Source organism: Neodiprion pinetum, chromosome 6, assembly GCF_021155775.2.
Source record: "Neodiprion pinetum isolate iyNeoPine1 chromosome 6, iyNeoPine1.2, whole genome shotgun sequence".
NCBI classification, from domain to species: Eukaryota; Metazoa; Arthropoda; class Insecta; order Hymenoptera; family Diprionidae; genus Neodiprion; species Neodiprion pinetum.
Genome location: NC_060237.1, coordinates 4899850 through 5441731, shown reverse-complemented (window position 1 = coordinate 5441731; position 541882 = coordinate 4899850). Strand labels below are relative to the sequence as shown.

The following is a 541882-nucleotide window of genomic DNA, read 5'->3' as shown; positions in this document are numbered from 1 at the left end:
GAGGGAGGGCGGGAGGGCGGGAGGGCGGGGGGGGGGTGTACTGCTCTATTAACTCTAACGGGCTCGCATCGACATCCGTCCTCCCTCTCCCCCCCCCCCCCCCCCGCCCTCCCTCCCTCCCTCCCTCCCTCCCTCCCGCCCTCCCTCCCTCCTCCCGCCCTCCCTCCCTCCCCCCCCCCCCCCCCCCCCCCCCCCCGGCCCACCCCTCCCCTTCCCGTCCCTTCCCTTCCCTTCCCTTCCCTTCCCCCTCCCCGCCCACCTCTCCCCCTTCCCTGCCCCTCCCCCTCCCCTCCTCTGAGGAGAGGAGAGGTCCTCTCCCACGACCCACCCGCCTCCTCCTCGTCCACCTGGTCCTCCTCCTCGTCCAGCTCGTCCTCCTCTTCGTCCACCTCCGACCACCTCGGGTAATACCTGGAATAGTAATGAATATATTTAGTATAGGAAACACATCAAAAATATTGTGTAAGGATTAATGTAATTAATGAATTAATTGATAAAATAATAAATTGTACAAGATTATTCATAGCCACTGAATATGTGCTTGCACGAAAAATGAATTGAAATAATTATTGTAAACGTGACAAGTTTGTAATATTTCAGATGAAATATAATTACAATTGCCATTAAATATTATAGGAATATTAATTAATAAATTAATAATACAATAAATTGTATAAGATTATTCATAAGCTACTGAATATGTGCTTGCACGAAAGATGAATTGAAATAATTTATTGTAAACGTGACAAGTTTGTAATATTTCAGATGAAATATAATTACAATTGCCATTAAATATTATAGGAATATTAATTAATTAATTAATAATATAATAAATTGTATAAGATTATTCATAGCTACTGAATATGTGCTTGCACGAAAGATAAATTGAAATAATTTATTGTAAATGTGACAAGTTTGTAATATTTCAGATGAAATATAATTACAATTGCCATGAAATATTATAAAAGTGTTTTACTCACCCAGCACAAATCCTCGTCCTCCTCGTCCTTTTCCTCGTCCACCTCCGACCACCTTCAACCACCTCGAACAACCACCGATAACCACCTCAGGTTATACCTTGAATAGGACTGACAGCTACCGAATTTGGGGTTGCGCGAAAAACGAATTGAAATAATTTATTGTAAACGTGAACCAGGAACCACGGAGCGCTTGTCCTGGAAGTCGAGAAATTTTATTAGCGGACTGACAGCTACCGAATTTGGGGTTGCGCGAAAAACGAATTGAAATAATTTATTGTAAACGTGAACCAGGAACCACGGAGCGCTTATCCTGGAAGTCGAGAAATTTTATTAGCGGACTGACAGCTACCGAATTTGGGGTTGCGCGAAAAACGAATTGAAATAATTTATTGTAAACGTGAACCAGGAACCACGGAGCGCTTATCCTGGAAGTCGAGAAATTTTATTAGCGGACTGACAGCTACCGAATTTGGGGTTGCGCGAAAAACGAATTGAAATAATTTATTGTAAACGTGAACCAGGAACCACGGAGCGCTTATCCTGGAAGTCGAGAAATTTTATTAGCGGACTGACAGCTACCGAATTTGGGCTTGCGCGAAAAACGAATTGAAATAATTTATTGTAAACGTGAACCAGGAACCACGGAGCGCTTATCCTGGAAGTCGAGAAATTTTATTAGCGGACTGACAGCTACCGAATTTGGGCTTGCGCGAAAAACGAATTGAAATAATTTATTGTAAACGTGAACCAGGAACCACGGAGCGCTTATCCTGGAAGTCGAGAAATTTTATTAGCGGACTGACAGCTACCGAATATGGGCTTGCGCGAAAAACGAATTGAAATAATTTATTGTAAACGTGAACCAGGAACCACGGAGCGCTTATCCTGGAAGTCGAGAAATTTTATTAGCGGACTGACAGCTACCGAATTTGGGCTTGCGCGAAAAACGAATTGAAATAATTTATTGTAAACGTGAACCAGGAACCACGGAGCGCTTATCCTGGAAGTCGAGAAATTTTATTAGCGGACTGACAGCTACCGAATTTGGGGTTGCGCGAAAAACGAATTGAAATAATTTATTGTAAACGTGAACCAGGAACCACGGAGCGCTTATCCTGGAAGTCGAGAAATTTTATTAGCGGACTGACAGTTACTGAATATGGGCTTGCGCGAAAAACGAATTGAAATAATTTATTGTAAACGTGAACCAGGAACCACGGAGCGCTTATCCTGGAAGTCGAGAAATTTTATTAGCGGACTGACAGCTACCGAATTTGGGGTTGCGCGAAAAACGAATTGAAATAATTTATTGTAAACGTGAACCAGGAACCACGGAGCGCTTATCCTGGAAGTCGAGAAATTTTATTAGCGGACTGACAGCTACCGAATTTGGGGTTGCGCGAAAAACGAATTGAAATAATTTATTGTAAACGTGAATCAGGAACCACGGAGCGCTTATCCTGGAAGTCGAGTTTCACCGCGTAGCGGACCCGAAGCGCGGGATCCGGGAGGTTGAGAACCCGGTACTCGAAATACGTAGCGGACCCGAAGCGCGGGATCCGTGAGGTTGAGAACCCGGTACTCGAAATTTGCGGAGCGCGACTCTTATGCGTCCGCTCTACTGCGCGGTTGTTTCCCGACTGAGGAATTCGGCTAGCTGATTTTGAATTGGTGACGTTACTTTCTGAACGTCCGACATCCAAACTATGGTTTCGAACTTTGATACTATGTATGATGATGTATGATGTACGATGTATGATGTATGATGTATGATGTATGATGTATGAGGTATGATGATATGATATGATGTATAATGATTTTAGCTTTCACATTTCATACAAGAAATACACACCTTATCTCTCCTGCCGATTCCAGACTCAACCGGCCAGGCCCTTCGATGGTCAGCCGTTGACTGAAGATACGGGTCGGCTAATAACGCTGCCGTTCTGCGACAGTTGGATGATGAAAAATTTCGCTCGTATCTTTCAAATGTGTGTTAAAATACACTCGAAGTGTTAAGAAGCGTCGTTCTTTCTCTCCCTATCACCTTTCTAGGTCTTTAAACCACTACGCAGCGTTAAATACCGTCCCATATACGAAGCATCCATTTCATCTCGTTGAAAATTAGCGCATCCGTGATGTATTACAGTTACTCTGAATTTTTTTCCATCCGAATGCTTTTCGAAAAACAATTCTGCTCCTCCACCCAACGCAGATACTTCACTTGCGACCAGCTAAAACAACGTTTCGATTCTATGCCTATGAAAATTCAAGATCGAGAGAGCAAATGAAAAGTTGTTGGAATAATTATGAATACTAATGTTATGGAATACATCGAGCGCGCGTCGAATAGAATCCCATTTCGAAATGAATAATTCTTCTCTTTTCATATCATAGCTAATCTAGTAATATAGGTCAATAGGATGGTTGGAGGTGTTCGGAAATGGTAGGAGGTGGTCGGCGCTGGCAGAAGGTGATAGGGGATGGTCGAAAGTGGTCATTGATGGTGGGAGGTGGCAGGGGGAGGTAGGAGGGGTTCGAAAATGGTAGGACATTTCAAAAGTTAAAGTCGACGATGATCCGGTGCATAATTTTATCGTTACAGATTTTCTTTTCCCATGAGGCATAGAGTATTCAACAACGATAATGCAGTCCTTAAAATTCATCATTCATCTCTGTCTGGAAAGCTAATTCGCAAGGCGTGGTATTCTATTCTATTTGCATTATTAGAAAAATACCCGTACTCTACATACACTGTTTCTAATCTTTTGCTACATTCGGCTTAATCCCCATGCTTCCACAGCACGAATAGTCGGAAATGTTTTTGATTATCCATAATAAAATAAAAGAAGTAACAAGGCTTAAATTTATTGTTAAAGCTCTAATGAATACATCAAACTGCGGTCGAATCAATTCATTTATTATTAGCACATGACCTCTGTATATTTGATAAATTATTTCTAAATACATTGAAACATATGTATTTATAATGAAATATCATGCAATGGGCTGTGTAAACTATAAACTATAATTTCTATCGAATAGCTGCTTTTGTGTCAACAGGGCTTTGAGACTCAGTTCAGTTCGTCCTCCTCCTCGTCCACCTCCGACCACCTCCAACAATCACCAACCACCTCGAACAACCACCGATAACCACCTCAGGTTGTACCTGGAATAGCAATAAATATTTTCAGTATAAGAACACATTAAAAACATTACGTAAGGATTCATATAATCACAGGTTCTCGTTTTTTGGCTGTAACTTTTGATGCGTTGATCGCAGCGTATTGGGATTGCGCCCAATCGATTTCTCTCGCAAAATTACGTCGGAAGAGTGCCAGAAAGAATTTATTTCAGCACTTTTCAAAATGCCGAAAATTTTCGCCAAAAATGCAAAGGGGTTAGCCTCACTTTTTTTTCATTTTTGGGGCCTAAAATTTTTGGTCTCAGATTCGATTTAAATGACCCTTTCCTGACTAATTGGACCCCCAGGAACTCAGAAAACGCAGCGAAAAGAGCGTGGGATCAACAGGAGAGAAGTTACGAAGGAAAAAGCACCTGCTGAAAAATGTCGAAAACACAGGTTCTCGTTTTTTGGCTGTAACATTTGATGCGTTGATCGCAGCGTATTGGGACTGCGCCCAATCGATTTCTCTCGCAAAATTACGTCGGAATAGTGCCAGAAAAAATTTATTTCAGCACGTTTCAAAATGCCGAAAATTTTCGCCAAAAATGCAAAGGGGTTAGCCTTACTTTTTCTCCATTTTTCGACCGAAAATTTCTGGTCTCAGATTAGATTCGTACGACCGTTTTCTGACTAAGTGGACCCCCCGGAACTCAGAAAACGCAGCAAAAGGAGCGTGAGATCAACAGGAAAGAAGTTACGTACGACAAAGCACCTGCTGAAAAAATGTCGAAAACACAGGTTCTCGTTTTTTGGCTGTAACTTTTGACGCGTTGATCGCAGCGTATTGGAACTGCGCCCATTCGATTCCCCTCGCAAAATTACGTCGGAATACTGCCACAATTAATTTATTCCGACACTTTTCAAAATCGCGAAAATTTACGCCGAAAATGCAAACGGGTTAGCCTTACTCTTTTTGGGGTCTTTAATTGAGTTTTCTGGGCAAAGAAGGGAATCAGAACATTGACGTACCAACAGCCCAGAAATTACGATGAATAAGCGTAGAAATGCCAAGTTCGCTTGCCGTAAGCTATAATTCGTATGTTGTAGCGACTGGAAACTGAGTGGAGTTATGTTCCAACACATCCGTCGAAGAATGTCTCAGCTCACATAGTTGTTATCGTATTATGTCAGAGGCATATTTATGGATAACATCTCTCAAATATATTTCAAACTTATCTATTCTACAGTTGTCAATATTTCTGCTAGAATTTAAAATATCTACATTCTTTGTGAAATAAAAATATTAAAAAGTGCAGATGAGATTATGGGACAATTTTGCACGACTCGTACACTGTATAAATAACATATCATATTTTCCTACGACAGGAAAGCAATAGTTTTCTCAGACGCCTAGTAACATTTCCTGCATAATGAAGCGTCGTAATTATCTACTGGGGCATGCAATATATTCCATCATTGTGTGTCAGCGTTTAGCTGACCATCCCCCTGACATTGCTGTTACCGACACGTAGACACAAATGATAAGTATAAGCTGATATGTATACACATATATTTCAAGTAGCACACGGGTCGAAACGCAGTCGACTATCAGTCAAACATTCCAGCCCAGTACAAAATCCCCTGAATTTGAAAAACTTAATCGGAACTGGAACGTCCTCAAAATGGTAAGTTTGTGTTTGCCTCTAGCTGTGTACAAATGTGTTTTATCCGACTGACATTGTGATGTCTATGCATGCAAGCTAAATATCGAAAGAGTACTGCAACGATACTGAAAGATTTCGCACAGTCGTTGCTACAATCTCTCTGATCTGCCCTGAAATATACCTGCACTGAATGTAGGCAATTTATTTGACGGCAAAGTAAATACGCGTGTGTGCGCCCTACGATACCTAACCTCAAGCCGGGTATGAGGCCCCCTCAATTTGTTAATTTTGTTCCAGTTTAACAATTAGTGGGTGATATCCACATGTTTGCAGATACTTTAGCACGTTCAAAAACTATTATAATGCATCTAACACAGTGTGTACATCGATATTGTCTAATGCCGTAGTAATGCGAAACCTGCATCGAAAGTTATTTTCTCCAGCACAGAGTACCGTTAATTTGAACGATTTCATTCGGGTCAACGCTACGACTTTCTAAAACGCTAGAGAATTCAGGAAGACAGGTAGTATCGGCGAGACGATAAAGAGACGTGTACAGTGCACAATGGAGGTGAATCTAGTGCGAGCTATATTCATATTTAATTCAATAACAGTAACTATATTGGGACTGCTAGTCGCATTTGCAGAGACTTACCTTCCTATAGCAATTACAAGCACATATCGGTATGGAAGGTATGCTGCAGAAGGAAAGGCAGCACTAATTCCACCAATAGAAGTTCCGAAAAGGTATGAGAAAAAAAGTTATAGTACTGTATACAAATTTTCCGGGTCCTAACTCGGAATTTGAGGAAACTATACTAAATCTATGAAGCTGCCATGTTTTTGAGATGACTAAAAACGATCGCTAATTATCCTGTATCAAATTTTCAGATGGTTCAAACATTTCTATGAATTTGCTGCACCTCTATCAACCTACACCTTGTCAATTACATTAAGATTTTATCTTGGAGTTGGAAATGTACCAGTAAACATACTTCAAATCCTCGATATTCTATTTGGGGTGAATCGGCAATCACTAGGTAAATTTTCTTCTATTTTAATATGTGACTTGAATTCCGTGTTACTCTTGCGACGAGATTTCTGTGTACATTGTTAGAAAAACACTATGATCAATTTTTGCAGTACCCTTTTCTTAGTGGTACCTAATCAAGCTCTTATTTTCAGTATCCCCGGAGCACACTACACTGGCTCTAGTGCTCGTAACAATTCACTGTTGGAAACGTTTCTACGAAACACATTATGTCAGTATTTTCAGTAATGTAAAAATAAATCTATCGCATTACATCGTGGGTTTTGTTCATTATGTGGGAACTATATCGTGTCTGATAGGAGAGTCAAATGGATTTTTTAAAGGTATTTTACTAATTCTCCAAAAACAGAAACTTGGGAATTATTTTGAATTACTCATTAATATGACACAAATTTTTTTCCAGGATCCAGACCTATTGTGAATTGGAACGGGTTGACATATATAGATTATAGTTGCTCTATTATATTCTTGTGGGCAACTTATAAACAGCTTATTTGCAACAAAATTCTATCGAATTTACGCAAAAATAAAAAAGGCGAAACTGTCACTTTGCAACACAAAATTCCGAAAGGTGATCTTTTCGAATACATCTCGTCTCCGCTACAATTGTCTGAAATTCTTGTGTACTTGATGCTGACAATTATACTAAGAAACAGCCAAACATTCTATTACATATTCTTGTGGGTGCTTTTGAACCAGGTAAGAATTCATTGAACTCTTCAGAACCAAGTGTTTGTTTTCTCTTTCAAGCTTACGTTACAAACAAAATTGTTATTTTTAGGTAGCAACTGGTCTACTTGGTCATTGGTGGTACGTCGAGTCATTTAAGGAATATCCAAAACAGAGAAGAGCTTTGATACCATGGATATTGTAATTGTACAACATTCACTATTGATTAACACTACGGTATTTTTTTGAAAATTATAAATTGTATTTTGATATTAAAATTTTTAAATATTACTAAAAGTACCTGTTGGTTTGAACGGTGTGATGTTATCTTGAGCTGTGATATAAGTGTATGATGCAAATATAGCAGCAGAGCACTCAATCCATAAAAGCAAAGAAGTCTTAAAATATTTCAACTACGTTCAACTTTCTGGAAACAGTGAATAATCTAACTATGTTATTGTAAACGCTGTTTCTAAAAAAAACTGAAAACGATTTCCATTATTTTCACCTTATGCAAAGAATTAGAACTTTCACTTCTATCACACAAATGGTAATTATGTGGACAAATTAGACCTGGAATGCTGTTTTGGACATAGTGAATATAATATGTTAGTGTAAATGGACATTTAACTTAGATCTTTCCATCTCTACAATAAATTTCAAACCGTCGCATTTGCAGAGAATTGTATTGTAAATAATTTATTCCATCGATTGACGATAATAAATTATCGCTAAATGTTGGTCTTGAAGGAGTTATGTATTTCTTCTGTGTTACGTCCGAGTTTCTTATTTGAAGAGAAGACTGTAAAATGCAACAAACAAATGTTATTATTTTGTAATGAAATGCCAAATAGTTTAAACTTATATTAAAAAATTTATATACCTATACGGATATCCTTGAGCCTTATTTCTAAATATAGAGAGAATTAAGCTGAAGAAAACTGCTACGAGCCCTAATCCAATAACAGCGAAAATTCTTCGTTTTCTGACATCTCCTTTCCGAGCCGCAGCTTCGGTCATCATAATCATTCCCAGTACCACAGCACCATCTAAATTACTATGCTAAGAAAACTATACATTTGGAAACCATTCAACATAAATGTACGAAAATCACATTTGCATTTACACTAGAAGGATACTCAGGACCATGACTATGTAAGTTTCAAGAATAAATTGACCCTGGGACGACCCGTGGATATAAGCAACAGCACCGTTTTGCGATTTGTGGATGAATGGGGGTCCTCTGATATGGTTCCACATCTGTCCAGAGACCATTGCAAACGTGAAGAACTGAAATCGTCCAAATAATAATACAAGATGAGACGATTTCCAGATAAGCGATGTGAAGTTGAGTTAAATATTTCATTGAATTTGAGGACCGCACCAAAGCATTGAGGCCCCAAATCGTCTTGTTGTATATGAAATCCAAGTTATTTCGTCTGAGGTACAAGAAACCACCGATCAATACTAGTAGCATCACCACAGCCACCGTACCAGAATAATTTGGCGGTCTGAATACCCTGATCTGTAGAAAACATGATAGTAAGTAAAATTAAGGTAGTACCTAAGGAGATATTAAAGTCATGTATTTAATTTAACTTAAAATATTGTAATAATCGGAATAACGGAAAACCAGAAGATTGTTAATTAGTTTATACAAGTGGATGAATGTGTGTGGAAGAATGCGTGTGACAAACTTTCCAGTGCTAATAATGCAAAAAGGTGATGAAATTTCAAGTATGTGCAGAGAACGGTGGACATGAAGCAGTTTTCGATCATTATATAATAAATTTGAGTATGGATAATGAACAATGACAATAACTGGTGTTTGTGATAATTATGATAAACCTAACCATCACAAAAGGGAGGCAAATGTAATGATTCAAATATAAATGCGCGATGAACAGGGCACGAGTGGATTAGGTTAGACCCAGGGAGTGGGGAACCTGGTCACAAATTTGAAAGTAGGAGGTTTTGGTCTACGTCTCTCCAGGAGGAAGGAGGTACGGAGGTGTTCCTCTCTGAACTGAAATAGTAACTGATCGAAAATCGACCATTTAAAAATAATAACGGAAATTTAAACTACTGGGACATACCTGTTAAATTAACAATTCAAACACTCGAAAAGCCAAGCAAATTTAAAAAGAGAGACGATAGAACGAGAACATTAAAAGTGCCATAAACCAATATAGTGCCTCGACGAAAAACCGTTATTGACAATACATCGTAATTTCAACCATATACACTGATTTTAACAAGATACACTGATTTTAAATAAATACACCGGGAATGAATGATGAATGAATGATGAATGAATGAATTTTAAAATTAATGACAGCCCATGTGTAGTCATATTTATAAATAAATTAAAATGGTCACTCTACTAATCATAGTTTGATAAAAGATTGTTAATATAGATTTCCCCTCATTGTTAAAATTCAAATATTATTAGAATATATTTAAAATTACCTGAATATCAGTGCGCTCAGAAATCCATTTGGCAATAGCTTCAGCGGCAAATCCGACTCTTTGAATGTCCATAGTATCAGTAGATTTTGGTTTCCCTTTAGGTGGGAAGTGTATGTATACAGGTGCTGTATTCAACCTTAACTGTAACAAATAAGGCAAGCATTTACATATCTGCAGAATGTCTGATAAGATCTGTTTACCATTTGGAAAACATCAGCACCCTCATCAAAGTCTACAACTGCAAAGAACAACTTGTTTGAATACGACTGGGAATATCTGAACGAGTTTGCCACTATGGTGAATTCATCACTTGCGTGTCTGAAATTAAAATAATAATATTGTTACTGCAATAGATGGTAGTTGGTGCACATATGCTCAGATATATATAACTGTTTGAATAACTTGCCTGCAAATTTGACATTGCCTCTGTGGTGCCATGGCTGTAAACATAACAATAACTGAATAATTCCTTGGTGTAGTCTTGACAAATTCTTTGAATTTTCCCCCATTGAATCGGAGCACTGGTCTCTTCATAGCCATTTCACTCAGCTGTTGAACCCGTTCTCCGAGAGAAGGACCCTGGTTCTAGAAATAATCAAACTCTGTATTAACAGTGATCAATGGATCGAAAAGTACAAAGATTAAATTTAGTCGTTAAACCATAGTAATTGAATAATTACAAACACACATATAAATTTCTTGCTTTCCAGTCGGATAATACAGTCGTAGAATTGAGGTTATGTTGTTGCAATTATAGTGAACATTATTAAAAAAAAATGTATTTGTAAGTATAGAAAGTCGATAATGGAATAGAAGATGACTGAAAAAAGTTACAAATATTTTGTACTTTAATGTAACAACTGTAGAAGGCGAACTGCGCTGATACGTCAGCCGGAAAATATACTCAAGAATAATATTTGTAGTACGCCTGCTAGAATAATACTTACGCCTTTAGTCCTGTACTGACCACTGACATGATTTAAATATAAAATGGTGACACTGAAAAGGGTTAAATAAAATCCACACCGCATAGTGAAACGTTTTTAACGAAAATACCTAACAGCTTCAACCTTTCATGACACGTCTACGGTCGACACTCAACAATCAGCTATAAGCAGACGAAACGAACGAACCTGACACATGATTGGCCCAATGACTAAGAACGTGTCAACCCCCAATGGGAGATCCATAAAGGTCCAGGATTAAATATTTGTTAATAGATAATGGCAAAGAAATGAATTGAAAAAAAATGGGGAGTAAAAAAATGGTGTCAACTACATCCAACTGGTAAGAAATAAGTCATATCGCCATGGAACATTGTATATTCCGATGTTCGAAATACAAGTGGACAAAATTCAGAAATCTGGACAAGACTAGCCTGCACCTCGCGCTCTGATCAAACGGTCAATTGAATAAAACAAAATGGTATTTCAGGGTGTACGAATGGTTCGTTAAAAAATATAAAATGACGTAGCATTTGTTTTCTACCATAATAAAGTGGAGGGTTTATAATGATTCTTTGAAAAGACAGAATTTAATTGAACGAAATTTGCACTACGTACGCCCCTGCCCTCCGTTAAACACCTTCTTCGTGATTGGACGATCCAGCGCCGCTGCAGCAAAAGCCATCCTACAATTGGTCATCTATTGTATTGCGTAACCGTTCCTTTCAAGCATTTGAATAGTTTCTATCCTCCACCGTTGCACCACGCAACGTAGCCAGAAAATCTGTACAAACGACGTTAGGAATTTTCCCTCGCAAAAGTTCGTTGTATTCAATACGCAACGGTTGCGTTACGGCAATCTTGGGGGTACAAAATCTGCCACAACATCGCATTTTTAAGATTTTGTTAATCGTGGAAGCTTAGGCATGTCCTTCCCAAGAGCAAGAATACAACGTTTCAACGAATTTTCCAGTGAGTAGTGTTTTACACCGAAATACAATATTCTTTTCCCTCATATCGAGACTGTAAGACATTTCATGAATTCACAATAGATTATTTCGCGCACGAGTATCGTTTACGTATAAATATTCATTCAGCAGTTGCAGATTTCAGTAGATAAACATCGCAGGTTTTGATTAGCAATTTTCGATGGTCGTATCTACCAATCAGCTACATTGTTTCGTTGGGTTGTGATGTGCATAGTACGCAATCGCAGTTACAGTTGCTAAACTGGCATTTCGACGAGCGTCTTTTTGATTTTTTCTAGTTCTCACATGCTAACCTGTCAAAGATTTCTATTGTCTTTATTCCATTTAGTCAACTGTAAGCTAATGGCCGAATTGATTTCTTCTAATTTATAACAGATGACGTACCACCTCCAGGTTCTTACGACCCAAAGATTAAAAACAAAATTAAGGGATTAGTAATTGAGAAAACAGATAGATTCCTTGACAGCAAAAGTATATCGAGTAGCTGTGCCGATTGCAACACATCGACATCAAGCAAGTCTGCTAGTCTCACAAGCTCCTCTGCATTCAAAGTAGTAAGTTCATTGTGATAGATAATGATTGAATTGTCATGAATATGGTGGTGTTCTAATTGTAACAAATTATTTTTCAACGAATTTCTTAGCCCCAATTACCAAAGAAGAAAACCACGACAAAGTCTGTACTCACTTCACCATCTGTAAAAACTAATAAAAAATGCGACTCCAAATACGACCCAACCAAGGAATTGGCCGACTTGAAGGTCGAATGCATCAACAAAGACAGAACTATACAGGAGTACGAGAAACAGATGGAAGAAATGAAGGACGACATTCAAAGGCTCGAAAAGCAATTGATGGAACTCAAAGATAAACAAATAGAAATCGAGGCTCGGCATAAAAAGGATCTAGATGAAATGGTATAAATCAATTATGACTTTGCCAGTTGATCGGTGGTAGTACAACACTTAGTTCACTGATAATTTATTTTCAGACACAAGACCGTCATCTGGCAGACATAGAGATGAAGACTAAAATGCAAAAAGTTCATGAAGATTTTCAGATGGAGATAAGCAAAATGAAAGATGAAGAGTGCAAGCTTAAAACCGAATTGATAAATCTAGCAGAGATTCGAAATGATCTTGAATCCAAACTGCAGCAACGTCAACATTTGGTTATTCAGTTACAATCACAATTATCAATGCTTGAATGTGAACTAGATGAATGTAAAGCTGAAAATGAAAATCTAGCTGCAGAGTCTGATAAATGGGACACAACCCTTACCGCTAACCATGAGACTGAAATAAAAATTTTGAGAGAAGACTTTCAACGAGAGAAGGATGACTTACTGAATCAGTATCAGAGTGAAAGACGTGAAATAGTACAATTGCAGGATAACCTGCATTTTGAAACTACTTCTAAGAAATGTTCAGAAGAGAAATTGGCAAAACTACAGTGTTTGTATTCAGATGTGAGTATTGTGAAGTCCATCGGACTGTTTCCATATTCACGATTGATGTCCACCACGAATGTTGAAGTATTAGTATAGTGATTCACTTCAATTATTATTCCATTAAAAATAATAATCCACAGGTTAAAAGTCGCTTAGAAGAGGCCGAAGGCGAACTTCAAGAGATCAAAGATCATCACTCACAGGTTCTAAAGAATCATTCACAGGAAATTGAAACCTTGATGCATCGTCATGCAGAAGAAATTGCTCGGCTTGTACAGAGATCGGAGGAATTTAAGCAGGAATGTGCAACGGAACGTGAAAAGGTATTTGCACATATCTATTAGCTCGACACATGAATAACAATACCAAACATAACCCAAATTATTAATACCTGTGATTCTTGATTTTCTTCTTTAAGGGTAGAGTAATTGAGGAAAAGGCAATGAGCAAAATACAGGAAGCAAAAAACTCAGTTGATGAAGAGGTGCGGAAAGCTGTTGAAAAGTATGCTGGATCTTTGTTATTGATGGAATCCAAACTGCAAACTGCACAAGAAAATTTGGCGCAAAAGGAAACTGAAGCTATGGAGCTATCGATTCAAGTTGAGGAACTCAAAAATTCTTCTGCCACAAAGGTAAAATTTTAGTTGCGAATTTCCCTTTGGTAAATCTGAGTTTCTTCTGCTTCATATCAGGAAAATAATATTACGCTATCTGATTCCTATTGTTCAGGAGAGTTCCAATCAAAGTTTACAGTCCGAACTTGACCGGACAGAAGCTGAATTAGCTGAAAAGAGAGAAGAAGTAAAAGTTTTGAAAGACCAACTTCGTAATGAAGCAGCTGAGATGGTTACACGACGAAGACGGTTAAGATTTTATCAGATGAGAAAAAAAACTGTGTACCAAATATGAGTGGTAAAAATGTTCTAATATTATAATAACTTTTACACTTTCCAGGCTGGACCTCGTCATGGCAGAAAATCAATTGACTGTTTCTGCTATCAGCGAAAGATTGGCCAAAAGTGATACTGAGGTTGAGCGTCTGCAGAGTGAATTAGAATGGGAGAGAATCCGACTGCGGGAACATAAAGATTTACTAAATACTATGCGCACCAATTCTACCCATGCATACGATCAATTGTTAAACTTACTCCAACAGTTGGATGGAAAGAAAGAGGACATAGATCAGTTGGTTGTCAACAACGTAATAAAGTTTGACACAATGAAATCCTTATTTGACGCTAAGATAAAAGAATTGAACGACGTTGCGGCTGCCGAAATTACAAGACTCGAAGCTGAGTGTGATAAGGTGAATGGCTATAACAGAGAGGTATGTCTAAACAAATGTTTACTTGAAAGGAAATCAGATAAACCTCATATTGAAAATGGCTGAAATAACTAATTCAAAATAACTTAAATTGGTATTTGGTATTGAAAAATGTTTGATTTGAATGCATCATCTCGCATTTCTGCAGCTGAAGCAGCAACTGACAGAAATGACTGGAAAACTGGGCGAAGCTCGAGACATGTTACTTAGAGTTGAAGAGCAGTATGATGGCCAAAGCATTGAGTTAGCGCAGCTGGAACTGACCTGTCATAAGCTGGATAAATTGTACAAGGAGACGAATAAAAAGTATGAAGAAAGTACAGCACAGTTGATGGAGCAGCAAGTTGTCATCGACAAGGTAAGAGCCTGATTTAATCATCAGTAGGCAAATTTAGTCTACTTTTTACGTTACCTATCGTCTATATTTTACAAATGGATTACCAATGTTTCAGGCAAAGAGCTACATCGCCGAATTTACCGACAAACTCGACATGATGCAAGAAAGGAGAAGTTGCAAGGTACATAATCCTCATTTCAGTAAAATTTATCACTCTGTTATTGAAGGTATTTTGTGAAATTATTAATTGTTATACTTCGTGTTCTAGGAACACTCCGTGAAAATAGAAAAGGATAAAGACAAGGTAGATAAGGTCGAAGCTGAACCAAAATCGGAGCTTGGAACGGAGTTCAAATCGGCGGCGTAAGTTGACAGTACTATATCTGGAATACTTAAATACATCTATTAATAATGTTATAAATTGGAAATTTTGAATTCCGTTCACCGCAAAATTTGTACCCGTTGACGTATCGATTGTTTTACAGCGACCTTTCAAAGTTCCTCAAAGATCGGGAGCTGCTCGAATCTAACTTGCGAAAAACCGAGGCAGAGTACAAGGACCTTGCAGACAAATATGCCGCAGTTATTGGCCACAATAATCATAAGCAAAAAATTCAACATATGATACAAATGAAGAAAGAAAAACTGCAATTAAAGGAGGTTAGTATATTATTCGCAGTGTTACTTTTCGTTGTATCGTACGTTTTATTCCGTCATCTGGATCTATCGTAATCAATAATGACCATTGTTACTCGGTCTTGTTTGGCACGTTTAATCGTTCAAGGAAAGGTGAAGAAGACTTGATATGGCACGACCTCGGCCTTGTTATTCAGGCTAAACTAATTTGTCGCTAAATTTTGTCTTAGGACGTAGAAGCAGCGAAGAGAATAATAGCGCAGCAACAGCGTACAATCGAGAAGCTGCGCTCCGAGGAGCGTAACCGGCAGCTTTTAAAAGAGAAAGAAAATCTGCCATCCTCCGTCGTGGCATCCCCACACAAGCCGACGACACCATTAAAGGACAGAAATATTTGAATTCTAATTTTCTGCATCTTAAAACGGTGGATCTCCCTTAATTTGTTGTGTTCGATATTAATTCTAGTATAATCCCACCATTCCGATCAGTATCGTTATCGTTATTACCATTATATTATTTATTCATGCACAAAATTCGTTATGAGTCGCTTGCTTCAACAAAGCAAAGGAACGAACGAAAATTCCCCCTTTGCCTTACTTTTTATTTGCGGTGCTCGGCAGGTAACTGTGCGTTAAAAATAAGAGGACCGTTTTCTTTCTGTACGATCTTGAATCCAGTGGCTTAAAAAATCGTACGAATAGCAACGAAAAGAAAAATGATAGTTTTAATTGCAATTTTTTCTTTTTGGAACTCCTGACGTTCGTTTCTTTGTTTGATTTCATCGTCAACCTTAGTTTTAAATACAGATGATATTTTTTTGGTTTCGCACGACTGAAGTGTACGCAGTACTCACTTTTAACTGTGTTTTTATAAATCCTACATGTATCTTTTTTATTTATGTTTTTATGCCAAACCGACATATTATGCTTCTGTATGGCCTGTTGTAAGCGCATGTTCGTAACTCCCCTTGCCTACACAGATATTGTTTTTCCCATCAACCGATGTAATTTAATAAAGTGTAAGCGTATTTTATTAAAATTTTTCAAAATTCTGATTTAAAACCTCCCTAGTCCCTGAAAGTTCGTCAACGCCCAAGAATAAATCCAACCATTGGGTATATCGCGATTTTGATGTCTGTTTTTTGAAAAAGACGTGTCTCTGTGATATTAATTTCAGGAAGGATGAAAACCTAATTAGCATCCCCCGCGTTTCGCGTCAGAGTTTGTATACCTTCGGCGTTCGACAGCCGCATGGACCGGAAGTAATTTTAGCCGGGCGGAAGCCACCCCGAAATGGTAACATCCGGCGTGTATCAAAACAGCTTATATCTATACTCTCGCTGTAACGTTGATTCGGAATTAGCGGACGGTCAATCTATTTTCGGTACCTACGGCGAGTACAGAACCCGGTTTCTCGTCCAAACATCAATACATCACCGTTAGATTATAATCGATCGTTGATAAACTGCGCTAAACTTCAACATCCCAATTTGGACTCTGAGGAATATTCTTCGACGCGAATTGGCGATTGCGTCGATGCATAAACGCTGTACGCAAGCACTTGCTCCCCGCCGATATACAACACGTTGCGTGTACAGGGGGAATTGCTTTCACCCGCGCGCATTGATCGTTGCAACGTCGTCGAGACATAAGGGGGAACGCTCGCAGCAGCAGCAGCAGCAGCAGCAGCTTCATAAACTCCTCCAATCTCCGTTCTCGTTCATGCAACGGCGTGTTATACGCGTGTATACACGCGCGCTGCACGCATACATCATCGTCGATACTATAGGCGGGTAGATTGGTAGCTGGCGAGAGGCGCGTCAATGGCGCGCTTTGTGTAACGTTACGCCGTGCGGGAGGGGGAGGGCGGAGGGAGACGACCTCCTCGGCGGCCTCCCGTACGCCTATGCATGTACGGGACATACACACGTCGGGTACCTCCGTATGCACGTGCATGTGCTCGTTCGCACATAGGCAGACAGACGTAGCCGAGATGAAGGTGCGCCCACGCGGCTAGGTCACCAGCCGCCCGTTCGAGACGCGAGAGTCGAATGCCCCGCGGGAATTCGCAAGAATCGGAACCGTTCGTTTCACGAGTAACGTACATATCGTACATCGCTTTGCCTGCATGTAGATTATACCTAGCCCAAGGTCATGCCCGGGTCACGAGCTCGCGCATCACGAATCGCGTGGTTAATTAGTCCTGAGTAGATTCATAGCTCGGAGTCCCGGAGCGCGGACGATGTGAACGGTCCTTAAAGGCGGTGGACGTGCGTATGAAAGCCTAGAGTTACGGCGAGGAGTCGGCGAAGTCTTCTTTCATTCGTACTCGTCTATTCTTGTGTGCGTCTTTCTCAGAGAGAGAGAGAGAGAGAGAGAGAGAGAGAAAGAGAGAGATAGAGAGGGGGGAGTACTTCCGGCCTGGGCTATCGCGCTAGGGTCGTCAAAATACATTACGCATCTCGCATGCGACGCGCGTAGTATGTATGCATCACCGAGAGGCAAGAGCAGGACGTAATGCTCTATATCGCAATGCGTCTACTGTGCGTAAAGATTTTTACTCAACAGCGTCGAGTTGTGAAAAATTTTACGGTAGAAAAATAATGATCGTCTGTACGGTTGTACAAAATATGCGGTATCTGTAATATAATGTGTCACGTATATTTTGTTCAGTTTCTGCTGGTATTACACGATTTGCGAATAAGTTGCAGGTTTACTTTTATTTGTTACATACCACAATACGCACGATATTTATATTGAATTTCCTCGACATTTCAAATTCGAAACGATCGATCAAGAATTGCAATTTATAAGAGATTGATTACAGCCACCGTTTATCGCGATATACGCTACATCTTCGATACTGAATTACATCCCGCATCGATCGTCACGTGCACCGCACGTTAGTGTTTATAAAAGCAACACACAGCAATATATTATACGCGAGTTACGCAGGGACATACGAAAGCGCAGCTGGCAGGGCGAAGCCTGTGTCGCTTGTATCCATAATATAAATTACATTACGTACGCCGATTACGTTGGACGTATATCGTACACGTACAGCGAAGGTGTGTTTTAAATGCAGAGAGAAAGACCCGTCAGTCCTCTCGATGCTGCACAAGCGGCACGGCCCAGCGAGGTGAGGGAGAGAAAGAGATAAAGATACATATACTTATACGTACGTATAGAGATAAAGAGAGAGAGAGAGAAAGAGAGATCCCTTCCTGCCCTCGACGCAACGCCGCGTGCACCTATAACCAACCTACCAACCACCAACCTCTGCGGAGTTTGTTGCACCTGAGCATTGTTCTCCTCAGCGCGTGTCCTTGGCAAGGTCACGCGTCGTACACGCACCGCGTTGCCGTGACGCGAGTCGCGGGTCGCGGGTTCCGCGGTGGCGTTCGTCGTTCCTTCTTTCCTTCGCACGCTCGTCGAATACCTCTCTCCCTCCTCCGGTAATCCTCCGTCACTGGTGCATAGTCTCGCCCACGCGTTCCTCGGCTTTACGTTATACCTACAAAAAAGAGAGAGAGAGGGAGAGAGAGAGGCGCGGTCGAAGATCCAACGACCTCAATATAACGCCTGCAATTGAGAGTTTCTATTCTCTAGTTTCCCCCAGCGTAGCGTTTCTACGGTACATTGTACACGCAGTTGCACTCTTCTCTGCACGCAGGTACTCCGCGTCGCGTCTCATTTCACTTACGACTCCTATTATTCGTTTATACTTCGTTCCTTCGTTAGTTTATTTCCGTACGAGGCGGCGAGCAGTGAGTGAGAAGATTGCGTTAAACCGACCAGGTGTGCACGTGGGGAGATCCGCGCGCCCACGCGATCCGTCCCACACAAACGGTGCCCAGCGTCCAACGCCCAGCCACGCGTCGCGACGTCCGTCCCCCTCGGTCCGGTGCAGCCGTCCGATCTTTGCCCGGTTCGCGTATTTCACGAAGGTGATATATAAGGTGCGGGCTGCCTACCTACCCACCCACCCACCTTCCTACCTGCGGACGTGTCTCCTCGTGTGTGCGAGAAGGTGCATTTCTCGACCACTGCATCCACGCGACGCACAGCGCACTTTGAGTGGGTGTACACAAACGTGTCGCAGTCGCAGAGGTGCACCGTACGCACCATAGTCGTGTAATAATAATATACGGAGTCTATACGAAAGAACCGGCGACTGCGGAGTAGGAGGATGAGGAGGATGAGGAGGTGGAGAGGGAGAAGGAGAGCGGAGGGGAAGGAAGTCGAAGGAAGGAAGGGAAGGACGCTCGCCCTCGGGGACTCGCGGCATACTACGTACGTAGGTGCAATGCCCTCCCGCGTCCGCTCCCATCGTCCTCTTCACAAACCCGACGGCGTACCGTATAACACACCGTGCACAGCCCACAGCCCTCCGATACCTGGAAGCTAACGAAACTCTTCTCGCGATCGCGGTGCACACTCCTGGAATAAACCGACTATCGACGACGCCTCATCCTCCCCCGTGTAACTATCATCTCGTTACCGATAGCCCTGACAGTCAACTTCGGACCCACGCAAGACGCACGGGTGCGTAAAAACTGCCGCGACTCCGGCCGGTCGTAGAAGATACTTCCCTCGCCCCCCCGCCCCCCCCCCCCCAACCCCCCGCCGCCCACGCCATTAACGAGCGCGAAAAGGAAAACTTTAATCGTATCGTTATTACACTCGTAATTTTGTTCAACGGCAATAAACGTACATGTATGTGTATACCTGCACACTGAAACGCGACAATATGCTTTTTGCCTCGTAAAAGCTTTGTGCACAAAAGTTTGGCTAACGAAGAGTTTATCCCCGACGTTTAAAGAGTTTCAGATAGTTGTATCGTAAAAAAAAAAAAAAAAAAACAAGTAGACAACTTACTTCGATGTGACAACTTTGTGGGTATCTCGTTCGCTCGGTTTCGTGTCCGTACATGTATACGATTTACGCGAAGCTGGGATTGGTCAAGATCGCAATCTCACGTTCGAAAGAAAATGAATATGCTTGTCTCTGGTTCGTTTCTACAACATTTCCGACATTCCATCGAATCGAACTACACAGCTATTCGAAAATCTTCGACTCGTACGTCTTGCAACTGTTTCCATAAGTCAAACCGGTCCCGATTTGCCTAATTCAGAAGAGAGCTCGAATCAGATTCAAGGTCTGGTCGTTCGTCATCTCGTGTTCTCCCTTCTTCCTATTATCGTACAAGTAAAATGCGTTTTCTCGGTTCCGCGCTGATGTTTTCGTGCCGTTGACAACGAGTAACTGCTTCCGGTTCGTTCGACCGGCAAAGACCGGAAACGCCCCCGCCTTGCATCGCCAAGTCCTTGTCCGATGGCTGCGCCGTACGTGCTGCGCGGTCCTCGTAGTTCGTATCTGCCGGTCTCGTCGGTTTCGAAACGTGCCAAGAGTCTCGAGGAGGCCCGAGCCCGAGTCGTAGGCAGGGAGAAAAGACAGCGGCGCGATACACCGACTATCGGCGAAGACCTTTTTACAGCGGGCACGCAATAATCGCGAAAGCCAAGAATGTTTTTCAACGCGTCAAGTAACCCGGAACGATCATTGGCGAGCGTCAAAGCTCGGAGAGAAGATAGCGAATCCCAATGACCGGCACGCAATCAGTCTTGATCGGCTTCTTCGTACATTTCGCAGACTTGTATTTCCCAGAATCGATGCGATACAGCTCGTACCGCATGGTCCAATAATCAATCACGTATGAAGAAACAGGTGTATGGATTTCATCGAATTTCGTTACCATTGATTGACACACCCATCTTTTTACTCTCTCAAAAACCTGAGAGGTACTTTTACTTTGCCTCTTCGCCCGAATCTCAACGCGAGATGCAGGACCGTCATCGGGAAGTGGAAGACGCGGGAATTCGTTGGCTCTTGGCTCTCAGGTAGGTGCGTCAGCCCGGGTCGTAGGTCCCGCGGGCGTAGGGAAGCAGGTAGGACTAAACGAGGGCCGCGACTCGGCGTGTGACATCGCACCGACATCTTCGAATAGCCCTCTCCGGCGCGTTGGCGCGGTCAAACGCCAGTTTTATAGTGGTTTTGATACAAGTCTCGATAACGGTACGATACCCGGCACCGGCAAGGCCATCCGTCCTCCGTCCCGCGGTGGAGGAGAGTCGCGTCGAGCGGATAGGAGGATCACAGGGTAGGGGATAAGAGGGGGAGCGCCGCCCGGGGGAGACTACTTCCGGTCACGTGACGCCGCACGGCCGCGCTTATTTTTCTTTCTTCTTATTCTTAGCCCGTCCGTAGCATCCGCTACTTAATAACCCGGCTGTTCCTGGCCTCCCGGAACGGATGAGAGAGGGGCAGGGGGGGGGGATACAGATAGAGAGAGAGAGAGAAGGAAAAAGAGGGAAAGAGGAGAGATACTGGTAGGGAGGGAGGTGGAGGAACCTGCGACGTATGTACGTTACTTACGAACGTAATTCAACGGGGTCTGGCGAACATGAAAGAACGTGGATGGTCGTTGAGAGAAAATGTAAGATACCAGCTTCCAGGCACAGAGGCATCTCAAAGTTGTGACAATATATACATACATATATCTTTTCGTCAGAGTTTGCAACAAGTCCGCGGGAACTGTGGCAGGTATACGACATGTTAGGATAACCAGATTGCAATATTCGTTGATCCGCAGGAGCCTGCGTCGAGTAGTAGTTGCAGTTCGTTTTCATCAGGTATGTCATGAAACCCAGCTACCCACCTCGTGCCAGTGGGAAGTCGTTTACCCACACTCGCATCCGCGCACACATCGGACACACACAACGCTCAGCCTCTGCAAGATCACGGATATGCCGTGTATGCCTGTGCGCGTTGCGTGCGTGAATTATAGTGCCTACTGCTTGGCTCTATAGGTTTGCAGCTCGTTCTATAAAAGGGAAGCTGTGGCCTTACAGCCGGATGCGGCCCGCTTGCTCGCCTAACTGGCGTTTCCGGTGGTCCTGTACCATACACTCCTCCTCCTCCTCCTCCTCCTCCTCCTCCTCATCATCCTCCTCCCCCCCCTTCTTCTCCGGCTCCAGCCCTCTCATGCATAGCGCTATCTCGGCCCTAAGCCCTCCGTCCGTGTCGTTTTCCACGTCACATCCGCTCTCATGCGGCGAGCGACGATATACACGGGGAGGAGGAGGGTCCAGGTCGTGCGGCGTGTTCCCTTCTTCTGCATCCATGGCCTCTTCCTGCAGACCGTCGCGCACGTTATACGCCGGGACTCGTTGCAGGGCTTTTTCGTTCGGCTGATATTATTATACGCGGAGGCATACGTGATATACATACATATACATATATATATACATACATAGCGGTAATAATATATAACTTAATAACTGTGCATAATATGCAAACCAGTTTATAACTTGGTATAATATTACATAATTGTCAGTTGCTGGTCGCTAAGCTAGCCCTATTTATTTTTCAATTCATTTTTTATGTTTACTTGGAATATATTACACCTTATACACCAGTAGAGTATATTATTTAGTTTCTTATAACTTACCGTTACATAGATGATAATTCCACCGATATCTTGCAACTGCAGCGATAGAATACTCGACGAAATTGCTGCATGATCCATATAGGTATATGCATATCTCACTGGCCAATCCCACGCAGCAATGCCTTGCAGAAAATATCCGTTATTATAATCGTATCGTGAATAATAATAATTCACGTATTGCGTATATCATTTATATACCTATATGTACTCACTAGTTGAATTTTCCGATTATTATTTTGGATAGCTCTGCACAGACAACTCAGGAGCGCTTTTCTTTAGCATTGCAGGTGCGTGTGTAGGTTGCGTCTCCTTCGGCAGAACAGGACGTATGTAGAATAAAGGATGATGGAATATTTTGAAAAAGAAGTATCAAAAACAGTTTAATGTTTTATGGTTTATGTTGGTCTCATGTTATTCATATTAGTAATAATAATAATAATAATAATTAATAGTAATAATTAATAATAGTTACAATTATAATTATAATAATAACGATTACAGTAATAATAATTATAGCAATGACAATAGCGATAATAACTATATTAATAATAATAATAATAATAATAATAATAGCAGTAGTGGTAGTAGGAGTAGTAGAGTGGTAATAGTAGTAGTGGTAGTAGCAGTACAGCGATAATAATAGATAGCAATAATAATAATTACAATTTTCAATTTTTCAAATACCGTAATGCCTACCTAGGTGTATTTACAAGAGACATTTACAGAGCGTGTACAGGTAAGTCTTTACGTGAAGTATGAAGGTGTTCTTTTTTCTTTTTTTGTTTTTTTTTTTTTTTTTGCGTTTCTGCCTATTCAAAAATAGTAAATACACGACGCTTTTTCGCAAGGCGATACACGAGGAAGATATACATATACATGTACATACACATATGTGCAGTAATAATGTCTCACTGACGTGCGCGTGAGACGTATCGACAAAAAAAAAAAAAATCGATTCTTTTTACAAGTCAACGAGGTACAGAGAAACAACGCATATAATGTTCAATGATCGAGATTTTATAGTTTAATAATAATAATAATAATAAGAATAAGAATAATAATAAGAATAACAACAACAATAAGCGAAGTGAAAGAGAGAAGAGCAAATCGCATGCACGCTGTTCGGCACAGGCGAGTCCCTCTTCAAGTTTCGATAATTCTCCACTGCGATTACGTATGTCATATCATATTATGCATGTGTTATTTACTGTCCATTTATTGACCAGCATTCGAAAACGGTGTCTTGTTGTTATCTATGCAAGGAGCCAAGGCGAGGGAGAGACTAAGACGGTTAGGGAATAGAATTTTATGACTAAAGGGGGAAATAAAAATGTCCGATTAATCTTCAAAAAATCGTAAAGGTAGACGGAAGATTTGTTTGAAAATTTAATGAGAGTCAGGCAAAGGTGCAGTAACGATGTATTCTCGGGATAAGAAAAATAAAAAAGAAACGACTTAGAAATATCGAACCTTTATAAATTTGTTTCATTCATTGGATACTATCTACCAATATATATATATATATATATATGACGACCTATGTATTTCCAGTATTATTTACTTCTAGGAGTATACATCAATCGACTTGACCTGCGCGTGGAGTATGATTTCACTTTCGGTTCATTGTACGAACACCGTTGTTTCTTCAGCATTGTTATCATTATTACCATTGCTGTACAAGTTTTTTCAAATTATCCATTCGTTTTACAATTAATAATGTCGAATTTGAGTATGTGTTACATACTTCGATTAAATTTTAAACAGGTATCGTGAAAAGAGTGCCTCGTGACTTTGCGTGATTACAATTGCACGTGAAAGTGAAATTTTACAAAAAATTCACATGTATGTACGTATACTTTCGTTTCTTGCACACAACACACATTGTAGATCTAAACTATAAGATGAAAATAATCTAAATCCTTTCCAATTCTCTACAATATCGATACGATATCTGTATACATGATCAACGACAAGTATACATGGCGAAGGTATATTTTGCTTTCGTTTTTTTTCTTTTCTTTTTACCGTTGGCAAAATTTTCTCAAATTTAAATTAGGAACCACTCTTCGTCTTCCATCTCTCCCGATGCGCAGACAGTACCGTAATACACGTCAGATAATTGAAATGGATTTTCGACACTTGCACCTACGTCTACTACTACTATAATATATATTTATGTATATTCGCGAAACGTTTTAGCGTGTGAAATGTTCGCTGCATATACAATTATACATGTAAATATGATAAAAGGAAAAAAGAACACCAACTGTATTCGTTCCTTTCGCGTTCCCGAAACTTTCGCGAGACTAGATAATACTGGAAAAAAATTATTAAAATAAAAAACGCCATCTCTCTCTCTCTCTCTCTCTCTCTCTCTTTCTCTCTCTCCGTCTCTATTTTTTCTTTTCTTTCGTTCTATCTTTGTTTTTTCTTTCTTTACGAACAGTTTTCCCCATTCTTTCATTCGATTTGGTCCTTCTGCACTTGCAATCCTCCAAAAACACTGCAAAATTCATTTGACAACGATAGGATGTTGAAGAAAAAAAAAAAAAAGAAACATACTTTTACAAACGCACTGCAATATCGAATATTTAAATCAGAACAATACCCGTGTATCTCGTTCCTTGTATTATTCTCAAGACTAGGATACATTACGTGTATATTTTATAACAACCGTAAATGTGAAATCGTCGTCCTTTTCGTGCGGTCGTATCACCATTATTATAACTATCATTATCATCATCATCATATTCATTATTATCATCATCATCATCATCATCTTTATCGATCAACAATGAGTTCGAACAAAAATGCACCTTAATCCAGCATTTGAAATCTGATCATAGACATGAATTCGGGAAGAGGGGGGGCTGCACGGCGTACGGATCCGAGGACAACGCCGTCGACGAAGAAGTTAGATAATCGGTTAAACTTTCCAGTTCCATATTTACCGGCGTCGCAGATACGTCATTGCAACGAGAATATATTAGGAAACGCCGAAAAAAGATAACGAGAAAAACAAAAGCATAAAGCAAAAAGATACCACAATCATAATAATCAGATTTGAATAATTGATGGCTGATTTTTCAAACTTCTCTCAAGACGTAATTTAAAATTTTATCTACACCTGTAGGGTATTTTTTTCAAATTTTACAATCGCAGAAATGAAACGAGGAAAGCTTGATCATGTCGCAGCTCTCCAGCCATTTTTTATCGGTTTCGTCGCTGCGAGTGTATACGTATACAGAATGGAATATACTTTTCCTTCTTCATCTTTCCAATTCAATTCATCGATTTGTTTGTCATTTAATTTCAAAAGTGTTGTTTCCTTTTCACGCTACTCTCAGTTTCTTCTATTTACTCGTTTGATTATTTATATTTGCTTCCATCGCTCCGCTATATATATATTATATATATTTTTTTTTTAATTTTTATCTTCACACGTTTTTTTTCTGCCAACGTTCTCGGGTTTTCATTTAGTTTCCTTTCTAATCTCTCTCTTGCGCTCTCCCTACCTCTCAACCTTCCTATTATACATACTACTATACTTTTACGCTTGCTCTATATATATACGCCCACAAATAAATTAAACGTAAAAAAAGGTTTTTTTTTGTTGCTTTATACACATGTAATATACAATATATTTTAGTTTTCTTTTACTATATAATAATAGTGATAATAATAATAATAATAATAATAGTAATAGTAATAATAGTAGTAGTAGTAGTTAATGACAATAGTAATAATAATAGTAATGACAGTAATAGTAATAATAATATTTATACATATATTTGTGACACGTACACCTACGCATAACCGTGTGCCGAAATTGTAATTACAACGTTAGCTCAACGTTTGTATACTACGTACGATGTGAGAAATACGTAAACAGGAAGGATTTGTACGCGCGAGAATTAAGGTGAGAGTTAAAATGGTGAAAAATTTCGATTTTTGGCGCAAAAACTTAAAATCTTTAAAAAAAAAAAAAAAAAAGAAGAATTTAAAAGTTCAAATTCAATCGTATAATGATAGATAGCTTATTGAACTTTGGACAGAAAATCGTTACAGATTATTTATCGCACATAATTACAGGTATAACTAAATACCTATAGTATATACGTATAGCTAAGGAAATTGAATTTTTTACACGGTGTAAATTATTCACACCTATAATACATCTATAGGTATAATGCGGATGATGTACCTTAGTTCGGCGCCCGGCTTATGTGCATGTATTCTGTAATCGTATTATGACATATAGACACACATTTGCGTGTAGGTTAAAATCTGTATGTATTTTCGTGTACACCGTCATGAATTTTATATACGTACAAGTATATGCACATGCATGCGTACATACATACACACACACACACACATATATATACCATGCAGTCATATATACATATATATATTATATGTCTGCATGGTATATTAAAGGAGAATAATAAATAAACACGAAGCTATCCGAAATTACAAGTTTATACATAGGATCGACTCGTTCCGTGCCCTGGATGCAGGACACTCTCGTCTTTTATTATTATTATTATTATTATTATTACTATTATTATATTTGTTGTTGTTATTATTATTATTTCTTCGTTCTTAATTTTAGATTTCTTAACTTTTTTATCAAATTTTCACCTTAAATGCAACTGTTGTACTAAACGCAACCAATACACTTGTTTACTACACTTCTACTGATTTGAATCAGTTCTCATTCTTTGTTGTTTTTTTTTTTTTCATTCTTCTCTATCATTTACTTCTCTTTGCTTTTATCCAGTTTCGATTTTTCATATCGTTATGCCACCACGAATCTCTCTCTCTCTCTTTCTCTCTCCCTACACACATATACCGAAAACCACCTCGCACACAGCTTATTTCTTTATTTTATAATAATTGTATATATCATATTAGTCTCTATCTCTCACGCCCTTCATTGAACATAGAGAATGTTTAACATTTCATTTCTCCAAACCACCCATCCAAACGAGTCTCATCCTTTCCCTCTCTGCGCGTTGGATAACGTGCCGTATGACTGTGTGTACGAAGGATGGGAGTGTGTGTTTGTATACACAAAATGAGGAAAAAACCGGCGCGTGTCCGTCCGTGCAGTAAGTTATATGCAACGGTGAGTTTTGTGTAACACACAACGATTTACAATTAATACAGTAATATATATATATATATATATATATATTGACCTGTGATACATAATATATAATATAACATAATATAGTATAATATAATATGTACATGACGAATCGTTCGTGAAACGGAGGGGAATGAGCGCACAGCTCCGAGCGTCCAAGTCGGTTCGATCGGCATCGGCGTATACCTGCGATATCGTGTCTCTGCAACAACGCGTAAAAACACACTCGCCGCCGTGTCTCTCATAGCTCGGGTGTGACAGGATCGAGTAATCTCTTTTCGGGATCCCTCGAGTCCCTTAAATTCGAAGGTGCCAAATGCCTGGCGGCGGCCGCGGCGTTCGCGGCGGCGTTCGCGGCAGCGACGGCTGCGGCCGACGGATCGCATCTGCATCCGTGAGACGCGTGACGCGCGTAACAAGCCTCGCAAACGGCCACGCAGCCCTTCAACGGCCAGTAGCACAACAGACAAGGTAGAGCGAGGGCCAAGGCACCGAGGCAAGTCCATCGCGCCAATCGGCTAGATCCGTTGCACGAGCAAGGTTCGTCGGCGCAGCTTCCGGCGCCCTCGCCCTCGTTTTCAACGCCGCTACCGGCGTCGCCGCAGTGATAAAACAAACCCTTAACGCAACAGAGACACGAGGCGTAGTCCAGTGCCGTTTCGGCGGAGCAAAAACAAGCGTTGTCGCACAGCCAACGGCTCGGCAACGGCGGTGGTTCCCTGCAGGATTCGCAACGACACCTGCCGCAGTATTCGCACATTATCGACAGTCCCTCGTCCAGAGGTATCATCGCGCCTCCGTTTCCACCCCCGCTTCCGCCGCCTCCTAGGCCTCCACCTCCAGCCCCGAAGCCAATGCCCCCCGGAAACAAGGAGGACCTCTGTTGCTGTAGTATTTGCTGCTGCTGCTGCTGAAGCTGTATCTGCTGAGACAAAGCGCCCGGCGGGTTCGTCGGTTCCTTGGTGAACGATACCGGCTGCTTCGTTACGGCCGTCGAAGAATTCTTCTTCCCGGGCGACGATGACGCCGGCGTTACCGGTATCGTCGCCGCGTTCCGTCCGTGCTGATGATGATGATGGTGCAGGTGATGATGATGATGCAGGTGATGGTGAAGGTGACGCTTCGTCCTCCTCTCCGATTTCAGGCATGACTTTTGGCTGCTCACGACGTTGCCCGTGGGCCTGAACGGCGTCTCTACGTACTCGTTCACCGCCCTTTCCCCGTCGGGCCTCGGCACCGTCAGCGTAACCTCGCTCGCAACCTGCACGGGACTCCTCGATGTCGGCGTCGGCGTCGGCGTCGCGTTCCTGTTCTGCAGGTTAAGCGAATCCTGATCGGAGACTGGCGGTATCCTGACAGCGTCGTGAATCGGCGCAGGCGGAGGCGCGGGTGCCCGTGAGCTCGTCCTTAAAGTCCCTATCGCGGTGAGCGACGAGGGCGGCGACGAGGAAGACAGCGGAGTGAGCGGCGCGGTTAGGGGCGCCTGATGGAGAGACTGATGACCCGCGGGGCCCGTCGCCGTTTCGGGCAATCTGGGGGGAGGGAGGGGCCGGTTGTGATCGTGGCCGTGGACCCTGGCCAGGGCGGAAGCGGATATCGCCGGGGAGGGTGCGGGGGCGACGGAGGAGGAGAATGACGACGACGAGGATGAGGAGGGCGGCCGTGACATCGGGACGACGCCGCCTCTCAGTTCGAGGCGATCTGACCACCTGCAGATATCCGGTTGTACGACGATATCCGACGTCGGCGGGTGGTGCCTGTAACTGTTTCGCGTCGCTGTTGGTGCCGGCGATGAAGATGCGGATTGCCGTCCGATCGCTCTTGGACTCCTTCCCGGTGATCCAGACGCCCCGCCGTTTCTACTCCATTGCAAATCGCTCGACGTGCCGCGATTTTCAAACACCGATGCCGGGGCTGATCCGGGATTGTAACGCAGTACCGGGTTTCCGGCGATGCTCGTCGTCTCGTCGCCGCTGCAGCTCGTTCGCACTGCTCGTCCTGCCCCAGAACCGACTCGTTGCTGCGGCCCCCCCCTCGGCGAGGCTCCGAAGCGGCCGCTTCCCGTCCTCGCGACGCGCCCTTCATCCCCACCTGAAACATCACAATAGACTTCCTGTCAGACTCGGGACTTTCTGGGGTTCTGTGTCGTCGGCGTAGGTTTATTTCCAGCCGATGACGCGCGGTTACGTACACGGGAATTGTTACAAATTACAAATCTAACAACGATCATTCGGTCCCCAACTTCGTTCGCTTGGATTTTTAGAGAAGAACAAACGGTTCGATAGCAATTTACAAAATTTTCATCGGTGTCGCAGAACTCGAGGTAAAATACGTTTTGATTTTTTTTCTTTTTTTTTTTTACTTTTAAATAAATATCAACACCGTCTTTCAAGTTTCCCAGAATATCAATCCAATTCCCCCGGTTTCTCTAACAAGCCAGCTGAAAATCCAGTTTCGATAGAGAAATATTTATACGCGAAACGATAGGTATAATACAAGTCCGTTAGTCATACGATTGGCAAACACCTCGAACGTTATGTTACGTATATAATGCTCCTATATACAATCTTTTTTTCGCTCGAGTATTATGCACACATAGGCGTGTGTGTGCGCGTGCGGCAAGACGTTTGGCTCTAGACCAACGGTATGAAAGGATATATAGTATGCAAGTATCCCAGTGGGGCGGAATAGAGGTCGAAGGAATGTTGGGTATATCAACGGGTGATTGCCACAGGTCAAAGCTTCCAACCGCGACACAACTGTCCTCTGCAAAGTCGAGAAAAAAAAATCCACCATCTATTTTTCATTGTTCTTCGTCTTGAAAGAGATGAAAATTAAACATTCAACGAATTGGACAAATTATTTTTCCCATTTTTTGCATATGTTAGACGTGCCAACCAATTGACATTATGCTGCTGCTGCTGCTACTACTGCAATAAGAAAAAAAAAAAAAAGATGAAAACAAAAAACTTTGTGGAAAATATAGAGCGATGGGAAAAACAAATTGTTAAGATTGTGAAAGAAAGGTTTGACATATTTTAGAGGAAATAAAAGTCTTTCATATTATAAACCGTAGTGTGAGATTCGTTATCGTATGGGTCTAGTAGTCAGTTCTTGCGTAAAAACTATTATTCGGTTGTAGAATATTCCATAGGAATTTTATTGCCAGCTGAATATTAGCGCATCATAGGTCGACGATGCACACACCGTAACTTTTCTACACGTGTCTATACATCGTCAGATACCACGGAATCGTTGCCAGGGTGATAATCGAGGAAATAACTCTCTCGACTAACTCGGGGAGCGGGAATTACGGTCAAAGCCTTAAAGCGTAAAACGTGCGTTTGACACGTCGTAGAGTATATTTACATACGTATATATTTTTGTACAGTAGTTACGATAAATAATTGGCTTGGCTATCGCTTCATTGAATTCACGATTTTTCATTCGCTCACTCACTCACTTCCTTTCCTTTCCTTTCCTTTCCTTTCCTTTACTCTCCTCTCCCCTCGACTCGTTTAATTGTAAGATCGGCTATAAAATTCTCGAATCATTCAACCTTGACGATCGCGTACTTCCGGTGACTAACTAAGAATGACTATAAAAGAATTGGAAAAAAAGAAGAAGAATAAGAAGCAGAAGACCGAAACGAACCGAAACGAAACGAAACGAACTTGGAGGAATTCGCCGTCGGTTTCCACTATTTAAATTGGATGAAAATACGGTACATCGAATATCCTCAGAGAAACTCGATGCAACATTAACAGTATAACAACAACGGTGTTTAAACATTTTTACAAACGTCGATAAACAAACTGACACGAAATCAGAGCACATTGTCCGATTTTCCACCTGAAACGGTGAAATTCTTACGAGCTCGATTGTGCAACCGAACGTACGAAAAAACTTAATTACCCTAATTTTAATTAATTAACAAAGTAAATCATGCATGTATACGATAAATTACCTCGTGACGAGGGGATGCCGACAGTGTAGTACAGATATAAGTGTGTCCTCGAGTCTACGGGGTTAAATATAATGAAACGAAAGGGTGTAAGGGCCGGTTTCTCGTTTTATCGCAGCGCGTAGACGACGATACGCGAATCAGCCACGTATATGAATCGGATCAAGGCCCTCCGGGTTTCGCGTTGCGACAGCGATCCGTGCGATACGCGCGAACCGAGCGCCGGCCGCTGACTGAACGGCCGAGCAGCGGCGGGGATCGGCGGGGCGGAGGGGCGGGGCTGCAACCTCCCACCATCTGACGGTCGTCGTCGGTACTATGACTGCGCCTCGAAGCTTTTTATGAATGGATGGAAGCTATCATTGAAGTTTCGAGTTGAATGAAAACATTACCACTGTCCCACTGCTGCTGCTGCTGCTGCTGTTTCTCCTGCTGCCGATGATGGTGCTGCCGCTACCGTCACTACCATCATCATCTTAATCATCATCATAGTCGTCATTACGGTCATCATCATCGTCATCATCATCATCATCATCATCATCATCATCGTGACGATGACGACCGCGAACCGCAGCTTATATTCTTTCGAGAGAAAGTTTCTCCCCTTCGAGTCGCACGATATCTCACGTACCTATGCGTACGTACAAGTACGTATACCGTATTACACTGACATGTGTTGTCTGGTCGTCGTATTTAAGCAAGAGGATCAAATCGCGTTACATCCAGCGCGAGTGGAGAGTTTGAATCGTCATCGAGTGCAAAGAATGCAGAGAACGCGGCGGTGTGGTGGACGAATTTAGTAAAACTTTGAAGAATTAATACACGATACACGATCTGTAAATTTGATATTGTACAACGTAAGTATTCGACGATGAATCCTCGAATAATCATTAATTCGCAAAACTTGTTATTGCCCGAAAACGTTAGATACCTACTTTTCTTTACTTTTCTGACAATTGATAATTAAACTTCAAATGAAATATCGAAATTCTAAATATCCTTAATACAGCCAACGTCGAATCGACGAGCCTTGCGTACGACGCGTATCACAGGTATGTACGCATGTATATACCTGGCAACAGGTACCCGTCCTAAAGGAATAAAGTATATTCCTGCTGGATCCGGTTACCGCGTGCGGTACAACGAGCAACGACAATACGGCTATAATACCGACAGCAAAGTCCTGGAGGGACGGGGCCGAAGAGGGCAGGAGGTAATGTCCTCCCCGTAAGCCATGGGTCACTTTAGAAATATTTTCTCCTCTGTATCTCGAGGCATGCCTGCAGCGGCTTTGCCGAGAAAACTATATCACTGAAAGAATTTTACGATTTTCTCTCCGATGCAACCCGAAGAAGCGAATGCGGAATATTTTTCAAGAATATAACTATAGGCATAAAAAAATTCTTTCACCATTACTTGCCGTGGTAAATTCTGCATGCGGAACATTACTAAAAATATACATATAGACAAATTGTTGGAGGATTATTATCGATCTTTACAAAACGTATAATACGACGGAAAAAACGGGTTATCCGTACATGCCATACATGTGTGTGTAAATATTATAAACGAGTTTCCACACAGGTATTACGTATATTAATATAAGCGTAAATTCGAGATCATCGACGATTTACCATCAGGGAGATTCGAGATGATATACGAAAAATACTGACACGTGCGGTTTACTGCAGTGTGCACGGGCCTCTGCATCAGATTACAGTGAAGAACCTGCCTGACCACGCGTCCGATATACCGGGTGTCTGAAAAGTCTGAATCATACAACACGATTATCGATAATATTTTGTTTCATTTTTTACTACCGCCTTAAACTCTCGTTGTAGACAAAACAGGAGAGACGGAAAAAAAAACAACAAAAAAACAGAAATACTTCAATTTCAAAACCGATCGCGGTATAAAACTGCGCACTCTGCTACAGCAAACATCGTCATCGTCAACAGCAGCAGCAGCATACCTTTACCTGTGTATAGAACCATCTTCACGAACGACGAGGAGAAAGAGAAAGAGAAGCAGCAGAGAGAGCATTTGTATTCCAAGAAGTGCTTCTCGCACGGCACCGAATAAATGTGACTCGTCACGTTGCCCCATTGTGATGAGGTCTTTATATACGTTCCTTCGAGGGTGAAGACCTCTTCTTCGCGGGCCCCCGGGGGTTGTGCCGTCGAGGAGGAGTAGTAAGGTTCGATAACTGTGTGGGACCGTGCGCACGTAAAGTATATCTTTCGACTTTTCGTTGGGGCCCGATGCCCAAGCGTGCGTCGTCTGCCGGCGACGACGAGCCCTCGGCGCGCCTGGGTCAATGTTTTCAGGTCCGCACCGTGTAGCAAGGCCCCAAGGAAGGTCACCCAGCGGGCCTCCCGACGACCCCCCCCCCCCCCCCCCCCAGCCCCAGCCCCCCGACTCCCGTCATCCTCACCGCCATTCCGAGGACCAGCTTGCGTTGTACGCGCCGTAGGTATACTTCTTGGTAAAGGTTAGCATGTTTTTACGGTATATTGTAGATATTTTATTTTTATTTTATTTTTTTTTATTTATTTTTCCTTCACATTATATATACATATACGAATACATTATACGTACGCGAAGCGAATAATCGGGAAATTTTTTCAATCACGGATAATGTTTATACGTATATATATGTGTATATATATATTTTTTTTTTGTTGGAATAAACGATGCGTAGTATGTGGATAATAAATACAGTGTCATAAACGTTTACCCTATATTGCATTATTTACACACACATCATGGGTTGATAAATGAAGTGAGTGAAAATTTTCTGCATAAATACGGTGTATCCGCAGCTCCGTGCAATTGTAATTACGAATAGCGAATCACTCGAGCCGAACTGATTATTCAGCCGCGTTACAAGGCTGTCGGTGTACGTTACATACATCTACATACGTAGTACATATACGCATACCTTATTTTTTCCTACATACACCGGTTTCAGTTTAGCGCGCACCACGCCAAGTTTCATTCATTACGAACGGAGGAGTTTACACGTCACATAGTTTACTACACATACCTGCTACAATACATCCAAGGAAAGTCAAGGAAAACTGTAAAATACTGTACACCAGATTTTTATTCCGCATACTTAATTCTTTCTTGTTTCCTATACAGACTGCGAGATGCAGCATTCGTGCGTGTAGGAATATAAGATCGCTGTGGTTTTCCGCAATGCTGGATCGTTTCGGGATATCGAATGAGAGGCGAGACGAAAAAAAATTTCAACGAAATTAGAAATAAAAAATCTCGCGGTTTCTCAAATACGATTGGAGGAGTGCAGGTTATAAAAGCTGAAGACGGATATCTGTATATAGTAAAATATAAGTAAAAAAGAGTGACGGAAATCGAAACCCGAAACTTGAACGGAGATCGAGTCAACCTGTATCCTGTACTCGGCTTATATAGCCACTGGTTTGAGGACGCCCTACAGTGTTTGCTGGTAGATTTCGACACGCGATTGTACATAAAAAGCAACACCGGATATAGCCTAATATATATATATGTAGTAGTGCCGAATCAATATCCGAGAACCCTTATACATTACATTATACAAAGAAATTGAGTACATAATACATGTAAAATGAGTTTCTTGAAACACGTATAAATTTAAAATGATACCAATTTCGTCAAACTTAAAATTGCTCTCCAGAATTATTCTACAATTTCGTTATAACGCATCTTACGTGCAAAAAATTGAAATTGTTTCCACAATGAAGATCCGAACGTTTTATTTGTTATCGATTTTTATTCGGAATCACGTATAATCGTATACGTCCATCCACAATTAGATACCATTTCCTCCGTATAACAACAACAACAGAGATTCTTTAAGAACGATGAAATCGACATATGTTATTGAGAATTAAAAACGAACAGAAAAAAAAAAAAAAAAAAAAAAAAAAAACAACACAGCTGAAACCGAACGTGCGCACAAAAAGCATTTTCTTTTGCGATGAAAAGTATTCGTGAAACATCGCGGAATAACAAAACTTCTCTTGCCGGCGTAACGTTATACGAGCGAATTCCGTCGTCTCTCCGTCAACTTCGTCTCCCTTCCCTCCTTTATGTTCCGTCATTCGTTCTTTCGTTCTTTTGTCTATTCCATATTCATTCTAAAGCTATTTATTCATACGTACGTACGAATACATACACGCAAAAGTATAGTAGGCGCAGGCAAGCAGGCAAGCAGACAGGAGTCACAGCCGGCTGTGACTCCGCATATATCCTCGCTCTTTATCTCTCCATGTGCCCATCTCCCCCCACCACCCCCCTCGACGTCTCTCTTTCTTTCGCAGGCGTACATCGTTCATTCACCATTATCTATCCCCCCCCCCCCCCCCCCCCTCTCACGCTCCCTCGCTCCCTCGCTCTCTCTCTCTCTCTGTTCGCTCACGTCACTGCGCTCGCGCTCTACCGTATACGCACGTTCATTCATCCCATCTCTTTCGCACACGGCGTTGTTCCTTCTGGTTCTGCTGCTGTTGCCGTAAGTAGGCTGGCTTCGTATGGACACCGTCGATCGAACCGAAAACCGAACAAACTCACGCACGCATGTGCGTGCGTGTACGTTATACGTTTATACACACACACGCACACACATTATACGTTGGTTCGGTAAGGCCACGATGTGCATCCGGCAGCCGTGCAGCACCCAGTGTTTAATCGCCAGCTGTTCGGCTCGTGCACTCGCACACCTCGCGATCAGTCTCGATTTTCACGTTACACGCCGTGTATTAACCGCATCCTGGAGATTATTCATGAAAAACGAAATGAGGAAAAAAACCAAACTTGCTACATACTTCCGAAATTACTGTGCACAGGTAGATACTCGGCAAAGCAGGTACTTACAGGTACATGAATTGATCAAGGGATTAGAAAACTTGTGAGAATTATAAAATTATACGTGTAAAAACTCGTTTGAAACAAACATGTTGTTGGACCAAAAATAAAAAAAAATAAAAAAAAAAAAAAAAAACAGAGATATAAAGCGCACGTTCGGCTAATAATGATATCCTGCATAGATTCTTCGATATCTTAAGAAAATTTATACAGGGTCGAACAATTGTAATCAACTTCTTCTTCCCGACTATATTTGACAATAGAAAATTGAAGACAACGATAAGCCTAATCGCAGAGAATACTTGCCAGGCAAAGTATTATGAATTTCAGTCAACGTCAGGTGATCGTAGACAGCTCAGTACGGGATAATCGCTTAGCAGATGATTTGGCCGCGGGCATAAAAACATCAATTTAGGATAACCCCTGGAAAAAATAACGTATTCCTCAAAGTCACGATTGACAGTAAACAAAAAGTACCTGTCATTCTGTCGTAAAGTCGGTAGCGCCGTTCGGGGGCGAGAAAAGGAAGAAGAGGAAGAAGAAAAAGACGAAGTGGAAAACGGATAAGAAAAATTGGTCTAACGCCGAGCATCCTGCACCCATAATATCGTTATACACACCCCGGGGATACGGTCCGTTGCGAAAACGTTAACCAGTCTTAATTCGTTACGATGTAAACAACTCGGCGATGCCTCGACGAAAATCGTGCCAAAGTGCGCCCCGTTCGACGAACGGGACCCGAAACGTCGTCGACGCGCTTCTATTTTCGGCCCTCGTCTGTATAAACGCGAACGAACGCTCGCCGCCTCCGACCGAGCTTGATATCATCTCCCAACTCCTGCGGATCGTCGTCGTATGCAAGTTTAATATAAGTACCCAGGCGATATAACCGTGGGGCGTATGACGTGACGAGAGGAAGCCGAGGGAGAAAAGAGGAGATTCGCGAATGCTTTACACCGGCGAATAATGTAACGTAATAACGCCGTTTATCAAACCCGACAATACGTTTCATCTATGTTTACCGCAAATTTCGTCTGTTTTCTTCTTCTTCTTCTTCTTCTTCTTCGTCTTCTTTTTTTCCTATCAACGATACTATTTATACAGAATTTCGAGAGCGAGAAATTTGCGGATACGTGATTCCTGCGGTATATTTTTAAACACGCGCTTCGTTGTTTGGGACGAGAAATTTAACTGAATATACTTGACACAAAACGATTATTTGAAAACAGTGAAGCAATATGCCGATAGTCGGGTCACGACGTCGAATTTTCAGAGACAAAAATATATAGATTAGTTTAACAGAATTGAAAAAAAACAACAAACAAACTCGTAACTCAAAATCGTTAAAATATACATAAACATTTATACATACGTATAGATATATTTTGTTCTTCTTACACTTCTACATTTGTTCTAATGTTGTGTATCGCGAATTTCTAAATTAAAAAATTCATTCCACTTCTTCATACTCGCTTCTATTTCCACAATATTTCATCTCCGCCATTTTTCACACCTCGCCGCCTGCGCTTGGTAAAATCTCGCGAGTTTCTCGATCGTTCAAAAATTCATATTGCATAGGAATATATCTAGGTATGAAATACATGCGTTTAGGATCTGTGACGTTACTACGGCAAGTTAGCCAGCTAGCGATGAGTTGGAGGAGGAGGAGGAGGAGGATCGCGAGCATATTACACACATCGAAGTGCTATCTTTAAAACATCTGGTAGGGATTCGCCGCGTGGGGCGGCCTTCATTACGGGCGCAAAAACTTCGCAACTCTACCAAACTCTCCGTCCTTCTCTCCAGCCTCTAAAATAACATCCGCCCTATTCCCCTCTGCTCGTCACAGCAATCGCGCTTTCGTACTCTCACTCTCACTCTCTTGCTCTCTTCAGATCTTACATTCCCCTCGACGTTACATCCTCAGATGCGGATGCGCGTTCTTCACTCACCGCAATTGCGACGATCCTCTCTTTTCGTCTTTCGCTCTTCTAACGATTCCTTCCAAGTACTAACAATACTTGTATAATTATCACCCCCACAATGGACGTTGCAATATGAAGAAAACCGGTCCTATTTCGCCTTCAGAATCGTTGCCACACGATTATTTTACAACATAGATACCTAATAATATACAAGAGGCGAACGCGTGTTAACATTGATTTTCCGGACATCAAATTAAATAAAAGGTTTTCATTGAGCGGTTGTATATATTATATGCGGCACATGATGAACAATTTGTATGAAACGCGTCATCTAAATCGTTATCAATTCAGTAAGGAAGTAAAATAATCAATGTATAAATAAATGTCGTAACATGACAGAATGTTCGGTTTGAGAGAGAGAGAGAGGAAGAAGGAAGTTTGAAGTTTGGAGAGAAGAAAGCGAGTTCGTATATACATATAACAGGGATGCGGGGAGAAATTTTGAAGAGAGCTATGCGAACGGGACAAAAACCTGGAGGCACCGGATATCCTCCAGACGTTGCCCACGCTGCCCACATCATCGCCCACGCACGCGCATTTCAACCGTCCTTGGTCTTCCGATCCATGCCGCATTGTCAGAGAGATACATATACATATATTTACACACACCTACGAATGAATTAGAGGAATTTAGGTGTGAGAGCCTGACGCCTGCACGCGGTGTTCGATAATGCAAGATATAATCGAGGGGATGGATTATTGAGTTCAAAATCCGGATGTTAATAATTCGGCTGAGAAATTTCATTTTTCGATAAATAACGTCGTGATCGAACAGTACTTGGGAAAAAAAAAAATAAGAAATGAAAAACAATATCATATTGAATAATAATCAAAAGCAATACCTACAAACGTAGGTACATACATAACGCGTTTCATCGATTGTGAAAATTATCAAAACCATTTGCTAAGCAAGTTTATCACTTTTGTATACATATAGGTATAATATTTCGTTAGTGTATATTTTTGCAGCAAACACTACTTCAAGTACTACGGAACATCGCTTCGCAATTTTCTGCTTGTATAATTATATGATGTTAAAATATGATATCCGGGATCTAACGTTGTTTACACGTACCTATACCTACGCCACACAATAAACCGTGTTGTCTGACGTGTGTATACACGGAGTAAAAATGTAATTTCTTCGCAGATTTACGTACATTCGGAATTTTTTCAAATTATCCGTTAAAACAGACGCAAACGCGTATATCCGCAATAACCCGCAAACGCGGCACAAAAATGAGGCCTTATTATACAAGAATATAATGTATTATGCATACAGGTATGCATATACAAGGATAAAGTGATTTTATACGTTCCCGTTATTGAAATTACCGGGTTTCACGCAGCACGGCAGCGAAACGGCGCCATACATACAACATCTATATAGGTCCATACTATACAACAGCTCGGGACTCGCGCGTTTAGCCGGTTTATCAATGAACGCCACGTATGACATCACGTGCGTACGACGAACGCGACCGACCGAACGAACGAACGAACGAACGAACGAACGAACGAACGAACGAACGAACGAACGAACGAACCTACACCGGAAACTCTAAGCATGTACTACGTACGTAAATACATACACACATGCGTACAAACATACGTATATTAGGCCTATGTACGCATAGGAATAATATTTATTTACACAGGGTATGAACTAAACGCACACAAGCAGATCCAGCGAATTAATCTGCGTGCTTGCGTTGGATAAATTGTTATTTGTAGCGGATACGTGAAACCTAAAGAGACGTGTAATACATACGCGAGATTGAGGTTTGCGAAGTTAGTGTTGACGATGCAACTTCATGAAAAATTGTTATTTCACAACAAAGTGTAGAAATTATCCTAGTGCCTGTGCTCATATTTTGCAAACATACAAGCAAACAGCTTCCAAGTCATTCGAAAGTTGCAAAATAGGAGTGTTATTTCCTCGCAATGTGTTTTTTGTTTACTTATTTATTTTTTTAAATATTCTCCAGACGATTATATTAGACAGATAAACAAGTTAAGTTTCACGAGGGCAAAGAGATTGCGTTATACATAACAGATTGACAATTTATTAAATAATGATAAACAGAAAGGCTAACAATGTACGTGCACAGCGATAAGACATCTCGATAAACGATGAAAAACTTTTCACCGCCATGAATAATTCCGCCCCATATTGTCCCGTGAAAAAATGATGAAACAGTATATATAATACGAGCTCCGTGAGCAACAATTCGTACGACATAGCGATCGTGTACGTATAGCTGAAGCATCTCGACGTCGAACAGACATCCCGGATATGGGTTACATACGAACGTTCTTAATTGAACGAAATAAAAGAATAACAACAAATCAGAGAATACGTTATAAAGCGAACGTCTGAGGTTTCCTGATCGACACACAGCACCGGAAAACCGCTGTATAATTATACGTGTGGTATTCAAACGTGATATTAGACGTTATACGTATACATGTAATAAATGACCAGCAGAGAAACGACATCCGTATAACAAATTAAACTACCATATACCTACATTTATGCTGTTTCATAAATCGTTCGAACTAGTGGACGGAAAACAAAAATTACCTCAATGAAGACGGGTAATCGAACGGATAAAACAGCGATAAGAAAGTAGCAGAAAAAAAATATATCCAAATTTTTTATCGATTTTTTAAAAAATTTTTTTCCTTTTGGGGCAAAACTTTATTTAAATTTACGTATATATATATATATAATAATCAACATCGGTCTTAATTGTACATATATTCAAATCTTCTATTTCCTGATCGTATTATACAGCTCTACACGCCATGTTTGAACGCGATAATGCATGTGTATATATATACACGTGTATTATATATATAGGTGTAGAAAAATGACAACGCGTGATGTTACAAGACATTATAAGCTCGGGTCGCCGCCCTAGAGTCCTCATCGTATCCTCGTACATGCCGCATGCATGCTGCAGTCAATGTATATATGTTGGGTATCTATATATATTTATATATATATATGTATATATATATATATATGTATATGTAGGTATATACACAGGCAAGTCGACAAGATCGTTGGCTGACGGGAGGAGATGGAATGTGGACACCATATGGCGTGAAGCCTTTGCCCACCCACATGATGCTGCAGTAGAGAGCCGTCGTCATCGTCGTCGGTCGTCGGTCGTCGCACGAACACAACCTCGCCAAACGCAACGCGTCCACCACACGACCGACGTATCCCTACACACGTTATATACCACTGTACCAAGAAAGTATGCAGCAATCCATGCATCGGCATTCGCTGCAAGATCGAAGCGCAGCATCCGGCGCACCCGATTCCTTGCGGTGTATTATAGTAGCAGGAATTTAACGATTCCGTATGCGTTTAATTATTTACTCCCCCTCGTATGTAGACGGTAGTGCGAGGCCAATTTTCCGTAAGTCTGACGGATAATTACTGCAGATCGATACATTGGATATTACGTACGATTTCGTCGATGATTAAATTCACATTCCGCGCACGTATAACGTGCAAGAGCACGATGCATGATTTTCGAGGATAGCACGAGTGCGAGAAAAAAGACGCAAGCCCGTACGCGGCGGCTTGACTCTGCTGCTGGCTCGATCGAAAGAGCACGAAACGCGTACTTCACAAACACAGACGCACACTAACGGAGTAGTATCTTCTTTTCGTGAGATAAACTAGACGACGAGGACGTAGGCTAGCTATTGCTGACCGGATGTGACGTGCACGCGTGTAACGCGGCGCCCGGCGGCGGAGGCTCTCTCTGATATACACGGCGGGCGTTCGGACGAGGAGGAGAGGAGCTGACGATGATCTGGCTGTACGCACACCGAGGCCAACCAGCCAGCCAAGGCATCGTGCGAGCAGCAAAATACGAAGAGAGAATTAAAGAAGTCAAGATAAACCGCGAGAGTTGCGAGAGCGGTCGATGTTGCGTACAAGACTGTCGATTCTGCAGCAACAGCAGCAAGGGAAATAGGAGGACTTCGTTGGGTAGTTCCAGAATTCGCGTTCATACAAGATCATAGTCATTCACGGTCTCGATAAAGAGGTTCTCTTTCGCATTATGCGGGACGGTTAAAATGCGTATAAAACAAAGAAGTTTGCTGCGGTGTACGAGAAATAAATTTGTCACTTACGAAAGTGGAAGGAAGTAAATAAAAGTACAAAAACTATCGTCGATTACGAAAATAATACAAATTACAAACAGTCACGAGTTTATAATTATTACGTACAACGATAACGCGACACAGCTGTGTCAAATAAAATTTCAAACGTGTAAATTCGTCGTAGTAGTACAAATCCTGCGTTGTGTATCACGTTATAACATAATATAATTACATCTTACGTCTGATCGTGTGACGTTTGTAGTCCACGAGCACGCACCGCGGTACAAATATAATTACCAACAATTTCTTCTTTTATCAACACAATAAAAGTCAGTCAGTCATTCGTCCATTCGTTCACAGCGATTCGGTAAGTCGTGTAAATCGGTGTTAAAATCGCGGACAACTATCTTTGCGTATGGTGTGCAATGCTCAGAAAATCGAGGCAAGGCAGCTCGTACAGGCTACCGTTCCCTCCAAGGTGTAGAGCATTCGTACCACCAACCCGTAACATTCAAGCAAGCAGCAGGGACACGTGTGTACCTTGCATATCCGCGCATGTGCCGTCGGCAAACTTGCGAGTTTGTTTCATGAATGGCTCCCCTGCACCTCGATTACATTTGCTGCGGAGAACTCGCGCGTTACGCGACGAGATGCGACGATGCCGCCTGCCTGCCTACCTTCCTTCCTTCCTTCCACCTGTCTACACATTATATTATAACACCCGTGCCACATATCACCCGTTGTACAATCGTACAACATGCGTGCAATCAGCAGCCACGCTGTGTATCAATTGAAAAGAGACAGTGTGCTTGCCGCCGACGAGGTTTTGCATACATATATATATATATATGTATATATGCATGTGCATACACGCGCACGCACACACGTTGCACGCATCTGCGCGCGCGTATAAATGTTCGATGAAACGATTACATTCATTCCAGACCCCGTTCCCGCATACTCACTGAGGCATGTCGCGTATAATACCGGCGTGTAATATTATCATTATCGTTATACGCTTGTTGTGTGGAAGAAGACTTTCTCGCAAAACTTTCTAGCCGCGACGGTTCGTTCATTCACCGTTCCTTCATTCCGGGGTTTCTTCTCGGACGACGATTTACGATTAGTTATTCACCTCGAGAGCGGCGCAAGGTGGGGGGTGGGGGGCTCTTTACCTTCACCGTAAAGGCTATAATACGCGTTTATACGTATGGAGAGACAAACGAACGGGCACCGTAACCTCGAACGTACATAGACAGAGCCAGGTTGTAGAGAATCGCCTGTACCGCATACCACTGGCGTTGCGGTAACGGGGTCGGTATCAACCTTCGTCGAGAGCCTAGTAACGTAAACGTAGAGACCTAGACTCTCACGTCGTGTGCCGCGCGATATTATCATAGCGTACGGATAGGCGTAGAACAAGAGTTTAGCCCGCGTGTGTAAGGTAACGATAAAATGGAAAAACAGAAGCAGCGTTACGTTACGTACAAGGAATATAGCCAGCCGGAATGAATGAAAACGCGAATGCGAATAACGGTCACGCTGCCAAGCAACAGTTGTCGCAGGAATTTTCCTGTACAAATTCAAAAGACGTTATTTTTGTTACGCGACGGGGTTTATCGGGTCAGTTTTAACCATCCATTTTTTCAATTAACAAAAATTCCTAGGAGCATACGATTAATCGATAATATTAAAAGGGCGATTAGATTTTCGCCGTAACGTACAACCATTCGCGCTACACGAGTCGAACGATTCAGTCGCAGTGTACAAGGATACGCAGACTTAGAATCAAATATATTGCGTAATCGATGTTAGGAAGACGTTGAGGTATTTGCCAACCACGAAACGAGCAATAATTTCTGCTCTTGTTCGTGACATGAAAAACAAAAAAAAAAACAAAAAGAAACATGATTACTAACCGTTTCGACTGGGGGGTCGCGGCGGCGCTGGATACTTGGGCGGTGTCAGCTGGTGCAGAAATTGGTTGTTGGGGGCCGACGAGGTCTTCCTGTGTTGTTGAATGAGCAAGGGTTGCTCGCTCGAGGAATGACTCGAACTGCAGGAACTGGAACTGGATGTTGAACTGGAGCTGGAAGAGCGCGTGTTACCGGTTGCTAGACTATTTCCCGCCAAACTGAGGCTCCTTAGGGTCGCGGCACTTAGGTTGTTGGGCGGCCAGGGGGGGCGCCGCGGGGGCAGCGCCGGGGGCGGGGGGCAGTCCAAGGTATCCACACTTCTACACTTTTAATCCACCGACCGCACCGAATTACCTTCCCTCTTCTCTTCCACTTTTTACCGCGCACTTTGTCGCCTTTTTTTCCTCCCTCTTTAGCTCCTCTTTTTTTTTTCTTCTTCTTCTCAACTCTCCCTTGTACGACGCGTGCAACACACAGGCTACAGTACGAGCCCCTTGTATCATATACAGAAACAAAACACACTCTTGTTTTACACGCGTCAGTCGCTGCTGTTATGATTCAGCTGCGGATTTGTTCCGTAACGTCGTTGGAGGTAAGAGAATTGTAAAGGAAAAAAAGAAAAAAAGAACCAATAAAAATCGATTATACAACTTCTGCTCGAAGCACTTGGTCGCTTCTCATACCGCACCTTCCGGTAATTCCGTATTCCGTAACGAAAACGATCTTCGATACAACCGTCTCCGTCACTCGCGTAATAAGATCAATTTTTTCAATCCCACAATAAGGATCGTCGGATCAAGAGAAATAACACTTGAATCAACTTCACTTGTACCGCCTCACCGCGTCACGTGTGGAAAAAAAATAAAATAAATAATAATAATCGAATACATCCGCAATAATAAAATCACGCGTTTTTTCGCGAAAAATAACTCGGATGGGTTTCGTCGTAGTTCAAGATTGTCGATATTCGCGTATAGAAAAGTCACACAGAGCGTACACGTAGACACGGCCGATTGTCCGAAGTAGGTATCGACGAGAGTCGCCTCGAGGTCTCCTCGAGTCTCCGTAACGACGATGAAACGCGACGTTAAACTTCCTCCGAACTATCCGTCGAGGGTGTTTCCGCGTCCGGTTTCGCGCCCTCGTCCCCCGTAGTAGTTTCGTCGTCGCTCGATTCGTCGCGTAAGCCGCGCCGCCGGCAGTCAACAGGCCGCTTCATTCACCGCTTATTTTAACACGACGCCGTCCCCACAAGTAACAGAAATAACCGGGCGTACATACGCGTCGTCGGTCCTCGTCGCTTCTCTTTCCCACACCACCGTATATATTCGTGTCACGCGCGCACATTTACACACGCCAAAAACTTCTCTCGGCAGCTCGGCTCGACTCGACTCGACTCTGGGCTCGTTCCCCCAAGTGCGTAGAGAGAGAACCGAACCGACCGACCGGCACCACCACCAGCGCACTGCCAACTGCCACCGCCACCGTCACCACTACCACACGTACACTGCCACTACCTTTGCGATATCGAGGGATGGGGGGGGGGGGAAGGGCGACCAGTCGGACGAAGGAGGAGCGGAGAAGAGGGGAGTCACAGGGGTCGACGAAGGTTCCGCGAACCTTTTTGTTATTATTCTTCGGTACTCGACGCGGTGTTCTTTTTTTTATTTTTATTTTTTGTTTTTCCCTTCTCGATATTTATACCATATTTTCAGTTGTTAGTTGTTTTATTCTTTTGCTTATTTTTCTTTTTGTTTTTTTTTTTATTTCACTTCCAAAGATCGGAACAGCTATACTCGCTCTCCGGCTCTTAAACTTTTCACGCACCGTTGGCTGAGGAGACGTCTCGATGGCAGTGACCTTTTTCTTTCCCGTAGCGAATGCGAGAATAAATTCTTCTCGTACATTTACTACTACTACTACTACTATCTTCTACTGCTGCTGCTGCTGCTTCTTCTTCTTCTTCTTCTTCTTCTTCCCCTATTGCCTGTTTTATCACTCCTCCCTCTCTCTCTCTCTCTTTCTTGATTGACCCGTGTTGTTATTATACACCGTGTATGACGTTTTATAACTGGGTATACGATTTAACCACCTTATTTCAACTCTCTTGCATTGTTCGAATGTACAGGAGAGCGAGAGAGACGTTAGACGACGTAGTTTTTCACGTCTACATGTGTCCGAACGAACGTGTTATATTAATGTTGAAATAGTTTAAATAATCAACCGAGCAATATTAAACACACACGGTTACCGCACACGGGATCCTCACGACGAATCCAACACTCGCGCATTTGTACGAGATAGAGAGATTCGTTACAATAAACTCGACGACGATCCCTTTCGTTCGGCGTCGTATCGTTACAACACATGCGTTTATCTCCTGTATTAACAAACGTATCCGTTGTCCGCTGTTTCTTCTCTTCGACACGGATCCGTAAGTAAGGTGGTCGGTCGACAGACGATGGAAAATATCGATGCGAGATAAAAAAAAGAAAATAAAATATAAACGCAGGATTGTCAGAGGTGAACAGTTTCCTACGACGAGTTTTCTACAAAGGGCACGTGTCCCGTTCACGTCCGTGAATCAGTTGCGTACGTATCTGGAAATAAGCTACCAACAATAAGTTTGCCCGAGAAAAGAAGCATAACAACGAGGAGAGGAGGAGGACGTTGCGGCGAGCCAACGAACGGGAACGACGACGGTACGTATCGCTTGATAATTTCAGCTGGCCTCGGCGGCCATGTCGGTGTAACCGAGGCGTGGATCTCGTGGCGGCTGCTCGGTGCTGCTGCTGCTGCTTCGGGACACTCACTTCACTGCTAGTTGGTAGTGCACACTCTGCTCTGCTTTGCCCCGGCTCTTTCTCTCCTATCTCCGTCTCTCTCCGTATCCACAGCGCGTCCAACACGCTCTCTTTCTCTCTTCTTTCCTTCCTCTTCTCTCCCTCTCTCTCAATTCTTCTTACGCCGCATACGCGCAACAGCTTATTCCCCGTTTATTCAGCAAACGTTCTCGGTGATCGGTGATCGGGAAGAGGGAGGGGAGGTGGAGGGGCCCACTGGTTTCCGGACACGTGATTGACGCACTATTGTTATTATCGGATAACCACGGAGCAGTAGTAGCGAGAGGGAGCGAAGAAAAATACAAGACAACTCCGCCACTCTACTCCGGACGACTGAACGAACACACTCTTTATGTTAGATATATTACAATATCTTTCCCCGAAACCCGATACACCGCGATTCACAATGACCGTTCACACCGGGCTTGCATAGGCGGTATATTATTATCGCTCTAAAAACTGCAGCAGGACTTCCGTTTTTTTTTTCTCTTCCCCTCTTTTCTCCTAACATCACACTAGGCGGCGCGCCAACGTCACACACTCGCGACGGTTCCCTGTTCGTTTCTGAAGCCGGGTTCTTCGAGTCGCCGCGACCCCGTCGCTCGCTCGCTTGTTTCTCTGTCTCGGCGGCGAGAGGGGAAGCGGAGAGTGGGGCAAGAAGTTGCGCCAACGGCGGAGGGCGGGGCGGGGGGGCGGCACGCAGCGCGCATGCGCTTCGACGCCCCGCGCCTCGAACGGGGAACGCGGCGACGACGAGGCGCGTTTGTGCTGGTTGGGTACCGTGATACTTCATTCATGCTCGTGTTGCGCCTTTACGGGGCGTCTCGCGGCTTCGGAGGCGTTCGGTAACCTCCGTAAAAGTTCGTGGGTGTCCCCTTTTCCCCTCTCCACCGCGCCGCTTCGACCGGCCGCGAAAGACTCGGCTTTCTCTCTCTCTCTCCGTCTCTCTCTTTCCTCCTTTTACACGCTCGTCGGAAATGGGCATCGGCGTACTCGCCCGTCCTTTTCCCTCGCATGGCTCTCCCATCGTCTGCGCGTAGACTTCTAGCCTCGTGTTGTTGGCTCATTCGTATCCTACCGCCTCGGTCACGTTTGTGCAACTATACCTGTGCGCTACAGGCGTGTAGGTATAGGTCCTTCTACTTCACCATCTACACGCAAGATACTTACGCGGAGTCGCCTCATCGTCAGCGCCTCTCTATAGCTCTTTTTCTGTCCCACTCGCTCACTCGCTGCTCCGAGAGATGGAGAGAGAGAGAGAATATACGAAAGGAAGCACAGCGAGGCGAGGCGAGTAGAGTTGAGTCGAGAAGAGGCGAACCGTCCTTACTGCGCTCTGAGACTCTGCCAAACAACCGGAGGTCTATTCGATAATGATGGTACTGGGCATGATAATAACAATAAAGAGACAATCCACAATACGCAAATAATGCTATCTTTCATTATTTCGCACGCCTCCCTTCCCCTTCCACCTTGTTCTGAAATTCATTGAGAGCTGTATTCCGCTCTTGCAACATTACGAGGCCGGAGACTTCCCAGGTCAATGTTTTATTACAGTCGCAATGCCAAGAACCTGTGAAGCCAATGATTATATGTTGTTACGTATGTACTTGCAGCGACGTTCAAGTACAACAGCACTGCACAGCGTGAGAAATTAGTGTCATAAAAATAAAAAGAAAAAGAAGGAAAAAAAGAACCCAACAGGGAATTAAGGAAGGAGAAGATAAACCAGAGAGTTATTTTCGTCATTGTTTCTTTGACGAAGCTTCGTGCATGATTACAGCGCGCGTTGATTCTAGTTTAAATATGTGGCGCGCTTGCGCGTAACGGGATATATGTATAATGCATCTATTTAAAGAATGAACTAATAAGGTTGACTGAGGCGACACTTAGGACTATACTTAGCATAAAACGACAGCTTCCGCGTGGGAAGTAGTTCAAGGCTCGAGTCTCTCTCATTTCCCTTCCCTTCTTCGTTAACAATTCAACTTCCTTCGCGCGTGTGCGGTAAAAATTCGCGGATATATGTTACACGCGAGATGTAAATATTTCGGGGAACGATCATGATTCCGCTGATGTTATACTCTGATTCCTTGTTCCTCGTGAATTCAATACGTGAACGCACGGTTTCCGTTTACGAATCAAAAATCGAACAGAATTATACCATAAAACGTGAATTATACATACACCAAGATCGCGCGGTCCGATTCGTCGCATCGCATATCCAAGAAACGGACAACAGCGTGCAAGTAATAAACTCCCAGCATCATTCGGGCGCGATGGCGTGTTATGTATTATACGTACATACATATATACATATACATACATACATTCTTGTAAATGTAAGTTAATTAATCAATTAACCCTGTAATGACTATAAGAGGGAAGAAGTGCGCCGAGAACTCCGACGATCTAGGTCCAAGGAAGCCGCATGGCTATCAACGGCGTTCCACACACTACATGCCTGTACAGTAAAACGAAATATACATGTATAAACCGTGTACGTAAAGCCAAGAGTACACCGTTTCAGCTTCGGTATTATACATCCACTCAATACACACGTCATGCACGCCGGCACGTACAAGAAAACATTTGTATATCCTGCAGGTAAAAGTGCCTATTTATTAATCACAACCTCGGTAACGACCCTGGATCACGCACGCGAGTTCGAACGGCCGATGACCAGCAGCTTGCAGCAGCGGCATCGTTGCGGGCTATTCGATGTATCTGACCATAAATTATCCCGGATTTTCGTCAACCTTCTCAAGGTCATCCGGTAGCTCCTTCCCAGATCTCCAAGTCGACGCTACGCCGAAAGGTACGGCGTGCGTATGGGTGTAGGTATGTATAAGGAAGTCGGTAAGCGTCGGAGTTCCGCTGAATCTTGGAACAGAATCGGAGTCCCTAATTGCAGAACGGAAGTGCCGAAAACGCCTGGTCGGCATTGTCAGCTGACACGAGTTGGGTTTGCTCTGTCAAAGGAGGTTCGGAGGGTTGGTTGTCTCAACGAGCTGCCGCCCGACGGGAAGTATTTCCGTTCCGGATATCCTCCCCAGACCCGATTATTGGTTCGCACGTGTGCGGTACAAACTAAATACGCGACTAGGCGTAAAAATCTCACCTCACCCTGGGGAAAGGGAAGTTTTTCGGTTATACGTATAGGTACACCGAGAGAAATTTTTAGTTCCGGTTACCGCTCAGTCCTTGACTATTTTCATCTTTTACCACAATCGAAAAATATTGTTCTAGGTAGAAAATGAAAATTAGTTTTATAGCTGTTACCGTTCTGTCTCATTGCGATCACTGTTGCTATATTTTCTCGTAACTGTTGCGAAAATTTAATGCTCGTGCAAAGATAAATTGACGTTAAAGCCTTGACTAAAAAAGTAGAGTAAACCTCACAAACTGATTTTGCGTCGCAATTACCAAAAAATGGTTAGGCGTACGTCGTTTTTCGTAATTCCAACAATATTCAAACAGTTCTTTCAACGATACCTGTTTTACTGAATTTTTCTAGTTACTATGCCAAATAAAAATTTTCTCAGTGTATAAAGTACGTACCTCTGCATCCATACACACTGCAGGATAAACTTACAGGTAGGAAATACTGACCGGTTTCACCGTGGTGGTCTTCCTCCCGTACACATACTACTGAACACGATTGTAACATATCCTTAATGTAGTTACGAATGTGTAATTTTACTCGCGGTCCTTTACCATCGACGGATCGCATAGTTTTTAACTCACAATCAGCCTTGAGACATCGAGCGCTAGACGAAACTCGATTACCTACACCTACTTTTTCCTCTCATTCTTAAGGCCCAGATTCATTCATGATGTTAAAACTGTTATACGGTAAGCTGTTGCTGTACGACTGACGGCGATCGTTCTTCGTTACGTTAGATGTATCTCAAATCGGAATATTATTTTATTAAAATCTTGGTCACGCGCGCGCGACGATTCAAGGCTGAGTAACAATTTTATCGCGAGCAACGATTTCAAATTGAAATATTACGTCGAAATGGATTGTATCGAGAAGGCGCTGCTGCGACTTGTGTACGTAATACAATATCTGCGGTAGGTACATATTTGCGCAACGATAGCACAACTTCCGTCGTTCACTCGAACGCACAGGGTATACTTATTACAACTTATATATGTATATATATGGGATATTCCGCGTCAAATTTGCAACCCATTTACCTCATCCCTTTCGATTTTTGTAATTTTTTAGTACGATGCGGCAGCCGAACCCACAAGGGTCTCGCAATTCTTTTCAGATTTTTTCAGACAACAGTGAAATTTAAAGAAAATTTCAACAACCGATTCCCGAACGCCATTTTTTGAAATCTGAAATAATTCACACTGGTTTTATTATTTAAAATATCATTTTTAAGCATGACAGGTTAGTGGAATCTCAATACTTACCAATACTTTTTTTCGTCTCGGAATTGTTTTTGCTTTGTTATTTCTTACATGCTTCGATCTAAATAGATTGCAGTATCACATTATATTCATGATTTCGCGATCTATGTAAATCGGGGATAGTAAGAAAAAAGAGTACCAAATACCAGTTACAACATCATACTAAAAAATGATGAAAATCGAAGGGGGTACATGGGTTGCAAATTTCACGTGTCACGCCCCCTATACATCCATTACAGTGTATCCGAACTGTATTTGGTTACTCGACATACTCCGAAATCTATGGCGGGATTCAGACGTTCCAGAAGAGTATAAACGAACGACACATCACAGTCCGGATATCCGTGGATATTTCTCGGTATAAATTATCTACGCTAAGCAAACACGTATATCCATACGTATACCTAGGTGTGTACCTATAGTATCGCATTGTCGTTGGACTTTGCGCAAACGAGTGAGGTCCAGGGGACGATGTACCCAATACTACGCACGTATAAAACGTACGTATTCACGTAACGTGGTATCAAGTATATTCCAAAAGACTGCGGTAGGCGCACATGATACACGTATACGCGTGACGATACGTTTTGTACACCTATGCCAGTGAAAACCCGACTCGAACGACATGCGACAAAGCTGTAGAGACTAATTAGGCACCTGGCACCGAGGCATGCGTATTATATCTGTACACATCCGTACCATTCACAATTCTAGTATATTACGGGACTACGTAAGTGGCAACACACGACACCGTGCGTGTACCTGGCGACGCGACAGGGTAGGAGGAAAATTCTACGTTTCGAACTATGCCGTCATACTTGGTACACCTATAATTATACCTTAAACTAATCGTCAGTTTCGAGAATCGATTTTCAGACCATAACCTGTCGGCGTTTTACGAATAATAGTCTGCAGGTATTTTCTCATCCGGAATACCAATCGTCTAATGAATTCGTAAAATTGTATTTGTACACCCACTATACCCAGCGAATTCCTAGCGATACACAAGTATGCGCGTATGCTTGTTCGTATTCTAAATGTCACCCTCGACTACAGCGATACGGTCCGCGGTATATAATATCAACCTTTGTACATATATGTAAGCCGATATCACTTCACCGGAAGTAAGTCACGGAGTGGGTATCATACAAAGCGTTGTCCGCGTTACACACGCACGCTCTGCACTGGTCAGCAAATATGTATGTAGGTACGTTACAGGAATAGGTAAATATGCATATATATCGGTCCAAAGATCTCGTTGAATCGAGATCTTAGTCTCGGGCAGTGGGATTGTCGAACACTCGTGCATGCACCGTGCGTATATGCATGTGTGTGTGTGTGTGTGTGTATGTATATGTATACGGGTGTTGTACGTTCTCAGAGAGGGAGATGGATGGATGGAAGGCAGGAGAGCGAATTAATAGCGACACATGGCAAGAGGGAAACGGTGAAGGAGGAGGAGGTGTCTCTGAATTAAAGAGAAGCATGAATGTGTATAAAGAGAGGCGGTAGAGGTAATCAGCGTATGTCTTGCGGTACGTAACGCCGTTACATTCGCGCAGCTGCCGCAAAGGTGGGCTGCAGGGTACGAGGTATAAGGACGACGAAGAATATATCTAAGAATCGCGACGGGCGTCTACATCTACCCAGATGTAGTAAGTAAGACCGATGATGAGTGAAGAGAGAAACTCGCGAATCGCACGTGAATGAATATGCGGATCGTAGACGCGTTCCGGTACTCGGAAGATCACCCTGATAGGAAAGTCTTCGACCAGGCTCGTGCTGGAAAAATTTTGAATTGCGAACGGAAGGAGCTGTCAAAGTTCCCGGTTTCAGGACTCTTCGGTACGCGCGTTAGTTTTTTCAAATCTGTCTTGAATTGTGGATCGACGAACGATTTAACTCGCGTAAATCTCATCCGGATATTTGGGTGTCTTGATCGTGTTCGAGGCTCGTTCTAATCTCCCGCTAGAAAGCGAGGCCTTCTCGTTCGTTATTACCGTTATACAAGGACAAGTTCGTTATGTGCGAGTGGTATTGGTAAACAGATTACGCGCGGTTGGTTATTACGTAAGTGTCGAGCTGCTGTTGGAATCGGTCAAGACACGCGGCGGCAAGCGGCGTTTTATTGTCCATTGAACAGAGAACCATAAGGAGATCCGTGCCTTGCAAATTTCATTCATGCCAAACTATCGTAATATACATCGCGGAACCTATCTGTGTACGAATGCATGCATGTATGTAAGAAAGAACCGTGCCCCCTTCGGGAACGTCGCGTCTTCCACGATCCCATATACAATACTCCTACATATGTATCATAAACGTACACACACGTGCGCAAACACAGACGTACGCTCGTTTGCCAAAGTCACGCGATACGCGTTTAGATGTCAACTCGCGCAATATGATAATCTCTGGGCATATGTGTGAATATCACCACAAGTAAGCCTGGGGTTTGAGCAGGGATTATTGTACAGAGGCGGGTAAATATCCCCCCCCCCCCCCCCCCCCCCCGCCGCCAACAATAAAGAGTCCGATATTATATCCGATATACATATGTATGTACGTATACATGTACATTAGAGTGGTTAACAAAAAAAAAAAAAATGTAATGTATTTTTTTTTTTCAATGCGGATTTCCTTATAAAACTGTGGTTTATAACGAAATAAAAATCACCTGTGAATTTGAGCTCGATCGGATTTAGTGATTCAGAGGTCCGACTTTCGAGTTTTTATTTTTATTTTTTATTTTTTTTGTGAACCACTCTAATGTACATACTGTGTATACGGTGAGATTCGGGAAGGTATAAGAGGTTCGATGCTTCCATCGGTAAAACTGAGAAAAAAAAAAAAAAAAAATGCTATAATCCCATTTACGTTCACCGATTCAGTCCTGCGGATATACTCCAAATTTTCATGTCCAGGTGATTGAACCGTGCCCACACCGTCGATTATATTATACAAGTAAGTCTGTTGTATACCGCACAGCGTACATCCGACGGAGGGATCGAGACTCCGGATATCACTGAAATCGACGGTATATTATGTATGTACGTACAAGTGACGTGACGAAAATAAATAAGTAGGTATGAGTAAAATTTTCACATTTATCGAATTGGTTTTGCTGTCGAAATGCTGTGATTTTTTTCCCTTTTTCTTTTCAATTTTTTAACGTAAAATCGTAAGTCAATAGCTTGGACTTTGGAAACTTTTCCTCCTGAGAGTTGCCCTATTATTATTATAGACAGGTGCGGTCAAAGTAAAAGCGGTCGTCGTAACGTAAAGACCACACATGGATACTAGAATAATAATAAATGTTCAAAAATTACAGGCAAATGAATTTTCGAATTAAGGATGTATTTTATAATATCGAGTAAGACCGCGACAGTTATTAATTCTTCGTTTGTATAACTTAACGCTAAAAAGAAAAAAAAACTAATGGAAGTGTAACAAAAAATGTATAAATTTTCACAAATATCGAGAAAAAATTAATCACACTTCTCGCTCGATGCGTGCGCGAAAATTCTTAATTAAACAGCGTACGTTAATATTGACTGTCGTTTCTTTTTTTTTTTCATATTTCCTCAGATTTATTTTATGCCTACATATATATTACGTAAAAGATTAAAAATATTTAAGGTTCGATTATTATCTTGGCAAATTTTTTTTTTTTTCCTAAATTCTTATCCTTTTCTTATTTCGTTTCTAAGTTTTCGTTTTCTCGTAGTCCCTCCCCCCCCCCCCCCCCCTTCCCGTCATTTTCCTCTTTCTAACTTTTGATTTTACCATTCCGTATACGCAATTTTATACATGTATAAAGAGCTTATATATTTATATAAAACATACACTCGCGTACGCGTACGCACATGTACGTGTATATAATATGTACAGATGCACAAGTGACATAATTTTCTACGTCACGCACGTGCATACACATACACAAACGTACACGCATAGTAAATATAATATAGGATATATTCGCTCGGCACGAGTCGCGGAGCAGATGTGAGAGGGGCTGACACACAACCCTCTACCTTTAGCTAGATTTACATAACGTAATAATCTTACGTAGTTATTGTAGGTATGGATATATACATGCGTGTCGAGTTGCATAATATGTATGTACCTACGTATATTATAATACGATTATTATAATAGTTATACAATTCTACAGTGATTTTTGCGATTCTTAATTTTGTGACTTCATAATTACTCAGCAAACTCGAGGCGACGATTATAATTATACCTGACCCGCATCTCGAGCTGTACAATATAATTTCGTTTCATATATTCATTACTATTCGCTTGTTATCGTCATTTATCCTATTACCATTATCATTATCATCATTGTTATTACTATCATTATTTATTCCTAAGAAACGTCTACGTTCAACATAGCCAGCTTTCTCTCCGACCTGACAATCCACTTCCTTATACTTCCAGTATACCTATAATCCGTCGAACCTCACATATGCTTATCATATGTGTATATACATATAATAAGAGTTCGTTCGAAGGACCCGCGGCTTTGTCGTGCATAAATTTTATTTGCGGTATTCGTAATATTTTGTTTATCCGCAATGGAAAAGAAAAAGAAAAGAAAAAACCTCGTCACGTATTTCGTATTCGACAGAGAAAAACAAATTTTCTTTTCATCCCGCATCCCGTGGCTGTGAGATGCGGTATGTACTCAATTTATAAACACAATATACGCGACCGAGGTAAACTAGTTGCGCAATACTTACGTTACATTTTACAGAAGACGAGAACGAAATGCCAATGAAACGTTTCAGGGATAAACCAGTGCTTGAATTCTCGATTGATCAAAAGATTTCTTCGCTTGTTTTAACGATAAATAGAAAGAATGAAACAAGAGAAAAACAAAAAAATAAATTCAAAACTAAATACTACACAGATAAATTATAGGCGAGAAAATATCATTGTATGTGTATGATGTATGTATACCATTTCCTGTTTGGCATCGGCAGTTTAGATAAAATTTAGCTGACGATGTGTGTACGTGTGAAGTTTTAATTTGCGTGCAGAGATTGTTGGTGAAGAAGAGGAGAGAAAAAAAAAAAAAAGAAAATTAATAATAATAATAGTGATAAAAAAATTTAAAAAGAAAACAAATTAATTTCGCAATGTGTTCGTTTATGTTTCGTTCACATGCACACGCGCACGTCATTCTTTCTTTTATTTTCTCTCTCTATTTTTCGTTTTATTCTTTGTGTACACAATAATGTTGTACTGTATTATTTTATACTTAATGTAATCGTATTTTGAACATCCGGCCGCTTGTACCGCAGCACGTGAATTATCCAATTATAACCACCGCGGATTTAAAGCTGGTGAATTAATCAGATAAAAATAAGTGGCAAGAGAGTAATAAAATTTGAAAGATTTAAATAAAATTAAATAAAGTCGCAAAACAATTGACGGAAAAAAAACATGTAAAATTAAAAAAAAAAGAAAAAAAAACAAGTTACATGTATCAACAAGCAAATAAGAATACGTTTTTTCATCTTGGACTATACACGTAGCGAACGAGTCACTTAAAACCGTTTCCTTTGCTCCTCTCCCAATGTAATTGTGCGTGAGTTTGTTTGTTTTCATTATTTCATGCGTATTCTGTATTCGTATATTACGCGATGTGTCACAAGTATCATACGGCCTAAATTTTGGATTTTAAATATCATACCCGTGACTGTGTAACCCCACAAACAATTAGCTTGTACAACTATTACCGATTAAAAAATATTAAAATCTAGACTAATTATAATATAATCGATCGATTTAATTGATTTACAATATACATATACATTATAAATATGTATATAGACTGATATAATATACGATTTTGCGTATACAAAAGTGATGCGGATATTTTATTTCATTGTATTTTTTTCTACCTCTTTTTCTAAGATCTGACAGATGTAGAAAAACCGACAACGGAACACGGTAGAACTTCCGTTTATCCGAAGTAACATGGGGAGAGGATTTCCCGGATAATGCGGAACCTCGGTTAATCGAAGGCTTGGACAAGCGAGGTTCTATTGTATAAAAATTTTAATCCGGTAATCAGAAAGAAACTATATCCCGCATTTGTTACACCATCGAGTGTGTGTATGGGCGTGAATAAAATACATGCAGGGTGGGGCGTTTAAAGCGTTACGGAGCAATAGCGCTAAAACTATTGTTCATGTTTAAAATGGTTTGAGAGAAAAGTTGCATTGTTCGAGAAGGTCGTCGTACGGGACTATCGTAATTTTTTTCGGCCAAGGCGCCAAAGCCACGTCACGAGGTCAACGTTCCACTTTTTAAATCAAACCGTGCATTTTATTTATTTCAAAAAACTGTTTTGTTTTTTGTCCACGACAACATTGTTGACGTAGAGACGAGTTCATTGATCTATAATGCAAGGTCATTTTGTTCACGAAAAGTATGAAAATAGTCGAAAAATCAAGACAAGTCACGAGTGATATTTTTGGCGAAAAGTTGACAGGACGAGCCTGCCCTGCGGCTTGTCCACCTCGTTCGCCAGATTTGACATCACTGGATTTCTTTTTATGGTACTTTGTGAAGAAATGTTTCGATTGACTCAACGAAACGTACGTAAATCGTTTAAAAGTGACTATTTTCAGACTTTGCCCGATTAGAAATAACCTTGTATCATAGACCAATGAACTCGTCGTTACGTCGGTAACGATGTCATTAGAATAAAGAATAAACGGCTAGATTTGAAAAAGTGGAGCTGACCTTGAAGTGGCTTTGTCTCCTAGATCGAAAAAATAACGATTATCCTGCACGACGTTCTTCTCGAACAATACAACTTACTTCCAAAAACTTTTTTCTTTTTCTTTTTTTCCAATATCACCAATAGTTGGGAGTGCCATTGCTCTGTAAAACTTTAAATGTCCCACCCTCTACGTACCTACGTGAGTATACATGACATATACCTGGATATTAGTGTAGCTACGTGTACACAGTATACGGGCGATGACGATGATGATGACGACGATGTCGGTTCTGCTAAAGCTGGTGGTGGTGGTGGTGGTGCTGCTGCAGGCTTCCCGGAAGTGAAAAATTAGTCGACAACTGTATCCGGTTGATTTACGACTCCATCATCGTATACACAAGTTTCGTGTATACCTATATATACGTGGATAAGCGTGTATGCAGGGATCATGTTATACGTAGGTATAATAGGTGTACATTATCGTAGGTAGCACAGCGCACGAATACACATACCTATACGCATAGGACATAGACGTAACGATCACGCCAAGTTTTACACACGTGTCATATTTTTTTGTCAACATTTTCCATGTCCGCGTTATTCTCAGTTCGTAAAACACACAAAATGTCGCCGATATAATTGTAAATATAAGAATTTCACCTGCCGCGGGTCGGTATAAATACTGAACGATTATTCGCAAATCTAACGTCTCTCCCTCTCTCTATTTGTTAACACATGTGTTTTTCCCTACTTTTATAGGTAGACGTACACGTGTATGTAACACCTCGGGGTTATATGTCGGGTGCAGATACCGCGTATTGGGTATATTTGTCACGCGTAACGTTATTATCGTTGTTGTTGCTGTTATTTTCATCGTAATTATTATTATTATTATTATTATTTACTAGCTTCTCCTTCTCTCGTTGCCATCCGCGCATTGTCATACCGTCATCTTTGCCGGCTCGTGGTAAGTGTGTATAAAACTCGTTTATCGACTAGAGAATTTGGAAGAGTTTCTTTAATTCTACCATCAACTGCCAATCCGTTTTGTGCAAATCGTCCCTGAAGTAATCCTTGCACGCGTCGATACTCTGTCTGCTTATCTGTAACAGAAATGTGAAGAGAAAATTAAATTCAATATTTTCATACACATCACGTCACGTCATACAATACACATATACTCGTATGTACATAAAGAAAAGATAAGACAAAATGTGAAGTGCAGTTTTTCCTCAACGTTTATTTAAATTGGCTGTACATTAGAAGGCGTAAACCGATTCAATGTATGCGTGGTTAAACTTAAGCTCACGAAGCGGGAGGCGACAAAATGACGTACGTGATAAAGGAAAACTGAATATAGAATAGAAATGTGTGCAAGGTGAGAATAAGATATTTATTGGTGAAAGGATCGGCTTTGTCGGGCCGCCTCGAGTCGCGTAGGTATTACGATACCTCCTATTATAATAATAATAAAAGGGGGTGGGGGCTGATTTCGATAAGTGAAAGATAAGAAAAAGAAGGGAGGGAGAAAAAAGGAAGCCCGACCAGCCTCATGAATGAATGCATCGAGGTAGATCCGAAAGAGCTGCATGGCGGTAGGAACGCGTGTCCCGTAAGCCGTGAAGGAAGAATTTCCGTGAATACCGGAAGTGCCCGTGGATGCGCCGGAAGACAGAGTCTCTAGGCAAAAAAGGAAGAAGGAGATAGATAGGGTGGACGGTGGAGACCGCAGGTGGTCACCGGACGTCGAATCTTCTTCCTTCCTCCGCTCGGCGAGTCCTTGCATACTAAATGCGTTTAACGCACAAAACGCAGCCCTGCCTCAAACACCCAACTGCAGGGACAAAGACCGTTCATGGATGAATAATCCCTGAAGTTTGAAATCGAATTTCGTTCTATAGATATCCTCGTTCGTTCTCGTGTAACAAAAAATATTCGACCGTTGACGGGTTTGATCCGGGCGACGAGGAACCTCGAAGAAGCAGGAAATGGTAAGAAGTAGAAAAAAACTGGGTTACACGTGTCACGTGACGTCCTCGGCTCGTCGCTATGGGAACCAGTGACGTCATCCCTGCCCCAATGACCCAATTCTTTCGAGGGTTGATTCCGAGTCCCGAGTTTTAGGAGTTGAATTTTGAAATCTCACAAGGAGATTGTCAGACCCGAAACTCCGTCAAACTCCTAGGATCGTTTCCTTGGTCTAAAATATGAAACCTGTGATATCCACACAGTTCCATGTTTTCGCGGAGGATAATATTGATAATATCGTGAATTTGATGGGTGAAATTGCCGTGAAAAATTAAACCTGTCGTGTATTTTTCCCTTGAATATCAATTTTCGAGATCTCAGTTGAAGTTTCAATGACTAGAATCTTATAGATTCAATTGTAAAAAAGAGGACGTATCATTACCTCGGATCTGTGGTGAAAGGGATAGAACTACGGTAGATAGAACTATAGATCAGAAGTCGGCGTTGTATTTTGAAACCAAGAAACATCTTTAAACGTTAAGCAAAATCCACGAACCGGGGAGGTCCGATACTCTCGTTGTCGGGTGAAACACGTATACCGGAAGTGACTCTGTACATGCACCGTCGGTAAAACGGCGCATTAAAGTCAAGAAATCATAAGATCTAGTTGGCTGATCGATGATAAATGTAGCGTATAATTAATCTCTCTTTGTACGATCGTATTACGCAACAATTACGTAAAAATAAATACATGCAAGCATGTTTTACGCTAGTTCGACGGTCCCGACGTTACAATATCAGAGGATACGCGATACGACGCAAGTTCGGCAACCGGATTTCGGAGAGTAAAGAGAAAAAAGCCCGAGATCAAACCGAGGCGTGTTTCCTGTCCGCAGATGGTGCCGGTTTACGCTATGCAGCTATTACACGCTCGCCTCATTCACCGTCGTATATACACACATACATATACACGTATGTATGAAACATATGCCTACAGCCGGACCGGCGTCAAGCGAGGTGGACGATTATTACGTGACATATTGTACGCAACGTTTCTCTCTTTTCATTCGCTCCAAATTGTACATACCTACATACGCGCGCAAGCGGGAACAAACGAACGGACGAATGAATGAATGAATGAGCGAATGAATGAATGAATAAACGAATGAATTGCCCTCGCAATAATGTATTTTTCCACGCCGATGTACGTTATTCGGGTTGCACACAGACGCACAACAGTCCCGCTTTTATAGATCCGGACTACGACAGGCATGAGCAAAGGTACAGATTACACGCACACCGATAACGGAGCTTGCTGTAGCGAAGTTTGGTTCGGCTCGAGTATTTTCATTGAGGGCAACGCTGACCTGATTCTGTCGGTTCCGGGGCGTTGCCAGGGGGATGAATGACGTCAGACGTGTCCCCGTTTCTCGACTGTATAGGTGTGTCTGTTTACGGGTGCCTGCAACATCCCCCTAGAACCTCCGGACCAGGAGCATCGAACTCTGGGAATCCCGGAGGCTTGCCGTACGAACGGGGATATTATAAGATGACACGTTTTTTCCCCCATCAAATTGGGCCAAGAAAATATTAGATCGTAGATGTTGCGCTTTTCAGGTCGGGAAATCAGATAAAAGTGCGAAAATGTCTAGATTGGAAGTTTTCTGTAGTTGATGAGAAAAAGGACGAATCATTACCTGCGTATCTGTGTACTGAACAAATTTGGTAAAATCGTTTTTGTTCCCTCAGCGTACTTTAAAATGCAAGAACCACCAAATTGTGAAATATATATATATCTCTCTATACGTATAAATAAAAGAAATCGTTCAAATACTAGAATTCCGCAAAATTGACATTAAGTAGGTATCTAAAGCCCCTTATTTTCGCATACTTCGAACTATCCAAAAAACGTAATGAAAATTAAAACTGTATCCTCAAGTATCGCTGAAACAAAAAATAACAGATGTTGAACTAATAGCCGTTAATTTCGAAAAACTTCCCTGACCTCTACGTACAGCAAAATATTTCCGCAACTTTCGAAACTTTACGAGACTACGATAATTTCGAGTAGGTACCGCAGGTTCTACCGAATTTCTGAATATTTTTCACTAAAGCCCACCCGTTAGATATTCGTTCGTGTCGTCATCCCCCATCTTGACCCAGTTAGATGGGAGAAAAGCTCGTGAATGAAACGGAGCTTTCGTTTATAACGCACGTACGTATAGGTATAGAAGAGTAGAATCATCGTCGTCGACGTCGATATCAACATCACCATCATAATAATCATAATGATCATCATCATCAGCAGCAGCAACCGCCTCGCGAAACTGGGTTACGAGCTGACGGTGCTCGTATCCATCCCCGGGTATCGAGGCAGCTGCCGAATTAATACCTACACGTCACAGGGCCAAAGTTTGCCGCTCGCGAACGATCCGACCGCAGACTTTTTGGTGGCCGTCGCGGGGTCGTCGGGGGGGGGGGGGGGAGGTTTCGGGGTTTTACTCCGGCGTTCGATCTCTCGTCAATGAGGAGAGGAAACCCCGGGGAGGGCGAGGCGCCCGACTGACTGTTCGTCTGTCCGATGAATGAACGACCGAACGAGTAAACGAAATCGGAGACTGCTGGTCCGTTTCGCGGTGCCTGAGAGCGGCATATACATATATCTCTGACTTTTTTTTTTTTTTATTCTTCAACAAGATTGCAGAACTTTGATACACACACGTAACGCACCCACGTCGATCGTCACTTCAAACGAGCGTCAAAGAAGAAGAAGTCGAATAAGAAGTAGGAAAAATCATCACCCCGTGTGACGCAACGTTTATTTTTATACCCATCTCGAGACCGTCGTCATGAACATGAATTCCGTCACTGCCGGTCGGTTATTGCGGTTCGGAATGACGGTTAGATCACCGCGATTTTGCTTACGGGGTAGGTGGTACGTACGCGGATCGAACGAATCATAAATAAAGCGTATAACAATCACGCTGGATGATTAATTCGTCGCGTGGAGAGGGATGGCTGGATCTTGTACGAGCACGGCTAATCGCTATCGCGACTAATTAGCAATTATAGTTTGATTGCGATAAACGCGACATGCCGTGGAAAGAAACCGATCGAAAAAGGAAGGAAGCTGACGCGGCGTGGGCGTGACATTGTTTATTACGCAAACAAGCCCCGCGGTCGCGTGTTTTACTTAAATATACTTACCGCCGCTGAAACCCGGGGCTTCTAAGCACGAGACGCGTTCGAGGCCCGTGTTCAGGGCGCGGTGTCCGCACCCTGGGTGCCTAGATTACCAGGGGCGGGTCCCATTACGCGAATTGACCGACCTCGCCCCGTTCTAGCGGGGAAACGCCTTGAAACGGGAAACGCGATAACCTCCCGCGTGAGTTTTTTCGTTTCACGCCCATTACTCGCTTGTCAATTTGCAAATTGACCCGCCAAGATAAAATTATAGAGAAGACCGTGAAACATCGCTGTACAATTAAAGATATGCGAGAGTGACGGGAATGGGTGAAAACTTATGCCCGTAACGATGCCGTGCAACAAATGCTGATGCGGTATTACTGTTGTTATTTGGGTAAATTTTATTCAAAAAATTTTCAAACACTTCGTGGACTTTCTTAGTCGTGGAAATGGGGCCTCTTGGCGCCATTCTTCGTGCGAAATGAAGACCATTTTTTCATATTTTACAATATGAGAGAGAGCTTTTTCTGCGATCCCTAAACGGTACCCTGATATTTTTTTAAAGATCGTTAGACCTCATTTTGCAAGCAAAATATCACTTCTAGGGTGAATTTCACCTTGTACGACTGTTATATGCGATTCTGCCGAAGCGTTATACCGACTAGGGTTAAGCAACGTTTAAACAACTATAACGCGAATATTATTATATTATTATATTATTGTAGAGAATTCGAATTGGGCTGAATTGGCTCAGGCACCGTTAGCCAAGACTGTCGTAGGTAAACGGCAGCATCTGATTATACATACACCGTTCGAACCGATCGTTATAAATATCATTGCGATATGCGGTAGACGCGTGAATGCGTATACGCGCATGTAACAAGTGTGCGTGATGCGTACACGTGCATATAAGTTATCGATTGCAGAACTATCGGATCGGAGAGACGAGGTCGTCCGGCGGTTTCGATAACCGAGTAAAACGCGAGTATATTACATCTATGATAACATTTCCTAGCCACCTCTCACCGTATCTATGCAACAACAATAATACACGCCTTTTTACCCTCGTCAAATCTGCACGAACACCCACACGAAAATACTTACGTGTATATATATGTATATGTGTGTATATATATAAAAACTGGCGTAACGAAGCACAAGCTGCATCTATATATGTATACGTCTAGTTTTCTGCTTCATACTATAAATACTTATAATGTTATACGTGAGTGTTGCAGCGATATTAACCCTTTGAGTCATAGTTGTAAGTATTCTTAACAACTATTTTATATCCATTTTTTGTATGTTTGGAGAACTTTGAAAACATATTTCTTTGCGGTGTATTGCTATTTGTGATGATATACTGATAGGTTTTCAATGCTCTAGAGTAATGGTTGCGACGTAATGTAAATTATTACTGTTAGAAACAAATTGATTGAAAATAATGGTGAAAATTGAAGGAATAATTCATTTCCGAGAAAATCACCTCTCTACGCATGCACACGTTTTAAATAAATTATAAGTTTTTGGGGTCGCTGATCTCAATCTCAAAACCGGTTTTCAAAATTCAAAACGCCGGATTCGATATTAAAAATGAAAATTTCAAATTCGATCTAATTCGGAGACAAAAAAAACTCTGTCCAGGAGTTTTTGGGACCGGTGATTGCGAATCTGAAGTCAGATTTTGAAAATTCAGTACGGCGACTCTAATCACCGAGCCTGTAAATCCCTGCATAGAGTTGTTTGACCGTATTCGACGAAATTTGAAGTCTACGTCCACCGTATTACATCCAGCATCTTGAATTTTCGAAATCTGATATCATGTTCGTAACGAGCGACCTTAAAAACCATAAAATACTATCCTGTTATAAAAGTTGGACTCGGCACACGAATAACGCGTGACTGAAAGAGTGAACGAAGGGCGCTTTGACCAAAGGATAAAATGGAAGAAGAATTTCGGATTGATTCGCAAAGATAAGGCCCCGCTGCACCTGCACCTTACACCTATACCCATCCATCCAATCGCCCGCATAACCACGTGCTCATAGACACGAAGACCCGCATCCCGTCTAGCCGTCCCCGGAAACCGCAGTCTCCTGCAGCTTCCGTAGCGATCGTTATCTCGTCTAGGGACGAATCGAGGGTCGAGAAAGAAAGAAAGAAAAAGAAAAAAAAAAGCAGGGAGAAGAATGTAAAAAAAAATGATGCGTGTAGTTGAAAATTTCAACGTAGACAATCCGTCGCTGTAGTTAGTTAGCCGCACGTTCTCTCGGGACATACCCAAGACGAAGAATCGAAAGACGTTGTTGTGACAATTGCAGCAAGGGTTATACAGGCAGGTACGTGCGGCTGTTTCACAATCGTATAAGAGGAGTGAAAATGATCCGAACGTGTCGGTTGCACCGGTATCGAAACTCGAGACTTGCACTCAGGTATAACACGCGTCTCGTCGGTAGTATAAAGAGAGAAAATTAGAGAGACACGGCGCTGCGGCGTGGGCCCCGTGAACCGTTTTCATTAATAAAATACGCTCTCGCCTACCCAGCGACAGCGGCCTTTATACGTTGCGTTTGCCCACCATTTAACCACCCACAGGGATCCCCTACCTACGCTGAAAATGCCAAGGTAGAAAAGACGACGATGCTGCGGAGGCAAAAGACGTTGTCCGTATTACACGTTGTTGCGTACACACACGCGCGCGTATACACGTACACCTATGCATACTCTCTGCGTCGCATACGTCGTTTGTGCGTCGACGTTGCAGCAAAGCGAAAGGATCGAGATAACGAGTCGCACAGTTTCCTATCCGACAACGAGCCGGGTTCTTTCTTTCATCGGTATAGATCGGTTGTGATATTGATGCCTAGGTACAGGCGATACATCGCGTATACGTACGATTGGAATAGGTGAAATTTACGCTAAGCTATTCGACGAAGACGACGACGACGACGACGACGACGACGCGTAAAATGTTATAAGAGAAAAGGTCGCGCGCCAAGGTTCCGTATACCATCACTAATTCTCCTCGCGTTCCCGGTTTCCCACGTCTTTCAAATGTCCAAATACCTGTCCGCCTCCGTGCGTTAAAGTAAGAAAAAGAAAAAAGAAAAAGCATATATATAAAAAAATATGTCAAGTACCTATTGCGCTTTTTAGGCAATTTCGAATCACGCAAACGGATAAATAAAAAAGAGGAAATTAATAATTTGTTTTTTTTTTTAATTTTCGCTCTCTAGTTTTTGGTGAAATTCATTTCTCTTTCCTTAACGGACTGATATTACACAGTAAACTCGACTTATAACGTACGAACTTGCGGAATTCGTTGCACAAGTGTCATGCTCTCTCTCTCTCTCTTAATCCGTGGTTACATATATTCCGCACCAGCAATTACGGTTGAAAAATAATCCGTCGTGAATTTACGTCTATACGTATAACGTTCCGCGTTACGTATATATATATATACCGTGCACGGTGAAACGACCGGAACCGGCAGTCCCGATGTGGAGCATTAAGAGACGAACATAAATTAGTCGCACACACGGAGTCGTGCGTTCGCGTGTATGTAGCATTTACACAGCCATAACGGTGCGAACACGAAGGGAACGCGTTTCAGGAGTGGTTCAGAGCTGCCGCCGCCGCCGCCGCCGCCGCCGCCATTGACTCCGTTCATTGACGAATTTCAATGAATGAGCCCCGAGCGCATGGGCCGCTCCCCCCTTCTTCCTCCCTTAACCTCTTTTCCCCCGACACCCACGCTCGGCTGAACTCGGTTACGCTCGGCTACTTCCGAGGAGGGGTTCCCGCGCCTCGGGGAGGAGGATCGGTTGCCCAGCTCCCACGGCGACGTGCCTGCCTCCGACTTCGTTGATGTCGACGTCGATTCGAGGCGACGATGCGCGCAAAATGCAGGTAAAAATCGTGAGGGAGGGTTCGAGGGTGGAGGGACTCGGTCGACGAGTCGAGAGTCGTTATAAATTTCGTATTCGACGAATGAGTGGGGCAACAGGGTGCTCCTTGTTTAGTCTGTGTTGACGATTTTTTACGAGCCACCCCCGAAGTCAACTTTAAATAATTCAAAAGCGATTCCTTTATTTTTTCAGACTTTTGTTTCAACTCTAACCTGCCCCTGATTTCCCCGTTTGAAATACGAGTGTTTCGGACACGTTCTCGGCATATATTTTATTGTAAGAGCAATAATGTATACATAATTTTTTTTTTTTATCCATTTATAAAATGTTCAATTTGCCTATGTATTGCCTGGTACAATGATGTGAATTTTTTTCTCGGACAGTAGCACTGATGTCCACTAAAATCTCGCAATGATAAATTTTTCTCAACCATTATTACTCTTGTACAGTAAAATATATACTGAGAATGTGTCCGAAACACGTGAATTTTAAATGTAGAAATCCTCACTGTCACAGGCACGGGTTAGGGTTAAGATAAAAGTCTGAAAACATTTGGAAGTAGTTTTTTTTTTTTTTTCTTTTTTTCTTTTAAACAATTCAAAGGGCACGCAGGCTGTGTTTTTGATTATTCTATCGTCTATTACCTTGCTGACGAGGAAGTCCTTCTCGTCGAAGTGTCGGCCAAACATCTTCGGCGCTTCGCCGGGAACCGGTTCAATTTTCACACAAACTTCTTGCCCCTTTCTCGCCGTTTCAACGGACTTGTGATTGTACTCGATACTGGTGACAATCCCGAGCTCGACGAACTGGAACAAACCAGAAAACGTTGTCACGCTTTTTAAACAATTGCAGAGATTTACGACCATGTCGTTAGGTGTTACATGTTTAATAAGGTTATGTATACATACACACACATATATATATATACCACGTATGTGATAGAAGTGAATCCGCTAAATTTCCATATTTCTTAAACAGACACACACGCGCATATACTCGTACGCATACTCCCGCAGAGAGAAAATGCCGAAAGTAAATTGTCGCCACGTGTAGCCGCCGGTATCCTTCAAAGGACGCAGGACACCCAAGGGCGGAAAAAATTGTCCCAAACGGTGTTGGGCACGTGGCTCCGATATCCTTACAGTGCGTACCGAAAAGCACCGCAATTAGCCACGAGGGCGTAATTGCGCAATTGCCTGGCGCATACTTGATACTACACGTTATGCCAATGGTACAGGCACTCGATACCACATGCACGCGCGTATGTATGCATCTATGTGTAGAAGAGCCGAGTGTCTCGACCGGATCTTGCGCGCATGTATACGTGTACATATACATATATGTATACTACATATACACACAACGAGAGAATATCCTCGCTTATACAGGCTTTTCTTTACGCGATGAAAAATATTTCCCACGACGTTGGTACGCGGACACGGACGCTGATGCCAGATGTCGTCAACGTGATCGACACTGCGTACAACGAGGAACCTGCAGCTGGTCGAAGCCCGATCCAATTCCATCCCAAGTACCACTCACATCGCGCGGTACGACAATTTGGCAAGTGTAAAGAAATTCGAGATGGACCGAGAGAAATTTGTTAGTTTCGGTTACCGCTCAGTCCTTGACTATTCTCATTTTAAAATGAAAATTAGTTTTACAGATTTTGCCGGAAAGTCTGGTATCCGTAGAGTTAAAAGAGGCAAATTGGCACGCGACCGAGGGTGTGCGGCTAGACGCATATCAGACGCTCGCGCACCTTCGGTGCACGTAGGTACGTGTAACGCGTATGATCCGTGCGACGTTAAAGACTCGGTCGAGTGCCGGTGCAGGTTCGCGGGGGCAAAGCCTACGTACCGGCGAGCCGATCCCACGTGGCCCACGCCCCTCGTTTCACCTGGTCGTACGTTGCGATACCTACGCGTTTCCCGAGTAACACGACATCGCCTTACCACCCACCGTATAAGTTGCATCTTATCCGCGGTACGCGCTTTCCTTTCCTTTCCTTCCCCGATAAGTTCTCCGCATTATATCCAAACTGCAACATTGCAACGATATAATAATATAGCCGCGGAGAGTCGGGGCTACGCATCGCGTAACGCACCATTAGTTGGATGTTCGCGTTATTCCATCCAACGTCAAGCTACTCTGGAAAGGCGGGGAACGACGACGAGAGAAGGAGAGACACGGACCGAGAATCGGATACGTAGTCTCTACGACAACCGTTCGTCCAAGTCCTTCTCGTCACGGGGGGTCCGAGAGCCGGGGGCGTGGGTTGTAAATTTGTTTTGTCACACCGGGGGTAGGTGTAAGGTGGAGTGTGTACACAGCCGCGTGATAAAGGTGCCAAGCTACCCGAGTAGTTGGTTATACGAGGCAATGTCTGGACGGACTGGGGTTATTGGTACGTTCCGAGGCTCTCCCGAGTCAAGTGTATTTATTATCCACCTACCCAGAGGTGTAACTAACAATAAGCTAGAGGATCGATCGATCGATAGCCTCTCGTTTCGTCGATAACTCCGCACCGCAGCGTCGCTGGTAGAGAATATACGCGATTACAGATACTACGATATACGATAACGAATAAATAAAAATAAATTTGATAAATTGCAACGTTTTTTTGTTTTTTTATTTTTTGCTTCTTTCTCAAACAGCAAACACACAAAGGCACTGCGGTCCCCTGCCTACGCGTCCGGACCCACGGTAGGAGGGATATGACCATTTTGGGCCGAGGGCGGCCCAGGCAGCCCGGGCACCCGTTAACTTTGGTTAAATTCGTCGTGTATCCGCGGCTGCACCTGTATATGGCGATACGTGGAGCGACCGCCCGGCCCCCGAGTGAGAACGGCGGGGGAGTAAGAGAGGACCTGGGGGACTCTCTTCTCTCTGGACCGCCGGGAGACGACCCTCTTCAAACGGACGACCGTCGGCGCATCGCGTGGGTTTAGGAGTCGGGCAGAACACGGACAACATCCGGTCGGCCATTGTCCATTCGGACGATAATCGAGGCTTAGTTATAGTCACTGCCCACGGAGATCGGTCCCCGAGTGAAGGAACGAGCCGAACGGGTGTAACGTGATTTTAAATTAGCTGCTCCTTCTTCTTCTTCTTCTACGGCTTCTTATTTTTCTCATTTTGCCTCAGCCTCCGGTCCGCCGGTGCAGTTGAATCGAATGCGCATCCCGTCAATCGAAGAAAGGATTATATACCTACCCGGAGGTGTATACGTGTGTATGTGGATACAAAAATACGTACGTACATAGGTATATAAACACATAACGTGTGTGTATACCTTGCACCTATGGATTACGGACCGGCTATACCTGTCCTTCTCCTGCATCTGTAGTTATAGGTGGGTATACAGGTACCTACTCGAGTAGATGGTACCGTACATTCGGACGAAGAATAAATACCTACCTGTCTCTACCTACACGTTCCCGCGATTGCGAAGCAGGAAATTGAATATTATTGTTTGTATAGTTGAAAAAAGGAAGAAAAAACAAAAAAGAAAAAATAAAAAAATTATTATTTACATATTAAAGATAAGGCTTGCGGAGACGAAAAAATTTTCGCGGCAATTTCTTCTTTTCTTTTTTCCACTTAAGAAATTTCGTGAAAGTATAAACGTTGTCGGGTACGAATAGTTTCCGTTTCGCGGTTTCACGATTTTCTGGGAATAAACTATTGCCAAGTCATATTGTAACTCGAATTGAGATTGAAAATATCGTAAATGTAATATTACACACATATATATATATATCGTCAGTTTTCAATCAATGTACATACCCGAATAATCGTATAATACGTTTAAAACTGTTGATTAATGTGTTACTGCAGTTATAAAATGAAACTTTTTCAGTATAGTTCTGATTTTCACATAGTATATGTAATGTATTCACCTTGTACGAATGTAAAACAAATAAAATACAAAAAATATCGTATTAAGATATTTAATTACCAAATAAATTCGTCGGCATACAAGCAATATATATATACGTATAGATATGTATGAATGCATACACATCTACCTACATATAAATCGTCTCAAACTCATAAACGTTATTTTTGTCCGCGTATAATATATGCGTGGGATTTTAATGAAACCGGTTTTTTTTTCGAACTCTTTTCTTTGAAATTGTTTTAAATTCACAGCCGCAGACATATGTTACAAAATCCGCAGATACCGGCGGTATACCCGCAGCTATTAATTATCGCAGTGTTAATCAACGAATCGTTAAATTTCCATATCGTACATAACTGCACGAGTATGTGATAATAAAATAATGAATCAAACCTATAACCACTGCGCTTAACGATTCGGGTAATAAAAATTGGAAGAAAAAAAGAGAGAGAAAAAAAAAAAAAAACCAAAAACCAAAAAGAAATAAAGAGGAACGTGACGATTTTCGCCCTCGAGTCGCGGATGTAACGTCGTTCGGAGCTTTCGTCGAAGTCGAAATCGAGTCCGAGGATGCCGGGAATAGAAAAAATGCGGCCAATCTTAAATCTTGCAGGTACGCGTCACACGACGTAAGTAGGTATCAGGATCGCAAACCCTTCCGTCAAAGGGCCGAAACGTCAAGCAATCGACGGTTTTTCATTTTGAAAAACGCCCAAGTGACCGAGGAACTCACGTTCACGTTGTATCTGCGACTTGTTAATTCCCCCCCAAGATCACTTATTATATTTCGGGATAGACTCGCTCGGCGTGGATTACGGGGATAAATGCTCGAGGAGTAACGTCGACGTCGACGTCGACGAGCCTTTTCGAGAACCCACGTGCACGCAGCAACGTCGGGCCTTTAGGAAGAAATAAATTGAGGCGGACAGGCCGGATCGCCGTGCGACCCACGCGTCTTTTTCCAAGATATCTACAAGCGTACAAGAACACGCCTTCCACCTTCCTTATACCTTATACCTTATACCTTATACCTTATACCTCGTTCCTCCACCTTGCCCTTACCAAAGAACAAAAAATCGAACTTGGAAGCGCGGCACGTCGCGATCGTACATCTTTGCCTGGGCACAACTGCAGGTAGAAGTTATCTATTATATATACCGCTCGCGCGTTTATATGCAGGCATACAGATGTAATAGATGGTATTATGCAGGGTATGAAGAGCTCACCCTTCGATCTGTGAGACCGAGGCTTGAATTTCTCTGCCTCATCTCTCTGGTAATAAAATTCTATTCTATTCTATTCGCTCTCCCTCTCTCTCTCTCTCTCTCTCTCTCTCAAGCTGTAATTTTCTTTTAGATCCTCGCGACAACCTGCCATTGACGATAACGAGGTTCTACTGGATGCCGGAATGCTTTGTTAAATTACTTTTCATCCCATCATTGTCGCACGAATAACAGTGTCGAATTGATCCCCTCGCATAGATTTTGTCAAATTAAACACCGTATTCACGTTAAGAATTGAGCTACTGATCCGATTCGTAGCGCACGAAAAATTATTGGCATATCGATTCTTTGAACGACAACGACATGTAGGTACCGAAAAATTCTTCAAGATGTAAATTCGGGAAAATGTAATTTTTAGAACGTACTAGAAAAAGTAAAGAAAATGAAAAAAAAAAATTTCAAAGGTGATATAGATTATTTTTATACATGGTAAGGTAGATTACTTTGGAATAAAAAATTGTAATTCATAAACGGTGATCAATTTATTAATCCCAGCCCCCCCAAAAAAAAAAAAATCCAAACAAACCGTGCCTACCGAGTATCATGCTCCAGAATTGGAAGTTGGGTCAACTTGTCGAATTTAAACGCTTAAGGAATAACAATCATGGAGATGGAGAAAAAATGTTGAATGAGAAAAATGATGTGTTTATAAAAACAGAGACAGACATAGAAAACGTTAATAATTGTTAATACTATCATTATCTATAAAATCCCAGCATTCGAATATCAGACGTACCGCGTTTGATCCACGAACAAGTGACTCGAACGACAGGCTAAGCGTGAAATAAAATAGGAAAACGGAATGGACGCAGAGAAAGAATGTATGTAAAATGTATATATATACTGTACACGTGTTACAGAGAAACAGAAAGAGAGCGAGAGAAAATGATAGAAGGGAATTGTAATCTCTGCCCGCGAGTCGGCCACGGACAAGAAATCCGGTCAACCGTGTTCCGGAATCCTAAGGAATTTCAAACGAATACACTATGAATAATATATATATATATATATATATATATATATATATATATATATATATATATATATATATATATATATATATATATATATATATATATATACACATACATACATAATCCAACGAAAAAGTATAGGTATTCCGGGGTAATAGTGGTCGACACGAATGCACGTATAGGATGATAAATATGAGAAAGGAAGTGTGATCATTGTGTGCGTGTCTACAGTAACAAATAAGATCGTGCATTGCAGGTAATTTTGAAATTAATAAATAATACCTTGTCGAATTTTCAACACGGTAATTCCGCGTGCAGCCTCTCGCGTTAAGAGATGGGAAATCCATCCCGAATAACATTATTATTTACCCGTAGAACAGTATTTAAAGGTTAGGTAGGATACGGATGTCGTAGCTTCGCTGGTATATCTCACTCTCCCCATCCGCCACGATGATTACGCTCACACACACACATGCATGTCTGTATTGTGTATGCAGCATGTACGACCAATATAAAAATAATATATCTATATCAATATATGTAGAAATTGTATCCTGCGTGTGTCTGTTACAGCTATATAACCGTGTCGTCGGAGGTGTGAAATATTATACTTTATACGACCGAGCATCGTATAATATTTCTGTACGATCCTGCTACTGACTTACATATGTGTATATGCACATTTACATATATATATATATTCGATGAGACGAGATGAGAGAGAAAAGAAAAGGAATGCATTACCGAGAAATTGCAAACCCATCCATCCGATTGCTCAAACGTTTGCAAATTCCCGCGATATTTCTTGTTTTTTAATCAATATTATGCCAGGCGGGAACGCTGGTATTTCAAGAATTACTTGAACGTTAAACAACGTAGTAACGATTTTTTCGAAAAAAACAAAAAAAAAAAAGAAAAAAAGAAAGAAAATAACATGCTCACTGTTTATTCATCGATATCAAAAAAATTCCACGTTAAAGTACGTATACCCTAATCTCTTTTCGACTGTTTGCTCGGAAAAACGAAACCGTTTACCGGATCCGTGTATAAATATAAAACAAAATACATGTATAAAAAAATATTTTGACCCAAGGAATGGAATTCGATAGAAAAAACGAAAAACGAAAAACGAAACCAATATAACAGGTTCAAAGAAATTCTAAACGAAAATAAACTCGGTGATTGCAGATTCTCTTAACGCCGTAACGGATCGAAAGATCCAAGAACGAAACCACAACGTCGTACAGACCATATGCGTAATATGTTTGTACAGATATATGTATGTATGTATATATATACACATCCACCCAAGTAATATTTACCTGCAGTATCTCGAGTAATAATACAAGAGATATAGAGCCGCGTATTAGGATTAGGAGTAGCCAACCGCGTTTATAACCCGCAAGTTGATAAATTATCTGTACTCTGCTTGGACGTTGGTTGATTTAAAGGTTGGTCCGTCCGTTCCTTCGGTCAAGTGATACGTAAAATAATCTTCGATCGTTAGTTAGGTACGAAGCGTCGCGCGTCTCTCGCGTGGAATCTCTTCTACGAAATCGCATCATCTTGTCGACCGAATACCAATATATATATATATATACATATATATTATATAAACTAACCTTCGATCACTCGCTCACCGTCCAACATCAGCTGGTCGGCATATCAGCTGCACCGCGATACTCGTACAAGGTATACAAATATAAAAAAGTTAAAGATGTAAGGACGAGACTGTCTTCCGTCATCCACGGGGGATAGAAACGAGACGAGTTTGCGTGGGTGGTTCGAGTTCCCGGTTAGGTACAAGGATTGTACCTGTAATACACGATCGTACGCAGACTGCCGGTTGCAGGAGAATTCGGTCACGTATGCATAAATGCGATATACACGCGTGATTGGTAGGGTTAAAATAAAACGTACGCGCTAAGTAACATCTCCGAATCGCGTCTCGTGCGATAACTTTATAGAAAAATATTTTTAACAACGAAAAGTTACCAGATATTACAACAGTTATTTTTACAGAATACGGACACGCGATTGAGCCGAATGATCAGCTGTGAGGATAACGAATTGTCCGCGAGGTGAAGAAAGAAGAGAACCGGACAGGCCTTCGGTGCAGGGTTATAAAATGTTGACCAAAAAGTGGATGAGTAAGGAAAAAGGAACGCAAGTAAAAGAAAGAAAGTAAGAAAGAAAGGATACACATCGGAGTATATACGCACGTGCGCGCACACACACACACATTGATGCAGGTATACGCGATAAGCAATTATAATCGCATTAGAGACGTCTGGGTTGTTTCCACCGGACAATAATTATTTCGATGCATGCTTTTCAAATTCCTATTCCAAAGTCTGGGCCATTTTGAATACCGCGGGACCCGTAGTCGTCTTCTCCGTACGTTATTCACCTTTGTGTTTCTAACTAAACTCGTGTACCTACGTATCGATCACATCGGTCAAGCACAACCCGCGAATTAGGCATTACTTCGATACGATCGGATTGATACTTATCGTCTGTATATTTCCCGAAAATGTAGAGCGGCGAAGATCCATCGATCTATTCGATTGGAATAACGCGTGATCGATGAGAGAGGGACAGAGTGAGAGAGAGAGAGAGAGAGAGAGAGAGAGAGAGAGAGAGAGAGAGAGAGAGAGAGAGAGAGAGAGAGAGAGAGAGAGAGAGAGAGAGAGAGAGAGAACAAAGATACGATAATACCAGAATGTAAAAATCTTTCGATACACCGTCGTGAACGGTAAATTCCAAAGGAATACACGGTATTCGCGTGCGTGTACACCTACCCACCATATAACCCAAGGCATAAACGTATATCCGTATCGCACCCGAGAAGCTATAAACTATAAAGGATTCTAATTCGGTTCGCCGAACGAAAATAGACTTCCGGTTTCCGTCTTGCAAGGCGGCTCGGCGGTCTGCTCCTTGGCGATGGGGGCAGCATAGCATACAAGTAAGAACGAGGCATGCAGGCTACGGCTATGAAACGTTGCGCGCACGCGAGTGTGAGTGCGTAACGTAAGGCGAGTTACACCCGAACGAGAATCGAGTAGAATAATGTTTCCCCCTTCTCTCGACTCTAGAAATAACATAATTATACGGTAAAAGTAAATATTCAAAAAAGAGTAAAAAAGAAAAAAAAAATAAAGAAGAAGCGACTGCATTCGTTTATAATTTATAACTAAACTGCGTGTAAATAATTTCACATCACGAATATCGAACAGCCGGTTCGTGATGAGGAAAAATTGAAAATTCACGAATTAAATTATCGATCGGAAAAATTGGTGATAAATATATCGTCGCTGAAATTTTCCTACCCAGAACATCCCTGCGTAACGGCATATAACAGGTATGTGTGTGTACATACGTCGAGGAAGGGCATCGATCGCGTTACTATATAACACATGGACACACCGTGCGTATATAAATATACATATACCACACACACACGCACGTATGTATATACCTAGGAGTCCTATATATAGGGTGGACGGAGAGGCAGGGAGCGCTTCCTTCCGGTCCGTCGTAGCGGTGCGTCAGCCGAGAAGGCGATGTTGGAGGAAGGCGGAAAACGAGGGGCGAGGAAGGGGGATACGTCTTCCGGCGGAAGTTGGCCCACGCGCCCGTCATCGGACGCCGGGTGGGTCGTCGATTCTCCTCGACGCGATAGATATTGCGTACGTAGACTCGACGAGGAAGGTACGAAATGGGATTATCCCCAGCTCCGCCTCTCTCGGAGAGTCAAAGAGCTGCAATTTTTTGTCCACATCATGCCTGTACATCTTTCGGAACCGTCGCCAGTTTGAAAATCAATTCGAAACACGCGGTTTGGATTGTAAACAAATAATTGAGAAACGGCGGGGAGGGGGAAGGAATGTTTTTTTTTTAAAAAAAAAAAGGATCTTATTATTTCCGGCAATGGAAATAGAAAATGACTTTGGTAACTCGGTGTTATTTCAATTTCCTCAGATTCATTTCCACGTTATATATTCATTATACAAAGAGCACAGCGATGACGTTTTGCATTACCGTTCGCCACAAACACACGCGCACAAATACGTATCGTATCATTGGTTGCAAATCATCCCGTAGATTTAATTTTTTTCTCTCTCTCTCTCTCCATTCTTCTTTTCACTTCTCTTCTCACCCATCTCCGTTCCTTATCTACTCACGAAATCATCGTAGACTTGCGAATACAATTCACCCTTGTCAATCAAGTCAATCAATGAGATATACTTTTCAGCCATGAACATGAAACCAGAATATCGTCGATATTTCTCCACTTTCTTGTCCACGTACGCGCGTAACGTATCAACGTCCCCCCCCCCATCGCTCCCAAATGAGATGAAAAATTTCCTATCCATCACCCGCGCGTATCGACTGGAATCATCCATACATTATAATACTACTGAATTACTATCGCATCGAATAGGTGACTTTTCGATGCCACGTGGTTCATCTCTCGTTGCGGGACACGGACGCGGCGTTCATGCGTGCACGCATATTTTTCCACACACTCACACATAACATCATTATCTGTTCGCGTAGTATTACGCCTACACCTGAGCCGTAGGAGCGACGGAGCCCTTATCTCGTTGGGGTGACAAAAACGGTAGCTGCAATGGCGGCAGGACGCGTTGTACACGCGTATAATATATGGCTGCATCGGCGTCGGTGGAATTCCGGTGGAAAATTTTTCGTTTTATACCCAGAACGTGTCGTGTTTGATCGATGGAAATCCGACGGTGTCTCGGCGCGTATACGTGTGTATGTGTAATTGGGGTGGTTGAATTTGTCAACATTTATTTTTTTTCTTCTTTTTTAAACAGATGTTTGAAAAATGTGTGACAAATATTGAAAAAACAAAGGATAAAAAAAAAAAAATAAATTGTCGTAAAACATGTCGTCACTAACAATAATTGAAATACAATAAATAAATAATTGAAAATCAGTATCATTCATTCAGTATCATATATCAGTATATATATATATATGTATATAAGTCTGTAAGATGTACGCATAAAAGTGAACAAAAAATATTTCAATAATTCGTAACGACCTCTAAATATTTTTCTACCTCCTCCAGGTTTTACGGCAGTGTTTTTTTTTTCTCTTTCAATATTTGTCACAAATTTTTCTAGCACGACCTTAGAAAGAAAGAAAGAAGGAAAAGAAAAAGGTTCGAGAATGAATCATCCTGATGTACATACACGCGTAGAATAATGATACACGTTTCTAGCAGAAAAGAGAATCTGTCTCGATGTTCGTCTCGTTTCCTCTCTTTGCAGGTCTCCTCTCCTCTCCTCTCCTCTCCTCTCCTCTCCTCTCCTCTCCTCTCCTCTCCTCTCCTCTCTTCGCTTTCCCCCAACATCCTGTTTCCCGACCAATGTTATCCGGTTTTATCGCTCGCCCGCTTACTCACGCCTCCGTCCATAATATTCTCGTCCAACATGCGCGCGTTTTATCGCACCGCACTGCGCTTGCGTTTTTCTTAAAGTGCGGAGAAACAGGAAAAGAGAGACAAAGAGAGGAAGAGGCATGACGGCAAATTTATAAATCTCGCGATTATGTACGCAAGGAATCGATGATGAAAATATGAAAGAAAACAACTAACCATATATTTTCTCTATACATATTACATAACATACAAATTGATCTTGCAGATTTAAATGAATTCCTAAACTGATATTTTAAAAAGAAATATTATTTTTCCTTTGGCCAGAGGCATCCGGGACGCGAGGAAAGCGCTCTTGGACTCGTTCGCTTTCCCATTTCCTCGAAACTCACCGCAAGACTGACTTATTCGTTCAATTCCGGAAAACGGAAATTCAACCATACGGTTTCCCGCAACCGATTATAAGGAGAACACGTCACATTCTACACGAGTAGGTACAACACGACTGCGTAATACAAAAGATATGGACTCAGATTGCGAATTGCTTTAGATTGGCCATGCGCGCGGATGTGTGCGTGTGTGTCGCTACCGACGAGTCGAGAATCGAATGTCCGTTTCCGGTGTCAACCGCGACGCGTGAGTCACGAGTCGAAGACTGCAGCGATGCGGAAACATGGAAGAATATGTTCGTGATAAGAAAAATGAGAAGAGTGTGGAAAAAAAAAAAAAACTGATAAACAGAAATTGCCGAATCATCGTGCTCGCGGAATTTACTCCTGTGCATATACTGGCGGATAATTTCGCTTCGCCTTACTCAGCGCGTTATGCCATGTGCATCATACCTGCAGAGAGAGAGAGAGAGAGAGAGAGAGAGAGATAAACTCTTTGGAAACTCGAGATAGTATTAGGTGCTGCAATGGCGAACCGACTTCTCGAATCGCGGGTCGAAGCGCGTGAAGACAATGAGAAGCTATCGCACCGCGCCTCTGCCGATAACCACATTATACGTACATCCGGTCTTCGATGTTTCATTATCATTTTTCAATTCCTCGTACAGATATAGACGCGGGTCGTACTTAGGTACTGTATGTATGTAAAGTACGTACGTCCGTACTTACAAACTCACGGTGATAATGTGATTGTCGCTGTTTTTTTTTTTTTCTTCCCCCATTCAATTATAGACGCACAGCCAAAGTGTACTTGAACAGGGACTTGCCGTTCTATGCAACGTGGTGTTACACTACGATAGATCAAATATAACAATAACAGACAATCCCTGAGGAATTGTAAATTCATCAACACATGCAGTTATGGCCCAGAAAGACAAAGCGGAAAAGAATATTTCAACCCGAAGTGTAGTTTGAATATCGGCGATAATTTTTTAGGTACATTAGATCGACGCGCATTAGACACGTGTTCGAAACCTTGTTTCGTTGTAGTTGAAAACGAAAATAAAGAAAAAAAAAAAATAAATAAATTGTTTCTCCCATCTAATAACCATGAATATTCGCCAGGGTTTACGCAAGTTCAAGTGGGGCGTGAAATATTATATTTAAAATAAAACAAGTCCTATAGATAATTTATTCGCTTCGTGAATGCTATTGCAGTCTATATGTACGTATAAGGTACCTCTCGACATATGGGATATCGAATACAGCGACATTCAACCCAAGATGCCAAAGTGTACCGTCTTCTCATTTATAGCGTATAATATAATATCGTTGCACGGATTAACGATGCAGTAACACGGAGTCGAGAGTAAGGAGGCAAGAAGAAGAATACGAAGAAGAAGAAGAAGAAGAAGATTAAGAAGAAGAGGGGATAAAAGAAAAAAAAATAACCTCAGGGATAAAGTATTCAGCACATCGCGAAACTATCCTATGATACGCATGCACGTGCCTTTATCAGGATCGCTCAAGTGTGCATATAATACAAGACACGTTACAGGCGTGTGTATAATACATATACATATACATACGCATGAATATACATATATAAACGGACGACACGCATCGGCAGCAGACAGGCTTTAAATCATTTTTTACCGTCGAAGAGTAACGCGAAGGGATCCCACTTCCTCCCCCTCCCTCCCTCCCTCAATTATTTATCTCTATCAAGAAGAGTGTAGATGGTTACCGAGAAATCGGTTCGCCCGAACGGAGGGTGGAGGGCAAAACTGATAGGACAGGATGGACGGGCGCGTATAACGTACCGTACTGTATTCCGAGTGATTGGTAGACTCGTATACAGCGACAGTCTCTCGCTGTGATTTGTATCGAGTGTAGAGAAAGAGAGAGAGAGGGAGAGAGAGCACGACCGCACAACTAGCTCCACTCGGTTGATACCCATATCCGTAGCCCATACCATCCCACCGCGATATATGTAAAACGAACTACGGAGCCACACATCTGGCAGCATGGTGGTTATATCTTTCTCGAAGTCAGTCAGCTCCGTGCTTTCGGAGGCCAGGTCTCTTCGCTCTACGCTCAACTCTTATGTACTCTTATCTTTTTCGTTTCACCTCTCTCTCCCGATTAAAAAAAAAAAAAATTTTATATATATATATATATCTTTCTCGAGGATACATTGCAAGGAATTTGATCAGTGCGAGTATAATCTGCAGGGGGAATTTTTTTTGTTTCGCCCCCCCCCCCCCCTCGCCTCTTTTTTTTTCTTTCGTCACGGGATATACAGGTAACACCTCGCTAGGAATTTGAAATTGTACCTACTGTCCGGTATTTGCTTTTTTTCATTATTAACAAGGTGTATAAACAAATAAATAAATACATACATACATAGATGTATATGTAATAATATATTGTAGTATATATATATATATATATCTTTATATATATATAAAACTCTCGGTAAGTGAAAACGTTCGGTCTCGTGGAGCGTCGAGTAACGTGGTAAACAGATAACGTGTTGTTGAACTTGTCTTCGATAAGGTTTGAACGTTTCTAGAAAAAAAAAAAAGAAGAAGGAAAAAAAAACAAGAAAAACCTGGGGGAGAGAAAATAGAATAGTACGTTAAAGAAGGAGAAAAAAAAAGATAGAAAAATAGAGAAGAAAATCCACACACCTCCCTTTTCTTACACGTACACGTGCTTTTCAACTCGCGTCTCGGACACTGCGTCCATTACAATGCGGTACAGTTTCGTTGCCATGGCCTATATTCACAGATTTCAATGAATCACCGGTGTAAAATTCTTGACATTTTATTGTTCGTAATTTAATGTCAATAGAAAAAAAAATAAATAAATCCTTAATCTTTGAACGGAAGATGGATATATTTCACGATACGATAAAAATGTCGAATTTGTGAACTTAACCGTCACCCCCGTTCACGTTTCCAGAAAATATTTCCAATTTCTTTCTTTTTTTTTCTTTTTTTTCCTCCATTACATCATGATATTTTATTATTTAGGATTTTAGCTCTCTTCAAACAGTCAATTCGACAGGAAGGAATGTTGAAGTGTCAGCAGGAGAAACGTCACCGCGGTAAAGAAAGATAATAATAAAAAAAAAAAATAAATAAATAAATAAATAAATAAAAAAAAAAAATAAAGAACGCATATAGAATTCGCGCTTTCTTCCGTACAAAAACCTACGTGAGAAATTGTATTGTTACGTGTGAGAAAATGATGTGGCCGAGAATCACGTGGCAAAGTACGTATCGAGTTTCGCTAGATTTGCACGAACTTTTATAACGCGTCAAGTTGATGGTATAAGGTGCAGGTAATTCGAGCAATACGAACGGCGAACACGACGAGACGACGAGGGCGAGAGGGGTGGATCGGTGTCGACGGAAGCATTCTTCAGTAAAACTCAAAGAGCGAGCCAACCGCCTCCGGCATGCAACGGGGCGGAAGTGACGCAGGGTTAAAATTCGTACGATTAAGGCAAGATCACGTATAGCCGTCAGAGACGCTTCGGCAAGATTTCCAAGAGAGTCGACCAGGGTCGAGACGGACGAGAATTCCCCCGAAGGATAAATAAAAGGACGTGCCGTCGTAGTTTCGTTCCTTATTTTTTTTCTTTCTTCTTATTTGCATTCTCATTCTTCGTTTTTCTCTTCTCTTTCATTTGCACTCGTTCGGGAAGAGAAGAAGAAAAAGAAAAAGAAAAAGAAAAAGAAGAATAAGAACTACCACCAGGGACATCGAGTAAGAAAAGGGATTCGCGGTTGGACCACCGTCCGTTTCAAATCCCCCCTCCTTTAATCCCCCGGAATTAACTCCTTCGTTCCCTTCGGCCTTATTCCCGACCTGAGGCAACACTTCGTGACCGGTAACATCCGGTCCGGATGATCCCCTGACGGGGTTCCGTTCACGTTTATGTTTTCTTCCCTCTTCCGAAACCCGTGTCACATGTACACTTCTCTTTCCTCTTTTCGTTTTCTCCCCCTCCTCGGCCCCGTTTTTTTTTTCTTTCTTCTTTTTCTACTACTACTTCTTCTTCTTCTTCTTCCTTTCGCCCAACATCTTCTCTTCGCGCGGTTGTAATACCGTTCTACGTTTCCGATCTCCCTTCAGCCGATTCGTTGCGACAAGGACAACGAGACCGGTATTTAAAAATCATGCTGCTCAAATCTCTTCCAAATTATACCTCAAGTACGTACGATTTATAGGCCTCGCCCTAGTTGGACCCGGTTCGTTCCAGTTGCAGTCGAGTTCTTCTCAATTTAGATCTCGGTACGTTCCAGTTTACGTAATTCATCGCGTACTCCGGTCTCATGCCTCTGTATTAACCGCGTACTACTCACGTATGGATATCTCTGACAATTGTAATTCGCTGCGTCAGCGTTTGCATTAAAATTCAACGCGATTCAAGATTTTCTCGTACGGTTTGGGGAGGGGAAAAAAGGCCGCTGCACCGCGACAACATATTTCTTTCCCAATTCAAGTGTATGAAAAAATGCGTGAGTTGCCTGCACACTTGACACAAGTGTTCGACTGAATAAGAAGGAGGCGGAAGAGGAGGAGGTGGCGGGGAATTTTATGATACAGCAAGGATGGTGCCGCCGTTGCAGTAAGCAAACTCCGATGGAAACACGATATCGTCACGTAAAAGGTAGGCACTAATAACGTACACTGCCAACTCAAGTGGCCCGGATATGCCACCAGCCTATTATACGAAACCCACCTCGTACCTGATCCGAACCTCGCATCAAAGTTCAAAGGAACGTGAGTGAAGGTGTGTATAGAGTGGATTGGAACCGTGTACGAGATCATCCGCCATCACACGCGTGCACAAACGCAGCTAAAGAAGGAAAGAGAGAGAAAGAGAGAGATACTTGTGAGATACGCGAAGAGAAAGGTATGTACCTACGGCTCGTTCGATCGGTCAGAGTCAGGGAGAGAGTGGAAGGAGGAGGAAATTACGAATAGACGCTCTCAGCCATTCATAAATTAATCGCGAACTGGTTATTGACGCCCGTGACTATGTACAGGTACTAAGGAGTTTCCCGTGTTAAGCAGACTCCGAAGATGAGGGGAAAAAGAATTGATAGTAACAATAACGATGACGATGATGAAAAGAAACAACAAGAATGACGAGAGTCAAGCTGTAACGAAGACACTCTCTCATTACAGTATCCGTTGTAGAAACATTTTTCACTTCGACCTCGTCGTTCGATTCTCTTGTTTAAAAAGCAATGTAACATAAACAGATACAGACTGTACGCGTAATGTGCGCTATTCAACCCACCCACGCGTTAAACGCCTTAGTTTAAATCCAATTCCGTTATCTTAATCCTCCTCTCCCACGTTCGTCGTTGACAGTTTATCATCGGCTACAGGAGTTTTCTACCCTCTCCCACCTTCGTTCCTCGTTTCAAACTATTTATATCTAGAACCTCGTTATCACCTTCTGGCATATATGAGATTTACGTAAGAACCTACACCTTACAGGCGGGATGCTTTAGGGATTAATTCAACATCAAGCCAAATAATTTACCTCGCAGATCCGAGAGTCGTCTCGAGTCCAAAGCGTTTTGTTATCCGTTACGTCTCTGGTACAGCGTATATTTACAATTAACCTACGCATCCTGTATAATATCATTATACCTGTACAGGTAGTAGGTATAATGGCAAGAGTCGTAACGTATCGAGAGCGCCTCGAGTGTAATCTTCAAGTTTCCTGCTCGTCCGAAGGTATACAAAGCGTGGGACGAAGGTGGAGGAGGTTGCAGAGGCTCGCCTGCATGCCGTACCTACTACAACGCCTATATACGATCCACCTATGCCGTCTGTAGAGAGGCTGGTAGGTAGTTGGGTAGGTAGATTTCAGTGCAGGTAGGCAGAGACACGTTGCACGTGGGGTTATATCGCGCATGGATACCTACGCCATCCGCTCTAAATGGCACGCGGCTTTTCGCCTAATAGTTTCTCGTTCATCCCGCGGTCATTTTCACCGCCGGCTTCATAAGGTAGCGGTTAGAAAATAACGACGACGACGATAGCAATAATAATTAGATCACCGGATACTCTCCTTAACTTCCTCCGCAGTCCTCGAGAGTCGCTTTTTTCTTCCACGCGTATAACAATGCGGGGAGCGTAGAATTTTGATGAAAAAAAATTAATACCAATCGTTGACGACTCACCTCTTTGCTGGGCACGCAGATCGGCGTTCCTTCCTTGACGATACCGGCCTCCACCATAACGCCAACGACGATAGGATCTCTCGAGTTGAAAATAAACTGTGAACAACGACGTATTCGATTGAGATTTTTCATTCGTCTCAACCCGTAACTTTGACAGTTTTATCACTTTTTTTCATTTTTTGTCAAAGTCACGATCGGTAAATCGAGGATACAATGGAGGATGCGAACCTGCGGAAGAACACGCAGTTTACAGGGAAATACGGCGATGTGCTTGTTCTCGTCCCGTTTCCGTTGTTTCAGTTCCTCCCTATAGGCGGTGAACTTGTCGAAGAGATGATAGATTATGTCAGCCTGGAATATCTTGACCCCGACCGAATCGGCCAATTCCTGCGCGTCCTTTTCTATCTTCACGTCGAATGCCAGAATTGTTGCGTATCTGTAAACGTATAACGTGCATGGTCACGTGGTAGAAATAGTTTGTAAGATAATCGAATGAAGATGTGTAAAAGGAAAGAAAAAAAGGAGAGATAAATAAATAAAATGGTAAAATGGTAAAATATAATAACTCACTGGCTATCGTGCTCCAGCATAATCGATGCCTTCATGATGTCCTTTTTGACCACTGGACCTATCCTTATCCCGGCGTACTGCAAAATTACAAAATATCGTTCTATCGGTTATTTCGATGCTTGATTACACGCAAGTTTGTCAAAAAAAATAACAGTGGACATAAACGCAGTTAAAATCGGTTTTCCGGTTCAAAAACTACAAACACGATTCACAGGGCGTCAAGTGTTTGCGATTTGGATCACACTTGAGAAGCGTAGTAAAAAAATAAAGGAGAAAAAGAAGCCTATAAATTCCTAAAGATTGTATAACAACTGCGGAATACTCCGAACTGTTTAAGTCAGTCGTTGAAAGATTGATGAAAACGATGACGTGATCGGTAGGTAAATGTGTGTAACACGTACGCATGAAATATGCGAAGAATTTGTTTCCCAAGAATTTCGGAGGGTGTCTGATTATAATACATAACCATATTAGTGACGTCTTGAGATGATTATATAAAACGGTATGACCTGCGTGCAGAAAATTTCGGCGAATTGAATGAACGCGTGTATGAATCGCGATAAATTCTTCTTCGAACGAAGTTGAGTGAATAATAAAAAAAATAAAATTAAAATAAAAATAGTCTTAGAAATACCGGAATGCAAAAAAAGCTAGATATAAATATAGATAAGTGTATATACGAGGATAAATATCTGGTTTGTATCATTTCATTTTCCCCTCCATTGCAGCCCGGTTAGATATCACACCGCGGACTGTCGAATGATAAAATTAATTTAGGCCGTTAGGTGCGTGAATACGTATAGAAACAGTATAAACAGGTATAACGTAAAACGATAAATAACATATTGTGAAAGGGGGGAGGAAGGGGTTGCCGGTTAGTGTGCGTAAAACTTAGGCTAGTCTCTTCTACTCGCGACGAGATCCCCGAGTCGACGCGAAGAAGGCGTCTCGTAACTCGTAAACCGGCCACAAGGTTCGGGGGAAAGAAGTTGAAGAAGAAGAAGACGAAGAAGAAGAAGGAGGAGAAGAAGAAGAAGAATAAGAAGAGAAGAAGAAGAAGGTCGAAAGAATGTGGGCTGTCCTGCTCTTGCTCCGGTGCTCCGCAGCAGGAGATGATGGTCGTCGTCATGGTCGCGGGTCATCACCGGATCATAACCAGGATTTTACCTCTTGCGCATTGTTACTCTACATGTATGTACGTATGCAACGAAATGTAGAGCATCCTTCTCCCCGCCCCTCTCTCTCTAGGGTTAAACTTGCTACGTATCTATTTTGCCCGAAAGTGTTCTAAGGCATAAAATATACGATCTATCTATCTATCTATCTCTCTAAATGGGTAATTTCAGCCTGGATAAGTGTCTCGTTAGGTTTAGTTTACTTTTTAGCTTTGACTTACTATAAGTAGTGACTTGAGTTTATATACTCTCGCCCGCATATACTATTGTAGATTTTTTTTTTTTTGCACGGTGCTTTTAGGTGACCCAGAGTACGAAATAAACGCTTCTATATCTATCTATCTCGTTTTATTCTAATCAGTTCAATTTAATCTCACTCCGATTTGCTTTAATTTTAAGTAAAAATAACCTAAGCAACCGTAGTTTATCGATTTGAATTAAATTGACATGTAATTCTATGTACTTACGTAATTTCTAAGTATTTCCTAGACTCTTAGTGTTCTTTTTAAATTCTACGTACCCATCTTTATACCCAATGTTCGCATACCATACCTCTTACTCGATACATGATGTATGTATCTTCATTTGACCCACAGTATTCCTAGGATATAAATAAAGTTTAACCAATCAATCTCTCTCTCTATCTCTGCGTCTGCATCTTTATCTTCTTTTATTTCGGCCACTTCCCTTTTTACCTGATTAACTAGAAATTTGCACTAACGATTACATTCTACTCTGCTGTTTCAACTTTTCTTTACTTAGTTCTCTTTATTATTGCTCGTAGTTTTGTCTATTTTACGTCTTATTCTGTAAGTACTATTGCGATCTATTAAATTTTCCCCTGATCACCACAGCGCGTTAAGCTTGTATCTTATTGCAGTGATCACTTTGTTACTTTCACGTACTGTATGTTCTATGTTATCATTCTCGAGATGATTTTGTATTACATTGTATTATTTTGCCTATTCTCTTCTGACCCCCAAGCATAGCTAGCACGTAATAAACTTATCTATCTATCTATCTCTCGATCCCGATTTTCAATTTAATATCGTACTGCGTTTGGCAGAGATGAAAAGAAGGGGGGTTGGTGAGCCATTGAACAACGAAACGATGCGCCATGGATATAATGTGTATACGCACATGAATATAATCTGAGTATCAAGGAGCCGGGTTAAATATGCAGGTACCAACAGAAAAAGACGTCAATGTATGTGCAACGAATCTATGGGCGTAGGTTGATATTACACCGTGTACATACTATATAGCTGTGCAAGTGCTGACCAAACATTTGACGCTGCATTGCAAGCATCGTCATCCTCATCGTCGTCGTCATCATCATCGTAATCGTAAAAATTCAGAGTAACAGTGGAATATATCAGGTGTAAGGATCATTGTAGGTGTAACTAGAATAGTGCCAAGTCGGACAAAGATACGAAGTAGGTATTGTCATTTTTTTTTCTTCTTGTTTTTGGAAATATACAGAGTGCAAGGGAAAGGGACGGATAGTCGAGGTGTCGGTGTGCGGGATGAAACGTATAACTTGACTCCTGCCTATTCATTTTTCCTCCGTATATGTTACGACATGTGTGTGCATATACGTATAACTGTAACGAAAATGAAAAAGCAAAGCATGAAACATTCTTCGGCGATGGCTTATAATGTTTCACGACGCGTTATATACGCGACCGCTATATCCAGCCTGCTGCTTACGTCACGCGCCTCGGTATGTGGGTGAAATTCCAGGGCCGTATAGGTGTGTCGGGGATCATTTCGAATACGCTATTGTCGTTTGTAACAACTCGTCTCTGTAACACAATGTGTCGAATGTCTTGCAAAGAAGAATTATAAATAACTAGCGAGCCGGCTGATCAGCGAGGAACGTTTGATTCGCGATACCGTCCATCATTTTCGCAAATTCCATTTACTTGTTACTGCATTATATAAACTTGACGATCAACCAACATGCAATGTACAATGAAAATGTCGAACGGATCCGTAATGGCGAATAGATTGTACCTGAATGTAGTAAAGTTTGTCTAATTGTGAACAAGCGAGAAGAATTTGAAAGAACGAGAAGGCGAAGACTAGCCGAGCAAGGAAATCGTTGAAACGGTGTGCAGCGTGTGGTATAAATAAGAAAAGGCAGAAAGAAGAGAGACTGCGGGGAGGAAAAGAGGGAAAAGGAAAGGAAACGGAACGGAACGGAAAATTCAAAGGCGTGGCATGACCGAGAAGGCACATGGCAAACAGGAGACGGAAGTGGGACCGGAAATGGTTCGAGCCCCGCTGCGAAGCGTACGAGTACTACGCGCGCATAATAAGAACGGTTTGTAAGGATCTCGAAAAACAAGACGAAGTGGAGAATCGCAAGAAGGGTAAGGAAAACGATAAGAATTGAGAAAATACGCAGGCAATAAATAAAATTGCAATTTGTTTGACAATTGAAACACGCATCGCAAACAGGCGACAAAAAGATCCTGTTGAGGAAAAGTTAATTTCCGTCCATAATTACCAATAAATTGCAGAAAAAAAAAGCAAGTTTTGTTTTACACATCAATGATGCCAGTAAACTTATCCCCGTAATTCGATAAGCACTTATCGTCGAAAAAATTTCTCGGCCATGAAATTTTCCGGACATCATTGTTCAGAATTGCGTGTATAATTACGTTGACTGTGGAATTTTGGCCTGGAACGGTGGTAAAAAATAGTGCCATTTTACTCGGTGGGTAAAGAGTGACTGTACAGCATCGCCTTGAATCAGAAATTATTCTCATTTCGCGTTAAAGAATATCGAACAGAGTAAGAATTATCCTGCATAACGATAATTTTGTCATGCCAAGATTGAGACGACGGGTGATTTATATGGAAGACACGGCGTCGGCCGGAAGGCGGGTCCCGGCTGCTGTTGGCAACTCTTCGTGTCAAAGAACGTCCGAAGAATAATATTGAAAGAAATCGTTTTGGCCCATTTCGCGGTTTTTCACCCGGATCTAAACGAGATTTGTTGCACCCTGCAGTTCGGGCTGCAGCACAAAAGCCTGATTCCGTAGTTTACCCCGAACACCGGAAGTCGTTCCGAAGCCCAACAGGCACTGTATTCGCATCCCTCCATTCATCCCTCCGGGGGTTTGCAACCGACAGAAGTGAGTCCAGACCGGATCTTATTTCCGGCCCGTTGTACGTGCAGCTTATACATACATACACCCATACATACATATATATATACATACATACATGCTTACCCTGGAATTATACGCAGGTATATGAATGTAGTTTTAGAAGATTAGCCTCCCTAAATTGGAGACTCAGCTGTATAACACACCTTGGGGGGAGAGGGATGGCAATCTGTACGTATAAAAGCCTCCCCTAATTCCGGCGTTGAAATTGAAAATTTTCAACCAAATTTATATCCCTCACGAAATTAGGCATCCGCCTATCTTCCCACGCAGTTAATGGGCGCCCTATTAAGGTCTCTTTATACAGTTTTGTTTCCATTTTCGGTATTTCCTGCGTTTCTTTTCTTTTCTTTTCCTACGTTTTTTCGTTCTTCTCGTTATATTATTCACGTAGATAAATATGCCGGGTATCCAATGTTTGTACGGTGTCTTCACAAGACTTTACATTATACGTATACCATACCTGTACATGTATACGTGCGTACGAGCCGTTGCCGAGTTGTATTAAAATGTTAAAAAGCCATTAATTGTCGTGGGCACGACTACTATTGGCATTACCTATTACGCGTAACGACGCTGCATCGGAGGTGTGCCTGATCACATATTTGTTTCCACGAATGTAGAATGAAATCGTCTGCGAGAAGTTGCGGAGGTTGGATAAACTCGGCGTTTCTGACTTTGGTTAAATTGTGTAACAACCTTAATCGCCCGACGGATAAAATTATTAAGTAAACTCGTTACGCGTAATAAGGAGGGAAATCAAAGGCAAGTATAAAAGTTACAAAATCGTGGAAAATTGACATTTTGCAAAGGAATCGAAGGTTGCGACAAGTCGAGGCGTACAAAGCGTATACCGTTCATTACCATCGCAACCTGTACAAACGCACGTATACGACGATGGGGATGACACGTTGTACATATTTATAACCTCTATAGTACGTCGTACAGCCTTATAGATGGATACCTGCAGCAGGTATCGACGATGAAAATTCGTATTCAGGTCGTGTCGGCATATAATAAACGGCGACGTGTCCGTTTTCTAATCGATTTAAATTCGCGGCGTGTTTGTATAGCTTATAGCTCCATTCGTCAATAAGAATGAATTTAAACGGCGGACGGAAGTCGGGCGCATACCGTTCCGCAATTACAACACCTTATCAATTGTAATTAGAATTATTGTAAGTTCGTTTGCAGGTCTTGCCTCATCTGTCGTCAATTGCCTCGCCTCGCAGGATTATCGTCTAGAATTTTTAGTACCCGTGATACATGCGACGCTACGTATATACGTGTACGTAGAAACGTAACGCGTACGGCATTCGAATTACAACGTACGAACGCACCAAAAACACTCGGGGAACCTTTACGAATCGTGCGTCATCGAAATGTGGGTGGTTTAAATTGTAAATACCTGCGAATGGACGAAAAAATAAAAAATAACTATAGAAAATGAATAAAGAAATAAGAACGAAATGAACAAATCAACAACAACATTCCGGTATCGTCGATGCGTAGCTGCAATTTAACCGCGGGTATACGCCGCACGAATAATAATACTTGATACCGTGCAGTACCGGAAGAGAGAAGGACGTGGAGCGTCGCTTAGCGCAGCGTTTCTCTCCTATTCTCTTCTTTTCTCTTCCCCTGGCACTCCGCATGATCTTGCCTGGCGGATGTTGGCAAGTAGCTAAGCTGCAAACGCGGGAGAAATATACCTACGCGCGTTTCAGGGCATCACGCGGAGCGGCAAAGAGCAGGATCTTTCCTATTAGGACGGTTCCTTTTTCCAATCTGTGTAACCGTACCGTGGCGGTGCGGTAATTGCGCGGTCTTTCTCGGTAAGGAAGTGGCTAGCCGACCGCAGAACCAGCAGAAGCCGAAGCCGAAGCTGGTCTGCGTCGCCTGCGACTCTGCTATATATATATGCGTGCATGCAAAATGCTACAAAATTTGCAGAAAGGCATTTAATCGATCCACGGCACGGCTGCGCACTGAATATGGCGAAATAAATGGGAATCGTCAACGTGCACGATCATACCGGTAGAATTAACCCCCTTCAACGGCCAAGTCTCTTTCCCGTTGAAAACAAAACATCGTTTTGTCTTAATTCAAGAAAATTTACCATTTTTAGAAACAGAATTTTTCAAATCAAATTATTCAGTGGTAAATACTTTCTTCGGAGTGCGTTGCTATTTGTCGAATCTATTTCAAAATTTTTTAATTGTAATCGAGGAAGATACTTTCAAAAATAGCCGTTTAGTCGTTGTAGCAAATACGCTACAACACGGCGGTCAAAGGGTTGAGAGGAGTGTAAGAGGGCGACGGAATTTGGAAAGAGAAGATGAAAGGATGCACCGATTCACTCGGCATCGCCGCATACTTTTACCACGACTCATCGTCCGTACCTCCGTTCTAGTAAAATACTGTAATAGTCACGGTCCATTGATGGCGGAGAAACGGAGACGAGCCTCGTCCGTGTAATAAATACAGTCAGAAAACACAACCGGATGCAGATTCGAGATGCTGGTTTCCTTTCCTCCCACCGCGGATCACTGCGCATGTGTCTGTTACGCTATGTGAATTTTTACTTTACCACGATTCGGAGAATTTTTTATTTTTTCTTTTTTAAAAGAACAACCGTTCCTCCGTTTCCTCTTTACGTACGTTGTAATGGACTAAAATTCTTTCGCCGCATGCGGGAAGGAACTTAATAACAGAGTGGATCCCGATCACCTCGTCACATCTTCGGAAGAAGATAAAACAAAGTCAAAAGAAAAGAAAAAAAAAAAAATTAAGTATAATAAGAACAACGAAATGAAAAACGCTTGTTTCGAAGAGTCAAAGAGATTCAGAGTCAGAGATTTTCACATCGCAGGGTTATATCACTGCGTAGAGATCAGTTTGTGAATACGAGACACTACGTGGTATAATATACAGGGTGGGCCAAACAAAAACGGAACTTGATTTGAAACGTGAATAAAATCCGAACGCGTTGGCCGATTTTCGAAAACTTAATTTTGCTCGAAACAAGAAGATTGAATCTTTCATGTCGCGTTTGATAATTTGAAAAATCTTTATTTACCGCTGAGATACGCGCTCTTGGAAAAATGTGTTTTGAAAAAGTCACTGGGAGACTAAAAAAAAAAAAATCAATATTAAAGAACGTTCAACGTAATTTCGACCCTTAGAGTTATGATTCGAGGACTAAGTTATCTTAGTTCAATTCGTTCGCCAGAAAGAAGGTTTAAGTTAATAACTATTTATAAAATTTTACAATGATATTGAACGAACTAAGATTTCGAAATATAAGATTAGTTCCTTTCTTTTTTTTTTTTTTGGCCCACACCGTACAAGTCAGCAGCATAGCAGGAATCTTACTGTAAAGTGAAAAGTGTAAAGAAGTCGAATGTTCCTCAAGACAGACTTTGCACATACTTGGCCGAAGTGCAGAAAGAATTACGCACCACAAGCAATATGACAACGTATCAGACAAACACAATGACGCCCAAAGAGTGGAACGAATACCTGCATCCACATATCCACAGCAACAACGAAAGTGGGCAAAAAGAGGAAGATACGCGTATAAGGAACTTACACAACGTCACTTGGCGTGTATATGATATATCTCATCTTCCGTCTGCACGAATGAGGAAGACTAACCGTGGAAACGAACTCCTTCCTTGCATTGTCTGTGCCTTTATACGTTGTCCTTGTACACCGTGTATGTATTGTACCTAAGTTCGTATCTCGTGCAAGAATACCGGCAATAAGAACGATGCCCAGTTTCGACACGTTATGCATGGGAAAGGAAGTGCGAGCTACTCGGCGCGCGTCTCTTCTTCTTATCCCGCATCCGGATCGTGATAAATAAAAAAAGAAGATAGAAAAAAAACCGACGAATAAAAATTCGTTTAAAAACACACACACTTGAATATTGTTTCACCGTAAAAAAAAATTGACGCAATGATTGCGTATTTCGTGATTAGTTACTATTATGGAGAGATTATGTGACAGATAAATTTTATTTTGATTATGTGATTTTTTTGGTGATTTCTCAAGGTTACACAGAGATTCCTGTAATCCCAAATGATTTCTCACAACTATCAAAGATCACCTTGATGATTATTAATGCAGAATTTTATTCTAATATCACGAATTTCAGTGTGATTTCGGAGATTATGAAATCATTTCGAAGGATATTTACAACTAAAGCGCACCGGTGAAACACCCCTTCGCGATGATGCAAAATAAATCGATAATTCTGTAGAAAAACGCAATTTAATCGGTATTTTGATCTTCTTAAAAAGGGGACTTTGAATCCGACGCGTCATTCAATGATTCCAATTCGTTGATCATTGACTTCGATTGATCTCCGAGGGTTCCATGCGATTTTCATTGATATCCGTATGGGATAGAATAACAATAGATCTCAAAAAAATCCCCGAATAACTCGATGTCAAAAAATTTCGCGATTGCAGCGAAACTTTTAAAGATTCCAATAATTTCCAGCCATATTACCACACGATCAGTTCACCGCAATCGTGCGGTGATTTAAGCTTTTTCAAGCGATTAGCAATAACTTCATTAATCCCTATAGATGCCTCGTTGTATTTAAAAAAAAACTTCGTTCAGTCAAGTTACTTTGATTTACAATTCGTACCGTACAATTTCATTTCTTCTTTCAGTGACTTATCCCCGCGGGTAGAGCTGACTCAAAAACGAGATACGATTGCGTGCGCTTCAAATTTTCTCGTTCAACAATGAGTCAAAAGTGAAGTCGATCTAGATGTCAAGAAAAAAAAAAAAAAAAGAAAAAAAAAGAAAGAAAGAGAAAAGCGGCTTACAATAATTCCTGTAGCCGGTCTGCCAGGTTGGCACGTGCATCTGCCGTCTTTTCACAGACACACATGTATACGTAAATATGTGGATTTACCTGCGGGCACGAGATACATATTCACACACACACACACACACACATGCAATATTCTTACATAGGTACGCAAGTTTATCCATGTGCATGTGTATATACACAGAGACACCTACATACCTATATCACGGTATATATCTTGGGCGCAGAGTGAACGGGCAGACATTCTTCGTCGGAATCATCACCTGGCCCTCCGGGTAGTAAATGGGTTCAGCGTCGCAGAGATAATTTGCCTTGGCAGAGGGAGGAGAGGAGGCAGCTGCCAGGTCGATCGGGTGCCGAATGAATGAACCTAACCGAGGAGAGAAGGACGCGAAAGAGCGAGCGAGTCGGATGCCGTGAATCAATGAACAGACAGAAGCGAACGCTGCTGCGGTTATATTCCGATTTTGCCAATCCTTTGTTTCCTGATTTTTCGACAATTTTTACTTGTCAAGCGATAATGTTACTATATACGTACGTGAAGTAATTACGCGCACATTTTTTTTTTTTTGGCACCATTCAAATATTTATACGTATGAGAATTATTGCAGATTTTTATATTACGACGCGTGAGACATGTTGATTTTCAGAAATCATAAGTAATACAAATTTATAAATATTGTAGTGTATTAAAAAAATTTAGACTCTAAAATTGGACGAATTTATTGACTTCCATACGTCATATTATTCTGCCGGACTTGATTTGCTGAAAAATGGCAATTCTTCCGTTTCTGTGAATTCGCATAAATTTTTGAAAGTCTCGCCTTACGCTCCCGATTGCGGCTCGAGAGAGAGAGAAAGAGAGAGGGAAATCCTTGCGGCTTGAGATACGAATATACAAGTCATGTCTCATACATGCATGCATGAATGAATGAAAATCGCTGATTGGCATAAAGCTATTTCGGTACACCTGCTGCATTCTGGAGTTCATACAACAAGCTCGAAAGGAATCCTGCCCCGCGGAGTTGTGAAAGCGAATGGACGAGAAGCGAGGTGAATAATATGAAGAAAACACCGAAAATTAATAAAGCCTACCGGCTATAATCTACCGGATATCCGCAAACGATTTCCAAATCTTTCGAAATAAATGACATTTAACGAAGTTTTCGAGAATTGTTTTAGTAGTTATAAATATCTCACACTGAGAAAAGACTTTGTTTACTGTTAACGACTATTTCGATATAACGAAATAAATTTTTCGTTATTATCATGAAATTCTAGTTGAGCCAAATAATGATCGATAGAAACTTGCTTGTAGTTGGAAGGAAATATAAAAAAAAAAAAACACAACAAACAAATCAAATTTCACTGAACTAAAATTTTGATAATAATAACGAAACCATTACTTCGCTATATCCAAATGTACTTTTATTAACGGTGAATAAAACGCATCTCTCGGTGTATCCTACGGTGAAAATTCCATAGCGGAAACTAATCGGCTCTCACGCTATTCGCCTCCCAAGATTCCAGAATTTAGGAACGAAAGAATTGGAGGCGTTGTGAATGGAAGGAGCCGCGCACAATGCAGGGAAGTTCGTGCGTACCGGTGACTTCCGGTAGCCGAAACGATCAATCGATAATCCTGAAGCCGCCGCAGAGTTCAATAATACCTGTGTCCTGGTATAATCTCGAATTTTATCTTTCCTTTCCTTTTTTCTCTTCTTTTTCTTTTTTCTCTTCTCATCGCAGTACAACTAGATTGCAATCGTTGCAAAATCTTTGTGAATTATACGTGCGAGTAAGATATAATTATTATCATCATACGGTCTTTAATACCGCTAGTACAGTATATAATCATCGAAAAATAATTGTTATGAAAATTTCACCACGAATTGCCATATATATATATATATATATATATATCACACATCACGTTCTAAAAGCTTGTACCTGCAACTTAACGCGATCAATTAATTGCGAGAAAAAGAAGGGAAGAAAAAAAAAAAAAAAAAAAACACATCCGCAGCGTATATTACAACTATAATAACGATAACAACAACAATAATAATAGTAACGCGGCGTTTCGAATCCGCAGTATAATGTATATTAATTGCATGGCTGTGCAGTTACGCTGCGGAGATCGAGAAGATGATAATTATTGTAGGTATTATACATGTACCGCGTTGTAATCTGCCGTTCAATTGTTCGAGCGGTTAATTAGTAATTAGTAATTAGTGCCTGTTCACGTTACGTTTTCAATTAAATACCGCATATATATGTACATCGCACGACGATAGCCGTTGTAAGTAAATTTTACAACGCACGCGTGATTTTATCGTGGAAAGATTTCGATCATACATATTCACACGTATGTAGGTAGATTTTATGTCAGGGTGAATTTCGGGATGATTTCGTACGTAGCTGCGTAGCGAGCGGAGGAGTCGTGCATATGTGTAGCTTTGTTCGCCGGTCCTTGTCGGACGTTAAAAGTATCACAGAGTGTTTTAAGCCCGTCTACCGCATGCGGCATGCATATTACGGGCTTACGCCATACTCGTGAATGCGTAAGTCCGAAGCCGCGGTCGCCGGGAGAATGTCACCTTGTCACGAATCGTGATACAGAAGAAGAATATTACACGAAGAGGACAACGAGTGCGAGGCTTTTTATTACAGAGGTACGTTAACATAATATGATAAAAAGTTAAAAATACTCGAACGTCGAGTAGGTAACTGCGTTGATATTATGTACCATTGTAAAGTCTGAAGAGAGACGAAAAATTGAAGCCTAGATATTTTGCCCGGAGTAAATTTCCCTTTCGCTGATATTATTTTCTTCTCTGCCCTGGAAATGTGAATTGAGCAATTTTTTCTATCGCACCGTGCGTACAACGAATATTTTAATACAAATATAAAGCGATACGATATCGGTGGGAATGTTAATCGCATGAGGCTGTTGCGACATCCGACTGTAAAATGTGCTTTTCGGTGCACAAGATATTCAAGATATATGCGTACACATGTATAAAATTGACCGACGTACGGTTTATAATCATTTGAGTCATAATTCTGAGTATTCTTACCGCCCATTTTACATGCATTCTTCTGTGTATTTAAAGAATTTGTGAAAACATATTCCTTAGCGGTCCTTTTCTATTTCTGACAGCATAATAGTAATTATTGCGATATAATGTAAATTATTATTGTTACAGGAACAAATTGATTGAAAAAAATCGCGAAAATTGAAGGAATAATTCATATCCAATAAAATTAACCCTCTACACATATACACACGTTTTACATAAATTACAAGTTTTTGGGGTCGCTGATTACGAATACCATCTTGTTATAAAAGTCGACTCGGCACAATAATGTGTGACTAAAAGGGTTAAGTGTGTACGTATACGGGGTAAGAAACAAGAGAGGATAAGAGAGGATAAGATGCGGAAATGAGGGAAAGAGAAAAGAAGGAAGAATGACACTCGAGACGGACTCAGTCCAACCGTCTGGTTTCCGGATCGTGATATCCGAGCACTAGTTTTTTTGCCCCGCTTTCGTACGGCCGCATTTCTGTTTCCGTTATAACATACTGCAAATATATCTATATATTGTATACATAAATGTATATGGCCTTTAAGCCGCCGCTTACATACGTTGTAAAAGTTGATAACAAAAGTACGCGGGTTACAAATATTAACAAAGTTAGCACAGGTGTATTTAATTTAATTGTAATAATTTTCGCAAGCGATGCGTATGGAAGACGAAAACAAATTAACGTATTTAAAAGTGTGCGTATTAAAAAAAAAAGAATTTCACTTTGAAAGTTGCAGTAACGTCATATCCATAATTACGTTTATACGTGTGTTATACAGACTAAATACAGGTACCTGTACAGGTAAATAGCATTCCTTTGCACAAATCGGTTGCTAATTTATACCCAAAGAATTGAGATGGAGGAAAATCATAGATCGCGATAAAACTTGAATTGAGCAAAAGGTTAATTAATAAAAAAAAAAAAAAAAAAGTTACAACCGCGCAACTCAGATATACCGACTGTATACGTATGCCTAAACACGAGCGTAATATACAGGTTTTAAAATTCTTGCGAAAGTAGTTCCGAACTCTTCGATGCACGCTGTTTTACCATACATACGAGAATATATGCGAGGTAAAACCGCGATGCAGATGCGTGGTGTGCGTATAAATTTCACGTGTATATTGAAAATTTATATAAACACTCGTGTTCGTATGTACCGTAGGATAAGAATAACAACAATAATTCGCGATTGTGTCAAGGCGAGCGGCCTCCGCGTTCCATACACGCATGTATCGACACGCATACATAATTTGTATACATACGTAAGTACGCACGTGTATATACGCCTCGCACACATACCTACATGTCAAATTATTGTATAACATCGCGTATTGATAGGAAATATTATCTACGTATGCACGTACACGTGTATACCTGCGTACATATTTGCATACAATTTGCGCAAAGACATTCCAATGATATCGCGATCCCTCCCCAAGGCCTCCTCATAACGCTATCCACGCCGTATCACCTCGACGCGAATCCACACACTCACACATCTATCTTTACGTTGAGGTAAGTCGATTTAGGAACGACGACGACGCCGGCGCTCCACCCTCCCTTCCCCGCCCTTCGCCGCCTTCGGAATACCTCGGTAGCTATTCTTTTTACACATTGCGCGCACACACATTCCTAATGTAAATTCCGAATTCACCATTGTGTGTATCTGGGCGTTATGAATTATACAACGACTTGAAATTTTTTTTCTCGTATAATCAAACCTGATCAATCGTTGAACGGTTCGTGTTTTTTTTTTTTTTTTTTTTAAATTCTTTTTTCGCGCATTTGCGTTTTCTTATTTTCTTATTACATTTGTATTACAGCCAAGCCTCTCCCCTCGTCTTCTCGCTAGCAATATCATTCCCTCCCTTTCCCAATCTCGGCTAGCGCCATCCTCTTTTTCACCACTTTTGAAAGGCGTTTAACCCCCCCCCCCCCCCCCCCACACCTGTATACGATATACACCTACGAATGTATACGACACATGTACCGCATATACAGCCGCTTTTGCCTCCTACTCACCGTTCACCGCTATGATATTACACTTGCATATACCACGTGCGCATGTATTTACGTTTGCCAACCCGCCTATGTACGTACATACATACGTATATCAGGCACACCGCATACGTGTAAGATTATATGTATATGGGCGTATATGTTCGCAGGTATATAGACCGTATCCGAGGATCGACTAACACGTGCGGTAGTCGCCATTCAGGAATATCTTCCTCGTTTATAATACGGGTGCACGCGGTGTACGAGAGAGAGAGAGAGAGAGAGAAGTTGGTGGGGGACGACTTTCGTTCGTTCATTCGTTTATATTCATTCATGTGTTAAAACAACTCAACAACTCGGTCCCGTGATCGGAGCAAACTGGAGGACGAAACAAGGGAGGGGGAATCATGAGAATGGAATTGAAATTGCTTCGAGATATAATTTCGACCCCGTATTATACGTAATATAGGTATTATATACGTGCGTATGTGCACGTATACTGGCGGCGGGTCTAACGTTAAATATTATCGCTGCGAGTGTTATCACCTTATCAATATAGTCCGTGTCTATATATAGTTACGCATTACACACGCATGCGTATACTGTGCATATAAATATTGTATAGGGAGGGAGGGAGGAGCGCGTGCGTTACCCGTTTTCACACGTGTCCCAAATATCACACGAGGGGCCAACCTTTGCATCTCTTTCGATTCGTTTGCGCAACATATACGTATATACAGGTATACAGGTGTACGTATGAATGTATAACACGCGTTATATGCTGCAAGGGCAAATTGAAATCACCGTTTTTGCCCACGTTTCATTTGACAACGTCGAATTTGATCATCGATTTTTCTCTCTCTCTCTCTCTCTCTCTCTCTCTTTGTTTCCTTTTAAATCTTCCCACCCGCGAACGTTTCGAAACAAGCAGAGACGGTTAATCGTAACAGGTATCCATACGAGTATGAATTGAGAAACGTAGTCGTTAAATTGGATGTTTGAAAATTTCCAATATTCGCGAAAGCTGATTGTTTAAAACATATTTCAACTTAAATACGAGTTATCATTATCGCGAGTTTTCGCATATACGCTGTACACATAATTATAGATATGTTACGGGTGAATAATCGTCGCAAGTTGATTATACGCATGCGATATCTCTTATATACAACTAATAATATCAAGAGGAAGCAATTGGCGTCGTACAAGCGCGTGTCCGCCGGTGTAAGCAGTTTATACTACGTGACGAATGGCACGCGGTAAGTAATACTTGTATTATTTCATCCAACCGGCATCAACCTCGGAGTCTGATTGTAAGTTGCATTCAGCCAGCGAACGAAGTCGATAATTCGCATAGTAATAAAGATGAACGCGACGACAAAACCTGTACGCGTGCTTATTATTATTATCATCACATGCACATGCGCATGCATGCATATACTTAGTTTATCTACCTACGACAAACACATGTTCGTTAATATAATTAAGCGTATGCACATGCACGTAGGTACATTTTTCTCTGAGGCACGATTCACCGTCAGCTGGCTGGCGCGTATTAATGTTGAACGCGACATGGGAAGCAATGCCATGATGGTGGGGACTGGAGACGAAGAAGGAAAAAAGTAAAAGAGAAAAAAATTCAAGATCAATCAAACGTATGCTGCCGATCGTGTTCATTGCCATTATATCTTACATTATACGTACAATATATGTACATGTATTTACGCATCGTTTAGGAATTGTGTGTTTATTGACGAGTTGCGATAGATAATAACTTGAAAACCGGAAACGATAATTGCGCTCGCTGAGGAGCGACGGAAGAGCGTGTGAGAAGAGAAGAAAAAAAAGATAAATAAATTAAAAAATACAAAGCTAACGCGAAAAAGAAAAAGATTAAAAAAAAAAACACTAGGCAGTCATAATACACGTATCGGTATTATACGTATACGTGTGATATGGTATACGCATGTGCATACATACATATAAATAGATACACGCAAGCACGCTCGCGTAGCGCGCAAACACGGCGTATGCAAGGTCTATGGTCCAACGACAGTTTGTTTGCCGCAACAAACAAGACGAGAAACATACAATTTTATATAAAAAAAATAAACACATATAGTTGCGTATCGCCGAGCAAAAGTCGGCAAGTAAAATTCAAACGTATGCATGTACGTGCGTATGTGTACCTATTAAAAATTTCGGTATATAAAAATGTCTCCCGTCTTACTTTTCGAAAAATGTCGTGTATTGTCACAAAGCGTGTACGAATATTGATGCGAAAATTTGTTTAGTGTTAGAAAATAATGAGAGATAAATTACTACACAACGTTGGCGAAGTGGAACGACATAATATGTCGTTGAATCGCGTGACGTCCTAGTGCTGACGAACGTCACGTTGTTTCACGTTGACACGTCCGAAACCGGATGCGGAAGCGGAACCGGAACCGGAAGTGCGTATAGGTATATCGTACGTTTACGCGCGTATGACATATACGGTCGAAGCCCGAACAAAAATACCGAGCGACTAGCAGCTGGTAGGTTTTTTGTTTCTTAATATATGGATGATACGTAGAAAATAAAAAAGAAAAAATATAGTAAAAAAAGGGCAGAAGTTGTTGTAAATTTTTATTTCGACGTAAAACGAATCCATTGCGAAAAGTGATACTCTCGAGCGATATGTTATCCCGGTTTTAGTCTGTCCTCTGTTTTAACAATTCACCAGTTGTACGCGTACATTATACACACGTGTTATTGAAATTCGATAATGAAATATAACTAGAATAACAATCACTTCGATGCAACTCTACATTTGAAGATCAAGGCAGACAATCATTTCATTACATTTATTCACCTACACATTGTTGCGACATCCGCCGATCATCATCATAATCATCATCATCGTTCAACGAACAATAACAATTATTTCAAGCTCAAGGTTGCGAAGCGGTGGCGGTATAAACTTTTCATGCAAAACACCGCGTCTCGTCGTATAAATTTATTATTCTTATTCTCATCATCATTATTATCATTACATCCGGATAAACGTGGCATACATTAAACATCTTCGCCCAAGTACCGAGGTAACGGGGTAGGGAGGGAAAGGTTTCAGAGGTACGTCTATACGTCTATAACATCGTGCGTTTTGCGTTTCGGTAAAGAGAGGATGGCCTCGTTCCGCCTACCGGCACAAACAATCCACCATGCATATGTGTGTGTGTGTCTGTGTTGTGTCTCGTGCCGTGTGACGTCACGAACCACGAGAACAGAATGACCATCATAGTGGGACGAAGGGGGGGGGGGGGGGGGGGGGCGAGACGAGCCGGCGGGAAGGAAGGAAGGGAGAGAAGGGAGGGAAGGGAGGGAGGGAACCCATTCATAACCTGAGCAAGGACGACTCCCCCGACCGTTCGTTCGTTCGAACACGCAACCAACTACGACAGTCGAGAGCCGACGTTGTATCACATACTGACTTTGCGAAGTCGTGTGTGTGTGTGTGTGTGTGTGTGTGAGAGAGTGTCGGGCGAACGCGATACGAACGTCACACAAGCGAACCCGTGGATCTGTAGGAGCGATCCTTACAGAGGTTGACGATTTCCTTGTTCTTCGTAATGTTTTAACAATCGTAGATTCGCAGTCGCGTAATTGCTGCGTCGGTTAGACCGCGGTCCAACGATTTGCAATTGCAGATTAGCTCGTGTTGTATGGAAAATGATGAGAAAACAGAATGACAAGAGAGGAAAAACAGATGCGTTTAACGATATCTAGGCAGCAGTGGGTATTTGTCACGGAATATTACGCCCACCCATCGATCCATCCATCCATCCATTCAACCATTCGACCATCCATGCATGCTTGCAATGTAGATATGTATGTACAACTACGGCGCACAACAAAACTCAACGTAACACGTGGCGTCGCGACGCACGCCTCACGATCTAGGATATTATAATTAGACAGACTAGGGATGTATGTATGTATGTGCATACGTATGCCAGCTACATCGAAACGCGTATCATAGCTCAGGAAAATCGGGGCATCTGGCTTACAAGCCGTTTAAAGCTCCGCAGTGGGAGAAGAAAAATAATACCCAACGAGGCCGCTGTACATGTAAATGATATACCATGTCGAGGAAAAAATGTACGATCTGCGAGTGAATTTTCGTTCTTTTTCACCGATATTCGTTCATACAAGTTTCTCGAGCATTTGTAAAGCCGGCGAGAAATGATATTCCTAGGCGTCATGTAACAATGACCGATTACCGTGACGCTCCTAACGCGTGTACAACAAAATTTTAAGATTTGTTTCCGACAAGGTACACACGGAGAGCTATAAACATTCTTTTTACAAGCGGCATTGGTCGCTGCCGACGTGGCAGATCACAGCCGCAACTACTGTACGCAAGCAACGAGCCGTATCCTGCTAAACTGTTAAGAAGGAAGTGGCTGATTGGTGGTTGCCCCGCGTTCTAGCGTTGCCTTTGCTGGCTCGGCTACCCTGTCCGTTGGGCGACTGACTGACTGACTGACTGACTGACTGACTGACTGACTGACTGACTGACTGACTGACTGACTGACTGACTGACTGACTGACTGACTGACTTACTGACTGACCGACTGGCTCAATCTCAACGCTTTTATGCACCTATTTTATGCGCATCTACGCACCTATATACGAATATCTACGTGATTCAGATCCGTAACACGACCTGTAGATCTGGAATCAGGAAAAAGGTTTACAGAAATTCGTACCTCTCAAATTAAACGCTCGATCTTTCACTATATTTTAATAGAATTATTACTATTACTTCACTTTTAAAAATACTAGATTTGTTTCGGTGCACCTTTGGAGACACCGAATTTTAAATACCTTATACCTGCAACTCCGTTAATAATTGTCGCGGAAACGTACAGATTTACGTATCTCGCTGACGATGTTTCGTCCATGTTCAAAAATACAGCATTGGTATTTTTTTAGTCTACCAGTGAAGCGCAGATTTTAATAGGAATTTATTATATTCTTAGTGAATGAGGGTAGCTGACCTAGCGTTCAGAGAATGTTATTTATAATAAGCTGGCGGTATAGATTGCACTGTTTCGCAATTTCGTGTCATTCTCGGTTGATATAAACGTCGGATTCTCGTCCGACGAGAGAAATTATTCGAAATATATCAACAAAAATTTCACGGAAGTGATGTATGGAGGACAATGAATGTGAGGCATTTGCGATAAAGTCCACATTTTAAGAGAAAACAACTAAAAACATATTTCAACTCACCGGAATTTTACTGCTTCTTAGAAAATCTAAAAGAGCTTCCAGAGCTCCCAAGGTCGAAGCCTGGACGTAGACGCCTCGTTCGGCGAGTTTTATGTGTCCTAAAGCACTGGTGAGTTCCCTGGCGGTTTCTTCTCGCAATAATTCAACTTCATCTGGTTTTTGCGCAACTTGGAGATTCAGACCTGAGCAGAAATTCGCGAGGAAATTATTTTTTCGGAATGAACAAATTATTTTGTAAATTTAATTACACAAATTTATAAACAATTTTACCTGCTATTGCTTTTTCTAGATCCTTAGCAGCAATTTTTACTCCTTGAGCTGCTTTTATTTCCCTGTACTCGATGTAGGCATTCTAAAATAATGAAAAAAAAAACAAACAATAGAGACAAGTAGACTACCAAATATGAATTTCGAAATTTCCCGACTTTTGCAACTTCTTACCTTCACTCTGAGTTCTTTCAGGGGTTGTGGCATGAGTAGAGACCTGATTTGCGTCACGATTGGTCCGTCTGTACCGGCGACTATCATAGTATCTCCCTCCCGCAACGTGCCGTTTACAAGAATGCAATCGATCGTTGTCCCGAGACCAGGGAGAGCCTTAACCTCAAGAACGGTTGCCTGCAGCTCTTCGCTGAACATCAGTCGCTTGGCCAGAGGTCCTTGACAGGCGTCGACCACTAGCCCGAGAAGATTACCCATCCCTTCGCCTGTGGATATTGTGAAATTGTGAACGTTAATAAAAAATTTTTGAAACTCGGTTCCAATTATTGAAATATATATTTCGCTATACGTAAACTTAATTAAACGACTCAAAACTTAAGTTCGGTATTACATATTACCCGTTACGGCACTGGTTGGCACTAAAGAGATGTAACTCCGAGGATCTGGATTCTCATAGAATAATGCTGCGTTTAAAGCCTGCTCTGCGAACTGGACGACCACTTCCTTCGCCCTTGTTTCAAATTCTCGTTGCGTATTGGGCGCCTGATTTTTTATAACGTCTTGCACATCCTTTCGACTCATTGTTTGCCAATCGTATAATCTGATGATGAAAAAGTCACGTAATGTTAGGCAGAGATTTCATAGCGGTTTGGAATGTTTGATCGAATTGAATAGGAAGAATCAAGGCAATTTCTATGATTCAAATAACTTCTGATCTGTGCATTGTTTACCTGTCTATTTTGTTGAGAGCAACAACGAACGGGCACTTCTTTGCTTTGAGCAAATTAATACTTTCAATTGTTTGCGGTTCCAGTCCGTGCATTATATCAACGACCAAGATGGCGATATCACAGAGTGATGATCCTCTGTTTCTCAAATTACTAAACGATTCGTGCCCAGGTGTGTCTATAATCAGAAGACCGGGAATCTTGAATTTTTTGTCTGCAAACTAAAATACAGAAATTTCGTTAATACATTTCATAAGAATACCTTTCCGTAAGATAAAAATTAAAACTCTCATTGACAATCCGTTAAAATTCATGGTACTGAAAAAACTTACGCCTTTGACATATCGTGTAGATTCTTGAATGGCTTCTATCGGTACGTTGGTTGCACCAATTTGTTGAGTAATACCACCTGCCTCCCCGTCTTGAACATTTGTTCTCCTAAGTTTATCGAGAATTTTCGTTTTCCCGGTATCTACATGCCCCAGTACGCATACCACAGCTGCTCGAAGGTTGTCTAGGGTTTTTTTCTTTTCTGCTTCAATTCTGCGAGTTTGTATCCTGTTTCTGGCACGTTCTTTTTTACGTTCGGCATCAGTCTTTTTGTCATCAGGTTCACTGTCATCGTCAGATTCAGATTGTGTTTCAGATTCGCTACCGCTAACAGTCTCAGATTCACTTGCAGACGATTCCTTCTTGCCCGGTGACTGTTGGGACTTGGCTATTTGTTGCGCTGTTGGTTTTTCCGGTTTCGACGTTTCCTCAAATTGATCTTCAATAATAAAAAATGAAATTAAAGAAACTGTGAAATAACGTGTCTGTGAAGTTTAGAATATGGAAAAATGAACTAAAACAAGCGTAAGATACCTTCTTCCTGCTCCTCTTCTGTAGATTCAGCATCCCAAGAGTCCTTAACCTCAGCTTCTTTTTTAGGCTCTTCTGGCAACTGCTGATCTACTATTTCCACTTGCACTTGATCTGGATTTTCGACGCTCTCTGATTTTTTTTCTTCATCTTTCTCTTTTTCTTCCGTACTCAGCTGTTGCTTCACCTTGCTGGGTCTCACTCGGGTACCTAGATATTGAATATTGTTTAAATTAAGTACTCTACATTCAGGGGGTTCGAATATTCAAAAGCATTAGAATATTTGCTCACCTGGCCGTGCTTTCTTTTCGCCAACATCTGGCAGATCTACACCTTTTGCTTTCAGAGCATCAATCATCGCCTGCGCTCTTGCCCTGTCTAATTTCTGCTTGCTTGTTAGAAGTTTTCCTTCTGCTTTCAACCGTTCTTTTCTTTGTTTCTCCTTCAGTTTCTTCTTCTCCTTCCTTTCTTGTTCCAACTGTAATTGTTCTAATCTCGCTTTTTCCCGCATCTCTTCTTCCCTAATTCTCTCTTCTTCTTCACGTCTCAATTTTTCTTCATCCTCTTTGAGTTTTTTCAAAGCTTCTTGCATTGCAGCAATAGTTTTCTTGCCAGGACCTTTCCCTTTGTCTGTAAACAAATATAATATAAGCAGAAGTTACAATAACAAGATAAACCAGTAAATGCATACAAGAAGAAATATGTGACACAAGCTTTGTAACTATTACAGAAACTATATTGTAGTCAATAATACCTTTGTCTTTTGGATCTTCTTTGGCACCTTTTTTCTTTTTCTTCTTATTATCTTCTTCACCACCATCATCGTCACCTTCAACTAAATCCGTTTCTTTTTCTGTACGATCAACCTTTTCTTCAGTCGGTTTGGGTATCACTTCAACCGTTGTTTTGTTTTCTTGTGACAAAGTGACACCTTCGGATTTTTTAACCGCTTCCTGTAATGTAAAGTAATTGATAGATTAAACCGTTTCGAAAAATCAAGTACTCTTAAATGCAATTTGGGATTACTCACAGCTTTTTTCTGGGCTAACTTCTTTTGCCTTTCTCGTTCTTTCTTTTCCTTTTTTTTCTGAGCAGCCGTTTTCACAGTTCCACCTTCTCCTTCATTCTCATTAAGCTCGTCTTCCTTATTTTCATCTTTTTCTTCGATATCTTTCTTCGATATATTCGTTGTTTGAAGTTTTTCCGTTACAGTTTCTACAATTGCCGGCTCTTTCTTTTGTCCAGAATATTCAAGCTCTAATTCAGCCAGCACTTTCTCAATGTCTTCTTCGCTGTCGTTACGTTTCTTTTTACCTATCAAATATCGGAAAAATTCTGGACTGCTGATAAAAATCGTAAAACTAAGGCTTTATTAAGATACCTTATTGAACAATTGAGTAAATACCTTTTTTTCCTTTTTTTCCTTGAGGCTCTTGTTTCTTTTGTTGTTGTTGCAGCTTAGTATTCTTCACGCTAACAGCTTCCTCAGAATCATTGTCGCTCAGGTGTATATCCTCCTCATCGTCATCATTATCATCATCATCATCGCCTTCCATTTGCAGAAGAGCAAAGCCAGATTTAGCTGGAACTAGAGTCAAAAATAAAGTTGCAATCAGCGTTTGGGTACAAAGCAAGTCCAGAATTGTTTGAACTAATTGAATGCCTTGCCTTTTGCCTTTGCTTTAGCCACAACTTTTGGCTTTTCCATTTCAAAATCATCATCTGAATCTTGTGATTTTTTTCCTTTTTTAGGTTTTCCCTTCGCCCTAGGTTTTTCATCTTCGGACTCATCAGTAGACTCATCCCTCTTTTTTTCATTAAACTTCTCAGAACTTGCATCAGTTCCCTGTTTCTTTTTCTTATCTTTTCCTTTGACCTTTGTTTTCACAGGCTCTTCGATGGTTTGATCTTCTACGTCGACATCACTGTCCCTGCAAATTCAGAGAACAAATAATACCACTGCATCTTAGGAAATGATGAACTGTATCGTAGGATGAATGTTTACAGAGTAAATAGTGAGAAGTAAATAGATTAAATTGTAAAATTGAATTTTATTCAATTCCACAGGAAGTATTGACTGCCTTTGGTTTGCAAAGGAAATAGAAATCCAGTATTCATTGCAGACATAAATAGGTTTGTGTTGCTGTTAGCATCTAACATAACCTATGCAACGAAGTTAACATATGTTTCTTGATTGGTTAGAGAAAGTTTGACCATTGGTTATGGGAATAATTTTTGACACAAGTCATTTCTTACGTTAAGTGACATTAGAAATTAAATAATAAAAGAGAAAGATCTAAGTGGTCGACCTTCAAGGCACAAGAAATGCTGCAATCTGTCTGAAAATAAACTCACATCTCCTCCTCCTTGCCAGCTCGTTTTCCTTTCTTTGCTTTACCCATCTTGATCTCGTTCGCACTGTTTGACAATCTTTTTACGCTTGCTGATATATTTGTCTGAATTCACGGGTTTTTGCAACATGAAAATAAAATTTTCCTTCCGTGAAAAACGGTACAGGCACCGGTTTTTTCTTCGAAGACGAACGTGACCGTAACAGAGAGAGACCTCACGGGTACGAAGGTAACCGATTTTCGACCACATGGGCAGCGCTTTGATCGTGGTATCGCACCTATCGGATACAGTCGCATACACACAATCGTTGAAGCCAACTTCAGATGGACTATCGATTGGTGCGCATGGCGCCATTTTTGAACTTAAAATGATTAGAAGAGCATCGCATGACGCGATATCAAAGCGTTTCAAAAGTTAGCTTGATACTTTTATAAGCTATATTCGAAAATTATTCCGGGCTGTGTCAATGCGACTGATTAAAGAATGGCAGAGAAAAAAGATGATTTTACGCCGCTGTAAAACGAAACTAAGTCATTCATTCGTTTACTTGTCGTTCTGAAGAAACTTTCATCAATCCGTGCATTGCACGATAATTTGATTTATTGACTTCAGTTTAACGATAAAACAAAAAAAAAAAAATTTTCGGGGATTTCAGTTGTTAGCCATTCTCAATTTTTAACAAAAGCATTCGTATTTTTATACTACAATCCGATAACTTATGCCCGTCCATTGCGAGGTGCCATGTCTGCTAAACTAATGCCAGAATTCGTTGAACTAGAACTTCTTCTGGATTCGTCTGTGGATACAGAAATTACTTCTAGTCTGCTGGTATTGTCCTGAAACGTAATAAAGGCAATCATATAAAGTTTGCATGTGAAATCTGCTTATGTAGAAATATAATTCTCATAAAAATTCCGATGTAGAAATATAATTCTCATAAAAATTCCGATTATATAGCTCGTAAATTTTATAATTTTTACACATTGTCAAGACATTCAAATTACCTGCAATTGCCTGGCCTTAATCCATTTCACCGTGTACACAGATCCTGCTGCGAGAAGTCCTGCCAAGATTAGTACTCCAGATACTATACCAGCAGTTGCACTGGCAGTTAGATTTTCTATAGTTACAAAAAAAATTATTATAGATTAACGCATTCTTTTAAAACAGCGTATGTCATAGTTACTAATGATTAAAAAAATAAAATCATCTTCGGCTGAAAAGATGACTTTTCCTAAAACTGATATTTATAAACATTACTAAATAAAACCTGCACCTTCTCCAGCAGCGTTTTGTGATGATGATTCTGTAGTTGATACGACGATCGTGTCAAATACTTCGCTATTGTTTATCGAAACTTCTAAACGAGCAGCACAAGTCCAAGTGCCTAAGTGCTTAGGCAATATCCTGTCGACTTTCAATCCACAGCCACCTAATCGCAAGCCATCGCCATAAAATGAATAATGTGCGTTTCCAAGTAACAATGGGCTGTAAATAATGCACAGATATAATTACGTCACTCGTGCTTGTTACAAATAGTCTGACGCCCGTTTGATCACGTATTATTTCTTACTTATTTTCAGATATTTCATCACTTATATGAATTCCGGTACCATCAGGCATGAGGAATCTACAATAACTGATAGAAATTTTTTCGGGAACAGTTCTGCATTCTAAGGTCAAAGTTCGTTGATTTATAGTACTGATGTGACGATTCTTTGCTGCCAGAGGTGTCTCTGGAATTTAAACTTCAAAATTATGCATGTTTTGATTGCTTTGTCGAAAGCATAATATTCAGATTTTTCAAGTTAATCTTACCTGAAACCGCAACATCAATAGTGGATATTAGTTCAAACCCAGGTGTACTAGGACCCATGTGACATGTCCACTGTCCCTCGTGTTTAACTTCTGCAGTCTTTATCTCCATACCACATTGCCCTTTCCCGAATCCGTTACCAATATACCTGTGAAAAAGTTAAATTTCCGTTAAAGTTAAAACATCGCAGTGGTATAGATTAATACTTGTATGGAAGGTCTTCTTGCTGCAGTGATTGGGTCGGTGTGAAAATTTCGCCATCTGGTCCGAGGAACCAACAGTAACTTATTGGGACATTAGCTTCACATCTGAGCTGTAATTTGCCATGTACGTAAGTAGCTGTTGCTTCTGTTGGTAAAGCTTCGCCTAAAAACAATTTTGTTTCACTGATATCTTTATTTACATAATTGTGTCGTCAGTTCCCATTCTCCAATTTACCTCTAATAACTGCAGCACGATTAGTACCACTTGATATCTGAACGTAGGTACCAAATGGGACTTCATCCTTAACACCAACAGAGCACTGCCATTGCCCATAATCCTCCTGCGTGGGCGTTTCAATTGTTATACCGCACTCGCCATTCTTGAGTCCTGCTCCATAGTACCCGTACCTTCCGCTGTGTAAGCCCTCACTCAATTGATAGCCTGTCTGAAAGTCACTTTTATAAACCTTCACAAGCCAGTATTCAACAACCAAAATATCAAATATTTCCAAAATTAATAGCAGCCCAACGAAGCAAGTCGCATCGTGTCCATTCGTTCTTTTGGTGAAATTTTATGTATTCTCGCAAGCGGTAATAAATACCTGTGTGCTGTCAGGTCGTACAAATCGACAAAACTCCAATTCCTTTTCACTATCCCTAAGGTTGCAGTAAGCATTTATGGTATTGGAATCATGATGTATTACATATCCAACTGCAAGCTGGTCTTCTACAGGGTATAACATAGTGTTAGAAAATTTTTCAGTAACAAGACGCTACTTGACAAATGTGTGTGTTCCGAGACTTACGGTAAACATTTAGTTCCACCTTAGCAGGTATTTCCTGCAATTGACCAACTACTCCTGTTGTTGCCTTCCAGTTGCCCCGAATGGCAGCGGTAGGTTGCTGTAGTTCAACTTTACACTCCCCACCTACGAGGAGAGTCACTTCAGAATGAGGTTGGTCAACCTGTACCCACAATCAGATTCATGTAATTAAGTCCGGTTAAAATTAAAAATAAAAATTTTTCTCGGTCATGAAGAAATAATATAACTTACCGAGCAATACTTGGTGTTTTCTTTAAGCATCAGAGTGTATTCTAAGCCACTTTCGATATCATAACTTTTCTCTGACTCGCTCACTTTATCTAAAATTAATGACACAACAACGCTCAGTTATTTTTATTCTGGTTATTACGATGGATTACTTTCCATAATTACTTGGTTCAGCTAATTCAAAGTTTCTGCATATAAGTTACTTACCTAAGACCTCCACGAACGTTGCATCTACAAGCGTATGACTAGCATTTTTAGCAGTAAGTCTCCACCTTCCTGTATCATCTTTCGTTACACTTCGAGCTCTAACGCCACATTCCCCATTCTCTGTCCAATAGTTTATTCTGTTCGAACTGTCAGATTCTCCGCTCTCGAGGTTAAAGCTTGTTAATAACGGTGTCTTTACATAGCACAACACCGTGTTAGGTAATGCACTTGTCAGGCGAAGCTGAAGATCTTCTCCTTCTCGAATTTTCAAATCCAGCGGTAAGATACGCCTTAGATCTGATGCTAGTATAATTACGCTTAAAGTTAGTGATTGCAACATATAATATATTTGATTTATGATTGAAAATTATTTTTATCGCAAAAAAAAAAATGTATAATCCGTATTTGTGTGGCAATATATATTTAATCTGTCATGTAAGTGTGATACGTAACGCAAAATTCATATTTTACAATTGCTGATACCTTAATATACGTAATTACCTATCACAGAAGTAAAAACGGCAAAGCCAAGACTTAGCGTTAGGTAGTTTTTAGAAACCATTGATGCTGGTCGTGCCATTTCCAACGCAATGCTGAGTAGAAAATGCATCAATTATGTACTTCATTACCGTACCCAACTTTTAATCTACACAATGTCTTATATTTATCAGTTACACAAGAACAATGTATCAAAAGAACAGACATGCCAACCTCATCCTAGCTTTCAAACGTGTAGTAATCTTTTGACATACCGGGTAAATCACTTTTATTTCATCGAGAATGAAGTGAAAATTACACAGATTTCAAAACTAATCAAAACGTAAGCAAACGGTCTCAGGAAAAGAAAGTTTTGAGTGTGGTAGTTCCTAGCAGAAGTAAGCTGAATCCAATTTTCGATGCTAAAAGAAAGAAAATATCATTAGTTTCAAACATATGGTCAAGGAACTTGGATACATGTCGATACATTAGTTTTTTATCGCGTAGAAGAACGTTTACCTGAACTCAGGCTGAATGTATCGGAAATTTCAGAACTGTAAGATTCTAGTCTTCCAGCACAAACCCATGTCCCTATATCAACATCTTCAACTTCAGAGATTGCAAGGCCACATGTTCCTCGGGCAGGAGTTCCGGTCAGGCTGGAATAATGAACCAATGTAATCGAATGTGTTCTACTACAAAACCAGAGGTTTGTGCTGTTTGAAAACAGTTTATATTTCATAGTATAAATTAGGTATACGATTAACACCTAGTATCTTTTTAAAACGTGAGAATCGATAGATCAATATTAAAAGATTTACTCTACAACGCCCAATACAAGTACAAGTAGATAAGAACATGTGAGATCAATCTGCAGACACGGCATTACTGTGATGATACTGTTGATGTAAATGTGTCACTTACATTCAAACTAAGCCAGATAAGATTAAAATTCATTTTCTGAAGATAATTCGTATAATCAATTTTTTATTAATTTGAGACTCACCTATATCTAGAATCGCTATCAGCATACAGAGCATTGATGCCAACACCGTCAGGCCTAATAAAACGACAGTAGGACAATGCTTTTGTGGTATTCAAAACAGTACACACAACAGCTGCATTACCATCACTTTCTTCAATAGATGTAGCTGCCAAAGCGCTTGCTGCAAGGTTTTAAATGTAGCAAATTATTATTTAAATTAAAACAGAAGGTGAAGATCTGCAAATAATATTATGCACTGATTAGCAAAGTAACATTTCTAATAGAAGTTTCATCACACTAGATAACTAGTGTATGATTCAAACACTTACATGTTATCTTAACGGTGATATCGACACTGACATCTGTCGGTTGCCCAGTAATACCCATGTTACATGTCCAAGTCCCAGTATCATTATATGTTGAATATGTAAAAGTGATTGCACACGAACCAAGGGACAAGCCATTTCCAGAATAAACCCATAACCCATTATCAGATGCATCAGGGACAGCTGCGTAATAAGAACCATTCGGATGCTTGAACCAGCAATAGTTCAGACTTGTTAAAGCACTACAGGTCAATGTTAAAGACTCGTTGTAAACACTGTATGCCGTGTACGACTCCGAAACCGAGATCGACGTAGTCGAAGAGCTCGAGGCTAGAAATAAATGGGAAAATTCTTGTTACAGCATACAATGATTTGCTTACACTCTCTATAAAATGTTGTGTACATATTGTTTCATAAATGAACAATAATTATTCACAAAGATCTGAATATCAAAGGAGGTAATGTATACAATTTCGAAAGATTGAATTGATTCTAAAAATTAGTTCACCAATTATCTATGTATTGAGGATGTTGTGGAAAAGATTATCAGTATCAATATGTGGTCGTACATCGGGTGGTATCGTTTTCAGTTTCATCCGCTGTAACTGAAATATATCCTATTCTCAAGTCACTTGCGGCGCCGGTATAACATGTCCAAGTTCCATAATCATTGCTGGATAACTCCAAGATAGTCAAACCACACGTGTACAACCCGTTAGGATCGTAATAAGGTGCATACTTTTCATTACCTACACCAATTACCATAGAGACACCAGTACCGTCTGGGGATACAAACCGACAGACCTGAAATAGGACATTTCAAATATGACAAGGTCCTTTTCACGTGCTAAAAACAGGAAATACTTTGCACAGATGAAGATTGATTTCTTTTTACCTCGCTTTCCACTCCATCAACTCTGCAATACAGATCAATTGCTCCGCTGATAACTTCATTCTCAGAAGATGCAGCATAGATGTATGAGATTGCTATATAAAAATTCATTAGTCAATAAATTTTCATCCAGAGTGTTGTGCTTCAAGCTATACAAGATTTTCTACAGTGTTTTAAAGGCATTACCCGCAACATCCAATTCAATCTCTTCCGTTATCTCAGTAGCAAACCCCTTCAATCCTGTAGAAGCTATCCAAGTTCCATTATGTTGAGTGGTAACCATCGATAAATTGAAGCTGCAACGTCCAGCCACTACTTGTTCGATTTCTCCCTGAATTACATTAGGAATGTTATTTAGTTTCTGTTTGAAACTATAATTAAAGGTCAATGCATGAAACGTCGATATAGCAGTAACAATTTTTATAGAGTGGTCAATTAACTTATGTAAGTTATTTCACATATATTATGTATGTGTGCAAGTTATAGTTTCTTACTTGCGGATTTGTCAATTGGCAATAACTGGCATTCTGGTGACCAATATAATCGGTCAAACTTTGACCTACAGCCGAAGTAACAACCGTTGAAGTACTAGTCAGAATTGAAGAATCTAAGAAACATTTATAAATAGTTGGTTACAACGATTCTTTCCTCAATCTGAAAATTTCTAGTCATCTAACTTTAGTTTTCAAAAAACTTGTCTAATTACCTTGCGGCTTTAACAAAGTCCTATTGTAATAATGATGGGTGGAATTTACAGCTGCTGTCAACTTCCAGTATCCCGCGCTGCTGACATCCATAATCTCTACACCACACCATGCTGTAGAAATTCATTACAATTAAAGATCATTGCAATGCTGATTGTGAGTTTAAATTAAAGAAAATGTTCTTTTTTCATATATGATATACTTACAGTTTGAACTGGGACTCCACTGTGTAATAGTGCTGCTAACTGTGGCACCGTATTTCACTTCTACTTCCTCACTCCCGGGGGGAGTTACATAACAATTTTGAACAGTTTCTTCAATGTTTGGAAGAAATATATACACTGATCCAGTGGCGATAAGATCAATTGTACTTGATGGCCAAATGAAAGTCCTCTCTGTAACGAGATTTGAAAAATGATGACATTTCATGTTTCGATTTTATCCCCTTATTATTCAAGTATTCTAAAGTGGCATCTTTTTATTTACTATCACGCACAATACAGTGATTAGGATTATTGAGATAAGTCATTTTTTAGATCACAAAGTAAGGTACAACTAGTCTAAGATATATTTAAGCGATAGTAACAATACGAACCTTGAACTCGCAAGACGTAGTTGGCTTGGTAAGAAACACCATCTGTATCTGTTATGTTCAACAAATATGATCCGCTATCTGAGAAAGTAGTGGCATCGATGGAAAGACCACACGTTACAGTTTGATCAGAGCTGGAGACTGTGTACCTCTCATCGACCAGCGATATAAGAGTGTCATTAGGTAGCAGTTCGTATGTATCTCCACTCGGCAGTGTGACACGACAATCTTCAATTTCTGTGTTACTGATACTGTATTGGAAAGCCCTTGACTCAGAAACATCGATTTCGACGATCGTCTGGCATTGGCCTGTTTAAAAAGGACATGGAATAGTGAATACAGTAAAATTGGTCTGAGTCACTGATTTTCAGGCTTGGAATTAACAAAAATTTGAACCGAAGGTGAAGAAAATATAATAACATGTGAAACGGTGCTAACAAATAGTTTCTAAAGTTTCTAAACAATATGTTCAATTGGCTCAACTATTTTACTTTCTTAATTAATATTTTAGATTGAATTCCTACATACCAGCGACCAGGGAAACTATGAGTAATGACACTGGTAGCCACATTGTGACAATAATGGTACAATGTACCCTGAATGGTGTAGGTAACTGAATGATAACTGATCAGAGTGCAAAGTATCTTTCACAAATTTATGATTGGCACTTCATATATCTATCATTCGGTTGTCCCCACTCAGTGTTAAAATCTTAAACCTACTTCATGGACTGATATTTATCACGCACGCAACATGCCTAGTACTGTTGTCAGGTGTTAGATCATGAAGTTTTAACTATCATGTAGCATGATTCTTGATATAACTCTGTACGGCAATAAATTTTATTGTCTCGTTTACTGGTTTATTGTTGCATTCACCATCAATAGAGTGTTAGAGACTTTCCAAGTCTTTTTGCTATTGATTATGAACATGGTACTATCAGTACAGTTCACTACAATTTCAGAAAATCAAGTGATAATATGTATATAATATCATGTGTAATAGTCGTGTTAATAAAACCTGCGATAAAATACTTATTGATAGGACGGTAATCTGAAAATCACAGACAAATTATACGTGTACATTTGCTTATAAACTTATGCCAAACCTGATATAACTGTAATTTAACTATTGTCTGATTATCGTATTATCATCAATATCTAACGTGAACTTGATTATTATATTTTTGCCTTGAAATCAATTGCCTTCATCAAGATTATCGGCATATACTTTAAGATAGGCACTTCTTCCCACTAATGAGGATATCTACACTTTGAATAAAATATAATGGGTTACTTTATCAAAGCAAAAATATGGGATGTGTATTGTTGTACTGAAATATTGATAATGAGAAATTATGTAACAATTTTTTATTTTTTATTTCATTTTGTGTATTTGCATACCCATTAGTTACGTCAAATGATAATGATTTCTATATTTACGATTTTAATAGTAAAAACTGAGTTCTGTGCATCAATACTTTGATCCAAAAAAAAGTATCGTGGCAACAGTTCATAGATAAGAAGCAGCAATAGACAAATCATTAGATGTTAGGAAATAGAATAAGTTATATTATGCCTTTTTGAATGTTATTGATTCGAACATGAACATCTGGTATTAAGATTTGCCTATATTTTTCCTGTATGTCAGTTCACATAGCAAACAACACAGTTCACACCATTACAATATATTTTTTTTACATAGAAACACTATTCGTTGTTGACGTAGTTGTGGTACTGGATACAGTGCCCAATGTTGATGTCGATTCAATCTGCGTAGCAAGATTTTCCGGTTTAACGTTTGATTTTTCAGAAATAGTTAGCTTGTGACATTTACTTTTGGTTATCGGTAAATACTGAGCTATTTCATTTGGTTCTGTGAATATTACAGGTGATACCTAAGGAAAAATTATTAACAATAAACCAGTATTTACAGAAATTTTAATAATGATAATAATAGTAATAATAATAATAAGCATGACTCACTCGCAAATTTGCGACCTTGTCTTCCCTGGATGTGAATTCCCGTAAAAGGTAATCCTGGCCAAACTCATAAAAAAGTCGCGTATCGTTAATTTTCAGCATAACATTGTCCACCCGTAGGAAGTAACGTAACAATACAAAAAAACTGCTGGGCATCACACGCTGTACAACACATGAAAGAAATCATTCATATTGATGATAATTGTATGTTAGAACAATAATTATATTCAAAAGAAACTTACAATCTTCACGGAGCATACAGCGATTCCATTATCGTGAAGCTCATCTTCAAATAACGTCAGATCATGATAGAACAGTATTTTTTCTTTCTGTTTCAGCTTATTAACATCAATTTTTTCACTAGTCTCAACGACATCGAAACCTTTCATGGTACCCATGTAATCCGTTGTGAATGTCCAATCAAATGGTTTTACTTTTTCTTCCAGATATTCGCTACTTTCTGATCTATTTGTCATAGTACATAATTATTGAATGTACTCTGTAACCAGTTGAACTTTTAAAAATGACATCAAATATAATACCTCGACTCTTTCCAAGCCTCGGCACAGGCCAGCTGAAGATTAATTTTTCCATTAGAAACTCGTTTGAGAGCATCTAAGGCATTGAATTCTATAATAGCTTTGTCCTCATACTTCAGGGTTAATATGTTGTTTGGAAATACCATGTCAGGCATATGTGGAAGGTCCAATGTTCTGTTAAACCTGCAACGTTCTCTACTCAGCACATATTTCGTTTCGCAAAATTGCTCGTATTTTGATGAATAAACAGGTAAATAAGAAAAGAACGGAATAACATATTCCATACAGCCATCTCAGTTTCAACACGAATAATCATGTTCAATCATATGGAATCTTGAGACTATGATAACTATGACGTACACACAAAACTGGCAGGAATCGGCGTCATTGTCTCCGCAGGCATTTTCGCTTCGCGAACATTTTGAATGAAGTATGTGAGATTGGGTGTACTTTAAATGCCAAGGTGGAAATAAATGTTCCTCTTCATTGACAGGGAGTCGCAGGATATCAATGCCTCCGTGAATTTTCACCGTCGTCATATCTGTAATAAGGTGAAATCCTACTTGCGGATAATGTTCTCAAAAAAATCATGATAAAATCTTTGTCGACGGGTTTCTATCATCGAGGGCGTAATCCAATCAACATTAGAAATAAGGTGTTATTTAAACAGCGTATTCGCCTTTGGCAACAACATAACCTCTCCGTTAGACTAACAGACCAATAATCGACACCGGACGACCGGTGTAAATAAAGGTCGGGTGTAAAATCTTGGTAAATAGAACACGGCATCGATCCCTTTACCTGCGACGAATTATGGAAAAATTAAAACATCCGGAAAATTAGTAAACCTCACTAAAGTTTCAGTAAACCACCGGCTTTTTCACTAACTCTCGACAGTTGACACAGTGATTTTAGTTCTTCCGTATCCCGCCATTTTCAGACAAGTTTGGCGCTGCAGACCGGCTACGCATGTGTCGCATGTGTTACATTCATGCGAATTATCACCATGTATTGTTTAGAGCGATACCATCTTGACTGCACAGGGATGAATCCGTGCCGAATGTCTGATAATTCGCGTACTATCGCTCACTGGATGTCAAATATCATGTGATCAGGTTGCTCCATTTGCCTCCAACGCAGAACGAGACTGCAGGTGGGTGCAATTAGCGAGGTTTTTCTGGAAAATAATACTACAATAACTTTGATACCAGTTCGAGTAGTTACGAAAAAATAGTATTGCATCAATTAGATTACGACTGCGTGTTCGTAACACAGACTATGCGAATATATATCCATTTATAAGCATGTATGTATTTGAATTTTTGGAATTCGCACAAGATGCGCTTACCGCCAGATCCTCGCGAGATCTGAACGCGCGGCTGCGTGTTTCGACAAGCTGGAGCAGCCCTCGGACTGCTAGCGATACAGTTAAGTCGAATGGACAGAGAGATAGTTTAGCGCGACAGTTATCTGCGGAGGATAGATTTGGTTCAGTCGCTTTAAAGCGGTTCCCCAAACAGCATCTTTTCCAAATGACAATTCCAGTGCAAGATTATAATTAATCGCAGCTAACGCAGACCAGCTTCCCATACGTAACCGAGCGTTTGAAAGTGATTTTATTTCTCGCAATAGCTATTTTTCGCCCTAGAGACTGATTTCTCTGTTTTTACTATTACGATTTATTATTCATACTCTCACGAAGCTGTAAAACGATTCCAGCGAAAACGCGCCCAGCGAATGAATAAGACGTGGTTGAAGATGTTATGGAATTTTTATGTATTCGAAACGTCCCCACAATGCGTCGTACTCTCATTCGAGTAAAGAAGAGAACCATGCAAGCTGTATCGCGTTCGACAGTGGATAGTCTCGATTTGGCGGAATAAGATTCGAAGATAAAAATAGTCATACAATTTATAGAATTAGGTCTAAAATACATATTTGATCCGCGTGTGGCTGCAAATAAATTACCGCGAACAACGAACTGCGGTTAAATTAACTCCGCGATGACTGTCTCCGAAAAGACGGAACTGACTCGAGGATGCAACGGAGCATCGGGTGAACCGGAGGACCCTGAAGAACCCGAGGATTCAGAGGTCGAAGGAAAGCAATCCAGGGGTGAAAAAACGGAGAGAGGGAAACGGAAAGCGAGTGTCGTGAATTCGGTAAAAAGACAGTTCTTGAAGGCGGAAACTATTCGGAAATTCAAGTCCGTCGCAAGTCACGTTGGGCTGCTATTCACCCTGATGCTTTACACTGCCGTTGGCGGGGTGGTGAGTTGTTAAGTCTGAAATTCTTGTAATTGTTAAAATTTTTTAATGATGAGCGTGATTCGAGAATTCAAGATTGAAAAACCTCAGTTACTCGCTCTTCGAGTGATTAGTTATTTTTCTTTCTTCTTCACCCCTCAGTTATAATTTAGGCTTCTTCGACGTTGTTTTAGTCTCTTCTGAATGATACCACCTTGCTAACAGTTGGCAGTCGGTTTGTTTGACCCATTTATCTTCCTTCGTCTTTCATACAATGTTCACATTCGAAGAGTTATTTTTATGTTACCACTCACTTGATACGCGAGACCAATAGGTAAACTTTGTACAAGCCTCTTCAGCGGACTGATCGTATGCGGTTTGCTTTCGACCTGAAGGATGATTGAAATACACTTGATTAGTTAAATTCCCGTTTTCTCGTTAGTCCAATTAGGGCATGGTTGAAAAAGTTCTTCCTTGTTGTTTCAATGAATTATCGAAACTGCCGTAGTAACGCAGCTGAACTCGAGAACTATCCTAGCAACTGAATAGATATTCGGTTCTCCATACCCTTAGCGTCGCGGTATGCATATACAAACACAAATTCAACCGCTTCTAGAATTATCGTCAGACTTGTGGAAACGATGCTTTTTCGAGGAATCATAAAAACCTCTCAATATTTCAAAGGTAAGTACCACTAGGCAGATAGAATGTGGCACGCCCACGCCAAGTCGTTTGTATACGTAGGCATATGTTACATATCTTTCAAATTCGCAGCTAGGCAATTTCGGTGCATTTAAAACTCGAAAGGATAAACTACCGGAGATCAGCATAATCTTTTAATGATCCTCAAACCAACGTAAATATATACGATTATACCACGATGTCTGCACGGGGTAAATTGGGCTTTTTTCCGTCACTTTGAGCACTTTCTATGGAGTCATACAGCCTATAATCGAACCCAGTCTAAGTATATTTCTTCTTTTTACAACCTCCCCTCGATTCACTAAGAGGGCCATATATTGCGGAAATAAATTGTGATTTGTAGGTATCGTGTTGACCATAATCGATATGTATGTGCGACATCCTTAGCGAGAGCGGAGTGAAATATTATGTATCAGCATCGCGATATAAAAAGAGCACCGATGAAAAGAAAACTGAATAATTCTCATGGTACTCTGAGAAGGGTGAACGCGTGCTTGAATCGAGGACATCGATATTACTCTCAATTGTAACAAGGTGGGAGTAGAAATATTCGAGCCAAAATTTTTTAGCGAGGATTGACGTGCATTTAACTTCTGCAAAATACTCGCTTGGTTAAGTTAAAACGCAAAATTTTGGAGAAATCAAAATTAATATGTGACAATGTTTCAAATCGTCGAAAGTATAAGTGCATAGCTCGTTCGGATTAAATTTTAATAACAAATGCCTAATAGATACATATATTCGAATTTTCGATTCTTATTCACAGTACATATGTATGTTCGTCATTGGCAGTGGCATGACTTTAGTTTCAAACATAGATTAATGCTTGAGTTACCAGGACATATTCTCGATCTAAATACGGACGTAATGCCCATTGGTTAGGCAAATTGATTTTAAAAACATTCGGTATAAATATCTACTATGGCTGAAACGACCTAGCTTACTACAGGCGTCAAAGTTTCGAAGTTGTTTAAGTTTGATTATAGACCGAAGCATTAGGAGAAACGATTGTTTACATTTCATCAGAAATCGTATCACTGTTTCGTTTCAAATAATCAATGAGCTTTCGAATCAATGCTCCGATGTAAATTCAACCATTGTATATACAATACACGAAAAATAAAAGACAAGTCTGATGTATGTGTTGAGTGAATTGAATTCTACTCTGATTCCCTGATGGCTCGTTTCACTGTCGTACTTGCAAGAACAATCAACACTTTACATACGTCAACATTTTCCGCCGCCACTAGCCCTTCGATTCCTAATTTTCCAAACCATTATGCAGCTACAGGATAACATCTCGATATACTTCAACGATCTGGCGAATGGTTCTGCACCTATTAATAATTAACGGACTGTTGAAAACAAACGTGCATTACATAAAATCTTTTGACGGTAAAAAAAAGAGAGAGAAAAATTGTTTTACTCATTAAATAGCAGGGCAATCTACAATCCAATGCTAACGTTCTTAGCAGCAGTATTTTTTACGTTTGTCGTTTCATCATCGTGAAATTTGACCGCTAATTGCCAACAGCGATTCTAGATTGACTCAACGAGGGGTTGTTTTTCCGATTCCATTTATAACTCCACCAACCAACGCGCTTTGTATTACAAACGACGATGAGCTCGGGTTCAAGTCGTTAATCAACTACGGTGGTAGACGGATTACCTTTCGCTTAATGCAGCCCTCGTCTACTTCGATGGATAATTAATACTGCAATTCACACGATATAGATACGCGTTTCTTTATTAAACTATGATATACGAATATGGGAAATATTGACAGCAGTTTGTAACCATCGAGGAAGGTTGCATTGCAACTGAATTCGAAAAGTACAATTGAATAATGGGTCGACGGGTAAGCTCTTCAAAACCTTGAAGCTATTCTACAGTTGTCCATGTTAACATCATTTGCGTAATAATCAAATTGGGAATTTACTGAACAGTTTTATCGATGACAACGTAAAATATTTTACACTTCTACGCGTGGACAGGTATTTCGAGAACTTGAACTTCCGGCAGAGCTGTCCCGGCTTACCAAGCTCCGTTCCATAGTTCAGACACAACGGCGTCACTTGGTCGGCACCATCACGAACAGCACGGACGTTTCGAATTTGGCCACCTTGGTAAGTAGTAATAGTAACAGTAGTAGAATCTGCACGGAACTTTGGTTCTTTTGGTATTCGCGATGCAGCACACTGTGTGACGCGACATGGTTGCGAGGACAGGTCAGCCTAGAATTGGAAGCGTACGAGGTCGTCGTCCAGGAAGCAGCTCAAGCAGGCCTCCTCGTGAGTTTTGCAGCAAAGGATTCCCTAAAAGGACATCCCGTAAATCAAAATGCCGACGAGACGTCGAGCCTGCCGCTAATCAGCGACAGATGGAGCGTTCTCCAGGCGGTATTTTTCGCTAGCACCGTCCTGACGACGATTGGTGAGTAATTAGTATAGTTGATTTCTCGACCGGGTTTTCAACGACTGTCGACAAAATATGTGACCGCGTTACGCCGGCGAACCGTTGAAATCAGGCCGCTGCAGGAATCTGGCTTATAATAACGCCGGAACAATGAATGGAAATATTTTAATCAACGTCTCCGACACGGCACCCCGCCCTGGGGTACGTTCTCTTTGTGGTTCCGTCTTCGCTGGCACGGGTATAGGTATATATATATATGCCTTTGCCCCATCGCCAGCGGCTTAGACCAGCGAATCCACGTCTCCAAAAGTTGGGTATTATACCCCCTTTTCGTCAGGGTCTTGATTGTTCGTTAGGACATTCATTAACCAAGAGCCGAGATTATACTGTGATACTTTTCTTTAGTGGTTCGGGTTCGAAGACTCAGATGCGACAGCACGCTTAATGAACCTCTGTGACGCTAATTATTCTCGTACTATTCTCTAGGATACGGAAACATGGTCCCGACAACGTTCGGAGGACGGGTGTTCTGCATCTTCTTTGCCCTCGTCGGCATCCCGTTAACCTTAACAGTGATCGCTGACTGGGGGAAAATCTTTGCTGGGGCCCTGAGTAACGTCGGACGGAGGATCAAGCCCCGAATTCCAGCGTCCTGGTCCACGTGCATGCCTACCCACATGGCCGGCAGGCGGTCCTTGGGTGAGGACTTGATCTGAGTTTGAAGTGAGCTTGAAACGATCCAAGGTGTACTTATGCGATTCCGTATTCCAGGAGCGTTCGTTGCGGTGGTTTTCCTCTTCCTCTATCTCTCCTGCGGAGCTGGGATGTTCATGCTTTGGGAGGAGGACTGGGGATTCTTTGAGGGATTTTACTTCTGCTTCGTCACCATGACCACCATCGGCTTTGGCGACCTAGTTCCCAGTGAGTCCGACGTTATTAGCCCCAAAGTTCGGGAGATTAATAAGATCCAACAGTATATAATGAGAAGATATTCGAAAGATAATATATGGGAGGCGTGGGCCCGCCGTCCATCAAGAAGATCACTTTTTGCATTTTATTACCAGTTCCGTGAACTTGCGATACAAAGTTGCGTGACGATCGCGTGACGACACGTCGGAGGCAATCAAACTGAACGATGTATGATGGATGTTTCGTGTTAACGTAGATTGTAAGAAAGCCCAAAGCCCGGCGCATAGCTCAATCACTCCATATTGTACCAAGCTCCGACTATCAGAGATTACATTCGATTATGACTGGTATTAACTTATATTGTATACACGTGCACGAAGTATATCTATAAATAAAAATAGTGGGGCTCATGTATTACATTTGCCTTTTTTTCGATAAATTATGAGTCGACGAAGGCGTGAAATCCAATTTTGAACACGTGTCAGTTCCCTAATAAAATTCAAACGGAAATTATCATTACAATAACTTCTCTGTATACAAGACACGCCTTTCTATATATGCTGGGTATAAGAAACCGTTTCGCGGCAGCGCTGAATTTACAAAATTTTTAATCTGTTACTACACAGATTCGGTTAAACTCTTCTATATATTATTTCCAGAAAAGCCAAAATACATGCTCCTCTGCACGCTGTACATTTTGGTCGGTTTGGCGCTGACCAGTACGATAATAGAGCTGGTTCGACGACAGTATGCTCAGTCCTGGCGGCAACTTCAGGCCCTAGGAGGACCCCTGGCAGAGGCTTTGAAGAGGTTGGGGGAACATGCGGGGGGCGACATGTCAGCGTTCCAGAATGATTTGCGCAAGGTTTTGACCGTGGTGTCGATGCCGCGGATGAAACGTGGCGGAGGAATGGCAGGTGCTGGAGGTGGATCGGGGACCGACGGCGACAGAAGGCAACGAGAGTGGGAAGAAGCCGTCGAGGCTGTAATCCGCGACATTACGGCCGCCGTTCCGTCCTCGCCGCAGCCCGACAAGCCGATTGTTCAAATCGTCATCTACGAGTCCAGTGTTTAGTTAAATTACGCTTATAATATAACAATAATTATGTAGATATGTACATAATAAACATATTGTGAAATACTTGTGCACCTTTTTTTTGTACTCATAACATTACGATATAATCGTTAATGATCCGTTGAAAACAGTTTCAAATGGCAGTGTGAGCATGTATATAAATAAACATTCTGTAAACTGATGGGTAATAATAGAACTGCACTTCGGTTACCACCATTACTTAATTCCAAAGGTTTAGTCGAAAGTCGTAAAATGTTTTTGGACGCAGATCCATTATCTCGCAGGCAATTATTTTTATCTCTGATGACTCCTCATCCTCCGCCTTTCCATAGATATTTATTTTAAAATTCAAAATATCGAATGATTCACGTGCTTACGATTCAAAATCACGCATACCGACCACCCTGATCCCCGGTACGTGACTGGCGAGATATTTTTCAGGCACGTTTGTGTAAATAATAAAATAACAAAGGTATATAGAGTCTCTCGCTGTTGCTTAACCCGACAAGGTCACATCGTGGGATTCCGATAACCCTGATTAAATTGAAGATAAAGGTGTATTTTGAGACTGTGTCATGCTGTACGTTATTTATGAAGTATAATACTGGATGAGAGGGCCGTTTGCAGTCCTGTCTGTTCATCCCTCTAATTAGCGCGCAGTATTGATGGCTGTAGTAATGAATGCTGAATACTAATTTGTTGTTTTGCGATAGACTGTATAATTGGCGAACACTTGTTGAATAGGAGATTTAATGAGAAACAAGACGAGGAACTCGACCGACACTCGTAATTATCTCGCTTATTCATCGTCGTCATCTTTTTAAACTACTTTAACAGCAAACGTCAGGTGTATATAAATTAGCGGTTTCATCGAATGATATGTCGCACGGGAAATACATTTGATTTATTGTGTGTATATTCTATACTCTTTGTCTATTATGTTCATCTACGTCGTATGACGAGTCATCGCTAAGGATCGGCCAAAAATTTCACAATCGAAACAGGTCAGTGCATCTGTATGTATAAATATGAACTGTATTGAACGATTCAACTATACGTATGTACGCATACATGCCTAGGTTATTGCACGACGTGCATTTATGTGTCTATTAAGTCTGCAAGAACGAATGATATACTGGGATTGATCTGGGCTGCAGTTTGGCTAGTGATGGGTACAACTATATTCATTCATGATATATCCAACACCGGAAATACCGCGTCAATGTTCCAACGGGGCCGGACAGTTTGCTTGCCAATTACATTCTGTAGGTCTAATTTTGATTTTCACTGGCAACTCAGCGCTGTACGACTATGCTAATTGGAAGCAGAAGCTGTGCTAAATATAGAGTTTTCGTTTTAACAATGAGATATTCTCTCGCGTGAAACATACGGAGATCGTGACCTTAACGGTATCAGGCTTAAAATTTTTATTACAAGGATTTAAACCGCTGCTCTCGCACGCGAATCTTCTTTCTGATCGAGCTCCGAAACGTTTTTAAGATGACGAAGAAGAGCGACACAGCGGAGAAGGAACTAAATTCAATCCAGAAGCCTGCACCGTTCAGCATCGTCGACACTGCTTACAGCGTGGGTACATGAACTCTAATTTTTTTTTTTTATCTTCTCTGTGAGAACTGTAGAGTATCTCGCGACTTAAGTTGGTCTTCTTTTGACACTAAATGTGTTTGATTAATTGGTTTGAAAAAATTTTAGCTTTTTGTCCGTCTAGTTCGTATTCAAGTCGCAACTCCTGGTTGTGATATTTTTTCAGGTGGCGAGTATCATGTCCAGGGGCCATTCCAGATCTTGCAGCACGGATGGTTCAGTTGATGGTGAAGGTAGAAGATCGAATAAAGAATACGAATGCATGGGGCGTATTGCCAAGATCCCAATCGTCGAGGTTACAGTTTTGGCGATGTCGGATTTTTACTCGAGCGTAAAACAGTCGCATTGCATGGTCCAGACGATGTTCGAGAACGTCGAGGAGGGCTGGAGTAAGGGCGTAGAAATTGTCAGTCCTGTGACCGCTAAAATTGAAGAAACCCTGGAGCGTCCCTTGAGGACGATTGATAACGCTGCCTGCGTGGGTCTGGACTTCGTCGAGGAGAAGATTCCATCCGTAAAGCTGCCGCCGGATGAGTTGTACGAAAAGTCGAAGGACTACATGAATCGTAATGTCCTGGAGCCAGCCGTACATTTCACTTGCAGGATGCTGGAAAACGTTCGAGATCAAGTGTCACAGTTTGCGAAAACTGGCGACGGGGAAGATAAGGCAAACACGGAAAATGTCAGCAAAACCAACGAGGCTTCGAAAAATCAAAAATGATCGCTACGGGAAAACGGGAGTAACAAGATTTTCGACGCATACTTTTCATTTACTTGAGATTTTTTCCTTCACAAAGATCTTCGTCGTACATGCGTGTTATGTGCGACGATACGTGCCGCAGATATCCTCATGGCATAATTGTTACGCTATCGCGTGTTTCGTAAAAACCAGGTATAATATATTTATTTTTTCAACATCGTTATCTTTCTTCCTGCGACACTTCGACCTGAAAATTACTATTTATTAATTAACCAAATGATCAAACGACGACACAAATTCAATATAGCCGACGTAGCACACTTGCGATTAAATTTCGGCTACAAAATCGTATCCAATTCTGAGTAGTCATTTTGAGATATTTCTATCGAAATACAGGACGAATAGTCCCGTGATAATTTGACTTCTGAACAAAGCTCCACAATTGCACATTCCGTTTGAGGAATTGGCCGCAGTATTTTTGCCGCCGAGTTTTTGACCAATAGAAAGGCCAACAAAGTAGGAAAGTGCTACCTGGGGGTGCGTTTCAAAACTCAATTCTAGTCAACTTTGGCCAACTCTATGCGTTCCAAGGCCGTAACCCTAAATATTGGTCGTGAATTTTGACCGTTCCGAGACTTGCGACTTGACAATTTCAGTCAACGCCTACCTGGAGTAGAGTTGAAAAATAATCGAGTCGGTGGATTAATCCAGTTTGTAAAATGATCGATTATCTTTGGTCATTCTTAATACCAGTCTGGCCAACTCGAGAATCAGCTGATTACTCGACTCAACTCTCGGCTTAGGTTTTGGAACGCACTCTGTTACCCATTGACGATGATTATAAATTTTGCAAATCACCGGTATTGTATTGCCATTCCTATTGGTCAAGAACTAGGCAGCAAAAGACTGTCACGTGTGACTTCAAGAACGTATACTCACCGACTGTAGGAGCAATCTCTTTAATTCTGACATTCTATGCAACGAGTAGAACTGCTGCCATCTGTAAAATATTGGCGCGAAACACCGGACACGACATTGATGCCATGCCGGTGAAAACGGGTTTTCGGAGTACTGGACGCGTCCATTTTGGTTCTAGTGTGTAATTTTATAGGATTAACAGATAGCGTAACCTGCATAACTTATGGATTCCAGTTTATTTGTTGGCTTTCTGAAACGTTGACGAGTTTTTATCGTCAAACGAAATAACTTCAGTGATAACGTGCTTACCACAGTCTCGTTGCGCGTTGGTAAAATATCGTGAATAACAAATACTTTGGTGTGACCTAATCGTCCGCGTTCATTCATTGCGAAAACGTTAATCGTTGTAAGGTGAATTTTGCCGCGTTCTTTGCCGACCGTAAACAGTATTGATAATAAAAAAGTACTGAATAAAATCGAAATACTGATTAAGGTAAGGGCTCATGTATAAATACAATGTGGGATCGTGACGAATAAAAAAATGATCGTTGAATTTTTTCAATCAATCGACTTGAAGTAACAGCGTCCGAGAACGCTAATACTTTTCAAAAATTGTGCCATAATCGCGAACGATCGCGGACACCTTTCATTTACATCGCAACATGACAGACTCCAATTACTGTTGTCTGTGCGCAAGCGACGAGGGAATATTCCTGGACATATTTAAGGCCACCCATCGACAGCTAGGGAACAGATCCCTCCTCAAGGAACTTGAAACGTGCTTGTCCGTCAAGGTATAAATCATCACACCCCGTTTTTACCCGAAACGCTCGAAAACCGTCGATACGGAGTTGGGCTCCTGGGAAACATTCCATCCGGAACGCCACAGGCCCTACAAGAATCAGGAATCAACTGATTCAAGTTCGCTTAAAGTATAAAACAGAGTATAAGGCACCGAAATTCCGCCGTAACCGACCGGCGTCTGAGCGCATTTTCAATTCACGATCCTGGACGGTATTTCGTATTCCGTACTCTTGTCTTTTTCCTATCGTTTAATCGGTAATCAGTAAACCCGAGCGGTATGGAAACAAGATATCCTGAAAACACGTTTCGCGAATTTCGAAACTTCACTTGCCTTTTTGGCTGGTAATCGTCAGAGACTGTTTTGACATAACCTCTTTTCTATTTACGCTTTGGTTGGTATACGCAACACGACACTGCATTGATTTGTTTCACTGACCTTTACTTTCACGTATTATTAGTTAATTTTTTTTCTTCGGCAAATTATACTGTTTTATTTTTTTTAATTTATTGATCATCGTATGTTTAAAAAGTATTTTCAACGATCATACTAATCCTATTATTTAATTTTATATCATATTGAAAATATTACTTTCAGGTTGACAGAAAGGGGACGCTATCGTCGAAAATTTGTCACAAGTGTGCAATTGAATTGGGCGAATGTCACCAGTTTGTTGAAACTTATAACGAAGCATCTAAAGCTGCTAAGGTTAAGAAGACTGTGGCAAAGAAATCCTGCTGCCTGTGTTTCACTGGTGTCAAAAACAAGTATTTGTTCCAACTTGCCAAAGATTTCCAGTCCAAAATCGACCCTATTCAGAAGATATATGAATGCTTTCATAAATCGGTAAGCTGCTAATTCGACCTTGACTTGCCACGCTTCCTCTATTTTCAACAAGTGAAATGTACTCTGTAATCTAAAACTGGCGTTGTTCTTGGATTTCAGTTATAAGTATATAGTTATGATGAATTTCCACTCTTGTTCTTAACCCTTGAATTCAAATACGTTTTATAATTCTTCACAGATAACTCGGGAAGAGTCTGAAGGTCTATTGATATGCCTCTTCTGCCGCTACAACTTGGACATCTTATACGATTTGAAGAAATTGGCTCGAGAAGTGAGGTCTAAATTAGAGAAAATAACTGAGTGTAAAGCTGTTGTAGCTAGTTTACCAAAGGTGTGCATATGAGTATTTTAATAAATTGTTGCACAGCTTGTAAAGATCTAGGCCTAATGGTCCTAACTTTATTTCAGACAGAGACGTTTGTGGTGAGTCGTAAGACAACCATCCATTCTGCGGCTAAACTTCACTATACTTCTGACTCGGATAGTGAGTACAACAAAATGGCTCCCAAACAGTTGCGCGCAAAAAGGCTTAAGAACTCCAAGCACCCTCAGCAATTAAAGTTCCGTACCTGCGGTCAATGTCAAACCTTAATAGAAGATGGTATCGATATGTACAGATTACACAGAACGGGCCTCACAGTGTGTAAAGCGTGCTGGATAACAATGGATCCAATAAGTACGACGACAGGTAATAAACGTAAGCCAAACACTCAGACTGAATCTAAAAACACTAGACTTTGTGCAGTGTTTGTCAAGGATGTGCTGAGTGCAGCCTCGTCGAAAGATAATGGATCATATAATGTTGAAAAAGATGAAAAAGGAGGCGCAATTTATGTTATATCTGATGATAGTGGCAACGAGATACCAGATACTAAAGCTGCCAGAAAAACCCGGCAAAAACGAGGTATTGATGATATTAAGTCGGAAGCAGAACCGTTAACAACTTCATGGTCACGAACAAAGCGAAACGCTAATGAGGAAGCTGACAGCGACAGTAGATCAAATAAGAGATTAAAATCCGTACAAAATACAATGGTGACCATTCCGTTGGAGAAGGAGAAGTTAAGGAGAAGTACCCGTCTCCAAAGTTCTGATTCTGAGGGTATCACTCTACAGGACAACTGCAACGATATCTTTGAAGCGAAAAAAATTAAAACCGAAGAAAAATTGAATAATCTTCATGTTAAGAATAAGTCCAGTAAGGTTAAATCGCCTGGCAATAGTAAGAAACTGAAGACTCGTCATGCGGAGTCTAAAAGTGAGGACCCACCTTCTGAGGCTGAAACAGAAGCTGGGAAAGAACTGAGAAAGGTACGCAACAAAGTTCCGTTGATTTCAGAGTCCGCATTACCAGCCAGTCCAAAAATCAGAAACCTTCCCATACGCGCCAAACAAAGATCAGCTAGCCCTGGATCGAGACAGGATGTAAAAAACATTGAATGCAATAAATCGAGTGACGAATCAATCGCCAATCAACGTTTGCCTTTGAAAGTCAAAGCTTCTCCTAAACGACCTAAAAAATTGATGATGGTTAGCTTTCCCTTCAAACTCAAAAATCCATATGTATGCAAAGTTTGCAAAACAGAATATAAAAATAAAGTGATTGGAATGAAGCACGAATTGACACATTTCAAGCAGGTAGAAATTAAAGTAGAGAAGCTGAATATCGATAATCATTTTCAGACGCTCAATGAAAATTCGGAGATGAAAGAAATCGCCCAAGAGTCCTCTGACGTTACCTGTTTGCTAGATCTGCCTGAGGTGAATGAAAAACTTCTCGATCCGGAAATACCTACTTCAGCTGGTGATGCGGAACAGACTAAAGAAGCTGAGTCTAACACAGATAATACAGAAATTGTTCGTCGTGATTTACCGTCACAGTTGTTACTAGGCAACAACAAATCTGAGGAATTCGAGAGCACTAGAGAGATCGATAGTGTTAACACATTGAATAGGCCACTCTCAGAAGAGTCGACTTCAGTTATTATTAATTCACTAAATGTTACCACAGAGGTTATTGCGCAAGATTCAGATCTGGGTAGTGATAATCGGTCCGAAAATAATCAAATGCCAGAAACCAAGGTAGATGAAATTCATTCCGGACCAAATTTGCTCACGGAATTAAATTGTGACGATGATAACGATTCTACGGAAGAAATATCAAATAAAAAATTGGATGAAAGTTTGTCTGCAGAATTACCGAAGGAACTTGAGCAAACTATCACAAATACCGAAGAAACAAACGTTGTAGAGCATACGAATGATGAGGATGTCATAGTGACTGCTGCACCATCGAATGAGAGCTGTGAAGTCGTAGAAAAAGTTCCAGGGTTAGATAACAATGAAGAAACCGATGTGCATAGTCTTATCGCAGACACGGAAAACTTGTTGGAAGACTTCAATGAGCACACAGAGAAGCTAGAAGATGAAACCAAGAACAAAAACGATGTTTTGGCCATAAATGATGCGAATCATGTTGATGGGGAGCTAATAGAAACGAACGACAGTAAAGAAATTATTGATGACGAACTAGATGTAGTGACCACCACAAAAATTGGTACTGTAGATAAGGACCTTGACACGAAAAACGAATCAATAAACCCGAGCTTGGAAGGTAATGAACAAAGCATGACAGACAACGTCCCTCAAGAATCGATGAGCGAGTCTCCTCAAGATATTGAAGAACCCAACAACGGAAGCAATAACCATGCGTTATCTACAGTTACTGAAATCCTGCAGGAAGTTATCGATCTTGCAACTGCAGAGGTACAAAAGCGAGGTGAAAAAGACCTAATATCGGAACCTGAAACATTGGAAAGCATTTCGAAAGAGATAGAGAAGAGCACAGATGAAATATCAACAAGCTGTTTGGTCGAGGCACAAGAAAAGTTAGTCTCTGAGTGACTTGGAAATGATATACTTCCATTGGATATATATATTTAACTGTGAATCCAATAACGAATTATATCTGCTGTCACTACGAGTGTTTGAACTATCGCAGTTTAAGTTCTTAGTGTACAGGTATATTTCTATTAAAATTCAACGACATTATTCGAAATTACTCGACCACGATAATGCGTCATCTCTCTTCATAGATTTTAGTCATCGCTGCAGTTACGGGTAAAATTGTGAAATAAATTGAGTAAATAGTAATTGTACGATAAATGATTGAGTAGGATTGGAAGAATTTTGCGGTAGAAGAATATGCAAGATCTACAATGAAGATTTATTTTTATCAACGTCGAATGAGAATTAGTGACTTTCAAATTGAATATCGGTAGTAGCAATTGTAATGCTGACATAAAACTGCGTTGTCTAAATGGGCAGTGTTGCATAAACATTGGTAATTCACGTGGTCCAGAAACCTTTATGAAGTACCGTCAAGTATTGGCTACTGTACTTTGTTGAAAAAAAATTAGAAATACACAAGATTAAAAAATTGATGTGTGATGAATAAAAGGAAACATGTAAACAATTCCTGATTTCCTTGCGAAATTATACAGTTCTTTGTATTACGTATGTTTCAGATTGTTTCCCAGCACGCGGTAGCACGGATAATAATATCGCTATTGCGAAGGAAAACGATATTTTCAAGTTTTAAACAACGTCATATCCCGCCATGGCTGTAATAGGAAAATCAACCAATGCAAACATGTATTACTTTTATTCACGTCAATATTTATTCAGTACGGTGAAATTTCACCATTTTAAATTAATTTTCCGTCGTGGTAGGTGGAAAACGGAATTTTACGCCCGCACACGGATCATAAAATCCCGTTTTACGCCTACGTAAGATGAAAAATTTTCGCATCACGGGCGTAACACTTTACACCCTTGATACGAAAATAGCAGTTATATACCGATATACATGACATAGCCAAGGCTGCAGCTAATTGTAAGCGATATTCCGCCGTTCAGAAGCGTTTCTTACTTCAATTAAGTTACCGATAAAGCGGTAGATAGTCGTTGACTTGTTTTTGCATATACGTTTGTATTTTATATTTGCTTCAGTTTTTTCCCTGGTCCAATTTCAAATGATACTCATCTATGTTAAAAATTACAACTATTCGTCTAGTTACATTTTAAAGGTGTGCACATGTTTTGTACATATATTATATGTATATTGTGCGTACACAAAATGAGTATGTGTATGAATACACAGATTATACCTACGTATATCATAAGGATTAATGTATCAACAGCTCTATCTCATGGTTATATAGAGAAGTAAAAAAAAAAAAATAAAGTCATGATTTTCAAATATACTATACTTAATATGTTTTATCCGCGATTGATCTATCACGAAATTAATAGATTTGTATTAACGAGATGCTAGCGTCATGAATCGACTTTAAAACGTCTTATGATTATGAAAGCTCCGGAATTTCTGCGTGTTCTATATAAGATAATCGATCACTCCAAGTGAAAAAAATTGAAATGTATTTATACTGCGCATTTTCATACGAAAATATAGCTCGCTTATTCCTAAACGATAAAAGTCATATTTTTTTAGAGTCGCAAAAATTACGAAAATTAACGGTTCGGTGATAGGATAAAAAAATGCACTCACATCAAACAAATGCTTAGTTATGCATCCTTGTGTTGTGCTAATCGTTCTCATCAGAGGCTTCATGTGGTACGGAATCTACGGAGAGGACACTAACCGCCGATTGTAGGCTTTCAACTTTTACAACTTCAGAGTGTGATGAATTCTCGTAATCAGACGCAGACCAGTAAATCTGATTCTCGGATCTTTGCAGAGGCTGGTGAAATTCCTGATATTCTCCTAAAATTCACGTTTTCTCATGTAGTCAAGCGAATCATCTGTTTTATTTGGGTTATTTATTCCAATAATTTATTCCTTAGTTTACCGCGTCTTGTATGTCTCTTTACCATCATCGCTTTCACCGTAGGTTTCGCAGGTGTATTTTTTTCCCCTCCAAAATGGTACTCTATTATTTTTCCAATCACATAGCCTTACGGTAGCCGCTTGATCGTACTCTCCGGACTGGAGTATCAATTCTATATATTGGTCGATGAATTCTTGCCCTGTAATAACGAAACTGGTAATTTACGAAGAACCAGAACCGAACCAGTCGACTAAGGCAATGGCATTGACGAAAAGTGACATCCAATCAGCAATCTTCATCCTGATGGCATTAAAAATCACCTTTCGATACTGCCGCTATACAGCGAGCATGATTAGCTTCCAGCGTCTGGCCCAATCCGTTATAGAGGGTGAAAGCAAATTCCAGATGCGAGGTGGCCGTGGGAAGTACACCCTATTTTGGAAGAAGGATAATTTTCATACATACCACAATACGATTAATTTGGTATTTGGATCTTACGTGAGTCAGAAGATGCTCTCCGATGTAGTAATGGGCTTGCGCGAGTTTGTAGGGCAGTTCGAACTTGGAGGCTGTCTCTCGGAGACGTTCCAGGTGTTCCATGGTGTTCATCGGATCGCCCAGTTCCTGGACTCAGAAAGAAACATAGATCAGTGACATGTCTAGAATCCTTTCCGACAAAGATATAGTAGATTCTGCAGTTACTTTGTAGGTGAAGGCCAGCTCCATGTGGGCGTCGCATATTCCGTTGTGGTCGAATATCTGCCTGGAGAGGTTTAAGTACTTGATGAAATTCTGCAGGGCCAGTTGCGGCTGATCTGAAGCCAGGTAGCTTCTTCCCAGTACGCACAACACATCGGTTATGTACTCCTCGTGGTCCGCTGAAAACGTAATTTATTTTTATGCCCATAATGAATTGGACAAGCTGCATTGTCTTACAGTCTGTAGCATGCTTCAGGGCCTTCTGGCAAGCTGCAATCGCGATATCGGTCTCGTGGTTTCTTTGCGCCCTTATAGCCATTTCCAGCATGGCGTGATACAGAAGGGTGCAGCACTCCCTGAAGACGCTGTCCTGCTTAATACCAAGTATCTTCGATGCGTTCCACGATTTATCCTCCGACGCCTGCCTGGCTTCGTCCAAAAATTTTAAGGACACTTTAGTCTCCTTCACTGTTGCGTATCAAGACAAAATATTTCATATACGATAACTGTAAACGGTATCTGCGGATGCCGGCATCTAGTGATGAATATTCAGTCGAGTTATACTTTCTTTGAAGAGGAAACGTCCGTAGAGATATTTTATCGTCGTTAAGGTTTGGTGGTCATCATTTTCAACAGCTTCACTAGCGGCCATGGCGCTTCTGAAGAGTTTTTCTGCAACCCACCACCATTCCCAACTGGTTCCTTGAAAGTGTAACGCTGTGTCTAGAAGAGCAGCTGCTTGCGCGATCGGCTGCTCTGTGGAACACGTAAATATTTTTATTTAGACAACATACAAGGATTTTATTATCGTCCAAGAATCAATTGAATGAAACTATGTGACGAATCAACCATTCAGCATCGCTTTGTTCGCTTCAGCCAAGCCGATCTTCAGACGATCAATTGAAGCACCGTCATCTTTGATCCGTGGATTAGTCCAAATTATCGTCCCGGGTCCAGCTTTGACTCTCATCTCCTCGTCCAGGTCAAATAGCATCCTCAGATATTGAGCAGCGTTCTCGTAGCCAGCCTCTTCGAGTTCCAGACAAACTATCTCGTGATGCGCAAAGTGGTACCTGCGACACCGTTATTGATCAGCAAATAAGTGATCATGTGAGCTCGATGTGGCGGGATCATGAGACTTGTGAGGCTTAATCTATTTTAATTTAATTTAATTTATTACATCCTTCTAGTAATACACAAGCTTTATAGGTCTGAAAGGACCACGGTCATAAATTTCCTTGTTCTCGAGATGATCTTATTGTACCGGCAATTAGCATTTACCTTTCACCCGCAATTGCGAGTGATGAACAAAATGGCGCGTTGCTGTAATATTCGATGATCTGCAGCGCTTATGTATGTATATATAGCGATATAGGGCTCACCTCCTGACGTCTTCGGTCGACAGATCAGGTAGAAAAGATTTCCAGGCGGCCTTGACTTTTGGAAGTTCTTTCCTGAACGCCTTAGCTATAGTCTTCACTCTTGGAGGAGGAAGGGGAGGAGGTGGAGGAGTATCCACTTGGTTTTCGGGGGTTTCGAAAGTTTCGCCATAATTTTCTGCTGCTGGTGGAACTTGATTTTTGAAGGCTTTGCAGAAATCCCAATACGGTCGATACGCTTGTGACATAATTTGTTTTTTTTTTTGTGCGATTTTCGGCTGCAGATTGACAACGGCTGTCATGACACCTTGCAACCGAAACAACCGACCGCCGCCGAGCGAAGATAGGCTCGTACGTTTAATTATTTTCCAGGATACACTGCTGTGTGATTTATTGCTCGTTAAATATCAACAAAATATGGTGTACATAAGGTACAACGTTATAATTTTACAATTAAACAGATCAATATAAAACATATACACGGAATATGTTATCCTATGCGTATAGCTCACTCGAGCCTTTGACCAGATGATTGTAAGTATACGGTTGTTTAGTTTAGGCCTTGACGCCAGGCTTCCTGGGTTCCAACCGGATCTTGAATCCCTCGGCACGTTTCAGGATAATGTCAGCCTGCAGCCGGAAGTCCTCCTCTTTCAGGTCGGACTTGATTCTGAAGTTCCTCAATATTGTCGAGAGGATTATCTTCAGTTTAAGCATGGCGTATTTACGGCCCACACAGGAACGGGGCCCGGCTGAGAAGGGCACGAACGCGTAATAGTGACGGTTCGCTGTCTTCTCGGGAAGGAAATTATCGGGGTTAAAGACATCCGGGTTCGGGTAGATGTTGGCCTGACGGTGCATCTTGAAGGTACCGATTACCACGGTGGCACCAGCGGGTAAGGTGTAATCCCCGGACGCTGTCAAGGTAGATTAAGATTTTAGGATAGCTTACGCGTGCGTAAGAACTAGAAGGGATCGATGCAATTACGATTATAGTAGCAGCCAGGTACCTAGCTTAAGATCCGTTTTGATTTCGCGGGCAATTATGGGCACGGGTGGGTACATTCGGAGAGTTTCCATGAGGCATCGTTCGAGGTACTTCATCTCCAAAGTGTCTTGGAACGTGACTGGCCTATCACTGTCTCCGAAGATTTCATCCAGCTCTTCGATTACCTTCTCCTGGATATCTTGGTGTATGCCCATCAACGATAGGAAGAAGCTTGATCCGGCAGCGGTTGTGTCGTGTCCCTAAAATCAATAGATTCGTTGAGCTGTACGGTGAACGGACGCGGACTCAGCGGGAATTGGATTTTACGACAGACCTCGAACATGATCGTGTCCACTTGTTCCTTGATCTCGGTATCGGTCAGGACGACTCCGTTTTGTCCAGACTCGATGAGCAGGTCGAGGAAGGCGAGCCTCTTCTTCTCACCAACGTCGTTGTCATCGACGTCCAAGTCATCCTTGAGTCCAGCGGATTGTCCGAAGGACAGACCCTCGACGACAGTTGTGTTCTGCACAGCGGTATATTATTGTAAAATGAGAACATTACGCGTGGACAGTCACACCGAATCGTACCTTGGCCTTTCCGTCAGCCTGATTTGCGGCAGCGTCGATCAGGTTGCGCTTTCCACCCTTGTAGTCCTCCTTCTTGCGCTTGATGACCTTCTTGGTGAGCCCGTGGATGATGTCGAGGAGTTGGACCTGGTCCTTGCCGTATTTAGTAAGGTTGAATAACCAGTCCGGCCTGAGCCATACGCGGGTATGACGGAGGTGAAGAATGTCGCACATCCTGACAAACCGGGCATATTAGTTGAGACAGAGTCAGAGTCCAGAGTGGCTGGAAGCAGTTGATTTTTTGGGGATACTCACTTCATCACGGCAATGGCGTATTCGAATCCGCTGCGATCTTGGGTACTCTTGGAAACTCCCATAGCAGTCTCCAGAAGAATCTCAACGGTACACTCGGACATGTAATCGTGACAGTCGAATTCCTTGCCTTGTTCCTGACGCATCTTCTCGACAACGGCGCGGGAGTTTGCGTTGAATAGGTCAATAAAGCTCTTCAACACGTTCAAGTGGAAAGTGGGAGCAATCAGCTTGCGGTGAGCCCGCCACTTCTGCCCTGTAAGGATGAATGCAAAAATTACAGAGACATTATAAATTCCCCCGTGAAACTCTCACCTCTGCTGTTACGCACAGGTAGCCTATCGCATGTCTGAGTCTTGACTTCGCAGAAGCCGGAAATTTCCTTGTGCAGGAAGTAAGCAAAAGGCAAAAGGCAAAAGCACAAGCTGATAGAGAAAGCAGAGTGTCAGCTTCACGATCGGATAATGCTTTGTAACGCACCAGTGGAGATGAGAAGACCGTTTCCCAACCAAGGTTTGAAGAATCGGTACTCGCTGGACTTGTCGATGTAAACGTGACTCGACAGGATGACTTCCACATCACGGGGATCGACCAAGAAGATGAGAAGTTTGGGCCCGATCCATAGCTTGATGACCTGGTCAAACTCGAAAGACTTCTGGTAGACGTTCCGGAAGATGGCTTAAAAAATGACAAAAATAATTTATATGTAAGTGAATACACGTTTTCTGACTTTCGTCAAGAGACTCGGTACAAGAGCTTCGCCTTTAGTATCATCACGTACTGTCTGAGCTTCCCAGAAACTCGAGAGCATTTCCGAGGAATGGTATTCCGTCAGGGCCAGGAAGTTTGTCGGCAAGCTCGATCATGTGTCGTCGAGAAATTCGGAAGTAAATATAGTACAAAACTATTGCCGGGACGAGGAGTGAGAAGAAGATAGTGGTCGCCGATAGTCCGCTGGCGGCGGCTGTAGCCACCGTCCCGGCTACCACATCGGGTCCAGCTGCAGACATCTTTGTCTCGAGTGTGATACTGGTAGGAAATAATGGAGACGAGCGTTAATCCAAGTATGTAGAGGTAAAACCGATCGATTCGCTATTGGTCACACTTACCTCTTTTTTTTTTTCTATGTGGGGTTGCGGTTGATCGAGTTTTAACAGTTGATGAAACACCACCGAACTGACTCTCGGTCGGAGGTGGGTAAGCTTTTATATCCTTCCTCGATGACCGCCTCCCCCCACCTTTGCATTAGCTTACTAGCTGACGCCAATTATTATCAGATATACGTATAATGCTTTGATTAGAATCGCTAATTAATCGCATGCAAACTGTTTCTTCGGATCATTCTTGCGTAGTTGTTCCTTGTACCCCCCTCCCCCTCCTCTTGTATTTGGAATAAACGTGCAATATGTTATGTACGCTTGAATTTGGATCGTCCCACGGTATTTTCCACCGACGTTTCTCATCGTGTCGAACGCTCTTGCTGCGAGAGATAATTAACTTTTAGCCGGTTTTCGTAACTGCTGGTCGGCTTTTACTTGCGTTGTATTTAGCGAGGATTTCCTTGTCTTGTATATAGCTCTGTAACAAACATGTACACGTATATATTTTAGAAATACACAAGGCCACAAAGCGCGGTCATATGTTTGCGACATTCAACTGACTTGAGTGTGAAAAATTTTTAATGATGAGGATGGATGCGATTCACGATAAAACAAAATAAAAGTTAAAGAATGGACAAGGACAAATTTGAAAAATCATTTTCATTTCAGATATCGTGAAACCGAATTCGCGATTCCGCAAGTCACGACCGCGTGTGATCGATGTGACACCACACACTTCCTTTTGATCTTATTAACAAACAATGCGTCCTCGGTTGGTGCGTACAACTCACGTTCTACTCTATTCATATGCAGATATTTTTATTTTCCCGGTGTAGTAAATATTATTTCCAACAAGGTACTTCTTTCTTGACGATATCTCGAGAACGAGTAACCACATTTTTATGATTTTGGTCTCAATCAATTTGACTTTAATTGTTTCATGCTTTTCGTATTATTTAAATAACAAAATTTTGACAAATAAAACTAAAATGATGATATCTTGAGAATGGATCAACGGAATTTGATCAAAATTGGTACTGCAAGGTTCTTATGGTCGCTAATCATGAATCCCAGGTCAGTTGAAAAAAAATTGTACCTTATAACTACAGGTCAAATATAGTAGTCCAAAGCCCAGAACGCATCTGATTTTCGTGTACTATGGTACTTGAATGTTTTTTAGTGCTGATATTGAATTTGACGTTGTGCTTTCAAGGTTTGAACAAAAAAATCACGTATTATTATTATTATTATTATTATTTCTGCTTCGAACAAGTTTTGAATCGGAAAGTTTAAAGACTGGTGGATGGTCAGGTAGAATCCACTTCTTAATGTGCGAACCAAGGTGTTATTCTGATGCACTGCCATTCACGTATGTCCACTGTTGTGTTTGTTTTAAAAATACGTTATGTGTATTGGTGACGTGTTTTGCCAAACGTGTATTTTGGATACCTGGAGGTTTTTGACTCGACTTGATACACCTGCAGATCATTTACGCCTCGATAGTCCATCGTTTATTAACATTTAGCCTACGGATGTATAATGGAGAGGTCATATTATTTCGGGCAAAAAATGGTCATCGTTATTACGACGCGATACGTGTAAAGCATGATGTTACTTGTTCCTATATATTTGCACATCATGTAAGGCGATATATGTATAGTCGCAACTGTATCGCAATGCCCAAAGTCCGCGGTCTGAAAAAAAAAGTATGCAACTTAAACTGCGATGCATGCTGAAAGAGTTCTGGCTGCATTTTACGCCAGTATAATCATCCTCGGTTTATACAGGTGCTTGCCACTGATGCAAAAGTTTGTGATCAGGTTTGAGTGGAATAAATTTTCTTTTATTTAAAAAAATGGATCATTCGTTTGCATAAGGTTTAGTTTGATCGTGCGTTTCGTTTCTCACGCAGTTTACTTGCGGCTGTTCATGCGGCTTGCGGTATTTCATGAGATCCGGATCTTTCTTGCGTAGAAAAAACTATAAATTGTAACGAGAATATGACACGCACTTCTACCGCGATCGACTCCACCAGAAATGGCTTTCTGCCTTTGAAGTAGGGAAATTGTTTATAGCATTTTAAATCAATCTGTATAAATAGAGAACTGCACGAAGGTTGCACGGATCCCATGGTCGTGGACTGCGTTTCCTGGGTTCAAAAAACTCTGTAATTTATGAAAATGACATAAACCGACCACGGCGATGGTACAGATTATTATATTATCTGTAAATATAGTATAAGAATGATTTAAATACACGTAAGCAGCCTTGTACCGACTGTCCTCGTGATTGTATTGCCGTTGCAGTTAATGTTATAGTCAATAATTATTTATATTAGGTAGCGTTACGTGTGAATATTTAAATTATTTTCACAATCGGCGGATATCCAGGTCATTGCGTTGACCCATCGAACCATTTCCATGGCGGTCAAAAGGATGGGTAAATACACGATGCTGTTCAATTTGTGACGTTCAAGCATCGAATAATGAATATTCAAAAATTCGCCTATTTAAAAGGAAAGAATAAAGTAGCATTAGTTGAAACACGATTTCTTGCAATATTTCTTCACTTCGGGAATAACGTTCCGTGAAATGATCAACCATCGCAGTATCATTATATGTATTATACATAAACAGATACTATCCCGTCCTCGATCACGTCAAGAATCAAGATCACGCAGCTTCTGACTAAGAGCGAGTCTGCTTTATGCACACAAGTAAAAAAATATTAAGCTATTCTTTTCAACTAGTCAAATGTTTCGATAGCCTGACAAATCGGGCCAATTTTTCATGTTTTGTTTATAACACAGACCGATACCTGCTAATAGAAACAGCTTATCGCTTCGATTACGTTGGAAGCATCTTATCTTAGCAGTTATGTTGGAATTATCTATTATTGTTGTTTCTAGTAGTTTCGCATAAGGTCCAAAATAATGCTTAATTAATGACGTTAAATCAGGTATGTATTCCACATGGATCAGATAGTGTCAAAGCATCTTTTATGTGTATATAATGACCTTGCTTGCGTGCAGTCCACAAGTGCAAAACTTTCGTGTTTGTAGAGTTATGAGGCGTACATATGATGGCACTACGGTGCAAGATTTGCAAGGCTATCGCGTGTCGATTTTTACATTACTTTACATTAATCAAGCAAATTTCATACACATTTTAGGAATGTTTATTCATATTCATAATTTGCGTATGTATTACACTTCTTGGGAAAAATTTGTTTTTCAATAAATTGTAAATTTGCCCCACGAATTGTTAATTTCTGAGGTAAAGTAAAGTTTGGTGAAATAAATTTTTTTGTAAGAACATTTGGAGATGTACATCAATTAAATTTCCTGCTTTTTCATCATCATTCTCACCATTTTCCATTCCTACAAATAGTACCGTCGATGGTGCTTTATTATTATTCTACTCGACCAACTTTTAATGCAGATTCTGGAGTCAGAGTATTTGCCTGGTTTGAAATTAATTCAAGGCGGCAAAGCACGGAGAGGGTGCCAAAACTGTAGGCCTGCAGAGGCAGCTTGAGCAAGCGGTTCGCGAAAGGTGAAATTAAGAAATTCCTCATGCACTGTAATTGTAATTAAGTTGGCCGAGAGATATTACGTTACGAAGACAACCCGCAGATTTTTCCCGTGAGGTTCCTTGCGATTGTTTTTTAGCCTGTGGAATCCTAGGGAATGGAGCGAGAGATGCTTGTGGTATTCGAACGGAAAATAGTCCATGCGTGAATCCCACGAATTCTTTTGCATTAGGCTCTAGTTTTTTATCTCCGCGTGTCGTTGACGTTTGTACGGTTGCACACTATTATCACGTTATTACTCGTGTTATTACCGAACAGTGAAAGGTACTTAGGTAATTTTCTATTAATGCTTTGTTTCTGTCCTGTGATTGAATTCAGTATATGCATGTACTGTAATCCCGTTGATTAACGACTGCTGCGAGCTACCGCGGGTGAGTTTATTTTACTTGCGAACGGTGAAGAAAAACTCATTGACTTCCACGTTACAAACAATGCGACAATAGTTTACATATCGTGATAGGATAGCCTTTTGTTTTGCATTTTTTTGCTTGTTTAGTAATTTTCTTTACCAGTAACATAATTTTTTTTCTCACTATTTATGTAGATGCATAACAGGAAACGCAAACACCGCAGTGGAAATCCTTCCAGACGGAGAGAAGAGCGCGAGCCGCAGAGAACTGAAAGGTTAAATTACACCTGTTTAAAAATTCTCACCGTTGACTTATATTCGTCGTAAAAACGAAAATTATTTTACGAATCTAATTCAACAATCCTCCTAAATTCAATAGCTCACTCTTATTCTTATATTGCAACTTTTCTTCCGGATCAGGTTAGGTTTGCTCCAGGCTCGGCCAGGGCTAAACTAGGTTAGGTGAGGGTAAGCTAAGTTGAACTATTTAAAAATTCCCATTATTTGAATAGAGATTTACGAAATTAGTCCTCACCGATTTTCGCACATTTTTTCCATTTTATTACTGCGTCTTTTAATCCATATTCCTGAGTCTTAAGCAAATTCTCTGAACTAATCGAGATGTATATTTTTATTAAATTCGTTACACGTATACTACATTTTTGGGACTGTGGTATAAAATGGGTAGACGAGAATATGTGTTCAATTATCTTTCACGCTAAATCGATTTTTCAAGTACAGGGGAAATGGGGATACGTTCCCTGGGCCGTGTGATAGGCTTTGCTTTTATTGTAAATGTGGAACTATCATGGTTCCTTATTCTTAAATTTACTATTTTACTGCCATAGCCCCGAGCATAACACTGGCGCTAAGTACTCGTTTCTTCTTTAGCAGTGATTTCTTTTTTTTCTTCGCAGTTCTTGGCCGCACACTAAGCTGAACTTCATCTGAACTAGAACTGTCTGTTGTGGGGTCAATCATTAACTTTTGTTTTGTTTTGGGCATGCTGGTAGCGGCGGTAACAACTAGACCTCCTTTACGGAATTTTCGTTTAGATTCAGATTTGTGCTTAGCTTCCGGTTTCGGTAGCTTTGCAATCCCGAACAATCTTAGGGAATCTATTTTGTCTGCCCTTGTCGATATCGCGTTACTCTCTGCTCCAATCGTGTTCATATTCACAGTCTTTTGGCGTCTTAGCCGTGTCCTTTTCTTTTTAATTGGCTTTGGGACTTCTTCCTCATCTACATGGATTGGTAGAATGTTGATTACCTTTGCCTGCTTTTTCAGCAATTTTTTCTTTACTTTTCTTGACTCTCCGTTCGTTTTCTGAGTATAGTCTAATGCCTCTAATTTTTTTGAGCAAGATCTGAAATTTATTGGATTTTAGCCTTAAAAAGGTCCATTGTTATTTCATGCTTACAACAACCTGTTTTCTTACTTTAGCAGAGTTTCGCTATCGGTTTGATAGGCCAAGGCCAGGCTCGATGCTCCCCAGCCATTAGAACTTTGAATGAATGGATTTCCTCTATCTTCTTTGTATTGGCTCCTCATTGGAACGCCCGTCCAAAGTTGCTGACGCAAAGAGGCCATTTTTATTTGAACATCCTGATGCTTTGAGAATATAGGAGACAGGTGTCTCGATGTTCTGAAACAATAGAGAAACAAGATGTTACCTAATGAATTTATAACCGATTGAGCTTTCTTTGACTTTTGGTAATTTGAAATGAAAACTTGCTTTGGCTGAGGCAGATAACGTGGCTGCTGTCTTGATTTGTGAGTTGTCTTTGCCGGAGGTAATTCCTCTCCTAAAGACAGACTGTGAGGCCTTATTATCGATGGTAATGGTAAATAGTCTTTGCGAGAATCTTTCCTATAATCTTCATCTTTTTCTGATACATCAGACCTTTCCATTAAATTAGAGCGACTCTCTACAATTCAAAAGACAAGTGAATTATCATACTGGAATTCATCATATTTCAGGTTTTTGTATACCTTGCGGAAGCCTGGAGGTTGCTATAGATGATTCCAAATAATACTCATCTCCTGACTCACTGACATCGTATAAATCACTTCCTGGATCGGTAATCGGTACGTCCATAACAGCTCTTTGAGTCTGTAACACAAATATGGCATGGGAAGCGAGTGTGAGCAAATATTCATCTACGTTTTAGTTTTTTCAGTCAAATTTTGTACCAATATTTTCTTTTTGACTTGAGAGTTCTTTTCCAAAAATTTTTTCCTCGCTCCATTTCTTATTTTTCCATTGCCTTTGGCCCTTGGTAGTATTGGCGACGGCGGTGGAACAGATAGGTATGGGTAACTGTCCTCCGTATCTCGTTTTGATTCTTCGTCAGCTCTTTCTCGTCTATCGTCTTGCGATGAGCTATCGGATGTATCGCCCTCATCGCTTTTATTTTCACAAGTAGAGAAATTCCAAGAAATATTAGTGAAATGTGTAATCAGCATTAAAAAAAGAAATTTATTCTAATCAACGTACCTAGAGTAATCGGTTAGATTGATATTTGTTGGTTCATCAGCGCTTGATCCTTCCTTCATAAGTCTTGCAAGAATTTTATTTCGTAGTCGTTCCTACATTGACATTCAATTTCATCCTGCAAGTTGAAGCATGCCCGAAATTATTCTAGATATTTTCGATTTTGTAAGAAGATGTTACAACAAATGTATTTCTGCAAAGTTTCATTATTTTGAGTACTGCAAGTTCAGCTTACCCAAAAATTTCCACGCAGCATCAAACATAATCAGAATTACAATTCTAATAAATATAGTTATGACTACTATGAAATACAAGAACTGAGATTGCTTGAAACCTCACCTTCGTAGGATCTTCGTCGGAGAAATCCAGTAGGGTTTCACAAAAAGCTTTACCAATTTGTTCGTAATCTTGTGTCGAAAAGTGCGTATCAGCTCTGGAGCCAATTTTAGAACCACTCAAGGAAGCCTCCATGGTATAACTGTTTTGAACACCCATTAGCCAGACAACTACTCTCCCTGTGCCTTCTTTTCCCTTTTCAATATGGAATTTGCAATTCTCAAATGAAAACTGAAACAGGTTGAATTCTCAAATGAAAACCAACACCTCAGTGTTTCATTCACTTGTATGATCCGGTAGACTACTCACTTTATCAGCAGCATTCTTGTGTAACATTAAAGGAAAAACTTGTTCTGACAGTTTTCCACCAGATCCACCCCTTTTACTTTCACAACCATAAATGAATATGTTGTGTCTCCTTGAGTGCGCGTGTAAATCGCAGTATATTGCAATACCGCATTCCTCCATCAATCTGTCGTTGCATGCATAATTATTAGGTATATGACGAAAACTCAAAGCTATATTATCAATGTTGAATTGGCTACATTTTTTGTGCTTATTTTTCCTCGTCTCTTTCCTTGTGCCTTACCTGCGAATCATGAGTTTGGTATGCCATACCGAAGGATAACTCTCTCGCATTACAGTTCTGTATTGTCGATTCAAGTCCTTCCCAGACAAAGAGCATCTGTTATTCCCAACTATAACTCCATCCGGATTTAGCATTGGTACCAACTTGAAGATAAATCGTTCCCGCAATTCCTGTAAAATTGTATCAATAATCAGTACATTACTTTTCTACAATGAGATTTCTGAAAAAATTTCATCAGAAAGTATTTAACTTTAGCCTGATTAGAATCCCCGGTCAGAAAGTCAATAATTCCTTTCATCATCCAACTCGATGGTGTTTCCCCAGGATGTACACGTGCAGTTATAACAACACCTTTTTTCTTTCTTCCGTCATCATTGAACATTGGCGCGGTTATAGTTAGATAGTAGACATTGTTTCCTGCCAAACTTCGACACAACAATCTGAGTTTGGTGTACTTGGTTTTGGCAGGGTCATTGATAATTGAACCCAGATATTCCTGAAAGAAATTAGATTCACGTTAGTTCATTGTTAGTTTTTCTTGTTCGATTAATAATTTCTGAATGAACGTTACATAAGTTGATAAATTGCGCAATACTGATATTCCAGTGGTCACAAACATTTGAATATTGCCGATTCACTCATTACCTGAAGATCTGTGTATGTATATGGGTAACAATGAGCTAAGTACACAGTGTCCTGGTCGTGCGGGAAAGACAGATTGAATGTCAACGTATGTTTCTCTTTCTCTTCGTCGCTAAAACAAATCCAAATGAATAAAAATGTTCAATTTGAAAAAAATTATAATTTAATTACTTACGAGGAATCGTTCTTGTAGTAGGTGATGTTGTCGCCGCACCTTCTCCACCCGACAGCGTGCAACGATGCATCTTTGGTAGAGTATAGCAGAGGCTTTAGTCCTTCATTATACAAACTATCTTCTTTACAAAAATTTACAATGGACAACCTGTTGTTAACAATAGATTGAAAGTATCGAATTCATCTGTTTGTAAATGTTTTTTGTACACACCTATTCTTGTCTGTAATGAGATTACAACTGACCTGTATATTGTCCTACTTTTGGTGTTTGATATTCTAAAATAATACCATTGCATGTGTCTTTGAGTATAAAGATCCTTCCTCAAGTGAAGTTGATAGTAAGTGTCCGTTATTTTGATGACCTTGCCCAAGTTTCCAGATTCAAATCTCGATTCAAATTTTAGGTCCGAATTACAGTTAGCGAAATTATTTGCTACAGAGTTATCTAGGCAATTCAAATTTGTGTTTGATGCACTTGTTATTGGCTCCTGTATAAAAATGGTCCCGCCGATACATGATCTGCTGAACTGTAACATGCAATTCAGCTTTGTCTAATATTGCCAATGGTTTTGAATTTTATCTTCTTCGATAAAAAAGAATCATTAGCAGAATTAGTTGATACGTACATAATTTGTGGCACTCATAGGGCAGTATCGAAAAATGACAGTTCCGGATTCCTCTCCAATTGGTTTTGGCTTTGGTTCTTTTCCACTCGGCACATAATATGGTTCTGGTGTAGCCGGAAAATATTCTATATGGCGTATCCTCTCCTGTATTACCTAATATCACTCTAACTTCAGTAAGTTTCAAATAATGAAAATTAAGAAAGCTAGAAGATCTTACTTGACACTCTGTCGGCCATCTCGCTTCTTGTGTTATACCATCGATGCCAGAATGGGCATCTGGTATAGTTGGAAAGGCTTCTTTGGAGTCTCGGTATCTCGCAACACTTGCAGACAAATTCAAAGCAGTTTCTATATCTCTTCTCGTAATGCCGAGACGACCTTGTAGGCATTGGCTTGTGATGTAACTGTCTGCGAATAAGACCGTATTGATTAACAAAATTTGATAAATTTAAATGAATAAACCTTATTGCTAGAACTAGTGTCTAACGCAATTTGTCTGTATGTTTATTCTAACTTTATCAGTGCTATTATTATTGTATTGCTATAGATTATTGTATTCCCACTTGAAGGATCACTGTATTATTTTGCTCATTCATTTAGGCTTGTATAGGAAATGCTTCATTGATCATAGATAAAGGTTTAAACACACACATCAGATTGTAAGTGGATCACAGTCACGCTCGCAAAAAGTTGAGGCGCACTGTCTAATTGTTGTAATTAAGTTTGATATATATTAGCATTCTCTGGTTCATAATAGTTAGAACTGTACAAATAGTAAATAAAATATTTACATGTTAATCCCATTATTTCGATTGCTTATTTTTTTCTAATAAAATAATACTTTTACGTGCCAGTTTTGAATTGTCAAACTAATCGTAAGGTTCTGTTTCATAATGAAAAGCATGAATTTGACTAATATAATGATACGTTTTTTGTGCTTTATGTGTGGCTAACGTTGAGGTTGCAGGCAACATGTTTGTGACAAATGAATCTAAGCAAGATAGAATTGCAATACAGAGATTTTGATTAATTTAACAGCTACTAACGGCAAATAATGAATATAAAAGATAACAGATGAGGTCATTCGTTGAAACATGTTTCTCCAGTTTTGTTTTTCTAACATATGAATGTGGAACTACAAACAAATTTATTTGGCTTCTAAAAACTATTTCTAGTTGAAAATAAGTTTGTGTTCTCATTGCCATTCCGTAGAATATTCACCAATTCTTTCTGTACGTTCGGATACCAATTCGCAATAGTCCGGCATTGTGTTTTTAACTTCGAATGATGCGGTGTTATGTAACGATGCTGAAAAATGGACATACACTCTCTACCTTTTCTGTTCTATAATACTTGGATGAAAAATAGCCATTTATAAGTTGGTGATACTGACTTGACTTTATCTTGATAAACAAGCTTTCGCATTACGCAATTAAACTCACTTGGAATTGGGTGAATTGGAAATAGAGCTGCTTGAAGTTCTTTCACTCTGCTGTTTACAGCGAAATCCATTTCTCAGCGCTTCGACGCCAAACAATTTGAACAACTTGACTAACATTATAATTTCTTCATTTATCATTATTGGTCCTTGGCCTTTTCAATTTAATGTGCCATTCACTATACATACATTTCCAACTATCAATGCACCAGTCTAAATTTTAAATCTAGGGCCTGTAGTTTTGGTGAAATGTTCTTTTTTTTCAGTAAGCGTTACACATTATATCATTTTGTAACTAGTATAAAACATTACAGCCTATGTAGCGTACTGCTTTGTTTATTTTGGTAATAATAGACAGTCATTCTTGAAAAAATTTTTACTGGGGTCTACAGGACAGCAGAATTGATCTGTTTCTTAAATCATTTCTGATGATTGTTAAGTACATGTTATAAGGATTTTATTATTTAGTATTTAAATATGATTGCATTATCAGTAGTTTTTAGCTTTTAACATTATCACACGCAGCTTCTTGTACGAATTATTTTACAAAAATAAAAAAAGATTCCTTTATAAATAATCGCAGTTTTTGTTCCACATAGCCGTTGCTCTTTCACTTTGCACCTGGGCTTCCAAGCTGCAAGTTAACTCTTGGCTAGTAGATTGACCTGTGTATAACTATTCCCTAACAACCATCAAAGCAGGGGGTGGAGCCAATGGTTGCTTGGAGGGTTGCTTGCATTGGTATCTGTTATATGTACAAGGCGATGCAGAGAAATATTGATATTTGAACGGTCTACTTTGATTAGGTTTTGATCTATTTAGGTCTCGCATTACCTTAGGTGAGTATGATTGCGTGAGGTAACGTGCCTTTGCTTGTGTGAGGTGAAGAAATGAATTTTTTCTAACTTGTATACAACTTTATCTAAATCAAACGACCTTCAGATGCATTTTGCTGATGGTGTTAAATTACTTGCAAATTCTAGAAGCGTTATTTTCTCTCTATTACACTCGCATACCGATATTATTCTAGTACCAGTTACCGTCAGGTTCTTCTTTTTCGCCTATCAAACCTCCCCACTTTCGAGCTTTTTCTTCACAGTACTAGTCTGTTCTGATATCTTTCTGAATCAGAAAGGGTTCAATTTACATGTATATGGCATAAAATTATAACAGGTGTTCCGCGTACACACACACAGTTTGTTGACTATCTCCTACGTCAGCACGCTGGAATATGAGGCGATATAGATTTCAAACTTCAAAGGAATTTTAAATATTCCATTAATGGATCATGATTGATGGCTGCTACTAATAACATTGCTGCGTCAGATAATCTGCTCCACTGACGTCAGTTTCAAGCAAGTTAACAATTTTACCAAAAAATGAATCACAACAGACTAACATTGATTTATTCCTATTCTTCCTTTTCTGCCTGAGTCACGTTAATTTGCACGTTTTAAGTCAGGCAATTGTAATCATCAGTTGATATTTTTTGAAATGGTCTATCCCATTATATTGAAAACTACAAAACTAAAGTGGAATGGTGATATTTGAGAAAGGTGAAAATATTAATGAAATCTGTTTTCTATCTAGCATTCCTGTGTAAGTTTTAAAGTATTGATCAATCAAATTCATTATAGCACGAGCTAATGTGCAGGCAGATTCTCCTGGCATTGTAGATTTATGAAAAGAGTCGGAATTATAATTACAGTCGAACTGCTTATTAGATATAGCTAGCATTTACTTGAGGAGATTTGTTTACATTTCTTAACGATATTTCAGTTTTTTTATATATACGTAGAAGCCTATCCCGGATTTATTGATTGATTTAATTCATCGTTATTCTACATTATGTGGTATCTAGGTTTTGAAAACTCCAATTTCACATTGCAGTGCTGAACGTATAAAATTTATCAAAGGGACTAATACTTGGAATATGGGGCGAACTGTGACAGTAGCAGCTTGCACGCTGAACCAATGGGCGATGGACTTTGATGGGAACCTAAGAAGGATATTTCAAAGTATACAGCAAGCCAAGGAGATGGGAGCAACTTATAGAAGCGGTCCAGAGCTTGAAATATGGTAAACTAATGAATATTTGTCAAAGAAATGAAAATAAAAAAGCAATTTGCAGTACCTCAAACCTTTTCTCACAGTGGTTATAGTTGCGAGGATCACTTTTATGAATCAGACACGCTGTTGCATAGCTGGGAAGTATTAGCCGAGCTTCTAAAATCACCAATATGCGAGGATATATTGATCGATGTTGGGATGCCTGTTATGCACAAGAATGTGAATTATAATTGCAGAGTAGCTTTCATAAATAAAAAGATCTTACTGATTAGACCAAAAATGAGAATGTGCGAAGATGGGAATTACAGAGAATCAAGATGGTTTTCTGCTTGGACTAAGGTAAGTGAAATTATGGCAATGGTCAAAAGATGCGCCTAATCGGAGAAAAAAATGAAAAGAAAAAATTTCCTGTAATAATTTGCAGGAGCGTATGGTTGAGGATTATTTTTTACCTAGAATGATATCAGCTATAACTGACCAATCGATAGTACCTTTTGGTGACGCTATCATTTCGACCAAGGATACATGCATAGGTTTTGAGATATGCGAAGAGTTGTGGAATCCGAGCAGCAATCATATACCGATGAGTCTGGATGGCGTTGAAATAATTGTTAATGGTAACAAATTGTAGAGGTCTGTGTCCATTTTCAATCTGTTAAAAAAAATGTCATTATTGCAGGAAGTGGGTCACATTTTGAACTACGGAAGGCTTACGTTACCGTCGATCTAGTGAAAGCAGCTACCTTCAAGGCTGGCGGGTGCTACATATTCAGTAACTTGCGCGGATGTGACGGTGCTCGGATTTATTTCAACGGTGGTTCGAGTATTACTTTGAATGGTAAAATATTGAATCGTGGAAAAGAGTTTGCCCTCCAGGATGTTGAAGTAACGGTAGCGACGCTTGATTTGGAAGATATAAGGCAAGCTGGAGTGAGCTTTTGATGTAGAATGTGTAGAAGATATGAAAAGGTCATCTTTAAAAAAAACAATAGTCTTAAAATGGTTTTTTCGCCGCAGGTCTTATCGAAACAATATCAGGTCTCGAACACACTTAGCTGCGAGAGCTCAACCTTACCCTCGGGTTAAGGTTGACTATGCATTAACATCTGACGGTGTAATTTCAAACCGTCCAACTATTCCAATTAGTTGTGATTATTATTCAATGGAGGAAAATGAGTCGTCGAGGTGGAGGTATCACACCCCAGAAGAAGAAATCTCTCTGGCTCCGGCTTGCTGGTTGTGGGATTATTTGAGGTTTGATATATAAATCGTAACATCATTAAGGGTCACAAAATGATTTAATGCATACCTTGTTATCTTACAGGCGATCTTGTCAGGGAGGTTTTTTCTTACCTCTCAGTGGCGGTGTAGATTCAACCGCTGTTGCGTGTTTGGTTTATTCGATGTGCGACATGATCGTCAGCTCTGTCAGCAAAGGCGGCAAGTTATTTGTCTGATACAGTATCTGGGAAAATTTGGAGACTCGCGGAACTTTCGCAATCCCAGGTGTATCCTAATTTGTACAATTAATTATAGATTCCCAAGTTCTTTCGGATATAAGAAAAATCGTGGGTGATGGTGAATACGTTCCCACTGATCCGAAGCAGTTATGTAACGTTATTCTGTTCACTTGCTACATGGCTACAGAAAATTCTTCAATTGAAACAAAGACGCGAGCCGCTGAACTGGCCAGTCAAATCGGCGCGTATCATCACGGTATTGTTATCGATACAGCAGTCTCTGCAGTTCTTGGCATATTTCAACAAGTTACCAAATTGACGCCAAGATTTAAAGTGCACGGTGGCTCGCCAAGGGAAAGCTTGGCACTCCAAAATATTCAGGCAATGTTTAATTAAACACTTACAGTCAATATCTTAATAAACAATTAGTACGAAAACAATTTGACCCATTGTCAGTGAACATTAACTCGAAATGAATGAATTGTGCAGGCTCGCTTACGAATGGTTATTGCCTATCTGTTTGCGCAACTGATGTTATGGGTTAGAGGGAGACCCGGTGGGCTTTTGGTATTGGGAAGTGGTAATGTAGACGAGGCTTTGAGGGGCTACTTTACTAAATATGACTGCAGTAGTGCGGACGTCAATCCAATTGGAGGGGTAACAAAGACTGATCTGAAGAAGTTTCTCATCTACTTTAGGTAAGAGAATTAACGGATTCGCGAATGACCCAGAAATATTGGAAAAACTTTATTCTAATGTAAAAAAAAATATTGAATTTCGTGTCTACAAGTTGTAGGAATATTTCAGAAAGAAACATAACATGCACACCCTGGACGCAATATTGGATGCTCCACCTACAGCCGAATTGGAGCCTTTACAACACGGTCAGTTGGCTCAATTGGACGAAATCGATATGGGAATGACGTACAAAGAGCTCGGGGCTTTCGGAAAATTGAGAAAGCAAAATTGTGCAGGTCCATTTTCTATGTTCTGCAAATTGTTACATATGTGGGAGGATTGCACTCCTAAAGAGGTGATTAATTGATTGAGTTTTTTCGAACAAAGATTTAAAATCGTTGCAACATTTCTATGTTTCTACGATTACATTCTCTTAATCGTAGATTGCCGATAAAGTGAAACATTTTTATCGCTGTTACGCGATAAATCGGCACAAGATGACCGTCCTTACGCCATCATGCCACGCCGAAACGTATAGTCCCGACGATAATCGGTTTGACCATCGGCCTTTCCTTTACAATCACACTTGGAAGTGGCAGTTTAAGGCGATCGATGACCAGGTGAGTTTATTACAAGACGGAAAAACGCTTCGAAGTTCTTCAGCCGTCGAAGGAGTTGCTAAGAGGCAACGGGGAACGGTTGGCATGGAAAATCAGATGCAATCTCATTGTTCGCGTGTCAATAGTAAGAGATATACTTTCGTGGTAAATGATATTCGTGTTCGGGTAGCATACAAATTGGCTTTTAGATTTGAGTAGATATTATTAAGAAACGCTCTCACAACGTTTTTGAAGTGCACTTTTTAGTTTTTCGCAAAGTTCAACTGAAATCTGATTGTAACAACTACTCAGAGAAAACTTTTTGGCTGAACACGTAAATGAGACTAATTCTTCTACTTCATTCATTCTCATTTTCTTGTGAATAACATGAGGATATTAATCTAGGTACTACGAGCGAATGGGTCCGAACCAACTTAAGTGAAAGTACGTACGTACTTTACAGTAATTGAGTACAAGCATTTGCTTTTTTTTCATACACTTTGCACATCGTCATCACTATCAAACGATATTTTGCTCGTTTTTTATTTGTTTGGCTTCGCTAATTACCCGTGTGAGTTGTGAGATAATAGAACTGAAATGTTGTATTACTTCTAATGTTTCTATTATAATTAATCTACCGGAAACTATGATAATGATGAATAAGAATTCTCGACCTCGTATATAGTCTATTATAGAATCTTGGTGATCGGTCAATTAAGTAAACGTATTTTTAGTTAACGTTTCGACCCGGATATGGGCCCTCCTCAGAACGATTTATTTATTTAACTGTCAAGAACAACAAAAAATTTTTTTTTAAATAATAATACTAGAAGTACAATCGGACATTAAATATTGTAGATGTAATACTCTTAGGGCTATTATATATTATTGGTTAGTGAGAACAATTTGATTAATTGAAAAAAGAAAGGCTTAAAGTGTTATTTACATTTTTTTAAAAGTAAGTGGACAAAGATGTAGTCGAATCCACAATTTACAATTAGTGGAGACAATGTTCTTTGAGTGACGGTAGTCAATGTCAATCTTCTAGTTATTTTACATGTAGGAGTTAATAGTTGGAAGTCATTAATTAAAAAGATTAAAGAACTATGTTTCTTCACAGTCAATATGTCATTGTGTTAAAAGGTTTTAAAGAAGGTCTTTTTAGCAGTAAAATTAATTTGCAAAGTATCCAAGAAGTGGAGCTAGGCTCTTTATGACTATGTCTATGTATATAAATAGATCACACTCTTAATATTTTAAACCGATATCATCCACGATTACAATTTACTATCGAAATAGAAGAAAATGACGCCATCAATTTCTTAGATGTATTGCTGATACACAACAACAATAATATCAAAACAGATTGGTTCCACAAAAAAACCTGGTCTCAAAGATATTTGAATTTTAATTCTCACCATCCAATGTCCTACAAAATAGGTCACACCAATTCCGTTAATCTTCGACAAGATGTTGAACATTTAAGTAATATTTACAAACCTCTAATCTCCGCCCACACAACAAATATTGTTTAACCTTAACTAGATACACAAAATTTTTGTCCCCATAACACAGTTTTTCTACATAATTTTTTTTCACAAAATGTTTTTGTTTTTCTGTATAATTGTTTATATTAGGTTCACCTTCACTCTGGATCATATTTGTTTCTCCCATCAGTCGTTATTCACCTGTTGACCCAATCGGTTCAACCGATAATAATTTTTGTTAGACATGAGGAACATAGTCATAAAGAGCCTAGCTCCACTTCTTGGACACTTTGCAAATTAACATTGAACTCAAAGAACATTGTCTCCACTAATTGTAAATTGTGAATTCGACTACATCTTTGTCCACTTACTTTTAAAAAAAGGTAAATAACGCTTTAAGCCTTTCTTTTTCCAATTAATCAAATTGTTCTCACTAACCAATAATATATAATAGCCCTAAGAGTATTACATCTACAATATTTAATGTCCGATTGTACTTCTAGTATTATTATTTAAGAAAAAATTTTTTGTTGTTCTTGACAGTTAAATAAATAAATCGTTCTGAGGAGGGCCCATATCCGGGTCGAAACGTTAACTAAGAATACGTTTACTTAATTGACCGATCACCAAGATTCTATAATAGATAAACTATGATAATACATGTTTTCCATCTCGATTACAGCTCAGACGAATAGGCTCTGATGATAAGACGCACCGGGCACAAAATAACGAACCCAGTGTTTCAGCAAAGTCTACTCTTCCTCCTATTCGACTTAATACAACGAGTAAGTAAAACTCAAAATTCGCCTTATCAAACATTTTCCATTGTTTTTCTGAATTAGATAGTTGAAAATTTCGTTTGTTGCATAAATGCTCGATTCACTTTCAACTCAACGAATGGACGATCGTTAAATAAACATGAATTACTTTGACAGACGATTGAAAATTACTCATTAAAGATTGACGAATATTTTTTTCCAGACAAAACCCATCACGGTGTTGTGGTTTAATAATAATCTTATGTCTATCATACACGATACCTTCTGATATATAAATACGTATACCGGTAAGCGTACCCTTACAAAATGTAGGAACTGATTGGAATGATATGAGTTTCCGTCCCATGTGAATTCTTAAGGATACTCATACAGACAGTTGGTTTTAGAGGCAAAAATAAAAAAAATAAAATAAGTTTACCATGATTATTTTCATACCGAAATGTATTGAAAGTACAGATTTTATAAATAAATTATGTATGTTTCCTTAATTTTAAATACCAACACTGTGTGGACCAAAGGTTTCTAATATGCTTAAATTAAGATTTTTTTTATTATCTCTTTAACTTCTACATACAGAATGCATAACCACGTTCGAGACAGACCTTTCAACGTGCGCAGATTAATAATCACGACGTTCTGCAATATATTCATACACATTTCTATAATGTGCTTATGAATAGCTCTATCTTCGTCGAATCTTTTGCGGAAATGATTCTATTAAAAGTTAACGACGATAAATATAATATTATTATCATATATGAAACAATACTGGATGTAAATTAAATAATAGATTATATTTCAGTAAATACGATTATAACTTGAGTATTTCTAAGACTTAAAAATGGATTACGAATTTTCATCCTATTGTACAAAAAAATATCTGTCACAAGGTACAATTTGTCTATATTAATATTCAGACGAAAAAAAAAAATGGTTTACAAGGCGAGAGTTATTCTTTCCAAACGTTTAACTTAGATTATGTATATACATTTTTCGAACGCGGCTCGCTTGAACAAAACGGACTAACACGGACGAGAGACAAGAGTGAGGTTTTCACCAATCTCTGAATACCGAAATCTGTGGAACAGTTTTATTAATTATGTACATTATAAATATGTACAATAACGTTGTTCGATCGATTCTTTCTATCATTAATGTTTTTCATTTTCTCTTTCATGAAATTTTTCGTCTCTGTACCCTAAAACCTTGTTTTGATCGTTCTTTGATCGGCTATAGTTACTCCTAATATTTATCAAATATATAGGTAATATAATGGATGGACTTTAGCACCTTCTTCGAGAGTAACATTACTTATTCTTCGTCCGCTGTTGCATATTGAGTTTCTTTTTGCTTTTTCATATTTTCAACTACTATCCATATTGCTGTATATAATCAATTGGTAAAGTACCTTAAAACATTTGCACGTTGTTCGCCTGTGTATAGTGTTTAGGTACTTTAACTCTATACGGTTTACCTATTGATACTGTAATTTGTGCGCGGTGTGCGTTATGTTCACTGTTTATACGTCTTCTCAGTGTGATGTGTGTATTTAACTCTAAATCTACCACCAAATTGCACAAATCCCCGTTTCGACTATGTGATAGCGATTATTCTATGCATGTGATGAATTAAGAAACAAAAGTATTGAATAAACGAAAAAATGAAAAAACAAATTGTGATAATTATGTCATAAATGAAGATGCGAGGAATGATCAAGGTTGATACTCGTTTTATTTTTTTTTTATCGTCAAATCAATGTCAAATTACACGAACATACTAGTAGTGTTAAATAATTTCAAATGAGAGTTTTGGATGAGGACGAATGAAACTGTTATTATAGATAGGCTTATTATTATAGATAATGATTTAAATTAAAAAAATTGTTTACAGCTGTAATTCATGCCTGAACTGTACAATAAAGTCTTCTAAGATGCAATAGCCACGGCGAATTATTACATATGCGGTGCTGCAAAAGATCTGCGACGTCGTTACTTTACGCAACGAGAAAATCATCATGATAGTCTCTCGTTTACATCAATTCCTGGAGACGAAAGTCGAGATCTTTTGCCCCCCGCCCGTCAAGTCGGAAAGCAACGTAACTCTCCAAAATCACATCGAGTCTCGTTCAAAAGTCTCTTTATCAGTTCATTTGCACATTGATAGAATAATATAAAAAAATTAAAACAAATGCGAAATAAGCATTCCTGAAACGTTGAATCCGAGTTTACAGGCACTTCAGCTATGCTGTTGTCGTATTTTCATATACGATTAACTTACTATAGTCCTGAATAATCATTAATTATAATTAAAGTTAAATACTGCCGCTAAAAGTTACCTTAAAATTAAATAAAAGGCCTACTGCCTGCCCATTTCACGCCCCGCATCAAGAGATGGAAAATAAGAAACACGATTTTTGCATACGACTCACTCCCTTTCCCTCAAAACGCGGCCGTGAAATATGCCGGCGTTAGACTCAGGTCATCATATGTGTCCCAACGATGGCCTTGCGCTTTTTGAAAACCCAGAAACGACCGTCATTTGCAGAACTAGTCGATTTTCAGATTTTAAAAATTCTGCCAGCCATCGGGCCGCACCTCCACCTAACTCCCCTAATTTTTCTTCATTTGTTCCCCTTTCTCCGCTTTCTCTATACGCACCTCTCTGATTTCTCAGACTTGGACTTACGTGCGAACTTGCAGCAGCATGTTAGCGAAGTTGCTATTTGTGAACTTGAAGTGACGTTTGTCGTAGAACTTTAGGAGAGCCGGACTATACGGGTGCTTGTCTTTAAGGTGTAGGTAGTGGACTTCCGGTTCTTGCGTCGTGTGGCCGCACTCCTCGCAGACGTACACCTGTTAGATTTTTTTGATTCAACATCGGAACTGATACATATTTGTTTTTATTTTTATGCCAGATATTATGAAATAAAAGACAGCTCAATAAATTCTTTCGTTTTCATTGTGAAGTCATACTGCAGGTTGAAGTCTCAGCCTTCCTTGCAACGAAATTATTGACCGTAACCCCTTAATCCTCGAGGACACCCAACTCACCTTAGTGCGGCGTTCTTTGTAGGCGTACTGATGCTGAACACCGTGGACCTTGAGACAGTGACTCTCTAGAGAACAACGCTGGGTAAAGCTCTTCTCGCAAAGATTGCACTTGTAAGGTCGGACGCCCGTGTGCGTTCTGGTGTGCCTTTTAAGGTCGAAGGTGTCGTTGAATCCCTTTCCGCAAAATGTGCAGAGGTAGCGTTTCACATCGCTGTGACATTTCATGTGGCGGTTAAGGAGTCTCTGAAGACTGAAGTTTTTGCTGCATACGCGGCAGGTGAATCTGTTTGGATCGTCGTCCTGAAGTAGATTGAGTAAATGATTATCAGTAACCGATGTTTTGGGGATCCGTTCGCGGGATTACAGCGAAATCCTCGACTATTGACTTACTTTGCCAGGTGCTGGGCGCGCGGTTTTTTCTTCTTCACGAGTCGCCGCCGCTTGCCGCTGACCTTCGACCGCTAATGGATTTTTAATACCGTGTCCACCGTTTACAAATTCAAGCTGTACATCGCCCGGAAGTCCCAACTGTAATCAAAAAATGCAGAGACATTTTTCTTAGCGGAATTTCAAAACCGAAATACGTGGCCCAGCGCGGTCGGTAAAGCACTCAAGATGATTGGCATTGCATATAGGTGATCCATCGTAAACAGGGTTCGAAGCGTGTATGAGATACTTTTTCACGAAATCAATATCAACCAACGTTTCCTACATTATCAAATTAGGAAACAGTTCATCGACTCGTGGCCGTACTAATTTCGATAACGGATACCGCTGTAAAATCGTCATTACGCTAGCGTTAAAATGATCCTCATCATGAGGGTGTCCAATGTTTTTTGAAAAATCTCATCACGGTGTTATCGTATACCGACGAAATAAATCGGTAGAACATTACTACAGCACTTACGTTAGCATTCATCGATGTCGTTTGACCGTTGACGTCTTTAGCTACCAGGTGTTTGTACATGATATACCTACATAGTTCATATTGTTTAATTCTTTACGACAGATCATGGACACTACGTCTTACCGAATCTGCCGTGCCCTATTATCAAAGATTAATAATACCTATACAGCTGGTACCCCAGAGTGTTCGCTGAGATAACTTCCGTATTTGGAAAACGGTCTTCAATTTTCTCCTGCCAAAAATTCAAACCGTACCAGGATACTTGGTGAGTTAACGTATCTTTTCGCGAATAGGGAATTTATTACGTATGCGTTTGCCTCTATCGATCCAGGGTGCTTACCCGCTGCTGAAGGACGTTGACGCGCTGTGGTAGCGGGGGATCTCCGACCGGGGAGGTATGTTTGGAATTGGAGATTGCGGAAGTTGCACTCACGCTGGCGGTGACACTGGCCGGGCTGGGTACCTGGCCATGGTCCATCATGGTGCTGGGCGATGACACGCTGGCCGAGGCGGTGTCGAGGGAGCAGCTAGCGGCTCCGGGGCTGGGCAGACTGCCACCGGCACTACTGGCCGAGTCGAGGTCAAGACCTGAAAGCATGACAAGTTCGTGCGACAAAACCGTACATGAGAACGAATACCGAAGGGCAAAGAATTTTTTTCATCGCGGGATCGGGCATTTACCACTTCCGGTGAAACTGAGACCAGGACTGAGAAGACTCTGATGATGGTGTTGATGGGGCGAGGACGAGGCACCCTGCTGTTGAAGTTGGACCTGAATCTGTAGCTGCTGAAGTTGGGGCTCGTTCGACTGTTGCTGGTTTATGTGGAGAGCCAGTTCTGGGCGTTCTTTGGGAAGAGGTTGATAGCTGGATTCGCCGGGAGGATAGTTGAGGGTGGATGGTATCTTCGAGGTGCCGTTGAAGTGCTGAGTCGTGGTGTAGTTCCTGCAATAAAACAGAGAATCGCTAAGTTTCTTGTCGTACGTTCGAATCTTGGCGTTACCGAATCCAGGTGTCGTCGGTTTCTCGGTGTTTTCCTCTTACCTGGAGGCGTCGAATCCTCTGGCGAGGGCGATATTGTGCTCCGGAAATGGATCGACGCTGGGCTCGACTGGGGTCGATATCTGCCCGTCCTGACCTATCGTGCTCCCGGAGGAGGGTGGCGAGTGAAGCGAGTCGTCCAGAAGGTCGTTGCCGCCCTCGTTGGCTGGCAACCTCGGCAAAAATAGGTCAGCCGCATCGCCCAGGCTCTCGAGGAGGGCCGTGTGATCCGCCGGCGAAGGGAAGTTGGTCAGGTTCGCCGTGAAATGTAGGGGATCCACCACCGCTCCGGTCACTACGTCCACTATCATCCCCGTGTCGTTAACGTCGTAGGCGCCGTACTGCCCGGACAAAAGGTCACCGGGCTGAATCTTGTACGCCGAGAAGTCCTCCTCCTCTTTCAAGGTCAGTCCGTACGAGGCGCAGACGTTCTGGAGCAATGAGTACTGTTTTCCCTCTTGCGCACCGTACTGGTTTTGTCCACCGAGGTCCTGCTGACCGGTGTCGCACTCCATTCCCACCGCTGGCGATGGTGTGAGGTAGTTGTTTCCTGAAATCGTCACGAAATGAATCATGAAGCATACAACGGGCTACGCGAGTCTCGAGAAGTGGAATGATCGGCACATGTCTCATCGCATTCGCGCGGACCACAAGTCTTTTATACGTACCTTGTGTATTTCCGGCACTGCCATTGTACTGGTTGGCAAAATTGGCGAGGTTGTTGCCGCCCTTGAGGGATTCGTAAAACGGCGGCAAGGATCCGGTCGGCGGTGAGCTGGGTCCGTAATTGCCGCGACCCCCGTTTCCTCCTGGATTCATTCCGCCGCCCCCGGCTCCACCGCCGACTCCTCCGCCAACGCCACCACCACCCCCCAAGGAGGATCCGCCGCCTCCGCCGCCCCCGCCACCGCCGCCCGAGAAGCTTACGCTGCCACCCGATGATCCGCCCCCGGAGGAGCCGGAGTTTTGGCCACTCGAGCCGCCGCTTCCGGTACCGGAAGAATTCCTCCCGTGACCGGCGGCCACGTGAACAACCTGCACGACCTGACTGGTGTTCGACAAACGCATCGCCAAAAGCGGCCGTGCGATCGAGTTCCCGATCCAGCTGGCTTTCGCTCCGTCTCTGCCGCGCTCCTCTTCGACCTCGCCCTTCCTCTTCGGCACCGCGTAGTCTATCGGCTGTTCTTGTTCCGGTTCCCGTGTCCTCGGCACCTCGAGATTCGTCTCTTCACGTCGCGGTGTTTGCGCCTGGGGCGGGACCCTCCGAATCACAGAGACTCTAGTCGGCGGCTCGACGTGCGGTGTTTTCGGGGGTGTCTGAGCCGGTGGAAGTGTGATTTTTTCGGCAGTTGGTAGCTGCTCGGTGGGAGCAATCGGAGGGCTGCTGTACTCCTTGCGTTCGGCTCGTGTGAGCACGTGGCCCCGGCTTCCGTATGGCACATCGCCGCCGAGTATGCTGGAGATGAACCGTCGCGGAAGGGTGTTCGTCGGCGTCGACGGTCTTCCCGACGCAGGCGGCGGCGGTGGAGGAGGAGACCCAACCGGACTCGTGCTGCGCAGCGATTCTGGAGTAGTTGCTCGGTCGTCCTCCGACCTGTCGCGATCTGAAACATAGATAAGAGACCCGGTTCAGCATACACCTTCGTTTCAATATTACATCGCTCCCTCCCTCTCCCCACCACTCTCTCCATCACTATCTCTCTTCATGTCAGAGCGTTGATTTGAGCTGGGACGTCGACGTCACTGCCGCGCGCGACGGTTTCTCGTCGGTAAAACTCCGTTTCTCCGTGCAGATAGGCTGACGGATGAATTCAATTTCAATTTCAATTCCAATTACAATTTCAGAACACTTTGCCAACTTTCCATCACGGTTTAAGCATGTGTGCAGATGTATACCTGTATCATGCAGAATGACGTGCAAACTGAAACCCGCGAAACAGAAATACCGGAATATAGTAGATACAGGCGTGATACGCAAATCGCTGTATGTGTGCGCTGCGCACTTATTCATGAATTCGTTTCTTCCTCGAACCCGACACTTGATTTATTTATTTATTTATTTATTTATACCTTTCTTTTTTCTATTTTTCTCTTATCTCGCCTCTGTCTCTCGGCTATGACCAGCTCGTAACTGACCCCCGGATCAACTCGAGAAGGTCGCTATCCAACGCCCATCTGACCGTGCCTTATACCTGTATTGTTTTTTGGCGCGTCGGAAACGGGTTCAGCGTATTTCTCCTCTTCCTTTTTTTCATCTCACTCTCCCTCTCTTACCTAACGTTTCATCTGCAGTATGCTAAACCGTTGCATCGTGACGCGATTCCGGGTATAATTTAGCCAAGATTAAGTCGTCGTCCCGGAGAACATGCTAATTTACATCATATAATTCGGTTTGATGCCGAGTATTTTTGATTTTTGTTTATTTTTTCTTACTTCCATACACACACCTATACGTATATGCAATAACGACGCGTTGCCGAGATTCTTGAACTCTCGGAACGCTGGACTGTACATACATATATTTCGAAGCTGTATTAATCGGTTGACCTTTACGACGGCTCAGCCGCACAGTTTACTGTTGTATTACACATATGTAATATTTGATGCGTCCGATAAAGTGATTAATTTTCAACGAAACAGCTTAAATTTTCCCACAATTCAAAGAATAAAGAAATTCAAATTTAAAAAATCGATTACTTATTCTTGCCTGCAAATTACCACCTGTTCTCCAAACGCACTGCATATGCAACCGCATGCCGCAGCATCGCCCAAAAGGAGTCGCGAACGAGACTGTGCAGCGGGTACCGGTCAGACCGGTAGGAGAAAAAAAAAATAAAAATACTCACATATAGGTATAAGGTATATGTATGTGGGGGAAAAAACTGGGAACGAGTCGCGTCTCGCCGGCTTAATTCTCTTGACTTTGACAGCGAAATATAAGTATATCGATTTTATCGAATGCGGGACGAGGACGTCAGCGTTCGAGCGTAAATCGGGCGACCGTGAACCATGCGCACGACTCCGCGTCTGCAGACCGGTACAAAAGGTACTTTATATATTCCTTTTCATTTCGCAATTCGTGTATATATAATTGTTGAAAATTTTTGTCCGGAACCTCGTTCGCCCCAGTAACGAAAATCGAATCTGTAGAGCGAAAGAGCTGGACAGGGTATTGCTACGGATGTAGGTGGATACATAGTAGCAGGTAAGTGCGAGAACGATGAATTGAAAAAATTTGAGGACGTAAAATTGTACAGTTTTATTTAGTGGTCCGTTCGCATTGCGTAACAGGGCCTTGCGTCACGTGCATTCTAACGCCGAGCGTTACAAGAGGATCGAAAATGGCTGTCCGGCCGGGACTAAGCGTAAACTGGAAATCATTGAGCAACCTTCGAAAGCATTATAGGTACACACATAACGCGCGGACGTGGGTATGGAGAAGAAACGGTGAGGATACGCCGAGGACGAGGCATCGTCGCCGTGTGGCACCACCAAAATCCTTAGGCACACACGGTGCAAAGCAAAGCGCCGTCGTCCGTGCTATAAACGTAATGTATTGAACGTAAACGCCGTGACTCGTGATCGGGATGCTAATGTCTGCGCCGTGGGCAGAAGGATATACGTGCGAGAGGTGAGAAGAGAGGGGAAAAACGTTAGGCGAAGAGAACACGCTCGGAGATAGAGGCATGGAGTGGACGTGAAAAAACGCGCTAACATCGCTCACCGTTCGCCCGCCATTGCCTGCCGAGTCAAGTGTTATATCTACGTACGTTGTGCATGGGTGTAAGTAAACGTATGTGAAATATATACGCATTTAAGATCTGGTATAATTTTGTAGCTGGGCTTGCGTTGCGAGTAAGTGTGCGTGACATAATCCTGTACGTGCAGGTACACGCTGTGAAAGATTGTCGAGGAGGAAACCATTCGGTCCAAAGTGTTAGATCTTATAACGGCCAAGTGTGAGATCACTCGCGAGCAAGAGAGATACGAAATCGGATAAATCGGATAAAACGGATAAAGACCCGGAGGCTACGCGTGTGAGCAAAACTCGGCAATATCCGAGACTTGAATGCCCGGATAGAGAATCGTGTCTCGTTAACCGTTTGCCATTAGCGTATCCGTTTTAATTTTAGCCACATACCCCCCTACTCGGGTTCTAATCTTAACAAGCATAAAACTCGAACGCGAATCACTTCAGGTTACGCATCATCGTATGCATTATCCACCAATCGCTGTTCTCGTCGGGCGCTATGGGCATGCACAATATGTATGTATACGTACCTATGTACCTACATATATCGTGTGTACGGTTAAAACACAGGGAAAATTCAGGTCAATGCCAGCACCGCTTTACCATTTCGCCTGCGCGCTCCGTTGTGTTATATTATAACGGGTAGAACGAGTCAATTCGGTAACTGCTATCTGTCGCATTTGTTCGCTACGTTAATATAGATGTGTTAAAAAATGTTCAGGTATCCGATTGCGACGCTGTTTAAATTCCTCCGCTCTACGCATTATACAATTAGTAATCACACACAAATACTCGACTTGTAGGTATACGAGTGTCGAGCGCATGGGAAAGGTTTGATGTCTTCGGAGCAAGTTTATAGTAACATACGCCTCTATAATAATACAGCTATTATAACATCGGGCCGATAAAATGTAAACGCATAACAGCGCATGGGTATAATATGTAGATCGTCGCTAAGAGCGTATAATCGTTTTAAAATTCTTCTATCCGCGATCACGGATCCGTGTATTCGATGTATTCGGCACGCGTCTGTGTAGGCATGTGCGGATTGCAGACCGCAACCATGCGTATGTGTAATACGTATACCCATGAAGGCATGGTTATACCCGCGTGAACTCGGCGCGGTGACAGTCGTTGCGCCATTCCGCGTTAGGAACAGGCTCAATGTCAGGTAAAACGCGTTCGCCTAACGGCGACCTCTCCTCTCCTCTCCACTTGTGGTTCTACGGCCATCATCCTCCTCCTCCTCCTCCTCCTCCTCCTCTCTTCCCTTGGGCCACCTGTCTTCGGCGCTTCAGGTACGTACGCTTATGTATGATCGACGGCGCCCGGGTCGCACACTCAAATTATAACACAGGCAGACCTATACGTGCGAGGATATTTGGTCCTAGGTATGCGTGTACGCGTGTATGTGAACACAGAGACGATTCACGTGCAGTTTTCAGAGCGCCGCGTTGTTCGTCGACCGACCGAAAGTGAAATCTGGATGTGCGCCGGTAATCGACCACACGATCAATTACGTCAGGTCACCTAGGGACTGTCTGTCTGACTGACTGACTGACTGACTGAATTACTGAATGACTCTCTCTGCATGTATGCTGTACTTTACCCTACCCAGGGTTATTCGTACATGCCTACATACATTTATTCGTTTCGTTATGTATTTGAATTGATAAAGTCGATAGAGGAAACCGAGATATTCCAATACTGCACGTCTGTCGATATGAAATTGCAAGTTTCTTTTTCTTTATTTATTTATTTATTTTTTATTTTTTTTATTTTTTTTTTTCATTTCCGTTCCAATTCTTGTAGTACCAATGATCGAGGTTTAGGTATACAGGGAAAAGAGACAAACGTATGTCTAGGAGTTTGAAAAATAAAGAAGAAGAAAAAAAAAACAGCTCGACCACGATGTGCAGCGTGTTTCCATTACATCTCATTGTAAACCGAAAGTATCACGTATTGGGTCCAAAACTGCGCGTCATCAGAGAATTGCGTCCGATTCGGTACCGCAGCTCACTATATCCATAACCGGCTGTAATATGCGAATCAGTTTCTCCATAAGAATATAAGAGGCAAATAAAAAAAAAAAAAAAAAAAAAAAAGAAATAAAAAAATTCAACATTCGATTATATACGATATCGATACCTGCCCCTGTATTTATAATCAAGGCAAGCGATTTTTTAATTGCAACGACTCGACTATGTTTAAGTAACTATATAAACAAATCCACAACGTATAAGCAATTACGCGGGTTTACTGTGCGCGTAGCATTAGCAATACAGCTAAGTGCAGGTGTATTGTACACAAGTATATTATTTTGCAAGCCAAATATTACACAGAGACACGCCTATATATGTATGTACCACGATATTCGCGTCCTCGCGACCTTGTACGGCCATATATATATATATATATACATACGCATATGCATACGTGTACATTTACATCGGTACCTGTATATACACACATACACACATGGTACAGGAGAGCGCGTAAGAACAGTAGAGCGAGACCCACTTTTATAGCGGTATCGTGAGTGAGGTTTTTCTCTCTCGTTGTGCTGCAGGTGTAGTATAAGCAGGTACGTATCCGTACGTACATGCATCCTTGCAGTTACCTACGTAACGTACGTATTATTGAAAAAATGACGAAAGGAGAAACAATAAGCTACGAAAGGAAAGGAGGAAAGAAAAAAATCAAAGAAAAAAAAGAAGAATTAATACTAAAAATACAGATAACGCGAAAGGAATGTAAAACAACATAGGTGGTATACACCTATGTATGTATGTACGTATGTATGTACCAACGGCTGTTGATCGCGGTTCTTATTACGCGCTCCCTGGTTCAACGGCTCTGATCGTCAATCGGCCCCTCGTCTCGTGCGGAGCACAATAAACAGGCATGTAATGTACCTGCCCGATTGCACCGCACACACAAGGCTTGCGGTGATGTTAACCTGCTGTGCATGACCCTCTGTCATATACCGTATGTACACGGTGCAGCATGCCGCTGTATTTTACCGTCCGCGGGGGTGTTCAGTGATTTAGAGATCTTTCAGTCTTACGGGAATATGCATATCGCACGTACGTTCGTACCACGCTGAGGCTACAAGTGCGGAAAGTTAAACCTCGACTTTATTCAACAATCATCAAGTTATTTGTATTGAATATATTTAATTCTGGATGTGCAACAGATTCCTGCCTACGTCGGGTACTTACTATATACTTCTAAGGCTCTCGAATCGATATCTGTTATGTGCTTATAATATGTCCATATAAACCTTCCCTGTATGTATATATATATGTATACCAAAATTTTAACACGCGCATATTTCTTACGTTATTTACGATCAAGTGATTAATATTTGCTATATGAATCGTTGAAACGAGCAGCTATTATATATGTATACGAGTGGGTTTCGTAATCCGTACGTATGTAAAGTACCTGGGAAATGGGCTTGACGGGATTATGTGTTTTTAAAAATTGCTTTCATAAATTTGCATCAACTTCTTTGCCTCAACCTTTTTCGTCATTATTTATCACTTTTCTCGACTTTGTACCAAGCGGTGGTACGAGGCGTATACATGCATGCATAGGTATACATCTAAACACTCGTAACGGACGATAACTCGCGCGTACATGATGATATGTAATTTTTAATATAACGGCGTATGCGTTGCAGTGACGATTGATCATCGGCTGCCCGGCAAGCGTCGTTCGAAAGCTTTTTTTAATGATTTGGTAAAATTCACGACGATCGCGAGAATAACAATTTCATAATATATTGGAACGATATCGACGAGAGTTTAACAGCTGCATGCATTAGTTAACTGGTATCTACATTCGGAACGATTCGAAATATAGTTTTGCGATCTGAATAAAAAATTCTGTTCAATTATTTTAGCTGTGAAAAATATACAGATATCTATAAATTATGAATAATGTATAATTTTCGCTATGTATATAACTTGTGTGCACAGAGAATTTTGTACGCTGGTTTCTCAGATCACAAATAGTTACCGGAACGGAAAACTCTTGGATAAAAACCAAATCGAAACGATTTACTTTTCACAATTACTATACGAATAGTAATACAGCATAGTCTAGATATTAAAATTACATATGTAACAATGAAAATTAAATATTACGAAAATTTAATGTGCATACATACATATATATATATATATTCAATATTCATCTACTACAAACATGCAATACGATTGCAAAAATAAAACCCCGAGTTGACCTGTCGCAATAATTTCTACGCATACATATGTATAACGGAAGAATTATTGAAAGAGAAATTCATCCGACCTGCCGATGAATCGCGAAACGCGTAATTGCATAATCGTGAAATTTTTCATATTTCTACGTACGACACGATCGACGGTGCGACCGGCATCTTAGACTTCGCAATCGTCCAGATTCCGCATAGAATTATCGCGGCCCTGGCCCCGGTAGATGACCGCGATGACGACCTCGCGGAGAATCCGCACGGTTGGGCCTCAAGGTATACGCGGGTATTTTATCAGTCCGCCCGACGACGACACAGCGTAGAATAAAACCGTTCGTCGCGTTCCAGCCCGGCGCTCGCGTAATTTCGCTACTGTAAGCCGTTGCACAGGTGTCTCGACGCGATACCTGCCCTGTTATAAACACGCATCCGCATCGTTCTCGCGCAGTGCTTTTGTGGGTGTCTAATCCGTCCGGTAGCCGTCCCTTCCACCGCACGCAGGCCTCGGCGTTTATACACATATACGCGCAGTGCTGTACGGGGCCCGTTCAGTCGTGGGCCCTGAGACCGGGCCCGTAAGAACTGGTCCCGAGCCCCCCACCCACCCCCGGCCTACCGGTCCGCTCGCCACTCTATAATATTATACCTGACCGTGAGGAGGACGGAGAGGCAATTACACGAGGTGAAGAAGTATTGTCTCTGAGCCGCGATACGCGGAGCGGCTGTGCGGCGACTTTACAGCGCGAAAAGATCGCAGACTTTTCGTCGATTCGATTTCGTTGCTACCAGCAATCAATGCGACGACGTGATTCTCGATATTTACTCGAAATCAAGACAGCCGGATAATATACGACTCGTTGACGCGTTACGGATTCGATTCCGATTCGGATTGCTGGTACGGCAGGTACCTGCGACGAATGGTAAACGGAAACTGGCGTTTCGGACAAATTTTCACGGTTCGATTGCGCGTTTCGCGGATTCTTCGGCCGGGGAACTCGGCGAGTCACCGAGTCGAGTCGGCCGAATATGGTCAATATATGTGCCGGCTGGCTGGTTCGTGACTCGACGGTTGTCGTTTCCCAGGCATCGAGGTCTCCGCGGTTGGATCGCATACCTCGGCGACGTGTTGCCGTTGCAGGAGAGCCTGCCCTCTTCTCGATACCGAGGAATCGCCGGCGTTTGCGGCCGAGCACGACGAGTCGCGAGATTCGTTACAAATACTCGACGGGTTTACGAGGATTTTGAACGCCGTTACTTCTCATCTTACAGGAATATGCTGCCGTGCGAATAGACGCGACTATCTCTTACACCCCGATAATAATCAGCTTGATTGCATCTTTCAATCGCTACGCGTTAACGAGTGGAGAAAAGACAGAGCGACGATCTGCTCGGCGGTAAGGGGAAGAAAATTTTCGTATTTCGAGGCGAAGATCGAGGCGCGGCAGAGCTTCAGGACGATCTTCCCCCGTTTCGAGAAACCAGTTTTAGGATTATAATGCGTCCCGAGAGTATACCAGCGGCTTCTCCGGTAGGTGTCCATCGGCTGCCGCCTACTCACAATACCGTTGCATCAGCAGCAGCAGCAGCAACGCCGGCTATCCCACCGTTATTTTTCGGTCTACCTTTTTTCGACTTTCGCGAATCGGATCCCGGATTCCGGAAAGCAGTTAAAGGCGTCCGCGAATCCTGGACGATTCAGGCGTCGTTAAGCTCGCAGGATTCCGGGTCCTTGTGACCTTTGGCACTTGACCTTGACTCCTGATACACCTGCGGATCTCAGGTGGTTGCACCTGCAAACCGGGCGCGCAATTTCTCGAAACTGGTTCGCGACGCGGTTCGATTAAACGTACGCCTAGACGTCGTTGAATTTTCGCTCCTGAGCTTTCACCGTTGCGCGTATAATGCACAAGCCAAGCTTTGTCGACTTATTTAGGCATAGGTGTAGCAATACGCATACTCACATTGGTGCTTATTGACGATCAAACTGAGAGGTTCCGATCCCCCCAAAGGACTCTCCTTTCCCGAGGACGGTGGTGGACTCTTGCTGAGATGTTGAGTCTCGAGTAGTCTGAGCTGCTGCTGGTGCAGCCGATTTTTTATCAAAAATATCTTCGGCATTTTGTACCGAATTCACGCTCTACCACGTCACTGTTTACAGCAACGACGAACGAGTTTTAGATGCGTTTCAAATTCCCGACACTTCACTGTGCGTTGATGACACCATTTGAACCGAGCTCACTGTCGGTCAGGTGTTTTTGTGTGTGTGTGTTTCGTAAAGAGTATCGTCGAGAGTATCGCGCTTGATTTGCGGTTGCACCCGAGATAAAGACAAAAGAGAAAGTACACCGAGTACTTGCACTTCGCGGGGTATAAATTTTAATATCGGCCGACCGTGTGTGGGAATGTTTTAAGTTCAAGGACGAGAACGTTGATACGGTTGAGCGTATCTTCGGCTAATTATATACCGCTTAACAACCGGTTATCTAACGATTTTTAACAGCTACTACCTTCAACGTTCTTTCACTTCGGTCCCGCGCACTGCTTGTTATTATACGATTATGTATCGCATTGATTATGTTACACCTTCGACCCGCTACCAATGATCGCGTATTCGATCAAGGGGGGTTCCATTCATCCCAGCTGCCAGTTTCCTGTCTCAACGATTCTTACATTTATCTACAATTCTTTTTTCATCCTCTTCATACACGGCACATCTTTAATTTCAACGCGTCGTCGATTAACATACACGGCTTTAAGACAATCCAAAAAAAATCAAATCACCGAGAAAGTTTATTTACAGTTCTGCATTGATTGGCTATTTTTTATACCGTCGAAAAACACAAGCGATACACGTACGGAGAACGAAGGTGAGAAAAAAAAAAAAATAAAAAAAAAAATAAATAAATAAATAAATAAACGAAGAAAAAAAATTTGCCTAAAAACAAAAGTCTACATACGTACGTGTACGGGAATAGAAAAATCGAATACACATGCAACAGGTGGAGTATAATAAATTTTGTCACACTTCGCACGTTTATAAATGTAGAAATATTATGTCCAGAACGATGAACGAGAAAATAAAATAAATTAAAAAAAGCAAAGCAAAGCAAAGGGTATTATCGGCACAGCTTTTATCTGTTTTCTTCTTCTCCTTGTTATTATTGTTATTATTATTATTACGTATGACGTTTATTTTTATTTTTCCTCGGTTAACTGTTAACAGTACCAACAAAACTCGGACCGACGCTCTCTACGACTGAAATCTCGCGAGCGACTGAGACGTCCAAGAGTTCTTGGACGGGACCCCCTGAGAGTCCGCCGGCCGTGAATTCCCCCACCATCGTTAACTGCGGCCGACGCCGACGGCGCTGCATTTGGGTCCTTCTTTTGCCGTTCGGAATGGCCGCTCGACGGTAGGGGGAGAGAGAGAGAGAGAGAGAGAGAGAGAGAGAGAGAGAGAGAGAGAGAGAGAGAGAGAGAGAGAGAGAGAGAGAGAGAGAGAGAGAGAGAGAGAGAGAGAGAGAGAGAGAGAGTGAGGAGAGGGAGAAAGAGGAAGAGGGAAACGCACGGAGGGAAGACGACGCATGCGCGTAACGGGCAAGGTTGCGTGCGGCGAACCTCCGCCTCCTCCTCGAACCTCACGGCATTACACTCGGATACCGCACACACGACTTGTGCGGATGGATGGATGGATGGATGGATGGATGTGTGTGCGTTAACCGGTCGTCGTGACGAGTCTCTCCTTCACCTATAATGCACACGTTACCCACATACGCGTGCATCGATTTAACCATTATTTTTCAATCGTTCTCATACAACGCGGAACGTATCGGTTGATTGACTTTCGAACGGTGAAGAAGTTGGAACTTTGCTTGTATAACACCGCGGTCAACCCCGGAGTAACAAACTTCTCTGTAACCTTCTACGTAACGTTATTGGGTTACGGTAATTTCTTACCAAAGATAACTCGCGCGTTCAATTTACTAATAGGCATCGAACACATTGCCGCTGTGAAATTTTCGAAGCTATGCATCTTCCGCGCGTTCAAGTCTCCGGCGAGGTATCGTTTTAATTTCGCATCGCGTGCAACGAGGTTCTCATTTATCCCTGTACCGTAAATCAATTTTTCACATTTTCACCATACTCCTGTTACATATCACGTGTACCTAGGATTTACCCACACCGTCACGTTTATGCTTTCACTTCGTTCATCCGTTCTGTCTGTAGGTACTGTCAAGGTTATCTTTTTACTCGTTTGAACGCAACGCTCGATCAAATTTCTTTACACATCGACGTTCGTCGCACCTTATCGAACAGATCGGACCAAAACCTTGACCGAACGATCTTCCCGCACCCGATGCAACTTTGGAAATTTTTTTCCCTTTCGTTTTTCGCGTAACGCATTGTGTTATATCCTATTCTTAGACGGTTGTCTCGACTTATCTCGGCCGTGGATACCTGCTAAGTCCGCAGTGTGCAGCGCACATCGAAATTCAAGACGCGAGGGCGTTTGCTTCATAAAGCAACAAGTATTATCGATGCCTCGAAGTCTCGCAGGAGTGCGAAAAAAAAACAAGAAAAAGAATATGAAAATATAAAAAAAACGAGGAAGGGAAACTATAGGGACGCCGAGCTGCGAGGGCGACCTGCATACGTAGCCCAGAATTCTTTGGCTGATCCTTGGAGGACCCTCTTCTCCTCCAAGTCGTAAACCGTGACAGGTTCTCTGCGACACGACGAAGTATATCTATCCGGTTTATATTCCCGTGATTTGGCTCCTAGATGCGTCTGGTATACATTTTGGAATATAGCGTTGCTCCCGGGTTCACCAAGCCTCGGAGCTTGGCTATATAACGAACCGGAGATCGGCACACGGATATAATTCGTGGAGAGCGCGGGGCCCTAAAATCAGGTCTTTCGGGGCGAGGCGATTTCCATTCGTAACGAAAACGTTGAAATTAGATCTCGTTGAATTCTGGTCTTTTTGGAATGTCATGCTTTGGAAGAGAGGTTGTCACTAGCCACCGTTCGATCTCATCGATGCACGGAACGCAAATACCGTCGTCGGTAAATCTTTTCTAAAGTTCATACCTATTTGCCTCTGTGACGGAAGCTTGCGGAATCCTTGGAACGAAAATCAGGTCAAAGAATCAAGTTCGAGACAATTTAAAGGATCGTACCGTCGATCGGTATTTTCCTTAATTTCTTCGTGTAAGTAACGGCAGCTGCAGCTGCCGATCGAGAATCCGGAGTATAATTAGAAATGTGAGAAAAATTGTCAACGATCGTTTATAACCGCGACGTCTAACATGGCTGCAGGCGGGCGGTCACCTCTTCGATCGTATCGTAAATCTGATGATATATTCGCGTTGGTAAAATCGTCCGGTATAATATTCCGTATTGCGGGACGAATCGTAATAAGTATAATCGTCATCCCGACGTGTTAAATTATTCGCATAACACGCGCGTTATATACCGTTCTGGCAATTAACTTTAATATTTCTCACGAGCATTACGTCACAAGTTGATATTCGCGCACACAGAGGCGAAGTCGAAAGACAGGATCCACGTCCATTCCGGCATCGCGATGTCCTCGAACCAAAACGAGTTTCCGCTTGTACCGATCCTGCCCACCGCCCGTAAGCGAGTATGAAATAATAGTACTCGACATGTGTTAAAACGCAACCTATTAGCGGCGTTAGCCGGGCTTGAGATGAAAAGATATAGGCTGGCCAGCTCCCGTCTTTGAACACTATACGCGCTTACACGGCATCCGTACATGAGCAAGCACGTAACATGACTGGAATGGTAACGATCATCAACCGTACAGATCGCACAAGATGCACTTAACTCGTGCGTTCATAGACTGTGTAATAACAAGCCGAGGGATAAAAATGAGACTTGACTCGTCACGGCATGTGGCGAGCGTGTGGAGGAAGCCTTCTTCCTCCTCTTCCATCTTCCATCTTCTCTTTCTCTCTCTCTCTCAGCTATCATCTCCCTTTTTTCCTACCTTCGAAAGGACTTCCGCGTTCGCCAACTCGAATCGCGTACACCCATCGTCTCAAACTTCCCTCTTCCGTTCGCGATCCGTCACACCGAACGATTCAACCTTCGTTGAGTAAAAAGCAAAATCTTATAACGGGTCACGAAGAAGAGAGTAGTATTATAATAGATACACCGCACGCCCGGCTCGTCGCGACTCGGTGGCTCAAGTCCAAGGTGAGAGAGATCAGAGGACCGTGCAACAGACCCGGTACATACTTTCTCCGGGTGTCCTCTGCGTGGTCCCTCCTCCGCCAAGAGTGGAGGAGAAGAAAAACAAGGAGGAGGAGGAGGATGTTCGGTTAGACGTTGAACCGACCGCGTAACGATGACCGTGTATAAAACGGGGTCGCTTTATCTCGTCCTTAACACCTTGGCTCCGGGCTCGCGAGTCGATGAAAACATGGCTGCGGTTTTCCCGGCGATCTGCACACCTCTGCACTCCCGGAGATATACGGTGACCGATTCACCGATACATATCGCGTTGCAAAGGTAGTTTCGCGTTGCAGATAGGTAGGTAGGTGCACACACTACGCTAGAGCAGAGCTAGTATCGTACAATTATACCGCGGCGTAACTTGAGTCTCGAGTCAAAGTCAAGGGTAAGGCGAGGAGTTGCGCAACTCTTAGCCCAGCCAGCCCGGCTTCGAGCTCGATCGTAATCTCGCAATCACGAGTGTGTTTGTCGGTGTCGGAGTTGGGCTTGTAATATCTAGGCACACGTCGTCGGGACTAGCGGAGAATCGTGTGTGCACGGAGTTGTTCTTATACCTGTGGGTATGAGACGAAGTGACGCAATTGACGGATATGGTATACCACCGCAGCTTGGATACGAGACGAGCTGTCGGTTTACGGCGTATAGCGGTTAAAACGCTCGTTAATATTTATTTACCTTGTTCTTTTTCAAAGCTTGCGCGTCTTTTTCTTCTCGTTTATTCCTCGTCGAAGATCGCTCGTAGAGCTTTATTTTCATCGGTGACGTTCGCGCGACGCGAAGCAAGCTTTACGTCATCCTAGCTGTATCTCTGTAATTACGGTTCCTCTAAAAAGCTCTCTGTACAAGGTAAATTATCTATCGACCTCTTCACGTATGGATATATGTTTTTTGCGACGGGTTTAGGAGTATCGCACTCACATATTCGCTTACAACGCTTACCTACGCGTTTGCGTCTGTTTGCAAAATTTACCGCTGCGAATACACAATTATTGTACAGCTGTATATTATACATACAGGTATTTATGAGCAAAATATTACAATGCGGCGAAGACTGGCACATCTCGTGCGTTCGCCTGATCTTATGCGCGCCTTTCGCGTCACAACAGCTTACCTATAGTGCTGCTGAGGTTGTTATAGCCGTAAAGCGAGTCAGCAGGCATAGTTAGCTATACGGCTAGGCTGGCAAATTATCGCTATTTGCAGATACCCATTTATCGGAGAATACCTATCTTACGTAACGGACAGGCAGGCAGACAGATGGACCGATAGACACGCGGATAAGTTTTAAAAAGCACAGAGATACCGGTGCGGATGTTGTATTAATAGCCTGGCTTTTATTTCCATTGCATGCCTTACGATTCGCGTCTTTGCTTACCGATTCGCGTCTTTGCTTACCGATTCGCGTGTAGTTCGGTTCATCGCTCGCGTTTCGGAAACATCGACCTTGTACATCATCTTTCAGCCGAGTTTCAAGCTACTTCAAAGTGCAGGGTCGTAAACGGAAACAGAATTTTTAACACGCGAGATACGTTGAAATAATCGACAGTCGAATCGAAATTCCAGAAAACCGTTCGGAACGGATTAAACGAACGATTACAATCGATGACTGGCTCAAAGATATATCGGGTGAGAGTTATTCGTAACTTTCCGATAGTCGAAAGCGAGCGTATATTTATTACAGAAAAGTTTTGCGAAATGAATCGTTACAGCTAATTAAATGCCCCTAACAACACGGATTATCCCCGTATCCTGGAAGTGCTCTGCCAAATTTTCCCTGCGTGAAAACCCATAGAATACGGTACGTGGCAGGTTATTGGCAAAAGCAGAATGTCAAGCAGTTGTGTACACAACAGTCGCCGCTGTAAGAGGATTTTCCCAAATTGTTTGTGACGCTTCTTCTGTCGGTCGCCGTTTGACTGCGTCCCCGAGAGATTGGAAAATTAGCATAAAACTTGACCCTGCGAACAACGCCGGTGCGGAGCGAGGGGTTGGAGATTAGGAACAAAAGGGTAATATAGTAATTTCAGGTAAACCGTCGGCACTTAGCCGGGGACCACAGGGCCCAACGACTCTGTTCGACGCCTCGACACACTTCGGAAGGACCCCCGGCGGATCCCCAATAAACCATCGCCGAGCGTTTTCCACAAATTGAGGATGGACGTACCTGCACGAGCCGCACGATTCCTTTGGGTTGAAACTAAGAGCCGGCTGCGTGACGGTCAAGGCGTGGTCACGTGTAGACCTATCTTATTGTTATACCGTTAGACATTGAAATGCGGTAATTATCAATGACCACCCTGCGTTGGTGGCGTGTCCGTAATAACGCACGAATGAGAAGCGAATGCAATAGCGGATGAAATCGATCGCATCCTTCGCTCGGAGGTTGAATGGGTGTTGCGAGTTCCATTTCTCGAGGCTTTTATCGATGTCTGAAATTCAGATCGACGACGGTGAAAATTTCCTAAATACCCGACCCGAGTTATCTCTCCGTCGAATCGTTGGAATTTCGACACCCGTATCGACGTTGCGAGATATTTTTCCTTCGTCGTGTAATAAACGTTAGGCGATGTTAAAAATTCGCGGATTTACAAGTGCGAGACTGGCTCGCCTGTATCGCGATCAAGTGCGAATTGCGGCTGTAAATCAATACAGTACGTGCAGTTCGCAGCGGATCGTTCGACGTCGGGTGTAATATGTTCAAGGTCACTCAATGACACAGATCACTCGTACGATCGGGCACGTATTACAAGCTGAGAGTGCATAAATGGTTGCTTAACGGTTACCGGTTATGGTCAAGAGACGCGGGCCCGTTGAGGACCACTCATCGATTTCGTTATACCGATCGGTCTCGACGTAAAATTCCACGGATTCGAAAGCAGCCGGGGCGATTCGCCCGATCCGAAATAATTCGTTGGATCTTCCCCTTGGCTCTCTCGGCACTGCGAACCCCTCGGGAAAAATGGTACGCCTGTGTGACGAGCGTGATCGATATTGGAAAAAATGAGAAAAGAAAAACAAATAAATAAATAAATAAATAAATAAAATGAAAACCAAGATGAACAAAGTAACGGCGTCACGGTTGGCACAGGTAAGTGCCGTGACGCGTAACGTCGTCGTTTCTGTCTTCGTTCGAGCGAGTCACTCCGTGTAGGATGGAGGATGATAGGCAGCGACCGAAAACTGCGCAGCTAACCGCCACGGTGCCACTGAACTTGAGAGCCGTTCGAGAATATCAGGTATTTTTACATACGTACCTTCGGAGATCGACTTGGCTGATCTTCGCGGATAATTCGCCTAGTTCGTAACGTAGCCGCGGACCGAATTTCCGGTGCACGATGATCGGGTGATTTATTTCGTTTTATTTCTTTCTCCCCCCCCCCCCCCCTCCCCCCTTTGTTTTTTTTTTTTTTTTTTTTTTTTTTTTTGAGGGGGAGATTTCTTTCCAGCGTGGAACTGATACAGATAACGATGTAACGATAAAGAAAAACAAAAAAAAAAAAAAAATGTTTGGAAGCATGCGTAGGTATAATAGCTGGACAAAAAATGATTGCGATCGACGAACTTACAGTGCATGTGCTTGGTTTTCTTCAATGCAATTTACTGTTACGCGTGCGATAAGCTGTTCATGTTTTGTCTCGAATGATTTTGTGCGAGTTATTGCCGAAGATGAAGCAAAACGTGAGAAAATAAAAATTCGTAATAAAGTAATTGAAATTGAAATATATTTTTGTCGACGCTCGACGAACGTTTAACTTATAAATATGTTGATTTTGTTGAAAGTAAATAAATGATGTATCAAAATATCGAATTTGAATTTTTCTTTCATCACTGAATTTCCAAGGATAACTTGAAGAATCGAAGAACGAGGCTGAATGAATAATCGTTTCGCGAAATCGTGCCGAGGGATAACGATGGTCCGAAGAATTCGCGGCTATCCGCCGCAGCGTTGCAGCGACTCTCTTCTCGTCGGAAAGTGCGAGTTTCGCCTTCGACCCAGAATGCATCCCGCTCGCGGTATTTAATCCGCGAAACATGCGGCAGGCAGGACGCGGGTGAATAACAGTAATTTTTGTGCCATCGACTCGGAGATGAATTACCTTACTCGTGCTGGCTGTAACATTATCCCGCCATTTTGACGGCGGATCTACATCGTTCGGGTAGATGAACGATCGCAATTTTTTAAGCACCTAAACCTACACCTGTCTATTTTTCAAATCAACAGACAGATCTTTCTTCGTGATGAAAAAATCGCGCGGAATAAGCGAATAGTTGTTGCACCGGCGAGCATCTTGGATCCTGGATCATGGATCAGGCTCTGAAATCGGAAGAGTTGCCGCCCTGCGAGAAGAAACTTACGGGATTCCGGACGTGATGCCGAGGCGAAACCGATTGCTTACATGCCGTACGATACCGCTCCTAAGCATGGAGAAGAAATCACGGACTGCGGACATTCCGTGATCGTTAATTCGAAAACCGAGACTCGGACCTCCGAGATGAGGCGAGGAAATACCCGGCTTGATTCCACGTTGAGGACAACGTAGGAGTTTTCATGTTACGGCAATTCGTACAATTTACGCGGAAACTTGTTTTCAGAGCAATGATACTGACGCACTACGGGTATAATATGTTGATAACCTGACTGCTCGCTGGTTTCTACTTCTGTTTCTGAATTCGGTATAATCACAAAGTGAAAAAATTATGAATACCGATTTCACACCGCGGTGTTGTAATTGTTTCTTCTCTGTTTGCAATAAAAGTTACAACAATAGCGTTAATTTTACAACCGCAGTGTTAATCGTCGAACGTATAACTGCACGTTAAACTCTATAACGACTTGACGATGCTAATTACTAAATTCAACGTACGATCGATGTACATACAAACTTGTACTGCAGAAATATTCAAGCGAAGTACATTGCACGGTTGAATCATCGGATGTACATTTATGACTACATTTTTTACATTTTTTACTACAAATACACATACACGTGTATATATATATACACGTGTATCTGTAATAACATGTGTAATTAGTTTTTTCCCGAGCTGCGGGACGTGATTTGTACTTCGGAACCTGCGCGATGCAGTTCTCCGTTCCATTTGCATAACGAATCATGTGCCTACGTATGTCCGTCGCAAAAAGGAGTCTCTAAGCAGCGACCCGAGCCTTTGACACAAGGAGCTTCGACGAGTGTCTCCGTGTGACTTGCGTGGTAAAATGTGAAATACTTATAATGCAGCGGTTCCGTCAGATCCATCTCAAGCTCTCAGTGATGACGTCGAATTGAAAAGATGTCGAGATTCTTTCGAGGCGTGAAAGCTTTAGTGCTTACAGCTAATTACGCGAAGAGCGCAACGACTGTTTTTTAAGACTGCCCTCGAACTTTGACCCGCGACTTTGTCTCGGCGATCACCTTAACCGCGTGTAAAATGAAAGGATTATTCGAGCGCAATTATCTCTTTAACCGCGGTCTCGAGACGTACGAATAACAAAAACACTTGGGCTGTTCGTTGAACGTCTTTACCGCAAGCATTCATACCATCGGCAAACAGTTGAGGAAAATTCACCAGAACCAGCGTAGCGATGCCTCGTAAATTGAACTGTCCCTTGACTCTGAAACGAATTCTATTTCTATAGAAATTTTCTTGGAAAGACAGAATTTCCCGTTGAGAATTGGGCCGGCGGTCATGAGATTAGCAGAACTAGCCAATCCCTTTTGAACGGTATTACAGATCCGTACCGTAATCGGTACTCACTCCGTTCATCCCTTTCCAAAAGTTTCGTACCGGAGCTTTAATCGCGAATGCCGGGAAAATTTCGGTACAAGAGTAACTATGTTGCGGAAAATTTTACACCGCAATTCTGACTCGCACGCGCAGGTCAACAGGTGTCAAGTATAAATTTTCTTTTTCCCATTGGAAAAAGCAATTACGACACGAGGCGCACCTAACGATGTAAAATAGACTGCACGAGCGCTGAACGCGAATGAAAACAAGGATAAATAACGCGTAATGTGACTCGAGGAGTGAAGCGGTAGCCGCACAGGTAAGGCTGTAAACTCCCCGGCCAACTTTTTCATCTTTGACACGACGTCCTGTCCTCGAGGTAGGCACTCGGGGCCATTACCTGGCACTCACCTTCTGCTCGACGCGTTACCCTCAGCGGCAACCTTACCGTTGTTGCTACACTTTTGAGTCGCGAGCTTCCCATGACTTCTCTCGAGTATAAACCCGCGGAGGTCCCACGAATCGGTGAGAAAAATACTCGAGCCAGTCTCTTTCCGAGCACATACGTTACATACACGTATGCGCGTGTCGGGTGTAAACGCAGCGAATCGCGTCTACGATTATACAGGCTATTTTGATCGATACGCCCCTTAAATTGGATCGAACGTAAAACGGATTTTTGAAAAAGCAGAGTTGAGATCGATTCCTCCCGACCGTCGAAACGCTTGCGTCGCTACCCGATCTCAGGAATTACACCTTATTTATTTACAATTAGTCAGGCGTATACGGTAATCGTGTCGGAGCGAGCAATGTAGGCGCAATTCGAGATACGTTAGCCGTGGCGCCCCGTCAATCGGCGGGATACGGTATCAAAATGAGTTTCAGAAGCGGGTACCTGCATCGATGATAGGTACCAGTGTGGTTCTTTGTTTTACGCATCGTTGCACGGGCAACTATCGCAGAGGTACGCCGTTATCGCGACAGCCAGAGACACGCGAGGCACGGGTTCGGATATCACTTCTGTTCAATTTTCACTTTTACTGCTGTACATTTTTCTTTCGCAAGCCCGCTTGTATCGATCGTACGTCATTGGACGCGAGGTGTCCCTTCTTCCCGATCTATCGTTTCCACTGTTACGGCGGAATGTGTTACGGGTTTCGGCGCAACGTGTGCGAAGAGAAAAGAGAAAAGAGAGAAGAGAGAAGAGGCGGTAATTTCACTCTCTGCGCCGTCGTTGCGGCCACAACTGAAATCCGCTAGCGGCTGGCAAAACGGTACACAGCTGCTCTCCGTCGAATCTATTACAGCATCGAAAACATAACAGTAGATCGGGGGCCCCCGTTTATTATACCGTGTGTATGTGTGTATGTATGGATGTGGCTCGCCGTTTAAACAGCGGACTCTCGCGGCCCGTCGAGGGACCGAGTTAATCCCTAACCTGACGTAAGTTGACCCAGACATGTCGCGCTTCCGGTTGAAACGTATAGAAATTCAGCGATTACGTTGACGACGTTGCGTCACGGTCATGCGATGATCGCGATCAATCGCTTGGCGTTCGATCGGTCATCGGGATTCTTTGGAATCGGATGTCCAACGACGAGGACATTAAAATCCATGCTTTCGCAGTTTCTCGCATCATCGTATGGCGCAGAAAAACGTGAATCAGAATTTGAAGCCGAATAAATTCAAGAGTCAAACAACGACTTGGAACTCTCGCGGATGAAATTGTTTCCCTCAAGAATTCGTTACTCCGTCGTTTTTATTTGCTCGCAAATTTGCTCCCGCAGACTTGAAGCTTCGAGCTTCATTGGTGTCACCGACTTTTGTCCTCGGGATCGAATCTCAATGCGATTCCTTCAACGATCCATTCTCGGAGGAGCTACCCGAATTAATGAAAATGCATGACACCGCGAAGGTATAATTTTTACAGTCACCTGTTGCACCTGCCGAGACGACGGAGACGACGTAGTCGTGTACATCCAAACACGACGGTAACGGCAGTTAATTGAAAGTCCCGACTTCCCCTTGACGAATAAAAATAACGTCGACGACCTCGGATTCGCGAAGTGTGACCGCGGACTCGGGCGTATCGTCATTGTTCTTTCTTCCTTCTTCGCCGTTCGGTTAAAAGCGTTACCGATTTTTTCCGCTGCCTATTTCTACTTGTTACTCTTCACTCTCCTCACTCTCCCATAGAACACGTTTAAAAATTAATTCTCCTGGCGCGCAACGTGATTTTGAAATTTTCGCTGTGCGGCAGGAAATCGATCTGATGGTGAATTGGAACAGAGCTAGATACGAGTGAGAACTTGAGACGCAAAAGAGCCGATGGTAGAATCGCGGGTTCGATGTCTGAATAATTTGAGAAAACGAAACGATGTGTCCTTTAGTCCGTTCTCCAGCATCCAGCATTTTTATCTCCAGTGTATTTCCCGTCGTCGATGAGTTTTACAGAGCCTGCATCATTGGCTGACGGCGGATTCAGAGTCGACGATGTTAAGCGACCTGGTTCTGCATTACGTGGCGATAGAATTTGTTCGCCGAGTGAACGTGACCAGCGTGAAGAGCCGATGACACGCGCGTGACATACGTACGAACGTGTATGATTTTCGGCCAGAGTATCGATACGATCGATCCAGATGTCGCTGCTTCCGGTTCGCCGAAAGAAACGATCCGATGGTCCGCGAAGAAGTACGGATATAACCGGACCGGAACCGCGTTCCGTCAACGCGTAACGATTTTCTCGATCCTTTGAGGCGAGTCACGTGTAAGGATGCAAGAGAATCGGCTAAGCGCGAAGTAGGCCAAAGCGCGATGACGCTCTTCGACTTCCTCGTTGGAATTGCGGAGGACGCGTCGCAGCGCCTCTTCACGGCTGGACAGTCACCGGATAGAAAATAACTAAAAGCTCTTAGGTACAGGGATAAACCTAGCACGTACGTACCTGTAAGGTAAACCTATCAGTTATCGACAAGTTTAGACCCAATTGTTGAGCCGTTTATTTTCCAAAATTATAAACTGACGGTACGAATCGTGAAATTCTCGATAAATAAAGCCAATCGCTAGAGGGTTAGAAACCGTGAATCAATTTTTTAGTAACTTTAGAACTAAGTGTCAAACAGTTACGTTAACCAAAAAAAAAAACGAAAAGAGGGAGCGTTAGTTCGCCGAGGATTTTGGCGCACGGTTAAATTCCCGAAAGAATTTCGCGCGAGAGTTCAAGGACAAGGACGGTCCCCTTCTCCCCGCGATATTATTGTACGGAAGCGGGGTGACGGCGGGGAAAGAGAAAGAGAAAGAGAAAGAAAAGGAGCCGAGAGCCGTGCGAGAGAGTATAATCAAGAGGAAAAAACCACTCCCCCTCCGTCCTCCACCCTCCTTTCGCCGGGGCGAGCAGCGAACGCAGGTTTTGCCAAGAAGCGCCGCGGGTAACGGTAAATCCGCGCGGCCGACGCCGTCCAATGAACCCGCGCACCGGCGGAGCCGCGGCGGCGCACATCGACTTCCTCGCCGCCAACCTTCTTACGACACGAATAGAATTTTAGCGTTACGTCATGCGTCCGTGTGCGCATACAATGTATCAATGTACGAATGTATATCGTACGTACACGATCCTAGGACGCACACCCTCGACACGCCGCAAGAGTGGCTGTAAAGAAGTGGGTCGACGACGCCGATCATTGGCGTCGCGACGCCCTCGGCAAGTTAATGAAGACGAACATGAAATACAAATGTTATTGCGACGATTGACGTTTTCGAAAAAAAAAAAAATATATTTTTAAAACTCAAATACCTACCTCGATATCGATAAAATTTTGAAACACACGTTTTTTTCCACCCCCTCCCCTCAGGTTTTGTTACGTTTGTCGTGGCTAAATTCAGCCTACTGCAAGCTCGCGGTCGGTCCTGTGGATATATCGTCTCGATTATCGCTCGGTTAGAAAACGTTCGTAGTCGAATTGAGCCTCGGAAAAGATACGATGAACGAAGAAGGAGAAAAGATAAGAAAGAAGGCGGTAAAGTCTGAGGAATACGGAGGTGTTCCCGATCGCCGCGTTACGACGGGGAACGAATGATTTTGCGAAATTGAAATCGAGCGCCCTTGACCCGCGGGGTCGAAAAGCACCGTTATATCGCATACCACCTTTGATCACGACCAACTGACCCGTAACGATGGCTTTACAAGCTGTATGTTGTTATATTATGCGTGCGTGGTGAACAGCGACGCCCACGATTTGTTATACGGTGTGAAATTTATACCACCATCCGCACGGTGTTTTACGCTGCAGAAATGATAATTTGACCATGAACGAGACAGACGTAGCGTACGATTTTATCCTGTGAAGTTCGGTTTTCAACTTTTTTTTTCCTTTTTTTTTTTTTCTTTTTCTTTTCTCGTGGCCGTGACAGGTAATAATTATTGGTCGGATATGTTCAACCCTAATTCGTTACCGAAGCTGCATAACTGCACGGGGTGAAAAAATGGAGGTGGAAAAAAAAAAAGGAATCGACTTAAACTGAAAATTTGATCGATCCGAGGACTGAAAATTCATCGGGAACTGCCAAGAACTGTGGGTAATAAGGCCGCCTGCGGGTGTGAAATTATTTTTCAACTAGGAATTAGGGGCTCACTGCACAGGGTAGACTTGAAGAGAGTAAAAAATTCTCTAGTAACGAAAGAGGGAGAGACTCACTCGAAACGATGTCCTCCGGGTAGAATATAATATGTACGCGTAAATGTTGTATCTGTCGTGCGATATCGTGTACCTTATCGTTATAACTGGATATGTATAATACGAACCGAGAGGAGAAATGATAATAAGAAAATACATTTCTCCAAGATCGAAGCGTGAATGGTGTGATGGTATAAAAGGTAATAGAATAGGTACGAAAGCAGGCGCTGCATGTTTGCAAATGAGGCAAATGATCGTTTGATAACTTACGAATTAATCGACCTTCTTGATTTATATGATAGATTTCTTTTTTTGGTATCCAAGGTCAATGATAACGAAACATCCACAGATGTTTCAGTCCTTTGGTGGGCGCCCTCCTCAGAAATATGAAAATCCTATTTGAAATAACTTGAGTTATACAAAAAAGAAAAAAAAAATACCTATCTATATTAACGTTAACGTAACGATATATCCGGAGAAGAAATAATTATTGGTCAATTTTAGGACAATTTTCAAGGAGTTAGCTTTTCGGAATCAGCGTACATTTTGTTTACAATGGTTTACTAAATTTCGTAAAAGTCACAATGGTGCGAGTTAGCGATTTCTCTCAAACACGCTTCGCTAGAGCATCTTTACCAACTTCATCCTCGCGAGTTTGTCCCCTTCTCGGAGCTTGTTTTCCTAATATATGGACGTATCGTAATTCAGGCGTATTATGGACACACAGACGGATGCGCGCACACGCATCGGTGAGTGTTGAACCAGCCCACCAATATTTTCCATCGATGGCGCAACTCCGACGTTCCGCCGCGCTTCTCCCGTATCTCGGCTGGCTACCTGCAGAAGAGATAACTGTATATTCTACCTCGATTCCGGCACCGCGAACCCGGCGTTCCTTCCTCCGACGGACCCCCGGTCGAGTCGAGTCGCGGTGCAAACAAGCGGTCGGAGAACCCGGAGAACCCGAAGTGGCCCTTGCGGCATTCCCCCCCCCGCGGGGAAATTCACGCGCAGCTTTCGAGGCGAGGAGAAAAATCAGGAGGAGAGAAAAAGCGAGGGATTGAAGGAAGGAAGGAGGGAAGGAGCCGAAGGAATTTAAAAGAAGAGGAGGCGCGGGTTGGAATAGGTTTGCAGGTTTGCTCCTGATCGAAAATGAGTCAGAATTACGTGTGTGCTGAATAATCTGTGCATGATTACCGTGTCGTCGCTAAATACCCAAGGAATGACGTCGTGTACTCGGAGTCACCGTGAGCCGAATGGAAGTCAAGGATTCTCTTCATCTTCGAACGAGTTTCCGAATTTCGCGATTCACCGATTTGCCGAATTTCTAATTAGTCAGACCAGCCTCGAATGGATTCAACATTTATCCTGTAAGATTCGGGACTACGATGATCCACAAATTGGAAGTAATGAAAAGATAAATAATATCCAGTACTGCGTCAGTTCTCATTCACCGTTCCCAAGTCCCGAAAATGGAAAGTTCTGGCAAGTCTTTGGAATCGACGAACGTCGCGCGATTGATTCCAAAAAATGGAAAAAATTAAAGCAAAAAATTTTTGGGAACGAGCGTGTTTTTTTATTTGAAATGTTTCATGATACGTCATTTTCAATAATGTTAAAAGTAAACACGCTGCTGCTTCCTACATCCAAGAGTGTCCATATATGAACCTACTCGAAGTCAGAAGGAAATGTGAGCCGAATTTTCCTCGTGCCCATCAGCAACTCGTCCCACGTTCGTTTTTGGCGTACGTGCCGCAGTCTTTGGCCGCCGCGTAAGTGCGCGAGGGCTGACCAAAGAGCGAAAAGGAGTGAGGAACGAGGCGGGAGGGAAGACGGGTTATACTGTCCCAAATCCAACCACTCGTCATTCCAGTCCCGAAGCAAAGCGAGTTATTGAAATGAAAAAACTCTTACGCAACTCGTCGCTGCAGCGTGCCGAAGAGAAGATAGGCGCGAAGGTGTGCATACGCTGCAAGTCGATCCGCATCCATCCGGATTGTTTCGAAGCATTCGTCGAGTGAAACGATGAACGTTTATAGAAAATGGTATCGAGTTGTCGTAGGTGGATATAATAATTATAATTGGATCAGCCGCTGGTGCGGGGAGACAAAGAAGAAAACATGGCGTTGCCGGTTGGCGAGGAACTTTTCGGAAACGGTTGTGATACTGCAAAGAACGTACGATGCTCGCTTGGAATCCGTTACAGACGTCGGGACGCTTCGGAACGGTAACGCAGCAGTTAACGAACGAAAGGGGAATCGGTTTGAAAATTGCGTCATTCAAGTATCGCGTTATAGAGTCCACGACTCAATGCCCTGCGAGTCGTAGGAACGTCGACTTCTTGACTTACCTACTGACTCCTCAAAGATTTACCGTTACCGGCAAAAGTGAACTATAATGTGAGTCGTGTCTCTGGAGCTTGCGGTATCGAACACGTGAGACGTACGTCAGGCCCGCCAACCTCCTCGACGGCCGCACCTCACCCGCGGCTTCCGGCGGCGCCCGCGATCGCGTTTCTGATCTTCTTCGCCTCTGTTCTCCTTCCTTCTTCCTTCTTCGGCATCCTTGTTTCGCGATATGAATATTTCCGACTTTGGAGAGTCCTCTTCCATCGAGTTCGACGATGATCGAAGAGGTTCTCATCAATGATAAAAACCACACGTTGAGGTTCGATCGTTAGTTACGTTGCGTTCTTCGAAATGGCGACGAATTTCCAGCGAGTCGAGTTGAGAACATTCCTGCAAAGCGTTGTTACGCGAGGAACCGTCTTCTTCGTCGATTGCATCATCGCTGCCGCTGCCGCCTTTCTTTTATTCCTCTTGGATGTATAATCGCGGTCTTCTTGGTCGCGTTTTTCGCTCCGTTACGGTCGCCGATTGGTCCAGGTATGAAACGATCCTCGGACATTCTCGTTGGATTTTCAAGACGGTGAGAAAAAGCTCCAACGAAACGTTAACGACGTTTTTTTTCGTGTCCTAAATAGTATCTAATCTAATCGTACAAGACACCACCCAAGGTGCGCGTCTGAATAGCGCATAAGGCTTGGCTTTAAGATCAAAGTGAATTAGAAGGGAAGAAATAAGAATAAAAAGAGGTGAAACTTGCAGATCACGTTTCTTCTGATATATCTACCTTCACCTGACTTTCGGGTACCGATCATTTCGACCAAGCCAACGTCCACAAGCACCGTATGGTCTTTTTCGACTCCGTTTGGTTTGTTAGATACGATTTATAAATAAGTCTGATCGGCGATATTCAACGGTCGAACAGGGTTCAGAAGCACCCGAGGCGAAGAAGGGAGCCGTGGCTGACTTCCACGAGGCACATGTCACTCGCTGATAGATAATGATCGTACGAGGAGGAGAAACGGATCGGTTAAAGGGGAATGAAAAGGTCCCGTAGCGACCGGAAATATAACAATTATCGCTGCTTTCATTGCCATCCAGCTCAGCTCTTATTCTCCGTCTGTAGACAAGGGTGCGGTATGTATACCTAACACTGCTCTCCTCTCGAGTGATGCGGTTAGCTTTTAAACGAGGCGGAGGGTGCAGGTAAGAGGGAATGGAAGAAGATGAGGAGGAGAAGAGGAGGTGGAAGAAGAAGAAGAAGAAGAAGACGACCCGTCAGTTCATAATTGCTTCTTGCAACCATTCGAGGGTGGGCGAAGGGCGTTTCGTGAGGCGGGTGGATACTCTGCGGGTATAAGAAGACGGGTTATTTCTCTCCTGGCAAACCCCTGAAATGAGTTAAATGCCTCCTCGAAACCACCCTCGTTCCCCATATGGCGTCGATCCTCCGCAACCCTTTTGTATACACAAACGAAAATGAAAGTAATGAAAGAAAAATGGAAGGGGTGGCGGTGAGGGGAGGGTTGAAAAAAAATTTCTTCTCCGAAGTAGAAAAACGTCCACCTTTGGATCGAAGAAGTGTGGAGCTGAAGGTTCGCCACACCGAAGCGGGACTTCTTCTTTCGCTTACGCCTTCCGTGTGTCTCGAAATTATTTTCAGACAGCAGGGGTGGGTCAAAACAATAAGGAGAGAAAGAGGGTAAAACGGATTTGGCAGATTTTTTCTTTCGCTCGTTTTTCACCCCCTCGCGCAGCTGCTTCCGTAATATTTAACACCTCGCGCGTTTGGTGCGCTGTTATTAGACCTGTTTAGGAATTTACGCGTTGGAATTATCGAACCAGGAGTTTGGCAGGTGATCAGACGTCCGAGGTTCCCGATGTCCGACGAATTAGCCTAGCAACAAAATCACCATTTGAACAACGATACGCGATCGGTGAGCTGCAGAAGCTGCCGTTAAGTCTTTCTCGGTGTAACGATGGCCTTGATGGTGGCTCATGCGGATTGAGAATGCCAATGAACTGGCCAGAAACGGTGAAGGACATGCCCGGCTGTCCGTCTGTCAAACTTCCGGGTGTTCTCTAACAGAATTTGAATCCGACACGTGCGAAATCGCCGGATGAATTACTGCGCCCTGTGTATAAGAGAAGAAAAAATTGACTTTTAAATCCGCTTTTGGTTTTGGCTACTAAAGAAGTAGAGCAAAAAAGAGGGGAAAAAGCTTGACTCTCGTGAGTAGCTTTTGGTGGAAGTGATAATGGGACTTCGAGATGGAAAAACAGCTCGTCTACAGGGGAAAGGATTATCTTCCAGGTTTGAATGTTGAGTAGGCTGTTTTATACGACAGTGCAAAGGAGCTAAGCTCGAAGGGTTGAGGAAATAAATATTTATTGAAAGGTCCTGCGCAACAAGAAGGTGGCTGACTCTATTTTACGATCTTTGAAAAGGGTTGCCGCGGCTTAAACGCCGGAATTAACTCCTGGCTCGCAGTTCAACAAGCCTGTTGGGTAAACACGATGAGATTTCGGCACTTTGAATAATTGCAGGTAAATTTTTTGTCCACCCGGGTGGATGATAGCAGCGTAAAGGATTATACGGGTCCGTGTATAGCTGTTAAAAAGACTTATAAAACGCTGCTGTACGTAGCCAAAGCGGCTCCGAATATAAACCAGAAATGCAACGATGTTAAATAAATGCTCGACGTGAACAGCCAACTATATCCGCTTGCCGTGCGTGCAAGCGCTCAGCTTTGTAGTCGAACAAACGCCACAGCTCGTGAAAACAATGCGACTATTTTTTCGGCGGACAAATAACAGTCCGTTTTTGTTGTACGTAACATACATAGGTAGAACGATACTTCAACGTCCATATAACTGGTATTGAAAAGACTGAATAACCTGTTTCTTTTTTTCTTTTTTCGTTTCTTTCGCTACTCATTTCCCGAAAAACACTCTGTGATTAGCGATGAACTAAAATATGTCATAGAGAAGGCAATCCATTGATCGTGACCGGTATTTAGGACCATCGTTTTTTTTTTTTTTTTTTTTTTAAAGCGTAACCAGCAGAACTTGCTTACTGGAGTAAATCGTGAAACGTGCATAACAAGTTCGTCGAGTTAAGGATTACGGATGAGTCCGTGAGGGGAAAAATGAAAGTGTCGACGTTCGCACGATACCGCGGTGATTGTAATCGGAATATGGGATAGCGATCGATTGTTGGATAGTTTGCAAATACTAATTTCAAAGGGAGCGAGACCGATTGAGACAAGGCAACAACTAGCGATACTCTTATCGCGATAATTCGCGACTCCGTTCCTGTATCTTTACGCATGATATGGACGCCTCCGTCCGAAAACCACGCAACAGTACCCGAAGTTTACCTCTATATATTACGTCGTACGACCAAGTCGTGGAGCCGCGAGTTGTCCTTAACCTCGAGCCTACGAATAGAAGATTATTAAACCGACAAGCCAACTCTCTCTCGAAATGTCAATGGCTGGATGCCGCAGTCACTCCGGGGTCTACGTCCTCGGATGACAACCATACGAATTGTAATATCGTGTGTGTGTGTACAATGAATAGATAAAAGACTCGTGTGCGCTTCTGCCGGATCCGAATGTTTTTCGATCTGCTCAAATATCAGCCATCTAGGTATTTACTCAGCGTCTCAATTCATTAGCGGTTTGAGTCCAAAGCAGACGAAGCAATTTTTACACTCCCATGATTCGAATAACCCGCTAGCCGAGGGTTCAAAATTGATAATGAATAATGAAGAGCTGAAATTATAGCCACGGGGTGTTACCGCATGAGGTTGCAACAGCTGCCCGGATGCGAAAATCACTCAAAGTTCTGGCGGGCAATTTTTCAAAGAAGATTGAAGCGGAATCTGGCTTGGGTGTGGAAAAAGAGAGCAGATATCTCGCCCGGGACGGACCGCGGGATGAACCCTTGAACATCAAGGATGTGGGCAGGACCATTTCATTCGGGAAATTTTTCTTTAACGTAAAAATTTCTTTTTTTTTACGCGCATTTCTTTCACCAACGAAAAGGACCCGGGGTTTATAGATTTTTTCAGATATTTCCGCCGCAAACGCGGTTGAACAGGAACAAGAAATTTGAGAACATTAAATTTGAGTTAAACATCGACGTTCCAGGGTTCGAAAAAATTTTGCTTTTCACTTATTCATTCACTTTTCAGAACGCAGAAGGGTTACGAGGCTGGTCCTAAAGGGGGACGGCCGTAAAAATTGTCCGTGCAGCGGGTGACAACAGACTTTTTCACTATTTTACGAAAAGACCGTTTGTTAAAATGGTTCTCATTGAAAGGGGTAGTAGGCAGTCTCTGGCAGTCAGACACGGTAGGAAATGCCTCAATCACTTTTTATGCGACGGCAATTTTTCTTCCGCGCTCAGCTCACGGAGGATGTTTAAAAATCATACAAAACAGTAATAAAAAAAGGGTTCGCCATTGTGCGAAAAGCCTCACGTTTACTGAAAATTTTGGTTAGAAAAAAAACCGCCGATTCCGTTACGGATAGTAGGCAAGGCTTAAGCCGGTTTCCGAAAATTTTTTAAACTCTTTATTGCCGCGGCTACTCGCAGACCGTCTGTTTTGGGAAAAGTTTTATTTACTGCCCCCCTTGCGCACCGTCTCCGGTACATTTGTACACCAACAACGCCGGCAGGCCGAAAGGATAATCCTTGCTTCAATCCTCGACCGTTCTTAATTAAATTATAAATTTCGATCGCCCTTTATTACCTGTAAAGGCTTAAGACCTGCAATTCGGCCGCTAAGTCAATAATTCCTGTACCTAAAGTCAGTAAACACGAGCAGTAAAAAGTGAATTTTTCGAATCGGTTTACAACGCCGAGGTAAACGAAGGGAATGGACTCCGGATAAACACGGACAATGCCAAGGCTCTGATCCCGGCTTTTCCACATTTCCGGTTCTGAAAATTAACGGAACGATCCAATGTCGCATGGAGTTCATAAACGGAAGACAGAGTATTTCACGGACTCCAATTCCTCTCGAACGGCGCGACGTTTACGCCACTGAATGGACTCGGTGTAAGTGCTTTTCCTCAGACTGTTCTGGATCATTCATCCCTCGCAGCATCCATCCCTCGACGAGGGAGCGTGGGAGAGCCGGACAGGTGGGGACCAACCTGGTTTGGGCCAGCCCGATCCACCTACGGATGCCTCCTGTGTAACACCTTGCTAGGAGAGCAATCCCGCCTTTCAAACACTCTCGGCAACCGCGCACCTTGTGGGAAACTCGAGGAGCATCCCCTAGGGCCGGGATACGCGGGCGCGAAATTCACCCTCTCAACCGATTCGTATTATACCGAGTTTAAAATGTATCGAACCGATCGGATCTGGTCATGTGTACAGGGTCGAGATTTCTCCCGAGGATGCTTCAGGTAGGATGCCTGTAGGAGTCGACGGGGATCCATGAGAATTGTAATTTATCGCTGCCGGAAATCCTCCTATCCCTGGCAGGCATATTCTTCTTTCCCCTTTCTCTGTCGTTTTTTTTTTTTTCTTCTCATCCCGGAAGACAAGCGCAGTGAAAAATCAGGTTGGGGACAGGATTCTTCGATCAATTTTCAACCTTTCACGACGGGATCAGTCCAGCGTAACGAGAAACTCACCGAGTCAGTATCGAAGGATCTCCGATGAGTACCTACGTCTAAATACATCGGGTATGTTAACTTAAACTCTGATTGAAAATTTCGGGTTGAAAATATGCAGACCCTCGCGATGGGAGACGAGTCAGAAATGAGAATAAAACGGGAAAGAAATAGGAAGAAATTCGGCGTTCGATCAACGGCCACGGAGTTACGCGTCGCGTATGAAAGTTGCATCACGACGTGGTATAATAACGCGAAGTAAAAGATGATCGTGCAATGAATAATAAGAATATAAGAATTTAAATTCGACTTATCGTTAAGTAACGGTATTGAGCATGGTGGGAGACGGAGGAGGGAGAGAAGGAGAAAGAGGGACTCGGCCGAGTCACCCGAAATTCCAATCGCGCGAATCGAAAAGCGAGTCACACCGGTCGTTGCGCGACCGAAATGGAAGGGAACAGCCGGCCTTTGGCCGTGGTCCATATGTTCGACGGCCACGAACTGGAAGCGATTCGAAGAACGCTGAATTCTCATCACTAGACTCACTGACTAACTCTGGCTCTGTCACGCGTGGCGGTTGAAATTACCGGATATTGCGAAAGGCTTTCGCGCAGACGTGGTGACGTGAAACTTCAACGTCACGATGTTCACTCATGCGGAAAAATTTTCCAAATCCATTGTATTGGAAGATGGGCGAGCTTACGATGCGGATGATAATCCGTGCGTCGTGTACTGAAATTTTCAAGTGCGGCGAGTCCGGCACGGTAATCCTTTTCACTCGACGATGTAAATTACGCTCCTTCAGCTTTCGAATTATCGTGTAAATTCTTGTTTGCAGACCTGAAAACCGTGCGAAAATCGCCGCAAAGCTTGTGGGTCGTGGGTAGCTTGCTTACCACAAATCTTACGGACAGTTGTTACAACCTTCTGTCTACTGTCGACGCTTCGCCTCCAATTCTTGCCAACCCTTTTGTTCCCTCGAGACCTCGAGGCTACCTAACCCTTTTAATCCGAGCTAATCCCATCCGAGTCATAATTCAGTCAACTCCGACGACAGATATTCCGTTATTCTTATCGTTAAATCCCTCAAGAAATTGTCACCGAGGTAAACCGAAAACCGAAAACCTGGAATAATGGGGTGATTTTGTCTTAAACGAAATTCGGGAACGACGAGTTGTTAGATTTCCGAATACCCTGCGTCCGGAAATCTGTTTGGATAGATTTAGCGTGTTCTTGCGCCACTGAAAGGTTCGATTTGCCGGTGGCTACGGTCATTCATGTTCGCGTCAAAAACCCTTTCAATATTCGCACGACACACAGACCCAGAGACTCAGAGAAGAGCGGTTGTGGGATATGTAAAGGCGAAAACGATCCCTTCGACGGATCGTTCGAACGACAAAATCGTTTTCGATTTCGAGAATTGGCCCACATGCGACAGCCGCCCCCGCGCTTCTTGGTGGTTCCCATGACCCAGATCACGCGGTTCGACCCCTTCACCCACCCCGAAAGGATCCCGGAGGATATTCAAATAGCGCGTCGTGGGAATGAAAATATTGGAAATTGGAGAAAGGGCCCTGGCTGGGTTGTTTGAGCGGAAAGACCGTAGGCGCCGCCGTCGGCTTCGGGACGCAAGGACGTCGCGACGGTTCCCGAGGGTTCCCGTTCCTCGGCAACGGGCAGCGAGGGAATCGCGAGCGGACGGGATTATTCTACGTGAGAATGCTGGGTCATTGACTGGCGGTGGCCGCCGATCCGCGAGCGTTCAAGGACACCCGCTCGCCGATCCAACCGAAACGCGTAACCGCGCCGCGAGGAAGCTGCCGTCGCTGCTCCGCTGCTCCACACTTTGCCTCCTTTACCTTCGCTTATTACAGGTATATAAGGTACCTTGTAGCGAGGCAACGACGAAGAACGAGGGGAACGAGAACCGAGGATAATATTCCACGCTCGTGAATTCCTTTCCCCTCGCTGGTGGTCGTTGGGAGGAAAGAAAGGAAAAATCTCGGTCCGATGTTGCCGAATTATTATCGTCTCACGGTAGGGTCATCCAAGACGATCGCTTGTCGATTTTCGAAGACCTGTTAATCACCGTAACGTTCGAGTAAATCGTTTATAGATATTTTCAAAGCGACGGTAATTGTCGATTTTCAATCAAACGTTGTACACCTGCACCGTCGATCGACGATGATCGAAAAATCTTCGTCGTTTAACGATGTATTTTTACCATATCGACATACCAGCGTCAATACCGTACGTATTTTACCCCTGAGCAACGTGCCGACTTCAGTTGGAAGTTTCATGGCCGAGGCTGAACCGATCGTAAAACGGTTTTCCTTGAACGGACTCGGGTCGAGCCGTTCGTGCGTTGCGGCTTGTAAACTGCCTTTGGATATGCACAGGGGCTGGTAGGTATTGACGCAAAACGAGTTCGAATACTCTCTTATAATCTCGTTACTCGAAAAGCGCGTGGCGCATAAATTCGGGCACGCAATAAGGCCCACGGACAAAACGCCTGTTTTGCATTGTGCTACGTGCAGTTTACACAGCACAGCTCTATATAACTGAGCATGGAGATAGTTCGACCGAATGCTCGAGACTCGATGCCGACGAAACTTTTTATTGGCGCAATAAGGAATGCGCCCAACATGAAAATTTCGGTATTTGAAACTGGGTCAATTGGTCAGGGTTAACCGTAATAAAGGGATTCAAATTTTCCAGGAACGATCTTTCAAGCCCTTAAGTTTCACCCTACGGTCGAAAATTCGCTCGCAGTTGATACAACGACTCTACGACCGACGTAAGACCGTTCAGAAAATATTATTATCCTCGTCCAATTCGACTTTCAGAAATCATTGTACCGCTCCGGTCAGTTATTTCATCATCGAATTTTACGACACAGCCAACGATCAGGATATAATATTGCTGTAGGTGGGAATAGCTGTGTCGGTATACACGCAGAGAGAGAGGGAGAGAGAGAGAGAGAGAGAGTGAGAGAGAGAGAAAGAGAGAGACGACACCCTGTCCGAGTCGCGGCAGGACGGGTTTTACGGTTAGAGCCAGATGCTCCGCTGGCGAATGATTCCGTATTATGATAAATTCTCGTTTGCGAAAATTCCCGAGAACTTTCTTCACCAAGTTTTTCATAACTCTGTGAGGATAACGCCGAGGTGGTGAAAGCAGTTAACTCTGTACAAGTGTACACGGGTACCAAAGAAAGAGGAAAAAAAATATGCGGGGTAAATTACTTGGCAGATTTTTAACAAGAAGCATGTACGGAACGCGTTAGCGTTACCCGCGACTCTCATTTACGTTAATTTTGTTCTTACGTACCCTGGCGCATTGTAGGTTGGTACGTAGTTCCATTTTTATACAGATACCGACTAAGTACGCAGATGAAGAACGCGGCTGAAACAGACACGAAATAACGCTCGTTTCTCCCCGCCGCCGCCGATGTGAAACGTGTTCTCCGCGTTCTCCGTGTCCTCAGGTTCTCCGCGGTGAGCCGCGCGATGGCCTTGACCGCTCTCATTGCGCGTGCGTGCGGGCGACTCGCCGTTCGATGTTTCTCGTTTTCACGACCGACTTGAGAGGCCGCGTTCGGCTATCTCTGCGAACGATTGCCCGCTGCTTTTGCTCGGGCTCTTTGGACGGTCTTTGTCGAAAATCGGAAGTCGTTTAGCGTCGATTACGCTGTCAAATTCCCTGGCATTTGCAGGTTTTTCAAACGGAACTAGGCGTTTCGCACGACTCGTTTCGATCTAACTTTACTGACAAACTCACTTTTTTCATGCAAATTAGTCAAACATTAGACACAAGATGTCTCCATCGTAAGTTGAAATAGTCCAATTTTTCTACTTACTAAAGATATCCGTAAACACTGCGAGTTTAAGAAACTAACGGAAGATTAGGATTGGCCATTCTCTCGAAACGTGAAGATAGAAACGTCAGTCTGAGAGTATTAACTGTTTTTAGCGCTTGGTTTTTTTTTTTTTTTTATAAATTTTACTTTAATTAATTATTAATCAAGTCTTAAAATTACTCCAAAAATCATGTTTTTCGTCAATTAATATACCCTTTTCACATTAATCCCTCCAATTGTATCACGGAGAGTAATTTTCTACATTCCAAAGAATCGTACACTAGTGAGGAAAAAAATACAAAAATTGCCGGACGGTTCCCATATTTTCGAGACGCGTGAAAATTCTCTGCAAATTCTCGGTTTACAATATTTCACTGACAGCTAAACGGCGCGTTGGAAGATACAGACACTTTCAAAACCACACATACCGAAATCGAATAACCTTTGACAAAAATACGACAGACGTTTGTTTACCGAAGAGTCAAAGACCGGCGATCAACTTGTAATAATCTGTTTATTTTCATGCCACTTTGATCGATAATTGCCAGTTATCGATGAGCTCGAAAGATTTCCACAAGAGTTCCCGACCTTCGTCGTAATAGCTGGTGATTTTCTTTCCACGGTACGTATAAGAAGCGAGTCATTTTTCTATTTTTTTTTTTTTTAACGCAGGAAATTACAACACGTGAGACCGAACGCAGGAGCGAAGCGAGATATCGTCAACAATAGAGAAACGGAGAACTTGATCTCAAGATCAAGGTCTTCCAACACATTGCAATTAAAAACTTGCATCGCGTTGTAGTAGTACCCGGTACTGTGGAATGGAAACGGCTTGTTGTCCGATGAAATAGCCGATGTGTGTTATTACGTGTAATAATGTAGGCTCGGACACGTGGATTAGCATATTCACTAGCACAACTATCCACTGGAAGCAAATCGAGTCGGTCGTCGAAGGAGACCATGAGCGTGAGTCAGAGTTACGCAGGATCGTATCCGCGGTCTAAAAGCTCCGAGGCAGCGCGCGGTGGTACAAAACGGGATTGGTTGTTTCAAAAATGGCTGGAGGACGGCCATTTGCGCCGTTTTTTTCTCTCATTTAGTAAAAGGATAGGAAAATTTGCAACAGATTGTCAAAGGGCGTTTCTTAGAAAAAAAAATTTCATTTTCGTTAACTTGGATCCCATTTTCGAAAAAATGGCAATTCGATATAACCCTTGGAGTCATACATTTCTCTACTCCTGGGTTTTTTTCGGTTGCTGATCACGAATCTGAAGTCAGAATTTGACAATTTCTGAATCAATTTTAATTTCAAGCTTAATTCAATGTGTCATTTTTTCGAAAATTGGTTCGATGTAAGGGAAAATGAAATTTTTCTTTTAAGAAATGGCCTCCGACATCCTGTTGTAAACTTTCCAACCTTTCTATTGAAAAAAAAAACAAGCAAACAAAAAAAATAAAATTCCGATTCGGCACAGATTTCTGCCGTTCTCTAGTCATTTTTGAAACAACTTGCCCCGTTTTGGACCACTGGTGAGCACTCGGGGGTCTCGAGTTTTGCTTTCGGTGTTGATCGGCACGCTGCGGCAGTAGGTGGGTACCTATATGTATACAAGCAGACGACTTCGGTCCACGCAGTGCAAATTGCATGTGTTTTCCTCGTGCCCATGCAAATTAATGGATGCACTTGCGTGTGACTGTGAGACTTGTACAACGTACACATCTTGGAGTGCGGATCGGTTTACAGCCACACCTCGGATCGCGCGTGGCATTCCTTTCTGCAACTGGTCGCGTCACGAGGTCAGGATCGCATCGTGGTGGAATCCGCGAACCGCACTCTAGTCAGTCATGCATGCGCGAAAATTTATGCTCGCACTCCGATGGACACTGATTAAAAATGCCGAGCAGATCCGAGCACCGGAAAATATTGATTCCAATGTAGCAGGTGCCCGTAATTTTCTTACGCGCAATATTTTCCATACGATCAGAGGATCGAGGGATCGAGAATCCAGTCGGTGAGGACCTCGTCTCTAATGCAAATGTTTAACAGGCTTTGACGAGAGGCGTTGCGATGAAATCGGTTCACCGGAAAATCGAGTGAGAAAGGGACGAGGCGTCCGAACCCAGATGAGTTGTTGCTGGGACGACGTTCGCACCATCGAGAGCCTATCTTTGGAACGGTCGTGAAAAATGAGAAAGAAAAATGTTGTAATGGGTTTCTGGATATCCGGCGCTGCTTGCTCATCGATGCGACGCGATGTTGGCACGTACGTGGGGTCTCTGTACGCGGCTAAGTACACGGTAGGATAGCGTGTAACGAATAGACGTGGTATACCTGCACACTTGGAGGAACGAAAGAGAGAGACGGGACGGAGAAAGGAAGAGAAGATGATGCAGGAAGGTAGAGGGAGAGACGAGCGCAGCGACCGGCTGGACTCACCAAGTCTTGTTTACCAGTTGGATTTGGCCCCGATTTCGGTCATACACCTTCGCTATCCACGAGGCTTACTTCCGCCTCTTGACCCGTCGCTCGTCGTTCGTTTCTTCGTTCCTCATCGCTCGTACCTCTCGAGGATCGCGTCATCCTCGGCTTACCGCAGCTACTTACGACACCGTCACCGGATCATCCCGAGCCAGGCACTTTCTTCCACGGATCCATGGATCTCGAAAATTGACCGAGACTCGCGTCGAGTGCCGTTTCTAAACTTGTAACTCACCGGCCCTGCAGGTACCAAGCTTGCGGTCTTGCTCGTCTCAACGCAGCACTGACCATCCAATCATCGTCGCAGAACCCAGTTTCTTTTTCCAACAGACCCCGAGCTTAAGAAAGGATGGAAAAAAAGGTCGAACCAAACGATTCCATCACTCTCCGTGACAGCGAAGCCGTCCTTTGACCTACGAGCTGGACTTTCCTTAAGGTCGATGATAGACAAACTAGCTATTCCGCAAGTCAATTTTCACCATCGGCAATTCAATATACCGTGCAAGAGGTTACGTAATCAACATTCGATCACGAGAGGTAGAAAGTCAACAGCCCAGAGTTGCAAACGACTCCAAGCGAATTGCACGATTACGGACCGTAAGAAATACCGAGCTGACATTGTAGTGCAATGCCAGGGGCAGTGGGTCCCTCTCTTGCGGAAAACGGTGTCGGGGGTTCGTTTGCCGCAGAGAAATCATAAGAGTACGTAGCATGCCAAGGGGCTGCAGGTCAGTCAGTCGTTGGTCGAACTCGATCCCGAGTGTCTTCGCGTTATGTCCTTGACTCTGGCGAGTCGTACAGACGTGCAACATATTACGGACGCAAGAGTCACCGCTAGTCGCTCTTCTCCTCCTCTTCCACGTCCTCCTCTCAGCTCGTTCGTATCCACCATGCCGTACCCGGTGATCCGCACTCCGTAATCCTTGGGCTATGGGACCGCTAACCGGAGACAAGTCTGTCTTGTTTATTGGCAAACAAAACCCGACAGTTCGCTTAGTGACGAGCGAACGAGCTACGCTTTTGCAGATACGAGCTTGTGTGACTCGCTGCTGCATGGATGAGTCCTCGCACATGAACACACGCGTACCAGCGCAGTCCGGAGATCACACGAGCGTGTCTCTGGAAGAAACGAGTAGGCATACCGGCTTACCGAGTCTTTAACAATCTGCGCAGTTCGGTAACGCCGCAACACTACAGTGTACACGTACGTTATACATATTCATGCACACACATGTATGTATACATGTAATAACAGTCGTGGGTTTTTAAAAGGCAAAATAATAAATAAAACCTCGCGAAATGAATCACTTTGTGCGTTACATACATACCTACTCCGTATGGTCTATTCGTCCTACTGTCTCTCTTGTAAATCGTATGTGTCAATTCGTGACGTGCATAAATCGCGACCCAGTATTATTAATTCGATTCAACTTGTATACTCGTTGGCTTCCTTATGTACCAACGTACAAATTGCGAACGAGCTTTTATACCTGCGCCGGTAATTAATTTGAGAAACTTTTTTTTTTGTTTTTACCACGTTATTCATTTCGATATTGATGTTACGTAATGCTGAGTGATTGATTTTATTTGTTTAACAGATCAGATGAATACGTCGAAGAAAATCAATTTCGCTTCTGATCGGAGTCGTTGCGATTTTTGTTTTTTATTATTATGTTTTTTTTGTACAAGATTTATGCTGAGGTTGCAACTGATGCATGCAGAATAAAAGTCTTAGGCAAGTGTAGGAGTCTGGCAACTATACATATATTGTCGCCATCACCTTGCAGACTCGATTTGCAAAAGTGTCAGTAACGTTCAACCGGTCGGTTTTCTTTTTTTCTTATTTCTTTTTGCAAGTTGCAGAGACACTTGACTCGACTTGAGCGCGAATATTGTGGTCTTACGATATTCTGCAGGTATGCAACATTACAATGTTCGTGAACGATTTTGAAAAACGATAAGCCGAAGTGAAATCGATCCTCAAAATTGGCCACATAGTTAGAATTCGGCCAATTAAAAAGATCGTGAGTATGCTAATTATCGCGATTTTCTTGGAATGCAATTAACAGCAAACCCGAGTCCTCCCCGGTCTATGTATAGACTACTATCCGTAATCTGTAAGGCAACGAAATGCAAACAGCATCGCGACGCAGCGTCGTCTGTACTATATATAATGTAAATCTATATCTGTAGTAGGCCGTCTGACTGAATTACCTGTTAACCTGTTGGCCCATTAGTGCAAAAATGTGTGGATCTCTATCTGAACTCGACTCGTAATGACATTCCCTATTAGATACGTACGTACAAAATACATGCATGTATATATAGTACATAAGCCGAGCTAAGGTATTATACAGACATACATGTGTTATCGATCGGGTTCATGTACTCGCGTTTCAGTAAAACTTTTGAAAAATATTCATTAAAAACCATTCACCATTCATTTATTATAGGCTCATCCGCCAACTTATACGTACAGCTGACAGGATTGAATCGTCGAGGAGAATCGGTGTACTTTATACCTGCGTATATAATATCCGGAGGACGCGATGTCCGGTCGAAAATCGATCGGCGATCGTACGCCATGCGCTAGGAATACGAATGGCTTATATCGAGTCCTTCCGTTTGCCAATTAGATTTTTCGGTCCGCGCATCGTTATCGAGTCGCTCTTGAGTTTGCACAATATATATATATATATATATATATATATATATATATATATATATATATAAGTATATATACGTATACACACGTGGCTATATTACAATTTTATTACACTCCAGCCGCGTTTGACTCGCGGCGTTAAAATATATACATATATATGTATATATATATATGACGGATAATTTCCGTTACAAATAGCTTTTCGGTTAACAATCAAACCCCGATATCTATATTATAATGTTCTTCTGTTATAGGCACGTAAATTATCGACATACGATTAGCGATATATGTATAACACGAGTAATACAGCTGTTGTAATCATCTCCCGATATATTATTCGCACGTCGCGTATCAGGCAGAGAAATACACACGTACACGTATAGGCATAATGAGCGGTGCTATCGGCATGCATCCCGTGTGCGTGTATGTAAATAAATGTATATATACATAATACATACCCACACACCTAGTTACCCGGAGGTCAGACAATTCCTGCCTTTAGAAATGTAGAAGCGGCCGGCTCGGTTCCGCAATTTTAAACATCTTGAAAACGATTTTGAACCGTTCATTTGACTCGTATAATACAGCTGTAGAGGGTAAGCTGCATGCGGCGTGGCAGTGAGCGTGATTCAACGATACAATGCGCTTCGGTAAGAATAATGAAACCAATATGGCGACTCGCCGACTGCCTTGTGGCATGGAATCCGATATTACCTCACCGCCGCGGAGCCGTGGCAGTGACAGTGGTACCGAACAACGGGCACGGCCGTGATATAGCGATGATTGAGAACCGCTCGCGAAATCGCGAGGAATTGGCCAAGTCTCTCATCGAAGATCCGCGAATCCGTGGCGGAATAAGCTTCCGAAGCTTTATCGTGAGATTTTTCTCCGCTTGCGGACGACAGGGAGCGTTGGCAAGCGGCTTCCGGCTGGGTTCTCCAGAGCAGCGAGCTTTCGAACAAAGTCGCGGACGCTGGTTTGTTCCAAGACTTCACTGATCGCGTATAACCTATATGTATATACGGCGTATACCTTGCTCGCGAGTATATCTATCTGCATTTAAAGAGAGACAGATGTAAGAGGAGGAGTCGGAGAGGGAGAAGAAGAGCGAGAAAGAGCGGCGAAGGATGGGGGGGGAGGCAAAGAGGACAAGACTCGCGGGACGTTCACCTTTCCTGTTGCCTGCACGAGCTGCGCGGAGAGCCCGGGTTCGCTGGGTCGCGTTTCGACGCCATCTTGGTACCAGACTTACCGGAGAACAGATTCTGAAAGGCGTTGCAACGCAGGCTTATATATATATATATGTACGCCTTTCAGAATCTGTTCTCCGGTAAGTCTGGTACCAAGATGGATATATGTATAAGTATGTATATATACAGAAATATACATATACACGTGTTATCCGTAAGACAGAGCGCGTTTATCGCCATTCTGGAAGTAGGTACGCGATTTTTACCCCTCAATGATATTTTCGGTCTATTCGATTTCTGACTCACCGATATCCCGAAAATGGGATCCGAAAATTTGGTGCAATCGGTATAAAAGTCATCGCGTATTTTCGGACGCGTTAAGACCTTGGCCGGCTCTTGTACCAGAGTTTTAAAGCTTCTTTGTCGAATAAACAATGAGAAAAAGAGAGAGAAAAAATTGCGTCCATTATAAGCAACTTGGCTGATTTCCTGAAGTCGAGCGTTCTCTATATTTATTATAACTGTGCACAGGCTTAAGCTGCAGCTATATTTTTATTTTGCGTTTTCTTTTTCTACTCGTTCTTTCTTTTTTTTTCTTCTTCTTCACCTTCCTGCCCGTGGAAGCGGCTAGTTCACGAGCCTAGAATTTCCAGCGCGAGGCCATAAACCCGTGAAAGATTGCTGCATGGTCTGCGGTGCGGTCCTGGCACGGTCATGGCTAGTTTCGAAACGAAGATTACACGTAATACATATCTCGATCGTAACCTCGGACAGCGTTGTGCGGCACGTTATACGGTAGTATGGAAATTCGAGGAGTTTGACGAGCAAGTTTTCGCTCCATCAGTTGCGGGTTATGCGCGCTCGGGCAGCCGAATCACCGGTGCAAAACTGGAATGCCTTGGATTCCTTCGGTTTCCCATATATCGTACATATAAAAACGCTGACAAACCTCGAACTTCGACGATACATATTTATTTATACGTGCGAAAGGTGAGAGAGGATTAAAAAATTTTAGCAATCGTTACAAAGGTGTGGAGTAAGAAGTAGCCGCGATGAAGCGCCCTCCGTTATTCCCGGCATAGCTGATGCACTCGCAACTGCAAGCAACACCTCGGACACCCTTCGATGCAGTCGGTACCCTAGACCTGCGGGTCTGCATTCAAAGTAGGATAATAAAGCCTCTGCACCACAGCAACCGGTCGATGGGTAGACGGTACACATGCACCAAACTCTGTCTATCCGTGACGGGGATACCGGCACGTTGTTATAATATCAGGGGATAATAACGCCCGGGAGTTGGAATTAGCGTCGAGTGCAGGTACGTGAAACTTCTGCATCATTGGAGGAGATGCACGTTCGACGAGGATAAGAAGCGGGAGGAGGAAGAAGAAGGGTCAATACTTTAATGAAGTCACAGCGATGATGAGAGTCGGCTGTAACACAAGATCTTAGATTACTTCCTTGTGAATATAAATTGTTCATTAATTCAGCAGGAATAATTACTCTTGTGTACTGTACACTCCTCCCTCTCCTACCACCTCACATCTACGACTTTTAATTCCTAGCGATGTAGCCTGACGTTAGAAACGTTGCGGGACGTGTGAAGCGGCGAATTATTGCGCGGCAGAAAATTAATCGGTTTACACGTATCCCCGTATTGATTTACCGGTCATCGATCATTCTTCCGCCACCATTCACACAAGGATCAAATATTCCTGGGAGGCGACCCGTTACCGCACGATTTTCCAAGTCCTGCAGTCCGGGCAGCCGAAGCAAAATGGTGCGATAACTCGAGCTGAGAGTCGTTCAACTCTGCATTACTCGATGTCACAGCTCGCTGCGGACATCTTTGACGATCTTGGACCAAATCCACCGGACGCGCTTGAACGGTTCGAGGCGATTCTACCGATCCCGGGATCCGCTCCCAGGGATAAAAGTCAGCGGCTCTTAAATTTCTCGATCTCTCGAGCAAGACTCGGCGTTGTGGAAAGTCGTACAAGTACGACATCGAAGATCAAACAACTCGCCGTTGGAGTTGTTTGATTTTTGTATATTTCGAGAGACGCCCTCTTCGACGCGTTGCATTATGTCTTAAAAACCGATACGATTACATGCGTACGTATATCCGCAGGTCGCTGCATGCATGAAGAACGTCGAACCATCGAGAATACTAAGTCACGGAGTAATGGCCTCTAAAGTGGAAGACCCATCTTGACCAGTGTCACGCGTTCGTGCACCACGAATGTGAAATATATCTACATCGTGCATGTAGGTACCAAAATGCGCGGATCCGAGGTTCCAGATTTGACTCGGGTGACGAGGAAAATTATCGTCTCTATCGATGGGACGGCCGGAGTTGTGCGAACCAAAACGATAAAGTCCATATAAAAATACGTCGTATACTGCAGAAACGGACGCTTTTGAATTTCTTTGTGTTCTACATAGATGTATACATAGTAGGAAAATCGGGACATATTTATTATACCTGTCCGTCGGTTGCTCGTTATTTATTTATTTCCTCCTTGCCGTATATTCTTCTTCGAATTTTATATTTACCTTGGTTATACCCTACAAAATTAGACTATCAAAAATCGACACACTTAAAAAATTTTGTTCACAAATGCTTTATCACGCTCTCGATCGAATTCGCAGTTTGAAGGTCGATACGTGTGCCGCCCAACAAAACATCTAGCCAATTCTTCTTCTCCCACGATTTTCTCAATGAATTTATTTACATTTTTTCACATTTTATACGTAGATTTTTTTTTCTTCTCTTTTCCATGAAAGTAGATCATGCATCTGACGCAATCGACACGAACTTTCAAAAATTCAGGTGTTCCAATTGCTTATAGCCCTGCTTCCGGTACCAAAACAATATATATATACATACATACATATATATATATATATATATATATATATATAGACGGTAAAAAACTTTCTAAAGAGGCAAGAAAAATATCCCCTTAGAGTAAAAACTCTGTACTTTCTAATTCAATTAATACGCGTCCAAAAATTTTACCGACCAAAGTAAACGAAAATTCAATTTTAACTAGCTGAAAAAAGTCAAGAAAATTTCTAATAAATTCCCAATAAATTCACCAGATATTTCTCAATCAATGGCGAGCAGACATGCGTGTAATAACATTTAATACTTCAAGTTTCCTTTTCTGAACTGCGGCGTTGCACGTATAATATACAGAGGCCGATTCCATTTCTCTCAAAAATTGTTTTCAACCGTGTCGCGAAGCGTTCACAGCACGCGTAAAGCAACAACCGCGGAAACGGGTTCTCGCCACCTCCCTTCTCTTTCCGTCGTTACTGATGCCGGTGTTGCTGCTGTTGCTGCTGCTGCTGCTGCTGCTGCTGCTGCTGCTGCTGCTGCTGCTGCTGGTAACTGATAGTCACCGAGTGTGTAACGATTACGCCATGTTACGCGAGGCTGCCGCCGCTGCCGTTGCATTGCAGATGAGAATATCGTACTAGGTAGACGCGCCTGATACTGTCCATACCGAAACGTATAAATTATTTGCAAAAAAAGAAAGAAAGAAAAAAAAAAAACAAATAAATAAATGAGTATAAAGTTCTGAGTAAAGAGAAAATAAAAGATAGGGTCTAGCTGATTCGTCTCTTTGTTCTCATTCACACATAACGCAAGTTTTTAACTCTTTTTTGATAAACAGTATTTATTTTCAATTTTGTTGTACCGTTATACCGTACGATAATGAGCTCGCTGAATTCAGGATGAATGTAAAAATGCATAGGCGATAGGCAATTAGGTTCTCACGGTGGAAAAATCGTCCGAAAGACGATGCGGCGGAAACGGTTCTCGTTGTTTTCAACGGATGACGAGTTTCCGAGGCGTCTCGCTCGAGGAGGAGGCTTGTCTTGGACTCTGGACGGGGTCCCCACGTGTCCGCGCCGATAACGGGATGGCAACTCTTGCGCGCTCGACCTACTTAGACGGGCCCCACGGGGACCGCACGTGACAAGCTAGGATCGCGCCTAGGGCGGCGGCCCCCGTCGACGGAGACGTCGACGTCGACGACGACGCGTCGCGAAGAGGGCGAAGAGGGCGAAGAGGGCGAGGTGGCGTGGCGAGACGCCAACGCGGAAGCGCGACGCCTTGAATACGTAATCGTCGTTGAAACCGAGAGACGAGAAGAAGGATTCAAAGATTTTCCCCGTAAAATCTGCATCTCATCGACAGCGACGAATTTACCGGTCTTGATCACGACGCGGGTACAGTTTGCGAACACGATCGGCGAAGTGTAATTGTCTTGTAGGATCACAAAGACGTAGCCGCCCGATGGAAACCGGTTTGTTCTTTCCCTTTAAACTTTCGCAAGATATCATTGCTGTGACATTAATTGATAAATACCTGTACGCGAGTTATCTTTCGATGTAAGTATCGCGTCATGTACCGGCAGATTTTACACGGACATGTTTGCATGAATTGAAATTGTAAACGCCTTGTCAACGTCAACGCTCGATTAGTTTAGTTTGCAAAATATTGATACACATTTTTCTCAGAAGGTTTACCGAATTTCAGACTTATCAGCCTCGCGGAAAGACTTGGAAAATCACATCGTCATTATTATTACACAATCCGTCGGCGTTGCGTCGCGGCGTGAGGCTGCAGTGCGGAAGAAAGAAGATGACACGTAGATGCCTGCGTGATGCGGTGAGATGGTAAAGTAACAGTGGGTCGTATATATTGGATAAGAAGAAAGCGGCCTTGCACTACTTTCTTCCGTTAGATAATCTCCGGTAATGGATATGCTCGGGCCCGGGTAACGCATTACCGCCTCGACTCGCCGCGATATGTATAATATGTGTACATACACTCGCACATATATGAATATATACGTGTATACATATGTATGTTGCGCGAACGTATAGATGCAATACGAAACGATTAACGGTTTTCGCAAACTTTCGCGCCGACTTTACTTTTCTGATCGTTGCAAAAATAACAAGCTTTTCGTTTAAAAAGTTCGTTTCTCATCGAATCTAAAATAGTGGTAAAAATAGGTAGTCAGCGAGTCTCGATTCTGGAATGACTGAAAAATTGTACGTTGTATGCACTGCGGCTATAAATTCATGTATTTATGTATAATAACGAGATACTGCAGGTGTGTATAATTTGAATATTTCGAAATGAAGTTGTACTTCTATAATGCTCGAGCTGCTGGTTTAAACCGTTCTGCAGGGTATGTCGCAAACGTTTGTTTTTGTTCTCCGCGTGGTTTGTAAGAAACCGATGTATATATGTAAATGTATATGTATTATAAAATGGGACGAAGAAAGGAGTAACTCGATCGTCGCGAGTTCAGTGGGTCAAGGCTGGATGTAGAGAGAGTTTCATTAGAGTAATCTTAAACAGCTTATAACGTAACGTAACGTAACGTAACGTGTAACACATAAAACGGTATGTAAATACCGAGGAAAGCCACCAGATACGGGGAGAAATTTTGAGCGCGGTTCTTGAGACGTGATTATTAAACGTCACCGGTCTTCCTCGAGGACGGGGAAAGCTGGACAAGGTTCGATAAAAATGCGTCGAAAAAGAAGACACAAAAACTTGCAACCAAAATTAAAGACAGTATGGTATACGAATTTTACACATCTTCATCGACACCCATAGTTATAGAAACCGATTTAGAAACTTGGAAGTATATATGGGGTACCATATTTTTGGTGTAAGGGTAAAAAAAAAAGTTCAAATTTGAAGTGACATTTTTACTTTTTCTAGCATTACACAGTAGTTGAACAAAATTAAAAAAAAAAAAACAAAAAAACAAAAACGAAACCACAGGAATCTTCCACTTTTTTTTTTACAAGTCGAGTCGGAGATGTACCGAATAAATGATAGGATGAAGATTTCAAATAAATCTCAAACTCTTTAACCTTGAGCACTCGGGTGCATTTGAAAATGTCCTCGAAGCCTCCATCGGTACAGTGCAACCTCTCAATAGAGCCGGTCACGGGCTGTGAGGAGAATAAATTTCTCCGAATCTCTCCTCCCTCACTCCGACTACAAACGTCGTCTTCTTCAGTTATCAAGCGAATTGATAAAAACGCAAACAGGGCCGGCAGCAGTCAAGTCGTCTCAAAAAAGTGAGAACCCAAAAGTGAGAACATTGAACTCAAAGAGCCCGGATTGAGGGTGTGTGTCCGTGTGTGTAAAAACTAGGATCTGCGACGGCACAAACGCGTAAACTTCCGATACGCCTGCTCGCGCAGCGTTCCGTTTTTTCGTTGCGCAATACCTGTATATATTACAGCAGGTAGGTGGGCTCGCATGGGTTGCGTCAAAGCGAATGTATGTTATAATCTCGGCCACGGAATCTTTCGGATATTTTGCTTGTGGTGTATCACAGATACGCAAACGGACATCGGGTAACCAGGCGAGTCCGACGGACTTGCGGCACCGTTAGATCAATGTTTGTAGGACATATTTGCATACCGGGTCTTGGCTGACAGCTCGATCCTCTCTTAATGGACGCGCGATTTTTACGAACTTTGCATCCTTGCTGCACAAAAATAAAAAAAAAAAAAAAAATGGAGGTGTTAAAATTCACCAATAGTCGCCGGTGTGAAACGCTATGCGCAACAATTTTTGTCGTCAATTCGGAACTTGTAAGTCGAATAGTGGCAGATTGACACCAAAAAATATTCTATACGAGTCTACGCCGCATTTTTATTTTGTTTTTCTCTTCTCACAAGTGACGATGTTTCACTTATCGAGTTCGCGAAGGCCTTCATCGGCTCATCTTTGTAATACCGCGTTCAACTCGGACCAGGAAATTTAAATTTACCCACGCCGTTCTTGACAGATTTTCAATCAACTATCGAGCAAACGGATTTGGCGTCGTTAAGTATGCGTCAACGCAGTTTTATAATTGTCTGAAATTCATGGTAAACCGTGATTAGATTCAACTTATATACTTTGGAAACTGGACTCGTTCTTTGTCATTCCGAAGTCGAGTAATAGTGATATTTTTTTTTTTTTTGTTAAACAACGTATCTCGTTATCGACTATTTCAACCTCGGCTTATGAGTCACGTCGCAAAAAAAAAAAAAAAAAAAAATATGACAGTCGTACCTTTGAGGTATTTTAAACACATACCGGTGTACGTTGACCCAATCAGATTTCTCTTGATATGAGATTCATAGTCAAATCCGACAGTTGGGCCAGGCGAATACCGCATGTTAGTCATTTATTTTCGCCAACGATTATTCCAAATTCGTCGCAGACGCGTCGGCTTGACGTCAATTGCGAGTGTCTAATTTCAGGATACGCCTATCCATCACTCGGAAGAAACAGACTCGAGTTAGCAATTTCTTTTCCGCACGATCAATCGACTCAGCTCTCCGCCAAGCTCTTCCGCGTCACACGCGCGGTGTCAACATCTGTCATAAACTTTCAACCGCGTACGGTATAACACGGACTAAAAGTGTCCCCTAAAATCCTCGAGTTCACTATCCAAACATGAATCAGTGATGAGTTTTATACCGTGCGGTGAATAACCGACCACTAAAATGTCACCGCGCTGTAAGATCGAAGCACTGAAAACCACTGAATCATGGTTTAAAGAAAAGCTAATACCCATTTCGAAGATATGGATGTAGGACCATTTCCAAATAGTTTGTAACGCGAAGTATCACCACTAATAGCTGATCTTGTACCGATGAAAATTTTTCGACAGCTGAGCAAATTTGACTAGATTTAAAAGTGACAGTGAGGTAAAATAAATTTGAAACAATTAAGGTGATGATAAACTGCAGACTGCTCCGATTCCGCGTCGGTATCCACGAAGATACGGACAAACTATCGCGAGGAGTTTAAGCGAGCAAACGATGCTCGAGACTCGAGCGCGGTTATACAAGAGTGCTGCGGATGAATGACGAAAACGGTACGGAAAGTGAGAATCAAGTTGTAAGGAGCCTCGGACTTTCTTCGGGCGCTAATTCACCGTCTCAGCGCAAATCAAACCGCAATACGATATTACGTATATCAAATTACAGCTACACGCCCGAGATTCGAGCAAAGGAAAGTCTTTCTCCGATATCGCGGTAAGGTAATCGGCATATCATCCGAGGTCGATCCCCGGGGATGGGAGTCGGGGAATTATAGCCCTGTGCCGGGAGGGCGCCTCGCGGATCGAGTCAAGGTCACGTTAAGGAGGTGGAGGTCGGCGTGGAGGCGAGAAGAGGTTGCACGGCACCGGAGGCCGGTGGCATCCTTTGCGGAAGAGAGAAAACCGTCGGCGACACGCACACTTTCTTCGCTCCACGTCCGTGTGCTTGCACGTATACTCGGCTGTTGGTCGTCTGCACACATGGAGGCGTATGCGCGGTGCCGGAATGAATAAGAGCGAATATCGCCCGTTAGCGGGAACGGGAACGGTACAGTGGTGAACTGTTATCCTCCCGACGGGACCCGGCCGGGCTACGTCAGTCCATTCCTACCGCCTCTGATTCCTCTCAGTTTACATTTAACGTCGACGATCGGGTCTTTGCCGAGGTGCTTAAAGAACCTCCCAAGTACCGAGGCGATACTCTCCCGAAGGACTCCCGAGGATCCCGGGGAACACCGTTCGAATTGTTCGCGAAATGTGCGGAGTTTCGTTAATCGTTATACGTGGGAAAAGAACGCGTTTCGATTCTTCGATCGTGTACCGAGACGTCTTGTGCTTCGTAAGTGATTATAACGCGTTTTGGATTTTGTTCTTTTTTTTTTTTTCGTTGGATCATTTCGATGATACGACCGCGGGTTGTCGCGAGGATCAGAATCGTGGAAGGCCAAAGGACACCGTTGACGGGATTTTCCGAAGTGGTTGACAAGCTGAGCGAACAAGAGGTTGGTGCCAGTTTCAGTTTCTGTTTGCTGTCGCTTCGCCGAAACTGACCGTAGTGTGAAATTACTCCACCAACCTTCGAAGCCACGAGCAGAGTGCCTGGACTCGATGTTTTTCTCTATTTTCCATCGATTGCGAGAGAAGATTTATCCATTTCTTTCTTACGCCTGCAAAGTGCGTTGGAGCTTGCGCACTTTTGTTCGTGAAATAAAAAGTCGCGGTGTGATCTTCGAGGGGATTTATCGTCCTTTTTAAGCTTGCGTACGTAAATCGGTAAGCTCTTGAAAAAATGACAGGACACTTGAGAGAGAGAAAGAGAGAGAGAGAGAGAGAGAGAGAGAGAGAGAGAGAGAGAGAGAGAAATCACTTGCATTATATTCTCGTATTCTCTGATTTCAACTTATGTATGTATATTTTTGTCTGTAATTTTTACACAAGCCGAAATTTTTGTCAGTTTCAGTGAAACGGATGAGCATGGCATTACTGTGCAGTTGAGGTGGGTTCGGTTTTATTGCAGGGACGTGTATATATACTTATATACTCGTTGCAGAAAAGTAGGTACTGCACGTTATCCTTTGTGAACAGGAGGATTGTAGGTCGGTATATTATATTTATATACGTTATTGCCCCAATTTAAAACTCGAAATATTTATTGCTCCAAATTTTACCTTCTGCTCTAATTTGTACGCGTAGCATTTTAATGACTGTTCCTACGTCTGCTGTGCAACAAAGTGATTTGGAATTTACACTTAGGGTAGCATTATTACACCTAATATACCGTGATGGTAGGAAGAAATTTTTACCGAATTACGTGCTGAATATTAAATCGAATTAAATGAGAAACAATAAACTGCTTTTAAAGTTGTAATGAAAATTAATCAAGCGTCAAACTGATTCAAACATATATCTGCTGTATTCGATGTGCTGTAAAATGATGAACCCATTTTTTTTCTAACGGCAAATAAAATTTATTCATCCTAAATAAATTGTTTAACTGGTATGTGCAATTTACATAATTAATAACCCTGCAAGTTTGTGGCTAATGAAAATCTAGCGATCGTTGGATCACGTCTTGTAGTCTCGGATCTCTGATTCGGCAGATTCGAACGGATCTTTACAGCTGAAAAGATGGGAGAGGTTTGAACTCGATGATCGAACCGTAAGATGGTGGGATTTTTGCAGATTTACTCGATTCCACTTATTTTTATTAATTTTTGGAACCGAAACGCTGAATCTTGGAGGACAAACGGAGGAGGGGGTGTATAAACATCTCTAGTCGGCCATTGCAGACGAAGCGAGTGTGTAGAATGTAAAAGAGCATGCCGCTGAACGAAGAAGTCAAGTAAGTGAGACGGTTGAGTGCAGGGAATGTGCAAGCGGAAGGGGACTGGAAGCGGGAGGAAGGTGAGAGGAGCCTAGTTTCGTGGGAAGAGAACGGGTCATGGCTAATTAACGCGTTGCGCAAGCAAATATAGGTGTCCGAGCGAGCACGGTTTTCTCGAAAGAGCAAAATCACGGTCTAATGAGACAATTATCGACTAAAAGACTCGGGGAAATAACGAGTGGAGCAAAATTCAAGGTGACACTTCGGTCAAACTTCGTATCGTGTGAAAGTGTTTGAACCTACACATGCCTTCGAATCTTGTCATATACGAAGGAACGGAAATTCTGAAACAAGTTTTTGTTTTTTTTTTTCTTATTTGACAGAACTGAAGTCCCAGCAACTCAGTGAGATCAGATTAAACGTCTGAATGTTTTTTCGTTCAATTGATATTCTAATGATTGTTTGATAACTGACAAACGAGAAAGAAAAAAAAGACACACACACACGAAATTATACCTGTTGTTTGTAAGCGAAAGCAATCGAAGAAACAGCTTGAACGTGAATGATTATTGCGATATCCGAACCTCGGTACAGGGTACGATAAGATGTAATACAGGTTCAATGAATGCGCGTGTATTATACGGTACATCGTCTGGGAAAATTATAAGAAGTTACTAGGCGATGCTCGGATGGTAAAACAGTAATTGTCGTGACGTTTCGTGGAACTTGTTTGCGGGTGTGCGAATCGCGACATGTACGTACGTACATACACACATGCATGACGATAAACGTGCAGAGCGGAGTGTGAAATCCTGGCGAGGATTACTGTAATACCGACGGAGGTGGGATCGCGGCAACATTTCCCGCAGCATCGCAAAGATCAGCGGCCTTATACGTGCAGTGGTTAAAGGCCAAGGCGACGGCCAAAGTCAAGGGATTTCTCAGCGGCTCGGGCCCCGGGAATAAGACCCCTAAACTTGTCCCAGGCACGGCGGGTGGATTAAGGCCTGTGTAAGAGCTTACAGTTGGCGGCATATTCGCAACGACGACGAGGAGGAGGAGGAGGAAGAGGAGGACGAAGGTTCGACGGATGGACAGACGGAGGCGACGGCGATGCCCGGGCAACGCTCCCGCAGAGCCGGGGCCAACTAACGGTCCTCGCCATCTCCACTCTCCTCTCTGTCTCTCTCTTTTTTTCTATCTTCCTTTCTCTCTCCGCTTCCTTTTCGTCGCCATTCGAACACGTATAGATGACGATGACTAGACGTGCCGATCGCCGCGGCGCGGAAAAGAAAAAGGAAAATACAAACCAAGTGAAAATATGAAAACGAGGAAGAAATGAGGTAGCTGGAAAAATGTTCTAGCTGTTATAATAAAAAATTACGCTCCGGCATTTCGAGGTTGAAAATTGTTTACCCGCTGATTCATCCGGGGCGAAATAAATGAACTCGGGCGTGGTCGAGCCGAAATTTTTATACGGTCACCCTGCGAATTTCATAATTCACAGAATCTTTGATAAACAGTTTTTCAAAGACAAGATAATCGGCGGATATCCTTTTTGCGAAACACTCGTTTAGTGTGAATGAAATTGGATACACGTTGTTCAGACGGTTCCGCTGCTGAGTGACTTTGCAAAATATTGATCATCGTACCGGGTTGGATAAATTTTTTTTTTCATTATTCGTCAACAAATTCTACAGGTATCCGCATAATGGGTCGTGACGTGTCATCAATAATTAACGTTAAATAACATAGCGTGGATCGTGGAATCCGTAAGAAAAATTTCTCTCGGTGCAGGGATTTCGGCGAAAATTTTGTACACAGCTGGCCTGATCAATGGAGATCATCTTGCTCCTGCGGAATAATAAGAGAATCTACCTGACGCGGCGGTGGAGAGAATGGATGGTTTCGAGTTACGAAGGAGCGAGGGAATCGAACGATTTTAATGACAGGTAGCTATCCCGATGCATAAAGAGCCGCAGCGAAGGGCGCAAAAAACATGAAGGAGGTTGCACAAATTGGTGAGGCGCAGGACAATGCGGGGCAACGTGCAGCAGGGGCGAAAGAAAAAGTGTTCCGGGTTCGAGGAACGTCATGTGCTCCCCGTGTTGATTTTCAAATTTTTATACCACAGATTTTTACAGAGCGTCGAATGGGTGTCTGCGCGATAGCAAAAACCACGCTTCCTGTCGCTTTTTCCGGAGCTTGCGCGTCGACGAGGGGCCAGTTGGTCGAATTATTTCTCAGTGGAACGGAAGAGGATCATCGCTCATCGGCGGCGAGACCGATCGGTCCTCGATTCCCCCGGGATCTGCAAGGATGAGCCCCGGTAACGAGGGAGAGTCAAATGACGTTCAGAGAAAGCTTTCGCAATAATCGTTTGCGTAATTTACAAGTTCATTTTCGGAGACGGTAGACACCGAAAGGACATCGGAACAGGTACACAGCCGGCAACGCAGCCTGGCTCGTAAATCTCCAGCGGTCGCGATGATAGGCCGAAAAACCTTGGCTTCTTTGTCATCGTCCTCGTAAAAATCTTCATCTTACAAATTCCGCCACCCAGCAGGCGGCGACTCGGACCCGGAAGAGAGAATCGGGGACAAAAATTGGATTATCACGGGTCACGGGCGGAAATTTATAACGTCCCGGTCCCGTCCCTCAAAAGCTCTGATTCTCCTCCGGACGCATCTTCCCTGAGAAAATGATCGATTCCCGAACATTAATTTTTTTCTTTTCGCGCGAGATATATATTTTTTCGGCACGCATATGTCCGGCGATTTTTTACTCGCTCTTACTTTTCACCTGTGACGTTATACAAGTATATATATGTATATAATTCGTATGACCATAGTGGGAGACGGACGAGGATCGAAAAAGCGTTGAAGATTGTTAACAACGGACAGCGAGGTTATACCTGGATAATTCTCCCCCTCCTCCCGCTTGTTCTCTCCACTCTCAAGATGACCCTCGCGTAAAAAACCATTCGAAATAGCCCGTATCAAGTATCCCTTCCAGCGGTGTAAAAGAAAAGCGTTATAAAAAGGAAAATGATAAAAAAAAAAAAGCAGAAAACACCCCGACTCACAATGGGTTTTTCAATATCCGTACGCAGTGCATCCTATGCATCCGCTGGTCCATCCTCCTCCTTCTTCCTTCCTCGTGGGTGCGCCCTGCTCCTCGTCCTGCACCCCGCATCTTGCATCCTGCGCAACTCCCACAATGCGCCCTGCGGAGTGCGGAGAATAAGGCGAGTCGTAGTTAGTCCGAGACCTTCCCTCCAAGTAAGGGATACCATTTATACAAGCGTTGCGCCGCACGCTGTGAGGAGCGTCGTGGATATCGTAAGTCGCGTTTGCTGCTTCCAAAATAGTTTCACCATTGTTCTCTATGGTAATGCCTCCAACAATGCACACCGCAGTTTTTCCTCCGACGGGGAAGAATTTTTACCATCCCGACTCGGTTTCACAACGCCCATTCAAGATTACGGCCTTCGCGTAATCGTTGCGTTTTCGGGACGTTATCGGATGTAAATGTGTGTTCGTTGAAATAACGACCTGTCTGAAAAGTTTCCCCGCATTCCCAAATTACGCATTCATTGCGTACCCATATTCGTATAATCGGCGAAAATTACGACCTAAATATAACGGAGAGTGTATTTTTGCATTTGGGGTAAGTTAGAAAGTAGCCAGAGCTTATCGTTTCGGGATAGACTTTATGCGCGCGTAATGACCGTAGACTTTATTTCAGTTAACGAGGTATGATTTAATCAGCTCTCGAAGGTACGACCCGAGCAATCGTGTTAATTGGAGGTTAAACGAGTTGGAAGCGGGGTAGGCAAGTTCGCCTTCTTTCTTCGAATGACTCGCAAAGAGTTGAAGTTGACGGCGATCGATAATGCAAGGCAAACGATTCGGACACGCGGTACCGTCTCGATCTAATCGCACAAGATTATCACCGACTCGGTCATTAGCCGACGAGTATATTCACGTATACGTGCACACAGGTAGAAAACTACTCCGTATTAAAATTGTCCATACGGTGTTACATACCTTCCTTAATTACGCGACAGAATTAGCATACTCAGATCATTTGGTTTGTAAATTTGACTAAATAGTTGCACGTCGGCAGCTCCGGAAGTTCGCGTACCCCTTGCGCTATTACTGCATGTTCATACTGTATCGCACTACGTACCTACTCACTATGGATTTCCGTTTCTGAACATCCACGTTCCCCGCATGTCCCCATGGACGAGTGTACGTCGTATCCCCGTCACACAAAGCCGTCACCCACACATCAACGTCGTTCAGATTTGTATCACGCGTCGCTGTTTCCTGTAGGAATACCGAAGCTGCAACAACAGAGCCAACGTTCTCATCGCTCTTTGCACTAAAGCGCGAATCATGTCGCCTGGTATCGTGTCATTAGCGTCGTTGATTGCGGCTATTTGTTTTTTTTTTTTTTTTTTTTTACAGACGCCGTTTCTTCCCTCCTCCCCCTTCTATCGTCATTCGCCGAGCTAATGAACGCGGTTTACGAACCCTGCACACACCGATCGTTGTAAACAATAAGTAATTAAATTAGGCGATCCGTTCGTTATACGGCTGTAGATTATCGTTATAAAAGAGCGACATGTGAAAGGTGTGTAGATTCGTGTAACCGGGTATATAAATCACTGAGCGGCTTTTGAGTATGAACCTAGCTATATAAGAATATGTGTATTATACGTTGGAGAAAGACGAGCGGTTGGGAATATTTTCGTTAATTGGTCCTAACTCCTAATTACACATTCTCCAGCCCGCTAGCAGGAAGTGGATTGTAAAATAGCATAAGCAGGCAGGTTGAGAAGATGAGGGAATCCTTGTACCGTGGCTGTGCATCATCGGTTGGTAATTTTGAAATTGTTAGTCAACGAACGAACTGGGTTAAAAGCAACCGATTACAAGTTCTCGGTGTTAATCGACTGATTGTAAACTTGTTCGCCGAGAATGCGGCGGCGACCGTTTAACTCGTACGCAATTTTGAGCGCAATAAGGTTGCGGTTGTTCAGATTAGATTATAAACGATAATTGCAACGACGATCTCGATCCTCGGTGGTGCGCTCGGGTTAACGGGAAACGGGCGTTCGTTGCATCGCACTAACAATAAGGGGGGGAATTGTTGTCGGATGGCACTACTTCCTATACGGCATATACCTGCATCATTACGGGTATGCCATGCGGTGTTAATGTACGTTAATTGACCTACGCCTCTCTCTCTCTCTCTCTCTCTCTCTCTGTGTGCCATCATATCTGCAAAACCACTCATCCCCCGCAGTGTTGTATGCGGTGTGTAAGGCGATGTTTCTGCCTAATGATAATTCCTTTTCCTCAAAGGGTTCACCTTGCTCTCGTTACCTTTCACCGCCGTCGCGACTAATTGGACGGCATTACTCACGCCCTTCGTGCCTCCGATGCGACCGGTCGATTAAGCGTAATACTTTTCGGCGACGACGCAGGTTACAATATATGAAATGTCTTTGTGTTTTTCTTTGTAACGAGAAATATATGCCAAACAGGAATTTGCTTCAAGCGAAATCACGTATGGTGTTAGGTATGAAAATCCGTAACAACGTTCAAAAACGTTTTCAGGTTTTTTAAGACACTTAGAAAAAATCAAAATACACGAATGCAGAGGGCAAAGGACACTGTACATACATAATCGGCGTGATGTACGAGATATCCGTTACATGTACTACAACCTGTTGGTAGGGAAAAACGAAAAACGAGATTCGAGGTGGGAATCCATTTTTTTTAAATAGCAACTCGGTGAAAAAAAATAAATATATCATTCGCAGCCAAACCTCAAAAATCGAATATTTCCGGGATACAAGAAAAATTCAAGTATATTCCCAGAACTTTTTAAAGAAAAGCAAAATTCAAGAGCTTTTCCAGGACCTCAAGGACTTCCAGGAGCAGTGGACACCGTGTCACGAAGTAGCAGCATCAATGATATGTTAAAGATAACAGAACAAACTTATTATATACTAACCAATAAGAGTTAGGCGGACACGTATATTAAGCTGTTGCTGTGGAGATCGTCTTGAGACGGTTTTAATTTATTTATAATACATTGTAAACATGGTTAACGTCCTTCGTGTCTATAACATTGTTAAACAAAAACGTGCAACAAGTTTATAATCTAATTTTTTGTAGAAGAAACACGAAGAGATTTATTTAACTGACGTTAGTTTGAACGTAGACCTTTCTTTTATTTAAATGACATCTATATATACAAATGGTCTTATTTACGAACATTCGGAGTTATATATAGTTCCGGATTACGAATAAACTCCTATTTCTGTTTTTTCATTATTATTTTTTTGATCGTTTTTTTTTTTATTTTGATTGCTTTGGATGACTGGTCGACATAAGACCAGTTGTATATATAGATGTCATTTAAATAAAAAAAAAGTCTACGTTCAAACTAAGTTCAGTTAAGTAAATCTCTTCGTGTTTATTCTACAATAGGATTATAAACTTGTTGCACGTTTTTATTTAACAATGTTATGGACCTGAAGAACGTTAACCATGTTTACAATGTATTGTAAATAAATTAAAACCGTCTGAAGACGATCTCCACAGCAATAGTGTAATATTTGTGTGCGCCCAACTAGTATTGGTTAGTATATAATAAGTTTGTTCTGTTGTCTACGTTCTATACGATTGTACAAATTGTTAATCAAACAATTATTTTTTTTTGTCCTACTGTCTGCATAGAATAAAATTGTTTCCCCGAGGAGGGCCCACAGAACGGGCCGAAAGGTGGAAAAAAATTGGAGTCTGTATTTCGACGTTCCCTGACCTACATTTCCAAGAAATTCTCCGCGCAATTAGATTATTGAGGTCAAGATTTTTCTCAACACAGGTTTATATCGGATCGGGTTTTTTGGCGATCCCGGAATCTTTGAAAGACCCGAAAGGTGGGTAACCTGACTTACTTAATATTTGTAATATCGGACTAATACCAAATACTAATGTAGAAAGAATTCTTGGATGTGTAGGATAGAATGGAACGCATCGTTAACTGTGAGCGTTTCGTCCCTGGATGTAGTCCCAGGACACAATTTATCAATCTAATTAAACAAAAGAATTTTACAATAAATAACGACAGAAAGGGGGAGCTTGTTCGTATTCCGAACCAAACCACACCGGCGGAAAACTAGAACCAAGAAAATTTGTGCGGTTTAGTTCGGAGTATGAACAAGCTCTCCCTTCCTGTCGTTATTTATTGTCAAATTCTTTTGTTTAATTAGATTAATAAATTGTGTTCTGAGGAGGGCTCACACCCACGGCTGAAACTTTGGCAGTTAACAACGTGTGCATTCTGCATAATACACTCTGGGGTCAAGATTTCTCTTTCCACTAAACATTAATAAAAACTAGTACATTTTATGACAGACATATTTTTAGTAAAAAGTATATCAACTTTCATTGTATTGATATCACTGTGCAATATTTGTATATCATAAAGATCGATACTGAAATTTACAAACAAAATGTGGATCAAAATTGTTCAATAAGTATTAGGTATGTAATTGGCTAATTTTTAGGTTACAAGCTTATTACTTACGAGTAATTATTCCCGTCGATCGTTTGTTGTAAATGCCGGTACAGCGCCGGGCGTACGATAATAAAGCATACGGCACTGCTGTGAGTAGAGCCCTCCATTTCTTCCAGAGATTCCCGAAATTGTCGGGAACCCGGCCTGAAATAGATTTTTATTGGTTACAATATGTCACGGAAGTTTGCGGAAAAGAGTTTGTAACTGATAACCTGATTACCAATAATTCGCCCGCGAACGATACCTGTTGATTTCTTATCATTATATCGTTACGCTACATTTGGTTTTTAGTGGATAATAAACCTCCGCCAGTAGGAAAACGGCGCATGAAATAGCTCACGCATGAAACGTATGTTTGAATAGTCGTACATGCCTAATATAATCCAGAGAAACGCTTTCTCTGTGCGGGGTTTATCTGTACATCTATGGAACTATAGATATAGCGTGGATTCGCACACCGATTCAACTCGTTACAGGTACGCGTTGCTTGGAAATATGTTGGGAAATGCAGATTTATATCCAGGCCAGTGAATTCCCCCTCGCAGCTTTTTCCCATGATTACAATTGTCACAGGCGTGACGCGAGCAAATGAAAACGAATCGCCGGTACAAACATCGCTGTCGCCGATTCGTTTTTGTTTCAAATTTTTCGACGCGGACAACTAGCACCGAATATTTAGGTAGCAATGAAAATTCAGCGTTTCGCCTGAAACACCTGAGAGCTAGATGACTGAAAAATGCGAGGCGTAAACGCCGGAAGGTGTGTAAATTCACGTTGTTACATACCTAATACCTGGAGAGCATGGGAATGGATCACGATGCCACGGATTTCTGTGCAGACCATTTCACTCGCATCCCGCGAACTCTGGCGCCGATGTATCGAAGCAGAATGAACGCGACGCGACGCGAAGTTCGGACCGGAAGCCGAATGTTCGATACGTCGATCCCGGACTATTAGCGTGTATCGCAGGATCTTGTAAATCTAACCTCACCGAGTTCACACACACCCGAAATTTTCACTTGTTTACTGCGCGCACTTCATTGTCAACCACAGCGACTTGCTGCAGTTGATTTTTCTTAGCCACGGTGTACGAAGTACGAACATTTTCACTGCGATGTGCGGCGGGACCTGCGTTACTTTTGGATGCGACTCTTGTGCCAAGTAAGTTCGATGTCGTTACAACGTATGAGGCGGATAAAAACAAAAGCCGTGCGTCTGTGTATCGAAGTTCGAATCACGGTCAAGGCTTCGCCGTTTGTTGTTTTTTTTTTTCCTGAACCGGGATCAAGCTCTAATAACTGTATAGGTATATACAATGTCGGTTATTAGTATTGTTTTCAATCCTTTGTAATTGCGTCGGTATATTTCTGAAAATTATATATTACGTGGGGGTTGTTCGTTGCCTACTTTTTCCCTGAAGAATTTTAATTTCTTGTATAGAGGAGGAAAAACATTTATCGAAGATCAAATGAATTCCGATCTTGTATCTTGTATCGTATCTTACTATGTATCTTGGGTATCTTGTTTCACATAGCCTGAAAATTGAAGAATTATTTGACGAGTACAGCTTATACCGATTACTATATAGAAGATTGAATTTGATTCCCACGAGAAAATTTGCTTATTGAAACACTGGGGCGGGGAATAATAATTCTGTTCCAGGTCCGTAGTAGCTGCGAAGCATGGATGGATCGAGTGCATGTCGACCACTTTTCCGGGCAAAGTTTACTACTTTCACACGAGTACGCGATGCTCAACGTGGCAACGACCCGTTCCGCGTAACGTCACGCTTCCGCGTTACAAAAAATTTCGGGTAAGTTTTTTTTAAGCATGGCTATAAATATACGTTAATTCACGATTTCGCTCGCGGTACGAGACCTTAATTCGAATTGTCTTTTAACGGCGATAAAGGATGCGATAATTTTTGCATCCAGGAATCGAACCCGGCCGATTCGCCGACCAATGACGAGGTCCTTCCTTCAGGATTGGCGGTGTCGAGCACCAAGCATTCGATTTTCTCCGGTGATCTGCCTTCGGCGTTCGAAATGCACGCTCGCAGGATGCAGATATACCTTGAGAAAAATACCGATCATTGCAGTAGCGAGGCGCTTCGAGACAAACTGATCGAAAGCTACAAGAACGCAAAAGCCGAGCTTGCAAAAAAATTAGACGAAAAGCGGAGGATGAAGCAGCCGCGAAGCGTCGGTGAAAAACCGAAGATGAAACCGAGAACGCTTCAGGCCTCCGTAAGAACGATCCGCGAATGTAATGGGATAAAGACTATCAGCTACGATCACGGGCCCCGGGAATTACCCGCTGGTGTAAAATGTTGCGATCTGAGCGAGACCACATCGGATTCGAACTTGTTTCCCGCTCCGCGCTGTGAACGGTCATCGGTAACCGACAAAAGTCTAATCCCACCCGGTCAAGGTCGAGACGAAGATGGTATATCTGGTCACAATCGCCGCTTCGCCGATTTAACTTTCAAGGATTTGAATTTAAGCGATACGGAGAACACCGAGAGCGGATTCGGATCTGCGTAGTAGGCTGCTCGGTTTGCGATCTGTTCGCTTGCAAATTCGATCGGAATATTTCTATCCCTGCGTACGTGCAACATTTTCCTGGTAGAAAGAAAAAAAAAAACGTACCAGACTCACGTGATACTAGGATGTAAGAATTACCATATTAGAACGATGTAGGTATCAGATTGAAAAAACCTTTTGCACTAGGTTCCATACCCTAGAGATGACTACTATACATACATGTCAATTGTTCTAGATATTTCCATTAAAGTTAAAGTTTCTAATTTATACGTTCAGCGATTCTTATTTTTCTTCAAGTATCAAATGCCCCTGATTTCGAGCGATTGTCGGACAACTCATCTAGATCTCGATGGTAATGCCTGACACAAAACGTGCAGTAAACAGTTACGGAGCCATAGGATTGCGCAAAATTGTTTGAATATATATTATAGATATCAACAAATCACACGTTGCCATATCTCCGGTCAGATAAATACGCGAGATTGAATTTGAATAATTCATTCTACTCGTTCCGTTTTGTTTATACATATGAAGTTTCGTTTCACTCCGATCCGCATGTTTTGTCCCAAATTTTCACGTTGTCAGCTGCAGTCGAGCGTCTACACATTATGCGGTTTTGAAACGAGTACCCGATTGGCTTTACGAGCTATGCAGCTCCCTTTTCTGAATTCCAAAACAACCGTTTTGCTCCGAATCCATCCACAATCCGTCCTATAATTATCATCTCTTTATCAGTTCGAGACTTTTTTCGGTCAAAGGAGGTCCCCGTTTTCTTTCTTATTTGTTTTTCTCGATGTGGCAACAAGTTTCGACCCACATACCAAGCACGGAGATTCCGTGTAGGTACTCGAAGCGTAGATAAAAATCAAACATCCGGAGTCTCGAGGCGGGATGGAAAAAGTCCGAGGTTTGTTTCAACGATAATAACACTAAAATCTTTGGGGCCACTTCCAGCTCGCAACATCCGTTGCTGCAGCAGCTGGCCGAGACCTAATGTTGACTTTTCAACAACCGTAATACGTTACATAACTAATTTCAGACTCGCAATTACGTCTATAGCATGTAGATAATCGCCACTAAGGCCAGCCTTTCGCTGCTAATTCAGCCTGACGAGACGCGTTTTCGCAATAATAAGCACTTTTTCACTCCCATAAACGGGACCGGGTCCACCCCCAGCCATCTATCCTCGTCCTTTCCTATCCCACCACCTTCTCGCCTATTTCAAGGCTCGCCGACTTACGGCCTAGGCCTCAAACGCTGTCATCTGTTTTTGTATACATATACATACCGTAAAATGTGTAATACCTATAGTTTATTCGAGAGCAAATTGAACCGTTCAAACGTCCGTGACCCACCTCTGCTCATTCAGCAATAAAAATTATAGATACCGTAGGTAGCGGGAGACGTTATTATACGTCCTCGGATCTCGCAGGACATCGATAGATTTTTTTTATCTGTTTTCGTTTCTGTTCCAAAAATTAGCATATGATGCCCGACTCTATGACCAGTTCTCGTGTTTCCTCCAAGACCACAATCCGTATCGCGTGAACGCATACAACGTAAATGTCTGAGAGAATCTGAGCTCGCACAAACGTGGGTACGAAAGGGACCGCGTTCAGGGAGCACACCACGGTGCAGAAGACCGGGGTAAGGCGGAACGGTGTTGTCGGCATGAGCGGGCATGAGATCAGTAAGGTAGGAGTGCCACGGTGAAGAGATACAGGTGCGCGCAACGGTGCGAGGATTCCCGGGACCACTACGTTCCCCGGTACCTCGTCCACCACCTCCCCCCCCTTCATCCCGGCTCTTTCGCTGTTCGCTCCCGCTTCGTCCTTCCCGTAGCTTCGTTCGCGCTAACTTCTCTCCCTCGCCTCGCCTCCTCTCCCTTTGCTTCGCTCGCTCACCGCGAGCCTCGCGAGAATTTTAAAACGAGTTCGTGTCAGCGCACCGCGCTGCAGACGTCTGTTACAGTACAGGTCGGTAGGTAGGTAGGTAGGTTGGTAGGTATACGTGCGCAACCCACGTACAATGCGCCTCCAGTCCTCCACCCTTACCCCCCTGCCCCTTCTCTTCGAGGCTTCACGTACACGTGCGAACGTGGTACCAGTCTCACTGTTCGTTACCCTGCATCGTACACCGACGGAACCTGTGCAGAAGCCTTTTTCCGCGGTGGGGGTGAAGCGAAGGGCGGCTTGTCGGTGTGCGCGAGACTACGGCGAGGCCCTTGAAGCACGTACCGGCGGGACCGGAGTGATTTCGAGATCGTGCATCGCAGGTTCATGGGAATTAACTTGCCGCCTGACCACCACTCCTGCTGCAGGGCCTCCAGGTCCCGTCTATACGATATAAATCGCCTTTGCGCAAGCCATCTTTCGATGTGTGCAGCGGATTCCTTCCTGCATCGAACCTTTCTCCTTGGCAGCATGGGCCTCGCCTGCTTGCAGCAGCCTTCGCCGACTGTACGTACATATAGGTATAATGAATCGCGTACGTGATTACGCAGCGCGGTAATTCCTCCGGGGTATCCTACTCCAGCGCCATTGTCGTTTCCTCGAGAACGCCTTTCTTGCGCACCCCGGTTTTTCCTCCTCCGTTGTATACATGTACCTGTTGTACGTGTGTACCTTGCAGGAATTCAACGGCAAAACCATCTCGTAGCTATTTCTCATCTCGATTTCCTGTCGCATGCTCTCGCGAGCATGCCTGCGGAAGACACAAGGCTCGGACAGCTTCTCCTCCAGCTGGCTTTCACGACGGTAGGTATACGAGAGGGAATCAAGCGGCTCCGCCAAGTGAGGAATTACCGCTCGTAAAAAGGACGGCAAATACGCGAAATAGCTTCCCGGGGATTCCCCGACGCGACTCGCTCGTCTCGAGCTCCTCCGACGCGGCTTCTGTACCCTCAACCCTGCGGAACTTATCTCGAGGTAGCGCCTGCCATATGCTACGAGCGCCTCTCATTCTGCAATTTCTCGAGATGGACGTCTCTATACCCGACAGTCAGCCGCGATCGGCGACGGCTATTAGCTGGTTGCACTGCAGGCGAATGACGATTTCTTCAGCGAAGACCGTTCGTGATAAAACTCACCTCGCTCTTCCGGCCATTTTATTCTTCCGCGCAAATACGAGACCTGCAGAACCGGATGGCGCGGCCGCCATTTTGGAGGGCATTTGGAGACTTACAGTAATGTAGAAAAAAAAGAGAGAGAGAGAGAGAAACCGAGACCGTTTCATTGTCTTTTTGCCACGGGAACGTCCGCGTTTCTTTCTAACTTGTTTACGCTCGTTGGTAAGGTATATGAATTCTATCGTAGTTGAAGCGAAGGAAGCGTGATGCCGGGGCATAATGCCCCTCCGTGAAAGAGAATATATACCGTGGAGGACGCGGTGAAACAGTCTCTCCCAAGCCGCAAAGTTCACGGCCGTCAGAGTCGCGGCGAGTCTCGATCTTGATTTGATCTTATCCGCGAGCCTTGCGTCGGAAGCGAGAATTGCCTTTGTCTCCGGTTTGTGTTAAGCCGCCACGAGTCCGTACGGCCGCCATACGTGTGCATGTACCTGCTCCGTGCTTGGCGCGAAATTACCTCCGCGTATAATTTAATGCCACGGTTTATCCTGACGACGCGGAGACGTAACAACAATCCTCCTAGTTGTATACCGCATTCCGCTTCGTCTCCGCCTCGAACCTGGAACCGCATTCAAGTCTAGCGACTTGTTTTCCGCGGTGAACATCCGCGAGCCGGGAAGACAAAGTCTTTCTGCTGTGCGGCAGACCGTGGACGTTTCCGCCAGAAAGATAAACAGCTTGCTGCTACTCTCCACGGCTATACGGCAAAGAAAATAGTGATGTGGCTCACTTCGATCGGGGGAAAATTCTCGAATGCTTATTTGAAGTATTAGCGAGAGTTCCGGGGAAGCTTCGTCCCTCCAACGGCTTACCTCGGTCAATTCGTTCCTTCATAGGGCATTCGCTTTGTTCCTCGTTTTCTAAGTACCACCTAAGTCGTTCGTTCTAGTCGCTCCTCGAGAGAATTCTTGCGTGTCCTTTACCGCCGCGGTTTCAAGTTCGTTGCCCTTGCCCGTTGCTCCGCTGGATGCCAACTTGCGCGGAACAATGTTTCGCCATCTAGCGGAGGCTTTATCAATCTCTTTCACCGGTGCAGTTCGTACGATAAAACTCGAAAGCAAAGAATGTACACAGGTATGTAGATCGAAACAGTCCAAGTACTTATTTTTCGGATTTCATCTCGAACGCTGACTTTCGCAATTAGTAACCGCGAGATTGTTTCGCCAGAACACGAATGACACGGTAATTATTATTGCAATGCCGGGATTATTAGTTTCGAAATATGCATAGTTGAAGTAACCCACCTTTTGGCACTCACATGCTTTGAAAATCTACTCTCATCAGTGCTCTAAACCGCTCTTGATACTTAATCCTGAATTCTAATTAGCACGACCAATCGTGCATCGGTGCTCGATAAATTCACCTGTTTATATTATTTCGCGCTGTAGTTTGCGGCAAAAATAGTTTATACGATCCTCAGCAGGGCTGCGGCGCTGTTCAGATTATTTGTCTGCGCCATCTTACGGAATGTTTTGTAACCAAGAGAGCACGGAGTCGCAATGTCGGCAAGTCAAAGTCACTTGGTCTCGTTGGAACGAAGTGTGTGATTTGCGGGTTGCATATAGCTAGGCGGATCGTTGCACCGATTTTCGAATGCTATCTGTAATTACTCTGCTATTTCCAAGTTCTACGTGCAGACACATGGCAGACAGTTTAACGACTAGTTCTTGAGAACGAAAAAGGTAGGTTATTCGGTAGGCGCGTGCTTTTCAAGCTCTCCCGCATCGCGGACTCTTTTTACCAACGTAACGCCCGAGTACAATTCTGGCGCCGAAATGTATAATAAACCGCATGTGGAGTCCCGGTGTCTATCTAGCGGTGACGCGTGCGGCCTAGTTTATTAATAAACATTGGATCGTGGGTGAAAAATAGGAGGAAATATTTTATCGGTCACGTTACGGATTGCTCGCAACGGGCTTATAATAGGCGCCAAAAATTTTGTCAACCAGCGCGAAGGGATAAAATTCCGCAGTAGTTAAACACGCCGTTTTCAAAAGCTATCGATCACGGCCCAGGGTTTGCCACCGCACTATCTGTTATCATCCGTACCCTCATCGCGTCTCTAAATAGTATCCCTATCTCATTACGTCTGGTTTTGCCCGCGGTGCGTGATCAAGAAGCGTGACGGGTTCGATTGCCAGATGAATTACGTAAAATCATGAGCTTCGAATTTCCACAGAAACGAAGAGAATGCGTCTTCGACGATCCGTATCTCATCTCACACGCTCACTGTTCCAATCTGCGGATGATTTTCATTGAAATATCTCTGCCGCTGTTGTCCCTTGTCAAACATCCCCTGAAATTGCGCTGACGTTTCGACCGCCGGAAGAGCTTCGCTGGTTCGACCATCGATTGCCGGGCTCTCGGGGAAGCTCAAAGTACCAACGTACCGCGCTTCGCCTCGTGTAGCGTTGGCTTTGCATCTGGTTTTGGTTCGGCGCATGCGCCGAGGCGCGCTATTCGTGGGCGGATGAGGGACAGCATAGGTCTACTAAAGCGGGAGTGAGAGGAAACCAGGTGGCGGCGGCGACGGCGGCGTTGTTGGAGAAGGATGAGGAGGAGGAGGAGGAGGAGGAGGAGGAGGAGGAGGCGAATGGAAAGGCAGGCTGGCTGGTCGACGACTGGCGGCGAGTCGAGCCTCGTTGGCACAGAAAACATGAAAGTGTACGCGAGTCGGACGAAATGAAAGCGCGCTAGACGGTCGAAGGTATAAGCCAGAGATTTGACGGTACAATAACAATCGAATTTGAAAACGCGAGGGAGCGACTGGAGTGCCGGAAATCGAGGAGGGACCGCGACCCTGGGCGAAGGGTGCGACGTAGAGAGCCGGGAACCCGGACACGAGGAAGGGCGAGGACGGTCGGGAGCTCACTCTTTCTCGAATTCGAATCAATTGGAAATCTGTCGAAAAGGCTCCTGGACTCACGGCCCTGCCGCCCCGGAGATGCCGTCGGAATTAGTGCCCGGGGTTCACAGGTGTTTTGTGTCAACCGTGCAGGTGCCAAGTGCGGTTATCAATTGGTGAGAATCACCTGTCGCCGCTTCCTATCGCGACGCTTTATTCCAGGCGGCCGCGTTTCAGTCGGGATAGTGTGAACCAGTGCCTGCAGTGATAACCGTCCTCTTCCAGCTACCGATCACCCCGTTTCTTCGTCGCCGAGTATAACAAACGGTGACAATGAAACGACCGATCGTTATCTCGCGGTGGTCAGGAATCTTTCTCGTTCTGTTAGCGGAGGTAAGTTACACGTTACAGACATCGTCGATTGGTCAATTTTTTGCGCTCCTATACGCTCCCCGATTCACCTACAACCTTGTTTTGCTTTTCGAAATACTATCTACCGTGGCTCTTGAAGATCGATCGTGGCTCCCCGCCGAATCGATCAATTCTCCAGAATCGATTAACATCGAGTCAGATCGTCACCCTGCGCCTTTCGAATTAGACCATCGTTTCGCGCTTGGAATAACTGTCCTGGCCAAGAATTGTGGGTAATAAATTCCGAACCTTCACAGAGTCCGAAATATTCCCGAGGCCGTATTTGCACAGAATTTGCCTAACTGTACGGGAAATTTGGCAAACCCTGACCTGACCGAAGGAACGATTTACAGCTCAACGTTAAACTTTATAACCCGCTTCGGCTACCTGCGGAGCGTCTGACCGTAGTGTAGGGAGTTAGTATACCTCCGCTCACTCACACCACTTGGCAAAGCACGACACACTTCGTCTTTAACCGCATACGTACACTGCCTCAGGGTCTTAGCCACGGCAGGTAAAAGCAGACACACGGAACAGGCAGATGGAGGCATATTATCGATACCTAGGACTGCCTGTTTGGCTCCTATGCAAACTGACGTAGGTGACTATAGGTGTGCACGGACTTGGTTGACTGAGCATTGCATAACGTGAACGACTTAAATGCACGATATTTGAAAAATTATGTTTAGCTCCGCTTGGAGACTATAACGGAACGCCCAGCGTCCCGAGGAATCATTACAGCGGATGTTGTGGGTGCCAATTTTCTCCCGCAACGTAAATCGATGGCTCACGATCTTCCTCGGTGATTATAATTCTGTAGGTAGATGGTACCAGATTCGGTGCAAGCCTGTGCGTAGACGGAGAACGGTTTGCTCTAACAATCGCGTACGAAGGTTACTTTTACAACGGCTGGTCTACGTCGAGTTTGGAATATGATCCAGAGATCAGGCCCGCAGCTTCTCAATCCGCTGCGGGAAGTCAAATCTGAGTACATCGCGTTGGGTTAACGGCGTTAGATTAATTGGAGACCAGATGGAACCGTTCCGATTTGTTCGAGCGATCGATGGCGGCGATTTTCAGTTTTGCGTCACGTCAAATCGAACTTTCCATCAGCTCTGTCCAACCGTGGGAACATTCTAATGCAGCTTTCGATTAAATTTGACAGTCGGTATGCCGTGCTGGGGAATTGTACACTCCGTAGCCTGATTGCTAGAAGTGTGAAATCCGCGGAAGGCTGTTGTACGTTAAGGCGTAGAGAACGTTATCGGTTTTTTATTGTTGGAAAAAGGATCGGTGGATGGGCGAGGTGTCCAGGTTACTCTGGACAAATACGCTGGTCTTTCGACAGGTGAAAGAACTCTGCACTCTCTCATTGAGTACAGTTCACGCGCGTTCAGCTGGGACAGCAATAAAGGCCTTTCGTAGTAACCCAACTCTCCTGGTACGAAAGAGTTGGACGTAAGTGCGTCGTTCGATAGCTCACGCATATCAAATGAGGTGTAAAGTCCCATGATCGATCAGCCAGCTAGCCAGCGGGCTCGATTCGAATCCCATTTCGGCACTGTCGAATTTCAGTTCTTTACGTCTTCATCGTTCGATTAAATCCTTGGGATCTCTCAGATTCCGCTTTTCTTCATTCCTCTCGTTTTTCTCTGCTTACCGCGACCTTCGCGCATATATTACTGGAATCGAGTATAGGTAGCCTACTGATTTACCGTCCACGCACAGGTAATTGACGAAAACGAGATTCGCGAAGTCGTATAAATTTATATAAAAACATAGTGATTTATCCATCGTCAGCGATTGTCGATGAATGCTTGGAGTAAGCCATGTCGAATTCGGCGTTGGTCGGATTTCAATCTCTTCAGGATCGTTATAAATTTTCAGATTTTTCAACCGAGCCAAAGATCAGGTCATTTTACCGAAGTCTGGTAGCTGGTCCATTTTACTCAAGTTTTTTCAGAAAACGATGACGCTACGCTTAAATTTGTACTTTCCCTGTTAGTCAAAGTTACATATTGTTTCTTTTTCCTCGACACGACGACGTGTGTTTAACAGGCCTTTGTCCGACTGTTCAAACGTAATCTATCGTTTGTTATTTGAATTCCGAATTGAAAGAGGTTCCATCCGACAACGAAGACAAGAGTTTCAACAATGTATCAATGAGAAGCGATCACCAACAGCCGGTGGTTTCATTCATTCTTATTAACTCCAATCCACTTGTCTCTGCATTGAAACGCGATAAGTGGATCCGATATGAAAACCGGCGAGACAATCGCAGCGTCGAAAGTTTCATGTAACGCCACAATCGTGGTAAAAAAAATATTTTTTTGAACATACCGCCGGGTATTTGGCCATGTACGCGACTCGTTGTCGCGTCGAAAACAGGTTATCCTCTCGCGCGGCAAATCCGGTTTCTGGAATATCCTTTCGTTGTTCGAAAACAGCGTCCTCCGTACTGACTTTGAAGCGTATTTTGCACCTGCTGCACTTCAACGCCTCGTCACGCATATTATTAACGCGTTACAACAGCGGGTTCCTGACCAAAGGCCTCCCGAGCAATTCCGCGGTATAATCGAGATCTTGGCATGTTTACCGCGGTTTCGAGGAAGCCTCTCGTCTCGAAACTGACCTCGAGAAAGATGCCGAGCTAGGATAGGTGTAGTCTTGCTGCTTCTCCGTTAAATTATACCTCCAAAAATTCCCCGATCGCCAACATGTTCCCGTTTAATTGCGAATAACGACCTTAGTGCGGTTTTACCGCGGGCCTCGAAGGCGGTCGCATGACTTAAGAGAATGTGCGTAAGAAGTCAATCGGCGGAGTAAGAAAATGTGGCAACGCGATAGACGCATCGTAGATATTTGGCGAAGACAGCTGAGCGAGAGAGAGACACCGAGAGAAAGAAAAGCTCCGGCTTCTTTGGCCCAGAATGCGGGGCGGATGACCGTAGCGTGCTAAAATAAACTCCTTCGACGGCAGTCGGAATCGTTGGATAACGAGTGAAGTGTCTCTTTCTGGGACCCGTGTTCCCGGGTCATGGGGTCAGCGGGTCAGAAGCAGCGTTTCGGGTCCCGGGTCCCCCGAGGTGGGAAAAGCGCACGTTTGTTCATTCAGGCATTCGTGCGTCTGCTCGTTTTCTCATCTCCGCTTTCTGCCGTCACCGCTTAACAGGGAAATGTGACGAAACCGCTGCGGAAACAAGGCTGACGGTCAGACGGAAATCCCGAGCGGATAACGACGCCGAGTCATTGCTGCATTTCTTTCTGCACCTTGCGGCGAACAGATGTCGAGTGTGAAGATGATATCCGGCCCTTGGACTGGGAAGGGATGCGCGTTTGATCTCGTTCGAGTCGGCGCGGACCTTTCGAATAAGTTGTTATTAATAAAAAAATATATATAAATTGTACATTATCAATCAAACCCTCGGGCATGTTTGGATATTCCCATGACCACTGTTTAATTTTAGGAATGTGAGATATGTTCACTTCACTCACGCCCGTGCCAAGACTTGACCTTTCAAACATTGATTCCACGTATTTTTAATTTTTATGTGGCTAAAAACTAGTTTCCATTAATCGCATTCGAATTCTTTCTAATATTGTGGTGTCAAAAAAAAAAGATATTCTATAAATTTTGATCTAAAGACAATTGATTTATTCATGGAATACGAAATCGTGAGTTTTTTTTTGTATTACGTCATGTTCCTAATTTGTACGACGTGTGAGAAATAAAACGAAACTAAGGAAAAAAGAAAAAACACCGTATAGTTACTCGAGCTAGACGTTAAGTCCTGTCGTAGATCGTTCCGTAGATACGATACTCTAATCAAGAAAACGAGCAAACGTGTGTCCTTATTTAGAAAAAAGAAAGAACCGAGCTGCTTTGATGATTAACCGGAAGGCCAAGGAAGTTTTGAACTTCCGTTATAATTACATCACGCGAGATACCAGGCCCACTTTATCTTTGAACTGTATACACATAGTAAACAGTCACCGGTTGATTTGTTTATTTAATTCTAACTTTCGAATCAACCGTCTCGAAGATAACATACGCAAATAAAAGAATTTAAATTAGTATTCGCCCTCAATATTCGTCTAGTTTGCGTACAGTATTCGTCAATAACGCAGCAGACTGAAACATAACACAGAAGTTGGATACGGAAATCGCCGCGGCCTTCGCATTGCAAGTAAAAGCGTGAAGGTTGTCAATTTTTTTTTTTTTTTTTTTCTTTACCCTGAACACCAAAGCTCAGATTTTCGTAGTTCTGTGACACATATTATTTTATACTAGGTATACAAACTAGGCAAAGGTGGTTTTATATTCGCACGTAGTTGCAAAATCGCTAGTTTTTAATCCTCCGGTTTGTGTACACTGTTAAAATTTTCCGAACGTAGCTTCCTACACTGTATTGGAAGTTTTATTCCGATACGGAAGAGTGAATTCACCCAACACTTACTATATATTCATTTTACAACTACAATCAATTCACTACACAATCAAGTGAATTCGAATGATTTTTTTCGTGTTTTTTCTTATAAATTTTACAATTAGTAACATCAGAAACTTTGTTGTAAATTTGTCACAAGTATATAGTAATAATTTACGACGCTACACCGAATTTGTAAATTTGCAAGCTGATTTTATACATTTACAACACTTTTGTACAGTGTGGTAAATTTACAATAATTTTTAGTGACACAAGTCTGCCGCGTGGACCAAATAATCTGAGCAGTTAGTTAAATGCGTGAATCGTGCGCGGTTAATTATATTATATCCAGCATGCGCAACGGAGCGTCTATACGCAACGCGGTCAGCTTTTGAATTCATTCGAATTGCTTAACAGGGAAAGCGAGCCACGCCAGTCTCGTGCAATACGCGCAAAACTGAGCTGCTAAAATTTGCAAGGTTGCACGTTGGTCAAGCCGACCGCGTTGAATTTCAGCTTGTACACGCGAATCAAAGTTGGTGTGTGCTCCGAGCGCTGATGCGTTATGTAACGGTAAACTGCAGCGAGTAATTGCAGGGCTAACGATTTTATGTAACTCGACTCGCCTGCTCCACCTACGTATAGGTAAATTACGCCTCGATTGCGATCGAGTGATAAATTTTCCAAACACTGAGTAAATCTCGGCTGCGCTTCGAGCCCGGGAAAAATTAGAAAATCTAAATTCTCACGAGCGTTGATTTCGTTCGCAAAGGGGTTCGACCGCGACTCAATCTGCACTCGAATACGGAAGCGGGGAAAGCGGCGAAAGCCGCTTGTTGACTGACGCATGCGACGATGTCGAATGTGCCGCGTTAATAGCGATTGTACAATGATCGTTTAGCTATGATCGTACGCGAAGCCGAGCAGGAAACGACGCCCGCAAGTTCAGTGCTACACGGAGAGAATAAAAGAGCAGGTTTTACTCAAAACTGTAAGAAAAGAGGGACGCGTCGAGGTTTTATTGTAAAATATACACCGCGAAATGCAGAATTTACTATAAAAATGGTGAAAACTACCGTGCGCAAAGTGAAATATTTCACGTCAATGGTAAAAATTACAGCTGCCATGGGTATTATTTGCCAAAAACCTTGAACTCTTCCTCTTTTCCGCCAGTTTTGAGAGTAAAATCTGCACTTTTCATTCTCTCGTTGTAACTACCGTGCCCGCGACTTGTCTTTTCTTACGCATAAATTTATCACTGGGAGCTTGCGGAATCGGCTGATTTTGAGCTTGCGGTTCGAGCGGATTGTATCTATAAATTGAACGAGCTCGTTGCTTTTACGCATTGAAGAAAGATTATACGTTTCCTTGCGGTTTACATTTCCCAGCGAATCAACCGACGGGGATTTTCGCAGAAGGTCGGATCAACGGAGCTTTAATGATTTCGCTTTATTAAGCAAGGAAAACGCCTCTGCCACTGCCTTGCAATAATCGCGTACGTATGTCGTGGCGATACACTATATGCTTAATTACCGCACATTATACCGAAGAACAATGAGTAATTTGTATACCATCTAAGTACGCGTGAGAAATATCTAATTACAACGAATCTGCTCCTTACCAACGTCTACATTTGTATAATAGAGACTGCAGTTCCGTTACGCAAACCGCAAACATCCTATCTCGTAGCTTTGTTTTGCACTTTCAGTTCAGCGAATAAGCACTACCGGAGTAAGCGATAGATCAGCGGCTACCGGAAATGGTAACGACACACGTTCAGAGAGTAAACTTGTCGTCACTGCAGATTTCGGACAAACGTTAGACAGATAAACGGCCAAATATTAGCACAAGCTGTGTTCGTTTTGCTTTCATCTGAGAATATTTTTTACCGACAATAATCGTATCGTATAATAATCGCACGTGAAATTGCCGTGGCGTAATTTTGTGGTTCTTAGACGACAAATTGGAGAGGTAAAAACGAGTCGAAGAACACGGGTTTAGGTGGAACTACGGAGTTAACGAAGTTCACAGACTAGTCTTTTGTCCGTCGTCCGAACAAGGTGTAGAAATCTTATTTTCATGTACGAGTACAAACGCGTAGGCAAATATAACTACTACTTGAGAAACCTCGTGAGACACGCCCGCAGGTTAATTACGAGAACTCCGCGTCGTTCTCGCAGTGACGGGACCTGCAAATATACACCCAACTTATGCCCATCTTAATAAACATTAAACACGCACCTGCGTTAACATTTTGCTCGACGATAAATTGTAAACGCGATTCACCATTCTACGGTTTACTCGCGTACGCGATCGGCCGTCTAATTAAATTAATCACGATTATCATAGATACAGAACCGTAATACAAGGCGTGGTGTAAGCCAAGCAGTCGCTCCATAAGCTTATACCAACACGCAACGAATCGTTGCGTAACTATACTCAATAGCGAGAGAACGTATCGTTCGTTCGTTTACGATCTACCATGTGCCTAAGTCACTGTAGTTCTTTGTATTCCGTGCCGTCGCAAAAACAATTAGCAGTTAATGAAAATCCTGATACCGGTTTACGAGACGCATTTGTTTTGATTGTTGAGATAAAAAAAAAAAAGAAGATGACGGAGCAAATTAGTCGAAAACTGTGTTGAAACTCAAACTTCAATTACATACCGAATGAACAAGGTTCAATCGTCGCATTTCTAGATCTACGAGCGTCGCAGGTTTTTAATCGCAAGAGTATCCGTCTCCTTCCTCGTCCTCCTTCTCATCCGCTTTGAGATAAAAATGAAAAATCTCCATAAGACAAATTGCGGGGAGTTCACCGAAGGGCGAAGCGAGGTGCTTCGTCTCCGAGCCTGACTAGCTGAACGAAAATCTGAGTCGTCTGTTGCTGGCTACACCTCAGATCCTCTCACGTAGCTCTCGACCCCCGGTTGACGGAGGGTGGACTCGGCGTCCCTCGTTCCTGGATCTTGTTCTCCCTCCCGCGCATCAGGGCTCGGTATTCCTGCAGTCTAGCTCATATCGATCCCTCCTGCCCTCCTTGCCTCCCTTCCTTCTGCCGCCCACCCCTCGGTGCTAGAGAGGTCCCAGGCTTAATTGCGAGAAGAATCAGAGGCGGACGAGGCAGGCCGTCTGCCGTTGCATGTGTGAAAATATCCCGGGGGAAGAGAGAGAGAGAAAAGGAAAAGAATGAGTGACAGAGAGGCGGGAGAGAGAAACCGCAGGAGATGAAAAACGAAATGCTCAGCCTGGATCTTGAGCCGAGAATATAGCGGAATTCATCTAGGCACATGTGCATCGTCTGCGGGATACGTATCCGCAGCATCCGACGTACAGCCGCGTCTGCATCGGTCCGTCAGTCAGTCGGTTGTACGGGCAATGTTATGCCGGAAGTCGCCGACCGGAAGTTGAAAGGCCGTAGTAAAGAAGCGTCAGTTTTGCGTAACGCCACTGTCGAACAGGTGTATATATATCCTCTTTATGCTCGTATGCATTCCGCCGTCCGGGTTTCGATGATCCTTATAAGAGCAGAACATCGGCTGGTCGAATGATCGGGAACTGCGATCTAGGTATAATTATTTCTTCACCGCGCGAGGTATTGCAAAACGATCGTGAATAATCGCGAGTGGATTATAACTGCTTCATTATTTACAGCGCGAATAAATAACACAAATGCTTTGCAAGAAAAACCGTAACGATTCGTCGAAAATCCTCCGGAAATCGGTTATATCGCGTTAAATGCGGAGCGCTGATTCAGCGCTCGGTTTTCATACGGATTATTTCCAAATCCCCGTGGAATCGATCCTCATAATTATTAAACAGCGAAATCCTGCGGCTTGCTTACCGCTTTTACTCTATCGCAATTATTCGTCCGAAGTAATGACTCGCTTCTGGTTATTCAGCTACGGCCGGCCGGCTGCGGAGCATTAAACAGCCGTCTCATCACTGCGGTCGATTCTTGCTGTCGGGTTCGTTATCCAATTGAAACCGGGCACATCCTGCAGTTGCTCAACAGGCTCGGTCAGGCCACCATATCCGTACATTCGCATTCCTACATTATACATACATATTGTTACAAAGGGTGAAATCACCCGTTAATGATCCAGTAGTCATCATAGATAAGAGACGTTTATAAACCTCTTATGTCTTTAAAAAGAATAAGGTTGCTGCGTCAACCAACATTATTGTAAAAACAGTCTTGTTTCAGACTTAAAACGTGAAACACGTATCTTGCAATTAAAGCTTTTTCCCAACATTTGATTACGCCTTTGATTTTGGCTCATTAATTAAGCTCACGAATCCATATTTATTTTCCGTAATGTCCAAGCACGTTACAACATGCATGTACATATAACACAGCGTTGTCATGGAATAATTAATTCTGGTAATTCCCGACTGTCCCTATCCCGGAATCACTTCAATTACTTATCTCAGCATTATCCTCAAACGCTGCACGCATATAATATGTATCAGCCGTGCGCAGGGGAGAGATACGGAAGAAAATTCATGAGCTGCACCCACCTGAGCGCGATGTATGCACGCGGATTAAGCCGTGTATTTATTTCTGGGTGCGTGCAAAGCATGCATACCTGTATACATATGTATATGCATATATAGGTGTACAGAATGTTTTACATATAGGTGGTTATACGTGCAACAAACACGACGTTGCAGGTTCATCGCCTCCCGTCGAGCTTCACCCACACCCAACACTCGGTGCTGTGATGTTGTTTAGCGTCTCGTAACGGGGATTTCTTTCTTTTTATCCCCCATCTTTCTTTTTCATACACACCGATTTTTTTCCCTCTTTTTATTTTATATTTTTTTTTGTTTTTTATGTTTACTTGTAATTTTATATTTATTACGCGGAAAGGTTACAGGTGTACGGCAACGCCGAGCCGCGTACGTTATAAACGAGCTAATTTTAAGACCCGTTAGAAAGCCCACCGGCACCTCCATTACAACGTATGCCTAGTGTACGTACACACGCACGGACAGTTGTTAAATACCTATTCTTGCATCGTCGATAAACAGTAACGCTACGGAGTGTAATATTACAAGCAATGGAGAAGAGTCCAAACTCTACCTGGTGCACGCGCATGTGAGAACTCACATTCGCTCGTTATATTATTTCGAATGTGTTATACGCGCACCGTGTACACCGCAGACGTCATATAATATTTTTTTCGTTTTCCACATACACGTGCGTGTAATGATACACACCATCGACAACCGGCGAACGATCTTCGTGACGTCACACCTACTTAACGCTTTATTGTAATGCTTAATGCGTTCGTCGCCTGCAGCCGACCGTTCTTATACCGCATGCCGTCGTACAATGGTGCTGGAATTTAGCCCACATAGTACGAACGTCCTGACTTAATTGTTTATACGAGCTGAAACAATATCGCGTGTCGCGTCGTTCTAGGTATGTAATCCAAGTACGGACTTTCAGCGTGGTCGTCGTTCACGATCCGGGTCAAGAATCAAAAGGCTCTTGATGGACCGGATTGTGATTATGGTTGTTGCGGTACACTTTTGCTATCATTTCCCTTGGTCTTTTACTTGTGTTTTCAACGGCGATCGAAAGCTCGAAAGATCTTTTCCCCCAGTAATTGGCGGTGAGAGGATCCTCTACATGTGGCTTCTTATCCTTCTTTTCAGGTGACGTACTCGACCGATTTGGCGATCGAGATACCGGGAAATCTGAGTCAAGGGGACTCGTGGTACAGGCTCGATTACAGTCCGGCGATCGGTTATCCGCCGCCGAACACGAGGATATCGTCGGATGAAATTGGCGACGAGATCAAATTCACGAACGTTCTTCCCGGTACAAAGTACGAGTTCTGGCTCTACTACAGCAACTCGACGCTCAACGACTGGCTCACGTGGACCGCCTCGATAACTACAGGTAATTAATTGACGTCCGTTCTGCAGTGTATAATGGCGTTATGATAAGTGTTAAGCGAAACGTGCCTCGGAGCTAGAAGCAAACGTGGAAAAGTACTTTGGTCATCGGCCCTTGCCGGTGACGAACGTTTCCACATTCGATTCCCGGCTACTTACCGTTAGCACTAGCTCAAACCTGATCGATGTAATAATTTTCAGCACCCGATCCACCCTCGAATCTCACGGTGACCGTTCGCAATGGAAAATCGGCTACCGTTTCTTGGGCTCCACCCGCGCAGGGAAATTATTCCGGATTCCGACTGCGGGTTCAGAGTTTCAGTGACACGAGTAGTCCCAAGACAAGCCTTGTTCCGGCCGATATGGCCACCTATACATTTCAGGATCTCATACCCGGAGCTACATATTCTTTGCAGCTGTTCACCGTGCTCGATGCGAACGAGAGCGTGGCCTACACGAGCAGGAACTTCACGACCAGTAAGTCATTGACGCTCAATTTTCACGTCTTCTATGACGGCGATAAAAACATGCACGGCCATCTTGTAGGATATATTTTTCAACAAGTTGGATGACTAATCGTCATCATCTCCCTTGTTCTTCTTACACTTACAGTGTTGTTTATCGTTCGGATCGAAGCCTCGCGATGTTTGTTCGCGCGATCAGCAACTGTCGCAATATTTACGGATTTATCTGACCGTCCGTTTATTTAATCAAGTGTTCTTGCTTTCTTGCACCATATTCGCTTCTCGATAAAGTGTTTGAGAAGCCTTGACGTCTCGAATTTCGGCAGATGACCCCTAACGGCTTAATGCTCTCAATCCCCAGAGCCAAATACACCGGGAAAGTTCATCGTTTGGTTCCGAAACGAGACAACGCTTCTGGTGTTGTGGCAGCCGCCGTATCCAGCCGGTATATACACCCACTACAAGGTGAGCATCGATCCACCGGATGCGATCGAGTCCGTTTTGTACGTCGAGAAGGAGGGCGAACCCCCGGGACCAGCGCAGGCTGCATTCAAAGGCCTCGTTCCAGGTGAGTTTCCACTTCCAAGGAGCAGCAATCGGCGTTAAACGCCGGACGCAGCTTCGAATCTTCCGTTTATTTATTCCTTCAGGAAGAGCCTACAACATATCGGTACAAACCGTGTCGGAGGACGAGACTTCGGCCCCAACGACCGCCCAATATCGAACAGTTCCGCTTCGCCCGTTGAACGTCACTTTCGATAGAAGGTACCTGACTCCGACGTCTTTCCGAGTCCTCTGGGACTCCCAGAACGGGACGTCCGAGTTCGACAAGTACCAAGTGTCTCTGGCGACGAGGCGGCAGACTCCGGTCACCAGAAGCCGGGACGATGAGAGATGGCTCGATTTCAAGGATTTGGAGCCCGGAAAGACCTATCAGGTGATTGTAAAGACGGTGTCTGGCAAAGTCACCAGCTGGCCAGCGACCGGGGATATAACGTTGGGTGAGTATCGTCGCAGGAAGGGAATCCTCGTGTTTTCATTGCGATTGTCATGACTAATTGCACTTTCTTCAGAACCGTTACCTGTCAGAGATCTCCGAGCTGTGACGGATGAGCAGACCGGAATGGTCGAGGTCTCCTGGACTCCAAACAACGCTAGCACTCAGGACAGCTACAAGCTTTCGTACGACGAAGTGGAAAGACTTACCGGCGATACGACGTCTCTGACAGTCGATAAAACGAAGGTAAAGGTATCGACACGCTTCGCAGAGTCGAAATTTCTGGCACAAAGCCAATTCATGTCATGCATTTACGGAATCTTCACGATGAAACGATAGCGTAATAGGTGACGGTTGTGAAAATTTAAGGTGACGTTGGACGCGCTTCTTCCGGGTCGGAACTACTCGATAAGTGTCCAGGCTATGAGCAACAAGGCTGAATCAGTTGAGTCGGTGATATACCAAGTGACCCGACCGGCCAGTCCGATCATCGAGGATCTTAAATCGATCGAAAAGGGGCTGAACATATCTTGGAAGAGCGACGTAAACTCGCGTCAGGAGAAGTTCGAGGTTACTCACAACAGAAATGACACCGGGGAGAGTACGACGACCTCGACTATCGAGTCTCACATCGATCTAAAGGACTTGTTTCCGGGTGCAGGGTACGAGATTCGGGTCGTCGCGATCAGCCATGGCCTCAGAAGTGAGCCCCACGTCCACTTTCAGGCTGTCCGTAAGTAATATCAAAACTTTCAATGACTTCCAAATGTAACATCTCTCCAATGATTGGGTATTAAATTCACCTGTATACCTGTGACTTCTTCAGTCCCTCATCCGCCGAAGAATTTGAGCATTGAGAAAGTGCGGAGGAACGGGGTCGTCGTACGGTGGGAGGCACCGACAGATTCCATGTTCACGGAATTCGCCATTCGTTATCAAACTGAGGATGATACCACCTGGCATGATGTGGCGAGCTTGAGCAATACCGAGGCTGAAATAGACGATATGACACCCGGCGAACGGTACATCATCAGGGTAAACACGGTCAGCTTCGGGATCGAGAGCTTGGATTCGCTGCAAGTAAATCAGACAATTCGTGAGTACGAAATGATTGTTGACACGCGGAAGCAGGGAAAGAAAAATCTCAAAACCTTCAGCAGATTCTATGTAACGTGAATCGTTTTCAGAACCAAATCCAGTACTAAACATCACGCTGACTTCGGACTCTACCAATGTTACCTTGGAATGGCCGAGGCCAGAGGGCAGGATAGAGACGTATGTGATAAGATGGTGGTTGGTGAACGATAGCGATTCTATTCGCACTAAGAACGTCACAGAGAGTACGGTTTCTGCTGCTGCTGCTGCTTCTGGTCCGAAGGAAGGTGTGCAATTGAGGAAGGAACTGATTGGCGAGTTGACACCAGGCATGGAGTACTCGTTCTCGGTTTACACCGTGTCCTACAACCTGGTCAGCGACGTGACCAATCTCACTACGAGAACAAGTGAGTAGGATGTCTGCCTTGAGACGCTAAGTCATTCCGTATTTGAGATTTGCATGCAGACGTGCCTGTTTTTTTTTACTGAGTTTTCAAATGACTGTTTGGTATGACGTGAAGTGTGGAATTGCAAATGAGTCGAATTCGTTTCGTTGCAATTAACCTGTTTTTCTCGCTTCGTGCAGTTTTCGATCATTCGGTGTTACCTTAACAAAGCGCCGTGTTTTGCGCACGACTAATCGAACCATTGTTACGATATCAATAGTGGCAGCTGCAGCGAAGAAGAAATGAAACGAAATAGCGGAAAGATAATACAGCGGGAAGAACAGAATAAAGAAATGCAAATTCAATAACATTTACGTGTCTTTAAAAATTCAGCTATCGATTCTAAACTTCGTCTTGTTTGTTCGTAACTTTACGTCGATTACCTTGTTAACACAGTGCCGTTAATCCAGTCCGAAGTCGTGGTTGTCATCGACCAAGATTACCCCGACTCATTGACCCTCCTTTACACACCGACGCCAGTACAGTCGTCCCGTTTCGATCTTTATCGGTTCAGTATCAGCGACTCGAACAACACCATTAAAGAAAAAATGGTTAACGATACCGAGAACAAGGTGACGTTCAGCGGTTTGACACCGGGAAAATTGTACAACGTAACTGCCTGGACGGTTAGCGACAACGTCGAGAGTCAACCGCTACTCAGGCAGGACAGATTATGTGAGTAGAAAACTATTCAGTTGATAAATAATAACTTCGGTAAATACTGTAATTATCCAAATCGCAATTTGGATTGGCTCGCTGCAAATATCGTACAGGTGAGTCTGTGTCAGTGGTTTTATGTGCTTGGTGTTTAACTGCTCGAAAAATCAGCAGTCACGCTTTTCCTGTTGAAGTATCAGTTTCTTGAAGTGAAAACGTATCAAGAGTTCAATACAGAATCAGATCCGTTTTGGTCCGACCACTTACTAACTCAACTTTCGTCGTCTTCTCATAGTCCCTGAACGAGTGACGAGGATACACGCGGTGAACATAAACGATACGAGGATAACGTTGGAATGGGATGTGCCTCGAGGCGAATACGACGCGTTCGAAGTGCAGTACATAAGCACGGACGAAAGTCTGGAGGAGAGCCTGATCCAAAACGTGACAAATCGCAACTCGATTACCATAAACAATCTGAGGCCTCATCGCAATTACACATTCACACTGGTCGTGATATCCGGAACCGAGTCGACCTTCTTGAGAAAATCAAGTCCGGTAAGCGCCAGCTTTACAACGAGCGAATCTTATCCGGGAAAAGTCGAGGTGTTCCAACCTTCGAACGTCTCGCCAAGCGACATCACCTTCGAGTGGTCCCTGCCGAGCCAGGATCAGAATGGAGTCATTCGGAAGTTCAGCATCACGTACGGACTGGAGGTGAGAGAATGAATGAATGAATATTTTATTGTATCCTAGAATTTAAAGAGAGAGACCGATATGCAGAGACGCGGTACATACCATTTTCTGAATTTCAATTCTGCGGTCGTTCAAAGAACGAGGAAAAAATTGGACTCACAGTATTTTCCATCCCAATTTCAGGGCTCGACTCACACGCAAGTCAAGGACTTCAAACCGACCGAGTTGCAGGGCGTGATCAAATCGTTGATACCAGGAAAGACGTACATATTTCGAATCCAGGCGGAAACGAGGATCGGCTTCGGGCCGGAGGTCGTTTGGAAACAAAAAATGCCAATTCTGGCGCCTCCGAAGCCTCCGACTCAGGTCGTACCCTCGGAGGTATGCAGAAGCAGCACCACCATCCAGATACGTTTCAGGAAAAACTACTTCAGCGAACAGAACGGAGCTGTCACTTCCTACACCATCATCGTCGCCGAGGACGACAGCAAAAATGCCTCCGGTCTGGAAATGCCCAGCTGGAAAGACGTCCAAGGTTACAGCATCTGGCCTCCGTATCAGGTAATATTCGACAACAGCATTCAGCCTTGAGGAACAGGGTATTTGACCTGAGGTAAAAAACTGATTGTAATTGGCGAATCAAATCCCGATTGCAAATCGCCGACAACTGAAGGTCACACGTTTTTGGATAAGGAAAATTAACAATGTGCCCACCAGTTGAACTGTGGGTAGTTACGATGAAACGTGCATATAGACAAAGATTTCATTAGTATTCAATGGCTCGTTGTTTGCATTGAATTCAGCGAACGGCCGTCGAGCCTGCTCATGAATTCGCAATCCCTCGGGGGGGGACTCGTGTGCTGATGCACGTTGCCAGAGCGTATTATACACGCCAGTAAACAGTGCTGGTGAAGAAGACACTACTGATAATTTCATGTGATCCACACTCGCTAGTGTTGCCTCTGGTGCTGAGGTGATCGGAATTGATTAATCGCGGCAGGTGCATCATGGAAACACTGATTTATCTCGTTTCTCGTACGAGGCAACTGATCGTTCAGGTAGCCTTCGAATCTTCACAAAGCAGTATTATGCACGACGCGTTTCAGATCAAGTGTCTTCCGCCTCTCATCCGCTATTTCTTACTTCGACTATAACATTGCTCACTGGAATGAAACCAATTTTATATTATCCGCGCATTACCTTTGCAGGTAATGGAACCTTATTACCCGTTCAAAAATGGCTCCGTCGAGGACTTTACGATCGGTGGAGAAAATTGCGACGGTAAAACCGGCTACTGTAACGGCCCGTTGAAATCTGGCTCGACGTACAAAGTAAAGGTCCGGGCATTCACGGCTCCTGACAAGTTCACCGATACCAGTTACAGTTTTCCCATTCAGACAGGTAAGCTTGATTCCCGGTTCAATTTGTCACGACGACATTTTAAATGAAAATAATTTACGTAAAATTTCTACTCATGTCTTTCCACAGGATTACTAGTCGCAGGTGAGATTATCGTCTTGCCAAACAGCATAAATTGTATATATTCGTTCTAGATGATACGTAGACGCACAATATAATGCTTTCCAAAAATTTTCTCAACAGACAAGGACAATACGGCTATCATTGTCGGCGTCACGGTTCCAATCGTTTTACTACTGACATTCTTAGGGCTCGGTCTGATAATAAGACGAAGGAGAAGTCAAGGTAGAAAAACGACGGAAACACGAGTTACCGACGATCTATCGTTGCCTGGAAGTGTAATTGAGATAAGGTGAGTGAATGTGATTTCCCTTTGCGGAAATACGGCTTTCCTCAAACTAATACCACGAATTTCCGCAGCCGTCCAATACGGGTGGAAAACTTCGCGGATCACTATCGAATGATGTCCGCGGATTCGGATTTCCGTTTCTCCGAGGAGTTTGAAGAGCTGAAACACGTCGGCAGAGATCAGCCCTGCACGGCGGCCGATCTACCTTGCAATCGGCCGAAGAACCGCTTCACCAACATCCTGCCTTACGATCATAGCAGGTTTAAACTGCAGCCAGTCGACGACGAGGAAGGTTCGGACTACATAAACGCGAACTACGTGCCGGTAAGTAGATCCGGGTAGAAAAAACCCGTGTTCCGCCTCGAGGCGCAGGAAATTTAAACTCGCGATTTCCGACACATGCAGGGTCACAACTCGCCGAGGGAGTTCATCGTCACGCAAGGACCGCTGCATTCGACGCGCGGCGACTTCTGGCGAATGGTTTGGGAGAGCAATAGTCAGGCAATAGTGATGCTGACGCGTTGCATAGAGAAGGGAAGAGAGAAATGCGATCGTTACTTTCCCGAGGACACGCTTCCGGCATACTACGACGAGATTTGCGTCACTATGCTGAACGAGTGGCAATATCCCGACTGGCGCATAAGGAACTTCATGTTGTGCAAGGTGAGCGGTGCACCATTTGAAATCCAACGTCTTCTGGGCATAGATTTTTATTCCGAATACCCACGGTTGAACAGGGCAAAGTCGAGCGGGAAATCCAGCACTTCCACTTCATGACCTGGCCCGACTTCGGGGTTCCAAGCCCGCCGCAAACCTTGGCGAGATTTGTGCGAGCTTTCAGGGAACGCGTTGGGCCCGATCAGAGACCCATCGTGGTTCACTGCAGCGCCGGGGTCGGCAGAAGCGGCACTTTCATCACCTTGGACAGGATACTGCAACAGATTTTGGTATCAGATTACGTCGATATATTCGGCATTGTCTGCGCCATGAGGAAGGAGAGGGTCTGGATGGTGCAGACCGAGCAGCAGTACATTTGCATACATCAGTGTTTGCTTGCTGTCTTGGAAGGGCAGGACAACATCGGACCGATTAGGGAAATTCACGACAATCAAGGATTCGAAGGTAAGTGAGGAGACGTCTTCCAAGCGGCGCGGATACTTGTTGAAAGTGAAAATCATTTTATCGCTCACACTTACATATAATATTACGATACGATCTATCTTGGTGGCGGGATAACGGTCGGCTGTCTTTCAAACCGCCAAGGAATATTGCTTCGTGGTAGCGGGTCGATTTTTTTTACCCTCGCTTCTTTTTCGAGCAATGGTCCAATTCGATAGTTTTCAAGTGACGATTAATTGTCCGTAATATAGCGAAGTCGGTCTACATATATTCGTATACTTGGCTCCTAATCTTACGTGGTGATGGCGCTTGGTTAATTACATACGTTACGGAACTGTGCGACCGACGTTGAAACACGAACGAAATTCACAAACCGGAGGGTATAGCTGCCGTATTAACGAATCGCTAAGTGGAGCGGATCCGCTTACTTCTGTACCTTTATTAATTTTGAATTTAGGGAAGAACCGAAGCTCTGTTGAAAATTCAAAGAACCCAGCCGAGGCTGAGAAGGAAAGGTGACCTTCAGACTCTGGTCATTCCTCCGACGAGGGTAAATGTCATTTGCTGTTTTTCATGCACGCTTTTTGTACACTAGATATGTGTGATGCATGCGCCTAACGAGAAATGTGAAGTGAAAGGAGAACAGAAATGAGTGGATAAACGAATAACGCGATGCTTTCGCCATATTGGTTCTCACTAACAACCGTAACTCTGGTCCTTTGCTGTACTGATTCTCGACTACTTGACGTTCATTTGCGATTAGATTAGAAACGAATACATGCAGAGAGTATAATTTTGTCGTTATTGCATTGGGCATGGTTGTGGAAGGTGTGTAGGATAATCGTCGCGCGGAATTAATGAGAGAAACGAAAGATCCGAATGATTTTCAGATGACGAGGGCATAGCTGAGTCAGGAATGTAACGAGTTCGCCGAGCGGATTGTTATTTTTCCGTCAAAGAAATCTCTCTTTTACGGTATACCGCGGTTGGATCAGCGAAATGAAGAACGTCGAAGCGCGTCTCTTAGGGCACCCAAAGCCTGCTGTAATAGGCCAGGGTCACGGTAGAAAATAGTAATTTATTATTATAAAGAAAACTGCGTAGATGTTTCATCGGGCGATGAGTTGAAACGAAGGAAAATGACTGGTGAAAGAGGAAGCGTAATAAAAGTGGAAGAATTCGCAAACGTTGATTATGCTTTAGATATCGTCCGATATAGAGGTATATGTGAATTCAGAATTGAACATATCTGTGCTATATGTTGGCTGGTCCAAATCATTATTCGTGTACATAAATTATTAATATTTTTGTTGTTTTTATTTCTCTATTAATATCAATAATTGTAGAATGAGTATATATGTAATCGATTTTAGTTATGTATATTGATAAGTTTTATAATGTATGACTTTGGACGAGTGCTGGATATTTGAAAGATAAAATGGAAAGGAGGAAAAAAAAATTTAAACTTCATACTCGTAGATGCAGCTGATTCGGTTGTTACTTTTTTATTGGCAGCTGAATTTTTATCTTTCGGCAACAGGTTTTGTTTCTTATACTCATTTCTCTCTCTCTCTCTCTCTTTCAATTACACGGAAATACGAACGTCGAGAATCGCCATTGACTAGGTATTGCATAATACGGGGTAGAATAATTGTCTTAGCTGAGTTCAGAATTCACGTAATTTAATACGGTTCTATTATTATAATGATACACAATTACGAGTGATAATTATCAGTAATATTTTCACAGCCTTTGCTTAATGTCATTCATGGCTCGGATAAAAATTCGATCTGTGAAATCTTAATGCCGCGATAGTGAAAACCGGTGTGTAACGTATTTTTTTTTTCGCGAATATAGATAGTGCAAAAAATCGGCATCGAACTGTTGCGGAAAAATTTTAATCCACACGATATACCGAATATGCAACGTTCAAAAAATGAATTAAGATCCGTCCAAGAGCCATATTAGACAACCTATGTAGAACGTAAGTATTTAAAAAGTGTCGAGAAAGGTGATTAAAGGAGAAGAGGGGTGAAAAAAAAAATAACAATAATAATAATCAACAAAAAGTTTTAGTAGAAATTACATTGTTTGATTGATACTCGCTCGAGATAGATAAGTCGGTGGGAACAAGAAACTCGCATCTTCGTAGAAGCCATATCATTTTTATTGCAAGAAGTAAAAAAGTCAAGCGTAATAAATATCACTGTCTGTTACTGTAATGTATAAAAAAAATCGTAGATATACCTGTATATTACAGGCATACATAAATCGCGGCAATCGAATTTAAAAGTCGATGAAATATGATGTTGTAATATCTACCGATAGTGCAGTGTTTGCATACATCTACGGACGTACGTACTTAATTTTTTACTCCAATCGCACGTACCGAGTCTCATTTTTGAAGTATAAAATAGTCGAACACGTTGAATCATAGACTACCCGTCACCAAGCGGTGTAGGTGTTTTTTTTTTTGTTTTTTTGTTGTTTTTGCAGGCAGAACGGTTCGGGATGTACTTACGCATTTGATTATTATAATATCGAGTTACCTTTTTACTACTGCGCAGGATCTCATTGTATAGTAATGAAATAAGGGTAACAAGGACATGCCTAGATGCAATTTATTCGGCGTTTCAGACTGACGACGTTTAGAGAGATTTTTGTACGCAAATCACAACGGTATCGTCACTGAATTTTCTCCGCGCTTTCTCAGTCCCCGTTTTTACAATTTGTTATTTTCTGGTTAAATGGACCACTGTATATACATATATACATTATACATGTACGATATAATATAATACAATATACATATTATTTGTATGATATCAATTGAAGGTAGTAAAAATTGTGTAATTTACCGAGAAATTATTATTACCATTTCGACCTGCCATTTCGAGTGGTACACAGCGATTATATAACGCTGATTATTACCACAGCTACGTTATAGGTGCATTTAATAGTTTTACTAAACGCAAAACTCCGGCTCGCGATAAATTGCTGACCGTCACACAAACACGCGCGCACATATATGCGTAAAATGAACGTACTTGTACTTAAAAATACTACACGTGGCGGGAATTGATTTCTCACGGTAATATTAATTTTGCAAACACCGGGGTCCAAGTTTCGAATGCAACGACTAAAAACCACATCGACCTCGTTCGCAAAATTCAATAGCAAAGATAATCTTGTTAACCAGTATTAAATCGTGGGTTAGGAGGTTATTCCAATGTTTAGCGCTAGGCCGATATACATAATTTCATTGCACATGTACATTCAGCTTAGTACGTATGTAATTTGTAAGGATTTATTCGAATTGAAAGAATATTATGCGAAAAGAAGAAGTAGAAAAAAAAAATTAGATTAATATCAGTGGTAAAATCTTGCTGCTATTCACAAAAAATAGATGGAACAATGCGAGAATAAAAAAAAAAAAAAAAAACTTTTTTATACATCGGACAAAACTGAGGAACGATTTAAAAGGTCGATAAATAGTCTACTCGATTCAACTCAATTGCAAATCACGCTCACGGCGCTTCTGTCACGAGTCTCACGAATCAGGATGAGGATTTGCGAAAGGCAAGATTTGAAACTGGAAACTTTGAGTTTTGGCGAATTGATCATTAATCATCTCGTGCCGTCAAAGTCTTTGAAACGCCTTCCGAGTATTGGATTATGACAGAGAAAATTCAATTGCAAAAATTCATTCGCTATTTACCCATGCGAAATACGAACTGCATGTGACTCTTGTATTTGCGAAGCGCCCAAAGTGTAACGCATCCATGATATTAAACACGCTGATATTCGTATTGTAATTTATAATAATATTATTAGATTATTTAGAATTAAAAATATATTTGTTATTAATTGATTTATGATTTATAATAACTAGGGTATTTTATGTTATTCTGTGATAAAGTTTAGCTCTCGATCAACATAAACATGTGAGATTATATGCAACGTATAAATGTGTGTTAATTCGTTATAATACTTTCGGTTTATAGGAATGTGTACGTGTAAAATTTGTGCAGCTCATCATACAATTGCATACTTATGTCCTGAAAATAGAACTCCTGTCACCTACAACGAGTGAGATTCTCTGTGGGGAAAATCGCTTGTCTGGACATGCAAGTTTTTTGTTAAATTTTTTTATCTGTATCATTTGAGTTCGATTGTTTCTCTATATGTTGATCTTCTAGAGATGTAATAATAATAATAATAACAATACCAATAATATCAATAATAATAATATTAACAATAATATAGTATTAATAATAAGCAACTAGCACGCCAGCTCAAATCATCTCAAAATGTGCTTTTGGCAAAATTGTATGTCGATTTTAAATAATTGTACTTAAAAGAAAAAAGGCTAAAGGAGAGTAGAGAAGCGACGAGAAGAAAAAAATAGCAAAATTTCATTCTGGAAAGACTTTTGGAATGTGAAAACAGTGCTCGGTTTGTTAAAATATTGATTATCTTGTCAATGTGAATAGAGCACTTGTAATTTTTTTTAGAAATTTTGTTTTATATCTGGTATATTACCTCCTGCACGATCACTCTTGGCTACATATCCGGATACGTGTAGATGTAATAATGATGTTCGACAGCGCATCACGTGTATTATGGGTATGAGTAACGTCATACATCTAGATATATATATATATATACATGCATAGGTACATAGGTACACGTATACGTAAGATGTAACTGTTGCTAAATTTTATAAATCTTAAATATCATTGTATGTTTGTAACCGTTATTATAACCATATAAAGCGATAGGGAATGCAAATGGCGTTTAGTATGGTCGATACGTATATTTGATAAGGATTTTAAATGTACTCGAATAAATTAGGCTTTTAAGTGGCACATACTCCGAAGGCTGAAATAAGCTAGGCTACACCACCCACAAAAGAACGAGACTCGAAGCGCCGAAGCAGTTTACTGATTTTACAGTGTCATTCCTCATCAAATTGCTTCAAGATATTTTACCGGCAGGCGGGTGAGTAACAAGTAGACTTCAGCCTTGTCAATTATAAATAATAAAATCCCAATAATTATTGTGAATCCTTTCCGTGATTAGTGATAATTATATGATGAAGGAAGCTCCGAATAAATCATCATCGATATTATTATTATTATTATTATTATTATTATTATTATTATTATCATATACGATGATTAAGAATAATTTAATTCTTTGAGTATTTTCTTACCGTTTCGCAGCTCATATAGCGCTTGCATTTTTCCTCCCTTCAGTTTTCCAGCGAATTGCCCATTTAAAACCCAGGGTGATATTCATTTACACCCAGAATTACTTGTATCAAAGGCAAAGAGTATTTAATAACAGGCTAGATTATTATCCGGGACTACGAATACAAGTCAAATCTTTATTCTGAAATTTGACAAAATTTCGACAGCACAACATCGTTTCCAGACTTCGTCTTTCGGTAGAGAAATCTCACGCTCTCCTCCGTGCGCCTTTTTCCGCCCGTTCCACCCTCCCCTCTGTCATGCGGTGTTCTAAACAGAGACCTGTTCCACCGACACCTCGGGTCCGGATACGCCTGCCGATGCGGCAACCGGAGGATGACCTCTGGCCGATAAGCTCATCATCAGCCGGGTTCCCAGGGACGGTTTCACCGAATTCCCACTCGCCTGAAGGTTCGGCTCCGCGTTTGCACTGCTGGGATTTCGACCTGTCGACTCATCCGAGGGAGAGGGGAGAGAAACGGGTTTATAATAAGTCCTGGGACACTATGTTCCCCTAAGGACTATGCAACAATTACACACGGGGAAGATAAATAAAATAATAAAGAACAAATGTAAAAAAAATGAGGATACATCGATAAAAATAAATAAAATCAGGAGTAAAATGAGGGTGAAGAGGGTGTTGCGCGTGGAAAACCGACTTACTTACTGCTGGGAAAAGTGGACGAGTGCGGGTAATCGACTCACTTTTTAACTGGCTTATCATCCTTGCGAAAATGTTACGCGATTCGTCCTTGCCGACGGTCGGATTCGCCTTCCTCAGTCTGGTAAGCGAGCCGGTTCTCGAATGGGCGAACAGCTTTCTCGGTGCGCCATCCTTGTCGACCAGTCGCAGCATCCTCCCGAGGGAATGGGTCTTATCCTTGCGCGTTGGATCCCGACCGTATTGTTCTTCACCGGCGGTCACAAGCTCCTGGTGAATATATTCAATTTCCGAATCAGAATCGCACTTGTGTAAGATCAAAGGGATTTGTTCCGCTGCCAGCCGATTAGCCGGTGAATAAATTAACCGGTTAATTGATTAATGGAAGGTTTCGACGTCATAGAAGCAGCCCTTCGATTCCGTCGTATCTTCGCATTGTTTGACGCGACGCGATCCTTCCAAACAGCGTAATTTTTTTTTTCAGTATTTTCCCTACTTCGGGTTGGATTCACTCACGTGACTTTCACGCTCGGAATCGTTGCTTTCCGATATTTCCCGACCTGCCGGAGTCGGTGGTCGAATTTTAAACATTTTTCCCATACGACCGAGCGTTGCGCTCCTCAGATTCTTCGCGTCGATTTTTTTCCCGTCTAGTCTGGACAATCTTGAGACCGATTCGGACGGTCGGTTCAATTCGTTCAGCTCCTTCGACGCGCCGATCGCTTCATAGGCCTCAGCTGCAATTTCGATCACCGGGTTGACGTTCGAGGACGACGATCCTGCGGGAACACAGAGATTCAGGTTACTCGCCCAAATTGCGATAATTCCAAATCCCGCGAGGAAAATCAGGACCAAATAACTTGGAGATCGAAACCCTTAGAAAAAATCGGTTGGAAATATTTCAATCTTTCGAATGATTATACCTGTGAAGTTCGAGGAGTACAAAACATCGCGAATAAAAGCTCGCGGTGATGGAAAAACACCCCGAAAAATATATTTGAGAAGCAAAAAAAAAAAAATGTGAACGGAATGATAACTACGTCGAATATTAAGCGAAGGTTGGATGAAAAAAAGAAAAAAGAAAAATACTTACGAAGAATTGCCTCTACAAATATGGTCGTCGCGTAACGACTATATACTTGTGACGGAGCTGGCTCAGCAGGCAAAAGGATATTATAATTAAATATGCGGTGTGCGACGAAGCGAGCAAGCGATACGCCGGCTCCGGTATGCGTATCATAAGAGCAGGAGAAAAAGTAATCAGAAAAAAAAGGAGTAAAAGGAGAGAAATTTAGTTAGCAGTCAAGCTTTCGTCAGCCAATATCAAACTCTTGTTTGACCCGTACGGGAGTTATTTGTTGCTGGAGGGCCGGGACGCGGCGGCTGTTCAAATTTGATTAAAATTTTCGTGAAATCCAGGCTTTGACGGGGGACGCTGATATCCCGGACATGTACAGCGGCTGCTCAATCAAATTTCCAACCCGGCGACTCGCTCCTGAGTCCTATCGATGCGAATGAATGAAAATAGAGTAAAAAAAAAAATTTAAAAAAAAATAAAAAAGGAGAAATTCGGGTACCTGGAACCGAGACGCCTCTAGGGGAGGATGCGGTGGTCCGGTCGAAGTGGAGGTTGGGGTCGTCCTGGATCGTCGGATCCGCAGCATCCTGAGGATAAAAATGAAGAAGGTCGGAATCGTCGAGAGAGGTTCTCCGGAGGAACGAACCTTTTGTGGCGAGGAGTAATTTTCGAGACGGACGTCGTCGCGGCCCTGCAAAATCCAGGACGTCGAGTCCTCCGACGGTTCGTTGGATCTCCTCGGGGAGTTTTCGTCGCCTTGGAGGCATTCTTCCTCCGAGACGGCGGCACGGCTGCTGTCGTTACGCTTGAAATGAAAATCGTCCGCCATTTCTGTGCGTCTTCAGCGTAACGACGGTGATTACGTTCGTTAATTCATCCGCCGTTGCGGGACGGAGAATTGCGGAGATTGTCGCTCTCTTTGAGGAATTGCCTGCTGGGCGATGCCGGCTCGCCGGGAGGCTTGTTAAATTTCAACTTTTGACGCGATATCCACCCTCGCAACGAGAATCGCTCGACTTTGTTCTCCGGCCGCGGGCTGCGATAACGAAGTGTCGATTTTCGGCCAACCTTTTGTTTTCGAGATTGAGCTGAATCGACGCCGCTTCGTTCCACATTCGATACTCGGTGCTGACTTCGAGCAGCGTCATTAATCCTGCTGTACTTTGGCCTTACGGACGATACGTACTCGAAGACGCTGTACGGCACGACGTACTCGTGTACGAATCAAGCAAGAAGCCCTGAGAAGTTGGAGCAGCTTGTCGGTTGAAGGGAAAAGTTTAATTCTCTGTATTACCGCAAAAAGCACTTTGAAGCCTCGTTGCGAGGACGTGTTAATTGTTGTTGTTTTACGGATACCTACCGTTGTCACGACCGCGATGCAGTTAACCGAATGACGACTAGTTCTCTCCGTCCAGGTGAACAATCAGGCTTCTTGAAACGAGCTCACGCATCCCGTCCTAATCCATTCCGTTCAACTTTACTTCATTTCACTTAATACCAGTTCCTCCTCCTTTTATGTCCTTTCTAATTTACGAACGTCGACCGTGCGGTGAGCCGAGATTGGTTACCATTATGCGAATCCCTTTTCCTCCGTGCAGGGTCGTCGGCAAATGGCCCTGCGGGGATGTCGGCAGTTTCTGCAGGGAGGGAGGGAGGTATACGCCAGGCTGATAATTACTTTTCACGAGAGAAGTACGAAACATTCAACGCCGCAGGCTGCATGTTCGATTTCGGACAGCTCGTCGGTACCGCGAAGATTTCAGTTCAGTTCCCGTCGAATGTTATGTCTGACAAAGAATCAGGGATGAAAACGGGCGGATACGGCAGGAATTTGATAATCGACTCGAGGCGTAATCCGCCCACGACAACGATTGATCTTTTCCACGCGTGGCGTGTGCCGGGATCCAAAAATTCCATGAAAAACCGTAGACGGGAGTCCCGCTGAAGACCGCGCGTCCCGAATTCCCGAATTTCGGAGAAATCTTGGCTAATCTCGAAGCAACCGCTAAACCGCAAAACCGCGCCGTTATATTCGGCCCGGATTACGTCGCCGGTATTAAAAACAGCTCCGAGGTCGCGGTCTTTGATCATTTATACCCACGCGGTGTGGCAGTCGCCGTTGCACGTTCCGCGATTTTTCGCCTTTGGAATTATATTGAACATTGATCGTTGATTTCCCACCATTTTTACCACCCGTAGACGCCTATTTGAAACGGCCGGTACGTCTGGAATTTTTGGGGAAACAATTTTTCTGCAGATTTATATCTTCGATGAGGCCGAAACGGCGTCTGTACGTGTCTATCGCGGCATGTGCTACCCGCGACTTCGATCAATAACCCCTTCGCGGGGATCTCAGAAGGGTGAAAAAAACGTCGGGAGGTGAGAAAAAAAAAAAAGAAAAAAAAAAAAATGGAAGGAAGGAAGGGAAAAAATCGAAAAATGTATCAATCATTGCTACTATCATTAGACCGGCCACCCTGGAGTCGAGCCTTGACGTATAGCCGGGGAGGTTTAGATTTGATGTTCTCCGTTTCTACGGGTGTGAGAATCGTCGTATCGGCAGTTTTTTTCACACAAATTACACGTACATTTTTCATTTATTGTACGCGACGGATGGAATTAAGGCGTTTCGCGCGTCTCCATTCTCTTGTATTTGTATATACACGCAAAAAAAAAAAAAAAAAAAAAACGAGACGAGGCTGCGATCTTTCAGGTCCTATAATTATACGTATACGAGTCTGTTTGAATTATCAAACTTTCGACGACTCGGAGCTAATTGAAACGGAGGGTTTTTCTTCTCTCTTCTTTCTGTCTTACAGGGAAAGCTCGTCGTTGATCATGTACACATTCGTAATATACGTGTATAAAGAGAATAACGACAACAAGAAACAATAAAACTTAGTTACGATTCGTATCTCTCATTGACGAACGGGATTGAGTTTTAAAGTTTGACGGTTGTTCGAAACAAATCTCAAATGGTCTTATAGGTATGTGCCTATAAATTGCGATTCGAGGGGCGGAAAATGAAATACAATCGAGCGAATAACGCGAGTTGAAGAATCGAAGCAATGCAGGAATTAAGCGCGAAACAAACCAGACGATAATAACAATAATAACAATAATAATGAAATTGGGTGAAAAAAATATTCGAGCGTAATAAAAATTGAGTGTACCTACTTGGGCGTACAGGCTTTCATGCAATACCCTTAGCCCGCACGTGTGCTTTTTTCCCCGGGTTGTCTAACTATCAAAAAGCGTGAACCCGAGCCGAGGTTTTCAGTTTCCTCGCTCCCCGGAGAGATTAGGATCTCATTGAATATTCAGTCGAGATTTCAAATTACTTCGCATGTGCTCGAAGGGGCGCGAGACGCGAGTCTTAAATCTGACAGAGTCTGACCTATATTTTCGTCCCCGCGGGGTGGGTCACACGTACGGTATATACGTGTATTGTATAGGCGACCGATACCGAATGAATGAGTGGATAACGATTTCGGAGGTCCCATCGCGGCCGGTACTCTCGGGATTCGGAAACGATATTGAACACGTCATGTTCGCGCGAGGGGTGCGAGAAAGAATCGCGGGGAGTGGCAGACAAAGAAATAAGTTAACATTTCGCGGGGGCCGTCGACGGGTTTGAGGGGTGAAAAACACGTGAAGGAACAGCCCGGAATTTCCACCAATATCGGTACATAAAGATATCGGATCCATTCGCGCCGAGGCACGACCTAATTCGACGGACCTTCTCTCCCTTTCGGAGGCAAGAAACGAGAGGAATAAGGAGAAGAGGGAGGGGAAAAAAGGAAAAGAAAGAAGAAAAAACGCGAAAGAGTAAAGAAATAAAGAAGCGCGTCGGTGGCGGAAATAAGCCGGATTCCTGGCGCTGCGAATCCCTACGCGAAGGACAGTTCGCCCTTTGGGAAGCGGCGGCGATCCTCCTTTCTTCCATCTCCTTCTCATACACACGGACGGCGAAAGTCGGTTGTGTGGGTGCTCGGTTGATCCTTTGGCGTCAAAGTACCAGGATCGACTCGGTATCGCGCCTCGCTGGATATTTTCAACCATCGAACTTTTCACCAAGGTTCATCGATACGGAGGTATCCGTATCGCGGCTGATTTATAAATCGACACGTATCCCTCTCATAGAGGTTTTGGTGATTCCCTTCGCGGAGTAATCCGATGGATCCGGGTCTCGGCCGAGTTATATTTTTTTCCTTTTTTTCGTTCTAAAAGCAACCCATTTTTCCGCCCTTAAACACCGAGCGAGTAAGATCGCGGCGCGGGACGAATCACGAGGTGCTCGTGCGAGAAGTGGGAAATTTTCCGAACATACTTTTCCAATTTCCGCGCTAACGGCGGAGAGTACACGGAAGCTACCACTTCCGGGGGGTGAAGACCGACGCGAAGTGATTTTTCAATTGATTTCCGCACAGACCCGCGCCGCTCACCGCGGTCTTGATTAATAATACAGAGAAATCTACGACGCGGGGTATAAAATCCCCGCGGCAATCGGCGGACGGGATTCTCCCCCGAACCCCGGTCGGTCGTTTTACGACCGTTTTGCCGTCTCGCTGTGTACGCAGCGGCGGAAAGCCGGGCTGCGAGACGGGACCTCCTTCTCCCAATCAGTGTCGGGGGTTAAACTGGCGGGCTTTTAGGGATTAACAGAATACATTTAAACTCGATACGATGCGCAGGGCCGTTAGGAGCCGCTCCCGCTAACCGCATCCGTATCGCCCGAAACCCCCGTTCTCGAATCGTACACGTGCGCTAATGATAAGGTAACGAGTACAAACTGGGGGTTAAGGCAGAGCGGGTGGACATCGTAGCGGCTAGCAAGGCCCGGGCCGCTGGGCCTAAGGGTAACGTATTGGGTCGTGCGACGTCTGCGTGACCGTTCCCTTTTTCCCCCTTCCCCTTACCACCCTTGGTTTTCGCCCGCGATCCGGTCCCGAGTGGCTTAGGGTGGCTTAGGGCCGCTCCGCGATCAACGCCGATGCCGTCTCGATTCTCTCGTTTTTTCCTCCCCTCGATTTTATTTCTCGCCTTCTTCGCAGGCCAAGCATCCACCGCCTTGATGCAGGTGCAGCTTGTTTACTGTTTCGAATATAGAACAGAGAATTATTCTTACCCGAACACCGAGGGTCGGATCAAAGTTTTCACCGGCCAAGGGATTCGGGAGTTCGTTTCTCGAGATATAAAATTTTCACGCCGTGTGTAAGCTTCGCTGAAGTTGATTCAGCCTCGTTTTCTAGATTTTTTTAAACCAGTTAAGCTGATTGCCCTCCGCCAGTTTTCACCTTTCGATTACTTTCCTTGATGAAATCTACTCGCCACTTCAATGAGTATTTTACGTACGCGGTTTGCGATAGTAGATAGTCCGAGCAAATCGTGGATCGCTGGTGTGTCGAATTTTTATTTAGGGCAGAAGATGCGTCACAGGAATAATAAACGAAACAAGTTGCATCGGTGTTGCAAAGACCGCACGATTACAGCGTTCACCGAATTGCACAACCCTCCATGGAATTCAACAATTTTCCAAATTGGTTCGGCTAACAATGTTACTCTTCATTCGCTGCCGGATTATTTCGATCCTCGAATTACGCCGCGAATGCACGTCAAACGCGAGTCAATCTATAGACACACGCGTCAGCAATCGGGTAAATAATTCTCTTAGTAATTTCACTGCTAAAATTCTGTCGTGAGGCTTACACCGCTTGTCATGTTCAATCTAAGTTAATTGAATTTAATTGAACAGGCACCGGTACTATCATATGTTCGTTGCTCAGCTGTAAATCAACACAGCGCACTCGAAGAAGAAAGTTTGTAAAATTTTTCAGTTCCACGAAAAATATCCAAGCTGAGAGTCTTAAAAAATTGACTGTATCGAATATCGAAAGCCATTTTCGAAGCTGAAGATACAACGCCTCGATTGCCGATATTATTTAATACCATTCTTTACTCATCCGAAGCGAAACTCTACGGGCACGAGTTTTCTATACCTTGGAATACGAGTTATCGGTAAACGGGACAGTCGGGATGAACTTTTCTGAACTCGTTGATGACGGGGTTAATTTTTCTCCCTCTTCCTCGCCCCTCGTCTCGAGGACGCGACGCGAGGCGTCGCGGACCTGTTGCGAGTCGACTGTCCCGTCGCAGGCTTCGATGAAACGGAGTTTGCAGAAAATTAGCAAGAGGTCACGAGGGAGGTTCGCGGTTTGGCGAAAAGGAGTTTTGATGTAATAAGCAAAATACTGGGAATATTTAAAGCGGAATATCTTTGATCTCCTGGGAGGAAAGCGGACGTCTCGGATGCCGGGCGGCAGTGAATTTCACCCATAATGCTCCGCTGCACCCTGCCGTTACCCACCCTAGAAAAGCTCGCATGCCGGCTTCGCGATCAAGCCCAAATAATAAAATGATTACGGAAGCTGTCTGGGTAAAAAGTGTTATTGGTTTATTTTTAGTTACGCGAGTCCTGCAATTTCAACGCTCTTATCTTTGTCAGGTCGCGATATCTGGGGTCAGGGGGTTGAAAAATTGGCCCCAAGGCAACGCAGCTTAGCAATCCTTTTTCGATTTATTTTCGGATTGGTACAGCTTGAAAATAGTTGATGGAATTTATCACGTGACTCGATCAAGTTAACGCGACGCCAGGCTGCGGACGCCGAGACTTGTAGGTACATAAGTTTTGCCCGAGGGCGTAATACCGGCTATTCCTATCCATTTTGCGAGTCGATTCCCTTCACTTTCAATAGTTCGAGATCTAATAACTCGGCGGGTAAGATCGCGGAGACTTTGAGCAAAAAGTGTACACTTCAAGAATCTGCGGACGTTTTTACCCTTCGGAGTGGTGATTCCGAATGATTTCTTCGTCTCGTGCGAACATCGAGTAGAAATGTTTGATTTACACAGAGGTACGAAGCAGAATTTGAGCTTCAATCCCGAACTTCGTCATGCTTCTTCTTTATCCTCGCAGTTAACTGTAAGAGAAGCGATGTGAAATCCCACGGACATTCCTTTTCCTCGTTATTTCAAGCCGGACGAAAATTGTTACTCCTACAATTTACAATATCGAATATATTCTTCAGTTGCAAATTCTTACTCCGCGAGGAATAGAAGCAAAAAAAAAAAGAAAAAAAAAAAATTCCTAACGATCATTGAAACAATCTCATTCGTTAATCGAATTAACTAATCGCGCACGTCGCGATGGAAATTTGCGTATCGAAAAATAACGACTACCGAAGCATGTAACGCCGAGTAAAAAACCGGGGTGAACGAGTCGAGCCGTTCCCAGTTAACGACCTGAATTTTTACATATTCGAGGGTTTTTTGTGTTTTTTTTATGTTTTTTTCCTCTTTTTCCGGGGTCGGAGTTGACGAGACGATCGCGGACGCGGTTAACGGCGCGAAGACTCGTCGTTTTCGATACTACGACACATCCCGTCAACCCGGGCAACCCTTGCAGGACGTGGGCTCTTATTTCCCTTATCTTATCGGGGCGTCGCGGCGCCGGCGACGCCGGGGAGGCTGGGATTCGGAAGAAGGGGTGAACGGGGCGCGGGACGGCGGAGCAGCTCTCGGCACGCGGGGATGAATGAGCCGGCTTACGAAAGCGTGCTCAGCGGGTCGACGCGAAGCGTCGCGACGCCAGCTCAGTCGCCGCTTCAGAATCGCCGGGCGCGCGTCGCCGAACCTCGGGATCACCTCCCGAGATATATAAATAAATGGATTTCATACGGGTTTGAGTTTGTTTTCGAGGATCCGAGAGCATCGAGCGCATCTTTCCTCTCCGTCTTTGTCTCTGTCTCTCTTTTCCTCTGTCATTTCTCTTTCTCACTCTCATCCTGTTTCGAGATGCGCAATTTTCGCGGTTCGTCTGCAGAACCGCTTCGAGCCACTTGCCTCGTTCTCCACGGTAAAATTTATCCCCGCGAAAAATTTTTTCTTTCCTCACTATACTTCTCTAGCGAGAAAAGTTTAACCCATGTAAAGTTTGGTCGCGCCGCGCTTTATCGGCTAGGAAATATTCTCAAAGTTTAATACTGGTTCGCGTTCACACAGTTTTCAAACTTTCGAAATCGTGCGGATTCTATAATCGCGTGCGGCTCAGTTTTATTGGCTATGACAATTAATACACGAGCGGTTATCTAATCGGCGTGAAGTTTATTCCCGCAAATTCAAACTTTTGGCTTTCAATCATTGAAAATTATCATATTATAATACCGCCGAATATATTTCATCCACAGAACCGATCCAAGAATCAATCGAAAGTTTTACGGACGACGGTAAATTACTCATCACGTAATCCTGGCTCGATTTTTACTATTCGAAACATTTCCCCGGCAATACCAGTGACTATGCGAATCTCGGCAAAATTTTGGTGAGTTTTTAGACAATTTTCTTGACTTTTTTCTTCACTCCCTCTCTCTGATATCATCAAGCAAAATTCGTTTGCGCTGCAGTTTCACGCCGCGACTTATCGTAAGCACAATCGATGAACGCAGAGCTAATTAGACCGCGAAGTTAAGGGTGGTACAAAAACGAGGAGCTTTAGCCACGGAGCTAATCTCCTTTCACGGCTCCTCGTAAGAGAAGGAAGGACTATCGGAGACGAGGGGCTACTCGACAGCTTATAATCTGTACAATACGAAGGAGGAATGCAAAATACGAAGTGCTGAGCGATCACCCAGAATCGGAATAACTTTTTTTAAACATTGTACACAGTTATACATACAATGTACGTACTTATTCGCATGCGCAAATATAGATATCAATTCCCTAGCAGGGGAAAGTTTATATAATTAACGTGGCATTGAGCCCTCCGTTCAAAAATATATCCCCGATTTACTTCCGTCGCTTAGACTCGTATCGTTCCTCTTCAAGTCGAACTTTTAACTTCCATATCCGGCTTTCAGGCCGACCTTTTCACGATTTTCCCGCAGGTAAGGGGAAAAAAACCGTGGCAAATCTGTACAAGTATTACCTTAAAATTGTTGCATTTCACGTACCTAGAGGGTGCATCAAATTCATTTTCAGTCATTTGGTTATTTACTTGTACATCGGTTTATGATCGTCACTGACAACGAAGTAGGCGTATTATATGTACGTAACTACGACTTCGTCGCATCTCAACGCATCGAGGTACGAATAACTTGCGTTGTATAACATTATTTCTTCCCATTCAGCGACACAAATTTAGGGAGAATATCGGGGGGTGGCAGAGTTCGGTGGAGACGTTATTTTTTTATCCAGCTTTTTCGTCGCATTTGTCATTGTGTCGGAAATTTGTGGATGAGCGAGCCGAATAATGAGATGCCCGTTGGTTCGAGGTTGTGTTTCGGTGTATCGTCGCGTTTTTAAGGTGACTTCGGGGCAGTAGTAAGAGTGACGATGAGGTCAGCCGATGCGATTTGAGTAATTGGAGCCCCGCCGGCATAGGAACATCACTCGTAACTGATTGTGAGCGATATCGCGTCTGGTGGTTGGGGGGGGGGGGGGGGGGTTGGGGGGGGGGATGTTTCGATCCGGTCTTGTCACGCGATTCGCGAGTTCCCGGGGGATAATTGGAAGCGAAGCGAAGCGACGAACCCGGCGAAAATCCCTTATTAACAATTGCGGCAGCGCTTTACGACTGCGGCTCGTGGCGCGTCAATATTTTCGCAAACTTTCGGACGTCGTCGTTCCCGTCGCGGAGAAATAATAACCGAGAAAACGGAGCCCTGCATCGTCTTATACGTATTTTCTTCAACGCTCTCGAAACTTCCCGCTTTCTCGTCCTTCGTTCCCATTGGCCGCAACTGTTTCGCCGGTGCGATATTTCGAAGGCGCGGCAAAAAGTTGGGCGCGCCCAGCCGAGCGCCGATCTATTAATCACCCGGGCCAGATTTCGCAGCCTAGACGCAGCGCGTATGCCGTCACGAATTTATCCGATTGACCCGCGAACCGCGATACATTCAACGTCGATTTTACCGGAGTTTCGAAAGCTGGGTGGTAAAAAATTGTCGGGGGAAAAAAACCGGAAGCCAATGACGCTTCGGAAATTCGCACGAGGTGAAAAATATCGGGGATATAATTCAAGTTGTACAATGTATTACACGAGGCGACGTCTTTTGGCGGCCGATTGCGGGGGGAATAATTGACGTTTAATGCGTTTTCCGCTGTCAGCTACGGGATTCGCGAAATCTCGAACCGGAGTAAATTTTCTCAACGGTTTTGCGAGTCGCTTCATGCTCCGGCGAGGAGAGTTGAGTCTCTGAGAGAAATAATCCAATTAAAGAGAATTATGGCCGAGGGTTCCACTCGCTCTTTCTCCCCTTCTGTACGCTTATTTCTCGTTTGAAAAAAATCGTGGAAAAATGAAAGAAAAACTAATCGAAATAGAAGCGGGGTATATAAATAATGAAATAAAATGAAATTCTCACCGAGCGCTTACACGTGTACACGTAACATGTATACGTATACATGTATAATAGGAGCACCGTAGCATTCGCCCGGTGCGAGAGAACACGTAACTCCGGATTTACGATTTACTCTAAATTTATTGACGCATTTTTAGAATTTATGTCTACCTTTAACCCTCCAATTATTATCTTCGCTTATTGCTGAAATAAATTTACGGAATCGTAAGGTCTTATCGTGTGTATTCGTTCGTAACTCGAAACATAACAATAGTAGTGTTGATAAAAGAACAACGCGCCGACCTTCGAGTCTTTTAAAATATCTCAAACTTTAGATCGTGCCATTTTACGGAAAGTAGCTCGCACTGTTGTTCCAATCTATGATATTATCTATACATTATTACGTCGACACACTGGACCGAGGACATCAAATAAAAGCTGTGATTATATATTCCACCGTTTCTCTTGTCTCGTTTCATATTCATTATCGTAATTAACGAAAATATACATAATCGTTCGCTTATCCACTCGATGCGTAAAAACTTCCGCCCTTGAAAATTTAAAAAGGAGTGAATAATTACGCAGCCAGAATAACAATCGTCATGTATTATTCAATCACTGCGTGGCAGCTTTGATAAACGAGCAAGCGAATTACTTTAACAGCACGTATCTTTGCAATTACGGATTAGCAGCGAGAAATTTATATCAACGATACGAAATTATCATTTGTAGTCACGTTACGTTTTTAATTCATCACGCATTTTACCTTCGGTGAGAAAAAGCACGGAATCAATTTTCCAATCGCGTGATTTGCACACAAATTATTGAGAAGCACGATGTTCAATTTCAAACTTCCTCCAAAATTCAAACTGCAATAAGGGACGAAGGGGAAGGAGAAAAAAAAACAGGACAGGCTCGTTGGCAGTATTATAACATACCCATGGTGCAAAAACGGTGCGCTCTGCGCGGGGATATTGCCTTAACGATAATTTGATTAACGAGGCATTGAACGTGGCGATAATGTACATTACGTACAATGAACACTTTGCGGTAAATTAATAGAATATAAACGACCCACATTAATCAAACCCCCGACTCGGTTGTATATAATATGTATTCAATAATCCTCGCGGATTTGTCGACGAAAATTATAAAATAATTGGCCAAAGTCTCCGGCGAAAGCTTAGCTCCAAAGAACCTTCGCCAAGACTCGCGAAATCCAGATGAATCGAAACCACATCTCAATTTGTGGAAATTAAGCGGGTCACTCTTTTGGCGGAGGTGTTCAGAGGTTTGCAAAAAAACAATTTTTCGTTGTATTTTAAAAAAAATACCACCGACAAATTGAAATCGTTGAATTAATCATGGAGAACGAATACTTTTCGTGATCTAACTTCAAATATTCCCGGTTACGAATATCTCGTGAAGAAACTTTGTCCACGCTGATCTAGCGGAAGTAACGCAAGAATCGTTATACCGTATCTGTGAGTAAGTAAAGCGGAAAGACGAGAGAAAATACAATCGGAATAAACAATTCGCGAATCAGAATAAACTGAGGAGATTGAGGATTCGATTGCGGGAAAGTTTTTGTTTTTTTTTATGGAAAATAGCCGATATTCGTTGTTTTTCATACTCGATTCTCCATTCACCGTATTGTTTATCCATTAGCTAAGTGAATATTGTTTGAGTATACGTATAATAAGGTCACCGATTTGAGTACCTATACAACATTGTACCGAGAAGAATATTAATTCCCTGGTTGTGATTCTGCGAAATAATTTGAATTTGATACAATTTGATTATAAAAAAGAAATGTTTCATTACTTCCACAATTCAAGAAATTGATAATTTCTACCAGACGACCCGAGTTCTATTTCTTTGGTGAAATTATATTACACAATTGCGTCTGTATAATGTTACATATTTATTTCGCACCGTTGCGCGAAATAATTTCATAGAATCGGTAAAACTCTCTTAAATTTTCCAAGATTACTCGCCATTTTGCGGAGGTAACGAGAAATTAATACTTTAAGTGAAGTGAAGCGTACCTGCCGAGTGTTTTCAAGTCGAATGAGATTAAATTATTTCGTGTAGAATTCAACAAATAGAATTAAAAAGTTAAATAATTCAGGAAATTCGCGACGTACCGTCGGGCAAATTTTATACAGCGGCATTAATATGCGGAGTGGAACAACAATTAATTAGAGCCAAAACGTGAAGCGAATATCGTTTGATTTACTTCTATCAAACTATCAACGCATACAGGTATGTAACTGGAATCATCCAAGAATCGTTTAATTCGGTATTGTTCACCGTTATCCGATCCAGCGAGCAATCGATCATGCGTGAATTCGATGTTGGGTCGGGAGGGTGAGCTTTCGATCGGTAAAAATTGGCCGGGTAAAAAAGATGAGGGCTGTGCGTGAGGGTGTGTGTGTGTGTGTGCTTTTTTTTCTCCCCTTCGACTCTCTTTTTCAACGTATATCGCGTCACAGGACAACGACGTAATTACAGCCATTCACTCGGGTAATTGGACTCGAGATCGTTATGACGGAGATATGCCATTGCGGAGTTTTTCCCTTCCGTTTTTTCTCCCGTCTCTTCTCATACTTCTGCGAACCGAAGCTGCCTCGCTATTAGCGAAGGTCGGGCGAAGAAAATCATCGCGATAGCGAGTATAATGGCGTAAAAAGCCGCCGTCATGAGCCGAACAGCGCGCAGCGTTAAGATTCGATGAGTGTATTACGTCCGTAGCTCGACGATACTAATCGAGTCTCGAATCCTTTTTGCCCGAGTCCTGATCGCGGTTTCGTTCCTTCTCGCGCACTCGACGTGAAAATTTTGCGAGTAAGGTATAAGGTGGCCGTGTTGAAGTTCTGAATTTGAAAAGTTTCGATAGCGCCTAATTACCAATTATTTTTTAGCGAAACTTGAAGCAATGACATCAAACTTTGACGGAACAACAAAGTTTCGAGTGGTCGGAAATCCGACGGCTCAATGTTCCGAAATGTAAGATTTCGAAAATTCAAGTTACGATAGAGTAAAATTTCGAAACTTAAAATATCCTCACACAGCGGTAGTTCACTCAACGAGTGGGTGTATAAAACCGGATAACCGAAAATCTTCGATCCTTCAGAATTTCGATATTTCAGATTTTTCTATTTTCTCATTTCCGCTCTTTCGAAACTTTGACTTATCGGAGTTACGCCCTCTCGGCATTTTGTCCTTCCGGAATTTTACACTTTCGGAACTTTGAGCGTTGGGTTTCGGACCATTCGAAACTTTGATGCTTTGTCAAAGTTTGATTTGTTTACTTCAAGTTTCGTCACGAAAAAATTTCGGCTTTGTCGTTTTCGGAACTTTTCAAAATTCGGAATTTCAACCCTGCCCCGGTACAAGGCAAGCCGTCAAATCGCAGGAATTTAAGAGGCCATTGCCGTGTCGGTTCGACGCACCGCGTCGCGACGCTCGTCCCTCGAAAAGAAAGTAACGAGCTCCTCGATCCGTCGTTTCACCGATTCCCAATATATTTAGATACACATCGCTCCGTTTCGCTCAAAATAATCCCGGGGTCCTTGCAGCTGCTATTTCACGCTTTTTGCACAGGCATTATACTGGAAAGTGGGAAAATATATGCCGGGATCTAATTTTTCTCTTACCCACTTTATTTAATTTTTCTTTTCATTATTATTTCTTGTTGTTTTTTTTTTTTTTTCTCCTTTATCCCAAATAAATTTTTAAACCTCAGGCGCAGCTTCTTTATTTACGTCCTCCTTCAGGGCACTTACGTATACGTACATACATGCGTATACATGCCCATTTGTACGTGTGTACAGTAAAAATTCTCAAGTACTTGTATTATCATTCCGCAGGATTCTGAAGAGCGGATATATCGCAAAGCAAAAATCTTCACGGTCACGTCAGACTTTAGCATTACGTGAAAAGGGAAAAAGTAAAAGATAAATAAATAAAACAATCGAAAAAAAAAGAAAGAAAAAGAAACGATGAAAAGCAAAGTCTGCAATGTAGCTGAAAGGCTCGTATCACGCCTTTCTCGTTAATGAATATAATTGCGGAGTTTCCGCACGCTATAAAATATACGATCCCGGAATGAATTCCACGTAATGCAACAATGGTAGATAAGACGGGTTAATTTAATTATGAAAAAAATCTTTTCAAATACGTGCGACATGTTTTTTAGAAAATCATTTGCGGCGGTGAGACTTCTCCCCTCGGCTCGAAGTCAAACGGCTCCCGTTCGATCGAAATTGCGGACATGTGTGCTGCACAGCACCTGAGGGGGGGGGGGGGGAGGAATGACGCGGTGACATAAGCGGTTTCTTTTTACATACCTTCCGGCCATTATACCGATATCAAATTGCCGGATATATACGCGCGCATCTATCATCCGCATGTGAAGGCTGTTTTTGCATCCCCAACAGGATGCTGAAAAGCTCTCCCTCTCGCGTATACCCGCCATCCGTTTCGCTATGGATCGCTAACACTTTTTGTAAAACACATTATATATGTATTATTATCCCACCGGTGTCAGCCACCCGGCGGTAAAGCGATAAACAGGATGGGGAGAATAAATCTCTCTCTCTCTCTCTCTCTCACCCTCCCCCATCTTATGCAGTAATGGAAAGGCACTCGATAAATCAGTTCTTTCCCTAAAAATCCCGAAACAAGAAATCATACTTGGGAGCAGTTATGCTTGTAATAATGAGTTTTAAGAGTTGCTGAATCTTTCCAACATTTCCTACACCTGTCGGAGACTGTTGGAAAAGTTTTCATTAAATCGACAGAGATGTTTCATCGGCTGACGAAAACTGATATCTTACTTGCGGTAACTGAATATTTGTTACCGCAAGAAAACAAAAGATAAATAAAGCAAACTTTTTCATTTGCAAAGAAAAACTTTATTGAAATAAACCTTTCCCTCCGTGTACAATTTATTTCATTTCTGTACCAGTAATTGCAAAGCGTGACTCCACCTTCAACTCGGGGTGCAAAAATTTCCAAATCAGTCCGGGTCGAAATCGGGGATTAGATTGCAGCAGAGCCGGTATTAAATATTCATCAAAAATTTGTCAGAGCGAAGAACGATGAGAGTGAAATTATTACAGCGGTTAGGAGGTTCCCTCGAAAACGGCGTAATTTATTTGCGTAACGTTTGCGCCCGAGGAATTAATCTTGCTTGGAGTGCATGCTTTTGATGTATAATTGAATCGGTTTTCCTCTCGTCGGGGATTTCGTACTATATACTTTAAGGCTAGATTGCGGCCCGAAATAAAATTGAAAATTGAGGATTGTATCTCCCGTAGAAACGACGGCGTATTTATATTGGTCAATTCTGTTCGAACAAAACCGTCAGAGAAACTGCCCTGCAGATAAAATTATATCGCAACGAAGTTTGCCCACCTGTAGCTCGGTCAACGAGAAACTTCGAAGGAACGTGTGTTTGTTTTTTCCTCCTTTCGTCTCCCCCCCCCCCCCCCCCACCCCTTTCCCAGGATAAAAAGAAATTGGCAACATTCGGAATAACGAACAGGATAATTTCGTTCCCCTCGGTGCGGGATCGTCTCATTAAATTAGAACGTTTTCACCCCTTTCTCCCGTAACCGCAATTTTTTTCTCAACCATCCCTCCAGCCTCGATTTTCACACGTACGCAAACGATTCTTGGCACGTGGCTGGTCTTGTACCTACGTATGCGCGTTTTACGCATGTGTATGCACAGGTGTAGCCCCGCAAATTAGCCGCTTGGTAGATAGGCGATGCAGCGAGATTCGTCGCGGGTTAACGAAGTGAGCCGTGCTACCAAGGGCGGGCAACGAATCGTGATTCCGGGTCAAGGGTTGGGGATGAAGGTAGCACGGGATCCGCCCGGAGGGCCATTCGAGTCGACCCCCGATTGACCGGGGATCCGAACGGAGTGCAAACTGTAGGGAAATGGCGAGACGAGCCGGGAAACTGATTTCCGGATTTTCATTTAATTCGGGAATGTCGGAATTCCACCCCCGTGGCGACGGTTTTATGGGGGGTAGATTCGTAACTAAGAGGGTGAAAAATGCGAGGGCCATTTTTCACCGCCGGTGAACTGCATCCGGTCCGATCGAATTCGCGCCCGGAAATCGACCCTTCCTTATCATTTTTTGATTGATGTTCCCGCGAGCAGTCGACCTTGATCCTTGGCTGAGACGGCGACGCTTCGCGTATTTGAATTACGGTAATTAGTCTTCGTCAAAGTGTCGCGAGGGCGACGTTAACTCGCCCTGTGTGCAGACACGCGGCCCTTGACACTCGAGCCTCCCTCGAATTACACTCGGGAAGTTTCGAGCCACGCGTTCGACCCTCGATAATTTTTCACCGATCGCCGTCTCCGGCGGACCGACTCTCGATAACTTTCCGCTTTGTTGTATACGGGGAAGAGCGCCGAAGAAACGGCGATAAATTCAAGCTGCAGGCTTGCAATTAGAGGCACGTACAGCTCTGCGGGATGTTCCGGGGTAATTGGATATAACGCAATTCTCTCGAGTAATTCAACCCCTTACATCGACGGGGACCTACTTTCCGATGTCTGTATCAGTTCAAGAAGCTCGACGGTTTTTGTTTATCCTTGTTTTTAGTGTATATCAGGCATTCAACCCCGAACCGACCTGCGTACGACCCTCGTCACATTCAAGTATGGTGTATTGTACAAAAGGAACATCTTTCAACGAGTTTCAGATTTTTAAGACGATCGGTTTAATTTCTATTTCTCCCCGAAACAGGAAAACCCCATTTTCGAATCAATAGCGCCAATTGATTGGCTTCCAACTTTTATCACGTTTTTTTATTTTTTGTCAAACACGAAAAAAGAGGCTAAAAAAGTAATTAAGAAGTGAGAAAATTCAAATCAAATATAAATTTGTAGTTTTGAAATTCGTATTTAATTGTTTTCCCTGTAGTTTCTAAACCAAAAGCTCACCCACTTCAACTTTGGTCTCGAAACTTTTGTTTTTTAACAAAGAAATCATGAGAAAAACTCAGAGTTAATCGGTTAGAGCTGTTCATTCTAAAATTGGGTATTCGTGTTTTAAGAAACCGTAAAAATCAATCTCGCGGTCCAAATAATCTGAAACTCGGTGCAAGATGATATTCTTCTACGCTCCCCACCGTACTTAAAAATAAATAGAATTACGGACGGTGAAATGCCCGATACATGTCCAGTGCTTTCCCACATTTCGTATCCTCGATGCGGATTCTATTTTCGTTTCATTGTATCCCTGTTTCGCATTTCTTCGTTTGTCACTTTCATTTCCCCCGTACTTTTCAGAAATCAGTCAACGTCTCGGGGCGATAGGAAGCCAAAACGCTCGAGACGAAGAGTAACGTTTGCGAGGCTGCACGCTAATCCTGAGCGATCCCGAAAGGCAAAGAGTCGGTCTCGTTAGCTTCGCGAAAAGCTCCCTCGCCCCCTTTTCTCTCGTCTCCGTTCCCAGCCGGCGGGGCTTTTCCGTCGTTTCTTTTCACCCGCGACGCGATTCGGTGTTCGCTACTTGTTGACTGTTGTCGTACCGCGCCCTTCGTTACGGTATACTTACAATTAGCGGCGGGCTGTAAGGGCTGTCGGCGAAAAATTAAGAGCCGAGAAACCCGCCCCGGGCTTGACTTTGCGGAGTCAAAAAGACGTCTGGGGGCGTCTTCCCCTTATCGATTAGAAAAACAAGCCTCGCCACCGACGCGACCGTGGAATCTCTCATCTCGGCGTTGTGTATTTTACCCCGGCGATGACAAATGTTTTAAATAAAAACGTTGCTCGTGGAACGCGTGGCGCGCCGAGCTGATATTGTGTATCGTGTTGTATAATAATATATTATGCAGTACCCTGTATTTTTCAAACAAAATGAATTATGGATATTCTTGTACTCGGAAAGAAAAATATACGCCAGCCCAATCCGTTATCAACATATGGAACGTATAACTCGCGAGATGTCAAATCATGGAAGCGGTCGGGACTGTCAGGCCAACTATTCGTCCTCTTCAACTACGCTAATCAACTTTTTTTTTTCTTACCCCAAAATCGTTTCACGACGCTCGTTTAATCGGTCGTGAAAACGCGAATCGAATGGAATAAATTTCACCAAATTAACAAGCACTCATTTCCAATATCCCGCTCAGACATCACATTTATTTCCATCTTTTAATCAATTTCGAAAGATATAGCGTAATCTCGCAGTTTTTTTCCGTCAGCCGAGAGGGATGGAAGACAAATTTCGCGAACAATGTATTCTTGAAAGAAATAAAAAAAAAAAAAAAGAAAAGAAAGAGAATAAAGAAACACCACAGAGCAGGCGTAAAATCGACAGGTTTTTCCCACCCTGGCCGTTGTGACACGATTAAAAAAGAACGAGAATAAACATAAATAATACGGCAGAATAATATAACATTATATGTTGTTTTTCTCAGGTTCTTGAAGAGGATTTCGGAGCGAAGCGCCGAAGAAAACGGAGCCGAAGATCGGCCCAAAAAGATCCTGGACGTCGTATAAAATAACCTTTAAATTCCTATCCGCGGAGTGGTAAAAGTTCGCTTCTTTAATACCTTTTCTTTCTTCACATTTTACTTTTCGTTTTTTTTTTCTTTCCCCCGGTATTTCGCTCCTTCAGCAGCACCGCGCGAGTCTCGCCTGTGGATTTAATCGGCGCTTCGCGCGCGACGAGTACGGTCGGGAAAAATAGTTTTTTTTTTTTTTTCTAATCACCTCGCGATTCTCTTCCCGCGGTGATTCCCCCGGGTGAAAATCGATTAAACGGACCGCGATGTCGTCGCCAAGGTTCTCCAGCTCCGATCTCGGCCCGTCCATCGTTCGCGGAATACCGCTGGGTCAACAATTAAGCCTCGGCCAGCCTTCGTCGACGGCTATCACCCGGTTTTCAGCCGTCACCTCGACGTACAACGAAACCGTTTCGCCGACGGTATCGAGTACCGGTACTGCCGGCGGCGGTGACTTCCTCGAAGGATTGATAGTTCCTCTCTATGCCACGATATTCGTCCTGGCTGTCATCGGGAACTTGTTGGTCGTCATTACTCTCGCAAAAAACAAGAGGATGCGCACCGTGACCAACGTTTATCTGCTCAATTTGGTGAGTAAACTAAGCGCCTCGTGAGAAATTCGCCGTTATTTAACTTTGGGAAAAAATTTTCGACAAATTTTTCCGGATCCAGACCTCTTTTTGTTTTTATACATGTAGGCGTGTGCAAAGCTCGCTTCTCTCCGAATGTTCGAAACTAATGGAGAATATTTTGAAAGTACGTATCTTAAGTTTTGGTGAAAAGAATATTTCGCTCAAGCAAGGAGCTTCTTTAATTGGCTGGTTTTCGAAGAAAAAGTGGAGGATGGTTCGCATTTACATCGTCCATGGTGTTTTCAAAATTTCACTAATTAAGTACAACGAGAGAGCCTAGTTCTGTGAGTTGGTAAATTGATTGTGCATTGTAAAATGAATTCGGTCTTCTTATTCTCAAATATGATTTTACGAACTGAGACGCTTTGATTAAAAAAAAATAATTCCTTCGTCGGATTCCGGAACCAAATTACGTAAGGGTAAACCGTATCGGCCAGCGTTACGTAATTTCGAAAAATCTGTGGAAAAAGTGTCGAAGATAAATAAATAAACGAAACAAAAGAATATCGAATAAATAAATAGTTTCTCCTCGGTGGCAGGAAACTGAAATTCATGTAAGAAGATGAATCTCGGTAAAACTTTCAATTAGTCACGATCGATCTTAAACAATAGGGATCGAAAGCTGCCTGCGTTTCTTTAATTTTCACGCAATTAATATCACCGGGGGCTGATTAAATCCGCACCGTCCATTCGATATGACGTGGGCTTTTGAAACAAAGCAGGAAAAGAGTATGCACTTATTCACGACCACCTGCCGCGATCAGGCCAACTCGTCCGAGTTCATTATTATCATTCCAGAGAGTAAAATTCACGGTATTTTCCACGAGGCGGGAATTAAGCTCACTCTCTCACAGCGGATCATTTGTCCCCCGTGAAACGGGGAGGGGGCGGAAACATGCAGGGGCGCAACGAGAGCTGTCGGGAACAGGCGTCAAGCGAACCGGAAGCGAGAGGCGTCTCTTTCTGACGGGTGGATTCGGCCCGACTATAGTCTCACTCTCGCTTTCTCGCCTCGACGCGGAAGGATTATCAAGAGACGAATGGCGGTTTCCGCACGCTTCGCGTAAGATGAATCGGTTGTCGGGTGCTGTGAATTCACCGTTGTGCATATAAATTCCGCAGCTGCGTGTAAACGAGCATACAACAAAACCGCCCTTAATCAATTTCGAGACAATGTTTTACTCCTTTTTTTTCTACTCTACTCTGAAATGGTCACTGAATTTTTAACCAACGTGACCCACCCCCCTCCCCTCTTCAAAAAAAAAAAAAAAAAAAAAAGGAAAGAAAGAAAAAATCGCGAGGATATTCGGGTAGAAAGCAGCGGAAATTCGATCGCTCGGCGCTCCGGTTTCAAGTTCGGCATCGAGTTCTTCGCCTCGCCAGTAACTGCGGTCATTAATTTTCCCCCAGGAATCCAATTACCGTTACCAACGCGATTGCTGGTTTCCAATTTGCCTTTTTGTTCCGATTACCGGATTTCGTAGATCACTTCCACGTATCTTTTTTTGTCGTACGCGTACAGCGATATTAGCTGTGCGACGACGTGTATTTTACAGTTTATAACTCAACCTCGGATCGCTGCAAGTTTTTAGAAATTTCATTAATCTTGCAATTTTTTAACTATTTTTTCACACCGACAGCGATAAAGAAAACCGCGAGTTTTCACCCGAGATAATAAATTTTCACCGCGCTACGCGTACAAGTTGTATCGTTTCATTGCGAATGCATAACAAGGAATGAATAAAATATTTTCTATTCATACGTAAGGCGACGTGCGATCCAAGAAATTTGAGACGTATGCCGGGTGTTTTCGTTGCCGATTGGTCAATTGAACCGGCTCTTCCGCTATATCGCGTAAATTATTGCGGTCTTCAAAAGTTTCCGCTCGCCGGGTATCCCGATACTAACCGGCCGAACTGCGAAGTTTCCGTCTGATTCCGAAACGGGATGTGGCGAAACTAGTTGCCAACTGATTTATAACGTCTAAACTCCCCAAAGCGTGGGTACGGTATTATCCGAGCGGTTGAACTTTCGCCGATTGTGTTAAACTTTGATGGAAATTGTGGGTGGAAAATTTGAAGCAATTTATAGATTGCCCGGAAAATTGAAACCTAAAAGCTGGGGAAGATAAATTATGAGAGAGAGGAGAAAAAGAAAGACAAAATTGACAAGTAAATTCAGCCGCGTTTAAGAACGAGAAAGAAACAGGTAAAAAGAAAGAGAGAAGTGGGAAGAAAAAAAATTGGATTACATAATATACACCGGGGCGGAGGGTGGCGGGGTATTTTTTCACCCAAGAGTTAAAAAATTGCTCCCAGACTTTCTGTCTTAAGTTTCTCAGTTTTCTCGAGCTCTCCCTGTTATACTTTGGAATATTTATTTTAGCACCGAGAGTTATTTACTCGCCCCTGGAAGACTGTATAATAATTCGCAACATAGTTCTTTTGTAACTTTTTAACTTATATATTCTTCTCGCGGTTTATTCGTTTTGCAAATATACTTCGCGAATAAGTGTGATACGTTTGCGAGGCGAGGGAAAAATTAATTTGAATATTTTCCATACGCGTCTTGTGTATGAGAATATTATTTCCCTTCCTTTTTCTTTCTTTTTTTTCTTTCGTTCTTTCACTTTTGTTTCGTCACTTTTTCTAATCTTCGAAATAATACCGAAAACATCGCCGGCATTGCCGTTTCGGGCATTCAAATCTCACGTGAGACTTTTTTCCGATATATAATCTCGGGTGAATAAAACGACCCTACGATATACGGTCTATAGGGTATAGGAAATAAAAAACGTACAAAGATTATACTTTGCTCAAAGAAAAATATACCCAAGGAGAAACGAATGAATAGCAAAGAGAAGAATGAGGAAGAGGAGGGAAAAAGACGAACCGGAAATAAAATTGCTTCCACGTGTATTCAAATGCTAAATTAAATAGCTTCGCTTAGCGATTTCTTCTCGTCTTTTGAAAAATAAATATCCATTACAACCGACTCACGGGGCGTGAAAAGAAGCGACCGCAGCAGAATAAAGAAAAAAAAACGAAAAATAATAACGAATCACGGATCACAGGTATATTCATGGGTGAGAAATAAGTGATAAAAATCTTTCACACCACGGGCGTTGCGACGAGGAAGGGATTGCGAAGTAACGATCAGCCAGAGCGCTTTATACATATATCTTAAGGGTAGTTTAATGTGTGCGATGGAAAATAAACACCCGCGTACGAGATCTTCGCGCGCTTTCAATCCAATTGAAAGATTTTCTAATAATCGGAAAAACGCGCCCCGCAAAAACCCAAAAACGCTATTTCATTTGTACATGCCCTAAGGCTTCATCCTCGCGCAAGGTTTTCAAAAAAATAAAAAAAAAACAAAAACCAAAAAAAGAAGCAAACTTTAACACTGGTATAAAAACATCCCCCGCCGTCGCGCGCTTAGCGTATTTAGCTTCGCTTGGGTTGACTGATATGTCTAGGTACTGTGCGAAATGACGAGAGGAGAGGAGGAGGGGGCGAAAAAAAACGTTGGAAATCGAAAAATAAACGACGAAGAATTTTTGCGAATTTTGTTTTTCTCCAGTTGACGTACATGTGTACCTGCTACATACGTGCGCAGTGCAGTCTGCGGTGATGAAAATTTTCAATCTGGGAATCGCAACGATTTGTTGTCGTTGTTTTTTATTTTTTAACACCATTTACCCGGAAATAAAAGAGTATTGAATTAAAAAATTGAGGAACGAGTTCCGTTCCCTTGAAACAGGAAATATCACGTCCCAAATTTTTGCAAGTTCATACAAATTCAAATTTTAAGTTTATTCGTACCGAAATTGGCGTCACATTCTTCTCTCGTTAAAATATCTCCAGAAGAATAATCCAAGATTCTTTCTACCGTAGACGTATAAGGTGTATATTACACAGGTAATTGCCTGTAATTCAAAAGAAATTTATACCGAGAGAATTGATACTGTTATAAAAATATTTCAGGCAGGAAATTAACTTGTACGAGAACATGCACAAAGACGTGACAAAGACGACGGAACTCGGCTGTGAAACAATATGCATAAAATGCATAAAATCCTCTCGATCCGAGGACAATGCACGAGAGTCCGTTTCAAAAATGGTCGTCAGACGTCGTCGGTTTCCGCTCGGATGGTTTCCTTGACGTTGACGACCTTTCCGTTTATTCTCGGCTCGTTTGTCCCAAAACGTAAGTTGGAGGACCCAGGACAGGACATTGAGCCAGAGTAACGCCCGGTTGCAGACCCAGACGCATCTCGTCGGGGTGAAAATGCGAAAGAAACGTCCTGCCATGCCGCATATATTTCACATATCTCACGCGCGATTTATCGCCACAGAGATACGGCAGCGCGAGACGGCCGCTATTTACGACCGTTTTCCGACGCGCGGTGGCAAATTTTTTATTTTATTGTTCGTTGTTTTTTTTTTCGGCAAAATGATAATATGAAAAAAAAAAAAACAGAGAAGAAGACGAAAGGAAAAGAAGACGAAGAAATTGCCGCGAACATCACTCGATCGGTTCTTTCAATTTGAAAACGGCTATTTCACTCTACTACGGGACAATTTGTCCACCGCGGGAAAATTATAGGAAACTGCCTTGTATCGCCGTTGCAACGCAGTCTCCGGGTTGTAACTCCTCCGAAGTACACGCCGATAAATTGCGAACGACGCAGCGAAGCTTTCCGTACAACGGAGTTCCGTCAGAGTCTAGACTCGAGATACCCAACGAAGCAACAAGTTCCAGGCTCTGCGGTTTTGCACGCCGCGACTGCAGGGGTGGTTCTGGCAAACAGGAAAATCGCGGAAACTCCTTCGAGTCCGAGATAAGAGCTTCGGATAGAGGGAAATCTCACGAGCGAGCTTTGAATTTTGTTCGTATATTGCGTGGGGATGCAGCAGCAGTAATTGTGCACACGGACGTTGTTGTTATATATTTTTTTTCACACGATACTCGAAGCTCCGATTCACAATGTAGGAGAAATTTTTCCACACGTGCCGTCGAAAATGTCGAACAAATACTTTTGTGTTTTATTTGAATTATTGTTCTGTTTTTTGTTTCTTCGTTTCCGTTCGAGGATTGATAACAACGGCGCAAGAGAAACGAGCAAACGAGAATCAAACAAACAAACAGACCTGCGGGGAGCAAATAATTGAACACTCAAATTGCAAGATTCGCCTATAAGTAATTGGAGCGGCGGCAGGCACACCCAAGTGGGTACCTTACCTTATGTACCTGAACGCACGAACAACTCCGGAAGAAAGTTCGCCCGGTGGATTTCCCTTGATAAATAATAAAATTTTCCTCAACTGCCCGTAGCCCGGATTCCCTTATTCTCTCCCCCGCCGTTTTTCCCCTCGATGAAAGGGGCGGGGATTTCAAGACGGGGATTTTATCAGAGTGAGAAATGATCGAGTCGCCGGCATAAGAACTTGTGCAGAGAGAGAATAAAGCTCCGAAAGGAAGAAAATTCATCCCGCACTTCATTTGGAGGGAAATTTTTTTTTCCGTTTCATTTTTTTTTTTTTACCGTTTTTCCTCCGTCCTCTTCTACTTTTTGTTTTTTCTTCGATCCGTTCATTGAAAGGGACGTGGTAACAAAAACCCAGAAGGACACTGGGATTCGGTACGTGCGTAATCGGTAATTTCACACCTATCGTCGCGATTTCTCCAACAATCGCTGCGGGACAACGCGACGCGATCATCCCGATTTTTCTTCTCTTTTTTTAATGTTTTTTTCTTTTTGTTTTTTCTTTTTTTTTTTTGACAAGATCCCCCAGTTTCTCGAATCGGACGTTTGTTCCCCGGCTTCCCGCGGGAGCATCGAACGAGGGTCTTGCGCACCCCTCAATCCAGCTGCTAATAAAGTCCGAGCGGAAATAGCCCGAGGTGTCCTACTGCGGTTGCAGGATCTCTGAGAGTTGGAACGAGGAACGATCATTCGGAAGTCCCGTTGGGATGGAGTAAAGTCAGGCTGCTCGCCTCGGATGGATCTTCATTCCGTGAAACTTTCACGGAAGTTGCAAGAACCGCGGATACCGAGGACGTGCCGAGCTTTGTTTTCAAACTACTCTATCGACGAAACGATTCCCGGAAATCATGAGACCAAATTCGGGGCAAACGGAACGGTAATTCCAAGTACGGAGAAAATGATCGGACGTTTATTCGCGCAAGTAGATCTACTCGTGATCGCTGCGATTTATGGAAGTAACGCAATATTTATCCATCTTTATGCCCTGATCTAGCATCCGTGCCTCAAAAAAATCGCGTTTCGTCCAATGTAGAAAAATTTTCAATTCGATTTCCTCAATATTCTTCGCCTTTTCAACGACAGTTCCGACGTATTTCCGTCTGATCGAAAGTCTCTTTGAGTTCCGGGCGCTCTCCGGACGGTATAAAATCTTACGTGTGGAAAATTTAAGTGCGGAGACAGGTAATCGGAATTGTACTGTAAGACGAGACAGATGAGAAAGGAGTGTCGGGTCAAACTTCGCTCCGTTTCGCTTTGATCTTACCGCTGTCTGAAGTTTGTTTTTCAATTTCGGATTGTCCCGCTCCGTAATCTCGAGACGTAACCCTGTCTGTAACAAATATCCCTGAACCCTGTCGGATAGACTGCAAGAGGGTTTGTTCGGCGGCGCTTGAGTACTGGGCAAGGAAATTAGAAAGGGGTAACAGTTGGGAACAAGGGTAGGAAGAACTCGTTGAGGGAATCGACGCGTCGCCCGAAGGAACGTGTGACAGCGATATTTCAAACCCTCCAAACACCCTCCGCCCCTGAGGGAATATTTTTTTCATGCCTGACTGCAGAGTCAAAGTCGAGAGGCGTAGATAAGCGCTTGACACATCGGCGATACGATGATAAAAGTTGGGGAAGTGGGAAGGGGGTGAAAAATAACAGAATATAAATTAAAAAAAAAAAAAAAAACAAGGAAAATCGCGATAATCGAATAATCTCGGCGCGCGGTGACGTATGATTATTATTATTATTATTATAACCAAATATGTGTATATATATATATATATATATATATATGCATACGAACGCGTGTGTATAAATTTGAGGAACGACAAGGCGGAAGATCAAGTCAGTCGGTGTACAAGCGTCCCCAATTTTATTTTTCCTCACTTACACTGCACCTTGTGCAGGGTGAGAATTTTCCCTCTGGGAAATATACTCACTATCTATACATAGATACACCTACCTTGCGTACAGTATACGTACACGTATGCATATACATATACATATACATATACATATACATATACATATACATATATATATATATATATATATATATATATATATATATATATATATACATGCATACACGAATTCGGCGATAAAGAGAGCTTGGGAAGAAACGGCGAGAGGGGAATGGCGGAGTGGCCGGGTAGGCATATCGTTTGCATAATATCCACCGGTGCATATTTCCTTCCAACATTTTGTCATTTCTGATGAAATTTTTGCCCCGGCCATAATGTGGGAGGATGTCGCGGGCGGGCGGGGAGGCGGTGAGGCGGAGGGTAAATCTTACGCTTAAAATTTAATAAAACGGGGAGAGACACGGTTCTCGTGATTGCGGGTATACAGTCGCTCTTTCGCTCTCCCCCCCCCCCCCCCCCCCCCCCCGCCCTTCCTACCCTTATTCACCCCCTAATGTCCCCCCATTCCGGGTCTAGGGTAACGACGAGCCCCCTCCCCCCCGGCCGCTTAACGATTTCTCCAATTCTGCGTTAAACTGTCGGGGAATTGGCGTTGTATCGCGAAGGACGCGTCTCGTGGCTGTGCACACGGATACAAAGGGCACGCCGCCACCGGCCCGTTTCCCTCCAGGGTCATTTGTTTCCTCAGACATTCCGACCCGAGTATCTTGCACCGTGTATACCCCGTCCGGAGTCTATAGCACGGCGCAAACGTCACACAGAACAAATTATCCCAGGGGATTATCTCCGCCTAGTTTACACCCTCGTCTTCATCCCCTTCAACTCTGGATATTACATTTACCTGATTTTTTTCTAACTGCCCTTTGGTCGATTTTTACCTGGTATACAATCGGAGAGGAATAAAAATTTTATTTTATTACCGCGTCTATCGAATTTCGAGGTTTTTTTTTTTTAAGTAGTGGAGAAAAAAATTTTCACATTTTAAACGATGATAGCTTAGGTATATCGATTCTATATCGTTTTAAAATTGTTAAAGAATATAGTTTGTTCCTTTCGGTCTCACTACAGATTTAATTACTCAATGCGTTGTACTGAAAATGTATTACATTTTTTTTATGAAATTTCTACCGATGTCAATTCTCATTAACGAATAGCACCTTTGAAATGAAACTATTGAGGAGAAACTCAACGAAGTAAGCCACCCTCGAATAAAATAGAACGAATCTGCTAGATTTTTGGAATAAAAAAATAACATTTAATTTTGGATTCTTTATCCATTTAAAATTTAACCGAAAGTATTGATTTTCAACTCGTCGATCTTCAACAAATTTGCATCTGATTTCAAGTGAATTCAAAGTTCAACGTTTGACAATTTCGTTGAACACTTGACGTTATGGAATGTTTGACAACATATCCTTCGCGTGACAAGATGAATTTCGAATGTGCGAAAGCTGTTCGATAATTTACCAGATGCACCGAAGCTAGACGAAATATGCTTGAAATTAATATTCCACTTACTTACGGTATGCGAGGTAATATACCTAGAACAAGCCCACCAGAGGAGAAAATCGATGGCTGCTCTTTCCTCAGGAAATTATGCATTTAAATTGTAAGCTATTCTATTGATCGAAAAGAGTAGCTGCTTTAATAAAATTTCAGGAGTATAATCCACCTATCCTCTCAGCAATTCGCATTTGAATTTCATCGTGGGATAAATTTTATTTTAAAGCTAGTCCATTTCGTTTTGTTTCTGGGATAAAAATTGCGAATTAAATTTATCGAACCCTTGCGGTGTCTAAATTTTATCTACTTATTATTTCCCGGCTTCGTTTGCATTTCGCGAGAGACTTACAGACGAAACTGGACCGTGGTTTAGAATTCCGATGCTCGGGGGTTGGACAAACTGGCAGCAGGAAAAGAGGACGTACAACCGGCGAGAGGAAGAGGTGGATTTAGGAATGCTGGAAGCTGTTTTAGCGCAAATTCACAAAGTCTCACGTAGTCGGTATACTCCCAGGTATCTCTAGAATCTCACGTGCAAGCTATAAATTACGAAGTGGATATCCGATAGGAAATCCAGAGCTCGGACGAAAGGCGAAGGGGCTGAACGCGGATCGAGAAACGGCGGCGAGTTTTCTGCTGCAGAAGATCCGATGCCTACGGAAAAATTTCTGATAAGACGTTTGGATTTATGAAAATCAAATTCGTCGTAACCCGAGAGAATCACTTTCGAGGGTACTTTTTTATTTTCTTCTTTATTTAATTCTACCTAACGTGAAATTTTTCGGATACTCTTTCGACAGCGCTTGCACCATTTTCCGGCAGTTCAATTTTCGTTTTTTCATAATTTCGTCCAAAACGATATATTTTTTTTTTCACGGTTAAGCTTTACGAGGGAAAGAAAAAAAATGAAATAATCAATTAAGTAAGAAGAGAGAGAGAGAGAGAGAGAGAAGAAACGGCCGACTCGAGGTGCGTACAGAATTTTTTTTCACCTCAGCTTCTTATACTTTCCTTTTTTTTCCACTTTTATTCCTTGTTCGCAATTGCTTCTCCTTCGTCTCAGAGGGGACGGCGGAGGGTTGGGAAAATAAACCGAGGCCTGGTGGATCGACAGAAAGGACAAACGACGAGCGGTGGATTACAAAGCCGGTGTTAATTAGCGGCGAGTTTTTCAATTACGGTTTTTTTCAGCCAACTTTTTCGCCCCCTCGCGTTGTTAACACCTCTCTTCGCACGTAGTTAGAGAATCCGTTTTTTCTTCTCTTCTCGTTCAGGAAAACGAGACAAGAGGGGAAAAATAATTAGTTATAGAGACGAAAAGTAAGGAAGAACGAGACGGAACGTTGCCTACGTTAAAATGGGGAAACAACGCCGCATGTGCGGGAGTCACGAATAGCGGACGGTTAGGGGTAATAAATTTCAACCCTGAGACATAAGAAAGGTAGTTAATAATTCTCCCGTTGCACGCTCTAAGAATTGCCTCGTAAATAACGACGAAAGTTGCATCGCGTCGCAATTACGTCCCATATGCTAAGCGATTCTGCAGAGCGGGCACGACGGACTTTTTCCTACGACTATACGTATATCCCATAAAAATTTTCCCCAGCGAGCTCCGGGATAGATGCATGGATTAATCCTTCTTCCCTTTTCGCCGGACAATTTCCGGTCGGATTCCTCCGCGACGCATCAATCTCTCGATTACAATGCCGAGAAGAAATATACTCGATTTCCGTCGATTTTCACCGCGCCGCGCCGCACGATTTAATGGAAAGATATAATTTACTCGGTAATTTATTTATAAATTATCCGCTCAGACTTATTATATTATACCGTGAGATAAGCAGCCGTGCTCCGATGTTGCGCTTTTGACGATAAAAGCTCTTGCAGACGCGTGCTTGCAGAGTCGAGGGAATATACATACAGAGGGGTATTTGGCCCGCATTTCGCTCTCAGCGCGACTTATCTCGCAGCAAATCCCAGTGCAGTTCTCGGGAAAGTTTGAAAAGGCAACTGTATAATACACGATACAATTTCCATTGACGATGAGCAAGGGATGAAGACCCGGGACCGACTGCATCCGTGTGTAAAATAATAATAACAACAACAACAACAACAATAATAATAATAATAATAATAACAACGCTAGCGTGGAAGTAGAGACGCTAGGTGAATAGGAAATTTTTTCCCTAGAGCGAAACGAGGTGCAAGACTTTGATATTTAGTGCGAACGGTGCACGCGTTAAAAAAAACCGGAAATTAAATTTAAGGAAAAATCGAGTCGACGGACGATTTTTTGGGGATGGTAAAATTTGATTCAACCACCGAAAACTTCTTAGATACGTGTATGCTTGTGAAAATGCCGACGAAATTTTCGCCGGTGTTGTGATACGAGGAGGGGCAAGAAACGTTGAAGACAAATCCGGGGCGAAAGAAGATTAAACAAGCGGGTGGAAAAGAAAAGCTGCAGAGATTGGGAAAAGACAAGTGGTATAAATTCGTTCACACGGCTCATTAGGCCGGGCCGTGTCGTGTCACAAGCACGAAACACGCGGGCACGCAGACACGAAAACACCGATACACCCAAGGCACCATCAGGATCAGCTTATACCGAGGATTCTGCGGAGGCCGGGAGAAAAAGAATAAAGAAAAATAGACGAATATACGTGCCGCTGCGCTGCGGGAGATCGCACCAACTTGTGTAACAGATTGCCACCGCAAATACGCGAAAAAGCTCCGGCTGATTCATGTCTTTGGCTTCCTCCAAACGAGGTCAGCTACGAAGCGATCCTGTTGCTGACAATAAGCCTCGACCGGGATCTTATCTCATCGTCGGATGCAGACAATCGCGACTGTTGTTGTTATCATCATCGTCATCGCTATTATCCTTATTATTTTTACCATCGCAACTGTCATTATTCGCATTAGTATTACTACCTCAACCCTCGTCTTATATACGGAGTTGGGGCTGAAAACTCAAAGTCGTCTTACCGCACACGCCAGGCTCAAGAGGCGGGCGTTGTTTTTTGTCCCCATGTTTTTGCTACAGCGAGGTGAAACTGTGCTAGACAAATTTTCATCAAAGAAATTTCCCCGGGTTAACTGTAATTTTTTTGCTTCAGCATTCCGCGTTACGTTCCTCGTGTAGTATTCGAAATTTTCGAGTTATTTAAAAGAAAATTGCGATATTGAAAACGTTGTGTTACTCACGTATTTCAACAGCGCGAATATGCTGAAATTTTCGTACGAAATCGAAGAAATAAAGTAAATCATCCTTACAATACTGTTTGTTTTTTTCTTTTCGCATATTACAGGTATACGCGAACTTCGATCACTTTCGCACGTGTGGCTAACAACATTTATGACGTCGATCCTTTCGTTTGGTCTATAACGGTAATAAAAATAAAAATAATAATAATAATAATAATACGAACGCGATACCGAAAGGATATAGGAATGATATCAATGCATTTTCAGAAGCCGGATCGAACCGTGGTCATTGAGGGGATTTTCCCGGGTGGCCGTATAAAAAACGCGAGAGGAAAGTAGTCGCTGGAATGGGACATAAAAGGGGTTGCCGACCGGGGGGCGGGGGGGGGCTGAAAAGGTGATAAATTTCAGGGATTTTCGGTAAGGAACAGGAGGATGGGGTGGGGGTTGCGGGACCCGGTTATTTCGGCAGGTTGTATGTGACTCTCAGAAGCTCCGAAATGTTCCGAAGAACCGTGTCGGAGGATAAGAGGGTAGGGGGGTGGTGGTGGTGGTGGGACGGCAGCTTTGTTGCCCCATTCGCGATAAGGCAAAACAGCCGAGTTTTGCGTATCATTATTGCAGTTATAATTAATCGCGAGATGGGTACAAATAGAAGCCGGCACACACCAGGCAGAAACGCAAAGGAGATGAGATACTCCGGGTCCTGCGAGATAAGACTTAATTACACATGTACGCGTGTGTGTATATGCACACATATACATACACACATATACACATATATATATATATCCGAATATATATATATATATATATATGTATATATTCCGCAACGGGGCAGAGACTCGCATTCACCGGTTTGTCTGGGACTCCGGGCCTCTTTATAGGCTTCGCCGAAAGTGTCGTTTAGTTGAACCGCGGGGCGCCGGCCGAGGCGAAGCTTAGATAGCGAGCGAGGGTCGACCTGAGAGCAGCCAACTGCTTTTCTGACACGTCTCGATGGCGCGTATACGGCTCAAGATACACCCGACGGATTCGACTCACCTTATATAATACCTACTTGGGGCGGAAAAAATATTCCTAGCGTTACCCGCGTTCGCACCCCCCACCCTTGCACAGTTGTTTTTTTTTTTTTTCCTTTCTCCCATCGTTCCAGCCTACTCTGCGCGATTCGATCACGAACGGATGAAAGTCATTTATCGGATACACCGCCGTTCCCTTATCATAGCCAGGCTAGGTATTACGAAAGCCCCGGGCTGATTACATTACGTTTCTCTTCATGTTGTAGGTAGGTATTAGGTATTTACATGTTCGCCAGAATTATGGAGAAAGAATTTCATACCGGCTTATACGTGGATAGGGAATGGATGTTTAAAGATCAGACGTCTTGGTCCATTTGTATCGTCTGAGAAACGTTTTTTTTTTTTTTTTTTTTTTAATTTCTTTATTTTATTTTATTTTTTTTTTTTCCATACGAACACTCGCCGTTTCTTTTTTCCGCAACGCCAATTTCGCGACTCAAGGATTACGATTATAAGCTTTCACACCGTGTCAATATATTTCACGCTAAGTATACTTATCGACGAATACTTCACCTTTCAAAGGTGGTTAACACCCCGTTTTTCTGCCTCTCGATGTTTTCAGCTGCTCTTATTTCTTTACAAACTTTTTAAGGCGGAGGCAAAGTTAGAAGAAATACGGTACGCGTCCCGAAATTAGAAAACGGTGTACTTGATACACGAAGGAAATCGATGATTCGAGACGAAGATTGCAAGTGGCTTCGTATCACTTTTTATTCAAGAGGCTTGCCCGCTCCATCAATCATTCATTTTTTGTTTGATATCTCTTTCAGCGTTTCTGCGATAGGATTACGGAGTATTCTTACAGCGGGATTGTGTCGCGAAGCAAATAGTACAAATTGAACAAACTAAGAGAGAGAGAGAGAGAGAGAGACAGAATTATATTACCGACTAGACGAAACTCGATTAGCGAGTCGGACTTATCAATCCGTCATGAATTTCTGCTATTCAAAGATCGTATATACCTACCGTACGATGAATTAATCATTTTTTTGCACAAGCTCAGAGTTGTACGGGAGCTTGCAACGATAAACAGAATTGGAAGTTAATTCCCGAGAACCCGTAGGGATTTTTTCGCCTTCCCTTCCCTCGGCACAAATCCGTCCGGCATGCTGTCACGTCCGAGAAATAACCCACGGTAACTGTATATTGGCTCGAAAGTCAACTTCGGGAGTGAGAGAATGAATTTTCACCCGGTGCTGGGGAGCCATATCTTCTCATATACTTAACAGGGGTTGCCCCGGGGCCAAAAGTGGATATCGAAAGCACCATTGTCGGAACGGAGGGCGGAGGGAGTGAAGAGAATAGAAGGAAAAAATGAAAATCCCACCGACGTGGAGAGTCTGCAAGGAATTATGTGGGTAGGCGCCTTCGGTTTCTCCGTAATTTATGAAAGCCTGTTTATAAGGCTTGGAAGGTATTCTACATACTTATACACATAAAATAAGCATACCGAAACAAATACCCGTATTTTTTCTGCGGATATAAAAACATCGCAAAGGAGTTTCGTCGCTCATCATCATATACATATACAATTATACATAATATGTATATATATATATATATATTGCGTAATATGCCCAACAAAAAAATTAAACCAGCCATCCTGTGATCTTCTTGTACTACATCGGGTTGAATTTATATATTCAAATATTGCGTCAAGACAAAAGAATTTCTTACTTCATTGAAAATCCTCACACCGGGAATATCGCGGATTCCGACAGAAACGTGCGTTGTTTCTCTTTTTTTTTTGTTATTTGTTTTTTCTTTTCGCAATCAACAGTCCATTTTATACTTATTACGATCGTACGCGTGCCGGTGAAACAAAGACACGGACGTGGATCACATCGATTATGGAATGAAAATGTTCAAAAGGGTTGGTGAGAGTGAATTTATGCTTTACGAATCGCATAACTTGGGTTTACATGCGTATGACTCAATTGTCTGAATTTTCATATTTATTATTTCAAACAATTCGATTGAGTAGCGTATTTAAATTTCGAATTTGCCTCCGTTGAAAATTTCGCGTTTTCCAGCCTTCGCTTTGTCATTATCATTCCGTTATAAGTCCCGCATGAAATCCTAACGAAATTCGCGGATTATCCGTCGATCTCGATGATAAATTAACCGAAGATTAGTTTCTTTCAGTCTCTTTTTATTTTCATTCATTTTTTACCCGAGAACAACGGAATCGCTAATCATACACGAGAGTGATTCAGGTTTTGCAACTCCTCCGCGAGGTTAATAAATCTCTCGGAAGATAAGGAATGCGTTAGTAGGAACAGAATCGCGGGGTTTTACATTGCGGATTATTGATAGCGAAAAAGAAGCTATATCAGCGGTTAAGAAACAGAGAACAATGGATCTCCGACGGCGTCGCAGTCATCGGCGTCACTTTTGTTCACAAGTTGAACAATCATCGTACCATCTATCTCTTTCGTTCCATCTTACCGCACGAATATCCAGTAATTTCTGTGTCTTCCCATTTCTTTCGCGCGTTAAGAATGGGCTGTTTTCTTGTCGTTACCTTTCTCCCTTCGCTTTGCCCGCAATCGATGCAAGCCTGTAAGCATCGTCCCTCCGGCGAGGTTAAATCGCAGGTTTTAAGGTCTTGCTATGAAATCCTGATAGATTAGAGGATTCCGTTTTTGGGGAATCCGGTTAAGCGTTACGGTCAATCCTTAGAGCCCAGTTTATAGGCTGCCCGCTCCCGTTATATCGTCATAAAACAACCGCCTCTGTACCCTTCCGGCAAACCGGTGTGGATATTTTTCAATTTCCGCGCAACGAATGTAACCCGTGCAGCGGAAAGACGTTAATACGTCTCAAAGCGAGGAGAAAAGGCAAACTCCTCGAATAATATCCGGATATTCGTCAACTGTACCGAAATCCATCCCTTCTCACGCCATCTCGGATCAAAGGGATTTATACAGGAATCGATGATAAGGAGCCGGAAACCGGATGTCAGCCGCAGCTTTCAGAAACTCGAAGGCAGAATAGAATACTGAATAAATGTAAAGAACAGCGATTGTTCCCGTCAAAGCGAATAAACAAGAATGAATAAAACATGTAACATATTTTCCCGTAACTACCCTGAAGATTGTTTGCACAGTGGAAAAACTCCCGGTTCGTACGACTCGTGAAAACTTAAAAATCAGTGAACAAAGTAAATACGTGATCAGACCTGGAAACGGTTGATCTGCAATTCACTGAAATTATCTTCGCCCTTGAATACAAAAAATTCGATAATTTTTGCGTCCGTCCGTCAAGATTCCGTTTGATTGACTCGATTTTCGCAGACTTGGAACCGTCGTTTTCATAATTCGCAATTCTGTCTGAGGTTTTCCTCGCGTTGACTGCGCTACTGTTACTCGATCCTGCCATTCGTCTCTCTCGGTGAAATTCTCACAGAGCTCCCGAGTCGAGGGTGCTTAATCGGTCGGGGTTAGATACGCGGATTGGAGACCCGGGACTCGAGAATCCTTTCGCCCCTCGCCCTTTCCAGAGATTTGAAACCTCGAATCAACGTCTGGCTCAACTGTTCAATTAACTCGTACTCGGGATATCACCCGCATGCGCTGTTCACGCGTACAATCATGAAGCCAAACGAGGATCGGAGGGTGGCGAATATCAAATTTGCAGGAGTAATGAGGGTTTTGGTCTCAAAGGTTTCGCGCTTGCATATTCAATTCCTCCGACATGTCGTGCGTCTCCTTTATTTTCTCTTCACTCAAAGTATCAAACGGACGTTTCGTTTCGTGATTGAAAATTGATCGGGGACGGAACGTTTGATTTACTTCTCTCAAATTTACGTCAAAAATTTTCCACTTGCATTGACTGATATCGCGAAACCCTTTTTACGCGTAACACCTTACTCAAGCACTGTACATTTTTATGCGGTAGTCAAATCGCCCGGTAGATTACGTCGAGCAATCTTGTTTATCCGGGTTACACGAGGTTTAATGAAATTTCAACAATTCCCGCAGAGTTGTCTACAATATACACAGCTTTTGCTGTTCATTTACGACGATCGCTAGCCGAGTGCATTGCGCTAAGCGATAAAACGGTAGACTGACTGAGACCTTGGCTATATTTTACAAGTGTCAGGCAGTAAAACTGCAGACTGTCGTTACAATAATGCACTAGCAGTCGTTATTCCCTGCTCGTAAGATTGCAGCGAGACTGTCGTCGCTTTTTCGTAATCTTTCCTACAGGGTACAGTCTTGTTACCATCAGTTCCAATTAACGGTTATAATTGCGACATTTTACCAATTTCCCATCGGTACTTTAATTAGATTCCGCCCGAGTCTGATGCCTGCGGGTAAAATCACCTAGTTGTTGAATTAAATCAACATCTTTCGAGCTGAAATCGTTTACGGCCAAAATTTTGCTAGAATTTACCGCAGACGGCGGGGGGAAAAAAACCCTATAAAATAAACCAAACAGAAAGAAAAATATTTAGAGAAAAGATGCGTCGCGATCTTTCGGGAGACGGAAGACGATTTCCTCGAGCGAATTTCCACCCAGGTGGAAACTTAACGACGTTAGGAAATTCGCGTTCAAGGCTCCGATTCATTGGGAGCAAAGGGCCGTGACTTGGAGCAAGTTATTACCTCGTAATTAGATTAGTTCGAGTCCTAACTTCCGGCAATCATTACGCCATTGCTGTTTCAGACCGGGAACCAAGTCGACTAACAATAATCCCTAGTCGATCCGCATGAAGTGCGGTAAGGTCGTAGGCCCGCTAAACTATTAAGGAGGATATAATTATATCCTGATAATTTGAGGCGCTTCAAAAGTCTTCCTCCCCGCTCGCGGATACGGAGAAACAGTTAAGCCGGGTTTGTTTATAACGTGCTTAGAGATGACGAGGGTCGTCGGTAATTTCCAGCCCGATCAAGTTAAAGCGTCGAGCTTTATCCGTCTGCAAAGCGACATGATCGACGTACAGCGATCGGTGTAAAAGTGGGAATTGTTCGATGGGGTGAGGGGAGGAGGTAGGGGGGGGGGGGCTGGGTTTATTTATTTTTAATCTCATCCCTCGTAAAAGCAAACGATAGCCGGGTTAGACGCCAGACGCGTACCGGCGAAGAATTTTAAAGGGCACGTTCGGTAATTCTCCTTGTCAGGGGGTTGTAAAACGAGCCGTGCGATCGGCGCGGCTCATTTCGCATTCCGTTAAACTTAGAAATGCGTCTTCTCCATATCCCAGGGGTTCCAAAGCTCGATGGTGAGGAACGAGAGCCGCGGGACGTCGCGACGTCTCCTTTGCGTACGCATACGCGTACAACGTACGGCAGTAAGTGAAAAATTGGACATTTTCAATCACGTGAAAAGTTCATGTTCTGTTCGCAGGCTCTATCAGACCTGCTGCTCGGTGTCTTTTGTATTCCGTTCACTCTCCTGGGACAAATGCTCAAGAATTTCGTATTTGGTACGACGATGTGCAGGCTGATACCATACTTCCAAGGTAAGATGACACGTATTGTAAGCACGCAAACACGCCCACACACCCAGGCAAACCTAGATGCCATCTGTTTACACGCACTCTGGGCTCTATTCAACTTTATTCATTTCACGTTCGTTTCGCCATGCGGCCGCGCACCTTCGCCACCCCGCCACTCATGCTCTCGTGGCCATAGATTAAATTAGACAACTTTCTTAATTGCCACGGCGACGTCCCGGCTTACGTTCCCTTCACCCCCCTCTTCCTACGCATACCGCGATCCCTTTTCTCTCCGGTAATTGTGACCCGTCTGTTTGTCAGCGTAGAATCCTTTTGTTCAACGGAGACGAGAGATTTGGCTTAACAACTTTTCGCTACCTTATACGTCCTTCAGGGATATATCATCATTTTACAGCTTTGCAACACCCCGGCTCCTCCCCTGATCCGTCTACAGGTTGCGTGGATTACGGCGAAAACAAATTGTCTGAAATAACGCGCTGCATCCGACGTGAAATTTTTAGACAAATTTCGTGGATCGGGAATATAGCTTGTAATAGTTGTTCGGTTGAAAGAAAAAAAAAAAAAAAGAAAAAGAGAAGAATTTTGTTACTCATGGATACGAAGTAATTTATTCGTACTTTTTTCTTCATTTTTATTTTTTCAAGTCTTGAAATTCATGGTGCGATTGATTGAGTGAAAAGATTCTCAGAAAGTTTCCGAATCCAAATTTTTGCGATGGAATATATTTCTTCTCTCTTTCTTTCCTGTGTCGTATCTAGAATAACGTCGAGGCGTTAATATCGATTGATCGTTGTTGCTCCGAAAGATGAGTGCAGAAGTACGGACGGTTGGGGTTTAAGAAATATTCACCGTGGTAGTAAATTTTCACTGCGGAGTAGTTCGAGCTGTAGCAGGGTGCTAAAAATTGAAGGTAAAATTGAAGACGGACGATTTATGAGACAGCGTAGACCGAGGACGGGGGACGAAAGGGGTGACGGAGGCCATAGCGTCGTCTGCGTTTTATTTGCAAGAGGATCAAGTAGCACTCAGAAAAGTAGTGGAACCCTCGATCACTCCTCCGGCTTACGTATACGTGTATATATATACACACACACGCACACACACACGTACACTAATACTCGAGGAGTAATATAACTATCGCCGAGCTGCGGATGCCGGGGAGAAAAATGCGATGTAGGTATGACGAAGAGGTGGAAACCGGAATGCTCGAATAAGCTGCGACGTAACGCGTTTCATTGAGACGCCTAGACGGACAAATTGGAGAGAGAGCTCGCAGAGTCGGGGGTCGAAGAGCGGAGACAATTCGAAAGATTTAGGGGCGTCTTTTCCCAGCGGCGTCTTATCGCGGCCAAGTAAGGGGGTGTAAAACAAAAAAAAAAAAAACAAAAAAACAAAAAAAAAAAAAAGAAGAAGAAGGATCCCGCGGATCGCTGGGCGGCTGTGCATAGCCACGCGGTCGTTAATGTAACCGTGATTAATCCCGACTCGGAGCTTCGCGTCAAGCGCTAGGCGGTGAGCGTTATTCCCCGGTTGGTAATTTGCATGAATTCGGTTGGATCCGTTCGCCGTAACGTCGTCGAGATTCGTGGAGAATTTGTATGAAAATCGCGGGAATCGAGGACCGGAAGTCGACTGAGGCTCGACGGATGAATCGTGGGGGATCCATATGGATCGATCTTCCTTTATCGGAAGGACGAACGAAGCCACGCGCTGTCCGCGTTATACATGCGCGTTCAAATTCCGCAAATTAATTTTCTTCGACGGCACGCGTCCCTCTTGTTATTAAGTTTGCGAAAGGGATGAAGAAATCCCCGCTGACCCAGTTTCGTCCTCAGCTGTTCGCCGTTCCTCCGGATCGCGTCTGTTACAACCCTCGCACTTCGTACACTTTGCCGCTCGATTCTGCCCGACAATGAGACGATTACTCGACAATTCCGACTGATTGCCGAACTCTGGGAATCCCTTTGAAAGTCCGGTTTTATCGCGAAGCGAACCTACGCCGAAAGTCGGCCATATCCCCCATCGATCTCCGACCGTTCACCCCTTGTATACCATTATCTGTATCCACCTCTCGGATTTTCCAACTTTTACGAGTTTGCACAAAAGTGACGTAATTCGCAATCCTCGGTATCTGCTGCTGGTAGGCCGTAAACCCGGAGCGTCTCGTCGTGACGTTTCACCAAAAGAAAAGATGAAAGAAAGAGGGGAAAAAAGAATTTTTTTTTTTTTTTTAATTCGAACTCGAGAAACGTCTCTCGACGTTCAAATTTCGAATCATGTCCGAGGGCTTGAAGATGAAGGGTGGAAATAAAACAAAAGAAAACGAAAAAAGTCATTCTCACCGTGAGATAATTTTTGAAGAGAGTCGAGACACCCCCCGCCCCCTCCTTTATTCACGATTTCCCTGCGGAGAGTCGGGTTTCGCTTCAATTATGAAACGATGTTATTCCACGCAGGACGTACGGGGAAAATTGAGACATGATTCTACACGAGTATACCTATATATATATATACACATGTATCCTTCGATTCGTATAGGTACGTTTTCGCGAAAGAGAGCTGACTTCTTCGTCTTTCCGTCGCGAAAGTTGAAGAAGTTGCGAGAGTCGGAAGGGCGAAGGGTAGGGGCTGCCTGGACGAAGAGGTCTCTAATAAAGCCTTGAAAGTTAAGAGACCAAACCCGTCGAAAGAAACTTTTTATTATCTTACAAGTAGGTAGTTTATAGGGCACGTGCAGCCTTTCAAAAAATTATGACTTCTAAATCATCGCCGCAACAGCTTTCCGCCGTCGTTTCGTAAATTCCAAAGTTTCCGCGTGGGATGTATACCTATAGCTAGTAGGATGTACGTAGGTATGTCAAGGCAGAAGTGCGTTATGCGTATATATATATATATATATATATATATATATATATATAAGGTAATTAATTAGACGCGCGTAAAGAAAGTTTAATTCTCAAGAACGAGAACGGGAAAAACTTCCTCTCGCCGGCTGTGCAAATCTCCGGATTAGGCGATGAAATCTCACCGAGCCGTGCCGCCTAAAAGATTTCGTCAAGACGGGTAATTCGGAGGACGATCAACCCTCGCCCCTACGGCAGGAAATGCACCGAACGGATTGCGATTTTCCGCGTACTTGCCCGTCGCGAGGATGACTTCCGAGATTGTCCCGAGGGGAGGTAACGACGTCTCGGCATCGGGGTGGACGCCGACTGCTCGGTTCCGAAGGACCCGGTGAAACTGGATGCGAGAGACGCGGGTCGGCGCTATCTTAACGATACCCCAGCCAACAGTTCGGCCGAGGGAGGCGGCGGATGAATTCCGCAGACTCCGCAGAGAGAGACTTGAATATCTCTTGAAAACTCGGGCCGTTTTGCCCCTGAGAAAAAGGAAATTTAGAACGGGAAGGTAGAGAGAGAGAGAGAGCGGGAGAGAGAGCGAGAGAGAGAGAGAGAGAGAGAGAGAGAGAGAGAGAGAGAGAGAGAGAGAGAGAGAGAGAGAGAGAGAGAGGAACTGCACGGAGACGGAGGATCCACGCGGCTGGGGGTGGTTTTTGCGGAAAGCCGCGCAGTTAGTTTTTGCCTCCGACTACAACGTCGAGCCGTGAAACGGGATGAAAACGGTGCGGGAAAGTGACAGCGACAAGGTGAAGGGGCTCCGAGAATTACGAGGCGGCGGGCATGACAACGGGGAAAAAACGAAGCAACAGGGATCGGGGAGGGAAAAGTGGGCGGAAAAAAACGCTGGCAAAAAATGTTGTGCGCTCGTTCCACCCTCCGGTTCTCCGCGATTTACCCTCCGATGATACCCCCTGACCACCCACAGGCAGAAATTCCCCGGTACAACGCGGCATTAATTATGTAATCGTTCTGTTCGACGTCGATTTTCCAGAACCATCGTCGATCCTACCGTCGGGTGCCTACCAATCAAAGATCAGCTGACACTGGAGTTGCGCTTGACATCGAATATATTACGCATCCTGTACGTTGGGATGGGAATTATTCGCGTATAAGCTAGCTGGTCTTGTACCTATGAAGGTACATTAATTTTCCCTGCCCGGTGGCTCGTGCAAAGCGTGCAAGGCTCTCGAGTCTGCCAAGTTATCCGTGCAGTGTTACCGCGGCTCGCGGTAATTTCCTCTGGCGTGTTAAATGTCCCGCGGATATGCCACCGCGTTATTTCGCTGCCTTGAAAACCAAGCGCCTCGCAAATCGGTTGACAAATTTTCGAGGGAAACAACCCCACGCGCTGCTGGGATCACTAGGCGAGTGAATTCCCTGCGTTTCAAGATAACGTAGGTACAACAACGTCGTTTGTTTTCTTGTTTTTTTTTTTTAATATTCTTTCTCTCTCGCATCAATTTCTCGCTATTACTTGTATTCGGAGAAAAGAATAATTGTTTCATTATAATCACGTTTAGAAAATTAGGATCATCTGAATTTTCGCTACGTTTTGATAGCTTTGAAAAAGTTACTTTGTCTTCGTAGGGCCGGCATTTTTCTCTTGAAATTCGATGTTTTTTAGAGGAATTATTTATTTATATCAATAGTCAATACGTCCAGTGGCATTCCCGAGTTACCCGCTGGATCCAAACGGAACCAGACCAGCCATCAAAGGTTAAATCAGCCGAGTCTTTTCCGAGCTCGTATTTGCGAGAATGATATTCTCGGTAGTTTCATATTTGTGCAAATAACAGGAAAAGCGGAAAATTCAACGACTGATCCTTGCAGCGAAATCGATGTTCCCTGTTTATTATTCTTTCCGTTATACCTGCCGTGGTTTTCTCGTATTCCACTTTTTATCCCGCATCAAAGTTTTTCGCGAATCGTGTAAAACGGAGAATATATTTTCATTTGTCGTGATATCGTATCCTTCACTGCAGCTTTGCACTGGGATTAAACTTTTTCCGCGTATCCGTTATTCACCGGCCGCAGGTCGCGATAAAAAGGTCATCGAGAAATCTCCGAGATTTCTCGTGTCCGACCAAACACGGATCTCGACTACTTCGAAACATAGGATCGCATTCTACTTAATTTTTAAACTTTGTCGATCAATTATTTTACATTTGTAGTTTATTGTTAAATAATATTATTCAATGAAAGTGATTTAAATACAACACTGAAGTTTGTTTAGTTGTTATTTACAACAAACGTTTGAGAAAATACGTAGTTTTTCTCAAAATTCAAAGTATCGTCCTGGTTTCTACAAAAGCAAACTATATCGATTAAAATAATACAAAATAAAATTAATTAAAAAAATGAATATAAATGAAAGTTCGACATTTAGAACCCAGACTCGAAACTCTTACAGACCGGTGTAATCATTATAATGGCGGAGCGTGTAACTTGAGAGAAATGCTCTTATCCTTGTGTTCCTCGTTAAACTTGGTGACCCTAATCTCTGGTTTTGGTCTCGTTGCAGCTGTTTCAGTTTCGGTGAGCGTATGGACTCTGGTCGCGATATCCCTGGAGAGATATTTCGCAATTTGCAGACCGCTCAAGTCGCGCCGTTGGCAAACGCGGTGTCACGCCTGTAAGATGATCGCGGTTGTCTGGGCGGCAAGTCTCGTCTGGAACGCTCCTATCCTGGTAGTTTCGAGCCTGAAGGATATCAGCGGCGGTAAGGATCGGCCCAACTTCTCTTCGTCCCCTTCCCGCCGTTTCATTCAATTTTCCCAACGACTTTATACACGTGTTTCGCGAATTTTCCGCAGCGCCGGTTCGTTTCTCGCACAATACGAGCGTTTGCAAAAAGCTGCCGTAGGTATAACCGTGTTTATGACAGTGTAATCCTGGGAAGCCTGGCGTCCATTCGAACGGCGATAAATTTTCCCTTTTTTCACTTCCCCCTTTCCCTGTTTTTTCTCTCCATCTCTCACTCCCTGTATCTTCTGTCGCGTTTTCGTTGCGGCATGACCACCGGCGCAGTGACATTTCGCGATAATTTTTGTGGAATTATTAAATGGGTATTCCGTTCCTCGCTCCCCGAGGAATCGCGCTGTTTCTCTATCTCTCTTCGAGCGAGTCCCGTAGGTGAGGTAGATTTAGGAACCGCCCCGAGGGAGGCCTCGGGTGCCAGTGAAAATGGAAGAGAAAATAAGAAGGGATAGAGATGAGAATACGAAGAAAGGGAAACGGACGTGAGAGCATAATACGATAGAACATTCATCCCCTTCTCATTCCTTGCTCGTAATTTTATATCTCTTCGCGAATACGTAATTGTCGTTGAAAATTTAAGGGGACGGGAAATTTAAAAGGTCGCAAAACATTTTTTTTTCACACCCGCTTTATATCCCCGCAAAACGTCGCGAATAACGTTGTGTTATGCGTTTATTTTTTATACGGTTTACACTCGTTTCTCGGTTTTGATAAAATAATGAAAAAATTTTTCTAACGCGGGTCGGATAACCGTTATACTCTGAAAATTAATGATGTTGGTACTCGCAAAAGTTTCTACCATAATTATAAAAACGGACTTCATATTTCAGGTCGACAAAAATGCAGAGAAGACTGGCCGAGCATCGCCGCGGAAAGAGCGTTCAATATATTTCTGGACGTGATACTCTTGATCATACCTCTGATAATGATGACGCTCGCGTATTCGCTGATTGTAACGAAGTTGCGACGACGCGAAATTCAGCACAGCTCAAGCTGCCAGAGACAAGGTGAGTATACGAGCTTTGCGATGCGTGCGTTTTTGCCAAAACTTTTTCACTCCGTTCACTTTATCGCCCGATCTATATACTCCCTCTCGCGAGTAACATTCAGAGAAGTACAAACTAGCTCATTCTCGAACTCCGGAACTTCCGCTATTCGAGACGTCAAACTCTCGCTGAACTTGCGTTCTTCCGCGGTGAAACTTTTCATAAAACCGCCATATAAAATCCGACTTTTCACTCGCAAATCCGTAACACGTATATGCATATCGTTTCCAGTTCTTTCCGCATATCCGGTTATTCTTTACGCGAGAAGAAAATAACTTTTCTCACGATATATACTTTCCAGCAGCGCGATTCGCTCGTCGTCGAGGTATCTTACTCTCGTTCTTATTGCGAGAAAAGTGTGTCTTATTATTCCATTGATACTTCACTGACGTGGACAACGTTTTAAGAAAATTTTTCCGTCAATCCAAATCACGACAATTTTCGAATAATTTGAAATTTAATATCCGAACGAATAATGCGCCATTCGCGAGGACGGAGCCGATATTCGGCGATAAGAATCCCTTTCTCGGATCAAATTTTTCTCTAATCGCGACCATTTTCCGCCCCCTCATTTTCGTCACGGGGTCCGTCCGCTTTTTTCTTAACCTTACGGGCGTTCATTGGGATTAACGAGCGACCTCTCGGGCCGGGAAAAGGTTGAACCCAGACGCGCCTTGATCTTGAGACTTTACGACAGGGGCTCGCGGCGACCTTCGAGACCTCGATAATTACCGCAACCCGATCGTCCCGATCAGCGTTTATAAACCGACCGGCGAACGATGATGAGATTGACGAAATTTATCGGCCCATCGAAGCAGCCGGGCTTGGAAGTTGAATAAGTAGGGGATATTAAATCAGGGGTAACGATCGAGGCAAAAGTGGAGTTTATTTACGAGACTTATCGAGTTCCTGATTAAAAACCGTTTCGGCGATCTTCTCCAGTCCAGCGGACGAGCTCATCGGCCACGGTGAACGGAACCTGCCGGCCCAATTTCTGCAACGAGACCAACAGCGCCAAGGTGATCGTCACATCCCTCAGACAGCACAGATCTCTCTCGTCCTCCGAGTACCTGCAAGGAGTCCGAAGGACGACGTCGCAAGGAGCCCTGGCCCAGGATGGGGCGTCAAGGAAGCCTCGACAAGTGACGTCACGGCGAAGAGCCGAGGCGGTGAAGCTCTGGCTAATGAGAGGCATGGTTCGTGTCCTTTTTCTTTCTCCATCCGGCACCTTTGACGACGGTACTCAAGGGCGCTTAAGATTCAAAGGAGCCGGGACTCCCCGAGGACTCGATTGAAATTTTTATCTCGGACAAAAGTTCGTCGTTGTGAAAATCCTCGCAAAGTGCCAATTTCTGAATCAATAACTCGAGGGTCGATCGTCTCTGACCTTTGACTGCGGTATAACAAATACGACGCCTGACGCTGTTAATTCGCGAGTTGCGAATACGCGAGGAAAAAGCGTCGATCTTCACTCACGCATTTTCAGGTGCAGATACCAAGCTCTGGAACTCCGAGGGTCGTCGCCTGCAGAAGCAGGAGCGGAACGGCGCTGTCCTCCTCAACCCACCATCGCGACAAGGGGATCCAGATCGAGTCCGAGAACGCCGAGGAGTCGGAGAATTCCGTCGGCGAGGAGCATCACGACACCACCTACACCTTTAGCAGACACGCGATACGCAGCAACTACATGGACAAGAGCATCGAGGCCAAGAAGAAGGTGAGTGCGGTGGACCGTCTGTAACCGGAAGTCTAGAACTGAGTGCACCAACAGTCGGACGAGGTTCGTTTAACGCCCTCCGCACGACCGAATCAAGTCCTTTTTTCCTCCCGCCGCAGGTGATCGTGATGCTCTGCGTGGTGATGCTGACGTTCTTCCTCTGCTGGACGCCGCTCTACGTGGTTCACACGTGGTACCTCTTCGCCCCGAACATGGTCTACAAGATCGTCGGACGGACTGGAATCAGCCTGATCCAACTACTGGCCTACTGGTCGAGCTGCTGCAACCCGTTCATATACTGCTACATGAACCGTAACTTCAGACAGGCGGTGAAGAGCGTGTCCTACGAATGTTGGAGGTAGGAGGACGGAAATAGGAGACCAATTACCCCAGGAATCAAACGTATAAACTCTTGTTATAAGACGCCCCTTCGGTGCACCCTTTATCGCCCCGACCAGAGGTGATCTTGGGGGTAAAGGGAGCTTGTCGAATCGAGATTAGGAGCCTGGCCGGGTTTTAATTAGCTGCTCGACCCTCCCGCGTTCCGATCCGTTTATCCCCCCCCCCCCTCCCCCTCCCACTTTCCACCCCCGATTAAACCACGAGCCACGAATCACGGGGAATGGTAATTTTGTTCGTTTAGCGCTTACTGCGGATGCGGAAACGAAACTATCGGGGGTTCTGGAAGCGCCGTGCGCAACGGACCGCATCACGGGGCCAACAGCGAGGTGAGCGGTAACGACTCTACAATTTACCTGGGGCGGGCATCCATCATGGCGAGAACCGGTACGTGCCCCTCTTTTCATCTTATGAATATCCGTCTCATTAATTTCGGATACTATTTCGAGCCCTCTGCTTGACGCAGACCTCCTGGAAGTTAATCCGCACCGTCGAAACATCGCGAATTCTTGACGAGAATCTATTCCTAGGATGTTTCCCAGCATCTCGCTCCCCGCAGTGCGACACGGTGTAATTACGATAAACAGGAATTCGGTTACACGAGCACGGAAGTCGCACTATGAGTGCTAATTAACGCGAGTTCACCTTCGCTTCGCGAGGGTGACGAGGGTTGTACACGTTATTACATATCTTTACTCCGATATTCCGACGAAACTTTTCCGGCGTAGGTATAGCTCTGGGTTCGCTTTCCAACTAGTGGAATTCCGCGCGCAGTTCAAACGACACGCGTTACAAACAGTAATATCAGTAACAACGCGTCCGGATTTCTGTCAAGTTGACGTAAAATACGAAATTCTCGTTTTGCAGGGGAAAATTGTAGACTCGTACAACACGAGGGTGGGGTTTGTTAGATCGCCGTGAAAGGCTGCAACAGAAGTGGGTGTTCAACTATTTTTCTCACTTTAAGAGGAACAATTTTTTTTTTTTTTTTCTTTTTTTGTTTGTATTTCTCTTTAGAATATTCACCGATTTATTTTATTATCAATCTATGAACGAAACTTATAGAAGATACTCGAATTATATACCAAAGATCAGATGTCGATTAGTTGATTCTTTCGACGTTACTCTACTACGGTTCGTTCTATTCTCAAGCCTGTATTTCAGAAATTGACCGAAACGCTTCAATTATTTGCCATATCGGCTTCGTTAACCATTCGACTTTACAACATTGCCCCGACATTGGTTATGATCAAAAATGGTAACGTCGGATATCATAATGAAAAAAAGAGAACACCTCTTCCACAGGCGAATTAGGATAGAAAATAGTTGTTTTCTGAATGAAATGAATCATCTTAGAGTGAAATCGAGCGAGTTTACTAGATTTTTAACAATCTTGAAGCGACGTTTGAAACAAAGTATCGGTAAAAGAATTATTAATATTGCATTAGTAGTTCTTTCGAAATTGATTTCCAAAAATTAACCTGTTTCAACTCTCGTCACAGTAGATAATAACGGCCTTTGAATAAACACTTTGAAAGCACGTAAAAAAAGTTCACGTCGATAAGAAATAAGAAAAATACGGATCAGTTCAATATAAAAACGAAACGATGAACACCTACTTCGATTTCATCCTCTTACGGTGTTCCAACCCATCGATTCGGGTTGGGGTGAAAAACTAGAATGGCGGATTGATAAGAGGACCAAAGTATAGAATTTTCAAAGACTTGGAAATGTAATCCAAGCATAGAAAATTGAAAGTACAGAAAGGTTGAAACATGAATTCCGTATTCCGATCCTGTAATTGTTTTACTTCTCCACGCTTCAGCTTGCCACGTGTTAAAATTCTATAAATTAAGCTTACCGCTTTTGTAAAAAACTCCACATCGAGGCCGTTCTATTTTTTGATTTTTCTATATTTTCACCCCCACCCGTCGATTTCGGGCGCCTCGTGCTCGCCGGTATGCCTGTTATACCTGTTCCAGAAGTAGTCCTCCTCGAAGCGGAGGATCGTGTTTAGCAGCGGCTGCGGGTCGAACGGATTCCAAGAATCAACGGGAAGCGGGGGCGCCTCGATAGTCCTCCTCGGCGGCAGCGGAAACCCGAGTTCATCGCCCGGAACGGCAGCCAATCAGAAAGTCGGAACCGCCGGAAGTCTTGGCTCGCCATTGGTCTGCGCCGACGGCGAAGCGGACGGTTTTCTGGTCCGGATTTCCTGGCGACCGCCGCCTGGGCCTGGTCCAGGATCGACCCCGTCGACCATCTCAGGCCAGGGTCAGAATAGCCTGAACATGCAGTGTCAGTACCTACCGAACCAGCAGACCTCGATCTCGGGCCAAAGAAGTCCGAGCTATTATTTTTCCGCTCTGCATCTCTGCTCGTCGGGCGGTTCCTGTTCCGGGGATGATTCGAGGGTCCTTTACGATTGATTGTGAGGGAGGCGCGGAAACGAGGGATGAAAACGCATCGGGGGACTGGACACGTCGCACTTTGATGCGCTGCCAGGACTGTGGATGCGCAGAGTTCAGGTGAATTTTACAGAATTCGATCAGCATATGTACCAGGGTGGTCCTTAATGGGTTTGTTTTTTAATTTTCACTCTCCCAAGGGCTTGAACGATTTCAGATTGATCAAAAATAAATTACCCGAAAATTTCACCTCTTTGTGTCAATTTCAAGATAGTCCGGTTTGTGATCGAAGTATCTCGTAGAAATAACGTGGGAAAAACTTTTTTTATTTTTTGAAATTTTCATAAGTTGTTGACGAATAATACCGACAATAATTCAAAATACATATTTTTGTAGAGTTGAACGTTTTACGTTTAAAAAGCTCTTCCACATAAAATTCATAAATGAAAGCGCCCATATGTTAATTAAGATTCAAACTTTAATTTACATAAAATTGTTAGTGTCATGAAATATAATACATAGTATTTTCCATCACTGTCGGTGTATTCGTCCAACAACCTACACAATTTCAAAGAGCAAAAAAAGTATTTTCCATGTTATTTCCTACTTTGATCACAAAGCGGATTATCTTAGAGTCGACACGGAGAAATTAAATGATCGGGAAATTTTTTTCTATCAATTTGAAAGCGTTCAAGCCCTTGGGAGCACGAAGATTCGAAAACAAGCCTATTAAGGACCACCCTAATGTATACGTACAATAAATTATAATCGAACGATAATTATGCATATCGTAATAATAACTTCAGGTGACTCGGAGCGGATTCCTGCATGACGAATTTTTCATCGCCAAGTGTCAAACGGACTTGTCGAATCCATGATCGTTTGATAATGCAACTCCGATATCAGACAATTATTATAGAATACAGATTGAAAAATCTTTCTCATCTACGAAGGCAGCTGATCAATACACAAAATTGATGATAATATTGTATAAAATTGCAAATAATTATCTATAGTGGACGATCGATGTATTATATAATTCAGATATCCAGTACTATGTATATGGCTGTATTGTTATACAATTAATTATGTACATATCGCATAGGTTTTACCAAATTGTACGCCATTATCAATAATATTTCTATACGCACAATTGTTACACGTGCTTATTATCGACGTATCTGCGTATATTTACGTATATACATATATACAGCATATGTATATGATATTAATAACGATAACTTTTTACCGACGAGGCGAGATCAATTGTTATTTTTATTACATTATAATTTGAAGAAAAAGCCTGTGACGGTTTGTAACATTCGGGTATCATACGCACACCGCATTCCGTAAAGAGTATGAAAAAAAAAGAACATATCGTTTCGTTACACGTTAATTTATTGTAGCACTAAACAAGTGACGATTGATTATTTAATGCGGCGAGTGGACGATCGATTCGGTCTAATTGTATTCACACGTTAAACAAATACGTACAGACGTGTTAAGATAATTTTTAAGTGAAACGAAGGAAGCGTAACGATCGATCTTCGACTTGCGGCATCGCTTAATTTACAGCTTGCGACGTAATATATTATGAAATAAATAATCGATGTTAAACGCGAAGCCGTTTGTAATTTTCACGAGCCAAGCGGACTGTATTGAAATTACATTGTACAAAAGATAATTCGTATATAGTCGAATTGTTATTCATTCGTCCCGCGTATCAGACGCGTACCCCTCGATCGGTTAGCCGGCCGATTTTTAACAATCGGCGGCTGACTCAAATTCCACCTCTCGCGTGCCTCTCGGCGTTGTGAAACAACGAGTGATTTTCCACCGTCCCATTCGGGAATTTTCGAGCGATTAATTATGCATCGTCTTGCGTTTAGCGCGATACGCGGGACAAATTGATCGCCGATTCCCGGTCATCCAGGTAGAATAAAATCGACAAAATCCTCCGCGATCTACGGAGGCTCTCTGTACCGGCCTTCGGCTCGTTTTCGACAGCCGCAAGCCCGGCTGCAGCAGCCGGTGAAAAGTCCGGAAAAACTCTTGCGGAATCCGCTGCTCATGAAGCAGTAGGTTATCGGGTTGCAGCATGAGCTGCAGAACGCCAAGAGGTGGAAGTAGCTTATCCAGGTCGGGTTCAGGCCGTCGTAAAGGGCGTCGGGGCTGAAGAGAGCGACGGTGTTTATCACGTAGAGCGGCGTCCAGAACAGGAAGAACTCGAGGACCACGACGCAGAGCATCTCGACTATCCGTCGCTTCCGTTTCCGCTTCAGCATCGCCGAACGGCCCCGAGTCGAACGCTGCGACGCCTCGCCCTGATCGTCCCACGGCTTCATTCCGCCCACCGACGACTTCGCGACGAGACGCAAACTCCGTCGGGACGACGGCGTCCTGTCCAAGGTCCTCAAGGAACAACGCGTCAACGTATCGCCCCGCGATCCCAGGTAAACCTCCGAAACCACCGAGCCGTTTGCCGCTGAAATCACCGTTTCGAAGGAAATCGCCGGTTAGTTACTTGAATCGAAAAAAGCTTTTTCTTGAAGCCATTGCAACGAATTGATCTCGGTGCAACGACAAGACGATCACGAGGTTCAGATAGACTGATTAAATTCTCGTAGATCAAACGGACCGACGGCGATGTTGCAATAAAATGCCAGAAAATTTATTCTACACAACTGCAATGACACCGAACAGTTATTCAAGCACCACGTTTTCTTGTGAGTCGAACAGTGTTCAAACCGTTGTTCCAACGATACTCGTTTAACGATAATTTTCCGCAGCAATTGTAACAAATGAAAATTTGTTCATCGTGTTGATCGGTTGTGATTATAATACCGAAAAATAAATTAGGGCAACGTTTGACAATTCTTCACTAATTTTCACTCACGCTTGAATCGTCGAGTCTTTATTTAGTAATTGTAAAGAAAAAACGATTAAAAATGAAACAACAGTCAAGGACTGTGTTATGTATACTTGAAATTAACGTATCTTTTTTCATTGCGAAGACATGAACAGGGTGGAGTGATATAACATAGCGAGAATCTAAAAGTCAGACGAGATAAAAATAGTTTCAATAAAACTACCATAAGCTTCATCTCGCATATTCAAATTTATAACTAAGATCAATTCCGCCAGCGAATATCTCGGGAGTAAAAACCGCTCGCCTTAGGCGGCAAACTTGTTTTACTAATCCGTTAACGTAAGAATAATAAGCGTGCAGACATTTTTGACCCTAGTCTGTCGGCGAAAAGATTTTCGCGTAAAACCGTGCCGCAAATTATGCACAAAGATACGATTAAACTTTGGCCAGATAATTAAGCCACAAAGAGTAAATTAATTAATCACGAAACGACGAACGAAGCTCTCGACAATTCCGCATACGTAATAATATTTTCGTAATACATTACGAGGTTGAACTCGACCGCTAATTTTCCGGCTTACAAAATTATTCCCAAAGTGAATTACGAATTTCCGAGTTCAAGATCGCGGAACGAATATATATATCTAAGAACGTCGCCGCAGTATCGCGACAGATGATATACGAGTTGTAATATACCGCGGGCATTAAAATTCACCCAAAACTCGAATGAATTATTGGGGATAAATTTATGGGGGAAGAGTGGAAAAAAAAATAAATAAAAAATAATAATCCGCCCTGATTTTCATTTTTACACGCTGCTCCGCGGAGGAAAAGGAAGCGAGGTAATATATTGTCAGTATCTGTTCGCAAACCTGAATGCCTGACCACCGTCGGGTCAACGCTGCTCTGAAGAGTGATGGTGATGAGGGTGTAAGTCGTGACCAGGATGATGAGCGGAAAAATTAGCAAGACGGCATCGAGGATCAGGTTGTAGGCCTTTTCGTATTCCCCGTGACCGGGCCAGTTCTCCCTGCATTTTTGGTGCCCTGGGAACAAGAAACGGGAGAAAGAAGCGGTGATCAGTGCCTGCGGAAAACCGATTCAAGAACGGGTATATTCGTTGCGTTTATTTTCACAAGAAATTCTCAATTTTTCTCCCGCCGTAGTAAAAAATGATCAACGAATCATAACGGGGCGGGTTTCAAATTAGCCGGGGGATGAAATCTCGTCGTTCAATCTCGACAGTTTGACGAACGCGACTTTAAAAGAAGCCCGGAGAAAAGTACGGGCTGCTGTCTGATTTATACCTACTAGCAGCGTTTAACGCAAGTTTCTAGCAACTTTTTTTTAGTGGACAATTTTTTTCACCCCGCGAAGAATTATAGTCGGTGTTACGAGGCAGACGAGATAACCCCGATTTGGGTGATCCTTTCTTTCTTTGGTATAATACGAGCCAGCGGGTCGGACCTGAAATGGCAAAATGCCACCAGCAGAAGGCGCTGATTGTCGCAGAAAGCCAGCGGGGTGCTGGCGATAACGGGATACACGCGGTCATTCCTTTCTGTTCACCGCAACCCCTCGTCCATTCTGTTCGAGCTCTTAAATCGTGACGGAGGTCGAGTGACAGAGTCGCGTCATAGCAATTCCGAGCATCTTTTCCGACCGCGTCGAGAAGCGGGACAGAAGAGAGAGAGAGAGAGCAAAGAAAAAAGAAAAAAATCAGAAGTGCAAGGAGGAAAAAAAAAGAGGAAGAAAGAAGAAATACAATGAGAAAAGGAAACAGCTCGGGGGTGAAGATTGCGAGGTGTAATATAAGAGAGGGATCAAATCTGGGCCGATATTCATCCGACGCTTCTTTCCCCCTTCCTACTTCCCCCCGTCGCTATTACAGGTACCTACTCTTCTTCCCGCAGAGATGAAACGACGTTCCAGACTTATAACCTTGATGGGAATGGAAAAAATCATCGCTAACCGCGTGATACGCGAGAGGGTGATCGAACCGATGAAACCACGGGGGAATGAAAATCCCGGGAATTTTTTGAAGGGTTGCCGGACACCCGATCCGATCACCGTTAATATTTCAGTCAATTTTTGAGGCTGAGGTGGAACGACGTGACATGACACATGCCGCAAGATACGTCGGTGATTTATACACGCGGATTTCCAGCCTAGGTAAAAAACGCCGTTCGCTCGAAAACCGAGAGTTACAAACGAGACTTTTATTTTTTCTTTCTTTCTTTTTTTTTTTTTTTCATTATCTCCGTAGAGTAGTAGGAGAAAAAAAATTAAACCTTTTCCGCGCCGTTATTACACCGAGACTGAAAATTGATGTTTCTTAATTATCTGATAAGATTTCTCGATAAGTTCTGAAACAAGAGAAACTCGTCTCGGCGTTCGCTTAATTTCACCGAAAAATTGATCACTCCGAGTCATTCTACAGAGCAAAGTTTCGACGCTATAATATAAACACTATCTGAAAATACCGACCAGCTTGCTTGGAAAAAATTTGAGTGCTCGATCGATTACAGCTGCAGGTTTTTTTTATCGACGAATTACCTTGAATTCTGTGTCAGCATCAGCGCATCGACGCTAAGAGCAAGATTGCGTGTACATATATAATATATATATATATATATTATATATAAAAAATAAATAAAATAGAAGCACAGTGAAAATCTGATGAGAAAACAATTTCCCAACGTCAAAAGGATAGAAGGCACTCCGTCAAGCCGTCAAAGGTTTTTCGAGGCGAGCTTTTATCGCCATTTTGTCAGGACTCGGGCAGCGGCCGGATGGGATCGGTCTGCGAAATACAATGGTAGGCCAAAGTCCTTTGTCCGTCACGCGAACGATCGGCGAGCTAAATCAACCGAAGTGAAAGCATAATTTCCTCCTCACCGATGCGCAAAAGCAGCTTGCACGGTGATGGAACACCGCTGACTTTTCGTGTGTATAAATTTCGTCGTAAAACGTGTCGCAAAAACAAGGTGAAGGAGGGAAACGGAGGTGAAGAAATACAGAAGGTATACGTTTCAAGAGAAAGTGGTCCCCGGCCGGATACGCCGCCGAGCTTCCGGCAAGTCTGACACCTTCTAACTCTGACGTATGATACTCTCAACCCGGCACAGTTCCTGCCGGAGCTTTTTCCCACTCTACCGAAACCCTCCGCAAACCCCCGGCATTTTTCGCATCTTCAAACGTACGCGAAACGCGTGTTCGCATTAGAAGCGTGTAACGGGTAACATCCGTTAATTCATTTGCGAAATTAGCTAGCGCGGATCACGTGTCGGACATGTTCCTCGCCGGTCTCCGCACGCATTTGAGACCACTATACGTATCCCACTTTCCAAGTCGTTTAATTAGGGCTTAATTACGCCCCTCGACGCCTGTTATAATCAGTCGTTTAATTAATTTGATACCTAGATCATTACTCGGCGACCCTTTAACCTTTTGACCGTTAAGTCGAGCGAGCTCTTTTGTCTCGTGCTTCGTCGCATAGAATCTGATATTCGCGTGCTGTGATAGTTAATTGTATAAGGTGTTTTTGTATTGATTGTAACAATCGCAAGGCATTCATCGATCGATTATTCGCCGGGGAGTTTAGATTGTCTCGAAGAATTAGCTCGTTCGCGATTTTATTTACCCTATACTCGGTTAATTGAACAGAAAAAGATTAGCTAGTGGAAGAAAGTCGGTGCAAGAAAGCCGAAGAAGAATGAGACGGTTAATCAAGAAGGAAACGAGCGAAGTGATGATCATTTATTGCGCTCGCGCAGAGCCGCGCAGCTTTCGTTGGATGGATAGAAGGGACGCTGAAGGCTCGCGGATAATTGGCAGAGTTGAAAATAGGAGTCTCTAATGGATTAGAGGCAAGGGGCCGCTCGAACGAGTCTTGTGATGGGAATGAAACGCCGCCGGAGTCGGCTGCGACAGTTTCATGAATTATAGACCCGGGGTGCGGGTGTAAGGGTAGGTGCGCGACGGGTGAAAAACAATAACTTTTGATTCTCGCTTACGAAAGTACCGCGGAGTTGCCGCGCTGTCATCGTATTAAGATTTCGAGTTTCTGGTGCAGGCCTCGCTCACGGGACTTATTCCGCACCCTTATCCCGGAAAAGTTTTCCCCTTCAGCCGAGAGAAATCCTGCAGCACTCACTCAACCGGCTTACGCCATTCACTTTCTCCCTTTCTCCATCTACGATTCCCGCCATATGTCGCGCCCTACTTTCCAAGGTAACTTCCCCGGGAATTCGAGATAACATCGAACCGAACCGAACCGCGCGATATGATTTCACTCGACCGCAATGCACGGATACAGCCCTAAACCCCGGGAGAAACCCCGAGGAATGTGACTCGAATAAACAATCCGGCCGTGATCAATCGGCCGGGCGAGGGTGAAACGAAAAACAGCTACTCACCGTTGCTGGTAGGTTTGAGCTCGCTGAGTACGGCTATCGGCGACATGAGAATAAGGCTTCCGGTCCAGATGACGGCGATGAGACGATAGGAGTGGGACAAGGTCTGCCACCGACGTGATCTCAGTGGATGACATATGGCGTAGTAACGCTCGACGGAAATGGCGACGAGGGTCCAGGCGGAGACGGACACCGTGCAGGCTGAAACACATCGCGGATATATGAGACGTGAGAGGATATGCTGATTTCGTAGGGGACGAGAGGAGGGGAGAAAGGAAGAAGAATAATATCGCGGAGAGTGGCCGCGGCCGAGGGATGACGGGTGCATTGCATACTTATACCTGTGCGGGGCGATAAAAGCTCGCCGGAGGAATAAAATTTGCCGGAGCTTGCGCTGCAGCCCCTTCGAAAACCGCATATAGAGGTGTGTATTAGTCGCGGGTAGGTTTCACTCGACTGCATATGGCGTCGGAAGTGCCGCGGAAATCCGGGGCTAACCGAGTAACGAAGTATACGAGGTAACTCCCTTGTCAAAGGTCAGGCACGTGTTCCAACTCGCGATTAGGAAACTTTGCTTTCTCCGCCGGAGTATTTTCCCACCTCTTTGTTTCTCTCTCTCTCCCTCCCTGACGAGACTCGGAATCCGATAATCCAAACCCGCGGAAAGGAAAGTGCAGATAATTTTCACTGCACCGAGTCTCGGGGGGTTTAATGGACGAAAAAGGAGACGCACTCTTCGGGCTTTTATCCCTGTAGTTTGTATCGACCGGTTTATTCCCCTACGTTTCTCCATTTCTATCGTATCGCTCTTTAGGAGTTATAAACTCTACGAAAATTTATTCAAAAACTTGTCGCGTATTAGTCTCGTGATGTGTATAGTAATACCTGCCCACGTACCTGTAATACAGATGGCAAAGAAAAGTTTGGGACTCTTTCGTTTCTTCGGATAAAAAAATTAATAGTCTACTATTTTTTCTTGTCATTAGGTTTGCCTCTGTCGACGGCTGATGAGAAATTTTTTTTTTTTTCGTCCCGCTCGTTTTTTGCACGATTATTTATACGTATACGCGAAGGTGTATGTATTATCTTCACGGGACCACAATGGGCTCTTGATAAGAGCTGCCAGAACTTTTCTCGATATTTACACGCGAATGCGTAAGCCATAAAATGCGAGGCAGAAAAACCGACGACTGAAAATTAACTAAGGAATACACAGGTAAATGAATTACGTCCTGATGGATTCCATTTTTTTTTTCTACATCTGTTTGTCCTTATTTTTCTTTCTCTCTCACTTGGCTTCATCAAAAAAAGTCTTGCTCGGGTTAGCTTCGTCTATGGTCTAATTGTTTCCCGAAATTGAGACGCTCTATCAGAAACGTTGATTGCTTATATCGAAATTCTTGACACGTTTTTATCCACCGAAGAATGGGACAATATGCCAAGGAATGAGATGGGACGAAAACGAGAAAACTTTCAAAGTAAAGGCGAGAAAGAGGTTATTACGATTTTTATACGTCGTTCGATCAACGTGCAATTTGACGAGTATCTGGTACTTTAGAAAAATTTTCTCTGACCTTTCGTAATTGGGGTCACGTTTCACGCGCTTGATCATCTGTGGCTTTTTTACTCTTTTGATAACGAGAATGCGTCATGTGTCAGTCGAGACAAAAACCGTCTTCGTACGATTATGCCCAACGCATGCAGCTAGAGTTGTTTGCATAAAAAAAGAAAAAAAAAAAAAAAACAGCAAGAAAAAATAAAATAAAATAAAAAAATGGCACAGAGAAACATTCGGAAAATTCATTATTTAACACCGAAGGACAGATTTTCTGTCATATGGAGAAAAATACGACGGGGGTTTTTTCAGAATTTCTCCATTACACGTAAGCTCGTCGTCACGCGTTTTTTGCCCAGAGATGAATAATTGCAGGCTGCAATCGTATGGAGCGAAAAAAAAAAGTACAAGGTCTTCGAAGGGCAGCCGTGCATCGCAATCACAAAATTCGCACAAGAAATTTTCATAGCTCGGCAGTGTATGCAGGTATGTAAATGTGTTACAATATTCTAAAGATCGATAAAACGATTAAGAATAGCAAATCGGTTGAAATTTCTATTATGAACAATTCCTCCCGGTGCGGTAAGAATATATTATCACGTGATCAATCGAGTGTCTTGAAACGAGTAGAAAAAGGAGATTTAAAAAAAAAAAAAAAAACAAACACACAAAGAATATGATAAAATTGTTTTCATTTCCATTCCCCGGTCGTTTCTTCTTTCAATTTAATTTGGCGTCACACCGATCCTTAGACGGGGGGTAGAAACAAAATTCCTCCGTTTCTCAACCGCGATAGATCAATGTCCGTATATTTACGGCCTTGGTATTTTTCGCGGCTGGTTTCTTCGGTTATTCGGGGTCCGGGTTTGTTCGCGATCTGTCGATGCATTATGCTCGGTTCGACTGGTAGTTTTGCCCCATTCGATCCACGTGCCCGAACGTATTTCGCACCGGGTCACGTTTACGCGATCGGCAAATCATTCTCCCTGAAAAGTCTCACGAGATCCTGGTATGAGAAGCTGCCGAATCGCTGCCAAAGCTTGGAAAATTTACGATATGAAACCTTGCGCCACGTGTGTCTGAGCCATACATGCCTGTAACATTGCCACATAATCGTATGCATGAACACCGCGTATTATTATACGTAGAGTATGAGACGTTGCATGTATTTTTATGGAAAATTCTCTGGCGTTGGAGCGTATTCTGCCTTGATTTTTTTTTTTTTTTTTTACAGACGCGTCGGCCGTTGGATTGAAAATTTGAATGGAAACGAGAAACCAATTAATTATGTGAATATAGTTTCTTTCTTGGTTCTTTCTTTCTCGCTTTTCCTCTAATTGATCTTGTTTAAGTGAAACAGCTAGGACGAGTCTTCAAAAGGGTTCAACATTCACTTTGAATTTTCACCAAGAAAAGGCAGCAGGTGCCTTTTCCCGCGACGCGACGTGAGAATTCAACGCTGCGAAGTTGGAAGCTCCTGGTAACGCGATAGGAAAATTATTCAAATATATGAATTGGATGGAATCTTAAGAAAATTAGGAGGGGCAGAGAGAAAAAGATACTGTGCGTGTGTGTTATCGTGTGTCACCTTCAGACGTGAGAGGAAAATGGGGCGAGGATATATACATATTCTTGCACTTTGAAAAAAGAGAGAGAGAGCTTCTCTCAGAGAAGAAATATCACGCCATAAGTAGCTACGCATAGATAAGGGAGACACGATTGGATTTGATCAGACGTAAAGCGCGGAGGTTTCGAATTTATAGGAGAAGATCGGACAAAAAAAAAATATTGAAAAGTAACATTGCCTTGGTCGATGTTACGTACAATCCGTGTATATACATACGTATACGAAGCCAGCCCATTTTTTGGAGATCAGATCTCACAATCAGCAGACTCGAATTATGAAAATTACGGGTGAGAATTAGAGAGCAGACGCGATCGACGAAATTAAATTCTTATACCCTGGCACCGAACGGTGTGAAATTCGAAGGATCAATTGCTGTTTGATCGCGAATTTACGATCGCATCAGACTTTATGCAGGTACGTATAAAATCTTTTCTCACTTGGCGTGCACGAACGGATTATTATTTCAAAAGCCCTTCTCGCGTTATACGCATTCTCGCAAATATGCACGGAGGGAAAAATGGTTTGGAGAAAAAACGGGGGGAAAAAAAAAATAAACAAACAAATACCTAAGCAAATATTGATATTGCTTGTACACGTTTACGTATAATATGTATATGCATAATAAAGCTGCAGGCGTATAAAAAATATGTAGTGCAAATATACAAGGGGTGGCAATCTGGTTGGCAGCCTGTGTAATGTTGTCGTTTTATTATTAAAATTCTACAGTGACATTTGAAAGCTCGGCTTTCCAATAGCATAGAAGCTCGATCAAACGATTTGTATTTTATCACCTCCGCGATTGCTGACCAAAGGAAAACAGATCGAACGAAGTTTATTCGGTGAATTTTCATTTCACTCGGAGGTTTTAAGAAAATTCTTCCAACGTACAACGATAAATAAAACCGGAAGCAACTTCGCTCCCGTTGCCTTTCTAATTACCCCGCATTCGTCTTATTGCGTAACATTGCAGTTCCAAAATTTGGTAGATTTAATTCTTCCCATCAAGATCCTACGGACACGGGTCACGTTGCTCGGTTAAATTCATTACCGGCACGGTTCTCACGACGGTAATTTGAGGGTAGAAAAACGGGGCGCGTCGCGTCGGCTTCTGCAGTTCCAGCCGTATCGAAACGCGAGCTTGCAATCCGCCTCGCCAAGCCGTTTGAAATTCCCTCAAGGAAGGGAGATGAAACGACGGTAGAATTTGCCTGGGGTTGGAATTTAATAAAATAATATATTAATTTAGTTTCGCAAACTTTGAGTCGGGCAACACTCAGCTCAAATTGCGAGGCGAAAACTGAGGTAAGGATCAGCCGTTGCACGGGTTAGTCTGAAAACGGTAACTCATCGTCTGGCTTTGCATCCAGCAGCGACGGTTATTTAATGGGGTGAAAATCGGCGAATACCTCACGCTTGGGTATAATCGAGAATCAGCCGCCCCTGCAGTCGGTGGAATCGTAAAGCGGAAAGACGGGCCCCCGACGTGTGAGTAAGGCTTAAAGAATCGGTGCCTCGTGAATTTTTTATCGTCGTCAACGGGGTTGACATATTTCTCCCCCCCCCCCCCCCCCCAGCCCCCTGAAATCTTCCCGAATTTTGGCTCGATATTACACGGTGTCCTATGTATGGGTGCGAGATTGGCGGCAGGTGGCGAAGAGCCGTTGCAGAGTCTCGAGACGCGAGACGCTTTCGAGGGAAGTTTATACGCCCCGTTCGAAACTTGGAGTTGTATTATATTGAAGTTGCATTAGCGTTGGCATTAGCTTGAGCGATGCGGGAGGACAAAGTTGCCGGGGTGTATAAAAAAAAAAAAAGAAAAGAAAAACAAAAAATTACCTAATTAGGAAGTTCGCAACACTGTATTTATACGTGTACGTTAACGGGCGAGTTGTACTTGCAATTTTTACCTTCCTAGAGCTTTAATATTAATGCGAGGGGACGTCGATTCCTTAATTCCCTCTCGCGGTGGAAGAGAAGCGGGAGGGAAGAAAAAAAAAAAAAAAAAAAAACAACCGAGAGAGCTCTGAAAAATAACACGACCGAAGAATTATCCCCGCAGGTCAGGGACGTATAAATATATAATGTATACTGCGTAGCTTTGGGCTCGCTCCGCGAGTACCAAGGAAATGACGTTCCCTTGTCACCGGAAGTTGACAAGCCTTGGAAATGCCGATGGTAAGTGGTTACGGAATAACGAACAAAAATGAGGATAAAACACGCCTTGCTACTTTTTCCGAGAGTTAACTCGGTCGCTGTGGTGAAAATAATGTAAAGAACACGAGAAAATTGAATAGAAAATAGACTTCCGGCTGCTTCCGGCGCTGATCCCGCATTTTTAAACAGTCAGCACGATTCTGCCTGAAGCGTATCGGGATAAATCCATTTATGTAATACATTGTGCAAGAAAAATATCCTCTCATAGATTATTTACATTTGCAAGATACTGATGTGAGGATATAAATGGGAAATAAATTATCTCGATCAGAATATCGACTGCAGATTGGCAGACTAAAATGGGCTGGTTTTCTTTTCGGATAATATTCAGCGGAAAGTTTCGCGTCGTAAAATGGAAGATTGATTTGACTTCGCGAGCAGTGTCAATGTTTTTTTTTCCATCCCTTATTTTAATATTCTTTTTATATAGACTTTGAACCGAATGGTTGCCGTTAAAATCATTTATTCTTTCACTTTAACGCTGCAGTAAAAATTCGTTAAACTACAGCCTCTGTATAATAAGGGTTCAGTTATTTTCTACGCTTTCGGCGCGATTGAAGAGGTGGGTTTTTTTTTTTTTTTAGATTAATAGGGTACTTCGACGTTCAACAGTCCGTATCTTTAACGCGTTAGAATTTACTTTGATATTTCCTTCCTTTATCTCGTTTTCTTTTCGTCTCAACAGAATCCTCGGTACACGGATATTAAACTTTATTTTCCGAGATTCGTATCCAAGGTAATTGAAAGACGAAACAAGCAACGCTCCAATTTCCCGATAAGACGAAGAGAAAAATTTCGATACCAGGCTCAAACGAAATTTATTGCAATCCTTTTCTTATTTTCTTCCCCTCCCGTTCTCATTTCGGAAGGAAACGAAATCTTATTGTCCCACGGAAAAGGGTCGCAACGAGTGTCGACGAATGGTAGAACTAATTGCTTGTTTCCTGGCGGAAGGATTTCACCTGAAAGCTTCGATAAATTCCCGATCCTTGATCGATTTTCCCAAAAGCAAAAGCTCGGAGGCGGGGCTCGATGAATATTCACCCAAAGTCACCAACTCTGCGCAAAGTTCGCGTACGTGCCGGCGTCCGCAGGTTTCTTCGACATGGCAGGCAAGTTTTCGGTGCAGAAAACTACAATACGGCGAAGCCTTTAACGGCGGCCCGCCGTGGACGAAAGTGAATAGAAACGAGCGAGCAACTTCTCAATTACGGGTGCAATTAGTCAGGCCGAAGAAAGTCGGTATATACGCGAGCTCTAGCGTGCAAATGGCAGCACGATTTCCACGGCACAAAGCTGAGCAGGGAGAGAGGGAGGGAGAGAGAGAGATAGATAGATAGGAGCTTTTGGATTACGCAGAGAACTTCGCCGAAAGCTTCAAAACTTGGTCGGAATAATTACGAGGCATTCTTACCACGTCAGACGCGGCTTATAGAGCGCGAGAGATTAACTTCCTACCGAGCGTATAGCGCCGACTTCACGGGTTGGTATGTACCCACATACCTTGTACCACTCTGTTATCTCCGCGTTAGGTAAGCGCCTAGACATACCGAGCACTAAACGCGGCCCTTAATTGCAACGCGGATCAATCTCCCGGGGAAAATAGATTCGCGGGGTTGACGTCGCGTACGAGTTTTCTACCCACCCTGAGCACAATCGGATGTTTCTCATTTTCAGTCATTTATTTATTTATTTATTTATTTATATTATTTTTTTTCCCCTCTCCATTTTCATGCAATATTTATCATCGAGTCGTTCGAAAATACCGAGCTCGAAAACGCGCGTCCTTCAACTTATACCCGCCGAAGGAAAGAACGACGAGTCTGGGAATTTTTCCACAGCCCGAAGTCCTAACGATCGCTAAATTAGTTCGTTCTTGCGTGAGAGAGCTGGTATACGTGTGTGTCTTGCGATATATAACTCGAGACGTACTGCTCGAGGCTGGGAATAAGTGCCGATAGGACGCAAAAGTCGGTCTGAGGAAGTCGAGGACGAGAACTAAGGCATAACAGGTGGTCACGGGGGCATCCTGGATGTGTGTGTGTGTGTGTGTGGAAGAATGCGAGGGATGATATCTCACGGGAAATCAGGCCACTTGAACGCTGCACACGTTGCGATAAGACCACCTTGACACCGCGAAGTCAAAGTTTAGGCCCTTATATAAACGGCGCGGCGGTTATCTCGCCATTTCCAGCTAATGAGTAACCGACCCTGTCGAATCATAGAGGCGAAAAAATGGGCTTCGATTATTAGAGGTTTGCCGAGATGACCGAGTGCTATTATATATGTATATCGTATATATATATATATATATATATATATACTTATACTTGACACACATATCGCGCATATACGTATAACTCCCTGATCCGATCCGAAATACGGGTCATCATGTGGTTAAGCCGGATTTGCGACGGGGCAAACCTAGAGTCGTGCTTCGTCAGACGAATCCGGTACTCAAAGGGCGTCTGCTGTTTGCTTGCAGCCTGATCCCCCCAGGGCTAATTTGAACAGCGCAGTTTGCCTCCGGGCAACAAACTGCCGGGTAGAGAAATCCCCGGTGATAAGGTCGAGTGGAAATTGACCCCGATGAAGTCGAGAAGCTCCACGACCTCCCCTACCCCCGATTTGAGCTCTCATACTCGCGGTCCTTATATATATATAAGACCCTGGGAATTGCGGTAGGTCGCTTTCAGCCCCTCGGGTCTGAGTTAATAAACGAGAAGATTAGGCCTGAGGTCCACTGATAACTAATTGGCTGCGTCCGTAATATCGGCGAGGCCGTGTGCGAATGATAATTAGGTCTGACCATCTCGAGGTGAATACTTCGAAAATAAAGGGTCATAAGTATGTCATAGTGGAAGCAACGAAACGCGAGAAACGAAGTGCGTGATCGGCCGACTTAATCGGCTCGAGGTTGGATGAAATTTATTCAAGTAATTTTCATATCCCCCCCCCCCCCCCCGAGAATAATTGTTGTTCGAGCCGGTTTACCTAAAATGTCTTTCTTTGTATTATACAACGTACACACGTTTGTGAATTAGCACGTATAAAACAACAAAAGGGGGCTCCCCTTTAAACCGGGGTTATATATTAGCCCTTTCCTCGCGGCGAGCGTGAGTCTAATGGACTCAAACGGATTAATTTTGTTGAAATATATATTATCTTGTAGCTAAGTTTTCGGGCAAGAGTTTACGGGCTCGGTGGCTCTGAAAACAACCTTTGGGAACATTTTCAAACTTGTTTAAACAACCCTCTGTATTATACCAGTGGGACGAACAAGCAGATTTATAAAGCGTGGGCTGAGAGAGAGAGAGAGAGAGAGAGAGAGAGAAGAAAAAAAGATCCGGTGGATACGTATAAACGGATTTTACATTTTTTATCATCATTACGAGGATTCTCCGCTCGCTCTTCAAATATAACCGCGTGCTTGAATATCGCAATAATTGCGAAATCCGAGGTATCTTTGCCGGGACACACCGCGTCCGGAATGGAGTACATGATATTCGGAATTTTTGCGGAATTAGAAATTCTCGTACCGCAAACACGCCGAGGAATAAAAAAATAAACCAGAAACGAAGGTAAACCTGTTCGTGGAATTGAATTTTTTGAATCCACGCTAAATAAAACTTTGAAAAAACGAAAATAAATAAACAAATAAGTTGTGAGTTTGCGGTTTGCGATTTGAAAGAAAATTTTCTTTTCCCCCTCCTCCGGTTTCTTTTTCTTTTTCTTCTTCTTCTTCAAGAAAATCAACAATCATTTGTAATTTTGTTTATCATACGCGGTCTATGGATATGATAAAAAAAGAGGAAGGTGCCGGGGAGATGGAAAATATTTGAATAGGAATTAGCAGAACCAATTCTTTGAGCAAACATTTTACTCTCCCAGGGGTATAAATGGCTGGTTGCTGCGTTGAGCAACGCCGGCCTCTTGTGTCTGAACTCCGTGGAGGTTTTGCAAATTCCGTCAAGCACGGCGGGGCGTTTTTTCAATATCAATAAAACGGAATAAAAGGAAAGTGAAAAATAAATAAAAGATAAAAAAAAAAAAAAAAAAAAACAACACGCTCAGACTTCCGAAACCGCAAGTAGTTACGGTGCCGTCGAGGCGTCCCGAAGCTCGAATCTTCTGTTTGCAGAGTCACGCCAAGGAATGATTCTAGCGCGTTTGTTTTATTCAATAGCTCGGGGGCCCCTTAGTTACGCCGTGGCATCGGCTTTATCCCCCGTGTCCCGTTGGATACCAAACCGAACTATGTGCGCCCTGAATTATCCCCTCATACCTAAGCTAGTTGGCTTCGAGCCTGCGGTGAACGCTTTCAAGGTTAAATAAAAGGCCGGTATTTTGAAAATTAAACGCGGTGATGGAGGAAAAATAACAGAGAATAACAGACGAAAATTGATACGAAGGTGACGTATTTAATTCGATGGAATAATGAGTCGCGGACGAATTTCGACTCTCGAGCTGCATGGCTTTCGCTAATTCACGAAGCTTTCTTCGACGACGGCAATATTGCAATGATTTTCAGCGTTTCCTTCGTACCTTCGGGAATTGATCTCGAGGGGATTTCGGGACAAGGACACCGATCGATTAATTCACTCTCCGCACCGTCGATTAATTATTTCATCCCTCTCCGATTTCTCACCGTCTACGTTTTACTTGCTTTCTTTCGCCGATGGCTTTCACCTTCGCAACTGTCAAACGTGTTGCTTGTGCACTTGTATAAGTTCGATGAGCCCTTAATCTGCGGTGTTATAAAGGGATGTGTAATCAAGGAGAGAGAGAGAGAGAGAGAAAGAGAGAGAGAAAAGAGTGTACGCTGAGGGCAGACGGTGTTTCGACAAGCTGTCTATGGCGCAGAATCGATGGTCGCGTTCTTTTTTTCGGCTTTAGATCGGCTCGAGCCTGAGATTTAGCTGTCTTCTCTCGTTAAGCGGACTCACGCGAGGCCTTAACCCCGGTTATGTGGAGGTCAGACGGGGCGTGGCGCCGGAGGTTCGAGTGGCTTAGAAGGCCTGAAATCCAAGGTGTCGCTTTTATTATCACACGTAGCTGTTGGGCATTATTTCGAAAACCAGATTCAATTCCGTCGTCTTTTACCCCGGGTGTCGAAAGCTCGCGTGAAAGCTCGACAACATCCCTACCGCCGACGCGATAATCCCATCGTCCCTGTGACGCTTTGGAAAAAAATTCATAAAAAAAATTTAATTCACTTCCAATTTTCGGACAAAAATTTATCGCTCGGCTCTTCGAGAGGGACGGATGGAGAAAAAAAAAAAGCCTACCGAATTACAGATAACTGGCAAAATCTAAGGCAGTCTGAAAGCTCACCCTGATAAGACCGCCCAACAACTTACTATGCATCGAAAATGGTCTGGGCCAAACAAGAACCGAAGACGGATGGGTGGGCATTGGGAAATTTTTATCTTCTTATGCTGGGGTCAGTTTTTGCGAAAAAAAAGACTACCTCCCAAGATCTGATGATAAAATCAGGGTTCAGCCTATCGCGTCAGAACGGGCATTTTTTCTGACGTACTTTCTCCCTAAGTATTTGTACCCTAAAATTTGAATTTATTTGGAAACAGCGGGTACCATTTTTTTTTTTTTTTTTTGACTCGTAAAACTGTCTACGATTTTTAATTGTGAAAGATTTACGCGTACGATGGATTTCGCTGTAGAAAAACTGTTGAAAACTTGCTTGAAAATACGTATGATGCTAATAGTTATTATACGTGCGTAAGATTTACACTCTAGAATAAACAGTCAAGCAACTGTTCTCAACAGAATGTCGACAAACTGCAAGGAACTTAAACAACATTTACGTAATTCAAAACTTTATTCGTAAAAGTTGGTTGGTATCTTTTTTCTTCTCAACTTCGTTCCGTTGAATCGTGATCTAAGAATTCGATGTTTGCGGGAATAAAGAGATTGATTACAAAATTACGGAATCGATATTCATCTCGGCAATTTTCGCAGTACCTAACGAGGTGGCCGTTCCACGATGAAAACTACGTCAAAGCATCGCCGCCATCGCGATTAGTGATATAATTATGCTGACGTTACGATGGTCTATCTGTAATTTCGGTACCTCGGTATCTCTGCGGACGACGAGGTTGAGGAGGTTGAGGAGGTTGAGGAGGAGGCGGGCTCATTGTCAGACATAGTTATGAGGTCGTCTGAGGATGCCCAGGTATTTCGGTTACTAGACGAAGCCTCGAAACCTCAGCGTAAGCCTTGGAAGATCGAGAGTGGAATATTCAGACCGCGCATGCACGCCGGGGTCGTAAAGTCCATTCTGCTCTTTGAATATCAACCCTTGTACAGCGAAGGAGTGGAAGCTGCTTACGACGAAGAAGGAGAAGCCACTCGACTCTCGCGAAATATGTGCACGCACATACATAATACACGTAATGTATGGTTTTGTTTTGCGCTTACGAGCTTTTGCGCCGGCCAGCTTGTTTCTCCGATTTCGAAGCTCCCCTCCCTCTTGCCCATGATGTCTTCATTTTTTCCTCTCCTTCCCCTCAACCGCCAGGATCACGAGTAGGATATTCATTCGCTTGTTTACACACGCCTACTTCTCCTTGCGATTTTCCTACCACGTGAATACGTACAAGGTAGAGAACGGACATTTCTTCCTCAGTCTGCACATAACTACGCGCGCTATTTTAAGTGCAACTCTTACTCTCTTCTCTCCGCGAATGTAATAAAAGATATCACGAAACGTTGCTTGTCTCTCCATTACTTTCCCGTGAATACGAACATAGGTACCTACACACACACACACACATGTCCTGCCCATATGGTATACCTATAAAACGCCCTTTCAGCAGAGATTGCTAAATCGCTGGAAGAACGATCAACAGTTATGCGCGTCGTCACGAAACGCCTGCAGGTCCACATCTACCGAACAGCTCTACGAATTGTTATTCTCATTACTGTTATTATTTATACGATTATTGTTATTATCATTATTATTATTATTATTATTATATTCTCTTTCGTCATTGTTTCATACGCTACAGTTCTCCTTCGAGTTTTTATTCGAGCGGCGGTAACAATTTGCCAGAGGGTGACTTCTTTCGTCCGGTGTGTTTTCATTCTCGTTTTCATTTTCGTTTAATTTTTTTTTTTTTATTCATTTTTTCCCCTCTCTTCTTTTCCTGACACTCGTTTCATTTACCTTTTTCATGTTCCTATTATTAACCCAACTTAACCCTTTTTTTTGCTCACTCTATTAATCCCTTTCTTTTTGGCACGACGTTTAATCAGCACCGTGCTGCTACATACGTGTTGGTCTAGAAACTTGAGAAGCACTCAGCCCAAAGTGGACCCTGTTCTGGCCGTAACTTCCCCCTCCGCTTATTTTCCGCCCGACCGTCTCATCAACGTGACTCTCTTCTTGTCCGCCCCTCTTTAAAAAAAATTTCGAACTCTTTTTTCACTCTCTAGAAATTGTCTAGAAATCCTCCTTCTGATTCTCTTTGGAGACACCGGCGCGATGTACTATTTTTTTTCGAATATGAGAATCGATCGGCTTTTATCGAAAATATGTGATTCAATCAATATCGTTGAACTGCACCTACATTATCGTCTAGTTAGGAAGGATTCGGACCAATTTCTCAGGGGAATGGAAAGACCCAATTTGTGAAAATTACGCGTAATGTTAGCGAATCTGTATATTTTCTTATTCCTCCAAATCGTCGGGCAAAATGTTCTTCGGTCTGATAAGAGAGCGGAATTCGTGATCAATCGGTATAATAATCCCGAGAGTGAAAAAGGCTCGGGCAGCTTGATTTATCCCCCCCCCGATTCGTGATCATCTCCAATCTAGTTTGCTTATACACACGCAAGCGCAACGCTGAGATATCGCGTTTCGATACCGGACACACCGAATTCCAGATCATGTAGAGTACCTGGCTGAAGTAAAAGAAGTATGCGAATAAATCGTGAGCGATATCGAACAGGTAGCGTAAGGCTGAAACAGGGCAAGGCTGAAAATAACATCGTCGATATGAGAAAATCCCCGGTAAAGTCGTTGCGAGAAAAATATACTATAGAATGAGAAAGGAGAAGTCGAGAAATTGAAAAAAAAAAAACGGGAAAATAGAGCGCTCGTTTTCTAGTCGGGTCGGCAAAAAGTACAGCTCCTGTCAGTCTCATGCCTAGATAGACACAATCCAAAGGGTGGAAGAAAGGTCGCGGCCGTCGCGTCCTTTCGAAACTTTTCAATATCATTTCCATCCCGTTCTCTCTCGTGGGAATATACATACGTATACATACCCAAACGTATCCTCGTCTACATACAGGCCTTTTTCCCAGCCCTTTTTTGATCCTTATTCTTACAGCTGTAGCCGCGCTTCAAACTCGAAAGAATTTCAATTCGCGAGATTAATTCGAAGAGCGCGTTTCTTACGTACATGCTGATTGATGCGGTAAGAGTTGAGAAAAATTTCTCGCGACACTTCAGTTTTAACGATACCCGTTCGTAAGTCATCCTCGTATTGTTTAATGATATATCGTATTTCGTATCAATAATATTTTTATATACATAACATGTACATAACATATAAAAGTATTAGGGAATATTAATATTTCGTTGAGAAGATGTTTACCGCCACGCGATTATACGTCGCATATTATTTTCCTCGAGACTGCGACTAAATCCCAAGAGTAAGAGATAACATAAATCCCCCCCGCCCCCCCCGAAATGCCAGGAGAGCGAATAAATTTGACGAAGGTACGGATATAAAAATGAGTAAAAAGGAACGTGATGACAAAATCCACCCTCTGTGTAATACAATATCTCGAATTTGAGGGGTGGATTTACCGCCGGAAAGGCGATATAAGGAGTCGCGGTTGTTTGACGGATGGATCTCGCCTCGTTCTTTACGACCGTTTAGTCAGAAACAGAGAGATTTTCGCCCGGTTGAATAACGCCGTTATCACACGAGGCCGCGTGACGTTACGCGTACAACGTATGCAAATAGAAGGGCGTGTATCGTTGCGATACATCAGTTACGCGTACGAGCGAACACGAACGACGCTTGCGAGTTTAATGCGCATGCAACTTACGGAAGAGGGATAAAACGAATATTAAAAACGTGTCCGACTCACCCTGGAGGTAGGGTACCAGCTTGCACATCACCTCGCCGAAGACAAAGTCCCTCAGGATGGCGCCGACGAGGGTGAACGGCATGCAGAGAACACCGAGCATTATGTCCGAGGCAGCGAGGTTCAGGAGGAAGACGTTCGTCACCGTCCGCATTCGCTGGTGCTGTACGAGGGTCAGGATCACAAGGATGTTCCCGATTACTCCGGCGAGGAATATCAGGGAGTAAAGCGGTATCTGGACGTAGACCATGTCCCACCGGGCGTTGGCGATTCTCGTCGAAAAGCTCGAATCCGATTTCTCCATTCTCGTGCATGTGTTCTTCTTTATTCCCGACTATATTGTCACCACTTTGCACAACCGAAGCAGTCGTTGCTTCATCACTTCGTCGTTTTGTCAGGTTCGAGTTTACTTTTGTACGCACCTCGTTTCACTTTTTTCGAGAAAAATATCGGCCGGCGTTACAGTTTCGAATCTTTGACTTAGCGAGAAAAACCTTGGTTCAATCGATGTTCATTTTTCACTGTGAGGTATTAGTAGTGAAATATCGTTAATCGTCATTTCATGATTATTTATTCAATGAAAAGCGTGAAATCTGTGTTTTAGCTTCACCGAGTCTCGGTCGAAATCATTCTCGGCTTAGTTACGTTGAATTACAGAAATTTATTCAAACGAGGTGAATATTTTGTGGGTCAGAGGAAGACTGGACAAAAACAAAACAAATTTAAACAAATCGTCAAATAATATGACTGATGATTTGTTTATGAATCTTCAGATTCGTACGATGATTAACGGGGGTGACACGTTATTTGATTACAGGCATGACGTCAAGGTTGTTAAATGATGATTACATTGGGGCCGGCGAATCGATGCACCTTTGAAATTTATGTTGATCCTGGAGATTGATGAAAGGATATAAAGGAGAAGCTAGTCCCTACACTCAAGATGCTTCAAGGACCTTCAATAATTCTCGTAATTAGTATCTGCGCAATGGAGGTGCGTTGGTTCATTCATTCGTTCGTTCATTCATTCGACAAGTAATAGGGATAATCCAAATTCGGATCAAATTTTCACCTCGAGTTTCATAAAAGCTCCAAGGAGAGAGATTAAATTCTCTTCCTTGCGAGGGTGCTGTACGAGTGATAAAAAATCTTGAGTGAGAATAAAAACGAAGGAGGAAGAGGAGAAAAAAAAAAACAAAAAAAAAAAAAAACACACGGAGATAAAGAAAAAACACGTAATTGAATTTTCGCGCCTTCTGCTCCCCTTTATAAATTTTTATAACCAGCAGCCCTTTCCTCAGTCAAAAGAACGGTCTCGTCACCTCATCACGTGGCAGACAGCGTAAGTGCGAAATTACGTCTTCGCGGATATCGCGATATAAATTTAAGTATACGCGACAAAAATTTCAGCCTCTATTGCAGGCGATTTTAAATTGCGCGACAGGATCGTCGAATCGTTTATTTTATTGTCGTCACCCTTAATCCCTTTTGTCACAAGGGTAGAGAATCCTCAATTATTAATCAGCTTATCTGACTTTGATAAAGCTGTGCCGGTATTTGGACAAACAAACTCGTGTAATAACCGTCATTTCGGTGAATGGATAATGACTCGACGTGAATCGTGGATTATATTGTACACAGGTACGCGGGACGTTTGATGCCAGTCGAGTTAGCAGAACTCGTGCGATAATTATACACCCGACTTTAGATGAGAATGCGTGTGTTTGTATGAATGGAGTGCGTTGCAGTGTGTATGTATACACGCTCAAATATAAACACTTGTACAATTATTCTTGGAGAACAAACCAGACGGCGGGAGTTAAGAGCAAAGTTGCCAAAAAGAAAATAAACATTGTCAACGGAATCAGAACAGCAATATGAAATTTTCAAGTTTTCTTCGGGACGCGGTGATGATAAATTAATTGGCTGGATTGTATGAAAAAATAGGAAATTGTTTAATGTATCTGCAGATTCTGAAACCTTGGTATTTTTATTTTATTGCAATCTAATATCGAAATATGATCCTCCGATATTTGAACAAGAAGACAAGCTTCCCGGTGAAATTATTCACAAAATTTTATTAAATCATAGTGTGTTTCTACCAGCTGTTACAAGGATTAGGTACCGCTGACGTTTACAGAACTCTTGCTCCAGTGTGTATTACTATCAATATTTTAGACGGCTTGGTTCGTTGGGTTAATTAAAATGAATCGGACAATCAGCCGGTGCCTCCATTATACTCGCATTACCAACAACACAATCTACGATAATGTCGGTAAATAATCACAACCAGGACGTGTTCGTGAAATCGTAAAGCAATTAAGATGCGCGCGTATCGCGAATCGAGTTTAAAATACACGCTTTCGAAAGCTTTAAACTCGTTTACTCGCCAGGCGAAAGGATATAAAAAGAAAAAGGCGAAAAAAAACAAATCAACAAATTTCCTCAAATCATCGTCATTATTCTTTCGTTTAAATTCACCGTGTCAAAAATTCGCTAGTGTGAAACAAAAGAACAAAAAAAAAAAAAAAAAAAATCCCCGCGCCCCTGATCGCCGTGGGGTAAAAAAACAATCAATACGACCGCGCGTTAAGCCTTGGAATATAATTATCCGATCCGATTTGAATATCGAGAGAGAAAAAAAAAAAAAATCCTACGAAGTGGAAAAAAGCACCGCGTGCGTCGATGAACGCCGAGACGTACGTTTTATCACATCGTGCGTGTATTTACAGTAGGAAGTGGGTAATTACGACTTGATTACGTGTATCAAGATGAAGCCACAGCCACGTGCGTCCCGGAGAGCCGGTGGCTGACGACTGGGATCGAGTCAGGGATGATTGTGTGGGTCTGTCGGTTGCGTGAGCCGCGTGCGTCTCGGGGTTGATCCGTGGCTCCGCTCGCGTCGCACCACGAACTAGGCTTTTCCACTTGCGTATAGCGGTGTACGAGTCCTACACACCTACACATACGGAAAAAACCTACACATACACAGAGGCACGATGGGTCATAACGTCCGGGGCTCGGATACCTCAAATCCGTGTAAACATCGGCGTTAATACCGCCAGGTAAACATCGGACCACCCCCCTCATCTTCATTCGGCAGTCTTGATCCGATCGCGTCGCGCACGTAATGCTTACCGGTTTAAAGGAAGCTCTCGGAATTTTCCCTGATTGATAATTCGAGTGAGTTGCATCTGACAATTGTTAATTATTACTGGCTATGCGCATATCGTAACGGACACGTCTCTCTGCTGGTGGTGTGTAAATTAAATTGCAGTTCAGCGGTGAAACCGTGCAAGCGGTGAATTCGTGCAAGTGACGCCGTTAGTTGGGCGAGAGACTGAAGAGGTCACGAAACATTCGTGACATTCGCACGATGCTCGAGGTGAGTGAAACTGTTTTCGACTATAATTTATCTCATTATTGAAGGAGTATAAATTAGCTGGCTGTAATGCCCTTCGTTTTTTTTTTTTTTTTTTTTTTTTTTATGTACTTACTTTTCTGCGTTATTTATAAACACACGCGGCGCGATTAACGTTTTCGAAATATACTTCGGAATCTCTTTTACGAGTGGCTGGTAACTATTTTATGCCAACTTTACCAGCTCGCGAACAAATTGTATTATAAGTGATTGGTTGGGTTGGAAAATGTTATTCTTTCGCTGCTCCTTTTTCTTCGTTTTCTTATTCTTTGAGATTGAATGAAAATAATGGAATATTCCGTTAGTTTACCGACAGCATACTTTTTTTTTTTTTTTTTTCGTCTCGTCATTCGAATCGTGCAGCTTTGATAAACTGTGTACGAAAATCCAGCTTACGAATTTTTTACAACGGTATATATGCATCATCGTTTTGTCGTTTCCTCGACATAAACTTTTTTCAATCTTCGGAGGGGATTTTGAATCTGAGAGACCGATCTTTCCCCGCTTTAGGCCGACAAAAATTTCGTTGACCCCTCCAACCTCTGGAACGTTGACCAAAGTTCACCGGGTCGCCTGGACGCGGGTTAAGGGTTGCGATATATACAGATATGTGTAGATACATGTATAATGTATACGCTTACGATTCCGGGGTAGGTTTTTTCACGATAGACTCAGACGCGCCTTTTACAACGCTGATAAATATTTTACGCGTACATGCATACCTACTTTTTTACCGAATGGTCGAACGGAGAGAGCTCTGCGCAGATGCGATCGATTTTACGCGCAACCGTTAAACGTTGATTCGACATTTTCGCGTACAACCCTTTGGCTGGCAAATAGATTAGCGGGGAATTTATTTCTCTCCTTTATTTTTTGTGGTGAAAAAGGAGGAGTGAATTAGCCGGTAATCCATTATTCGCGGCAATACTCGATCGTACATTCGTTTTTATTGAAAATTTCTGGCTTCTTCTTACGCTCCCTCGTTCATCACTCTTCGCTGTCATTTGAGGGCGCGGATCGACTCGGGCGGGCTTTGAAATTGACAAATATCGAATAATCATATAAATATACCCGATCCAATTTTATTGAGAGGAAAAGTGTCGGCGGAAGGCTTACGGAGATCGAGTCATGTGCCGGAGCAAATCGATGCCGTAAGTTTCAAGCGCCGATCTTCCATCCTGGCACAGTTTTGACGAATGTACCACGATTTGTAAATTTTCGGATCACTTGCTCAGCCTCGTTCGTTCCTTTGTCCAAAAATGGTATTCGGCTTTTCTTAGACGGCATTTTCTTTTCCTTCTTTGTTGTTTTTTTTTTTTTTTCTCTCCTACACCCCCACCTTTTTTATTTCTCTTCGTTCGCGTCAATCGGTGGGAAAATAACCCGTCGTTGCGAAATTCATTTGTTCTCCCTCTTTCTCATTCTATTTCTCTTTCTCTTCGCTAACCGTACGGCGTCAGAAATACTGGTGTTAAGATCGTTGCGGGAATCGCGGTGTGATTTTGTAAATTTTTCATTCCCGTATCCCACCGTCAAGTGTAATATTCGGGTGTTTTTTTTTTTTTTTTTTTTCACCCCTGATTCCCGGGAAAAATCCGTTCCCTGTATTACGTACGTGTACATGTATACAAATTCTCAACACGATCAGAGTCTACCCCTAATCCTCTTCCCGAAAATCAACAACCCCGATCAGTTTGTGCCGGAACATTAATTGTGGGGAGAACAAATAATTAACTGTTTACGAAACGAGTGGTGTCACCGTGATCGTAATTACGAACAAAGCTTTCAGGAATATATTTTGGTCAAATATTTCCTCGGATTAATCGTTACGAATCTGTAATAGATTCTTAATTAAAAAGGGTCGTACGATGTGAATCGTTGCGAAATCGGTGTAAAATTGCAAAATTGTTTCTGAAAATTTATACATATATATGTATGTATGTAATTCAGAGGACTGATGAAATTGTGTTAAAATCTTGACGAGACGCAGAATTCTGCCCGGCATAATTTTTGAACGCGCAATTTTCCACCCCGTGGCGAAACGGCCAAGTTGCGCACGGCGACACGACGGCTCCGACGTCTTGGCAATTAGGGACTGGAAATCGAGGACCTCGTTGAATAATTAAACGGACGGGGTAGGCGCAGACTATAGACCGAATAATACGCGGGCATGAAGCGGAATTTCCCCCAAACATCGGCTTGATATTCAGCTGAAATTGGCCACCGTCGTCTCGACGTCGCAGCGTTCAGTCGGTTTGGTTTCCTCGGTTTCTCGTCCGCATCCACGACTCTGCGATAGAGAAGAGAGAAGAGAGAGAGAGAGAAGAGAATAGAGTAGAATAGAAATTTATTTTGCCCGTGATAATGCTGGACAAATACAAGAATGTTACAGAGAAAAGGGTGAGAGGGAGAGATAAAGAGAGAGAGAGAGAGAGAGAGAGAGACTCGGCTGCGTCTATTTAACGACAAATAAGCATAGTTTAGATTATATACGGAGACAGTTGACCCGGGTTTAGAATTACTCGATGAAAATATGGCCAAGGTTCGAAGTAATTATATCAGGGAACAAACGCGTGCCTCGATAATTACCGAAAATTGACGCGAGTTATTTGCGACTAACTTCCCCAGCCAATAATCTGTAATGTGTATACAGGCTGAGGTATTTAACTTGGCAAACGCGAATAACTTCAAAATTGAGTATTTTCGAGAAAAATGTTTCAGACAAAAGATTCATCATCTTCAAAGCGAAATCCAGAGGCTACAATTTTGTTTCGGATTGGTCGAGGAGTTTACGATTATACGAAGGCCAGCTTCGTTTTTTTAAACGAACAACCCTGTTTTCTTTTCTTACAGATTCGTCATTTATGTGAGAATATACTAGATTTTTGTATTAAACCGATTATTCGTTCTGGCATTCTAAATATTTACGAATACTTCACAAATAAATATCTTTCGCACAAACTACTTGATAAGCTTCCACTTTACACTGGTTATCGCTTGAACAAAGTGAATCGTTCTGTTTATTATGTTTTTTAAGCAGTTTGTCCAAAAGATAATTACTTCTGAAGCATTCGTAAATTTTTAGAATGCTCAATCACTCGCAAACAATTGGACCAAATAAAAAAATTGCGTATTTTCTCACATAAAATACGAACATTCAAAGGAATGGGGATGTTCCTTTAAAAAAAAAACCAAGTTTATCTTCACGTGTCCGTGAACTTCTCCACTGACCTGAAAAAAATTATAGCCATTAGATCCCGCTTCGGAGATGATGAAACTTTGCTTTGAAACACTTTTCTCGAAAATGCTTCATTTTCAAGTTATTCGCGTTTGCCAACTTAAACGCTTCACCCTATATATATGTATTTACAGCGCAATATTGAACCACGTTCTTACTATTGTTCTGTATTTATGCGTAATTGCGAAGAGGGACCCAGTCCCCACTTTGTACACCCGAATCATTCTCAACGGCGTTATTATTGCTATTACTACTGTTATTATTATACAGGCTCGCGGAAATAATCTATGATATTGTTAAATTTTTCGTGCTGAAATTTACCCTCGTCTAATTCCCATTTCACGTCTATTACGCACCGTTAAACGCGCCGCTGGATTTAACAGGAATTCGCAAATTTTAACTCGACGAAATTTGCGCGTGATGGTTTAGAGGAACCTTTACCAAATTGCTGAATTATCTTTTCGTTACGTTATATTCCGCTATTATTTCGTATACGACGTAAAAATATGGGTCACTTTCGGTCTATGTGTAATTATTGTACAATCAATCCTCTATTTCGTTAATTTCAATTCACAGATGCGATTTCGTTTATTTTTCCCGTAATTCTTATCGCATATTTCCGTTGGTCAGTCTGTGAAATGTTGAAATCTTGACCAAACATTCTGGGAAACACGGAGGAAAAGTAAAGCAAAAAACAGTTGTACGAGTCAACGCGTCGGCAGCAAAGATATTTTTTCTCTCCTGTTTTGAAAATTGAATTTGGAGGAAAAAAAGCCGCCGCGCCGGGCAAGAGAAACGTGTAACATAAAAGTCGGTGAAAGGTGTGAGTGAAATTCGGATTCACTGTAACCTGATTAGCCCTAATCTCGCCGATTGCTTTGATCAAGTTTTTCGCGGATACTCGATTACCGTTTGCGAGGTTTCGCTCGCCCGGCATGTATACTTTCCCCTTGAGGAGAATATCCAAAGGTCAATGCTAAGCGATGGCTTATACCCCCGGGTATTACCGGGTAGATACCGATCGATCAATTCTTTCGAGAGGGACGTGAATATTGCAGGCAGGGTTCGAGTCGATTAGGGTTACGCGAAAACGTCGCCGCCGAATTTTTCCGAGATAGGGCACGCTTACTATGGCAACTGCGCCTCGCCCTTTTAAATCGCAAAGTTGAAATGCCGTTTTTTCATTCCTCGAGTACGCTCTAAGTGATAACGGAGTCGAAAGAGGCGAGCTTTTTTGCCGCTTTTTGTCAGCCTATATAGGAACCTCTGATACGCGGTACATCAATTATAGACTAATTATTTCGAGAAATTATGCGAGATTCTTTCACGTCTCTCTCTTTCATCTTTGTACGTTCGACGAGCTCAGTTTTCTGTGTCTAAAAAACGGAAGAAAAATAAAAATTCAAGAAGGGCAATGAGCTTGAAAATTAACTGAAGCTATAAATTTCGGTTCGATCGACCCTTTACCAACGACCTTAATTACTGTAGTAAATTTTTAATCATCAGTCTGTTCCTCTCTTCTCAATTTTCTTCTTTTTTTTTTCACTACCCCCTCCCCCTTATTCTGTAACAGTGGTAATTTAACTGAATAGACGATGTAATTCATTTACGTGTGAACCGGAACACAGTAAATTGAACATTAGAGAAGAGAAGGAAAAAAAAGTTTCAGGCCATTAGTGGCGAATTTATTCACGAGCAAGATAGTATTAATAATTCATAGTAATTAATAAGTGGACTATTTTTTGGCGTTATGGTAAAAAAACAATTATGCAAGATGAGAGATTATGGAAGATGCCGTTTCACTTCTTAATTCTAGTCATTTTCGAAATTTCTTCATCCGTTCTGTACACACGCCCGATGCACGAGTTTACTTCGTGGAAGTTTTATTCGAGTCTTAATATCAGAATCCAACTTCCCAATATCAGAGAGTATTTCGAAGGTTGATTGGCGAAGATTTCGCATGCGAAACGCGCCTCCCTCGACACGGTAATAAACCAACGTTATAGGTCTGAGTTGACAATAAATCGAGATGTAGCAGACGACACAATCCATATACATATATTTATTTATGTAAGTATACCAGGCTGACTGTACGCTGTCAAGTATATTAACATAGTGTTTTGCCAAAGTGTAAAAAGACGTGCAGACGGATATAAATCGCTTTCGACCCCTCGGAGCTTCGTTGAAAATCCTCCCGAAGCAGCCCAAGAAACGGTACTTAATATAACTGCACGCACACCTTGCAGATGCCTGTCAATTACCCAGAAACCATTTACTATTCGACTAGCGGTAATTGATCAATTACGTTTCACTCCTCCAAACTATTTCGCAATCCTCGTTCTCGCTACTTCAGCTGATCGTTTCCAGCTGCTCGGGGTTTTTCATTATCGTTTTTGATAATGAATATTTCTGTTCCATTTTATTTTTTACAAAACAATTGCTACTTCTTCGACTCGAGTTTCGGTTTCGTCGCTAATTCGAGTCCGCGGCTACCGATTTTCCTTGATCCCCGCATCAGAAATAATCCCCGGCACGATTGCGGCTTGAACTTGGACGAAAGTCGTATAAGAAATGGGACGAGTATAAGGTATTAGAAGCGTGGATTATATATTTTTAGAAAAACAGTCAAAATCCCGATAAGCTTGGGGGATATTTTTTTTTTTTTTTTTTTTTGCACCCCGCGCGATATTCAACTTCTACTTATAAGGTCGCGCGTAGGTTTTAGTTCGGAATTAAAGTGTCGTCGGTTGGGCTGCAAGCGCGCGGGTTGCTTTGTAATTCTCTACGGGGCGAAGCTGCGACGACGGTCGGATGGAAGACAGAAATTACGGTGGCGAGTTTCGGACGGGTAGTTGCCGCCGAGATTGTAGGGCCCCAGGACTCGTTACGTACCCTCGGAGATCCAGGTACCGAAACTTTCTCAGTTTATACTTGACCTGACCGCCGTTCCCGTGGCCGTCCTAGATACGCTCTTCAATCTCATACACACTTGAAGTTTTCAGGGTGAGCTTTGCGCCAAGGAATTCGGTAAACGGACTTTCCGTTATTTCCAGAAATCCCGGGGACAGTCGAATTATCGAGAAAAACCCCCGCGACCCTTCGGAATCCGTTCGGCGTATCGTGGCGTTGATTTCGACAGCTCGTTCCGCGAACCCGAATAAGAAAAACTTGGCAATTACTTATTTCAAACTTTCTCAGAGCTACTTGTAAGTCCGCGTTCATTTTCTTTGACAAAACTCAATCACTTTCAATCCTCTTTTCTCCGGCAGGTTCGCCTAACGGACAATGAAGACGATTCGAGTACGAGACTGATCGTGACGCTGTCTTGTGATATATTACAACATGCGTCTATATCTACAAGCATTTCTCTCGTGAAATAAATTTCGAAGACTGATCGATACCGGGTTAATATCAGGCGATACTGGGATAGATTGTAATATGTACATATATATATTGACACGTTAAATATTCGATTTGATGTCGGGAAAGGAGGAGCAAATAAGAAAAAAGAAAAAAAAATAGATAACGGGGTAGGGATAATAGCGAGATATTGAGACCGGAACGACGAAGGTTCGCGTGCGCTGATTCAAATTGGAGTTGGAATCAGGACGGAAAGAATTTATAGTGACGGTGGAAATTATCGTTTATCCATTAAGCGTTTGCCATCCCTCGATGTTCGTCAAGACGGTGGAAGAGAGCAGAAGCGGATTTTCCACACGCTTGTACTTTTTATACGTGCCTATCTGCCGCAGACGCGAGGGAGTCTGGCAAAAAGGTAGAAAAAAAAAAGAAAAAAAAAAAAAAAAAAACTTAGGAAACAAAACAAAAAAAGGAAACGTGCAATTACCAGTGTTGGCAAGTTCTTAGGTGCGCGGAAAGCGTTAACCGCTCTGCTTCAAGTTCCATACAATATGTATTACATACACACCCAGGCAATTTTATCTGGAAGATTAAATAAAACCGTGGAAAAAAAGGTGAAAAAAAAAAGAAAAGTAAAACAAGTAAAGCAACGGCTCAACATGGCACTCCCAGATTTATGAAAATAATTACTCAAAAAGGAAGAGCTGAATACACGAACCAAAGAGGGAAACAGTTGTAATGATTCTTTATGATCTTCTATCAGTAATTATAAATTTTGTAAGCGGGTCGTACCTAAAGTTAAAATAGCCACCTCGTTTTATTTATTATTGAAAAACATACACTACAAAAACAGAAAAAGGTAAACTTATCTTTCTAAAGTGGGCGTGTCCGATTGTAAAATCGAAAAGAACGCTAAAAGTCGTAACAAAAGATATAGCAGGGACAGAAAATAGAAGGACAGAATAAATTAATAAATAAATTTACAATGGCCGATCCGTGTATAACTAAAATCTAACGACAAAAAAATGGCCGGGCTTAAGGTCATAAAAGATAAAATGAGCCAATAGGCGTCACAAAAGAGAATTAAAAAGAACGGAACCAAAAAAAAGAACGAAATAAATATGTATAAATAATAAAAGGGACAAAACAAAACAACACAGAGCTACTGGGAACCCCGGGGTCTTCTTTGTAGGCCAGGTTCCTTCTTCTTGATCACGAATATCTCCTGTCCTCCAGACTACTCGGCAACGGGATAATCAGTTTGTGTGTAAGATATAAGAAATGGTGCGGTCCTTTCGGATAGGTGGTTGGTGACCGACTAATCGTCTTTTGGCTCGCTTGGTCTCAGCAGCTCCGTACATGCGGATTTTGAATTTTCGGGTACTGGCAATCCTGGCCAGCCTCACGTGACCAAATCTAGCCCGATATCTCGCACACAATCCCCCATACAGATGGTGACGTTTTGGTTAGAAGGGATGCCTTTTTTCGTTGCAGCAGTCGTAAAGGTTATGAAGAAAACGGGCAGCATCTGGATCACTCTTTCCGTCGTTGCGTGGAGTTTCGTAAAGGCCGCTGGTGCTTCGGTGCACGGAGATACATGGGTACATAAAACATGTGGAAATTGGGGGAACATTTAGACAAACACTTGACACCCTTTTCTTAAACTTAACATAGTAAAATGACATTTTTCTTACAATAGCATTATTTTACAACTCAACAAGTTCCTTAACTTAAAATTAATAGGAAACCGTAGGCGGCTCGCAAGCTGAAGATGTGAACACAATGGTTGCTAATAAAACAAAAGAATAAAACTGTCGGTCTTTGCACCGACTACAAAATGCACACCGCAAAACCGGCACAGCACGCGGAAGGTTAGCATTCCTCGAGTTGCACGTATTTTCTTAAGCTACATCTATTATAGATCCCTTGAACTTTATCCGGATTCTCTACCTGCGATAATTGAAAGGCGTTGTTCTCAAATATTTTAGTGATCACGAATGGACCATGATAAATATGAAAAAATTTGTGCGTTTTGCAGGCTACAGCATCAGAGGGATAAGGGATTTTCAACAGTACTAAGTCTCCTTTCTGTAACACAACGCGCGAGGTTACTTTTTGTTGTTTTCCACGACTTGCATGCGCTTTACGGATCCTTTCGGTCGCTTGCATGATTTTGAATCGATGGGGAGTTTCGGTAGAAGGTGGAAAGTTCACAATCTCTGCAATCTTACTAGCTGGATTTTTTCCAAAATGCAACTCATACGGTGTGAACCCAGTGACGGAATGCACCGTCAGATTTAGCCATTTACGTATATCAGGTAACAAGCACGCCCATTTGGTATGCGTCTCACTACAATATGTCCGAAAGAAACGACCCAGTTCTCTCATCGTTCTTTCCACGGGGTTAGATTTTGGATGTCGGATAGACGATTTAATCACCTGCATATTATTTAATTCTAATTGATTTTTCCACATTGGTGATGCGAATTGCGAACCGTTATCTGACAAGACTCGTTTCGGTTTTCCATATTTCACAATGTAATCATTAAGCAATCTATTCACACATGCTTTAGTTGTAGCTCGTTTAAGGGCATAAGGCGTCACCAATTTTGAAAAAACATCGATTATTACAAAGATATACTGCACTCCACCTCGAGATCTCGGTAAGGGCCCATAAAAATCGACAGAAATCAAATCATTCGGCCCGCTTGATTCGACTAATTGATAGGTTCCCTCCATGGCATAACTAAGAGGCTTTACCCGCTGGCACAGGTCGCATGAAATCACACACCTTTTGATATCACGTCTCATTCCTTTCCACAAATAATATCGACAAATTTCCTGATAGGTTTTGTACACTCCGACGTGACCATATTGTTGATGAATACTCATGCTGAGCTCAGTAGCTAAAACTTCGGGAAGGGCAATTTTCCATCTTGACTCCGCTTTAGTTTTGGTAAACAAAATATTATTCCAAATGATGTAGTTAGGTGTTCGTTCACCTCGCTCAATTGATCGTATATGACCTAGCAACCTCTCGTCTTTATCCTGTAATTGTCGTAGGTTTCTGAACATCTTGCTAAAATTTTTATCTGTTTTTACACTTTCGAGTGCTGATATGATACATATAGCACCCTTTGCATCGAGATCATGAAAATTGTCGCGCAGGGATGCGATTATTATCTTTTCGGCATCGGAATGGTCTACACGATCCGGGAAATTTCGGCTAAAAAAATCGGCGACGATGTTATCGACTCCTTTACAATGCCCCATTCGAAAGGTGTATTGATTAAGCAACAGAACCCATCTTGAAATGCGCTGGGTCTGAAATTTACATGTTTTTATGAACGTGAGGGCCTTATGATCGGTTATAATGTGGAATTGCGTCCCCAAGAGATAAATTCGAAATTTGAGTAGCGCGTACATTATAGCCAGGAGCTCTTTCTCGGTAGTGGTATATCGAGTCTCGGCTGGAGTTAAGCATTTACTAATGAGCGAAATTATTCGATGATTACCGTCTGAATCGATTTGATAAAGGATCGCACTAATGCCCAGATCACTGGCGTCAGTTTGTATTCGAAACGGGATATCAGGCAAGTAATGCTGTAGAGTTACTGAGTCTAGGAAACTATCTTTCAGATTCTGAAAAGCTATATCATGTTCGGGTTTCCAGATCCATGGCTTGCGCTCGCTAAGCAAATCTCTGAATGGAGTTATTTTTTCGGCATGCTTGACCGTAAAACGTCGATAGAACGTGCATACGCCTATGAATCCTCGTAGCTGTTTTCTATCCACAGGTTTTGGAAAGTTTTCTATAACGGCAAGTTTTTCTGGAGCTGGTCTGATCCCGCTTGGCGAAAGTATGAAGCCGAGAAAAGGTACCGTATCCCTAAAAAATAACGTTTTGTTCAATTTTAAGGTAAACCCACAGAGCATTAAACGCGTAAATAATTTATCCAAATGATCAATGTGTTCATCAAAAGATGAGGAAGTTATCAGCAAATCGTCAACGTAACACGTCACCGACGAATCGAAATCGTTTCGTAATGCAATTCGTAGCGCGCGCATAAACCCGCTCCCGGCTGTTTTTAGGCCGAAAGGGACTCGACAAAATTGATAGAGCGTCCCGTTATACAAAAAAGCAGTATATTTTCTCGATTCTTCCTCGAGCGGTATCTGCCAGTATCCGGTAGTCAAATCCGTGGTAGAAATTACTTTAACGCCCTCGTATTTATTTAGCAGCTCCTCTATAGGCGGCGGACTCTCGTTGTCGGCTAAAATGATATCATTAATGAAACGCGCGTCGAGACAAATGCGTATGCCACCGAGCTTCTTGGAGACTATTCTCATCGGACTACAATATGGGCTGTTTGACAATTCTATTATACCGTCCTGTAACATTTTTTGAATTTCTGCATTGACTGCAGGTCGGTGAGCTAGCGGAACCGGATAGGTTCGGTGTACAAATGTTTTATGTGGCCTGACGTCAATTTTATGCTCGTAAATTCGAGTGCACCCTGCTTTATCAGAGAATGCCCTGCGATTGTGAATCAATACATCGAGTAACCTTGATCTCTGCGTCTCCGTTAGACAGGTTAGCATTTGCACGATCCGTCGCGCCTCGGTAAAAAAATTGTGGTCTTCGGAATTGGATTGACGTTGTTGAAATGATTCGCTTTCTGAACGGTTGGTATGACGTACGACATCAGAGATATTCTGTGATAAATAGTTTGATGACGCATGTTCTACCGTTCGCGCGTTCATTTTTTCTTTATCCCCCATAATGGCGGTAGTACGGGGATACCCATCAATGTGATTACTATTATACTTATCTCTAATAATGTTTATCTTACACACATTTACATTATGCAAACTATTTTCAATCAGCTCAGTTGCCGATACATAAGAACAATGATTAGACAAAACGGCATCTATCATGGTAGAGACCGAATCATTCTCTATGTCACCTTCCAAATCAGTTTCATCATTCGATTGACCGAAGTCGGAAGATTCGACAAGATTTTGCACAGAGCGTAACCCATCTGGTACGATCAGCGAGTCTTCACGACGCGGACGGTCCGTGAAGTGATCGACTCGCGTCTCAGAGGGTTGAGCTACGTTAGTACAAGTTTTATTCTCTAGGTTACAGGAAACAACTTGGCAAAAATTTTCAATGGGATCAGGATTTGTGATCCTTCCATTTAAGTTTTCCTGACAAATGGTTACATAATTATCAACATGTTTAGTATCATTACAAAATTGGGAATCATTCTGACCGGTATTTCCGTACTCCAGTGGGATCCCATTACACGTTGGAGAATTTATCCTAACACTAACACACAACTTGTCCGCCGAGGATCGACCGAAACCTGCGTACAGATCGCCTAGACAAGTATCACTACAATATATCTTCTTTTTATAAAAATCAAGTACAAAACCATTCTCAGATAACCAGTCTGATCCTAAAATGACAGGATATACCAGTCTTGGAACAACAATAAAAATGGTAAAAAACTCACGATCACCTATCTGGACATTCGTGAAAACTTGTTTTTTTATTGTTAGAGGTTTTCTTCCAAAAGCGGGGCAAATAGAAACATTACTCATCGGTAATTCATCAAATTTGGCACGCTCTTTCAGCCATTCAAAAGTGCTTTCTGCAATGCAGGTTACTTGACTGCCTGAATCTAAAAGCGCAACAATTTTTTCTTCGTTAAATTTACATTCCACATGTGGACATGTGTCACGGTGTTTCTGTGGTGATGTATCCAGAGAATCCTTCACCTCATTCGTTATATCAAAACTCAGGTCCTCAACAATGGTTTGAATATTCTGACCCACATACGGACCATAACGATGCGAGTCATGGCTTAGTTTAAATTACGATTTTCGGGTGAAAATCCGTTTGCGTACGTTGGCGGGGGAATTGAAAAATCTACTTGATCAACGCTTGTTGGCCCACCTCGAAACTGGCTATTATCGTAATTCGATTGTCGATACTCGGGATACCGCGGCATTGTCGAGTTCCTTACTTGTTTTGATTTGGTACTACGGTAGTTTGACGGATGCGCGTGTGACGTTGACGGATCGTTTTGTTGTATTGCCCGCACTTCTCGCTGTGAAGTCGTATTGTGACGATCGCGCTTATTATCTTTGTCCTCCTCTACAGCATCTAACGAAGATAAAACTTGGGCAACTCTTTTTGAATTATTATAATCGACACTCGCCAAAGCCATTTGAATATTCGGGGGGAACTGTTTTACAATAATATAGTTCATTTCATATCTATCCAAACGAGGCTCGAAGTAGTTTGCAGCTTTCATTTGCTTATAGTAATAGGTGCTTAATGATCCCTCTGCTGGTGAATAGCGCGATGACGACCACTTTGCCTTTAATTTAACTCGCGTCTCGATACCAAAAAATTCTTCTAAAAAAGCTCTTCGAAATTGAATGTAGCTGCCAAATTGCATTTTATTCGCCTGATACCATAGCTTCGCTCTGCTTTTTAACGCTGTTTCTACTATAGGTAATTTTGAATCTTCATGAATTTGTTTAAGCGTGAACCACCTTTCAATATCCGATAGAAATTCCGTTGGATGATATGCATTTTCATCAGAGAATTGCGGGAGCTTAATTTCAATATTGTTTACGTGCGAACGCGAAGAACACTCACCCCCACCTGCCTGTGGTAATGCTGGTGCCGATGCTTCTACCGTAGCTCGACCCAATCTATCCAACCTTGCGACTAGGTCCATAATCTGTTGTTGTAAACTCCTGATTTGGTCGTGTGCTGACTCAGCCAACTCATCAACACGATTCGATTGACTACTACCAAGTGACGCGTTATCTGGCATGACCTCTGTGTTCAAATTTTCAGTTTGCGTACCTGTCGACATTCCACCTTTTTCAACGTTCGCCTGACTCCTTTGTTTTTCCAACCTAGTTAAAACCATTTAACATTAGAACTTATATCTATATGTCTATAATTTAATAGGTTCAAATTTTGAGGTACGGCTATTTTCCTTTCTGGCCATCTAGTTGGGCGCCATTTATGTAATGATTCTTTATGATCTTCTATCAGTAATTATAAATTTTGTAAGCGGGTCGTACCTAAAGTTAAAATAGCCACCTCGTTTTATTTATTATTGAAAAACATACACTACAAAAACAGAAAAAGGTAAACTTATCTTTCTAAAGTGGGCGTGTCCGATTGTAAAATCGAAAAGAACGCTAAAAGTCGTAACAAAAGATATAGCAGGGACAGAAAATAGAAGGACAGAATAAATTAATAAATAAATTTACAATGGCCGATCCGTGTATAACTAAAATCTAACGACAAAAAAATGGCCGGGCTTAAGGTCATAAAAGATAAAATGAGCCAATAGGCGTCACAAAAGAGAATTAAAAAGAACGGAACCAAAAAAAAGAACGAAATAAATATGTATAAATAATAAAAGGGACAAAACAAAACAACACAGAGCTACTGGGAACCCCGGGGTCTTCTTTGTAGGCCAGGTTCCTTCTTCTTGATCACGAATATCTCCTGTCCTCCAGACTACTCGGCAACGGGATAATCAGTTTGTGTGTAAGATATAAGAAATGGTGCGGTCCTTTCGGATAGGTGGTTGGTGACCGACTAATCGTCTTTTGGCTCGCTTGGTCTCAGCAGCTCCGTACATGCGGATTTTGAATTTTCGGGTACTGGCAATCCTGGCCAGCCTCACGTGACCAAATCTAGCCCGATATCTCGCACACAGTCAAAAATTAAAAATATACGGTGAATTGAGCCAGCTTATGAATTTTTGCGAAACGATTTGACGTTTCAGGATTTCAGGCTTAATATATATAGGTATATATTGTATATGTATAGATATAGCTCCCTCAATATCGCGAGTAACCAATCGATACGGATAATAAAAGCGGAAACATTTTCTTCGGGATAAATGTATAAATAAATCCACGGTAAAGGATTTCCAAAGCTATTTTCCACCTTAGCCGGACGTCTCCGAAGATTTATCGTCTTCAATATCATCTCATTATCCGCGACGTGGTAATATTCCGCTCACCTATAATATGTGGGCAATACTTTATCGAATTCATGGGATGTACCTACAAAGCTTGAAGCTGACTTATTTATAAATACACATGGAGAACTTAATCAGGGAAATTTTTCCCAACGGTCAAATCTTCGTTCAATTCAATCGGTTATTTTCATTCATCACTCCGGCAGTTTTCCTACTTGTCGATTCTTTGATTGTAAACTGCTATACACGTAATTCCGAATATTTCAAGCATCCAAATAAATTTTTGTTTCTCTTCTTTTCACAGTAATGAAGAGACAAATTTTACGGAGACGGAGCCACGATCGTAGCCCTGCAATTTGGTGATTTTTCAAACAGCAGAATCTACGGTCTGAATGCAAAGCTGTGACGCGTCGATTTCAACGCAGGGGATTTTCATCATGGCGGAGATCGGTATGATTGATTTTCTTTCTCTTTTTATCGAAATATGATATTTCGCGTGTTTCTTGGTCGTTCGGATCACTGCAGCTTTATAATTGGCACTGAATCAAAACTTTGGCAAATACTGCTTATTGTTAGTCTGTAAGTTTTTTGTCGATTGATTGAAACAATCTGTCACGACATCTCGAACCTTTGGTCTTTGATTTTTTAGCCCGTTTTTAAACGCTATTTGCAGAAGGCCTAAAATTATGCGATTTTTAGGAGTTTTTTCTTCACAAGGAAGGAGTTACTCTACACTTTTGATATTTCCATATGATTATATTTCATCTTTTATTAGCGAAGAGAATTTTTTTTTTTCTGTTTATTGTTCTCGTTCACCTCGAAACGTCTTGAAGTACGTTGTCTCACATCGTGCAGTCTAACGTTCGTCCTAATCATCTGAAATAAAAACCCTATTTTTATTTCAAAAGTTGATAGAATAACGCTGGAATTGCACTTAACTCGGTTTAAAAATATCAAAAATTGGCGGAATGACACGCTTATGAAAATCGTGTGTGAATTGTTTACGAAAAATTTCTATTTGAAATTAAGAAAGCACGATCGAAAGATTATCGAAGGATAATCCCTAGGGAAAAATGTTGAGAAAATGTGTAACAAATTATATTAAGATTTTCTTAAGATATTACACTAACGTTTTATAAGGGGAAGAAATTGATTCTTTGAAGTTTCTACACGTGTAAAAATAACCCAATCCAAAAATAACGCATTAAAAAAAAAAAAGAAAAACATTGTCAATAAAGTTGTGAAAAAATCGAATCACATTAACTTAAATCTAATGAAATTAAGTAAAATTAAATTTCATATGTGTTGTTTTTGGATTATTATTATTTCTGGGCGATTTGATCGTAGTAACCTCTATGGCTGATTCGTTATCTGGCCGCCTGCAGCAGCACCTGCAGATAAATACAACTCACAGAAGCGAGGGTAACTCGATTCCGTTACTCAACAATCGGCAAAAATGTTGGTTGATATTTCTGTGGTCGGTGTGGTAGCCGCCTGTCACATCAGCCCGGCGACGTTGTGCAGGGAGGACAAGACCGAGGTTGTAGGAACACTGCCGTGCCCATGACTGATATTTACTTTAAATGTTTCAATAATTTTTCACGCGTATTTTAGACGCAGAGAACCTACGCCACCTTGTCTTCGTAACTTGAACGAGACTTTATTGTTCGCCTACGGTTCAAATTTGAAGTTTTTGATTTCGTTTCCTCTTTCCAATTTTACTCATTTCATTCCAAAAAAATTTGAGGTACGATAACAGTATCTGCTTGGAATGAAATTGTAATTTTTCAGATTCAATCTCGATTCACAGAGTTAAATTATATGCAGGTGACATAAAGAGTCAAAAAATAGTTTGTACAAAAGAATTGTGATTTGCTCAGTTCAGTGGGATCCTGATAAATTTGTAAATTAAGAATTACATGGGTGAAAATTATCTGGTACTGAAAGCCTCGGAACGAATAACACCGATGACCACGAATCACGATCCGATCGGCCCAATCTGCGGTATTCAGGAATTATGGTAAGTTTACTTCCCTTTGGTGCTGTCGTCGTTGACTGGATGGACGAGGAGAGGATGGGAGAGGAACCGCTCTGCGTCTGGATCAGGATCAGGATCTCGATCTTCCACGAGGAAAAGGGTTCAACAAAGAGGATTCGTTACCGATAGGCTCACGATCGCTGATATCATCGGTACAAAATGCGACTCATGATTTTCGAGGTGATCTTGGGCTCATCCGTTGGTGAAAACTACCCTGCGGTGACTTCCTGAGACGCGGTGAATTCTATGCCTGGATGACGGAGACGGTGTCTGCGCATCGAGAAGGATCAGAGGACGAAATTGGACTTGTGCAGTCAAGATTCGTGATCACTCGAAAAAGAACTTGAGTCGCTTTTGTAACGCTGATATCAACGCATCGTGATTTTCATCCGAAATTTTTATTGTACCAATTGACTTATGATCAGTAAATTATTTCTCGTATTATACGATGAATTGATATGAACTCCTGCTGAACTGAGGAAATAACCATTTGGATTTATTCAGTTGCCATTTTAAACAAAACTACAATGTTTTTTTATTACTGATTTGCCGATATCGTTTCGCGATCTTTTTATGCGGGTTGTCTTGATCCAACCAGTTTCAATCGACCAATGAATTCAAGCTGCATAGTTTCTCAGTAGATCTGCAATCTCGTCCTGAAAAGTAGCACGAATTTAGGCATGATCTTCATCTGAAACCTGCCGTTGTTCAGCATTGGGAATTTTGATTCGGTTGGACTGTACGATAAATCAATTTGTATTATTTCTTATTTTGATTTTCAAATCAAAAATCGTGACTCGAGAGTAAATAAATTCGATCGTAAATTTTTTATATCCAACTTAGAAAACAGTATAGTTCGTCACCCCGAATTTTCATTCATGTTTTAAGTGCACGAACTGCTGATATTCGCAGTTCACCGAAAAAGTTGAAGATAGCATAAAAATGTGTCATGTTAATGAATATTTTGGAAATTGTTATCAGACATTTTTTATCTGCGGTATGCAACACTTACGCAAGTTGCAAAATAGAATTCACAGTAGTTGGCAGCTATCCTACGACCTTGGAGTTTGGCGAGTCCTTTAGCCACGCAAGGTCCTGTATCCTCTCTCAGAATACGTATAATATAATACGTTGCCCCGGCTTATGACTGGGTAACTCATTTTAATTGGTATAATAGACGGTTTTGCGCCCTCGTGCCGAAGCAGGCTCGACGTGTAGAACTTTATCGTTGAAAATTTACGGCAACCTTTTGGTACCTGGCTTTTTTTCTATGGCTCCCAACTTGAAACTTTCTATATATGCATAAAAAAAAAAAAACGTGGTGGGGGTTAATTTCTGTAAAAATTTCATTAATCCTCTCGCGGCTGAAATTTCATGGAAGATGTTCATATTTTATATTTTACATCGTAATCCTGGCCTGGAATTAGCGAGATCCTTGGAAAAAATTCATGATTTGGGTCTCCGGTGATTATAACGTGAAGGCATAATGTGGTATTATATTTTTATAATCTCTGATAAAATTTTTTACGCTCTTTAATCTATATTTATAACGAATATCTGAAAGCTTTAGATCGCAGCTGGAAGAATTTCGTATCCTTCGGTCGAATCGCACTTTGAACCTGATTGTGGCAGCTGAATTTGCGCATGTCTTTTGAATGCAGAAGCCACGAAGGCTGGTTAAGCTCGTACCTACGGCTGGCTGGTCGTAAAATCGGGGTAAAGTAACATCACGGTTAGAAACGATTATCCCACGGAGAGCTAGAATCGCGAGTCATAACATCGATCGTAAAACTTTAAGCGTGGCTTCGCCCAGAGGTTAATTACGGTATGAAATAAAAAAAAAAAAAAAAAAAAAAAGAAATATGAAACTAAAACGAAAAGGGAAAGGATGGAGGGAAAGAAAAATTGGCCAATAGTCTGGAGCGCACGTGGATTTGGGAGCGATGATTATACGCTACGAATTGCCGCTTCAACCGGCCAACGCGGGTTTCCTTTCGTCTAATTTAAGATCCCTTTCCCTTCCGATACGAACGGTTGCGAGTGAATCTACACGTAGTCGTATGTTTGTATTACGTAGAAGGAGAAGGCTATTCTAATTCATTTCGAAAATACACCTCTTGGCAATCCACGCTCGCAACAGGTGTAATAAATCTCTAACTCACACGTATCATCGTTCCACTTGCTCTCTAATCGCTAACCCACGTCTTCTCGTTATACTTATAAACACGCGTTTTTCGCTGGACTACTTACGGTACAAATTCTGTTACACGTGCGATTCGCCTCGAGCAAATTTCGGCTGCTGTGATTTTTGTCTGCTCATCGTAACCATTAGGCAAGTGAAACTTGACGCATCTCCGTCGTTATATTGTTACAGTGTGTTGGCAGGCGTATTAATTTTAGTTTCTCTTTTGCCCGCGATCGAAATTCATTTGTAGGATTGTATTTACAGCGATCAGTCATCACCTTGACGAGAAGTTTTAAAATATCCAACGCAACTTGCACTCCTCTGGCGATCATGTGAAAAGTTTTTCTCTTTCATCGTTTCCGTTATCCGTCCAAGTTTCTCGGGCCAGATTTTCACCGAATACAACGGACGTCGCAAGCTTGTACTCGACTATAACGTGACGTTGAATTATTCGCCTCGAGGTGCCGCGTTTTCCAACTAACTTCGAAATTATCGAAACAAGGCTTGAAATTATTGAGCACGCGATCGGCGTGATTCCTCAACCTATAAATTCACGCCAAAACGGCTCTAACGCTGTGAATGCGGGCCAAAAATTAGGGACGAATTTACCTTCTAATGTCAGACCCCGAGTGAGGAGGATTTATATTGAGACGCGTGGCCCACCGTCGTTGTACCGGCGGTCAGTTTACTCCCCCGAAAAGACGGAGGCGGGGGATGGACGAGGGAGTTCGCGGCAGCTCCGATCGCCTCTGGAACCCGCGATAAAATCGGCCGAGAAGCCTTAAGTAGGTACCGGTCCGATTTCTGGGTCGATTTTCGGCGCCGATCACCGGGAGCTATGCGTCTAGATGGTAAAAAGGCGGGGGAGGAATCGACGATGATCGGCCTGACCATCGCCAACCCGACTCGGCGTGTCCTAGCCAGCCTCCAAAGGGGAATACAGGGTGTTATTACGGGTGTTTCTCGGCCGTGGTGAAAAAAAAAACCAACCTACGCCGCTCGTTCATGCATTATTTATTAGATTTTGTCAGGATATTTTCGGTGAGGTATTGCCCGATAAAGCTGCTGCCTCGTTATCGTTACGGCTAAATATACACCTAGATCCGTATTCACGTGCGTCAGTACATATCGAGACGATCGTCGGGAGCTGCAGACGCTTTTCGGCCCCCCTAACCTGGCATTAAATCGAGATCGGTCTTTGATCGATACTCAGATCCGCTCGCGCCGCTCTCGCTCTGATCCATCATTCTTCGGGGTGGCGAACACCGCCTACGCAATTCACCCTCTAACCTACCTTTTTCTTTTCCAATACTACCGCTTTCGTGACACCTGCAAGTTGGTAACGTCGGTGTTAAGGGCCTGTAGCAAAAAAAGTTGCAGACTAATCGGGTAATTTTTGGATCAAAGTTAGATACCTTTGTTTAAAATTATTCTTTAGAGAAGATCGAGTGAAAGGGCGCGTTGAGATATTTCTTTTTTTTTTTTTATCTTCTTTAACAAAATTAACACGCGTTTCTTCGTAGATGAAATCTCGCGGTCGAACAGAATTACGTCCGCGACACATAAACGCGGAGATTTCGCAGAAGAGCTACGGTAAATCTTTTCGATCTTATTCCTGATTTTTTTTTTTTTTCCTTCACTTTCCACATATTTAACATTTTTTCCGATTACAAAATTACGTTCACTTACCTAACTGAGTTCCTATTCGTAAATGAATGTGTGTTACTTTTTTTGGTCCGTTCTCCTTGGAATCGACGCGATAGACTCGGATTCGCGGGACGGATTTCACTTTCCATTCGAGACAAAGAGACCTCGGCGTATGTATAATTATCTACACACGTGTTACGTTAGGATTCGACTCTGTGTAACGGTTATGAATGGCTTGCCCATAATAACCGGCCTTGGCGAGGAGTTACAGATTCTATGGTAGAGAGTACGATGGCTATAATTTACACCTTGATATTATAATTGGTCAAGATTTGGTGAAAAAATTGGTACCAAGTCGAACCTAGACGATATAGATTTCTCGTATACGAAGTGAAAATCATCTGTACATGGAAATGAAAACACTCTTCGTTTAATCTGAAGGTGAAGCATTATATACAGGAAGGTAACGAGATCGATTATACGCTCGCATATACATGCACTTATATATCTAATCAACATAAATATCGTATGGTTAGCGACGTATAAGTGAAACTAGTGGGTAAGTTATCCTCGTTATCATAAGTACCAAAGTCGAACGATCCTACATTCGGAGCCAGGCTCAAGTTAAAGCCTGCCGATGACCATTGCGTAACGATAAGTGGTTATAACACGCGGGTCTTAAGTGCGTGGGTTCGATATAGACATGATATACGGGTCCACGATGCAAACTGGCCGTTACTCAACCGGATTTAAAACAGCAATAGTGAAACGGTGAAACGAATGGCTTACGATAATTTCGGTAAATTTTTATCGACGACGGAGAAACTTTCGTTTCCGTTTTTCACCTAATGAGAGCGTGAATGAACATAGATGAGAGGTATGATGAGATTATAATTGCGCCGGGAATGGATTTAGATTTTTTTTTTTTCTCTGTCTTAAAACTGCGTCCGGTCCGTTTGTTATTCGTCTGTAATGAGCTAGCTTCTTGATCAGGTCTCGTTTCGAGATACTCGGCAGACTTTAAAAAACACTCAGCGTCTCCACCATATCTGGTTCCCCGAGAACTTGAGTGACGGATCTTCGCACACCGTTCCCGCGATCGCTTCCTCCACTCCTACCGTAAAGATCCGGAAGTTTACGTCTCGGTAGTTTAGCTTGGAGATAAGGAAGTTCGGCATACGGTCAGAGATGAACCACAAGAGGCCTTCGTGAACCTGCGGAATAGACAAAGTCGAGGTCAAAGTCCGCGCGGATTATCGGGGAAAATGAGGGGCCATCGTTCGCACCTTGACGTCAGCCGGGAAAATTATCGCCTCGTCGTGCTTGGCGACTATCGCCTGATTCGCCGGGGTGTAAGGTAGACGAGAGTTCCAACAACCGACGGCGTTGCGGTCGATCAGGTTGTAGAACTGGAGTCCAGTGTCGTCCATCACCGACGCCGTGCAGTGTCCGAGCGGTCCTCGCTCCGGCAGGACATCGAACTCGTGGTAACTGTCCTCGGCCAGCTTTTCGTCCCTCAGGATCCGCGTCGAGACAGCGAATTCCCGGTTGCTGCTAAGCGGGTGGAAGAACAAGGTGCGATATCCGTCGACTCCCAGGGGTGAGAGACTCATCCCGAATATGCCCTCTTCTCCCCACTGGAAGTTCAGACCTCCGATGTTGAAGTCCCCGGTCAACGGGTCCGGCATGAAGTAGCTGTGGGTCAGTCGCCAGGACTTGTGATCGCTCCATGAGTACACTATCAAACCGTAGCCCAGCTCATCCGACATGTACGCGTAGGCGTCGTTGCATCCACCCTTTCCAAGGTCCACAGCGATGTTTGCTATGAACGTGTTCTGCGGGGAAAATTTTAAACACCGTCCATTAACGTGAAGGAAAATTCTGCAGGGTTGGTTCCTCGATTTTACGTAAAATAAAAAAAAAAGAATCCCTTTGGTTCCGAGAAGCAAGACCAATCGAGAACTAAACTTCGTTTGAATTGGTCTGTCGGTTTTTTAAATTGAAGATGTCGGTAACTCGGGAATGGCTTGTGATTGTCAAAAAATTATATAGGTACGTAAGCACCGCGTTCGTTGAGACCAAGATCATCGAAAACCGTACATTCTTTTAGAAGATCTTTTGAAACGTTGATCGGAAAATGGTTGTACTCTAGACTTGAAAACTAGAGAACACGATAACTGTTTCTATCAAAAGAACCATTGTTAAACAAATGGCGGCTAATCACCTGGTTGGTATCCTCTGGTCGAAGCTTGTACTCTCTAATCAGTTTGTCGGTCGTCAGATCGAAGACGTTCAGAGTGTAGGGACACGCCTGGACCGTCGTGTTTCCGATCCCGATGGTTCCCGTGTCCAGGACCCAAAGTCTGTCGCATTTGTCAGCGTGGATTCTGGAGCATATCGGTAATGTCATGAGCAGGATAAATTCTTAGGTATTAACGAGTCGATGATCGGAGCGTTCCGAATTATTTTCAACCCTTCGATACTTCGTAAAAATGTAATGCTGCATTCGTGTTTACCTGTAAACTGTCGTCAGACCTTGTCCGCAATTGCCGGCTTCATTTTGTGCCCAGTTCGGGTACGGCGTTAATTTTGGAGATCCACCCAAGTTCGCATCGAGAGATACGTAGTTCAGTGTCGCGGGGATTCCTGTAAGCATGGTTTCCGTTTTGAGTTACACGATTTCTAACGCGAGTCTTGCGCGTCGATGCGATTCAGGTATAATTATCATCCGCACAATTAGTAAATAACTAACCCAGGTACTTTCCTGTAATTATGGCTAATCCCAGTACCCGAATAATTATACGACTATGGTAGGTACCAGTTTCGTTCGCGGTTATAATATGTCAAGGTTTCTACGTAAGATTAGGTCATTATGAAACGGCAACCGTTTATGATCTATCATTCAATTTTTCTCACGACTCGATGTAGAAAGACGAAGGTATAATTGACGTGGAAAAAGGAGTAGCTGAGATTGAGATGGAGAATCGAGAAATTTACAGCTCGCGCTGCACGTTTTCTCTTTTCTTGTCAAGTTTGCAATTATAATTGATCACTAATCCTGAAAGCGAACCGGAAAATTATTACAAGGTTCGTTAATATCCATCGTATTTATAGCAAAGGTGACTGATTATAATGAACCGTATACACAGCTTCTTTCTTACAACCGACGCCAATATATCGATTTAATTATAAAAATACCGAGCGGCTCGTTAAGACAATCTCGTTAATTATTCTGGGAACCTGTGGGGAATTCATCTATCTCATAACCGGGGCTTGACATTTTGCGATCAGAAAGCGCATAACTTACGACCGACCCGTAGCGAGTAAATCAATCGTTTCGCCGACCTGTACCGTAGAAATTTTTTTTATTCAGTAAGCCACCCGCCGACTCATTTTGTATCTACGTAACGTAGCGCGTATGCGATCGTATTAAAAATTCACGGTCACGTATCGGTATGAAAAAATACGCTGAACACAGTCGTGGTAATAAATTGACGAGGACTGATTACCGATCAACCGGTCGAAATGTGGAAGACAAACAATCTCGCTTGCATCGAGTATCTCAACTACTTGCCCGGACAACAAGATCATATAAATTGCATGCTTGTTAAATTTGGGGACCGTAAAACTTACGGCCCATTAGCCGACGACCGTATATAGTTTCCGATCGGCATATTTCTCGTTAAAGAATGAAAGTGACGCAAATTTCTCCATTCGCTGAAACGGGCAACGCTTCGCGTGAATCTGAACTGCATTCTGTTAGAGACCGCGACATGCAATCGCGGACATGGAATGGACGTAATGGACGTGCAAGCAGCTCGGTGTCTCGTTGAACGAAAGCAAGAAAAGCATTATAAACTACGGGTCAGGTAATTACGGCAGGGCGACTTTAAGAACCTTGATTAGTCCCATTCCGTTTTACAAGATATCGCACGGTGCATGTCATTCCGTGTAGTTCACTGTATATGTCAAAGTTACCGCCGCGGTTATTCCGGCGGGAGTATCGTGTTTATGCAAGGAGAAAACTCGGCTGATCGCATATATACGCGATTCGCGGTGAATTGAAACGCTGAGAATTTATGCCTGACGCTTATAAGGAAATGTAAGAATGAGGCGATTTATTCAGGTTTGAAATCAGCTTGAGAAATCCCGTAAGTTGAACTATAATTCTGACCGTGTATAACGTGTGATGCGGACATATTCACGTACGGCTAGATCTTTCTCTCATCCCTTTTATACACGTCGCGTGTATGATAAACAATCTTCTCTACTTCGCAGATGTTGTCCAAAGTGTTATTAAAAAAGAAAGGTTTGGCCCCCCGATAATCGACACCATCGTAAACTTATCAGAAGTATATATTTATGCACAACACGTGTGAATCGTTCATCGAATTCGAAAACGTCCATAATACGATCAATAAAATACAATATGGTAATTTCTCAGCGGATCAGATAGAACGGTTAGAATTTTACGACTTTCCTTATGGGTGCCACGATTCTTCGATAAAAACTTTGCACCGGTGAAATTTTTTTCTTCTAACGTAGCAGCGGGAGATGAAAATACGATTTCGACATTGATGTAGCCTGTGGTACGATATGGATATACAGGTATACGTACATACATATGCATAACGCACAACTATCAGGGCTCTCAAAAATAATCGGCACTTGTCTCCTCGCCGGAATTATTTCCCTTTAATTGTTTCGCGGGTACTAAGGAAACGGAAGATTGAGAAGGCGGAGGCAGAGGGAGAAGAATCGCGGTTCAACGAACGATTTTTCGTTGCTCTGTAGAAACTGTGGGGAGGCTGAGTCTGGTTTAACCTGACGTTAAACGCGGATGAATGACATCCCGGGGTTCGGAGCATTGCATAATAATAATGGTAATAATAAAAAACACAACCTCCTCTTTCCCTTTCTATTTCTCTCTCTCTCTCTCTGTCTCTCTCTCAACGTTCCGAACGAGTGAAAAGACAAAAGCCCCCTGAGAAACCGGCCGAAATCTTGTTCTAGATGGTACAAGAAGTACCCCTCGACATATAGGCGTGCCGCCTCGCATTGTCAGCGTACTTTTAAATAATGCGGACTGGCGCGCGCCAAACGATGGCTGAGAAAATAATAAATAAACAAGAAATATAAGAAGAGAAAAGGGGTAGCGAGTAAGAATCACGAATATGAAAAGAGGAGAGAGAAACAAGATGAAAAAAAAATGCCAAAAAACCATTGCGAATATCGGCGAAGCGGACGAATATTGTTCCTTGGGGCAGGAAATTTTCGGCGCTTTCGGTTCGTCCTGGTATTTTTTATTTTATTTGTTTTTTTTCGGTCAGAATTAAAAGAGAAAGAGAGAGAGAGAGAAGGAACCGGAAGCTGCCCAGACGGGAACCAAGATCGGGCTTCCTGTGCCTTTTAAGATGGACAACGAGGGCTTTATATTTGCCTAGACTGGTCCAACGCAGGTGATCGCCCGCTTGGAGAACCTAATTTCAGTTTCCACCGAGATGGAAAGTCTTGTGCAATATCGTACGCGTGAAAGTCCAGAGAGAATTCGAGTCGTCATTCGTCGTGTGATTTTTATCACGTGCTTAGCGGAATCTTGTTATTATAAACGAAGTTTCTTCATTCCTATCGACGCTTATCTTAACGCCTGGATCTTACATTCGTGTGTCTTTCCGCTTATAATGAAAAGGTCTGTAGATTGATATTTTAAGTACCGAATCGCAGTCTAATTTATGGAAATATATTCTGCACTCTAATGATCATCACGATTTTTCAACTAAATTTGCGTAAAACCGCGATCTTTCATCTCGTTTAACACTTTGGTTACCTGCCATGCATACCTGTGTAGAAATTACCGGGATATTTGATTACGATTTCGGAAGTAAAATTTTATGAAGTTTTTCAAGACATACATCGCTTGAATCTAATTTTAGAATTCAAATTTCTACACAATTTGCACTGTTTGCAGTTGATTGTAATTCCTTGCGCGATCTCGGAAGCTGCAGGTATTTAGAATTTCAAATGATTTTCTCGATAAGTCGATACGATGGTGAATTTTTAATTCTATTCAGACGACGAAGTTACTTCGATAAATTTTTCTTAATTTTTTTTTTTTTGCAAAACCAAGCAGCTCCAAATTACTGGTTATATTCACATCCAGCTATCGGTCTTATCTCATTGCTGCAGAAAAATGTTACTACAAAACGAAACTTGCTGGTGGACAGAACTCGAGTCGTCCCGTTCCGTATTTGGCATAGTAAACGTAGTAAAACACGCAGCAGCAAATTTGTTATACACGCGCCTACAATACAACTCAATGATAGGAACCTGATTTCTCTTCGCGACTGGCGATGAATGAACTCGCGGAACGTACGCAAGACCAGTTTTTACCATAGATCAATTTTTTTACGATGGAAGTGAAGTCCTTATGCAGGTGAAGCACTCACCGTCTTTCCACCTTGGCACCGTGACGAACAGCTTGTTCTTCCATATCTCGATACCTACGGGAAGGGCGTTTTCGGGAACGTATTCACCCCTCGCTATTGCGAGCTGTCTGCTGAGCTCGTCAGGATATGCAAAGTCCAGGATGTTCCATGAGAATCGTTCGAGGAGGGCAGCGTGGCCGAGGTTCGAACCCCAGCCGTTTGCCACACCGACGAAAATCATCGTCATTCCCAGGACGAGGGAAACTCGCAACGACGAGTTCATCTTCATCTGACAAATTAAATTCCGCAGGAAATTAATGAAATTGAATGAATAGGTATGCATATTTGCTAATGAGATTCTGCGGTCTGCCGTAGTTGTTTGCATAAAAAACGAAAGGTCAAGCTTACGGCATTGAAAGTGAAGACGATCGTTCAAACAAAACCGAAACCACGGTTTACCGTACGCATCGAGCTACGTTTTATTATGCGCCCGTTTTGCATTCCATCTACACGGTGACTCGTTCGTAATCGTTTAATTTCGAATCGCGTATTTTTTTTTTTTTTTTATCATTCTAATTAGAATCAAAGAATCCTGGGTGTGGGAAATTATCTAGAAACTAAGTGGGAAAATATTCAGGATCTTGACAAAAAATGAGTGAAGTGTGATTTCTTGTTACGGAGCTTGATACTCCGTAAATACTGATTTGTTAAAAAAATTGATGCAGTATTTTTACAGAAAATTGATTGTAATTTTTCTGACAAGTTTTTGTTCATATTTGGGATGGTTTTTCCTGGTGTAAAGTAATCGTATCAATTTTCGCACCCTGGACGGCATCGCAAAATTATGGAAAAACCTAGATAGATTTCTACCAACGGAAAGCTTCACCATTAATTTTTTTCTTGTTTTTGAGCATAATCGACTATCACAATTTTTTCCTATACGTAACGTATTGTGCGCCTAAATGGCATAAGAGAATTAAAGTAGAAGAGTAACGAATGCAATTACATAATTATGAAATCATGATTGTGAATTGATAAGAAAATTTTATTGTCGTCTCGAAGGAATCGTTTTCTTTTATTAGATACGATATGATTTGTGATTGTTTACAGATATTTTTTTAACATTAGTGCGTGGACAGATATCTACGATTTCCGGTTTCGTATGACAAATGAATACCAATTCCTAACACCTGCATTGTAATTAAATTTTTCGAGTGAAACGTATTTTTAAATCAACATCCTGATTGTTTTGTATGTAATAAAAAAAAAAAAAAAAAAAAAAATTAAATAAAATGTTAATTAGGTCGAAGTAATCGAACCGGTGGTGATTTCGATCATAAATTGATATTCATAAAGTTTCAATTATTCCGGTCTGTTGAAATATGCATATTGACGCAGGTTGCGCGCTTGTGTCGTGCAGATTTGAACGCGTAGAAACTTGACGAGCCAGTTATTTCTGTTATACGATCATGCATGCGGTATGTTAATGTACGTTTGTCTTAATCGGCGCTCACTGGTGATATCTCGATAAAAAACCAATTCTTCCTGACAGGCTATAAACTCGCAGAGAGAAACTCCGGTGAGTCGTTGCTGCAGTTGATTTCGCAAATACCGGAAATCCTGCGGAATTTTCGCACTGCATCCGAGCTCGTCGCAGCCTTATTCGGGGACTCTACTCTCACTCAATCTTCATATGATTGCAACTGGTAGCGCGATTTCTTCCATATGCAAACTTCGTAGCGTTTCGAGTGCGAGATTACACGGAATAATGTTCTTTTGTTACGGTTACTAATAATTTATAATAAAAAATAAAAAAACAGATGGATATCGATGTACAATAACGGTTTGGATATTGTTGGAATTACAAGAAAATATTGCGCGAGTAAATATTTAGTTTGATCATGGCTGTCAATACCACATTTTCTCATTATGCGAACGATAAATCTATTCTTTCGTTCCACTTGTATTTTTTTTTAGTCAGATAAGGTTTCAAATAAAATTCATTCTTGCATCAACATTGAATTATCGCAATAGTTACAAGACAATTATACATCGTGAATGACTGTGATCTAAAGGAACAATGACACATGCAGCATTGTTTGATCACAGTTACGACACTTCGAAATACTCGAAGATAGAGAAAGGAATAAAAATAAAATTTCGCTTATCGACGACTTACGTTTCAATGGTAAAAGAAAAAAAAAATGGGAATTCCCTCTGGATATGAAATTCCGATTTACGCTCTCCCAGCAAACGACTAATGCTTAATCGGGTTAATCCAATCTTCCCTTCTCACTAATGCCGCACTAGATGATGGCACCAACTGTCTAGGTGACCAGATATTATTCCCCGTATATATAGCTTCGAGGTATGTCCGACTCGCCCTCCCATTGGATCTTGCGGAAGCCCCTTCTGCAATCCGGGGCCACATATACCATCGAATCGGCGTGAATACGTGCAAGCATGCATGGGAAAACATTTAAGACCTGGACTTCACGCTGGGATTCGATACCGATTCCAAAACACTACCTTTCACCGCGCCGCGACTGTCGCCCTCGTCCTGGGCTATCGGGGGGAGGGGGGCTAAAACCCTGTCACGTTTTTTTGTTTTATTTTTTTTTTTTTGTTGTCGATTTATTTTACCCGCAGTCTTAGGCGGTGGTTTTGATATTTATCTCAACGTTACCTGGCCATTTCGATCAGAGAATTAATCGAGAGTCAGAGCTTTTGTGATTTATTAAAACCATTTCATTATAGCCTGTCCGTAATGCAAATTTTTGATCCTCCTTATTTTCGATCGAGATAATCATCGTTGATCAACATCTGGCTAGTCATTTAAATTCATCTGAATACCAGTCACGCGATATTTATTTTTCGAAAGTTAAACTCGGATCAGTACGCCTACTCCGCAGACTGATTTTCAAATCGATTTAAGGTTACATGAATTCGTTGGACCGTCCGTATCAAAAGTTTGGATAGATTAAAACAAAAAAAAAAAAAAACACCTTCTGAGGAAAGTCTGGTAATTGTATAATTTGCGCCAATCGTGGAAAACACGAATGAAATAACGTCCGTACTGTTCGATAGAAGCGAAACATCCGCAGAGAAAATTCGAATCCACGCAATTGCTAATTTCTTAGCCGAGTCTAATGTTTGGGGCTCATTTTGTTCTCTAACCAGATTCCCACAAATTTCAAACATTCAAGAAACTTTATATCACAGTATAGTTATAATGCGCATATGCAAATGTTGACGAGCATTTGTTGACCTGCATTTACAAAAATGCGTTTTTATTCGTATTTGTAAAATTTTACCAAGACGATCTCGGGAGATTTTTGTCGCGAACAAAGAAGCTTCGAAAAATTAAAACAGAACAGAAAACACGAGAATTTGAATATCTTGAAAGTTCCAATTATAAAACCTCTTCTAAAATTATTGATATCTTAGTGATTTGTCATTCAAATTTGCTAGCAGATGTGTTGCGTAATTGGTGTTCACCGTCATTGGCATGCGAACGAAATTGGTGAATGGCTTTTTTTATCTTCATCTAACTTTCATCCTTAATAGTTAGCGATCTTACTTCTGCCGTCAAACGCATCCTTGGTGATCAATTATCGCGGAACCGTGTCGACTAGACATAAATAAATACTATTAATATGTATTCACGCTTCGTGACCGCGGCAATTTACGATCGGATATCACGGGCAAACCTGCTTGGCGCACGCGTTTGAGAGCGTTAAGCTAATTCAGAATAAAATAAATGATCTACCAAACGTCGCATTTGATCTGAAGTTTTATCCACCGAAACCTTATAAATCTATCGCATAGGCTCCCAAACTGGATTCCGGCATATAGCTTCCTGCTGGCTAATTACCGGTATCGGTATTACGAGTAATTAATCAAACTCTCGAGCGTGTAATTTTCTCCGCTTAATCACAAGCGCCTGCGTAAAGTGTCCGTGTAATTAATTCGGATCGAATTCGGTCCGTGCTTCGCGATCCGTCTACAATGTATGGTAACATCAAAGCGCAATCTTCATGGTCCAAATTACAGGTGTAAACGTGAACTTTTTTCGGTCGGTTTGAAACGAATTTCATCGTCTCAAACTGGATTGAAAACGATTGAATTTATAAAATCGTAAAAACGTTGCAGGTCACTTTTTCAATCAGCTTGTATGTGGATTAGATTTTGAAGAAGAGGAATAAAAATTGTCAGAAAAATTCGATTTACCCAACCGGTATGTATCGTCTGACTGCATAAAATTCTCACCCGTATGATGCACCGTAGGTGATACTTTACCAAAGTCGATTCACACCCCGAGGCGCTTGCGCGGAATAAATTCCTTCGAGAATCAATCTTGAATATTCGTCACGCTTCCTGATGCGGCCGGTTTGTAACGCTCCCGAAAATTGGTGTTTGAAAAATCGTCTTTAACGCGCACATAATCGAGCGTATCGGATATCAGCTAACCACAGACTAGCCGATGCGTATGCCGCGTGCAGTTCAATTGATGTAATAGCTGCAGCGTAATGCATGCCGGACAAGCTGAATCTGAGGATATCCTCTCACGAATCTCAGGGACGTTCCAACCTCGAGAAACGTGAGAATCATTGCCCTCTGCGTTTCAGGCTTTGAAAAATTCTTCTCGTTACAAACAATCAGAACACCGTTCTAGGAAATTGGCGTTATTTTCTCAAAAGTGTCGGAGACATGTTATTTAGATGCGTAAAACTCTGTGATATTTTTCCAAGGGTCCTGATACCTCTCAGCACGGCCCTGCCTAATTCTGCACTTCGGGAACACGGCTTCAGGGTTTGCCGCTAATTATTGAGGGCCTCGACTTTGTAAGTACAAAATACAGGATACGCGTCGAGGAAAATGCTGGATGATTATTTCACACGGGTGGTTTATTCGTTAAATCGACGCGAGTCACGATCAGGAAACGATTAAGAAAGCCCCAAATTTCATCTCCAATTTGCAACATTTGCGGTTTTAATGTTTTACTGCCTTCAAATTTCATACCGACCTCGGGAGATAATCGTGCTTACCGTTGAGTGTTCTTACAATAGTAAAGTCGTTTATTGAGAGATTAGTTTTGAGATCAGCGACGTTTTAGGTACTCAAAACGAAGACGCAGCCTTTTCCAAGCATTTATTTCACCCCTCGTCATTTCTGGTACAACATGATAATCCGCGTCTCGACGGTTTGCCTGATTAACTATTTTCTCGTAGAATTAATTCCGCCCTCTGCGCACGCTTTGAAACACGCATTAGCTCAATCGTTCCAAGCATTACGGAATTGCACAAACACGCGAGTTCTTCACCGACTTCGCTCAGCGGGCACTTAGTGCAGATATCAATCAGAGTCGAAAGGTCCGCACGTATTATGACTGCTTGCGAGCGAGCTCACCACCTCCACCTTCGTTACATGCGGTAGTGACCAGGAAATTTCACTTTCCTGCGATGATATTATTACACCGGTGTTTTCCTCCGTGTAACTGCAGAGCGCAACGTATCCTCTCGCTCCTTTCTCTTCTGCCTTATCCGTACATCGTAATTATCCTTCGAGGTGTGTCCTAAAACTTTACGAGCTAATTTTCATCGCGTGTTTATTTGAGCCAACGTGCCGTGCGTGACAATTCTGCAACTCGTGCAATCGCCTCCGTGGACCGGAATTTATTATCCTTGAGATATCGATCTTCCATATCCTATACGACAGATGTGATTCCATTGTGTTGTTTGCGTTTTTACTCATGGACCGGACACGATGTGGGCTTGACGTACCGCGCTGTGTCCCTTAACGCTTATCGAAACTGTCTACTTGACTGCATAACCAGTTTTTCCGGGCACCCGTGTGCTTATAACGAACCTCGCGAATAAAGTCACGGGTGAGAAGTTACCTGAATGAAGGGAAACATATCTACTTGTAAGATTTTGCCTACGCCATATTCCACCGCACGTGTTGCTTTGACGTACCAAGGGTGTTTTCATTTGAATAATTGTCAGGTGAGAACGGATTTTATTCCTTTTATTTTGTTTATTTTTGTAATCGAAATGTTGGTTTTCACGATAACATTCGCGCTGAAAAAAAAACCCTCACTATGAATATTTATATTGAGCCACTCGACATGCAACGAGGCGGGGGGAATAAAATTAATATATCTGTCATAACGCTCCGACTACGTAATATATTTCAGGCAGTACGTGGAACGGTGTCGATTACAAATCCTGCGCGTTCTTGTACGCGATCGTGGAATATTTTGTGAAATCAAAGTATGTTGTACGTATATTTTATAAAGCTCGAGACAAGAATGCATTTAAATGCGAACGAAAGAATGGAATGAAATAAAAAATAAAAAGAAAACTCGTGTGAAACCACTGCGGCAGAATTCCGTGAGGTTCTGTGCATTTAAGGCGAATGTCCATTTACGATTTACGGAGTTATTATAACGCGGTATAATCATCATTACGCACAAACACGTACGGTCTAGGCAATGAAAATAAAAGAAAGAGAAAACGTTGGTAGTTTTATCCGACGTGAGTAAGTCATCTACATTTATACTGTATATTCGTAGGATGCAAATTATGATGGGAAGTCGAGGCTAGAGGGAGAAACTAATTATTGACACGGGGAATAGAGTCTTGCGTGTTTCTTTGATTCCTTTCAGCTAGCCTGTGTAACATGTTAATAACGATTACGAATCTTCCAATTCCTAACTTTCATCGTTATATATTAAAACTGCTTGGCTACACGAAGATATAGCTAAGATATGGAACCGAAAATTTTACACTCTGTACCATACGGTATAACATTCCTGCAGGAATTTGTACTTGTGGAGCGATTTATCAAACAAAGCTGGTTGGGATAGAATACATAGTGGCGGTCAAAGAGAAGGAGACAGCAAGAGAGAGAGAGAGAGAGAGAGAGAGAGAGAGAGAAGAAAAGAACCGGAGTAAAGGTGAACAGGATTTGGAAAATATTCAGGCTTCAACGCTGAAGGATTTTTGTGAGTTATTGTGGGTATCGAAAAGGTACAATGGCCTCGGCCTCCGAATCTCTGGAGCATTGGCTTCCGGGCAAATTACAAAATACGCTTCGTGGGTCGGTCAGAGTGACGTAATTGCGTGTATCGGCTCAAAACGGGAGTAACGCGAGTAGTTGCGGAATGATGGAATAGTGGGATCGCCCAGAACTAGAAAGTTTTTGGAAACCTCAAGGTGTCCAAATTTTTGTGAATACCGTAACGCTAGAAATACCCTGATTATTATTCACGAGATCTGATGTTATCATGACTGAAGATTTTCGCAGGATTTGTGAAAGATCGTGAATAGTAGATTGGATTGAAACCGTTGAACCATTGCGTTGGTTGGACATTTTACTGTAAGATTTACATTTCCTTCTTGTAATACGGTCTGAATCTGCGGTTTTCGATTCTTCAAACTTGCGCAATTGGCACAAGTCACGTTGTTTGGTGAAGAATATTTTTTCTCTATCACACGAATACCTATTTAATAATCAAATTTATTTATATTCATTAATTTTTCATCAAGCGATGATTATGAAAGGGAAAATGAGAGAAACGGAGAGAAAGATACAGATGCGTTTGTTCTTGTACAGCGTTAATTATCCGTTGGAGAAAAAGGTCAAACTGGTTTAGGCACACGAGCTTGCCACCTGTCACGAGTAAGGTTATTACACAGCTGCACGGTATAGAAATTTAACGTAAAAATTTGCACGCGAATACTGCAAAGCAGGTCAGTGCGTTGAACTATATACATATGCAATAAACATTTCGACGTCCATTCGCGATGTGATTGCCAATTAGAATAATGTGTTAGGCGAATGGTTGGGTAGGTGAATATGTTTAATTGTTACGAAACACGGTGTGCGACCCACATCGGAAACTCTACCAATTTCATTAGCCGAATAAAATACCAGGCGTTAGTTCGCGGGATTTCCGCCAGGCTTCAGTTTCTCTCGCGGAAGATGCGCTCGGCCGAAATAAGATGATCTCTGTGAAAAACGGCGCGGCAGATGTGAAGTTTAAACAAGTTTTACTCCAAAGAAAGACAGAATTTTGATTTCATGTTACAAGGATCTGCTTGCGCAACTCTGCAACGATCGGCGACCTTAGCCACGCGCATGTCGATTTGATTGATCTCGTTTATTAGGAGTCGAACGTGTCTGTATCGTTCCGTAACCCAATACCCCCATTTGATGTGTAACAAGTGTTCCGCACGGTAGATCAACAACGGGTGGTGGAAAAATCCTTGGAGGTTGGAACGTGTGAAGCGTGAATAGGTGGGGTAAAACTCGGCTCGAATATTGAGACTTCGCAAAGTCATAAACCCGTCCAGACTCGGCCTACTTAGGGCAAAATTGTGTAGCACACGAGGTACGGCTCGGGTATCACGATTTAATAGCGTAACGCGCGTTTAATCACTTGGTGGAAATAATTATAGCCAATGTTGTTATAATATACTTACTCCCATCGATTACTACACTTTGTGATACTGTCGATTCCGATTCCTCGCTGTTTCTTATACTTGTACGAATTGACGGTTGAAGCTATGGATGCGGTTTCAAGTTTGAGGAGAAAAAAAAAAAAAAAAAAAATTATTAGACAGCAGAGGAAATAATTTGTGAGAATTAATTCTTGGGGTGATTAGATTCAGATTTATAGTTTCGTTGGAACAAGGTACGTGGTAGGAAATTCATTGCTACAAAGTTAATTGCCAAACTGTGGTGATTGGCAGATCTATATTATACACTATATTATCGCATGGGTTGGGCAACTTTTTCACTTCTCTATTGGCCTAATCCGGACGTAAGCGATTGCTGAATGAGGGGAATAATTCGGGTCTAATCAGGCATCGCACGCAGAAGCACTTCAATATCGATATTCTTAAAACCTTGGCGGGTGTGATGGATTGAATATTTCGGTCTAATAATCAATGGCCATTAACCGGCACCAATTTGAAATTCTATGAATACATTACCGTGTATTTAAAACAGGTTAATAACCAGTTCCAAATCCAGTCAACTATGACGATCAGCAACTCGCTTATGCCAATACCATACCATGCACACGAATTATTACTTTCTCACAATTTTTACCTCTCACTCTCTTTTACTGTATTAGTTCGAATATGTATATCCAAGTCGGGAAGTGAGACTAAGACAGGCATGGAAGTCGTCAGGTAGCTGCAACGCCGTTGGAATTCCAGAGGCATGCGTGATTCAAATGATCGACCATCTCGAATGACATGAAAACCGATTTCCGGTCACGCTTTGCAAGACGGGTTCTAAACGGAAACGATCTTCCCTTCGCCATTCCTGAATTTCCACTAATAGTCGAGTGATTGAATAAGCCGCAGTTGTATGAGAGAGAAAGCCGGTATATGCAAAGCTAGATATTACAGTAAATCTACATTCGAATCGTTCACATTCGATCTCTGCATATTTGCATACTGTGCGCGGAAATAAAGATCTTTATGCGCGCACCTGACTCTGTCCACGATCCACGACAGTTCTATGACGTTAATACCGTATAATACTGTTGGTGGAAATTATGAAATCGTTAACGATACTTGAGGGAAAGTTATTCAAATATAATGCCAGCAGTGTGCCGGGTGTTAATTTTGGTAAAGTATCCAGTATCGTCAAAAGTGTGACTTTTGACTCGTATGTAAGTGTGAAACATATCTATTGGTCTAGGGCTAGGTTTCTATATAATGGTGCTAGAAATCTGTTATATTAAAATGACCAGCGGTATGGCAAACATTGATCATATAAATGCGTCACGAACATTATTTTAAACCTTTTCCCGTGGCCTGTTAAAATAGATGAAAAACAGCTTGACAGCCTTGCGATATTTGTTCCAATGCACCGATTTGACATTGTTCGTTATTTCTGACAATATTCTTTTACCCTTTACATTTATCATTTTACTTCAATATTTTTAATAATTTAAATTAACTCTCTGATCTTTATACACTCAACATCCTTACTTTTTCGGTTATCACAATGATAACAAAATACGGTTTAACTTGACAATTAGCGCAGAATAAAAATTGTGTCACAGTAAGGACAGAGAAAAATGTTAGCGCACTCAACTTCAAACCCCCGAATCGTGCAGGACTTTTGAGAAATAGTTAACGAGCAGAAAAGAAAGGACTATAGATCATGAGATATGAATTAGAAATTTCCAACGTCGATCGAATCGGGCCTATTAACGGCCAACTAATGCTTCTAAACGCTTAATTGAAGCGATCAGACCGATTCGTTATGGACCTGCACCAACTCCGATCACCTTCGGGCTATATCTTTGACCAGAAATCGAGCCGCTGTAATCTCGACGCCTTTAAGCTGTTCAATCCACCGACAGAAGCGTCAGTCTGGTTGCCTACCCCTGGGGGTATATTTTTATTAAAAATTCATGGCTTTAATGTTTCCTCAAGGGTTTTATTTTCAATCGTATTGATCTTTCCAACATCACCAAGCTATTGTACAACTTGTGATATACTTCTTGTTTCTGTTCAATTGTTTTCATACCATTTTCACCTATACGTTTTACCTAATTTATAGTTGATTATATCATTCATAAACTTCTTGGCTGGTTTTTGATTTTTTCGCTTACCTAGTTTTTCTTTCACTTTCAGTCGCAATTAGCTGTCGTTTTTCAATGCTTTTCTCATTTCCTGTTGACAATCGTTCGGAAATTCCCAATTTTTTATGTGTTTTGATGGGAACTGGAATTCGTTTGGAGATTATAATAAAATTTTGGATGAAATTTCATATATCAAAGAAAAAAAGATTAAAAAAAAAAAAAAAAAACCATAGCCATTACAAAAAACAACCCGTCTCAAACTTGTCCAGAAAAGAAGATAAAACCTTTGTAAAATAATTCCGATTTTCAAATTTTACATTCATATTAGAAAATATGCGTGAATTTTTAAAAGGAATTAATTTAAATTAGAAAGAGTAATAGAATGGTTCGACTTGTTTCTCCACGTTTTTCTGCATCGCTGGATTGAAGAGGATGCAAGATGCAGGATTGAGTGCAAGAGTCGACGTAACGAAGGGACAATTAGCGCCTGTTACGTAAGAGCCGGTTGATTTTGCGAGAGTAATTTTCGTTCCTTATTTCGTGCGGGCTTTAAAGCGAATCGTCAATCCTTTTATAAGCGATAATACCACGTCAACCGTTCGATACCTGTCATTCATCTTTCGTCGATGCCTCCTTATACTTCGTCATTCAACGTTAAGTGCGTACCTGCGGTTCTTCACCGACTCAAAGCGGTCCAGCCGTACATTATACAATCACCGAGTGAAAAGTGTTTTATTTATCCGCTTCTTTTCGATACCGGCGCGAAACCCCTCGAGGCGATTTGTATTTACTCTCGCGTTCGCTGCATACATCATGAGTGTGGACGCGTGCAGGCTTGCATTCGTTAAATACCTCGGAATCACTTCGTTTTTCTCACGATACGTTTAAAGACCTCCTTTAATGGAAAATATTACGTGTGAAAATTAATTCTCTCCATATGCTTGGGACATATTTTCACTGGCTGTACAAGATCGGTATGTGGTCGCAACGGGTTGCATCAAATTTGAGAATATCCAATGGTGACATTCACAGACAATTAGTTAAGATTTTGGGACAGTCTCAAATTCGTTCCATTTTCTTATACATTGCATTGTTTCGGGACTAAAAGCCACTCGTGTCGATTGTTGCAGTATTGTTATTTGTTTTTGTTTTATTTATGATTAAATGATTTTAGAAAATTTCTCTCATTAAGCTTTTTTGAGCTTCATGACGAAAGTATTCTACTATTTTTCAAGTATGAATAAATCGTTGGTGAACAATCTATCTGGAAATATTTATTTTCAAGCCGAAAGCAGGATGTTTCTAATACAAATTCGATTCCGAAATAAAGAGAGTAAATTTTTTAATACAACTATTTCGATAGAACAAAAAATTCATTATTAAATTCTGCCACTTCTTTCACGGAAAAAAACCCCACCTTGGGTGTAAATTCGTACCCCCAACTTTTTTCTTATGGGCAATTAGCATTATCCATGAGTTGGGGATACAAATTTACACCCAAATTGGGTTTTTTTTTTTCGTGACGGTTCAAATACAATGCAATCAATTAGTATACAACACTCATCAGGCTAGAGTTTATTGGCATATTAAAATTTTTGATCTTTGAAAGTTATATAATATTCGCAACGACGAGACACTGACAGAAAATATCTGTCACACTAATTTCTTGCAGCGCGATTTTCTTCATCTAGCCAGAGAATGGAAGTACCAAGTATGCAAAGTCTTGCACCAAATGCGTAAAAAATAAATCCGTAAAATGCGTAACACTACGAGGCTTAGGTCGATAGTAGATGCAACGTCGTGCCGCGATGGTCAGTTTGGTGTTGGTGAAGTGCGCGTGGCGCATCGGCTTGCACGTAGACGGTGCATAATGACGCTCTCCAGGCGTGTACGGAGCAGGAGGTACGGGTTTATATATCCGTAGGAATGGCACGCGTATGGGAAACGGGGTGGGAGAAGAGACGCGCGCGCCGGCGCGCGCCTCGCTTCGCACGCTGCGCAACACACGCGCGTGCGTCTTGAGCGCAGCGCACGCGTGTCGGTGCGTTGCCTTGCGTTGCGTTGCGCTGCGTTACGTTACGTCCGAGGAGGCGACGCCGGGTTCTTTTCGATGTGTATTTTGGGACAGCGGAGAGGAGAGAAAGAGGAGAGAGGAGAGAGCGGAGAAAAGAGGAAGGGAGATTGAGAGAGTCCGGCAGCAGGTGCATTGCACGTCCAACGCGAACGTAGCAGTTTCGTTTCCTTCCTTTCGTTTCGTTCTACCGCAGCTCCTTGGCTGCCTTCGCCGCGCCTCGTTCGCTGCTCCTGATGCACCCGAAACGATATTTATTACACTTTCAAAATACGAACGGTCCAGTTTTACGAGTTTCGCGTTTCAATGATCGGTTCATTATCTTATACAGAATTGCCACTTTTTTCCACACACAGACACACACACACACACTTTTGGAAATAATGTTCAATTATTTATTTCGACGCGAAAAAATTCACCTTGCGTAGTTATTTACACATACGCATCCACACGGACGCACATACGCTACAGTTATCGTCGCATTGGCGGACCTCGTCAATGTATACAAAGTACTCACGAAGAGCGAACAGAATAAAAAGAAATTGCCTGTCTGGTACCCCTGAATGAAATTCCAAGATTTCTCCGATCAGGACTAATGAATGATCGATTTCAACTGCTGCTCACTTGCATTTTTGGCGTCGATGCGATTTCACGATTTCAGAGCAGTTCAAATGATAATTGTCTGGTTGTTTTCGAAAAAATCGTTACTTCAATTGATCGCGCTGAATAAACTTTGATGCCGCGGCAAGAGAAAAAAAAGAGCTTTGATTAGATTTGAAAAAAATTGGGCCTTACTCATTTCACTTTCACAAGCAGACAAAATTTCCCGACATTTTCTTGACTCTTGTCGCAATCATCGAAAGCTGCTGATTACCTCCTAGGTTTTTAAAATTTCAGAGATTTTCTTCCGAACACCGTCAACGCGACTACCCTACGTTTGGAAAAATATATCTAAAAAAATTTGAATAAAAAACTGTACTCCTTGATTAACACTTCTCGACAGCAGGTGTGTCGAAATATCTTCATCTTATTTTTTTTTTTGTTTTTTTCTACACCGATTCGCGTCGGCCGGTGTATAAGCGAGTGGAAAATTCGTGGATTGTGAGGACAAACGAGATGTATAAGCCGTTGTCGAGGGAAGGGTGCTGGCCGCGCTCTATTTCTAGGATAGAGGCACGATGATGCCGGCAAGGGTCGAGGGTGGGATGAAAAATCGGAAAGTAATACGTGGCAATTAAACCGGGAAGACGAGGGGGATGGAGATTCCGGACAAGGCGGTAGTGAAAAGGGCCGGGGGGAGGGGGGGGGGGGGGGGTGGGGGGAGGGGGGAGGAGACAAAGATGGAGAGGAACCGAGCCGAAATGAAAAATTTCAGTCGGTCGGAGAAGCGGGCAACTTTAACTCTGGCCGCACGGTGAACTGCAGTACAGGTGCATCGGCTAACGAGCGCGGCACCCGATGACGGCGACGAGGAAAGGGGGGAAAGAGGGTGGACGGAGGGTAAGGGGAGGTGGCGTTGGGGGGGGGGGGGGGGGAGGAATTATTATCAAAGTTCGAATATTACACCGGGGGCCCCGGAGATGAAAAAGAGGATGCCTGAAAGAGGATAAAAAGAGCTAGTTGCCGGGGAGAAAAAAAAAGGAGAGGCTTGGACAAGGGCACGAGCGAAAACGAGCCGCGCGGTCCGCAAGCTGATCGCGTAAGCTGCGGAAGCGAGACGCGTAGTGGTCGAAGGGTGGGAAATAAAGGGTGAAGGAAAAAATAAAAGTAAAATGAGAAAGAAGAGAAAAGTGGAAAATCACAGAACATAAAGGGAGAATGCATCTTCTTTCGCCGCTAGATTTTTTGATATGCTACAGTGCTAAATGGATATCTGATGCGGCGTCGCTCCGTCGCGTGACGAGCTTTTTTTTTGGGGGGAGGGGGGGGTGGGGGAGGTCCTTTGTGAGCGCAACCCTTCTCTTCCTTTCCTGATTTCTCCATTTTTATACTCCATCATTCTTGTCCTCGCGGTTAGTTTTTTCGTTGATAAACATCAACTCGCCCCTCTTACAATCAGCTTTCATGTGTACGACTTCTCTCGCGCCTGGACACTCATCCTGCGTCCTGGGTTTGGTATTTTTTTTTTCTAATCGTGCAAAAAAAGAAAACGGGGAGAAGAGAAAGGATATCTAAACGATCATCTTACAGGTAAACGTCTCTATCTGCGGTTTCATCCCGAAATTTTTCTAGAAGAGGATCTAATGTTCTCGCCATAAATCTCCTCATGTTTGTGGCTAGATTTGAAAAAAATTTTTATACCATAATCCCGTAACGACTTCCGTTCAAGCTCAGACTCGATTCGGGGAAGAATCGTGACTCTGTGTTTTCACATTCACGTTCATCTCACACGCCACCTCGGTTCTCTTAGGTTAAGGTGGGTACCTATTCCCAAATGATATAATTTTCTCTTTCATGTCCAGCATCGTCGAGAGTCGTTCGAGCGTTTTTAAGGGGCGCATTATTGCTCGGTTATATTACACCGCGCATCAGCCGCTTTTGTAGTTGTTTGGTCAAGGGGTGGCCAGGTTTGAAAAAAACGAGGCGTTCCAACGCGGAGATATATATTACAAAATTGAGAGGAGGAAAAAGAAACAAGTAAATAACCATTCCGTATCTACACGAGCCCCCCGTGCGTCGAGTAAAAGAATTATGTCACGGGGGGTCGACCTCACGTGCATACGTGAATGGAATATTAAAAACAAAAAAAAAAAAAAAAACACACATTACGGGCGTGGGCCAAATTTGATTAGATTTGATTTTTTTCCTTTTACAATTCCCCTGCGGCAGTGGGAAAAATTGTTTTACATTCTCAATGTAGGAATGTAGTTGATCGCTTTTTCCAGACGGTTGATAATCTCGTCGTTCTGCTATCGCATCTTTCGCTCGACGTGTGAAGTATAATTCTTCCACCGATTTCTATCACCCTCTTTTTAATACTCCTTCGCATTCTTACCCCCCTGAGGCATGACACCGAAGTACGGATAATCGACGACGTCGGCGTCGGCGTCGACCGCACGCTCCGTGAAATACGATTTATCCAATTAACTCCGAGGCGATAGAATCTCGTTTTCGTTGGGTGGCGTATTTTCAAATGACTTCATTAAGCGATCCCTCAAATTTATTATACACAGTTTCTCTTAGAACGGCTTTGCCCCCCGAACCCTGATGTTCCCTCCCTCTAATATTCCTCTCATTTTTCTCATCCACCTTCTGCCTTACATGGATTATCTTATACCAACGCAAAAGAAGAAAACAGGAAGCCAGAAAAAAAGTTTAGAAGAACAAGAATATATAGCATACTTTTCTTAATATCTTTACAGAATTTAAAGTTATACTACCGCTAGTTTGAATCTTTGATTTTATAAAATTGGTAGAAATCTTTAATGTCAATCAATCTTGAAAAAAAAAAAAAAAAATTCGAACCGTCAAACTTGCCAATCCTTATACACTCATACACGTTTCAATCTTCGTATAACGAATACATCGGCTCTGCGTAGATTTTTGCCAGACTCGTTCCAATTAGCGTCACGAATACGAAGCTGAAAGGCAGCTCTCGTTTACGCTTCGAAAAGCGAACGTCATATTTAAAATGCTTATAGCGGAAACGCAGGGTTCCCGCTGTTGGAAGAGCAGAAGCAGCTGCTAAAAAGCCCGCAGAAATATACGAACGAATCAATTTCGGTGCGGTTGGTTATAAGTAGCCGTATTATTTTTTGCTCGTATCTTCCCTATTTTTTGCCCGATATACACAACTTTGTGTGTATATATACCGTAAAAATTGGCGAAAGATCGTTTCATAAATTCCTAATTCTCATCGCGGTTTCGCGGCACGCTGCCGTTCTCCGACGAAACTGCAGCTGCGTGTGTAACAGTGCTAAGTATTCTGTCGGCACGAAAAATCAACGGCTAAGTAGAGCGAAATAGTGGTGGAAGAAAAAAAAAAACAAAAATTCTTTGTCTGCTTCCGAAATTTTTTTGTATAACCCTCTGTCAATTTATACCGAAAATTTTGTTGTTTTCCTTCTCACTCTCTCTTTTCTCAATATGCTTTTCTCTCTCAGTTAAGAGAGAAATATTAGAAGCAATTTTCAGAAAAGAACACTGCACGAAATAAGTATAATACGAATCTGCAAGAGAAGGAACAAACGCGGTAAAAATGAATGATAGTAAAAATAAAAATATTGTATTCCTTGAGGGGATCAATCTTGCGGTAGAAAATTTCTCTGGAAATCTATAATATGTATTAATTTTTAAATTACTCTGCTCCGATATTGACCAAATTATCTCAAGACGTCTCTCCTAGCCCAGCATATACCATTCGAACGGGAAACAAATCGGCGTATACTTTGCGGTACGGTTTTGAAATGATAGCACCAAATTCTATGTCATTTTATTTCAGCGAGCCCTTTTTTTCCGGATTCCCCGGGGGCGATAGGCCCTCGGATCGTGAATTCTGAGTTTCGGATCGGGACTCTTGAGTGCCTATTACAACGCTCTATGTATATGTTACACTTTACACACACCTAATATCAATTTAATTTGTTGTAATTTAGCAATACCGAGGAGCATTAGTAGCATTAATGTGACGCTGAATTACTGGCCGGCTGAACTGACCGATTTTCAGGGACGAATCAAACTCGCAGGGGCCTCAGGATTGACAAATTTTTCAAATGATCCAATCACTGGAGTCTCAAAATGAGTAAAATTGTCGGAAAATCATTTATAAACTATGTAGAAATTGTTCATGTTAATAACTGGGGATAAAATGTGCGTTCAGCGAAAAGAAATTGCATTTACGTATTACCTACGAAAAAATGCAACTTATCATGTCCGTCAGGATTTTAGACATGTCATGGAAAAATTATTTGTACTCAGTCTTCGACACCTACTTGTTTGTTTGTAATTTTATTTTTTATTTCGCTACTTGTACGTTCAGCCATCAATAAACAAAATGTTAAAAATTTCTGATAAACGGGCCCCTAATTCTGATTCGTCCCTGAAACTCGGCTAGTTTGGGTAGCCAGCTTTGGTATATTATATAGCAGAGCAGGTATACCGTTAGGTATCCGTGATTTTAGGGTTTCGTTTCGAAAATATATTTCAAACAAATTATGGGGGAGGAATTTGTGAGTGAATATATATAATATGCGATCTGGCGAGAGGTTGTAACTTCAAATTCAGACCTCTTTCACAGTGACTTTTTTTTTTTATTTTACTTTCGATGGTCCAGGTAATGGGACGTGGGTCATTCTTCACCTGCATTTAGAGAATTGTCAGAAGTGTGAGTAAAATGTTAAAAATATTGCGTCTGACAAAGACGTAACAACTTTGTGGCGAAAAACGCAGCTGCAGAGAAATTGAAATGGCTACCTCTGATCCTCGTATGCAAAGTTACTGGAATATAAAGCAGAATATGAAGTACCAGATAAAAAGTGTTGCCGCGTTCTTTTTGCGTAATAAAAATACATGTCAAAATAATAGCTACAATAAACAGACGAAGGAATATCTTGTGCCGATCGTTATAACGTATAACGAATTTCTCGAACGTTGCGCGATATGAAGATCCTTTTTTTTTAACTAATTTTTTTACAGCGCAACAGCGTATAAATTAAATTTTATTCTAACAAAGTGAAGAAACTGCGGCGAGACGGGGTTATGAGGTAATTAAATCGTATTACGTCGCAACATTCACCCCTTATCGCAAATCTTCCTCTCAATGATCACCTTTGCGGTTAATTTTTTGCCGAACCAATCCCTTTCACTTTTTTACCGCGAACTCTTGTTTTCGTTGAAAGATCTCTATCGATCTGTTTTGAATTTTTCTACGTTTTGTGAGGATGGATATTTAGAGAAAGGCAAACTCTTATCTCGCCAGCGCTGGTCGTATTCCAGTATTAATATACGTTTCTCTACAACTTTCTTGTCTTCTTTTTCTTATTCCGTCTCTCTTTCTCTCTCTCCCTCTCTCTCTCTCGCTTCTCCTTTTCTTCCCATCTCTCAATTCGACCGTTCTGAGATGAATACAAATTTGATCGCCTCTCGTACAGTCGGCCTCGATAAGCAGCGGCTATTAAGACAGTTTTAACATATGCAAACGACCCGGTAGAAATCCGTCGTTTGTGTCTGTGTGTGTGTGCGTGTGTGTGTGATCCTTGCCCTGTTATTTTCCTAGATCATTCCCCGCGTCGATCCACACGCACGTGACCTGAGCAAGAGCCTCGTTTCATTCACCCACACGCGTTGGAAATAATCGAGACACTTGAACGAGTTCTCGGGGGGAAACGAGTCGGGATGGAAAATAAACGCGCCGCCAAAGTGACTGGCTCAAACCTCTGTGCAGGTCGGCTCTTTTTACCTGCAGCCCTGATTATCGACGCACTTAGCGTCGGGATTATTGGTCGGGTAATAATCAGCTCGCCTTGGCAATCTACATCTCTTATTTCTCTTCCGTATGTGCTGTACTTGTAAACGCAACTCAAGATCTTATTTTATCACTCAAGGTTTTTAAATATTTATACCAACACGTGTATTTTTGAATATCTACCCATTTCTTTTTACGAGATTTAATTTTCAATCGAGCTGTAGGTTGGAGAGAAAAATCTTCTCGGTCTAGGGGTAAAAACGTGGCAGGATCAGGAAATGGTCAAGTGAGAATATCAGATTTTCGATGTTAAAAATACATAGAAAATCGAAAGATAGAAAGTCAAGCTTAGAATTCTGACGATTCTACATTTTGAATTTTTTCCGCCATAAGCTTTGCAATTTTTTTTTTAACTTTACCGTATACTTCGACTTTCAACATTTCAAAATTGTACCTATAAAGTAGATTCTGTCCTCGTTTTTTCAAAAATTCCATATCCCGACCTTTCCGTTTTTCAATCTCTCTCCCCACAATCTCACATCCCCGAATCCTAAAAAGCTCGAGTGACATCCAACGGTTGAAATTCCCGTAGCAAGGATCGTGCAGGGTTGATATCGCGTCGCGTGCAGGAAGGACACGCGTGCTTCGGCCCGCAGCGCACAGTGCGTTCTCCGAGTTTTGTTCGTTTGAAATTTGATATCGTCCCCCGTTTTAAACAAAAGAGAGCTCCTGCCCCTCACGTCCGAGGAACCCCGAATCACGACGTCCGCCCGACCACCGATCAAGTTTTCTCCAACGAATCTTTATTATCCTTTGGCCGACGGTGCCGTCGCCGAGAAAAGACGAGACCGAAGCCGGCCGAAGGGCGGAAGGCGGAAGGCGAGAGGGTGAGAGGGTGGAGCGCGCGACGGGCACGCGTCTCGGAGGCGGAGGGCCGAGTTGGAGAGGGGCGGAGGGTGGGCATCGGACGGATGGAAAAATAGAGGACTTTGCCCGCGGGGAGGGACGAGGTGGAGGAGACGAAAAAATCAAATACGAATCTTCAGGGCACCGCGCTCTCGGGTTTCGGAGTACAGGTGCGCCGGAATGAACCTGAAGCTAGTAGCCAGAGGTAGCGGCCGAACGTTTTTAAATTTTTCGAAAATTGAATAACGCAGTTTAGTTTTATCCTCGTAATTCAAGGTATTTCAACAAATTTACATTTATGGACTTCACCAACTTATTCGAATGAACATTGGAACGTTTGGTTGCTAATTCTTGTTCAGATCCTGTTCGGTCGACTAGCCTGGCACGTGGAACTTAAGGATCGTAACAGACGGAATATAGCTAATGGAATTTTAGACGAAAGCTTAGATTCGAAGATGTTCGCAAATGTATCAAATATTTCGATCGATTTCACTCTACGTTGGCTATTCTTATTCAAAAGACTACTTTCTACTAATTCGACGAAATACTCTTTTTATTTTCGTTATCATTTCGGTATCGATAAACATTCAATTTCACGATATTGCAAAGACGTAGATTATTATCGACAAATGGCAATATTAAACAGGCTAAAATCAAATGCAAATTTTATATAAGAAGCAGAAAGCGCAGGAATAGGATGTAATCAGGTCGTATAATGTTTCTTTCTTTCTGTCCAAGTAACACAGCTGCTGATGCTACAAGCCATTTAATTGCATTGATTGCGTAGTTATCTATAAATATTGTTGACGATTTAACATACTGAATTTGCTTCAATGATCGTTCGATCAACCATACAAAAGAAAAAAAGAAAAAGAAACATCACTCAGTTATTTCTGATTCTTCTGCTTTATACGCATGTAAAATATGTTCATACTATTAAGACTCGATTGGGCTCGATAGAGGAAAATTTTTTCGACACACAGAACTGAACGTTTTCGAATTATTACAAGCTTTTTATAAAAAATTTCACAATTGACGAATTGGCTGGATTGAAAAAAAAAAAAATTTCTCTGATAACCCCAAGTGTATTTAGAGATTTGCTTCGAAATGAAAATTTTCTTCGCCTGCAGCGTTGCGTATCTACAAAATATGAGGAATGCAACCGAAAGAAAAGGATCATCGCGTACGGTAGCGTTAGTAAAGCGATCAGCCACTATAATCCGTGAGCAAGTGCACGCGGTGCGGTGCAAGGACCCTGACCATCCACGCTACAGTCATGTAACAAGTTAATGCGCATAGATGTGCGCAGGACGATGATAATCCAGATGCGTGGCGCCGAATACGCAGTGCGCGGTTCGCCCGCGCGCATCGTACTCGCGGAGGAACATGCGCACCTACCTTACACAGAGCCGGCGCGTCGAGGAAGGGATTATTAATTATTTAGCCAACCCACTTCCCTCGAACATATCCCGAGCGCATGTCCGAAGCACGGGTGAGATAGCGTCTCACAGAGACTGGTTCGAGAGGGCAGGAGATATCCTCTCTCGCTTCGCGCGCGCATATGTGTATATACACGCCCACGATTCGCCCGATCCCGCGCTGCGAATTATACGTAGGCGGTTTGGCTCTGGGGCCTGAGTGCAGTTCGAGCCGGGAATGCGTAGGTCTGTACGAATTGAATAAGAGAATACGATACGCGGGCGTACCAAGGGAGTGTGAGGGGCGCTGGGAAGGGGGGTGGAAAAGTAAGGGGATTCAGGAGGGGGGAAATGTCGAGTGAAAAATAAAGGCAAGCGCAAGCGTTGCGGTCAAGTTGGTAATCCTGCGGTCCGAGGACTGCCGGGCAGGACCGGGAATCGGGCCCTGCGGCAGCTTGGCAGGGACTAAATGATTTACCAAACAATAAATCCTCCCTGAGATACGATCGCGCGAGCTTGCGGCCGCGAGAGAGCCTGGGAACCGGGGAAGCGAAACACAACCAACCAACCTACGTTTCGTATTATACATGTATCCCTATCCTATCGCGTCGTATCGTATCGTCAAGACGTGGGTATACCTTGTACATCGTTCACTTGTGCAACTCCTGCGGTACCTGCGAGCACATCCTTTGGACCCCGAGTGCTCCACTCGTCGACCACTTCCTTGTACCTGTCTGTAACCTGCCCCTTGGGATCTTCTCAACGTCACCCCGTCTCATCACGTCGATTATCAATTATTCGATGGTTTGAATCGAATTCATTCTCACCCTCGATGTTTCGAATCTACGATGTTTTCGATCTTATCTGCGCGATTTTTATCACGTGATCAATGAATTCGCACGATGATCAAGTTCCGGTTTTCTAGATTTTGTTGTGTGAATTTTGAAGCTTGATTTAAACTTTATCACAACACATTCATCTCGATTTATAGCAGAAGTATGTAATATAAAATACAGATCGATGGGTATTTGACGTCGTAATGGAGACTTTCACAAATATTTCCACAGTTATGTTCTCTGAATCGAATTATAACTTGATTTCCAAAGATTTTACAAACTTTCTATAGCAGTTTCGTAGACGTTGAGTACGGAGGAGTATTTCGAATGTAAAAAATATACGCTGTAATAAACTGTGATTACGGAGAACATTAATAACCTTAGTCGTGACGAAAGTGAAAATTAAGAATATCGAAACACTTGTACATAAGCAATATGAAATCATGTATATTATTTTTCATCCCTGAAATCCATAAGAACCGCGATATAATATATTTGAACCAAATTTGGCGGCGTCGATCGTCGAAAAATGCGAAAAAACCGTTTTCTCGCGATTTTCGCACAGGCAAGCGTAACAGGATAAGGATTCAGGACACAGTTTGTTATACGGCCGTCGCTGATCGGAGCCGCTATATTACAAAGATGCAGAGTTGTAGCTCTGCCGAGGAGGAAAGCGAAGCGGCGAGTACAAAGCGAGGAAGGAAGGGATGGAAATGAAGTGACAGAGGCCAAGAGAAGAAGGCAAGCGTGCAACGTAGCGGCGGCAGGAGCAGCAGCAGCAGCAGCAGCGCTCGGGATCAATGGCTCGAGATGCATTATGGGTCCTTTTCGCCTGTCCACGCGCTCCCTCCCCCTCCCCGTCCTCCTCCTCCTCCTCCTCCTCCTCCTCCCTTCACCGCCTCTCCACGCCGCTTCGTCGCGATCCTGTTTGTCCTGCTGGTCCTCGCATGTACGCGTGCACGCGTGTACCGCCGCAGGTACGCGGACGTGAACGAAACGATACGAAACGAAACGAAACGAAACTTGATTTAGTGCCGCAGGACTCGGAGGAGCATGAGGCGCAGGGGTTCCTTCCTCCTTTGTGCGTAGGACGAGAAGAGGGCGAGAGGAAGGGAGGGAGATGCTCGCAGTCGAACGAAACTTCGTCCCGGAGGATCTCGCCGCATCAGTTCGGATATTCCTCGACTCGGACTTGAGGGATGCGGAGGATCAGACGCGAGGGAATAAGAATGAGAATTCCGACAGGAACCCGAGGGCATTCCGTAATTCCTGAGATGTTAATTCGCCCTTCGCCGCGTCGCCGCTCTCCTTCGCATCCCTTCGATTTTATCCTTACTCCTTACTATTCCTCGTCGATCCTAAACTTCAAAGACGCGCGTCGATGATTCTCGCGGCTGAAATACACCGGATATAGAACATTCGGGAAGACACACGGTGTGTCGCAGCGGAATTTACTTGGTCGGTTTTTCTACTGCGCTCTTCCTTGATACCGATGAATCCAGTATGTTTGCAGCAATTGCGTGTCGATGTATTTGAAAACTGAATTCTTATGGCTAGAATAGGGACAATGCCGCGGGTGTAGAAATAACGAGTTCGATTTGAAAGTTTTGGTTAATCTGTACACAAGCACGAAACGAGAGATTCTCGGAGTAACGGAGCGAGAGAGAAAGAGAAGATCAAAATTGGCGCACAACAAATACGCACTGTATAGGTATAATAAGTACCCAACGAATGTAAGGAAAAATCCATGGATCGGCAGGCGGCATCCATGGATACAACGATGACCGAAGCCTGCACCATTATTGGGGAAACTGCAGTCTTTTGGTGGTTGAAAATTAATGTTTCCGCTCTTTGGAAATACCCCGTAGTTTTTCTTAGTGCCGAGCTATCCCAAATTCCTTGAACGTTGTCGCGCGTCCCAGATTAGCCGTCCAACTTACTCCTCAGGAATAATATATCCGAGGTGTCCAGTATCCCCGTTTCGTCGCCAGGTTACAAGCCAGCTCTTGCCGACTATTAAAACTAGATTAGTGGGCTATAGGTTTCAAAGGGTAGTTATAATCTCGACTTAGGTCGGTACGTACCTACTTATTCCTATTACGAGAAATTAACAACTCGAAACAGCGCCCCTTTTCAGCCCCTTCAAATACCACCGTTTGCTGATCCGAGTTAATTTAATCCTCTTCCGTAAGAATTATCACCGCGATTTACGACCAACAATAGCAGAAGCTACACGAAATGATCACTGGAAAAACTTCAGGCGGGGGTGGCGCTCTTTCCAGCTCAATGCGCAGACTTACCGTAAACTTGGCAAAAATCGAAGCCCTGTTGCTGAATGTTTGCCTAGAAAACTGCGAAAAGGCTGTTCTCGATTGTTCGCGTTTGTACTCGGCAGAACGCTTTCGAGCAAAATCTTCTATGTTGGTATTTTTGTCCGGTTTGAGTGGGTGGATTTCTCCCTTAGCTTCCTTACTCGCCTCGAGTTTTTGGCGTTGGAAAAATGATGTTGGAAAATTTTTTTTTAAATTTCTGACAATGTGCATACAGTACGAAAAATCGATTATCTTCGCTTTCCGGCCGGCTAATTATCCCAGCTTGAGATTAACACCCCCGTCTACGCGTGTTACGAAACGCCTCTGACGTCCGCGGCGGAAGGAATCGGTGAATTTTTTTTTTTCCCCCCCCGTCCCTCTCATGGGAGTGGCGGGAGATCGTTAGGATGCTGCTGGTTTGACGCGCGGAAGCGTGCAGTGAAAAGAGAGAAAACTGTAAAATACGAACACACTTTGCTATACCCAATAAGATATAGACGCGTGCGGCATATTCTGAAAACGGTTGAAAATCGAGATATTTGAATGTATCGGTGTTATTAAACACGTTATTACCGCCGGCCAGAGAGCATGATGGGAGTGGTCAGAAGGGGGAAAAAAATCCCACCCCCTTGAAAGTGATGAATGGCCATCCCTCGCGCAGAGATCGGTTCATAATGGAGCCTCACGTGGTCCTGAAAGAAAGTTTGAATGCGACGAGGAAGGTAGAAAAGGAAGTGAAAATAAGAAGAAAAGGAAGAAGAAGAAGAGGGTATGCGATAAAGGAAAACGTCGAGAACCCGATTAAAAATCGTTAACCACCCCCGAAGAGAATCGACAAAGGTGGGGAAAAATATCCCTCGGTCTTTCCGATCAATCCGAGGACCGGTATATACACAACATACACCGATTTTCGGGTCCGTGAAAAATCGCCCCTTGAATGGATTCCGCCGAGTATTCGGGCACCCGGAGGAAGAGGTTCGGTTATCTCGAAATTGGGTGCACCAGGAGCGTCCTACGGGGCTGGATCACTTTTTCGATCGGTACTCTCCCTCTCCTGACATTCCGTTGCTCGCTTTAAACGCAGTCTCATAGTTTGTTTAGTTAACCATCCGAGATTCGTCCCGGTTCCTTATAGCGCCCCGCTTTTAGCTCCGCGATCATTGGCGCGACCCAATTTTTGAACGAGGGTCTACCAAAAAGTTATCCGAAAACAATGGCCCCGGTTTCTCCTTGATCCATACTCTACGGCACTCGCCTCTGCCAACGGCAAAGACGCCGTGACGCGACGCCGTTTTCGAATTTTCGATTCTTCCACGGCCCGTAACTATAAAGCGGGTATTTATAAGGAGGTTGTAATCTATTCGATTCGTCCTGCTAAGCGCTGGATCGATTGTTATTCCACGATTTTTTCCGACTATTGCGAGACCGATTTATCGTCTCAGGTTTGATTGAAAATAAAATTCCCAGAACACTTAGGTACGTTGATACATACCTAATGCCTCGAGTAGTCCTGCTTAAAACGAGAAAACGGAGTGATTAGCCTCGATCCTCTCGAAAGTCCGCGGCTCACCGGCGCTGACATGTTCTCGAGATATTCAAGGGACGATATGCATAAACGTTCGCGCGGAAACTAAGGTATGCGTACTCTAAGAACTCGCCGGGTGCTGATTATCGCCGAGTTGAAAGGACGGACGCCGCGACGCTACGCGTAACTCGAGCCGACTTTCAGCCTGATTCGTTACTTTAAGGATCGGGCAGCGGAGAGGCCGAAGGACGAGGATGTTCTCGAGACGACGAAAAGAAGGTGGCGAAGATTGAAATTGCTGAACTGGCGAGAGACGCAGAAAGACAGAGAGAGGGAAAAACGGAGAAGAAAAATGAATAAATTATGAAAATACCGAGGCAAGCGAATGAGGGACAAGAAATAAAAATCAAACGAATAACCGAGGGGAGAAGAAAACGTTCAACCATACGTGCGATACGCCTCCGTGAGTCCCGAGAAGAAGAAATTCTGTAACAACGGTCATTTTTCAGATCACGTGATATAATTAAGCGATCACCTAGGCCGCGTATTCTATGCTATATGTATACACGTACTTATTCGATCCGAGATTGATGCCCATCATTCCCAATTAACTTGGAAAAAAGTTCGGGGCTGAAACAGAGATTATCGCTACTTTGAAACGACGTCATTTCTCGCTCGATTATCTCTCGCCCTCGCGCTCCTCGCGTCTGCATAGATCTAGGGTTTCGAAAAAAAAATGTAATCACTCCACGGGCACGATCTTCTCTCTGAAAATCGAACGGTCTTATTAACTCATTTCTTTCAGACTCATTACCTCGAATCTCCAATTAACGGAGTTGGAAATTTTTCAGAATTTTTCGTATTTTCTCTTTTATTACTATTCGTTTCACCCACACGTAACTTGGACTCGGGTTTCTCGAGGGAAGAAGAAAGGGAGAATATCGATCGTTGTCGCCGCGCGGAGACTCCGGATTAAGTTCCACTAATTAAGACGCTCGGTAGGAGGCGAGTCGATTGTCTTTTAAACCGAATATCTCTCGATTGTCTCTGATTAAATCTTCCCTGCCCTATTCGTGATCGAGTCTGGCCAACCGATCGACGTTTCACTCAATGGAAATCGAGTTCCGAGTACTCCCGTGTGGGCGAACTCCGCCGATGTCACGTGGCTGAAACTATGTAGTATACACGATGGCTTGTGTATACGGACTTGACAGATTTATACTCCGTGTCTAATTATGCGAACGACTGTAAATTTATACGGATTCTCTGAGCTTTAAGTCGGAGCTAATTACCTTTCGATAGAAATTATACGCAAATTCTTTTACTCTTTCACAATTGCATCGACGTAAGGAGAACGAATAACGATCAGTGAATATGTCGTTTCACAAAGCTTGCGATACGATTGTATCAATTTTTTTAAAAGTTGGTTAGATTTATAATTTCGTTACTGAGATTATTTACAAGAAAGCTGTATAAGCGATGATTGAAGTTGGATTGGAATTGAACTTTTGCGTAATCAAATCAATTCCTTGCAATCCTGGTGGAAATTATTGGTTGCGATTTCCAAAGTATGAAAATAAAGATGAGAAAGAAATCGCAAAAAAAAAAAGCGTCAAATCTAGATCGAAAATTTGGCATCGATTCAACGTTTCGTCCCGTGTGTGTCTCGGCGTAAATCCGCGGTACCTAAACACGCACACATGCATATAACGCATCAAGCCACACACCGAAGCACCGAAGTGCACCGGACGGCAGCTTTGTATTGTAAATGAAACTCCCCCTTGATTCGTATCCTGCAGACGTTGATAAATACCGGGAGAATATGAGCAGAGATCCGCGTCGTTTGAAACTCTTTTTGTCTCTCTATTTTTCTGGCTCTTCTCGCCCAACAGGAAGCTGGTAAAAAATAAATAAATCGGTAGCACAAAGAGCGAGTGTGGCGCGTCTATTCTCGTATAAAATACCGCGGTCCAGGGTGAACCGTGCGGTTTTATTGCCGGTGAATTGAAATTCTTTCGATTTTGAGAAACAAGTAGATCGGGAGTCCACCCCGCATTCTGTGGGAAACTTCGACCCGTCATTTCGACTATTCTCGATTCCGGGTTGACTTTGTATACCCGGGCACAAATCACCCTCGGACACGCAACCGACGAGTCCTGAGATCAAAGCTTGCTGCGGTTCTCGAAACGATGGTTAGAAAAATTCGAAAAATTTTTCGAAAATTTCCTTCGAAGGGCGATAAAAGGGGGCGACTCCTGCGACTCGTTCTCTCAGGATCCCTGCGAGATATCCCAGCAGGATATCAGCGCGCATCGGGTCTCGGACCCCTTGCAAAAGGGTTTCCTGGTCCCGCGTATCGCTGCAACTGATGCAACTAGCCTCCGCTAATCTTCCTCCAAGCCGCGACCCTCGTCCTCAGTCCTAGATCCTAGCACTCCGAGAGTCACACTTTGCCAGCTAACGAGGAAGATCGCCCGCCGATAAGGATCCAGCGATTGAAAAACCCGGACGGGATAAACTGGATAACGTGTGTTCAGCTGGCCGTTTGCCACGCGTCCTATGAATGTGATCGCAGGCAGGTTTTCGGTGAAACGAACGGCCTTCTTTCTCGTTGGCCGAGGGACGAATTGTCGAAGGATTTCGTTTTTATGTTTAAAAAAATCTCGCCGAGGGGATATTTTCAATTCTTTATACTTTTCATGTATTATCCTAGGAATATCGGCTACTCGGTAGAGTTTCTTTTAAACCAAACATGAACACTGGTTTGGATGCTGATTCTGTTCATCAGTTTAGGCCAGATATTATTCGATGTCTCGCAAAAGAAGAACGCGGTCTACGTTTGCGATACGAATGGAAATGTCGAGCCTGCCGTTTTTCAAAGATCGCATAAATACACGTTACTGAAACGAGGCGAATCCGATCGATCGCCGAGGAATGTTGCTTCTTTATACGGCAAAAAATGTTAGCCATACGAGTCAGGCCTATACAACAATATTAAATAACAGAAAAATTGAATGATCGGAGGAAAAAGCGATGCGGCGAGGGATCGAGCACGAGTCGATCTGAAAATCCCGTCGCACACGTGAGGGCATCATATATAGACCAACACACAGGGATGTTAATATATTCGGATTAAATTGGGTCCGCGAGACTAGCGCAGCTGCCGTTCGAGCCGATGTTGTCTATGGCTGGGTTTCGGCTATAACGCGTGCTTATGTATGGTGCGTAAAAGTCGGCCTGAGAAACAAACAAAAATTGAGTCTTAAAAAGGGACGAGCAGGAGATAAAAGTGGCGAGCGAATCTCGCGGCTTCGCCGAGGGGCTCCGGGTCATCACCGTATAATATTTTGCCGACGAGCTGCGGAACGGGCTTGCGGGTGTCGGTTTGCGCCTCTAAGCTTCGAGAACAGATGTTCTATGATCTCCGGTCAGCGGCCGGACACCCCATAATTGGCACTTCCTACAGCCTCTATAATGCTCTACCGTTCGTTCGTTCGATGGGCGTTTTAACCGGCGTTTTCTGACCCCGACACTTTAAGACCCTAAAAGTGTGTCCGGCACGCGCGATCCTGCCGAGCTTTAAGGATCCGAAAATCGGTCCGCCGTAAACTACGACTGGAAAATATTGGAGCAACGCAGTTTCGATGAAGTGGAGGGAACAAAAACGCGAAGAAAACGGTACTCGAATGAATATTCAGTGACAGCTGTAAATAGGTTTAATTCGATTGAAAACAGCTTTTTGCTATGGAACGATCAAAACTGAAGTCAATTTTCATCCAAAGAGAAATATTGGGGAGAATAAAACATGTACGCATGTTAAGAAAATTAACTTTGTAGGTATAATAATGGGTACGTATAAGTTTTATTGAAATTCCGTTCTCAGCGTTGTAAGGGCGCAGAGTAATTCAAATTTTGATGCATTGTTTCCCCGATTACTCGACCGTTTCTTCGGTCAATCGATCGATCGGCGCTTTATCAACTCAACATTTTTTCTATCAAATAATAAGTAATTATTCTTACCACCTATTTTATATCCATTTTTTGTACATTTAGAGAACTTTTCAACATGTTTCTTTGCGGTGTTTTTCTATTTCTGATAGTATACTGATAGGTTTTCAATATTCGAGAGTTACTGTTGCTATATAATGTAAATCATTATTGTTAGAAACAGATTGATTGACAAGAATCGTGAAAATTGAAGGAACAATTCATTTCCTAGAAACTTACCCTTCTACACGTATACATGTTTGACATCAATTGTATGCTTCAGGGGTTGCTGATTACGAATATAAAATCGAATTTTGAAAATTCAAGATGGCGTATCCACTAAGGTGGACGAAAATTTCAAATTAGATCTAATCTGGAGGAAAAATTACGTGCAGAGGTTTTTGGAGTCACTGATTACGAACCTGAAATTAGATTCTGAAACTTCAGTATGGCGAATCGAATCAGCGATCCCGAAAACTCCTGCACAGAGTTTTTTGACCGTATTCGATGAAATTTGAAATTTTGGACCACCATGTTGGGTCCACCATCTTAAATTTTGAAAATCTATTCTCAGATTCGTAATCAGCGACCCCGAAAACCATGGAATACTATCCGGTACTAAAAGTTGACTCGGTACAACAACGTGCTACCGGAAAGGTTTAACCAAGCTCTTCATTTCGTATACCTCGGCAATTACCAAAATCGATGAAGAAAACTGAGATAATTGAACGTGTATATGTATAATACGGACGGGATTCGAGGCACGCGTTCGAGGGGTAATAATGACGAAGTTGATGGACGGATTTCGTGCGGAGTAAGAAGTGAGAAAAGAGAGAGGAGAGGACGGGGATTATTTGAGAGGCCGCCTCGCCTCGGCGTCTCGCGTCTCGCATCCTGAAGCATTAAAGACGCTGCAGCTCGACTCTGCTGGTCCGGTAGAAACCGTAGGAGCAGGTGTATGTGAAAAAAATACAGGTGCCTCGGATCGACGCTGGTTACACACCGCGGGCGCACGCGCTCTTGCTCTCCAACTCAAATCCGGCATCCGAAAGACGAAGGAGCGAGCTGAACTGGCGGGCACGAGACGCGAAAAAATATATTTACCAAGGTAAATAAATACAAGCCTTGTCTTTCAGCCGCTCTACCCTCTAATTCCAACGCCGTACCGAGTAAGCGAAAATTTTTTCACTCATCCCCAAATCTTTATCCGACACTATTTCTTCCAGTCCTCCGTCTTGTGAAAAACAAATAGAGTAACTCGAGTATAAAATGCGCGGATAGTAATTACGACGCGTTTTAACAAGGAGCGAGAAAAGAGAAAAGAAATTTATCGATAACGAGGGTTTTTGCTGCTCTCGCGGTTTTTGATCAGCTATCCTTCGCAATCTCGGTTTTTGTTACTTTTTCTTTTTTTACACGAACAATTTTGATTTTTCTTTTCTCTTTTTTCCAAGCACTATTCTCTAGCTTTATATTTCATTCGTTTTTTTTTTTTTTTTTTTTTTTTTTTCTTTTCACTCTGGTGATTGTTTTCACCGTGGCGCACGATCAGGCCTCGCCGCTCGGGAGCAGATATGATCGACTAATTGTTAGGTGACAAGGCAGTTCTCGAGCTGCAGGGGTAGAAGAAGAGCGGCGCGTTGTCTCGAACGAGTCCTTCGAATGTGACTAAAAAGCGAGTAATTAAACAATTATTGAGAGGCAGCGGCGTTTTTACGACGGGTTTTTAAAAGTCCCTGAAATTCATAATTGAAGGGTGCAATAAGCGCGGTGGGTACGTAAGACGTTCGGCGTAGAAATTCGGCCACCTTACCAACTTCTCGTCTTCTCATCGGCGCGAAGAAAGTGCGAGAGAGATGGCCGAGTGAGAAAGGTGTACCTACATGAAAAATAAACTTCGTAACCAGCTTAAGTGCAATTAGAGCGGCGAATTAAGAAATTCTTCTACCCTGTAGGTTCGTGGCTACGCACACTTCTCTACAAAGCGATTAAGCTCAAGTGCTTGCAGCAGGTGCCACGACCGATATTTTCGTTACGACTAATAATCACCGGACTAAATTCAAAATAAATTTCATCCGGTCTTTGACCCGACGATGCGTGGTAGCCCAAATTTAATTGACACATGTATACTCGTTCGATTATCTAATCGCAGTTGTTGATACGGTCTTTTTGCAGGAAAAACATTGCATGTTCATTATAGTTTATAATCCGAATTTTCCTCTTCTTCCGTCGTCATCGCGGCTTTCTTTGTCCAGCATCCTTATTTCGGCTGGACGAGATTTTATTCCGCGTTGGCTGCGCAACAACGGGTTCAGAAAATCTTGGGGGAGTAAAAAGGGTTGAGTTCCGGGAAAATTTCGAGAGGATATACGAGGAGACTATTGACCCTGAGTGTTCGGGTTTCTCGAGGCAGCGTGCAAGGATCAATGGGGAGGGATACCTAACGATACAGAAAAAGGGTTGGGTCTCGGGTTACCGCAAAAGTGAGTATTTTTCTACATTCATTCGGCGTGAATTTTATTTTACTTTATTTTTTTTTCCTTGTTCTTCTTTTTTTCCGCACGTCGATTTTCGTCGGAAATATCCGATGTGAAAACGGTTAAAGAGGCTACACGGCGTCTCGTTTCGTCGACAAAGCGGATACGGGGAATTTTTAAGGTATCCTTTTCCTTCTTGGTCGCCGGGTACGCGGGATTGTTTTGTTTGGAAAAGGAAAATTGTGTAAGAGAACTTTGTTGAACTTGGAAACGAATCGCAGAGGCGAGACGGAGAGAACACATCTACGGAACATTTTATCTCGGGATTCATCTACCGCGATAAGATCCCCGTCGCCTGGGAGTATTTTCTACGTCTGTAAAAAGACGCGGGGGTTCACCATTCGGCGTTGAAGCTAGATTTTACGATCGTGTCGCTTTATTCCAAGTCCGATTCGAGTCTCGCATAGAAGAAGTGGCAATTTGTATACCTTTGTCGAGGGAACTCAACGGCGGAAAGTCCGAGTTAATGCCGCATCGTCGAAGCATTGTAGGATTTCCCTTTGCCCCGCGGACTCGGAACTACCCCTATTTTCGTTTTACTTCTTGCTCGATGATTAATTTTCGTCGGGCTTTGTCGTCACACGCGAGAGCAACAAGCCGCAGATTCTTGGACCGAAAACGGTGGTCACTAAATCTTATTAAAACCGGAAGTCTTAGGTCTTGCGTCTCACGAGGGGTTCGAGAGGGTTTTTAAGACGGTCGGATTAGGAGCGGGCCGAGACCGCCGGGGCCATCGATCGCAAATCCGATCGGCAGAAATCGATTTCACGGGTGCTCGAGTTTCCTGAACGCAACGCTGCTCCACGGACGACGCATAACGGCGACGCAACGCCACGTAACTCGGGATGGACGACGGAATAGTACCTTGCGCTAATTCCCTCTTAGCTTATAATTTGACCGCGGCGTTTTGCGAGAATGGAATCTGGACTCTGGCCCCTGCTGACCGACGACAAAAGTGAATTACAATGGAAAAGAAGGAAAGCCAGCAAGACGTGCCTTTTGTGTACCTACCCTCGTGCGTACAAAGTCGTCAAGTGCGCTCCACCCACCGCGGTATAACTTTGTTGCAGCTTTCCAACTTCCCGAGAGACGGTCAATCGAGATTCTTGTGCAATTGTTGCGGTCTTCGTAGATCTTGAAGATCGTTATTCAAGTTCGTTTTCGAATCCGTAATAACGGGATGGCATGATATCATTCTCACAACGCATTAATACTGATTTTCGTAAATTCCTCGACATACCGTGTCGAAAAATAGAACGTGGAATGTAGAAACGTCGGTAGGAACGAATGTTATGATTTCGGCAAGGTATGACGAATTTTCCCTACTCCTAAGCGCGTTTATTGTTAGGTATATATAATGTTGACGCAACCCTTTTTCGGAGAGGTACTTCACCTCTCAAGGCGGGGATTTGGAGTGTGTCCTTCTTCAGAGGTGTCAGCGCTCTTAGAGGAGCAAAAAGGATCTTCGCACCTTTGAAAGTGTCCGCGGACAGGCCGAAGTATAAGATTTTCCTTTGAAAGGGACAAAAAGGTGCCTGACCAGCCCTGACGAGGGGGAATTTCTTTTATCGGGGATTGAAATTTTCAATTAACAAAACTCCCGGCATTGTCTATCGGTCGCCACGGAGTCGGGGGTGGACCTCACCTTCGAACAAGCTCTCGCTCCGGGCCCTCGGATCTCGATTCAACGACCTCCCCCCCACCCTTCTTTGGGGAGGAGGCAGATGCGCCCCCGCAAGGGAGCAGCTGTACCCGATTGTCTGTTCGTGCGCCCGACGTTTCGCTTTGGGCCCAGAGGGTGTCCTGCACGATTCTCTCGTGCCGAGGGGCCCTGGATGCGCGCGACGCGCGAGAAGGACGCCCCGAGTCGCTTCGGCGTCTGCGCAAACGAGACGGAGCGCTTTGATCTGACAAACTCCGCCAAAGAGTGAATCACGATTCACGAACCGCGTGGTGGTTTGGTTCCAAGTTGCCTGTACGCGATAGAAGAGTAATCAGGATTGATTGTAACCCTCGACGTCGCCGCCGATCATTCTCACACCTCGTTATAACCTTTTACTATACCGAGTTATACAGGGTGATTCACGTTACTCGCCTGCAAGGGTGAGTCAGCGCGATCGATGATATTCCCGTTCGAAAGTCGATGGAATTATTAAAGCTGCGATCGAACTGACCGGTTAACGTTTCAGAACTCTCAAGGCTAGTCGGAATTTATGTCCTTTTCTTCCTTATAGATAGATCGTTATTTGGGGACTTGTTGCGTTTCCCGGAGAGTCCCAATTAATTATTGATATGTATACTTTGTTGTTGTTGTTGTTATTGTTATTATTATTTTCTTCTTTAGAGAATAGGTGAAAATCGATGTCTCACGAATATGAAAAATTACTTGACCATAGCGGTTATACATGAAAGCTCTGTGACGCGTTAAGAGAACGTATAATATTCACTCGTCATCGAACACTCGACGTGAAACATCTGCCGCTGATCGAGGCCACGATCGTTTCTGGTTCAATGTTGAGAAACTTGTACCTCGTTACCGAACCTAACCCAACCCAATAGTTGTACGGACTTGTTTGCCTGTGTCGATACGTGGTCACTTGACTTGACGAATATCTTGATGAAACTTAGTGTTCGGAACGAGCCGCACGTGCCTCGAGAGCGTGACGTATAGACGGAAAGATTCATTTTTCGTCCCTTTTTAAAATTCCCTCTCGCCTTCTTTTCATTCTTCGTATTTTTTTTTTTTTTTTCATCGCCAACTAAAACAACATTTGCCTAAGGCTCTTGAGAAATGTTTTTCTTTCAGGCTCGACACTCGACACTCGGCACTCGAACTCGTTCAGCTTGCTTCGGTGAGGAGTCAGCCAGTTATGTAACCTCGATGATATTTTGGTAGCTGAACAATTGAGGAAAAGTATCAAGTAACCTGCTGCGTGTCTATAAGGCCCCCACCCCCCATTCATCCTACACCTATCCACCCCTCTCAATTAACCAACGTTCGTTCTTCTCGAATGTTTTTGGTAGACGCTTAGCGATGTTCTACCGCTCGTGTTTCTACGACGAAAGGAAAATTAGATTTATTTAGATAAATTTGCGAAAGATCAACGTTGAGAGAAGACGAGAATGAACTCCACTCACGTAACTCGAATCGTTAACGAAAGCCTTCGTGGATGGGTGGAATCGGTATAAAATTACGCTATGCGCAACAACTTTACGATAATTTATTTGACTCGTACCTACGTCGTGCTGTACAAGAGACAACAGCGACGGCAACAGCAGCAGCAACGTATACATGCATACATATATACATATATGTGTGTGTATACATATTCTCGTGCGATAAATCTTGATTAATAAAAATTCCAGAAGCGAGCCGAAAAACCCCGCGCTGCTTCGAAATGAGTTATGTACTACCTGGTCCCTTTTAGGGACAAAAAATAATAATTGGTAACCCTACACGAAATATATGACCGTCGGAACCCGTACGCGATAAAGGTTACACAAACGTGTGTTATACCTGATGCCAGCGATCGTCTAGAGTCTACACTTTTAATAAACCCATTCCACGTTCCTCGCCCTGCGTCATGCCCCGCAATGCGTTTTTTATAACTACCTGCAGGAACGGGGCCTGCAGAGGGACTCGGGAAATTTGCGCTGGGAGAAATTCTGCTCGTACGTGTATGAAAAGGGGGAAGCTTGAGACCAATTTCCACGTGCAATCCGTCAGCGTCCAAGACAGGTAGCTGCTCATCGGTGAGAGTGAACAGGAACCAAAGAAGAAATGCCTGAGTGACCGGACTCCGAGGTAGGCAGGGAGTGAAAAGAGAGAGATGGAAAACTCGGTCCAGCAGACTACCCAGCCCTTTGAAGATACTAATTATAAGTTAATTATATTAATAAAGCCGCCCGGGCGGCTACCATAAAGGCTCTCTCGGAACCTCTCGACCCGATCATCGCCCGGCCGAACTATGAAGATACAGATAACTTTTCTAATGGGCACTACGCGCAACGTCACTAACAGTCAAGTTGAAAAAGGAAGAAGGATAAACGAAAGTAAGATATTATAATTCCATCTTGAATCAATCGAAAATTATCGTCGACCTAATTAATACCGTGGAGCTTTTGCCGGAAGCCAAGGAAGACCTTTTTCATTTACCGAGGAATTGTAGGTACGAGGCATCCCGATATCGGACCAGGTCCCAGGACCCGCGTTTTGTAAAGTGAATTTGGGTAATTTTTACTCTTGACAATGTGACCGTAGGTATGTATGTATGTGTTAATATATCAGGTAGCGCAACCATCGATGCGTAGCCTCTCGGCTACTTACCGAAACGCCGCATAAGCTACCGCGGGGTATTGTCCTAAATAAATTTTTCGCTGCAGGTAAAGAAGAAGGTCCCTTCATTTTATTTTCACATGATAAATATTGTCACATCAATTAAGCCGCTCGATGCGGTCCGACCATTCGACGCTGCGACGAGAACCTCCCCTAGAGAAAAAAGAAAAAAAAAAACCACCAGCCGAATCGGGAGTCGGACGAATCTGTACCCTGTTGACCACGAAAATTCCCCCTTCCTCCGCCCCCCCACCCGCCCCTTACAATTTTCCTGTATTCTGGTTTCTGACCTTGGTTTGCCAACGGGACATCAGGATCGACTTTCCGCCACTTCCGACCTCCGCTAATGGATATTTTTCGAAAACCTTTTCCCTGTCTGGTGCGTGGTAAAGCGGTTTGGGGTTAGAAATGTGTTGAGGGATCGGAAAATGAAAAAGTCAGATTATTTAATTTTCAAAGACGGAAAAATTTATTTCGTTACTCGTTAAAACGTAGATAGTTGAAGTATGGAAAAGTCCAAGTGTGGAGGGGTGAAATATTGAAAGCCAAAATATAAACTCGTTAGGATTTTTGTCGATTCTACATTTTTAAGCGTCTTGGTATATTTTTGTTAAACCTGACGATTACCTGGCATATACGTATTGAGCTTTCTATAATTTGTATTTTGTATAATTTGCCTCTTGTGTTTTGAAATGATATGAACTCGATATTTGACTATTTAAAATTTCGATATTTTGACGTTTCGCTCTCTCGTGTGATCATTCTAATTTTTTACCTTTATTCACTCCCATTTTCTACATTTTGAAATTCTATTCGATGAATTTTCTTCTATTTTCTGATCACTCTATATTTGTGCACTGATGGTCGCTTCCAGTAGCGTAATGTTTTTCAAACGATTCTCCGCTTTCTTGCACGTTTCAGAAACACTGTGCACTCCAATTTTGAAATCCAGCGTTGTTGTTGCTGCTGCCCCCGGTAACCTAAATTTATATTGTTATTATACGGGGCGCCCGGCATTGTCCCGGTTAAACTATAACGGTTCTACCTGCGTCGATTTCAAAGTCTCTCGCATGGATCTTACCCGCGGGTACCAGTTTTCCTAGCCCCGGATCCCGGGCTCCCTTCAATCAACGATATTTGGGGCAGGATCTTTTTTATCCCATCCTTTCAGCCTCTCTCTCTCTCTCTCTCTCTCTCTCTCTCTCTCTCTCTCTCTCTCTCTCTCTCTCTCTCTCTGTCTCGACTAGGCCCAGTATCATTCAACGTATTTCTACCTGCTCGCTCTTCGAGGGGGATGAGACCGGGAACTGGATCAGAGAAGTCTAACGGGTGTCTGAAAAAAAAAAAAAAATCTCGTTCCAAAACACTGAAATCGGTTCACGCTGAGAACGAACTTTCCAAACCCTCTCTAACCCTTCGATATTCAAGCTGAAAATGATTCAAATTTCCACACTGTCATACCGCAACGGTGTAAAAAAAAATCACGAATTGCAGGAGAGATTCGAATTCCTCCCACGCAACGAACGCGAAAATTACAATGGAACCGTTACGCGCTCACCGCGTTCGTGAGCGAAGACGGATTAAGGGCTGGGACCCTCGGTCCCAAATCTTCGCCCTTCGCTCCCAGCTAAAATCATTTCAAAGTTAGAATCGGAATATGGCAACCAAGCCAAGCACCCTGGGACTCGGTCAACGTGCGAACAAAGCGTCGGCACAATGCGCCCGACCTGGATCCACGTCGATTTATACATCGCACATATACGCGCCGTTTTTATAATACTTGATGCCCTCGCAGGTACGTCGCGAACAATTGGCACCCCCTATTTTTATGGGGCGGGGGGGCTCGAGGATCGCGCATCGCTCAAACTCGTACGCATACGATCAGAGATTACTTTTTGCCCTTTAATTTTATGCCGGGTTTCGAAAGAAGGCCCTGTTCTTATTCGGTGCATGGGATCCACCATTTCCATAATCGCTCGACGATGCTGACGGACCCCGCAATTTGACGGATCGGATCTGATTCGCTGGTTAATTTGTACGTCGTTTGTTATTTCTCCCACCTATACTCGACGAGCCGGAATTTTCATCCTTGATAATTATATATGCACCCTGCAAAGGTTTTCCACATTTTTTTTTCGCACCATGTTACACGGTGAAATGGTGCTGGAACCCTAGGTGACAAGTGAAAAATTCTTCTTTCTTCTCTCCGGCCGAGGATTATGCTGACGGGATAATTTTTTTTTTCTTTTTCTACTCATTCGTCAAAATGAATATATCTACCGGCACATCGAATCGGGATTTCGCAGTTTCTAACTGTGTGGTAAACACGCAGTCGCGTGGAATGAAGAGTACATGGGGAGGGGGGAAAAAAAAAAATTTAACGGAACAAGTCGACTCTGCGATCGTAAGGTAAAAAAATCGGTTCGGATTTATTTCGAGGTGCGAGAATCGTTTTTTCCGTGTCCCCGACAACTGGATAAAATATCGGGCAAAAAATAAACACCGTTTACCAAATCTTGGATCTGCCTGTATTCGAGATTCAGGTAAAAATCTTGAAAGCCCGTTTCACCAGCCTTCCTGCCCGTATTTGCACTGAAATGCGACGATTTTTTTCTCTCTTCGAAATGGAAGCGCGGTGAAAAAAAAAAAACCATGCACAGGTATTTATAGTGTTGTAAAAAAAAAAAATAAAAAAAAAAGACAAAGAAAAAGATGGCTGCGTTCCGTAATTCCGTTAGAAACGGATTTTTAGCCTCACCATTTGCCCGTCGAGGAAAAAAGAAATAAAAAAAACAAGAATCCGCAAGCGGGTCCAGAGGCAGCTGTATTATACGTGTAATAATAAACGCTATGCACGATTATTAATATCGCAGAATAAATCCCAAGGCTTGAGAATATAATTGCCAATTTGCCAGTAACGTGGTTGATAATTCTTGTTATTTTTTTTGACATTTTTTTATTTTGTTTGACCAGGAGACTTGTAAGCGAGGCACGCGCCACGCAAACTCTGTGAGTGAAACGCTCACAATCAGCGTACCTGCGTATAATTTGTATGTGTTAATACAGCGTTCGCTTTCTCTGGTCTTTGGTATTTCTGCATCACACTCGAGCCGTACGGACTTCGTGTATCAATTCTGTACCAAGGTGCGTGTAAGGGGAGTAAAAGTCGATCGGACCGGTCGAAAATATTCGCGGCTAATTCTCTTGGTGAAAGCTGAAACGCTTGAATCGGTGCAATTTAAAATAATTAATCAATGTGCGTATCTGTATAATTAAAAATGAGTGGAGAAAAAAAAAAAAAAAAAAAAAATCAGCGGCTTCGATCTATTTTATTTGTTGTTTAATCACTTTCGCGCTAAAAACGAGACGCCGCGTGTGTTCGTTTGAGGGAAATATAAGCGGCATTGTAGAGTCAGACATTATGATTTGTTGTACCCGTATAATTCCGCGGTTTATCTTGTCTCGGTCGAGTCGAAGCGACTCGTATCGTCAAGGACATCTCGACGAACACGCGCACCTTGATAGTAAATTTTCACAACAAAAGTATAATGAGAAAAAATGAAATTCAGATACGTGAACGTCATTCCCGTCTGTAAAAATTTCCAACGATTTCAAAATGCGACGTAGGCTGGGTTATATTTTTTCCACTTCTTTCTGAAGTTGTCGAGTTCTACCTGCCTTAATTAACCCGCGGATTCGAGCTTCGAATAATTACACGCACGGCTTATTAGCGATGCTGTTAAGAAACGATTTCAACTTCTGTGTCGGAGGACTGCAGGTGTTGTCATTTTATTGCTCGGCGTTAAGGAGCTGCTGGAATATATTTATAACTTTATAATATTTCAGATCCTGTGTAATAAATTCTCATGAGCATCTGGGAAATTTTCAGTATAATTTCATCGGGGTATTTTATGTATTTTATGCGACCAATTTTTCGTGAGAAGATATATTGTGGGACTTGTTCGGTTAATCAATATGGAAATCAGGTTCGCTTGAAAAATTTGACAAGCACGACGGTTGTAACGCGAATGACATTTGATGATTCGAAATCGATGAACTAGGTTCCCAAATTTTGCGGAGTAAATACTGAGCCACTGTGAAATTCTCTTATAAATTTTTCGAACGCGAGTGAGATTTGTCAGGAGAAAATCTTCTGTAGTAAAATCCGTGACTCGGTCTTCACTTCACATAATTTAGAGAGACGATTAGCGAGAGTTTCGCTTTCAGTTTCCGAGGAAAACGTCGGAACAAAGTTTCAAAATGTAAGAGGATTTACTATGAATCTCTTAATTCAGCACGCGAAGAAACGAATAGAAACGAGTGCGGTTGAAGGATAATCGGTTTTCCGTGTTACGCACCTGAAGCCTGTTCTCGGGTGTAAAGGAAGACAAGAAAAGCGCAAAGCAACGAAGGTGAGCGAGGGGCTCGTAATCGTATAGCCGAGGGTCACGGTGTATCGTTTCCTGACAAAGGAAGTAAATCCGGTGTTTGGGTTTGTAAATTTCATTCATGAGCAAACGCAGCGTTGTCTTAGATCAGGATCGGTCAGAAACGCGGCTGTAAGAAAGAAACAAGCTCGGGGAAAGATTATCCGTGGAAATCGAAACCGGGACCCCGTGGCGAGTGGCTTTTTTCTCTGTCCGAAGCCGCCAAGGCGCAAGCAATGCGCGTAATACTTTCCATCTCGTTAATCTCTCCCCTCAAACCGCATCTGCAGAACTAATTCCTGTAACGTGACACCGAGCGGCGGAATAATGCCGCAAATAGGCACAGATTTTCTCATTCTATTTATCATCTCCTCCGCGAGGGGCAACGAAATGGCTTCGGAAAAATCTTTTACAGGATCGAACGAACGATCCGAACTGACCGGCCGGCAGCTGCCTTTCGCGTCGGGGATGATCGGGCGTAGTTACCTACGTGTAATATTCAAACCTGGCCTGGTTATTACGGGTACATGGTATATGGACCAGGATGATTCTCGGTCGAAAGCTGATCGTGCCCCGCGCGTCACCGGCCCGGGTGATTAGGTAATTACTACCTATCGCGGGTTAAAACCGGGCTTGATTAATGTCCCGAAATTTAATCAACCGACTGGCGAGTAGCGTAACAGCTTGACACGAACGCGTTTATACCGTAGCTGTAACGCATTATAATGTACGTTCAGCGGTGATTGGAGGGTCGGAATGTATTCGAAACGTGCCTGGAATGGAGGACGACGGTGGTTAATTAGCGCCGAGCGATGGCTCTGCGGGGTTAAATTGACAATTTTATTTAATAATCGATCGGGACGATCGCAGGACGAGACTTGCGGCCCGACTTACGATTAACGAGGGAACCGAATCCGGGGACAGAAGCCCGCGGCCTTTCACGTTTGTAAGTCCGGGTCCTCTTCAAACTCGGAAGTGTTTTTCCAATGTCGCAGGCGTGTACCTAAAGTTTGCATTTCCCATCCCCTGTGCGGAACGCCGCGTTACGGACGGACGGGAAGAAGTCAAGAAGTCACTTAACGCGGGGACAAACATCGGGGTTTTTTTGAGTGCCGTCGCGGTCCTTTTACCCGGTTGTAACAAGTCCCGGATGTCGCCTGGTATTCGGGCGCAGGTTCGGCTAGCCGGCTTCTGAAAATTTGCAACCTGATTCCGGGAGCTCCGGAGCGTCTTGGGGGTTGAAAAAGTGCCGAACGACCGAAGAGCGCCTTTAGACGATGGTCAGTGGGAGGTCAGCCGTACGTAAAAATGGTGTTATAAAATCCCGAGCCCAGGCGCCCAGGGTGTACCAGGGCTAATTATTTTTTGATATATCGGTTCGCTCTGGGAAATAGATTATACAACCGCTCAGGCCCACCTTGTCTAGCACGTAGATGGAGTTTCGGGAAATCTTTTTACGAGAAGAAGCTAAGCTTTAACGCTTGCGCCGAGGGCGAGAGACCCTCGTATTCATCCACGCCTTCCTGGATTGTTTATGCTCCGACCCAGCGAAGAACGGGGATCATTGCGTTTCAATTAAAAATCCCGGGGGGCGGTGATACGGCTAATGTAATGATTGTGGGAATAATGCAGGTCGCGCAGTGGCTGCTGATCCGAGATTTTGGCCTTTGATTACTCATCGCGTATGGATCGATGGAAGTTTTTGGATATTTGTCAAGCTGCGTTTTATGCTGAATTCACAAACGAAGAATTCCCTCGGTTTCGGTGATTCTTAAACTCGCGCCCACAGCGTCAATCACTTTGACAAACGACAATGACCAAATTATGAAACTTTTGTCAAGCGGGGCGAATAAATTCGCCACATTCACCCGGGTGGCCCACGACTACGTATGCGGCCATTCACGATCTTACATTCATATTTCTTTGCTCTGTTCGACTCCTTTTCTACCATAATCTTGATATTTTTCAAAGAACGCGGAACCGATTTCCGGCACACAAGGCCTGCCTCAAAGGGTTGCGGTTTGCCCAGGTGTGCACACCACCTCGAATGACAAATATAAATCTTGAGTGGATTTGGAATCGAGTTTCGGTGAAGAAAAGGAGATCGTATTTTCGCAGGTTGATACTACTGCGTGGAATTTCGCGTCGAAAAAAAATAATTCCGCAGAATGAAAAATTGTGCGAAAAAATGTAAATCAAAAAATCACCTTTCTCTTTCTGAATAATCAATCGTCCAATATTCCATTTTATCAATGGTTCACAAATTTTTGAAACTCGATAAACGAGAATCGTTGAAATATTTGGTTCTTACGACGAAACTGTCGTGGGAACGAGGATCGACGACACGATTCCGAATGACTGTAGTTTTCTTTTCCTCTACCTTGACGCGGTGAATTTTTCCACATTTTCTCACGGGAAATCATACCACTCTGCGTATCCTGGTATGGGTTATGAACTTCACTGTCCCCAAAACGGTCATCGTCTTCCGTGTGGTATAAGAAAAGAAAATGACCGCAGGTATAAACGAGACCTGCGAGATATACGTTCAACCCTTTAGAAAAGCGGCATAATAATATCCCGCGGTTCGGGGGATGAAGATCTCGGTGACACGCAGTGGGGTTTTCATCCCTCGATAGATTCTCGTCGAGAATAAACGTCGCGACGCTAATCGCCGAGCGACGCGTCGACGGTGGCGATTAAAAAATGAAGCGTAATTCATCTTACCTAGGATACATACCTTACGCGTTTACGTATTTGTGCGTTACACATTTCACCGCGATAATTGAACGCGCGGTGGGCGCCAGCTGTTGTAATAGACGAGTAAACACAGGCTGCAGCTCCATAAATCAGAGTCTCTCTCTCTCTCTCTCTTTCTCTCTCTCTCTTTTTCTCTCTTGGCTCAAAGTAGGGAAGAGGAGGAGAAAGAGGAAGAGGAAGAGGAGAAGGAGAAGGAGAAGGAGGCGGCGGCACCGCCACCAGCAGCTGAGAAGACGGCGTGCGTCGCGGCGCGTGCGGCTGGATCCGCTGCATATGCATCGCGTCGTCGTATAAAGAAAATCCCAAGAAATCTCAACGAGTAATAACGGTTGGCATGCGTACGCCGCGTCTCAATGCCACATGCTAAACAGAATCACGCTCGGAATTCGAAATTGTATCTATCACGTGTACGTGTGCATGTGATATAACGTATGTCTGGTTTGTTTTTTCTTTTTGTTTTTTTTTTCTCATAATTTTTCTTCGTTTTTCTTTCTGTTATTTTTGTCTCGCGGGTGCTTTTTTCTACCTCCCGAAGCGAAAACTGGGCTCCTCTGAATTCCATATGCATGCGTTCGTTCGTTCCAGAAATTAGTAAATTCTACACGGACCCCGCGATAGCTTCACCCGTCTCTTCGCGTCCTTCCTGGTGGACGCCAACGGAATAAAACCGGCATATCTTACCGGGACGTGACCATGCTTCTGTCCATACATTTCTGAAAACCGTGCGGATTGAGACTCGCGTCGATCAATCGCGAAAATGGTGTTTTACTGAGTTTCATTGGAACGCATCGATCACTTTGTACGAAAATTGTCTTCCATTGTGAACAAAAAAAAAAAAAGATAAAAATAATCATTTTAAACGTATAAGAGAAATGGGAAAGGAATTTATTGATCGTTGATATTTCTGTCAAATCGAACGAGTTGATTTCTGTTAAATATTTAATTCACTTTCGTGTAGTAATTCAACTCTCCGAAGCTGCTTGCAATCGAAATCGCCGCGGTATAATAGAAAAACGAGTAACTTTGGCGAACCGAACAAGTTGGAAATGATTTATAATATTACTCGAGTATCAGCCCGACTTTGCGACAGCGAAACACGTAATTTTCGAATCCATTGACAGAAATTGGCGACGAAATCTCTATTGCGTAATTGACACGGCCGAGCGATTGCTCCGACCTCGGACGATATTTGGAGGATCGATCGAAGATCGAGGAACGATTTATCCGCACAGCTTCATCCGCGGCGTACCTACTGCACTTCCAATTCGATTCAATAAGGAGAGAAATTTCTTCGGTCAACTTGTTCGACTGAAAATGCGTTTCACGCCGCGGACCACCTACGGCTTAAATTCTCCCTCGATTTCTAACAGCTCTTATTCACCTCCGTTGCGCGTTATTGCCTGTTCGCACGCACCTCGAAACGGCGCCATCCCCGTCGCCGTGGGAGCGCCATAAACACCATAGGAACCGGGTGAGGGTGGGACGCCACGGGATTAGGAAGAAAAAATGATACTCCGTCCCGCGCATGCATATATTCATGCGTACGTTACTCTTCGGGGCACCGAGTGGATCCCAGATCGCGATCAAAGACGGCCTCGTCGTTCCCGGTTCCTTACCTTTCGTTCTTAATTTTTTAAATTGAAATTCAAATTTTTTTCATAACCCCTGCGATTTAGGGTTACGGGAATTGCACCACCCGCAGACTAGGCGGTAATGAATAAATTCTCTCTCTCTCTCTCGAGCGAGTCGTACCCGCTCGAATTCGGCAAAATCAGTCCGATTCTATACCGATCACGATACGTATAATGCAGAGAAAAAGATCACGAATCGGATGAACAAATAAATTCATATCGCACTCGCAAAACCGGCTTGACTCCGATCGTCAGTGTGTTCTTAGACCATCTACAGGATCGTACTTGTATAAAGTAATACGCTTGCAGAGTGGGAAAAACCAGGGGTAAACGGTTGAGCGGCCGGTCGGCACCGTCTTTGTGTGGTATATTATTCCCTTTTTATTTTTTCCTTTCACTTTTATTTACGGAGTCGAGTCGATCTTCTTCTTCTTCTTCTTCTTCATCTTCGTTTTATTCCATTTTATTTCCTCATCTTCCTCTTTGTTTAAAATTTTTTGTACGCCAACCCCGACGCGATTGATCCCGATAATCGAACCACCACCGCCAACATCAGCAACGTACGTGGGGTAATTCCGGACCCCCGCGGACGGTGGTTTCACGCTCGGCTGGCTCTGGAGGCTAAATAAAGGAGGAGAGTAAAAAAGGTGGATTCTCTTACCGCGCGCTTTATAACCACCTTTTTGTGTTGGGTATACACCGCGAAGCTAGTCACCTCGAGCGCCGGTCGACCGTTTGTGCCCCGTTAAAAACGCGCGTGTTTCGAAGCACCTGTTTGCGTTTCTGCGTTGCACGCGTGCAACTCGGCCTCTCAACATTTATGCGCAAACGCACGGGACTCCCGTTAACGTTTTAAATAAATTCAGAAGTATTCGTCGAGAAGGTGAGGGAGGGCGAAAAACTCATTGTACCTACGCATACGTTGATTTATGTTGGAAACCTGCAACTTTATCAAGACCCTCCAAACTCCGTTCACGCATGCCTGTTGGGACGATTTCGTTGTACACTTATCGACTATCTACTCGATTCGAGCGAATTAACCAGACACACACGCACAAAGCTCGATGGATCACCGATCCAGACTCCATCCTAGTATAACACCTGCCTCTGCACGCAAGAGTGAATTATAAATCACTCTATCGTAAAGGTACGTGCCTACCGTCAGGCTTCTACTTACTTCGGACAATGCCGAAGTCTTTGAATTTCGGTAGACCTTTTCAGCTCGGAGAGCTTGACCAGCGATATCTGGGTACCTGCTTCAATTTCGCAAAAAGATACTTGAAACACTGATAGTCAGTTTACTGCAGTTTCCATTTCATCAGAGCGCAAACACCTTTCGATATCTATTCGAAAATTACAAAAAAATGTTCGAATTCTGTTAATATGGTTCCCATATTGAGTTGGAGGGGTTTTCACCTTCTCAGAACACCGGCACCGTTCTATGCTAAAGAAAAGAAATTTCTACCCGACTTTGAAAATTACAAAACGAATTGACACGCTGCCGGGGGGTATAATTTTGGTAAAACTAAGTCGACGCCGGTGGGGTAATTTCGGATTTTGTTCGCGGTGTAGATCGAAGGATCGTTGAAACGGGGATGATGAGGTTCCGGATGATTTCTCCGGGGGTAGAATCGGCCGCTTTCTGGCCGACCGTTTCGCTCCGTCGATGATCTCTCGATCTTCGCGGTGTTCCTTGCGCGGTCCAGTGATCGCCGCGGTCCTTGATCGCGGGTCAATCGGATCAATCGATGCGACGGTCAAATCTTTGATGAATATTTTTTGTCTCAAAAACCGGAGTCCACGCGTTGCTGATCCGCGGGGAGAAGGAGAAAAGCTCGCGGAGACTCGTAACTCACAGGCCGAAGCACAAAAGAGTGTCGGGTTAATTTTTATGGTCAGAATTTCTCCGGTTTGTACCGGCCTTGACACCGTTTCATTTGTACGCCGTCTACTTACTCCAAACATCATTTCTGATTCTCCTTTTCTCCTCAGCTCTGCAGCCTCTTTACTCACGCAATTTCATACCCAACCCGCGCCTGTATGCAACTTACGTTCAAATTTCATTTTATTCTTTTCGTCTTGGCGCCGAAGCACGCGTGCCGCACGTGCCTCGAAGACGCTGCAATGCAACTCCTTCGTGCAGCATGAGTTTTAAGTACAAATTCACACGCGAAACACGCTTGGCAGCACGGTAACCAGGTTTTTTTTTTTTACACCCAGGGCAAATCGGAAATGTGTGGACTTTCTGGCACACGTTCATCAAGTATATGGACCGACATGCAATATCGAAATGATTGACAAGGATGTCCGATGATTCAGAGTGAGTTGATAAAAAAAGAACCGTGAAATGACAAGAGACAAATGTTCAAAAAATATTTCAAAAGGTACATTATACAGTCAACAACGGAGATACTTTGATCCAACTTTTTTTAATCACCATTGATTCAGAATTTCCTGGATCCTAACCGGCCCGAAGACCATTTTTCAACCGACGATCCTCTGAGCTTAAAAATTTGTATTTTTTTCTGTTGAATGTAACAATAACGACACCAGACTCTCGATCGATTTCTCAGGCCTTCCTTTCTCTAGAGCATCAATAATTTATTCATCATTCGGTCGAGTTAGCCGACTCTCAAAATCACGATCCAGGATTTAGAAAATGAAAATTAGTTTTCTAGCTTTTACCGGAAAGTCTAGTATCCGTTACTGTTCTTTCTCATTACGATCGTTGTTGCTATATTTTCTCGCAACTGTTGTGAAAATTTAATGCTTGTGCAACGATAAATTGACGTTAAAGCCTTGCTTAGCTAAAAAAGTAGAGTAAACCTCACAAACTGATTTTGCGTTGCAATTACCAAAAAAGGATTGACAATGACGCAAAACGGTTACGCGTACCTCGTTTTTCGTAATCCCAACAATATTCAAACAGTTTTATCTAACGATACCTGTTTTGTTCAATTTTTCTAGTTACTTTAACAAACGAAATTATTCTCAGTGCAGGCAAATTCGATCCGCTCCATGGATCGCCGGGATCCGACAGGCTTATTTTTGGCCAGACGACGACATACGGGGCCCGAAAATCTCCGAGACTCTTGCGGGGTATCCAGTGTCCGTTTTCGTGCTCGCCGTATGCTCGGCGAACGCAGGCCGTTTGGCACCCGGATGCCCTGGACCGTGGATCATGCCGACCATATGGCCGCGGAGATGCGATTCTGTTCCGTTAATTCCCGAGCCTGGATTTGCACCCGACGTAAAACCGCCGCGCTCGCTGAACGGCTACGCGGTGTTCGTTACAATTTTTGCGGATGATAACACAAGCGACGAAATGAATGCGTTCCTGCAATTCCGCCGATATTGTTTAACCGCGATTCCGCGCGCTCACGCGATTTTAAAAAAAGCCGTTACTCACGGGCACAGGTTGCTTCCGAAAACAGTCATTCAGCGCCATATGGCGCCCACTTTTTTCTCCCCGTCAACCAGAAACGAATAATTAACCGGCCCCGGCTCACGATTCAGGCCTTCGCTTTTATTACACGTATACCCCACGCAAGGCAGACTCCCGTTGATACGTATGACCAGGACTGTGTCACGCACCCTTTACGGCCGTGGGAAACTCGATGATATCGGTACGCCGATTCGCGCCCCCTTTCCCATTTTGCGCCCCATTTCAATTGCCTGGATTCGAGCGCGGTTTTTTCAACTCGAGTTTTATTTTACGGTGTGCTGTGCAGGTATGCGGTTGAATTTCGTGCGGTTTTAAATTTGTCAGCCATTAGTTATCTGACAGTTTTTTTCAGTTTCAGGTTATACGATTGTACTCACGTGATGCCCACTGAAAATCTGTAAATTCCTCACATTTCTAACCCCCATATACTTGTCAAGTTTTTTTCATCGCTTCAATCAAGTACTCGTACAAATATACCACAGACAAACAATACCCATCAACCCTATAAGAAAACCAACCCAGCAAACTGCGAGTATCTCAAACATAGAAACTACCCTCCCAACTGCACACATCGTCTGGTTCAAGTAAACCGATGACAATTTTCACGAAACGATGATCGACGAAGTTCTTCAAGTATATACATACCTGAATTATACATGTTACAACATGTTACCACAACACTATAGTTATTCCCTCTGCAGTATGATATATCATCGGTGACCAAAGGCCCCCGTATATCCTTCAGCATACAGATAGATCAGTCCTAAGGTTATATATACTATGTAAGTATGTTACACGTACACGGTCACGTAGGTGGGGGTGCTTGCGCTGCTTCCTTTCCTCCTCCTACCCCCCTCTCCCCCCCTCGCCGCGGCTTCAAATTTTTCTCCTCTTTCTTATTTTCATTTTTTTCGCCCCCTCTCCCTCCCACCGATCGTGAGCACCTGGCGGCCACCCCCGCGTCCGCACGCGCTGCTGCACCTCGGAGGTGTGCAGCCCGGTACCGAGCCGCGTCGCAACACCCGCACCGAACCTTGTGTTTACAATTCCTTGACGCTGCCGGTATAGGGTAGAGAGAGCATCGATACGAACGCGGCAATCGAGCCGGGGACCGGCAGATGCCCGGTGCTCTTGTAGAATGGTCCGGCATCGATGGGTGACGGGGAGAATCGAAAATGCATAATGGGGGAAATTCGGGGAGCGGCGCAACCCTTCCGCCATCGGCAGGACAAACAACCCCTTCCCGATATATATGCACGTATAATATGCGGTGCGAATTTTTATCCTTTTGAATGAGACGTCGAGGCTCCGGGACAGCTGCGCTCATGCGACTGTGTTTACCCGAATCTCCGTATATACCTACCTCCTACCTATCTTCGCTCTGTGATTTCTTCATTCTATTTTCCTTTTTTTTTTTTTTTTTTTTTATTTTTCTCCTTCTTCTTCACCTCTCTCTTTTCGAGGACCCTACGCAGCACCCTTAAAATCGGTGCGTCGCATCGCGAGGGCGGGCCAGGTGATGCGGGCACGCGCCATTCCCTGCATCCCCTCGGGAGAGAGAAACCCTTTTGCTGAAATATCGAAATCTTGATTCTCGGGGTCGAGGGGCCAACTGCAGATGCGTTTATATCCGGGTTCGCTAAGCAGGTATCCTCTCCCTCATCGGACGGTCGAGCGTTCTGCTGGTTCGGACGACCCTTTTTGCATGAAAAATTCAACCCTCGATTGATACAGCGTTTGTCGGAAGGAATAAATTTATTTGGAAAAGGGTTATCTATAAACGTGGTAATATTCAAGGGAAAACACCAAGTTTCCTAAAATAATTATCACGCTTGGCTCAACTGACCCTCGGTATAGGTATAATCGTCCCAAATATCGCGTTCTTCCTTATTTTCCCTACACTTGTGACGGGTTTTCAGCTCAAGGGGGTTATAAAAAATCAATACATCCGGTTTACGGACTATCGAGGGGGTCGCTTACATCGTACTTGTATCCTCGTTCGAAATAGTCATGCACAAACAGATGCTCCTGTGAACCGATCAGGCGTTCCACGGCCGGTTATAGGTACCCATGTTTGAAATTATCTCACGCCGTTCACCCCGGTGATCAAACGCGAGTGTCACCAACCACCGGCCGTAATCGCTCTTGGCGATATTACACTCGTGTTTCGATATAGATGATGGTCAGTGGTTTTGTGTTCGTGTGTGTGTGCGTGTCAGTGCCACCCTATCAATCGACCGCTGTACAGAGTGGAGCGCGTGCTTGCGACGGATGGGGGGGGGGGGGGGGGGGGGGGGAATAAGAGGGGGATAAAACATGTAGAAGCAACTACTTCAATGTATGCACTTCCACCACCTGCGAGGGGCAGGTGATGCTCGGTGTAATCAGGGCAGGGCGCCAACCTTCCACGAGCTGCATGAGTGTATCGAAACACATGGCTGTACTACTCCCGCGTTTTGTCAACCCTGTGTTATACGAGACACAATATACGCATACATGTACGGTATAAGCGCTTACATACTGTGCAACAAAGCTATGCGCGGTGCTGTCTATGGGTATCTGATACTCGACGCTCGTTGACCACGGTTTTGAATAATGTAGATATTTCAACTTTGCCAAACTTCGTGTCGGTTGAGACATGTGAGTGGGTAACAAACACGGGAACTACCCTTTATACTCGTTGTTATTATAAAAATGATGATAATCTAGCATCCGGCAGTTGTAACGTGACGGTATTTAAGTCAAATTTTCACAACTTTCATATCCAAGTGCTGTACGAACGGGTTAAATTAAATATTGTTATTTATTTTCAACTTGTAAACCCGTATGAAGATTTGAAATACGATTTATAAATTACATTCGGATCGCGTTCTCGAAATCAAGAAATACCCGGAAAACCTCGGGAGTCCCGAAAATTTCGGGTTTCCCAATCCCTCCGGGATCCGAGCTTTTCTTCCCAAGATTTTGGGACCCAGCACCGTCCTATTATTTTCTAATATTTGTTAGTTGAACGTTGAATGTATACGTACGAATGAATAACTACCGGTGACTTTGAAAAGTTGCCCAACTGTTCAGATAATTTCTTTAACAATTTTTCAATCTGTCGAAAAATTGGTAGAATAAAATTATCAAGCTATTACACAAAAATCGTGACACGTATAAGTCCAACGTTTAATTCGAACATTTAGCTGACTGGTCGGCGTATCTCGCAGGCTCGTACAACAATGGAGATAGCAATAAAAAGTGGGAAAAACGAGAGAGAGAAAGAGAGAGAGAGAGAGAAGAAAGTACGGGAAAATATTAAAACATTCGTTTCCCTTTCTCTTTTGAGTTAATTTTATTTTATTTACTTGTTTGTCTATTCAATTCTTTTTGTTTTTTATCATTTTTTGAACTTGGTGAAATAATAAAAGTGAAGAAAGTGAAGATGACGGTGTCTGATGCACGGTGTACCGTTACAAGCCCGCGAGCGAGGGAGCAGCTATTGTCTGGATTACGGCGAGGTGTCTAACTCCAGTATAACACAAGTGAAGCGTGATATCTTAATCTCGGCTGGGAAACATCTCCCTTTCATTCATTCCCGCGGGATTCTAAAATCTCCGAGATGTACCACAGGGGAGAGTGAAAAGGCCCGAGGGCAAAAACACAAAACGCTCACACCCGTGCAGCCCCCGAATACCGACGCATGCATAACCATTGTGGAACGCTCTGTTCTCGACGCGAGTTCTCCAGAGTCTGCATTACGCATCAAGGCGCAGTGTTCGACGAAAATTACAGACGCGATCATCGCTCATCCGGTTCCTTGGTCTCCCAGCATCGGCCCGATAATTATATACTTTTTCGCCAATTAATGAACATTCCATACAGTACAGCGACGGATTGTAAAAAGAATCGGGCTCGAGATACGCCAACGTTTCGATTCGGTACAAATCATCCACCGGATTGTGTGATCCATCCGATGCTACAATATGTGGACGTCAGTTGATGAGGGTGTACCGGAAGTGAGGTGAAGATGGCTCGTCTCGAGACCGTGTGAAATAGTTGTCGCGATAAATATGGACGGGACGACTCTTTTCGTCTTCGTCGAACAATGAGGTCCTTGAAAGGAAAACTGCGACGTCACCGTAACCAACGAACAACGACACCGTCTTTGGTGTCTCCTTCGGCTACGGAGGTCTCGGGCACCAAGGAGATAACGCGTGCAGCAGGTTTCTTCAGGTGCCGTCGTAAATTTTCGTACACATATACCGAGGTCGGTGTGACTTGTGTGTAAAAAAGAAGAAGAAGAAGAGAAAAAAAGAAGGCAAGAAAAAACGACCTCCAAACACGGAGGACCAGGGATAAGAATGGAGAACAGAGCTCAATATATAACCTGCCCTTGATTACCGTGCGTGGAATCTGGCCAAACACCAAACCCTGGTTGAATGCCGTTATCCGAGTCGCCTTGATCTATCACACTCGTGCGCAGCACACCAATATTATTCCGCTCCGCAACCGAGATACCAGTGGGACGGACGAAACGACTTCCTGCCGCAAGCTGCGCCGGCGCACCTCTTCCATCGAGGCTAGGTATCGTTGGCCTAGGTCCGGGAGCCTCGAGCCCTACGGCCAGCCCGAAAGCTCCCTCAGCTCGACGTCGCAATGCGGATCGCTGGTACGATCCTCCGGGCGTTGGGTGTATCGGGGAAAATCACTATCTTAATTTTCGCTTGGAGTAAGATTTCACTCCAATGGAATGAAAAATCATGAAGCAAGAGAGTGAGAACTGCGCAACTTCAAATCGAATGAAGTTCCAAGCGTTTGGAGTGGAAAAGTTCACTTTTGCGGAGTGAGCATTCAATCCGTTATGCGATTTCCGCAGTTTTCGCTACAAGGTAACTTACAATTAGAGAGCACGATCCGTTTTAGAATTTCCGACTTGCAGTACATCCGCGTCAAGAGTCTGTCTCTAATCGACAAAATTCCTCAAATTGGATGCTTAAGGTGACGCGTACCGTCAACAAGAGTCTGGATACTCGGAGACGCGAAGTGCCGGCAGTTAAACTCGAGACAGTCGAGCTTTCGAGCTTCGCAACGGCGGATCGAGGCGGAGAGAGAGAGTTCTTCTCGTCGCACGTGTGACGAGTCGAGGTAAGGTAAGGTACCCGCATGAGACGATCATGTACCTAAAGACGGGTGGTACCGCCTGCGGGTGAAATTCGTTTATTTTTAACCCTCCTAAAACAAGCGCGGCACGGCGGGATCGCATCGCTCGAAGCGTAGGTATTGAGATGCTGCTGGCCTCGCGTTTCCCGCGGCGCTAACCCAGTCCTGCAGCGGTACCACTTTCCTCTTATCCTCTCTTCTCCTCTCATCTCTTCTCGCCGTCTCAGTGTTTCAGTTGGTCAGGAGCGCGCGTACGCTGTTAAGCTCGGCTCGAGGTGCGCTTTTTGCCTTGGGACCGGTCCACCGATGTCTAGGTCTAGTCTGCGGTCCGGGGCCAGCTGGCTTGGCTCTAGCCTCGCGGCGGATTCCGGAGGCGAGTTTTTCCCCCGGCGCAACGTCCTCCTGACCACGGTAATTGAGTAAATTGGAACGGGAATGAAGTCATGAATTGCGAATTGAAGCCTAACGATCACCCTGCGATAATTGGCCATTCCTCGCCTCCTTTTATCCATCTTCTTTTACCAGAGGAGGAGGAGGAGGAGGACTCGTTGACACAATAAATCCTCGGTTACGCGGACAATCGATCGTTGTCCTTGCTCCCGGTACAATGTTTTCCATTATCTCCCTTCTTCTTCTTCTTCTTCTTCTTCTCATTCCTCGCGTCTGCTCAGCTCGGACAGCAAACATCGGGTTTAATTATTATCTACGGTCGTAGTGACGGCTACGCGACTTATCTCGGCTTTTTTCACCCGCGGTGATGTGGGCATAGGGGCACGCCACGGGCACGCCACGGGCACCTCGAGCGTACGTCGCGTCCCCCTGCAGGGCAGGTGCATCGGCCATCTCTATCCTCCTGCAAGACTCTCTTGGTCCCTCCGATGGCGTTTTGATGTCCTCTTGTCAGAGGCGCGTACCCGTCGCCTCTCCCCTCCTTTTCTCTCTCTCCACGACTTTCCCTCATCACCCTGTCCTCATCTCTCCATCCCCTCCAACAGCCCTGCAGTAGCCACGCGCCGACGGTGAGCCTCGGTTACGTTCGTACCTATCTACGCATGTCGCGTACGTACGCGTATCCTTGTAGCTTATATCTGTAAACCTTGGACGTGACGCTGGATAAATCATACCGTGTAATTAGAGGATGATATGGCGGATAATGTTACACAAAGTAAGCACCGTCTCTTCCGAGTACTGCATTACTCGACAAAGTAGGTGTATGCAATTTATATACAATTCGTACACTGCTGTTATATTCAACTTGTACAATCGGTGTAGAAAAGGAAAGTGATCTTACTCGTTCCGATTTTGCGATATTCGCAACCGCCAAGGTTGTCTCTTTTAAAAATCGTTATTTAGTCGCTGGATGCAACGAACGTCAGTAAGGTTCTCAATGTCATCGTTTTCGTTGGAAAAATCTATGCAATCACATTAACCAAATGAAAAACGATAATTCCCCGAGATCAATATCGAATTCAAATTTTCAGACTGAGCTCCATGCGTAAGATTTAACAGACTGAAGAATAGCGAATATGTAGAATGAAGCAAACGTTGGCTCACAACGAAAATGACAATTCGATAGCCGTTGAGTTAAACGTGTCCGAATGAATCCACTGAAAGTTTAAAAATCATTCAAATCCGTGGCAGTATTACGGTTTTTGTAGTACTTACGGCCTGTGGTTAGCGCCGCCAGTCTCTTATGCTTGCAACTATTTAACATTTATGCCGGTGCAAGATGCAGCTGAAAAAGCAGCACTTCGTCGATGACTGCCGAGTTTTTTCAAGGTTTTTCTCTTTCTATAAATAGAACAGGATTTCAACGGTTCACTAACTGAATACATCGCGGACTGCTGAGACAACTAATTGGCAAAAAACCGACTTGAGGAAATTCTTCGACGTGGTAAAAAAGAAACGAAAAAATATCATTTCATTCTGTAGGCAGTGCAGGATACACGGACGACCGTGTGTATCGTGTGTCCTGTGAACGCGCGGCATGGACACGTAAGCACATCGTGTGGCCTTGTCACTGTCGAGACTGAAACCACAGGATCCGAAGACTCACCGTTCAATGTACCTACAACCTGGACACGGAGGAACTTTTTCCCATTTCCTTGGGTTCCTCCGGGTATTGTCCTCGCTGTTTCGTGTTTCCACCTCGTTCCGAACGCGTAAAATTTTTTAACCTGAGGCGAGAAAGATATTTTCGCGATGAAGAGGTACTTGGACATGGAATGCTGGGAGTAAAATATTCCGAAGAATCGGTGACGCGCGACGTTTTTCGGATGCAATTGTAAGATGAATGGTTAGTCAGGCGATGGTCAACTGGTGAAGAAAATTACAACTGCTTTTACAAGCAATAGATAGAAAACGAAACGACACGATCTCTCGTCGCGATGATCAAAAATTAAGCGTTTACCTGATCGCGTGGTACCGTCGGCAAAAAAATAGCGTATGACGGCCGATAATTCGATTACGTCGAGATTTGCATCGTTTGTACAAATTAGGGATATCGGAGCATGTCGGACAACGTTTCTTCTTCAAGTTCAATGCTTCGATGTAATTAACGTGAGTGTGCGGTCGACCACACTTGTGTGAGAAAAAGCGGACCGCTTCACTCCGGCTTCACATCGCCGACGAACCGTCGCTTCGTTAACGTCGGACCAAACGTGTGTATTGTTATGCACACAAAAGCCGAGACACGGCTACCGGCCGCGGTCCAGCTCTGCGGTCGGTGATCAGCCGACCGCAAACTTGGGCCGCATATAGCTGTCCGTTTACCGCACGCGTGCTGAGAGCAGTTTTTGAGGAAGCGGATGACGGGGACGAGGAGGTGGAAGAGGAGCAGTGGGAGGGGAGAGCGAAGGCAATGGACCGTCAAAAACGAGACGGCGATGACGAACCGGGTACGAAGTTGAAGACGATCCGCCGGGAGATAGAAACTGGGGAAAGACGGGCCCACTTTTCAAAATTACCGCCGCTCTCGACGGTCGGACCGACGGGCCCGAAGAATTCGGGGGCGCAATTCTCGTCCGCACGTTGATATTTGCCCGAAAATAAGGAGCCGCTACGCGGACGGGCCCCTCTGCACACTCGACTCGGGGAACGGGGCCTGACGCGTATAGTATAGCTGATCTCTGCAGTTGAGGGACAGCTGCGACTGGGTTGAGGCTCTCAGCGCCACGCGACGACCCCGCTCGCCTTCGTACCTATCCACTATTTTTACAAACCCGAAGTAGGTACCTACCTACCTACCTACGGCGGCTACGTCCCTCCACCTTCTCCTCCGAATCCGACGGAACGTCGCGTCGCTCCCCACACGGCCATGGGGACTCACGTTCGGGGGGACCACCGGACTTGTCACACCTGCAGCGCCTCTCAACGGGCCCCCGGGCCCATGGTCCCCGAGTTGCTGCAACGCGGTGCGCGCCCTGTCGGCACCTTGCGCTTGTCTTCCCGATCACCTACGACCTGCGGCAAAAGTTTTTTTGCAAAAAATTGCGATTTAGAGGTTGAGGGTACCGTTGATTATGGAAGCTGAACACTTTTTTTCTCATACGTAAAGATTGAGTGATGCTAATTGTCGATGTTTCTGCGGTAGATTTTATCAAGTTTCTGTTTTGTTATTTTTAACTCAATATTCTTGCAGTTTGAATACTCGTCTTTTCTGATTTTTCTTCTTATTCGAAACTGCAAAATCGAAGCAAGTTTGAAGAGTTGAAAAAATGCACAGCGTGACATCAGCTGGACAATGTGTAACTAAATGACATGTAACTTTTGCAATTATCTTTTGTATCGGATATGAAAAAATACGATGCAATTACATCAAAATATTCTAATCTTATGTGATATTTCCCTCTGGCTAAACACTGAACAATAATCACACTTACACCGCGAGAGCAATGCTTGGAAGATCCATGCGCAAGGTGTTCCAAGAACTGCCTGTTATTGCAGTTATTTATTCAACTGCGATATTTATGATCTCTTACTGTTGATTTTTCATCTCACACTTTACCCCGAGTTATTACAGATCCTCGTAAATGTAATACGACTCATCGCTCACGAGGTAACGATCGACCGGTTACTTTTGATTCTTTCATTTCGCAGGTATCTCTTGTTATTGGCTTTTTATGCAGGGCAACTTGCGTCCTTGATTGCAATAAGCGAGCGAAGACGTTTGTCTCGAACTCCCTTTCGATTTTCATCTCGAAGCTAAAATCACCATCATTATTTGTCGATCCTTGTTGCGGTTTGCGGTGAATACGGTGAAGTTGATGGGCATATTTTAATGGAGAAATTAGACTTGCGTTGCATGGAATGGTAGGCGGATGGTAATGAATTGTCTTTTTGCAATTTCGAACCTCGAACCGATAAAAATATTGGTTCGATTCAACGCAATCGATTTTTTCAAAATGTACTTCATAATCGTTTCTACTATTATTGACTTAATAACTTTTCATACGATGAAAATGTATGGAAATCTCGAATATTCCGGAATTGTTTTAAATTCCGTGAGCCGGAAATTCGACGACAGGTGATCGCGTTCTGCTGGGCGGAGATTTGCCGATCGTTCGATAGCAACATCCAAGGAGTTCGTCTCCGACTTGGGAGCTCCTGAGGATCGGTGTAATTACAGTTGGCAACGAGCTGGGAACGATTTTGCACGATGGTAATTATCGGGTGGTCTGCCGCATCTCGATATCGCTAAAAAAATACCGTTCCCGAGTCGCCGTTTCACCTGCCGGAATGGTGGTCCAAATTTCGAGTGTGTAGAAACTAACGGACAAAATCGGCTGACTTGCGATTTTATAAATACAATGCATCGTATCGCGCAAAGCGCATCGTTCGTAGCTAAAGTTTACGAAGGGAACGGTTCCAGTTGTATTCGGTGAGGTACGGGAAGGTAATGGAAGAAATCTCGTCGGACAAATTGGATAGGGAAACACGGAAAGTTAATTTGATGACGATAAAAAAGTACAACCGACTCGTTCTGTGTGGTCCAGTCGTCCTCCTCACAATCAATCCTCCGCATAACTCTCCCTCGGAATTATAACTGTCGCGTTACAAAGTGCGCTTGCCTCTCATCCCTTTCGGCGCATGAGTTGTGAGTATATAACCAGCCGAGATGCCTGAATTAATATACGCGTTCAGGCGACACACATGCCGGCCGGTGAAACTACGTAATAAGTCCAGAATGCACGCGCGACTTTCGATTTGTTCGTCTAATTACGAAGAAAAAGAAAATGAGTAAATAAAAAAACGGAATCAAGTCCCGTACTCGGGGTTCTCGGACCGCCCTGCACGCTGCCAAGCTGGACATTTCGAGAATCCGACGGGGGGAAAGGGAGAGAAAAATAGAGGAGTTGTCCGAGGGGAGTGGACTAAGAGAAACTAGAGGGCGTCGATGGGGGAACAAAAAACGGGTTTTTGTAGCGTGGAGAATTATTATTGAATTTGAAAATTAATAGAAATTATGGGTCGGAGGGAAAAAAAAAAGGAAAGAAAGGTAACAAAAATTAAAAAAAAAAAACAGTCAAATCTGGGACTCTGCCCTACGCGTTCCTGATATTCTTCTCTAGTATTTGCTCTGCTACCTTTTTGTACCGATTTTTTCATCTCTGTTTCCTTTGCGCTTGTCTCTTCTTTTTTCAACCCTCGTGGGAATGCGCTTCTTGTATTTATACCATGGCTGGGATTTCTGGATTGTTTTTTTTTTAGAGTGGTTCACTACCGGTCATTAGATCCACACCCATATATAACGAAAGCCCTAAGATGTCTTCATTTCGTATTGTTCGCGGATTGTTCGAATTCGAGAAAATTTAGTTATACGTATGATTGATCGAGTGCGAATGGAGACTAATTGAAAAAGAAAAAAGGAAGAGCGTTTCACACGCTATTCGACTTTAACTTAGATTTTTTAATGAAAATACAAGGAATTGTTTATCAACCTTGAGAAACTCACCTATTACGTATTTTTTTTATTTTTTGTTAAATGAAAAATTCGTCTTACTTTACGGTTCAATCAAATTCTAGAAACTTGTCGTACTCCCCGTGCGGTAGGGATTCTGTTTTTTTTTTTTTTTTTTCTTCCGATTAAATCGGAGTATTTCCACGGTGTGACTGCAGCGGAAAATTCGTATCTGCGTGCACCGAGCTGATTAAACGCGGTCGTGCAGCGTGAGAGGTCGGATGAATGGCTGACGGAGGCGAAGTCAGCGTGAAATTAGTAAATTGAATAAAAAGTATGTCACACCCCCGTAAAATTGGGAAGCTGGCGGGTACAAAGCGGCCGCCAAGCGGGGCGTTTCTGTCGGTGAATGTTTCTTTTTTATTCTTCTTTTTTGTTTTCTGTAAAAGGAGGGTTTGAAAATTTTCGGAGGCACTTCCGATTCAAGAGCGAATTACTCCGCAGTCGTCGGTATTCCAGAAGGAACGGGTTGGTCCCAAATTACGCGAGTCCGCTCGATGATTCGCAGGAATTCGGAAAATGTTGTAAATCCGTGTGCAGAGCACGCGGTTCTCCGTATCACGGATACGCCGGGGGCATTTAAAACGATCCCCGAAGCGGGATCTCGTTCTCGAGGCAAATCGTTCCCGGGGAGTTTGAGCAAAGGTAAACAGGACCACCCACAGAGGGTAGAAAAAGCACCGGTATATTTTTGACCCATGTTGAAGAATTTTTTTGGGATCTGAACTCGGGTATGTTCGAAACGTGGCAAGCGATCATCGCCGTGTAGAGAAACACATCGGACGTTAACAATAACGAAAGGCTAGAGGTTTTGAGAACGCGGAGCAAAGCAAACCGCTTCGGACAAACGATCGGTATATTAATTAGTCAGAATTTTTATTCTAATTAGTCGGAAGATGGGCCACAGCATCGTCAAACGAAACGAGGGACAATAAAGTCGAACAATTACGAGAACACGTTGATAATTAACCCTGATAATTAACGCCCCTGTCCCGCGGTGGTCCGGCTATAATTTTCTACGCTGCTGCGAGCCTCGCTCGATTTTCTTATACCTTCAAGCACGATGTTCTCACAGAATCTCGAATCGCCGACGTCGGGCGTCGCGTGGCACTTTTATTTTATTATTCGAATGACGACGATCGCGTCCCGAGGGACACCGGAAAACTCTGGAACCACGTAAAAGCGCCACGCGGAAGCGCGTGAGGGAGATACGAAGATTTCTCGGAATCCCTGCAAAGCAAATTTTCGCATCCATGATTGTTGAATCAACATTATGAACCGCGTTGACGGTAAAATTTCTAAAAATTTTTTCGGCCTACAGGTGGACAAACACAGATTAATATCCTGCTTTTCTTATCCCTTTTCTCATTTTTCCATACCTCGTATCTTCGTATTTTGAAATTCTATACGAATAAGATTTCAAGTTTTTTTGAGAATTCGTCATTTCGAATATTTTATTCCCCCATCCGAAAATGATACATTCATGAAAAAAATCACGTGCACTCGATCGAAGCAAAAAGATTCGATTTGAATATCACCTTATCGATTATTAGTTTACTTGGCGTAGGCAAGAAAGTCTAATCTGATTCGTTTGAAAATGTATTTTAACCAAACAAAATTTACGAATCGATACTTTTTTTTTTTTCTATCGGTATACTCGAAGATTTGAAAATGAGCTCGTATACTGTTTTTTTTTTTCTCTCGTTTCGTTTTACTTTCCTTAATCGTCGTTAATCATGCCCTTCGGCACGAATATTCGGTCTTGCAAAAACTGTTGTACCCAAGAACGCTTTTCTGACCAGACTGGAGTCGACTGACAATCGAGGGGGCGATTTAATTTCTCTCTTCTCTCAGCGTGCGAGGTGTTTTTGTTGCATTAGATGCGTCGAGTCCGCGAGCAAACAACCGAGAGACAAGCAAGTGGTCCTTTTCAACCCCGGCATCAGACTCGATTACGCATTCAATCCACGTTCATCCTTCATTGAGGCGAACCCGAGGGACGATCGGGACTCCATTCACAGAGTCCGCGGACGTTCGTGGAACCTCTGGCAAAAACCGGGAATCGGTATCTCATTGTTTCCCGATCTTGGCCGTATCAAGGGGCGTAAAATAATGAAGGAATATTCTCGTTCGCGGTATGAGTCAGAGACGGAGACCGATTACGGAGATCGGCTCAAAGGGTTTCTCTGTTGTCCGGAGAACCGGACATGCGACTTGCGTAGGCCGATCAACGGCGGCTCTGTTCACTCGGAGATAAATCGGAGCCCCGGTTTATCTTTCCCGAGCAAATACTCGTCGCTCAGATACCTCATTGATCGATGTCTATTCAGGACGTGACGTAGCGGCGAAGACCGCCGTCAGATCTACGCCTCTGAACTTTGACGCGACGATTCCTGCCTCGAAACGGAAACGGAATTGGGAATTTGATCGTGGTAACTAAACTAGGATCGCGAAATTTCTCACTGAAACATTGCGACGACGACGGTCCGTTTGTTCAGGGGAGTTGAGAGGAATAAAAGGAATAGAAAATATTTGTTTAGACACGTTTATTGCCATTCCCCCCTCCCGTGATCCGGCGGTACAAAAGGTGCTGGATTTTTCTTCCTTCCTTGGAAAGCGTTTCCTCCTCTTCTTCGTCCTCCATCGGTTTTTGAATTTTCGTTATCTTTGCCAGTATATCTAGCCGGTTGATCTCGTCGTTTTAACGTGCAACTATCTAAATCGTCGTTTCTCGTAGGTCGGTAAACGTTTCTCTTTGGCGGCGACCGCCCGGAAGAACGGATCCTTCCAGCTCCGTATTTCACAGAAGAGGCGAAGGGAAAAAGAAAAAATCTCGGATATTTGAGATAACTTTAATTGACCGAAGATTAACCTCCCCAACGATCGCACGAAAATTGATCTGATCGCCCAAAATGCCTCCCACATCCCACTGATTTCCTGTATAATTTCGATTTTCATCTCTGTTCACTGCAAACGGAGAGTGGCGATCTCCTCTCCTCTTTTACTCTCTCCCCCTCTCTTTATCTCTCCTTCGTTCTCTCTGTCTTTCTTCTTACCGTTGCGGAAATACCGAGTTATAAGGTGCTGGACTTAAAGAGGATAAAATCTCCGGAGCAGGTTCCTAATTAATAAAGATAAAAGTCCGAGAATACCGCGGCGGCCGGATCAACAACTCATTGCGAAGAGCGGACGGCATTTTTCAGGCTAAACTCCGACTCGCCATCGAGACTCCGCAGCTTCAACTCTCCGTGAAGCATAGCCGAGGCCGCACATTATATTCGCACCTCGGAATCTCTGATACATATCTGGACACTTTGTCAAATCCCCGTGCCATCCGAGCCATTGCTCATCGGTTAAACGGCATGGCAGTGAAAATATTTTTTCTTCCCTGGTTCTGGCTTAACAGTGCGTGATACTGCTGAAAGAAGACGAGGATAGAAGTATTCGAGCTTAGGAACGCAGGATAAGATTTAATTGTGTTCGTGATGAAAATCCATCATTTTTCAATAGATGCGGTGAAGAAAAAGGGGTGGATGTGAGGCTTTTGATTACAGACGGGTTGCGTATAAGAATGATCACTAATTTTTCTCTTCGTCGGTTGCATCCTGCCGAGTGCAGTATTATACTTACACGTAACGATAGAGGAAAGGCTAATAGGCAAGTTTTCATCGAATTATACGGAGGTTTATGCGCGGCTGTGCGCCGATGTTGAAGGGAGCTACCAGGCATCGGTCGGGCCAATTTCGACGCCCATAGAAAATATGGTGGCGGCAGGGAGGGAGGAGGGGTGATCGGTCGGATTATTAATTTATAATTTCATCGAGCGAAGAAGCTGGCTCCTCTTCTCGAGGCGGTCAGCAAGCGCTCGGTTCCTCGGACGGCCGCACGCATCCCGAAAGTTCGGGACCGACGGACCCTGGGCTCCGCATCATCATCCATCTTCGCCTCGGTGGATCAATCTTTGCGGGGCCCTTTCTTGAAGAAGAAAAGAGAAAAGAAGAATGAAAAAAAAAAGAAGAAAGAAAATAAATAAATGAAACCAAAAAAAAAAAGCAAATAAAAAATAAAAAACAAAATAAACAACCAGCCCGCAGGGATGAAGAAGAAATTTTCTCCCTCTCGTAAGCGATAGTGTCGCGAGCTGTGGATGCGATCAAGGGGAAGGAAACCCGGGATCGGTGATACGCCGACGTTGTGACGAGATCCGGATCATTAATCATGTCACGAACACGCGGCCTGCAACGGACCCTCGAAATCTATGAGGATCGCTAAACAGGGATAACCATTTGCTCGGTCACAGCTATTACACGAAATTTTCTAACAGTGATTTACAGTTCCATTCGTTATCGCGATACACACGCGCCCAGATCCTTGTAATTATCTGTTCAATAAATATAAATGACACAGCTATATTCCGAGTCAGCTCGTTTCGAGATCGATCATCCGTCGATACGTGGAGAGAATCGGAGTCAGTTTTTATTTAACTAGATATTCATCCCACTCTGTCGTACACCCTCCAAATTTCCAGTCAATCGTGGAAGAGCTCGGTGTGAAAAGGAAAGCAGGGAGTGTTCTGGTTATAGAATACAGTGGAACAATATCAGTCTTGTAAAGAAGTGACGATGATAATAATAATATCAGTGCTTAGAAATTTCAACTCAAGTTTATTGAATTAAATTTGAACAAAAGGAACTCTTTCAACGTACCTAAGCAAAATTCATCCTAAATCAATATTGGACAGAGTGATAGGATTGTTATATTAATTACAGCAGTTTTCGAACAATACGTAAATTTTATGTTTTTAAATCAGTGACTTATTTTTATTCTTTATTATTATTGCGAAGAGGTTATTTCAACCATATTCTGCTCAGTCTACTATTATTCACCTTGTTTGCCTAATTTCTCCAACAAAGTATCAAGGGCCAAAAATACGCGTCAAAAAACGAATGTAAAAAAAAAAAAAAAGGAAAGAAACCACGCGTGACCTGCAGCGGCAGGTAAATCGTGCTTTCGCATGTGTATTGTAACGATGTGACCCCAGGTTTGAGGCTAACTGCAGGCAGCCCCGCCTTCACCCCAGCAAACAGAAGGTGCTGAGAATGTTTAGAAATTCAGTAACCTGCAACGAACGTGACATATGTGGCATACGTTGGCCCGCCGGCCGCACCGGGTGATATTCGCGTACAGTACGTACCTACGTATTGTACCTACATTCATATACCCGGTGCCACGGTATGCGCTCGTTGTATACATACCTACCTGACTATGTGCCACGAAGAAGGGAGGAATGCGACGTACCTATGCATATAATACGGCTCCACCATGTCGGTGCTGCGCGTACCTGTCGTCGACGAGCTGTGCACCATGTGTCGCCTACCCCTGCGACCCCACCAGCCGCCACACTGCACCGTCTATGGTATTCACGTGTTTTCCTCCCATATATGCCTGACTGGTCGAGTGGTGAAGTTTTTTTTTTTTTTTTTTTTTATATTCATCCAGTAATTAGACCTCGGATATTTATCGTTCGCTTGACCCGATTTTAGGGGTGGAATTTCCGCGAACAGATTCAGTTTTTCTTTCTTTTTTTTTTTTTGTAAGCTGGTTTCATCAAGCGAAAAACCATTGCATTTCTCAATATCTTATCAGGGTCTGTTCACGTTGTTAAACAGAATTAAACTCATCACCGTTCAAAACTGAGTTAAAGTAATCTAAGCCGTGACAAAATGGTCTGCTGATATGAGCAAAGACTTGCAGCGAGCAATTGATCGGAATTAAAAACGCGAGATATCGATTTCTAAGGACAATAATATCCGATAACGATGTATAAGAAAATTTATTTATCTCTGATGCCTCGCGTAGCTTGACGCGAAGATAACTTTCGGCCGTGAGAGAAGCTACACCGTTATTATTTTTTATAGTTTCATTGTAGTTGAGAGGTGCAGCTCTGACCCCGGTAATCATCCCGGAATTAATTACCGGCTACACAGAGTGGTAGGAAGATCGATGTCCGGACGGTATTAACGAAAACCTCACGTTGGTGAGTCGAAGGTGAATACTTATTGTTAATTATAACATATATCTATATATATATATAGTACAAAATTCATAGACATAAACTGAGACGACTTTCTTGAATATGCAAGAAATAAGGCTGTTGTAACTAATAGCTAAAATATAGAATTTTCATTTGAAATCACATTGGAAAGGCAAAAATCCCGTTGATTTGTCCAATTTTACTCAACCATCCCTATCATTTTTTTGAGACTACCATTTATCACGAATTCATTTTTCATTCATTGGTCGATTCAGCAACGCTATATTTGGTGGTCAGAATCGATATCGTTGGCAATCTTGAAACATTAGATACTCAACGATACCAAGATAATAAAAAAAGTGTCTTAGTTGAATCACAGAGAATAATCAGGTTTCGAATAAAGGGAATAGTGGCAGGATGAAATCGAACGAATCTAACAGTATTTTGACGATTTTAAAACAAGCAATCGATATCCATGTTATTAATAATTTCGGTACGACTTTTTTCATTTCCTTTTTCTGTTTTATCGTCGCAATTTTCAGAAAATCATTCCAACTCACGAATATCCAAATTCAACGAATACTCAACCTCGCGTTAAAGTTGCCGAAAACTTATCGATTCCAGCCTCACGAACCTCGTTAAAAGGATCAGGTTATGCAATGCTGCACGGCAAGAGGATAGGGTGGACACAATATCGCAGGACATAACGCGGTCGATCCTGGATAAGGAGGAGACGACTCATCGTCCCCGGATAGGAGTTCATGTGACTACGGAGATTAGGATTTTAATTGTTACATGGATCATCCTTTGAGCCCCCCCCCCCCCCCCCCCCCCTCTCCGCCACCTCTTTCCGCGCCACCGAAGTTCCACACCGATACGGAATCCCCGCGGCACACGTGTGCGACCGCATTGTGACGACGTAACACACGCGCATTGAGGTAGGGCCGAGCCGGACTGACCTGATCTGGAGGACGAGAGGAGCCGAGGACCTCGGACGGGCAGGGAACGACCCGGTTTATCCGTTTCAGAGGCGAACGTAACCGCCTGCAAGCGGCGTACGCCTCGACGGGATTCGGAGTTGACCGTTGAGCCGGCGCCCTATCTTATCTCGCTCCCCCGGAATTTACGTTGGCTTATGCGCCGCGCTTTATCGAGTCACGATTGTTTCCTCAAAGGGTGGATCCGGCCGGTAATGCCCGCGTTCCGATGCCCAGACCACGTAATCCGTGAGGGGCAACGAATCCGGTCGAGAGGTATCGTCGTGCAATGCGCGCCGAAAGATTACGGAGCCATGGGAAAAAGGGACAGTTTCTTCTTTTTCGTTGCATCGTACGTAGGTACGCGTTGATCTTGGGAAATTAGTCTTGGTCAAATTGGATTACGGCTTAACGGTAACCGAGACCGTTTACTAGGCACCGATCGGTGTACACCGCAGGGTTCCTTACCCTCAACCCGAATTAGTCGGTCTCGCAGGTTGTATGCAAACGGACAAATTAGCTCCGCAGTCCTCGGGAAGCCTGTGCTAAATATCGGGACGAGTAACTCTTCGGGAACAAGAGTCGGCTATACCGCTATAAACTTTACCGTACACGGCTTTTATAGATGTTTCCTACACATTGGATATCGTTTTTGGGGGACTCGATGCGTTGTAAAGTTGGTAATGGTTTGGAAGGAAGAAGAACCGAGTATTTACCAGTGCAATTGTCAGGTCAACACACCGGATTACGGTGAGCAAATTTTGTCTTTGGTGAGATATCCCTAAGGGTGGTAAGGTATACTGAAAATTAGTCGGACTCTTAGCTCGCTGACTAAAAAACAGTTCCAAATTGCCAAAATGGCGTCAGCGATATTTGCGACCCTGACAGATTTATAAAACTGGTTTCCCAAGTATCGCACATCCCAAGATTCACCGACGCTAAGTCTTACCCCGATGAAATTGGAATTTGTGCAGTGAGGTCGCATTGCGCAAAATGTAGGGGTCAGCAAAGTGTGGGTTAAAAAAGTCGTTTGGTTTTCAACGTCTCGACACCCCTTCGCGTGACATCAGAGTGTATGACAGAGAGCACCGGGGTTGTGGAGCTGAAAGAGGAACTAGGAACAGGGTATACCTGTTCCTCATCGAGCGCGGTGTGCAGTCTGGATTGGGATTCTGCGTTGGTGTGCGTGCGTGTGTTCAAACGAGTATAGGCACTCACGCACACGTGCTGAATCCCCTCTTTTTCTCTCTCTCTCGCTCTCTCTCTCTCTCTCTCTCTCTCTCTCTCTCTCTCTCTCTCCTCGGAATCAGGCGCGCGCGTATGCCGCCGCCGTCGGTCGGGTGCCTCTGGAGGATGAGAGAAAAAACGAAGAAGAAGACGAACCGAGAGAGCGAGAGAGAGAGAGAGAGAGAGAGAGAGAAGGAGAAATCGTCGGAGGGGCCATGGCGCGCGCCAGGTCCAGTGGAAGGGAGAGACGCTCGCCGCGTACAGCTTCCCCTCGAAACGGCGACTCGGCGTCTCTCTCGTCAACGTCGATCCTCCTCTTCCTGCGAGACCCCGGTTCCCAGGGGTACGATTTTTTTTTTCCCCCGCATCTATGCAACTGTAACCGAAATCCTTCTCGCAGGCGAGGTAGGCGGCGGGCCGAAAAAATTTGAGGATGACGACGAAACGATCTTAGGGTGGTTTAACGACTAGTACCGATGATCTCTTTGCCGCAGGATAAGTTGTCCCGGTACGCGGGTAAAACAGCGGCTGATTCACGTTTGGAAAATTTTTAAACGTTCGACTCGGTATCGCAAAGCCAAACACGTTTTTTACCCGTCAACCTAATACCAGCGATAAGTCGTCGAGCGGGGAACGGTTTTTGGTCAGATGAGAATCACGGGGCTTAGGGCCTAAGGGGCGCTCGACTGAGGTGCGCGAGACAGGGGCGGGGCGGCAGGGGAAGGGGGCCTTTAGGGCCCGATCCGATCGAGTGCGGGGACCGACTGGTGGGGATAGGCGCGTGCCCGCCCGGCTATATAAGGCCCCGAACCCTCCACGGGCAAGCATTTCGGGAGCCACAACCACTCAGTAAGCATTGGGGGTGCGTACTCCCAGTTACAAACGTTGAAATCGTTCGCAAGTTACGTTTTTTTTCGTTTCGTATTATCCAACGAAACGTCAATCGGCCGACAACCGACTAACACGTTTCTCCTCGTGCTCGTTGCCCGTTTTTGAAACGACGTTTTACTTTCACAAAACCGCGTGATTGGCGCGCAGAACTTGAAATCCGGGTGTGAGTCCCAGCGTGAGCGCAAGTGGGATAGAAACAGCGAAGTACACTGTGACATGACCTTAGTGGGACTTAAGGAAGAGAAACTTAACGAGTTGCCAGTTATGTTGACCGTCCAGCAGCATCACGCCGGCATGTTGGGCTCGGGTGTTGGGTCCCAGGTTCATCGGAGCAACGTGATCGTGTCGACGAGCAGCGGCGGGATCACCGGGAGCATGGAGTCGAAGAGCATGCAGCACGGGTGCAAGCGGGCGAAGCTCTACGCCCAGGCGACACCCTACAGCGCCGTTCCGCACCAACCGGCCTCCGTAGCGCGGCGAAACGCCCGCGAGCGGAATCGCGTGAAACAGGTTAACAACGGGTTCGCGACCCTGCGCCAGCATATCCCGCAGAGCGTGGCTCAGGCTCTCGGCGGAAACACGGCCGGGACCGGAGGCGCGTCTCGGGCCGGAAGCAAGAAGCTCTCGAAGGTCGAAACGCTGCGGATGGCCGTAGAGTACATCCGCAGTCTTCAGCGCCTGCTCGAGGAGAACGACGGCTCCTCGGAGTCCTCCGGTTCAACCGCTTTCGGCACCTCTTCGAGTGCCGATTCCGGCCACCAATCGGCAGGCGAGCTCCGGCTTTCCGCCGAGCTCCGGTCCCACAGTTCCGAGATCCATCACCACCTCAGACAGAGTGCGGAATCCTCGTTCAACCCGCCACCCTCGTCAGAGGCTTCCAGTTCTCCGACGCCCAGCTTCGTTTCCGAGGCGTCTTCGGGGGGTGGAAGTCAGGGCTACGGAACCGCCACCGGCACCCTCTACGCCCAGCACTCCGACAGCTACGACAACTACGAACCGATGAGTCCCGAGGACGAGGAACTCCTCGACGTCATCACGTGGTGGCAGCAGAGTCAATGAGGCCGGTTCACGCGCCACCTAGGCTTTCCCACCGTGGCATCGTCAGGTTGGTACACGCTCTCTAACTTCTTGTTTTGCACCCCGTTACGACTGACGGTGCGATTACGGTTTACATTAGTCGTCGCGATCGCGATCACTCACGTTTTTTACCGTTCGTCGTAGGGAGTCTTCCGAGTTCCTTGCAAGCGTTCGACCCGCAAGCTTTGATCTTTCGGTTTTTCTTAATTTTATTATTTATTTTATTTTTTTTCTCTTACACCGATATATTTGTTGCCAACCGACCGTGCATAATACCCGGCACGTATTATATTATACGTATCGACGTATATGTGTGTATGAATGTGACGTTCAAAGAAGAGTTTCCTCCGGCTAGATTTGTGACCTTGCCATTTACAATGGGGCGAGCGAACCCTCGCCGAAATCTCGACCATTCAATGCACAGACTCCATTCAAAGAACGCGCCGGCGAGAACGGTGGACCAGTACACATCCGAGAGGTAGAGAAGAAGAAGCTTTTGTTCGACACTTCTTCTTTCACGTTCTTCCGAGCTTCTCTTCCTTCGAAACCGTATGTACTCCTCCTCCTGGTCCTCCTCCTCCACCTCTCTTCGCTGCGGTCTTTCGAATTCATTTTTTTTTTTTTTTTTCACCCCCTTTACCCTCCCACTCTATCACTTTGTTTCTCTCTTTTTTCTCTCATACTCGCCCCCTGATATCGTTTTTGCGACAGCGCGTATAAAAACCGAAATCAATTTTCTCTCCGTATTCCATAATTGTTGATTCCGGCGACGAGATGTGCCGCAAAAATTTTTTCATCCAATTCTTATCAACGTTTTTTTTTTTTGTTTGATATTGAAAATAATTGTCGCTGATATTTTTCCGGAGGATTTCCCGCGCCTGTACGCACACGCAAAGGATCCTTCCTTCGTCCTCGTCAGCTCCATTCTCTCCGGGCCCTCCGAGATTTCGTCTCGCGCGCTGCATTTAACTCGAATGAATGCATCTTTCAGGATATACCAGTCTCTCCTTGGTTCCATAGCCCCACCCCTCGCCTTTTGTCGGTTTTTCAACCGGTCGCTATTCTCTTCCCGTGTGTGTTCGTTCTTGCCCGTCGCGCTGCTTTCGGTGTGTTCAGGCAGCGTTGCTCGTCGCTACGACGATCGTCAAGAGTGTAAGGACGACGGTGGTCCCTAAGATTCTCTCTTCGGTCCCCTCGACGTCATCGCTTGGAAAACGCGCCCTTACCTGAAATCATTCCCCATAGCCGACTACCTGAGTTGTTGAGCCGAATATTCGGATCCAGCCTTTCTGGCGTCGAGCCTTCCGAGGAGATACTGCGAAACCACGTGTTCCTGGGAAAAGACAGACTTCGTCTTCTGCCTAGGATTTTTACTCGGAAATTACATATTTTTGCGTATAAATTTTACCGCATTGATTGGTTAAAAAAAGATTCTTCGTACATCTTGATTCGTGTTATAGTTCAACTATCGATATATTCCGATATAACTGTCAATGTGAAAACAGATAGATCTATGATATCGATTGTAACTAACGATGACCTCCTTACTTTGTTACAGCATAACGGCCAGTAAAACCGAGGTTACGCGGAAAAAGGAAGTAGACAAAGATGAAAGAGGGAGAGAGAGAGAGAGAGAGAGAGAGAGAGAGACGAGAAATACGCTGATGAAAAGATATAGAGAGAAACACGGTGGCTGTTTTATATGTGATCTAGTCATACTCTGTAAAAAATATATGTATACATGTATATATGTGCATATCTTTCTATACATATATATATGTATAGAGAGATATGCAGATATATACATGTATACATATAATTTTTCCATTTTTAAAATTATATATATATATATTTGTACATACATATACGTGTATCAATTAGCGTTATATTGTACAGCGTGAAACTTGTACAATGTACATATACTGTAGGTACGATAACTGTAGTACACGTAGAAAAACGAAAATCCTACTATTAGATTTTTAATATTTTTTTTTTTATATAGATATATTTAGTATTGAGAAAATAGGGAGGAGATCGAGGATAGGAAATATTAAAAACTTCAAATTAAGAGAAATACGAAGATAATAATGATAGCTACAAAATTGATTTCCAAGACATTTGATACGTAGTTTATTTCAGCAGCTTTTGATCATAAATTGAACGCGTGTTCTTTATTTCGATAAGCAGATACTGTTTTAGATGTTGAGCCGCGGGATCCTTGTAAAACAAAAAATTGATCTAGCAATACGTGAGCTCGCGTTGAATGGGCGCGACTTAAAGATGAGCATTCCAAGGTGCCTTATGAGATATTATAACTTTTACATAAATCGTATAACTTATTATTATTATTATTATTATTATTTCTAGTATTATTATTATAATTATTATTATTATTATTATATACAGAATACGTACATCAATTCTCTGAAGTAGAATGCCCGAGTAATAGTATTTTATACGCATATCATATATGTTACACGTATAGTGTAAACTGCCATTGCATAGAATTGTCATAATTTGTCTATTACGTGTATAAGAATCGTGCGGCATTGTACGTCATGCGCAAGATTTTACAATATGGTTTTTTTTTTTTTGGACTCGCAACGAATTTTCAGCATTGACAGGAAAAATATTGACTGCAGTATGTACTATAAGCTCGTTGTAATATTTATTTTTCGATAAACGGGTACAACCCAATTTATATATATATAATTATACATATGTTTATGTACATGCATCTGCATCTGCATCCGGCTATACTAGTAAAAAGAAAAGAATCGTATTCGCTTAAAAAGCATTCACTGAGGAATCGGTATACTCATTTTTCTACTCGATTCCCGAACATTTGTCGTACGGTCTGTGGTTTCGTAAACTTTATATTTTGTATATTTATTATCGTGCGCACACTCGTGTTGCAGGGCCAGTTATGTATTACGTACAATAATGAACCACGTATAATATTCTCGGTTGAATCGTACAAGGAACGCTGTAATGAAAAGAAAAGAAAAGAAAAAAATACTGGCCATATGAATTTTTACATGCGAATGATTCATGCCAGTGCCTTATATATAGAATTTGTAAATACATAGATGACGGAGAAACTGAAAATAAATTGTTAAATATATAATAAAATGTTGAATATGCCTATAAAAAATTATCGTTATTTATTTCCGATTAAACCAACACGTGTTCATAATTAATGTTGCACATTTTACCCTCGGTAAAATTTTTTTGCCGACAAAAAATGAAAAACGTAGACAAAACAAATCAGCTGTTGATTGACGATATTCGCAACGTCGATCTAAATCCGGGGCGAAACGGTGTATAATTCAAAGTCGAATGTATTCAACTGTGGCGCTTCGTAAACGAGAATGAAAAATCGGGGAAATAATGAAATTCGCGAAGTTTATTGCCGGAAAAGCGATAAGCGTCGGAGCAGGTAGAAATAAGTACACCCCGAAGGATAATAAACCGATGACCTTAACCTGAAATCTATCCACGAAAGCACCTGACTTTACGGGCTTAAACACTCGTACCTAATTTCAACGAAAAATTTAAAACTTCGAGACATTAATACCGGTACGGTGACAATAATATTCCCAGAATCTCATTGTGCCAGTCTCGGTGGAAATATTTCTTCAACAAATCGACGAACCGTCGACAGAATTGAGCCGGTTTACCAGGTACAGGAGACCAGGAAAGGGATATCGCAGGATGGAGGATGGACAAGATCCATTACTTCCTTCCTCCTTTGACAAATTACGAAAGGATTTTGTCAGAGAAGGATGTCACCATCAGGAATTTATTTTCTTTAATTTTTTTTATTTTTAAAAATTTCTCTCATCACAAATGAAACATCGAGTATTGTGTGAGAAAATAATACATCTCTGGGTTAAAGTTGAGCTACCTCAGCGTGCGGCGCGCTCAATAATCATCCTGAAGGAACTTGAGGAGAATAGCTTTAGGCTGTTCGGTTCTCAGGAGAAGATTACGGAGGTCTTGCGGGATGCTCGGATTCATTTTAAGACTCTTTTTCACGGGATGGTACGACGGGAGAAGAGAGAAGGAAAGCAGAATGATAAAAATTAATTGAACACAGGGGAAATCTAAACTTTAAAGTAAATAGAAACGTGGTTAAAAGTCTTGAAAATTAACGACCGTTCTTCGTCGAGAATGTAACGGCTCTCAGATGAAAATTTTCGATACGTTCGTTGCGTGCACGAATTTCGTATTTACAAGGCGGTGATTTATTCTCGCGTACGATTTTGAGATCCTTTTGAAATCCACCAGTCGAAATTGCAGAGAATTATACTCTTCGCCCCCTAAACATGGCAATGATCGATTCTAATGACGAACGATTCACAAATCGATCACGAAGTTATAGCAGCGCGAAGCTTGATCGACGCGATCGATCGATCGATCGATACTGTACATCTATCACGCTGTAGCGTATACAATTTTACTTTATTCCAATCCTTCTGTTATTTTTACTTTTATTCTTTCATTTTTCATACTCTCCCGCACTGATGACGTTCACGGTAGCTATTTCCTGCGTCAAACCGCAAGAAGATTGCCCGGATACAATTGCCCGCGAGTCCAATTATATATTGCGATCCCGAGGTTAGATATGAGAAAGACGAGAAGAAGAAGAAAAATAAAAAAATACAAACAAGAAAACACGATTCTGCAAGATTGGTTTTACCAAATTGGAACTTCGGTAGAAAAATCCAAACAAGAGGTAAAAAAAAAAAAAAAAACGCTGCAATATTTCTCAAGGCTCGCCATTCGCATCCGGGAAAACTATACCGAAAATTAGAATATTATTCCTTGAAATCGGCTTAGCGACGTCTCTTCGAAGCTGCGAATCTTAACCGTGTAATCTCGGCTCTTCGGACTCGCGCATTGCGTCCGGATAATACTGGCTTACGGACTCTCAGCAGCAGCAGCAGCAGCAGCGGCGGCTTCTACCTTGGCCTTCTCTTTTAATTTAATTCCTTCTTTGTTCTTCATGAAACGGCCCGCGCATCCGAGGCTTTCACGACCGCAGCGGAGCCAAACGTCGAGAGACAGTTGCGTACGCCGTCAGATATGCGCAAGTCGGTCGGACATTAATTTTAGTTTTTGGAATTTAACGGATACGTGTGAAAAAAAAAAATTCTAGCAATAGTTTCCAAGAATATCAATGACCGATCAATGTCCGAGGTGTTCGATAGGAGTCAATTACAAGTGATTACATAGGATGAGTTTCACGATATTTGAAATTGAATTACGGCGTAGCGTACGCAGGAATTTTTTGAAGAGGAAGTGGGCATGAGTCAGCTTACTGAGTTTAGCATAAGACGTTCAACGTAAAAATAAAAAATCAATATACCCTATTAAGTTTCCCCATTGCACGCACGAAAGATTCCGACTTCAGGCTCAACCTGGTTTCAGTCTATTTTAGTATCGCCCGAAACGGTGACGAGTAGTAGCTGTGATGAAGTGATTTATTGGAAAAGTGTTCATTAGATTTTTGTCAAAAATTTGGAATCGAATGGGTTTCATTAGGGTTCACGAAAACTTCTTTAGAATTTTTTATGCATCGAGACGTTCGGTTCTGGATGATTATATTACAAACGGGACGTGGCAAAAACCTGTTGAATTTATCAGTTTCAAAAAGGTTTTTACCGATCTAAGTCCTAGAGATTCTCAAAGAATCACCTAACACTTAAAATAGGAGTCTTATTAGGAACAGAAATCTGTTTGAAATACGGTTTTCTCACTCCTATAGCTACAGCGGTATATAATGACTGATTATAAATTCGACTTTTTAATGTAGCTTGATTAACCCCTTACGATCAGGTAAACCCTAAAACTGATTTCGAATATCGTTGAAAGGTGGTGTTGTAAAAAACGACAATACCAAGCGTTATTTACAACGTTTGATAATATTTTTTTTTAAAAGCGTATCACGTACATAATAACGGCCATAAGGGGTGCGATACAGGGGCATACAGCTGGATCGGCAGCAACAAGTCGGATCGTTACGTGTTCAGGAAGGGTGAAGAAAAAGTTCGGGGACGATTTCGGGTAAATATATGTCTACAAGATGATGTTCGGTATAATAAGAGCAATGAAGTGACCGAACAAGACGAGATCACGGCTCCCTTAACAAAACCTCAACGGCTTCGCGTCGAGGGTTGATCTCCCTGCACATTGATGCATCGAACGAGACGCGGCAATGCAATAACGGCGAATGACCGCGAATAAAGTTTCAATGAAATCAACATCATTCTCCTCTGGACTCAACTACTCGACAGGATCGGCGCGACATTAACGTTCATTTCAATTATTACGATACACGCTAAGGGTGGCTACATCCTCTCCTCCCCTGCGCCCCGGGGATGCCGCTCGGCCGATCTCTTCCCCCTTTCCATTCCTCTTCTCAAGCCTCTTGTATTCCCATCGCCGATCCAAGGAGCCTCTCCCTCCCTCCCTTTCTCTCCCTCTCTCTCCCTCGCTCTCTCTCTCTCTCTCTCTCTCTCTCTCTCTTTCGAAGAGACTCGTATGCACTGTATACCTGGGCGAACCGCTGCAGTTAAAAGTTGGGATAGGACCCTGAGTCCTGATCCCCACCGTTGGGGTGCTTCGACCTTTATTTTATATACAGAGCTAGATAAGACTTGACGCATCAACGCATCTGAGAAACTCATGCGCGTCGATTTCATCCGCTGGAAATAATTTAATGCCGAATGTCAGATATATTCATAGCTCGGGTGTCTTGGAATCCAAATAGTTTTGATTAAAATGAAATCTTAAATTTTCTTATAAAAATCGCTGATCTTATCACACTTAAATTGGTGATACCTGAAAAAAAATTTGTAAAACGAAGATTCGTAATTGTATTTTTTTTAGTATATCCAAGTATTTTATCACAGCGCATTCGTGATATCTACTCTTTTCTGAAATCTCAGATGAGACGGCGGGTCGTTAAGGGTGTTACACGTGCAAACTACCAGTGAAAAGATATTCGTACATGCGATCAAAGCGACGTACGATGCTCACTCGTTGCACGCGTGAAAATATTCAAAGCAGATTGCGGCGACCTTTCATTGTCATTGGGCGTCATTGACACGAAATAACTTGAATCCTTGTTTTTCACATCAGTCGTGATCGAGCTTGACCCGGTAACGAAACGCGGGTAATAACATACACTGATCAATTACGCATGCGGTGAAACGTCGATTGCACCTCCAGCTTTAGCGCATGGCGAACAATCGCCTCACTTCGCACCATTTCGCATTTCCATGTATGCGATTCACGCGCAAACTTCCGACCTGTACGAAAATACGCTTCCTTCAATTATCACTCGCCTATTTTTTGACGTGCGCTGCTGTTTTGCCTCGTCAAATTTACGCCAGCGGGGGGCCGTTTCCGTTGGCTGGCTTGTGGCGCCCTGACGTGACCCGCAGCTGTGACGTCCGATGAATCGCACAGTAAATATCACTCGCCCACCGAGGTCTTTCAGGATTGAAAAGTAATTCCGATCGGTGACCACCCACGCGCCTTTTACCTCCCGTCGCCACAAAATATACCCGAAACGAAAAGCAGGAAGGAAAAACTGTTTCGGAGTTGTCTCGATCCAGATCCGAAAGCTCGACGCGATCGGGATGCGTCCTTTATCAGAACCGGGAACCAATCAAGATTTTACCCGAACGGTCGATTCGTAATTAAGACTATAAAGCTGCCATACATTATTTGGAATTTTTTTTTCTCAAATCGCTTGCAACGTAACTGTAATCGTCGTTAGGCCAGTAAAAAGCTCGTTTCGGATCGGTGGCACCGTGCCGGCGTTCAAGATCGCGAACCTTTGACCTTTGGACGAGGTTTGCCCAGCTGCGCGGCAGACGATCGGTCATCCATCCGTCCAGTAGGTAGAGGCATTACGAGATCGCGATGCTCTAAAAATCCCACTTCTGTTTTCCAGATGACGTTGAGATTATTTTTTGTGGTTCTCCAAGGGCGGTCCGGGTCTTCCCACGTTTTTAAACTGGAGCTCGATGGTATTAATCTGGCGATGTGAATCTCCCACGAAAAACTACTTAGATATTCGCCGAGATTGGGGCCGACTAGACTACGTGTGGTCCACCGGTTCGTTCCGATGCTCGACCCTGCAATCCGTTCGAGGACTGCGGGGAAAGCCCTGAGCATCCCGAGTTGAAAGACGGGAAATTGCGATCGTCTATTTTGGGAGAAGCGATTGAGCGCGCGATGATAAGGTGAGTCGGGAAAAATGCTCAGAACGCGGCAGATCGTCGCGAAGATATCATCGAATTGTTCGCCGAGATGCAGTCCCGCGATATAAGGAACGAGCCGATGCAGTGCCAATTACACGAAATGACGTCTTTGTCGTATCTCCGCGATACGGAAAACCGGTGAGGAACCTCCGCGTTCACCGACGATTTTAATCTACGTTTTTGTAGTTCGTTCAGCGGCTTCGAGTCAAAGTCGAGATGTCACCGCGAGACCAGGAATTCGGTCAAACGAATTTTGATCGTTGATCTCGGCTACGAGTTCCAATATCTCTTTCTCCTTCTTGCCCACGGCTAAGCCAACGAACAAAGGGACGCTTCTCTGACGTCTTTATAGTCGTTTACATTCTCGGACCTAACGAACTGCTTCGCTTCGACGACGAGTAACACACTGTTGCTTACATACCTAATTTGAAATTTAAAATTTTCTTGCGCCATGTCTTATCACCTTCGACTTGAATTAAGTCATACTCGACCGGACATTTCCCATGAATACCTTATCGAGTCTGGGAATCAAATGTCCGAAATCAATTTCAGAGCTAACGAGAGACTTTTGCGTTCAGGCGATGCTCGCGAAAGAACGCAAAGCTGGTCCATCGCCCTTCAAATACACTGTACAATACATTTCCGGTCATTTGCCAATTCCCAGTAGGTACGCACGAAAAGCTCCGAATTCCCCTCTCGGTATCTGTTTGAAAGCGTGCGACGAGATTTGGTGCGCATAACGCATATAATATACACGATCGTCGGATGAGCTGGCGCTGCGGCGTGGCTGGGGTCGAGATAATGAAGGCATCCAAGCCTCGTACGTATACACAAGTTGTGGATACGAGTATTATACGGACGTATAAAACTCGTCCGTTCGAAGGGAGCGGAGCTTTTGGCTGGACGTCGGTGTCGGGGGGACGGGGGACGGGGAGGGTCGTTGAACGAAGGAACGAAGGAACGAACGCCTACTTGTTGAATATACATCACCACTTACGCGAGCGGGTCGCGGGATGGCCCGTGCAACCCTAACGAACCAAATGCGCCCGGTAAAAGGATCGGGAAATATATTGCCCGTTGGTTGTAATGGTAATCCACCTGTGGCACGCCGTTAGGTTCGCCCGGGTTCCGTCTTCTTCGTGCGGGTCCGAGCTTCCACACACCCCGAAGCTTCACGTTTCGTCCTTATCTCTTCGGGTGTGTGCAGCGCGTTTACCCGCGCCTCGTCCCTTTTCCACTTCGTGTCTGCCTCTTCCTCGGGACGAGCCGACCAACCGGGGATAAGCGATCGGGCTCTGGAAGCCGATTCACCGTACGCCGCAGGGCCGCGTGGATCGAGTGTGACATTCGGTTCCTAATTTGGTATTTTGTTGCTTCTAAAACGTTTTATTTTTTCAGCCCATTATATCCCTTAAACCTCGGACCGTGAGTCGCCGAGGGATTTAGGGCCCCGCTTGTATACACTGCAGTTAGATATCCCGGGAAAAGAGTCGACGATATATGATCGTGATTATTGAGATGTCTCCGCGAGAAATCCTCTGTATTTCATCCGCGCGGTGAATCGGAGAAGAGAAAAAAAAAGGGAAGAAAAAAAAAAAATGCATTCCTCTCTTTAGCCCCGGATTCATCTCGGAGAAAAATTCACGCCGAGGCCACGTGGTGCAAAGTTCGTACGGGATCTATCGGTCAATCTGATTCTTTGGAAATATATTCGACGACGTTAATAATGAACTGACTGTATACGACGTCGGCCGTTTCGTTACCGGGATTTGTGCCCGAGGCGTCTATAGATCGGGATCGAGCGTCGAGCCAGGGACGACTTTTCATACTCATAGGGTATTGTCCTCGAGGAGGCGGGATGGCGATTTTCATGCGCCCCGAAGTGTCTGCGAATAATGGAGAAAAACCTCTCGAAAATGATGCCGATTTGGGGGGGCATTCATGCTGACCACACAAACGGTCGTTTCTTGCACGGCAATTCGACAGAGCCGCAGTAGCGTACGTTCGGCGCTCGCGCGTTTCAGCTCCTCTTCTTCCCCGATTCTCTTTCACTTTTATTTCTCTCTCCTCTTTCGGGGCGACAAAGAGCACTGCCTCCGTCGAAAGAATAACCTGCCCACCGGGAAGCCCGCAGGGATGAATGGCGAGGCGTGAGATTCTGTCACGCGCGTATTCGCTCCGTTCTCTCTGCCCCGTACGGCGGTTTTTCGAATGGAGTGAAAACCCTCGGTGAATGGACCAGAATAATGGCGTTGAAGAGGAGAGGTCCTAAATGAGACCGCGGAACGCATCGAGTCGTCTGGTCGAACAGAATTCGGGAAAACAATTAGAATCTCGGTCGCTGGGTGCGTTCGAACGCAACCAAAGAATATAAATATTTTTCTAGGATCGCTGTTGCAGCCTCCGCCTCCTCGATCCTGCAGCTTTTCGATCCTCTCATGCTCGATATATACGAGTATTCTTCTTCGGTAAATTTCTATTTACCCTGTATGCCCCCAGCCAGAGTCGTGGAGTGCGTTACCCTGCGGGGTATTGCGGTACGGAGTTTGGGCCCGTGATACGACCGTCTGAGTGGTTGTATGGTGAAACAAAAAAAAAAAAAGAAAAAACTCGGGTCTGCAGGATAAGCCGACGCTAATAACCAGCGAGGTTCGTCAAGCCAGTCTAATGCCAGCCTAAATATACACGAGGCTTCGAACGGCGGCTCCGACGCGCCTTCCACGTCCCACGGGAGGCCTTAAAAAATACTTTTGGAATCGGTACGTACAGGGGGGGGGGGGGGGGGGGGGGGTGGGATGAGGAGCTGATAGAGACGGAGATTTATTGTTCGTAAACATATAGGTATAATACAAGTTTGACTTGTCCGTGTTCAGTCGGACCTTTCCGGTGCCTGTGTGGCTTCTGGCAGGCCACGATATACATACATAGTTTGCAGGCAATTTTCGAACTAATTGGTTTCTTGTTTTATTATATTTAATTCTCTCTTCTCGTTGGATATACATGAGATCGTCTGCCGGCCGGGTTCCATCGATGAGGTTTGACCCTTGGGGGTCTCGGGAAACCCGCTAATGATCCTCTAAACGCTCGATATCCTCTTACAAACTTTTTCAAAATGATCAAGCGATCCTTGCCTGCGGACGAGCAGGAAGGATGTGACTTTGCCAAACGGCCCGGGGCTCTCGGAGGCGCTGATATTAAGTAGATTAATTATCCCTGAGAGGCTCAGGGAGCGGGATCAACCCTTCTGACCACCTGGTATGTGCCGACACAAAAAGTAATAAATTGATACGACCCACAAAAAGATTCCGGTAAGAATAAATTGAAAATTAAAAAGAGCAGGGGGAGGGGAAGGAAGAAACCAACGACTTGCCGAGCTAGACGAGATAAAGGTGTATTAGCACTGGGACAGGAACGGACGATGAAAAACTATGGGTTAGTTAAACAGAAAATTTTTTGCCCCGTCTTTTGTCTTAATTGAATCAATGGTTGGACTTTTTTCGGATGCAGAGATCAAGACCGAAGATCGGGAGCGGAAGGAAGACCAATTTCGAGAAAGTGTAGCCCGTGAGAAATATTCCGTAAGTTCCGCTGCGAACATGTTTTTTTTTTTCTTCCTTCTTCTTCTTGCTGCAAATTCGAGGGAGAACCGCGCGCGACTATTTCCAGAACCGAAGCCTCGAGTCACGAGGAGAGCCCTTTCACCCGAAACCTGCGATGGGATTCTAACGACCTCAGAAGCGCTCCTCCGGGTTTCGGGTTTGTTCCTCAACCATGGGCGATCCGAGAGAATAAGCCCGGAGCACAAGGCGAAGACGGTAATTGGAGTTAAACTAGCACTGGGCCATTCACACCGAGGGAATCCGCGTAATTGTCGTTATGTTTAGTACACTTCAGGTCCATTCAACTTCCCAGACCGAGTGTAAGGTACTAACCTGACAAAGGTCCGTGTCTCTACCGACAATACAGACGACTAGGTACAGCCGATTTGCGCAATGCCTTAGAGACCGCTCGGCGCTACGGGAACAAACTTCCTCCGAATTCTTCTCCTCGACAATGCCTCCATTCAACGCCGTCCCTAGGGAGCGAGTAGCTCTGTGTTGTGGAAGCGAAGATTCATCCCGTTTTCGTAAAACTCAATTCAAACCGAGAGTTGGCTTATTGGAACAGTGTTCTTCCTACGGGGCAAGGAAAGTCACAGCATCTGGGAATCGTTAACGACCTGTACCGACGGTTTCCTGGTCCCTGGAATTGGACGAATAAATAGGGGAATGAATGAACGGAACCAGACGCGGCGGCCGGTCCTTGAGTGGCTGGATCCCGAGAGCCGGGAGCATCTCTTATTAATAATTGCACCTCGAAAACCTGTCCTCGACGACCGAGTCTACCGCACTGCACTCGGTGCTCGGGAGTCCCGGGATCGGCAACCCGCCGAAATACAGCGATAACCTGGCTCACCCGAAGCGGCGGCGCGGCTCGGCTCCTTCGGCTTGGCCTCGCTGGCTCCTCGCGTACCGGTAAGGGGAGGCTGTAATTATTGCTGGTCCTCGCGTGCCTCGCTCCTCCGCACGTGCTCGGGGCCAGAAATTCCCCCATCTCCCTATCCCTTTCTCTCTCTTTCTCTCTCTCTCTCGCCGTTACAATCCCACTCCCGAAGCGCGCAGCATCTCGCCGGGGCTTCGAATGTCCAACAGGAATTTCAACAAACCACAACGAGGAGGCTTCGATCGAAGGATAACGATCTTGAATTAGGATCAGCGGTTACTTGTCGTCGGGTGTAACGTTCTTGGATCATGGACATCTTGAAGCTGAAGAAATCGGGCTGATGGCGGAAAAGCTTTTTCTGTTATCCAATTCCTGGTTATACTGTACTTCGTGATGGCGCTGTGATCTGAGAGTGAAAAAGGAGACGGATAATCGGGGCGAAAGAGGTTCGAAATGATTTACATCGTGCCGTATGTTCGAGCGACTGTCTGGTAGGTGCGAGACAAGTTTGATCTACACGGCGATAGGAGGTGACCATGGTCATCGCTCAGGAGGAACGAGCCGCGTTTCGGAGGTCGGAACCGATGCCATTGTGTTTCGAAATGATACATCTTTCCTCGCTCTGGTCTTTGTCTATTCCCGCACTGCCGAGATCTGGATCTCACTGGCAGGACTAATGAGAGAGAAATGGATCTCGGGGTGAGGCTCTCGTTGTTACACATATCGGACGCGGTTGTGTACATATGTACAACCTTGTACGTCCCATACACCGGACCCTCATGCTCCTCGGACCGATCGTTAGATGACCGTCGATTGCCCGGCGAGCCTCCAAGACGCTTCCAGCTCCTCCGATCCATTAACTTTCGTGCGGCAAGGGGCCCATTACATACGGCTAATCTGATACCATTCATCTATGATTAGTGTACGCTTTCGTCCCGTTCTTTGGTCTATGTAATTCGGTAATGAATCGAAGTGCAACCGTAAAGAACGAGCCCCGGTCTCTCAACCTGCTCCGCTACCATCGACTCGACGGGAATTTCGCGACCCGGAATCGAACCAATCCCACTGGCCGAGTGGCCCACGGACCTACTGACGTCGTTCGGCGCGGTTTCGATTGCACGGTTCTGCAGTGGCGGCGATTTCTTTTTCACTTTGCTCTGGTACCAGCCGTAAACAATATACGAGCGCCGGTGTAACAAGATCCGAGAAAAAACGCGAGAGAGAGAAGCCAACGAAGGGCGGGGCAAGGCACACTCTCGGAATCGTATGTTCACCAAGAGTCCAAATTGGAAGCTTCGTACTACCGAACTCACGCTTGCTTCGTGCTCCATTTTTCTCCTTGCCTCAGCCACGTTTTATTGTGGACCCGCTGAAAACCGTAATTTTATCCTAACTTTTTCTTCTTTCTACATTATTTGTTCTTCGCGGGATGTAAATTCGCCGAACGAGTTCTAGCAACGAAGAAGTAGAATCAAGAACGGCTTTCCAAGACCGTACCCAAACCTTATACCGTAATACGAGGAAGAGAAATGCGAGATGGAAATCGGTGCAGCGGATACCTTGCAACGTGGAATCGTTCGGCGAATGCCTGATCTCGATGTGGCCTGTAATCATTGAGAAAAACTGAAGTCAGATGAGAGTAACAAGACAGATACAATTTACACAACTTTTTGCTAAATTGTCATTATATCGCGTGTACGTTGGTGTCGACGTATTTCGATCGGCTGAGTACGGTTGGTGCCAGTGTCACTGATATCGATAGGCGTGCAATTAGCGATCGGTTAGTTTTTCTGTGATAAAAGCTGAGAAACTAATGCAAGTTATAAAAAAGGAAAACGAAAACGAGAAACTTTATTACACGCCCCTAATTAACTCCGTCGGCGTTTTGTCTCGTTACCGGAACGAGACCTGAAGAAGAAACCAGTCTGCCTCTTTCTCTTTCTCCGCAGTCCAAACTCGTCGAGCTATTGTCTACCATCCCGTGGGAACAGCCCCTTTAAATCTGAGAGATCGTAAAGGGAATCGGTGCCGTAGGTGACGCGGGCTTGCAGGTATAAGGTGCTCGCCTCTTCACGTATGGCCGCAGTGCAATCTGCTCGAATTCGAAACTGGTACCTGGTCAACGCGCCTCGGTGAGGTAAAGCGGACCCGAGAAGTGCGGGGAGCAACACGTACGATTGGTTTTTCCTCCACGGACTCGCACCAGGAACGGGGTTCGGGCCTCCAGCCTGTTTCAAAACCCGGACTCCTTACACGGCAGTTACCCACCTACCTACTTGCGGTACAAACGCACGGTACGCGTTGGGACTGAAATAAGTTGGCCGGCTTCGACCCAACGGTACCGAGAGTACTACCATCCAGTTTATCGCAGGGCTCAAGTTTGTCCTTTTCCACCGTGCGTTACTTTGCCCCCCCCACGATCCCTGCCCATCGCCTCTTTCCGTATCAACCTGCTGGTTACGCGGCTATGCGTGCCTTCCAACTCACCGCGTACCACGTATCCATGAGTACAGTAAGACAAGTTGATCGTGCGGAGTATAAGGGGATATATAAATGTATGCCCATATGGAATGTGCCTATACTCCTGCAGTCGTCATTATCTACCTTCGTTTCTGTGCGTACTGTTCTTCGGTCTTCTCAGATACTTGGGCAGAATTCCTGAAACGAAAACACTTTGTACCCAAAAGTGATTCACTTCGATCTACGACTCGGTAATGAAGAAGCTTCATGAAATTTCCCAAGCCGCGCGATAAGTGATTTTTGGTACCAAAAGCGAGCGATCGTTCTATTAAATCGTCTTGTTTTCCGCCTCTGCTTCACTATATAATGTGTATTAAAAAAATGTCTGTGTAACAATCCAGTACCTTAACATTTCGTGTATATATCCAACTAGTGAACGTTCGAGGATTGATACCAATTTAAAATGTGTGTGAGAAGTTGTTATCCAGTAGCTGTACTACGACCTCTAACCTTGAAAGCACATTGCCGGTCTAGCGGTTGAACGAAGAGAAGCTGCTGATATGGAAGCCTAATACTGGACGCTTCTCGTCTCCGAATGTATACCTTGTAAATGTGTAGGTACCTGGACGAATGTGGAGGAAAGGTATGCGCGCATGCGCCCCTCCGACGTCGCCACGCGACCGACGTGCGCGGCTTCTCTGCCTCCTGGTATCTCGCCGCGTCTTCGCCGGTCTCGCGCTCTCGACTCTCCCTCTCTCCACCCCCCACCACCCCCCTCTCTTTCTCTCTCCCGGCATCTTCCCGTCTCCCTCTAGTCCTGCGGCATTTCAAGACGCGCGCCAACCCCTCCACCACCCTCCTCCGCCCCCCGATGGTCTTCTGTTACTTCTGTTGCTCGGAGCACCGGCACCGGCAACTTCTCGAGTTCCCACAGAGCCTCGGCCCTCTCCCCCCTCCAACCCTCGGACCCGTAGTTTATCCTTCCTCATCTTACTCCCCCTCCTCGCATCTCCCCCTCGGGCAGGGAATTCATTCGGCGAGATCGTAGCCGCGTCGCTTTCTCGCACACGGGGCCCACCATCTATCTTACCTTTTCGATCCTCCGAGGCTCGTGCGGCCTTTACGAAGCTCGCCGCCGCCACTCCGCGGTTCGGACGTACAGCCTACGAAACTCGGAGTACTTACGCTGGTCCACGAACTGGACCCTTAAACACTGGCGATGAAAGTTCCGAAAATATTGTTACGAATTTTTTGCAAACCGAGCTCGAAACCACAAGTCATAAGCCAAAGAGAGAATAAAGTAAATGTTGAGAGTAATTCTGCTTATAGAAATCCATGCACAGGGATAAATCCATCCTGTAGAATGGAACAATTTGCGCGCGGTGTGAGGCGGACTCGGACGTTCGCCGCAGGGCCCGCGGTGAGAAAAAGGAGAATCCGAGGGAGCAATAAGAAAGGAAAAAATTGACGCGGAGCACCGACACTAGCGCGTGGAAAGGCGAGTTGGGCGTGTATGTGTCGGGCCCCCGGTTCGGGACCCAGTCCAGTCCCGGCCCCAGAGCCCAGGGAGTTGAGGATCAGATGAGAATGACCGGAGGCTGCGCACGCGAGTTCATAATGATACACCGTCGCTCCTGATGCGAGACCTGGGCCAGGACGAAGCGGGGCAACGGGAACGGGTGCAGGACACTTTGGATCGCCGACCAAAGACGGCGACGCCGACGCGTGCGGGGCTCCAGAAACTCGCTCATCTCTCGTCTCTTACGCACCACTTTCTTCGAGGCTGATTAATCCCGCCGCTGGCTAAGATGCAGCGACGCGACGCATTTCCACATTTCTCAACTTTCATCAACTGATTCGTCATTCACTTTGAAGGGGAAAAAAAACACTAACGAAAATAAGCTTGTGCACTTCGAAAAATACCATAAGGCTTTTCGCTTTGATTTAATCCCCTTTTTCGATTAATTGTCTGAGTCTCGTAATTTTTTCGTCGAATCAAGTCTCTGAACTTCGAAGCTCAAAACCGAAATTTAGGAATTTCTTAGCTTATTATTCTTCAATTCAGTTTTGAAATTAGAAATTATTTTGCCAACGGAATTTATGTACGATTCTTTTTTTTTTGTAATTTTCTAGGGATTTTTGGAGCCCTAAATTCATGTACGGAATTGAATCACCAACCATATACTAGTGTGATAATTTTGTGTGTTGCCTGTGAGGTAGTTGAGAATACGCGTAGTGAGAGCCATAAACCCGTTCGTGGAATGAAAAAGATTTTATTCCGAACGCGTTTAGGCCGGGTTATTATCGTAACCATCCTTCGACACGAGCTTCGTTAGAAAAATCTCCTTTAGGGATTCCCCATAAATAGCGGTAACAACCGGTAACTGACTTCCGATAACGATCTTGCGTTACCGGACGAGCTCGATCGTCTAGAAAATCTACGACCTCCAAAACTAAATTATTTTTGTTTAGCCGAACCGACCGGGGAGAAGTCGAGGATCGAAAAGGTGCCTGGTTTTTCCTTCGGAAACAACTTTCCAAATTAACCGAATTTATCGCAACCAGAAATCTCTAATCAACAAAACGTTGCAACTCTCTTAAATGCGATCTGGAAGATCCTCTTCTACACCACTTTTTCCCGTTAAAGAAAAACAACAACCGAGACAAAGGGTGCTCGAGATTGGAATTTAACAAATAGGAAACACAAAGGGAAATAACAGAGTCTATTATTTTCTATCCAAACACGTCTACCAATCAGTGGATCCGACTCCTTGGCCCATTATTCGCGCGCACAGATTGGATCTGGAGCTTTTATGCGTGTGTCGAACACGCGCGTGCTTTCCAGGACTATCTCATTAGGCGATCGAAGCCTCGCTCTCGTCCGTCTTTGTTTCGTTTGATAATTTCGCGATTGAATTCCGTTCTCCTAATTCTTAATTCCAAAATCCTACAAGTGAAAACAGAGAAAACAATAACGAAAAACGAAGAAAAATAAACATCAGAAAAATAGTGCGGTAGGCAGGAGGAGCAGAAAGAGACGAATCCGTTGTCAAATTGTCTGACAGCGGGGTGTTATTATCAAGATGGTGTAGCATGGAGGCGAGGTATTGTTAGATGCGCTCTAGGCGTCTGGCTTATCGTTAGGAATCATCTTATACGGGAGGAAGGATCCTTTTTTCAAACTCCGTATCTCGCGAGACGCACTGCAGGTATAGTTACCGTACCTATATCCGACACATAAAAGAACACTTTTGTTTTATGCGTCGCCATTGTTATGGTAATCTTTGAGAACAAATATCACATCTCAGCCCTCCTACGCGAGCGAAAAGAAGACCTCGACGGAATTAGTGTGGTAATAAGAAACAAAAAAAAAAAAAACAAAAAAATACGGATGTCAAAATCGGAACGTCAATTTACGCATCGGTTGCGCAAAAAAAAAAAGAAAACTTTTTTTGGTCGACTGTGAAAAACTTCCGACATCTTCTCGGTGTTTCTGTTTTTAGTTCAATTTCATGTCTCGGAAAGAACGATGGAAAGCAAACGACACCGTGGAGTTCGAGCTTGAGCCGAGACAGAAGGAGATCCCGGGGGATTTTCGGGTACCTCCGAAGCGAGGGAATTTTAATGAAATTATAAAGCTGTAAAGTTTAGCTACTTTACGATAGCGCGCTCGGAGGTGTGTAATTCCCAACCCCCGGGGGCCGGCTATCCGGCTGTCCGTGGACGGTCGCGAGGCGAAACGCGTCTGCGAGATGGGTATGGGAATGGGAATGAAAATGAAAATGATCCTCTGGAAATTTCCTTTATTGCCGTAGCCCGCGGTGCGCCACGCGGGATATCCGATGATAACGACCCCTCGCCTCCAGAGTCCAGACGCGTTTATGCCCTGCAGGAACTTTAATTCGATGCTCTGCAGCGATCGTCTGGAGTCAAAAAAAAAAAAAGTATCCTACGCACAGAGTCTTCGTAACCGGGCTTCGGGCCAGAGAATCACTATCGTTTCTAACAGCGCGGTTCAATACCGGTATCAACTTTTCACCTATTCAATTACCACACACAATCCGAACGCGCTCAAATGATCTTCGACTTTTCTTACGCACTCCGCCCTTCCAACAACAAGTCAGCGTCGGGTTCCTCGGCTGAAGACGTCAGCCCTGTCCGTGCGGTCGCACATAAAAATTATTATGAATTTGGAGACCCGCCCCCCGACGGGGTGGCCATCAGCTCGAATCTCTGTCGCAGTCGACAGACTTCGAGAATTCAACGTTTCTATCCGAGGGCTGAATCAGCCGCACGAAACCGGCAGGGACTCGGAATTTACCAATTATTTTTTCACCGTGTCAAATTGAATCCCCACGCTTGCGTAAGTCCGTGTATAATCGTATTCGTACTCAACTCTCAGGGTTTGGAACATCACGTGAAAATATTTGTAGTAAATATGTATCAAGAGTTCTCGATTTCCAGTGTTTCTTAATATAGTAATTTCGACAATTTTACTCATGCGAATGACGGTCGTTTGCAAGGAATCTCGACTGGTGAGTTTCTTCAGACATATTCTCAGATATTCTACGGCCTCTCTGTCAAGCGTCTCGCCTAATGAAAAGTCGAAGATGAAGCCAATAAAAGGTGCAAGTTTCACCCAGATAGGCTCGACACCGTTAAGTGCGAGTTATTTTTTATGACGTCGAGACAAGAACAGAGGGTTGATAAATTGGTTTTACGGCGGTGGAACACTAAAGTCACACTTCTGGCCTAAGTTTATCTCCGTTTTGAAGCACGCTACGATATAAATTTTCAACGCGTCTAAACAATAACAGTTGTCGTAGAGCACATATTTATGTCTGTAAGAAACAACTGCGACCATTCAATTTTTCGACTCTTGCACAAATTCAGCGAAATGTCCAAATTCGAAAAGCTCTCGCTCTCGGTGCTTAATCCGACATCGCCCACGAGCTACAACCCGAGCGGTAAAACGGCACGTCAAACACGAGCAAACCTGAATTCAGATGTCCGGTTGGTTCCCGTATAAATCTTCTCGGCCACCGTTGTATCGCTAGAGCGGGTAATTTCATTTGAGATCGAAGCGAGGTGGACGTGCAGGTGTTGCGCCGAGGCGAGACCCGTGCCGTTCGGTATGATCGCGGGCTTCGGGGGATTTCTTTCACCGACGAAATGTGTGTTAACGAGACGACCATTCAGCTTGCGTCGGACCATATTCCGCGTCTGTTGCCCGCGTAATATTTTCACCCGAGTCACTCCGTGTACAGGTTGCGAGAACCGCGCGGGCGAAACCAATGGCGAAAAGCACGTCGCGGAATAAAGAGGAGAGGAAGAAAAATTGATTCGGTAAAAGAGAGAAAATAAAAATTTACCAATTACCCGACTTTGTGCAACGAAATTAGTCGCACGCGTCGATACCGGAACACCCGTGCCCTCGTTCTCCTCGCTCCCCTTTCTTCCCTTTTCTTCTCTTCTCGAGTCCTCGGGGAACTCTCGACATTCAGCGTAGCCTGACCGACCTCACCACGCATCGCGCACGCCGCCGCCGACTGCCTACCCCCCAGGCCTTGGGTCCCCGGAAATTTCGAATTCTTCTTTTGGGGGATGTGAATTTCGGCGCAAAATTCAAACATTGACTTTGGTTATCCAGAGCTGGTAGCGATTTCCGATAAATAATCGCGAGCGACGGAGAGCGACAGTGACACCGACTCTCTGAACCGTTGGGAACGTCCATTAGATGCAAAAAAAGTAAAAATTCATGAAAGTGGTCAGGGAAATGCATGGAAATTACAGACATCGCTCACGCCAAGTAGACTGGTTTCAATCGAACGAATTTTAAAATAGCAACAACAACAACAATAAGGAAAGAAACCATGCCACTGGCGATTAGTGAAAGACAATTTAATCGCGCGAATCGGGGCGGCAGTTGGGGGGGGGAGGGGGAAACGGTACATCAGTTGCGGCCACCTTTTCGTACATAAGGGTAAGTATAAGAAGGCGCGACGTCGAGCCGATGAAAATTCGTATAATCTGCTCTCCGAATCGACCGGGTTGTAAATTTCTCGTGTTTATGGAAAACAGTCCGGGTGTCGGGGCGTAATCCTCGAAACGAGCCGCGGAGGGAAGGCCGTCGCGTCGGTCAGCCGGCCGAGCGAAGAGAGGCCCATAGCTCATTAGGCCCGCTATCGGATATGATCGGCATTCGTTCAGTGGGTACCCACCACTTCTTATTACGACGTACGAAGGGGCGCGTGTGTTGGTCGCGGCGAACGTGCTGCAGGACATTGCGGACACCTTGCTGCCCGTCGTCGGCCGGTCGGCATCCTCCGGGTGGTGGACAGGTGCATCTTATCGAGCTCAGACTTTTTTTTATCCTCGCCTCTTTCGTGCCACTCGATACCGCCCCGTCCTCCTTACTCCGGTAACGAGATTAAACCGGGGAGTAAATTTACCAAGACTGTACGACGACGATTACGGCACGTGGCACAGAAGCGACGGTACGAAAATTACGCTGTCCGTCACCTCGATTCGATCGGAATGAAATGCGCGCGGCGTTGTTGCCGCCTAATAGTTCTAAAAAGTATTTCACGAACGGGGACGATCGATTTCGTGAGTACGTATGGAAATTGGTTTGTCGATTTTTCCTTGATTAGTCGCTTTCTCGTTATTGTTACAATTAGAGGAAGGGGGGAAGGTTGAGTTGACGGAGAAACGAGGGTGACTCGATCGTGCAGGCAAGTTTGTCGTGAGACGGAGATGAGGGCTCGGAGCACCTGCCGTTCGCACGCCACTCTCGACGATATTTCTACCTCCTACCTCAATGTCACTTCGACATATGAAGAGATCGAGGCGCGTGCCGTGCCGACTTTTCACTACTTTATTTTTCATCCTTTTATGATCTTGATCTTACCGCGGTTTTATTTTTATTTATAGTTCGTACTTCGTCCGATCGACGATCTGCACGGTTCACTCTTTGTGTTTCTCGATATGTATCGCATCTTTTCAGTTACCTCAGTATCCGGTAAACGCGATGCTCTCGCTTTATTTCATCGTGACACAATTGTAACCCGTGAACTAGCAATTTTTCCTTGCCGATAGGATATATTCCGTCATGATAAATAAGTGTGAATTTTTCAGTGGCCGTTACTACAGACAAAGGGTTGGATTATACTTAATTCATTACTGCGACAAATGAATTCGTCTATTGTGACATATTTAACCTGTTTAATAGAAACTGTTCAAAGCTTAATGAACATTTACCTTGCAAATAGCCGATGACTGGCAAAGTTTGGCTAACAATGTAACCTTGTACGCATAATGTTTGTTGATTGGCACTATGCGGAAATCAGAGAATCTGCTTTGCGCGCACTCGCGAGGATTCTTCGCATCGGTGAAAAATATACGCAATTTATATTTATGAAATTTGTATCGAGAGGTTAGGAAAGAGATTTAAAGAGAGGGCTTTCTGCGGCAGATTGCGCTACCGTATTTTAAGCTCAAGGATGTTCTCGGAATATGGGAATCCTGACGACCCTGAAGGTTGATTTATCGACGAGACGATCGAGGCAGCAGCCGAACGGTATGCAGATCACTAACCATTAATAACGTAAATACCCTCAAGGCAATCCATCCACGTACACGTATCGCAACTGGCTTTACAACACAGGCTTGAATTTATCATGGGTACATAGTCTTTAGCTCTCTTTATGCGCCCGCGTGGCTCGTTATATCATTTCGCGTCGAGTGTCTCAATTATTTCACTTCATTATTTCCTTTTCGTTCTTACTTTCACGTTTCACTCTAACGTTATACCTATTTCTCTTTCGCGACGCGCGTGCACGATTTGCGTTTTTACTTCTTCGTTATACACCGGCGTGATTTTCATTTATTTTCTCCTCTTCTTTTTTTCCGATTCATATTCTCCTTTTTGTTCTCCAGGTTTTTACCTCACGTTTTTTAACCCCCATTTTTTTTTCTGCCTCCTTCTCTGCCTTCTGAAATATAATTGGCGCCGCGACGCACCTGCCTGCCCCCCCCCCCCCCCCCCCCCACTCCGATAACTCGGGGACGCGTGCCACCACTCACATATCAAACTGGTGCCCTGTAGCCGTGCATCGGAACCAGCGACGGACGTTCAAACCGCCTCGACTGTCGCTTGTGTCTGTAAATGTGCGTGTGCCTGTTTGCATTTACGTATGTATGTTTGGTATAACCGAAGGAGCAAAAGCGTGCAGTAGAAGCATAAATTATAATATGGACCGTAATTGAGAAACTCTTCCAATTTCGCATTTACATATAAGCCGAACGATCACACGTGATCGATAATTCGATCCCATCCGAGGGTTGCGATTTCGATTTCTTTTGCTCTTTGAAAAAGCAAATTTCACGTCAGACGGAACTAATTGTAAGATCGCGGATATCCGGACCCAAATTCTAGCTTTCTCGATCGCTGTAACTATGCAACCCAAATGCAGACGCTGATCGAAACTGATCGAACGGGATCTCTGGATCTTCTTTATACTCGCCGCAGCAGTATATGTTCCCCCGTGCAAACAGTTTCCATTTTCGCTTCGACTACACCCGAATCTAACGGGCGTTCTAAAAGATCGAGATCATCGTTTCGACATCCAACTCAACCGTTCCGCGAAACGACCCAGCTTTTTTCGAAAAAACGTTCAATTTTTTTCCGATCTCGTCCCAAATCAATAATTCAATTTTCGTGTGTATAATATAACTGCTGCTGTACAATTTTGATATCGATCCTGCGGACTTCGTCGTTTGTTTTTGAAAATTGAGGCATCTTTTGATCCCTTTGCAGAATTTACAATTTTCTGTTATTAAAGAGTAACTGTACCGTTGTAAAAAAAATTCGACGAAATTCTTACATTGGAAAGCTTCACTGGTCGGTGAGATCTTTGAATCGAGAAAGTGAACTCTGTTTCGTGCTTCACTGTGAGTGATCGAACGGGTTTCGGCCGAGCTTTCGAGTCCTGATAATCGGGGGTCTCAAGAGCTTCGACGAGCCCGACGAATGGACTCGAATAAGTTCCGAATCCATGAACGCTGTCAACACTCATTCCACCGAGTTTGTCTAGACAAGTTATAAAAAAAAGCCCCGCGCACAGGAGAAGAAGAAGAATGGAAAGGAGGAGGAGGAGGTGGAGGAGGAGGAGGACACCCGGTGTACCAGCTCCGACGTACGTTTAACGGTTCCTTTTCAAAGGACGATCCTGCACCGTTCCGCCGTTTCATCCTACACACACTTAGATACGAAATTCGAAGCGTCTTCAAACCGGCTATAAGAAATCACCGTTTCTTTTCGCTGCCTCAACCGCACCCTAAAAACTGTCGCTGCACCCTTGATCGTCGGTTTAAATGTTGAAGTTACTAAAAACCTAAGCAATTATTTGACGAAACGATGATTAAATTGGCGCGCCTAGATTCTCTTTTCCAATGCAACCAGTTCTATTTTGCATCGTGGTATAAATGAATTTTTCCTCAGGAATGGTGCGGTAGTTTGGCCTTGATTTGCAGCCCTTGGAACCTGACTCTACCCGGCTTGCCCCGCCCTGGTTGCGCTGCTCCTGTTCAGGTGGCTCACATGCGTACATCGGCGTATTCGTATTCATACACACGTGAGTAGGTACACCCATACCTACGTTATAATCGACGTAAGAATAACCGCGGTGCTTATAGAAGCGCGCATGGCGCGTGCCAGAGGTTCTCATTGATCGGCCTCTCCTCACCCCTAACAATTTTACCCGAAAAAGTGAACTCTTCTTTCTGAGAGAAGAATGTTTCAAAAGAAGCGAACGACGAAAGAAGAAATTTTTAAATAATATTGCATACAAGTTTATTTCTAATTCGAAAATAGGAAAACTCGAAATACGCCGAAACAAATTGCAATTATAATATTCAGGTGTAGAACATCATCCTGGATTATTTCTCCACACGTCGAATGCTTCGTTATTGAGGATTTCGATGATCGCAACGTGTGTAAGATTAAATTTCTCATCGTCGATCTATAAAATTTGATATTTTTCGTAAAGTAATTACAACAAGCCTGCAGTCGCACGGTGGCTATTTTCCTTATTCGTAAAAGTTAACTTACCACGTACGGCGTTCCCCTCGAGCGAGATATTAAACCGGGGCCTGCAGGTAAGCTCGCGCTAAGCAATAGGCACCCCAAAGTGCGTACATACAGGATTCCGTGCGTGGACGCGGGGAAAGGAAAGGTGAGCATGCGTAGCGGGGCAAGAAGGATCGGAGGTTCGGCGGGGCGGGGAACGAGGCACCCTTCCTGAGGGGGGGAGGGCTAGACTGCGCGCCGTCGTCGTGCTACGGAATGAAATAGCGCTTTGTGCGGTGTCGGGTGCGTGTGTGAGTGCATCGGGGGCCCCGGGTTGGGTACGGAATTGAACAAAAGAATCGCGTTGCACAGGGCACGGGTCCCCGATTTCCACCCCGAAATAAATTCACTCGCCTTTATACGTCGCGCCGCGTCGCCTGTGTGAATGCGTCCGTGTGCGTGATGCCCCAACATGCCCCTAAGGTGCAAGGTAGCTGCGCTACCTCGAACCTCTCGCTAATCCCCTGCCTCGGTGCGTGTAGACACGCATAAGCGTGCTTCGCGTAACCACGCATACGCACCGCGGCTCATGCAGGTATAACGAAAAATAGAAAGAAAAAAAAACTCTTGATGCACCGTAAGGCGAAAGGTCCCTGAATCAATCCGCGGAGAACCACGGTGCGCCTTTCTCTACCGGAAGTTTTACACGAAACGGCAAAAAAAGAAACAAAAAAAAAAAACAAAAACCAAGAGAAACAGTTAAGCGTCAAGGGTTCTGGACTGGGAACTCATTTTTTGTTCTCTTCGGTTCGAAATCGCAAGCCTGGATCCTTACGGAACGTCGGGAAGAGGTGATACTTTAAAATTCAGTTGGAAACGCGCTGCGCGCGCACAGCGGCGACCGTTCACTCATTTGCCCATTGGCTAAAGTCGTGTGACGTCACCGAGATATGATTTCAGCGGGAAACGAATAAATTCAAACTCCTTTACGCAGGCGCATCTGACCTCTGCCAGCCATAATTCGTTCACTGATCATTCTTTGTATTCCACTGTGCAGATTGAAAGGCAAATAATATACATATATATATAGGATTCGGTGTAAAATTTCTTTGCAACTGCCGTCGGTCGCAGCCACGTGACCGTTGTTTACGTTTCATGTTTTTCTAATTATATGCCAAAGCTGCATTTATTTTCGGGTCCCTTGGGGAGTGGACGGCAGTGACGGACGGGGCGGAGACGGTGGCACGGTGGCTATTTCCTACTTCCTCCTCATCGGACAGTGTCCTACCAGTCGTTCCTCGCGAGTCCTCGTACGAGTTCCTGCGCTCGCCTACACGCATATGTGTGCAATGGTAGTTTCGGTCTCGGACGAGCGCCAAGTTCCCTTACGGTATACCGTGCAACGGTGTCCCCCGGCGTGGGGGGATAACATATGCGGACAGATGGCTTGGTTCCCCCTCGATCCAAAAAAGCCCCCTAGGCACCCTCTACTCGGAGTGCAGAGGGAGCCGAGACACCCCAACCACCCCAACCACCACCGGAGGGTCGCAGTGGCTCTCTCCTTGGACATTTCAGAACCACTTGTTGAGCGCTCTCTTCCCGTGATGTTGGGGCAGAATTCCGGTTCTCGAGACGAGGACTTGGCCGGAAGATGGCATGCACGTTTTCGGCATCGAGAATATAAGCAGACGTAATTAAAAATGATAAGGAGGAAACGATGACGAGGGCATAATCAACCGGCGCTTGTTGTGCATACTCGATGAAAAATACATTTTAGGTAGTGCGTGTCACGTCTTGTGTACCATAACGCGTGCAAGGTGACGAGTTAAAGAGTTATTCCCTTTTCTGGAGTATTGCTTACCTCACGTTACGGTCCTTCCAGCCCGAGCCGCCGTACGTGAAATAAAGCCCGAAGGGCAGCTGGTCCCACGTCAAATACCTACTTCGGGCACGCGTTTCTCCTCGTCTCTCCCCCGGGCGCGCGCGCGCTCCTCCCATTGCGAGTGCCGGATCCTCGAGAGCCTCGGAGGACCAGAGAGAGCCACGCTTCGGCCACACGTCGCACGTAAGGCTCTCTTCACACCGAATACATTTCGTCTTATTGATAACCGATCCGTCGATTTATCACAACGCTTTCATCATCGCCTTTCGCATACTACAGATTTATTAATTAGCTCAACTTTTGGTTCCTGAACGGACGCAGGCTTGCACACAAAATTGACATATGTGTCTTTCTAGTGTACTAACGACTTTAACGGTCCTTTCATGACCGAGACGATTAACGTAGAGGCTCACGAACGAGTCGATTCGTGAATCACACGTACTCGCAGGTTGCACAAATACGACTTGTGGCCGAAGCACTGGTACTCCCGTTAATCCGTTGCTCGATAATCCGTCGTTCTTTTTCTGTTAATTTCTTTCCTCTTCCTCGTAACCTGATTAAGTCAGACGACGGATGAACCACATGCAAACCACACTGTCGTAATTCACGCGGAGTAGAACTGTGAAACCGGACCGAAACCGGAGTCGAAAAACTTGTCGACACTGCTGAAAATGGAAATGATATAGGAAAAATTAGCTGCACGTGTGTTTGGGTATCCCTTACGAGTATAGTTACCCGACTGTCCTGGATTACGGACGGAGACAAAGAGGTAACAAAAAAGGAAAAGGGAGGATGGAATTATCGAGTGATTCTGTACGGTCCAAAAATCAGCGAAGCGTGTGCCAGTGCAGTTGCCATTCGGAATGCATAATTGGGAGACCGCTCTAGGTGCGAATACCCATGGTGCAGTTGCATAACGAGAGGTTGCGTGCGTGTTATTACACCCAAAGATGTGAGCTCACACGAATGCGCGCAATTACCGTGTACGAAGTAGTGAGAGCGGTGAGAGAGAAAGAGAACGAGAGGGAGAGGGGAGTGGAGTGGAATGGCGGTGGCCATTGGCATTGCCATTACCATTTCCACCGCTATTGGTCGCGAACACGTGCGCAGGCACGCGTCCCAACAAAGGGCCCGCACTAGCCCACCCCCTAGATTTTCATCTCTCTCTTTCCCTCCCTATCTACTCTGCCTTCCGTCGTTCTCTCTCCGGTCGCCCGCCGTCCCCTCGGCACAATGAGTGAGCACACACGTGTTCAAACTCCCACTGTGCACGGAACTATAACAATTTTCGAAACCTGCGTGAAGCCTTTGATTTATATAAACGAGAGTGCGTGGGGAGAGGGAGGAAGCGAGAGATTCCAATGCACGCGTTGTATTGGAACATATGGCGAAAATTCTTCGCATGGCATAGGGAATAAATTATGTACGTTGAAATTTTTTGACGGTGAGTTAATTGGCACGATGATGCAAGTTCGTTTGTAGCAACTTTCCAAGTTCACGAAACTGACTATAAAAGTTTAAGTACGCGAAACTGAAAGCTTTTTCCACCACGAAGGAAAGAAATCACGTTGTGCGGCTTGCCGGAAGGCTTTCATGCGTTATCTCGAATTTTTTTTTGTCACCTTCTAAGTTTTTTGCCCAACTTTTTGTAAACTCTTTTGGCGATGAATCTCAAGCACAGATTTAACGCGGTTGGGAGACAACTGAAAGCACATGGAGGAAAGTTTGGACACGGTTAGCACGTGGCGCTGATGCTAAAGAAGCAGTAAGGAGGGATAAAGAGAGTCTGTGAAACCGAAAGAAGGAACGGAATCCCGGGATCTCGGATCCCAGAAATCCGACACTTCCGTGAGACTTGGGATATGCGCTGGGTAGTCCATATCCCATTATATTTTTTTCCTCTATTTTCTGTGGAAGAATCGAGGGAAGAGTCTATTGCCGGTGAAACTCGATATACATTGCCCGAAAAGCTCTCATTTGTACGGGATTCTTTCTCGCAGGATCAAACCGAGAATCTAGAGTATCAAGGATGAATAGATCGATCCTGCCTGCTTGTTATTCCATTTAATTTTCCTCCTTCTCGAAATCTGAATTGAAGATAAATTAATTTAGGTGAAATGATAAAGGTGTTCAGAACGTTGCCTCGCCGGCTTCTACAAGCGTTGAGAATCAATCAGGAAACCATAATCTATGGAAATGGGTATTTCGGAAAGGCCAAGAGAAATTCATCCACCCCCTCTTCCATAAATCACAACTTTAACCCGTCATTAATATTCTAACCCCCGTTAACAACCCGCACGTGTGTTGCCACCCTGACTCACCGAGAGTCATGGATAAGCGTTGATACCTATAAGCGCCCTTTTCACTGGGCCCGAAAAGGCCCTGAGGTGACGCAGCCAGTCAACAGCCGCTCGTTCGGCTCACGCTGCTCTTGGACGAAGAAACATTTCCTCTAGTTTTCCAACCCGGAATCGAATTCAGTTGGAAAATGTTGAAAAACAGAAACGTTGAAGGGCTGCCCCATCTGCGCCGGTCCCGAAACGAGTAGCGGACTGGTTAGTGGCGCGGATTAAAGTTCATAAAGGTTCACACAGACCCCGAACCCACTTTATATTTTGTGTTGTAAATTGTGCCGCGCCCCGGCCGCGAGGTGCAGGGTTCGTTCCCCGATCAAGAATTGGCCTGAAATCTAGTGCTCGAGCATGCACAGAGCACGGCTGTAAGCGTGTGTTGGTACTAGGTACCCACCTAGGTTCGTTTCATTCTGGTTCATCCTGTGCCTCGCGTACCCCGCGCGAGAGAATTGAGCCTAGACGAGAGTCGCGGCATTTTACGATTGCAGACCTTTCCATTCTTTTATTATACAGGGCGCATTGTGCAGGAGTAGGTAAGGCGGTCCCTAGACTGACTGGCCTAGATTATATTCAAAATTAAATCAGCCTCGTGAAAAGTTCCGAGCCTGAAACGCCGGGTCTTACCTGTGGTGAAAAATCCGGTTTAGCCGGACGCGATTCGGTCCGATTTTTTCATCCGCGACGCGACTTCGTCGGGGAAAATCGAGAGTCCGGGGCAGGAAGACGCGGGGCGGAAAATGGTTGCGGAAAAATGCAAATCACGAAATCCATTTGTTAGCTCCTATCGCCCCGAGATCTCGCTTTCCTCGATCCACGATCCGTTTGCCAGACCCCATTATAGATCGTAATGCAATATTCGGTCGATGGGCGAATGCTCGGCCATACATACAAATGTGCGTGCATACGTGCGGCGGAGATAACTCGCGTAAGTGGGCCTGTGTAAACTCTACGCACACTGTGATACGCGACACGTATGGTTCCGACGGGCATTATACCGGCAGCCTCCCTCGGGCATATGGTCGCTCCCCTTTATTTCCAGTTCCGGGGGCTGCAGGGGAGACGGGAAAACACGGGGTACCCTGAGGGAGACAGCCCGGTGGCGCGTGCTCGAAATCCCCACCACCGAGCTACGGGCCCCTCGACGTATCCCCTAATGCCAGCCTGCTCTGTACCCCGCAAAATGCTAAGGCTATAACCCATCTAGTCGATGTCGACTCATTCTCAATTCAGACGCCATGCAGTGCGAACCAAGTTGTGATACCATCGGTTGTCGGATCGACCCACCAACAGTCGCGACTCACCGTCTGCACGGGGTTCGCACCTTCGTTCACTGATCGTGAAATTTTTAATCATCCCGTGCAACTAACCGCGATTTGATAACCGGTGAAAAGTTTCACCCGCTCTTCGCAACGGTCGAACACCCTTCGTGGATAAAACTCGCAGTGAATTCGTGACCAAAGTTCATCGCAGCTTGATCCGATAATCGGACTACCGACCAAGCCTGTGTTGTGTGTGGCGTTAACAGTTCTTTCGTTGTTCGTCGGATACAATAGACATTCAGTTCCTGATATCGGAGGAGGAAAAACACAGTGCACGAAGCGTCGGGTACTTAGTCAAGGTTTCCTCGAACGTTCGGTTACAACGGGCCTCGAGTGTGTGGACAAATTCCAAGTTGACAACCGTCGGAATAGATGGTGACCTCATGCTTTACTTAACCAACGACACAACGAGACAATTAGAGTGTAGTTTAGGCCACCGAGAGAATAAGATGTGTTTGAATCGTTTGTAAACGTAAACTCGTAGCGTGGTGGCAACGAACTCGTCTCTCGGTCTCCGCATGTGATCACGAATCACGATACCGATTTTTCTCTTTTTTTTCTCCGTCCTAATTTACAGTCAATTCTGATTTAACATCGTTCCACTGCCCTCTCCTTCCTCATCCTCAGTTCTCCGCAAGTCTGACTCTTTTCACGAATCGTCCGTAATCGGCGTAATGAAAACCGCGAAAACATATTCCGTCCAATAAAAAAACCTCGCAAGGAATTTCCAACTTTTTCACCATCATCCGTTTGCTTTTTTCACACTCGGTGAGAAAAACAAACTGGCACGATGACGACGATGGGTGTCACGGTCTTCTGCAACCGGTTGCAGATAAACGGGGGCGATCAGGAACAGCTGATGCTCTTGCGGACGCTGCAGGACAACGAGACCAACATTTTGAGTAACCAGCCGCACCTGATAGTACCAAAGACAACCAGCGCGTCGAGTGCCAGCGTTTTGCCGCCTTACGATCCGTCGCGGTTGAAAAAGCACGGAAAGAACGGACAACCGCCGCCGGTTGCGGTTGCGCGGAGAAACGCGCGGGAAAGAAACCGCGTCAAGCAAGTCAACAACGGGTTCGCCACCCTCAGGCAGCACATTCCTGGACACATTGCCGCCGGCTACGGGGACCGGGGGAAAAAACTGTCCAAGGTTGAGACCCTTCGTATGGCCGTCGAGTACATCAGGGGGCTGCAGCGGCTTCTCGCCGAGGCTGACGGGCTGGAGTACGACCCCAACACTGGAATGGGACAAAACGTACCTTCACCGACCAGCAGCATCATCTCCTCGAGCCATAACGGGTCCGGGGAACGACTCGTCCTCGACGACGAGGCCGACGACGAGGACGTCAAGCCCCCGCCCTGCTTGAGGTAAGACATGTCTATAATAATTCATTCTAGCAGACATTCAGGTTCCTCAAGGAACTTCCGTCACTCAATTCGGTCGAGAAATATTTACGGTTACTTCGAACTTTGACGCTATTTTTTTGGTCATCAATTTCACTTGATCACAATTAATTGGGGATAGTGTAGAACTGATGTTTTGAGATGTGAGAATATAGAGTTGGCTCTTTTTAGGTGATATATAGATCCCAAAACCCGACAAAATTCATCGGAGTGACCTGTTTGCGATGAAACCAAACCTGTACCCTCGATGTTGCGGCGGTTCTTTGTTCCTAGATGATAGTGAATTTCTGAATATAGGTTGTCGCCGATGGTTGAATCGCCAGGGCCAGAATTCTACCCAGCGTCGGTCGGAGACGAGGAGAACCTCGAGCCCTTGGACGCGACGAGGGTGCTGACCCATGGTAACCAGGTGTTTTCTCGTCTCTCGCCGACTCCCGCGCCTTCGCCATGCGAGTACTACACCCAGAACGAGGAGAACCTCGAACCTCGAGCCCCACTCTCGCCGTATAGCGGGGGTGACAGCGAGGAGGGTGGTACCGTATACGCAGCCAGTCCCGAGGTCTTCTCCGGGGCTCTTTATTACAAACAAGAACTTCCTGGCACCAGCGATGTGATGGACGTTGTTAGCTGGTGGGAACAGGAACAGGGGCGACTCAATCAACACGCGCAGCATCTGACGCATGCGTGAATTATTTAATCGAGATGTCGCGTCGCCGATCTTACGGTAAGTAAAGATTCACTGCTTTATTGCTCAACTTTGGGTCCTGAGACGTAACCAAGTTGTTACAGACCGCGCCTTATGATTGGCGACACATTTTTTCATCAACCGATTTTGAATGGTCAATCCTCGTCAATAGGTACTACGAAATTATACACATTGATACGACGAATTGATTGTATGGAAGAAATCTAGATTCAGTCGCGTTGTTATTTATTCACGACGGCCAATTTTTTGACCGTAATGAAGAGAATTTAGTGATACGAGAGATCGAGTTTCGGCATTTTCGATTCGCGTGATTGGTTATTGATAGCGACAGTATCGAACAAACTGACTTTCTTGTCCTTCATTCAATTTGAATTTGTGTCAGAAGACCGAAAGGCTTTAAGAAAGTGCGAACACCGTTTCGTATGATTGAAATTTTTTTCGTCATCGTGAAAAATGAGCGTTGTTGCATAAAATAATTACAACGCGGAGACCGGACCTGTAATTTCTGTTCGTCGATCGACTTCGGCAGCGTTGACGCGATGTCAAGATGAATTTGAGGGCGAGAATGGCCTGGATGAGACGTTGCCCGGATCAGGTTCGAGTGGGCCGCGTTACTTCTTCTCATTTGTAATTCGAACGATATAGTTAGTTAGTTATATGTTGTACCTTCCAAGCGGACATACTCGGGCGGATCGTGAAGGTAGGCAGGTATAACGCGCGTGCCACTTAACGCATGAGGGGCAGGAGATCGCGAGCTCCCGATACGAAGTCGTACATTTAAGTCGTATATTTAAGCGATGCGTTGATCGTAAACAGCTCTTCGTAATTTCGACTTTTAATTTTATGCTGGCAAAAAATTGCCTCGTAACTGACAGCAGTCGCTCCTTCTCTCTATATCTCTCTCTTTCTTTCTTTCTCTCCTTATTTTCATCTCGATCGACGCGAACAACTTTCGTCGAGGAGCTGGAAGCCGGGGGTCGGCGAGAGTCAATTAGCATCGCCTTACCAAACCGCGAACCGCCCCAACCGCCACTATTAAACCCAGTCGATCCGACTTCTTCGTCTCCTTCTTCCACCTCCTCCTCCTCTTCCTCTTCCTCCTTCTCTTCCTCCTACTCCTCCTCGAAGTGCGCTGCGTTTTACTTTATTGCAAATAATTACCCTCTGCGGGACCACCGTCGCGGCGAGTAGCGTCGACACCTGCGGCTGCAACTTCCCGGAACGTTCATATTCGGTGCCACGTGGCCGATTTTACTTCGCGAAGTTACGCTGAGTGAGAAATCGTGTATTACCACGGGTCGGCACGTGCTACTTGCAAGAGCATGGCTTCGTCGAGGCGACTCGCAGGAGAAGAGAGAAAGGTGAAAGGGCCCGCATACGTTGGCCGGTAAAAATGTCCACACCAACTTCCAAAACCTGCAGCAACTCGAGTCGTCTAATTCGAAATCGTGGCACGAAGGTGGGAACGATTTTTCGAAATTCGTTTGTGGTCCGAGGGCAGCCCGCAAACCGGAAGTGGTCCGTGACAGCCATGTGCCGGAAAGACCGAAATAGCGGCGTGACCCGGTCCATCCAAGCCAGTCATATCCCTCTCACTCCCTTTCCGAAAATTTTTAAAAGTCGAGTGTGTCAGCTAGTCGCGGTTCCATGTAAGCGGTATGTGGAAGCGGATTACAAACGCGCGGGGTTGAGAACGCCATATGCAGCCGCAAACCGCAAACTATAAATACATTCGGAGTAGACATTCGAGGCTGGACGTGGAGCTGCGACGTTGCGCGAGTTACCGAAACGAGTACCATATGGGCTAGGAACACAACTACGGCACGGTAAGAGGTCAGCCAAGAGTGCCATATGCTTGCCGCCAGATCGGCAATCCAACGGCACCGATCCTTGGCGATTTCGTTCTCGTCGAGGAGGTAAGCCCGTCTGCGGTATAATTCGAAATGGAAACGAAATGAGTTTACGATTCCGTCCAATTTCCTCCAATTTCGTTCAACTCCAACGGGTCATCTACGGAAACTTGTGGTCCACAACGGAAATACGGCGCCTCTCACATCCCCGGAGGATTCCGACTATGATCCGTGGTACGTAATCCGTAATTTAACTTTTCAACAACGTAGCCGTGCACGCTGCTTCGTTTTGTAGATACGAAGCCCGCTTTAACATGCCGGTAATGTATATTGATAAGAGAAGACGTGTCGTCCGAGTGTCGCGCCTACAACCATGCGGGCTCTTCACCAGCATAATTCTACAAACGACTTAGCTCTTTTGTTTCGTATACCATTCCTCTGTAAACCCGTGTAAAACCCGTTGCCGGCTAACACGCGTTGGCTCGGAGCTGCTGGTCCGAAGGCTCAACGTTCGAGGACAAACCGGCACTCACAATTATCCTTGAACTCTAATGACGTGACGGTGAAAAATTTTCAACTCCGAATTTCGCGAGCTCATCATACTTGCGTGAGTTGCTCGAGTCTAAGAATGACGCGATTTCGGGAGTAAAATTTTTAAAGATTGTGGGAAGCTGCTTCGAAATCACTTTCGACGCTTTTCATCGGAAGACGCTTCACCTTGAATCGTCATTCGTTTGGTTATTCCATGCGGTTCCTTCGACGTCGATCCCTCAGCAGTCCAAGTTCTCGACTCGTTTATCGGACGATGGGGTACTTGGGTAGCGTCAACCCGTGAACAGACTCCAGCAATCGGGCCATTCGCGTTGGTCCCACTTTAGATAGCGCTTCAAGCTCTTCTGATCCGCTCTGGTTTATCCGGTTCACACACAGCTTCTGTCCTGGGCCGGTAAAATTTTTCTTTTCAGTTCAAAGGCGGCGGTAAAATTCAGCAGAAGCTTCCCCGTTCAGTCTTTGGAGATTTCGACCGCCTTGGACACGTCACACATCGCTGCTTACCCACGATTCTATCTCTACTCGAGCGACATTCTTACACGGATACTCCAGCACTCGGCCCTATGCACAAACGCGTCGTGATCACCCCGACCTCTTAGGGGCATTCGTTAATTTGTACAATTATAAAGTGAGGTCATCTCGCCGTTTACGAGCACGGTCTTGCCGCGGCAAATTAATTTATCAAATTCTTTTCTCAATTTTCATTTCCACCGCAGACGGTTGTGTCTATTCGTTACAGTAAGTATTTACGATATACACTTGACGATTTTTTCATACGATTTTATTTCTCTTCGTTGAATTGAAATTTTATGGGACATAATATATTTGAATTTCGAATTTTTTTATAAGGTGTAGCAATTTGAAATAATGTAATAAATCGACTACTTCGGAGACAAACATTATTGTTGGTATGGTAATTACGTATTAAATTTTATCAAAGATGAGTTTTTCCGTGAAACATCGCTAGAAGGAAACTCGATATTTAACTATTTCAGTAGATCCATTAGGAGTGTCGCGTCAAAACACTAATATTTCAAAAACCCGGAGTGTCGCATCCCCGGCATTTCCGTTTCTACCGGAAAATCGTCGTTCCCCTGGGTTTGGAACAGCACGTGGAATGGAGTGGGGGGGTTTCTTCTCTCTTGCACTCAGTGCCACATGTTGCAGCCCCGCATGAGAATCACTTGGATTCCCGATCCGAACTCCGGCGATGAACTCTTCGCGGTCCTTTTGCTCGATGACGCGTGCCCGGCTCGTCGGATCTTCTGATCTTGCTCTCCGACTCTCCGAAGATTGTACGACGCCGTCTTCTCCAGAATTTCGAGGAGCGTGAACAGTGCCCGAAGCCTCGTCACCCGTGATCCGAGCCTGTTTCAGATCCCTTATCGAGATCCCGAGGGAAGAGTGTACCTGTCCGTGTATTATACAGGGTGGAATAAAAATAAAGAAAAAGGAAAAAAAATTCAGGCCGACTGTTCTTGCGTCGAAACTGAAGGCTCACGTGGCTATGCTCTCCTCGCCACTCTCTCTCTCTCTCTCTCTCTCTCTCGATTCTCTCTTTCCCCACCCAGTTTTCCTAGCGTCAAAGAAGATGCTGCGCGTTTGTGTGCATTTGTGTCACCAAATAGAATTTATCTTTCCCACGACCTCAAGGGCCGTAAAGGAAGAACTTGGGTGTCGATGCGTATTTCAATAAAAATTTTGTAAATTCGACCACGGTCTCTCGTTCTGGCGGATTAATTTTCCCTCTCTCGCTCTCTCTCTCTCTCTCTCTCTCTCTCTCTCTCCTCCCTTCTCCCTTCTTTTCCTACCGTTTCAGGTAAAATTTCAATTTCCCCACGTGTATCCTCGATCTGACACGACACCGTCCCCGTCTCGCATGACAATGAAATACTTTTGCTCACATTGTGTCTTCCGCGGGACAGAATGCAGCGTATATCGGGCTGCACAATGGCTCGAGGAAACGGCGAACGGTTGGGAGATGAAGTAGCTTGTAGTTGCGCGAGTGAGATTTAGGGAAAAGAGAGAAGGAGGGAGAGAATATTCTCGGATGGATCTCGTTCTCTGTATCCACGCATTGTTATGGAAATTCCTTAGAATCGAAATTTCGGAAGTAGATTTTTCTTCGGGATCACTCGGGGAAAACTTTTTCAGTTATCAACAAAAAATCAATTTGTTACCGTCTGTGTCGACTAATCGGTGACCCAGAAATACGACCAAAAAATTGCAGCGTTAATCGCTGGAAAAAAATACGAAAAGATAACATCGTTTTTCAACCAATATTTCGGAACAGTCACGCAATAATAGAAAAATGATTTTGCAAACATTACAAAATGATTCTACTGTGTGGATTTGCGATTTCGCATTTTCAACTGAACCTCTCAAATTTTTTTAACAAACGTTTTCTCCGAAAGGACTAAAATAGTTTTGTTTCGACGGGATAGAATAATAGAATTAATTTTTTTGGTTGCATTGAACAAACGTGATTTGGATTGTGCAGTGATCCTATAATTTATATACAATAACACACTTTTGCCGGTGACAATTAAACATTTTTCTAAGTGTGGAGAAAAGCAAAACTCGAGTACTATTTCTATTCCCTCGCTTCCTCTTCGTTACTTAGTTTCCTGTTTTCCTTGTTTCTCGAAATTTACGACATTTCTTTTTATTTTCTTTTCCGTTCGATCGATTCTCCGGAACTCCACCTGCTGAAAAACTACGACAGACGTAATTAATCTTCCCTCTTCTTTTCATCCGTTTCTCTCTTTCTCCGTTTCTCAAGCCTGGCAGCCAGTTGGGACCCTGCAGGGCACCGTGCAGAAGACAGTTGCGTCATCTGGTGCCGTCCTCCCCGCGCAGCCCTTGCCAGGAGCGACAGAAGCTAGATAGCGGATCTTGAGGCTGTTTATTCTCCTTACGTCACGTCACTCCTTAAGTACAGGGTCCTTCCGACAACCCAGATCCATTTTCTTTACTTTTTATGCATGCATTACACTTTACGGTTCACTTCCCCAACAAAAGGAGAACGATAAACAAAATTTGCGTCAGCTTCAAAACTAATAAATAAATTTGATGGATGATAGAAGAAAAAGATATGAACGAAGAAAATTCGCTAGTTAAATTGACAGAGTCTATAAATTAATATATCCAACAAACAGGCTTAGTGCGTTAAGAGAATTGATTTATACATTTACCTGAATATTTTTTCGACTAATAACGCCTCCTGTTTTTTGATTACAGTTCAACATCTGGGGTCGGACATTTTTTCATGACCGAAATGCGAGAAGGTGCCGGAGAGAATCCACGATCTCAAAAAACTTTTTTTCAACAAAAAGCTCTAAAGTTATAATTCTAATTTTCTTTGAAACCATAGGACGTATTTTCTAACCACACACATGACACAAAAGGGTGTTGACAGAATTACGGCATGTAATCACTATCTCGAAACACGCGCAGATGGTTATAAAGTGAAACGAAGCAGACAAAGAAAAAAAAAATCCTTTTATCTATCATTTATATATTTTATTTTCATATAAGTTCAGTATTATATCCAAAGGCAACGATAGACGTAAATATTCCGTGATACTTGGAGCTAGTACTTATCCGTTACTTAGCATCGTCCATAATAACCACCCCAAACGAATATAACTAACTGAAAAGTGTAGACTCGTCTGATTCGTTGAAGAGAAAAAAAAGTTCGTCAACTGCAAATATTTTTATACTTATACACGCGTTGAGCCCCATATTTTAGTAACGTTTATCGTAGTTATAACACATGTTCCAGTTGATTTGTAAATATTCTTATAAACTCCCAAGTGCCTATAGTTTACTAGTCTTATAAGATGTCAGTGAAATTGCAAAATGATATTAAAATTAAGTTATAATTATGTAAGTTATACACGCATGTATGTAACATAGCAGGCCATTGTAGGCACGACGAGTACTAGTAGATTCTACGGAAGAACGATTATTCTTTGACAATATGCAACGTACATCTACATAATATATCGGTATAAGTAATTCGCTTTGCATTCCAAAGGATGACAGAGGTGTTAAATATTTTTGTTCCCGTGCTTTTACTCTCGGAAACACTTTCCGGTCACGAATGGAACCGCAAATGTTACGCCAATGATATTTTTTTAATCGGATAATCAACGCAACGATCACTTCCGGCGAAATACGATAAATCCAAGACCGCATCATATCATTCAGAATTGTGTATTTTGAAATACGGTAAAATTAATTTAATCAAAAGGGTGTAAATACAAGTGCCTTAATTAAAACGATTATACCTAAGCTAAGTTTATACATTTTACAAGACTATTTTGTACTTGATATTTTTTTACATTATCGAATATTTAAAATACATCCTAATATTTATTCAGGGGTGAAAATAATCATTCAAATTACAATTTGTGATTGAGTTACACGCACACGATCGTTTTAATCCGCTATGCCTCGCGCTGTTGATCCGTAATGAAATTGTTTGTTGCGTATAGCTCATTTTTATGCACGTTAAAAATGACTCACGGCATTGAACAGGCCTTGCCGACAGGTAATGAGTTGTTCTTTTTCGCTGGCGACAGGGGAGCCGGAAATAAGCGCGGGCCGGAAATGACGTGGGTAACCCCTGCGTAGAACGTGCCCGGAAGCCGACCCTCGAGACGGATAGGAAAAAACACAACAAAACTGAATTAAAAAGAAAAAAAAAACCCCCGAGCACTCGGGCGAAACCAATTCAACAAAATTACCAAATTATCAAATTACGCAACTGTAACCGCGGAACGCCGGCTCGCTTTTAATCGTGGATTTACGGGTTTTTCTTCATCGGTTCTCGATAAGGGATGTTTTTTCTTTCGCAATCCCACTCTTGTGATTGTCACAAATATTCGTTGGATTCAGGTTCACAAGTCTGAGTAAAGGATTTTTCCGTATTACAAATATCACGCTAACAATAAGCCGTGCGGCGGGTGTACACGGGAATTCTTTTCCATCAATATACAGCGCACTCTCTCAATAGCGCCGCGCAGAAAATGCAATGGTGCTGTTATTTCTATTACCGCATAAATAAAAACTTATTCCCATTTAAACTATTGACAAACAAGTATATTTTCAAGCTAAAGTAAAATGAAATGGGACCGTAAACAATGTGTCTGCACCTGCGTGAGAGGCTGACCCTAATGAGCGAGCTTGCGACTTTTTTGGGTAGCGACCCTCGTGCGAAGTTAACTGGTGGGGGGCATCCGATTCCTGAAAAAATCGCATCCCTTCTTGTACTATCACGGCCCTATTAAGAGAGTGCCCTTTATTTCCAAATTTCCTCACCGATGGCACCACAACCTGGACCAAAGAAATAATACAACTCGCAACGAAAAGCTCAAAACTTGTAATGAAATTTGAAAATTTTATGCTTGTTTTTTGTAATATAATCTTCATCCGAATTCGAAAAGCTCGAATACTGTCCAGTTTTCTGGGAATTCAAGCTCAAGTTAGACTGTGTAAAAATAAGTCATGTGTACGTTGGGTTGCCTAAGGTAAGGCGGTGGAGTTGAGCAACTTTGAATGCAAAGCCTATCTGGTTAGATGGGTCAATGAAGAATATATCCGCAACGTAGTAACCCGCAATGCGATTATAAAAATAAATTGCGGCCTTGTTTTGAAAATCAAATAATTGGGCGTGAAAAGTTATTTGTCTGTTTGCATTTCGATTACGGTATTTCGATTGGGGAAATTAAACACGTCACTTAGTATTGGCATTCTTAAAGCAATGCAACGAACCTTATTTCGTTCGTGTCAGGGTTAAGTCATTCTGCTGCTGTGGTTTATGGCATTACCGAGTGGAAATATACTTGACGCATTTACGGGCAAGCTTTATATAAGATTCCGACATTCGGGACTCGCACTTCAATCGCGCTTCTGCCTTTCACCGTAACGGTTTGGTCGCAACTTTCCGCTGCCATTGCAGCATTATTCAATTTACTCGACGCGTAATTACGAACGCAGACAATAAGATTAAGCGCTACATTTTACACCAGTTCAGTGCTTGATCTCCGTCTTTTAGTCACATAATCTAGCCATGGCTGTATTTTATCTCCTTTTGATCCTGAGTGCAATTTTCGGAGCAATTTACTATTACTTGGAAAATTCGAGAATCGTTAAAATGGGTCACCTGATACCAGGTATGCATCGGAAATAAACTTTGACATTCCCAGAGGTATTATAGTCACTCACAAAGTGGATTTGCGACCAGGCAATGAATGTTTTTCAAATTTGGTTCATAAGGTTGATGTGCTTTCAGGACCACCGACTGTACCGTTCCTAGGTAATGCACTTATAGTGTTGAACGTGGAACCCACACAAATAATCGCCAAGCTGTCGACATTTGCTTCGTACGGTAAAGTGATCAGAGCATTCATGGGTCCATTATTGTACGTCTTCATCATAGACCCGAAGGATATCGAGATCATTTTAAGCAGTCACGTGCACATCGACAAGTCCTTTGAATACCGGTACTTTTCAGACTACCCAAAACTTAGCCAGTCCCCGTAAGATGAAGCATAATTCTTGGTTGTCTGCCGTAGGTTTTTCAAACCCTGGCTCGGCGAAGGCTTGCTCATCAGCACCGGTGAAAAGTGGAGGTCGCATCGGAAAATCATCGCACCAACCTTTCATTTGAGTATCCTCAGAACATTCGTGCCGTTATTTTACGAGAACAGTAAAGTCTTAGTATCGAAGATGCGGGAGGTAGTAGGCAAGGAATTTGATTGTCATGATTACCTGTCTGCTACTACCGTCGACATTTTGTTGGAAACAGCCATGGGCGTCAAAGACACTAAGATGGACGGAGCAGGCTTCGAATACGCGATGGCAGTTATGAAGTGAGTCTTCTTCTCAAGGGCTTGAGATGCATTTCGTAATATTGTGATATCAGCGATTCGTAAAAAAGTTATATCTTTGTTCAACAGAATGTGCGATATAGTTCATCGGCGGGCATACAAGTTGTGGACACGTTTTGACTTCTTTTTTAATTTAACCAAGTCTGCCAAAACGCAAGAAAAATTAATAGGTACTATTCACGGCTTGACTAACAATGTGATAAAAGAAAAGAGGAGTAAATACGACGCGATGGCGACACAAGATAAAATACGAATCAAATCAGTCGACAGTTGTAAGAATATTGAACCCGAAGTTTTCGAAAAAAATTCAACCGAGGAGAAAGTGGGGTATGATTATGTTAGAGACGACCTGGACGATATTGATGAGAATGATGTCGGTGAGTTCGTAACACGTTTCTCTGTTCTACGCCCAGTAATGATGGTTTTAAATTTACGGCGATAAAGTCTGAAAATTCTTATAACCCAGGGGAAAAGAAACGGTTGGCATTTTTGGACTTGATGATGGAACTCGCCCGGAATGGGGCAAATTTAACCGACGTAGAAATAAAGGAAGAAGTCGATACGATTATGTTTGAAGTGAGTTTGATGAAGGATATACCGATATCATTAATTCCGGTTGTTTATGAAGTCTGATGTAATTTCAGGGACACGACACAACGGCTGCTGGATCGAGTTTTGTTCTGTGCTTGCTTGGATATTACCAGGACATTCAGGTTGGTGCTAATAATTGGTCATGTGTTTGAAAAAATTGTGTTGAACGTGCGACGTGAGAAGATAATAGGTGAAACACGGATTAAAGTCGTAGATGGATCTCATCGTTTTCTTTAACTTTTTTTTTTCTTCAGGAAAAAGTCTGTCAAGAATTGGACGAAATTTTTGAAGGTTCGGACAGGGAGACGACGTTCAACGACACTTTGGAAATGAAGTACCTCGAGAGAGTGATTTTGGAAACGCTCAGGCTGTTTCCTCCAGTTCCATTGATCGCGCGAAAGCTCAATGAAGACGTCAAGCTCGGTATTCAATGGATTATTTCGAACGATTTAATCTTTCGTAAAAGAGAGCTACCGGAAAGAAAGATTAACTGTCAATCATTTCAGTAACCGGAGGCTACGTTATACCCGAAGGAGCCACCGTTTTGATACCGCCGTATCAGGTTCACCGGCAAGAGGAGATTTATCCGAATCCGGAACAGTTCAATCCGGACAATTTTTTACCTGAGAATATGCAGCAGAGACACTACTACGGCTTTATACCTTTCAGTGCCGGACCTAGGTGAGCTTAAGTTTCCTTCCGTGATTACGAAAATCTCGCGATTCACCATGGAAATAAATATTTTGGAAACAGATCCTGCGTCGGGAGGAAATACGCGATGTTGAAGCTTAAGGTTCTGCTGTCAACTGTCCTCCGGCACTATAAAATCCTGTCAGACGTACCGGTAAAGGAGTTCCACCTTGTGCCTGATATCATACTGAAGCGAGCGGATGGATTTCGGATTAGGATCGAACCGCGTAATGCTCGTGTGAGGTCTGAATCGCATTCTGCCCATTAAATTGATAACGTTTTTTGGCAAGTGAGGTGGGAAACATGGTTGTCAGTTTTCATTCCGGTCACTGTTATTCTCGGCTAACCTGCAGCATTATTTTGTGTCCCATATTCTGTAGTAAGTATAAGGAAACGATGTATCTCCCGTTGTGAATTTCTTTTCACACCGTGAATAAATGTTCTATTTCTCATAACAACAGCGTCGGTAAAACTCGGTCATCGAATGATAAAATAGTCCTGTGCATGATTTGCAACTTTTTTTTTCACCCGTGTATTAATTTACCATCACGATTACTTGAATGTATCAGCAGATCACTTGATTGATCAAAACTGTTCGTATACATTTCTAATAGGCTTAGAAAGTATAAGTAGCAAAGTTCGATTTGCATACGTAATTAAAAGGTTAAACGGAAGCGGCAACCACTAGCAGGTCAAGATATACGATGTATACTAAGTGTATGTATGGTTGAGTATTTTTTATGAACGTAAAAAGTTAAAGAACTGTAGAAATGCCTGTAACGTGATGCGTTTATTTTTCTAACCATGAGCAAAAGCCGCATTCAATATCGGACCTGAACGAATGAAGAAGCTTGAAAACAGGCGTGTAGTACATACGTAACATCGACGAGATCACGGAGTTTTGACATTAGGTTGACTGTGCGTAGGTAAATAAATCGCGGGAAAGAAGAGGCTCAATTTACATCAACAGAGAATAACATTGTTAATTACCCAAGACTCATTTGTGCTACATCACACAGATTTCGGACTAAGATTACCGAGAACAATTTGTGTTTGTTTGAAACGAATCCGGGGTGTTGAGTTCATGATTATGAATAAAATTACTTCTTTGCCAGAAATCACGTACGATTATCAGTTTGACAAAACGTAGTTCCAAATTTACAATTTAACGAAGATGCTGTTTCAGCGTCCTGATTACTTCTGACTGTTCAGAAAGGCGATAACGTCTCGTCGATCCTCGGCCTTCTTAATTCCGGGAAATACCATTTTGGTACCAGGTATGAATTTCTTTGGCGCTTTTAGATACTCGTCCATATTGTTGTCGTTCCAAGTAACCCTTTTCGACTTTATCGCTTCGCTGTACGCGAAGCCAGCTGCACCTATGTATTGGCACTCGTTAAAAAACGGCTAAAGCAGGCACTAATCGGGCATAACGGTCACAGCCGGTTCTACCGACTTTAATATTCTCCCCTACATCAATCAAAACCTAAATCACGCTGACCGCATATTACCGGAACTTTTAAATCACGTTGAATATAAGGAAGCGAAATGACCTCGCCTGGTAAGACTCACTGCCACTTGACCGGCCTAAGATGCCGTTAAGGTTAGGTCCAATCTTGTGCTTTCCACCTTTATCCATCGTGTGACAAGTGGCGCAGAGTTTCGTGAATAATTTCTTTCCGTTGGCTGCGTCCCCCATGAATTGCTTGGGTGTAGAGTGCCCCGTTCCGCGACACTTGTAAATTGAGCCAAAGCTCCGTTCCAAGTTTCTCCCAAGACTATAGTCAAAGCCCAAGATCCACCAGTTTACAAGAATGTAAGTCACCTCCGGTCTGTCACATTTTGAAAATTCACCATCCTGAAGTGACAATCACGCGAAAAAAACGAAGGAGTCAAGACGTCAAGATTGGCGAAGTCGATCAAGAATTAGCTTTCGGTAGCGAGATCTTTATGGTTAATTTTTGCGAAAACCGGAAATGGGCATTGAGAGAGAAATTACAACCGCACCTCAAACAAGAAATAATACTAATTATTAATCATAAATACATAAAAATAACTTGACATAAGTAAAACAGTATTTGCGCCAAGTTCGCATGGACATGGTAGTTAAGCTAAAAGTAACAAGGGTCAATTCCCGGTCGCTATTCCAGCTTTTTGTTGTTTGAGAACATATTTGTGAGCCAAAAGTTCGATAGTCCAAGGTATGATGCAAAGTAACATTACCCCTATAAGCATGTACTGTGCAATAACATAGCTGCCGGTCCAATCCTTCACGAATCCTGTGTACAAAAAAGTTCGATACATTGTGTTACGTAGCTCGACATATGCCATTCGATGATGCTTCGGATGCCTGACACTCACCTGTCGCTGGGGAAATAAAAATCGTAAGACATCCATTGATGACTGAGAAGAGCCCGTAGGCTGCGGAGAATTTTTCGATGCAGAAATGTTCGGCGAGAACCAGTGGCTGAGGTACTAGAAACCAGGAACGCGCTAGTCCAGAGAATGACATCACGACGACGATGTCAATCAGAGAGGTGCAGTATAAAAACGCTGTGAACGGTGGACCGATGTGAAGGGTGAGCCGAAAATGTAAATGGTAATTGAAAGCTCACCTAATCGACCACAGAGCAGAGCATAGGTCGCCCCAAGGACTAAATTCCTGGCTTTCACCTTGAAGAACATGGCGAAGACGACGAGAGCAACTCTGGATACCAACTCAGCAATGGCGCCTGCAGTAAGGGCCAGAGCAGTCTCCTGCTTGTTGTATCCACCGTTGGCCATTATTATTGGAACAAATGCACCGAACGTCAGGTCACTCACAAAAATGAAGCTCATTCCCGTACATATATTAACAAAGGAATGGTCGTGCAGCAGCGACACTTCGAAGAAGTTTCCCAAGATTGACCTGAATAATGAAAGGTTGACAATTTACGAATCGTTCCGATTTTAGCTGAAGAATTACCAAATATCTTACAGTATCGTCTTTTTCTCCGTAGATTCGTTCTTCTTTGTCATATCGGAGATCGAATGACCCACATCACCAAACGCCCCGATACCCGGCATGCTGGACACACTTGTAGCCGTTATCATGGGAATTTGATTCGACAGCATGTCCAGAGTTGACCCCTTGCTTTTCCTAAAATGACATCCATTCTCAATATCATAATCGGAATCGACGTGATCCTCAGACCGACGAGGTGCCTGAAAAAATAAACGAGTTGTGCATGGCAGGATAAGCTCGTTACAAAAAAAGCTATGCTGACTGAAATTAGAGTATAAAACTTTCAAGTGCACCTTCAAGCGATCGATCAATAGCGGCTTCTCGTTCTCCAATTCGACTCTGAGGCTCGGAACGCTTTTATTTTTCTCCCAGCCTTGTTCATCGTCCAAATATTTTCTTTCGATTGGAATAATTTTTTTCCCCTCGATTAAAATGTCATTATTACCACTGGATTTAAAGTTCGTTACATGTCCAACATTTCCGCCGGGTTTATGCCTAATTATTTTTGGTTTTTTGAAGTGGTTCTCCACTGGACTTATCGTGAACATTCCAAGGATTGCGTGGAAGCTCAGCCCAGCAAGCAAAGTCAAACAGCCTGAGGCCGGAAAAAATATCATGAAGGATGGCCTGATGGCGTGCCGAAAATTAGGAAAAAACTATTTGGTGCAAGTTTAAGAGTAGTTTCTCACCCCGAAAACCATAAGTTCTTAGGAAATACTCGATTAGGGACGGATAGAATATTGCGCCAAAACCAACAACCACTTGTTGCGCAGTCATCACCTGGAATCCAAGTTTATTGTCAGCGAAAGAGGAGGTTTATTTAAAAAAATCTCGATCGACAAGAGAGGTTGATTATTATTGGTTACCAATGCCCTGCGCTTGACAAAGTATGCGTTCATACTGGTGTTGATGATGCTGAGAACCATGCCAACTCCCATCCCTTGGATAAAAAAGCAGGCCGCCAGATAGGGTACGTTCGGGATAAAAATCGTGGCAAAATTTGCAATTGAAAAAATCATGGCTCCGCACACAGCGACATGCCTAATGTTGTGCCTCTTGAGAAGCTCGTTGCAGAAAAGACCTTGAAGTAAACGACATTGATTTGCACATGGATCAATGTACAAATTTTATCGGGTGCATTTCTTTCTCTCAGACTCTGACCGTTTGTATAAAATACATGCGTATTTATTTACGAGTATTATTTTTTCCAACTACGTCACTGTCCTGAGAACACGCAAGATATGAACGGAATTGGTCGCGTCAACTTTCAATCCTACTATGAAAATATCTGCTCCGCATGTTAGCCTCTGTTGATGAAGCAGTCTGAAGAGGATGAAGTGATTTGAAAATTTTTTAACATTATACAAAGCTGACGGTGAATCTTAGCAACGTAGTTTTCTGGGCTACGCTCATAAATAATGTCCCGTGTAACGAGAATTTTTCTCACGTTCTCAAAATTACCCAATTTACGTAGTTATCATTCTTTCTTTCACAACTGACGTGTTTGACTTGAGCTTAAATGATGCGTGTCACGTTTAATTAACCTTGTGCGAGATAAAAAGAAACACTACTAATTGAATCGAAGAAGTGATCCATGTCTGAAATGAGTCTATTTTATTTACACGTATCTTTTGCGATTGCGATAATGTAGCGGTTAGATCGCTAATCGTTTTGCTTTTTCTTTCTACTTCACCTTTTTATTATTATTATTCGAGAAAACAAGAAATGTCCGTATTAATCATTGATCGACGATTTGAATAACTTACCGGCAAATGAAAAACTGAGCATGAACATGGCGTTCATCAAAGTTAGGGCTGATCCATCACTCCCGGTCGTTTCTAAAAAATCGCCGTATACTAATCCAAGCGATGATGTCGGGCAGAGACAAACTATCTGAGGAAACGGTTACACACGTACATGAGCCTCCGTAAAATACGAAAGCCTAAATCTCAAAGAAAATTATTTTCATTGCGGCATAAAAAATTAAAGGTCAATACATCGCTTTCAATTAAAAATGTTACAATCCTGGTTAATACTGCCCGTTATCCTCAGAAAAAGAGGTTATTACTAGTAGAAGAAAAAGAAAACGTTGCGCGTTTGAAGAGGAACGTTTTATAGACTAGATTTCGGAATTTAACGGTGCAATCAATAAGATGCAAAAAAAAAATATATAGACACATATTGAGTGCCTACGTATGATATGGCAGTCCCTGCGGCAACCATCCATCCCCAGCCCCCATCGGGTGCCAATTCTTCCGCAGTCAGTTGCAAGACGCGCTGTGGAAGAGGCGAAGCGATTTCCTTTTTCGATTCATCCTGACGATGTCCGTCAACGTTTTGTGTCATCGTCATCGTGAAACTCACCAATTTTGGTAAATAAGCACCTTGTTATCTCGTTTCAATATTTATTTACGTACAACGTCCTTTTTATTTATTTTTTTACACGCATTGCTTTTGCGAAACAGTCTTCTTTTCTCTTATTATGGCAGTCCTCGTGACACCAGCATAATAATCCAGTTCAATTAACAGCAGGTAAATTTTTTAAGTCAAAGTTTAACGTGTCTCCTACGACGTCTATTGGAAAAGTGAGAATTAAACTTTTGTCGGACAACGCCGTCCAATTTCAACCGCACAGAGAACGGACTAGAGTCCAATAAAAGGAGCCGAACGTCTACCACTCTTACCCGGCTTGTTTATGGAAAAGACTTTATCTGTAGTCAGACTAACTGTACATATGGGTGTCTCATGAGTTCATCACCGCTCTTATCCGCCACACGTACGAACGTCGGGGGTTAGTTGCATTGAGATATCGTTCTATTGGAATGAAAAAAATTCAACAATCATCCTTGCTCCACCGACCCATTTACCTCATCTTGCTGAAATTTTCGTTCATAACGACAAAGATTTAGTTGAATACGTTGTTTTATATTCAACGTGACGAAACGTGGGCTTGTGATTAGTACTCTTTTCCTACAACAAATACTGGATATTAATCAAACAATTAAAAGCGCAACTCACGTTCGTCGCAATTCTGATAAACCTGTTCATTGAACACTCTACTGCATGAAGTCTTGTTCTTTTTCAGCCTTGGTCGTGTCATAATCACCTTATTTTTAGTAGTAATCGCAGGGCGAGTGAAAAATAAAATCGTTGCAATTTCTCGAGACTCTCAATGACCATTTGGAGTAAAACGTCGGTGACAATTTTCGGTCCAGATTATTTTCAATTACAGGCGATATCTACCCGTTTGACCCAAATAAAAATCAGCAGGGATAATTTGTTCGAAAGACACATGCATGTTGTATCATAACGTTCCGTTTTTCAGATTCAAGTAGTGTTAGTAATTTTTAAAATAGGCAACACGAATGTCCCTAGTCTGATTCATTCTCAATGTTTGTGCAGATGACCTTGTGCAATTAGTGGAAAATCTCCCACTCAAAGTGGAGTGCCTGTTTGCATTGAATCCAGCGTTTTCCACAGAGATCAGCCGAGCTGTCCGATTGCATCTAAATCGTGTAATAAACCTCACGTGGTAAATCACTGTGACTTGCGAGTTTTACCTACTCTCGCCCGTATTCCGGATAAAATAAATTTGTAAATACTTGCGTAGTCACGCGGCAAATAACAACGATTGTGTACACAAGTTCTCACAGCGTTATCTCCTCAATAGTCATGAGGTCTCAGCTTCTAGAAAAAAATCGTGTATCCATGTTCACCAACATAACACGAACCTTATTTTCCCTCTTTTTAATCTCGGTGTCCATTTTTTTTTTTCCATTGCGCAACATCCTTGAACCAGAAAATCTATGTAACAGAATCGATTATGAATTAAATTGTGCGTCGTGTTTGCACTGCAAGATTATGCGCTCCATATCGATAACTTCATCTGCAGCCAACCTAAATTCGTCCCTAACGATTCTTCACTTCGACGAATAGACGAGTATCAGAATAATAATTTCTTGTCGATAGCTTAAGTAAACCAAAATATCTAAACCTGCATGCTTGTACAGGTTTTGTGTTTGGATGCTCTACTTTTGCGTATATCTTTGAAAATTCTGGTCATTTTGCAGCAATACGCCGATAAACGATAACGCCACCCGTACAATCTTATAATCTGATGTTATAACTACAGACAAGTTGCCCATTTGTTGTGACGTATAATTTACTGAAGAACGAAAAAACGATGCTGCATTCTCTTAAGACAATTTGAATAGGGAAAGAACCGTAGTTGCTGTCTCGTAATAAGACGTTTTGGTCAGGCTGATTTTGGTTTAAAATATTTTAGATCATCCAGGGGTCACAGGCAAGCTCTCTGATTTCAGCCGTTACATCGAATACGGATGACATTCTTGGAAGCTACGCTTCACACCTGAAGCAAGGCCACTCGTTTATCATCGCAGCGCTTCGCGGAATACTATCTTCAATAATTTGTCGATGCATAATATTTTTCTTTTCTTTTCGCAGAATACCTATTTGGATCGACAGCAATGAACCGGGAACGCGTATCTAATCACTTGACCAAAGTGGTGAAACTTCAAGGGTGCAAGAATGTCGCCCAGCTGGACCGATTGATTCAAAAACAAGGAGTCTGAATCTTTCGTCCCGACTGTTGACCGTGATCACATGGTGGGAAAACGTGAGTCACATATTTGTAATCATTATAGATACAGATTCAAATTATGCGTGGAGGGTTCACAGTTCAGAGATAATGTTGAACGTACTATAAAGAAGTAGAAATTATCGTAGCGTTCGATTACTTCTCTTATACTTTAGCGAAAATCAACGACGTTAATTACTGTTTCGAACGAATAGATATAGAAGTGTAACATTTTTTTTTTCATTTCGGAATCGCAACTTTTACACTGAAACGTAATTTGTTTCGCAAAAGTAGTTTCAGTTATATACCGTTACATTGACGGAAACAAGTATCCATGCCCTTTCGGTTGGTTGCGTTGAAGATTTTAAACTTTATACTGTTTGAGAATTAATGGATAAACGGGACAGTTTTCTGTGCTTATGGAACTGAGCATTCAGAGGATGAAACACAGGTGGTGGTACGGCTGTTCTGTAAAATCTACCAACAATGAGATATGTTAAAGTTCGCTTAATTGTAAATGACACGCATGATCACATGAAGGTGGATTGGACATATCGCCAAACTGTCACGCAGTTGTGCGTAATCCGATTACCGTTTACGTTGATATAGATGATACGCAATCGCACCATCTCGTTTCGAACTGACTATCCATCGATCGAAGTAGTGATAAAATGGTCTCATTGTCAATTGATATTGCCTAATGCCGATATCGCCCGTGGAATTCGCCTGACGAATTCTTTGAGTCTCGGTTCACCTGACGGAACGTTGTATTTCGCATCGTCAGAAACGGGAAGCTCGTCCTGTTGAGACCGGAAAAGTTTAAGAGGATCTCATCATGAAGGGACAGACCAAGAAGCTCGTGCCACCGGATGGTGGGTGGGGATGGATGGCTTGTCTGGGAAACAGTCTGATAAACGTAATCAGAAAAAAATTTTCCGAACATTATAACATTACTTGTGAACAGTCTTCCAATGCCGAGATAAAACGGTTTTCTCGGCGTGATAATTAAATCTACGCAATACCCACCAGTTCTGAAATTTTATTTGCCACGTTTCTCATCCAAGCACGTTCGTTGACGTCAATTTCAAGAATCATAAAGATGTCTCAACACTATTTCTCTTGCACAAAGTAATGGAAAAGATGAAATAACAGCAATAAACTTATATTGTAGGGTGAGTAATTACGTGCAAATATTTTTCAGATCTCGCTTCGTTCTTTGGACCCATCATTTGGCCTACTTTTTGGAGATATGCTGAAGGAACTGAACGTAACAACGGTTGGAGGCACCTTGATAGTAGGGATCCTCGAATCAGTGGTGAATTTCTCAGGTAATTATATCCTCATCTTATCTTCCATTGTATCCGAAAAGTTTGTAAAAATGAAAAGTAATCAGACCTGTTGACGTAGGTATGTTCGTGGGTCCGGCGATAAAGAAATTCGGCTGTCGTAAAATAGGAATAATCGGCGCCTGCTTAAGCTGCACAGGTTTAATCCTAACGTCGCAGGCAAACAGCGTAGCTTACATAATCTGTACCTACAGCGTCCTCGGTGGTTAGTATGATAATTGATGAAACTAAAACAATTCACGAGAAAGTGAGTCTGTAACTATTACGTACAGTACTGTATGGTTATTGATGATTTCCCCCAGGAATTGGGATAGGATTTGCAATGTCAGCAGGTTTCGTTTCACTGCATAGCTACTTTATTCAGAAACGAACCCAAGCTGTTGGACTTTCAATGGCCGGTACTACTCTGGGAATGATGTGCATGCCGCAGGTAGGGCTCCCAGATAGAACACACGTATATGTAAAGTCTAAATGACCGTCTAAAATGCGTATAATATCCGTAAAATGCATTAATTGTGGATAATATACATATTATAGACGGTCGCATAGACTTGATCTATAATACGTGGGTTTTATCTCGGAGCTGATTTATTATTTGCCATCCACCGCCATGTTCCTCTTTACCAAATGATGCACACGACGATGAATGGTGGATGAAATGGTGAATACGCTGGTTTTGTAGATCGTGCACTTACTTCTGATTCACTACAATTTTCGCGGTGCCGTTCTCATCATCGGTGGCTTGGCTTTGCACTCAGTCCTTGGTTCTTGCCTCCTTCAACCTGTATCCTGGCACTTGGTACCAGATCCCAACAACAAGGTAGGACAATGTCTAAAACCGTACGAGAATTAAAGCGCGCAAAACTGTCCAGTCTGATCACACTGATACTTTAAATTCTTTAATTTGGTGAGGAGATATTTGTAAACCAAAAGAAGAGAAATGGTGTTAAGACATGAAAAATGTTCTAGCTGAAGTCGGAAACTTTAAAGTCAAACGGGAGGGTGTCGGAAGGAGAGAAGCTATTGAAGAAAGATGACAACGGGAAGTCGAATGGACATCGGCGAAAAAGCACTTCCTCTGACATGTCTAGCGTGGATCTATCGACGAATAGCGTATCGAACGGGAACAATAGTGAGTTGCGGTGTAACGTGGTGAACCACGAGGTGCAAAGATGATTGAGTCGAACGGTTTTTAGATAAAAAATTACAAGATCACGAGGAAGACTCTGAGAAAAATGAACCGAGTGACGAGCAAACGGCATGGCAGTCGGCTAAGGCAAAAATTATCGCCTTTTTCGACTTGGATTTACTCACAAATTTCACGTACCTTAACACCGTTATCGGCGTTGGCTTGTTCTCGTTGGCGGAATCGAACTTCAAAATGATAACACCGTTTTTCTTAGCAAGCATCGGTGAGCTCAAAACAAACGCTTCTAGTCTCCATTCTTGATTGAACGGGGTTTTCGCAACAGTAAAAGTGATATGAAACGTATTTTCAGGGATGGTGCCAGGTGAGATAGCCTTTTGCCTTTCTCTCACCGCCTTTGCGGATGTCGTGACCAGACTAACGATGCCAATGATATTCGGAAAGTTGAAACTCGCGAACAGGAAGGTCTTTTGGGTCAGTTCATTTCTGGTTGGCATCAGCCGTTCGAGTAAGTGTTAGGTGCTCGTAGTTTCATGACACCGAATAAACAGCGAGGTTACGTGTGGAAATTGGTTTTCAGCGATGGCGCAACAAGTGGCGGGCAAAATTCTGATGGCCAATCTGATTTTCAATGGATTCTTACGAGGCATTACGTTGACGAATCTCAATCTTAGCGTTACCGAAAGTTGCCCACCCTCCAAAGTCCCCTCGGCCCTGGGAATGTTGATGGTTTTCAAGGGTCTGTTCGTTGCTGGCTTAGGGCCTGTATTAGGTACGTTGAACATATTCTCAACGATCTTTTGGAGCTAACAAAATGTGTCATTCAAATTTAAGCTGATTCACCGCCTATAATTTTCAGGGCACATCAGGGACTGGACTGGAAGCTATCAAATATGCATACACTCGATGACGGCATCGATTATGCTGTGTACAACATCATGGGGGATAGAATTTGCAGTGAAAGAGATTCGCAAGCGAATGGATAGCAGTTCCCAACGCGAGGTTGGTGCCAGGAGTAAAATGGTTTAAACTACCAGGGAATTGGCGCAATGATCATCACCGTAGTGAATTACTGTCTGCACTGCTGATCCGTAGACCTCATTGATCGATGATCGCAAGTGAAAATAAGATTGAAGAAAAAGAGGACAGTAATGCTGTTCTCATTTTCTTTTCCTTTTTTATTTTTTGCCAAAGCTGTCGAACAATTCGTTCGTCAGGTTTAATTTATACGGAGGCAAGATTAAGAGAGTGATCGATAATTATTTCAATGCATGAGCAGCGTTGTCTAGATGCATGCGTAGCTCGTGTCTGTGATAAAAGCGCATATCAACTGTGAAACATTTGCGTGGATAAGCATCTGAAGCGATTAATGGCGTTTCAGTTATCTTTATCCACTGGGATCAACTTCGCTGGTTCTTAAATAATTTATTCTGTGACCGCTATATCCGTCTAAATCCACAATATGTAAGCGCGAGTACAAAATAAGTTGGTAGATATTCATGTACAAAACACCGCGATATAAAATGCTTAGCGATGGAACTTTAGATATTCAAGCTGTAAAATAAATACGTTATTTATTCTATTTCATTCTATACTTCATGTCGTCCCATTGGGTCTCGTTGGCTGCTTCGCCCGAGGTGAAATTATCAAGATAACAGAGTCTATCGCTCTATCAAATTTCGCCATGAATCAAATTGTTATTCAGGTTTTGACGGGTAATTTGAACCAAAATTCGAAACCAACTTGCTTGCCGACCTGCAACAAGTTTTACAACACGTGGTGCGATCTGTAGTCGGTTTTCAACTCCAACTCTTACGCATCCAGTTTGTAGCATGCGGGAATGACCGGTTATCTTTCTCCGTCGTTCAAGCGTGCTCTCTTCTTGCCTCTCTATTTCTCTCTTACCGTTAGCACGCGGGGCAAGAGTGAAGCTGGCCATTCGCCCCGCATTGTGTTCTGCTGCGACGGACTTGATTCGTAGTCGGCCCTGTCGCCCTGCATACGACTTCGAACCGTTGTGACGCTGCGACATTACGTTCGTATTGTTTGTAATCGACTAATGTAAGTGTGAATAGTGTTTTTCCGCTCTCGGTGTTTGATGTGTGACGAACGCTTCATCAGAATGCTGATTATTGAAGTCGTGAACGAGGGTCTTTTGAGAAAAGACGTAAATATCGAGCAGACCTTAAACCAAACACACCGATTTTCCGCATCTACATAAGTCTGTAGAGTAATTCTTGTGCAACATCGACTTGGAAAAATGGGGGGAGATTTTACGAGAAAGGTGAGACTTGGCTCCAAATTTTAATTGACGATTCGACTTTTAAGCTATTTGAAATCGTGAAAATTGTGGATTATCAAACGATTTGAACCCATACGGCAAATCGTCCTCGAGATATACCCGGAATTTTATATCCAAAGAAATTCAATGAGTTGTCTGTGCGAGAAAGATAAGAACCGATAAAGAAAGTTACCGATGGATCATCGTTGGAACAAGGTCCGTATGCTCCTCGTTTTCTTTCTTTGTCAACAGGTAAATTGAAAAGCCAATAATCGTGTGTGCGTACGTTCAAACCCAAAACGACACTGTTCTGCTCTTTGAACACATGAACCACAATGCAGAATGAGTTGGTAATTTTCAGAGTAGATAGTAGAACCCAATGTTTAAATCATCGCATCCGTACCGTCAGATTAAACGAAGAAAATCGGAGGCAATTACAGCGGCTGATAATTGCCTCCTTCTCTCCGTCTAACGAAGTCGGTCTTCGTGTGTATCTATCCTACTTTTTCAATTATCTTATCAACTGGGTCTAACAGCTATCATCTATATCTACTGTTATATCTGCGCTATAAGTGATGCGCAAAGAGGCGACATTTCGTGTCGGCACATCACGAGATAACATGACTAAATTGCAATTGTGAGTTTTCACTCCAAGAGGTCAGGCCCTTACGACTGCTTGAAAAGCGAGACTCAGTCACGGGGGACGCTGATGATCTTTACGAAATCCTCTCCTATTATCTCAAGCGTCATAAAGTGCAGGATTTTGAGAGGTGACATTTTCACGGCTTACTTTATCAAAGCTGGTGGTAAATCACGAGTTACGTCTACCTGTAACCGGTGACACGACTCAACGTAATCTGGCCAAATCGAACACTCGTACCGATATATCGGGTTCCGACAATTCACTACTATCATCGTTTTTCTTCTTTCAGAAATCCGTAAACAAATTTTGATCCCGAAGATGTCCAGTGCCCCTGACGGAGGCTGGGGATGGGTCGTCGTGGCCGCCGTCACCATCAGTAACGTAAGATGACGTGAAATTCGTTCTTTTCTGACCAATAAACTAAAAGAACTGTAGTAATAATCGTAAACTCTACAGTTTAGAGATGAAAGATTGATAATTTCTTATTCTTTGTCTTCGTAATAATTTGTAACATGTTCCAGCTGGCGCTCTTACCGCTTCAGCAAAGCTTCGGTCTCGTGTTCAAGAGCCGGTTTACAGAGCTAGGAATGACGGCAACGGAGATGTCATTCATTTTCTCTCTCACCGCGGCGATTATGGGCAGTCTTGGGCTGATAAACGGACCTCTAATGAAGAAATTCTCGTTCCGAACCGTCGCCCACTTGGGAACAACTGTCATCTTCTTCGGAATCTGTCTTACCGCCTTTGCCGATTCTTTGGGGACCATAGTCGCCGCCTACTGTATTTTCATAGGTATGATATTAACGGTGCGATAGCCACACCTTGGATTTTCGTGAAGTCGAGTCGAACGGTTGTCTAGTGATAACGTCGCTGAGTTTCGTCAAAGTTTGCTTTCGACACGTCGTTTAAACACCATAAAATTCAAAGTACGAAAACAGCATTCAAAAGGTATACAAGATTCGGAGATCGTTGACTATTAAGAAAAAAGTCTTGTATTTAACAAAGTAACTACAAACTTTTGTTGCGTGCTGCCGTAATTGATAAGAAGTAAATCTGTAGACGACTGCTTATCTAATCTCCTGGCTAAAAGTCACTTCGTAATTGTATCGTGCTATCGAAATTGAAGCAAAACGATTCAATGTTCTTGCCGAATGTTCATGTCAAACTGTCTACTATTCCTGTTATTATTGCGGAGATGGATGAAAAAAGACATAATTAAGTGTAGAACACGGTTTTCATGACTTTGCGCCTACTTCACCCGAGCGTTTTAGGACAATCTTCAAGTCAAGCAATATGTATTAATTACTACCGGGTCGTGAAAACAAGAGAGCAGGGGAAGTTGTTGCTTTTTCCATACGACATCCGGCGTTTCATACCTTAATGTTTCAATGACATAATAACGTCCCGAAGAGAATTTTTCGTCAACCTCTGATACGAAGGGGCGATAGTAAAGTATTTATATTCATATTATCGCTTCGACCACTGAGTTGTATTAATCACACACTTTGCTTTTCCTGCAGCCATCGGACAAAGCATGATGTACTCCGCAATCAGCTTGGCTCTGAACACATACTTCTGTAAGAAACGGAGCGTCGCAATGGGCCTGACGATTACACTCTCTGGCTTGGGTCCAATAGTGATGCCCCAGCTGATAGTCAGGCTTCTGAATAACTACGGAACGACGGGAACGATACTGATTCTGGCGGCAATTGCGCTGCACTCTTTTATCGGGGCGAGTTTACTGCGTCCTCTGGATACAAACGGCAAGGTAACACTGCGCTAGGGAGCTGTGAAATACTAGGAGTACAGAATGTGTTATTTTTCAATTCCCAGAGATTTCGGACGTGGAACAAGTCCCAGTGGCTTCTGGAGACCCGGAAGCCCGGAGTCGCGACATTGAAACCAAAAACGAAATCGAGACGGCCGATGATTCCAGCAAAAGTTCCGCCCCCGCTGCTCTGGAGGAAGTCAAGCTGATCGTCAACCTTCGCGGGGATGAAAGCAAGGATAAAAAATGCGATACCGTCGTAGTCGAGGATAACTTATTGCCCTTTTCCGCGCTGGAAGAATCGAAAATGAAAAGCGAGAGCATACTGTCGAAAATTTCAGCCAGCCTCGACCTCGATCTTCTCCGTAACAACCACTTCGTGGTCATCGTCCTGGGTGATTAATTACTCTTTATTGACGCATTGATCTTCCATCTGGCTTACCGATCGTCAATCCTCTTCATCTGTCTGTTTCCACTTGTTTCAGGAATGGGGATAACTCTCGTATCCGAGTACAATTTCAACTCGATGATACCCTTGATACTCTCAGAACTGGCGAACCTCACACCCTCCGAAGTCGCGACGGTAATGTCTGTCCAGGCCTCGGCGGATATAAGCGGAAGGCTCTGCGTTCCCCTGATCACGCAGAAGTTCGGCTGGTCTTCTATGAACCTCTACGCCGTTTCCCTCTTGGGCTCCATCCTAGGACGATCAGGTGAGAATTGAAACAATGCACGTCATTATTTCGAGGTCCATGTTATGCCTCTTTTCAATGATTAGCAACTTGTGTTCTGTTCCTTCTTGGAACAGGAATGATATTTTCATTTGAGCAAACGATAAGGATGATTAGAAATAATAACGTCAGAAAAGGAATACTTGTATTGGAACGTGATTGAACACGCTCTAAACCAGTTAAAAAAATATCCCTCAGTTCTCGCATCGTGGAGCAGCTCGTACATGGTAATAATTGCGGCCTCTCTGCTCATTGGCATCGCCAAAGGTACCAAAGCCGTATTCCAAGCCCTGGTTGTTCCAGACAATGTTCCCCTGGCAAAGTTACCAGCCGCTTCCGGTCTCCTGATGATTTGCAATGGTGTCCTCTCGATAACCCTGGGTCCATTGATAGGTAAGATTGTTATCCATGGTCGATAATATCCGGATGAGAGTCAAAAAGTAAAGTGGCTACAAGTAAAAGTCTCAGAATACCGAATTTTCGAAGATGCGAAAACCTGTTTCGTGGAGTTTTGAAACGTGGGAAGTTGTGGTATAAAAAATTTAAAACGTTGGAAGGTAAAATATGAAATCCAAAATATAGAATCTTTGGAACAAATAAGATGGGTGGAGTACAAAAATGCGAAAGATAAAAAATTCGACGAGACGAAATACCGAAAGTCAAACTACCGACAATTAATAACGTAGAAAGACCGTCAATACGACAAGACGTATACATGAATTTATGTCGTCATTTTTTTTTTAAGAATGGCCAGGAATCGAAGGATAAAATATTGAATCGTGAAAGTACCGAAAAGTCAGATAGTTGCCTTTTCAAATGTCAGATTCGCGCCCTTTTGGTCTTTCGGGATTTTGACCACCACCCTTTACCTATGTGTATTAATTCTATGAATCCATTTATAGCTCTGCGAAAATTTGGTATTGTGACTCCTGTATCGCCTCGCCATTCTACTCTTAAGCTCCGGCTATCTTAATGCTAGAAATATGCCTAAAGTAAATTTTAACGATAGGCAAAAATGATTGGATAATCGTGAATTTCGTAGGCTTGGTTCATGACAAGACCCACAGCTATGTGACGTCTCTTCATTTCACGTCAGCCTTGAGTCTCTCCTGCATCCTTCTATGGATCGGCGAACGCGTATACAATTCGAGCAGGAAAACTTCAAAAGAACCGAGCCAAGATGGGAAAAACTGTGAAGAAAATTAGTCATCTTGCTCGTAGCGTAAAGCTGTTTTGCATGCATGCACAAGGACTCTTCTAGAATTGTACAATTGAATTGGAAATAATGAATTGCAACGACGAAAGCATTTCTCAATCAGCGTACGGTCACTTGCGCGTAACGACTGAAGGATGTACAGGAGTGTAGGTTGAAGTCGTGACAGGTCAATGAAAATTATGCAAATTGTTCTCACTTTCATTTTTGTGATTTTACATTAATTCTCATGGGAAACTGTCAGGCTCAATGTTGAATCACGAAAAATTAAAAGTAATATAAATCCGATATGGTTCAGACAATTGATTTTCAAATTTTACACAGGTGTTAATACGAAAGTGAGAACAATTTGTATAATCTTCATTAATCTAGCACGGTTTTGACCTGTACATCTTCAAAATCGAATGCAGAACAAACCGGGGCGAGGCAAACTTGACTCTAATCGTAAGTAGCAAGTCGAGTGGCTAAAATTCATCAGCTGTTCGGAACGTCGAGCAAAAATGATGGAGAATTTATTATAAAAATTCGGAAGCTTTATATCAATTATTGAAATCAAAGCAATTAATAAATAATCCATGCCTCTACAGATCTGGGTAAGTTTAATCTGTAACATGCACATATGCATGCATGTATTGTACATAACCACGTTCCAATATCGATGTCGAGTTCAAAGTAATATTGGACCATAACGTTTAATTTGTAAACCCGAAGCGCGTGATTTGCGCACTTTCGTTCAATAAATTAACTAGTCGTTTTTACATGTGGCAATACTTAATGATCCGTAACAGTCCGAGTACGTCCTCGTTTAATTTGATATACTTTGCACGTGGTCATGCGTACTACGAATACGATTTGAATATCATCACAGATTTATTATTACATTAGGTTCGGGTCGTTGAATTAGAATCGTCATCTGCAATCCTCTCGCGGCGAAACTAAATGAATATCATTCGCCTGCCACGAGGCTGAGGAAAACAGCGGATAAGAAATACGACGAAGTATAAAAGGCAAGGTCGGAAAGAAGAATTGGCACGTATCCCGGAATTTGGCCGAAGGTGATTCCCTTTCCGTTTGACGGTCGTGATCGTCCGAACTTCTCGTAGTTTCGACCTTAGGAAAATTTGTCGACTTTATTCATCGTCGTTTACGCAAGTCTGATGCCTACGCAGCCTCTGCGCACGTGCAGCGCTTCTGGTGTATGCTTCGAGAATCTCGTATCCACCTCGCGTTTCATGGAGTCGTTTCTCCGCCGCGTGACCAGTTCTCGGTTATCCGCCACCGCGTGTTCATGGCTTCCCGTTATTCCCGTTACGATGCTTGACGAAAACTTATTTTTCAAAACAAATTTCCCTCTCCTTTAGCTAGTCTTTATATTTTATAAAAAAATCATCGCCGGCTGCTGTATTTTTTTAACAAATTTTTCTTACCCTCCCTCCCTTGTAACCTATTGCTCGGACGTTATTATCGGAAGCTTCGTGACGCACGTGATCGGTGTTGCCTGTTTGTGTGGTTACTGAAGTGTGTGTAGTTTATAAGTAAGGTGAAATTTGTTGTACTACGAGTTTTTAGCAGATTCTAATTATGTCATCCATTGAATTAGGGTTCAATCAGCTGTTGTGCTCCATTCGCGCCCTCGTGACCGTGCATGCGTATTTCAAATTCTTCTATTGAAATACATTCAAATTTTCCCTGACACAGTTTAGAGAATTCTAGACCCGTTCCATCTACCCGGTTAGGTGAAACTATAATTAAGATATTCTGCTGTCCATATAGAAGTACTGTGTTGATAATTATGACGATTGAATACGTTTTTCAATTATATTATTTTCACGTGGTACGTTGTACAACCAAGGCCATAATCACAATGACGCGAAGTTCCATACGTCCTTGAGACTGCCCAATGATCTTAAGGAATAGGAGAACCGTATTTGAAATTAAGTAGTTTAATTTGTTGAAATAAAATCAGTTCAGGGTACAGTTTGGTTAAAATTTAAGCTACGAATTATGTTCGTGTATATTATATTGGGATCGAAATCACCTAAACATTACATAATAATGACTCTGAATTCTGTAGCACCATGAAATTCGAAACTACATATATAACTAGCGACTGATAAGTAGAATAAAAATTAGCTTGCAGTTGATTTTTTATTCTTCTTGTTTGCGAGATAAGGATAAACAACTGTTCCCAGACCGTGTAAATAAGCATACCTATAATCGTGTACATGAGTATTATTATACCTATAAGCGAGCTATTCACTCAGTGCAAGCGATAAAGATAAATCTTTAGAACGGATCTTGCAGAAATACCCGTATTTGATTAATTGTATAAATGAAAAGACGGGAAAGATGATTTTTTATTTACATTCATTTGTACGAAATACAGAGGTATAGGATTATCGGATGGGTCATCTGTGTCTACTCGTGTATGTTTTCTTTAAGCTTTCTGCCGGTTTATAGCGTTACATGGTTTATTAAATTTTTCTGTTATTGTTGTTGTCGTTATTCGCCATTGTCTGGAATTTCGCACACTTGTTAGGAAAAATAGTATATGGACCTCGTGCGCGAAACAGGTGATTTCCGCACTCGTTGTATAATGTACCATTGAATCGGGTAGTCGTTAATTTTACGTCCAAAGTTGATAAGACCAAGCTAGAAGCAATAAATTAGACATCTATTGAATGTTTTTAGGGCCTGTGAGATGATTGACTATCCATATCTGTACGATAATCACCGCGGCCTTTTTTGCACGCTATCATCGATGAAATGCTGTAGGCTCACGAACTACTGGAGGTAAAGATCGCACGAGAAGAGGGAAAATATAAGAAATTACGACATTACCGCGTATCGCCACAAACATGCGATAGCTAGACCAGAATAGCTGATTCTGGAATTAATGAATCGTGATGAGCGACTTTAACCTAGGGGCGGATATTAATCCGTCGGTTTCGTGGTAGATATTGAGTCGTCAAGTTGTGCAGGAAAATATCCGAGAAATTCTTTCGTTCCCATGTAGGAACCGATACTTGAAGAAAGTCGTGCGAATCGTGAGTGAACAAGCTCTCAAGGCATTCCGTTAATTACAAGTGGTTTGGTTTTCTCCACACTCGGAGATGCGAATGTGTTTCGTTTGAACGGCCGAGGTTCCCGATATTTATCAAAGCTCGTCTCGTTCTCTGATGACCCTCAAGTTCAAACACGCGTGGTATGCACTTGGGCACTTGGCGCTGAACGACTGACGTCGTCACTCGAATTAAATCGAATTTAAAACGTACGATACGTGTAAAACGTAATGTTATGCATTTACAGCTGATTTTCTCAGATGCTCACCCGATACAGGTGTATAGTTTAAATCAGTTTGTGTTACTCCAATGCAGACGGTAAAGTTACAGATAAGATATGTGCCGAGTTTTTTGCTTGTTAAAAGGTTTTCACAAATATCCGCGATGTAGTGTGTAGATATGAAGAGACCACGAGACAAAGTAATCGTGATTTGATCTTATGTGCGTTCTCATATCGTGGGTCCAAAATGACAGTTTTGAAATGAATGGGACTGCGGTTAGAAGGTGGTTTAAGGCAAGAGCACGCGGTTGCGTACAAGCTGTTGTAAGAGAGAGGATGGTGCGCGCAGCCATGCGTGCGTGATTCAAACAGTAACAATAATACGAGTCAGCTGGAAACTGAAAAAGATCGACTGCAGTGATTGCATGAACACTACTCAAGGCCTGTGCCCTGCGTATAGTAATGAAACGTTGGCACCGATACGACGATCTCATTTCTTTCTTGTCGTGGTAGAGTAAGGTTCACCAACTACGGAAACAAGATCGTACCATCTACGACAATCTGCAGGTTCGACGAAATCTCGTGCAGTCGAAAAACGAACCAGTTTAACCCAAACTAATCGGTCACCTGATTAGCCGAATAGCGGTTTACTGTTATATTATAGTATTTGCGTAGAATTGTTTTTTTCTTTTTCTTACACAGAATACAGTTACTTGAATATTGAGGGGCGTGAATGGGCCTGATCAGTGAGTGTGGGTGCAGATCAGGTTGTAAACGATTTCGATTCTCTTCATTTAAATATCTCTGATCGTTTATTTTCTATCGTAGCTCGAATAATCCCAGAATTCAATCAATGTGAGAGGTGAAAACAAGTCAAGAATCAAATACCTCGCTAAGTGTGGGAAAAATGTGCCAGTTGCGGTTACAGTAAATTCACTGTAGTAGTCGTTGAACTTGAAATACTGTTCCGATGTGGTCAATGTCTCAAGTGACGTTGTCTGACTGTTGAAATTAGCAAATAAAGTTACGGTCAAGTGATTGGCTAGAATAAGGAAGAAATGAAACAAGAAGAGAAGCACGATGACGATGATAAGAAGCAGCAAGAGCCGTTTATCGCTCCGGATGGGGGTTGGGGTTGGATTGTGGTCCTTGGAGCAGGCTTCGCCAATGTGAGTTGGCATTCTTCCTTCGATAGTCAATTACGTCTTCTGAAAAGTAAGTCATGACCCTATTCCCATTACAGTTCTGCATATTCCCGGTCCTCCAGTCCTTCGGTATCATATTCCGAGACAAGTTTGAAGATCTGGGAATCACCTCCGCGCAGACGACCACCATTATCAATACGAACAGTGCGGTGACCGCGTGCATAGGTGAGTGTCCGGATTCCAATCGAAAATTTCTACACGACCAAATCTGTGTTTGACTATTTTCAAAACGTGTTGCATAATTTTGTACCGTGCATGTCGCTAAAATCCTCTGGAGTAAGTACGTCAATGAGACACATTCACATGTCCGTGCTTAAACCAACGCTGCACGTTTGAAAAACGATGCCTGAAATAAACCTGACGACGATAATTATAGAGGATCGAGGAATTGCGTCTACGTCGGCGTCGCAGAGTATCGATTACTGACGCTCTACAGCCGTCTTCCGTTGCTGGAGAGAACGCACAAAATGAATGGAAAATTTATTCGCTTTAGTGTACGTGGAACGTTTCAAAGCTTGGCAAAATTTACCAAGGCTGCTTTGCTGACATTTGAAACGCTTTGCTGTATCCTCATACACATAGAGTAAGTAAGAATAGGTGTTTTCCCCCACCAGGAAACCACCCACCTAGAACGTAAGAGAGCAGTGTACTGTAGACTGCCCGTGGGTCAACTCATCGTGAATAAACGAGCCTTGCTCCAATCGACTGTCCGGTTTAATACCCCCAACTTCTAACCGTCTTCCCTCATAGTCATAACAACGAAGATGGGATCGAAGACTCCAAGCTACGCCAAGGTGAAAAATAAATTAGCAAGCCGCTATAGCCATGCCGCGAACGAATGCTTACTTCGATTCACATTTCGAAAACGTAAGCAGAAATCGAACGAATCGAGCCAAGAATACGTCCAGATACTCAGAAGCCTCGCAGAAAAATGTAAATTCCCAGCAGCTGAGATAAAGAACCACATCATGGACCAATTAATTTCTGGAGTTAATCATCAGCTGATGCGCTACGAATTATTGAACGCATCCAATAAACCCCTGGGCAAGTTCGTGGATTCAGCAAAATGGTCTAAATGGCAGATAAGCAAGCAGCGGATCTGAAAACACGAAGAACTTCAAACAATCTAAAAAAGTCAGTAGGGTCATCCGGTGCATCACACACTACAAGTGCGATCACGTGGCATCACATGAAAGAAAGACAACAACAAGAAAGACTAACACAAATACACCAACAAGCCAGCAATAAGCCCCGAAGTGTTTATGTGTGGAAGACACCTGTACTTACTTACTCTATGTACACAAGGAAACAGCATGCTTTACGTTTACTACATAATTTGCATGGCTGGGACATGTGAAGAAATGATAGTTTAAATTGCTGTCCACAATTTCACTGCTAGCCCATAAATGAAATCAAGTTAGACGAATATCGTGAAAGTCGAACAATTTCACAAGTGAAAGTATCTGTGAGACTTGCATAATTAACACCGCAAGCACTTGCTTACAATTATCCTCAAGCATGAAAAAGTTAAATTCAGTAAAATCTTATGACACCCATTAAAAAAGGTTACTTTTAACTGAGATCCTAAAATTTAAACGTGCCAAATTTCGTGCTGTTATAATATATCTCAAATACATAATTATCATAATTGTTAAGTGCTATCAGAGTAAGGCGCAGCAAGAAGATCCTGCAGAATAATCTGGATTATGTCACTAGTCTTTTTTTTTTTCTTCATTTGTAAGTCTGCAAGCCGCAAATATCTCGGCAAATATTGTATACGTACTAGATTAAATCCTTGAAATAATGCCAGTTCTGATAAGACGATTGGGCAATCAAATTCTTATTAGCCTGGAAACAAACAAATTCATACTGATCGTCAAGTGTAATTACTACGACCGAAGCGGGTGTCTCACTTGAAAACAAGTCTTGATCCGATTGATAATCGGCAAGACACAAATATTGCTGCTACTTCTTTATCTGCCGTTGATATTGATCGATTTTTTTTCTGATCTGCACATTTTATCCCACAGGTTTGGCCAATGGACCCCTCTTCAGAAGATTCACATACAGACAAGTATCACTCTCCGGAGCTCTGATCTGTGCAATATGCGTGACTACTTTGTCCACCATGAAGACCTTCACCGGGATTTTAATATTTTTCTCCATTCTTTTCGGTGCGGTATAGGAACCACACTTTTAATTAGAATTAATTAATTCCCAGTTGAGTTTACCCGAATGAAATAGAAGTACATATTCAGATGTTCAGCATGGATACAACTCTCCGAGCAGTTTACATTGACTAGAATTTTTAACTAACGACTTTTGCATCTAGGCGCGGGTACCGGAATTTCGTCATCAGCAAACTCGTTGGCTTTGAATACCTACTTCAAGAAAAAAAGAAGAATTGCAACGGGTTTGAGCTGGACGTGTACTGGTCTAGGGCCAATTATCATGCCTCAGGTAATCAGGGATTGGTAGAAAAAATACTCAACTTATCGCCAGATGTTTGGAATCTTTCAAAACCTCGAATATCGATAATCGCAATATATTTACTCAATGCTTGCCGCTTTATACTTGCAAGGTTCTTAATCGTTGTCTTAATTGTGATCAATTTTTTCCATATATATTCGATCACCATCAAATCATTGTACATTGATTAAATCAAGTAATTATCAGATCAGAATTGCGTACACCGCATCGTCCCAATAATAGATATGACTTCTACTGCTCGGAATCGTTTCACTGGAATCAATAAGCCGCCACATGTCTACAGCTGACGCGCCTGCGTGAGCTGAAAGCAAAAAAATAATCTCCGGTACGAAGGAAAAAATCATGTATTCGAATTTGATTTACGTTCAGATAATTCTGCACATCACTGTCGCAACGAAGAAACAAACAAAAATGAATTGCATGACAAACGTTATTATTCATTAAGCGTAATAAAACGTTGTAGACATTACATGGAAATAATAATGAGGCAAATATCTACACGGTTTTATCTTGGAGTGTAATAAAGCCCGTTCAAGTCACGATTCGAACAAAAACAAGGTCGAAGTACATTGATTTCGCAAAACTGGTCGACCCCTAAATGAAGATCGTAAATTTTTATTATTGGCATTAATTATACCCGTTCTGTGTTGAGCTGTGTTCGGTCATTGACATGCAGCGCCGGACAACTGCAGACATCGAGAACGTGAATAGAATTCAGGGAAAGTAATTTCCGGCTCGATAAACCGGTTATAATAGAAGTGCAAACCTGTTCAAAGGAAAGTATTCAATTGGAGAGATGAATCGTTTTTATTCCTTTCTTTCAGTTTTTTTTGTTTTTTCATCCCGCTGTTCAATGGGATTTCGTGTGGCTCGTAACTTATCACTGTTAATTAATTACTTGCAGAGTTGTATTGATACTTATCACCTGTGTGTTATTTTGCGGTCTGAGTGCCGAATACACACTGTAGCGATTTTGAATTGCCGTAATCATTACGCACTTATCAGCCTGTCCTTGCACACTTCCATAAAAGAAGGTCGAGTGATGCCGATAGCTGATCAACCTGCATTGGTTTTTTCCACAGATCATCACTCCGCTGTTGCCGATTTTTGGAGTCGCAGGAACTGTGCTAATTTTCGGCGGATTTGCGTTCAACGCTGTTCCCTGCGCCCTTCTACTGCAGCCAGTTTCGTGGCACATAAAGAAAAAGAAAGCTATCGATCGAGCGGTAAGATCCTGTAGATTTACTCCCGTTGGTCAACGAAGCTTGGACGAATCACAAGACATGACCGCACTTTGCTTTAACAGGAAATTGACGAAAGCGGGAAAAGTCTTTTGAACGAATCGCAGAGTAAATCTTTGGAGAATGTTAATGAAAATACGAAATTGGCCAGGGAGAATCGGTTCAGCGAAAGGTTCAGCAGTCAGTATCTTTACTACGATGATGAGGAGCACGGCGCTTCTGGAATCGACGTCTTCAACCCCGGAACACCGATGATGTCAAGAGCGAACGATGGATGGTCTGTTAACAACAGTCAAAGACTGTCTTCAGTATAATTTTGCGCTAGAATTAATAACGCCAAAGAATGACGAAACCTCTTGTCAAAGATATCCCTTTTTTTCAGGTATTCCCGACAGTCTATCGCGGCTTCGAACAACTCCCTGGCTTCGAATAAAATATCAAATAGGGAGAATTCTCAGAAAAATTTGAGCAGGTACCCGTCAGTGAGTTTAAGCAGACATTCAAGCTGCAAAGCTCTGAGCAGGTAATAACATGCACACGGTGAAAATTGCTCGTCTTGAATAAATGATTGAACTATAAAATTTCTTTTCGACAGGCAAAACAGCGAGAGCGAATCGCGAAGCAACCTTTCTGAAAAGCTCCCGAAACGAAAACTCTCGAATCTACCATCGGCGATCAATTCCCCGTTGGTTATGGTGAGCGAGTCCTGTGAACACCTGGACGAAGGTTGTAACAAGGAAAAATGCAACAACGAGGAGTGCGTTAAGAGGAGGTTGGCTCAAATCTTCGAAACTAGGGTGAACACCCCGGAAACTGCGCCGGACAATCAAGTCGCTGAAACCGAGAACGAATACAAACCGGTTCAAGTAATGCCTTGATTACCAATGAATAGCGTTAAGCAGCGATTCGAGTCGATGTATCCATTGGCGCATGATAAAATCACCTTTCAGTACGATCCCGGGGCACCGTGGTACAAGCGGTTCTTCAAAGTGGTAGTTATCTTCTTCGATCTTGACCTACTGAAGGACCTGAGTTACGTGAACTTGATGATGGGCGTGACGTTTGCGAACTTTGCAGAGATCAATTTCTCCCTGTTAACACCTTTCATCCTGGCTGAGTACGGTCTTGACCCCACGGAAAGGGCAATGGCCATGTCAATTCTGGCTGGCGTCGACGTTGCGACCAGGCTGTTGATACCGTTCGTGGCCGGGTACATCGGATGGCAAAACAAGTTCTTCTTCGTCTTCGGTGTCTGCCTAATGGCAGTTGGTCGTGCCGGTAATGCCCTGGACCCAAGATTCCGCAAATAGTAATCTTTGCAAGCTGACGCGAGCCTCCATCCTTTCCTCTTTATTTCAGTTCTCGCCCACATGCACAGCTACTGGATGATGATGTTCCTGTCTGTATGGATCGGGGTAGGAAAAGGATTCAAGACCATATTCATGGCTCTGGTTATTCCGACGCATGTGACCCTAGATCGGCTGCCAGGAGCTACTGGCCTGCAACTCATCTTCAGTGGCATCATGTTCCTCGTCCTGGGTCCAGTTGTTGGCTGGGTTCGTGATACGACCGGTGATTATACCCTGATGCTCCATTTTCTAAACGTCTTCACGTTCATGACGTCCATATCTTGGATTACCGAAAAATGGATAACCAAATGGCGGCAGAGGAAGAGGATCGCAGAAGAAGAGTGCACCGGAGACGTTGAGAAATCTTGATGATATTTTAACAGTCGTCTGATGCGGCGGTGAAATAGATCGTGAATTCGGAACCTGATGTATATAATATGAATATGAGTACATTAACCAAAACGGATCTCGGAAGAAATCTATAGCAGTATTAATCGGTTGGCATACGAAGAAGGAACGCTGTTCCTCTTCACCTATAAATATTAACAGTTGTATCGTAGGTAGCATATTATATATACGTGTATTTGTAACGACCATGGGTCACCAACACGTACGAACTTGAATACTGGACTCTTGCTCTTTGGGATCATGAGAACAAAAAATAGTCGAGTAACCGGAAGATAAAACTGAACACCAATGACGTGCCTCAAGTAACTAATAATATCTTACTAGAATTAATTTATAATACCAGACAGAGATATGTACAAAAAATAATCAATTGCTGAGTACAATAAATTTTATTTTTTGTACTTGGTAACAAATCAATAATTGACGCCGCCACCGGTAGGTCAGTTGGAGATAAACCAAATCTTCACCAAGAGTTTGCTCTGGGCGTGCTTGATCTTCGTCTTATCGCTTCGTATATCATTAGAGCGTAATACCTACTTATTTTCTACTATGCAAAGTAGAATCTTTTGTTGAGCTAGTAGTTACTATTAGGCATAAAATTCTCAATTTTATGTGGGACGGCGGAAAAAAGAGATTAAAATTAATCAAAAATCTGACATTTTTTTTTTCATAGCCAGATAAGATCAGCGAATTATCTATTATAGAATCTTGGTGATCGGTCAATTAAGTAAACGTAATTTTAGTTAACGTTTCGACCCGGATATGGGCCCTCCTCAGAACGAATTATTTATTTAACTGTAAAAAATAGGCACCATCATTTACCTAGTTGACGGAGCCATCAAACTTTCCAGTACAGAGTTCCAGGAAAAAAACCTGTCGCTCATATACAATATACTAAGATGGAATGATTACCCTCATGGCCTATTACACCAACAAATTAATAAGAGACGCACCTACATCAACAACTTACCTGACAATAATATTGACTCTGCTCCCGCAGACGATAACAATAGACCTGCTACTACACATATCCCCATCCCATATGTATCTGGTCTCTTTGAGTCTCTGAACCGCCTATTCGCCAAACATAATGTCAAGTTTGTTGGAAAAGATTCAAAAGATTTACAACTAGCTTTTGATACGGGAAAAGATAAGATCCCCATTGGCAAACGATCCAATGTTGTGTATAAAATACCTTGCAATGATTGCAACCAAGTTTATATAGGTCAAACTAGCCGCCACCTTAACACCAGAATCAGGGAACACCAACGCAATGTATATGAGATTGAAGAACGTCACACGGCTATAACAAAACATAGTATCGATAAACAACATACTTTTAATTACGACAATACAAACATCCTTTGTGAAGAACACAATTATTATAAAAGACTATTACTAGAAATGTAGCAACATTGTAGGTCACACCAATTCTGTTAATCTTAGACAAGATGTTACCTCCACTTCTTGGACACTTGCAAATTAATTTTACTGCCAAAGAGACCTTCTTTAAAAACCTTTTAACACAATGACATACTGACTGTGAAGAAACATAGTTCTTTAACCTTTTTAATTAATGACTTCCAACTATTAACTCCTACATGTAAAATAACTAGAAGATTGACATTGACTACCGTCACTCAAAGAACATTGTCTCCACTAATTGTAAATTGTGAATTCGACTACATCTTAGTCCACTTACTTATAAAAAAAGGTAAATAACACTTAAAGCCATTCTTTTTTTTCAATTAATCAAAATGTTCTTACTAACCAACAATATATAATAGCCCTAAGAGTATTACATCTACAATATTTAATGTCTGATTACTTCTAGTATTATTATTTATAAAAAAATTTTTTGTTGTTCTTGACAGTTAAATAAATAATTCGTTCTGAGGAGGGCCCATATCCGGATCGAAACGTTAACTAAAATTACGTTTACTTAATTGACCGATCACCAAGATTCTATAATAGCTTATATACGAGGTCGAGAATTCTTATTCATCAGCGAATTATGAATTGATACGCCAAGTTCTGGTGTCGAATAATGCCAAAGATTTTTATCTTCAAAGTAGTTACAGATTATGACGCGACTGTGAAGGTCAGAATAAGCGAGCCGATTAGATTAGACGAAAGCTTATCTCTTGTATCGGCCCAGTACGTGGACACGGTAAATTTATTCAGATATCGGTCGAAGAGTGAATAATACCAGTCATTGTATCATTTATCGCCAGTAACAGGTGTAAATGCGAAAATACTTTAATTCAAACGGTCTACGAGTCGTGACGAAGCATACGTACCTTCGAGATTCGTTAACACGCCCTGGTCTTGCAATAGATAGACCCGGTATCTTATGACATAACAATAAACCATTTACCATAAAAACGAGTATAGTTATTCATGGTCGGATTCTTGAAATGTTATCATTGCAAAATTGACAAGATCATTTTGACAGCTATTTTATTAACCGTGATATCCGAATGATCTGTACTGGCAAACTAAATGGTCAGAACTGTAATTTAAAAATAAATAGAGGAAATGAAGAAACGTGAGTGCAAAAATCAAAGAAGTGAAGTCATCGTGTCGAAAAGGCTTGTTCCACCGGATGGAGGTTGGGGATGGCTGATCGTTGTAGCTTATTCTATAAACGGGGTAAGTTTTATTTCATATAAATTATACGTGGTTTTCAGTCAGAAATAGTTTTAGCCAAATTCTTGTTCCTTCAGATCTGTACAATTCCTGTAATGCAAGGATTCGGGCTGCTTTTCAGAGGCACCTGCGCGGACCTTGGCATGTCCGGAACGGACATTTCTATTATTTTAAATGTTAACTCCGCTTGTGGGATGGCCTTGGGCCTCGCTAATGGTCCACTTCTTCGCTACTTTGGATGCAGAAAAGTCGCGGTATGTGCAGCCATATTCTACGCATTAGGACTAATGCTCTGCGCCTGGGCAAACTCGTTTATTTACTTCATCATCACCTACGGCGTTATATGCTGTGAGTTCAAAGTAGAGCATAATTGCTGTAACGTGTATGGAAAGTGAAAAAATTAACTCACTCTCAATCAACATTTCAGCTATCAGCACCTCCGTAATGAATTCGGCATTTTCTCTGTCTCTGAACTCCTACTTCATGAAAAAAAGAGGTCGAGCTGTGGGCTTGGCGATGACTCTAAATGGACTAGGCCCAATTGTTGTACCCCAGTTAATATCGGTGCTGCTGTTGAAATACGATGTTACGGTACGTATCGCAGTATCTTTAACAACAAAGAACTGATTTGCATAAAGAATTCTTTCATTGTGTATCAGTTTGTTGATACAAAGGCGAGGAAACAATTAACATTTTTTCTCTGTGTCATTTCCTTTTCTTATGGAGGACAGGGAACAACTTTTATCTTGGGCGGCTTGTGTCTTCACGTGCTGGTAGCAGCTCTTCTTTTGCAGCCAATAGAACGGCATCTGATAGAGGACACTCAGGAATCAGACCCGGAAGCTATGCCAAAGCTCGTCGAAACTGAGGAGAAAGGTTGGTACGCAGATGTCTGACGAACCATTTTGAGCCATTCAGCTTTCTTGCAATTACAAGATACGTCATATTGAACACAATTCAAGCGTGTGTTAGATGTAATCTCAGAACCGTGTTTCTGATAGTCATTTCATTACATTTTTTACGGTTCATTACCAGCGAAGTACCTGATATGACGTCTTAAGCATGACGTGTTCCTGAAGTATTATATTTGTTTCTACGTTCAAATCCATTAAATTTTTTTCATCCTCATGATGAATAATAGTTAAAGATAAAATGATGAAATGAAAATTTCCTTGAATATAAATTAACTAACGCCTAGGAATGAAATTAATTTTTGAAGGTAGAAAGAACAGCCGGCACTGCATCGGCAGATCTAACGAGGACATAGTAGCAACTGAACGAAAACGCATACTTACCATGTCTAGCGTTGATCACGAAGTTGATTCCGGTAGCCTCTACGGCTTTGAAACCCTCGTGCCAAGAAAGCAGTCAATAACTTACACGGTGAATACAGGTAATGCGCCATGAAATGCAGTAAACTGCCTAATGTCTCTTACAAGAGCCGACAATGATATGATAACCACGGTTTTAAGCAGCCAAAAAACCATATAGAAGGAGTGTCAGCCAGGTAGACGGTTCGTCAACAACCACTACGCCTGTGGAACGTTCCGATCCTACATACAAATGGTGGAGCTCTGGTGAGTTTTCGATAAGCTGTAGATGAGTTTGAATATTTTGTGGCACCCACACCAGCAAGATCTTACGCAAATTTTCAATTATTGCAGGGAAAAGCTTGGACACAATCAATCTGGGTAGCAGCATAAAGATATTCGAAGGTGGAAAAGACGATGAGCGAAGGGCTAGTGAGTCCCAAGTCCTGATGCAAAAGAAGAAGGTGGAAACTGTTCACGAGGAGGAGGATGATTTTGAGAATGATGATGATAAACAGACGTAAGTCCCAACCCGCCCTTCTTAACTAGTTATCGATAGTACGTAGCTACGCATTTTCAGAAACCGCGAACAGAAAGAGATCAAAAACAAGAAGTCGAGAATAAGTCGCATGCTGCATTCGGTGGTCGTCTTCTTCGATTTAGACCTACTTCGTGATCCTGTCTACGTAAGCATAATGCTCGGCATGTCGATGGCGGTATTTGCCGAGTTGAACTTTTCAATTCTGACACCTTTCATCCTAAGCGACATGAGCTTGAACACGGAGCAGATTGCTACAGTGATGAGCTGTGTGGCAATTACAGATCTGATCTTCAGAGCGCTCGCCCCATTCATTGGGGAGTTTCTCAAACAACCGCCTAGGGTCATGTACCTTCTCAGTCTAATCATACTGATTGCCACGAGACTGAGTAAGTAATGGTCTAAAAAGAGCAAAGTTTTATAGATCCAAGGACCACATGTGACCCAGTGTCTTTACAGATGAGGTATCGTTTTTTCTCTGTAGGTCTTTTCTTAGCTGGAAATTTCCGAAGTATTGTGATCATTGGATTTGGTCTTGGCGTTGCGAAGGGGGTTCGATCCGTTTACATGTCATTGACACTCGCTAGTTATATACCAATAGAAAAACTCGCGTCAGCTACTGGGATCCAAATGGTGACCAACGGAATCATACTTTTAATCCTTGGTCCTTTGCTCGGTAAGTTTTCAAAATATACCCTTGGGACTTCACAGATTATCAACAGAATTTATAGACAAGATTTCATTGGAGTGCTATTGTAGCTATTAATAGAATACTGGAAATCCGCTATGGGAGAAAATGTGATTTTTGTGTTTCATCGTAGGTCTTCTGAGGGACAAGACGGGAAACTACGACTTGTGCTTACTGTTCATAAACGGGATAACCAGTATCACCGTGATGATGTGGACGTTGGAAATAATCGTACGTAAGATAATGAGTAGACGGTCAAAGAATGCTGAAAATAATGATGAAGCCATCACATCGTAGAAGACGGAAGCAGAATTATCAACTCAGGCTCTTTTCACTATTTAACTGGGCCACGGTTCGCCATACCTGCATGTAATACACATTATATATATATTCAGATACATATTTACTATTTTGTTTGCATAACCGCATAGATACAGAACATCAGTGAAAAGAAAAATTTAATTATTTTGGTTGTTTCAGCGGTAATCATCAGCGTAGCGAATAAAATCTTCTCTAAGGTACCCACGGACTCTCTCATTTACTCACCTTAACCTCATAAGCGACAGAAAAATAAAAAAAAAAGACGCAGCAAAACTTAATCTTAGGTTTTACTGGTGCTCCAGACATTTTTTAACCACTTTTTTCGTATTTCTACGTTTCCCTGTGGTTTTTATCTCACGTTTCGTAGGCCGTCGAATTACACGCAGAGAATCTCAATGGTGGACGAGAGGAAGGAAAGACAATGTCAGTTTTTCTCATCGACTTCCGGCTTGGAATTCCCATGATATTAAGTGCTCAACACTTCTGAATAACATTCCTCGATCTCACTTCCTCTCGTCGCTAACGCGACTCAGGATGAAACAAAAAACTCAAAAGCCATCTCAGCTTCCTTGTCCATTTGGATAAGAAATCTTGTCACGTTAAAGTAGTAGAAGAGATTTTTTTTTATCTAGATGAATAAACACGAACTGCAAGGAATGAAAATTAAACTGTGAACCAATTTTATGGCGAACAGAGAAAGCGCTCCGCAGATAGCGACTAGCAGTTACGTTAGTGGTGTAAATCTTTACGTCGTCGAGTTGTCAAATGATCAAGTTGATGACTAATAGAAGCAACGATAGAAGAGGATTACGACTGTCTACATTTGAAAGGCACGTGTTATTTTGAAGCTTGAAAATTCACCGTTTACTTATCTCGACTTTACAGTGTATGTGTGCAGAGTGCACACGTGTACAATACATTATATAACTGGCAATTAGGTCCTTCTCAGCAAGAAAAAGGAAAACTTGCTGCACAAGAAATATACACAGGACATGACTATTGCGCATTTACATTGTAAGCATAGGATTAATATAATCTAACTAAAAACTACGTTATCAATTACATTAATGTCAAAACACAGTCTTATTGTAGGCAACCCAAGTTGTCCATCTACACCATGCACAAATCATTCGCACAGAAATCACAATATGATATTTTATCTACGTATAAATACTATATAAGCTTCACGTTCACTCGAAAATTGTTTCAATCGTAAATTACTTCGACAGTTTGAGCAGTCGTGGATCATCTTTTAAGACGGTCAATGTTTTGCGTTGGAAACCTGAAAAAATGAGATATGAGTTATCCAAGTAAGAGGTATTCTAGTTTTTCGCGTTTTCGTGTTAAAATCGCGAAACTTGGTTCTGGGTCGGATAATCAATGCTTGCCTTAGAATGTCCGGAATAGAGAATCGGAACGGTAGCGTTCGGGTTTCTTTCGTCGTTTCTCGCGTATTTTTCGTGTTCCATAATTCCCCAAAGGGGGGAATCTTCGGGAGCGCTCACAGACGCGGATGCCAGATTATTAACCGCCTGGGGTAGCACCTGGTAGGCTCTCTCGATTGCCTCATATTTTTCTGATTTGGACGTTCTCACCGGCTGTGGCGTGACAACGTAAACTCGTTCGTTGTTGTGCGGTGAAATAGACACCGGAAGCTCAGCCCACGACTGTTGAGTCGTCGTCGTCGTTGGTGACGTCGATGTGAAAGATGAAAGTGAAGATGCGGAGGTCGTACTCTCTGTTGTTGTGGACGTGGTTATCGGGCTTTTATCGGTCTCAGTTGACTTAGACACGCTCTCGACGCGAAATACCTAGTCAAAAAACAAGTGTTGAGTTTTGGAGTCAGTATATTAAGAAGATTAAATTAGTCGGTGAAGGTCAAAAGGAGAAAAAAACTGCCTTGTTTTGCATTTACGTTGTGTGTGACGTTTCGGCACATCATTAGTCTTTCTTCCTCTGACCTTCACCGACTGATTCCATCTGCTAAATAAATCTCGAGTCACGAATTTCAACTTATAGGAATCAATGTACGGATGGTAACTGTGGTGGATTAAATACTCAGAAGAGTAACCTGAATATGAGGAACATCGACACGGCCACTTGCAGCACCTTCGTGTTCGAGATCATTGTAGTTAAGGCCGGGTAAGTCGGACTGATTCGTGTCAATCCTTTCCTGGGGAGCCGAGGACTGAGTGCTGGTCAAGTATTCATTTGGTATTTTTTTAGACGGCAGAAGGTAGGGATGCGAAGAACTGGGTAGAGCGGTGCTCGAAGTCATTCCACGCGAGTATTCCTAAAGTAAATGAATCGCAATTAAGAATGTGGGAAATGCAAAAGCCGTAAGGAACAACATTCGAAACCTTCGCTCACCTGAATAGTCCAATTGTCGATGTTCTTCTGAAGCCTCGTGACGTCGATGGAATTGTTCTCCTGCTTGACAAATGGTTTCTTGGAAATTTCTTTAGATAACAGGTTTTCCAAGGGCCTTAATGGCCTCTTAATCTCAACATTCTGAGACTCTTGTCCAACATAGTTGTGATCTGCTTCATCAATCACAGGAACTTTCCTTCCTTGAGTTTGTTCAAGGGAACCGCGGCCACTCCAATCATCCGGGACAGGCTGAAATGGACTCGGCGTGTACTGTGAGGTGTAAGGAATTATGATCTGCACCTGGAAGAAAAAATGGTGTAAAGCATATGACATGAGGTATGACATCTCCAATCCCATACGGTTATCGATACTTATGATAATGATAAAATACACAACAACACTTCTCAATCACCTGCTTGTTTCTTTTGACTCCCGACTGTTGCCGCTGGTTCTGGGAGTTGATCGTATTCCCACCGGGGAAAACGCTGGGATTTATGCTCCCCGGCACTGCGAAACTCGGCTGCGGTTGCGAGACCCAAGTCGTGCCTCTGAGTGAAGGCGAATTCCATGATCCCTGATTCTGCTGGCTCTCTGTCCTCAATCTTTCCTGATAGTCCTTCACAGCCATCTCCTGTTTGAAATTGTCGTAGGATTTGAGCAGAGCATCTAAGAACGGCTCCTCGGTGGTTGGACCTATGGCTACGGGCGGCTGGGAGTTTCCAGTGGATTTGACGCCTACCTGTTGGGTGTTAGTTCCAGAATACGGGGGATAAGGTACGTAGAGCGAATCGGGGCGATACGAGACAAGAGGTTCTGGATTTTGGATGACGGCTGACTGACCGCTGGACGGTTGTTTTATGTTCTGTTGATAACTGTCGACGATCTTCCCATGATTCTGCGGAGTCTGCTGTTGTAGAGTAGAGCCATTCAGTGGCTGTTTGCTCGGTTCTTGAAAATTCTGCTCTGAATTTTGGACAGATATTAAAAGTTTCTCCGTCGAGGGCGGAAAGCTCTCGTAAGCGTTTGATTTGGCAGTTTCATGACTGACGGGGAGTTCGTCGACACCTAGAATGTTGTAAGACGGCGTGGGTGAAAAACTGGTTCCGTTTGTAGAAGATGAAGCAGCCAGTGAGTCCGCGAGTAGATTATTGTTCACGGGAATACCGTAGGAGTTTTTACGACTTTCATCCTTCGCTGCGACGGTTGTGAGTGAATCTCCGCTATTGCTATTGTAGGAATAGACTGCTTCATTCGGCGGTGGATTTAATCCGGGCGTATAATCACTGTCGCCATTTTGTTGCACCGCACCCTGGGGTTCCCTCTGATCATCTTTGCTCAGATCAATAATCGGTGACTCCTCATAGTGTACAGGGTGATCTACTGACGCCGAAAATTCAGCTGCAGGAACGCTATGAATTACCTCAACGGTCACTGGGGGCTGAACATTGTAGCCGGCCGTAACTGTCTTTGACTGGTCAACGTTCAGTGTGGTGCTTCCGTACCCGATTTCGTGATACCCTTCACTTTCGAAAGACGATCCCTCGTATCCAGGGGGTGGCGTGTCACGAATTTCGGTACCATGACCCGAAATATCGACCTCTGCGCCTGGGGGCAGAACGTCCACGTGTCCATCGTCAAGATGCTGTTGCTCGGGGCCGGAAAAGTTCGGTATTGACTCGGGAGTAAATTCTGGCAGACCTGATGTCAGTTGGATGGAAGGCGTAGGCTTGAAGAAATCCGGCGAAGAGTGGAACGGCTTGGCCTTGAAGAGGGGCGGCATTGGGCCTGGATATAAATAAGGAAACGGAATCGGTGGTGATGCACTCAAGTCCGCCGGTGGCGGTTGCAAACCTTCGGTTTGCGGGCTGGTGGGACGTCCATAGCTGAAGTCAGGGACACGGATGCCTTCCGAGTAGCTCAATGTGAATGAACCACCGTTGTTCTTCCCCTCCTGACCATCGCTAGGTTGGATCTCTACGTTCGTCGTGCCTGACCCGTATGCATCGTGCTGACCGTTATTTGCCATCGGGTTCCAGGGTATCTTGTTGCACGGACTGCATTTGTTTTCTTTCGCCTTGACCTCTGGAGGTAGGTAGCCGGATGGCGCGACTGTTGTAGTTCCTCCCCATGGATTAATCCAGCTCATGAACCTGGAAAAGTAGCCCGGTGCTTCGGTCGACGGAGTTGGAGGAGGGTCCAAGTATCTGCCAGGTCGATAGGGTATCAGCGGAGACGGCCGGCGCGACGGAATTCCGTAGCGCGTGTCGAAAGCGTTTTGTGACGGCGGGGCGAGGTAGTCGCGAACTTCCCGTCGATTGTGACCTCTGTAAGCGATTCTGCCCGATCCGCGACTCCTGTGACCAGCGGAACTCGTCGCGATGACGAGAACGAGAACGGCAAGTACCAGAGCCACCCAGGTGGAATTCTGAAACGACATCAATTACAAATTCTTATTTCCAGAAAAATTTTCATCCCTGTTTCTATTATTGGTCACGTAATCGAGGCTTAGCCAACCACCGGTAAACGGAATCGATTCGCTAAAGTGTGCCGGCTGCATAGACGATTACATTGCGCCAACACTGTACGTGCTATCGGTGCCCCTGGTTATTACCCGGGTATCGGTTGCTCGTAAAGTAGGCGTGCTTATGGACGCGGTCAGATGCATTATTGGCGGTAAAATTGGACTCGATGCAACTACAGGTAACTGCGAGAAAAGCAGTGTAGCTGCTGATTGTGAAAGATGATTCTGGTGCTTGATCCGCGTCTGGATGATAGAAGACGGCGTTAAAGCTAGTGAAGCGATCATATAGCGTGCGGATGCGTCGAGTGTAGAACAAGGAAACCACGTTTAAGTGGGCCACGCCGTGAGAACCTGCCTGCATGGCTGTGCTCTGCTCAGTACTGCACGTCTCGTGGGTTTTACTAGAATAATGTTTTCACGTGGAATTGTTTATGCAGCTGCAGGATGGTCCAGACCAACCTTCGAGTGGTGGTTAAGGCGTGAAATCAAGCTAATTAGCCAAGTCGAAATCATTCGCTTTCGCCTCGAACCCTTTTAAGTCGACTAACGCCGAGGTGTTAAACCACAGAATAACATTTAATTAGTAGAAACTCTAAGTTGACGGGTAATTTTTGGTAGATGGAGGAAAATTCGTGGTAAGTACGTCTAATCCATCGTGACCACAGCCGCGGTTCCCAGAGATTAGAAGTCTGGGGTCAATGAAAGTGGAAGAGTTCTCAGGCCCTGTGGCTCTGTACCTTAGCTTCGTTATCTCTGCAGTTATCTCCAACGCCCCAAGTAGCCAATGCAAGAGTTGCTGGTAAATTAGCGCTACAACTCGCATCGGCATTACTTTCGTTTCAACGCGTCGGAGTGCGGCTGCCGTAAGAAAATACAAACGCGGGTACTCTCGATATTACAACAATCAATATCTCATGATAAAACGTCACGGCAAGATAAAACTTCCTTCAAACAAAGTAATTGAATTGTTACGGAATTTCGGCTATTGAGTAGTAACATGAAAATTGAAGCATCGTTCGCAGTATGTTCGCAGCCATCGTACCAGGCTGTTCCTGCACACTGACATTTTCATTCTGTATTTACTGTTTAATTAGAAATTCACGCACGGTCTCATAGAGAGTAAGTAGACTCATACACATCGAGATTGCAGCTGGAGATCGATTTCTATACTAACACGACCGTGTACCAGTTTCCCCTTCAGTCCTACTACCGATAAATACTACTAATGGTGACAAAGAAATTACTGCGTCTTTCCAGTCGTATCTCGGGGAAACGATTGGTTTCTTCATGTTTATTTTCCTTGTTCCACGTTATATTTAATGATGGTAATTTACTTGCGTGAAAACTAATGTCACATGTGCAATACGACTAGTCTGATTGGAGCTATATAGTAACGTGCAGTTTCTAAACTCATAACAAGAAACTTCGTATAATTTTGCAAGTCGCAATTTATCGGCATAGGTGAATGGCACTATGAAAAAACTTTGCTGTTAGATGCCAACGTGAATTATGTTTCGAGTCTCGTTCTTCGAGATTACAATGGTAGTAGTTGACTTTTGTGATCATTATTGATATACCTCTATTATACGGTTATACAGAGTGTCGAATTATTCCGTAGTATGCAAAGCCTAGGACTTGCTAAACTATTATAGTCACAACATATATTCGAATATTCGGATAGCTTTACAATTAGTATTCACGTCAATAGCACGAAGTTCACTTTCCTACGACTGTTTCCGGTTTATCGTCGAATGATACGGCCTCTTGCTCTCCTTATGCACTTACCTGCCTATGTAGATATAGTTTCATTCAAGAAGGCCCTGAAGCACGCGGAAGCGGAGAAAATACTGAGATAACAAGAGAGAGAAGAAAAGAGGGAGAGCTGGTGCGTGAGAGTTTCGCACGCTGCTCAAGCACCAGGTAATCTTATCTCTCTATTTTTCTATTCTCTTTGCCCTCGTAATACACATTCTTCTATCTCATCTGTGCCATTTTTTTTTTCTCACCAATAGATTTCAAATGTATGTTCAGAACCAGTGTCAGAGTCAATGTCAGAGCCAGACTTATACAGGTGTGTTACTATAACTGGGGTTTGGTTTATTATTTTACAGCTTTATGGAGACCAATTAAAAGTTTCTGGCCGATAATGAATCATCACCTTATTCAACTCGATGGTAAAAAAAAAATCGCATATTTTAAGTTTTTGTGCATAGTATAATAATCAAGAATAAATTGCATAAGATGTTATAAATATCATGAATTCTCTGATTCGCCATGGCCCTGAGAACTGGATCTCAGACCTGAATTGGACCTGCATCCGAATGATCCTTGTATGGAAAACTCGAATGAGATCGGGTCATGGTCGAAGAAGAGATATATAGAGATGAAAGTTTCAAAGCGCGTGACATAAGATCGACAACAGTCAACACGCGAACGATAACGAGCCGCAATGCAGGTAATGACAATCCGTAAGTACCACTGGCTGTAGCGTGAGTGACTATACGGACACGTGAAGTGTGTGTATAATATATCCATAAGTACAGCACGGGATGACGCTGTGTAATGTAGGTAAGTGGGTTGGCGGTTCATGCGAGAGCTGTACGGAAGCTCAGAAGCTGTAGAAGAGGAAGAGACACTGCGGGCACGCATCAGCAGCACGTGAGGACCCCGAGTTAGAGTACTCCCGATAATTGTTAGAACCATGTCGAATTTCGTCAATGTCGGCTTTCGACTGTACGGGCGAAATATTGTGTTCATTGAAAAACGAAAACTGTGTCGAATTCGAAGACCACGACCATTCGAAATTCTCATCACCGATGCAACTCGAGAATTGAGGAGAGAAAAGTGTGAACGACTATGTTGCATTTACTATTAGGGTCACGTATCGCGAAGTTTCCTTTTGGACTCAAACCAAACCCAGATACATACGTCTGCAGAAACGCGGCTGCAGTGCGAAACGTCGAACTTCATTCAATCGCACGTATATCGGTTGACGGATTCAACGATTGCTGATTCGCGGAGAGTCCTTGCCCAGAGAATAACAAACAGACAAACAGATATTGAGACACTTTCTTCTGTCCCATATACGTATTCCATCGATTGATCAGCTGAAACGCGATTATGGTAATTCTATAATAAACGTGACAAAATGAGATTTATTTCCTCCTTTGACTCGGTGTTACAGTCAAAATGTCTTATATAGAATCATTTTTAAGGATATCACCTGACGGGGACAACATTGCATAGAAAATCATGCCACAGGCACCGTCTTTAATAATGATCAGGTTTATTAACATGCAGAGAACAAGACTGAGGAACGTTTGTGATCAGAATTTGTATAATTACTCACAAGCTTGATATCCATTTTAACTCTCCTTATGTTGTAGCATCACACATTAACTGCGAAACACCGAATTTAATCACAAACGTTGAACACACAATTGGAAACAGGTAAAATGCATAAATCAAATCATCCGGGATGAGGATCATAGATATGAAATATTTTTCCACGTCTTAGCTAAATGCAAAATGAGTTTAAACATGTACAAACTAAGAATAAGATGATTCTAAAATTTTGGTAATCAACGTAACACAACGCTCCGATAGATACCGATGGTGCAGCGCGCGTTGTTCCAAAACGAAAGGATGTCGAAGAATGAAATTATGTGTAAGCACTAGGTAGACGAGCTCTTGGTGAGGGTCAAAGAGAGAGTCGGTCGTCCCCGTACCCCGGGTTGCTTATATCCACGACGAAAACCCTGGTACGCATGATTCTCTCCTTCGACGAGGCATGCGAAGGCTACTTCTAGTGGTCCTCGGCTCCATTTCTTTCGGAGGGGGGCTGCCGCCGGTCCCAGGTCTAAGGATACCTGAACAAACACCCACCCGCATACCTGCCCACCGTGAACACTTTAAACAGGTGATATTTTACCTGCTAGCTGCTCGGGTCTCAGGGAATGGCCAGCAACGATCGACGCCATCATTTTTTACCCTGACTTATCCCTCCAAAAAAGGGGCTGCGCGGCATTCGACAAACGAATTCCAGACAGGTGATTATTTCTTTTCGCAGGAATCTGACCAAACCATTAAGACGAAGAAGAAAGTATGATTCACCCAAATCATCTTATCTCAAATTCCGATCCTCAATAGTGCAGTGTCGAGGAACGAAAAATACTCTATGCTTATCTCGAAGTCGTCCTATAGCATCGTCACAGCGTTCATACCATAGGCAACGATACCTAACCACTGCGCAGTAGGTTAGAATTCGTAATATAATAATGTGTAATAAATATTTCAGGGACGTACTGATCCTCGAAAAAGCCGCACCTAACACTGGCGTTGACAGACTGCGAGCAAACGATCGGATCGCGTAGTAGAATGAGGAAATCTTCGGATAGCACTCGCTCCTGCGGAATACAAAATCGCCAGAAAGTGACGTGAAAGTAGTCATGAGTTTGATGGCCTCCTCTGGTATTATGTACCTTTTTGTCAGTCGTGTTCGTTATCGTTGTCACCGTGAGTGTCAGATGAGACGTTAATGTAGCTAAAAACCGTTTGGGATAGCAAAATGATTGATGATATGTGTCGGTAGCTAACGGAGAAGCCAAAAGATTGTATCAAGACAGGTATAAAATGAAAGAAACAGTAACTAACTGCAAACGTGACGCCACGTTGAAGCAAACGTGTTGAAAATTCAAACGAAAGGTAAACGAAACGAAAGTCGTTGACAACCGGAGCATCGCGAGCAAGCCATTTACTGACAAATATACTTTCCTGCGATTTATGAAGGTTTTGTAACTTTTTAGGTTTTCAGACCTGGGTTTACAAAGAATAAGACGGAAATGTGGTGACGAAAAATCCTTGGTCGAATCGAGAGTAAATAAATTTTTTTATTATTACGACTGGCAAGATATCTTATCTGCGAAATCCACCGCTGCGTTAGCAGGGCGCGTTATTTTCAGTACTCCATAAATCGAGCGTATGTATGCTTGATAATATTTTATTATCAATGCACTGACTTTTTTCCTTAGTTTGTGTAGGCGGTATAGGCATGTCGCAGCTGAGTAAATTAATGCGAGTGCAATTGGAAGAGGGACCGGTTCAACGTGATTGAAATAGCAACGAGTGTCAAGCGTCGAGAAAAGCCTGGGTCAACTCACGAGGGGACTTTTACTTTCGCGTGTACGCAAAGACGATAGCGCAAGTTGCGAGTTAAGCCGACCAACGAATCAAGTCGGCGAACATCTGCTCGACGGAATCTGAATTAGGTCTTAAGACGACTAACGAATTCATAACGAATCTCCTGCTTTCACCTATTCGCAATCTATACGAATAAAATTATCGCTCGCAAAATGGAAACCGAAATTCAATGAGATGGCTGCCCTCGTGAATATGGAATTGGAAGAATTTCGCGACAGTATTGATATCCGGCAACCTTTGTGGCAGGACTCTCTTGAATACATTCGAGCTGCAAGACGTGATGTGTATCTAATTATAAAATTTCAAAAACTCTGAAGGAGAGATAACATAACGTTATCAATTTAATTATTGGCAAATACGACCCTGACAATTCTGGATGTAATAATTAAATGACACACGTGACTTACTTACTGGTTCAATAAACATACAATCTATGAATTACTCAGCTTATTAACCGATATAAAGCAGACTATTCACCCGATCGTTCGATCATTCTTCAGGAGTATATCAACGTCGCTTGAAGTGATCATGGAGAAGCAGGTCTTTGCTGTAATTGTACGTATCTCATATCTAATAATCGAACTCGTTTTTGATTGCTAAAAAATCTTGAATTTCTGTAAAGTCGAATTTCATTTCTAACAGATCGCTGCGAGCATCGCAGCATTGATTCCGACCTCCGAGGCCGCAGCATATAACTGTACGACGTACGGCAGATATGCTATAACTACGGACACAACTTGTCAGTCCTATTACTTGTGCTTTCCTGAAGACGACGGGACCTACACCGTTTACAATGAAACTTGCCCAACGACGACGCTTTTCGATCCAACGACAGCGAATTGCGTTAACTCGAGTTCCTATACTTGTACAAATGGAGAAGATTCAACGACCACTGAGGCAACAGAAACCACCACAACAGCAGCATATGACTGCACTACGTATGGCAGATATGCTATAACTACGGACACAACTTGTCAGTCCTATTACTTGTGCTTTCCTGAAGATGACGGGACCTACACCCGGTACAATGAAACTTGCCCAACGACGACGGTGTTTGATCCAACAGTTGCAAAGTGCGTTAACTCAAGTGCCTATACCTGCACCAACGATGCAACTACCACTGATGCTGCAACTACCACAGATTCTGCAACTACCACAGATTCTACGACTACCACCGATGCTACAACCACTACCGTAGCTGCAACCACTACCGAAGCTGCAACCACTACCGAAGCTGCAACTACTACAATATTTGCCTGCACTGCATATGGTAGATATGCGATAACTACGGACACAACGTGTAAAACGTATTATTTCTGCACCCTGAACAGTGACGGAAGTTTTACCATGGAAGAATTCACTTGTCCAACAACAACGATCTTTAATCCGACAAAGTCAAAGTGCGTCGCACCGTCTGCGTATACCTGTACAAATTAGACTGAGAACATGCATGGGAATCACTTAAAAATATTTTATTGTGAATAAAATTGACTTATTGCTATGACGTGTTGGCAGCTATAGTTACGCGAAATCGCACATTTATCCGGTCTAATTCCAAGTTTGTATTTCACACATGGCTTCGTGATTAATCGAATTAGTCAGATTTTTGTTGAGTAAAATAATTGAGCAAATAAAGTATCGTTTCAAATGTGGATCAACCTAAATACATCATTTTTACCACGTGGTACAAGACTCGTGTGTAACTACATAACTCTTTATTTGCACGATCGTTTATAATACAATTATCGTTGGTCTATCCTATATTTAGCACTGTGCTTATGGACCCCTGTAAATAGTAAACTCAGTGAGAGTCCGAACGTAACCGCTGTTCAATCCCCTTCTTACTCCCTCGTTGGACCAGTGACCAACTTCCTGAAGGTCTTTCGGCATATCTTTTTCATTAATTGCTACGTCATTGATACCTATGTTTCTTTTAATTCTAGCGTGGATGCGATTATCCTGCGGATTCGATATGAGTTCCAGTATGTGAGATTGTGGGATCTCGTGTTCTATCATTCTTCCGCTCCGTTTAACCACTGCGTGTTCTGACGGTATTTGACTCATAACGTGATCCAATCCGGCATGAACATCAGCGAGTATTTCTGGCAGACTCATTTTCAAATTTGAATCCACGTCTCGTTTGGACAGTGAACTCACGTCCCTTTTCTTGCGCCAGTGTGAGTTCCTGGAATTGTTAACGCGTATATTTTTGGCTCCACCGTGCAACGCGAGATATTCAGCTGAAATATTACCCAGATCTCCAGCGAGTTTTTCTACAGTCGAACAATTGAATAATGCTTGAACGGTCTGAATGTCAATATTGTTGTTCAACGCCCCGATTTGATTAATCAGTGTCTGGTCCGTTTGTTCATCCGCCTGCTCACGAAACAGTAAATGCTTATTGACCTCAACAAGCTTCTGCTTCTCTTTATTGTCATCTACATGCTCAAGCAGTATCTTGATCCTCAGTCCCAACTTGTGTCTCTGCTTTAAATTAATTGTTGGTACATCATTCATGGTCGTTGAAGTGTTACTGACTTCAATGGGGGTTGAGCTTGTCATTGATGGTAATTCAGGGAAATCTCGAGCGTGCTGTGGTGAAGCACAACTGCCAGTTGAATCACTGTCACAGATTTTTAAGTTGTCTGGAGAGCAGCCACCAGACTCTTTGTCGCAAGATGAGTTGGTGCTTTCCCTAGTATAACTGCAATTTTCTAAGTTAGAATCGCAAGAAGGTAACTGAGTCGCTCGATTACTTTCGAAATCTAGCAAACCAACAATCGTCACGCGTGGCGAAAACTCGTCTCCATTATGAGTTTCGCCGGTCTTAGTGGTGGACGCCACATTTTTGTCAGCAAGGTATTCCACACTATCATAACTGCCGAATTTCGTAATCTGAATGTAGCCGGTGTCGGTCGTCAAAGTCACGGGAAGTTGTTCAATATTAGTCTTTTTTCCGTCTCTACGGGTTTCGGTCTCAATGCTGGTTTCGTCTTCCCAAGAGTTTGTTGTTCGCTCAAAGAGTATCGAATGAACGCAGGACCCCCCACTTTCACAGGACACTGATGTTTCGTCAGAAGCGTTCGATTTGCTTGTTTCATCTGAATCGCTAGGGCTGAAATACGAATCATCATTAGCTGGCGAGAAATCCACCGTCTGATCACCGGTCTCTACATCGTGTACTATATCGTGATTCATCGTCACGCTCAAGATCGAGACGTCTTCTGTGAATTCAGGTGACTTGACGTCTGATAGCGCTGAGGTCGTGATTTCGTGAAAGGACGTTGTGGTGAGTTTGTCAAAGCCGGCGTTCGGAATGTCATACAATGATGCAAGTGACGCGGTGGTCGCTTCAGAAGGATCGATAGGCTGATCAGTCATTGGTGTGGGTCTTTCGAAGACAGGAGGTGGAAGATAGTTAACGATTTTGTGTTCGTTATTCGCAATTGAGAACATCGCCGTTGAGGCTTCGGTGAAGGCAGTAACTGAAGTTTCCGATTCCAAACTATTCGAAGATATTATATAAGCCGCGGTAGTTGGTTCCTGCCTAAGATCATCAGTCACGTCTATGTCAGAAATCGAAGGATAGCCACAGTTTTCGTCGGCGCAGTCGCTGTAGCTCTCGCAGGTCGATCCTGGGCCACAGTCTTGGTTATACGAGATTGACGACATTGCAGTCGAGACTTCGGTGGTCGTAGTCACTGATGTTTCCGATTCCGAACTATCCGAGAGTGTTATGGAAGCCGTGGTAGCTTGTTCCTGCCGAAGATCGTCAGTCACGTCTGTCTCAGAAATCGAAGAATAGCCACAGTTTTCGTCGGCGCAGTCGCTGTAGCTCTCGCAGGTCGATCCTGGGCCACAGTCTTCGTTATACGAGATTGACGACATTGCAGTTGAGACTTCGGTGGTCGTAGTCACTGACGTTTCCAATTCCGAACTATCCGAGAGTGTTATGGAAGCCGTGGTAGCTTGTTCCTGCCGAAGATCATCAGTCACGTCTGTCTCAGAAATGGAAGAATAGCCACAGTTTTCGTCGGCGCAGTCGCTGTAGCTCTCGCAGGTCGATCCTGGGCCACAGTCTTCGTTATACGAGATTGACGACATTGCAGTTGAGACTTCGGTGGTCGTAGTCACTGACGTTTCCGATTCCGAACTATCCGAGAGTGTTATGGAAGCCGTGGTAGCTTGTTCCTGCCGAAGATCATCAGTCACGTCTGTCTCAGAAATCGAAGAATAGCCACAGTTTTCGTCGGCGCAGTCGCTGTAGCTCTCGCAGGTCGATCCTGGGCTGCAGTCTTGGTTATACGAGTTTGAAGACATTGCAGTTGAGACTTCGGTGGTCGTAGTCACTAAAATTTTCGATTCCGAACTATCCGAGAGTGTTATGGATGCCGTGGTAGCCTGTTCTTGCCGAAGATCGTCAGTCACGTCTATCTCAGAAATCGAAGAATAGCCACAGTTTTCATCGGCGCAGTCGCTGTAGCTCTCGCAGGTTGATCCTGGGCCACAGTCTTCGTTATACGAGATTGACGACATTGCAGTTGAGACTTCGGTGGTCGTAGTCACTGACGTTTCCGATTCCGAACTATCCGAGAGTGTTATGGAAGCCGTGGTAGCTTGTTCCTGCCGAAGATCATCAGTCACGTCTGTCTCAGAAATCGAAGAATAGCCACAGTTTTCGTCGGCACAGTCGCTGTAGCTCTCGCAGGTCGATCCTGGGCTGCAGTCTTGGTTATACGAGTTTGAAGACATTGCAGTTGAGACTTCGGTGGTCGTAGTCACTAAAATTTTCGATTCCGAACTATCCGAGAGTGTTATGGAAGCCGTGGTAGCTTGTTCCTGCCGAAGATCATCAGTCACGTCTGTCTCAGAAATCGAAGAATAGCCACAGTTTTCGTCGGCGCAGTCGCTGTAGCTCTCGCAGGTCGATCCTGGGCTGCAGTCTTGGTTATACGAGTTTGAAGACATTGCAGTTGAGACTTCGGTGGTCGTAGTCACTGACGTTTCCGATTCCGAACTATCCGAGAGTGTTATGGAAGCCGTGGTAGCTTGTTCCTGCCGAAGATCATCAGTCACGTCTGTCTCAGAAATCGAAGAATAGCCACAGTTTTCGTCGGCACAGTCGCTGTAGCTCTCGCAGGTCGATCCTGGGCTGCAGTCTTGGTTATACGAGATTGACGACATTGCAGTTGAGACTTCGGTGGTCGTAGCTACTGACGTTTCCGATTCCGATTCCGAACTATCCGAGAGAGTTATGGAAGCCGTGGTAGCTTGTTCCTGCCAAAGATCATCAGTCACGTCCGTCTCAGAAATCGAAGAATAGCCACAGTTTTCGTCGGCACAGTCGCTGTAGCTCTCGCAGGTCGATCCTGGGCCACAGTCTTGGTTATACGAGATTGACGACATCGCAGTTGAGACTTCGGTGGTCGTAGTCACTAACGTTTCCGATTCCGAACTATCCGAGAGTGTTATGGAAGCCGTGGTAGCTTGTTCCTGCCGAAGATCATCAGTCACGTCAGTCTCAGAAATCGAAGAATAGCCACAGTTTTCGTCGGCGCAGTCGCTGTAGCTCTCGCAGGTCGATCCTGGGCTGCAGTCTTGGTTATACGAGTTTGAAGACATTGCAGTTGAGACTTCGGTGGTCGTAGTCACTGACGTTTCCGATTCCGAACTATCCGAGAGTGTTATGGAAGCCGTGGTAGCTTGTTCCTGCCGAAGATCATCAGTCACGTCTGTCTCAGAAATCGAAGAATAGCCACAGTTTTCGTCGGCGCAGTCGCTGTAGCTCTCGCAGGTCGATCCTGGGCTGCAGTCTTGGTTATACGAGTTTGAAGACATTGCAGTTGAGACTTCGGTGGTCGTAGTCACTGACGTTTCCGATTCCGAACTATCCGAGAGTGTTATGGAAGCCGTGGTAGCTTGTTCCTGCCGAAGATCATCAGTCACGTCTGTCTCAGAAATCGAAGAATAGCCACAGTTTTCGTCGGCGCAGTCGCTGTAGCTCTCGCAGGTCGATCCTGGGCTGCAGTCTTGGTTATACGAGTTTGAAGACATTGCAGTTGAGACTTCGGTGGTCGTAGTCACTAAAATTTCCGATTCCGAACTATCCGAGAGTGTTATGGATGCCGTGGTAGCTTGTTCTTGCCGAAGATCGTCAGTCACGTCTATCTCAGAAATCGAAGAATAGCCACAGTTTTCATCGGCGCAGTCGCTGTAGCTCTCGCAGGTTGATCCTGGGCCACAGTCTTCGTTATACGAGATTGACGACATTGCAGTTGAGACTTCGGTGGTCGTAGTCACTGACGTTTCCGATTCCGAACTATCCGAGAGTGTTATGGAAGCCGTGGTAGCTTGTTCCTGCCGAAGATCATCAGTCACGTCTGTCTCAGAAATCGAAGAATAGCCACAGTTTTCGTCGGCACAGTCGCTGTAGCTCTCGCAGGTCGATCCTGGGCCACAGTCTTGGTTATACGAGATTGACGACATCGCAGTTGAGACTTCGGTGGTCGTAGTCACTGACGTTTCCGATTCCGAACTATCCGAGAGTGTTATGGAAGCCGTGGTAGCTTGTTCCTGCCGAAGATCATCAGTCACGTCTGTCTCAGAAATCGAAGAATAGCCACAGTTTTCGTCAGCGCAGTCGCTGTAGCTCTCGCAGGTCGATCCTGGGCTGCAGTCTTGGTTATACGAGTTTGAAGACATTGCAGTTGAGACTTCGGTGGTCGTAGTCAATAAAATTTCCGATTCCGAACTATCCGAGAGTGTTATGGAAGCCGTGGTAGCTTGTTCCTGCCGAAGATCATCAGTCACGTCTGTCTCAGAAATCGAAGAATAGCCACAGTTTTCGTCGGCGCAGTCGCTGTAGCTCTCGCAGGTCGATCCTGGGCTGCAGTCTTGGTTATACGAGTTTGAAGACATTGCAGTTGAGACTTCGGTGGTCGTAGTCACTGACGTTTCCGATTCCGAACTATCCGAGAGTGTTATGGAAGCCGTGGTAGCTTGTTCCTGCCGAAGATCATCAGTCACGTCTGTCTCAGAAATCGAAGAATAGCCACAGTTTTCGTCGGCGCAGTCGCTGTAGCTCTCGCAGATCGATCCTGGGCTGCAGTCTTGGTTATACGAGTTTGAAGACATTGCAGTTGAGACTTCGGTGGTCGTAGTCACTAAAATTTCCGATTCCGAACTATCCGAGAGTGTTATGGATGCCGTGGTAGCTTGTTCTTGCCGAAGATCGTCAGTCACGTCTATCTCAGAAATCGAAGAATAGCCACAGTTTTCATCGGCGCAGTCGCTGTAGCTCTCGCAGGTTGATCCTGGGCCACAGTCTTCGTTATACGAGATTGACGACATTGCAGTTGAGACTTCGGTGGTCGTAGTCACTGACGTTTCCGATTCCGAACTATCCGAGAGTGTTATGGAAGCCGTGGTAGCTTGTTCCTGCCGAAGATCATCAGTCACGTCTGTCTCAGAAATCGAAGAATAGCCACAGTTTTCGTCAGCGCAGTCGCTGTAGCTCTCGCAGGTCGATCCTGGGCTGCAGTCTTGGTTATACGAGTTTGAAGACATTGCAGTTGAGACTTCGGTGGTCGTAGTCAATAAAATTTCCGATTCCGAACTATCCGAGAGTGTTATGGAAGCCGTGGTAGCTTGTTCCTGCCGAAGATCATCAGTCACGTCTGTCTCAGAAATCGAAGAATAGCCACAGTTTTCGTCAGCGCAGTCGCTGTAGCTCTCGCAGGTCGATCCTGGGCTGCAGTCTTGGTTATACGAGTTTGAAGACATTGCAGTTGAGACTTCGGTGGTCGTAGTCAATAAAATTTCCGATTCCGAACTATCCGAGAGTGTTATGGATGCCGTGGTAGCTTGTTCTTGCTGCAGATCGTCAGTCACGTCTGTCTCAGAAATGGAAGAATAGCCACAGTTTTCGTCGGCGCAGTCGCTGTAGCTCTCGCAGGTCGATCCTGGGCCACAGTCCTGGTTATACGAGTTTGACGACATTGCAGTTGAGACTTCGGTGGTCGTAGTCACTGACGTTTCCGATTCCGAACTATCCGAGAGTGTTATGGAAGCCGTGGTAGCTTGTTCCTGCCAAAGATTGTTAGACACGTCTACCTCAGAAGTCGAAGAATAGCCACAGTTTTCTTCGGCGCAGTCGCTGTAGCTCTCGCAGGTTGATCCTGGGCCACAGTCCACTATGAAGGAAGAAGTGGTGGTTGACGTAACTTGCCAGTCTATGAGGTCCGTTGTGCAGGGTTCGGTCTCGGTGGGAACAGCGGTGAGCCGGTGGATCTTGGGACTGACCTTGATCTCGATTCTCCTCTTCGGATGTTCCGCTCGTTCCGCGGCCCACTCAATGATGTTTTTGGTGACAACTGGGCCTACTCCGCACTGGACTCGCTTGTGCTGCCATACGGTTAAGTCGTCGGTGTGACTCACCGTAGTAAAGTTGACAACACGACTATGCCGAGTGTTTTCATCCACCACTTCGAACAAGGTCGATTTTGGAAAGCTGCTGTCCGTTGAATCGACCTCGCCCTCCAGCTGAATACATTCAAGATACCGTTCTGGTATGGTTGCAGCATTCTCGAAGGATATAGTGTACTCTCTGAGCACTTGTCTCTGCACTGGATGCATGTGGTGGTCCTCCTTGATGGTCGTAGTCTCTATCCAACACAGCGTGATATCCTCGCCAACGTGTACGCTGCTGGTTCTTTTCGTCTCGGCTTCACCTGCTACTTCGAAATCGTTACCAGCGTAGATAGATTTAACTGTCGAATTCACGTTGAAGCTGCTCGAATATCTGTCATCCGAGTTATGGGGTTCGGTGCAGTTTTTCGCCTGTACTTTCAACGGTTCCATCACCGTCCACGGAAACTCTGGAACTCGAACCTCTGATTGAGTCAAATGTTCCAGAAACCCGATCTTTCGATTGAGTTCAACATTCTTGAGCAAGTAGGGTGCAATATTTTTGTTTTCGCTCACGTTAATGTTTCTCATTTTACCTCCTGAACTCAGCGTTCGTTTCAAGGACCTCCATTTCTCACGGCCACCCGGTAGTACCGACTTCCGGTCTCGTCTTAGGTCCAAATGTCCAAGTGCATCGTAAGACAGGCTCGCTGTATTTGCAGCTGACTTGTGGTTGACCCGAAGACTTACCTGTTCAACGTTAAATAAAAATCGAATCACGATTATTCGAGGTCTGACATATTACGGTTAAAATTTAAAACAAAGGTTGAAAGAGAGTCGCGGGAAATTAAAAAAAATACTGTACTGTTATTACTAGCTAACCACATGGAATCATATTGCCCTTCAAAATCTTGGCCAGTCAAAAAAAAAAAAAAAAATTCGGTATAAATTTATTTATACATTTTTGCGTTATCAATTTATATTTTTCTACAAGTTATCTCTTTCGTATTTATGGTCTTCCTACGTTTTCAACTGTCGGTAGTTTGACTTTCAGGATTTCGTGCCGTCAACGTTTTAATCTTTTGTATTTTTGTACCCCACCCGTTTGTTCTGTTCATAAATGCAAAAATGAACTATAAAGTAAGACGAAATGTGTTCTGAAATCCAATTTCAAGCTGATACCCGCTGCCCAATCGTGTGTTTTATATGCATATGTGTTATATGCCACTTCTGAACAGGAAGGTAAGTGTGAGCTATAAAAATGGAAAAACTTGATTAGAAATGAAGAATCAAAAATTTCTCGTGAAATGAGATATAATATGCCGATAATAATTCGGTACCACGCGAAAATATACCTGCTTTTTTGTACGTGAACGTATTTGGTGCGGGATCGCGTCATTCGGATTCATCCAGCAGCAAGCCTGTTCAAAGATATATATAATTGGTTTTATACCATAATAATTTTTCATTTATTTCAGCGTTCTCAGTTTAGGATTTTACTGAAATCTATACTTATAATGTGAGTAAATTATACCGAATAAGACCGAATGAAAATAAAATCGTTATCAATGGATGTGTCAAAACTGGAAAATCGTTACACTCATAAATGTGATAGTTTTAGTAAATTAGGGTAATTGTGAGATATTTTTCTAGTGATTGCTATTGAAAGACTGTGAACTAAGGCACAAACATGAAATCAATTTCTAATAATGGATATTCCGCATACTCACTTATTGGTACACTAGGAATATAATTGCAAGGCAATGATTTATCGCCAAACCAGTGCTTTCGTATATGGTCGAGATTGAAAAGTGATTTAGCGAGCGTTTGCGTATAAGCGTACCGCAACCAACATCCCGAAAATTAATTAGAAATGTTACAAATTAATCAAACCAAGCTGACCTATACTTCGTTCCTATTCCCATTCATGTGAAAGCTCAAGTTTATTCTTCGGGATTGGGTTGTTAAAAAGAAGACATGGTTTAATCTGGTATTTTATTATTTTTTCGTCAAGTACATGATAAGTAGAAAATAATTGTTTGCGTGATTTCGGGCCAAACCGCAAATTGTCCGACGCAGTTATTATTATTAATACATACGTAACAGTCAATAAAGGCACATTTCGATTCAAATCTAAATAGAGAAAAACTAGTTATATATTTACAATTGTAATATATTTTGGCGTACCCTTTGCAACTTGCTTTCTATTTTTTAACGTGAAATTTCTTTGAACAATAGGCTAATAATGAAATACGGAACTGACGCTGTCGCTATTATCACGAAATTCAATCGTCGATGGTGAAACCCTATAAATGAAACATTCCGGAAGAACTGACGATACGCATTTCTTGTTTGATATAATTTAATTTTTCATCGCTATCTATTCACGTATTACTTGTAGCGTAATTCGCAACAAGAATATACTGCAACTGCAACTTTGTTGCAGGCTCAAAATGGGCTTGCAATTTCGCTCTACACTGCGATACCAAAGCTGGTGACAAAGCTGGAGATTTGAAACTTAAAACCAAGATTTCAAATTGATCAGAAAGTTCGCTTCAGCGTATAATAAAAATCTTGATAAACTTATAATGGATTGCAACTTGGAGTAAAAAAGTCGACAGAAATTCTCAACTTGATCAAATTTTGAAAAGAACAAAAAAGAAGTAAACCATTTCATAAGTCGACACAGAGAAACTTTCCGAATCAGTTTGAAGCCTTGTTGTTTTATTTTCCATCACTAGATTTGCTGCGAGTGTTAACGAAGGATTTCTATAACGGTTCAAAGAGCTGTTTGTCGAATGGTCGAAGAAAAAATCAAGCAAAGATGACGAAAAGAAAGATAATGGCGAAGTGCCAAGAAGCAGGCTTACCAGAAACAGTGCTACTACTATAAAATATCCACGGGTGATTCGTCCCTGCATGCCTTCAGCTCGATATTCCTTCTGGCACCTTATGCGTAAATCGCGTATCTCAGTTTTCCACTATGAATATGACAATGGCCTTGTGACTAATTCACCGCAGACCGATTTCAGGTAGATTGGTGGTTTCTTACTGCCAACTGAGCTCTCTGAACCGAAAATACGAGAGGTGAGAAGATCAAAAAAGGAGGAAAACCGTTTTTACGGTAGATCAAAGCCGCGACTCTATGGGTTCGAAGATGGCGAACAGGCACCACAATTTCCAACGAGTGTTACAGCTGTGCCCTATCACTACAGGGTCCAAACATACCCAAGTACTGATGAGTACGGGTCTTGGCTTTTCCCCCCTTTATTCCTCCTCTTTTTTTCTTTCTTTCTCAAACTTCTCGCGCCTTCACTCTTTCTCTCTTTCGCTGTTCATTTATCGACGCGTAGGTGTTTGTTGATCGGTAGAACAGGAGCATTGTGTGGGTGTAGCAACGACGTCTTAACACGGTCATAATAATTCGTTCTTCATTACTCTGCATCCGTGAACAGAAATGGTTCCTACCACTGTACTGATGCTATTAAGATCGTGTAATCACACCTCTGTTTTTGCGATGACGTCTGTGGGACCACAAAGAGCTTGATAGTTGCCAACCTCAGAGTCAATAAGACGGAACTACTTACGTAAAATTCTGTTCATAATTCACAATTTCTATTCATAATAACCATGGATCGAATACTTCCGGCTGTACGAACCAGAGAGAATAATTCTCACCTCCGTTATACACACAATTGTCCACCTGCTACTATTTGGTTCAACTTTGTTAAGTTATTAAATCTGGATTGCGCGTAGGGGTGAAAACTCCAGTTCGAATAATCTTCCTTTGAAAACCCAATGATTTCATTTTTACCGTACGGTAGTTGGTACAAATTATTTCCATTCGATGCAATATGCACAGGAGAACTATTGCCAGTCGTTCGTCGCGAATCTAGAGCTTCGGCAATTCTTAATTGTATCGATACTGCGTACAAATAGTTACACTTTAATTAGTTTTGATTTTGATAAGAAAGACGCTATGGCGCGATATCTACAGCTCCAGGCGAAATTTCATCTTCCTACATTTCAGAATGAAACAGAATGAGTCGCACAGTTATCGCAGATAAAGCCAGAGCAAGATGAAATCAAGGATTTGTTGCTGCTAAATGAACTCATCAGCCGTTCTGGAATGCCGTAATATCTTACCAATAGTGTTGCAAATAGAAATCTTGTTCTAAAAGATTAAAGTTGAATTTCTTTTTTTAAAGTACCATATCGCATTGTGAAATTTACGAGAAAAAAAAACATATCAGCTCAAGAGTTTTGCGATCATTTACAATTCTTTGGATCATTTTTACTGACGAAGTTTAAACTTACATTATGTGTTTTTACAGAATTCACTGGCCATCTTTTCTGCCCAATTTTACTGCAGTAATTTTACTTTCAATCTGCATATCTACGATCTATGCATCAGTTTCACTCGATTTCTCTCAGAACCAGTCAGCAAGTGATAAGAAAGTGATCTAATTAGAAGCATACCTAGTTATTACAGAGCGTACACACGACTCCGGACTGTGCTCTGCAGTACAGTAGAGACTACTCCGGATCAGGGAAAGGAAGGATTCAGGAATCGAGAAACGGGTTATTCAATGCAAAATTCTAACGCTTTTCCGTCATAGCTGGAGTCCGATCGAGGCAGATATTACCATAAATTTTTAAAAGAATCAACCCTTGACAAGTCATGGTACAATGTCTACGTTATGAACAACTAATTCTAGAGAGAAAAAAAACCTTAGAGATAAAATGGCGAAGAAATAGTTCTCGAAGAGATTTTCAGTTGAACTGGGCTATTGATTGACATGGTAGAATCGATCTCGACGTTTCTCACGTCACAGGTTGATAGAGATTTTTCGATCGACTGGAATCGAGTGATTGATTGAATCAATGATCGATCGCTTATCTATTACAGATAGGAAATTAAGCATACCAGCTGTAATGCGTGTTGTAAGTTTATTGTGTGTATTTATAATGTGAAATAATTATGGTACATGATTTTTGTGGGTAAAATTTCCGTATATATAAACAGTGTCAGAGCATACGGGGCATGTCACTGCTCGATGATTCGATAAAGGAGTAACTATACGTGGCTAAAGTATAACAACGATCATAAAAATAATCCAAATAATAATGTCGATAACAACAATAGTGATACCAATATTAATGATACGGAATTGCGTACCGAGCCGCCTCTAAAATTCTAATCTAATCAGAGCAATTGACTTTGTCGTTACGAAATCCCAGCAGCGCGTTTGTCACGGGAACAGCCTTATATCTTTTAAATTCGGTATACACGCGGGGACGTGGACGAGAACGAATGTGCGAATAACTACATCACGATAGCCTCGATATTAATCGATATTAGTCGCAATATTATTCGATTGGTCACCGTTGTACCGTAAAGACCGATTACGTTTCATTATTATATGAATCCGCACCGTTCGCCGGATTCAACGCCTGTATTTAGTTTATTTTTGATTAACAATTTTTACCTTAATCACGCCACTCTCTTATCCTAACCATCGCAAAATCTGACACATTCAGTGTGCGCTTGATTTAGATTTTTCACAATGTTATGCGACGCTATTAAAAGTTTTGACTTTTTCTAAATTTAATAACAGTGTCTCTGGCGCTTCGTTAATCATTAATACATCGATCAACGACTATGAAACTTAACAAATCGCCAACGCAGCATTATATTTTTTTCTTGGCGTGTGATACGTTTAACGATCAGCAAGGCACGTGGAGCCGGAAAAGTGGGGAGGGTATAAGTGAGTTTGCGTTTTTTCAAAATGCCAACGCGCGAAACAACTGCGCAAATATCTGCAAACGTCATTAAATTGCTATCTTAATTGTAATCCAGGCTGTTCGTACGTTTATACTGTCTCCGTTCGTATATCAATAAAACAATTTTTATGTCTCGATGCTTTTTATTATTTCATGCAATAACCCTTGTCCAAACGTACAGACTCCGCTTGATCTCACGGCTCGTTAATTTAACGAAACTATGTTATGAAACTATGTTCATCATGACCAAGTGGTTCCAGTACATCAGTTATGACGTATGTACCTATCCTGGAACTCGACATAAAATCATCGTTAGTAACTATCCACTCCTACTAAAAATGAGACGTGAATATCCTGGAGTGAAGACATGGATCACACAATAATAGATAATACTTCATCACCCGTTAATTATCCATTCGATTAACCAAATCCAGTGAAGCTTATCACTGATTCGAAGGACTTTCGAGATGATCCAGCGATGCGAAGGAATCGACTCGAGGAGTGGTAACATGTAGAGATCGATATTAATTCTGCGGCCATATTACAACACATTCCGATCAAACAACGCTAACTTGGCACGTTCTTATTATTCTCAATAAATAAAGTCTGTTGAGCAAGTACACAAACGTGTTGTATGTACGTATAGATGAGTAAGAAAAAATTGTCCTTAAGCCGCCACAGTGGCAGCTGTCGATGGCAACAGTCGCGGATAAGACTCGAGTCCGTGCGCAAGTATACATAGACCTAATATTGTATTAAATGTACTCTTATATACACCCAGAGTGCATAATATGTACGTGTTAATCATATTCGTGAGCAATGACACGATCGAGGTGACGGACCTCCGCATCCATCGTTCATCGTCACCCATGTTGGTTGCACGTTGTACATACGGCGCACCGTAGTTCGCGATAAGATAATGCTTGTAGCTGGATATCGATAAGATCAGCAATATACGGGAGTATTACCCACATGTATACAGTTCGTTCCCGAAGATTTTTTCAGCCGCTTCTACAGACCTGCATTCAATACTTGACCACTGTCCATCGCGTGTACAGCCACCGTAAATAATCTCCAATATTACATCGTATTTCCTGTATTTATATTTGTTCATTTTCCCAGAATTTTTCTCCCCCGTCTCGCCACCCCCTTCCTATATCCTGAAAATCGGAAGATAATCTTTCGCTGAAATCTCCGCGGTCTGGCGCAAGTCGTAGTGTCAAACTCATCACCGAAGAAGGATCGAAGAACTGAAGGGATGGCAATAGAGTGAAGAAAATAGAGAAGGGGAGTGCAGAAGAAATTAGAAAAATCGGATAGCAAAGCTTATTGCCGGAAAAGCACGTGAGATGTCGTTCGAGACTTGGAAGATCGTTACATCGGTGTCGGCGGTCCAGGTATAAGTCACGATTGAGTGCACACAATATATGCATGTAAATTACGCACTCGTACAGAAAACAGGGAATGTGCCGCAAGTATTAAAATTCGCGTAAATAACGAACGCGTGAACAGGTGCTGAGTGAGTGCGTGTTCTTCGCCCAAGGAATCTTTGCCAGTGAAGAAAAAAGTCACGAGGAAACGGAACTGGACTGGATTCGAATATGCGTGCCCCTCTTCTACGCCGTCACACGTCACATATCTGGTAATTTTGCATGTTATTCTTTAATTTTTTTATGTTTTTTTTTCTTGTGTTCCATCATTCTCACCTCTTACTTTTACTACATATTTTCCGATCTTAAGCGATGCTAAACCCTATTCCAATGCACAACCGACTATCGATGTTATCGGTAACATGCAGCCCTTCCAGACATTAATCCATCATCGGGTTGACGGTGTAGCGCAAATAGACTGCCGTATAACTCACATTATAAGCCTCTGCCGCTACGGTCGATAGAAGTACGTGTTTTTATAGCAATAAAATTGGATTATAGTGGATCACATGGATTGAGCATTTGACGATATAACAGTTTTTTGGATTGAGAATGTTATTCAGTGATTCTCTACGGAATAGAAACTGTGGTGCATATATTTTCACGCGCGTACCATGCACGGGTTACTTTGCACGATACGTGTGTGTTTTTCGCATTGTCAGACATGCGAGAGCTGAATGTATATGAGTCATGTTTTATCGGATTACCTATTTCAGTTCGTTTTTTTCTACTCATATATTCCAAGATTTTTATCATAGCAATCTTGTCGCAAACACTACATGACTACATTGGTGCCGTAAATAAATTCTTGAAACATCGGTAAAGCGGTGAATAATCAGCGTTGTTATTTTCTCGAATATTTATTGTTCGAACACCCCATAGATTGTTGCAGTTGCAGTTACGTTCGATCGAAGAATCAGGGATTAACGATTGGCAGATTGCACCTCGATATGCGCTCACGTTTGATTAATTGTTAGTATCAAGTGTATTCGTGTGAGTCGGTAATTAATTTCTTGCGAAACAGTAACAGTCCAAATTCACTGTAAATTTCATTGACGATCAGAGGCATGCTGGAGATGGATCATCGGGGGTTACGGGGGTCGGGTAACGACGATCCTTGGAATCACAACGGTTGCCGTTTCCGTCATCGCTGCATCGTGCCAGGAGATCCTCGCCGGAAACGTGGCCTATGTTGTTCTGGGGGGAATAGGCATGGGCCTCGTTCGTCTCCAGATCAAGCTAATGAAGTTGCATTCGGGTAACTAGTGAAACAAGTTTTACCAGAGTGGCAAAATTCTGCTGGTTTGACTTCAGCAAAACCTTCATTTCTTCCACTTAATACACATACAATATACATATATTGCTGTTCATGTATACTGTAGGTATACAGATTGCAAGTAAAGTGACCGCAAGCACTAATGTCACTCTGATCATTTCATTCTCTGATACGGTTTCCTTCGTTCACAAGGTACAGCAGAATGGAAGCTTATGGGCACCGGTGTTTCGGGAATCGGTCTTTCGCTGTGGCCGCTAATAGCGTGCCTCTTCATCCGCAAGCTTGGACCCAAGTACGCGCTATTGGTTCTGAGCGGAATAACCCTGCATGCGGTGCCACTGGCTCTGCTGGTAAAACCAAAGGCAATAATTGCTTGCGAGGAGGACGAACCGCAGAATCCAGACGAGGGTATCACGACAGTGTCCATGTACGAGACATAATTACGTCTTTACTCGACCTTGATGAGTGGCGGTGGCCTGCATTGCTGGGGTTGAAGTATTTTCACACTTTCCTTATCCTGCAGCACACCCGCGGTTCCTGAAACGCTTCCAAGTCTGGAGCAGTACAGGATGGCTTATCAGCTAATCGAGTACGATTCGTACGTAGTCCGGCCTCCCTATTACGTTGAGGTGCTTCCGGGTATTCCCGAGGAATCGGAATGCGAGAGTGATCATGACCAGGACGAAGAGAACCAGACAGCGGTGGTTCTGAATGCTGAAGAATCGGGCGTCGGGGTGAACGGGGGCGTCCGTCAGGAGGAAAGACACGGACGGGAATCGCACCTCCAAGAGAAAACGCGAGATATTAACTTGAAGGGAATCGACGTCCTGCCGAAAGGCGTCGAGTTGACACCTTTTACATACTCGCTTTTTGTCGCCAACGTTCTACTTCGACTGGGAGACCAGTTCGGCGTTGCGGTTGTCATTTCCATACTGCCAGTCTTCGCGAGCCAGCTTCTGCCCGGCCTCAGGGTCGAAGAGACAGCCTTTCTCGTGAGCCTCTGTGGCTTCTCCAGGACTTTAACTGAGCTACCGCTCGTGGCTCTGTACCAGAAGTCCGGAAAATCGCAATTCGTCTTTCTTGGTGGGCCCTTCTTTGCCTCCGCTGGTCTTTATTGTGGGTTAATATATAAGTTACTACAATTATACTTTTCGGACATTGTGGTTCGCTTACCTTCAGCCTCTGAGTGTCTCTTGGGAATTTGAATTTTTTATGTTTCAGTAACATGGATTTCGAGGACTTTGGATGCCATGACACTGGCAAGTTTTGGCCTTGGTATTGGAAGCGGAGCAGCCTCTGCAGCTCTTCAGGTCCTGACGCCAAGAGAATGTCCAAGAATATCTGATGCTGCTGATATCGTTGTCGGTGTCGCTCTCCTAGCCACAATACCCTTGATACGTAAGTAAATGCCAGATGTAATGTCGACGGTTATAAGTGTCATTGAGAAGTCCCGATGATTAGTAACGCTTAATTTTTATAATCCAGTATGATTCACAAATATTCTTTTCTGTCAAGGCATTTTTATCCTTGGAAACGCTATTCAAGCCTGCTTCTTAATGGCTGCGTGGATATACGCCGCTGCAGCTATTACCTCAGGGTTCAATTTTCGAAGGAGAACTTGAAGAATAAATCAATTCATCCTGGGAACTTGTGGAATCCAGTTTTCAACGCCTCTTTGTCGGTATCGAGTCGCGAGTGAACGTGAAACGGATAAAAGAGGAGCGACGAATACAAAGGAACGATGAATTCCACCATTCTGAGTATAATCCAGCATTACGTCAATGGTCATCGAATGTCAATGATTTGAAACTTCTTTGTTAAGGATAACATGAAGAAAGGCTCCATGGTATAGCATTCGTAGGAAGAGCTGCTTTCCCACTTAAAGTGAAGGATTGTCAGAAATAAAAAAACTAATATACGATACATGATGTGATTGAATGACAAACACTGGAAAAATTTAAATCAAATACAGTTTAAATTGGTTCAGCCTCGGTTAGTTCTAGACGTCCGAATAAATTAAAAAATAAGGATAAGAATGATGTAACTTTGATTCTACGATCAAAAGTGACTATGAAAAGTTTAGGTTACATTATTTCTACCCAGCCTCCTCCACAAAGTCTTGAATACTGCGTCATAGGATTTTTTGAAGCAATTTGAACCGCCGCCTACCAGTTCCGAACACCTCCAACCATCCCCGACCACCTTCGTCCTCTTCGTCCCACTGCTCCGCCATGTATTTACATTACATACTGTTCATAATTATTCCAACAACTTTTCATTTGGTCTCTCGATCTTGAATTTTCGTTGGCATAGAATCGAAACGCTGTTTTAGCTAGTCGCGAAGTATCTACATTGGGTAGAGACGAAGAATTGATTTGCGAAAATTGTTCGGATGGAAAGAAATTCAGAGTAACTGTAATACATCACGGATGCGCTAATTTTGATCGAGATGAAATGGATGCTCCGTATATGAGAGAGTATTTAACGAAGTGTAGTGATTTAAAGACCTAATAAGGTGATAGGGAGAGAAAGAACGGAGATTCTTGAAACTTTAAGTGTATATTAACACACATTTGAAAGGTACGAGCTAAATTTTTGATAATCCAACTGTCGCAGAACGGCAGCGTTATTACTTGACCCTTTAACTGAAGAATATATCTTTATTCAACGGCTGACTATCGAAGGGACTAGCCGCTTGAGTCTGGAATCGGCAGGAACGATAAAGTGCGTATATCTTGTACGAAATGTGAAAAGTAAAACCATTACACATCATATCATATCATCAGACATCATACATCACATCATACATCATCATACATAGTATTAAAGTTCGAAACCAAAGTTTGGATGTTCGGATGTTCAGAAAGTGACGTCACTCAAAAATTTTTTCTCTTGACGTCATCAATCTATATAGACGAAAATCAGCTAGCCGAATTCCTCAGTCTGGAAACAACCGCGCAGTAGAGCGGACGGATGAGAGTCGCGCTCCGCTAATTTCGAATACCGGGTTCTCAACCTCTTGGAGCCTGCGCTCCGGGTTTGCTTCTTGGTGCAACTCGATTTCAGAGACAAGCGCTCCGTAGTTTCTGCGCTCCGGGTCCGCTACCCGGTGAAACTAGACTTCCAGGACAAGCGCTCCGTGGTTCCTGTTTCATGTTTACAGTTAATTATTTCAATTCATTTTTCGCGAAAGCACAAATTCAGTAACTATAAATGCGCTAATGAAATTTAGTATATTATCAATTAATTAATTAATCAATTATATTAATCCTCACATAATATTTTTGATGTGTTCTGATACTTAAAATATTTATTACTATTCCAGGTATAATCCGTGGTGGTTAGCGGTAGTTGTTGGAGGTAGTTGGCGGTGGTTGGAAGTGGTCGGAGGTGCACGAGGAGGAGGACGAGGAAGACGAGGAGAACACGGTGGACGAGGAGGACGAGGATTTGTGCTCGGTGAGTAAAACATTTTTATAATATTTGCTGGCAATTGCAATTATATTTCATCTGAAATATTACAAACTTGTCACGTTTACAATAAATTATTTCCATTCATTTTTCGCGCAAGCACATGTTCAGTAGCTTCAAATGCGCTAATAATTTGATTATGTTATTAATTAATTGATTAATTATATTAATCCTTGAACAATATTGTTGATGTGTTCTTATACTGAAAATATTCATTGCTATTCCAGGTACAACCCGAGGTGGTTATCGGTGGTTGTTCGAGGTGGTTGGCGATTATTGGAGGTGGTCGGAGGTGGACGAGGAGGAGGACGAACTGAACTGAGTCTCAAAGCCCTATTGACACAAAAGCAGCTATTCGATAGAGATTATAGTTTATAGTTTACACAGCCCATTGCATGATATTTCATTATAAATACATGTTTCAATGTATTTAGGAATAATTTATCAAATATACAGAGGTCATGTGCTTATAATAAATGAATTAATTCGACCGCAGTTTGATGTATTCATTAGAGCTTTAACAATAAACTTGAGCTTTGTTACTTCTTTTATTTTATTATGGATAATCAAAAACATTTCCGACTATTCGTGCTGTAGAAGCATGGGGATTAAACCAAATGTAGCAAAAGATTAGAAACAGTGTATGTAGAGTACGGGTATTTTTCTAACAATGCAAACACGTGCCGCTAGCTTAGTTTTGACATATCTAGAATACCACGCCTTGCGAATTAGCTTTCCAGACAGAGATGAATGATGAATTTTAAGGACTGCATTATCGTTGTTGAATACTCTATGACTCATGGGAAAAGAAAATCTGTAACGATAAAATTATGCACCGGATCATCGTCGACTTTAACTTTTGAAATGTCCTACCATTTTTGAACCCCTCCTACCTCCCCCTGCCACCTCCCACCATCAATGGCCACTTTCGACCATCCCCTATCAACTTCTGCCAGCGCCGACCACCTCCTACCATTTCCGAACACCTCCAACCATCCTATTTACCTATATTACTAGATTAGCTATGATATGAAAAGAGAAGAATTATTCATTTCGAAATGAGATTCTATTCGACGCGCGCTCGATGTATTCCATAACATTAGTATTCATAATTATTCCAACAACTTTTCATTTGCTCTCTCGATCTTGAATTTTCATAGGCATAGAATCGAAACGTTGTTTTAGCTGGTCGCAAGTGAAGTATCTGCGTTGGGTGGAGGAGCAGAATTGTTTTTCGAAAAGCATTCGGATGGAAAAAAATTCAGAGTAACTGTAATACATCACGGATGCGCTAATTTTGAACGAGATGAAATGGATGCTTCGTATATGAGACGGTATTTAACGCTGCGTAGTGGTGTAAAGACCTAGAAAGGTGATAGGGAGAGAAAGAACGACGCTTCTTAACACTTCGAGTGTATTTTAACACACATTTGAAAATACGAGCGAAATTTTTCATCATCCAACTGTCGCAGAACGGCAGCGTTATTGGCCGACCCGTATCTTCAGTCAACGGCTGACCATCGAAGGGCCTGGCCGGTTGAGTCTGGAATCGGCAGGAGAGATAAGGTGTGTATTTCTTGTATGAAATGTGAAAGTTAAAGTCATTATACATCATATCATATCATCATACTTCATACATCATACATCATACATCATACATCATACATCATACATCATACATCGTACATCATACATCATCATACATAGTATCAAAGTTCGAAACCATAGTTTGGATGTCGGACGTTCAGAAAGTGACGTCACCAATTCAAAATCAGCTAGCCGAATTCCTCAGTCGGGAAACAACCGCGCAGTAGAGCGGACGCATGAGAGTCGCGCTCCGCAAATTTCGAGTACCGGGTTCTCAACCTCACGGATCCCGCGCTTCGGGTCCGCTACGTATTTCGAGTATCGGGTTCTCAACCTCCCGGATCCCGCGCTTCGGGTCCGCTACGCGGTGAAACTCGACTTCCAGGATAAGCGCTCCGTGGTTCCTGGTTCACGTTTACAATAAATTATTTCAATTCGTTTTTCGCGCAACCCCAAATTCGGTAGCTGTCAGTCCGCTAATAAAATTTCTCGACTTCCAGGATAAGCGCTCCGTGGTTCCTGGTTCACGTTTACAATAAATTATTTCAATTCGTTTTTCGCGCAACCCCAAATTCGGTAACTGTCAGTCCGCTAATAAAATTTCTCGACTTCCAGGATAAGCGCTCCGTGGTTCCTGGTTCACGTTTACAATAAATTATTTCAATTCGTTTTTCGCGCAACCCCAAATTCGGTAGCTGTCAGTCCGCTAATAAAATTTCTCGACTTTCAGGATAAGCGCTCCGTGGTTCCTGGTTCACGTTTACAATAAATTATTTCAATTCGTTTTTCGCGCAAGCCCAAATTCGGTAGCTGTCAGTCCGCTAATAAAATTTCTCGACTTCCAGGATAAGCGCTCCGTGGTTCCTGGTTCACGTTTACAATAAATTATTTCAATTCGTTTTTCGCGCAACCCCAAATTCGGTAGCTGTCAGTCCGCTAATAAAATTTCTCGACTTCCAGGATAAGCGCTCCGTGGTTCCTGGTTCACGTTTACAATAAATTATTTCAATTCGTTTTTCGCGCAACCCCAAATTCGGTAGCTGTCAGTCCGCTAATAAAATTTCTCGACTTCCAGGATAAGCGCTCCGTGGTTCCTGGTTCACGTTTACAATAAATTATTTCAATTCGTTTTTCGCGCAACCCCAAATTCGGTAGCTGTCAGTCCGCTAATAAAATTTCTCGACTTCCAGGATAAGCGCTCCGTGGTTCCTGGTTCACGTTTACAATAAATTATTTCAATTCGTTTTTCGCGCAAGCCCATATTCAGTAGCTGTCAGTCCGCTAATAAAATTTCTCGACTTCCAGGATAAGCGCTCCGCGGTTCCTGGTTCACGTTTACGATAAATTATTTCAATTCGTTTTTCGCGCAACCCCAAATTCGGTAGCTGTCGGTCCGCTAATAAAATTTCTCGACTTCCAGGATAAGCGCTCCGTGGTTCCTGGTTCACGTTTACAATAAATTATTTCAATTCGTTTTTCGCGCAAGCCCAAATTCGGTAGCTGTCGGTCCGCTAATAAAATTTCTCGACTTCCAGGATAAGCGCTCCGTGGTTCCTGGTTCACGTTTACAATAAATTATTTCAATTCGTTTTTCGCGCAAGCCCAAATTCGGTAGCTGTCAGTCCGCTAATAAAATTTTTCGACTTCCAGGATAAGCGCTCCGTGGTTCCTGGTTCATGTTTACAATAAATTATTTCAATTCGTTTTTCGCGCAACCCCAAATTCGGTAGCTGTCGGTCCGGTAATAAAATTTCTCGACTTCCAGGATAAGCGCTCCGTGGTTCCTGGTTCACGTTTACAATAAATTATTTCAATTCGTTTTTCGCGCAACCCCAAATTCGGTAGCTGTCAGTCCTATTCAAGGTATAACCTGAGGTGGTTATCGGTGGTTGTTCGAGGTGGTTGAAGGTGGTCGGAGGTGGACGAGGAAAAGGACGAGGAGGACGAGGATTTGTGCTGGGTGAGTAAAACACATTTATAATATTTCATGGCAATTGTAATTATATTTCATCTGAAATATTACAAACTTGTCACATTTACAATAAATTATTTCAATTCATCTTTCGTGCAAGCACATATTCAGTAGCTATAAATAATCTTATACAATTTATTATATTATTAATTGATTAATTAATATTCCTATAATATTTAATGGCAATTGTAATTATATTTCATCTGAAATATTACAAACTTGTCACGTTTACAATAAATTATTTCAATTCATCTTTCGTGCAAGCACATATTCAGTAGCTATAAATAATCTTATACAATTTACTATATTATTAATTAATTAATTAATATTCCTATAATATTTAATGGCAATTGTAATTATATTTCATCTGAAATATTACAAACTTGTCACGTTTACAATAAATTATTTCAATTCATTTTTCGTGCAAGCACATATTCAGTGGCTATGAATAATCTTGTACAATTTATTATATTATTAATTAATTCATTAATTACATTAATCCTTACACAATATTTTTGATGTGTTCCTATACTAGAAATATTCATTACTATTCCAGGTATTACCCGAGGTGGTCGGAGGTGGACGAGGAGGAGGACGAGCTGGACGAGGAGGAGGACCAGGTGGACCAGGAGGAGGCGGGGTGGGTCGTGGGAGAGGGACCTCTCCTCTCCTCAGAGGAGGGGAGGGGGAGGGGCAGGGAAGGGGGAGAGGTGGGCGGGGAGGGGGAGAGGTGGGCGGGGAGGGGGAAGGGAAGGGAAGGGAAGGGAAGGGAAGGGAAGGGAAGGGAAGGGAAGGGAAGGGAAGGGAAGGGACGGGAAGGGGAGGGGAGGGCCGCGGGGAGGGATGGGGGGGGGGGGGGGGGGGGGGGGTGGGAGGGAGGGAGGGGAGGGAGGGAGGGGGGGGGCGGGGAGGGGAGGGAGGGAGGGCGCGGGGGGGGCCCGTCGATGCGAGCCCGTTAGAGTTAATAGAGCAGTACACCCCCCCCCCCCCGCGCCCCTCCCCCCCTCCCTCCCGCCCTCCCCCC

At 43.1% G+C, this 541882-nt stretch overlaps 33 protein-coding genes and 1 long non-coding RNA gene across 77 annotated transcripts; 18 read left to right on the top strand and 16 right to left on the bottom strand.

Moving 5' to 3' along the window:
• The first annotated feature begins 5609 nt into the window (after positions 1-5609).
• LOC124221320 (polyprenal reductase) lies at positions 5610-7955 on the top strand. Of its 3 annotated transcripts, none has more exons than XM_046631208.2 (6): positions 5610-5792; positions 6215-6518; positions 6663-6811; positions 6957-7145; positions 7226-7521; positions 7604-7955. In XM_046631208.2, exons 2-6 carry the CDS (start codon positions 6337-6339, stop codon positions 7694-7696), a joined length of 909 nt encoding a protein of 302 aa, XP_046487164.1. In that variant the 5' UTR covers positions 5610-5792; positions 6215-6336; the 3' UTR covers positions 7697-7955. The 3 variants fall into 3 exon arrangements, with proteins under 3 accessions (XP_046487164.1, XP_046487167.1, XP_046487165.1); XM_046631211.2 differs by having other exon boundaries at positions 6069-6518; XM_046631209.2 differs by having other exon boundaries at positions 5610-6518.
• Ostgamma (oligosaccharide transferase gamma subunit) lies at positions 7744-11072 on the bottom strand. The gene is made up of 8 exons (XM_046631207.2): positions 10908-11072; positions 10367-10545; positions 10161-10278; positions 9961-10101; positions 8876-9016; positions 8631-8781; positions 8375-8540; positions 7744-8293 (listed from the first exon to the last, which is right to left on the bottom strand). Exons 1-8 carry the CDS (start codon positions 10989-10991, stop codon positions 8278-8280), a joined length of 996 nt encoding a protein of 331 aa, XP_046487163.1. The 5' UTR covers positions 10992-11072; the 3' UTR covers positions 7744-8277.
• A 552-nt stretch (positions 11073-11624) lies between these two features.
• LOC124221318 (hyaluronan mediated motility receptor) lies at positions 11625-16673 on the top strand. Its single transcript, XM_046631206.2, has 13 exons — positions 11625-11876; positions 12269-12447; positions 12537-12809; positions 12884-13360; positions 13483-13665; positions 13761-13976; positions 14074-14207; positions 14299-14671; positions 14817-15026; positions 15121-15186; positions 15274-15368; positions 15491-15665; positions 15872-16673. Exons 1-13 carry the CDS (start codon positions 11831-11833, stop codon positions 16037-16039), a joined length of 2595 nt encoding a protein of 864 aa, XP_046487162.1. The 5' UTR covers positions 11625-11830; the 3' UTR covers positions 16040-16673.
• An 11141-nt stretch (positions 16674-27814) lies between these two features.
• sty (sprouty signaling antagonist) lies at positions 27815-48625 on the bottom strand. 2 transcript variants are annotated; one of them, XM_046630722.2, is made up of 2 exons: positions 45168-48625; positions 27815-30393 (listed from the first exon to the last, which is right to left on the bottom strand). In XM_046630722.2, exon 2 carries the CDS (start codon positions 29969-29971, stop codon positions 28544-28546), a length of 1428 nt encoding a protein of 475 aa, XP_046486678.1. In that variant the 5' UTR covers positions 29972-30393; positions 45168-48625; the 3' UTR covers positions 27815-28543. The 2 variants fall into 2 exon arrangements, with proteins under 2 accessions (XP_046486678.1, XP_046486679.1); XM_046630723.2 differs by lacking the exon at positions 45168-48625 and adding an exon at positions 32270-32482.
• Positions 48626-55768: 7143 nt separating this feature from the next.
• eIF5B (eukaryotic translation initiation factor 5B) lies at positions 55769-111220 on the bottom strand. The gene is made up of 18 exons (XM_046632167.2): positions 110930-111220; positions 110243-110505; positions 109980-110162; positions 109605-109888; positions 109329-109527; positions 108866-109204; positions 108578-108784; positions 108046-108482; positions 107717-107934; positions 107384-107586; positions 106986-107251; positions 106815-106896; positions 106545-106726; positions 86979-87055; positions 86637-86844; positions 86409-86504; positions 68878-69039; positions 55769-60274 (listed from the first exon to the last, which is right to left on the bottom strand). Exons 1-18 carry the CDS (start codon positions 110974-110976, stop codon positions 60167-60169), a joined length of 3561 nt encoding a protein of 1186 aa, XP_046488123.1. The 5' UTR covers positions 110977-111220; the 3' UTR covers positions 55769-60166.
• On the top strand, positions 102933-107297 carry LOC138191087 (uncharacterized). The gene is made up of 2 exons (XR_011177381.1): positions 102933-103804; positions 106566-107297. It is a non-coding gene; the product is annotated as an uncharacterized lncRNA (long non-coding RNA).
• Positions 111221-111448: 228 nt separating the features above from the next.
• LOC124221838 (uncharacterized) lies at positions 111449-114785 on the bottom strand. The gene is made up of 12 exons (XM_046632186.2): positions 114706-114785; positions 114205-114507; positions 114001-114089; positions 113752-113911; positions 113548-113672; positions 113181-113391; positions 112949-113108; positions 112745-112890; positions 112500-112662; positions 112203-112414; positions 111931-112046; positions 111449-111762 (listed from the first exon to the last, which is right to left on the bottom strand). Exons 1-12 carry the CDS (start codon positions 114782-114784, stop codon positions 111643-111645), a joined length of 1884 nt encoding a protein of 627 aa, XP_046488142.2. The 5' UTR covers position 114785; the 3' UTR covers positions 111449-111642.
• Positions 114603-119646, bottom strand: LOC124221837 (mucin-22-like). Its single transcript, XM_046632185.2, has 12 exons — positions 118709-119646; positions 118184-118489; positions 117795-117983; positions 117591-117701; positions 117379-117491; positions 117071-117215; positions 116888-116979; positions 116562-116796; positions 115996-116322; positions 115688-115847; positions 115201-115340; positions 114603-115103 (listed from the first exon to the last, which is right to left on the bottom strand). Exons 1-12 carry the CDS (start codon positions 118749-118751, stop codon positions 115039-115041), a joined length of 1926 nt encoding a protein of 641 aa, XP_046488141.1. The 5' UTR covers positions 118752-119646; the 3' UTR covers positions 114603-115038.
• Positions 119647-119790: 144 nt separating this feature from the next.
• On the bottom strand, positions 119791-121652 carry LOC124221841 (TIP41-like protein). The gene is made up of 6 exons (XM_046632192.1): positions 121503-121652; positions 121062-121242; positions 120705-120884; positions 120405-120627; positions 120166-120324; positions 119791-120077 (listed from the first exon to the last, which is right to left on the bottom strand). Exons 2-6 carry the CDS (start codon positions 121238-121240, stop codon positions 119877-119879), a joined length of 942 nt encoding a protein of 313 aa, XP_046488148.1. The 5' UTR covers positions 121241-121242; positions 121503-121652; the 3' UTR covers positions 119791-119876.
• A 448-nt stretch (positions 121653-122100) lies between these two features.
• On the top strand, positions 122101-128212 carry LOC124221613 (TWiK family of potassium channels protein 7). Its single transcript, XM_046631796.2, has 6 exons — positions 122101-122971; positions 125644-125775; positions 125878-126082; positions 126551-126763; positions 126836-126985; positions 127633-128212. Exons 1-6 carry the CDS (start codon positions 122705-122707, stop codon positions 128046-128048), a joined length of 1383 nt encoding a protein of 460 aa, XP_046487752.2. The 5' UTR covers positions 122101-122704; the 3' UTR covers positions 128049-128212.
• On the bottom strand, positions 124967-140149 carry LOC124221839 (tetratricopeptide repeat protein 29). 3 transcript variants are annotated; one of them, XM_046632188.2, is made up of 10 exons: positions 139851-140149; positions 139318-139541; positions 139033-139224; positions 138706-138936; positions 138472-138647; positions 138268-138393; positions 138090-138201; positions 137813-137968; positions 137490-137705; positions 124967-124986 (listed from the first exon to the last, which is right to left on the bottom strand). In XM_046632188.2, exons 1-9 carry the CDS (start codon positions 140147-140149, stop codon positions 137527-137529), a joined length of 1695 nt encoding a protein of 564 aa, XP_046488144.1. In that variant the 3' UTR covers positions 124967-124986; positions 137490-137526. The 3 variants fall into 3 exon arrangements, with proteins under 3 accessions (XP_046488144.1, XP_046488145.1, XP_046488143.1); XM_046632189.2 differs by lacking the exon at positions 124967-124986 and adding an exon at positions 127856-130600; XM_046632187.2 differs by lacking the exon at positions 124967-124986 and adding an exon at positions 127856-130260.
• Positions 128687-130568, top strand: LOC138191160 (lipid storage droplets surface-binding protein 1-like). Of its 3 annotated transcripts, none has more exons than XM_069137212.1 (3): positions 128687-129052; positions 129549-129635; positions 129820-130568. In XM_069137212.1, exons 2-3 carry the CDS (start codon positions 129549-129551, stop codon positions 130372-130374), a joined length of 642 nt encoding a protein of 213 aa, XP_068993313.1. In that variant the 5' UTR covers positions 128687-129052; the 3' UTR covers positions 130375-130568. The 3 variants fall into 3 exon arrangements, with proteins under 3 accessions (XP_068993313.1, XP_068993314.1, XP_068993312.1); XM_069137213.1 differs by lacking the exon at positions 128687-129052 and adding an exon at positions 129363-129457; XM_069137211.1 differs by lacking the exon at positions 128687-129052 and having other exon boundaries at positions 129407-129635.
• On the top strand, positions 131390-137307 carry LOC124221833 (putative leucine-rich repeat-containing protein DDB_G0290503). Of its 4 annotated transcripts, none has more exons than XM_046632172.2 (6): positions 131391-132065; positions 132671-132919; positions 133098-133250; positions 133328-134449; positions 134603-135807; positions 136447-137307. In XM_046632172.2, the coding sequence occupies exons 1-6, from the start codon at positions 131934-131936 to the stop codon at positions 136466-136468; spliced, it is 2883 nt and encodes a 960-aa protein (XP_046488128.1). In that variant the 5' UTR covers positions 131391-131933; the 3' UTR covers positions 136469-137307. The 4 variants fall into 4 exon arrangements, with proteins under 4 accessions (XP_046488125.1, XP_046488128.1, XP_046488126.1 ...); XM_046632173.2 differs by having other exon boundaries at positions 131393-132065; positions 133328-134230; positions 136447-137306; XM_046632169.2 differs by having other exon boundaries at positions 131390-132065; positions 133328-135807.
• A 121-nt stretch (positions 140150-140270) lies between the features above and the next one.
• Positions 140271-142905, bottom strand: Cyp4g15 (Cytochrome P450 4g15). The gene is made up of 8 exons (XM_046632191.2): positions 142826-142905; positions 142498-142745; positions 142197-142394; positions 141720-141972; positions 141426-141639; positions 141170-141361; positions 140858-141095; positions 140271-140764 (listed from the first exon to the last, which is right to left on the bottom strand). Exons 2-8 carry the CDS (start codon positions 142724-142726, stop codon positions 140403-140405), a joined length of 1686 nt encoding a protein of 561 aa, XP_046488147.1. The 5' UTR covers positions 142727-142745; positions 142826-142905; the 3' UTR covers positions 140271-140402.
• A 2451-nt stretch (positions 142906-145356) lies between these two features.
• On the top strand, positions 145357-161773 carry Nadsyn (NAD synthetase). 8 transcript variants are annotated; one of them, XM_046632183.2, is made up of 14 exons: positions 146580-146778; positions 146952-147031; positions 154946-155134; positions 155209-155464; positions 155550-155742; positions 155805-156045; positions 156143-156379; positions 156450-156565; positions 156662-156966; positions 157075-157283; positions 157393-157618; positions 157707-157883; positions 158268-158306; positions 160032-160134. In XM_046632183.2, the coding sequence occupies exons 2-13, from the start codon at positions 146952-146954 to the stop codon at positions 158298-158300; spliced, it is 2262 nt and encodes a 753-aa protein (XP_046488139.1). In that variant the 5' UTR covers positions 146580-146778; the 3' UTR covers positions 158301-158306; positions 160032-160134. The 8 variants fall into 8 exon arrangements, with proteins under 8 accessions (XP_068993306.1, XP_068993309.1, XP_046488139.1 ...); XM_046632179.2 differs by lacking the exon at positions 158268-158306 and adding an exon at positions 160331-161773 and having other exon boundaries at positions 146585-146778; XM_069137205.1 differs by lacking the exons at positions 146580-146778; positions 158268-158306 and adding an exon at positions 145357-145532 and having other exon boundaries at positions 157707-158007.
• LOC124221832 (cytosolic carboxypeptidase 2) lies at positions 147370-153404 on the bottom strand. Its single transcript, XM_046632168.2, has 16 exons — positions 153060-153404; positions 151835-152025; positions 151618-151770; positions 151235-151518; positions 150993-151139; positions 150821-150929; positions 150426-150671; positions 150176-150345; positions 149896-150058; positions 149590-149817; positions 149254-149345; positions 148950-149163; positions 148749-148869; positions 148492-148684; positions 148195-148401; positions 147370-148122 (listed from the first exon to the last, which is right to left on the bottom strand). Exons 1-16 carry the CDS (start codon positions 153127-153129, stop codon positions 147588-147590), a joined length of 3123 nt encoding a protein of 1040 aa, XP_046488124.1. The 5' UTR covers positions 153130-153404; the 3' UTR covers positions 147370-147587.
• Positions 159597-226922, bottom strand: LOC124221834 (transcriptional regulator ovo). 5 transcript variants are annotated; one of them, XM_046632174.2, is made up of 9 exons: positions 226515-226922; positions 225739-225873; positions 165794-166729; positions 165129-165675; positions 164767-165050; positions 164426-164673; positions 163569-163706; positions 163179-163478; positions 159597-162980 (listed from the first exon to the last, which is right to left on the bottom strand). In XM_046632174.2, exons 1-9 carry the CDS (start codon positions 226570-226572, stop codon positions 162810-162812), a joined length of 2817 nt encoding a protein of 938 aa, XP_046488130.1. In that variant the 5' UTR covers positions 226573-226922; the 3' UTR covers positions 159597-162809. The 5 variants fall into 5 exon arrangements, with proteins under 5 accessions (XP_046488130.1, XP_046488131.1, XP_046488134.1 ...); XM_046632175.2 differs by having other exon boundaries at positions 164767-165029; XM_046632178.2 differs by having other exon boundaries at positions 164519-164673; positions 226515-226921.
• LOC124221842 (uncharacterized) lies at positions 226581-228508 on the top strand. The gene is made up of 3 exons (XM_046632193.2): positions 226581-226890; positions 227392-227542; positions 227664-228508. Exons 1-3 carry the CDS (start codon positions 226844-226846, stop codon positions 228270-228272), a joined length of 807 nt encoding a protein of 268 aa, XP_046488149.1. The 5' UTR covers positions 226581-226843; the 3' UTR covers positions 228273-228508.
• Positions 228509-234006: 5498 nt separating this feature from the next.
• Positions 234007-257361, top strand: Ptp10D (Protein tyrosine phosphatase 10D). 6 transcript variants are annotated; one of them, XM_046633747.2, is made up of 20 exons: positions 234007-234637; positions 244746-244992; positions 245190-245465; positions 245814-246020; positions 246103-246453; positions 246526-246695; positions 246819-247182; positions 247276-247545; positions 247637-247951; positions 248387-248665; positions 248943-249364; positions 249527-249904; positions 250552-250744; positions 250832-250846; positions 250946-251114; positions 251183-251435; positions 251517-251774; positions 251849-252233; positions 252688-252780; positions 253121-257361. In XM_046633747.2, the coding sequence occupies exons 1-19, from the start codon at positions 234578-234580 to the stop codon at positions 252747-252749; spliced, it is 4674 nt and encodes a 1557-aa protein (XP_046489703.1). In that variant the 5' UTR covers positions 234007-234577; the 3' UTR covers positions 252750-252780; positions 253121-257361. The 6 variants fall into 6 exon arrangements, with proteins under 6 accessions (XP_046489703.1, XP_046489702.1, XP_046489706.1 ...); XM_046633746.2 differs by having other exon boundaries at positions 246526-246701; XM_046633750.2 differs by lacking the exon at positions 250832-250846.
• A 9879-nt stretch (positions 257362-267240) lies between these two features.
• On the top strand, positions 267241-310112 carry LOC124222577 (cholecystokinin receptor type A). 2 transcript variants are annotated; one of them, XM_069136840.1, is made up of 11 exons: positions 267241-267601; positions 278069-278745; positions 297117-297231; positions 302650-302847; positions 303716-303892; positions 304874-305127; positions 305418-305648; positions 305768-306006; positions 306292-306434; positions 308033-308572; positions 309259-310112. In XM_069136840.1, the coding sequence occupies exons 2-10, from the start codon at positions 278422-278424 to the stop codon at positions 308062-308064; spliced, it is 1713 nt and encodes a 570-aa protein (XP_068992941.1). In that variant the 5' UTR covers positions 267241-267601; positions 278069-278421; the 3' UTR covers positions 308065-308572; positions 309259-310112. The 2 variants fall into 2 exon arrangements, with proteins under 2 accessions (XP_068992941.1, XP_068992940.1); XM_069136839.1 differs by having other exon boundaries at positions 308030-308572.
• LOC124222579 (cholecystokinin receptor-like) lies at positions 309480-333056 on the bottom strand. Of its 4 annotated transcripts, none has more exons than XM_046633759.2 (5): positions 333011-333056; positions 330253-330770; positions 315740-315937; positions 312194-312367; positions 309480-310937 (listed from the first exon to the last, which is right to left on the bottom strand). In XM_046633759.2, exons 2-5 carry the CDS (start codon positions 330551-330553, stop codon positions 310417-310419), a joined length of 1194 nt encoding a protein of 397 aa, XP_046489715.1. In that variant the 5' UTR covers positions 330554-330770; positions 333011-333056; the 3' UTR covers positions 309480-310416. The 4 variants fall into 4 exon arrangements, with proteins under 4 accessions (XP_046489715.1, XP_046489713.1, XP_046489711.1 ...); XM_046633757.2 differs by having other exon boundaries at positions 330253-330950; positions 333011-333051; XM_046633755.2 differs by having other exon boundaries at positions 330253-330950; positions 333000-333050.
• A 309-nt stretch (positions 333057-333365) lies between these two features.
• Positions 333366-470833, top strand: LOC124222580 (achaete-scute complex protein T8). 4 transcript variants are annotated; one of them, XM_046633762.1, is made up of 6 exons: positions 333366-333432; positions 333527-333634; positions 348597-348742; positions 462772-463310; positions 463644-464070; positions 469695-470833. In XM_046633762.1, the coding sequence occupies exons 4-5, from the start codon at positions 462799-462801 to the stop codon at positions 464032-464034; spliced, it is 903 nt and encodes a 300-aa protein (XP_046489718.1). In that variant the 5' UTR covers positions 333366-333432; positions 333527-333634; positions 348597-348742; positions 462772-462798; the 3' UTR covers positions 464035-464070; positions 469695-470833. The 4 variants fall into 4 exon arrangements, 3 of the variants coding, with proteins under 3 accessions (XP_046489718.1, XP_046489717.1, XP_046489716.1); XM_046633761.2 differs by having other exon boundaries at positions 333375-333634; XR_006884043.2 differs by lacking the exons at positions 333366-333432; positions 333527-333634; positions 348597-348742 and adding an exon at positions 469237-469389 and having other exon boundaries at positions 461877-463310.
• On the bottom strand, positions 354571-362924 carry Y-y (yellow-y). Its single transcript, XM_046633754.2, has 6 exons — positions 362767-362924; positions 360609-360876; positions 356679-356808; positions 356387-356549; positions 355449-355997; positions 354571-355376 (listed from the first exon to the last, which is right to left on the bottom strand). The coding sequence occupies exons 2-6, from the start codon at positions 360874-360876 to the stop codon at positions 355194-355196; spliced, it is 1293 nt and encodes a 430-aa protein (XP_046489710.1). The 5' UTR covers positions 362767-362924; the 3' UTR covers positions 354571-355193.
• On the top strand, positions 428595-432762 carry LOC124222581 (achaete-scute homolog 1). Its single transcript, XM_046633763.1, has 4 exons — positions 428595-428652; positions 430168-430727; positions 430827-431125; positions 432656-432762. Exons 2-3 carry the CDS (start codon positions 430237-430239, stop codon positions 431077-431079), a joined length of 744 nt encoding a protein of 247 aa, XP_046489719.1. The 5' UTR covers positions 428595-428652; positions 430168-430236; the 3' UTR covers positions 431080-431125; positions 432656-432762.
• Positions 470834-472356: 1523 nt separating the features above from the next.
• LOC124222450 (cytochrome P450 4g15-like) lies at positions 472357-475089 on the top strand. Its single transcript, XM_046633429.2, has 9 exons — positions 472357-472633; positions 472753-472963; positions 473036-473332; positions 473420-473727; positions 473817-473926; positions 473995-474063; positions 474196-474364; positions 474448-474622; positions 474695-475089. Exons 1-9 carry the CDS (start codon positions 472531-472533, stop codon positions 474897-474899), a joined length of 1647 nt encoding a protein of 548 aa, XP_046489385.1. The 5' UTR covers positions 472357-472530; the 3' UTR covers positions 474900-475089.
• A 710-nt stretch (positions 475090-475799) lies between these two features.
• On the bottom strand, positions 475800-476493 carry LOC124222453 (cytochrome c-1). The gene is made up of 2 exons (XM_046633440.1): positions 476204-476493; positions 475800-476010 (listed from the first exon to the last, which is right to left on the bottom strand). The coding sequence occupies exons 1-2, from the start codon at positions 476328-476330 to the stop codon at positions 475826-475828; spliced, it is 312 nt and encodes a 103-aa protein (XP_046489396.1). The 5' UTR covers positions 476331-476493; the 3' UTR covers positions 475800-475825.
• A 146-nt stretch (positions 476494-476639) lies between these two features.
• LOC124222449 (monocarboxylate transporter 9) lies at positions 476640-480343 on the bottom strand. The gene is made up of 9 exons (XM_046633428.1): positions 479829-480343; positions 479402-479528; positions 478502-478716; positions 478325-478415; positions 477929-478230; positions 477609-477835; positions 477247-477539; positions 476993-477184; positions 476640-476910 (listed from the first exon to the last, which is right to left on the bottom strand). Exons 1-9 carry the CDS (start codon positions 479985-479987, stop codon positions 476759-476761), a joined length of 1758 nt encoding a protein of 585 aa, XP_046489384.1. The 5' UTR covers positions 479988-480343; the 3' UTR covers positions 476640-476758.
• Positions 479897-488312, top strand: LOC124222451 (monocarboxylate transporter 2-like). 4 transcript variants are annotated; one of them, XM_046633432.1, is made up of 12 exons: positions 482959-483148; positions 483434-483560; positions 483640-483783; positions 483881-484008; positions 484261-484398; positions 484548-484710; positions 484775-484990; positions 485078-485233; positions 485306-485497; positions 485585-485727; positions 487939-488030; positions 488171-488312. In XM_046633432.1, exons 1-11 carry the CDS (start codon positions 483068-483070, stop codon positions 487957-487959), a joined length of 1509 nt encoding a protein of 502 aa, XP_046489388.1. In that variant the 5' UTR covers positions 482959-483067; the 3' UTR covers positions 487960-488030; positions 488171-488312. The 4 variants fall into 4 exon arrangements, with proteins under 4 accessions (XP_046489391.1, XP_046489388.1, XP_046489387.1 ...); XM_046633435.2 differs by lacking the exons at positions 482959-483148; positions 487939-488030; positions 488171-488312 and adding exons at positions 479897-480007; positions 482100-482271 and having other exon boundaries at positions 485585-486295; XM_046633431.2 differs by lacking the exons at positions 487939-488030; positions 488171-488312 and having other exon boundaries at positions 485585-486295.
• LOC138190316 (monocarboxylate transporter 9) lies at positions 487968-491354 on the top strand. Its single transcript, XM_069137097.1, has 7 exons — positions 487968-488030; positions 488171-488441; positions 489170-489412; positions 489483-489812; positions 489903-490130; positions 490347-490541; positions 491191-491354. The coding sequence occupies exons 1-7, from the start codon at positions 487968-487970 to the stop codon at positions 491352-491354; spliced, it is 1494 nt and encodes a 497-aa protein (XP_068993198.1).
• A 1240-nt stretch (positions 491355-492594) lies between these two features.
• On the top strand, positions 492595-507406 carry LOC124221611 (uncharacterized). Its single transcript, XM_069137096.1, has 22 exons — positions 492595-492896; positions 495472-495812; positions 495887-496013; positions 497879-498022; positions 498181-498308; positions 499421-499564; positions 499645-499856; positions 499962-500102; positions 500175-500445; positions 500530-500857; positions 500939-501291; positions 503866-503988; positions 504063-504333; positions 504413-504576; positions 504717-504861; positions 505205-505378; positions 505458-505562; positions 505650-505815; positions 505876-506222; positions 506318-506509; positions 506655-506890; positions 507002-507406. The coding sequence occupies exons 2-21, from the start codon at positions 495702-495704 to the stop codon at positions 506816-506818; spliced, it is 3810 nt and encodes a 1269-aa protein (XP_068993197.1). The 5' UTR covers positions 492595-492896; positions 495472-495701; the 3' UTR covers positions 506819-506890; positions 507002-507406.
• Positions 507407-507459: 53 nt separating this feature from the next.
• LOC124222448 (serine-rich adhesin for platelets) lies at positions 507460-516121 on the bottom strand. 3 transcript variants are annotated; one of them, XM_046633426.2, is made up of 7 exons: positions 515083-516121; positions 509952-511637; positions 509625-509843; positions 509213-509512; positions 508914-509135; positions 508231-508653; positions 507460-508124 (listed from the first exon to the last, which is right to left on the bottom strand). In XM_046633426.2, the coding sequence occupies exons 1-7, from the start codon at positions 515095-515097 to the stop codon at positions 508104-508106; spliced, it is 2886 nt and encodes a 961-aa protein (XP_046489382.1). In that variant the 5' UTR covers positions 515098-516121; the 3' UTR covers positions 507460-508103. The 3 variants fall into 3 exon arrangements, with proteins under 3 accessions (XP_046489382.1, XP_046489381.1, XP_068993564.1); XM_046633425.2 differs by having other exon boundaries at positions 507461-508124; positions 509625-511637; positions 515083-515132; positions 515344-516121; XM_069137463.1 differs by having other exon boundaries at positions 507461-508124; positions 509625-511637.
• Positions 516122-517035: 914 nt separating this feature from the next.
• Positions 517036-518584, top strand: LOC124222452 (threonine-rich protein-like). The gene is made up of 2 exons (XM_046633439.2): positions 517036-517487; positions 517575-518584. The coding sequence occupies exons 1-2, from the start codon at positions 517461-517463 to the stop codon at positions 518367-518369; spliced, it is 822 nt and encodes a 273-aa protein (XP_046489395.1). The 5' UTR covers positions 517036-517460; the 3' UTR covers positions 518370-518584.
• Positions 518585-518603: 19 nt separating this feature from the next.
• LOC124222446 (streptococcal hemagglutinin-like) lies at positions 518604-528799 on the bottom strand. 3 transcript variants are annotated; one of them, XM_069137100.1, is made up of 5 exons: positions 528209-528791; positions 526694-526759; positions 525935-526088; positions 523591-525808; positions 518604-523374 (listed from the first exon to the last, which is right to left on the bottom strand). In XM_069137100.1, exons 1-5 carry the CDS (start codon positions 528257-528259, stop codon positions 518709-518711), a joined length of 7155 nt encoding a protein of 2384 aa, XP_068993201.1. In that variant the 5' UTR covers positions 528260-528791; the 3' UTR covers positions 518604-518708. The 3 variants fall into 3 exon arrangements, with proteins under 3 accessions (XP_068993201.1, XP_046489379.1, XP_046489380.1); XM_046633424.2 differs by having other exon boundaries at positions 518942-519117; positions 519185-525808; positions 528209-528799; XM_046633423.2 differs by having other exon boundaries at positions 518604-525808; positions 528209-528792.
• A 3003-nt stretch (positions 528800-531802) lies between these two features.
• On the top strand, positions 531803-540816 carry LOC124221645 (uncharacterized). Of its 4 annotated transcripts, XM_069137188.1 has the most exons (10): positions 531805-532519; positions 532635-532764; positions 533616-533810; positions 534021-534255; positions 534352-534944; positions 535050-535226; positions 535344-536552; positions 536743-536990; positions 537154-537287; positions 537527-537784. In XM_069137188.1, the coding sequence occupies exons 1-7, from the start codon at positions 532472-532474 to the stop codon at positions 535448-535450; spliced, it is 1485 nt and encodes a 494-aa protein (XP_068993289.1). In that variant the 5' UTR covers positions 531805-532471; the 3' UTR covers positions 535451-536552; positions 536743-536990; positions 537154-537287; positions 537527-537784. The 4 variants fall into 4 exon arrangements, with proteins under 4 accessions (XP_046487796.1, XP_068993289.1, XP_046487795.1 ...); XM_046631840.2 differs by lacking the exon at positions 536743-536990 and having other exon boundaries at positions 531803-532519; positions 534027-534255; XM_046631839.2 differs by lacking the exon at positions 536743-536990.
• Positions 540817-541882: the final 1066 nt, after the last annotated feature.

What these genes read in the sequence shown, in the direction of transcription:
- LOC124221613 (XM_046631796.2), top strand. Translation starts at nt 122,705, where the DNA reads ATGACTGTCTCCGAAAAGACGGAACTGACTCGAGGATGCAACGGAGCA. An exon ending in TTTCGAATTTGGCCACCTTG is followed by an intron (nt 125,776 to 125,877) that starts GTAAGTAGTAAT and finishes TTGCGAGGACAG; the next exon opens with GTCAGCCTAGAATTGGAAGC. An exon ending in CTTTGGCGACCTAGTTCCCA is followed by an intron (nt 126,986 to 127,632) that starts GTGAGTCCGACG and finishes TATTATTTCCAG; the next exon opens with AAAAGCCAAAATACATGCTC.
- LOC124221833 (XM_046632169.2), top strand. Translation starts at nt 131,934, where the DNA reads ATGACAGACTCCAATTACTGTTGTCTGTGCGCAAGCGACGAGGGAATA. An exon ending in TTGTAGCTAGTTTACCAAAG is followed by an intron (nt 133,251 to 133,327) that starts GTGTGCATATGA and finishes ACTTTATTTCAG; the next exon opens with ACAGAGACGTTTGTGGTGAG. An exon ending in TTGGTCGAGGCACAAGAAAA is followed by an intron (nt 135,808 to 136,446) that starts GTTAGTCTCTGA and finishes CGTATGTTTCAG; the next exon opens with ATTGTTTCCCAGCACGCGGT.
- LOC124221318 (XM_046631206.2), top strand. Translation starts at nt 11,831, where the DNA reads ATGTCCTTCCCAAGAGCAAGAATACAACGTTTCAACGAATTTTCCA. An exon ending in ACGTTTCAACGAATTTTCCA is followed by an intron (nt 11,877 to 12,268) that starts GTGAGTAGTGTT and finishes AATTTATAACAG; the next exon opens with ATGACGTACCACCTCCAGGT. An exon ending in TACAGTGTTTGTATTCAGAT is followed by an intron (nt 13,361 to 13,482) that starts GTGAGTATTGTG and finishes AATAATCCACAG; the next exon opens with GTTAAAAGTCGCTTAGAAGA.
- sty (XM_046630722.2), bottom strand. Translation starts at nt 29,971, where the DNA reads ATGTCACGGCCGCCCTCCTCATCCTCGTCGTCGTCATTCTCCTCCTCC.
- LOC138190316 (XM_069137097.1), top strand. Translation starts at nt 487,968, where the DNA reads ATGTCCAGTGCCCCTGACGGAGGCTGGGGATGGGTCGTCGTGGCCGCC. An exon ending in CTTCGTGGTCATCGTCCTGG is followed by an intron (nt 489,813 to 489,902) that starts GTGATTAATTAC and finishes CACTTGTTTCAG; the next exon opens with GAATGGGGATAACTCTCGTA. An exon ending in CTCCATCCTAGGACGATCAG is followed by an intron (nt 490,131 to 490,346) that starts GTGAGAATTGAA and finishes AATATCCCTCAG; the next exon opens with TTCTCGCATCGTGGAGCAGC.
- LOC124221320 (XM_046631208.2), top strand. Translation starts at nt 6,337, where the DNA reads ATGGAGGTGAATCTAGTGCGAGCTATATTCATATTTAATTCAATAACA. An exon ending in GTCAAATGGATTTTTTAAAG is followed by an intron (nt 7,146 to 7,225) that starts GTATTTTACTAA and finishes ATTTTTTTCCAG; the next exon opens with GATCCAGACCTATTGTGAAT. An exon ending in TGTGGGTGCTTTTGAACCAG is followed by an intron (nt 7,522 to 7,603) that starts GTAAGAATTCAT and finishes TGTTATTTTTAG; the next exon opens with GTAGCAACTGGTCTACTTGG.
- LOC124222581 (XM_046633763.1), top strand. Translation starts at nt 430,237, where the DNA reads ATGACCTTAGTGGGACTTAAGGAAGAGAAACTTAACGAGTTGCCAGTT. An exon ending in GAGAACGACGGCTCCTCGGA is followed by an intron (nt 430,728 to 430,826) that starts GTCCTCCGGTTC and finishes CCGGTCCCACAG; the next exon opens with TTCCGAGATCCATCACCACC.
- eIF5B (XM_046632167.2), bottom strand. Translation starts at nt 110,976, where the DNA reads ATGGGTAAAGCAAAGAAAGGAAAACGAGCTGGCAAGGAGGAGGAGAT. An exon ending in CGAAAAGAAAGCACGGCCAG is followed by an intron (nt 108,785 to 108,865) that starts GTGAGCAAATAT and finishes TTCAATATCTAG; the next exon opens with GTACCCGAGTGAGACCCAGC. An exon ending in CTACACGATATGTCAAAGGC is followed by an intron (nt 107,935 to 108,045) that starts GTAAGTTTTTTC and finishes TCTGTATTTTAG; the next exon opens with TTTGCAGACAAAAAATTCAA.
- LOC124222448 (XM_069137463.1), bottom strand. An exon ending in TCGACAATTGGACTATTCAG is followed by an intron (nt 509,136 to 509,212) that starts GTGAGCGAAGGT and finishes CATTTACTTTAG; the next exon opens with GAATACTCGCGTGGAATGAC. An exon ending in TCTATTCCGGACATTCTAAG is followed by an intron (nt 508,125 to 508,230) that starts GCAAGCATTGAT and finishes TCATTTTTTCAG; the next exon opens with GTTTCCAACGCAAAACATTG.
- LOC124221611 (XM_069137096.1), top strand. Translation starts at nt 495,702, where the DNA reads ATGAAACAAGAAGAGAAGCACGATGACGATGATAAGAAGCAGCAAGAG. An exon ending in GCACCGGAGACGTTGAGAAA is followed by an intron (nt 501,292 to 503,865) that starts TCTTGATGATAT and finishes ATTTAAAAATAA; the next exon opens with ATAGAGGAAATGAAGAAACG. An exon ending in CGTCGAAACTGAGGAGAAAG is followed by an intron (nt 504,862 to 505,204) that starts GTTGGTACGCAG and finishes TAATTTTTGAAG; the next exon opens with GTAGAAAGAACAGCCGGCAC.
- LOC124221832 (XM_046632168.2), bottom strand. Translation starts at nt 153,129, where the DNA reads ATGGATTTCGCTGTAAACAGCAGAGTGAAAGAACTTCAAGCAGCTCTA. An exon ending in TCCAATTCACCCAATTCCAA is followed by an intron (nt 152,026 to 153,059) that starts GTGAGTTTAATT and finishes TCTTATTCGCAG; the next exon opens with ACAGTTACATCACAAGCCAA. An exon ending in ACCAAACTCATGATTCGCAG is followed by an intron (nt 150,059 to 150,175) that starts GTAAGGCACAAG and finishes ATGCAACGACAG; the next exon opens with ATTGATGGAGGAATGCGGTA.
- LOC124222450 (XM_046633429.2), top strand. Translation starts at nt 472,531, where the DNA reads ATGGCTGTATTTTATCTCCTTTTGATCCTGAGTGCAATTTTCGGAGCA. An exon ending in TACGCGATGGCAGTTATGAA is followed by an intron (nt 473,333 to 473,419) that starts GTGAGTCTTCTT and finishes TTTGTTCAACAG; the next exon opens with AATGTGCGATATAGTTCATC. An exon ending in GATATTACCAGGACATTCAG is followed by an intron (nt 474,064 to 474,195) that starts GTTGGTGCTAAT and finishes TTTTTTCTTCAG; the next exon opens with GAAAAAGTCTGTCAAGAATT.
- LOC124222580 (XM_046633760.2), top strand. Translation starts at nt 462,730, where the DNA reads ATGACGACGATGGGTGTCACGGTCTTCTGCAACCGGTTGCAGATAAAC. An exon ending in AAGCCCCCGCCCTGCTTGAG is followed by an intron (nt 463,311 to 463,643) that starts GTAAGACATGTC and finishes TTCTGAATATAG; the next exon opens with GTTGTCGCCGATGGTTGAAT.
- LOC124222453 (XM_046633440.1), bottom strand. Translation starts at nt 476,330, where the DNA reads ATGGGGGACGCAGCCAACGGAAAGAAATTATTCACGAAACTCTGCGCC. An exon ending in CTTAGGCCGGTCAAGTGGCA is followed by an intron (nt 476,011 to 476,203) that starts GTGAGTCTTACC and finishes GCCAATACATAG; the next exon opens with GTGCAGCTGGCTTCGCGTAC.
- LOC124221841 (XM_046632192.1), bottom strand. Translation starts at nt 121,240, where the DNA reads ATGACGACGGTGAAAATTCACGGAGGCATTGATATCCTGCGACTCCCT. An exon ending in GATTCCTGCCAGTTTTGTGT is followed by an intron (nt 120,885 to 121,061) that starts GTACGTCATAGT and finishes AGAACGTTGCAG; the next exon opens with GTTTAACAGAACATTGGACC. An exon ending in ACAAGGTCGCAAATTTGCGA is followed by an intron (nt 120,078 to 120,165) that starts GTGAGTCATGCT and finishes ATTTTTCCTTAG; the next exon opens with GTATCACCTGTAATATTCAC.
- Y-y (XM_046633754.2), bottom strand. Translation starts at nt 360,876, where the DNA reads ATGAAGATGAACTCGTCGTTGCGAGTTTCCCTCGTCCTGGGAATGACG. An exon ending in GGTGCCAAGGTGGAAAGACG is followed by an intron (nt 356,809 to 360,608) that starts GTGAGTGCTTCA and finishes CCATGCTTACAG; the next exon opens with GAATCCCCGCGACACTGAAC. An exon ending in GGTCTGACGACAGTTTACAG is followed by an intron (nt 356,550 to 356,678) that starts GTAAACACGAAT and finishes GATATGCTCCAG; the next exon opens with AATCCACGCTGACAAATGCG.
- Ostgamma (XM_046631207.2), bottom strand. Translation starts at nt 10,991, where the DNA reads ATGCGGTGTGGATTTTATTTAACCCTTTTCAGTGTCACCATTTTATAT. An exon ending in TTTGGGGCCTCAATGCTTTG is followed by an intron (nt 8,782 to 8,875) that starts GTGCGGTCCTCA and finishes GGACGATTTCAG; the next exon opens with TTCTTCACGTTTGCAATGGT. An exon ending in TTACATAGTCATGGTCCTGA is followed by an intron (nt 8,541 to 8,630) that starts GTATCCTTCTAG and finishes ATAGTAATTTAG; the next exon opens with ATGGTGCTGTGGTACTGGGA.
- LOC138191160 (XM_069137212.1), top strand. Translation starts at nt 129,549, where the DNA reads ATGACGAAGAAGAGCGACACAGCGGAGAAGGAACTAAATTCAATCCAG. An exon ending in TCGTCGACACTGCTTACAGC is followed by an intron (nt 129,636 to 129,819) that starts GTGGGTACATGA and finishes ATATTTTTTCAG; the next exon opens with GTGGCGAGTATCATGTCCAG.
- LOC124221842 (XM_046632193.2), top strand. Translation starts at nt 226,844, where the DNA reads ATGTGCGGCGGGACCTGCGTTACTTTTGGATGCGACTCTTGTGCCAA. An exon ending in GGATGCGACTCTTGTGCCAA is followed by an intron (nt 226,891 to 227,391) that starts GTAAGTTCGATG and finishes ATTCTGTTCCAG; the next exon opens with GTCCGTAGTAGCTGCGAAGC. An exon ending in CGCGTTACAAAAAATTTCGG is followed by an intron (nt 227,543 to 227,663) that starts GTAAGTTTTTTT and finishes TTTTGCATCCAG; the next exon opens with GAATCGAACCCGGCCGATTC.
- Nadsyn (XM_069137205.1), top strand. Translation starts at nt 146,952, where the DNA reads ATGCATAACAGGAAACGCAAACACCGCAGTGGAAATCCTTCCAGACGG. An exon ending in CTTGATTTGGAAGATATAAG is followed by an intron (nt 156,046 to 156,142) that starts GCAAGCTGGAGT and finishes TTTTCGCCGCAG; the next exon opens with GTCTTATCGAAACAATATCA. An exon ending in AAGTTTCTCATCTACTTTAG is followed by an intron (nt 157,284 to 157,392) that starts GTAAGAGAATTA and finishes GGAATATTTCAG; the next exon opens with AAAGAAACATAACATGCACA.
- LOC124221837 (XM_046632185.2), bottom strand. Translation starts at nt 118,751, where the DNA reads ATGTGGCTACCAGTGTCATTACTCATAGTTTCCCTGGTCGCTG. An exon ending in GACTTTGTTAAAGCCGCAAG is followed by an intron (nt 117,492 to 117,590) that starts GTAATTAGACAA and finishes AATGTTTCTTAG; the next exon opens with ATTCTTCAATTCTGACTAGT. An exon ending in GCCAATTGACAAATCCGCAA is followed by an intron (nt 117,216 to 117,378) that starts GTAAGAAACTAT and finishes AATGTAATTCAG; the next exon opens with GGAGAAATCGAACAAGTAGT.
- Ptp10D (XM_046633746.2), top strand. Translation starts at nt 234,578, where the DNA reads ATGAAACGACCGATCGTTATCTCGCGGTGGTCAGGAATCTTTCTCGTT. An exon ending in GAGCAGGAACTTCACGACCA is followed by an intron (nt 245,466 to 245,813) that starts GTAAGTCATTGA and finishes CTCAATCCCCAG; the next exon opens with AGCCAAATACACCGGGAAAG. An exon ending in TAAACGCGAACTACGTGCCG is followed by an intron (nt 251,436 to 251,516) that starts GTAAGTAGATCC and finishes CGACACATGCAG; the next exon opens with GGTCACAACTCGCCGAGGGA.
- Cyp4g15 (XM_046632191.2), bottom strand. Translation starts at nt 142,726, where the DNA reads ATGTCTGCAGCTGGACCCGATGTGGTAGCCGGGACGGTGGCTACAGCC. An exon ending in CGGTCTTCTCATCTCCACTG is followed by an intron (nt 141,973 to 142,196) that starts GTGCGTTACAAA and finishes TCATCCTTACAG; the next exon opens with GGCAGAAGTGGCGGGCTCAC. An exon ending in TGGACACGATCATGTTCGAG is followed by an intron (nt 141,096 to 141,169) that starts GTCTGTCGTAAA and finishes TATTGATTTTAG; the next exon opens with GGACACGACACAACCGCTGC.
- LOC124221839 (XM_046632188.2), bottom strand. Translation starts at nt 140,149, where the DNA reads ATGACAGCCGTTGTCAATCTGCAGCCGAAAATCGCACAAAAAAAAAAA. An exon ending in ACGTTTCCTCTTCAAAGAAA is followed by an intron (nt 138,937 to 139,032) that starts GTATAACTCGAC and finishes GATACGCAACAG; the next exon opens with TGAAGGAGACTAAAGTGTCC. An exon ending in GAGAGCATCTTCTGACTCAC is followed by an intron (nt 138,202 to 138,267) that starts GTAAGATCCAAA and finishes CTTCCAAAATAG; the next exon opens with GGTGTACTTCCCACGGCCAC.
- LOC124222449 (XM_046633428.1), bottom strand. Translation starts at nt 479,987, where the DNA reads ATGACGATGACACAAAACGTTGACGGACATCGTCAGGATGAATCGAAA. An exon ending in ACGGAGAAAAAGACGATACT is followed by an intron (nt 477,540 to 477,608) that starts GTAAGATATTTG and finishes TTCATTATTCAG; the next exon opens with GTCAATCTTGGGAAACTTCT. An exon ending in TCTGCTCTGTGGTCGATTAG is followed by an intron (nt 477,185 to 477,246) that starts GTGAGCTTTCAA and finishes CACCGTTCACAG; the next exon opens with CGTTTTTATACTGCACCTCT.
- LOC124222577 (XM_069136839.1), top strand. Translation starts at nt 278,422, where the DNA reads ATGTCGTCGCCAAGGTTCTCCAGCTCCGATCTCGGCCCGTCCATCGTT. An exon ending in GCTGATACCATACTTCCAAG is followed by an intron (nt 297,232 to 302,649) that starts GTAAGATGACAC and finishes GTCTCGTTGCAG; the next exon opens with CTGTTTCAGTTTCGGTGAGC. An exon ending in CTCAAGCTGCCAGAGACAAG is followed by an intron (nt 303,893 to 304,873) that starts GTGAGTATACGA and finishes GATCTTCTCCAG; the next exon opens with TCCAGCGGACGAGCTCATCG.
- LOC124222451 (XM_046633431.2), top strand. Translation starts at nt 483,068, where the DNA reads ATGAAGGGACAGACCAAGAAGCTCGTGCCACCGGATGGTGGGTGGGGA. An exon ending in ATCAGTGGTGAATTTCTCAG is followed by an intron (nt 483,561 to 483,639) that starts GTAATTATATCC and finishes CTGTTGACGTAG; the next exon opens with GTATGTTCGTGGGTCCGGCG. An exon ending in TGGCTTAGGGCCTGTATTAG is followed by an intron (nt 485,498 to 485,584) that starts GTACGTTGAACA and finishes TATAATTTTCAG; the next exon opens with GGCACATCAGGGACTGGACT.
- LOC124221645 (XM_069137189.1), top strand. Translation starts at nt 532,472, where the DNA reads ATGTCGTTCGAGACTTGGAAGATCGTTACATCGGTGTCGGCGGTCCAG. An exon ending in GCTAATGAAGTTGCATTCGG is followed by an intron (nt 533,811 to 534,020) that starts GTAACTAGTGAA and finishes TTCGTTCACAAG; the next exon opens with GTACAGCAGAATGGAAGCTT. An exon ending in AGCCACAATACCCTTGATAC is followed by an intron (nt 535,227 to 535,343) that starts GTAAGTAAATGC and finishes TTTTCTGTCAAG; the next exon opens with GCATTTTTATCCTTGGAAAC.
- LOC124222452 (XM_046633439.2), top strand. Translation starts at nt 517,461, where the DNA reads ATGGAGAAGCAGGTCTTTGCTGTAATT. An exon ending in AGCAGGTCTTTGCTGTAATT is followed by an intron (nt 517,488 to 517,574) that starts GTACGTATCTCA and finishes CATTTCTAACAG; the next exon opens with ATCGCTGCGAGCATCGCAGC.
- LOC124222446 (XM_046633423.2), bottom strand. Translation starts at nt 528,259, where the DNA reads ATGCAGGGACGAATCACCCGTGGATATTTTATAGTAGTAGCACTGTTT. An exon ending in TAGTAGTAGCACTGTTTCTG is followed by an intron (nt 526,760 to 528,208) that starts GTAAGCCTGCTT and finishes ATCTTTGAACAG; the next exon opens with GCTTGCTGCTGGATGAATCC. An exon ending in ACGAACGCTGAGTTCAGGAG is followed by an intron (nt 525,809 to 525,934) that starts GTAAAATGAGAA and finishes TTCGAGTTCCAG; the next exon opens with AGTTTCCGTGGACGGTGATG.
- LOC124221834 (XM_046632174.2), bottom strand. Translation starts at nt 226,572, where the DNA reads ATGGTCTGCACAGAAATCCGTGGCATCGTGATCCATTCCCATGCTCTC. An exon ending in CCATGCTCTCCAGGTATTAG is followed by an intron (nt 225,874 to 226,514) that starts GTATGTAACAAC and finishes AATCTATTTCAG; the next exon opens with GCCGGGTTCCCGACAATTTC. An exon ending in TCTCAGTTTCACCGGAAGTG is followed by an intron (nt 164,674 to 164,766) that starts GTAAATGCCCGA and finishes TCATGCTTTCAG; the next exon opens with GTCTTGACCTCGACTCGGCC.
- LOC124222579 (XM_046633759.2), bottom strand. Translation starts at nt 330,553, where the DNA reads ATGGAGAAATCGGATTCGAGCTTTTCGACGAGAATCGCCAACGCCCGG. An exon ending in GCTCAAACCTACCAGCAACG is followed by an intron (nt 312,368 to 315,739) that starts GTGAGTAGCTGT and finishes TCTTGTTCCCAG; the next exon opens with GGCACCAAAAATGCAGGGAG. An exon ending in GACGGTGGTCAGGCATTCAG is followed by an intron (nt 310,938 to 312,193) that starts GTTTGCGAACAG and finishes CGGTGATTTCAG; the next exon opens with CGGCAAACGGCTCGGTGGTT.
- LOC124221838 (XM_046632186.2), bottom strand. Translation starts at nt 114,784, where the DNA reads ATGGCACGACCAGCATCAATGGTTTCTAAAAACTACCTAACGCTAAGT. An exon ending in AACGTTCGTGGAGGTCTTAG is followed by an intron (nt 114,090 to 114,204) that starts GTAAGTAACTTA and finishes CATTAATTTTAG; the next exon opens with ATAAAGTGAGCGAGTCAGAG. An exon ending in GGTGGAACTAAATGTTTACC is followed by an intron (nt 113,673 to 113,751) that starts GTAAGTCTCGGA and finishes TATACCCTGTAG; the next exon opens with AAGACCAGCTTGCAGTTGGA.